The sequence below is a fragment of the Toxorhynchites rutilus genome, chromosome 2 (genome assembly GCF_029784135.1).
Source record: "Toxorhynchites rutilus septentrionalis strain SRP chromosome 2, ASM2978413v1, whole genome shotgun sequence".
Classification (NCBI taxonomy): domain Eukaryota; kingdom Metazoa; phylum Arthropoda; class Insecta; order Diptera; family Culicidae; genus Toxorhynchites; species Toxorhynchites rutilus.
This window is the reverse complement of record NC_073745.1, coordinates 224,189,627-224,766,342: the sequence shown is the minus strand read 5'-3', so window position 1 is coordinate 224,766,342 and position 576,716 is coordinate 224,189,627. Positions and strand designations below refer to the sequence as shown.

The 576,716-nt window shown below is 38.3% G+C and overlaps 7 protein-coding genes and 1 pseudogene across 7 annotated transcripts; 4 read left to right on the top strand and 4 right to left on the bottom strand.

The window, feature by feature from the left end:
• Positions 1-31,231: 31,231 nt before the first annotated feature.
• On the bottom strand, positions 31,232-36,676 carry LOC129766702 (uncharacterized). Its single transcript, XM_055767291.1, has one exon. It carries the CDS (start codon positions 36,674-36,676, stop codon positions 31,232-31,234), a length of 5,445 nt encoding a protein of 1,814 aa, XP_055623266.1.
• Positions 36,677-175,299: 138,623 nt separating this feature from the next.
• Positions 175,300-179,193, top strand: LOC129766701 (uncharacterized). The gene has a single exon (XM_055767289.1). It carries the CDS (start codon positions 175,300-175,302, stop codon positions 179,191-179,193), a length of 3,894 nt encoding a protein of 1,297 aa, XP_055623264.1.
• Positions 179,194-208,905: 29,712 nt separating this feature from the next.
• Positions 208,906-530,514, bottom strand: LOC129766700 (uncharacterized). The gene is made up of 4 exons (XM_055767288.1): positions 529,421-530,514; positions 327,999-328,733; positions 209,281-209,526; positions 208,906-208,923 (listed from the first exon to the last, which is right to left on the bottom strand). Exons 1-4 carry the CDS (start codon positions 529,505-529,507, stop codon positions 208,906-208,908), a joined length of 1,086 nt encoding a protein of 361 aa, XP_055623263.1. The 5' UTR covers positions 529,508-530,514.
• On the bottom strand, positions 258,723-259,584 carry LOC129765093 (farnesol dehydrogenase-like; annotated as a pseudogene).
• LOC129765092 (farnesol dehydrogenase-like) lies at positions 271,043-272,022 on the top strand. Its single transcript, XM_055764951.1, has 2 exons — positions 271,043-271,698; positions 271,754-272,022. The coding sequence occupies exons 1-2, from the start codon at positions 271,132-271,134 to the stop codon at positions 271,925-271,927; spliced, it is 741 nt and encodes a 246-aa protein (XP_055620926.1). The 5' UTR covers positions 271,043-271,131; the 3' UTR covers positions 271,928-272,022.
• Positions 530,515-544,094: 13,580 nt separating the features above from the next.
• Positions 544,095-544,851, bottom strand: LOC129765095 (uncharacterized). Its single transcript, XM_055764953.1, has 3 exons — positions 544,745-544,851; positions 544,313-544,687; positions 544,095-544,250 (listed from the first exon to the last, which is right to left on the bottom strand). The coding sequence occupies exons 1-3, from the start codon at positions 544,767-544,769 to the stop codon at positions 544,096-544,098; spliced, it is 555 nt and encodes a 184-aa protein (XP_055620928.1). The 5' UTR covers positions 544,770-544,851; the 3' UTR covers position 544,095.
• Positions 544,852-546,417: 1,566 nt separating this feature from the next.
• On the top strand, positions 546,418-550,308 carry LOC129765096 (uncharacterized). The gene is made up of 4 exons (XM_055764954.1): positions 546,418-546,985; positions 547,050-547,290; positions 547,349-547,410; positions 550,141-550,308. Exons 1-4 carry the CDS (start codon positions 546,790-546,792, stop codon positions 550,143-550,145), a joined length of 504 nt encoding a protein of 167 aa, XP_055620929.1. The 5' UTR covers positions 546,418-546,789; the 3' UTR covers positions 550,146-550,308.
• Positions 550,309-571,862: 21,554 nt separating this feature from the next.
• Positions 571,863-573,567, top strand: LOC129765089 (F-box only protein 28). The gene is made up of 2 exons (XM_055764945.1): positions 571,863-572,106; positions 572,163-573,567. Exons 1-2 carry the CDS (start codon positions 571,993-571,995, stop codon positions 573,237-573,239), a joined length of 1,191 nt encoding a protein of 396 aa, XP_055620920.1. The 5' UTR covers positions 571,863-571,992; the 3' UTR covers positions 573,240-573,567.
• The last annotated feature ends 3,149 nt before the right edge of the window (positions 573,568-576,716 follow it).

The window sequence follows — 576,716 nt, the reverse complement described above, 5'->3', positions numbered from 1 at the left end:
ATCAATTGTTGCAAAATTGTCTTTAATACTGGAAGCATTGATATGACAATGGTTCTGATGGAGTCGGAAACATTAAAGCATGTGAAGATTTGAGCCACAAGGTCAGTCAACTTTATAAATCCCGATTGGGAAGTTGAACTGGTCGGTAAAATAGGGACAGTTGGGGTTTTTGATGTCCCTTCGAGTGCTGGGTCGTTCGAAGGTGAATTATTCCCACGGAAGCCAGGAGGAACCTGATTTTGCTTGTCCGCTGCACTCGATTTTTTAGGCATGCTAACAGAGGGTATAACCGGAGGGGCTTGTCCTTGAACTTTGGGAGTGGTCACATTTTTGCGCCGGGGATTCCCTTCGAAGATGTACGGTGTTCCCTCGTTAGCTGTATCCGCTTCCATTTCGTCAACTGGCAGCGAAGCGAAGACATTGTTTGCGGTTAAAGGTTGTTGCTGTTGGGCCAATGGAGAAGCGCCCTTCAAAATTTCCGCAAAAGTGCGCTTCGAGCGTTCCTTTAAAGAGCGCTTCTGCTTCTCCCAGCGACTCTTGTAAGTTTCACAAGCCGAGAGCACGTGCGGATTTCCTCCGCAATATGGACACTTTTGCTCAATCGCACTGCAGGATTTGTCCACATGTTGCTCTCCGCAAGTGGCACAGCGCTCCTTGTTGGCGCAGTAAGCTGCTGTGTGACCAACTGACTTGCATTTCAGGCAAGTCATGGGCTTTGGCACGAAGAGTCGCAGCGGTAGCCTCAATTTGTCCACCATAACGTAGTCAGGGAGGGCGGAGCCAGCAAAAGTGACTCTAAACGAGTCGGACGGCGTAAATTTCGATTCTTTCCCTTCCTGGGAGACTTTGCCGAGTTGTCGGCATTCTAAGATTTTAACCTTAATCAAAGGCAGCTTTTTAAATCTGCCATCTCCTTCCATAATTGATTTGCACGTCAGACCCGTTTCGGTTATCACCCCCGAGATTTCTACGTCATGGGAAGGCACGTAGACACGATATTCCAGGGTAAACCTCTGGTCGACGACAATACCGTTTGCGTCTTTCCGATCAGCCACGACAACACGCAGTTTGGTCGGTCTAACCTTCGTAATTTCTGTCACGGAGGAGTATCTTGCCAGATCTTTCATGATCTGAATAACATTAAGTGCTTTTCCGTTTGGCTTAGGCCTGAAGAAAACAACCCACGGACCAGTTCCAGGTGCATCTTCAGGATAGACCTTGACACGTGGAGAGAAGACAACAGGAGGAGAAGGAGATGACGAGGATTGAAGGGGATCGGGGACAACAGGATGGGGAGGCGAAATCTGAGCTGGGGTAGGAGCGAGGGGGGTTGGAGAGGAGATATTTGCAGGTTTTTTAGAGGGGGGCTTGCTAGAGTTAGCAGACTCGTCCCCGGACGAAACATCCTCTGATGTAGGAACGCGTTTAAGTGTCTTCGCTGTTCCTTTATTTGTTTTTTCAACCAGAGGGGAGTCATCATCAGAGATCTCCATATCTGGAGATCCTCCCCCTCCTTCTGCCATTCCGTATTTGGTACCTCTAATCACAATGCACCCAGTGCTGATGAACTGGCAACCGCTGCTTGCTTCTCAATCGGAGCGCTTGAGCGCTCGGCACTATCACACACCACTAAGAAGTGATGCTCTCCTTCACACTGCTGTAAGTGAACAGCGAATCGCGCTGGTATTGTGTGCGTGCAACTGAGCACCGATGTCCGACTTCGATTGCGATGGCGACAAATCGGCGAAAACTGAAAGCCGGCTGGCCTTGCCAGGCTTTGATGATTCTGCTTTTCTCACTAATTCCGCAGTTCACACTGCGTTTTACGATATCTCGAACAGTTCGAAAACGCGCGAAAAAAGCACACCCGGGCGATAAAAAAAAATAACAGCCAACGGTAATCGAAAACAATGCTTTAACGGAGACGCTCACAGCACATCCTCAAATGCCCCTTTGATATCGAGAAAAACGGAAGCCATTTGTTCTTTGCGAGCAAATGCGATTTGGATTTCAGAAGATAGCAGCGCGAGACAATCATTTGTCCCTCTACCTCGGCGGAAGCCAAACTGCGTATTTGACAGCAAATTGTTCGTTTCGACCCACTTGTCCAAACGAAGTAGAATCATTTTCTCTAACAATTAACGAATACAGGATAACATTGCAATCGGCCTAATACAATTATAAAAAAATGTTGTTGTTTGAAAAACTTTCTCCCTGTAGAAGTGCACATCTTCCGATGTATGGACGACTGGTTGGAAATCGTAAGGGCTATTCATATATATATATATATATATATATATATATATATATATATATATATATATATATATATATATATATATATATATATATATATATATATATATATATATATATATATATATATATATATATATATATATATATATATATATATATATATATATATATATATATATATATATATATATATATATATATATATATATATATATATATATATATATATATATATATATATATATATATATATACATATATATATATATATATATATATATATATATATATATATATATTTGGGAATTTAAAAAAAAATACGTTTTTGAGAAAATTGAATTTTAATTTTTAAAATACCCTTTTTTTATGAATATTTTTCCTACATTTCATCCCTTGACAAGAATTTTGTAGGTATAATAGTCATTAAATTATAAATTTTTGTAAAAAATTAAGAAAAAAATTTGTCTTTTTTTCACGAAATTTCGTTATTTTTCGACCTTTAAGAGTAAGAGTTATGAGCAAGAGTTAAGAGTAATCCATGACTGCACAACCAGTAAGAAGTTATCTGTACGTTAAGCAATATTTGTGTAATAAACAATCACATAAAAAAAATTATAGTTGTGGCAACATAACTTAAATTAATTCCACGATAAAACGATTTTTTTGTCAAAAAACAACATTATTATGTCATCATGAGAACAACAAAAATAATGAAGCAGTTCAAACATTAATGATGTTGAATTCAAGTCCATAATAAAACGTCACCAAAGGGCTTCTCTCGCGCTGCGTTTCACAACTAGAGAACCACTCATGTTTTCTGAGTGTCCTGATATATGTAAGATTATTATTATTATTATTACTGTTTATTCTCCAACTTAAGACAATGCCTTTTCAAATGTTACAATGCATTTTACAAGGTAGAACTAGTGACACATACCTTGGAAATTTTTATAATTTTTCTAATCTAACAAATTTTTAAATTAATTTTCACGAAAGTGCTCGAACAACCCTCTCCTAAATGCTGAATCTGATTTTTCCAAAGTTAAATCTTTCGGTAGTGAATTCCAAATTGCAACGCCTCTGACAAAGAATGAATTGCCATATTTCATCGAGTGGTACCGCGGAATTACAAACTTCCGACAGCGAACGCTTCTCAATGGTCTCAATTTACTGAACAAATATTGTGGTTCTTTGTTTTTTATTAGTTGGAATATCAGCAAGCAACATCTAAGCTTCCCAAAGTTATGAAACGCGCATCCAAGTATCTTTGACATGCGAAAAACTAGTTAGATTGAACACGAAACGTACACATGAATTTAATGCTACTTTTAGTTTGTTGATTGCAACTGATGAAGACTGTATCAAAAGGAAATCACATGACATAAAATGAGGAATGATAAGCGATTTTAACAATTTTAATTTAATATCAAGACTCAAAAAACTACCACTAAGCTGTAATGAGCGTAGTTTTCCATACGCTTTTCCACATTGTTCGAGAAAGAATTGTTCCATTCCATATTTTCCTGGATTTTGTAGCCCAAGCTGGTAACAGAGCTAACAAATGGCAATAATGAGTCATTCAGCCTCAAACACGGTGTGTCAACATTATTTCTAGCTTCCCCTATTAACATTGCGTACGACTTTTTTACATTGATTGACAATCTATTTCTCAATGAGCACTCAGAAATACGAGCCAAATCTTCATTCACTTGAAAAGCGATTACATTTGTATTTTGTATAGTACATTTATGATATAGTTGCACGTCATCTGCATAGAGGTGAACCATGCAAAATTTTAAAGTGTTCGGAAGGTCGTTTATGTATAACGAAAACAAAGTTGGCCCCAAAACCGAACCTTGAGGCACTCCTGATCTAATCGGAAGAAAATTAGAAAAAATGAAATTATTCCACACAGTTTGAAAATGATTACATAAGTATGAACTAATTAATTCGGCAGCACTGCCAGAAAACCCAACCTTGTTTGCTAGTTATATGCATAAAATACTATGCGATATAGTATCGAACGGAAAAATCCAGTAGGATTAAAACTACTGGTTTGCCTTTGTCCATAATGAACCCTACGTCATCGAATACTTTGAGCATAGCTGTTTTGGTGTTATGTTTAGGGCAGTATCCTGATTGACATTGGTTCAAAAGTCTATTTTCACGAGTACAGGTAAACTTCGATATAACGTACCCTCGTTATAACGTAGCCTCGATATAACGTCACTCGATATAACGTACATTTTACCTCGATATAACGTACACATGATCAAAGTCTAAAAAAATATTTTATTTAAATTTTTTTTCTGAAAGAACAATAGATTATCTGTATTTTGATACTAAAGCTTGTGTTGTAACTTTAACCAATCCCGAAATACTACTGTTTTGTGATTCCGGATTCTAAATGAATCGGAGGAAATTTCTTTGACGAAAAATTCCCCCGACCAGAACGGGAATCGAACCCGAACACCCGGAATGTTAGTTATGACGCTAACCACTCGGCCAAGGGAGCACCAAGGTACATATTGATCATATAAAATAGTAAGAACAGAGTTAAAATAATCAACTAAAACGTCAGTATCAAATGACGAATAAAAATAATCCCAATCGAATTCAATCATGGTCGTTCTAAGAGCATCAGCATCTATGCGATTGTAATCATGATAACTAACATTATTACCTTCAGTTACGATACTATAATCCAGTGCTGCAAAGATGAGATCATGGTTTGATAAAACCGAAATTTGTTTGGAGAACTCGGGAAACACTATTGCATAAAATGAGGTCAAGTTGAGAAGAACCATTGTTATAGAAATTAGTAGGCTCACGACCCAAGCTTTCCATCTGATGGCTGGATGAAACATCCATGAACCGAGTCGTTGAAAATAATACAGAGTTTAACAAATTTGTGTTGAAATCGCCCAAAAAGTATATATGACTGTAAAGCGAACCATATTTCTGCAACAATATATTCAAAGTGATCGAGGCGTCAATTCCCAGAGGGTTATAAAAAGCAGCTAACAGAATTTTCGTCCCTTCGATTAACAATTCTATCATCAAAAACTCAGTGATGGTATCGGTATCATTGTTTGACTGATCAACAATACGATAATATAAACCTCCTTCTGAAAAACAGCACCAGCTCGTTCATTGATGATGCTGGTACACTCTGATCATCTTAGTTTCGTTTTATGAATACCATGCCGTTTTTGGTGCGCAATTTTCCTTCTTTCTCCATTTTTAAAGCCTTCGATCTTATCTGCCTTGCAGAAGGTCCGAGATTCTCGTTAACAAATATGCGTTTGTCAACAGAAAAACCAATCGATGATAACGCATGTATCGAGAGAAGAAATCATTCCTGTACACAGTGAAAGCGAATTGTATCTAAATAGCCACACTGTTGCCTGTCTCAAGCTTCTTCGATGATAGTCGGCGAATATCCACGGAGAGAAAAGTTGTTGTCCTTATATCCTAAAGCAAGACACCATCTATGGAAATACTTCAGGAGATTTTCACCGTCGGTATAGGGAACTCCGCTGACGATCAAGTCATCCATCCTCGTAACAAACTCCAGTGCTTGGGTAGTATCATCCTTGTTTTTATCAACCGTTGCTGCTAATTCAGAATGAGATCTATTGCACTCATCTCGCAGTGTCTGAATATCTGCAGAGAGTTCCAAATCCATGCTCTCCATTTGTGATGTTAGTCTGTCCAGCTTAACTTATCTCCGGGTTTTTTGTTATCATCCTTAGCGCTTTGTGAATATGCGGACAGCTGAGAAGTCATCAAGCTTGCGAGCTCAGCTACACTCATTTCTTTGGTAGATGACAGGACTACATTGCGAACTGAGTTACTACGCAGTCGTTTACTAGATTGAGTGCACAAACAGCTCGAAATCACTTCTTTTGTCTGTTACAATGTCTGCTTAGCAGCGGTAATAGTTTTGACGATTTTAACATAAATGTTTTTAACACTGAAAAGGGCACTTCAGAGCTAACGCCAATAACGAATTTTGATGATACTTAGAGATGAATATACATGGATACTTACGTATTTGTCACTGCACAAAAAAAATTGGGAGTCTCCGTAGCCACATTGCAAAATGGTCCGGGAGATGCATTTAAATGGAAATTAGCATTTAGAGCTCGACAGTTATTCTCTAGAGAAAAACTGTCTTTGACAAAGTTGTTACATATGATAGAGTGCTCATTTTCATGTTATCAAAAATAGGGTGACCAAAATTGTCGATGAAATAAACAATATAACTTACTTATCTTTATATACAGAGATAAACTTGGTTCAACACAGTTGTAGTCCCAGTTGTTTGAGACATCTTTGTAGAACAAAGTTTTTTTCTATCTCCTGAAATAACCGATATAACGCCGTTTTCCTAAGTTGAGTTGGGGTCACCATTCAAACCCGTTTTTGTTTTCTCTGACTTTTATATTTCGAATCCTACATACAAACTGTCTTCGAAAGACTTTTAGAACACATACTGATAAAAACATCTTGCGATGCAGAACTTGTCAATATCTCAACTTCACTCGAAGTTATTTATATTTCTTCTAAAAAAATACGCTCTCTTCAATTACTTGCCATTATTTCAAGGGCAAACATAAAAAATGTTTGTTGACGGAATTTGAAAGAATAAATTTCACTCTATATAATATGTGGTTTTCAAAGATATTTTATTATATGATGTTATGAAAACCCATCAATAGCTTTGAGCAGGATTAAGATATTGACAAATTCTGCATCGCAAAATGTTGGTGCTGATATGCTCTAAAAGTCGTACGAAGACAATTTATGATGTAGAATTTTAAAAATAAAAGTTAGAGTAAAATTATCCGTTTCCTCATGGTCACCATAATGCAACTAAGTTAAAAAACAACTTTGTGTGAAATATTTATTTTTCGCCTCTATAGCGTGGTTCCCTAGAGTTTATCATGGAAAGGATAGTTGTTAGTGGGGGAAGGTAAAAATCAGGATCCCTGAATACATTAGACTATATCAGACTCACACGCACATACACATGAGGAAGCAAAATATGTAAAGCACACCCATTTGGATCCACCAAGTAATTGCTACAAGCTGTTCGAAGTATGCGATAGAAATAAAACGGGGAAAAACAGAAACTTAGCTTAAGCCGCCGCTCATTCAATTCTGTCGTCCTGCAATTTATTTTTTGGTGGTATTATCAATGCGCTCTCGTTTTGTGAAAATAATAAGCGAAAACTTTTATTCGTGGAATAAACACGATCACTATAATGTAAACACGGGTCGAAGAGAGAAACGTCACCTCGCGATATCGAGGCGCAACGACCACAATGACAAAAAGCACATTGAAAACCCGAGAGTACGACACTTGGGAAGGACGAAAAGAGAAACACAACAGAGCGCGAGAACTAGGAGCACCACCATCGGGGAGAAGGCGAGCTAAAAAAAGATGGCTTCACCCGATTTGATGAGTTACATCGACATAATTTCATCACTTATTCACGACCAATATTAATAAATTTAACCAAATTAACTGGTTTTCAATTTAACTGAATAAATAGAACACTTTGATTAGTTTCGTGAATTATTAAAAAAAGCTCAAGCGATAGAAAATTCAAGCACAAAAAGGGCACAATACGGAGCGAAAGAGAACGCGTCCACTCCGGTACGCTGCTCAACTCGAACCAGAATGACAAACAATTGAAGAGAGCGTATTAAAAAAAATATCAATAACTTTGAGTGAAGTTGAGATATTGACAAGTTCTGTATCACAAAATGTTTGTATCAGTATGTTCTAAAAGTCTTTCGAAGACAGTTTGTATGTAGAATTCGAAATATAAAAAGTTTTGTTTTGTAATAGTGACCCCAACGCAACTTAGGAAAAAGGCGCTATATCGGTTATTTCAAAGATAGAAAAAAACATTCTACAAAGATGTCTCGAATAACTGGGACTACAACTTTGTCCAACTATGTTTACCTCTATCTATAGATATAAGAAAGTTAGACTTTTTATTTCATCGAAAATGTTGGTCACCCTATTTTTGGCAACATAAAAATGAGCGCTCTATCATATGTAACAACTTTGTCGAAGACAGTTTTGGCCTAGAGAATAACTGTCGAGCCCTAATTGCTGATTTTCACTCAAATGCATCTCCTGGACCATTGTGCATTGGTTGCGCGTTCGCTTAGTAAGCGATCGATCGTGAGTTCAAAACCATATTTGACCATCTTTGTGTTGATACAGAATAACACGCAACAGTCATCAGCGATGGAAACCGATCCACGGTCGAATGGGGATCGATTCATCCATACAACTGTCCTTTTCTGCAAGAAACAGAGGCTGTTGTGCTATTAATAACTCAACAATGGTCAATATCAACTGTCTCCACTGTCCGGTCTGTTGAGCAACGGAAGAACTGAAAGAATACACTTACGCCTAGACACAAACAGGAACAGAAAAATACTCTTACACCTATATGCTACTACTGTGTAATGTACAATTTATAGAATTCCTCTTCGTTGCATGTTCCTTCGTCACGGTCGATTTCACATTTAAAACACTTCATTCTATAGCAACGAACGGATTTTGTGTGCTCTAGCTGTTTACAATTCTTTGCAAAATCATTATTGTTAGATTATATAATGGAACTGGGGGTCTTTTTTTTTCTTTATTATAGTGACTTTCAACACATTTCGGCTGGTTCGTCACTTCTACTTCCATTTTTGGAAGAATGTCGGGAGTGAGAATTGAACTCGTGATCTCTGCGTGAGAGGTATGGAACTGGGAGTCGAAGTTCATCAATGAACACATTTTTTGAAAGCTCAGCTCAGTTCTGTTTTCTAAATTCCGAACACTTCATTTTTAAATGTAAATTTACTGAATTTTATTGTTGTAAATAATTGAATAATGTAAACTCTGAAATTCTTTGTGGCATAGCCTTCATTTTAACATCATTTATATATATATATATATATATATATATATATATATATATATATATATATATATATTTATATCTATATATATATATATATATATATATATATATATATATATATATATATATATATATATATATATATATATATATATTTATATCTATATATATATATATATATATATAACTTACGTTTTTAAATTAAAGGAGAGCGTTTTTAAAAAAGAACTACACTTGTTCACTGTAAGATTAAGACTAACTTTATTATCGCTTCCAGTTTACATGACTTATGATTTATGCCTACTCAATGAGCCGAAGGGAATTTGATACCTACATTCTCGAGTTGCGTACCGTTGCCTGTTATGCTGATTCGTGTTGTGGTATCTACGTTGAATATGTTATTTCAGTGAAGATGGGACGTTTGGCCAAAAGTGATGATGCCGCTGTTTAGGTTGTTCGAGCTGGTGCATGGCTGGTGTTGCCGTTTGGAATTGACGGTAACTGCTCCCTCATGAAGTTCGAACCGTCCCGGTTCGATTTTAGCGGATGTTGGTTTCTCTGAATTTTCCTTCTTCTCTGGTAATGTTCTGCGGGGTTCTGGGAATGGATGCTGGCCAATTTTAAATACGTTACTAGTGCGTTTGTTGATTTTCGTTATGGCTATTACTATTCCAGAAATTATAATTATCGAAAATATTCCGATATTTGTTGAGATATGGATTGCAAATGATTCTTCTATTGAATCCATTCGTTCACGGTTGCGGATGTTTAATTCTTGTAGTTTTTCTATAGTTATATTCTCCTCGAGAGCGCCTTTTTCTATTTGTAGACCATCTAGCGATATTGCCAGTGGTGTTTGTTTGTTGTGTCTTTCTCGATTGTCAAACTTTGTGCCATTGATGATTACTGCACAGTTTGAGAAGTATATTAGAAAACTACCTGATAGTGTTCTGTTTGTCAGTTTGCAATCCGTTTGTATGAATACTTTTTGAACGTCCTTCAGCACGATATGGAAATCAGTTAGCCGCTTGACGCCTGAATTGGCATCGTGATCCACGAAGCTGCACTTTCCGGAAAATCCTCGTAGGATTTTGGAATAACATGCGTCGTTGGAAACGTCTATCAGATTGTTCTGATCGCACATGGTATTTTGTCCCACAGGTTGGCATCGCCCGTTGAGAAGATAAGTTGATTGGCTTCCTACTATTGCTGTCCTTGATGGTAGTTTTAGAGATGTTCCGTTGATTGGTAATGGTTCCAGCAGCAACTCGTTAAATATTTCCGTTTTAACAAATGGCACTGAGATAACAAAATATAATTTGCTGTTCTTAAAGACTATTTTTATACTTATAAATTCATAAGCCTGTTCTGAATTAAGCAATGTAATGTTCTGTTTTTCTAACTGATGCACTATGACTTTTAATTCCTCCGGTTCTAGGAAGTTCCTCGAAATCACATTTACGCGAGCTAATTGAATGGTTTCGAATACGGTGTCTAGGTGGTTTTGTATTTGGTCTAGGTGAAATGAAACTCTGATTACTTTGCTGAGGGCCGTGAAATTTTGGTTTACATTGTTGGGATCTAATATAGCTTGTCTATTTGAAATAATTTGTTTTACCAACTTACTTTGTTGGTCATTAATGGATTGGATTATTTTATTTATTCTATTTTGTAGTTTTTCATTGATTGTTGCTTGTAAATTGTTTTCATTAATTAACTGTCGATTTCCTGCCTTGAGATGTTCAATCTCCGTGTTAATTCTGTCTAAATCTTCTTGGTCTAGGTTTCCTGTAATTAATTTTATTGTAGACCCTAAAAAATTGAAGGCTCCTCTTCTGTGTCTCTCCTTAGGGGAAAGGATTCTGTATAAGTTTGTAATTTCATGCATTTTACTACGCAACATTCTTGTGATTTCTCTGATGTTAGGAAAGGTTTCTAATCCGGTGATTATGGTGTTGAGTTGGTTAAGTATAGGTTGGTATAGGTCGAGGTCTACTTCGTGATAAACGTGAATATGTCCGTTTTTGATGAATGTTGATTCCATTCGTATGGTCAATAGTCCGGGGTTTGTTGAAATGTCTTGAATTTGAATGATTTGTCCAAAATAAAGTTGCATTTGCAGAACAAGAAGGATCAACAGACAAAGTGCCATCTGAAAGAAAAAATATTATTAGTTATTTATTCTTTTTATATTATTTTTGTGTAATCTACGATTCGAGTCGTCAATAAAGCTTTTCAATCTGTCTTCGACAACTTGAACCGTTGAATATCGTTTTCTCGTTTTATTCCGAATTCCCTGCACTTTATGTAACACTTGCTGATCTGGGACCAATTTTGGTTCGTCTTCCAGATGCCGGTTGTGTTGTTTATGTGTGTTCCTTTGTGTTTTGGTCAGTGTTAATACGACTTCGTCATATAATTTATCTCTTTTTGCCAATATTTCTTCGGCGTCCAGAGGTCTTTCATCTTGGTCCTTGATACCTAAAAAGATTTCTCGGGGTTTCATGTTAGTTGCAGAATGTATGGTTTCATTATATAAAGTGCAAGAAATTCTGTATAATTCTTTGTTGGATAGTGATTCATACTTATGCCTATTACAACGATAAATCTCGGCGAGTGTACTGTGGAATCTTTCCACTATTCCGTTGGTCTCGCTATGATTTGTCGGTGTAAAATATATTTGTATGCCTAGGTCATCGAGGAGTCCTCGAACCTCAATAGATCTCATGGATGGCTCGTTATCGCATACAATAAGTTGAGGTTTCCCATGAGTGCTAAAGAACTTCAGAAGGGCTCTTCTTATATCTTGTATTGTTCTGGACTTGATACTTACTAAAACTCCGAACCTAGAGAATTTATCTACAATGGATAAGAACATATCCGGTTGAGATATGAATATGTCCACATGGATAATCTCTAGTGGCCGTTTTGGGATGGGGGTCTGTCCTAGTTTGATTTTGTAAGGTGCTCTATCATATTTGGCTTTATTGCATTGATCGCATAATCTTATGTACGTTCTGATTTTTCTTTTCATGCTAGGGAAATAGTATGTTCGAGAGATTTGCTGAAGATTTTCCTGAATACCTCTGTGGGCGAAATCGTGTTGTCCTCGTATGATTTCGTTCTGGCGTTCTTCGGTAGTGACGTCTTCTAAGGTGATTTGGGATATTCTCATTCTAAAAGTTTTATTTCGGCTAAAATAGTTTTTGTAGACTATTTGAAGAGAAGGTAGGACGGTCTCTGGACAATTGATGCAATTTAATTTTTTTGTATTTGTGTAATCACGTAGTATTCTTAGAAGGGTCGGAACTCCGAAATGTAATTTTGTTATCGTTTTTCTGAACACGCGTGGAAAAATCTCTTCGACTTCTTCACTGTCTGTCTGTCCAATTTTTAAAACTATTTGATTTGAAAATGCATTCAGTGGTTTTAGTGTCATAGGTATGAATTCCGAGTCATCCGTGTCTGCCGAATGAACGGTTGCGTCGTCGGTATCGTTTTCGTCTTCGTTATTATCTGTGTCTTCGTTGAGATTGATCTCTAGGGGAATCCGAGATAGGGAGTCGGCAACAGTGTTTTGTTTGCCTGGTCGGTATTTAATGTCATAGTCGTATTCTTCAAGATCTAATCTCCAGCGGATCAATTTACTGTTGGGGGTTTTCAAATTTAAACCGTAAGTCAAGGGCTGGTGGTCAGTGTATAGTGTGAATTTGCGGCCAAATAAATATGGTCGAAAGTATTTACAGCCCCACCAAATGGCTAGTAATTCCTTTTCGATCGTTGAGAGATTTTCTTCGGATTTGGTTAGAGTTCTCGAGGCGAACGCTACTGGTTTGTCTCGACCTATTATGCCTTGGGATAATACGGCTCCAATCGCGTGGTTAGAGGCGTCTGTGGTTAAGATGAAGTCTCGTGTAAAGTCGGGGTATTGCAGTATGTCGCTACTTGTTAATATATTTTTACATTTGTGAAAAGCTTCAATAAATTCCTCTGAATGATGGACTTCCTCACCTTTCCTCAAACAGTTTGTTAGGGGCTTTGCGATTTTCGCAAAGTCTCTAATGAACTTCCTATAATATCACGCCGAGGAACCCACGGAGTTGTTTCTCATTCTTAGGTAAAGGCCACTCTTTTATTGTTTGTATTTTATTGGGATTAGGCTTAACGCCCTCTGGAGTCACAATATGACCCAGGAAAGCAACTTCTTTTTTCAAGAATTCGCTTTTGTCCAACTGAAGTTTCATGTTAAATCTTTTAAGTCTATCGAAAATTTTACAAAGGCTTTCAATGTGTTCTTGAAGACTGGTGGAGAAAATTATAATGTCATCCATATACACAAGGCATATGGTGCCAATATAATCTCTAAGGACATTATCCATCACGCGTTGAAACGTGGATGGAGCATTCCGAAGACCAAATGGCATCCTAAGGAATTCATAGTGCCCATGCTCCACGCTGAAGGCGGTTTTTGGTATGTCCCGATCTTGAATTTCAATTTGGTGAAACCCACTAGCTAAGTCCAATGTAGAGAAATAGTGACAACGTCCCAGTTTGTCCAATATTTCATTTATATTGGGTATAGGGTACTTGTCTTCGATAGTCTTTTGGTTCAATTTTCTATAGTCTATCACTAGACGCCATTTTCGCTTCCCTGATGCGTCCTCTTTCTTGGGGACAATCCACACCGGGGAAGACCAAGGGCTGCTCGAGTGACGAATAATACCCTGATCGAGCATTTTGCTTATTTGCTGTTGCACTTCAGCTTTATGGCAATAAGGGTATCTATAGGATTTCGAGTGTACCGGTATTTCATCTTTGGTGTTAATTTCGTGTTTAATAGCACTTGTGAAGGTCAAGTTTAGTCCTTCTTGATGAAATATATCGCTGTATTTCTTTATTATTTTGAACAGATTTTGGCGTTCTTCTGAGTTTAGGTGGTCTGAGCGGATTTGTTTCAGCAGTTCTTGAGGGTTATTATTCATTGAATCAGGAGGTGAGACTTCGTCAAAATTGTTTAATTCGGAAAAAATAGGTCTGTTTGAATTAACTTTCACCGCACAATGGCTAGTATTTCTAATCATGACAGTAGCTTTATTATCGGTTGATCGATAGAGTCCTGGAAGGATATTCACGTCGTTTGTTAAGGAGTAAAGTTCTGGAATATAGAAGTCACCGTTCTGTATGTCTATTGGAAGTTTTATAGGAACCTCTTCATTTGCATTCAAGTTGATGTCGTAGGAATTAGGATATTTCCTACTCATCTGGATGGTATAGTCTGGAAATTTAAGTGTGTTAGAAGAAGTGATTATGTCGGCTTCAAGTTCAGTCAATGTTTGATAGCCAATAAGTCCGTCAAAGTAGGGATGAAATTTGAACAAAAAGAATGTGATGGGAGGTTTTCCATCGAAGGGAGAAAATTCAACGGATTCGCTAATGGAATGGGTGCCGTTGATATTTCTGACGAAAGAATGATTTAGTTTGGAAATTTTTAGATTTGCAATTTTCGCAGGATTGATGTAATTTTTGTTAGCGCCACTGTCTATCAAAAATTTCATCTCTCCTATTTTCGTGTTTAATTTTACATATGGGATAAAATTTGTTATCTCCCGTTTGAACTGTCTGAATCCGGTTGAAAATTTAAATCATCTACATTTCCTTCTGTGTTCTCAGATGTCTCATTGGTTTCGATGTTTCCTCCGAAAATGTTTGGATCATTTTCTGAATAGATGTTGTTATGGGGGTCATAGTCTGGGTAATTTCCCTCAACCTTCGCTAAGGCATAATTGTCATTTTCAGCATGTCCATAATCGGGCAAATATGTTTCTTCACAATGTTCGAAATGATAGTTGGGACTTGGGTGAAAAGGATTTAAATTCTGGCGTGGTTTAAAATGGTTATTATTGTTTCTATTCATGTAATTTACGTTCCTACTTCGGATCGAGTGATCCACCTCCATAGGGACTGGTTTGGGAAAATTATTTTGATGGTTTTGTCCAAACTGATTGCGGGGAAAATTAGGATTTGGTTGCTGGGTGAAATTATTTCTGAAAATTGGGGGTCTCTGAATTGGGTTTGGAGAGAAATTAGGTTGCCAATTGATTGGTTTGGGGTTCGGTGGAAAACGGGGTACGTTCACAGGACCATTGTATGGTGCTGAAAATTTAAAAGGATTCACTGGCCGGGTAGGTATGTTTGGAGGAATAGGAGCTCTTGGATGATTAAATGGTTTCGGTGGTAGCATTGGTTTATATGATTTTACATAATTATAGTTTTGCTCCTCCATACAAAGTCGGAGAGCGTCTTTCATTGTAGTGGGGCATTGGGCTCTAATGATTGGTCCTAGCGGCTCTCTTAAGCCAGCGAGGAAAACTTTTAGCCCTATGTCCTGGAAAAATTCTTTCTTTGCTTGTTTCACGGCTGCATTTTGTTCTGTTATGCTCAGATTATTTAATTAAAATTTCCTTGTTTAAAAAAGTATTTTACTTGGTACCGGTTATAAAAATTCACCTTTTTATTCGTTATTAAATCACTAAATATTAAATCACTACACCTAGTCTCTAGGAAATTAAAATATCTTTTTATAAAGTTTTTCACTTGGTACCGGTTATAAAAGAAATCACCTTTTTATTCGTTATTAAATCACTAAATATTAAATCACTATACCTAGTCTCTTTTTGCTTACCTTAATTTTTGCGATATTCCTTCGCTGGTTCTGATCGCTTGGTTTTGTTAGTTGTCCTTGGGGTGCCACTACAATCGATAAGCCGTCGATTCGGTCACACACGCGAACTTCTAACTAAAACCGCAATCCGCACGACTGCGCCACTTACGTTTTTAAATTAAAGGAGAGCGTTTTTAAAAAAGAACTACACTTGTTCACTGTAAGATTAAGACTAACTTTATTATCGCTTCCAGTTTACATGACTTATGATTTATGCCTACTCAATGAGCCGAAGGGAATTTGATACCTACATTCTCGAGTTGCGTACCGTTGCCTGTTATGCTGATTCGTGTTGTGGTGTCTACGTTGAATATGTTATTTCAGTGAAGATGGGACGTTTGGCCAAAAGTGATGATGCCGCTGTTTAGGTTGTTCGAGCTGGTGCATGGCTGGTGTTGCCGTTTGGAATTGACGGTAACTTATATATATATATATATATATATATATATATATATATATATATATATATATATATATATATATATATATATATATATATATATATATATATATATATATATATATATATATATATATATATATATATAAATATATATATAAATGGATTTCTGTCTGTCTGTCTGATTCTTATGGACTCGAAAACTACTGAACCGATCGACATGAAAATTCGTATGTAGGGGTTTTTGGGACCGGGGAAGGTTTTCGTGATAGTTTAAGACCTCTCCCCCTTCTCTGAGGGGGGGGGAGCTGCCATACAAATGAAACTCAGATAATTAATCAAGCAAATGAAACCAAATTAGGCATATGGAGGTTTTAGGAATCGATGAACGATTCTATGGTGGTTAGACACTCCACCCCCCTCTTTAAGGGGGGGCTGCCATACAAATAAAACACAAATTTCTGCATTACTCGAGAAATAATACCGCAAATGAAACCAGATTAGTTATATGTAGGTTTTAGGGTGCAATAAATGGTTCTGTGGTAGTAAGACACTCCACCCCCCTTTCTAAGGGGGAACTGCCATACAAATGAAAGACTAATTTCTGTATAACTCGAGAATTAATCAAGCAAATGAAACCAAATTAGGCATATGAAGGTTTTAGGGTGCAATAAATGTTTATATGGTAGTTAGACACTCCACCCCCCTTTCTAAGGGGGAACTGCCATACAAATGAAAGACTAATTTCTGTATAACTCGAAAACTATTCAAGTAAATGGAGCCAAATTTGGCATGCGAAGGATTTAGGGGACACGAAGCGTTTCTATGGTGAATAGACACTCCCCCCTCTCTCTAAGGGGAGGTGGGGGACTGCCATACAAATGAAGCATAAATTTCTGCATAATTCAAGAACTAATTAAGCAAATGGAACCAAATTTGATATGTGGAGGTTTTAGGTGGCAAGAAACATTTCTCAGGTAGTTCAACACTCCTCCCATCTTTCTAAGAAGGGGGGGGGGTCTGCCATAGAAATAAAACACAAATATCTGCATAACTCGAGAATTTATCAAGAAAATGGAGCCAAATTTGGCATGTGAAGGTTTTAGGGGGCACGAAACGTTTCTATGATGAATACACTCCTCCCCCCTCTCTAAGGGGGGCTGCCATACTAATGAAATACAAACTTCTGCATAACTCGAGAACTAATCAAACACAATTTTGGATGTGAGGATTTTTTGGTATAATTAATGTTTCTATGATGGTAAAAATGTTACACATATTTCAACCAAAAATATTCCAATCAAACATGACCATTGAAAATTTTCGGAAAAGTCTGAAGGAAAAAGGGAAAATTCGGAAAATTAAATTCCTTATGTTCTACAATTGCATAGTGACAAGCGTTGTTAGTTCATTTGATGTTTGCGCTAACGAAATATCGTTATCTTCTTCTATCTATACCAATAAAAATGGATTGCCGAATATGTTGATGAGAGCAAAACTCGATCAAGGAATTGTCCGATTTAGGGTTGTCTTTATTCTATCATATTTTCTGTATCAAACATTTATTCCATGTAACGGAGGAACATGTTATCTGCAAGTGGTTGAAAAAACTTGAACCAGAATTGTGTCAGAGAATAATCTGATATTATAATGATGAGTTTTGGCAGAAGTACTAGGAAATTTATAGTAAAAGGTAAATTCAATGGAGTCGATTAGAAGATCAATCAATGAACAGTTCTGCGATTTGACCCATGAACTTGCGCTTAGTAAAAAACGTGAATGGTTGAAGGTATTGATAGCAAAAACAAATTTTGGGCGGGACGAAGTTTGCCGGGTCAGCTAGTAACTTATAATACTATAAGCATTTGCAAACACTAGCGATAAAATGTTTCCACTAGCGAATTCTTAATTTGAATCAAGTTTCGAAGCACAAAACCCAAACCGAAAGACTGAAAGAGAGTTTGTGTAATTCAGGGAAATGTTGCCTTCTTTCCAATAAAAAAAAGCATAACGCCGACAAAAAATTTTCAACATTGTTAAGACTTCAGAATTCTGACTCAATACACTGATTATATTTAGATAAAAGAAAAAAACATAATTCATCGTAAGGCACGTATGCTAATGCTTCCTTCCCATAACGTTGGCTGGGTGTATGAGTATTGTTATCGTGTTGATATTCAGGAGTTCATTGAAATCGATTTATGAATTTTGAATTCTAATAACTAAAGGTTAAGAATGCATCCATCCCATATGATGAGAATCATTTTGATGATCGGGAAAATGTCACCAAATTATTTATTGTGTTGTATTCGACCATACCTGCAACTAATACTTGGTCATTTGCCAGACGTCTTTACTTTTTTCCATCAAAACATATCAAACAGGAAAGTAAATTCAGTTTCATCGCATTCGAATCACACGCAAATACACTGACTGACTCCAGCAAACAATGTATCATTCATGAACTTATATTTTCTTTCCCCTGTTTGTTATGAAAACCAACCGAGTCAATAAAGCCCAAGCTAATTGAAAGTACGACCGAAACGATGCATTCAAATACCTCCCACCTAGGCGCAACATTTATCATCAGCAATGAACCCCAATGAAAAACAAACCATCCACCATCGGTAGTATAACTTTGCGCCCCAGTCCAGCTGTTCTCTCCCTATTTCCGAAGAAGATCTTCTATTTTCCAATAAACCAGTCAAATAATTCATACCGTAATGCACGCGTCTTCTTCCCCCGTTTTTCCCCTTCCTCGTGGCTGATCTGCATTATTATTAGTCAGTACCGGAGCCCCGTCGGATCGAAGCGGACTGAGCGGCTGAGCGAACGTAAAACACTTGAACCACACTGACAAGCCTTCCCCGCGTAGACGATGGCAGACGACCTATAAATGCCGGGACCGAACTGAATGAAAGATACGTCCAATTGCTCCGCACCGCATCGGGACCCCGCCGCGGTTCGCGCGTTGTTTATTTTTAACACACTCTGCATTTCATTTCGATCCGACCCTATCTCTCGAACTCTCGAACATCATTCCCGGGCCGGGATGCAGCGGTGGAACGCAGCGATCCCAACCGCCACTCCACGGAGATAAGCGTTGATACTCACCTCACTTCAATGGGACGCCGTATCAGAAGCGCTCCAGAGTACTTCCTCTGGATGGCGGGCGGGCGGTGTGTTCTTATCGATCCACTTGAGGGACCACTCTCACATTCCCCAAGACGAAGTCGGGAGAAATCGGCACTGGAAGCGCGCGCGATGGTCAATAATCCTTCTGGGGCTATTCTGAACACACACGAACGCACTTGGGATTTCAAGATCACGATGACGAACAGAAACTGCTGCCTTTTCCGCTCACGACACTTGAAAATCACTTGAAAACTTTTTCATTATAATTTATGATTAGATGGAAGATCACTTCGACAATTTACCCTTCTCTGCACTTGTTCTGACACAAAAGGGTTCTTGACACACGGGTTTCGAGCCTTCTTTTTTACCATGAATGAACTTCGCCGGCGCACAAATCAAGCTGTATGTTTAACACTTTTTTCCTGTATTTAACCAGTTTCACTTTTCATCGATCCAGAACCCATACAGCCTCTTTGCTGTGCTTCACTTTGTTATAATAAATCTTCGTTTATAACACTCTTAATATGTCGACGTAAACTCCTTCAGTAAACATCGATCTATTTTTGAACACCAAAAATCAACAGGTCAAAGCACTTTTCATTCAGACATCAGATTTCACCCCAATTGTTTGGCAAACTTTTTAACAATTCTCACCTTCCTCCCACAGAATACCACAATAAGTTATTAATTAATTATCGTCGTAAAAAATGTTGTCACAAAAAATCACCGTTTTCTCCGTTTGCGACCACAGTCATAACTAACCAATAAGACAGTTAACGAACGCAAACTTCAACTTGTTAACGGCACAACTCAGTCACAGATGGTGGTCAATCAAAATTCAACACTGAAACTTTTAAAATCTTCCTCCGAAAAAAAAATCACAAAATTAGCACTTTTTTATGCGTCTATTCCACGGTTCGCTTCCGAACAATAACAGCGTTTTTCGGAGTGTCTGACTCTCTTCCAGCTTCCATGAAAAAAGTCCGCGCGCGAGATTCCCACGCCGAAAAGGCACTAACATCCACTTTCAGTGACAGTCCGAAACTGAATAGTTCTTGCAGGCGGCCACATAAAGCCCTGCCGCGGAACAACATAAACATAGTTTGGGAGCATTTGTGGCCACTGCTGCGCTTCTCAAACTCACCAACGACTCGCGTTTTTTTGCTCACTCTCCCACCCGGCTCCGGTGGGTTCCCGGGAAAAGAAAGTACGAGAGAGTGAGCTACCGCGCGCGCGGATGTTGCATCGCGGAACGCGCGATGTGGGGTATCAAAACAAAACAAAACATAGGTGCGAACAAGCGCAAAACATGTTTCTGGCTGAATGAAAACATACCGCGCAACATAGCACACTCACTCTCTTGTGAGCCGAGCATCCTCCGAGTGACTGTTGGTCCAATCTCATAATGTGAGTTACCTCTCTCTCGATCAGTGTGTTCTAAAACCACCACAGCATCCAACCAGATCTCGCTGCGCGAGAGAGGCAACGATACGCGGTTGACCTAATGTCACAGTGATCCAATTGGATCAACCCACTTCACCTCTCATTCTCGAGAGTTTTTGGAGAGTCACTGTACTTTTTCTGCCCATTCAAGAAAGCTTCGCGGCGCAGTGAGCATCTCGGAGCATTCCTTACCTCGCCCGTGGGAGTTATCTCTTGCGTCTCCCGAATTCGACAACCTTTTTTTTGTCTTCCAAACTAGCGAAACCATCCATACTAATGAGCTTGCTCGGCACGGCAACGTTCCACCCAGAACTTGGCCGAGTTCACCTCGAGCCGGGTACGCCTCGTAGGAATGTGGTCCTCGAAAAACCAAACCGGTCGCCGTTGACCGCATGCATACACAATGACAGAACAGGTGCACCGTGAAAGAATCAATCATCCGTGAGCCAAGAACCGTCATCAACCTTACAGTCCTTGCAACACAGGCGCATGTCCGTCGCATCATGTCACGAAGGGCAGCAGCAGTCTGCCTCGGGACGAGAAGTGTTATTCATTGTTCTGGTGTCCGTTCACCCCTTCCCTCCTTCGGTTTCCCCGGGCACCGGATCCAGTTTAGTGCCGCTCGTTACATCAACAGCTTCTTGTAAAAATTTATGTAACAACACACGCCCACCTCCGATCCCAATCGCTCCCATGTCTGGGGGTTAAGGCTTCTTCGGTTGAACCGGAATTTCACCGTCACCGTCATCTTATTGATGTTCTTCGTGCGTATGGACGGAATTATTAATCACTCGGCGGTGGAACGGGGTAAACCGGGTCGCCCGCTGAAAAGCTGCCCGGTCTAATCCATGAACAATCAAACAATTATTAGCCGCTTCGTTGTGATGCTTAGCATAGATGATGGGAAGCAAAGATTCGAAAAAAGTGCAGCGCGGGTAGAAGCGAATGCAAAGGAATGAGAAAAGAAACAAGAAACATCCCTATGCAATCACATGCTGCCGAGAGACAGCAGTTCTTGGAAGAATGAAACCGATAAAAGTGAATGGATTTGCCTTATTGATGTTGGAAAATCACAGAAAGTAATAAAAAAATAATATTGCTATTAGACATCACGACTAAGCTTTCGAGTTAGTATAGAAATTTCACAAGTAATGTTTTCATATAAAAATAAGTTATATTTCGAAAATGGCTCTAGTCTTAGGACAAAATGTTAGAAACTATACAAAAAATAGAGGAACGCCTTAAATCGTGTTGTTTGAGTGATATTTGTGAGACTTAAATTTCCATTTCTTTTCGTACGTATATCTCAACATCACAAGAGAACGGATGGTCAGATTTGGGATGTCTTTATATCGTTGTGTTCCTCTCCACCCAGATTAGAATAATAAAAGAATTTTTCGTGATAGTTTGAGACCCCTCCCTCCTCTTTAAGGGGGGGGGGTCTGCCATACAGATTAAACACAAATTTTAACATTACTCGGGAATTGTCAAGCAAATGAAACCAAATTAGGCATATTGAGATTTTAGGGTGCAATAAATGTTTCTATGGTGGTTAGACTCAATAATCCCCCCCCCTTTCTAAATAGGGGCTGCCATACAAATGAAACACAAATTTCTGCATTACTCGAGAATTAATCAAGCAAATGAAAGGCAAAAATTAGGAATATTGAGGTTTTAGGGTGCAATAAATGTTTCTATGGTGGTTAGACCCTCCACCACCCTTTCTAAGGGGAGGCTGTCATACAAATGAAACACAAATTTCTGCATAACTCGAAAGCTAATCAAGCACAATTTGGGATGTGAGGGTTTTTGGGTATGATAAACGTTTCTATAATTGTATGACACCCCTCCATATGGAATGGAGAAGGTCCCATTAAAATATTACACATATTTAAACCAAAAATATTCCAACTAAACATGACAACTGAAAATTTTCGGAAAACTCTGAAGGAAAAAGAGAAAATTCGGAAAATTAAATTTCCATATGTTCTACAATTACATAGTGACAAGCGTTGTTAGTCCATTTGATGTTTGCGCTAGCGAACTGGATCTTTGTTCGAAGCTGGAAATGGATTTTAATGTGATGAAACGCACTCCTATATCTTCTTCTATCTATCCCAAAAAAAGAATCCGGATGTGTTGATAAGAGCAGAACTCGAGAAAGGAAGTGTTCGATTTAGGGCTGTCTTTATTCTATCATATTTTCTGTATCAAACATTTATTCCATGTAACGAAGAAACATGTTATTTGCAAGTGGTTGAAAAATCTTGAACGAGGATCGTGTCTGAAAATAACCTGATATTATAATGATGAATTTTGTTAGAAATACTAGGAATTATATAGTAAAAGGTAAATTCAACGGGATCGATTAAAAGATAAATCAATGAACAGCTCTGCGATTGGACCCATGAACTTGCTCATAGTAAGAAAACGTGAATGTTTGAAAGAACTGATTACAAAAACCAAATTTTGGGCGGGACGAAGTTTGCCGGGTCAGCTAGTATGTACATAAAAATCCTTATAAATATCTAACAAAACCGTCCCCACAGAAATATTAATCATTCGGTCGCTTTTTTTTTGTTTATTTATTAGACTCATAAGCATTTTAGCTGTAACAGAGCCGGTTTTAAATCGTGTACATGTACAAATGGTTATGGTTACATAAAATAAATTGTAAATTACACAGAAGTAGTAGCCATTTAGGCGATAGGTTTTCTGTTCCATTACATTATGTTAAATTACACAGTAGTAGCCATGTAGGCGTAAGGTTATTCTTTCTGTGTTCCATTGCAGACCGGACAGCGGAGACAGTTGATATTGATCATTGTTGGGTTATTAATAGAACAACAGCCCGATGTTTCTTAAGACGCGTCCACATCACGTCAATCGGCCTTGGCCGCCCGGTAAAGCCGGCTAAATGTGGACGTACCACTCGGGCTTGCCGACGTGCCGAAAACCGACTCGAATCAAACTGAACCCAACCCGAAACAAGTGGGTCCGGTTCGAGAAAGTCGAACCAAAACCAAACGAAGTGAATTAGCGTTGAAGACATTGTGCTTCGTGTGTTCGTGACGGCTTCGTGCATCCGATGGGGCTTCGGCTTCGTGCACCCGATGGAGCGTCCACATTACATAACGAACCGAATATGTCGCCTGATACAGGCCGATCGGCATCATTCGGCATAATGTGGACGCGCCTTTACAGAGCAGAGCAGTGCTATTTCTAAAGCCCGAACTGCTCTTTGGGCATGTAGTAGTATATTCGGAAAAAAATGGGGTCTAAAACCGAGAATGATTCACTGGGTATACTCGGCAATTGTGAGACCCAGGTTAAGTTATGCTTCGTTAGTGTGGTGGCCTAAAACAACACAAATATCAGCTCAGAAAAAGCTTGATAAACTACAACGTCTGGCATGCCTATCAATAACTGGAGCAATGCCCAGTATTCCTTCCAAAGCCCTAGATGCTCTTTTATACCTTCTACCCCTGCACCAATATGTGCAACTTGAAGCGGAAAAAGGTGCTCTTAGGCTTAAACGTACGAAACAATTCCAACAAGGAGATCTTAAGGGGCACTTGCAAATCCTGAAAGATTTTCAACTGAATCCTATATTAATCATGAACGAAGACTGGATGGAAACAGAGACTAACTTCAGCGTTCCTTTCAAAGTGATTGAATTCAATCGCAGCGTATGGGAAGAAGGTGGTCCAATAACTCGTCCGGGATCACTCGTGTTTTACACAGATGGGTCAAAAATTGGAAAATCTACAGGAGCTGGGATTACTGGACCAGGGATAGATGTCTCAATTCCAATGGGACAGTGGCCTACAGTTTTTCAAGCAGAAATACATGCTATTCTAACATGTACAAACATTTGTTTGGCTAGGAAACACAGGTATGCCAGTATCTGTATTTTCTCAGATAGCCAAGCAGCTCTAAATGCATTGAAAGCATATACTTGTCAGTCAAAGCTAGTTTGGGAATGTATTCTTTCTTTAAAAAAACTAGCTGTAACTAATGACGTTAATCTATACTGGGTGCCTGGTCACTGCGGTATAGAAGGTAATGAAAAAGCTGATCTTCTAGCAAGATTAGGATCTTCAACTAAATTCGTCGGACCTGAGCCATTTTGCGGATTATCTACATCCTGTCTGAAATCCGAGCTCAAATCCTGGAAAATATCGATGATTGAAGCCAACTGGAGAGCTCTATCAACATCACGACAATCAAGATCATTCATTACACCTTGTAATAGAATAACACGCAGCCTACTCAGCTTGAATAAAGCCGATCTGAGTATGTTGACTGGGCTATTGACCGGACATTGTCCGAGCAGGTATCATCTCAAAAAAATTGGGAAAATAACGGATGATAAATGTCGTTTCTGCAATTTTGATGCTGAAACTTCGGAACATTTACTGTGTCAATGCAGTGTATTGATTCAGCAAAGACTGCGGATTCTTGGAAAGGGCATTCTTATGCCTAACGAGATATGGTCTGCTGAACCAAAAAAGGTAAGAAACTTCTTAAAAGAAGTCATACCTTCTTGGGGGGAGATGCAAAGTCCTAGTGCGACTATCACTTATTCCTTGAGTGATGGAACGAACTGACAGCGCATATATAGTAAACTGGAGTGCACCACAATAGATCAAACTAATGGTCGCAGTGGTTCAATGCTCCTACAGAAGAAGAAGAAGAGCAGAGCAGTTGTATGGATGAATCGATCTTTGTTTCACCGTGGATCGATCTCCATCGCTGATGATGGATGCGCGGAAGTAGTTATTCTATAACAACACAAAGATGGTCAATTGAGGGCCCTGAGTTTGAACTCACGATTGATCGCTTAGTAAGCGAACGCTTAACCAAGTGGCTACGAATACACTCTAGCCTCTTTTCTTTAGTTTATTTAATTTAGCTGAATACGAGAAGAAGCCATTATCTTACATTGCATTCTTAAACATAAGTTTAAATAGTCAGCTTGGCTCGGCGATATTATACTTATCTGTAACATTGCCTGTGGAGACTCGTTGACAAGGGATTCAGATTAGATATCTCATGACCATGAGTTCTCCCTTGGGAAGTTTGTAAGTATTATATAGTGAACTGATCCCAACAGGTTCTGTTTATTTTTCGAAAGAGGAAATGGGAATGGACATTTATATTTTTTTATAAGAAATGCGAAACTTTCCGAAACGAAACTTTAGGAATAATTAAGTGTAGCCATCTTCCAAGTCATCCCCTCTCCTTTGATTTAAATGAGTGCAATCGGCAAATCGGCAGATGTAGAATAATTCTTGATATACATCTAGTCACCTTGTCCGCTACAAAAAAAAAACATGTGAGATCGAATAAGGAAACCAGACCATGGAGTAGAGATGGACAAAGCATTCACCAAAGTGAACCAGTTCTTTTGAACATTGAATATTAGCTGGAACCAATAGCCAACTCACAGCTATTCATGTACTGACATTGATATCGTCAATTGGACATTTTATAATTTGCTTGCAATATTTTTTTACTGGAAAACAAAAAGCGCTTCTCATTTAAAAATCGCAGATTGTATGTAAAAATATGTTTCTCACCCGACAATCCTGTATGTAATAATTCACGCAATTTTTCGTGTTTTTTAATGGGACTCAACCTATTTTCCATCATCCGTTGAATATTATATTTAATGAACTACTAAAGGGTGCGTCACATCAAATTGCATCACGGAAAAAACACTGTGGAAATTCGCCCAGTAGACCGATCCTTTTGAAAATTTTAGACAGAAAATAAAAACTATCAAACAACTTTTGGCATTTTCTTTTTATTCATACTTCGAGCCCAAGCCCGTATGCTCGCACCTTCATCTTTACCCCGTCCATAAGGTTCTGTACAACGTCAGGTTGTAGTTTTTTTTTTTAACAGAAATCCATTTTCTCTTGAAGTCCGCCTCCGATTTAACAACTTTTGGGTTCTTCCGGAGGGCCTGCTTCATAATCGCCCAATATTTCTCTATTGGGCGAAGCTCCGGCGCGTTGGCCGGGTTCATTTCCTTTGACACGAAGGTGACCCCGTTGGCTTCGTACCACTCCAACACGTCCTTTGAATAGTGGCACGAAGCGAGATCCGGCCAGAAGATGGTCGGGCCCTCGTGCTGCTTCAATAGTGGTAGTAAGCGCTTCTGTAGGCACTCCTTAAGGTAAACCTGCCCGTTTACCGTGCCGGTCATCACGAAGGGGGCGCTCCGCTTTCCGCAAGAGCAGATCGCTTGTCACACCATGTACTTTTTGGCAAACTTGGATAGTTTCTGCTTGCGAATCTCCTCCGGAACGCTGAATTTGTCATCTGCGGAGAAGAACAACAGGCCCGGCAGCTGATGAAAGTCCGCTTTGACGTAGGTTCCGTCGTCCATTACCAGGCAATGCGGCTTCGTCAGCATTTCGGTGTACAGCTTCCGGGCTCGCGTCTTCCCCACCACGTTTTGCCTTTCGTCGCCTTCTGAACCTTGTATGTACGCAGGCCCTCCCGCTGCTTGGTCCGCTGGACGAATGAACTTGACAAATTCAACTTATTGGCGACATCCCGGACCGAACTTCTCGGATCACGTCTAAACTGCTTAACTATGCGCTTGTGATCTTTTTCACTGACGGAGCATCTATTTTTGTCGTTCTTCACCTTCCGGTCGATGGTTAGGTTCTCGAAGTATCGTTTTAGTACTCTGCTGACCGTGGATTGGACGATTCCTAGCATCTTACCGATGTCCCGATGTGACAACTCCGGATTCTCGAAATGAGTGCGCAGGATTAATTCACGACGCTCTTTTTCGTTCGACGACATTTTTCCAAATTTATGAAAAATTGACAGTGAAGCATGGCCAAACGATCTATACACTCTTATCTGATTATAAGCGAAAGCTGAAGATATAATTCCTAAAAATTAAATTTCTATACACTCTATACACTCTCTATACACTCTATACATCTATACACTCTTATCTGATTATAAGCGAAAGCTGAAGATATAATTCCTAAAAATTAAATTTCTACAGCGTTTTTTCCGTGATGCAATTTGATGTGACACACCCTTTATTAAATCAGAGAAAAAATCCCGTAACAACATTTTTAAATTTTTACAAACATTCCGGTAATGGTTATCACAATAACACGTACACGAATGTAAAAGGATTTTAAACAATGGATAGAAATCACCGAAAATACATTTTTTTCAATTTGCTTTCTCACTAGAAAATGATTCGTTTATTCCATTCATGAATTATTTCAGTTCCCTCCGGATTTTTTTTTGTTTGATATTGATAAAAATACTTTAAATTGAAAATAGAAAGCTTTCCCGAGAATCGAATTTGATTGCAATGATTGCAATGTTGAGCGTTATTTAAATGCCTTAACTACCTCGTTTTGATTGGCCCACGGTTTCACGGTTTCCCCAAAACAGCCATCAAAACCAAGCAGCGCTGGAGAAATCTACATTGCAAGTACTTTAAAGTCGGGGGTGTTTTGTTCCGACTGAAATGTGTTTCCCCAACACAAACTTCAAATCCAAGGAGCGTGGAGAAATTAGCATTGCGAATACATGTAAGTCGGGGGCATTTTTGTTCCGACTGAAATGTGTTTCCCTAACACAAACTTCAAATCCATGAAGCGTGCGGAAATTGGCATTACGAATACACGTATATCGGGGCCATTTTTGTTCCTACTGAAATGTCTTTCCACAACATAGTCTTCAGAACCAAGGTGTCTAGGGAAATTGGCATTGCAAATTCATGCAGATCGGGGGTATTTTTCTTCCAACTGAAATGTGTTTCCCTAACACGGACTTTAAGTCCAAGGAGCGTGTGGAAATTGGCATTACGAATACATGTAAGTCGGGGGCATTTTTGTTCCGACTGAAATGTCTTTCCACAACATAGTCTTCAGAACCAAGGTGTCTAGGGAAATTGGCATTGCAAATTCATGCAGATCGGGGGTATTTTTCTTCCAACTGAAATGTGTTTCCCTAACACGGACTTTAAGTCCAAGGAGCGTGTGGAAATTGGCATTACGAATACATGTAAGTCGGGGCCATTTTTGTTCCTACTGAAATGTCTTTCCACAACATAGTCTTCAGAACCAAGGTGTCTAGGGAAATTGGCATTGCAAATTCATGCAGATCGGGGGTATTTTTCTTCCAACTGAAATGTGTTTCCCTAACACGGACTTTAAGTCCAAGGAGCGTGTGGAAATTGGCATTACGAATACATGTAAGTCGGGGGCATTTTTGTTCCGACTGAAATGTGTTTGCCTAACACAGACTTCTAAACCAAGATGTCATCATACCAAACGTAAAAGGACTACCATTAAATTTACTTGTAAGGAAGAACATAGTATATCACAATGCATGAATTGTCCTTATATGTTATTGTTTCGAATTTCAACCAGTTTTCACGCCGTTCCAAATGGATTTTCCGGTAAGGGGTTTCCGAGTTCGTGACTGTACCCTTTTTACCTGCACCTGCACTTTTCTTCCAGTTTGAACAGAGGTCAATTTTAAGACCTATTTGACTCGTTTACACGAAGTGACAACATTAAAACACAGTTTAATTTGATGCACAAATGGTTTATTTAACACAAACGATTATTTATTCTACTCGACTATTATTCAAACTTCGTATAATTAAACCTAAAATTTGGCTGCTTTTCGGCGGCTGACTTGCACTGCTAATGGCTGAAGTTTTTGTACTACTACTACTATTGTCGCTCACGTGCGCTATTTTTCAATGAGCGGTAAAGAGAGAGAGAATCGCAATCCACTCAACAATATTGGATTTCCTACTAATTCCGTTAATTTTCAGCTTGGTGTACACTGGCGGGGATATTCTAGATTGGCTATCATCGGTCTAACGTTTAGTTAAATTCAACCCGAATTGAATTAACTTAATGTCTTCCTATTCGAATCCTATGCTTTGATACCAGTTATTATACAATCTTTTTACTCACAAAGCAAATATATTGAATTCAATTGAATTCGGAAATTGTTCCATTTGTGGAGGCGATCTGGCGTAGTGGTATCGTCCATACCTCTCACGCTAAAGGTCACGAGTTCAATTCTCACTCCCGACATTCTTCTAAAAATGGCAGTAAAAGTGACAAACCAGCTAAAATGTGCCGAAAGTCATTATAATAGAGAAAAAACAAGAAGTGGGTTATATCTGTGATATAACCGCAAGGTAAACGTAGGACTACCGTTGGCTCGGTAATCATTTATTTGAAATTGCATCTGAATCAATTCTAAATGAATGAATAAATGAATATTTTGAAAGATGCTGAAAGTTTTCTTGTTAGTTTGTGGTTTTATGAGTAAAAGTATGGAACTGTTATTAACATAAAAGTCAACTCTTTCGACTTGTTGTTGGTCCCGAAACGAACCGATGGAATTTGAGTGGCCTTGTAAAAGCAATTGAAGATGTTTGATACATGATTCACTTTTGTTTTCGTGAGAATAATACGAGATTTTTCATGATCACTCCATGCGCAGAACAGAAACTGAGGGCGCCACTTCACGGTGAAAACGGAATAATGTCTATACAACTTTGCATAAAATTCGCCATTTTACAATGTGGTATATATATTTTGAAGGATGGCTTGGTATAAGTGTTGTAACTTAATTTTTTTTTCAACTAGATAAACGATAAGTAGCATGTTGTTGGGGCGCTGGTTCTCCGGATTGGTGATCTTTTCACGGCGGAATCTGGTCCGTTGAACGGTAGAAGTTTACCGTAATAAAAGCGCGAACGGTAACACGTGGTACACTATTGAAATTTTATTCGTAGCGAAATGGAAACAGAACTATCTTATCCGACGGTTTTTGTTAGACTGATCTGCTCGATAAAACTGATAGTGGTTATCGAGGCAGAGTGTTTCATCTCGATAACGAGATGCGAGAGAATCCTATCTCCTATTACTACTCTCCTCCGCTTTTCGTCATGCAAAACGGATTGAGTGACTAAATATAATTATGGCAAATTCTATTAGGGTCAGCTTGTTAATTGTGGTAAGTGCCCAAACATTCCGCCCACCATTGAAATCTTGATTTCAATCATAATTTATAGATAGAGATAAATAATTCGCTTTTCTAACTACATATAAGGATACATTTCAATAAATTCATCAATACTGCATCTTCTGGAACAACGTAGTAGGGTGGTAGATCGGATCTTGAGGTATCTTCAGCGGGGGTTGCCAGATAGGTTGACATCTTCCTCTTGACGAATAGGGTGGTCCAAGTCCAGGTATCCTGCCAATTCGGTTGACTTTAGGTCGGGGATTACAATTTTCAAGGAAGCGTATTAGATACTTAACTTGCGAGAGGACCATTAGGTCCCCTCCCATCCAACATTGCGTTTGTTGCTGGCACCTCGAACGTCTGGAACGCTGCCGTCTCTCGGTCTGGTAGATTGTCAGCAATAGGCAGAACGCAAATACGTGTGATTGCCCGTTTGTAGATGCCGTCTTTCGTGCGGATGCTGACAACGCGGATGAGTCCATCGCTGCCGGGAAATACTTCCACTACTCGACCAAACCGCCACTTTTGCGGTGGCAGGTTCTCTTCGCGAACTAATACCATCGTACCGATGCGAATGTTGTCTCGTACTTTGGTCCATTTGGTTCGCTGTTGTAATCCCGACAGATATTCGGTTGACCACCGTTTCCAGATGCGGCGAAGATATTCTTGGATCATTTGCCACTGCGATAAGCGATTGGTGGGTATTTCTTCGTACGATGGCTCCGGTATAGCAGTAAGGGGCCTGTGCACCAAGAAGTGGCCCGGAGTGAGGACGTCTAGATCTTCGGGATCGTTGCTGAGCTGCGTGAGAGGCCTGGAGTTGAGGAGTGCTTCGATTTGTACGAGTAGTGTTGTAAATTGCTCGGTGTTGGCCATGGCGTTTGCGAGTGTACGATGAAGATGTGTCTTCAGCGACTTGACAGCCGCCTCCCAGATGCCGCCGAAATGTGGTGACCTCGGAGGAATAAACGAAAACTGAATCCCATTTTCAGTACAATGACGGGTGGTTTCCATGCGGTTCTGCTGGGAGCTAAATAAGTAGACAAATTCGTTTAGTGTTCGCCGTGCTCCAACAAAATTAGTCGCATTGTCGCAGTAGATCGTCTTGGGTATCCCTCGTCGTGCTGCGAATCGCTTTAGGCAAGCGATGAACGAATCGGTGGACAAATTTCCCACCAATTCAAGGTGGATTGCCTTGGTAGAAAGGCAAACAAATACAGCCACAAATACTTTCAACGGTGCGGACTTGCGGGTAGGTGGCCGAAGATAAAAGGGACCACAAAAGTCCACTCCGGAGTTTAGAAACGGCAAAGCTGGAGTTACACGAACAAGGGGTAAATCTGCCATGACTTGGTCGGAAGAATTAGGACGTGTGCGGAAGCAGGTCACGCATTCGTGTGTGATTTTTCTAGTAAGATCGCGTAAACGTAACGGCCAAAATTTTGTGCGAACGATGGCGGCCAAAAGTGTCGGTCCGGCGTGTAAGCGGTTCAGATGATAATGGCGAACAACTAATAAGGTGAACGGATGTTTATGGTCCAAAATCATTGGCTGTTTCTGGGCGTAGGGTACAGCTGCGTGGTTGAGACGACCACGAGTGCGAAGTACACCATCGACGAGTACTGGAACGAGCGCTTTCAGCTTGGAGGTTGGTTTCACGTGACCGGTTGTTCGGATGGATTGTAAATCAGCAGCGAACGATTCCTGCTGGGAGAGTTTCACTAGACATATTAACGCTTCTTCTAGCTCGGCTGTTGATAGTGGTCCGGAACTTCTGGATTGTCGATTTTGCTTGGTTGCATTCCTGCAGAATCTACGTATGTAGGCTACTAAGCGAACTAAATTTGAGAGAGACGATTTAATTGAAAATACAGTGCTATGTACGACGGCAGGAAGAGCCACTACTGGTGTCTCTTGCAGTTGTTCTTGAGTGAAAATGTTGTCTGATGTCCGAATAATCTCGGGCCAGAATCTATTTGGCTGTTGCAACCATGGAGGCCCTTGCCACCATAGTGAATGGTCGATCAGCTCTTTGGCTGGCATACCCCTAGATATGACATCTGCCGGATTTTCGACACCGGAAACGTGTCCCCAGACACCTGAAGCGGTAATTTGCTGGATTTCAGCCACTCTATTGGAAACGAACTTTTTCCAGCGCGATGGCGATGCTGCTAGCCAATGCATAACAATCATTGAGTCCGTCCAGAAGAACGGACGGGCTGCAACTTGCAGACTGCTTTCCACCTTCTCGAATAAGTGACTTAATAGAAGCGCTCCACAGAGCTCAAGCCGTGGCAATCGAATAGTGAGTTCGAGTTTTTCAGTCGCCTTAGGGGCGACTTTCGATTTTGCTGTGAGCAAATGTACAGAAACTACTCCAGTTGCAGAAATAGTTCGAAGAAATATACACGCACCGTATGCGCTTTCCGAAGCATCGCTAAAGCCGTGCAGTTCTGTACTGACAGGATCTGTGATTGGTGCCGCCCACCGTGGAACAATAAATGTGTCGAGAATTTCAAGATCTTTCCGGAACTCTTTCCAGAATTGTTGATGATTTTCCTTCAAAGGGTCATCCCAGGAAACTTTCGCTTTCCACAGCTCTTGCATAAAGAGCTTGGAGCGTAGAACGATTGGCCCCAATAGACCAAGAGGGTCGAATAAACGTGCTGCTTCGGACAATACCAAGCGTTTGGTAATCGGCGCTTCGTAGGACCAATCAGGTATCTTAAAACGGAAAACGTCGTCGACTGGCTGCCACAGTAAACCAAGAGTTTTTACTTGTGTACTCGATGAATCGAGCTCCAATAAATTTCTTTCTTCGCGAAGCTCCACCGGAATATTTTGAAGAATAGTCACGCTGTTGGATGCCCATTTATGCAATTTAAATCCCGCAGATTGCAAAAGATCGTTCAGTTGGTGGCAGAGTTTGATTCCTTCTTCTTCGGAATCTACCCCACAAAGTAGATCGTCAATATAAAAATCCTTAACGAGGACTTTGGCTGCGTCGGGATGGGCCAATTCACCATAAGTGGCGAGTTGTTTCAGGGCGCGGGTTGCTAGATATGGGGCCGATGCGGTGCCGTAAGTGACCGTCAGCAATTCGAAGGTTTGAATGGGTTCCGACGGAGAAGACCGGAAGACGATGCGCTGGAGCAAACGATCGCTGGGATATACCAGCAGTTGTCGGTACATTTTCTCCAAATCACTCACAATTACGAAACGAGGTATGCGAAATCGTAATATGATGCTATACAGTTCGTCTTGAACTACCGGTCCCACCATCAAAGCGTCGTTCAGCGAGATGCCGGAATCGGAGGGACATGAAGCATCGAAAACAACGCGGAGTTTCGTTGTAGCACTATCTGCTCGAATAATGCCATGATGAGGCATGTAGTAGATTTTCTCTCCAGGTTTTGAAACATCGTTGGTTGGATCGATCAGGATCATGTGTCCCAAGTGTACGTACTCCTTAATAAAAGCTTCGTATGCTTCCATCAGCTGAGGATTAGCATGGAGACGCCGTTCAAGCGATAGAAAACGACGGATTGCAATGTCTCTGGAGTTTCCTAATTTCTCTAGAACATCTGGTTTCTTAGGTAAAGAAACCACAAACCGTCCGCTGGGATCTCGTGTCGTGGTAGCGGTGAAGTGAGATTCACATTTCCGTTCCTCCACGGAAAGAGTTTCATTCGAATGGCACGACTCAATTTCCCAGAAGCGAGTAAGTTGTTTTTCCAGCTCAGCATTACTACATACGAAAGTGCTGGCTGGTCTCGTTGACTGCAATTTGTTGCATTTACCGGAAACTATCCACCCGAAAACGGTTTCTTTTAGATGGGGTAGTTCCGGTCCGAGGTCGACAAAACCATCACACAGTAGATTAAAATAGATGTCTGCACCAATGATGACATCTATTTGGTTGGGCTCAAAGAACTGAGGATCGGCTAGCTGGATATGCGATGGGATGTTCCAATTAACTATGGACACTTGATTCGATGGCAAAATAGGTTTAAATTCCGGTAAAATGTGGAATTTGAGATCGACGACAAAATCCGTACAGCGTGAACGGATGGTTGCCATCGCCGATTGTTTCGAGTTTGCAGTGCTTTGTCCAATACCTTGGAATGCGAGAGGATCGTGTTTCCGATTTAGTGCCAATTTCTGCGCCAATTGTTCGCTCATCAAATTTCGTTCGGAGCATCCATCCAAAAGGGCTCTTGCAAATAAAGTATTTCCGTAATAATCTTCTATCTTAACGACGGCGGTCGCGAGAAAAACGACACTGCTATCGGCTGGTACACTAGCGGGCAAGGCTACTGGCATGTGGGTGGAGGTAGTGGATTTCATTGACGGTGCAGTTACGGGCGTGGTAGCATATGTTTGCGATTGCGAAGTAGATGGATTGTTTGCGTTTGGTGCGATTGAATTTGATCGATGTTGATGTATTATGGAGTTAGATGGTTGCGATTGCGATGGTTCTTGTCCTGAGTTGGAGGTGTTGCTTGCTGGTCGCAGATGTAGCATCGTATGATGTCTTTGACCGCAAACACGACAAGCTGAGCTAGGACAAGCCCGCACCAAATGGGAGGAAGAAAGGCAATTTAAACACAAACCAGCCTTTTTGACTGATTCAAGTCGTTGGGAAGGAGTCATTTTATTGAATGAAATACATTTGAAAGGAGAGTGGAAAGGATTTTGACAGTGTGGACAAACTTTCTGGAGGAGCGTGGTTGTTGTGAGTGTAGAACCAATTTTCGACTTCATTACCATCCTACTATGTTCTGAACGATAGACTGACGCAATAGATTTCGAGGAAGTGAGGGGTTGTAGGGTTGCCAGATGATCCCGGAGAAACTTTAACAATTCTTCGTAGATTGGTGCTTCACGTGAATTATGTACTCGTTCCCACAGCCTCTGTGTTTCTTTATCGAGACGTTTATACAACAAATGAGCGATGAGATGCGACCACCCTTCAGTTTTCAGACCGATTTTCTTGAGTTGTAACAGGCTGCGTTCGTACGAGTCGATGAGACCAACTAGAGCGTCGTACGATTCCCGCTTGATCGGCTCAGCGTCGAGGAAACTGTCCATCAAGGTTCGAGCGATGACCTTTTTGTTCTCAAAACGTTGTTCCAACATTTCCCATGCTACATCAAAATTGTCTGTAGTCACCTCAATTGACTCCACCAAAGTTCTGGCTTCTCTCGTCACCACCGATAACAGATAGTTGAATTTATCAATGGGCGAGAGCGTCGTATCTTTGGCAATCATGCTCTGAAAAGCATCACGGAAACCTAACCAATCTTTAACACTGCCGTCGAAGGATGGAATTTTAAAAACTGGGAGGTGAACACGGGAGGATGAGGTTTGGCTGGGCGGATGGGGAGTGGAGGCTACAGCTGTCGGTTGGATTCTATGCGACATAAGAAAATCTTTGATATCGAAATAACGGTCTTCAAAATCTAACCGTGACTTTCGATTGGCGACATCTACATCCTTCCTCACTTGATCTTCTTTTTCATCGGACCCAGTCAACTTCAAATCTTGATCTTGCCGAGCTTCAATTTTTGCCCTGTTCTCACGAAAATCTTTGAACAGGACCTCCAAATGCTCCAATCGGGAAACAATTCTCCTATGATCCCGCTCTAGGACGAAATTTTCAATAAAGGATTCCAAATTGGACAATGAATCAATATAACCACGTTCAGCCTTTGTCAATTCACGTAACGACGCCATTGTTGAATAAACCTCTTATCGCTCGCAAATCGGATTGATATTAGAATTCTAGCACGTTCTGCTTTCCACGTTTTATCAATTGTACCACAATTTGTTCAAAATATATCGAAATGCGCATGCAAACTTTATTTCTTCGTCAAAAAATGTTCGTACCTTGATGCTGTATGTACTCACGCTGCCGTCTATTGTTCACCGACCCACGCCAATCTTGCCACAAACAGGAGGATGATGTAGAATATGCCAATTTGCTCCGTGTCTGCGGGATGCTAGTAATCGTGGTTCAGATATGTTGCAAAAAGTCCATGCAGCTCGTCTACTGGATCTGGGATCGCCGATCTGGTCAACCGATGCCGCAGGAACAATGGCACAAAGGACCAGCAACTACAATGGTGGTATTGTCACCACACACAATGTGTTCCTTTTCCCGCCAATAATTTCGATCACGCCAATCCGGTTCATCGAAGGACCATTAAATGTTGGGGCGCTGGTTGTCCGGATTGGTGATCTTTTCACGGCGGAATCTGGTCCGTTGAACGGTAGAAGTTTACCGTAATAAAAGCGCGAACGGTAACACGTGGTACACTATTGAAATTTTATTCGTAGCGAAATGAAAACAGAACTATCTTATCCGACGGTTTTTGTTAGACTGATCTGCTCGATAAAACTGATAGTGGTTATCGAGGCAGAGTGTTTCATCTCGATAACGAGATGCGAGAGAATCCTATCTCCTATTACTACTCTCCTCCGCTTTTCGTCATGCAAAACGGATTGAGTGACTAAATATAATTATGGCAAATTCTATTAGGGTCAGCTTGTTAATTGTGGTAAGTGCCCAAACACATGTGTTGCGCTGAAAATACTGCAAATCCTTCTTGTATCGGCCCTTACATTATCAATGATATAATCCAACTTAATGTGATATCGATTCCATCACAATTAACCACAGTATTCATAACCTGTATGCATTATCAAACTCAAAATTTTCGAAGATTATCAACGATTTTGGTCCAATCGCATGTTGAAATCATCGTAAATATACAAAGCCCTAACTTTCTTACCATATACTGAAGACATTTAATGGTTGGAATGAATCTAAATAGAAATAAAATGAATAATCACGACCAAATCTTGCTTTTCAGTGCGTAGAATAAATAAACATCTTCACTTTTGTGGTTCTGAACTCTAATGTAGGTGTCGCATGAGCTGATTCAGCTTTGCGTAAATTCGTCAATTGGATTGCATCACGGGAACACCAAGTCGAATGCGTAAATGCGAATATTCCTTCGCTTGGACGCATTCACACGCAAACAATTTTTCATGACTGTTCCATGCGAGAGCAGAACAGAAACTGATGCGAGTAGAAGTACTCACGCCTTGCATGTGTCCGCTATGGTTTCCCAAACACTAAAGCAAGCGAGCAAAAGAAGTCGCAGCCTGCATGTATTCGCTATGATGGTTTCTCCAGGTGTCTAGATTTTGCGTCCGTGTTCGGGAACACATTGCGATCACCAATCATCATCAATTAGCAATGATGATTTCAATAGCATGCTTTCAAAGCAATTTTTAAGCTATTGAAACAGTTTTTTGGACCAATAAGTGACAATCATATAACTCGTTGACATTTTATCTTCCTGATGAAGTGATTATTATACCGCTCCATTCAGCCGGTAAAGAGGTAACGGTTGTTGGGTATTGTTTGTTAACTTCACCAGTGTTAACCGAGTGATGATGGCAGAAGGATGGTAAACAGTCGTTGGATGGTGCGTATCAGATAAAATATACCGAAGTGGAACGAGATATGATGAAAACCGTCTTCTGTAATCCCAGACGAGATGCCCCTGTGTTATGTATCGACGAAATAAAGAAAAAAAAATCACCAATGTAATATAAGATAATTACCAATACCGAACACAATTATCAATTTTTCTCATCAGTAAAAACATGTTACTTTAATATAGAGAAAACATATTTGAATTGGAAAAGGTAATTGTTTTTCTTTATAATTTTTACTTTCTGAGTGTTTATTCAACCCAATGCGAATTTCAATTGGGCTAACAACACCTAATACTGTATGTAGAGGATATGGGAAATCACTTTTTCTAATATTTCTTTACTTTTCCAATTTTTCTCGCCGTATAAACTTCCCTTGGGTGAAAATGAACACAACAAAACAGACAGCTTAAACCAAACGACCATTCTCGAGTGTGTTCCCGACCTTGGTTTTTAATTTTAAGAAATTAAAATAAATCGTTTCATACATCAAGTTATTTTTAACATAACTGCCGCCATATACAATTTTACACTTACACTTGGGCTAAATTTTTCACAATGAACGATCGGTCATTGATATGAAATTTCACGAAGCAACCCCCGAATTACATATATTTGCAATGCCGATTTCACCCAGGCATTTTCTTCAATATAAAAGTTGTGATGGAATGCCGAAATCGATTGACGTAAAAATTTCATCAATCCATCATGAAATGACTGAGCAATAAGTGTTTGAAATTGGACAATTTTCACGATGTACTCGATTTTCGATTTTCAATTTGAGCCCCCAAATGTTCCCGAAAGACGTAATCCTAGGTAAAAAATACACAAGCTTTCTTCCGATTGACCCCATTAAACCCATAGGAGTGGGCACATCTGAGTCCCGACTTCAACACATTAAAAATTATGTGGGCTATCCTATTTAAATAATTGATACATCGCCCAACAAACGATATATATAAACCCATAAAATGTGAACTGTCAAATCTTATTGATTTTTTTAAAAACTGATTCTCACAATTTGTAAAGAAGCGTTACCTGGAACGACAGACCAGCAGAAAAATGTTATTGATTGGATCAAACAACAATCAACATACAAATCGAAGCAAACAAAACGAGGGATACCAGATGAACTCGAAAAATATTATTCGGAAAGAACAAAAGTAAATAGAAAAACCCTGGACATATTTAACACGATGAAGAAGCGGAACCTGAAATATCTGAATGAAACTAAAATTTCATTTCTCATAGCCGATCGGGAGCATCCATCATCTCGCACTCAAATTAGCATATACGACTCGGACCGCACCGAGCGACTCCATGGATCCCCGGGAAAAGAAGGTCAAACCAACATAAATGTCAACCGTGCGAGCTTCACGCCGTCCATGTAGGGCACGGAAATCACTCCAAAGCTACTTGTTAACTGTTTGGATTTGTCTATTGATTTGTGGGCACCGTTCAATTGAACGCTTCTCGAAGAAGAGAGCATATCTCACTCCGGATGAAAAGGGAATTCCGCTCGACCTACTCGCACCACCTAATGGCCTAATCACTTTCACAGCATCGTTTGTTCCGTTTGTTCCTCAGCAAGGCGCTGCTGCTGCCGCCATCGGATGAACTTGAAACAAGCAGACAGAATCGTTGGCAGTGAAAGCCTGTCAATTTCTATCGCATCGTTCCCATTGTATGCAGCCAAGATCCCCAAGTTCGGAGGTCTGGAAAGTTGCCAGGCTTTTGTTTGTCCAATTGCAAGAAAAGGTCAATCCTCTTCACAGCGATAGTGAAATATGTTAGGGGCACAACTTTGCACCAGAATCATAAGCTTTCGAAGCCCGCTTTGTACAGCATCGGAGCCCCATCGGAGTGACCATTTCCGGCAGGGTTCAGACATCGGTTATGTAAGTTCAACAAGAGGCGCGCGGTCATATCCCGCTGACAGTCTATTATCGCGTGGGGTCCTTCTATCGATGCCGAATGGATGTGAGGGCGCTAAATTGCGGTCATATTCGATCACCTGGTGATACCCGTGTCACGACGAAAGTGACAGCCGAACGCACGCGAAAGGTGGGATTCGACCAGAAATGCAGCCGAAAACATGACGGGAAGGAAACGATGATGATTGATTTATGGTGAAATTTGTTTAGTCAACATATAAGCGATTTCGGTAAACAGTTTGGAAATATCTCACGCCTTGATTTGCAGACTGAGTAGCTTATGTAATAGTGCGTTAGTTCTCTCACAGTGTTGTTAAGATTTACGTTGCACGCCATAATATTATGAGCCATTTTTATCGCTTCGATTTGCATAGACGGTGTGTGAGTGTCAATAAACACGCTAAATAATCGCTCCACTGACTCGGCTATGGTAATCGGTAACTAAGACTGCGGGTTTCAAGCGCAAATGAGGGCTCTCCCACGTGAGTACATATTATGCTCAACATTGCCCCATGATAATGACGAGCTGAGAGCAGTTGGCGCTTCAAGATCTCATGCTGTGATCTTGATGAATTTATCTACCAGGATGGAATGCGGAAAACTCATCCAACAATCTATAAATTAATAATTTTGTAACTTTTTGTAACCATAACATAACTAATAAAATCTACTGTCATTTCCTTATGAAGGGTATGCGTTTATATGTTTGAGGGGCTAGTTTTTATATACTTTACTAAATCACTATAGCTGGCGGCCGACTAAATGTGAATACAGGTAAACTTCGATATAACGTACATTTTACTTTCAAAATTGAACGTTGTATCGAATTGTACGTTATATCGAAGCATAATAAAGTATTCACAAATGTAGTCTATGATACATTATTGTGTTGCTGTTTTAGTAAAGTTAATGAATAACTTCAGAAGACGAAGCCAGCCTTTCTCATGATGTTTACCTTCGTACTGTTGATTGAAGCTTGATTCATTTAGAATTCGGAAACACAAAACCAGCTGTATTTCGGGATTGATTGAAGGTACGAAACTTTTTTTTAGCATCACAATACAGATAATTCATTGTTCTATCAGGAAAAAAAAATATTGAAATTTTTTTTCTTTACGCTTTAGAAATGTGTTATATCGAGGTAAAATGTACGTTATATCGAGTGACGTTATATCGAGGGAACGTTATAACGAGGGTACGTTATATCGAAGTTTTCCTGTAAGTACATCACTATGGGGGTGAAGTGGTTACCCTAAGGAACGTGCCCATTTCCTGCGTCAACAAACCGCTACAATTCAAGTTCTCGAAAAATATTGTAGCATAAAAATTGAAAATAGTACATTTGTCATTGTTGTTAATTCGAACATATTTTTAGTGTGAGGTTGAAGTGGTCACCTGATGTGGGTTAAATCTCGCACATATCATGCTAAATGTTATAAATGTATGTGTTATTTCTTGCCCAATTTTGTTTAAATCATTATAGGTGTATTTATGAAATAAGTTGGACTTATCCACATACCTTCTTAATTGAAAATGACTAATACGCAAAAATCGTAATAGAAACACATCACATTTCGCACAAGGCTTTTTTTGGTTGGGGTAGCATGTTTTTCCAGGATCGACCAAAGCCACAAATAGGACCCCTCCAAGAGCGGTATGTGATAGAGTCCATCAACTTTGGTAAACAGAACATTGTAAGTCGTTATACACCAATGCACAATGGTCCAGGAGATGCATTTAAGTGGATATTAGCATTTAGAGCTCGACAGCTATTCTATAGACAAAAACTGTCTTCGACAAAGTTGTTACATATGATAGAGCGCTCATTTTTATGTTATCAAAAATAGGGTGATCAAAATTGTCGATGAAATGAAAAATTAGAGATAGAGGTAAACATATTTCAACAATGTTGTAGCCCCAATTATTTGAGACATCTTTGTAGAACAAAGTTTTTCTATATCTCTTGGAATAACCGAAAAAACCCCTTTTTTCTATGTTACGTTAGGGTCACCATGAAAAAAAACTGTTTTTTGCTCTAACTTTTATATTTCAAATTCTACATGCAAACTGTCTCCGAAAGACTTTTAAAGCATACTAATACACATATTTTTCGATGCAGAATTTGTCAATATCTCAACTTCACTCAAAGTTATTGATATCTCTTCCAAAAAAGTACGCTCTCTTCAATTGTTTATCATTCTTTCTGGGGCAACAATAAACAAAGTTTATTGACGGCATTTGAAAGAGCATGTTTCACTCTACATGATGTGTGATTTTCAAAACTATGTTATTTTTCATGTTTGAGTAAATTTAAATTGAAATCATGAGTTTTTGGGTAGAGAACCATCAATAACTTTGAATAGGATTAAGATATTGACAAGTTCTGCATCGCAAAATGTTGGTATCGATAAGCTCTAAAAGTCGTACGAAGACAGTTTTGATATAGAATTTGAAATATAAGAATGAAAGCAAAAAAACGTTTTTTTATGGTCACCCTAATGCAACTCAGAAAAAAGCGCCAAATCGATTCTTTCAAAAGATAGAAAAAAGCTTTGTTCTACAAAGATGTTTAAAATAACTGGAGCTGCAACATTGTCAAACTATGTTTATCTCTATCTATAAAGATAAGAAAGTAAGATTTTTCATTTCATCGACAATTTTGGTCACCCTATTTTTGATAACATAAAAATGTGCGCTTTATCATATGTAACAACTTTGTCGAAGACAGTTTTTGTCTAAAGAATAAATCTCTCCCACAAAGTTGTTTTTAGCACTATCTATCTGAGTTGCATTAGGGTAACTATAGAAAAACGGGGTTTTTACTCTAACTTTTATATTTAAAACTAGTTGACCGGGCAAACTTCGTCCCGCCCAAAATTTGTTTTTTGCTATCAATACTTTCAAACATTCACGTTTTCTTACTATGAGCAAGTTCATGGGTCCAACCGCAGAACTGTCCATTGATTGGTCTTCTAATCGACCCCGTTGAATTTACCTTTCACTATAAAATTCCTAGTATTCATAACAAAACTCATCATTAAAATATCAGATTATTTTCAGACACAATCCTCGTTCAAGATTTTTCAACCACTTGCAAATAATATGTTTCTTCGTTACATGGAATAAATGTTTTATACAGAAAATATGATAGAATAAAGACAGCCCTAAATCGGACAATTTCTTCATCGAGTTCCTTTTTCCTGCAGAGTTTCCCAAAAATTTTCAATTTTTGTTTGGTTGGAATATTTTGCAGAATAATACAGTTTGTTTTCATGGTGACCCTGACGTAATATTGAAAAAAGGCGCTATATCGGTTATTTCAAGAGATAGAAAAAAGCTTTGTTCAACAAAGGTATCTCAAATAACTGCAGCTACAACATTGTCGAACTATAATTATCTCTATCTATAAAGATAAGAAAGCTAGATTTTTCATTTCGTCGACAATTTTGGTCACCCTATTTTTGACAACATAAAAATGAGCGCTCTATCATATGTAACAACTATGTTTAAGACAGTTTTTGTCTAAAGAATAACTGTCGAGCTCTAAATGCTAATTTCCACTTAAATGCATCTCTTGGACCATTGTGTAATGATCAGTTTGTCCCCAAAAAATTACATAATATCAGTGTGCACTAATCGTTGAAATTAAACAAAATAACTGTTCACCTCTCCTAGAATATATGGTCGAGGTTCTGCCAAAACGAACCAAGCGCTAAAAACATTATTTTGAGATATTTCAATTTGAAGCTAGGGCTCCCACTAATTGACTGTGTCGGATCAAATCTTTCATTTGATCGCTCACGTGTTACAAACAGGATGTCGAACATAATACTCCCTTTCATGCTGTAATGCTGTAAGCACACATCTTCGTCAATTTCTGATTCAGAACTTTTAGAAATATGAAAAAAACAAAATTATGTTTTTGGTAGACTCGCAAAACTTCGTTTTGTTTGCAGTCAGAGTGAACCAAGTCCATGCTAGCTATTAATATATACTCATTACTTAACACATCAGAATTTTGTAACGGCTATTGACTGTTTATGTTGCTGTTGCTGTTTATGACAAAATAATATCTTAATAAATGATAATAAATTGATTTAAAAAATTACACTTGGTTTACTGTGGTTGAACGGAATTTTGAAAAATGCAGATCAGCGCTTCTACACTTCATTGCAGCCCGTAGGCTGTCTTACTTACCAGATCCCGACCACATTTGATTCCAGGAGCTGTCCGAAGCACAAATATCTGTTGAAGATTCGGATCTGCCTTCTTGAAGAAAAGGATCACTATCATCCGATGTCATAAAGGGCGAACACGAAATTATTGCCACACATTCAACAGGGCATAACTTTTTTACCATTGGGTAAAAATCAAACAAATTTTGCACACTTTCTCATTGATGTGTATTGTCTACATGCTGTCAAACTCGAAGTCGTGTTTTTCGATTCAACGAAAATGGAGATGAACCAAAGCGAGTCGAGAGAACAAATTATTTCCAAACACCTGGAATTTTCTGACCTGTCGCACCGGCAGTTGGGAAAAATGTTGATCATTCACTATTCAACCGTCTCCAGAGTGTTGAAGCGGTTCCAGGAGCGGTTGACGTTGGACCACGGCAAAGGAGCTGGAAGAAAACCGGGACCAGAGAACAAAAAGACGGAGGGAAAGGTGAAGCGGATGATTCAAGCAAATCTCAACGTCTCAAGCCGTGATTTGGCTAAAAAGATCGGTATGTCTCAGAGCTACGTCCAGAATGCAAAGAAGAGAGCTGGACTACATACATACAAGGTACAGAACTTCCCAAACCGCGATGAGCGGCAACAATCAACGGCTAAAACTCGGGCACGGAAACTCTACGAGAAGATGCTGACAAAAGATGGCTGCTGTGTGATGGACGACGAAACGTATATAAAAGCCGATTTTAAGCAAATTCCGGGGTTGGAGTTTTTCACCGGCAAGAGCAAGTTCGATGTGGACGACAAATTTAAGAAGAAGAAAATGTCGAAGTACGCCTCCAAATATCTCGTTTGGCAGGCCATCTGCTCTTGCGGACTTAAGAGTGAACCTTTCGTGACAAAGGGCACATGGGGGTAAATTGCGAGATCTACGCATCTGAGTGCCTAGAGAATCGCCTTTTGCCGTTCTTGCAGCAGCACGACGAAGATCCGCTATTTTGGCCAGATTTGGCATCATGCCACTATTCTAAAAGAGTCCTGGAGTGGTATGAGGCCAGTTCTGTCCATTTTGCTCCAAAGGACATGAACCCGCCAAACCGTCCGGAGCTGCGCCCGGTGGAGCAGTGCTGGGCAATAATGAAGCGGAAACTTCGGAAGAGCAAGAAGACAGTCAAAGACGAGAAGGTCATGTTAAGAAAATGGAAAAAAAACTGAGAAACTGGTACCGGATGATTCTGTAAAGATTTTGATGGAGGGCATCAAGCGAAAATGCGTTCAATTTTACACTCAAGGTTCCATCGATTAACTTTTCTATTGATTTTTGAAGTAAATATATGTATAAAACTACCCTAAAATTTTGGTTTGATTCTAAACATTATAAGAAAATTGGCATGACATTTTATGTGTCGCAATAATTTCGTGTTCGCCCTTTATTGTGGGTTTATGGTTCGCTTTGGTTGAATGCAATTTCGTTTTTTTACAGGCTGCTACACAGAATTTTTGTTTGAAGCTGTTGTCAATTATCCGAATGACATGGTCATTTTACAGTCGATAGATTATTAACCCAATTTTGAAAAAAATGGCGCTTGATTAGTTTTGGCCATATGAACAGTCGTCCAAAATGATAATTAGTCGGAGATATCAGATCGAATAAACCACAAAACTACGCCCAAATGGCTACCGGGAGAGCAATTTCTGTTTTTATTTGAATTTTGATATGTCGTCTCATGAAACTCTTCAAACATAAGGTTAATACTACGGCATCACAAAAATCACTTTCTTCAAATTTTTTTTCACATTTTTTCACATTTTATCTTCTTGTCTCTTTTGTCATTGTAAAGGGTAAAATCGTATTTTTCACTTCCCTCAGCTTGTTCTCCCGTCACAGCATCCCATTCTGTCTGCCATCTCCAGGTGATTCGTCTCTTAACACATTGCGGACCGCTCCCGAGATTTCTCGTGTTTCGCGTTCCGTCTGTTACGGGTGGATCACGAAATAACCTGTGTTTTCTACACATAAAGGTTAAATCTTTGATTTTCCAAGAATCTAACAAGGCCTACCGATGGCTCGCCTTCGTCTCATCCACATCGGAGGAAACGATTTCTTTCGTGGAATCCGCACAAATGAAGCGTTCAAGATTGCCCCAAAACGTGCGGTCCTTAATATGTTAATACAGCCATTCCATGGCAAACCGATATAGTGGTTCTCAGATTTTCGTGAAAATTGGTAGTTTTGTTCTTTATCGCAAAATAAGGGTGACCATTTCCATTTTAGGGTTGTCCGAAAAGTGTTTTTTTTTCCAAAAATTACTTTTTTCAAAAATTCATTACTTTCGAACTACTAGACCGATTCAGATGATCACCTGGTCTTTTTGAGAAAAAGTACTACACCTGCAGAAAATTTGAATTATTTTTTTATTGATTGTATTCGTTTTTTATTGTTTTCTTAGTCTCGGGACCAAATGCGCTATATTTTTTAATATATATTTTAATGTATATATTGGAAAGGTATTTTTGCGCGCTATAATATAGTCCTTGACAGTGTTTTGTTTAGTTAAGTTGTTCGTGAGTTATAGTGTCGCAAATATGGAGCAAAATAAAGAGAAAATCCGACATATTTTACAGTACTACTATGACAAAGGCAAAAATGCATCTCAAGCTGCCAATAAAATTGGTGCAGTTTATAGACCCGATAAAGTTTCCGTTTCCACCGCACAACGATAGTTTCAACGTTTTCGTTCTGGTGTAGAGGTCGTCGAAGATGCGCCACGCTCCGGAAGGCCTGTCGTCGAAAATTGCGACAAAATCGCTGAATTAACCGAGAAAGACCGGCATAGTAGCAGCCGTAGCATCGGCCAAGAGCTGGGGATAAGTCATCAAACCGTTATTAACCATTTGAAGAAGCTTGGATTCACAAAGAAGCTCGATGTATGGGTGTCACACACGTTGACGCAAAAAAAACATCTTTGACCGTATCGACGCATGTGAATCGCTGCTGAATCGCAACAAAATCGACCCGTTTCTGAAGCGGATGTTGACTGGCGATGAAAAGTGGGTCACTTACGACAACGTGAAGCGCAAACGGTCGTGGTCGAAGCCCGCTGAAGCGGCTCAGACGGTGGCCAAGCCCTCATTAACGGCCAGGAAGGTTCTGCTGTGTGTTTAGTGGGATTGTCAAGGAATAATCTATTATGAGCTGCTTCCCTATGGCTCAAGTCGGACCTGTACTGCCAACAACTGGACCGCTTGAAGGTAGCACTCATGAAGAAGAGGCCATCTTCGATAAACAGAGGCCGCATTGTCTTCCATCAGGACAACGTCAGGCCACACACTTCTTTGGTGACGCGCCAGAACCTCCGGGAGCTCGGATGGGAGGTTCTTTTGCATCCGCCGTATAGTCCGGACCTTGCACGAAGTGACTACCACCTGTTTTTGTCCATGGCGAACGAGCTAGGTAGTCAGAAGTTAGCCACAAAAGAGGCCTGTGAAAATTGGCTATCCGAGTTTTTTGCCAATAAGGAAGCGAGCTTCTATAACAGGGGTATTATGAAGTTGGCATCTCGTTGGGAACAAGTCATCGAACAAAACGGCGCATATTTGACTTAAAACAGATGATTGTAACTAATTTTATGAACAAATGAAAATTAAAAAAAAAAATACCGCAGGACTTTTTTGACAGCCTAATATATATTTTTTTTTGAAAGCTGAGGGTTTTTCACAATATATTTGTCGAAACCAGAGAGGCGTTGTTTTCGTTTTTGAGTTATAATATTTCAAAGTTAACCGATGGTTCGAAAAATTATTTTTTTCCTCTTTTTTCCCACACAAAAATTCATAACTTTTGATCTACTGGACCGATTCAGATGATGAACATTAGTAGACTTGGGAAAAATATGAATTTTGATTTTGAAGTGATTCATTGTAATAGTTTTTAATAGTTTACATGGTTTCGGGACCAAGGATGCCACATTTTTTTATATTTTTTTCTTGAAAGCTGAGGTTTTTTTTACATAACATATCAAAAAATCAGATATTTGTGTTATTTTTCGTTTATAAGTTATGATTTTTCAAAGTTACCATGTTTTCAGTCTTCGTACAATATTTCTATGCGAGATTGGATGTATGCGACTAGTATTCAATTAATTGGTAAATGTGTTTTCTGACTGGAAGATTTTTCGTCAAAGAAATTTCCTCCCACTTGCACTGTGGTCACGCGTATTCTAGAGCTTGCCCCTTGGAATACATACATAAAAGTCGTGTTATTTGGCTTAAGAAATATCAACTAAGTACTAATAAATGACGCTAGTTAATGCATACGTTGAGACAGCAAAGGTTCCACAGAGAACGTGAACGCCATTCAAGAAAAAGTTATTTTTAAAGAAAAGGCTAGCTAATTGGCTTTAATTTGATATATCGATCATCTGAATCGGTCCAGTTGTTCAAAAGTAATACATTTTTGTACAAAGCCGTTTTTGGAAAAAATTGGAAATGATCTTTGGACCATCGGTTAACTTTGAAAAATCATAACTCAAAAACGAAAAAAAAAACGAAGAAAAACGCCATGTTATCTGAAAAATCCTCAGCGTTCCTGCAAAAATATAAACAAACTAGCTGACCCGGCGTTGGCGTTGTTTTGCCATAAAAATTATTTCTAGTGAATATGTTGGTTGTTAAAAAAATAATAACCAATGTATTGTAAGTGTATTCACATATACGTGAAACGTTCGTTACTCTTGTGTTTGACATACCGAGAAGTAGAGTGCCAAGTCGATGACGATTAAAAAAACACAAACCATCCTTTGTATTCCATTCCCGATGTATTTCATTAACCAATCTGAACTGTATATATATATATATATATATATATATATATATATATATATATATATATATATATATATATATATATATATATATATATATATAGATATATATATTGTTGTCGAAAAGTACACAAATTAAATGAAGAAAATCAATATAAATTTCGTTGTTGTAAATGTATTTGTTGCTCTTCATCGAATTACAGGACTCAAAATTAATATAAGCATTGAATGTTTTGCTCAGCTGAAGCGAATATGGCACTGCCGAACGATTTTCCATGTCAATGTCTGCGTTGTTAATTTTCATGAATGATTGTCTGTCTATATCAGTTTTTACTCGTTGATATGTACATGTTTCGATAAAGGGAAGGATGTCACGTTTTGCTGGATACCGAGTCATATTGGTATACCAGGCAACGAGCTAGCTGACCAAGAGGCGAAAGCGTCACTAAACCATACAGTCGATAGATCAATTGCGGTTGATATTCAGGAAGTCAAAACCCATATTCAGCCACTTCATGCCAAACCGATATAGTGGTTCTTAGATTTTCGTCAAAAGTGGTAGTTTTGTTCTTTATCGCCAATTATTAGACCCGTATTTTTTAATTTTTTTTTTCGTTAGGGTAACCATTTCCATTTTAGGGTGGTCCGAAAAATCAATTTTTTCGCATTTTTGCCAAAAATTCTAATAAATTTAATTTTTCATTCAAATGAAATAAAAATAAAAAGATAAAATGCATTCTGAATGATAAACCATGTTACATATTTAACAAATTTGGAACCGATCTAATTGAATTTGTATGAATTTGTATAAGAATAATTGATTTCTTATACGGCTTTTCGCTTTGCGGCCGAATTTCGTGGAACGTATCTAGGCCGTAAAGCGAGGTATGGGTGTATTGTAAAATGTTTCCATGCAGTCTCTCCATTTCGTCCTTATTCTATAGCTTTCGAGAGAAGTTATTACACTGAGCGAATCTGTGCATATAAGGTAGGCTCCAGTCCCATCTTTATTCATTACTCGTAGTAAAGCCTCTTTAGCTGCTTCGCTTTCCGCTGCATGAATGCTCGCAATATATAGAAAAAAAATTGTTCATAGAATGAAATTCATAAATAGATACCAAAATCCTTTTTTGAAAATTACACTGAAAAAAAAAATTAATTTAAAAATTGGAATTTATTTTTCTCAAAAATATTTTTTGAAATTTTCAGCAAAAAATATATATGTTAGACTGTCAAAAAAGTCCTGCGGTATTTTTTTTTTAATTTTCATTTGTTCATAAAATTAGTTACAATCATCTGTTTTAAGTCAAATATGCGCCGTTTTGTTCGATGGCTTGTTCCCAACGAGATGCCAACTTCATAATACCCCTGTTATAGAAGCTCGCTTCCTTATTGGCAAAAAACTCGGATAGCCAATTTTCACAGGCCTCTTTTGTGGCTAACTTCTGACTACCTAGCTCGTTCGCCATGGACAAAAACAGGTGGTAGTCACTTGGTGCAATGTCCGGACTATACGGCGGATGCAAAAGAACCTCCCATCCGAGCTCCCGGAGCTTCTGGCGCGTCACTAAAGAAGTGTGTGGCCTGGCGTTGTCCTGATGGAAGACAATGCGGCCTCTGTTTATCAAAGACAGCCTCTTCTTCATGAGTGCTACCTTCAAGCGGTCCAGTTGTTGGCAGTACAGGTCCGAATTGAGCGTTTGGCCATAGGGAAGCAGCTCATAATAGATTATTCCTTGACAATCCCACCAAACACACAGCAGAACCTTCCTGGCCGTTAATGAGGGCTTGGCCACCGTCTGAGCCGCTTCAGCGGGCTTCGACCACGACCGTTTGCGCTTCACGTTGTCGTAAGTGACCCACTTTTCATCGCCAGTCACCATCCGCTTCAGAAACGGGTCGATTTTGTTGCGATTCAGCAGCGATTCACATGCGTCGATACGGTCAAAGATGTTTTTTTTGCGTCAACGTGTGTGGCACCCATACATCGAGCTTCTTTGTGAATCCAAGCTTCTTCAAATGGTTAATAACGGTTTGATGACTTATCCCCAGCTCTTGGCCGATTCAGCTAATTCAGCGATTTTGTCGCAATTTTCGACGACAGGCGTGGCGCATCTTCGAGGACCTCTACACCAGAACGAAAACGTTGAAACCATCGTTGTGCGGTGGAAATGGAAACTGTATCGGGTCCATAAACTGCAAAAATTTTATTGGCAGCTTGAGATGCATTTTTGCCTTTGTCATAGTAGTACTGTAAAATATGTCGGATTTTCTCTTTATTTTGCTCCATATTTGCGACACTATAACTCACGAACGACTTAACCAAACAAAACACTGTCAAGGACTATATTATAGCGCGCAAAAATACCTTTCCAACAAGCTATAGTATGTCTCGATACAATGAATACAACTAGAACTACGCGCTTACAACGACACCTCGCGGAAATACCGCAGGACTTTTTTGACTTTGCTCTTTTTCAAAAAGTAGTCTTGTTTTTTGTTGAAGATTTCAAGTATGCAAAGCAGCTTATGGGTAGTGGGGGCAAATTGGTCATGGGGGGCAAAGTGGTCACCTCCTTGTTTGGTAGTATAACTATTGACTTTAGATGCCGTAGTGATAGTCACCTTATGTTTGAAGAATTTAATGATTTTTGAGTTACCCTGTATTCCAGTAGGGCCATCGCATGTAAAAATATAAATAAAAACAGAAATTTCTCTCTCAATAGCCATTAGGCCGTAGTTCTGTGCGCATGGTATCTAAAGAATTTCTCGTGAAATTGTGAAACCCTGAATAAATATGCCACTCGAATTAAACCAAGCCTCATTATGCGGAATGTTGTTTGTTTCATACTACGTTTTTGTATGCATGAGAAAATTTGAATTGGGTGAATAGGTGAATAGGCCAAGCTTTTTTCTTATATGTACCTACTACACTAAATATGATTTGAACAAATTTGGACGAAAAAAACGCATAAATCTACTTTACCTCCAAGCAAAAAAAAGATCGATTTTTCACTTTTTTTCTAATGATGAAAAGTGTACTATTTTGAATTTTTACAGTAGAAGCCTGTTGCTATCTTGAACAACAATGAGTTGAACTATAATATCCTTCGATAAACGGGAATTGAGGCGGTATGTGGACGCTGGAAATATGCATTTTCCTTAGGGTGACCACTATGCCCCTACTTCCCCTAACTGAACAATGGCTTTAAAATGTCCTAAGCCGAGTTGGCAGGAAATTCGTCTACAGTGAAAGTAATTCGGAATTTTTCTCTGGAGAATTCTATTCAATTAACAATTACAATTAACAAAATGTTAGACAACAATGTTGAGTACATGTAGCGATGTTTGTTGAGGGAGCTAGATGCAATTTTTCGGTGGAGGCAAATCACTCGGTATAGTGTTCACGTGGCGGGAGTTAATCAAAGGCGTCTTATAGAACAAAAAAACCGTTCCCACGGTAGTGAGCGCCGCACGATGAGACAGGCTTGTACAAGCTATTCATGGTAAGCTCCCGAGTGAACGTGTTAAACAAGCAAAACAGGGATCTTTTTAGGTCGGTTCAGGACCACCCCGACTTTTTTAAATAACAGCGCGCTGTGTACTACAGGCAACATGTTGATTTAATTTATATAGCTTGTTTTGCTGAGCAGTCCATGAACAATCATAAATCAGGATCACCGGTCGGACCAAGACCACCTTCTCCTATAAATTAAAAAAAAAATACTCATCACCTTCTGTTCAAATTACTAGAAAGGGTTCGAAAGAATAGAACATGTAGACTACAATACACACACGGTATGTCAACTAAGAACGGGATTCAAACTATTGTCTATGAGGAAAATATGATCTCAAAATATTGAAACATTTGATGACCAGAATCCGCCAAATTCGACACTAATATCACATTCCAGTATTTTTAGCAGCACGTAAACAAGTCACTGATCGAGAGTTAATTTTTAGCTCGAAATCGCTCCTGTGTCATGAATCAATTCTCCTGATATGGCACCCTGGGACTTTAATGTTTTCTCAAAAATTAGGACCAAATTTTTGACGATGTTAGAGCCATTCGAACGCCTCCACCTTTCTCATAATGAGCAAGAATACACATTTCAATCATTATCTAATCAATGTAAAAAGTGTTTAGAAGTTGGGGCAAACTTCTTTGAAAAACAGAAACAAAAAACATAGTATAACAATCTCAATTGGCACACATAAGATCAAAGAACAAGCACATTCCTCGAACGAGAGTCACAGAGCATAGCAATACACACCATGCAGTTAGTTTGATGAACTTTCGAGATCTGCTAGAAGTCCCTCAGTTGTTAATCATGCTGTCCGTACTCACCTGAAACGAAAAAAAACGGAAAACAGAAAGTGGGTCATTAGTATTGTATAGTATAGCGAGAGGGGCATCTGCAATGTTCTTGTGTTTTCTACACTCTACACAATCCAATTGTAATCGATCACTTCATTCTTTCAGAACAAGAAACTGAATGCATCCAACAACAACTGTTTGTCTAGAGTATACACGTGGGGAAGAAATTCATCGTCATTCAGATCATTTCAAATATTTCCCCATTTGTTCTTCGATGGCTTCGAAGTTGGCTCGAGATGACGCAGTCAAGCCTTTCAGTTTGCTCGGGTTTGCAAGTACTATGCTTCGCACACGATGTGTAGCGCAACTTTTATGTTTTCAAAGGGGCGTGAGATGATTTCAACCTGATTTTTTCTTAAATTTCTGCTCTCGCGAACAAAAGACCGGAAATGTTAGGTAGCCAAACGTCGCTATTTATTTACACGCAATTCATGACATCTATCGTCGTCTAATAATTTCCTATTGCGTAATGCGAACTCGAAACTTAATTTCGCATATCTATGGTACTCATTTGCGTGAGAGAAGCAAAAAATCTCGCTACTCGGGGGCGTAATCTCGAAACCATGCTGTTTTCCTTTCCCCTCCGAAATTGCATCGCACCTAATTAGTCGCGTAATCGGCAATCTACTCTAACAGCAAGCGCCTTTGCATCCCGTACCGATCCTGCTGTGTATGTGGAGGAGCCCCAGCTAATGACAATCCAGCCTATTTCCCACCCAGTCTGTCAGTGAGTCAGTTAGTCGTCAGTCCGCAAGTCACGAGCGAAGGTAGAAAGTGCTTTTCGAGATTGCGAAAATTGCGATAACCGGCAGTTCGGAGTTTCGCGAGATGCGTCACGGATGGACGATGGACGAATTTTCTACAAGCTGATGAAACACAACCATGTTACCAAATAGGAGGAAATGGTCCCGACACTTATCAACTCAACACCTACTCACCTGGGCTATGAATCCAATTGTCAATGAATAATCATTTCATTAACTCCCACAGCCTCGCAGATGATGAGTATCTACTCGATTCATCCCAACAGCAGATTTCATCCTCACTTTGCTATGACACTGTATTTTGTTATCATTCAACAATCACTCTTCACCACTTATCCGACTGTAGTACCCTACATAACCTTTGAGATATTATTTTTTCTGCCGGTTGGGATTGCATTCATAACCCAAACATAGACATTAATTGACCAAGTGACCAAACGTTTTACCAACTGCGGTAATCAACTTTCCAGCCAAATGTGAGAAATTCGTTTGTTTGCAAATAACTATTAATGGACTTCCCCCCGTGCGGGGCAGCGGAAGGTGTCTCTGAGAGGCCGATATTTTTTTGCACGATTTACAAGCGGCCTGCGATAATCAAGATCTAAAGGTGCGAAATGTGCACCATCATCATCATCATCATCATTCGAGAAGCTCACTGTTCGTCTAGGTGCTTACTGTTTGATGGATTATTCGCAACTGCCTCCACTCTCCGAGACTTTGTATTCAGTCCCAGTCCCCCCGTCAGCCATTCGGTTCATGAGCTGGCCATTGTGTGCAGATCAATGGTTGATTTTATAAGCGAAGCCAGTGTTGATGTTTACCGAGATATCCAGTTTTAATGACTTTTCTTAGATAAGCCGAGGGCTTCGGCATAACTTGGCCACCCATTTCCGCCTGCGTGCGTTTATCGCGGGGTTAGCGAAATTATCATCCGCCAGTCATCGTGAATTATTCAGCTGTCTCATTTGGGGTTATCTAGATCGGCCGGAAACGGAAGCGTATTGGCGTAAGTGTGTCACTAGTGAGGATCGGAACGGATTTGAATGTGGGCCGCATACAAAGTATTCAACGATTGTTGCATTGTTGTAAACAATGCAACTAAGAGTAATAGTGTTGAATCATGATACGAAACGAATTATACTCGATGGTGCTTGTAAATCATTACCGCCTTTTTATGCTGAATTTGATATTATTTGATGAGATTATTGATGTGAATTCCATCTTCTCTGATATTATGATCAGCAATCAGTTTCCGTTCAAATCAGTCCATCAACTCCTTTATTTCTATTTGAAAATCTTTTTTCTATCTTTTTACACTGCTTTTACGCGCTAGAATCGTACGCACGCGTTTCCATGGTGCTGATTCTGCGCGAACCCCTGTTGTATAATCAAACCGCTATGTAGAACTTGCCCCTCGGAAATTTGGCGAATAAACAAAAACTAAAGTGGAGCTGGTTCGACATAAGCGGAACTAATAAGGGCGCTTCAAATGTTTTTCTTATACATTCATTGCCACTCATGCTCACTCATAAGTCCTAATTTAGCATCGAAATCCTCAATAAAAGTTCATATTTTAATGAGATCTCAAACTTTGTCGAATACACTATAACTTTATCTAACTTTATACAAAATTGGGAACAATTGTAATTACATAAAAAAGTTGTTGTTTGAATTTTTTTTTCCTGTAAAAGTACAATCTTCCGATATTCATATAATTTTTTGAGAATTTAATAAAAAAATGTTATTGAGAAAAATTAAAATCAACTTTTTTTAGTGTAGTTTTTCTAAAAACTATTTTGTGTTTTTTAAGAAATTTCAAATAATGTCCCACATATCATTCTTTGATCAAATCAAATCAAATCAAATGATAAAATTTGTGAGTATTATAATTTTTGAGTTATAGTTTTTGTAAAATATTAAGAAAAAAAAACAATGGCCCTTGTCAAAAAGCTGCAAAGGTGCTTAATTGACCAATGCACAATGATCCAGGAAGCGCATTTAAGGGAGGATCTCGGTCAGAAAAGTCGAAAAAATCGATCTTTTTTCTTTGCATTTTCGAGAAGCGTATGCCCTCAGAAAAGTTGTTCTGAAAGGATTTTTTAAAATTTGATTTCGTTGGAAAATTACAGCTAAAAGTATGAGGTCACCTCAAGAGATATAGCATTGCTGTACAAACTTTTAAACGCGTTTTCCTCGAAACCATATTGTTTTCAGTTGTTGGTATCGATATCTCAGGATCTACTCGACCGATTTGGCTGAAATTATCTTATCAGCATGTAAAAATGAATTATTTAAAGCTTTACATAACCGTTTTTTGATATCTATTTTTTTCGATTTTTTATGAGCATCTAAACAGCACTTTTTTATGAAAAATAACATATTTTTAACAAAAATGAACGTTATTTCGGTAATTTTTCGAATTTTTAACAACCCTTATGTAACGCTTTAGGTATTGTGGTAAAGTTTCAAAATATTGATTGGAATTCGTTCTGCGGTTCTACAAAGCTGTTTAAAAAAAGTTGATGGGTCTGGGCCCAGGGGCACGGACGGGATGTTGACATAGGACTGTGATTGTGTAGTAATTGCAATTGAATTATGTTTTTTCATAGTTCAAAATCGGTATTTTTTCTCTTTTGATACATCAAATGGAAGCCCTGGAAAATATGCGTGAGAATACCTTTTCGAACTTCTAAATATAACAACATACTCGATATAATGACATCCTGGACCATAATTACATAAACTGTTAGTAGCAAGTCCTACACAGTTGAACGTGAATTGAGCACGAATTGGTTGGTCAACAAACTTCAATTCAATAAAATCTCTATCAACGTTTAACCTTCTGGGCCAGGGGAGAATAGAATGAAACTATCCAATTTCTTTTTCAAGATCATTCCTAGAATATCCCTCCATTGATTCTGCCAACTTAAAAATGCCTATTATCGGCAAATCGAGAATAATTCATAATACGCATCTAATCACATTGTGAGCCAACGAATGTAGACAAAAAGATCACTCGTTGCGTTGTGGGGAAAATCGAGTGGCAAGTAAAATCGAAATAATATACGCATTTGAATCGTCAAATTGTTAACTTTTTCACTATATTCACTGTTCATGTCTTAAGCAAAAAAAAAAATGCAGGATAAATTTCCTGTCTGATGGTATAAAATACAATATATGTCGCAATAACGGTTTTGAGTAATATGCGTTTGAAAACTCTTAACACTTTCGACGCCACGTCACCCAGATATGGGTGACACTTTCCTTGCTCTAATTAGGTAGGATTTTTAGAAGGTATTTGATAGAATAGGCACCTAAATGTAACTATAGGATATGAAAAAAAAAAGAAATCATAACCATAATATTATACTGTTTCTACTATACTTTTTATTAATTTATAGTACGGATGGTTTGTACTGCAGTTTTTTGCAAAACCCCTATACTATGACTTTGGCATGTGTTATTGTCATCAATTTGTCTTCAATTGAAAACAAACATTGCTAGATCATGTGATAGTTATCTATAAACTAAGTTTGATCTTCATTTAATAATTTAATCGCAAGTTGGGATCTGCAAGAAACTCAAAAACGTCACGTTGGGCGTCGAACGTGTTAATGAATCGTTACATTTTTGTAGAGTTACCCCCCTATATAGAAATCAAAGACTAGTCCTTTGTCAATAACTGGGGTCACCACATTGTCGAACTATATAATGTAATACAACTTTTTTATTTTTATACATAAAGATACACTATGTATAAAAATAAGAAAGTTAGATTTTTTTATTTCATCGAAAATTTTGGTTACCTTATTTTCGACAACATAAAAATGAGCGCTCTATCATATGTAAACACTTTGTCGAAGACAGTTTTTGTCTAGAGCAGGGTTTCTCAAAGTGACATCCTGACATCCATTCAATGCTTTTTTTGAGATATTAGGATTGTCCGATTTGAGTCAAATATCCATCGTTTTGTTGTATATTTTGTTGCTATTTTAAAGGTAATTTCGTTATGTCTTTCTCATAGAAGTCTTATTGACGAAAAACTATAGTGATCGACTTTCATAATCTTCTCTTGATTCCTATTTCTTATCACTCAGAATTTTTTCCAATGCGAGAGAAAGGTGGTAATCACTTGATGCCAAGTTAGGACTAGATGGTGGATGCATTATTACTTCCCAACCAACCTCCTGGAGTTTCTGGCGAGTCATTTTAAACATGTGTGGCCTTGTGTGGTCCTGATGGAACAAAACACTTCTTCTGTTGGTCAATTTTGGCCGTTTCTGGCCAATTGCTAGCTTCAAACAGTCCAGTTGTTGATAGTAGAGATGTAAATTCCATACAACGGTAACCTAAAAAATGATTATCTTTAAGTCCCACTAAACATACAGTAGAACCTTCCTGGTCGTTAGTTCTGGTTTAACCACCGTTTGAGCTGCTTCACCATGCTTTGACCACAATCGTTTTGCACCTTTCAAAAACTTAACAAGGCTTATCGACATAATTTCATAAATTCGTACAAGATTAGAAAACCGGCCAGTAGAAATGCGTGAAAAAGTTCGTCGAGAAAATGTGTTTGAGTGTGCAAGTCTTCCAGGCACGTTTTGACTTGTGCTATATTTGACACATATACTCGCAATCATGATCTAATTCAAGTCCAAACATGCTCCTAATATATCACTATATAACAAGCTTGCACTTAAGTCCCTACACCCCAAGTTGATTTTTAGTACATGTTTTGGCATCTCGATGTATTACCTTAAATTACTCTCCAATACATGTATATTATTTGTACAATATATATGCTATTTCAATATGAGATCAATTTTGGCGAGCGAAACAGGAGACACGTTGCAAACAATCACGTATTTAAGCTTTTCGTGTAGTTAGCCAAGTTCACGGCCCAAACAGAGAAAGATATATATTCTCGTTTATGCTCTTCTTTTCCTCTTAGAAAACACTTCCCATTTTCATTTTATGATGAGGTGTAATATTATCACGCATGTGCCCCCGTGGCCGAGTGGCTAGCGTCCCACACTATCATGCCGGAGGTTAGGGTCCGATTTCCGTTCTGGTCGGAGGATTTTTCGTCAAAGAAATTTCTTCCGACTTGCACTGTGGTCACGCATATTCTAGAACTTGCCATTCCGGAATACATTCAAGGCGTTTTATCCGGCATAGAAATCTCAACTAAGTACAGCTCATTGTTTGCTCATTTGACCCTTCAGCACACGAAGAAGCATTATTCCTGCCGTAGATGAAATGTTTTCTGCAAACGCTAGTTTGGGTGTAGCTCTGAAGATCTTATCTTTGGAATGAAGTGATTAATATACCACTTCGTTTAGCCGGCAGAGTTATGAACGCCCAAAACCTTGCACCTTCGATGTAACCTATTCTTTTTTAAGTAAAAGCTTATACACCTGTACAAAAATGGAAAATCCATGCGAAAGCAAGCTTAGCACTGTACACTTTTCTTTGTGAATATTATGAAGCTTCATTGGAGCTTGAATGATAATACACTCATCTATTAATTTAATTCAAGAGATAACAAAGTGATTACATAGCTAAATGAAGTGAATAAAGTCAAGTCACTTAATCCTTTATAATGCCGTGGCAACTATATTGTCACCCACAAGTTTTTTTTTTCGCCGCACTTGGAACATTATTTCATTATTTTGCCTAACCCAAAGACTTCTAAAAGTATCTGGCAACACTCTATTTTTTTAGGACTGCCAAAAATTTACGATATCAATTTACGAGTCATTTTTATGTAGAAAAACCGCGATTTTAGAGCACCGGCAGCAAATTCTGTTCAAATTCGTTGAAAATGCAACAATTTGATAAGTTTTCAAATCGTTCTGTTTAGGATATACTGTAATATCATGCAGTTTTTTCAAAAAATTAAATGGTGTATTTGATGAAAAATATTTTTTTTAATTTTTTTCTTCGTAAGCCTGTTTAAAAAAAATGTTTTTTCGCTACACTAGAAATATTGTTTTAATTTTCGCACAAACCAAAGGCGCAATGATCTTACGCGCAAATGATCGTACAAGGCAACGACAGCGTTTTTTGAGGTTAACAGGCAGTGGCAACTTTATTGCCACCATTTTTTTTAACTGTTTCAATGGTTTATGTTTTATCAAAGGTAAATATGTGTAAGCATTATGTTCTCTGAAGTTTGAGTAGATTGTCGATTCCTTGCCTAGAAAGGGTTAATAAACATCAATAAACCCTTAAAAGGGTTAATAAACATCAAAGTTTTTTTAATTGCTAAGCCTTTCGTATGATTGAAGAAGTTTCACTTTAGGGGTCTGAAATATCACTTCATTCTAGAAAAGGGATCTCTTGCCCAAAATAGTTTGAGAACCCCTGGTCTAGAGAATAACTGTTGAGCTCTAGATGCGAACTTTAATGCGATTCCTGGACCATTGTGCATTGGTCTCAGACTCGAGTAGTCTGACAAAATTAAAATGGCTTGTTGACAATATCCCGTGTGTTACAACTTATTGTTTTTTTCCTTCTCAAAATAATGCATTATAACTGAATGGAATAACTTAACTTAGCTGTTAATACTATATTTTAATGTGTTGAAATAAAAGTTTTGCAGATTTTTCATTGTGATTCCATAGTGAGTCGAGCTCACTTACATCGATGTGACTCTTGAAAAAAACTATCAATTGAAAAAAAAATTGCATACTCTATAGTGATTCGAAAAATATTACTGTCAGTTGCTGTTGTAACGTATAAGTATATTCACCAACCACGCGTTTAGCATCCACGATCCAAATAATAAACTAACTTGAACAGCTAATCAGTCGCCGTGTTTTGATACCCCATTAAGTAAGCTAGCCTTAAGCTTACAGAGCCTTCACCGTGGGTTCGTTCAAATAGCTGCCACGAAAATAGTGGGAATACAGGTGGCGACGTAGGAAACAGGTGACATGCATAGCAGGAATCCAAAACCCGTGCGGAATGTTGCATTGCATAGACTTCGTTTTCATACTCAAAAACATATTGAAAACGACTCCAAAAACTAGGTTAGGAATAGTTTGATTAGTTCTGCGGATAACACAGCAGGAGGTAAGGTTTATGCGATCATCAACCTAAGACTTATTAATTACAGGCAGAAAAAAAGCTCATTCGATGCAGTCTGGGCGAGCGCCCTTTTCTAAGTAGATAATAACATCCAGCAAACTTTCACTTGGTCGCACGCGCCCAAGAGTGGAAGTCATCCCGAAAGAGCACGCGTTTTGAGCTTTCGTTTGACCCACCGTGCGCGCTGCTAACTCTTTTCGGGACGCACTTGTCGGGGGCGTTTTTTCTCTTGTACGTGAACATTTATTGCCGACAACCGCGTTTTCTTCTGGCTTCTTCTATTCACCTTGCATACGCCCTTTTCAACCGGACAAATTTAAATTAACCAAAACCCATAAAATTGTTCCCCCGTCCGGGAGGAAAGAAAGTGAAATGAGGGATGATGACCCGCACGTGACGAATTTTTGAAGAAGATGTGAAGACATGAAAAAAAGAGTTTTAAACTGGCTAACTGGTGCTAGCATTTAAAACAACCGTAAACAGACTAGCTAGAAAAGCGCGTGCGTATTTTGAGTTTTTGTTTTTGAGGCGTAACGCGTTTTGTAAATGTCACAGTTTCTTTATGGATCATTGGGAATATTTGTAAATGGAGAAAGGAAAGTCGCTTATTAGATAGCTTAATAGATTTTTGTCGTAAAGTTAGAAAATGAAATAAAGAAGGCAATATTCATATCTTTCAAATGCTGTCTCGTTGGAGGAAAATACGCGCTCGTTTTTTTCAATATGCATGGCTAAATTTATAACTGCTGGGTCTCGTTCATGAATTGGGAAACCAACGATATGCCAGACAACAATGGAGCTGATGTATCGTTCTTATTTCGAACTGCATTACTTCGTTGTTGTCATTCAATCGAGGAGTATTCACAGCGGTATTCTAATTTAGAATCACAGCCGTATTGCCACTTCCTTTACCCTTTACCCTTTACCTTTACCCCACAGCCTTTACTTGCAAATGTATCAATTGCTCTTTGCTCAACTGAGGCGAATATGGTACTACTCAACGATTTCAACTTCAATATCTGCGTTGTTGATATTTGTGGATATTTGATATATTAGATACTAGCTGACCCGGCAAACTTCGTTCCACCCAAAATTTATTTTTCGTTATCACATCCACGTTTTCTCACTAGGCGCACGTTCATGGGTCCAATCGCAGAACTGTTCATTGATTGTTTTTCTAATCTACCCTTTGAAATTATTTTATACTATAAAATTTCAGTACTTCTACCAAAGCTCGACATTAAAATATCAGATTATTTTCAGACACAATTCTCGTGGAAGATTTTTCATCCACTTGCAAATAACATGTTTCTCCGTTACATTGAATAAATGTTTTATACAGAAAATATGATAGAGTAAAGACAGCTCTAAATCGGACAATTCCCTTCTCGAGTTTTTCTCTTATCAGCACCTTCGGCGATCCATTTTTTATATAGATAGAAGACGATATAGGAATGCGTTTTATCACATTAAAATCCATTTACACTCTCTAACGAATATCAATTTCGTTACCGCAAGCATTAAGTGGACTAACAGCGCATGTTGATTTGTAATTGTGCAAATTGATTTTTTTGAATTCTCCTATTTTCCTTCAGAGTTTTCCGAAAATGTTCAATTGTCATGTTTGGTTGGAATATGTTTGGTTGAAATATGTACATTATTTCTATGGGAACCCCTCTCCTTTCCAGAGAAGGAAGGGGTGTCATACCATCATAGAAACATTTCTCGCAGCCAAACACTTCCACATCCCAAATTCGGCTCCATTTGCTTCTCGAGCAATGCAGAAGTTTGTGTTTCATTTGTATGGCAGTCCCCTTATCCTTAGAGAGGGGCTAGTTCTGTCGAATCCCCATAAAAACATTTCGTGCCCTCTAAAACCTCCACATGCCAAATTTGGTTCAATTTACCTAATTAGTTGTCGAGTTATGCAATCCCTCCCTCTCCTTTAGAGAGATTGGAGGAGTATCAAACCACCATAGAAACATTTATTGCTCCCTAAAACCTCCATATGCCACATTCGGTTCCAATTGCTGGATTAATTCTCGAGTTATGCAGAAATTTATGTTTTATTTGCGTTTCGTTTGCTTGATTAATTCTCGAGTTATGCAAAAAATTGTATTTTATACAATTTTTTGCATTTTGCATAGAGGGGGTTCTAACCACCGTAAAAACACATGTTGAACTCTAAAATCTCCAAATGCCAAATTTGGTTTTATTTGCTCGATTATTTCTCGAGTTGTGCAGAAATTTGTGTTTTATTTGTATGGCAGATCCCCCACCACACCCCTTAGCGAAGGGGGGAGTGGTCTCGAACTATCATAAGAACCTTCCCCTACCCCAAAAACCCCTATATACCAATTTTCATGTCGATCGGTTCAGTAGTTTCCGAGTCCATAAGAATCAGACAGACAGACAGAATTCCATTTATATATATATATATATATATATATATATATATATATATATATATATATATATATATATATATATATATATATATATATATATATATATATATATATATCGTGTCGTTGGTGAAATCTTTGCACATATTCCATCTACCATGCAAAGCGATAAAGGTTTCGAATCACCGCATGGACCATACATCATTATTGTGGTAACAGTATCGAACAGTTATTCATATTCCGAAATCCGATTGATTTGAAACTCGAACAAATTTCACGATCATTTGATGTCGTTTAAATACATAGAAGACATAGTCCTAACCCTAACTAAACTTTTTTGACGTAGGACTACGTCTAACCGGAAGATATAGGGGGTGAAATGGAAATCTAGGCACTGAACAAGTAGGAACAAGTAGATTTGGAACGCTTATAACTCGAGCATTTCTCAATAGATCGCAAAGGTTGAAAGGAAATATATCTACGCATCTATCATAACGAATAACATTTCATTTTTCTTGAGATAAATAATTGAATAGTTGTGAAATATCAAGCATTGTCAAAATGCACTATGTGCCCATTTTTGATTGGTCCATTTTGTGCTCCTCAAATCGTACCGACCAAAACGGGCAACCAGAGCAGCAGCGAAATAGAATGAAGCACGATTGGGAAGGAAAAAGAAAAAAATGAACGAAACATTGGTCGCCGTCTCACACATGCGTAATTCTCGAGCCAGCCAGTCAGCTTAAAAATCCCCGCTCCGCTGCCGTAACGATCATTCTCATTCAAACCGTACACCACATCGGTTCGCATCACAACACATCAACAAACCAACCCAAGCAGCCATGTCTGGACATGGTAAAGGAGGAAAAGTGAAGGGAAAGGCAAAATCCCGCTCGAACCTTGATCTGGAGTTCCCGCTTGTGTTGATCTGTAGTTCCCCGCAAGGGTAGCTAGGCTGAGCGCGTTAGTACCAGTGCACCAGTCCACCTAGCCGGCGTTATATAGTTTCGGCCACCGAAGTGATCGAGTTGGCTGATGAAGCTGCTCGCGACGATAAGAAAAACCGCATTCAGAACAGAACACATCAAGACAACAACAGGCAGTTGCAGCGAGTGGCGAGTGGCAAACGCAATCGCAAAACGGCATCAGGTAGCAGAAGAAAAAAGTTTGTTCTTTATACAAACTGCTTTGGTGGCAAATCCAGAACAAGGCGGCATCGAGGGCGTTCGAAATGGTTGTTTTCAAAACCACGAGTACTAAGTTTTCTAAATTGGAAGCATTCCATAAAACAAGGCGCTTTTCAGGGCCATTAAACCTTCCAAAAAAGAGTTTAGGAAATACAGTTCAATGCTTTCTAAAACATTATCCAAAATAAAAATAAAACACAAATTGATTTTTTCATAATTTGTTTGCCAGGATCTGATGAGTATGTGAATTTGGCAGTTGTTCTGAGCTTATTGATAGTTGGGGACTTTTCTGATTATTCAATGTTCACCAATTCTTAAATTGTTTCCAGATTGAAAGTACAGTAATTTACAATTAGTTCGACATTTAGCTAATTGGACGGACATGTAATGCGACTTATTTAGTTGGACATTTTTGTAAACATAGAGATCCAAATTATGACCCCACATTGAAAGTCGACACTGTACCACTGTCATCGCAAATGTTCAATTAGAGGTTAAAATTACCTCCAATCCGACACTGAGTGGTGGTAATGCGACGTGCCATTGAATGTAATTTACTGTACAATATGTCACAAGCTGGATGGGAAGAAATTTTCCAACTGTGAAAGCTGTGGCTGTGAACAAGATGGGGATATCGAGTGATAACAAAGCAATAAACTCTTTAGATTGAAGATAATTTTGTGATCCTGAAAAGGACCCTTTTTAGCCTGCATGTGAACCCAACGAGCGAACAAATCGTAATGAATGTATTTTTCTTTCTTTCTTTGGTTTTAAGAGGCTTTAAACTTTGCAGTTCATTCGCCTCTAGAATGTATTTTTTTGCCATCGCTCCCTTTTAACGCTCATTCGTTCGTCTCGTTGGACTCGCCCCTCTGGCTGAGTCTGCCGATTTGTCTCTATCCTGTGAGTGTGCAAAGTCTCACTCGAACCGTGCAGGTTTCCAGTTCCTTGTTGGTCGCAGTCACTGATTGCTCCGCAAGGGTAACTAGGCCAAATGGATTGGCGCCGGAGCACCAGTATACCTAATAGCGATTATAGAGTTTCGGCCGTCGGAGTGCTCGAGTTGGCTTGCAAAACTGCTCACGACAATCAGAAAACCCGCATCAAGAACAGAGCAGCTTCGATTCGGCGCTCATCAAGGCAACAATTAGTTTCAGTGAGTGGCAAAGTGTTTCTCAGGCACGTCGCATTAAGTGTAATTTACTGAACAACATGTCACAAGCTGGATGGGAAGAAATTTTCCAACTGTGAAAGCTGTGGCGAGTGGCAAACGCAATAGCTAAACAGGAAGGTTTAACCGAACAAGATGGGAATATCGAGTGATAACAAAAACACAACACCAAAGGTTCTTTTCAGAACCATTAACATATTCATAAAGAGAAAACAGTAAACTAATCCATTTTTCAGGTAGATAGGTAGGTATTCACGTAGGAGAAGAAAATAAAACAATATATTTAAAATACATATTTAACAAAAGCTGTCTCCTTTGTATAGTCCTACGTCACTCCGGTTATGTCCCTGACATTACCCACCCGTCTTTTTATCTATAAATTTCCTTGCATTTCCACAAAAACTTCATGCATAGCATAGAATCATCGTCAGACACAATTATCGTTCAAGATTTATCCCCCAATTGCAGAGAATGTATTGATTCTTCACATCGAACACATTTTCGATATGTACAATTAACTTTCATTTTAAAAAAATCGGTTTAAAAGCGTGTTATTCCTCCCGAATATCCATTTTGCATTATTGATTTTCGGATATGGCACACGGAGCTTAATGTTGTCTATGTCGAATTGCGTCGCAAGGTTGACACATTTGCACAACTCGATTGGACTTGAGTCGGACGGATTTCAGAATGAAAAATTGCAATCCGTTCGGATTGCCGTAACGGCGTCAGAGTTAAAATTACTCTGACGCTGTTACGGCATTGCTCATGATAGGGTTTCCCAAGTGAATGTTTTCTTCCTCAAGTCACTTATGTTGATTAGGTCGTAGGAATCGCAGTCGTTCGCTCTCTGCCTTCGCGTACATGTCGACCATTAATTGTTGGTACAGCTCACGACATCATATAATGACATCATGCGATACACATAAAATCCATCGAGCGCATTCCTTTATTTTATTCGTCTGATATATCTATTCATAAATATTATTTTAAAATGAGTAATGATGTTTATAACGAATGCCTGTGGCAGGATCACGCTGTCTAATGTTTTTTTTTTCAGAAGGGTCGGGCTTTTTAGGTCAAAGATATTTCTTCTGACTTGCATGGCCACACAAATTCTAGAGCTTGCCACTCAGAATACATTCAAGACGTGTTGTTTGGTATAGAAATCTCAATTAAGTACTACTAAAAATGATGAAAGTAATAATACGATGAAAAAGCGAACGTTGGGAACGTTAGTGCTATTGAAGAAGAACATGGAGAGAGTCGTATGAGCGATGTGCGTTAACAATGTATTCCAGATTATTGTTTTGACGTGGGATTACGTCTTTCGGGAACATATTGAGGTACAAATTGAAAATCGAGAATGGAGCACATCGTGAAAATTGTCCAATTTCAAACGCTTATTGCTCAGTCATTTCTTGATGGATTGATGAAATTTTTGCGTCAATCGATTTCGGCACTTCATAACAATTTTTTATATTGAAGAAAATAATATATGTCATGAAACTATCGAAGAATTGAAAAATCTCAACCCCTATCTTAACGGAAATACCCACTTCTGATTGGTCGAATTTGACGACACATGCGGCGGGACCCTAACAGAGACATCAAAACCAAGCTGCCTGGGAGGAATCGGCATTGAAAATACATGAAAGTAGGGGGAACTTTTGTTCCTACCGAAATGTGTTACCTATCAGAGACATCAAAACCAAACTGCCTGGAGGAAATCGGCATTGCAAATATATGCAAGTTGGGGGCATTTTTGTATTGCAAGTAAGGTGAGTGATACGATTAATACTAGCAAATAAAATTTAAACTTGGAACTTTAATGTTGGTTGCTTCGTGAAATTTCATATCAATGACTGATCGTGTATTGTGAAAAATTTAGCACATGTGTAAAATTGTATATGGTAGCAGTTGTGTTAAAAATGACTTGATATTAGAAACGATTTATTTCAGTGTTCATAAATAAAAACCAAGGTGTGCTCCCGCTCGAGAATGGGTCGTTTGGTTTAAGCTATCTTTTTTTGGTGTGTTCATATTCACCCAAGGAAAGTTTATAGGGCGAGGAAAATTGGAAAAGTGAAGAAATATTAGAAAAAGTGATTTTGCATATTCGAATTGGGTTGAATAAACACTCAAAAAGTAAAAATTTGAAAGAAAATTATCTTTTCCATTTCAAATATGTTTTCTCTATATTAAAGTAACATGTTTTGACATAGGATGAGTAATGATGTTTATAACGAATGCCTGTGGCAGGATCACGCTGTCTAATGTTTTTTTTTTCAGAAGGGTCGGGCTTTTTAGGTCAAAGATATTTCTTCTGACTTGCATGGCCACACAAATTCTAGAGCTTGCCACTCAGAATACATTCAAGACGTGTTGTTTGGTATAGAAATCTCAATTAAGTACTACTAAAAATGATGAAAGTAATAATACGATGAAAAAGCGAACGTTGGGAACGTTAGTGCTATTGAAGAAGAACATGGAGAGAGTCGTATGAGCGATGTGCGTTAACAATGTATTCCAGATTATTGTTTTGACGTGGGATTACGTCTTTCGGGAACATATTGAGGTACAAATTGAAAATCGAAAATCGAGCACACCTTGAAAATTGTCAAATTTTAAACGCTTATTGCTCAGTTATTTCATAATGGATTGATGAGATTTTTGCGTCAATTAATTTCGGCACTTCATAATAATTTTTCACATTGAATAGAATAATATATACCATGAAACTAACTATCGAACAATTGAAAAATCTCAACCCCTATCCTAACTGAAATACCCACTTCTGATTGGTCAAAATTGACGACACATGCGACGGGTCACGTACTTACAATTATTGGTCAGTCATTCCCTGATGGATTTACGAGATATTTGCATCAACCGATATGAGCACTCCATAAAAATTCATCACAATGGATAAAATAATAATATGAAACTAACTATCGAACAATCGAAGAATCTCTAAACGAAAATACCTGGTTTCAATTGGTCGAAATTAAATATACGGAGAAATCTACATTGCAAATACATCAAAGTAGAGGTTCCCACCGAAATGTGTTCCCTAACATAGATATCAAAACCAAGCTGCCTGGGGGAAATCGGCATTGAAAAAACATGAAAGTTGGGGGAACTTTTGTTTCCACCGACATGTATTCTCTAACAGAGATTTCAAATTCAAGGTACCTGGGGGTAAACAGCATGTTTAACAAACGGCGCGCACAAATGGATAATGCTCATTATAACTAGCGTGGACATTGCTGATTGCATACGTGCCGGCGAAAAAGAATGATGAAGAATGATGTTTCAATGAACTGAATAGAACTTATGTTTGATAATATAAATAAAATTTAAATTTGGAACTTTTGTGTTGGTTACTCCGTGAAATTTTATATCAATGAACGTAAGGAATATTCGAAAAAGTTATTGCCCATTTTGTGTTTTATTGTGATACGCACCATCTAATGACTAATCACCATCCTTCTGTCATCATCACTCGGTTGTGAACACTGGTGGACTGAACAAACAATACCTAACAACCAGACAAAACCGCTCTTTTCAGGGCCACCAAAAAAAAACAAACAATATTATTCTTCAAACATATCCAAAACCAGTATGCAACGGATAGCCTAACGGAATCCTACGTCAACTATGCGGTCGTGTCACGGACACAACCCTGCTGTGACTTTTTTTCTTCGAATCACAATTTCTCGTGTCATTGTGCAGACACCTTCTATGATTTTAGTAACGCTTGCGCACTGAGTCTAGACACGTGCTCTTCCACAGATGTTAGAATTGATGACAACAACGTGATTGTCATTTTGTAAACCGAGAAAGCGTGATTTGCAGTATTTCAACAATTCGTTGTGCTCATTCAAAAACACTTCCAGCTCGCCGGCGATACGCCGGCTGACTTCAGACGAAGTGAGATTACATGCGGGTGTGTGGATGAAAGTTCGATCTAGTACCATTTAACAACATAAATAAATTCGTTCTGTTTCAAAAAAAAATCCGACGGTTAAATTATTCGAATAGGGTATGGGGGCTTAAATTTGTGGCTATATGTATTGTTTGAAGCAAAATTTGAGAAAAAGTATATTCAGATTTTTTTTCTACATAGAGGTACTCTAATCGGTATTATCCCTTTGCGGTCGTTTTAAATTTGGACATGGGTATAGTACTGGTCGGAATTATTTTTCCTTGAAAAAGCAGTAATACGTGCAAGATTATGAAAAATATACATTTTTTTTATTTATTTTGTGAACTATATATATATATATATATATATATATATATATATATATATATATATATATATATATATATATATATATGTATTAACTTAACAATGTATTTCATTGTGATGTTTTTTTTATATAAAATATATATTTTTTAATTCGTCTTCGTGCGTTTGCCCGCAATGTGTATCTGAAAAGACCAGCACTTTTCAATTTGAACAAAGATTTTTTTTACAGACTATGCAGATAACATAAGACACTTGTGCAAACAATTATTCTGCTCTTTGAAAACAACTACTTCTACATAATTCAAACCAGTAGTTACTCAAATATTGATTTCAGCGTATCCGAAATCATCAGAACTTTTCCCTTTAGATGAACAAAGATTTTGTCGCTTGAGACACATATACGATTATTCAAATAACCTGAGACATTAACGCAAACAGTAGTTCTGATATTTATGAACAATCTTTTCCATCACACCAAAGTGTTAGAATGGCTAAATTCTGCTGTTATGATTTTTTGTCCCACATTCTTATGCATTCAACGCATTGTGCGGTATCTTGTGTGGGTGACCACTTTGTTTGAAACTGAGTACCGTTATCTAGTACTCATAGGAGCACCGTATTGATTCGTGAGCAGGTTCACTAGACATCAAGATTAGTTTAGCAAAAGCATAAACTGATACTTGGTTTGGTGAAATATAAGATTAGCATGGTTTCTTTCTGTGGTGGCTGAGAGCAGACAAACGACCACAAAGAGTTAAATGTTTAGTAATCGGTATCCTAGCGGTATCGTATATAGTTTACAACCTATTCTCATGCTTACCAAGTTTTTTGTGCATAATTTCATCAAAATCGGTCGAGCCGCTTCGGAGTAACAAACACCGTGACACGAGAATTATATATATATATATATATATATATATATATATATATATATATATATATATACATATATATATATATATATATATATATATATATATATATATATATATATATATATATATATATATATATATATATATATATATATATATATATATATATATATATATATATATATATATATATATATATATATATTTATATATGTATATTAAAGGTTGTCACCTCAAGCTGGAGTGGGTCCTTAACTCTTGTAGTCTTCCATATGTTTATGCGTCAATACCAATCAAAAGCATAACGATCGATATGAAAGACATTGAATTGGTACCAACTGTGTTATAACACAATAAATGTGAATTCTTAGTATTTTCAATCAGTTCAGTACCTTTTGTTTATTCCACCGTATCGATTCCCATAAACATGATGATTCAATCAATGCATTACTCAATCACTGTTTCAACAGCACACGCCCGTGTCCCGGATACAACCGCCAAACGGTGGCTCACCCACATCCGGCGACGAGTGGCAGGGTCCCTTCCAATTTCGCATCAGTACAATTTAATCAATTTCAATTAGTTAAATCTCGATCCGCCTCCCCCCCCCCCAATTAGAACAAAAGCCATTGCTTTGTCTCCCATGAAATTCGATCCCATTTTTCATTCCAGCGCCCGTGCCGCCATCACCGCAAGGGTCCCGCGCACTTACCCCGGCCACCGCAAGGTAGCAAATTAATTTCAATATGCAGCGAATTAGAAAAATTAAGTCAACCGCGATCGCAATCGAACTGCAACAGCGCAACACACTTCCCCAGAACTGCAGTTCTTAGTCGTCACTTTTGAGCGGTTGTTTTTGCACCACGACGATACCCTGGGCTTGGGCTTAAGCGTGGGATGCCTCAGCTATTACCGCCACTCCTCCAAACACCTCAAACCTCTGAAGAGAGTAATAAACATCAGTTTCCCGTGGTTCGTTATTAGTGCCGCCACCAAACGTGTCAGCACAACTCCAAATGTTATGTTATGCTATTGGCTAAGGTTCTAATTGCATTTTATTACATTACACACCACAGTTCTAGTAGTTTTTTTATGAAAGAAAACCCGGACTGAATTCTCAAAATTGCCTCAAGTCAAACGCATGACAGTGAATTCCACATCTCAGCGCTGGTGGCATTTAAATCACGTCTGACGTATGGAGCAGCAAAAAAAAAGTCACAGGAGGATTATGTCCGAGACACGACCGCATAGTTGACGTAGGATTCCGTTAGGCTATGTGTTGATTTAGGATATGTTTGAAGAATTACATCGTTAAACTCTTTGATAATGATTGGTGGCCATGAAAAGCCGTTTTGTTTGGTTTTTGGGTATTATTTGTTAACTCCACCAGTGTTTACCGAGTGATGATAACAGAAGGATAGTAAACAGTCGTTGGATGGTGCGTATCAGATAGAAGATACCGAAGTAGAACGAGATATGATGAAAACCGCCCTCTGTGATCCAAGACGAGATGCCTCCTGTGTTATGTATCGATGAAATAAAGAAAAAAAACTCACCAATGTAATATAAGAAAATAACCAATACCGAACACAATTATCAATTTTTCTCATCAGTTAAAAGTCACAGCAGGGTTGTGTCCGAGACAGGACCGCATAGTTGACGTAGGATTCCGTTAGGCTATCCGTTGCATACTGGTTTTGGATATGTGTCGTCAAATTCGACCAATCAGAAGTGGGTAAAGGGTGTGTCACATCAAATTGCATCACGGAAAAAACGCTGTAGAAATTTAATTTTTAGGAATTATATCTTCAGCTTTCGCTTATAATCAGATAAGAGTGTATAGCTCACGTTGGCCATGCTTCACTGTCAATTTTTCGTAAATTTGGAAAAATGTCGTCGAACGAAAAAGAGCGTCGTGAATTAATCCTGTACACTCATTTCGAGAATCCGGAGTTGTCACATCGGGACATCGGTAAGATGCTGGGAATCGTCCAAACCACGGTCAGCAGAGTACTAAAACGATACTTCGAGAACCTAACCATCGACCGGAAGGTGAAGAACGGCAAAAATGGATGCTCCGTCAGTGAAAAAGATCACAAGCGCGTAGTTAAGCAGTTTAGACGTGATCCGAGAAGTTCGGTCCGGGATGGAAGATGTACACCGAAATGCTGACGAAGCCGCATTGCCTGGTAATGGACTGCCGGACCTGTTGTTCTTCTCCGCAGAGGACAAATTCAGCGTTCCGGAGGAGATTCGCAAGCAGAAACTATCCAAGTTTGCCAAAAAGTGCATGGTGTGACAAGCGATCTGCTCTTGCGGAAAGCGGAGCGCCCCCTTCGTGATGACCGGCACGGTAAACGGGCAGGTTTACCTTAAGGAGTGCCTACAGAAGCGCTTACTACCACTATTGAAGCAGCACGAGGGTCTGACCATCTTCTGGCCGGATCTCGCTTCGTGCCACTATTCAAAGGACGTGTTGGAGTGGTACGAAGCCAACGGGGTCACCTTCGTGTCAAAGGAAATGAACCCGGCCAACGCGCCGGAGCTTCGCCCAATAGAGAAATATTGGGCGATTATGAAGCAGGCCCTCCGGAAGAACCCAAAAGTTGTTAAATCGGAGGCGGACTTCAAGAGAAAATGGATTTCTGTTAAAAAAAAAACTACAACCTGACGTTGTACAGAACCTTATGGACGGGGTAAAGAGGAAGGTGCGAGCATACGGGCTTGGGCTCGAAGTATGAATAAAAAGAAAATGCCAAAAGTTGTTTGATAGTTTTTATTTTACTGTCTAAAATTTTCAAAAGGATCGGTCTACTGGGCGAATTTCTACAGCGTTTTTTCCGTGATGCAATTTGATGTGACGCACCCTTTATTTCCGTTATGATAGGGGTTGAGATTTTTCAATACTTCGATAGTTTCATGACATATATTATTTTCTTCAATATAAAAAATTGTTATGGAGTGCCGAAATCGATTGACGCAAAAATTTCATCAATCCATCAAGAAATGACTGAGCAATGAGCGTTTGAAATTGGACAATTTTCACGATGTGCTCCATTCTCGATTTTCAATTTGTACCTCAATATGTTCCCGAAAGACGTAATCCCACGTCAAAATAAGACACAATTTCGCTGCAGATTTTTAATTCTGATTAATTGGTCCATAGTGCATTGTCTCGGCGAATATGTGCGCGGCAAATGTTGCGGTATTACCATACGCGCAAAAGGAGCGCTACCATCGAATGAATGAATTCTGTGAGTTACCACCCTCTACCCTCTACCACCTAGAGAATCAGGAGTCAGGCCCTATTCGGGGTGATTGTAAGCTAAGACGGTAGTTTCGGTTTCCACACGATTTACGCCTGGGATAAAGAATAAAGTGTCGATTCAGCGCACGATTTGTTTCCTTCTTTGTCCGCGGATCGGATTTCAGCCGCTGATTGAACCATTAGAAAACGTATTTACGAGTCCACTGGTGGTTGTGGGGGTGGTTGTGGTAGTTTGCTTTTAATCGCTTGGGTTGATTTATAAAGTTTAACACAGAACTAATCTGCAGAATAAACAATCCGTTCTTGGAAACGTATTCTCCGAAATAAGGGATCTATGGCAGTTATTATACTCAAGCAATAACGTGATTTTGTTCTGTTACTCAGTCTTACATAACCTCGCTCCGCATGAGTACCAGTATCAGAGAATATTAAATGTGAATGTTGCGTTCTCAAGTAAACATTATTGTTTCTTTGCGCTCAAATTATGGCCCACTTCGCCGTTGGTAAAAAATAACAGTATGTTCTAATATCTGACCATCTGGCCTTTTCAAGTTATTTCCTCTTAATTATTGTTCAATATTTTTCGATTGGTCGGTATTGTTGCAAAAATTATTATAAACAAGAGTGCACAGCAGATTTGGCTCATGTATATTCTGCCAAATATATACCAGGAATTTGTAATTCTAAATCTTCTCGCTGGACATTTTTTATTTGTTTTTTTAAGATGGTGGCACTGTCAGTTGTTTTAATGTTAATTTTAAGCGCATCTGTCATTTAGCTTGTTTACAGCGATAGTAAGAACAAGTTAACTTTTTTTGGTCGGCTATTTTTGATATGGGCGTCTTTCGCTCAAAGAAGTTGTGCGAAATTTTGTGTTGCAAATAAAATTTCTTGTGTCGAAACATTTGATGACTTAACTGTGTCGGTCAAAAACACGGGTGTATGAATGATGTAAGACATTCGGTCGAAAAAAGATGAATGATGAAAACATCAACAAAAAAGCAGAAAGGTCCGGGCCTGAAGGCACAGACGGAAACTTGACGTAGGGCTTTGAGGACAACTGTTTTTGAATTGTAACTGTTCAGAAATCCGTAAGTTTAACTGATACAAAACTCAAACTGGTGACCGTTTGTTATACACAGTTTCACAACTATAGAATCACTCATTTTTTTCTGAGTTTCCAGTCGGTTGAATTGAAGTATATAGTGTAGGATATAACAACTATCTTCATTCAAAAGACTGGTCATTTAAACTTTATTGTTGAATTCAGGCGCGAAACATTCAAAAAACAGAAATTCCAGTGTTTCATAACTATAGAACCAGTGGGCGCGAGCGAATATTTTACTCGCTGTGCATCTGGCGTTGCAATTAACACAGGAAAGGGAAAAATCGAACTGGGCCATCATCATCGGCTCACAAGGAAAAATATTCTTCTGCTGGAATGCTATTTCAGATCTAGTTTCGTGTTCCAGTCTTCCACGCAATACAACTGCAACTGCACCTCACCAAGCAATCGTCTCTTCGAGACAAATACTGCCATTCTACGCATAGTTGTACCATGTTACTTTTTGACAATTTTCACTTTTCTTCACGATGTTACCATACCTAATCTTTTGGAAAAAAACAATACAGGTTATTGTTTCTTCCCAGCATTTAAGAAAACAACATCAAGCTCATTTGTCCCATGTTGATAATCCAGGCATAATTGTCCCTCCATGTATTTTTTGTAGAACCATAATAAATGAATCGGTTCTAGTACAAGAATTTTATGTCGCACTTTCAGCAGGGCTAATGCACTCATTTCTGGAAAAAATTAGAAAAAACGAACTAATACTCAAACAAATAAAAAAAAATTCGAGGGGTTGTATCCGAGACACAACCGCTTAGGACGTAGGACTACGCAATATATATATATATATATATATATATATATATATATATATTTTTAATTTGTTGGTTTATCATCTCGGATATTATTTGCGAATACGTTGAAACTTAAAACTCTTTAGTAAAAAGTTCCGGGGACCCTGAAAAGGTTTAATGGCTTGCGGGGTTTTGTACAATCATTTCGAGCAACGATTCTTTCTTGCCTTTGCGAGAACAATACACTAATTGGTCCTATGTCGCAATTTGTTTATTTATATCAATGCACGCATTGCACTGAGTATTTAACGAGAGGCTTCGTGCATCGCTCACAGATGCACACAGTTACATACTAAATATCCAACTAGTTTTTCAGTACTTCTTAACAAAATTACATTTCCATGGTCCCTGAATATACGTTACAAAAAACAAAGCCTCCAATGTGCTGTACTTTGACGCCACCACCCGGGAACAATGCTCGAATTTACGAAAGCGATTTATCAGTCATCCTACTAGGGACCAGATGGCAGCGACAGCGAGGATTTCCGAATATCATTTCTCAAGACCGAGAGTGCAACCGTCAGTGCATGCTCTGTACTATGCTTACTTTCTGAGAATGCATTCTGAGGCAAAACATTATGCACTTCGAAGAATTTCCAAGCATATTTATGGATTTTTGTGATATAAATAGTTTGTTTTTGAAACATTTTTTTAGCTATAGAAAAAAGTTTTTAGGTAAATAAGTAACGAACATCACTTATACACCTTTCTTTTTTTATCTTCCGATCGTGATTGTCATACCAATTCGATCAGCCGACACCAGTACGGACGCAGAAATAATTAGGTGCAAAAATGCAGTATCACTCTCCATCAGACGACATGGAAAACGACGCGGTTTTTGCACCGAACAAAATTGCATCACTGTGTGCGATAGTTATCTTGCATTGTGACAGACTGCTGGAGCGAGACTGTAGTTCAAATAATGATGATCATGCTTCGAATTACAAGACTTTGAAATTCCTCACAACAGTCGACTCTAGCCTTGATAAAGGCCGGTTTAGAAAGCTAAACTAAACGCTCGGTATTTAGAAAGGGCATTTGGAAAACCTCACTGTCGCCTGGTCGCTAGCTGAATGAGTGATAAATCGTGAATGCTGTGAAATCGCGATAAGCCTGTTTATACTCAATAAATTGAAAACAGGCGGAGCCTCAATTGCAATATTTTCTCTACTCACACTATCCGTTGAACCAACGCTGTATTTGCTATTTCTATTTCATGAAAACGTGCCCTGTTTCCTGATTTGGCACACTTAATGGAAGACATGATTGTATATTATAATGATGAGTTTTAGCGGGAATGTAGCAATGTAGATAAATCAAAAAGTCGAGACGTGTTATCTGGCATCTAAATATTAACCAAGTACATGTAATACAAACGCAAAGATGTTTTGCAAATAAAGCGAAATTTCTCTGGAAATGTAAAATTAATTTGAAAAAAATCCTCCAATTAATTCCTTCTTCAAATTCATGACCAAAAACTAAATAATTTCCGACACAATTTGGCGCACCTGCTACAGGTCTTACTCTATTATATACAGACTCGATTCTATGTGATTCGATTATATACAATTTTGTACTCGATTATACACAGTTTGAATTTTTTTTTATTTAAAAAAATATATTACCTTTCAACGTTAATGTGAAATTTAAGTGGCTATTACATGTAAAGTGGGGTAAAAATCGTGATTTTTGATTATTTTGCTTGAATTTTCACCAGGTTTATATCGCTATTGCATCGGAATTAAGAAGTATCGAAGTTTGGTGTCAAAGAACAAATTGTAGAGCGGTTAGAGAGCTTCAATTTAATTGATAGAACCAATCAAGTTCAATATAATTTTTTAGGATAAAATGAATAATATCGTATTAAATATTATGAACTTTTGAGTTTCCCACTTCCAAAATGTTATTATAATCACCTAATTTAGATGTTTCACTACTATATCCTGTACTAAATTATCTCATCTTCCAAATGAAAGCAACAGAATCGTATTCCGTAGCGTACTTTTTAATGTAGAGCCAGTTTGAGGCAACATAGTCCGAAACAAAAAACAGGGAGTGGGTTATATCTATGGTATAACCGCAAGGGTGACGTAGGACTATCGTTGATTTAGAGATCATTTGTTTGAAGTTGAATTATAATCCATTCTGAATTAATGAATAAATGAATATTTGGGGGACTTCGAAAACGAGAGCGTTACGTTGGAGGCACAAGGTTTTATGCATCCAATATAGGATACGAAAAACCTTGTTCTGAAGAATAATCTTCAGAAGCTAACCTGCTAACTGTACTTGATTGACAAATCACAAACCCAAATGTATTATATGGATATTTTATGGATAGAAAACATTAAAATAAACTCTTTCGCTTGAATGTAATTTTCCATTCCAAGGGGAACTGGCAGATTATTTTTCAGCAACGATTAAATAGATATTTCCACATTTTCCTTGATACTGGAAGCCCACCAGTGGTTAATACTAACTCGATAACCACCTGTTAATAGCACTTGATTGAAAAATATTTGGTCACAGTGTTACATGGATAGCAAACATTAAAATAAACTCTTTCACATGAATGTATTTTTAAATACCCAGAGGAACTGGCAGGTTATTTTCCAGAAATAATTAGATCTTTCCGGAACTTTCTCGATGCTGAATGGCATCCAAACGGAAAGAATTCTGCGCGTGTATGTGTCGATCCTTCGCCGTCCACCTCCTCCAGCACGTTAGGCAACGATGTTGTCTTGTCGATGTCCTCTCGAAAAATGAATGTGTCTCACCACCAGAATATCGCTTAAGTATGCTTTTTGTGTGTGATTGAATCGAGAGAAGGTGTGGTTTACGATGGCAATTTTGAAGGCAAACTAGAGGGGAATGAACTCTCTGAGCTCGGAACTTTCGGCGACTGAGCAATAATCGATTGCGGGCGCATACAATATTGGATACGGAAATATCCTACTGATGGGGAAGAATAATCTTCAGAAGCTTTCCTGCTAATTACACTTGGTTGAAAAATTTGAAATATGTGTGTGTGTAGCGATGTCTTCCCGGGGAACCGTTTGTGGCATCACCCTCCTCCTGATGGATTCCCTTCTGGCCTAAGGTGCACAAACAGGCTCTTGGTGACACCGTTCATCCGCGCTTTCATGATAAACGAAGAGCTTCACCACAACAGCGACAACATGCTCCAATCGCTGTTCAATTAGAACTGAGTGGATTTCCGAGCGGCGCTCGCTTATATACCGATTGGTGATTTCAATAGCCTGTTTTGAGAACTATTTTAAGGCTATTGAAACAAGTTTTTGGATCAAAAAGACGGGTGGGTAATGTCGGGGACATAACCGGAGTGACGTAGGATTATACAAAGGGGACAGCTTTTGTTAAATATATATTTTAAATATATTGTTTTATTTTCTTCACCTACGTGAATACCTACCTATCTACCTGAAAAATGGATTAGTTTACTGTTTACTCTTTATGAATATGTTGATGGTTCTGAAAAGAACCTTTGGTGTTGTGTTTTTGTTATCACTCGATATTCCCATCTTGTTCGGCTAAACCTTCCTGTTTAGCGATTTGTTGTCACTCGCCACAGCTTTCACAGTTGGAAAATTTCTTCCCATCCAGCTTGTGACATATTTTACAGTAAATTACATTCAATGGCACGTCGCATTACCACCACTCAGTGCCGGATTGGAGGTAATTTTAACCTGTAATTGAACATTTGCGATGACAGTGGTACAGTGTCGACTTTCAATGTGGGATCATAATTTGGATCTCTATGTTTACAAAAATGTCCAACTAAATAAGTCACATTACATGTCCGTCCAATTAGCTAAATGTCGAACTAATTGTAGATTACTGTACTTTCAATCTGGAAACAATTTAAGAATTGGTGAAAATTGAATAATCAGAAAAGTCCCCAACTATCAATAAGCTCAGAACAACTGCCAAATTCACATACTCATCAGATCCTGGCAAACAAATTATGAAAAAATCAATTTGTGTTTTATTATTATTTTGGATAATGTTTTAGAAAGCATTGAACTGTATTTCCTAAACTCTTTTTTGGAAGGTTTAATGGCCCTGAAAAGCGCCTTGTTTTATGGAATGCTTCCAATTTAGAAAACTTAGTACTCGTGGTTTTTAAAACAACCATTTCGAACGCCCTCGATGCCGCCTTGTTCTGGATTTGCCACCAAAGCAGTTTGTATAAAGAACAAACTTTTTTCTTCTGCTACCTGATGCCGTTTTGCGATTGCGTTTGCCACTCGCCACTCGCTGCAACTGCCTGTTGTCTTGATATCCGCCGAACCGAATGTGTTCTGTTCCGAATGCAGGTTTTCTTATCGTCGCGAGCAGCTTTGCCAGCTAACTCGATCACTCTGGCGGCCGAAACTATATAACGCCGGCTAGGTGGACTGGTACACAGGTACTAACGCGCTCGACCTAGCTACCTTTTCCGGTGCAATTGGCGGATACACCTACGGGAAATTGCAGACCACCACGGTTCGAGCGGGATTTTGCCTTTCCCTTCTCTTTTCCTCCTTTGTTGAGTACACGATGCCGCTGCCGTACAACCACACGGGTTTACGGTTTGAAAGAAAATTAAATATTTTTTTGGGGTCCGCGTGTTTTATACTCTAGCGGTACACACTCACAGGATAGAGACAAATCGGCAGACTCAGCCAGAGGGGCGGGTCCAACGAGACGAACGAATGAGCGTTAAAAGGGAGCGATGGCAAAAAAATACATTCATTACGATTTGTTCGCTCGTTGGATTCACATACAGGCTAAAAAAGGTCCTTTTCAGGGTCACAAAAAGTCTAAAGAGTTTATTGTTTTGTTATCACTCGATATCCCCATCTTGTTCGGCTAAACCTTTCTGTTTAGCGATTGCATTTGCCACTCGCCACAGCTTTCACAGTTGGAAAATTTCTTCCCATCCAGCTTGTGACATATTTTACAGTGAATTACATTCAATGGCACGTCGCATTACCACCACTCAGTGCCGGATTGGAGGTAATTTTAACCTGTAATTGAACATTTGCGATGACAGTGGTACAGTGTCGACTTTCAATGTGGGGTCATAATTTGGATCTCTATGTTTACAAAAATGTCCAACTAAATAAGTCGCATTACATGTCCGGCCAATTAGCTAAATGTCGAACTAATTGTAGATTACTGTACTTTCAATCTGGAAACAATTTAAGAATTGGTGAAAATTTAATAATCAGGAAAGTCCCCAACTATCAATAAGCTCAGAACAACTGCCAAATTCACATACTCATCAGATCCTGGCAAACAAATTATGAAAACATCAATTTGTGTTTTTTTTATTATTTTGGATAATGTTTTAGAAAGCATTGAACTTTATTTCCTAAACTCTTTTTTGGAAGGTTTAATGGCCCTGAAAAGCGCCTTGTTTTATGGAATGGTTCCAATTTAGAAAACTTAGTACTCGTGGTTTTGAAAAAAACCATTTCGAACGCCCTCGATGCCGCCTTGTTCTGGATTTGCCGCCAAAGCAGTTTGTATAAAGAACAAACTTTTTTCTTCTGCTACCTGATGCCGTTTTGCGATTGCGTTTGCCACTCGCTACTCGCTGCAACTGCCTGTTGTTGTCTTGATGTCCACCGAACCGAATGTGTTCTGTTCCGAATGCAGGTTTTCTTATCGTCGCGAGCAGCTTTGCCAGCTAACTCGATCACTTCGGCGGCCGAAGCTATATAACGCCGGCTAGGTGGACTGGTACACTGGTACTAACGCGCTCGGCCTAGCTACCCTTGCGGGGAACTCCAGATCAACACGAGCGGGAACTCCAGATCAAGGTTCGAGCGGGATTTTGCCTTTCCCTTCACTTTTCCTCCTTTGCCATATCCAACCATGGCTGCTTGTGTTGGTTTGTTGATGTGAGGTGATGCGAAACGATGTGGTGTACGGTTCGGATGAGAATGATCGTTACGGCAGCGGAGCGGGGATTTTTAAGCTGACTGGCTGGCTCGAGAATTACGCATGTGTGAGACTGCGACCGATGTTTCGTTCATTTTTTTCTTTTTCCTTTCCAATCGTGCTTCATTCTATTTCTCTGCTGCTCTGGTTGCCCGTTTTGGTCGGTACGATTTGAGGAGCACAAAATGGACCAATCAAAAATGGGCACATAGTGCATTTTGACAATGCTTGATATTTCACAATTATTCAATTATTTATCTCAAGAAAAATGAAATGTTATTTGTTATGATAGATGCGTAGATATATTTCCTATCAATTGATGCAAAAACCTTTGCGATCTATTGAGAAATGCTCGAGTTATAAGCGTTCCAAATCTTGTATTTTTTCCTACTTGTTCAGTGCCTAGATTTCCATTTCACCCCCTATATCTTCCGGTTAGACGTAGTCTTACGTCAAAAGTAACAAGTATATAACGCGTAGACATTTTATCTTTCGAATGAAGTGTTTATCATACCATTTCGTTCAGTTGTTCAGGAGCTATTAACGCTCAAAATCTCGGTCTGCGGCGTAACGCTTTCGGTTTCGAAACTTTGATTTTACACCCCGGTATAGAAATGAAAGACGTAGTCCTACGTCAAAAAAGTTCTATAACTCTGTCTTTGTCGAAATTCGAACATATACGTAGAAGGATTTTTTCATCAAATATGATCGTCTATCACTTCCTGAGAGAATCTGGATAAATTTATTTTTTGACGTAGAACTACGTCTTCCAGGAAAGGTTCCAAATCAGAAAACAGGTCACGTTTTTATGAAATAAAATTAACGTCAATGACTATTTTCACTGTTAACGAATTCGCATGATTTGCGTACCAATCGAATCGGAAAATCTCTAAGATTTGTTTCATATGCTATACATTACAATTCGCTGATTTCTAAACGGTTTAAGTTCATGAAAACTGGAAGAATTTCCTTTTTTCCCAAACAATTGTTCTGCCGATTTGTGTGCTAACCCTACCCGTATTTCGAATGCTTATAACTCGAACATTTCTTAACAGATCGGAAAGATGTTCGCATCAATTGATAGGAAATATTTCCACGCGTCTAACCCAATTAATAAAATGTTATTTTTCATGAGATGAACAATTGAATAACTGTAAAATGACAAGCGTTATCTAAACGCCCTAACTGCCAAGATTTACGGTTTCCCCAACACAGACTTCAAAACCGATGTACCTGTGGAAATCCTCTTTAGAAATATACATGCAAGTTGGGAGTATTTTTGTTCCCACCGAGCTGTATTTCCCTAACACGGACTTCAAAATCAATGTGCCTGGGGGAATCGGCTTTGTCAAAACATGCAAGTCGGGCGTATTTTATTCCCACTGAGCTGTGTTTCCTTAACACGTACTTCAAAATTAATGTGCCAGGTGGAAGCCGCTTTGCAAATACATGCAAGAGGGTATTTTTGGTGTTGAGTACTTTTGTACTCGCCTGTCGTTGTGCAGACCGGAATATGTTTCCCTAAAACGTACTTTTAAACTGAGTAGCCTGGGAAAATCGTTATTTCAGATACTAGAGGTGAATGCACTTTCGCGGTTCGAGAACTACGTAAACATGAGATGTGCAATAATTTCAGAGGAAAATGTAAAATACAATGATCGTTTGACAATTCTTCCGTTCACATATTCTGGTAGTCCTAGACATCATATCAAACGTAAAAGGACGTTCATCAAATTTATTTGTAACGAAGAACATAATCTGTTACAAAAATTTCGATGCAACCTAAAATAATATTCGAAGTGGTAAATAAGTGGATTGCATAATGTAATTGCGTAGTTCTACGTCAAAAATATGCGGTCGTGTCCTAGATACAACCCCTTATTTTTTCATTTGAGAAAGGTGTTTACTGAATTCGAGGGGATGAATCAAAAATTAAATTCTTCTTTTTTATTCAAAAAACGAACAATACATGGCCAGCAGTTTCCGATTTCGCAATAAATATGCACAAGTGCAACATCATCACAATCGCCATTCATTCATCATTCTTCTACCCTCTCATTTCATCCTCCAATCGCATTGATTGGAACCACATTACGCAGATTGGGGTTATTTCTTTGTGAAATTGATATCGTGCGTAATTTCACCGCAACAAGCGAGATAATTGAATCAAGGAGGGACCCGATTTCCCGAAGCGGGAAGCCCTTTGAGTATGGGAAGGAAAATAACAAACTCTCATTGTTTTTGATGTATTCTATGGATATGAAAATATCTGCGGGAAGATTTAAACGAGATAAAAAAAATAGGGATAAGTTGGTGTCACACACGTGCACTTCGGTGAATGGGAACCAATCGGCCCATCACTTAACCCATATCGTGCGATATCAGAAAATCGTCGCCTTGGAGACCACCTTCGATACGATGCTCGAGAAGAATATTTTCTTGCGTCGCTCAATTGGCCACAAACTGCGCGTTAAAAAGATAGGATCTAGTAGAAGGTAGTTACCAGATGGACATCTTTCTCAAGCTGGGGTTTTCGTCAGCAGAACCAATACAGAGGCCTGGAAATATGGTCGAAGATAAATTTTACAGCGTTGTAAACAAGCAATCACTCGAACAAGTGCTCACCTCTCATATCTCTCCCACTCTCACTCTGTGCGCGCAATATCACATGTAAAGGTACATAAATTGATTATTTCCATAGTCTTCTGCTGTGAGCGGTTTCCCACTGTTCCTCTCGAGTGTGGGATGCTATTTATCTTTATCACCCGGCCTGGGAAGAAAAGTGGTTCTACCAGCGGTTGACTGTAAAAAAAATCAGTGCTGGCGGATCCCTGAACAGTTTAGTTATGGTCAACCTCGAAGTTTTATTTAATTTGGAATTCTGATACGATGTTCAACCTTGCGCTCTGCCAACACTTCCCCGTACAGGATCGCTAGAAGAGAATGCTGTTCGCGCCAATATAATAAGAAAAGTGTCATTCACACGCATAAATTGTATGCCAACCAGCGGCGGGGGCGGCAAGTGGAGGTGGCGCAACTAAATCCAAAGGAATCAATACCCTTGTTAACCTCTTGATCCGTGTCTTTGCTGTGGACTGTACCGCGGCCGTGGCTCGCCGCCGGCCAGAGAATGGGTATGGCGATGACCCCGGTGGGTGATCGTGGTCATATTCTTGCGTTTTATTATCGCGCCCCGCCGCAACGGTTCAGCAGGCGTTGAAAACGGGATACCAGGTGCGAGTAATGATTGGGAGAAAATGGTCACTCATTGTCCGATGGCTCCCTCTTAATCGGTTCCGGGAGCCGGCTTTCATCGGCCAGCAAATCACGCCACTGATTGCGGAATTTATTTGTCGATTAGCAATCAATACGCGCTTTTCGACCACGGGCATCACACGCTGACGGATATCTCTTTTTCGCTTTATTATTTCAGTTCTGTTCAGGTCTCTTGGCTTGGGGAAGCTGTGCAGCATCCTGGAACGCATGGCAAGAGCTGGTCTCTTAATCAATGTCCATCGAGACGCTGCGCGACAGCGTTTCGGGGGAGCAACGCGCTTCAAGTGTTGGTAATTGTGGGGGTCTCAATCAAGCTCACAAGCCAAGGCTCAGACCAAGCCGGTTGGGAATAAAATATAGTTTTACATTCTCATTATTGACAAATTAAATATTCAAAGCATCCATCATATGACCCCGGACGAGTCGGAGAGCAAACCACCGTGGACCGAGTGTTGGCTCGAGAGGAAAGGTGGTTATTGCGCCATGTGAGCTCACATGTATGACAACGAGACAATTGAAGCATCATGTCGTTATGATGCTGATGCTGGTTGATAAATTCATTGCGCTCTCGAGTGGAAAGCTAACGGCATTTATATGCCAGGTGAGTGCGATTTTTTCTCTTTCGTCACATATGTCGAAGAAAACATTACGTCGCATTCTGCTGATTGATATTCAGGTGATCAATATGCTTGCAGTAAAATTTTAGTGAATTTCACTTTTTTTTAATTTTAGACTAATCATTTTAAATCAAATTTCTGGCTCCAGTTGTTTATATATTATTATTAAATAAATCTACAATAGCAATTTTACCAACCATAAAACGTTGTAATATTATCCGATCAAAATTCTCCGGATTTCAGCAATAGCTTATGCATAAAAACTCAATATTGCATTGATAAGGTTTTGCATTTTTCTTGTGGGAAATATTGAATATTTTTATTTTATTTATTTTATATAAATTATTCTCTCAACCAATTTCCCTATTGATTATTTCTTTGAAACCAAATAGGGTAACACGGGGTGAGTTGGACATACGGGGTGATTTGGACCACCCCTTTATCTCAAAAAGTACGGCTCAACTTGGATTTTTTATAATGTCATTTTCTTTTATTATTGAACCGTATGTAACTAACGTAAAAAAAACTTTGGTAAAATTCGACAGGTGGAAGGAAACGTTAGCATGAACACAATAAGCTTTTTGAACGTCAAAAAATGTGAGTTTTCCGATCGTACTTTTTAAGGTTTTTCCCGCTGATCAAACAAACTTTTCGTGTATTGTGCAGTAAAGTTCTGTTCGTCTACAGAAGAGGAACAATTTGATGCAGCGAAACTGTAAGTTTGATAACAATAAATTAAGTTAATTGCATTTTAATTTTTGCATGGTGTGTGGGGTGACATGGACACATTTTTGTGGGGTGAATTGGTCCTACAGGTTTGAGGCTTTGGTCTAATTGATTCCAGATGCTGCTGAATTACGAAAAGAGGACGAGTAGACAACGTTGGAAGCAGGAGGAGCTTGAAGGAGCAATGCAGGCCATCAAGAACGGATTTTCTTTGACCAAGCATCGAAAGTGTTTGAAAATTCTCGAACAACAGTGAAAAAATCCATGCAGATTTCGAGATGGCCTCAATCCATTTTTTTCTGGTCTGGAATCTGTCATTCTAATGTCAATTATGTGATATTAATGATTATACTAACGATAGATTTATTAACCCATATCGTACCAAGCGTTCGAAAAATCGAATAGCATCTCTGATAATTTTTCATGGCTTTGGAAAGCAACCCTATGGTTATGTTTTGATATCAAACAATAGCTTAGTTTATTAGCTATCATCAATTACATTCAATTTTGTATAACTTTAGTGAGCAATAAATTCGGTATGAAGCAACTATGTGCGAAAAGTGAATAACCTAACATAATCGAACAAATAAAAACACCTAATAAAGGGTATTTCAATAGGGACGCTACAAAAGTAGGCCAATAGGGACAGCAAACGACGCCATATTTTTTCTCGCTTTCTTGACATTTCTCTTTAGTAAGGTTTGCCATTTCATAATGGAAAGATATACGGTCCAACAACGAGTCGAGATTATTAAAATTTACTACCGAAATTCGGAGTCAATGGCCTCAACTTAAAGAGCGCTACGTCCTCATAATCATCCTGCCAGATCGACAAATGAGCGTCTAGTGGAAAAATTTGAATCCACAGGCACAATACAAAATGTTCCCGTGCCAGTTAGACAACGAAGTGACCGTAGTGTCGAGAATATTGCTGCCGCTAGCGCATCAATTGAGGAAGACCCAAATCACTCTTTCACACGTCGTTCTCAAGCGTTGGGCATCTCTATGACGTCGTTGTGGCGAATTTTGTGAGAAGATTTTGGCCTAAATCCTTACAAGAACAAACTCGCGCAAGAACTAAAGCCGATTGACCACCTGAAGCATCGTATGTTCGTGAATTGGGCTGAGCAACAACTTGAAAATGATCCGGATTTTCATCGAAAAATAATCTTCAGCGATGAGACTCATTTCAGGCTGGATGACTTCGTCAATAAGCAAAATATGCATTATTGATCAGGTAACAATCCACACGTACTTCATGAGTCACCATAGCATCCCGAAAAAATTACGGTGTGGTGCGGTTTCTGGACCGGCGGCGTCATTGGGCCGTACTTCTTCCGTGATTATCAAGACCGGCACGTTACCGTGAATGGGAATCGCTACCGCTCAATGATAACCAGTGTTTGGATTTAGATCAATATCGAATGATACACAATGTGTCATGCAACATATAACTAAATATGAGTGGATCCAGTGGCGTCTCGTCCATATGTGCACCTCGTGCACTGCACAACCTAATATTTAAAAAGTGGAACGCTCCTACTATGCTATGCACAAACTAGACCTCAGAAAAGAAACGTATGGAAAATATGAAAAACAAACGGCTCTCCCAATCCACGCACTGTGCAAAATTACGTATATTGATTTCTATTCTGTACCATTTATTCTATGCTCTCCCCAGTCAGTGCACAGTTTAAAAGGGGCTTAGAATGCAAGGGGTGTAAGTGACTTGATCGATTTCTCTTCATCAACTTTTTCTTTAGTTAATAACTCAATTGCAAAAACGTTCCAATTTATGTTTGCTATAGAATCTGATAGGTGAGTTTCTGACCTATCTTCCACATTGTCAAATACAGCTGGGAATGTATTTGCAGCTAAGCTATGACCAAAAGAGTCGATGTAGAGAAAATGACCAAATCACTTACACCCCTTTCATTCTAAGCCCCTCAAATGCATTTTAGTTTTTGCATGTTATGTGGGGTGACGTGGACACGTTTCTGTGGGGTGAATTGGTCCTACAGGTTTGAGGCTTTTCTTTGATCTAATTGATTCTAGATGTCACGGAAGAACAAAAAGAGGATGGACAGATAACGTTGGAAGAAGGAGGAGCTTTAAAGAGCAACGCAGGCCATCAAGAACGGATTTTCTTTGACCAACAACGAAAGTGTTTGAAAATGCTCGAGCAACAGTGAAAAGATTCATGCAGAATTCGAGATGGTGTCAATTAAATTTTTCTGGTCTGGTCTGGTGTCAATTAAATTTTTCTGGTCTGGAATCTGGCCAAGACATCTGTTATCGATCCCAAAACACTGTTACTGATTGTAACATAATTCCAAAATACTTTACATAAACATAAGTATGTTTTTTTCGATGAAACACACTCGAGACCAAATCACCCAACAGACGGTCCAAATCACCCCGCATCAAATTTAAATGTCCAAGAATCATCTCTTTTATTTTGTGATATATTTGGTAGTTTGAAGCTTGATATAATGATTAAACATTATAGATTGAGAGAAAACAAGTGTGGCTCAGTGTACAATGTGACATTTTTGATTCAGACCGCATTGGTTTCGAAATATTAAGCGATTTGCTTAGGTGGTCTAAATTCCCCCCTTTTCCCCTGTATCTACACACTGATTGATAAAATTGTGTTGAAGCTTCGGGTAACTAAACTGCCAATGTGTTGGCAACGATTTCGTGCAGTGGACTCTGTGCACAATAGAAGAGAACGGAGAACAGATCTCCTCGTAAGTCTCCTCGTTTATTTCTCTTCCGAATTTGGCCATTCATGCACGCTCCAGGTTCGCAATTGGTGCGCTTTAGCTACATTGATATGAGGGGCTTAGAATGCAAGGGGTGTAAGTGACTTGATCGATTTCTCTTCATCAACTTTTTGTTTGATTAATAACTCAACTGCAAAAACATTCCAATTTGAGTTTGCTATAGAATCCTATTGATGAGGTTCTGACCATCCTTCCACATTGTCAAATACAGCTGGGAATGAGTTTGCAGCTAAGCTATGACCGATAGAGAGAGTCGTTGTAGAGAAATCGATCAAATCACTTACACCCCTTTCATTCTAAGCCCCTCATATAGTAGCTCTCTGAAAGCTCACTTGGTGCCGATTATTTATCACGTCATCGACAACAGACTCTGTGCACTTTTTCGGTGAGGAGATCCATGCTTTAGATTCGCAGTCGGATTGGCGCACTCCAGATGTCTAAATTTCATCCAGTTTTTTTGGTGTACCAATTGAGATTCGCGATAAATCATCACAAATCACAAGTAAATATGGATACTGTTGGGCAGTTTTTGAAAAGGCCATTTGCGAAAAGAACTGTGGAAAAGAAAAACTTTGCGAAAATGGATATTCCGCGACCAAAACTGGACAAGTTAAAAACGACTTGCGTTAGAAACGGTACAATAGTTACACGGAACTTTAATGCTACAGCTCACGACGCGAAGTGGCTTTGTGGTTCAGGGACAAGAGTAAAGCTATTTTGTTGGCTTTGTTTGCTGTTACAGAGCCCAGCTGAAAACAATATAGAGATACAGAGTAGAACATGCAGATTTGAATCATCTATCTTTCGCTATAAATACTCATTCAGCTACACCCAAAGTTAATTCTTAACACATTTTCTGGCATCCCGATTTATTACATTAAATGAGCTGAAAGATAACATAAAATGTTCTACTCCCCAATACATGTATATCATTTGTATAATATATATGTTAGAGTCAATATGAGGGAGCGAAACAGGAGACACATTGAAATGAAAGCTTTTCGTATAGTTTGCCAAATACACGGCCCAGACAGAGAAAGATATATTCTCGATCATGTTCTTCTTTATCGTCTTAGAAAACACCTTCCAACTTCATTTTATGATGAGGTGTAATATTATCTCGCTCCTTCATAATAGCGCTGGCAGCTATATGGATAGCGTGATCGTGTAAAGTAACTTTGCATTCCAGTCGGGCTGGGTTCGATCCCCATTGACGTCGTATGGACTTTTTTTTTTGCACAATCCCAAATGAAAAGAGAAAAGAAATCAGAAAGAGATGTCAGCTCGCATACATACAAACCATTGTTAAGCTTCAAAATAGCTCATTATTTGCGCATTTGACTCTCATGACCAGGAAATGGCATCTTTTCTGCTAACGCTAGTTTGGGTGTACCAAAGAGCACACTAACAACAGCATGACATGCCGCACGTTTGAGAAAACTTGCATTGAAGATGCGTTAGATCATGCTAATGAAGTCGTAAGAAACAAGCATAATTCAATTGTGAAGAAAAAACAGAGAAGGCATGAAAATCCTCATTTAATTAGTTTGTCTTCTCAGTTCACATGGGCTGAGCTTCCGAGGTCACGATGAAAGCATAACGTCTGTAAATAGAGGAAACTATAACTTTTTTGTAACTTTTTGGGTTTGAAATATATGTCGTTTTCCGTCTTCATAAATGTCACGTCAGTATTTACATACATAAATTCAAAATGAGTTTAGTTTACTGCATCAATTTGGCGTATCACCACCTAAGCTGGTTGCGCAAACATATGATGGAGCTCGAGATAAAGGAGTAATCCAGGCGATTGCAAAGAAGTCGTTTCCAAACGCTATTTATATTCATTTTAAGGCGCGTGTTCTCAATATTATTTTCTGTACTCTTGCACGAATAATTCAAAACCAAGGAAATGTTTTCCTCTCTTCGTTGGCATTATTCTTCATCCAAAGCACAAAGTGCGATTACGAGTTGAAGAAATTTATGCAGCAGAAGATCCCGAACTTGTGCAATGTCAAGTGGGCCTACAGCTCTAAGATGATCAACATAGTTGAAACATATAATACTTGTCTGGAAGAAATGTATCGAGGTGACACAAAGTGGGATGGTGATACGATTTCACTCGCACCAGGGCCGCAAGGATACATGCTGGATTTTGATACAATTTTCTTCAATCGCTTCAAATTTCTCATTTACCGACATTCGGTACCATACACTAGAAAAACGAGAACTGTAATTTTGACAAAGTGAACTTAAGAAATGAACTGCGAGTGTTCTATCCGAAGCCAGAATTTGCCGAAAAGAAAATACCGGAGATTATAAAAACACTGATCGGTAGCAATCTTGACGATATTTTTCCGGAAATTGTTTTATTCGCAAAGCTAATACTAACGCTTCCTCTAACCACAGCATCGGTCGAACAAAGTTTTTTGATTCTTCGTAGACTGAAAACCTACTTAGAATCAACGATGGGAGAGGGGCGACTGAAAAAGCACATGATTATGGCTATTGTGAACAAATCCCTTCTTGAGCTCCAACATCAGAGCAATTTTTTGGAAAACCTTGCTACGATCGATTTGCGATTTAAATTTCATTACTGTATCACCGGAAGAAGTTTGATTAAAAAAATAATTTAACTGTGCAAACAAGACTCTAATATTATGTTTAACACTCCTATACTCGCGCATTGGTCTGTCAGACCGAGAAATCAATAATTCGTTAATTTCTCAGAAAATATCAACACTACGACTTTGCGATTCTCTCTAGCTTCGTTATTCGTCGTTCGTCATCGTTTAGCGTATCGCATATGTTGGTACAAAGGGGACGTGTGCCACTTTTTGAACACTTTCGGTCTGACACACCGACGCGAGTATAGAAGTAACTTTTTTGGACAAATGCCTTTTTTCATATTCTAGAATATTGTTGAATGAAATGCATAAATTAATGTTAGTGGCGTGGAATATTTATAGAATATAATGCATATGATCATTACCGGACTATTCTTATTTGATTTCAGTCCCTTTAGTAACTGGATTGAACGGATCCATACATTAGGCTGTCAAAAAAGTCCTGCGGTATTTTTTTTGAATTTTCATTTGTTCATAAAATTAGTTACAATCATCTGTTTTAAGTCAAATATGTGCCGTTTTGTTCGATGACTTGTTCCCAACGAGATGCCAACTTCATAATACCCCTGTTATAGAAGCTCGCTTCCTTATTGGCAAAAAACTCGGATAGCCAATTTTCACAGGCCTCTTTTGTGGCTAACTTCTGACTACCTAGCTCGTTCGCCATGGACAAAAACAGGTGGTAGTCACTTGGTGCAAGGTCCGGACTATACGGCGGATGCAAAAGAACCTCCCATCCGAGCTCCCGCAGCTTCTGGCGCGTCACCAAAGAAGTGTGTGGCCTGGCGTTGTCCTGATGGAAGACAATGCGGCCTCTTTTTATCAAAGATGGCCTCTTCTTCATGAGTGCTACCTTCAAGCGGTCCAGTTGTTGGCAATACAGGTCCGAATGGAGCGTTTGGCCATGGGGAAGCAGCTCATAATAGATTATTCCTTGACAATCCCACCAAACACACAGCAGAACCTTCCTGGCCGTTAATGAGGGCTTGGCCACCGTCTGAGCCGCTTCAGCGGGCTTCGATCACGACCGTTTGCGCTTCACGTTGTCATAAGTGACCCACTTTTCATCGCCAGTCACCATTCGCTTCAGAAACGGGTTGTTGCGATTCAGCAGCGATTCACATGCGTCGATACGGTCAAATATGTTTTTTTTGCGTCAACGTGTGTGGCACCCATACATCGAACTTCTTTGTGGATCCAAGCTTCTTCAAATGGTTCATAACTGTTTGATGACTTATCTCCAGCTCTTGGCCGATGCTACGGCTGCTACTATGCCGGTCTTTCTCGGCTAATTCAGCAATTTTGTCGCATCTTCGACGACCAGAACGAAAACGTTGAAACCATCGTTGTGCGGTGGAAATGAAAACTGTATCGGGTCCATAAACTGCACAAATTTTATTGGCAGCTTGAGATGCATTTTTGCCTTTGTCATAGTAGTACTGTCGGATTTTCTCTTTATTTTGCTCCATATTTGCGACACTATAACTCACGAACGACTTAACCAAACAAAACACTGTCAAGGAATATATTATAGCGCGTAAAAATACCTTTCCAACAAGCTATAGTATGACTCGATACAATGAATACAAATAGAACTACGCGCTTAGAACGACACCTCGCGGAAATACCTCAGGACTTTTTTGACAGCCTAATATTAACTATTCGTAGATATATTCGTCATTAGATTCATACGTTCAAAAGCAAAATATAAATGTTTGACTTTCGTATAGTTATTCGCTAAATATACTGGTCATACATATACACACTTATGAAAAAATTTCACTTGTGGAAGAATTGTAAACAGTAAACTATAAACTAAATTAACAATTACAGTTTCGGGGATACTTTTTTTTTTATAATGAACAATATCGACAAGAAAACAAGAAAAAGAAAAGGAAGTTACTAGAAATCCTTTTATATCATCTCTTTATGCCCCAGCTAAAAAAGGTAGTAATTCTTAGTTTACCAAGAATGCAGAGACAAAGAATATTAGAAACATGCTAACTTTATATTCCAGCACCTTTATCATCTGGTAATTATCTAGAATTATTATATAATTATACATTCTTCTCTTCGATAAAAGACCCAAAAAACACGCAACAACTGCATGAAATGTTAAAAATATGTTTGTTTCGATCATGCAGTTATGCTATGTTCTGATTCTTACTCCAATGAAACCAAAAACGATTAATACGTTTTTATGTTATTCTATAGCTCTTTATACTTCCATGAATTATATTCAGTTGCTTACTTTTAAATAATAACAGTGAAAAATTCGAATTTCGTTATTTATGTTAGAGTATCAAAAATTATTATGTTTTGAGGAGGCTGAATTAGATGACTATTATGACATAATAAAGACCAAGGAAACATATTTTTTTTGAATTTTTTCATTCAATCATATCCTCTGCTTCAAATAAATTCCAATAAAACCTAAGAAATACACAATGGCGACATTACAGAGAAGTTCTATTTTCGGTCTGTGACACCGTGCGCGAGTATACGTGTTATGATTTTGTACGCGAGTACAGGAGGGTTAAGAAATATTCTATCGCACTCCATTACACATCTTAACATATGCAATATAATATCGAATTTATATACAATCTACTTCGCACGATAATGAAAAATAGCTCAAAATAAGAATTAGACTCAGAAATGTTTGAAATATGAGGAATCACGAGATAGTTCAGTCAATCCACAATATTCGAGCACTAATTAACCCCTTTCTTTTGCAATGTTGAACAGAAATTTATCAAATCGTTTCTCACCGTGTAGGTGCACAACTAGTCAATTTACTCACGAGACGCCACTGAGTGGATCATTCAGATACTTGTATGAATAACACTCACTCGTGTTACACTCAATGATTGAACCAAGGGACGAACGAAGACTATTGATTGCATATCCTAACCAGTGTTGAAAAAAATCATCTTCGCTAAGCTCAAATGCATAGATTTTCGGACTACGTTGTATCGAAATCTGTACACTAGAATAACCCCTTAATAAAACGTTCATCTGGTAGAGTAACGTTATTCACCCATCACAGCTAGATGCTGTCTCATGTTCAGTTACCACAATCAACCTCGTTGTGTGGAACCCTTGTTTACTGAAGGCTATTGACTGTTTATGTGGAAGTGCAAAGAACTCCGGAAACAGTATGTTAACACGTCTTATCTCGCTGCACGCCCAATCCACCCTCCGCTTCCCTCCTGCTCTGTTAATCCACCGAATTGTTTGGCTTGTCACCGTGTTTCAAGAGATTAACGAACTTCGGAACAACACACGTAATAAACTCTCAAGACCTCTGTATTCTGTTTGCACAGGTACCAAGCGCTCCGTCAACCGGTGACGCCCGGGAAGAAAGATAAGCCAAAAATAAGCACGCGCGCGACAGCGCCAGCCGGCGAAGGTTTGAAGGTTTCAAGATGTAAGCGATAGCGTGGAAAACAAAAGTGTTGTAAAGTGTATCAGATTTGACAACGACGACGAAAACATTCGCGCGCTCGAAGTTTTATGTCAAGAACAAATCATCCGAAGTGCGTTCACTCTTCCCAGAAGTGAAGCGAGGATGAAACAATATTTACCAATGATGTGTGGGAGAGTTAAACTTCGTTCCTGCGTATTTGAATCCTTTGTTTCAGTTACGATTCCTTATAAATAAAATTGAGCATTGTTTTGCCGAAGAAAGAACAATCAAGATGCCTGTCGGCAGTAAAGAAGGATTTTTCCAAGAACACATTCGGTCACAAACGATGAAGTTGTGATTTATGTTTCGTGCGAATGAGTGCTCCGATTTCATATCATTTCAGCGGAAAACCAATTGATGTGGTCAACTACCCGCGCGACATGATTCCGATCTTATCTCGAAAGGAAATTCGATCCCAATTTCTGCGGCAGCACAATTATCGTTTCATGTGTTGGACAACTTATTTGAACTACTTACCCAGCGACAACAACCTGTTCGAATTGAAAGACACGCCGCTGCGAGTTGTTTGACTTGCTGGTAAAATGGATGCCCCCTGGTTGACACCGTACACGGCCACGGCCCAACCTGTTAAACCACCGGCGGGATACGCAATACGCAGGTAGTGCCGAACGCATGCTGCAAACGCGCGACAAATGGTTCAACGGGCTCGGGTTTGCGCAAAGTTCCCTCGGCAGTACAACGAAGTGTATCTATAACCCATGGTAACATTATTTCACTGTCAGCAGGTGTTAATTTAGCTATTTATCTCACTGCTCCGAGATCTATTTTACCTTATCTTCAGGGCGTACGAAGGCTCGCATTTAGATGGCTACTCGGAAAGCTCGATGAGAACGGCCCCAGGGATGAACTTCGGTTTGACCGTTTTGTACATATTTTCCCGCTATTAATCATGGCAGGGCGGCCCGAATGCGGGACCGCCAATTTGACATTATTTTTTTCCCCTCTGCTCCTAGCCACGGTAGACCGGGAAAAATGATACCAATTCTTTCCCAACCCGAAGCGTCGTCGTCGTCCGCGGCTTATTAGCGGCGGGAACTGGCCACAAAGCGGCACGATTTGTTCGCAAGGGTTGGAGTTTTATTGCTTCTATTGATTTCACAACGGCGTCTTTTCGCAAGCTCCGAGGATCGGCTTATTAATCATGTTCTGCCTTTTGTTTGTCCACAGGAAATCGAGTTGAATTGGATGTGATGAGTTTTCGTAACGATGGGGAGGTTGCATAGGACCAGAAGCTTTTGAAAGGCTGCGGAAGCGAAGTGGCCTTGAGATCCGTATTGGCTTCATTCGTTTCCCAACTAATGAGAGGAGAGATTATATGTTTACTTTGTTGCCCTGCACGATTTGAGCGGCTCGTTTGAGAGAACAATAATGGGGAAGTCCAGGAATGGAGCAGGTACAAGAAATTAGGGACGTATACATCGAATCATATCGCGGCAACTGTTTACATTGCGCGTTTAATACTAGGATAGGTGTTTGAGTTCATTTTCAAACACTCAAAGATTACTATCCTCGTGCAAGTGCGAAATTAATGAAAATTCTTCTTAAAAAATGGGAGGAGGTTGTGTCTATGACACGATTGCTTTGGAAAAAGTCACAGGAGGGTTGTGTCCGAGACACGACCGCATAGTTGACGTAGGATTCCGTTAGGTTACCTGTTGATTTCGGATATGTTTGAAGAATAACATTGTTAAACTCTTTGATAATGATTTTGTGGCCCTGAAAAGGGCCGTTTTGTTTGGTTGTTGCGTATTGTTTGTTCACTTCACCCGTGTATACCGAGTGATGACGACATAAGGATGGTAGACAGTCGTTTGATGGTGCGTATCAGATAGAAGATGCCGAAGTGGAATAAGATATGATGAAAACCACCCTCTGTGTCTCTAGACGAGATGCGTCCTGTGTTATGTATGGATGAAATAAAGAAAAAAAAAACTCACCAATTTAATATAAGATAATTATCAATACCGAACACAATTACCAATCTTTCTCATCAGTAAAAACATGTTACTTTGAAATTGAGAAAACATATTTGAAATGGAAAAAGTAATTTTCATTTATATTTTCTACTTTTCAAGTGTTTATTCAACCCAATGCGAATTTTAATTGGACTAACAACACCTAATAATATATGTAGAGCATATGGGAAATCACTTTTTCGAGTAAGCAAGTAGCAAGCTCCCGTGTGCTCCCGTGGCCGAGTAGTTAGCGTCACACCTAACATGCCGGGGGTTCGGGTTCGATTCGCGTTCTGGTCGGGGGAATTTTTCGTCAAAGAAATTTCCTCCGACTTGCACTGTGATCACGCGTATTCTAGAGCTTGCCATTCAGAATGCATTCAAGGCGTGTTATTTGGCATAGAAATCTCAACTAAGTACTAATAAAAAATGACGCAAGTAATACTACGCTGAGACGGCGAAGTTCCTCTAGGAACGTTAGTGCCATTGAAGAAAAAGAAGAAGTAGCAAGAAATGTCCCGTATACACTAAAGAAGTTGAAATCCAGCACCTCAGAGCATCAGCTACCCGGCTGCCAGAAGAATATACGACTCGTTCAACCGTACCAAAACGGCTGCTACCATAGTCACTGGAAGCAACGGCGCCCGCTTCGCTCAAATCAACACCATTTTTGAACGATTGCTGGCCGAAACTGAGAAGAAAAACCAAGAAATCAAACTCCTTCAACGAGAAGCAACGAAACGTGACAAAAAGATCGATGCCACCATCATACACACACCAAACACTAAGATCGCAACTACCCCGAGAAACCCAAGTACCCCCCGCAACGACGCCAAGTACCCCCAAGTACAACGACGCTAAAAGAACCCAACAAGGAGACGGGAACCAGCCGAAGATCACGGACCGAAGAAAACTCCAATGAGGAAAGACCTCCAGAGCTCGCTTCTTGCAATATTAGTACCAAACAAAATAACTCACCGTTCAACGAAACGGCACCCAAAAAGTACAAGAAATGTACATCGTCTATCACTAATCAAACGATTCAAATTTGCGACGAAGAAGTAGACAACACCCAATCGGTCAAAGATCTCAGTATGGACTTTAACGTCTCCTCCGATGAACCAGAGGACGACCCAACTCTGGAAGAGATAAATGTGCTTCTGTAAGTTGATCACACTATTGCCCTCTCTAGTACATCAGAACACACTTGACCATCACTGAGGAAACCTCAATGGTATCTAAACATAATAAAGTGAACAAAAATTCTCGACAAGAAAGAGAGGACAATGTAAACAACCTGAACGACGAAATAAACAACCATTCCATCACCGATAATACCACATTGGATAGGCGGGGCCCTGCCAGTGCGGATGTCTTTGGAGAACCGGAACTGACATCCACCGGAAACAAGCGAGACGGACAAGCGGGTCTTAACCCCGTATCCCTCGCAGGACAGCGTGGGACAACAACAGACAGGGGAACACCCTCCGGCGTCCGGCAGCATCCCGCCAAACGCAACAGTTGACGCCAATGAATACAACCAATAGAGGGCAAAGATCGAAAATTACATAATACCAGTTGCCAGACCTTCACGAGTATACCCTACTTTTCCCGTGGCTCCCTCATTTCTGTCGACAGCGGGGTCCTTTTGGATTACTACCGTCGGTGAAGCTCTGTCGGGCTCCGCAACTCATTCATTAAACCAGAGCAATCGATCGCCTAACCCAGCATGGCTAACCATTAGAGGCGAGACGGACAAGCGGGTTCCATCCCCGTATTCCTCGCAGGACAGCGAGGGAAGTATCTATGAAAGCGAGACGAAAAAGCGGGCACTACACCCGTATACCTCGTAGGACAAAAAGAGATACAGGAAGGACGCAGCCCTGGACAGCTGGGGCCCCCCTAGTGCGGAAGTCATAGGCGAACCGGAACTAGGGATCATCCCTCAGCGCTCGGCGGCTCTCCTTGAATCTTCGAAAGGAAAAAAAAACCCACTCGACGATCAGCAAGAATCTCGGGGCGAAGTACTAAGCCACCTCAAATGACAATAGAAATAAACAAACATCATTCAACACCAGACTCTGAACACTTTTTTCCGCGGCTCCCTCACCTCTGTCGGCAGCGGGTCCTCTCGAACACCTTCTGTCGGTGAAGCTCTGTCGGGGTCCGCTCCTCGCTCCACAGTGCCGGTTTCCAGAAGAAACTATCCCACGGGCACAACGCTAGCCGTCCAATGGAACGTAAACGAGTACTTCAACAACCTCTGCGACGTCGAACTACTAGAACAAGAGTTCGCCCCAACTGTGCTAGCCGTACAGGAAGTCCACAAAGCTGATGTCTCGAAACTGAACAAGTCTTTGGGTGGTCGATACAGCTGGGTACTAAACGAGCAACCAAACTTCTACCATTCTGTTGCAATGGGAATCCGGCAACCTTTTCACTTCTCTGAATTGGATCTCGATACAGAGCTTCCAGCGATTGCTGTGAAAATTGACTACCCGTTTCCCGTGACAATCATCTCGATATACCTGCCGAATCAGAAAATCCCATGTCTACGAAACAAACTTATCCACATCCTGCGGAACATAACCGGCTCAACCCTCGTTTTAGGGGACTTCAACGCAATCCGCAACGCAAAATCAAACAGCTGGAAAAAGTTTATTGACGGTGTGTCTAGCGATAACACCTTGGCCGAGCTTTGGCAGCGGGTCAATGCCCTCTCAAGGAAGAGGAAATGCCAAGGAATTACTCTGTCCATGACGAACGGAAACATCACCGATGCCCCCACAGTTGCAGATGCCCTTGGGATTCCAAGGACATCGTAAGAAGAAACACAGTCACGACAACTTCGATATCTAATTTAGAAATCCCAGATCATGATTCCAATCCGCATCTTAATCAGCCATCCCACCTCCGTGAACTTGCCCTGGCACTGGAAATTGCCAAGGGAAAATCATCTGGACCTGACGAGGTTGATTACCCGCTCTTAGACAAACTCACCTTAGCGAGTAAGGCGAAATTGTTGGAAATCTACAACCGCATATGGACCAAACGCGAATTCCCTCCAGAATGGTCTTATAGTCTGGTTGTCCCGATTAAAAAACCAGGCAAAACCGGACGCTCTCCCGAAGACTACCGCCCCATATCACTTACCTGTTGTGTCTCTAAGATCATGGAGAGAATGGTCAACTGCCGACTGACCCAGCATCTATCCTACAACCGATTGCTAGACTTTCGGCAACACGCGTTTCGTCCAGGTTACGGGACCAACACATACCTAGGCAATCTGAGTCACTCCCTGGATGAGGCAAGGACGGAAAACCTTCATCCCGAACTAGCTGCACTGAACATTGCCAAAGGATGATGTTGTTCTAATGGTGATGGGCGCCTCCGTTAAACTTATTAGGCGAATACTCGTTCAAGCCTTCTCGGTGGCAAAGTGGGCTTCTTTATCAGGTTTCCAACTGTCTCCCTCCAAGAGCGAATATACGCATATATGCAATTCCAACCACAAGATCATCGACACCCCGATTCGAATCAATGGTGTTAACATCCCCAGAAAAAAAACGATAAGGATCCTTGATATGACCATCGATCGGAAACTATCTTTCGGCCAGCACTGTGACAACGTTAAAAATGATTGCCGCAGCCGCATCAACCTGCTCAGATATCTTGCTGGCCGGCACGGAAGCATCAACCAAGACACAAGGCTGAATATTTGCGGCGCCATAGTAAACTCCCGCCTCACTTACGGCCTGAAGCTTACGATATTAGGGTTTCAAACCTTGCTGGATAATTTCGCTCCCACATACCATCGCGCCATCCGAATCACCTCCGGTCTTCTTCCGTCCACCCCAGCGGACGCAGCGTCTGTCGAGAGCGGCAAACTTCCATTCCGCTTCTTCTTGAAAAAAGTAGCATACTACCGAGCAATTGGTTTCACAAACAAAACAGATGGGCCGTACGGGGATATATGATATGTTTGATATGTCGATCATCTGAATCGGTCTAGTAGTTCAAAAGTAATAAATTTTTGAAGAAAGTCATTTTTGGGAAAAAAAGGGGAAATTGATTTTTCGGAACTTTGAAAAATCATAACTCAAAAACGAAAAACAAACGCCTCCCTGGTTTCGATATATGTTATGTGAAAAATCCCCAGCTTTCCAGAAAAAATATTAAAAACTATAGCGGCTCTGGTCCCAATAAAAAACGATTACAATCAATAATAACGAGAGCAGAATTCAAATTTTCTGCAGGTATAGTATTTTTTCAAAAGGTGATTGACTTTAATTTGATATGTCGATCATCTGAATTGGTCTAGTTGTTCAAAAGTTATGATTTTTTGAAAAAAGTCATTTTTGGCAAAAATGCGAAAAAATGGTTTTTTGGACCTCCCTAAAATGGAAATGGTCACCCTAACAAAAAAAATAAAAAAATACGGGTCTCATAATTTGCGATAAAGAACAAAACTACCACTTTCGACGAAAATCTGAGAACCATTATATCGGTTTGGCATGGAATGGCAAACCTATATATATATATATATATATATATATATATATATATATATATATATATATATATATATATATATATATATATATATATATATATATATATATATATATATATATATATATATATATATATATATATATATATATATATATATATATATATATATATATATATATATCCTACTCAAAGTTATTGATGATTCAAATTTAGTTTACTCAAATTAAAAAAATAACATAGAAAATGACTTGCTATGTAGTGTCAAATATGCTCTTTCAAATGCCGCCAATAAACATTTTTCATGTTTGCCCCAGAAAGAACGACAAACAATTGAAGAGGCCATATTTTTTGGGAATAAATATCAATAACATTGAGTAGAGTTGAGATATTGACAAGTTCCGCATCGCAAAATGTTTATATTACTACTAGCTGACCCGCCAAACGTTGTTCTGCCATATAATTTATTTCTGGAGAATATTTTTGATTAGCAAAAAATAACGAATAGATTTCAAGATTGTATGTAATCGTTCAGATGTGTAAAATTGATCCAAATGATGATTTTCACTGCGAAACATACATATGCGTACCTCTTATTTCCGAATTTTCCCTTTTTTATTTTAAATATCCTTCTTTAATATATAAAGAAATGCATAGTAATTTTTTTCTAATCATCTTAAATATTTTTCAAAGTAGTCTATTGTTCTAATTTGGGTGAAGACAAACTCACAAAATACAGGGTTTTCCAACTTTAAATTCCGAAAGTAAATAGAAATAAAACACACTTAGAACTCGAATTTCGATGAAACTTTTATTTCAAATCAAAGTTTGGTTTATGCCATTATGTGTGAAATACAACATCATTCAAATGTCCACCTAGGGCTTCCTCGCACACATTGATCCGGAACAGGTAATTTTCGATGACTTTTCGGCACATAAGGGGCGGTATCTCGGTCATAACTTCACGAATGTTGTCTTTCAAATGTTCAAGAGTTTGCGGAGAGTTGGCATAGACACGGTCTTCCGCATAACCCTACAAAAAAAGTCTAGCGGGTTCAAATCGCATGATCTGGACGGCTAATTGGCATCACCAAAACGCGAAATAATGCGTCCCTCAAATTTCGTTCGCAATATGGCCATGTTCGGTCGTGTTGTGTGGCACGTGGCGCCGTCCTGCTGAAACCACATGTCATCCGTATCCATATCTTCAATTTGTGGCAAAAAAAAATCGGTTAACATGCGGCCATAGCGCTCACCATTCACAGTTACCGTCTCGCCGTCCTCATTTCCAAAGAAATACGGCCCGATGACTCCACCAGACCATAATGCGCACCAAATAGTGACTTTGGCGGATGCAATGGCCTCTCAACAATCACGGGTGGATTTTCTGAGCCCCATATACGGAAATTTTGGGTGTTCACATAGCCAAAAGAAAATTTGATGCGAAAATTCAGCATTTTGTTGCTGTTGTTCGTTCATCCAATCGACGTATGCCCGACGCATACCATGGTCACCACGCTCTAATTTTTGTACCAGTTGGACTTTATATAGATGTAGGTGCAAGTCCAAATGCAAAATTCGCCACAATGATGTGTTTGACAAGCCCAATTGCTGAGCACGCCGTGGAATCGAAACATTCGGGTCATCTTCCACACTGGCAGCAACAGCAGCAATATTTTCGGCCGAACGCACATTACGATGATGCACAGGTTTCACAATATCCGCTACGGATCCAGTTTGTTCGAATTTACGTACTACATTAGCGATTGTGTGCTCTGTAGGCCGTCCATGTCGACCAAAATCCATCCGTAATGCTCGAAAAACATTTGCCGGTTTTTCATCATTTTTATAGTATAATTTAACAAAATTAACACGTTGTGCGATGCTAAAACGATCCATATTGTAAAATGGCAGACATTCAACTAACGATATGACGCTTTGGTTGACAGCTATGTCAAACGGTTGTCAACGCAGGTCCGTATACTTTCGGAAGCCCGAAATGGAAAACCCTGTATATGGATGACGCAGATCTGATCAGCCGTTCTCCTGTGATGATATTTTACGCGTACGTGGGAAAATCCTTCTTTTATATATAAAGATATGCACAGTCAATTTTTTCGAATAACGAATCGAAATTTCGAAAAACGAATCATCTCAAATATTTTCCAAAGTAATCTATCATTGTAATTTGGGTGAAGATAAACTCGCAAAATATACAGATGGCATAAATCTGATCAGCCGTTCTCCGGTGATGATATTTTACACGTACGTGGGAAAATACTTCTTTTAAATATAAAGATTTCATATGAAAACGTTGTGTAATTACGTCATAAATGACGGTTGGTCAATATAAGCGGAGTCATAATAAATGGATTCTACTGTATATCAACATGACGAATTTCTGAATACGCATAGTATAATTCTTCTTCAATGGTTGCGCGAAATTCCAAAGTGCTACCTTGAGCATGAAATTTAACGAAAACGACACAAACGTCACCAATTACAACAGTTATAATAGAGCAATTCCAAATAAAATAGACAAATGACAAAACACAGTTTTTTTTAGATTCGAACGAAAGTTGGTATTCCGTTTGGATTGAAGGAAATATGAGTTTTCCACAGCATTTGGGGATTTTTTTTTATTTTAATTTTTTTTTTACTAAAAAAAATCTTAATGTGCAATATCTAAAATACATATTTTTTAATTTTGTTTTATTTTTTTCATTTTTCATTTTGGAACATCGAATTTTTGTATTTTAACAATCAGTTTTAGGCACAAATTATGAATTTTAATATGATTCAAAACAAAAAAGCTTATCATCAATCTCCTTCTAAATACAGTCATTCTCGAGATATTTAAAAAAAATATTTCTAATTTATTGTCTTTTTATAGTAAACTAGCCGCCCCGGCAAACTTCGCCTCGCCCAAAATTTGTTTTTTGTTATTAATGCCTTCAAACATTCACGTTTTCTTACTAAGCGCAAGTTCATGAGCGCAATCGTAGAACTGGTTGATCTTCTAATCGACCCCGTTGAATTTACCTTTAACTAAAAAATTCCTAGTACTTCTACCAAAACTCATCATTATAATATCAGATTATTTACAGACACAATTCTCGTTCAAGATTTTTCAACCTCTTGCAAATAACATGTTTCTCCGTTACATCGAATAAATGTTTGATATAGAAAATATGATAGAATAAAGACAGACCCTCCCCTTTTCATCCTTTAGAGAGGGGGGAGGAGTGTCTATTCATCATAGAAACGTTTCGTGTTCTTCACATGCCAAATTTGCTTTATTAGTTTTCGAGTTATGCAGAAATTTGTTTTTCATTTGTATGACAGCCTACCCTAAAAGAGAGGGGAGGAGTGTCGAACCACCGAAGAAACATTTATTGCTTGAGCTTGAGCTTGGGTAGACTGTACAATTCGTAGTTGCTCTCCGTGATTGACCTAAACCAACCAAATTGCACAAAGAACACACAGAATGACGCTTGGGACTAGCAAATCATTCTCGTTGTGCAATTCTCGGTGATTCGAGCTTTAAATGGTCAATAACAACGCCGGCCACGTCCATACAGTCACCAGGGGAAGGGAAGGAATGTTAGTATGATATTCGCCGCCCGAAGGCCAGAAGGGTCGCCTCTATAGCGTGGTTCCCTAGCGTTTATCATGGGAGGGATAGTTGTTAGTAAGAAGAGGTAAGAATCAGGATTCACTGAGGTAAGTGATGTGATTATAAAAACGCTAACTATCGACCACTTGACGAAATGAAATTCCGAAAATTTCACGTGTCACGATTATCTTTAGGTATCCTGAAAAGGAAAACCACAATCGCGAGGACGGAGAGTTATGGGAAACCTGAGAAGGTAACCAATAAAACTCATCTAAAATCAATTGGACCCACGATATATTCTTTTTCATACTCTATATCTAACTTGAATCGTATCAACGGAGAATCATCTTTGGGAAACCTTAGAAGGTAACCGAGAAAACTCGTTTAGAATCAATCGGGCTAACGAAATATTCCGTTAATCAACGAGCGTATTATTTATCGAACTGCAACGGTGGGCAAGAATTTAAGAATTATTATATAATTAAAGAACTAATTAAATTAAAAATTGAAGAATTAAAGAATTAAATCAAAAGTACTATTCAGACGCATTCCGTTCTATTCCAAACTGAACACAGTAAAAAAATGGGGCCATATTCGATAGCTGCCTGATCAACATTTTAAACATATAATATAGAATACAAGATAATACAAGAATCACATATTTACACAAAGGAAATAGGAGATGGAATTAAAAAATCAGGAGGTTGAAACTTATAATTTGTGACGTAGTTGCGCGACATACGTAATAACATGTCACGGCCACGCAAGTGCTAGAAAGAACTTGTCTATTATGCAAAAGAATACCACCAATACATGTGATACGTTGTCGCTTCCTCCAGGGTAGCAACACAACACTGATTAGCCCGTTTAATGTATACAAGACGCGCGACTATATTCATTGGACGGAATTAATACACGAACACTAATAAATTAGAAAGGCTAATGGCACTTTTGTCCTTCTTATCGCTGCATTTCCGAACTTTTGCTCATGTTTTTCCTTATTCTTCGCGAAACTTTTACGTTTTTCATCGTGAGAGCGATTATATTCGGAGAATGTGTGGGAAAGAACACACGCACATCTATTCAACCTCCGACGACGGTCACAGATATCAAAACACGAATATAAAACATAAACGAAACTACAAAATGGAAGGCAATAAAATATGACACTGTTTACTTTTTCCTTCTTCGTTCTCGCGCTGTTAAAATATATAAAAAGAAATCCTTCGGTCGTGAAGCGAGGAGAATTTAGTTAATGAGAACACCGATCATATTTCTGCGGTTACACTGCCACAAAAAATCACTACATACGGTTTCACTCGCGAAAAAACGAAAAAAAAAATGAACGAAACACGAAGCAAACTCTACATATTTTTTCTGAAACAAGTCCCTTTTCCAGAACAAAACCTAAAACACGATTTGACACGATTCCATTCGAGCGATTCCATACACGCACACGCAACGAAAAGAAAAACGCGCCAATACCCGAATCTTAGTAAACCGTGAATGCACTAACACATGCGAGAAGAAAAAAAAGCGCCGCCGAACGCAATATTTGTTATTCTTCATTTTCGGAAAAATAATCCCGGAAAAATAAAAAAATACACTAGAGTCAACATAGGAAATACACTTTTACACTCGATCAATAAAATTTTCAGCCGATATTCCCGATAAATACTAATACTTGGAGCGCAAACAAAGAGCGTAAACGGGCACGTCTAGTCTGCATCATCGCTCAACCCCTTTATATCCACCGAAGAAACATTTATTGCATCTTAAAACCTCCACATGCCAAATTTGGTTTTATTTGCTTGATTAATTCTCGAGTAATGCAGAAATTTGTGTTTCATTTGTATGGCAGCCCCCCCCCCCATTTTAGAGAGGGGGTGGAGTGTCTAACCACTGTAGAAACATTTATTTCACCCTAAAACTTCCAGAAGCCTAATTTGGTAGCATTTGCTTGATTAATTCTCGAGTAATGTAGAAATTTGTGTTTCATTTGTATGGCAGCCCCCCCTTAGAGAGGGGGGTGGAGTGTCTAACTACCATAGAAACATTTATTGCACCCTTAAAACCTCAATATGCCTAATTTGGTTGCATTTGCTTGATTAATTCTCGAGTGATGCAGAAATTTGTGTTTCATTTGTATGGCAGACCTCCCTTAGAGAGGGGGAGGGGTCTCAAACTATCACGAAAACCTTCCCCGGCCCCAAAAACCCCTACATACAAATTTTCATGTCAATCGGTTGAGTAGTTTTCGAGTCCATAAGAATCAAACAGACAGGCAGACAGAAATCCATTTTTATATATATAGATGCTATGAAAGTCTTCCAAAGACAGTTTGCATGTAGAATTTGAAGTATAAAAGTTAGAACAAATGTACAGTTTTTGTCATGGTGACCGTAACGCATCTTAGAATAAAAGCGCTATATCGGTTATTTCAAGAGGTAGAAATAAACTGTTAGAGACATCTTTCTCAAATAACTGGGACTACAACATTGTCGAACTTTGTTTACCTCTATCTATAAAGATGAGAATGCTATATATTTTATTTCGTCGAAAATTTTGGTCGCCCTATTTTTGATAACATAAAAATGTGCGGTCTATCATCTGTAACAACTTTGTCGACGACAGTTTTTGTCTGTAGAATAACTGACGAGCTCTAGATGCTAATTTCCACTCAAATGCACCTCCTGGACCATTGTGCATTGTTAGATCCAACAAATTGAATACGTGGTTATGGGATTTTCTTCTGTTAGAATATTTAGGTTTTTAGGGAATTTGACCAGTTCGATCCAAACTAAGGCGTTTTTTGAGTTGAATAGCGTGATAAAAAGAAAATAAATTACAATGTTTCAAGAATTTTTCCAAAATCTATTATTTGAGAACTATAATTCAGAAAAAGAACACCAACATAATTCACATCCCGTTTATTGCAAATATTGTCCATTTTCAACTAAATTTAAAAAAAATATTGATTTTTAATTTTTTTTTTTTTTTTTAGAAAACTGCCCTTTTAAAACAATTGCATGTATCGTGATGAGCTTAAAGGATAGCTGATTCCAGTTAATCGATCTTTATTCTATTGTGCAGTTATTAAGTTCTGTTGTTCCGTTTTCAAAAATAGGATTAAGAATTTAATATAAGGATTCAGTCTATTTATTTTATTTATTTATTTATTCGACAAATCAACGGGTATACAGAACCCAAATGACGCTTACGTACTAAATTATAATTAAAAACTTAATAACTAGACGGAGTATTTGTGATCGAAGAGATGTATCTCTTTCTAAGTGATGTGCGTGATATCCCGAGGTCAAAATATATACTATGTCTATTGAACTCTCGACACATACTCGACATTGGCTCGTAGTACCCGTAATTCGTGCGTGAAAACGGTATCTGGAGGAAGTTATGAGATCTCAGATTCCTTTGCTGGATATTAAAGTTCACAAGTTGTAAAAGCTCTAAACAGTCTATGTGAGACAGTATCAAGTCGGAAATGAAACATATTATGGCAAGGTTGCGGCGATTACACAAAGAATCAAGCCCGATGAGTCTGCAGCGATGTTCGTAACTGGGAAGGTTGCTGGGATCACTCCAAGGTAGAAATTCGTAGAGCAAATTTAACGAATTTGCGCTGGATAGCTTCTAGCCGCAGAATGCTGTTTTGACAGTATGGTGACCAAACAATTGATGCATACTCGAGTATCGAACGAACGAGGGAACAATATACGGCCTTTATGCAGTGTATGTCCCTGAAGTGATTTGTTGCACGAAACATAAATCCGAGCATTTTGGATGATTTCGTCGTTATATATGCAATGTGCTCACGAAATCGCAGCCTAGAGTCGAGCATAACTCCTAGGTCCTTGACACAATTGACTCGTTGTAATATACAGCCCTGCAACTTGTAATTGAAGTGGACTGTAGTGCGTTTACGCGAGAATGAAATAATTGAGCATTTGGTGGGGTTTAGAATCATTCTATTTTTGTCACACCATGGAGCAAATTATGAACAATTCGAGACAGTGATAAATAAATAAATACGTTGGCCATTCTTGAGGAAATAATTTGACCATTCATCGAGGAATATTCGATCTGGTGCATACCGGTTCCGAAACCGATTCGATTGCAGTCTGCAACGCCTTTCATCAAAAACACAGGGAAGAAACAAATGCTGCGAGAAAGAGTGAAAGAAAATTTGTTCGAATATGGATTCAGTTGACCCCTCCCACCGTCTTGAGCGGTAATTCAAATCCACCGACCCGGCGATGATTAGCATATTCAGAACTGTCTATCAATCATCCGACCCATTACTGGCTGGGTGCGCCAGCGACCAGCGCGATGCATTTCTGGTCAGAGACTTTTCTAGTGCAATTCCACATTCCCCCCAATGGTGGAGCTAATTTGCTTTTGCAAAAATCCGAGAGGGAAAATAATAAATCGTTTCCCGTGGTTGCATAATTAACGAGAAGAGGTTTGCAGTCGCAGAGACGAATTGCGCATCCACTCGATATGGAAGGGGAAATCCAATTTCGTTTTCATTCCAACTCACCGACAGAATGCACAACAAACACGCAGCTCCTGAAGAGACGGAAACTTGAAGAATTGATCCCATTCAGCCGTGCGCAGCCGCATTGAAAAGCGAAGCTGAGGAGACAGTAGGACAAAGAGGCGGCGTATCGGCAAAAGTGAGAACAGGCCAGATCCTCAATAGATGATGGTTATTATATATTTATCTGACATAAACATTTTCTCACTCGTGTGAAAGGAGCATGCCGCTTTTCGCGATCCCACAACAGAGAGGTCCTAGAAAGGGACCGCTGATTGACAAGGAATTATGCAAAAGAGCGAACTTGAGAAGTATCGCTGAGTGCAACCAACCCGCCCTATATGTAGCTCTGTTTTATGACGGACTCAGATCACGGAATTGATTGCAGCAGCGCATGTTGAAAACAGAAATGATTATCTGCTTGCCCGCCGATTGCCTCCGGTTCGCATACCCGGAGCGATGCAATCTCTCGCGGACCATCTGTCGGACAAAAACGGCGACGAGAATTTCCACGCTTTTGCGGGGGGTCAACAATTCGGGTGATACGCGCGGACGACGGTCAGTTGGATGGTTATCGCAACAATAAATGGGCAATAATGTGTCTCGTCATCGGCCATAACTTGACATAAGAGGGAGTCCGAGTCCGAGGGTCTCTTGTTCAGCGTTGGAGCAAATCAGTCTCCGGTGTAATCTAGCCTGTTGCTGTAATCATTCAGCGTCAACGATGGACTGATCAGGAAAACGATCGCGATCAATAATTAGTCAATCAGTGCCGGACTGAAGTGGCCGCGGTAATTAGTAAAACCATCCATTAAAGGATGATGGATAGCTGGGAGTACTACTTGGCTATGCTTATGATTAAATCCTTGACAAATTGTAAATAATTGCATGCGAGTATGTTTTATGGTGATTTTCACCTTCATTCGGACACAGTTATTGATTAGATATCACATGTTGCTTTATAAAATGATCTTTTTTATCTTGTTTATTTGATCCATAATCAGCACATAAAAAGCCTATTAAGCCTGTAGAGTTTTCTAGACAAACTGGTTACTACTTTATGTTCACGAAGGAGTCTGCAACGCCTAAGTTTTCATGCCGAATGAGTTTCATGCCACACTGGTCCAATAAAATAGCTTTTCAAAAGACAAATGGCATGCTGACATCATGACAAAAATTTGTATAACCATGTGGCTATTATGATGATCATGATTCTTACATGATCACACATGAATTAGGGTGGCCAAAGTGGTGCATCCAAGAGCCCCTTTTTTATAAACCCACGCATAGACTGGCATGAAGAATATTTAACTTTTTTCTTTCTTATGTAGAGAATCACCGAATGCACAAAATGCTTGGAATTACACTAATTTCGGAATAATGTCGGAAGTGAGAATTGAACTCGTGACCTTTAACGTGAGAAGTAAACTAAATTTTTTTTTTGACGAAATGATAGTTTTCAGAGATGGTCTGATAACGAAATAAGTTCAAGTTTTTTTCCCACAAATCCGGCCAATTTGACTAATTTGGTTACTCAAACGCTACCAAACGTCCAGATACTGTACTTCATTCACCCGTTCTGACCACAACGTAAAGGACCGCGAAAAAACATTTAATATAACATTGACTTTTGATGAATTGAAAACTAAACACGTTAATTTATTTCCAATATATGGTAAAACTTTTTATGCGTTTCATGAAAGGAATGGTCGGATTTCGCTCGTTCTAGCTTGGCCTCAGCGAATTCTACGAAAACCCAGGACTTTGGGAACTAACAAGTGAGACACCGAAAATTCAGCGACATTCTCTCTCAAACTTCCAAATAAATGATGATGCCTGATTGCTTGTAGACAAGTTTTACACGAGCTATGACTTAGCAAAGGGCATTTGGAGATTCGTAAGATCATTCGAAATATAACGAATAAAAAATATAGTGTAAAAATTATATTTTTATGTTTTTAATTTTATTATTATTCTATGCATCATCTTTTTATACCTCTATGTATGAGTGCTTATTCACTCAATTTTTATCCAAACCCATATCTCGGTAACGGGGCCTCCCAGGAAATACACCAGTCACCCAGATCTGGGCGATGGGGCAACGAACGTGTAGCTCGATTCAGCGATAAACACGCAATAAACAGCCACCTTTAACCATTTCACTTACAACATTTGGTCCACTCTTTTGGAAATTGAATCGAAGGCTAAGCTTATTGTAGAGTTTTTGTATGATACGAAGCGCGAGAGCAAACTGACTTTAGTGGGTCGATAGGGTTTACAGTATACAAGTACAAATAAAATTAGTTTTCATGCTATTTGCTGGAGGGGGGATGTGTATTTTTACATCATACAATTATTTTACATAATGAATTATGAATTAACCACCTTCAGCTGGTTAATTCATAACAACGCAGACCATCGGCCTTTTTAGGACCAACAGAATATTCTACCAGAAAGCTAAATTTAAAATGTGAAGATATAAACAACCGATTTGAACAAAATAATATCCTACGTCAACAATGTGGTCGTGTCCTAGACACAATCCCCTATAGTTTTAGTTGCTGAAACGCATTTTTTCCTTTGTATTCGTAAAAAATTATATAGAGTTGTGTCTTCGTAATTATTTCATTTAATTTGCATGTTTATCAATTTCGATTTTATTTTGGAATGCATCAAAATTTTAGTATTAATTTATTAGAAGTATTGAATATTAAGAACTATTTTACCGCATTTTAGTTATGCAGTATGTAATCTAATACTTCCTTGATTATTGAGTTAAAAAATTCCACATAAAGTAATTTGAAAATTGATTTGATCATCGAAATTTTTTACCAGTTCAAAGGCGATCACTTTTAACAAAGATTAGAATCTCGCGCCGAGGAAAGTTGTAAATGTTTGAGACGTATGTTTTCACCTTTTCAATGAAATAGCATAGGATTTCACATCTTTTCAATTGAAGTGCTTGTTACTTCCAATGATCTCAACAATAAAATGTGTACTACAATCTATATGAATGAAAATGGAAGGTCAAATGTATGGCTAAGCGAAAAACCCGAAGCACCCATTTGAACTGTTTTTATTTTGTTGTATTCGTCTTTGCCCGTAGATCAATGCACAATGGTCCAGGAGATGCATTTAAGTGGAAATTAGCATTTAGAGCTCGACAGTTATTCTCTAGACAAAAACTGTCTTAGACAAAGTTGTTACTCGTGATAGAGCGCTCGCTTTTATGTTGTCAAAAATAAGGGTGACCAAAATTGTCGATGAAAATAAAAATCTAACTATCTTATCTTTATAGATAGAGGTAATAGATAGAAGGTAAATTTCGACAATGTTGTAGCTCCAATTATTTGAGACATCTTTGTAGAACAAAGTTTTTCTCTATCTCTTGAAATAATCTCTATCTATTTATCTCTATCTATAAAGATAAGAAAGTTAGATTTTTCATTTCATCGACAGTTTTGGTCACCCTATTTTGATAACATAAAAATGAGCGCTCTATCATATGTAACAACTTTGTCTAAGACAGTTTTTGTCTAAACAATAAATGTCTCCCACAAAGTTGTTTTTAGCGCCTTCTATCAGAGTTGCATTAGGGTAACTATGAATAAACGGGTTGAGGTGCACCCGTGACCGAGTGGTTAGCGTCTCACATTATCATGCCGGGTGTTCGGGTTCGATTCCCGTTCTGGCCGGGGGATTTTTCGTCAGAGAAATTTCCTTCGACATGCACTGTGGTCACGCGTATTCTAGAGCTTGCTCATCGGAATACATTCAAGGCGTGTTATTTGGCTTAAGAAACCTCAACTAAGTATTAATAAATGACGCTAGTTAATGCATACTTTGAGACGGCAAAAGTACCATAGGGAACGTTAACGCCATTCAGTAGAAACAACTTCAACCCTTAAAAATACCTCCTTTTAACTATCTAACTGTGAAAAGAAAAATACATATTGTTTACATTTTCACTTCATGTTTTAAAAAACATAAAAAACACCATTTCAGGCGTGGCAAAATTGATCGTACAATACAAGTTTTCATTAAAATACCAATGAAAATCAATTCATACAAAAAAAAACGAAAAACAACCAAATTAGTATTTGGTATGAGCGCCTTTGGCATCTAGCACTGATTGCAAGCGTCGTGGCATCGATTCGACGAGGTTTTTGGTCACACTGGATGGAATGTTCTCCCAGATCTCCTTAATCGCCGCTCTGAGCTCTGCCTAGTTCCTGGGATTTTTATTTTTTAGCCGATTCTTGACCTCCCACCAGAGGTGTTCTAACGGGTTCAGATCGGGCGGCTGCGGAGGCGTTTTCAGTTGTTTGGGGTTATTGTACAGCAACCACTCCAGTACGACAAAAGCGATATGCTTGGGATCATTATCTTGTTGGAACCAGTAATCACGAGGTAGACCCAATTTATCCACGGAAGCCTGCAGGTTATGCTTGAGGATGTTCAAATAACCCATCTTGTGCATCGTTGAATCAATAAATTTCATGGTTCCAGGTCCAGAGGCCGCCATTGAACCCCACAACATCTGGTTGCCGCCACCATGTTTTACAGTTGGGACCAAATTCTGTGGCTGGAGCTCTGTTCCTGATTTTCTCCGCATCATTTGCCGTCCATCCGATCCAAAAAGGTTTATCTTTGTTTCGTCGGTAAATAGTACTTTGTTCCAGAACTCGTTAGGCTTATTAACATAAACCTTAGCGAACTTCAGTCGTTTTTTCATATTTACCTTTGAGATGAAGGGCTTTTTACGGGCTACATGACCTCTCAAACCGCTCCTGTGTGCTACCCTCCGGATAGTATCTGCACTGACAGGTCCTCCGATGGTCCCAGCGACTTCAGTGGCCAATTTCGGTATACTAGTTTTAGGATTTCTTTGTAGTTTTCGCACAATCACCCGTTCATCTGCAGGTGTCAAGATGCGTTTTCGTCCTCTTTCGGCGGTATTTTTCACGGTTCCTTCGTATTTCCACTTGTTGATTGTGTACTGCACTGTAGAGTGGGTTCTCCCGACAGCTTCTGCTATTTCCCGCAATGATTTTCCGCGACAACACATACTAACTATCAACGATCACGTCGCAATATCCGTTTCCTTACGTTTGTTTGCCATTTTGATCACAACTCTTTGAGTTCAGCAAATAAACAAAATCATACACTGTCCAAGTAGCCGCTGGGTGGTGACATGCCAAACTGAAAAAAAAATTCGCTCATACACATTGGTCTTGTTTACACAGCAAATATTTCAGGTTTAATGGAGGGTGTACGATCAATTTTGCATATCTCTTATTTGGGGTTTTTATCCACTTCTTGGATTATAAAACGGGCAAAACATATTTTGCAAAATTGTCGCGAACAGATCAATAGCTAACTCCGTAAACAATCAATGTGCATCGAAATCATAAATATTGAACCATTTTTTCACATCAAATAAAAAAAAGAATCGATAACCCATGTGCGTACGGTCAATTTTGCGATTAACTGTATAGTATAAAACATTATACTTATTGATATACAAATTTGACATACGTTGAGTATTCCTTAGTGTTCTTCTACTTCATGCAATCTTTCAACTATTTTTTGTCTCTATAAATTCTATCCTATTACTTTTCGGTTTTTATTTACGACGAATTTCATGCCAACTCGTCATAAGAACGGGACGTTCGTCGTCTTCCAAGTCAAAATTACCACTTTTAAACCGTGCAAACCACGTCTGACACGTTCGCTCAGTTCGCTCAGCATAGTCACCATAAAATTCCACCAAAATGCGATTACCTTCCGCAGCTTTTTTCTTCATATTGAAGTAAGTAGCACTCCCCGCGAAAACACTCTTGTTGGTACGAAATTCGACATATTCGATGTGGCGAAAAACTATGTTGTTTACGCTTCAATTTTTTGACATATACTGAAAAATACGCGCAATGACAGTAGCTTTCCAGCGAATGTCTGGAAATTTGATTCACTGGAATAATAATCAAGTAACGCCATCTGTTGTAGAACCGAAGAAACTTACCGGTACGCCTAACATATAAATCGAGTCATTGTTCACTAATGATGCATAAAGGGTCATTTGACACGCTGTGGTAGAAATAGGTATACATGAAACATCGGTAGGGTTAGTGTTAGGGCACGTTTTCGATTTACGGCCTAAACTGTTTCACTTTAACAGCAAGAAACTTTTTTTCGATTATACAGTCATTTCGTGCTAAAGCGATATAGTGATTCTCAAATTTTCGTGAAAAGCGGTTTATTTCTTATCGCAGAATATAGACCCGGATTTTTTTTTATTTTTTCATTGGGGTGCCCATTTCCATTTTAGGGTGGTCCGAAAAATCTTTATTTTCACCTTTTTAACGAAAAATGACTTTTTCTCAAAAATTCATAACTTTTGAACTACTGGACCGATTTAGATGATCGACATATCAAATTGAAGCCAATTAGTAAGTATCAATCAATTAGTCTAAAAAAATATTATATTTACAAAAAAAGTTTGTGTAATTATTCATTGTATTTGTTTTTAACTACTAACATCGAAAATTGTCGAAAGCTTTTTCATATTTCGAATAAGGAATAAACATTCTTCTTGGAACGATCCTGACGTCGAACGTAGCGCTAGAGTTCTCGAGAAATAAACTCACCCATTAGCTGTTATGAATTACTAAAGAAAGAACAGACAAGAAGGCAAACCTGTTAGGTACACAAGTTTGTGTTTGTGTACCCCCTGTAATTTGTGTTTCATTTGTATGACAGCCCCCCTTTAGAGAGGGAGGTGGAGAGTCTAACCATCATAGAAACATTTATTGCACCCTTAAACCTCATTATGCCTAATTTGGTTTCATTTGCTTGATTAAATATCGAGTAATGCAAAAATTTGTGTTTAATTTGTATGGCAGCCCCCCCCTTAGAGAGGAAGGTGGAGAGTCTAACCACCATAAAAACATTTATTGCACCCTAAAACTGCAATATGCCAAATTTCGGTTCATTTGCGTGATTAATTCCCGAGTAATGTAGAAATTCGTGTTTAATTTGTATGAAAATTAGCTCAATTCGTAAATTTAGGTTAGCAAACCCGATATATTTCCTCATTCGCTCATGCTAGACCAGAATAAAGCAGTTCTCAACCGGAGGACAATCCGATTCATTCACGAGCTAACAATTGCAGTTTTTCACGACATCATCTCATGAGATGTGTCATTGTTAGCGTTAGTTCATTTACCTTTAAACCAATTTCCATGAGCCCCGCAATTGGCTTCAGTTCCAATCCGAGGAAGCACTCCATCAGCGTCGCGTTCGCATGTGTCATAACTTCGCGACCGCAAAAGATGCGACAGTCGGTAGTACCCACTGATGCCAATGTGAAGTTCCCATTTCGGTCAAATTACTTTATCATCACGATCAACGCGGCTGCGTCGTTCCTCGGTCAACGAGAGGCTAAAGAGGTTCACGCTAGGGGTCACTCGGTCATCTCGGTATGAAAGGACGCCGCAGATTACAGTGCGCCCGACTCCGTCCAGGTTGCAGCTGTAAGCCACTTGTGGGTAACTATGCACCCCAGACACGCCGGAGGGGGACAAAGTCACGAATCTCCGCCAAGTTCCACCAGGCGGTGTCGGAACAGCGGTATTGAACCGAATCAGGGAAAGAGGCCGCCGCAGTCACACTTTATCATGCGAGAAATATTGGCAATATTATTTATGGTAATTGTTCACACGATGAAGTGTCTCTCTCTGGTCCATAGATCACTTCGTAAACATTGAAAGTGAAACTTCTAAACGAAACCCAGTTTTGTGAAGGAACCATACGTTTAGGACAATCATCCTTGTTCCTCATCATCAAACTGACAGATATAAGCGCATCCGAACTTCGTCGCTGTTAAACTTCATTAACAGAGGGTCACTGAACCAGCGAAGTCAGAATTTTGTGAGTGCATAAATTTGCACATAACGAATAAAGCTTGTTCATAAGCCAAAGAAATGTGTGCAACATGCGAACCGGCCCCTCGAGTAATTATCTGGTAGCTGCCGTGCTAACAGGACCCACAAGCCCATATGAGTGATAACAGTAGGGTACAAACGGGATATTTCTCCGTCCTCCGTCCGTTTGGAGCCGGACGGTTGAAATAATCCCAATTTATGACTCACATCGCAAATAATTACGTCGTGGCGATGAGGTTAAGTACTCGAATGATAAATTATTTCCCTCGTTTTAGCATGTAATACATATTTCAAGAGAACCACTCCTGAAGTGGTCCTACAATCACGTAAAGATTTTTCTCTTCGAATGAAGAATCTTTTATGAGATTCTGGATACTTAAACATACAGGTAAAACACAAGTAAATAATTACAATTACCGGTAATTAATTCATCATTTGTTGGAAGCTGAATCCAAACTTTTTCACATGTTCCAATAATCATTGGTTCTCAAAGGGGTTTTCCCTCGTTTCTTCTCGTAAAATTGTTGGCTGATGGGAGAAAAACAGTCCGTCTACCGATCCCCCTCGTTGCAACGCGAGGTATATTTTTTTGCCATATGCGAATGATTACATGAATTATAACGTGATTTTTGAACGGAAATTAAGCAATTAGATAATCGTGCACCGATTTCGGTCTCAGTGTGGGGTCTGGGTTCGCATGCGAAATTACGTTTTTAGCAGTGTCCAAGAAACTTTTTGTACGTATTTAGGCGAGCTGCTTTCCGTTTCACTTCTCGCTGCTGGTGATCGTTAGTTAGCTCGAGGTAGGTGTTTAGTGGAAATCAAAGCGCGAAATTGGATGGTATTCCAGCTGCGAAGCTAAAGATCGCATTAAGACTAAAAGAGACGAATTACGGAATTCAGCAGTTGATAAAGTTCAAGCCAGTGAATTGTTACTCGAATGATTTTATGAACAAACTAGCTGACGCGGTAAACGTTGTTCCGCTTCATACATTATTTCTAGTGAATATTTTTGTTTAATAAAAAATAATTAATGTTACGGTTACAATGTGTTTGGATATTTTAAAGCGGACTGATTCCACTCGAAAATGCATTACATTTTTCATTTCACAGAAATGGAACACGAAGCTCAATGTTGTCTGTGTCGAGTGGCGTGGTAAGGTTGCCACATTTGCACAAATCGATGAGAGTTGAGTTGATTGAGCGGATTACAGAATGCAATTTGTTCGGGTAATTATGACTCAATCGGATTTGAGAATACGGGTGAACAGTAGATCAGCAGGCACATTTGGAATTTCCTCGGGCGTATTTTGTTGACTAACCAAACTAAATAAGAATGAATTGAATCGCTTCCGCCATTCGACCGAATACGTCATGCAAGGTGTGGGACCGAAGACGTGTAATGTTGTAATGAAGCTCATTATAAACTCCATTGTATGTTTAAACACACGCGCTGTAATGTCATAATAATACATTGCGTTTTGACCTGGCAATAGCAAAGGCTGTTTCGGCTTTGCACATGATAGCGTCTCGCAAGGTATGCTTCCTCACACCGCTTTTGGTGATTGTGCCGTAGGAATCGCAATCATTTGCTCTCTACCATGTCGATCATAAATTGTTGGCACAGCTAACGACTTCTTTGAATGGCGTTGAACATGTTGATTCATCATAAAAATACCGGGTGACGGGGTCTCGTTGTTTAACCTTCCTATACTCGCGCATAGGTCTGACAGACCGAGAATAAATGAGGTGGCTGAATTAAATGACTATTCTAACAGAATAAAGTAAAAGACAAAATATTTTCTGGAGTTTTGTTCATTCAATTATATTCTTTTCTTCAAATTAATACCAATAACGCCTAAAAATACACAATAGCAATACTACAGAGACACGCACTGTCTGTGAGTATAACAGTTACGATTTTGCGCGCGAGTACAGGAGAGTCAATGTTTATGCAATATTCGTCTTGTCCCTCCTGGCTGGAAGATGTTTCGCCGAAAAATCCCTATCTGACTTTCACTATAGTCACACTTATTCTAGAGCTTGACTGTATGCAAGCATAAAAATCGCAGCTAAGTACTAATGATAATGACGCAAGAATTACTACGTTGAGAATGCGAACTTTTATGAACGTTAGTGCCATTGAAGGAGAACGCGGAGAGAGTCGTATCAACGGTGTCTGTCAACGATGAATTCCAGATTTTGTATTTTTCTTCGAATCATAATTTCTCGCGCCATTGTGCAATCGTCTAAAATGATTCCAGCAACGCTTGTGAATTGAATCCATACTAGGGTACCAATGAAAATGGTCATCTCAAATTTCAAAAGCTTACCCCATAAAAAATGTTCACCACATAGAAAAAACACCCTATGCAAAATACCAGCTCAATCGAACTTAAGGGAGAGTGGCGCAAAACGGTCAAAGTTTGAGTTTTTTTTTAAATTGAAAAATCACTCAAGGGGGGAAGGGAAATCGGGGTTTTCGAAAAAAAAAGTTGATGCCAAATGTCCTAAAATTGAATGAAACGTCGAGATCCAGTGTCAAAACGAAAAATTTTTTTTTGTCGAAAATCGGCACTCTGGGACTCGTAATACGAAACGAAAAGTATAGTTTTGGGTGCCAATAAAAATAGTTATCCCAGTTTTTCATTCGGAACTTGCTACGAAATGTTGATTTGCACAATAATATACCCTATGCAAAATATTAGCTCATTCGGACTTCATTTACTGATGTCCAAACGTTAAAATTTGAGTTTTTTTTTAAACGAAAAATCACCTTAAATCGAGGTTTTAAAAAAAATTATGCCAAATGTCTCCGCCTAAACCTAATCATTCTCTTAAGCTGAAACATGATGCATTATTATGGATGACGAATCGCCTGTTGAGCTGGACTATGGATCACCATGAAACTACGGAAACAACATGAAACAAATCTGGATGCAAAAAAAAATCCTTCTTTAATAGATAAGCGATTGTTCTTCAGTTCTCGAAATGGCGTCCAAGCGAAGAAAGTAAAAATCAAAATATATGAATCATTCTATACGCACACACCTACAAAATTAAGGGGATTCAGTAGCACTTTAAAAAGAAATTCGTCAAATTCAGGTTCACCTGATTTTGATCGCTCCATCCCTTATAAGCTAAATCGGACTCTCATTGAGTGATGTGTTAATGCTCGTCGAATCAATTTTCCTCCATTTCGTCTCACTGATATAGCCTGTCGTTGAATATTACTGACGAAAGTCGCACCAACTCATCTATGGAGCTGGCAGCATACTCTCAGAATCCATTCAAACTTTGTGGATGTGGAAATTATAACTGAATGGTTATCTCATCATATTCAATTCCTCCAGCATTAATCCAAGACGCTTCTGGGAAGAGCGAAACTTTTTTTGTGTTTTTTATGAATCGATGTAGCTCTTGCAAACTCCTACATAAATGTGTGCCATAAGTGACTCAAAAGACGAAAACTGCCTGATATTTTCATGATTTTTTGAAAGCTATATTTCAACTATAGCACTGGAAAAAAAATGCATTTTAAAAACTAAAATTTTCATTAAAAATATGTTAATTTCAGAAATGGATCTAACGGTTGAAAAATAAAAAGCACTCTAATTGACTATAACAAATTGTATACATCACAAACGGCATAGGCATATGTAAGAAAAAAAAGGTATGGACGATTTGTAGCCAAGTATATTGTTTTTCATGAAAAAAATAGTTAGCCTTTTATGAAAAACCGTTTTTAAAAAAAAACAAGTTTTAGTTTTTCAAATGTGTTTTTACACTTCAATGATTTTTTTTTCACTTCAGACAATTTTCTTAAAGTCACTGAAATAACATATTTTTATATCAGTTAATGTTATTGAGTGGTATCTCTGAGATCATGATCTGTTATGATTGAAGTTAAGATTATGAAAAAAGTAGAAAACAGGTAAAAAGTTGTTAGAATTTTTACATACATTACATTTTGTGATGTATGGATGATTTGAAGCCAAGTGTATTGTCTTTCGTAAAAAAAAATATTTAGCCATTTAGGGAATGAAAATTTTGAGAAAACCGAATTATAGTTTTCAAAGTGTTTTTTTTTTCTTTCAGTTTAACACATTAATTATATCAGGTTGTCTCATGATTTCTTCCTTTTATTTGATGCGAAATAAATACATAATGTTTGTTGTCGCATTTTGCCCTCTTTCCAAAATTATTGAAGCTTGATTGCAAAATATACATATCACATATTGAAAGGCACAGAAAAAAAAATTAAAAGAGACCTTGTCATCAACGAAACGTACTTTGGAAGAGCTCTGGAACGACTGGAGCCGATGCAATAAATGGCTCGGAGATAAGCCTACATGTATACAGCCATTCCATGCCAAACCGATATAGTGGTTTCTAAGATTTTCGTGAAAATTGGTAGTTTTGTTCGCTATCGCAAAACATTTGACCCGTATTTTTTTATTGTTTCAGTAGGGTGACCATTTCCATTTGAGGGTTGTCCGAAAAATCAACTATTCCCTCTTTTTTCCAAAAATGACTTTTTTCAAAAATTCATAACTTTTGAACTACTAGATTAATTCAGATGATCGACATATCAAATTAAAGCCAATCATTTGTTTTTTTATGAAAAAATACTACACTTGCAGAAAACCTGAACTCTGTTCTCGTTATTATTGGTTGTATTCGTTTTTTATTGTTTTCATAGTCTCGGGACCAAAGGCGCTATGTTTTTTTATATTTATCCTGGAAAGCTGAGGATTTTTCACAAAACATATGTCGAAACCAGAGAGACGTATTTTTTTCGTTTTTGAGTTATGATTTTCCAAAGTTAACCGATGGTTCGAAAAATCATTTTTTTCCTCTTTTGTTCAACACAAAAAATTCATAACTTATGATCTATTGAACCGATTTAGATGGTCTACACATAAAATTAAAGCCAATTAGAAACTCTTCATTAAAAATATTCGACTTGTGAAGAAAAATGGATTTTGATTTCGTGATTATTGATTGTATTAGTTTACATATTAATTTACATGGTTTCGGGACCAAGGGTGCTATTTTTATTATGCTATTTTTTATATTTTTTCTTGAAAGCTGAGGTTTTTTACGCAACATATCCAAAAGTCAGAGATGTGTTATTTTTCGTTTTAAAGTTATGATTTTTCAAAGTTAACATGTTTTCAGTCTTTGTTCAACATTTCTATGCGACTAGACTAGATGCGACTAGAATTCAATTAGTTGGCAAATGTGTCATTTTTTAAAAAAGGCTAGCTGATTGGCTTTAATTTGATATATCGATCATCTGAATCGGTTCAGTAGTTCGAAAGTAATAAATTTTTGAACAAAGTCATTTTTGGAAAAAATGATTTTTGGACCATCGATTAACTTTGAAAAATCATAACATAAAAACGAAGAAAAATGCCTCTCTGGTTTCGACATATGTTATGTGAAGAATACTCAGCTTTTCAGAAAAAAAATATAAAAATACTAGCTGTACCCTGCCACGCTTTGCTGTGGCACATTGTGGTTGCATGGTTGAGTTGAATTTTTCATTTTTTTATGTTGTAACAACAATCCTAGATGTGTTTGGTTGTTTTGTATATTGTATCATAGTTTGAGCTCAATCGGTTCCGTACTTTTCGAGTTTTTAACGCACACGCAAACGAACAGAAAATGTCGTCGATTGATAGTCGATTTTCATTAGAACCTCAATTTCAGAAACGCACTCTGGTCATATATGAAATCATTTTTCTTCCAATTTTCCAATTTTTTATGCCGTAACAACACTCCTTGAAGTGAATTGTATATTGCGTACAACTTTGAGCTCAACCGGTTCCGTACTTTTCGAGTTTTTGACGCGTACACAAACGAACAGAACATCTATACATATAAAAATCTCGTGTCACGATGTTCGTGGCCGAACTTCTCCGGAACGGCTTGATCGATTTTGATGAAATTATACTCAAAAAACTTGGTAGACATGAGAATATGTCGTGAACTATATATAATCCCGCTAAGATACCGATTACTTTATATTTAATACCGATTAGGGTGTTCCTATGCAAAAAAAAATGGGTGGGTTATATCTATGATATAACCGCAAGGTTGACGTGGGACTACCGTAGCTTAGCAATTATTTGTTTGTTTTGATTTAATTTTTGATTGAATAAAACAATTTCCGAATTAAATTGAATTCAATATACTTATATTGTGAGTAAAAAGATTGTATAATGCCATGTGAGGTCAATTCATGCATTTGGATAGATTATGTTCTTCGTCACAAATAAATTTAATGACAGTCCTTTTACGTTTGGTATGATGACATCTTGGTTTTGAAGTCTGTGTTAAACAAACACATTTCAGTCGGAACAAAAATGCCCCCGATTTGCATGTATTTGCAATTCCGAGGTCACCAGACACCTTCGTTTAGAAACCTATAATAGGTAAAAACATTTCAGCCGGAATAAAAATGCCCCCGAATTGCATGTATTTATAATGCCAGTTCCCTCACGCTCCTTGGATTTAAAGTCTGTGTTAGAGAAGCACATTTCAGTCGGAAGAAAAATACACCCGACCTGCATGAATTTGCAATGCCAATTTCCCCAGACACCTTGGTTTTGAAGTTTGCGTTAGGGAAACGTAATTCAGCCCGAACAAAAATGCCTCCGACTTGCATGTATTTGCAATACCAACTTCCCCATGCCAATTTCCGCACGCTCCATGGATTTAAAGTCTGTGTTAGGGTAACACATTTCAATCAGAACAAAAATACCCCCGACTTTCATATATTTGCTAAGCGGATTCCCACAAGTACATTGAATTTAAAGTCTGTGTTCGGGAAACCGTAAATCGGGCCAATCAAAACTAGGCAGTTAGGGTGTTTAGATGACGCTTGACATTTCACAGTTATTCAATTGTTTATCTAATGAAAAATAACATTTTATCAATTGCGATAGAAGCGTAGAAATATTCCGTATCAATTGATGCAAACATCTTCCCGATCCAGTAAGAAATGTTCGAGTTATAAGCATTTGGAATCTTTCATTTTTTCCTGCATGTTCTGTGTTAGGTTTTCATTTTACTCCCCATATACTCCGGTTAGACGTAGTCCCACGTCAAAAATATGAATAGTTTAGTTTTTGTATTTTTTGCATAAATTTGCCTTGAAGAACTACATACCCAAAATATATAACCAATTTTCACCCCTATGTCCTATTTTTAATCGCGATATTTGTATTTTTATATAAACAATACCAATAATTGATCCGTCGATCGTTTTTCAAACAGGTCGAAATTATTTACGTTGTTAAATGCCGGAGGGCACTTTGTCCTCTTTATCGAACCCTCACCCCACACATACGCAAGCAACCTCAGTCCGACTAAAGCTAGGCACCTGGCCGGCGAGCTGGAAGCCTTTTTGGATGAGCACAATGATTTATTGAAATTATTCTAATCACACACATGCTCGAAATGCAAAATAACAATCACGCTATCGTCGTCAATATTGATAAAAAAAACAGGCTGGAGAAATTGTGCGTAGATCCAATGCGCTACTGTTATTTCAATCATTGAGAGCATCATTACTCATTTTGAAATAATATTTTTTGACACGTTGTTGGAGGAGACGAAACAAACATAAGAGTGCGCTCGATGGATACTTATGTGTGTCGTTTGATTAATTGACGCAGTCAGGACAACGTTATTCTACGATGTCTTGAGCTGTGCCAATAATCCATGGTCAATATAAACGCAAAGGTAGAGAGCGACGACTGCGATCCCTATGACACAATCAACAGAAGCGGTTTGAGGAAGAATACATTCCCTTGCGAGACGCTATCATGAGCAACACCGACACAGCCTCCATTCAAACGATAGCCCGTGTATACGAATAAAAAATGAAGCCTTGAAGGTGAAGGTGGAAGCTAGCCATTGTAGTAGTATAGGTAAAACCACGTGTAAAAATGGGGTAATAGTGTTTGTGAGAGAAGAGCAAAGCACATGTAAATAGATCAATTCACTTATCAGACTGTGTGGCGCTTCATTGACACGAGTCTTTGAATACATTTGAAAAAAAAAATAACAATTCAATACTGAAGTTAAATGTATGAACGATATATTCCGATGAACCACGCCAATTGCAAACATAAATATATAGAAGGGGTATTTTTGCATATGAAGTAAAATTCTGATTATACGCGAGCGTAACATGTGCAAATTTATAACACATGCGAATTGGGGCTCTTTTGATATTAACAAGTTCTACCGCATAGTAACTCGATGCTGATAATTCCTCAATATTTTCCTTCGTTGGTCGTATTGTTTTCACATATTCACGTTGGAGAACCTTAACCCTTCTCTTCGTTGGCTGAGACATTTTGATTGAATGTAATACTTTTCCGTTTATTGTTTTTGAAAGCATAGGCAGCCGTGGCAGTGTTCCGAGCTCTGCTATACAATTTTCTTACCCAATATTAAAGTTGCTAAAACTTACATTATAGACCCATTAAACGTAAAAATAATGATTGTATTGATATCAACACTATTTTATTCTATTGATATTCATGACATGAAAGGCTATGACTCAGGAGTAACATTTTATTGAGTGGTTTTGATAGCTGTTTCGATGATGTTGTCTGGCATCAGTGTCGAAAAAATAACGATGCTTTCACCAATACAAACAAAACCATTGCCGAAGATTGAAAAATGAAAATTTAACTTTCAGAGCACTTGCTGGAGTTTTTCGACGTTTTTCACTATACAGTGCGACAGCAGATGAAAATTTAATATATTGTGAGTAATTGATTAGATTTTGGTTGATATTACTTCATGGGAAGTGTGCGAAAACGATCATTTTCTTCACATAGTTTCGCGCAATTATTGATTTTCGGCCGAGGGGTGAGGGACGGAGATGAAAGAAATGAGCGCCATTGTGGCAGCCATTTGTGGCTAGCTTCCACCTTCACCTGAAAGAGCTCCATTAAAAAATTACACGTATTCCGTCCAACATGTTGCTGGATGTAATCGGTTGAATGACAAAAGCGAGGATTACCGTACATTTTTAGTTTGGTTAGTCAACGAAATACGCTTTTAGCAAAAAAATAGAGTAATTTCCTGATCAGCTATTCTCCTGTATTCTGAAATCCGATCGAGTCAGAATTACCCGAACGAATCGCAACTAAAGTACAATCGAGTTGTGCAAATGAGGCAGCCTTACCATTCAATTCGACATTGAGCTGTTTCTGTGAAACGAAAATGGCAATGGATTTTCTGATAAAATGAACACGGTTTAAAAACGAAAATTATAAATGAAAAAAAACTCTACAGAAAAAACAGTCTTTAATATGTGTTCTGTGTAACAGGATAACTCATTCTCTGCAAGTGGGGAAACATATTGAACGGAAATTGCTTCTGAAAATGATTTTCATTTATGGATAAAGTTTTGGCGGAAATGCAAAGAGATTTATAGAAAAAAAAGTTAAGTTAGAGCTGTCTTCTAAGTATTTGAACAACATTGAGTACTGATTTTCATTCAAATTTTGACAATTTTTTCATTGTCAAATTTTGACAATTGACTTTCGTGTTTTCCAATCTGAAAGAGAGTAAATTGCTCCACGAGAACGGATTAATTAGTTTGATGTTTACTTTGCGCTAAGCCAAGATTACCACATTTCATAGCACGCATGAATTGAGGTCAATCGGATTTCGAAATGTTAAAGACTAATCATGTGATCCGATCGAGGTTCAAAGCAATCGAATTCCGGAATATGAGTGACTGTTCGATATTGTTATTATTCATTGCCCACGTGTTGATCTAAATCTTTTAACACTTTGCATAGCACATGGAAAATGTACAAAGCGTTTTTCAAAAAGAGTTTATCAACGACATGATATTTTTGTGTTTTGACGTAGGACTACGTCTTTCATTTCTATACCGGGGTGTAAAATCAATGTTTCGAAAACGAAAGCGTTACGCCGGAGACCGAGATTTTGAGCGTTAATAGCTCCTAAACAACTGAACGAAATCGTATGATAAACACTTCATTCGAAAGAGAAAATGTCTACGCGTTATATGCTTGTTACTTTTTGATCCAAAAACTTGTTTCAATAGCCTTAAAATTGCTTTCAAAACCGGCTATTGAAATCACCAATCGGTATATAAACGAGCGCCGCTCGTAAATCCACTCAGTTATAATTGAGCAGCGATTGAGGTACCATCGCAGGAATGAATGGATGTTTCCCTAACACAGACTTCAAAACCATGGAGCCTGGGGAAATCGGTATTGTAAAATAGATGCAAGCAGCGGGTATTTTTGTACTCGTTTGCGCTTTTACAAATCGGAATAATTCCCTAACACAGACTTCAAAACCATGGAGCCAGGATAAATCGGTATCGTTTGCGTTTCTGCAAATCGGAATGTTTCCCTAACACAGACTTCAAAACCATGGAGCCTGGGGAAATCGGTATGGCAAAATAGATGCAAGCAGCGGGTACTTTTGTACTCGTTTGCGTTTTTGCAAACCGGAATGTGTTTTCCCAACACAGTTTCCGAAACCAATGAGTTGGGAAAATAGGCATTCCAGATCTCGGCAGTACTTTTTTGCCCCATGCATTTTTACACTCCGGAGTGCGTTTTGTTAACACGGTCTACAAAAGCGGTTACAAATGCAACGCTTTGGCTCGGTTATTCAAGACTGCATGCCCCTTCATGTCGCCAGCTCACTGAATTTCTACGCATACCGTTTGATGATTAGGCAAAATGTTGATAACTATTTGCTGCGATAAGAACTACCATAATGCATGAAATTATTTCATTCATTCACTAGTTTAATGAATAATTTAATCAATAGTTCTGCGCAGCGGTGATATCGTACCCAATGAGGAACATACGATGTGCGATTATTGCTGATTGAAAAAACACAAATGATTACTAAGCCAACGGCAGTCCTACGTCAAGCTTGCGGTTATATCATAGGTATAACCCAACCATGGTTTTTATTTTTATTTTTTGTCAGCGATTATCATCTAAAGCGCTCCATTTCTCTGTATGTCATAGATCTCATCTTCATCTCCACACTTGGAACCTATCCTTCATCGATCACAATCGAATGATTTTGTAGATCGTTAAAACATTTAAACACACTTACAATACATCATTTATTTTTTATTGAACAGCCAAAATATTCACTGGAATAATTACTATGGCAGAACAACGTTTGCCGGGTCAGATAGGTTTTATATATATAGAGACAGATGAGGGAAATCGATAAATTTTAAATCACTTTGAAACACAATTTCAGTTCATGATTTTGTCAAACACGTGGAAAAGAGATGTTTCCATCACATAGAACACATATTCATTACTGAACAGTCGATTTTCATTAGAAGCTCAATTTCAGAAACGCACTGTGGTCATATATAAAATCATTTTTCTTCCAATTTTCCATTTTTTTATGCCGTAACAACACTCCTTGAAGTGGATTTTATATTGTGTACAACTTTGAGCTCAATCGGCTCCGTACTTAACAGAACATTTTTATATATAGAGAGATATAGCGCTCTCGGTCCCGAGACTATGGAAACAATAAAAAAACGAATTCAAACAATAATAACGAGAACAGAATTCGAATTTTCTGCAGGTGTAGTAATACCAGGTGATTGGCTTTCATTTTATATGTCGATCATCTGAATCGGTCTAGTGCTTCAAAAGTTATGAATTTTTGAAAAAAGTCGTTTTCCGTCCTTTCAAAAAACCATTTTCAATTTTTTTTAAATAATTAATTTCTCCCATACAACTTGGCTTATAACTTTTCTCAGACCATTTTCTGATTAATAAATTTGTGGCTGGAAGATAGGTAAAATGTTTTTCTATCGAATAACTTCGATAACTCCATTCGAACAACTTTTTTTGATTTTCAAAATTCTGTATATTTTCCTATATTGACCCATGCTCACGTTTCAGTGTATAACTATTCTCTGTCACGATCAAGAAAAAAATGAATTATGTGGAAAGATGAATGATTCAATTCTCTACCTAATGAACAACTGGAATAATTCATTATTCATTAAATCCAGCAAGACGTTGAACAGAAACTTGCACGCAACAAAACTTTTATCCGGTGAACTTTCATCCGCTAAATCCACACATAGAGGCGAATAAACTGCAAAGTTTGAAGCCTTTTCAAAACATGCAAGCAAAGCAATGGACAGTCACATCCATAATCACATCCAATGCGTGATGGAAAGTGAAGGGAAGAATAATTAACTCTTTTTTATATTGCTTTCTCTTTTTGTTTTATTTCAGTTACTGGACGCACAAACACTGAGAGAGAGCGAAATTATTCCTCTCGCGAGCGATATACCTCTATGCTTCGTATATCATGAACCTGTCCATATTAACCACCCCCCCCCCCCACTACTTGTCCATTCACCCGCACCGATAAAAATGTTGTACTTTTCGGCTTGTTTCAATTTCAGTAAAAAACATGGAAAAACACATTTTTATAAAACATTTGGCCAGTTATTTCGAAAACCAGTATATTGAACTGTAAGAAACTGCTTTACTGATACAATTGAAGTTTTCCTCAACATGTCCGTCTTACCCCCATCTCCCCTATATGATTGAGTTTATGATCGAACAACTGGAGAAAGAATATCGCGACAAGAATTTTCATTTCAGTTGGCAGATGAACTCTTCCCACTGAATACCGAAATTTACTAGATCAAGGAATGTAAAGTATAGAAAAAAGTAGTAGGGTCTGAGCCTAGGGGCACAGACGGAAGTTTGACGTAGGACTGTGATTGTTCAGAACACTTGGTTATTATAAATGTAATTCTTTTCATCGTTCATAAATCTGTTAGTTTAACTTTTTTGAAATTCTAAGTAGTAGCCCTGAAAAGGGCCGTTTGTCGTATGTACTCACAACCCTCAAACGGTTTGTAACGAAACAAGAAAGACAATGAGTTTCTGGCAGGAAACACAACTGTCTAACTGGAAATGATTAATGAATATCAGTGGGACATATAACAGGGTGGAATGGTAGATGAAGTATTTGTGAATCGTCATTGATTACATTAAATATGAAATTTATGGGGAAGAAACGAAAAAAATACTCACGATTCCGTGATATTTTTAGGTAAAACTACACATGTTGCTTTATTTTTAATGGATAGCTATGGTATTGTGATTTCTTTCCATTGTCTTATTCTTATTATTAGACATCGGGAGAAGTGACTTTTTCGGTGAAATTATGTTCGTTTGCAGACTATCATATCAAGTCTTATTGGTTCTACTGCTCAATTGATCATAGAAGAAATTGAGTCATTGAGAATTATGAATATGAGTCATGAAGAATATTAATAGTTAAGTTCGTTTGATTTTTGTGTTGCGATGTAATGCCAATCTGAATAAGTCTTCGCATGATAATCGCTTTTTCCTCCTAATTAATGAACGATCACTGTATGGGTGACACTTTCCTCGTTACTTTGATGAAATCTTGCATGAAGTTTGAGTGATTCATGCATCTTGCATCTGATTACTTTATCATCGTGCTAATTTGTTAGATAGGACGCATGAATTGCACGCAGTTTTGTGTTACATACAACATTCATGGGAACGAAGTTGGAAGAAAGAATGCATAATACATGATTTACCTTCGCATCCGCTCGCAAAACATACCTCTTTTGTTTGTTAAATTGCTCACTTGTTTTATTATTTCCACTGTTGATGTCTCAGACAAAAAAACAAGAAGTGGGTTATATCTGTGATATTACCGCAAGGTAGACGTAGGACTACCGTTGGCTCGGTCATAATTTATTTGAAATTGCATCTGAATCAATTCTTAATTAATGAATGAATGAATAATTTGAAAGAATGCTGAAACTTTGTTTTGGTGTATGGGTGGATGAGTATAAGTATGGAATTGTTATTAACATAAAATTCAACTCTTTCGAACTTGTTGGTGGTCCCGAAACGAACCGATGAAATTTGAGTGGCCTTGTAAAAACAACTGAAGATGTTTGATATGGGATTTGTGAGAATAACACGAGATTTTTCATGAAAACTCCATGCGCAGAATAGAAACTGAGGGCGCCATTTCACGGTGAAAACAAAATAAAGTCTATATAATCTTGCATAAAATTCATTTCATTTTTATCGTGATGTGGCAATTTTTCATGACTGTTCCATGCGAAAGCAAAACAGAAACTGATGTTATTGGATTGCATCACGGGAACACCAAGTCGAATGCGTAAATGGGTACGAATATTCCTTCGCTCGGACGCATTCACACGTAAACAATTTTTCACGACTGTTCCATGCGAAAGCAGAACAGAAACTGATGCGAGTAAAAGTACTCATGTCTTTCATGTGTCCGCTATGGTTTCCCAAACACTAATGCAAGCGAGCAAATGAAATCATAGCTTGCATGTATTCGCTATGACGGTTTCTCCAGGTGCTTAGATTTTGCGTCCGTGTTCGGGAACACATGGCGATCACCAATTATCATCAATGAACTAGATTATTATGACATCAACAGCTTGCTTTTAAAGCTATTTTTAAGGTATTGAAACGATTTTTAGGACCAATAAGTGACAATCATATAACTCGTTGACATTTTATCTTTCGGATGAAGTGATTAAAGGGTGTGTCACATCAAATTGCATCATGGAAAAAACGCTGTGGAAATTCGCCCAGTAGACCGATCCTTTTAAAAATTTTAGACAGTAAAATAAAAATTATTAAACAACTTTTGGCAGTTTCTTTTTATTCATACTTCGAGCCCAAGCCCGTATGCTCGCACCTTCCTCTTTACCCCGTCCATAAGGTTCTGTACAACGTCAGGTTGTAGATTTTTTTGAATAGAAATCCATTTTTTCTTGAAGTCCGCCTCCGATTTGACAACTTTTGGGTTCTTCCGGAGGGCCTGCTTCATAATCGCCCAATATTTCTCTATTGGGCGAAGCTCCGGCGCGTTGGGCGGGTTCATTTCCTTTGGCACGAAGGTGACCTCGTTGGCTTCGTACCACTCCAACACGTCCTTTGAATAATGGCACGAAGCGAGATCCGGCCAGAAGATGGTCGGGCCCTCGTGCTGCTTCAATAGTGGTAGTAAGCGCTTCTGTAGGCACTCCTTAAGGTAAACCTGCCCGTTTACCGTGCCGGTCATCACGAAGGAGGCGCTCCGCTTTCCGCAAGAGCAGATCGCTTGCCACACCATGTACTTTTTGGCAAACTTGGATAGTTTCTGCTTGCGAATCTCCTCCGGAACGCTGAATTTGTCCTCTGCGGAGAAGAACAACAGGCCCGGCAGCTGACGAAAGTCCGCTTTGACGTAGGTTTCGTCGTCCATTACCAGGCAATGCGGCTTCGTCAGCATTTCGGTGTACAGCTTCCGGGCTTGCGTCTTCCCCACCATGTTTTGCCCTTCGTCGCGGTTAGGAGCCTTCTGAACCTTGTATGTACGCAGGCCGTCCCGCTGCTTGGTCCGCTGGACGAATGAACTTGACAAATTCAGCTTATTGGTGACATCCCGGACCGAACTTCTCGGATCACGTCTAAACTGCTTAACTACGCGCTTGTGATCTTTTTCACTGACGGAGCATCCATTTTTGCCGTTCTTCACCTTCCGGTCGATGGTTAGGTTCTCGAAGTATCGTTTTAGTACTCTGCTGACCGTGGATTGGACGATTCCCAGCATCTTACCGATGTCCCGATGTGACGACTCCGGATTGTCGAAATGAGTGCACAAGATTAATTCGCGACGCTCTTTTTCGTTCGACGACATTTTTCCAAATTTACGAAAAATTGACAGTGAAGCATGGCCAACGTGATCTATACACTCTTATCTGATTATAAGCGAAAGCTGAAGATATAATTCCTAAAAATTAAATTTCTACAGCGTTTTTTCCGTGATGCAATTTAATGTGACACACCCTTTATTATACCACTCCATTCAGCCGGTAAAGAGGTATTAACGTTCAAAACCTTGCAGTCCAGCGTCACTCTCTCGCTTTCGAAACTTTGAACTTACACCCCGGTATAGAAATGAAAGACGTAGTCCTACGTCAAAAAATGCTGAATAAATTTGCCATCTAATGGCATATATTATAACATATATCGTAAGAACGATTCTGCGAAATATGCATTTGAAAACTCTTAATAAACGTTAATTTTTCGTAGAGTGAACCCCGTATATAGAAATCAAAGACGTAGTCAAAACTTCAGCAGATTCAATTACAATTTCTGTAACCCGGTCACATTCGGTATTGCGTAAAAAAATATAAAACAATAAACATTTGTTCTACATGTGCAGAATAGGTTTGTGGAAAATGTTATGGCAGAGGCCTTTAATCTGTAAAAAGTAAAAATTTTAAAATTAAAAAAAGTGAAATATTTCTGTATAATTTATGTTCAACTTGAAAAAATGCAACGTTTATTTGAAAAGAGGTCATTTGACCGCCATCGGTAGAAACAGGTATATATGAAATGTTGGTTTAGTGTTAAAAATTCTTATTTACTTATTTCTGCCGTAAAAGAATTGATAAGCTGATTGTACTATGACGAATTTCAAATCAATGTCTCGAGAATTCACAATAAAGAAAAAAGGAGCAAACGCAGACACTTCATCTTCTCCGACTTCCGATCTGGAGCAGTTTTAAAAATGTTCATTGCACTGATTTTCCGCTTTCACCATTCTGCTGAAAAATTTCGGCATTGTGTGACTCGCTACGGATCAGACTCGGAACCGCTGAAAACCGAATGACTCCGTTCACTTTTAGCAACTCTCCCGCCGATAGTGATCTGACTTCAAGCATTAACAGCAAAATACGAAACAAACCCACCTCCGTTGGATTTGATTAATTACAGCACTATCAAGCGCATCAGTGCAATTAACATAACAGTGCACTGCGCATTTTCCTCCCGCTTTCGATCACCACAATCCGTTGTACTCCCTGGCCTTTCACCGAAAAAGTTACCGAAATCCGGTATGCGACCATCCTCCGTACAAATTCGCCGGCGTTTAATGGCGATGGCAAGTGCGTGTGTACCATTTGCGCCCTCCGGGGGGAGGGAGGAAAAATTGGACTGCATGAATCAAAACAACGAGAGCGTGAATCGAAATCGAAATTGAGTTCCCATCGTTTCCCGCGGGTCGAACGCATCCTGAACCTTTATGAAGGTTGTGAAACTTCAACAGCCCTTTGGGGTCGCGCTCTGCGTTGGCGATGCCCAGCAAAAGATAATCAAACGAAATTGAAAACAGCAAAAGTAATGTTTTTTTGTTGAATGGACGAGTTCCAGCTTTCCAATTCGACCGAAATCGATTTTTCTTCTGTTCGTGTGCGCGCGATGGGTTCCCGCTGCGTCTGGAGATTCTTATCGTCGGGACGCATTTCGAAAATTACATCAAAGGCCGTTGATGAACTCCACACGCTGCCCGAGGAGATTGTGTGTTAATGTGGCAGAGGAGGGGAGAAAGTATTAACCCATCACCGCCAATAGTTATAGAAAACCAATTAATTGAAATAAGAAAAAGACATAAATAAATCCATTTTCAATATAAATCGCATATCGCCGTTTTCAATCATACGAAAACCCGTTCGGAGCATTCGCGGCTTGCCACGAAACATTGTTTGCAACAAAAGTTATTACACAAAGAGACAAATTGCCTATCTTGGCGTCATTTTACATGATGCCTAATCGCATGGAGACATCGCTCCTCGGTACCCGTTCCGATCCGGCCAACGCTAGGCTTTTAACGGGGAGAAATTCGCATGCTGTGGATAGCGTCATAATGTTTATTAAACGTTTCTTATTCAAATAATAATTATCATTTATTTATTACCACTCAAAACATCGGTCGCTGCGCAAGTTGGGAGGAAGATCTGTCTCCTACGGAGCTTATCTAACATCTTGTCGTCGCATTGCGTATCCTCCAACCGTCTCCAGGCAGCAGCGTGAGAGACGAGTACAAGAGATCGATGAATTATAGCGCAGAGGAATGGAGCCTCGCATGGAGCATTGGACATTTACCACGAGTGCATCGATCAAGGCGATGCAGAGGTGCATTTTCACCTGCGCTTATCAAAAACACCCCAACGTTCGACAATTTGTGCTCGGAACAGAGTTGCGGGGGCTCGCCAACCGCACCGCTCGTAGGCCGCTCCGAGTCCCTCGAAACGCATGCCGTGCCGTGGGTACAAATTATCTAAACGACAAGTGTGAAATGGCTCAATTAAATAACAGTTATAGCAATTATTTTATTACTTGATCGTGTTGATATTGATTTATAAACAGACATCGATGTCAGACGGCATGTTTGTGATAGGGTCGTGTCTCACTGCAAGTCTTAATTTGTCGATATTAATAACGAATAATTCCAATATTTTAACGTCGATCAATTTTATAAAAATTTTCAAATGTAGTTATACACGTCATTATTCCCTTTGTTAGTTAAGTGAAAACAGACAATCAAAACATTTGACCAACATCCAAATAACCATAAGTTGCACAAACCGCAGTTTACGAAATGATTTATGATCTTCCTTTGTACTACTCATTATGCAATTCCGGTGGAAAGAGACAGCAGTATCCAATTCCCAGTTGGGCTCGTTTCTCGCCACAGTACCTATCTTAAAAGATCCCTTCAGCAACCGGGGCAGCAGAAAACGAACAAATCCGAGGTGATTAATTGTCTCGCTTTATCACCACCATTTTTGGCAGCTTTTAGTGTGCGAGCAAGTTTGTGTCCAGCGCATTCGATACGATTCGTGTTTCTTCACTGATGAATTGGACCTGATCGCTTGTGAAAATTGTTAAACCCTTTCTCAATGGTCAAACTATCCCCGAGAAGTTGGAAGCGTTTGCTCCGCGACAGGTGAGGTATCTGTAAATTGTTTCTGTCCCTGAGGTTCGCAATTGAAGTGTAATTCATCTTCGAAAAAAAAAAGAAAAAGAGTAAGGATGCGGATAGAGACGACGTTGTAAAAAAATAATCAAATGAGTTATGGGTCGTTACAAATCATACGATAAACCTTGAGTAGATTTTTTTACGAAACGTGTCTCGGATATAACTTAACTTCACCATCATAGAAGGGGAAACACTAATTCAAATGTTTGGGTAAATATGGGTTTTGTTCCGTTTTTGAACCATTGCATCCTGAGGGCAAAAAAAAGCAAATTGATGGGTGTAATGGAACGTGAGTGGATTACAAAACCGTAACAGTGTTATCAATTATGAATTGGGATCCAAAACATCATCGTGAAAAAATTGTTGTAAAGAAAAATGCTCATATTTTAGTTCAATATTTTATTTTTAGTGGTAGATTGCTACCACTATCATTTAATTGAATTGTGTAACATTCACCCGAAAGACATTTAAATAAATTCCATTTGCCCGCATGTAACAAATACCCGAAATCGACAGTTAGCCGAACTAATACTTTTGTAAACTGGAGCGACTAATTTTCTATTTTTCTTCAATTCAATATCCGATCAATAAAACGATACATACTTTTGACGTAGGATTACGTCTTTCGGGAACATATTGGGGTACAAATTGAAAATCGAAAAACGAGCACATAGTGAAAATTGTCCAATTTCAAACGCTTATTGCTCAGCCATTTCATGATGAATTGATGAAATTTCTGCGTCAATCGATTTCGGCACTCCATAATAATTTTTCATATTGAATAAAATAATATATGTCATGAAACTAACCATCGAACAATTGAACAATTTCAACCCCTATCCTAACGGAAATACCCACTTCTGATTGGTCGAAATTGACGACACATGCGGCGGGTCCCTAACAGAGAAACTTTTGGAACTTTAATGTTGGTTGCTTCGTGAAAATTCATATCAATGACCGATCGTGTATTGTGAAAAATTTAGCACAAGTGTAAGTGTGAAATTGTATATGGTTGCAGTTGTGTTAAAAATGACTTGATATATGATATGATAATTTTCATAAATAAAAACCAAGGTGTGTTCTCGCTTAAGAAAATGTCGTTTGGTTTAAGCTGTTTGTCTTGTTGTGTCATTTTCACCCAAAAAAAGTTTATACGGCGAGAAAAATTGGAAAAGTGAAGAAATGATAGAAAAAAGGATTTCCCATATGCTCTACATATTGTATTAGGTGCTGTTAGTTCAATTAAAATTCGCATTGGGTTGAATAAACACTCAGAAAGTAAAAGTTATAAAGGAAAATCACCTTTTTCATTTCAAATATATTTTCTCTATATTGGAGTAACATGTTTTACCGATGAGAAAAATTGATAATTGTGTTCTAAATTGTTGATTATCTTATATTACATTGGTGAGTTTATTTTTCTTTATTTCATCCATACATAACATAGGAGGCATCTCGTCTAGGATCACAGAGGGCGGTTTTTATCATATCTCGTTCCACTTCGGTATCTATTATCTGATACGCACCATCCAAGACTGTTTACCATTCTTCTGTCATCATCACTCGGTAAACACTGATGACGTGAACAAACAATATTCAACAACCAAACAAAACGGCCCTTTTCAGGGCCACCAAATCATTATCAAAGAGTTTAACGACGTAATTCTTCAAACTTATCCAAAATCAACAGATAGCCTAACGGAATCCTACGTCAACTATGCGGTCGTGTCTCGAACACAACCCTCCTGTGACTTTTTTGAAATTTTATCTTTACAATTATCCATTCCAATTCGTATTTTTGTTACTCTCTAACATTGTCTTGAATTAATATTTTTTTAAACAAAATTTGACAAGACTCATAATCTGATTTTACAAAATTGTTTTCATTCTCCATTCGGGTGAATTGTGCATTTGGGTATTTTTTTAATCCGGGGAATGCGCTTCAAATAAAAGTGTTCTGAGTGAATGGTATTCAGGTAAATGTTACTCATCCCATAATTGTAACAGAAAAGACATGTTCGATAAATTAAGAATAATTCATAAATCTTTTGTGGTTGCCTCTTTTTTGGTGGATTACTCAAATCATTCGATTCGCAATACATTGTCACAATTTAAAGTTTGGTTCCTTTAAGGTCAAGTTATATTGATATATATATATTGATGCTGGAGTGCAAAATCTTAAAACTACTTCCTTACAAATTAGTCTTCATCTTTGACGATGATATGGTGGAATTTAAAGCCAGTTTCCCAATGGATCTTGAAATCCTCGATGAGAACTTTTTATTCACTTTTATTTGATCGTAGCATAGTTTTCCAGATCCTCAAATTAAATAGTTTCTTACTACTTTTTCAATCTATTACACCCAAAATCAATGTTTAGCACATGTTTTGGTATCCTGATATACTACATCAAACGAGCTTAAAAATGACAGAAAATGTGCTACTCTTCCATAATGGTAGAGCATTTGTATGATATATGTGCTATAACAATATAAGAGCAATATGGACGAGCGAAACAAGCACGCATTAAAAATTTTCGTATACTTTACACATAAAGGGTGTGTCACATCAAATTGCATCACGGAAAAAACGCTGTAGAAATTTAATTTTTAGGAATTATATCTTCAGCTTTCGCTTATAATCAGATAAGAGTGTACAGATCACGTTGGCCATGCTTCACTGTCATTTTTTCGTAAATTTGGAAAAATGTCGTCGAACGAAAAAGAGCGTCGTGAATTAATCCTGTGCACTCATTTCGAGAATCCGAAGTTGTCACATCGGGACATCGGTAAGATGCTGGGAATCGTCCAAACCACGGTCAGCAGAGTACTAAAACGATACTTCGAGAACCTAACCATCGACCGGAAGGTGAAGAACGGCAAAAATGGATGCTCCGTCAGTGAAAAAGATCACAAGCGCGTAGTTAAGCAGTTTAGACGTGATCCGAGAAGTTCGGTCCGGGATGTCGCCAATAAGCTGAATTTGTCAAGTTCGTCCAGCGGACCAAGCAGCGGGAGGGCCTGCGTACATACAAGGTTCAGAAGGCTCCTAACCGCGACGAAGGGCAAAACATGGTGGGGAAGACGCGAGCCCGGAAGCTGTACACCGAAATGCTGACGAAGCCACATTGCCTGGTAATGGACGACGGAACCTACGTCAAAGCGGACTTTCGTCAGCTGCCGGGCCTGTTGTTCTTCTCCGCAGAGGACAAATTCAGCGTTCCGGAGGAGATTCGCAAGCAGAAACTATCCAAGTTTGCCAAAAAGTACATGGTGTGGCAAGCGATCTGCTCTTGCGGAAAGCGGAGCGCCTCCTTCGTGATGACCGGCACGGTAAACGGGCAGGTTTACCTTAAGGAGTGCCTACAGAAGCGCTTACTACCACTATTGAAGCAGCACGAGGGCCCGACCATCTTCTGGCCGGATCTCGCTTCGTGCCACTATTCAAAGGACGTGTTGGAGTGGTACGAAGCCAACGGGGTCACCTTCGTGCCAAAGGAAATGAACCCGCCCAACGCGCCGGAGCTTCACCCAATAGAGAAATATTGGGCGATTATGAAGCAGGCCCTCCGAAAGAACCCAAAAGTTGTCAAATCGGAGGCGGACTTCAAGAGAAAATGGATTTCTGTTCAAAAAAAAACTACAACCTGACGTTGTACAGAACCTTATGGACGGGGTAAAGAGGAAGGTGCGAGCATACGGGCTTGGGCTCGAAGTATGAATAAAAAGAAAATACCAAAAGTTGTTTAATAGTTTTTATTTTACTGTCTAAAATTTTTAAAAGGATCGGTCTACTGAGCGAATTTCTACAGCGTTTTTTCCGTGATGCAATTTGATATGACACACCCTTTACACGACTCAGACCGGAAAGGATATCACGTTTATGCTCTCCTTTTTATTCCTAGAAAGCACTTTCCAATTTCATTTTATAAAGAGGTGTGATATTATCACGCATTTATGCAACTGCACCAGTGGTTATGTGGACAGCGTGTTCGTGTAAAACAGCCTTGCATTCTATCCGCCCTTGGATCTATACGACTGCTTACTGGACCCATTTATCACTTATATTAGAGAAGAAAGTCACAATATGCATTGTCATGCATTGAAATTCAAATAGTTTTATGATTTATTAGCTTTTTGGCTCAAGATATCATGAAATGTCAATTTTTTTGCATGATTATTTCTAAAGTCTATCTTGATTCCTACTGAACCTTGGTTTCAAGAATGAGTAACTCATTTTACAAACAACGTGTTGTGTGTTTTCTGGAGAACACAGCATTGAATCCATCATAGCCCTCTAATTTCCAACGATTATATACGACCCCGTGGTCGCAACACTACAACAAGTGATAGAAGAGATGAAGAGCCAGGATTCTCGGAGGACTGTCGAGTATAGAGAAAAGATAGAAAGGCTCATTTATACGTTGCTAGTAGCTGACTTGACAATGAGCAGCTACTGACCCGGTAAACTCGCTTGACAATTGGTTGACTCGCCTTGTCCGTTGACACAGTGTGAGCTGCTGGCGAGAAACTAGATACTACAGCACGGGTTTACCAGGGATGCCAGGCGATTTTTCGAATACCCTCCAAATACACATACACACGCTGACCGTGTTTAAACATACTTTGTGCTGAATTTCTTTGAACTGAAGGTACTATACGAAAAAAGAAACAGAAAGAAAAACGGATTCGGGCCAGGAATTGGATGCAATAAAAAGGAGCAACAAATACAATATTGGAGGAAATCTACGATGATGATCCCCGAGAGTACAGAGCTGTGTTGAGAATAACACTTGAACAAGTGGAAACACTGTTGGATTTAATTGCTCCACAAATACAACGCCAAGATACACTCATGAGGGATGCTATACCTGCAAGAGTTAAATAAGAAATGACATTGATGTGTCTTTCTTCTCTAATATCGTTCAGTTTATTGTCGATATTTTTTAGAATCTCGACAGCATCCATAGCTAAAATAATTCCGAAAGTATGTTATGCTATAAATGGCAGTCTAAAAGATTTTTTAATTTTATTTATTTCGCCTTGACAGCAGCTTCATGTACCATTTTCTGAAATAAAAATGATAGTAGATTTACAGGTGGAATGAATACGCGTCAAAAATGAAAATAATGAATGAAAATGGACTTTTTAAAATCGAAAATGTATTCTGTGTCTTGGAACAATACTTTTTTTTTGCAAGTGGTGAGTGTATTTTGAATGAAGATTGTGTTTGATAATGATTTTATATTAGGCTGTCAAAAAAGTCCCGCGGGATTTTTTTTGAATTTTCATTAGATCATAAAATTAGTTACAATCATCTGTTTTAAGTCAAATATGCGCCGTTTTGTTCGATGACTTGTTCCCAACGAGATGCCAACTTCATAATACCCCTGTTATAGAAGCTCGCTTCCTTATTGGCAAAAACTCGGATAGCCAATTTTCACAGGCCTCTTTTGTGGCTAACTTCTGACTACCTAGCTCGTTCGCCATGGACAAAAACAGGTGGTAGTCACTTGGTGCAAGGTCCGGACTATACGGCGGATGCAAAAGAACCTCCCATACGAGCTCCCGGAGCTTCTGGCGTGTCACCAAAGAAGTGTGTGGCCTGGCGTTGTCCTGATGGAAGACAATGCGGCCTCTGTTTATCAAAGATGACCTCTTCTTCATGAGTGCTACCTTCAAGCGGTCCAGTTGTTGGCAGTACAGGTCCGAATTGAGCGTTTGGCTATAGGGAAGCAGCTCATAATAGATTATTCCTTGACAATCCCACCAAACACACAGCAGAACCTTCCTGGCCGTTAATGAGGGCTTGGCCACCGTCTGAGCCGCTTCAGCGGGCTTCGACCACGACCGTTTGCGCTTCACGTTGTCGTAAGTGACCCACTTTTCATCGCCAGTCACCATCCGCTTAAGAAACGGGTCGATTTTGTTGCGATTCAGCAGCGATTCACATGCGTCGATACGGTCAAAGATGTTTTTTTGCGTCAACGTGTGTGGCACCCATACATCGAGCTTCTTTGTGAATCTAAGCTTCTTCAAATGGTTAATAACGGTTTGATGACTTATCCCCAGCTCTTGGCCGATGCTACGGCTGCTACTATGCCGGGTTTTCTCGGCTAATTCAGCGATTTTGTCGCAATTTTCGACGACAGGCCTTCCGGAGCGTAGCGCATCTTCGACGACCTCTACACCAGAACGAAAACGTTGAAACCATCGTTGTGCGGTGGAAATGAAAACTGTATCGGGTCCATAAACTGCACAAATTTTATTGGCAGCTTGAGATGCATTTTTGTACTGTAAAATATGTCGGATTTTCTCTTTGTTTTGCTCCATATTTGCGACACTATAACTCACGAACAACTTAACCAAACAAAACACTGTCAAGGACTATTTATATTATTATATTATAGCGCGCAAAAATACCTTTCCAACAAGCTATAGTATGACTCGATACAATGAATACAACAAGAACTACGCGCTTACAACGACACCTCGCGGAAATACCGCAGGACTTTTTTGACAGCCTTATATTTAGATTTTCAAGAAAACTATCTCAAAAAGAAAGCGTGCCACGCCAGCGTGTAAAAAAATAACAACGATTTCGTTTAGAAACTATGAAGGTTTTATTTGTTTTTCCAATAATTTCAAGTCTTTTCATAGCCTAGCATATTTTTAAATATCTTTAAAATGAAGACATTTCTTTACATTTGGCATCCCTGATTCGAACGCTAAATGCTGTTTTCGACGTTTTGGGGGATGCGAGTGCGAGTAAAATAAAAAAAACTTTGAAGTAGCTCGCACGCCGGATCACACATGACACTAACTGGCATGATATGTTCACACGGTGTGAGTAGCTGCGGTAACTGACTAGGCCGACTCGTATGCTTACTCGCACCGTATAAACCCGACTTTATGCCTAGAGGGATGGACGGATGTTTGTGCAGTACTTTGATTATCGGGGACAATTGCTTCGGGTTGAGGTTCTGTTTAGAGCTCCATAAATTTCACGCATTTCGTTAAAAAACATAAAAATTTGAATAATTTCATCGCCTTATGGTAGTATTCACAACTAGAGACTTGGGGCTTTTCAACAAACCCAAACTCGTATCGATTATATGTGATTTTCATGAAGAAAAATCGATTTGCATTTACTAGTTGCGTAAAAACACCCCAAATCGGACAAACCAAGATCATTCACCCTACGAGTCCGATTCGGCTGAAGTTTTGACAGTAGCCGTTTACGAGAATTTACTACACGATAAGTAATCTCTCTTGCGATACTGACACCATCGGGCTATGAGGCTAAGTACTTATCGGATCGCCCTCGTACGTACAAACAGGACAAGCTGAATGAAACCATTTTTAAAGTAATTGTTCATTTGGGAACTGCGGCCATCTTGGATTTGGATTTTTCATGATCTACTGTGTTCTACCAGTCGAGCACTTTCATTTGATACTCATATTGATGGAGATATTAAAAAAATATGGGGCCATTCTGGATTTGCATTTTTTTTTAAAAACTGTGTTCTACTAGTCAACCCCTTTCAGTTGATACCCATATTGATGGGGTTCTGAGAAAATATGTAATCCGCCATTTTGTAGTTGCCGCCATCTTGGATTTGCATTTATCATAAATAACTGTGTTCTGCTATTCAATCCCTTCCATTTGATATCCATATAGATGGGGTTCTGAGAAAATATATAATCCGCCATTTTGTAGTTGCCGCCATCTTGGATTTGCATTCTTCAAAAATAACTGTGTTCTACTAGTCCAGTCCTTTCATTTGATGCTTGGCTATTAAATATGGAATTATTATACAAATTGTTCAAAATTTCCGAAAATCAAAAATAAAATACTCCGGATAATCAAGTCCGACCTGTGTAATAAAAAAAATAATTTTCGACAGATTTTTTTTTGTGATTTGTCGCAGTACATCATAATAAGATGCACTCTGAGTATCTCTTATAAGGCGCATTACCAACCTATTGAGAATGGCGTGAAAAAATGAAAAACTAAGTTTTCATCATAGCTCTTATAGTGAACCATAAATCCCAATTACCTAATTTTCCAATTTGATACCCTATACAGTATTTAAAAGTTAGGTAAAAGATATTCGTTCGAATTGCAGATTCCGTTTAATTGCTATATAATTTCATATCAAAACCTAAATCTGATTTTATTTTCCCAAATTCTACTCTCTCCAGGTTATATCATTTTATTGAAATATCGCATGTGATTAACGGAATCACTTCAATAAAGCATTATATAACCCTCCCATTTATAGCCCTTATATAATCGTCCGTTAATTAGTGAAAATATGTTGATTTGTGTTCATTATCAAAACAATAGAGAGCTACAAGCAACTAATCTGTCAAATTTGAATATAACATGTGTATTCTGCGTTATGATATTAAACACCCCACCTGTGTGCAGCATAGAACCGATCTTCCCGCGTTCTTCCACAGCTAAGCCCACACCCTCGGCTTCAAGTCTCAGTCGTAAAACTGCTAATCGCTGTGTACGCTGCCAAGAGAGACCGTAGTAATAAACCCCGCTCAAACGACTTGGCTACGACACCTCCACCTGTGGGTATGCGCATGTCGCCTTCAATGTGATAATACGATCGTTGATAAATGCGATCATTAAGATTAATAGCTGGAACCACGCGCATAACCGCCTTACAATTCAATCGTGCGGCATACCTCTATTGAACGGCACACAGGAAACGGTCTGACAGGCAGGACAGAGAGGGAATGTCACCCAGCTTTTTACGGCAATTCCCAAACGATCCGCGTGTGGTCTTCCTCGATTTCTTCCGCGAGGAGGAAGGTTCTTTCCTATCCCCCACTAATCAACCCATCGCCCTCCGAGGAATGTTCGGCTGTGGTTCTATGTCTCGCCTAGGCCAAAAGTGCCCAATTAGGGTCCATTTATGTCCACCCGGGCAGAGGAGACGGAGAAACTGGGTCAGTGTGACTCTCGAGCGGCCGATCGAAAATATGGTACTGTTGAAATCTCCCGTGAAGCGACCCAACCAACAACGATTGCATATTGGTTAATCAAGTTTATACATATTTTTTTTCTTTCGTTTTCGGATGATCCCCACAGTAAGCGCGCTTGGTCGTCTCCGTTTCCTGCCTGCGTGAGTATCTTGATTAGTGGTTTATTGAACGATAAATCTTTCCATATTTGGGTCCGGTGACGCAGCGCTGGGCGATGAATGCACCACACGATAAGTTGCGGATCGAGATCGAATGCTGGATGCTGGAAGGGCATTCAGAATAAACGTTTTTGGCTGTTTTCTCCGGGGTCCGTGATGGATCACTGAATGCAGTAAAAGTTCAAAAATCCAATCAACCATAAAAGGTCCCTGAAATGTGTCCGATAGTATCAGTGATGACATTCATAAACATTTTAAAGCCTCTTTTAATGAAGAATAACTTTCGGTTGTCTATAGTCAATACAAACGGTTGGCTGATATACTATGGGATTTCGATTATTAGCGTATTAATTGCCAATCTGTAGACTAACGGAGCAGGTTCAGTAACATATTTTATATCAATGTTATGGTATGTGAAATGAATGATGCTGGGAATGAAAATAATCGCATTCTTGACCTCTAATTTGTTAAACATGAATTGGTATAATCGCAGCAAAAGCACCCACCGCTTTTGTAAAATGTGAATTTATAATTTATAAACTGTGAATAGAAATGTATACTCTATTTTAGTTTCAATGCATACAGAAGTATACTTTTTCTTGCAGTTTGAACTCTGTTTTTGAAGATTCTCAATGAAATTTCGACGAATAATCGACTAAATTGTATAAAAAACTTGTTCGAAAATGTCGCTTGCATGTACCAGTTATGGTACAGGTCGGACTCGATTATACGGAGTATTGTTTTTTTTACTCCGGATAATCGAATCCTCCGGATAATCGAGTCATGAAAAAACAAATTTGATTTGCACATATTTATTAAACGGTTTTATCTAGCTTCACCCGTTTATATGTTTGTGACTTTGTAACTTTGTATCTTTGTAACTTTGTGACTTTGTATGTAGCGCTGTACCACAATAATATAAAAGGGGGTTATCCTGTTGACTGACTGATCTGAAATTTGGAACACATCTTTATCTCCATTATAAAACATTATAAAACATTATAAAACTGCGTATTCCATGATCATGAAAATCCAAGATGGCGGCCGCTACAAAATGGCGGTTTACATATTTTCTCAAAACCCCATCAATATGTATATCAAATGAAAGGGATTGACTAGTAGATTACAGTTATTTATAAAAAATGCAAATCCGAAATGGCCGCCACCATTTCGAATCAATCGCAATCACGATCCTTGTATTTGGTGGTCGTTAAACTCTAAGCAATATCCTCAACTAGCAAGTTTTGCTTGTCTCTCCTTGCAGTATTGTTTACAATGTTTTCTGAAGTTATTCTGTTAAAATTCATCTTCTGTTAATGGTAATTTTTTTTCTAATATCCGGTATCCGGTTAAATAGCAAATATTGTCCGGATAGACAGGATACCGTATAGTTACCGAATATTCGTTTCATCTCTAGATTAGACTGTTGTTAAGTGCTTCCCAGTTGGAAAATAACTGCCTGCTTCTCATTGCTAGGCCTCTCTGCTAGTTGACAGAAGAATCATAAAAGTGATTTACGCTTCTCTTCAGGAACTGAACAATGGACATTAATCCATTAACCTTAGATTTAATGTTCAACATAGTGGACTAAGTCAAACTAATATGTTTCGGTCGGTCATTCATACTGTTATTTCACTGCAATGCTGAGCGTTCAAAACCGCACTATGATATGCAATTGTACAGCGTGGAAACGTGAGGTAGAACCATAATAGCATAACAATCATAACATAACAACGTTCAACCATAATAGGGACAGGGCAGCTTTCGATATTGCGATAATTGGCACATACATGTAAAATTGTACCAGTTATAATACAAAAATACAAGTTTATTTCGATATAATCGTGTGAAATGGTCGAATCACAACATCCAGAAGGTTGTAATGCATACGTCTACACTCTATTTGCATTAAAACAGCCGTTTCACAGTATGAGAATCTCATTATTGTGATCACATAATCCTTAGCAAAATGCTAAGAAGCAAGCATCGATGGGACACACTATTTTCAAACTAGATTTTTCAGCAAACGAAAAATGTTTCGCATGGAATCAAGTACAAAAATCGACAAAAAGGAGATTTCTGATGTTCAAAAATCATACTAGGGCCATCAAAAATAAGATATGTTTTCTAAACTAATAAAAAAAAACTCACTCGTATTACCGTAATAGGTACTATTGCGATGATAGGTACTTCTACCCGGCATTCCGGTTCGCAAATTACTCAAACTGAGTAAATGATGAAGCATTTCTATTTTACCATGAGGTTGTTCTGTGTTTTTATCTGTTTCCAAAACAGATATGGCAAAAATGAAATTCGTCAGTTACTGCATTTTTCCAAGTATTTTTTCGCTTTATAATTCAAAATAAATGCTCTTCGAAATTTTAACCGGAATGTTGACGACAGAATGCTTTCCGCATACTGTGAATATCTGGAATAATTTCGTCGTCTCCACCTAAAGAGAGGATCCAAAAAAAGCTCTACTTTTCATGGAGTTCTAGTAGTTCTCAGATTTTCATGGAGAGTGATACTTTTGTTCCTTATCACAAAATATTAGATCCGTTTTTGACGTAGGATTACGTCTTTCGGGAACATATTGGTGTACAAATTGAAAATCGAAAGTCGAGCAAATCGTGAAAATTCTCCAATTTCAAACGCATATTGCTCAGTCAATTTATAATGGATTGGTGAAATTTTTGCGTCAATTGATTTCGACACCCCACAACAGTTTTTAGTTTAGTTAATTTATACTGAAGAATATAATATATGTCATGAAACTAACTATCGAACAATAGAAAAATCTCAACCTCTATCCTAACGGAAATACCCACTTCTGATTGGTCGAAATTGACGACACATGCGACGAGTCCCTAACAGAGACATCAAAACCAAGCTACCTGGGGAAAATCGACATTGCAAATACATGAAAGTAGGGGGAGCTTTTGTTCCTACCGAAATGTATTTCCTAACAAAGACATCAAAACCAAGGTGCCCAGGGGAAATCGGTATTGCAAATATATGCAAATCGGTTGCACTTTTATATTGCAAGTAAGGTGAGTGATACGATAAATTCTAGCAAATAAAATTTAAATTTGGAACTTTAATGTTGGTTGCTTCGTGAAATTTCATATCAATGACCGATCATATATTGTAAAAAATTTAGCACAAGTGTAAATATAAAATTGTATATGGTTGCAGTTATGTTAAAAATAACTTGATATATGAAACGATTTATTTCGATTTTCATAAATAAAAACAAAGGTGTGTTCCTGCTCGAGTCGTTTGGTTTAAGCTGTCTGTTTTGTTGTGTTCATTTTCACCCAAGGAAAGTTTACACGGCGAGAAAAATTAGAAAAGTGAAGAAATATTAGAATTTCCCATATGCTCTACATATTGTTTTAGGTGCTGTTAGTCCAATCAAAATTCGCATTGGGTTGAATAAACACTCAGAAAGTAAAAGTTACAAAAGAAAATTACCTTTCCCATTTCAAATATGTTTTCTCTATATCAAAGTAATATGTTTTACTGATGAGAAAAATTGATAATTGTGTTCGATATTGGTGATTATCTTATATTACATTAGTGAGTTTATTTTTCTTTATTTCATCGATACATAACATAGGAGGCATCTCATCTAGGATCACAGAGGGCGGGCCTTTTCAGGGCCACCAAATCATTATCAAAGAGTTTTGAGATGTGATTCTTCAAACATATCCAAAATCAACAGATAGCCTAACGGAATCCTACGTCAACTATGCGGTCGTGTCTCGGACACAACACTCCTGTGGTTAGAGTGGTCCAAAACATAAATTTTTCCTCTTTTTCAAAAGTGATTTTTTTTTTAAATCATAACTTTTGAAGCAATAGACCGATTCAGATGATCTCGATCGATTACTCGATCGAGATTCGTGTCAAACTCAAACATAGCATGTCAATTCATTGGGGGCTAAGACGAGACGTGACAACTGGCTTCTTACTCTTACTCTTCGACCAAGCGCGAGCAACAGGGATGCCGACGTCAAGTTGTCAAATGTCAAGTTTCCAAATGAGATAAAGTTTCTGAAACTATTTTTTCACGTCCCTAACCTATGTTTACGTATCAGATATTCTATGAATAATTACATTTGGGTGATGTGAAGCAAAATTGTTGCGTATTTCACAACAAATTGTATTTTGCTGTTATGGTTTATCATGAAGAGCACATACCATGAGTACATTATGTAGAAGTGTATTTTCAAATATTATTGGCAACCCTTTAAAATTGACCAATCAGCAGCTGGTCCGAAATCGGCCCCCTTTTGTCTGATCTTGTCTTAGATTGGGAGTAACTCGACAAGCACATAATTCTCGTTCAAGATTTTCAATCACTTGCAAATAACATGTTTCTCCGTTTCATAGAATAACTGTTTCATACAGGAAATATGATAGAATAAAGACAGCCCCAAATCGGACAATTGCTTCCTCGAGTTCTGCTCTTATCAATACATCCAGCGATCCTTTTTTTGGTATAGATAGTAGAAGATATAGGAGAGCGTTTCATCACATTAAATTTCATTTCCAGTTTCGAACAAAGATCGGTTTTGCAATTTTAGTTGATATATGTGTAATATCTTTTATGGGACCCCCTCTCCATTCCAGAGGAGGGAGCGGTGTCATACCATTATAGAAACATTTCTCATACACAAAATCCTCGAGTTATGCAGAAGTTTGTGTTTCATTTGTATGACAGCCCTCCTTCAAGAGGGGTGTGGAGAGTCTAACCACCATAGAAACATTTATTGCTTCCTAAAACCGCAATATGCCCAATTTGGTTTCATTTGCTTGATTAATTATCGAGTAATGCAGAAATTTGTGTTTAATTTGTATGGAAGCCCCCTCTTAGAGAGGGGGGTGGAGAGTCTAACCACCATAGAAACATTTATTGCACCCTAAAACCTCAATATGCCTAATTTGGTTTCCTTTGCTTGAATAATTCTCGAGAAATGCAGAAATTTGTGTTTCATTTGTATGGTAGACCCCCCTTAAAGATGGGGGGTGGAAAGTCTAACCACCATAGAAACATTTATTGCACCCTAAAACCGCAATATACCCAATTTGGTTTCATTTGCTTGATTAATTCTCGAGTAATGCAGAAATTTGTGTTTAATTTGTATGGAAGCTCCCTCTTAGAGAGGGGGGTGGGAGAGTCTAACCACCATAGAAACATTTATTGCACCCTAAAACCTCAATATGCCTAATTTGGTTTCGTTTGCTTGAATAATTCTCGAGTAATGCAGAAATTTGTGTTTAATTTGTATGGAAGCCCGCTCTTAGAGAGGGGGGTGGAGAGTCTAACCACCATAGAAACATTTATTGCACCCTAAAACCTCCATATGCCTAATTTGGTTTCATTTGCACGAATAATTCTCGAGTAATGCAGAACTTTTTGTTTCATTTGTATGGCAGCCCCCCCTTAGAGAGGTGGGAGGTGGGAGGGTCTCAAACTATCACGAAAACCTTCGCCGGCCCCAAAAACCCCTACATACCAATTTTCATGTTGATCGGTTCAGTAGTTTCCGAGTCCATAAGAATCAGACAGACAGACAGAAATCCATTTTTATTTATATAATATAGATATTTTCTTTTTTTAGTTCCTCTAGGAACGTTAGTGCCATTGAGAATATATTTTAGATATTAGAATATATATTACATATACAGGGTGGGCCATTTAAAGTGGAAGCATCTGGCAACCCCATAACTTTTGACAGGGATGTCAGATTAACAAATGTCATACCGCGTTGGAAGCGTCATTTCAGTACAATTTTAACCATGGAACAATACACACCTAAACAACGCGCTGAAATTGTTCAGCTGTACATTCAAAATAACTTCTCAATTGTGTTAACTAAACGTGCGTGGAAAAATAAAATAAAGTTAAAACATAGCCTGGAGACAACACTATACGTCGATTATATGCCAAATTTATATCGTCTAGTAGTGTTGGTAATGCCAGTCATCTGTCCAGACAACGACCAAGACGTTTCGACGAGAATATTCATGCCGTTCGAGCCAGTGTTGCAGAGACTCCATCGACATCAGGTCGCCATCGTTCGCAAGAGTTAGGCATCGCTCGAACCACTCTCCGACGCATAATTTTATGGCATTTTCCAGATTTATTGATCAAAACAACTAAAACAACGGAAAAATGTTTTATAGATGTCTTATAGAAACTTGACAGTTGAAAAATACAAAACCTTTGGTTTACGCTCAGCGCTTGCACACACACATATGAAAATCATGCAGTGTATGGTAGTCACCAATACCAATACACTAGAATATAAGTTGAAGCATTGTTTGTTTACAATGGCACAAAGCAGCCAGATCATCACCTAGTCTTATAGAAGTTGGACAGAGTGTAGCATAATAGTGATATAGACAACTTTTTGAGAATCTCTTCGAGGTTGTATTGAATGAAAAATGCACCCTACGCATCAAACATTACAGAGTTATTAAACATTTTGAAGTGTCGGGATGTGCTTAACTAAACGCCCTTTTAATTCAAAAAATGCGCTTCTTAGCACAATTATAACACTTTTATTCGAATGCTAAAAAATGTTCACACTAAGCAGTGTCCCCACATTATTCAGTGAGGAAAATAAAATACGATTCCAGATATGAAAACGTTAAAGTTTTGTGATCTTCAGTGGATTTTGTCATTTCTCTCTCAAAAATGCATAAGACATGAAACTCTATTATTTCGATCAACATACGAAATACTATCAAACTGTTTCTACGTTTTTAAGATGTAATTTCATTTCATGAGCATATTAAAAAATACAAATTCTGCTCCACGTTGACGTGTTTGAAAATTCCATAACTAACATAACACAAACGATAGGATTTGATCAAATGCGTAGAATATTCGTTTTTGAAATTCCTAGTATTTCTAACAAAACTCATCAATATAATATCAGATTATTTTCAGACACATTTCTCGTTCAAGATTATTCAACATGTTTCTCCGTTACATGGAATAAATTATTTATACTGAAAATATAATAGAATGAAGACAGCCCTAAATCGGACAATTCCTTCCTCGAGTTCTGCTCTTATCAACACATCCGGTGATCCTTTGTTTTGGTATAGATAGAAGAAGATATAGGAGTGCGTTTCATCACATTAAAATCCATTTCCAGTTTCGAACAAAGATCAATTTCGCTAACGCAAACATCAAATGGACTAACAACACTTATCACTATGTAATTGTAGAACATATGGGAATTTAATTTTCCGAATTTTCTCTTTTTCCTTCAGAGTTTTCCGATAATTTTCAATTGTTATACTTGGTTGGAATATGTTTGGTTGAAATATGTGCATTATTTTTATGGGACCCCCTCTCCTTTCCAGAGAAGGAAGGGGTGTCATACCATCATAGAAACCTTTCTCGTACATAAAAACCCTCACATCCCAAATTGTGCTTGATTAGTTCTCGAGTTATGCAGAAGTTTGTGTTTCGTTTGTATGGCAGCCCCCCTTAGAGAGGGGGAGGAGTGCATTCACCATAGAAACGTTTCGTGCCCCGTAAAACATTCACATGCCAAATGAGGCTCATTTTGCTTGATTAGTTTTCGAGTTATGCAGAAATTTGTGTTTCATTTGTATGACAGGCCACTTTAGAAAACTGGAGGAGTGTCCAAGCACCATAGATAAATTTATTGCATCCTAAAACCTCCACATGCCCAATTTGGTTGCGTTTGCTTGATTAATTCTCGAGTAATTCAGAAATGTGTGTTTCATTTGTATGACAGCCCACTTTTAGAGAACGGGATGAGTGTGTGCTCCCGTGGCCGAGTGGTTAGCGTCAAACCTAACATGCCGGGGGTTCGGGTTCGATTCCCGTTCTGGTCGGGGAAATTTTTCTTCAAAGAAATTTCCTCTGACTTGCACTGTGGTCACGCATATTCTAGAGCTTGCCACTCAGAATGCATTCAAGGCGTGTTATTTGGCATAGAAATCTCAACTAAGTACTAATGAAAATGACGCAAGTAATGCTACGTTGAGACGGCGGAGTTCCTCTAGGAACGTTAGTGCCATATAAGAAGAAGAAGAAGAAGAAGAAGAAGATGAGTGTCCAAGCGTCATAGAAACATTTATTGCATCCTAAAACCTCAATATGCCTTGATTATTTTGCTTGATTATTCCTTAAGTAATGCAGAAATTTTTGGTTCATTTGTATGGCAGACACACCCCACCCCCCACCCCACCATAGAAAAGGGGGTGGCGAGTTAGACCCACCTTAGAGGGGGGGTTATTGCACCCTAAATTTTAATATGCCTAATTTGGTTCCATTTGCTTGAATAATTCTCGAGTAATGCAGAAATTTGTGTTTCATTTGTATGGCAGCCCCCTCTTAGAGAGGGGGAAGGGGTCTCAAACTATCACGAAAACCTTCCCCGGCCCCAAAAACCCCTGCATACCAATTTTCGTGTTGATCGGTTCTGTAGTTTCCTAGTCCATAAGAATCAGACAGACAGACAGACAGAAATCCATTTTTATATACATATATAGATAAACATGTGACATGTACACGATTAAAATTCGGCTCTGTTACAGCTAAAATGCTAATGAGGCCAAAATAAACAAAAGGGATACAAAAAGTCACAGCAGGGTTGTGTCCGAGACACAACCGCATAGTTGACGTAGGATTCCGTTAGGTTATCTGTTGATTTTGCATATGTTTGAAGAATTGCATCGTTAAACTCTTGGATAATGATTTGGTGGCCCTGAAAATGGCTGTTTTGTTTGGTTGTTGAGTATTGTTTGTTCACTCCACCAGTGTTTACCGAGTGATGGCAACAGAAGTATGGTAAACAGTCGTTGGATGGTGCGTATCAGATAGAAGATGCCGAAGTGGAATGAGATAAGATGAAAACCGCCCTTTGTGACCCTAGACGAGATGCCTCCTGCGTTATGTATGGATGAAATAAAGGAAAAAATATCTCACCAATATAATATAAGATAATTATCAATACCGAACACAATTATCATTTTTTTTCATCAGTAAAACATGTTACTTTAATATAGAGAAAACATATTTGAAATGAAAAAAATAATTTTCTTACATAATTTTTACTTTTGAGTGCTTATTGAACCCAATGCAAATTTTAATTAGACTAACAATACCTAATACTATATGTAGAGCCTATGGAAAATCACTTTTTCGAATATTTCTTCACTTTTCCAATTTTCCTCGCCGTATGAATTGTCTTTGTGTGAAAATGAACACAACAAAACAGAAAGCTTGAACCGAACGACCGGTTCTCGAGCGGGAACACAATTTGGTTTTTATTCATGAAAATTGAAATAAATCGTTTCATATATAAAGTCACAACTGCTACCATATACAATTTTACACTTACAATTGTGTCGCCTAGGTGCAAAACCGGCCAACTCAAAAAAAAAATTTACAGGAAAGACTTTTTTCGGTTGCATCATGCCACCTGTTTTGCAGCACATCATGATTTTCAAACGCATGTATTATAGGGAATTGGTCGATATTGGTGCTGTTTCTCATTACCAATAAGTGGAAAAATGTATCTAAGATCTAAAAAACCGAAAAAACGAATTTCTCAAGCTTGTGGAGTTGTCCTGTTTTGCATCTAGTGCTGCGGTGAAAGTGATGATGGTTTTAAATTTTGCAATGTGAGTTTTTGGGAGGTTTGTAGTTCTTTCCATAAATTACAATGTTATAAACCTAAAAGATGATTTGACTGCGATGAGTTTGGAAGAAATTTAATTCTGCGCAATTTTATATATAACATGTTATTTTTTTACCTCTTTCAGTAGTGGAAACTGTATAAATATTGACAATGGTTGAATCAAAGAAGGAAATTCTAGAGCACAAACAAAAACAAGTGGAAAATGCATGTTTCCTGCATGTGAGAACTACCTTGGAAAGACCGGAAGTAAAATATACGTGATTTGTTTTTGAGTTTTAGGTTACCTTATCATCATTTTCTTAGTTCAAAAACAAAATCCAGATGTCTCACCGATCGTTTACGTTTTGCGTTAGATCGCCAATATGAAAATGCCTCCGACTTTCATAAATTTGCAATGTCTATTCCCCCCGGGCAGCTTGGTTTTGATGTCTCTGTTAGGGAACCGCCACATGTGTCGTCAATTTCGACCAACCAGAAGTGGGTATTCCCGTAAGGATAGGGGTTGAGATTTTTCAATTGTTCGATAGTTAGTGACATGACATATATAATTTTATTCAATATAAAAATTTGTTACACAGTACCGAAATCGTTTGACGCAAGCATTTCATCAATCCATCATGAAATGAGTGTGTAATAAGCGTTTGAAATTGGACAATTTTCACGATGTGCTCGATTATCGATTTTCAATTTGTACCCCAATATGTTACCGAAAGACGTAATCCTACGTCAAAAATGATTATCCAAAAAGCGAAAATTATCTAAATCTGGAGAAAATGCCCAATTATAAGGGTACATCGAAATTTCAATTACTATTAGACCAGAAATAGGGCCACACTGCAGTTGAAATGATCACGATCTCAGCGGGTGCGATCGAGCAGTCTCACCGAGGACTGCTTGGATCGCTATGTCATGGACGCCACAAATACATCCCAACACAAGTAATAACTCTTTACATTGTAGCCCGGAGGATCCAGATGGAGCGCTGAAAACCCATTAATGACACCGGGGGAGGGAATAATGATCTGGATCATGCGTGTACTCCACACTAGCCAGCCCTACCCAATTTTGTAATGCGCTCTCGTGTGTTCATGTGTGGCGATCGGCTCAAGGTACACATGCGGGTGAAGGAAAGCAAACATCGCGCAGGGTTCTGGAATCGTGGCGCAGTAAAATTATGATGGCGCTAGCAATAAACGATCTCGCGTTTCGCAAGGGAAAATCACTTCGTGTCGAGTGACTAATCATACGGAGCTATTCATCATGAGGGTCACATTGGAAATGTTAGTCTCATATTCTTTATTTCTTTCGTTCCACTCTTCGAATACATAAAAGTCGGCTCTACCCATCGGCGTTTCAGCGAATGTTTTTCTCACTAATGGTGACAACTAAATGATTTACTCGCTAATCACAGCGCTTTTAAAGTTTCTATGCCGAATATACCCTAAAGAGACTTTGTGAAATTTATAACTGCTCATTAGACCCATTCATTGAGAAAATTTATCACTTTTGGCAGCGATTTAGGCACTTTGGTGTGCAAGGCTGTCAAAACCGGGATTACATAAAATGCATCCTTGTTTGATCCAAATGAAACCCTGTACTCTCATGGCAATGTGAGGTATCTGACCTACTCCACTCACTCTCACATTCTGCCGTAGGTTGACGCATCCATCATTATTTTTTTGAGTGCAGATATCTTCCGATCGCTACTTATAAGCTAGGAATGTTTCCACAAATCAAACACCTCCCACACTGCATTCCGATGCGACTGTTTACACGCTCTCGGAAAAGCCAGCCGCCGCGATCGGCGTAAGACGCCACCAGAATTAAATCCGCGCCGTGTACGTGTTTTACAGTAGAAAAAATGAAATCAGAACGCTTCTGCTCGTGGAATACCACATGGCTGGGTGACGACGATCTGTTCAAACTTGACTTCTACGGATAGTGAAACGACGAATGACGCGCGACGTTTGCCAGGCGCCACTTCATTTAATGCATCGCTAGCCCCACTTCGCTCGATGGGAAAATTATGCTTCATGGCAGTGATCCCAATCGAAAGCATTTGGAGCGAGTGAGTGAGTGAGTTGTAAACTGTCATGTTGTTTTGGTTAACGTTAATGTTGAGCATGGTCGTGCGAACCCATTCGTCGTGTTAAACACAATAAATTTATAATTTATAAGTATACCACCCACTCAAAGAACATTAATTTTTCACGGAAAACGAAAAAAAAACAAATTCTAACCTGATTGGGCTTCATATTGCTATTTGATTTTATTTTTATATTTTTACTAGCTGACCCGACAAAATTCGTCCCGCCCAAAATGGATTTTTGACGTAGGACTACGTCTTAAATTAAGGGTGCCAAATCAGAACACAGGTCACGTTTTTATGAAATAAAGTTAACGTTAATAACTATTCTTGCTGCGCACCGATTTTAACGATTTGCATACCAATCGAATCGGAAAGTTTCTAAGATTTGTTTGAAATGCTATACATTACAATCCCATAGTCTGTATATGGTTTAAATTGATGAAAATTCCCATTTCCCCATACATCTGTTCTGCCCATTTGTGTGCTTTCCCGAACAGAGTTGTCAAAAACTGGCAACTTATGCAGCCGCTAGAATATAAACAACGAAGGGAGATAGTGAAAAGAGAATATTTGCGAAGTAAACTCCACCCTTGCATAGTAAGTAAGCTGTCGCTAGCGTATAAGTATGGTATCTCCTCTGAGGAAATTTCTCAGAATCTTTCTGTGCCCGAAACAACAAAGGTCGCTTATTCTGCTCGTTTTGTGTTTTATGTTCCCCCTCGAGCTGTGAACGCTAGCGAATATTTCACTTGAAGTGCATCTGGCATTGAAATTAACACAACCATCCGAACCATGGCAAAGCAGGCGAAAAAAAGAGAAGAGTGCAAATGTTTATAGGTCGCTTCTAGCCTTGTTTGGCTTTGTGTGCGTCGCTTGTTGCACACTTTCGATACTTTTAGTTGCCACTTTGCTCTCGTGCGCATTGGCCCTGTTCTGATGCAACCAACTTCTAGCTTTGAGGACGGTTTTGACCGAAAGTCGAGAAACGATTTTTCCTAAACGGTCATTCTCGCGATGTTTCATTTTTATCGCTGCATTCGTGTGCATCTGTTAGACGCGTGTTTGATGCTTGTTGAATGGCAATGCACGGAAGATGTTTCTCATTAAATACTCAGTGTAATGCATGCATTGATATAAAGAAAAAAAATGGTGACATATGACCAATTCGTGTATTGTTCTCGTAAAGAAAGAAAGAATCGTTGCTTCTCGAAAAGATTCTACAAAACCACGCAAGCCATCAAACCACAGAGCTTTTTTACTTAAGAGTTATTCATGAAATTTCGAGGTATTCACAAATAACATCCGAAATGATAAACCAACAAATTTAAAAAAAATATTGCGTAGTCCTACGTCATAAGCGGTTGTGTCTCAGATACAACCCCTCGAATGTTTTGTTATCAATACTTTCAAGCATTCACATTTTCTTACTAAGCGAACGATAATGGATCCGATCGCGAAACTATTCATAGATTGATCTTCTAATTGACCCTTTACAATTTCCTTTTACTATAAATTTACTTCTACCAAAACTCATTATAACAAAAAAATATTTTCAGACACAATTCCCGTTCAAGATTATTAAATTACTTGTAAATAACATGTCAAATTTGGTTCCATTTAATTGATTAGCTCTCGAATTATGCAGCCCCCTCCTTAGAGAGGGGGAGGAGTGTCGAACTATCATGAAAATATTTTTCACCCCCTAAAATCTACGCTTATAAAATTTGGTTCCATTTGCTCGATTATTTTTTTTTTATTTATGTAGTTATTTGTGTTTCTTTTGTATGTCAGGAATGCCAAATAAACCAAGGCGCTTTGAAGAATACTACCAGGTTGGCCAATCGGACAAAATTACACTGTAGCCATCTTGAAACTCTATCGTTTTTTTGTTCATAAACAAAAGTAGGGGAGCAGTAGGGGAGGTGGGAGTAAAACGGACATGTTAAGCAGAACTTCAATTATATCTTTGGAAACTTATGTTTCCCAAAACTTTGATGCAGTTTCTCGCAATTCAATATACTGTTCTTCTACCTAATTGACCCACCAGTACACTTATTTCAATAATTTAAATTTTCCACTCAAAAATGAATTGACTTTTCCGTACATACCTAATCACTTCTCTGTGAACTCACAAACAAAATACAACCATCCGCGAATTGAAGTTTGATATTAAACTACTCAAAATTCTCAATACCGAAGCAGCTAAAATTACATCCACACGCGGAATCATGCATGATTTTCGGTTTTTGTTTCCCTTTTCCACCTTTGATCAGTAGTCTTTGCCATAGGGTGGCTTAAATATTATAGAATAACATGTGGAAGGTGTTTTCATTGACAGAAATCTGGAATTCACAATGTAACTATACAAATTAACCTGTCCATATTACCTCCACTGTACGTCTTACCCGCGGTTCCCCTACCAGTAGCAGTAGAATACTACTGAACTTATTGAGAGAATGCAGAGTTTCAAACGCTTAGGTTGGACAGGACATGACCTCATCATCATCATGGATGCCAGGTGATTGTTTCAGATGTCTTCACATGGTACGAAAAAATTTCTTCAAATGTCTTCACGATCATATTGAAGGAAACTAATATTCATAACCTGATTTTGAACAATGATAGATTATTCTATGTAACTGATATTGTTATATAGGATACAGATTTGTGAAGTGGTCGTAAAGTGAGAAATAAGCCATACTTCTTTTGACGATATTTTCGGCCAATTGTAGGAATTTTATGGAAATAATATCTCCTAAAAACTCACATACACTATCATACTGAAATACCTCACATAATTCATAATGTCTTCAAAATGTCTTCACAAAATCAAATACCTTCACAGTAAATCAAATGTCTTCGAAATTAAGACATGTCTTCGAACCTGGCATCTCTGCCTGTCATAGCCAACACCAAGGCCTCACAGTATACCCTAATGTGAGGCCATTTCGTCACTAAGTTGGTTAGGGGAGCGGTATATGAAAACAGTAAGGAAGAAAGCAGAAGGGACAGCTCGCGCAGTCCGAAGACATCGGTCGCAAATTTGTTCGCGTCTATCATATAGTGGAGATTATACCGTTATCAGTTCGTGGCTGGTGAAGTTATTTCGCCCTAACGGGGTTCTCTTTATTGCGCGAGTGAGAAGAGCAATCACAACCAGCGTGAGGAAGAAGTCCTCCACAGCGAGCGCGGTGCGTGTGCCGTATCATCGCTGTGTGTGCTTTATCATCGTCATCGATTCCATCATCGTGTCGTGGTGCGATTTACCGTTGCAGCTGTACCGAGCGATTGCCACGCGGTTCGATTGGAACACCGTTTCATTTCATTCGCATTGGTGTGCGATTTAGGTATAATATATATATATATATATATATATATATATATATATATATATATATATATATATATATATATATATATATATATATATATATATATATATATATATATATATATATATATATATATATATATATATATATATATATTAAGTTTAGGAAGATAGAAGAATTCAAAATTGTATTATTTTATATCTGCCGTAATGGCAGAAGGTCATGTTGAAATGGAGATTGAAACTACCTCCTCACTAGCTACAACGGGGGCTGGGAAGTCGCTCAAACGCGTTCCCCCCTCAGAAGATGTTTCTTCAGAGAAAGAGTTGATTAACCTCAACAAGCCCCCCTCAAGAAAATTGGCAAACTTTTCCTCTTCGCCCCCTCAATCTCCCGCTCCCGCTTCCGCTCAACTCCCGAACTTGCCTCCCAGTCCTACTGATCCCGCTCCCGCTCAACAATCGACCTCGTCCTCCCCCTCAGTTGTTTCCTCTCCTCGTATCAAGGTCTATCCAGACGGCGCATCTGGAGCTGGTCCATTGGTTGTTTTTTTCGGGCCCAAACCAAAAGGAAAGTCTATTAATGTCATTCAGGTTTCGAAAGATCTGGCAAGATATTATTCCTCCGTGGTCGAAATCTCTAAGGTTAGGCCGAACAAACTGCGTGTTGTCGTGAGTGATCGGAAACACGCAAATGCAATTGTGATCGACGAGAGGTTCACCCTAGAGTATCGTGTCTACGTGCCCTCCCATGACGTAGAAATCTCAGGGGTGGTAACTGAAACGGGTCTGACGTGCCAATTGATAAAAGAAGGAGTTGGTAAATTCAAAAGACTCCCTTTGGTGGGCGTTAAAATTTTAGACAGTCGCCAACTAGGTAAAGTATCCCAAGAAGAGGGAAAAACGAAATTCACGCCGTCAGACTCGTTTCGTGTAACTTTTGCTGGTTCGGCCCTCCCTGACTACGTCATGGTGGACAAATTGAGACTGCCTGTGCGACTCTTCGTGCCAAAGCCCATGACTTGCAACAAATGCAAGTCAGTTGGTCACACTTCAGATTATTGTGCCAACAAGGAGCGCTGTGCAACTTGCGGAGAGCAACATGTGGGGGAATCCTGTAGTGCGACTGAGCATAAGTGTCCATACTGCGGGGGATCCCCACACGTGCTCTCAGCTTGTGAAACTTACAAGAGTCGCTGGGAGAAACAGAAGCGCTCTTTGAAGGAACGCTCAAAACGCACTTTTGCGGATATTTTAAAGGGCGCTTCTCCACTGGCCCAACAACAATCAATCAACACTCAAAATGTCTTCGCCACGTTGCCCGTTGACGAAATGGAAGCGGACACAGCTAACGGGGGCACACCGTTCATTTTGCAAGGGAATCCCCGGCGCAAAAACGTGACCACTCCCAAAGTTCAAGGACAAGCCCCACCGGTTATACCCCCTGTTAGCATGTCTAAAAAATTGAGTGCAGCGGACAAGCAAAATCAGGTTCCTCCTGGTTTCCGTGGGAATGGTTCACCTTTGAACGGCCCAGCACTCGAGGGGACATCAAAAACCCCAACTGCCCCTGTTTTTCCGTCCAGTTCAACTTCCCAATCGGGATTTATAAAGTTGACTGACCTTGTGGATCAAATCTTCACGTGTTTTAACGTTTCCGACTCCATCAGAACCATTGTCATCTCAATGCTTCCAGTGTTAAAGACAATTTTGCAGCAATTGATGCAAACATGGCCCCTCCTTGCAATGATTATCTCTCTTGATGTCTAATTTAAATAGAGAGGTCAGAGATATCACTGTTTTACAGTGGAATTGTCGTAGTCTTATCCCTAAATTGGATACTTTCAAATTTCTAATTCATAAATTCAATTGTGATGTTTTTGCTCTGTCCGAAACCTGGCTCTCCTCTCAAAATGATCTCTCTTTCCACGATTTTAATATAATACGCTTGGACCGCGATGAAAGATACGGAGGGGTACTATTGGGGATTAATAAGTGCCACCCATTTTTTAGAATTGAACTTCCACCTATTGGAGGGATCGAAGCTGTTGCTTGTCATGCAACCATCAGAGGCAAAGACCTCTGTATTGTCAGCTTGTATTGGCCTCCGAGAGCTGCGGTTAGCCGCAAACAACTTGTTGACATGTGCTCACTCCTTCCTGAGCCACGATTGATCTTGGGAGACTTCAACTCTCACGGAACTGCCTGGGGGGAACAGTACGACGACAATCGTTCATCGTTGATATATGACCTTTGTAACAGCTTCAATATGACCGTTTTGAATACTGGGGAAACAACACGTGTACCTAAACCTCCTGCTAACCCAAGTGCTCTTGACCTCTCGCTTTGCTCGAATTCACTATCGTTAGATTGCAAGTGTAATGTAATCCAGGACCCCAACGGTAGTGATCACTTGCCAATCAAAATTTCCATCACCATTGGGTCGAATTCTTCTGAATCTATAAACATGGCATATGACCTCACAAGACACATTGACTGGAAAAAATATGCGGACGCGATTGCTCTAGCCATCAATTCCAGAGATGGTTTGCCTCCATTGGAGGAGTATAACTTCATTTCTCGTTTGATCTATGACAGCGCGGTTCGCGCTCAAACGAAACCCATCCCAGGTTCCACTATTCGTCGAAGGCCTCCCAATCCATGGTGGGATAGCCAATGTTCCAAGCTTTATCAGGATAAATCGAACGCATTTAAAGCTTTTCGAAAACGTGGAACCATTGAGAATTTTCAAACGTATTTGGACCTTGAAAATCAATTTAAAAACTTGATCAAAGGGGAAAAACGTGCTTATTGGCTAACTTTCGTGGGAGGTTTGTCACGAGAAACGTCAATGAAAAAATTATGGAAAGTGGCTCGAAACATGAGAAATCGCTCTTCATCGAATGAAAGCGAAGAATATTCACATCGATAGATTTTTAATTTTGCATGGAAGGTTTGTCCCGATTCCGTTCCTGTGCAAAAAATTGTTCGAGATATACCACAAGATAGGTGCGATCTTGATTCCGAGTTTTCGATGGTAGAATTCTCTCTTGCTCTCCTTTCTTGTAACAATTCGGCTCCAGGAACAGATAGAATTAAGTTCAACTTGTTGAAACACCTCCCTGATGTGGCGAAACATCGCTTGTTGAATTTATTCAATCGGTTTCTGGAGCATAATATTGTTCCAGATGATTGGAGACAAGTACGAGTTATAGCTATTCAAAAACCCGGAAAACCCGCGTCCGACTTCAATTCGTACCGCCCAATAGCAATGCTGTCTTGTATACGGAAATTGGCGGAAATGGCTTACTCTCAGATACACAATATGGGTTCCGCAGGGGCAAGGGGACGAATGATTGTCTTGCGTTGCTTTCTTCAGAAATTCAAATGGCTTACGCCGAAAAAAAACAAATGGCTTCAGTATTCTTGGACATAAAGGGGGCCTTCAACTTTTGGGTAAACCGATCACTCATGCTATGTCATTCAAGTATCTTGGGGTCTGGTTCGACTCCAAATGCACCCATATTAGGTATCTGAGTAAAAAAATGTCTACAAAGAATAAACTTTCTCCGTACAATTAATTACCGGCACCTGGTGGGGAGCCCATCCCGAAGATCTTATAATGTTGTATCGAACAACTATTCTCTCAGTGATGGAGTATGGCAGTTTCTGTTTTCAATCAGCTGCCAAAACACATCTCATTAAACTCGAGCGAATTCAGTATCTTTGTCTCCGTATTGCGTTGGGATGTATGCCCTCAAAGCATACCATGAGTCTCGAGGTTTTGGCAGGCATACTCCCACTAAAAGATCGCTTCAATTTATTATCTCATCGGTTCTTCATTCGGTGTAAGGTTATGAACCCATTGGTGATCGGAAATTTTGAGCAGCTGATCGGGCTAAATTTTCATTCTGGATTCATGACTTCATATCATGAATTCATCTACATGCAGGTTGATCCTTCTTCGTATATTCCCAACCGTGTTTGTTTTCCTGACTACATCAATTCCTCTGTACATTTTGATCTGTTCATGAAGGAGAAAATCCATGGAATTCCAGATTATCATCGATCGGGGATCGTTCCTACGATCTTCAATGCAAAGTATGGGCGTATCAATTGTGATAATATGTACTTTACTGATGGGTCCTCTATGAATGAGTCCACAGGATTTGGAGTGTTCAACGAATTTTTTAGCACCTCCCACAGTCTTCAGAATCCTTGCTCAGTGTATATTGCTGAATTGGCAGCAATACACTGGGCGCTGGACAGCGTCGCCTCACGACCTGTTGAACACTATTACATTGTAACGGATAGCCTTAGCTCTGTCGAAGCTATCCGTTCAGTGAGGCCGGAAAAGCACTCGCCGTACTTCCTTGAAAGAATACGTGAAATTTTGAGTGCTTTAACCAGACGCTGTTATGTCATTACCTTTGTCTGGGTCCCTTCACATTGCTCAATTCCGGGTAATGAGAGGGCTGACTCATTGGCAAAGGTAGGTGCAATTGAAGGCGATATTTATCAGCGTCAAATCGCCTTCAATAAATTTTTTTCCGTAAAAATACCATCGCTAACTGGCAACGTAAGTGGAACGAAAATGAATTGGGTCGGTGGCTTCACTCGATTATCCCTAAGGTTAGCCTCAAACCATGGTTCAAAAGTCTGGACTTGAGTCGGGACTTTATTCGCACCTTCTCTCGACTCATGTCCAATCACTGTTCGTTAGACGCGCTACTCTTTCGTTTTAATCTTGCCGATGGCAATATCTGTGCTTGTGGCCAAGGTTACCACGACATCGAACACGTTGTTTGGTCGTGCGAGGTGTATCTTGTTGCCAGATCGAATTTAGAAAACTCTCTTCGGGCCAGAGGAAGACAGCCCAATGTGCCGGTGAGAGATGTGTTGGCTCGGTTAGACCTTGATTACATGTCCCAAATATATGTCTTCCTAAAAGTTATCGATTTTCGTGTGTGATTGTCCTTATATCCTTATATTCTCCTTTTCCTTTTCCTTCGCTAGAAAGCAAATCCCTTCTTACTAACAATAGAATAAGGTGAAATGTAAATACGTATTAGATATAAGATAGGCTTAAGAATTGAGTATGATGAATGTGAGTGCGAATGTGAGTGTGAACATTGTCAACATATCCTTATATCCCTTCCTTTTCCTGAAAAAAATGTCACCCTTCTAAACTCGAGCAAGCCGCGAGTAATCGGTTCTCTACTTCATTAAAACTAGAATTAATGAAAAATGTTTATATATACTTGTAACAATACAGATAGGAGTTTGGCTCCTTTAAACTTATGTAACTGTGCCTGTAAAAATAAACGATTTACTAAAAAAAAAAGCAGAAGGGGAATTATTTGCTTGAAGCGTGAAAGAGACAGGCTGATCAGGAGCGAGCTTCGGCACTAGCGTATTGTATTTTGTTTACAAACAAAACACAGTAGACTTCCAAGATGGCCGAAGAGTACTTTTAGCAAGTTGGCCCACCTTAGGATATACTTCTAGGCGCCTTGGCCAAGTGATGGCTGCAAGATTATTTTCATAAATATCTTCACAATCAAACTTCTGGAACGAAAATTAAAACTGAATTTCATTCACTATACTATAATTTAGATGTTCGGATGAAATTTGTATAGAAAAATATCGCAAACTTATTATTTTCATATAAAATGAAATATCTCACAACAATTCACATGTTTACAAAATGAAGACATGTTATTAAATCTGGTATCCTTGTGCTGGGCTGTTTACATGTAGATTGCTCAGCAAACATCAAATCGCATAGCTCGGCATATTCTATGTCACATTGGAAGTGATCTCGAATCAAAATCATATATAATGCCGATCAAAGGATACATTGTGTACATCTTAATTCGTATAAAATGCGAAAACCTCGATTTTATTTATCACTACAGATTCTATCTCAATTCAGTGTAACAAGCTTCGTTTTTATGATACACATTATATACATAAAATCGAAATCCTATATGCATATCAGGCTGAAGCAGTTTGTGAGCCGCATGAGCATATAATTTGAGTCAATGTGCGAGAAATTGTATTATATGCTGTGGAAAATCGATCAACAGTAAACATATCAGATCAAAATTGAGGTCATATTACATCGTATTAGGAATTTGACATATCAAGATACGCGATGTCTTATGTACAGTGTCGAGGTCAATTGATGATCTAGGAAGGAAAATTAATCCCTCCCAGATCAGCAGGCTTGAAAGCAGCTTTACATTAGTAAAATGTGAATGAAAAATTTTTACATCAAGTTATTTGAATACTTAATTACTTACTTAACAATGAACCTTACTTGACCATTTCTATAAAAATTTCAAGACATTTCCACTAAAGTACAACAGACGACCAGGAATGACGTATCCGATTACATATTTTTCGTATTATATGTACGAGTTTAACTGCTCTAGAATTGTATTCAAGATAGCCGTGCGAGATAGCTGTTGCTTATCATCCAAACAACCGAAGTTTGAATCCCATCAGAACAAATTTTCTTTACCATCAACCACCAGGGTTGCCAACTATTATTTTCAAAATTCAGTAAAAATAATAATAAAAATTAGGGAGAAATCGGGATCGTGCCGATTTCTGTCAATCAAAAGCATCATTTTTATATGCAGGTATACATTTATTCAATTTTATATGCATTTTATATCCACAATCAATCGCTATCTTTTAGGCAACTCACGAGTACTATTCTCTAAAAACATGTTTGCTTCCTCGTTAAACAGAGGTATTTTTTATGGTGTCCTTGAGAAAATTGTGCAAGGATAAAAACCTTAATAGTTTGAAAGTCCAATATCCAAATACAGTTAGTTAAGCTTGATGGGATAGGAGCCAAACTCCAAAATAATTTGTCGTATTGTTAAAGAAATATTAGTAGCTAATATTTCTTTTAGACATTTTCACAACTGAATGTTAAAATCAAACAACAGTAAAAATCACTTCGATGACGACCGTATCGCAATTAATGAAATTTTTAACGCAGAGTCTTGAAGGTTCGAAAACAATGGAAAATTAATTTTCTGCAATTCATAATTTGAATATGTTTGTTTAAATATTACTTATATTACTATTCTTATACGATATTTGAATCATATGAACTGATATATTGTACATGTACAATCTGCAAAATGTCCGTAAATATGTCATCCTTTAAATTAGAATCAAGAGTAAGAGAAAAGAAGAACTCGCAACGCTATCCTCAATGTTCATTCATTCAATTTGCGTTGGTATTGAGCTTCGTGTTATTTCATTGTGAAGCGAAAATCATAATGGATTTTCAGGTGGACTAAACACACTCTTAAAATAAAAATTATGAATGAAGATTTGCTTTGTTGTATAGGGCTTGAATTCAACGTAATAGAGGAACCCACCTTTTTTCGAGGGAGTATCAGGAAATGTATAGACAATTGGTTAACTGAGATTCAGGACTACGCGCTTAAAGCATTCAAAAAGCATTAGGTAACTATTTTCATTCAAAATATAACGAATTAAAACTGCCTTTGGGCGCGCTAATCTGATAGAATATCGTTTACACCTCCTTCAAGCTCCAATAAATGTCGACACTGTACCTTCGATAACGCGAATCGCTTCGAAAAAGTTGGGTTATAGTTAGTTAGAAAAAATCAGGATCATTTCAGAAAAATCAGGAAAAGTTGAGTGTTTGTCAGTATATTAGGAAACGTGCCAAAAAGTCTGGGAAATCCTGAAAAATCAGGAAGGTTGGCATCTCTGATCACCACCACTCATTTCAATTATTTATACCTCCCTCCCACTAAAAGTCAAATGAATAATTTCTATTCCTGAAACAGAAATGTTGTCAGTTATAAAAATGGCGGTTCGTTATAAAAATATATAACCGCCATTCGTTTTCTGTTTTCCTGTAGGAAATCACATATACATACGAAAAATAGTCGTACTAGATGCACGTGTAAATCGTTTATTCATCTAAATTAATTCGCACGCAACTGTGTGTATATCACCAGCACTTTTCTATGTTTATGCCAGTTAGGCGCATCATATACCACCCAAAATTTGGGATATATGATGCTGTATATAAGCTAGTTATACGATTAGATGTTTTCTGGGTGGATTGTAATATGATTGAAATGTCAGTAAATGCGCGATTTAAAGCGATCAGTATGTCATAGCACACGATGAGTTCCAATTTCCAGTTGCATCGCAGCGCATCGCGTTTTCTATGTCCTCGGGCTTATATTTAACCTCTCTCTTTCATGCTTCCTTTCGCACTGTCATATACCGCTCCCTTATCCTACTTAGTGACCAAACGACCGCACCTTGTACCATTGAACCATCTTCAAATGAACATCAACAATCTTAATATGTCAAATTCATAATATAATGTAATATGTCCTCAAGTACGATCTAATATGACTTACTGTTGAATGATATTCCACAGCATGTAACATGATTTTCGCAGTAGGGGAAGTGGGAGCATACTGGTCACCATAAGGAATATGCCCATTTCCTGCACCCACATACCACTTCAATCACCGTTTTTGGAAGAATATTGTAGTTCAACTTATTGTTATTCAAGATAACACACGGTTTTTACTATAAAAATTCAAAAAAGTATATTTTTCATTTCTAGAAAAAAGATGAAAAATCGAACATTTTTTTGGCGTGAAGGTAAAGTGGTAACCTATTGGGTAAAGTGGTCACCCAAACGTATCATGCTGAATGGGATAGATTTATGCTTTTTTTCCGAATTTGATTAAATCATTATTGAAATAGTAGGTACATGCATGAAATAAACTTGAGCTATTCACCTAGAGTCCTAATTGAAATTTTGTCATACATACAAAAACGTAGTAAGAAACACATAACGTTTCACATAATGAGAACTCACTGAAACTAAACAAAATATATCTTCACCTCACCTATAATATGTGAGCAGTCGTCAAAACTGATGATTTGTCGAAGACATCAGGTCGAAGAAACTACTTTTCACGAGCATATCCTTAAATACGATGTGCACAAAACTACGGCCGAATGGCTACCGAGAAAGCAATTTCTGTTTTTATTTATATTTTGACATGCGACGGCTCTACTAAAGTACTTGGTGTCTCAAAAGTCATGAAAATCCTCAAACATATGGTGACTATCAATTCGGTATCTGTAGTCAATAGTTATACTACCAAACAAAGAGGTGACCACTTTGCCCCTGCTACCCTTACTATATTAATTCTAATTCTACGTTCATGTGACTTTCGAACTGCATCGATTAGTTCAATTTCACGATATGGACTATCATAAAAATAAATAAATTACGACCTCATCTGTCGTGATAAATTGAATCAGAATTTTATGCGATTTTTGATATACACGAAACATGTTTTGATCGTTTTTTTATATCATTAATGGATTGAGTCATGTAACGGTAATCAGGAATGACATATCCGATTACATATCTTTCGTATCATATGTAAGGGCTTCAACTGCTCCAGAATCATATTTCAGATAGCCGTGCGAGATAGGTGCTGCTTGATAATCCACACAACCAGAGTTCGAACCCCATCGGAGCAATTTTCTTAACCATCACCAACACTCAATTCAAACGTAAACATTTATGTCTATTCCCACTAGAAGCCAATTGATTCGTTCCTATTTCCACAAACATAAATGTTTAAGAATTTTCTATATACATACAAAAATGGCGATTCCCGTGGCAAAACATTTTGCTTCAATGTTTTCCGCTATTTGTTTTTTATGCCAGTGATAAATCGTATATAAGTATGACAACAGTCTTATTATGTTATTAGGTATTGCCTCCACTTTTCCATGTATAGGCTGGATGGTCGCATCATATACCACCCAAAATATCGGATATACTATGCTCTATATACGAGGGTTATACGATAGAATGTTTGCTGGATTGGCATTGGTTGGCAACTTGGTTTGTCAAGTTAATAATCCTATGTTTACAGTTTTGAGTTAAGTGCAACGAAGTTGAACTTGTTTATTTTTGTCATTATGTATATCAATTCGCAAAATAAAGGCGAACAGATAATCGTTTGATCTTAAAAAGTTAAGAAAAAGCAACTTTAAAATCTGCTTGAAACTGGAGATTTGAATAAACTTAAAAATCATGTTTTAACGTAATATCTCAAACATACATGCATTTACAATAATCTGTAAATTAACTTATTTTTTTCAATAAAAACTTCCACAGCCGTTTGAGTCCTTTATTATGTTCTATTTTATTTTTTTGTATTGTCAGTTAGTTCCGGAATAGTTCACTGTTTACATTAAAGCATCCTCAAATCGGTCCCCATTTTTCACTTGAGGTTACTATCCCCTGCTATTATTCTCAATTACGTCCGATTGGCTCATTTGTCGAACAAGCAAATAAATTTTCATTCCAGGGAGATCATTTAGAATGAATAGAATTTTTATTGTTAAATAAATTGTTATTGAATGATCTGAGTAATTTTTCGTTTTCTAACTCATAATCTCATGATTTCAACGAACGATGAATTTTAAATTAAAAAAACATTAAAACAGTTCGCAAAAAACGCAAATTGATTTAGATCTTCCGTTTGATGTTTGCTAACCTACTCGTCAACCCAAAAAAAAAAGTGAATAAAATTTTTCACACTTTCACTTTCATCTACCCTCCACTTCTAGGAATACGACGTTCGAGAGAGGCCAGGCGGGAAGAAGGAAAGCTATCAAAACATAAAAGTTTTCGCGCAAATTATTCCATCGTCCGGCCACTGACGAGTTTTGTCTTTTTTTGCGAATTATTCTCATCCAATGGATGGCAATTTTTCGGCTGAATTTGCCACGATGAAGTTATCGTCCACTCTCTTCCTAGCCCGATACGGGCTGGAATTAACCGAAAGTTATTTCCGAACCATGTATACATTCGATTTTCGCAATGGCCATAGGTTCGCTCGGAATCGGGTTCCGCAAACAACCCGAAAATGATGCTCAATTATCAGCTCTTTCGGCGCGGTAATCGATTCGCCATGCGCGCACATTTCTGTCGGAAATGGATAAATTCAAGTTGGGGTGAGATTTGTGCGGCCAGTCTGTGACAAGCGTAGAACGCAGAACATGTGGTTTATGCTTATTTCAACATTCTTTGCTCGATTCATTTAATTGGAACCAGTTGTGATCCCAGGAAACGGCTGGGGCCCGAGCTGTGTCAGGAATAATAAAAATGCTGTCATTCCCCCATCACTCAATCAAAAAAACAAAAAAAAAGTGATCCATTAATAATCGAGGAATTACTCCACCAAAAACACATAAGGTCGCCATGAATCATTTCGATTCGGCTCACAGGCCGCCCTCTTTAAGTTACAACTTGTCCCCTGGAAGGAAAATGCCCCGCCATTAATTGAAATGTAACTCGACAACGAAAGTTTGTCCCGCTCGCTCGATCTGATATGACGACAAATTGTCTGACTGATGTGTGATGGAACACAGAGGCGCTTCGGAAATGATACTGACGAAAAAAGGGTGTGACCGAACTGAGCGGCGAAGATTGGAGGGAAACTTTTTAATGGAAAGCATGAAATTTTGATGCTGATGATGATTGACATTTCGGAAGGCAATGTGCGTTTGGTGGTTGTGTTGGTAACGAATCGCGATAATGGTAATTGTTATTAGTTTAACAGATTTTAGGAAATAAAGAGTGTGTTTTTGGGCGGGTTTGTATCCATTAGGTCACTAAATGTAGTAAAATCATGGTTTAACTAAATGGTATTGATCTGTTGGAAGTCCAAGTGTGAAAAAATTTGTTCTGTTTGATTCATATAAATTATCTTTGTCACTTGTACAATCGTAGGGAAAATTCTTACCATTCGACCCGTCGACTTGCGACTCGTTTTATTGGTATATCGACATACGATTGATGCAAAAAAAAAATTATGCGGGATATGCAATGGCGAAGAACATTCCAAACATCTGTTTTTCGAACTATGGCTCGGGAAATAGGAATCGTCCAAAAATCGTATTTAAGTTGAATCGTGTGTATTGTGAGAACTATTAGAATCAACAAGAAAATTTTTTCATCAAGACCTTCTCTGCTCCGATTGAGCGCAATGCCACAATGCTCCTCAGCTTCACGATTTTCAGACATAATATTATATTTGCATCTTCAAAAATTTTGCGGAACCAAATAACAATAACTTCTTGCTACTATAGGAATTATACGTCTAATAGAGCTTTACAACCAATCTATTCCGGTTCATGCATTCAACCCTCAAAAAACTCCATGGTTGGAACAATTTTTTGACATAGGACTATGTCTTTGATTTCTATATAGGGGGGTCGCTCTACGAAAAATGTAACGATTTATTAAGAGTTTTCAAACGCATATAACTCAACATGGTTATTGCGACATATGTTGTGTTATATATATATATATATATATCATTAGACAGGAAATTTATCCAGATTTTATTTTTGCTTGAAACATGAACAGTGAATATAGTAACAAAAGTTAACAATTTGACGATTTAATTGGGTATGTTTTCTTTCGATTGCACTATCCACTCGCTTCCTCCCCGATGCAACGAGCAATCTTTTTGCCTAAATTCGGGCTTTAGCTCATACTGTGAGTTGATGCGTAAAATTAATTATTCTCCATTTACCGATAATAGGCATTAATTTTATATTATATTGTATGTTGTCCAATAAATTTGTGCTCAATTCATGTTTTTATCGTGTAGCTACTAACAATTTGTGTAATTGTGGTCCAGGATGTCATTGTTAGCCCGCCATGCACCGAATCCCCTTATCGGAGTTGTCGGAGTTAGAATGGTCCAAGATGCTGCGCGTGAAGCAATAGGAAACTGTTTATAGCACATAGATAGAGACAGATGAAAAACTGAAGAATAATCGAATGAAGGAGGAGATAAAAAGTATTTGAATTATAGAAGAAAAGGGTCTATACAGTGCATTGAGCAGGAAACTATAGTTGGTTGAGATCTGAAAGCGAAAGGAAGTTAAACTACAGTTGAATCAAAAGGACTAAAGTTATAGGGAGTAGAAACTATAATAGGAAATTGAAAAAGAAATAAAATTTAAATTAGAATTAGTGGAAAGGTGAATTTATTAGTTTTTTGGAAAATATATACTGAAATTTACTATTTTAGGAGCTAAACGATTTGAATTAGTTGAGCTAGAAATTTGTTTGATTTTCGAGTTACTATACCAAAAAATGTAAGTGACATCCTATTTGTACTGAATCGATTTATTTAAAATAAAATTATTTACAGTTTTGAGCTGTTACAAACAAAACTGCTGCGAAAATTATAGACCGGAAATCCAAACATTTCTCAAAAATTTTTTGTGGACATCAGAGGATTAGAAAAATGAGTTCAGCGAGCAAAAACGTCGACCAGAAGAAGAAAAAAGGGAAAACTCCAATGTTGTCTCAGGCGTGTGCAACATCAGCGTGCGTAGGTTGTTCTCAACCTGAATCAGCAGAAGATATGGTGCAGTGCGACAGCTGTGATGCATGGTGGCATTACACTTGTGCCAAGGTTGATGCTTCGATAAAAGATAGAACGTGGAGATGCATAAAATGTGAAGATAAATGTAACAGATCCAAGAGTGGTAAATCGGATACATCTAGCGCGCGGAAAGTGAGAGTACAGTTGGAATTGCAACGGTTAGAAGAGGAAAAAGCTCTTGCAGATAAAATGCATCGAGAGAAAGAAGAACAAGAAAAGGTGTCGAGGGAAGAAAAAAAAGCCATCGAGGAAGATTATGTGAGGCGGAAGTATCAGTTGTTAGGAGAAACCATTGTCGATGACGATAAGAGTGAAAGGAGTCGTACTAGCGCGCAAAGCAGTAGAAGCAAGGTAAAAGAGTGGATTGATCGACAGAGTCAGGTGTTGAATACCGGTTCAGGGAATAAATTAACCCCAACGGCAACTCCGGCTGCTAATCCGACAATCATCAAGGAGTTTGTTTCTACGAATATTAGCACAGGTGCGATTCGTAAATCTAAAGTCGTATCGCTCAATGAGAAGCATGGTATAACTACAAATTCTGGTAATAAGGTCATACCATCCTTGACCCAAGAGAAAACTGTTAATTGGGGGGCAGGTATAGAAGCAATAGAATCCCAACACGTACATCAAGTGCAGTATGTACATAATGAACCTACATTCAATAATAATTACATGCAAAATTCTGGTCCTGTACACGACAACAGTATGTGTGAATCGATAATGTTTCCCAGACAAGAGGGGAATCAACAAGCGTACGTAATACCAGATCAAATTGAAAATAATGCGGGTCCAACTTCCCGACAATTGTCCGCTCGTCATGTGATTCCAAAAGAACTGCCCATTTTTGCTGGCAATCCGATAGATTGGCCTATGTTCATTAGTGCTTATAAGAATTCAACATCTATGTGTGGATTTAGCGATGGAGAAAATTTGATGAGACTACAACGTTGTCTCAAAGGCAATGCTCTAGAAGCGGTCAGGTCCCATTTGCTCATGCCAGAATCGGTCCCGATCGTGCTTTCAACATTGACAACACTCTATGGACGTCCTGAATTGATTGTACAAGTACTCCTCGCAAAAGTAAAATCTATTCCAGCACCGAAGGCTGACAAGCTAGAAACTTTGGTTAGCTTCGGGCTCGTCGTACAAAATCTTTGTGCACATCTCAAAGCGGCACAACAAGAGGCACAGCTTAACAATCCGAGTTTACTGCATGAACTGGTGAATAAACTTCCAGCAAGTATAAAATTAGATTGGGCACTATACAAACGTAATTGTTCTGTAACTAATCTGGGTACATTCGGTGAATATATGTCCACTCTCGCGACGGCTGCTAGCGATGTAACATATCCTGAAGTGTGGGATACACCTAAGCAAATTTATCCTGAAAAGCACAAACCTAGGAATTTCATTAACACACACTCTGATGATTCAACTGAAAGAGAGAGAAACGCATATAAAACATTTAAAATCCAAGCAACAGACAAAATGAATTCGTGTCTAATTTGTGATAAGCCTGGTCATAAAGCTAAACAATGTTGGGAGCTAAAAAGAATGAGTGTCGATGATCGATGGAAAACTGTGGCGCGACACAAACTGTGCAAGCGTTGCATAATCCCACATGGTAAGTGGCCATGTCGCGCAACATATTTATGTGGTATAGACGGATGCGAAGCTCGTCACCACCAACTTCTACATCCTGGAAAATCCGAATCGGTTGGAGCGCACCAGCATATACAACATTCGGCATTATTTAAAGTGATTCCAATTACACTCCATAACGGAAAAGTCTCGATTGAAACATTTGCGTTTCTCGATGATGGATCATCCGTGACACTATTAGAAGCACGCATAGCAAAGAAATTAAATATAAATGGTGATGCAGATCCACTCTGCTTGAAATGGACTGCAAATGTTTCCAGAAATGAGGCTAATTCTCAAAGAGTTAACATTGAGATTTCTGGTGCCAATAATGGACCTCGTCATATATTAACGAATGTGCGAACTGTTGAAACATTACAATTACCCAGTCAATCATTGAACTATGAGAAAATGGTAGAACATTTCCCATATCTAAGCGGATTACCGGTGAAAAGTTATGAATCTGCAATCCCCAGGATTTTAATCGGCTTGGACAACTTAAAATTGACATTGGCACTGAAAAGTCGCGAACGTCGGTCGAATGAACCAGTCGCAACTAAAACTCGTTTGGGCTGGACAATATACGGTAAAATCGGAAGTAACGCCACTACGCATACATCGCTTCATATATGTGAGTGTTCTGGAGATGACACGTTGCATAAGCTGGTGGAGAATTTCATCAAAATGGAAAATTTGGCAGCTGATAGCACTTTCAAACCCGAATCAGAATCCGATCAGCGTGCTCTACAAATACTGCAAGCTACTACCACTCGTCTCAATAATGGTCGGTTTGAAACAGGACTTCTGTGGAAGCATGATACAGTGAAGTTCCCGAACAGCTACCCGATGGCCGTACGCAGATTGGAATGCCTAGAACGAAAATTAAAATTATTGCCAGAAATAAAGAAGAATCTACAAAATCAAATAATCGATTACCAGCTTAAAGGATATGCGCACAAAGCCGATAGAATTGAGCTCAACCGGTCCGATCCGGAAAGAATATGGTATCTACCAATTGGATTCGTACTTAATAGTCGTAAACCAGGAAAAGTCCGGGTCATTTGGGATGCAGCTGCTAAAGTGAATGGAATTTCCTTAAACTCCATGCTGCTGAAAGGACCCGATTTGTTAACGCCTCTCCCCGCTGTTCTCAGTCAGTACCGTCAACGTCAATACGCAATAACAGGTGACATACGGGAGATGTTTCACCGCATTTTTATACGTGCGGCTGATCGACAATCCCAACGCTTCCTATGGCGGGAAAACGAGAATGAAGAACCAGATACGTACATAATGGACGTTGCCACTTTCGGATCCACGTGTTCACCATGCGCAGCACAATATGTTAAAAACATCAACGGAAAGGAGTACGAGAAAGAGTATCCTGATGCTGCGGCTGCGATAATCAACAACCACTATGTGGACGACTTCTTATATAGTAGCGATACAGAAGCAGAATTAATAAAGCTTGCCTTAGATGTAAAAACAGTACATGCTAAAGCAGGATTTGAAATCAGGAATTGGATGTCTAACAGTAAACACGTTCTCACACGGGTCGGGGATCAGAATTCCGACAAATGCAAAATATTTAGTTTCAACGAATCAGGCGGCTCAGAGCGAGTTCTTGGAATAAAATGGTTACCGGAACACGATGCATTTTCTTTCAACATCGAATTTCAAAGTGAACTTCAACCGATTGCTTCGGGAGAAATAGTACCGACAAAGCGACAAGTATTGAAAATCGTGATGAGTCTGTTTGACCCTCTTGGCATAATTTCCGCATTCTTGATTCATGGGAAAATATTGATTCAAGAAATCTGGAGAACAGGAATAGGCTGGGATAATACCTTGCCAAACGAAATTGTCGACAAATGGTACCAATGGATCGCAGTCATCGGAAAATTACGTGCGGTGACAATTCCACGGTGCTATTTTCCAAATTACGAAAAAGAAAGCTACGATACGTTGCAGCTTCATATATTCGTAGATGCAAGCGAAAGTGCATACTGTGCCGTTGCATACTTCCGAATAATGGATCGAGGGAATCCACGATGTGCCCTTGTATCATCAAAGGCCAAAGTGGCACCACTAAAACGGTTCCCGGAATAAATCGCCACAGAAAACGACTGCAACAGAAACCACCGCTTATAAAATGTGTAGTAGGCTATAAATATTGTGGCGCGGTATTGTATTTCAAAACAAGAATTAACCGGGCAAACGTATCGCCCCAGGCAAACGTAACGCCCCGGGCAGACGTATACCGTCCGACGCTCGCTAGAGCTCGGTCGGACATTGCTAAAGGATCGTATCCTATGTTTCAAACTAACCGGGCAATCAGTGGATCCCAGGTTTGCGTGCGAGACACCGCCGCTTCCGACGGCGGGTCGGCGGTGGACTCGGATTGCGTCATCTTGGCGGCATGGGCCGCCTCGATTCCTTATCCTCGCCAAATGGGGACTTCGTCCCCATTACATTGTCCTCAGAATAAATTTCGAAAAACGAGAACAAGAGAATAAATTTATAATAGAAATGTGAGGCACATGATGTTTTTCCCGCGCCAAATATTTCTAGCCTACTACACTTTTTCTAAGCGGTTGTTTCTGTTGCAGTTGTTTACTGTGGCGATTTATTCCGGTCACCCACTAAAACAACTATCCGTGCCGCGATTAGAACTACAGGCAGCTGTTTTGGGTACTCGCATGGCTAAAGCAATTGCCGAAAACCATACGCTTCGAATTCAAAAACGATTCATGTGGACTGACTCGACCACTGTATTAGATTGGCTGAGATCAGATTCCAGAAAATACCGTCAATATGTGGCATTCAGAATTGGAGAAATTTTATCCAAATCCAGCATCGAAGAATGGAAATGGGTACCAACCAAACTCAACGTGGCAGACGAAGCCACAAAATGGGGAAAAGGCCCCTCATTCGATTCGAAAAGCAGATGGTATAAAGGGCCAGACTTCTTATATAGCAACGAAGATCACTGGCCTCAACGAGAACGATCGGCGACAGACACAAACGAGGAACTTCGTACTTCATACATTCATCATACTTCAGAAAAAGTACCATTAATTGATTTTCACCGGTTTTCAAAATGGGAGCGATTAGTGAGATCGATTGCATATGTGCACCACTTTATAAATATCACTCGTTCAGGTTGGAAATCCGCTACACCGTTATCAAGTGAACAATTTCGGCAAGCAGAATCAACACTCTGGAAACAGGCACAGCAGTTCGAATATTACGAAGAATTACAAACGTTGCAGAAAAATCAACAACAAGAAGCCCCCAACAAAAAATCAGTCGATCGTACAAGTCCCCTGGCGAAGCTCTCTCCGTTCATCGATGAACAAGGCGTCCTACGAATGGAAACGAGATTAGTTTATGCACAATGTATAACATACGACGCTAAATGTCCGATTGTTCTACCGAGACATCATCCAGTAACTAGGCTTCTTATAGACTGGTTTCACAGAAAATTTCTTCATTCAAATGGCGAAACAATAGTGAATGAGATAAGGCAGAAGTTCCACATCTCACAATTGCGAACAGCTGTGAAGAAAATCAGCAATGAATGTGCCTGGTGTCGAGTCTATAAGGCTGCACCACAGACACCTAGAATGGCTCCACTACCACTGGAGAGATTGTCACCATATGTAAGACCGTTCACATACCTTGGGATTGACTACTGCGGCCCATTCCTAGTGAAGATAGGAAGGAGCCAGGTAAAACGCTGGATTGCTTTATTTACGTGCCTAACTGTTCGTGCAGTGCACCTTGAAATTGCACATAGTCTTTCCACTGAGTCGTGCAAAATGACAATACGCCGTTTCATCGCTAGAAGAGGTTCACCGTTAGATATTTTCACCGATAATGGTACAAATTTTGTTGGAGCCAATAAGGATCTCGTCAAGCAAATCTCCGGACTTAACGTAGAACTGGCCGCGACTTTTACAAACGCCAACACCAAATGGCACTTCAACCCTCCTTCGGCTCCGCACATGGGAGGCTCATGGGAACGGCTCGTCCGATCAGTCAAAACATCGTTGAGTACGCTCTGCTTCCGCAAGACGTTGGATGATGAGTCGTTTCTGACGTTCATTGCCGAGGCGGAGTCCATTATAAATTGCCGTCCGCTCACATATGTCCCTCTGGACAACGAAGATCAGGAATCGATCACGCCAAACCACTTCCTAATGCTGAGCTCCAAAGGTGTTGTTCAACCAATGCAAGAAACGTCTGACATGAAAACAAACTTGATGGCTAACTGGAAGATAATACAACACCTGTTGGATCAATTCTGGAGCAGATGGATCAAGGAGTACTTACCAACAATAACCCGTCGTACTAAATGGTTAGCAGACACTAAACCGTTGGAATTAAATGATCTCGTAATGATCGTGGATGAAAGTAAACGAAATAGCTGGGTACGAGGAAAAGTCGTAAAAACACTTGCAGGTCGTGATGGAAGGATACGTCAAGCAGATGTCCAAACAATGAAAGGTATGATGCGAAGGCCAGTTTCAAAGCTTGCGGTATTGGACGTGCTAAACTGTGGTAAAGCCGAATAAATGGGGCATTACGGGTCGGGGAATGTTAGCCCGCCATGCACCGAATCCCCTTATCGGAGTTGTCGGAGTTAGAATGGTCCAAGATGCTGCGCGTGAAGCAATAGGAAACTGTTTATAGCACATAGATAGAGACAGATGAAAAACTGAAGAATAATCGAATGAAGGAGGAGATAAAAAGTATTTGAATTATAGAAGAAAAGGGTCTATACAGTGCATTGAGCAGGAAACTATAGTTGGTTGAGATCTGAAAGCGAAAGGAAGTTAAACTACAGTTGAATCAAAAGGACTAAAGTTATAGGGAGTAGAAACTATAATAGGAAATTGAAAAAGAAATAAAATTTAAATTAGAATTAGTGGAAAGGTGAATTTATTAGTTTTTTGGAAAATATATACTGAAATTTACTATTTTAGGAGCTAAACGATTTGAATTAGTTGAGCTAGAAATTTGTTTGATTTTCGAGTTACTATACCAAAAAATGTAAGTGACATCCTATTTGTACTGAATCGATTTATTTAAAATAAAATTATTTACAGTTTTGAGCTGTTACAAACAAAACTGCTGCGAAAATTATAGACCGGAAATCCAAACAGTCATAATATCGAACATATTGGTTATGTAAAAATGCAATAAATGAATTTAAATGGCTGCTGATTTAGAAGATCGAAAGGGTATACCCACATCAATCAGATTATGATAGCTTGAGTAGTCGCGATCTTACCGGGCTATAAAGTAATTACAAACAATGTTCCGGACAATGTGGTAGCGATGGAGATAATGCTATTTTTATCTATAATATATTTTTGTAGTCATAGATTGATTTGACTCAGGCTTATATTTATTTTTTTGTTTTTATTAATCCGTTTATTTTTACAGGCTCAGTTACATAAGTTTAATGGAGCCAAACTCTTAACTATATTTCAAATAGCATATATCAACATGTTGTTTCCTTAATTCTATGGTTAATGAAATAGGAAACCGATTACTCGCGGTCGACTCGAGTTTAGAAGGGTGACATATTTTCATTAGGAAAAGGATGGGATGTAGGGAGATGTGTGTTTACACTCGCACTCACATTCACATTCACATTCTCATTCACACTGACACTTCACACTCAATTCTTAAAACTATCCTTACATCTAATATGTATTTACAATTTAACTTATTCTAATGTTAGTAGGAAGGGAACCGATAGCTCGCGAAGGACGAAAAGGAGGGGAAAAGGATGTATGAACAATCACACTCGAAGATCGATAGCTTTAAGGAAAACATATATTTGCGACATGTAATCAAGGTCTAACCGAGCCAACACATCTCTCACCGGCACATTGGACTGCTTTCCTCCAGCCCGAAGGGAGTTTTCTAAATTCGATCTGGCGACAAGATACAACTCGCACGACCAAACAACGTGTTCGATGTCGTGGTAACCATGGCCACAACCGCAGAGATTGCTGTCGGCAAGATTAAAACGAAAAAGCAGCGCGTCTAACGAACAGTGATTGGACATGAATCGGGAGAAGGTGCGAATAAAGTCCCGACTCAAGTCCAGACTTTTGAACCACGGATTGAGGCTAACCTTAGGGATAATCGAGTGGAGCCACCGGCCCAATTCATCTTCGTTCCATTTGCGATGCCAGTTAGCGATGGTATTTCTACGAACTAAAGAAAAAAATTCATTGAAGGCGATTTGACGCTGATAAATATCGCCTTCAACTGCACCTACCTTTGCTAATGAGTCAGCCCTCTCATTACCCGGAATTGAGCAATGTGAAGGGACCCAGACAAAGGTAATGACATAACAGCGTCTGGATAAAGCACTCAAAATTTCTCGTATTCTCTCAAGGAAGTACGGCGAGTGCTTTTCCGGCCTCACTGAACGGATAGCTTCGACAGAGCTAAGACTATCCGTTACAATGTAATAGTGTTCAACAGGTCGTGAGGCGACGCTGTACAGCGCCCAGTGTATTGCTGCCAATTCAGCAATATACACTGAGCAAGGATTCTGAAGACTGTGTGAGGTGCTAAAAAATTTGTTGAACACTCCGAATCCTGTGGACTTATTCATAGAGGACCCATCAGTAAAGTACATATTATCAAAATTGACACGCCCATACTTTGCTTCGAAAATCGTAGGAACGATCCCCGATCGATGATAATCTGGAATTCCATGGATATCCTGCTTCATGGACAGATCAAAATGCACAGAGGAATTGATGTAGTCAGGGAAACAAACACGGTTGGGAATATACGAAGAAGGATCAACCTGCATGGAGATGAATTCATGGTATGAACTTATGAATCCGGAATGAAAATTTAGCTCGATCAGCTGCTCAAAATTCATTATTTCATTACATTCATTGCGATCACCAATGGGTTCATGACCTTACACCGGATGAAAAACCGAAGGGATAATAAATTGAAGCGATCTTTTAGTGGGAGTACGCCTGCCAAAACCTCGAGACTCATGGTATGCTTTGAGGGCATACATCCCAACGCAATACGGAGACAAAGATACTGAATTCGCTCGAGTTTAATGAGATGTGTTTTGGCAGCTGATTGAAAACAGAAACTGCCATACTCCATCACTAAGAGAATAGTTGTTCGATACAACATTATAAGATCTTCTGGGTGGGCTCCCCACCAGGTGCCGGTAATTGTACGGAGAAAGTTTATTCTTTGTTGGCATTTTTCACTCAGATACCTAATATGGGCCCCCCAAGTACATTTGGAGTCGAACCAGACCCCAAGATACTTGAATGACATAGCATGAGTGATCGGTTTACCCAAAAGTTGAAGCTTTGGTTTTGCTGGTTTATGCTTCCTAGAAAAAACCACATCTCTGTTTTCTCCGTGGAGAATTCGATCCCTAGCCCAATGGCCCAGGTTGAAAAATTGTTCAAAGTATCTTGTAAGGGTCCTTGCAGGTCGGATTCGTTTGACCCTACGACAGACACCACTCCATCATCTGCAAGTTGTCTTAGGCTGCAATTTTGTGTAAGGCAATTGTCGATGTCGCTTACATAGAAGTTGTACAAAAGGGGGCTTAAACATGAGCCCTGGGGGAGTCCCATGTAGGAGACCCGACTTACTGTCGAATCCCCGTGAGAAAAATTCAAATGTTTCTCACAAAGCAAGTTATATAACATATTATTCAATAGAGGCGGCAGACCCCGAGAGTGTAATTTGTCTGACAGGACCTCTATTGAAACTGAATCAAAGGCCCCCTTTATGTCCAAGAATACTGAAGCCATTTGTTTTTTTTCCGGCGTAAGCCATTTGAATTTCTGAAGAAAGCAACGCAAGACAATCATTCGTCCCCTTGCCCCTGCGGAACCCATATTGTGTATCTGAGAGTAGGCCATTCGTTTCAACCCATCGATCAAGGCGAAACAAGATCATTTTCTCCAACAATTTCCGTATACAAGACAGCATTGCTATTGGGCGGTACGAATTGAAGTCGGACGCGGGTTTTCCGGGTTTTTGAATAGCTATAATTCGCACTTGCCTCCAATCATCTGGAACAATATTAAGTTCCAGAAACCGATTGAATAAATTCAACAAGCGATGTTTCGCCACATCAGGGAGGTTTTTCAGCAAGTTGAACTTAATTCTATCCGATCCCGGAGCAGAATTGTTACATGAAAGCAGAGCAAGAGAGAATTCTACCATCGAAAACTCGGAATCAAGATCGCACCTATCTTGTGGTATATCTCGAACAATTTTTTGCACAGGAGCGGAATCAGGACAAACCTTCCGTGCAAAATTAAAAATCCATCGATGTGAATATTCTTCGCTTTCATTCGTTGAAGAGCGATTTCTCATGTTTCGAGCCACTTTCCATAATTTTTTCATAGACGTTTCTTGTGACAAACCTCCCACGAAATTTCGCCAATAAGCACGTTTTTTCCCTTTGATTAAGTTTTTAAAATGATCTTCAAGGGCTAAATACGTTTGAAAATTTTCAGGGGTTCCACGTTTCCGAAAAGCTTTAAATGCATTCGATTTTTCTACATAAAGCTTGGAACATATGCTATCCCACCATAGATTGGGAGGCCTTCGACGAATAGTGGAACCTGGGATGGGTTTCGTTTGAGCGCGAACCGCGCTGTCATAGATCAAACGAGAAAGGAAGTTATACTCCTCCAATGGAGGTAAACCATCTCTGGAATTGATGGCTAGAGCAATCGCGTCCGCATATTTTTTTCCAGTCAATGTGTCTTGTGAGGTCATATGCCATGTTTATAGATTCAGAAGAATTCGACCCAATGGTGATGGAAATTTTGATTGGCAAGTGATCACTACCGTTGGGGTCCTGGATTACATTCCACTTGCAATCTAACGATAGTGAATTCGAGCAAAGCGAGAGGTCAAGAGCACTTGGGTTAGCAGGAGGTTTAGGTACACGTATTGTTTGCCCAGTGTTCAAAACGGTCATATTGAAGCTGTTACAAAGGTCATATATCAACAATGAACGATTGTCGTCGTACTGTTCCCCCCAGGCAGTTCCGTGAGAGTTGAAGTCTCCCAAGATCAATCGTGGCTCAGGAAGGAGTGAGCACATGTCAACAAGTTGTTTGCGGCTAACCGCAGCTCTCGGAGGCCAATACAAGCTGACAATACAGAGGTCTTTGCCTCTGATGTTTGCATGACAAGCAACAGCTTCAATCCCTCCAATAGGTGGAAGGTTAATTCGAAAAAATGAGTGGCACTTATTGATCCCCTAGGCTTATATTTATGTAGGTCTTAACTATTTAGACTTATGTTTAAAAATGATAATTGATGACTCTTTGTCTTCTTCTGCACGATTGAATAAACAGAAGAAAAGGGTAGTAATTGCTTAAACGGTATTTTTGTGTACATTTTTGAACAGAATGCGGTACCGAATTCTACCACGTTATGTCATCTAACCCGTTTAGAGGATACAAGTACATACAGGAAACGGTTTTCCCAGGGCATCCATTTGATGTATCAAAAGAGAAAAAAATACGGATTTTGAACAATGAAAAACTCAATTTAATTGCAATTACTACACACAATCACAGTCTTATGTCAAGATCCCGTCCGTGCCCCTAGGCTCAGATCCATCAACTTTTTAATGCTATGATCGCAAGGGACATAATAAATCACTTGTGAAAAAAATATTAAATTACGAAAAGTTTAGCTCAGTACAGGAAATGAAAGAATGAGATTACCAGTTTTTGGTACACATTAGGGAAAAAAATATTTCGGGGAAACCCCGATTTCCGGTGATTTTTCGGTTTTCAAAAAACTCAAATTTCAACGTCTGCGACACTAGTAAATGAAGTCCGATTGAGCTAATACTTTGCATTGGGTATATTATCGTGCAAATCAACATTACGCAGCAATTTCCGAATGAAAAATCGAGATAACAATTTTTATTGACGCCCAAAATCATACGTTTTGCCTCGTATTCAGAAAAAACAAGTCCCAGAGTGTCGATTTTTGACCAAAAAAAATCGAGAAGACGACGACGTTTCATGCATTTTTAAGACATTTGGCATCAACCCTTTTTTTCTAAAACCCCAATTTTCTCCCCCCTTGGGTGATTTTTCGATTTTCAAAAAACTCAAACTTTGACCGCTTTGCGCCACTCTTCCTTAAGTCCGATTGAGTTGAGTATTTGGAAGCAGTCCCCAAAATGCAATAATGATTTTCGCATGTATAACAAAAAAAAGTGTATCGTCTTCCGCCTTTGCTCTTTTTGTGTGAACATGCAGAACAATGCTCTTTACATCTACACAGTGCCTCAATATATGAAGTTTCCATTAAGCCTTTCGTTAAGCATTGGTGATACCTTCTGTTTATACTGAGTACCGTTATCTATTATGCTTAGGAGCCCCTTTTGATTCATTAACAAGTTCATTAGACGTTAAAATTATTTTAGAAAAAATCTAAACTAATGTATTAGGTTGGGGAAAAAGTAATCGATTGTTTTTGCGTGAAATTCACAACTTTTTTAATATTCTTCGGATTGTTCGATTTGGGTCAAATATGCACCGTTTTGCTGTAAAAATCTAGCAATAGATTTTTACAATCTTCTTTTGATCCCAATTTCGTATCACTCAGAAAGTTTTGCAATGCGAGAAAAAGGTGGTAATCGCTTGGTGCCAAGCACAGACTATATAGTGGATGCACATAGTTCTTGCTTGAATTTTCGTCTTTATAAAAGAAAAAGTTTATTTGTTTATTTGTGTATTTGTTGATGCCAGAACAAAAAGTGTAAAATGTGCCGATTTTTTTTTTCTTTGTTGACTTCCATTGTCAACACCCTGTAACTCAAAACTGAACGGAACAAAAAAAAACAAAGAAAGATTGTCCGGAAAGTTCGTGCCTATTTTAGGGAGAAAATGTAAAAATGAATTATCTAATTTGCTACAAAATTGTTATCTCAGGGTCAACGAAGAACTGACCCAGAATGAAACTGGCCTCAAAACCAAGGTTTTATTCGTATTCATCTTCCAATAACTTAAAAAATAATTTGTGAAACATAATTTTACGATTAAAAAATTCGAGGGGTTGTATCCGAGACAAGACCACTTAGGACGTAGGACTACGCATTATTTTTTTTTAAATTGTTGATTTATCATTTCGGATATTATTTGCGAATACGTCAAAATTCCATAAAAAACTATTTAGTAAAATTTTCCGGAGACCCTGAAAAGTTTTAATGGCCGGCGTGGTTTTATAGAGAACTCCGCCTGCGAATGACGGATCTCTATAGTAGCATGTCCGAAAAAGAACCTGAAACTATTGAGAACCAAAGCAGTGGGTCCAAAGCCCCAAAAAAGGAGGATGGATGTAATAGCTGTTATCCATGGTTATTATAGAAAGAAGGTAATGGATAAACCCGTAAGCCAAGGTGTTACGCGACTCGCGTGCCGAGGGTTGAATGGTATGGGGGATTTCATCAAATACCTTGCCTATAACGGAGCCTGTGGAGCACCGGGCGCCCTCCACAGTATTTTCCGCCCTTACTGCATTAAGCTGGTCACTGATGTAGCTGACCTTCTTTACCGCGCCACTCGTGGGACTCACATGAACAATCCTAACAAGCTTTTCGGGTTCCGGCAGCCTCTCCCTGAATAATGGAGACGAACAAAATGGTGGACAGAATAAAGTTTATTCAGGTGAACCTTCATCACGCCAAGGGAGCAAGCAGCGTCCTATGCAGAAGGTTCATTCACGAAACTTTGGATGTGGCTCTTATTCAAGAGCCTTGGTTCTATAATTCTTGGATTCGAAATGTAAGCTTCTCTATGACAGCACACAAACTGCACCAAGAGCAGCAATTCTTATACGGGATAACATTAGGTATTTACCGATCACAGAATTTATCAACCGTGACATCGTGGCAATACAATTGGAGGTTCCAAGGAGACAACGTTGAAGTTCCTCCATTTGAAGTTGCTATGCTGATACAACATTGTAAATTAAATAACAAACAATTCATCATAGGATGTGACGCCAATGCCCACCATACGGTCTGGGGCAGTAGCGACATCAATGTTAGAGGTGAATGTTTGCTTGAATATTTAATGTCAAATTCTATTAACATTTGTAACCAAGGAAACGACCCAACATTTGTTAACTCTCTTAGACAAGAAGTTCTTGATCTAACACTCGGCAGTGCTAAACTATCAGATAAGATAAGAAATTAGCATGTGTCAAATGAAGAACCTCTATCTGATCATAAACATATAATGTCTAATTATAATTCTGGCTATCTTTTGATCGAACAATTCAGAGATCCGAGAAAAACAAATTGGGATAGTTATCATTCCAAACTTCAGGAGAAAATTTTGATATCAGTGGAAAGTGTTTCTTCCACTGAACAGCTTGAAATAGTTTCATCAGAATTTGAAACCAATATTAAATCCACCTTCGAAGAAAACTGTCCACTGAAGCAACAAACTTCAAATAAGGATGCATCTTGGTGGAACCAAAAACTTGAAAGGCTTAGAAAATTGTCTAGAAAACTTTTCAACAAAGCAAAAATTACCTCTGATTAGACAGATTACAAAAACTATCTAACAGAATATAACAAAGAAATCCGTAAATCTAAGAGAAGGGATTGGAAGTTCACCTGTGAACAGGTAGAAAGTTTACCTGTGGTAGCAAGACTTCATAAAGCCCTTTCTAAGGATCATACCAACGGACTTGGTAATCTGAAAAAAGGAAATGGTCAATATACAACCGATTCCCAGGAAACACTAGGTATCATGATGGAAACACACTTCCCAGGCTCAATCCAATTGATTTCCGGACACGCACAAGTCTTCAACACAGCTCAATATTGTCTAATCAGAGACGAGAATAGAGCTAAAGATTTGGCTAGGGCGGTCTTCACGAAGTCAAGGGTTGAATGGGCAGTGGATTCCTTGAAGCCCTTTAAATCTCCAGGACCAGACGGGATTTATCCGGTGCTGTTTCAAAAAAGCAAGGATATCACTGTCCCTCTTCTAACGGAGATGTTTAGAGCTAGTATGGTACTAAGCTACATTCCTAGTAAACGGCGAGAAGTCCGGGTTATATTTACAGGGAAACTTCGATATAACGTACCCTCGTTATAATCTTAAAAATGATGGAAAATGTCATTGATCTCCATATCAAATCATCATATTTGAACATGAGACCATTGAGCAAATTTTAATTTGCCTACCAAGCAAATATATCAACTGAAACAGCGCTTCACACGTTAATTTCAAAAATAGAGAAGTCTTTTGATGCTAAAGAAATCTCACTTACAGCTTTTCTTGATATTGAGGGAGCATTTGACAATGCATCCTACAACTCTATAAATAAAGCTATGAAAAAATGTAGTTTTGACATGTGCATCTCCAACTGGATACATGCCATGCTAACCAACCGACTAATAACAGCTAAATTAGGAGGATCTACTCTAACAACGAAACCAACTAGAGGTTGCCCTCAAGGAGGAGTTCTGTCTCCTCTGTTGTGGTCCCTAGTTGTCGACGATCTTCACAATAACCTAGCTAATTTAGGATACGGAGCCATGGTTTTGCTGATGACATAATCATCTTAGTGAGGGGTAAACGTGAGTATACTATTTCCAATAGAATGCAAACAACCCTTAACTACACACTCAAATGGTGCAACATGGAAGGACTTAGTGTTAATCCTTCAAAAACAGTCATAATTCCATTTACCAGAAAAAGAAAGTATAAGATTCCACCTCTTAGATTGGGAGGTGTACAATTGGAGCTTTCAGAACGAACCAAATATTTAGGTGTCATGCTTGACCAAAAACTAAATTGGAACGACCAACTGGAGTATACAATATCTAAAGCCCAGACTGAATGTGATTGAATTCAATCGCAGTGAATGGGAAGAAGGTGGTCCCAAAACTCGTCCAGGATCACTCGTGTTTTATACCGATGGATGTAAAATAGGTGAATCTACGGGAGCTGGAATTACTGGACTAGGAATCGACATGTCAATTCCAATGGGACTGTGGCTTACAGTTTTTCAAGCAGAAATACAAGCTATTCTAACATGTACAAATATTTGTTTGACTAGAAAATACAGGTATGCCAATATCTGTATCTTCTCAGATAGCCAAGCAGCTCTTAATGCAGTAAAAGCATACACTTGTCAGTCAAAGCTAGTTTGGGAATGTATTTTATCCTTAAAACAACTAGCTGCTACTAACGAAGTTAACCTATACTGGGTGCCTGGTCACTGCGGTATAGAAGGTAATGAAAAAGCCGATCTCTTAGCAAGATTAGGATCTTCAACTAAATTCGTCGGGCCTGAGCCATTTTGTGGATTATCTACATCATGCATGAAATCGGAGCTCAAAACCTGGGAAATATCAATAATTGAAGCCAACTGGAGTGCTCTATCAACACCAAGACAATCCAAATTATTCATTACACCTTGTAACAGAATAACACGCAACCTACTCAGCTTGAATAAGGCAGATTTGAGTACTTTAACCGGTCTATTGACCGGACACTGTCTGAGCAGGTATCAATTTAAAAAAATCGGAAAACTGGCAGATGATAACTTTCGTTTCTGCAATTTCGAATCAGAGACTTCGGAACATTTACTGTGTCAATGCAGTACACTAATTCAGCGAAGACTGCGAATTATTGGAAAGGGCATTCTTATGCCTAACGAGATTTGGTCTGCTGAGCCAAAACAGGTAAGGAACTTCATAAAGGAAGTCGTACCTTCGTGGGGGGATATGCAAAGTCCTGGTGCGACTATCACTTATTCCCTGAGTGATGGAACGAACTGACACTGCATACATAGCAAACTGGAGTGCACTACAATAGATCAAACTAATGATCGCAGTGGTACAATGCTCCTACAGAAGATTGGGTTTTATAGATTCATTTCGAGAAGCATCGATTCTTTCTTGCCTTTGCGAGAACAATACACTAGTTGGTCATAAAACAAATTATTACAATATTCTCTTTTCGTTATCCACCTCCGTTGTTTCTATTCTAGTGGCTGCATAAGTTGCCTGTTATTGACAGCTCTGTTCGGGAAAGCACACAAATGGACAGAACAAATGTATGGAGGAGTGGGAATGCTTCCAATTTTCATTAACTTAAACCATATACAGACTATGGCATTGTAATGTATAGAATATTAAACAAACCTTAGAAAATATCCGATTCGATTGGTGTGCAAATCGTTAAAATCCGTTCGCAGAAAAAATAGTTATTAACGTTAACTCTATTTCATAAAAACGTGACCTGTTTTCTGATTTGTCACCCTTAATGTAAAAGGTAGTCCTACGTCAAAAAACAAAAATAATTTCATTCTTTTGACCGTTGTTTACAGACTTCTATTGCTTTTTACCGTTACTATCATATGGAAAACAACAAAACTTTGTACTGATAGGGCACCAATGAAGATTGATTGTTACCAGAAATTAAAGAAAGGTTAAAGTGTGTGCTCTAAATGTTAAAAGTGCACATTATATGATTGTAACAGGATCACTGGACCACCTACAACCCGATACACATGCCCTTATGGCAACAAAATTCTAGCAAGTGCGTCACGCTGTGCAACCAAAATAAACATGCGAACCATGTCGTAAATTCAGGCCAAGGTTCCGATGGTTATTTATTGCATAATATGACGCGCTGACCATTAACTTCCTTTGTTTACTTTTGCACTTCTTCGCTAGCTTCGCTAGCGTGAATTTAATGACAAACACATGCTTGCGCAAATGCGCAAACGTTTCCTATTTATGCTTTCGATTCCGGTTGACATCTTTTCGGACACATGTGTTATGTGTTTTACTACAATTCGCCTGACCACGCATAATAATAGAATTTAGGTTGTAGCTAGTTGTAAGAAATAAACGAATTGAATAAAAGGGAGTCTGACCCAGTTGGGCGGACTCAGTATGAACGCGTACGTGAAAGTCTTTTCATATAACCGAAAGAAAATACTGGGTGTCCACATGGCGATCCTGCGACCTGCGACATGGCGACCGTGACAGGACTAGTGTGATCTGTGCGGTACTAAGGGTGAGCCGGAAAGTGTTGTTGTGCGACTGAACAGAAACCAATTAAGCAAATTAAGGTGCAAACAGTGATCTACAAATTTATTTCTCTCGAAAGAATAAAGTGAGTGATAGACGTTGGTCAAAGATTGTAGTGAAAGAAGAAGAAAATTCCGACAATGAATCGCTTGTTCCGGATTGATTGAACAATAAAGACATGCTGTCGAGCATATACAGCAAAGTGGAAAGCATGCTGAAGGAAAATGATTCCTGCACGGAGTCGGTTGGAGAAGCTCATTTGTTTGTGCCATCGTTGTCTGCTGAGAAGTTTGATTCACGATCGATGTTTACGTTGAACTGCAAGTGCTCTAATCCTTAAAGAGTCATTAACTGAACAAACCTATCCTTACATCAGAACCACCGAGCCGTCGGGGCCCAGCGCGAGACAAAAAGACAAAAAAATTATTTTAGCTGGTGCTGGTGAAAAAAAAAAGAGAGTGATTTGTGATTTGTGAGTGCTGATAAACAAGACGCATGACAGAATCAGCGAAACGATATTGAAAGCAGCATAACAGGTGCGCGAGGGCATGACGCTAAAACACACCACTGGGTAGCCTCAACGGTCAGCAAGGCATTCCCATTTAAAGAGGCGTTCCCGCAATACAGTGATTCCGTTGGTACTTGCAATCGTACTGGTACCACCTGCAGGAGTAGCGTTACTTCACCACAGCATCGCTAAGTGTTACCCCCTCGTCAACATAGAAGGAAATCAACTAAGTCAGACAGGAAGCAGCCATCACATGCAGAGGTGCCGGATGGAAAAGCAAGGCGGGTGAGCTCCTGAAATCATTATATATATAAGCAGTTCTTAATAAAAAAAAAAAAAAAAAAAAAAAAAAAAAAAAACAAGATATTAAGCAGCATCATAACCGCCAAAGTTTCTGCCCACTGCGAACAACACCATATCATCGCAGAAGAGCAGAAAGGATGCAGAAAAAATACGCATGGCTGCAAAGACCAGGCCATCATCGACGCAACCATAGTCGGCCAGGCGGTTTATAATCAGCGGAACCTAAGCATGGCCTATATCGATTACAGGAAGGCTTATGACTCCATACCTCACTCGTTTCTCGTCCGGGTATTGGAGCTCTACAAAATTGATCCCGTCGTCGTTAGGTTCCTGCAGCATGCGATGAGGCAGTGAAGCACGTCTCTGCACCTTAGTGATGGGGAAAATGTGTTGCAGTCTAGAACGCTGCAGATAAAGAGGGGGATATTCCAAGGCGACTCTTTCAGCCCGCTTTGGTTTTGTCTGGCACTGAACCCCCTCAGTAGGACGCTCAATAGAAACGGTCATGGCTATAAAATAAGGTATGGCGACGGCGCCCACGAAGAAGTGACCCATACCTTTTACATGGACGATCTCAAGGTCTACGCTGATTCACGTCAGCGTCTAGGTGTAGCTATCCGGGTTGTCGAAGACATAAGCAGGGACATCTGTATGGAGTTCGGCCTCGACAAGTGTCGCTGTGTCCACCTGCTGAAAGGACAACTTACCGAATCCGGAGGCTACGAGGTCTATGACGGCGAGTTTATAAGAGACATGGTTCGTGGCGAATCCTATAAATATCTTGGATTCCGACAGCTCACCGGGATTCGCCACTCCGACATCAAGACGGAGCTGCGAGACAAGTTCTTGAGTCGAGTGAACTGTGTCCTGAGGACTTTCCTCAACGCGGGGAACAAGGTACGCGCGATCAACACATTCGCGGTTCCCCTGCTGACCTTCAGTTTTGGTGTAGTCAAATGGAGCAAAACTGACCTAGAGGACCTTGAGAGGAGGATGAGGAAAGCATTCAAAGAGGCCGGAATGCACCATCCTCAATCGGCACTGGAGAGAGTTTCACTACCACGCAAAGAAGGGGGACTTGGAATCGTCGACATTTCTGCACTGTGTGTTGCCCAGGTACGACAACTGCGCGAGTACTTCGCAGAACGCGCCAACCAAAACGCGCTATACCGGGCTGTCTGCGCCGCCGACAGAGGATACAGCGCTCTGCACTTGGCGCAAGCGGAGTACCAACTCAACTGCAATCTGCAGACAGTGGAGGAGAAGATTGCAGCTTGGAAGCAGAAGGCAGTGCATGGTGCCCACCCCCATCAACTGGATCGGCCACACGTCGACAAGGCCGCATCTAATCTGTGGCTAACGCGTGGTGAACTCTCTTCAGTAGTAGAAGCCGACATGATAGCCATCCAGGACAGGATAATGCCGACGAGAAACTGCAGGCGGTACGTCTGGCATCAAGACGTTGATGACATTTGCCGGATGTGCCATCAACCAGGTGAAAACATAGAGCACATTATGGGAGGCTGTCCCGTTTTGGCCAACGCAGCCTACACCGAGCGCCACAACAACGTGGCCCGTATTGTTCATCGACAACTGGCGCTCCAATGTGCTCTACTGGAAGACAACGTACCAAACTACCGGTACCTGCCTGCACCTGTCCTGGAAAATGACCGTTTCAAGCTGTACTGGGATCGCACTGTTCTGACCGACCTCTCGATCCACCACAACCGGCCAGATATAATGGTTTACGACAAGAGCGACCGCAAAGTCACCATCATCGATGTCGCTATTCCACTGAACCAGAATCTGGAGGAGACCCACGGTCGCAAAATCTGCAAGTACCGACCATTGGCCGTGGAGCTCAAGGAACTGTGGGGGCTAAGGGAGGTCCCAAGAATTGTTCCAGTCGTTCTCTCTGGAACTGGAATTGTCCCGAAGACACTTCTGGAAGCGCTAAAGGTGTTGAATATGGAGAAGGAATTGGCCGGCATCCAAAAGTCGGTCATCCTTAGCACCTGCGCGATTGTCCGACAATTTCTCGGTCAGGACTGAAACAGCACGAGCATGCAGATACGTGCATTCCGCAGAGCCTAGTCCCCCTTTGGCATTCAGAAGCCCGGGGGCAGGTGAAAATTCTGGCTAGGTTCGCCTAGTTAAGAAGTGAGATAAGTCTGCCAAAAAAAAAATGGTTCTCAAATGGGGATCAACACTAGGGTAGGAGCCTACCTGTTGGTCTCAAATGTTCCTATCTCACGCCTCCACGAAGATCATATGACGACATTTTTAGATCGGGCGTGAACTGGAAACACACACCTGGTCTTGGCTCCGAGAACGGGTGTCGAAAGTGGCTAAGTGAGGGGGTGCGAGCGAGTCAGAGCGCTATATCTCTCCCGGGGAAGGCCTCCCGGGTCATGGAGGCCTTGCCAACCCGCTGTCTCCCGGGCAAAGGAGATACACCCAGAAAATGGAGCTACGTTCACGAAGAATACTCAGAATGCGATCGCCCGAGGAGGGTCCCCGAACTGGAGCTGGTCCTGGAACGGGCGTAAGAGCGAGCGGCCAGCGGCTGGAGGGCGATGTGCAAGAGCGGGCCACCAGCCGGGTTCAACCCGAAGAGCTACCGCCACACGGAAACAGCAGCCATCGACATCACCAACGAAACGCTGCGCCTACGAGGCGTGTTGCGACTGTCAGACGACAGTCGTCCACACTTGTGGGTACTACTAGGCGACGGATCATGTGGACACATGAAATGAATGAATTCGTGATCCGCGCCTATTACATCTGCACTGCTTTGGAGACGGACATGAGCGGTCGCCCTCGAATACTCGCAATGTTCGAGGAAGCGTATCCAGAGTTCGTCGGGAGGCTTGACCAAAACGCGATGAACGCGAGGCGTAGAGCGATTGTACGCAACAATATGCTCTCCCAAACGCAAGTCGACGAGATCAAGCAGCAGGTGCAGAGAGAACTAAGCTCCAGAACAAGCAGAGCAAGCGATGTGTCGAGACGAAGTTCAGTACGGCTGAGCAATTCATTCGCGAGTGGGGCACGCGAATCAGCACCAGTGGAGGCCACAGTACAACAACCCCCTGAGCCGGAAGATCCACAGCCAGATCAACAACTACTACGCGATCTGGTCTTCCATTACGACGAGGCGATCTCACAGTTCCGCGACACGGACCCTTTGTCGCGCCCCAGGATCCCGAAGTTGCAGCATTCCCGCAGGCTGACAAGTGCAGTAAAGCTCATGAACGAGCACGTTCTTCCGCTGCACTTGGTTGATGCTGAGAACATGGAGGAGCTGCAACTGAAAGTTTACTGTGCTGCTGTGGCGACCGCCAAAAGTTTAGGATACCGTATTAGGCCAAGAGGCGGACTGCTCCAACATCTCCGTGAAAGGCGTGAGCCTCCATGGCGAAGGAGATTGGAGCAACGGATCCTAAACAAGCGCGCCGCAATTGGAAGACTGATGGCGTACAAAAGAGGCAGCAGATCGGCGAAATTATGTCGCCAAGTTGCTGTGATCGTGCGGCCTACTGAACTTCGCCAGCTGGGAGCTCACCAGCTGACGGAAAAACTCGACACACTGGTACAGCAATTGAGCGTCCTAACTAAACGGCTGAAACGTTACTCTGACTCTGCAAAGCGCCAGGAACAAAATCGGATGTTCAGAGATAACGAAAAAGCGTTCTACGACCACATTAGCGACGAGAAGCCCGACAACCGCGAAGGTTTGCCAGATATTAGCGATGTGACGAACTTCTGGGCTGGTATTTGGGAGACCCCAGTAGAACATCGCGACGGGCAAATGTGGTTAAGACGGGAGGAGGAGAGTTGTGGTGAAATTGGAGAGATGCCAGCTATCATCGTCGGAGAGAACGATGTCCGCGAAGCCTCGCGGTACCTGAGGAACTGGGCAGCACCGGGCCCCGATGGTGTCCAGAACTTTTGGCACAAGAAGCTGACCGTCGCACATCCAAAGATAGCTGAGTGCTTCAACAAGGTGCTACGTGACCCACACAACCTTCCTGAATTCGCCACCCGTGGCGTCACCTTCCTCCTCCCGAAAGACAGCAACACATTGAACCCATCAAAGTACAGACCGATAACGTGCCTATCGAGTCTGTACAAAATACTGAGCAGCATAATTACCGCCAAAGTTTCTGCTCACTGCGAACAGCATCACATCATCGCAGAAGAGCAGAAAGGATGCAGGAAAAATACGCATGGCTGCAAAGACCAGGCCATCATCGACGCAGCCATAGTCGGCCAGGCGGTATATAACCAGCGGAACCTAAGTATGGCCTACATCGATTACAGGAAGGATTATGACTCCATACCTCACTCGTTTCTCGTCCGGGTATTGGAGCTCTACAAAATTGATCCCGTCGTCGTTAGGTTCCTGCAGCATGCGATGAGGCAGTGGAGTACGTCTCTGCACCTCAGTGATGGGGAAAATGTGTTGCAGTCTAGAACGCTGCAGATAAAGAGGGGGATATTCCAAGGCGACTCTTTCAGCCCGCTTTGGTTTTGTCTGGCACTGAACCCCCTCAGTAGGACGCTCAATAGAAACGGTCATGGCTATAAAATAAGGTATGGCGACGGCGCCCACGAAGAAGTGACCCATACCTTTTACATGGACGATCTCAAGGTCTACGCTGATTCACGTCAGCGTCTAGGTGTAGCTATCCGGGTTGTCGAAGACATAAGCAGGGACATCTGTATGGAGTTCGGCCTCGACAAGTGTCGCTGTGTCCACCTGCTGAAAGGACAACTTACCGAATCCGGAGGCTACGAGGTCTATGACGGCGAGTTTATAAGAGACATGGTTCGTGGCGAATCCTATAAATATCTTGGATTCCGACAGCTCACCGGGATTCGCCACTCCGACATCAAGACGGAGCTGCGAGACAAGTTCTTGAGTCGAGTGAACTGTGTCCTGAGGACTTTCCTCAACGCGGGGAACAAGGTACGCGCGATCAACACATTCGCGGTTCCCCTGCTGACCTTCAGTTTTGGTGTAGTCAAATGGAGCAAAACTAACCTAGAGGACCTTGAGAGGAGGATGAGGAAAGCATTCAAAGAGGCCGGAATGCACCATCCTCAATCGGCACTGGAGAGAGTTTCACTACCACGCAAAGAAGGGGGACTTGGAATCGTCGACATTTCTGCACTGTGTGTTGCCCAGGTACGACAACTGCGCGAGTACTTCGCAGAACGCGCCAACCAAAACGCGCTATACCGGGCTGTCTGCGCCGCCGACAGAGGATACAGCGCTCTGCACTTGGCGCAAGCGGAGTACCAACTCAACTGCAATCTGCAGACAGTGGAGGAGAAGATTGCAGCTTGGAAGCAGAAGGCAGTGCATGGTGCCCACCCCCATCAACTGGACCGGCCACACGTCGACAAGGCCGCATCTAATCTGTGGCTAACGCGTGGTGAACTCTCTTCAGTAGTAGAAGCCGACATGATAGCCATCCAGGACAGGATAATGCCGACGAGAAACTGCAGGCGGTACGTCTGGCATCAAGACGTTGATGACATTTGCCGGATGTGCCATCAACCAGGTGAAAACATAGAGCACATTATGGGAGGCTGTCCCGTTTTGGCCAACGCAGCCTACACCGAGCGCCACAACAACGTGGCCCGTATTGTTCATCGACAACTGGCGCTCCAATGTGCTCTACTGGAAGACAACGTACCAAACTACCGGTACCTGCCTGCACCTGTCCTGGAAAATGACCGTTTCAAGCTGTACTGGGATCGCACTGTTCTGACCGACCTCTCGATCCACCACAACCGCCCAGATATAATGGTTTACGACAAGAGCGACCGCAAAGTCACCATCATCGATGTCGCTATTCCACTGAACCAGAATCTGGAGGAGACCCACGGTCGCAAAATCTGCAAGTACCGACCATTGGCCGTGGAGCTCAAGGAACTGTGGGGGCTAAGGGAGGTCCCAAGAATTGTTCCAGTCGTTCTCTCTGGAACTGGAATTATCCCGAAGACACTTCTGGAAGCGCTAAAGGTGTTGAACATCGAGAAGGAATTGGCCGGCATCCAAAAGTCGGTCATCCTTAGCACCTGCGCGATTGTCCGACAATTCCTCGGTCAGGACTAAAACAGCACGAGCATGCAGATACGTGCATTCCGCAGAGCCTAGTCCCCCTTTGGCATTCAGAAGCCCGGGGGCAGGTGAAAATTCTGGCTAGGTTCGCCTAGTTAAGAAGTGAGATAAGTCTGCCAAAAAAAAAAACGAAATAAATACATAGATAGTTGTTGCCCAATGTGTTTTGAGACCAGCATGGGTCTTTTTAGCTCTAAAACTGTAGCAAATACAGGAGACCCTCAGGTCCAAATATTGAACCACTTAGAAAATCATGGTCAAATGCACGAATACCAAGGAACAATCCTTTGTATTCTTCTAGGCGTAATTATCATAACAACGCTCATGAAACTTTTTAAAGCCTACAAAACATGGGTAACAGCTCAAGCTGTGGAGGCGGCACGTAAAATGCAAGCGGCGTCCGACCTAGTATAAAACCAGATGGATCAAACTACAGCTAAGTTACATAAAAACGTCCAAAAACTACAAACAATCAACAAGACGATCCAACAAGAAATAGTAAAAAATCTTAGAAAAACTACATTGAGGGCTAAACTACAAGAAGCAGAGCAATTATATGCCGAAGTAAAACGAATTTTAAAACTAAATATAAATACTATTAAGGGATCGGACTGCACCCACTACATATCAACAGCTAAAGAAGCTATCCAAAATATTAGAGAAACTATAACTAGTAATAAACAGTATAAAAGACGTAGCCTAAAAGAGATTGGACTAGCGGTTTTATTTACAGTAGGATTGAACAAAATAAAATCAAAAATGGCAAACCTTCCAGAAACTATTAAACTCACTTCCTCCATAGTCCCTCAATTTGACGGAACAATCGACAAACTAAAATCATTTTTGGACGCACTGAACCTAGTAAAAACACTAGAAACAAATGACAATAAAACGACTATCATAACAGTTATTTTAACAAAACTCGAAGGAAGAGCTAGAAATGCCTTCCCCGACACACCATCTTCTTTGGAAGAAATCATTCAAACCCTTAAATCGACAATTAAATCCACACCCCCCGCTCAAATAATAGCAAAAATGACCGGTCTGAGACAAAATGGTAATATAGAAAATTTTTGCCAAGATCTCGAAATACTGGTCAACAAATTAGAAAATGCGTACATCGGAATTGAAGTTCCAACACAGGTTGCTAAATCATTGGCAACAAAGGAAGGAATAAAAAGCCTAGCTAACGGACTGAAAAACGAAAAAACCTCTCTAATCATCAGAGCGGGTACTTTCAACTCATTTTCAGATGCAACAACAAAAGCACTGGAAGAAAATTCCACAAGTTCGAACGTTAACATTCTCTCCTATTCGCAAATTAACAGAAACACAAATCGATACAATAACAATTTCAACCACCCTGCTAACAGGGGCAATTATCAGCGTTATCCATTTAATTCTACCAACAGAGGTAGAAACCAACACAGCTTTAATAATCAACAACGCAGAAACGCACAATTTTTCAACAACTCAACTTTTCCTCAAAGAAATAATAACAACCAGGGCCGACAGAACCAAGTTCGAGGTCAATTTACAAATAATAACACGCAGCGATATCACAACAACCAACACAATGCTAATTTTAACCGTCCGGTACAATACATCCGATTGACGGGAAACGAAGAAATTCCGACGGACGACCTCCAGTCCGAGCCGGTTATGTCATTGGAGGGAAACCAACAGTTAGGAAACCGATGTTAAACATTTACAAATGTGACGTAACTTGTTCAATGTTCGTCACCCTAAAAATGCAAATGACTAAAAGACCATGCACATTAATAATCGACACAGGTGCGGACATCTCTATAATCAAAGAAGACCCAATTAACGGAAAGCAAATAATAGACACCAACAATAAATGCATTATTAACGGAGTTACAGAAGGAAAAATAGAAACAATTGCAAGCACATGCACAAACATTATATTCAATGACATAGAAATTCCACATCAATTCCAAATCGTCAGCAATAAATTTCCAATAAAAGCTGATGGCATCTTAGGTAGAGACTTTCTAACCAAATTTGAATGTAACCTATGTCTGAAAACATGGCTAATGACATTCTTTTATGATAATACGCAGATAGAGATACCAATTCAAGATAACTGGGATAATAATTACGTTATCCCACCAAGATGTCAGTTAATAAAACAATTTTTCTTACCGAACATAGAAGAGGATACCGTCATAATAGCACAAGAAATTAAACCAGGCCTATTCTGCGCAAACTCAATAATCTCTAAAAATTCATCATATATTAATCTCATAAACACTAATACAAGTGAAACAACAATACCAACAGATTTCAAACCACTAGCAATACCTTTAAGCGAATACTCCATTAATCAACTTAACACAACAATAAATCAGGATTCTCCGAATAGAATTACCCAACTACTCAAAGAATTAAAACTGGAAAACACACCAGACAATGCGAAAACTAAACTTATCAAACTTTGTACAACTTATAACGACATTTTCGCTTTGGAAAAAGATACATTAACAACAAACAATTTCTACAAGCAAAAAATATGTTTAGAAGACAAAACTCCAGTATATATAAAAAATTACAGAACACCTGAAGCCCAAACAACAGAAATAAATAAACAAATTAATCACATGCTCGATAATAAAATAATTCAACATTCCATCTCACCATATAACTCACCAATATTACTGGTTCCCAAAAAATCTAACAACCAAGATAAGAAATGGCGATTGGTGGTTGATTTCCGCCAACTAAACAAAAAAATTACACCAGATAAATTTCCACTTCCAAGAATAGACGAAATCCTTGATAATTTAGGTAGAGCAAAATACTTTTCCACATTAGATTTAATGTCAGGTTTTCACCAAATAGAACTTGACGACAAATCAAAAAAAATACACAGCATTTTCAACGTCTAACGGCCACTACGAATTCACTAGGTTACCTTTCGGCCTTAATATATCCCCAAACAGTTTCCAGAGAATGATGTCCATAGCTCTCAGCGGACTACCTCCCCAATGTGCATTTCTTTATATTGACGACATAATCGTTGTTGGATGTTCTGTAACTCATCACCTCAACAATTTAGAAAATGTATTTCAACAACTACAAAAGTATAACCAAAAATTAAATCCCCAAAAGTGCTTATTTTTTAGACCCGACGTGACATACCTAGGACACAATATTTCAGCTGTCGGCATACAGCCCGACCAAACAAAATTTTCAGCAATATTAAATTACCCCACACCTTCGACTCCCGATGAAGTCAGGCGTTTTGTAGCCTTCTGTAATTATTATCGAAGGTTTATACCGAATTTCGCAGAAATAGCACACCCATTGAACAAACTGCTAAGAAAAAACGTAAAATTTGACTGGACCCCCGAATGTCAAATAGCATTTAATAAATTAAAGAATGAACTCATTTCACCAACGTTACTTCAATTTCCTGATTTTACACGAGAATTCAAACTAATAACTGACGCCTCGCAAGTGGCATGTGGCGCAGTATTAACCCAAGAACAAGACGGAATAGAACTTCCAATAGCCTATGCGAGCAAAGCCTTCACGAAAGGTGAGGCAAATAAATCAACGATTGAACAGGAATTGACTGCAATTCACTGGGCAATAACGTATTTTAGACCCTATCTTTATGGTAGAAAATTCACTGTGAAGACAGATCATAGACCTTTAGTTTACCTATTTTCTATGAAAGACCCCTCATCAAAACTCACTAGAATGAGGCTGGATCTAGAGGAATTTAATTTCGACGTAGAATACTTACAAGGAAAACTAAATGTAACGGCTGATGCCCTATCAAGAATAAAAATTGACTCTGAAACACTGAAAACAGTGATGGCCATGCAAACTAGAGCCATGACTAGGAAAACACAAAGAATTGAAAATAACCCCGAAAAAGCGAATTTCACTGCACTCGACAACACCGAGTCTGATCAACTTAAAGTGTACGAGGCAGTCGAACCTAGAGAATGGGAGAGTCTACCCAAACTTCAATGCGGACGCGCATTTGAAAGTAATGAAATCACTTGTGAAAATGAAACTGAAATAATAAAATGCGCAATAACAAACAAAACAGGATATAGAGAAAAAATGTCGACATACACTGAAATTGCAAGCAATGACGAAAAATCCCTAGGAAACTTATTACAAAAAATTGAAAATATGACCAAGAAACTGAGAATAAGCGTGATAGCTCTAGCGTTATCGAGCGCAATATTCCAATTATGCAGCGTTCAACTCTTCAAGAAGACTTGTAACGACTCACTAAAAGACTTGCAAATAGTGCTCTACACACCCAAGCGTGTGATAGAAAGCAGTGAAGAAAAACTAAGTATCCTAAAAAATTTTCACAACACACCAATAGGCGGACACGTTGGTGCCAGCCGACTATACAAAAAACTCAGTAGACTCTATTCGTGGACAAAAATGAAACAAGAAATTTATGATTACGTCAGAAATTGCATACAGTGCAAACAGAACAAATACTTAACGACATCTAACGAAAATTATATACAAACCAAAACCCCTCAAAAACCCTTCGACCATATATCCATGGACACGATTGGCCCCTTCAATAAATCAAATTCCGGAAACAGATACGCCCTAACTATCCAATGTAACCTTTCCAAATATGTAATAATAAAACCAACCTCCGACAAACAAGCATCTACAATAGCAAAAGCTTTCCTCGAAAACTGCATCCTTGTTTACGGCACTCCTTCTGTTATCCAAACAGATCAAGGAACCGAATACAAGAATGAATTATTCGAGAACATATCTAGACTATTACAGATAAAACAAAATTTTTCGACACCCTATCACCCCCAATCCATAGGAGGACTAGAAAGGAATCACCGTTGTCTGAATGAATACGTAAGACAATTTGTCAACCCTACACAAAGTGATTGGGATGACTGGCTGCCTTACTACACATTCTGTTACAACACGACTCCTCACACAGACTTTTCCTACACACCTTTCGAACTCGTTTTTGGCAGAAACGCCTTACTACCCTTCAATATCCAAAATCCTACACATATAGAACCAATATACAATCTCGAAGACTACCACAAAGAGCTACAGTTCAAACTAAAAGTTACAGCAAAGACTACTAAAGAGTTAATTGATAAAATAAAAAAGAAGCGTACAGATAAACAAAGTGAACTTGCCAAACCAATACAAATAAAAATAGGAGATTCAGTCCTGTTAACGAATGAGAACAGAAGAAAACTAGATAAAATATACCTTGGACCATTCCAAATAATATCAATTGAGCATCCCAATGTCACAATTGTAGACATTAAAACTAAAAACAAACAGACTATACATAAAAATCGCATAATAAAATGCAACTAATGAGCAACCCATCTCCATTAGGGGGAAGGGAATGCATAACTAAATTAAATTCCCAGACGATCACGAGTTTATAATATTACCTATTCAAATACCTATGTTGTATTGTATACTACAACAGTTTACCAAGTTAGTAATTAGTTAGTTAATTAACTCGAATACAAAAAAAAATGTACATATTCCAAATATTAAACAAACATGTTTATACATACAAAAACCAGAATAATTGTAAGGTCAGACGAATTCTAGGCGAAATTTACTGAACACGAATGATTCCATTAGATTACATCATTCTCAAAAAGAGGGAAGGTGTAACAGGATCACTGGACCACCTACAACCCGATACACATGCCCTTATGGCAACAAAATTCTAGCAAGTGCGTCACGCTGTGCAACCAAAATAAACATGCGAACCATGTCGTAAATTCAGGCCAAGGTTCCGATGGTTATTTATTGCATAATATGACGCGCTGACCATTAACTTCCTTTGTTTACTTTTGCACTTCTTCGCTAGCTTCGCTAGCGTGAATTTAATGACAAACACATGCTTGCGCAAATGCGCAAACGTTTCCTATTTATGCTTTCGATTCCGGTTGACATCTTTTCGGACACATGTGTTATGTGTTTTACTACAATTCGCCTGACCACGCATAATAATAGAATTTAGGTTGTAGCTAGTTGTAAGAAATAAACGAATTGAATAAAAGGGAGTCTGACCCAGTTGGGCGGACTCAGTATGAACGCGTACGTGAAAGTCTTTTCATATAACCGAAAGAAACTACTGGGTGTCCACATGGCGATCCTGCGACCTGCGACATGATTCATTGGGATGCCATGGCCAGTAACATCCTGCCAGAATCATTGTATTGATGCGGTCTTTAAACTAATCACTACATCGAATCTGGAGCTCTGAATACCCTTTTTTCACGAAACTGGGCAATGGAATGAATTCAAATCACGAGATACTTCTTTTATCCACTGCCACTTATTTTCCAAAGACAATGCACTCTCTGTTTTTTAGATTGAATTTCACATCATGAAAGGAACTATTTTATGCAAGTCTTACTGAATGAAATTTTTATAAACGTCTCTTCATATGGAAAACATTTTTATCAAATCGGACGATTCCTTTCTCGAGTTTGGAACTTACCAATACATTGCGCGATCCATTTTTATTTATATAGACAACAAACATCAAATTGGCTAACAACGCTTCTCACGATGTAATTGTAAAACATATAGAAATTTAATTGAACGCATTTTCCCATTTTCCTTCAGCGTCTCCCGAAAATTTTCATTTGTCATGTATGGTTCCAATATGTTTGGTTGAAATATACATGATATTTTTATGGGACTCTCCTTCCCCTTCCAGAGAAGGGAGGAGTCTAATACCATCATAGGAATATTTATTGTGCTGTAAAATCCTCACATTCCAATTTTGGTTCCATTTGTTTGATCAGTTCTCGTGTTATGCAAAAAATTTAGTGCCATTTGTGTGGCGTCCCCTTTCCTCTATCGAGTGGGAGAGTAGTGTCGAAACACCACAGAAACATTTGATGTCCTCAAAAACCCTCACATGCGAAATTTGGATCTATTTGCTTAATTAGTTCTCGAATGAAGCAGAAATTTGTTTTTTTTTTGTATGGCAGCTCCCCTTAGAAAAGGGGGAGGAGAAATTTGGCTCTATTTGCTTGATTAGTTCTCAAGTTATGCAGTAAATTGTGTTTCATTTGTGGGGCAACCCTCCCTTAGAGGGGGGGGAGGAATCTCGAACTACCATCTAAACGTTTCGTGTCCCATAAAACCTCCACATGCCAAATTTGATTCCGTTTTATTGATTTGTTCTCGAGTGTTGCATAAATTTGTGTTTCATGCTGCGATGCCAAAATTATTCGAGCGGCTTGTTTATTCCCACCTTTACGAACGTATTGCCGACCGTGTTTCACAACACAGCATGGTTTCTTGAAAGGAAAGTCAGTTGTCACAAGCCTATGCGAGTTTTGCTCTACCGTCACGGACAGTATATCCAAAGGGTATCAGGTGGACTGTATTTATACAGATATGAGCAAGGCTTTCGATGTGGTAGGGATAAACAGCATAATGCGCGCAGTGGCTGATTTCGGCATTCACGGTAAAATGTTTGAATGGTTTAGAACGTATCTGGAGAGCAGAACGCATTATGTGAAAGTACACAACAATACATCTAGGTAATTTGGTGTCCACTCAGGAGTTCCACAAGGAAGTCATTTGGGGCCTATCCTGTTTGTCATGGTCATGAATAATCTTCCATCATTCTTGACCAACGCAGTAGTGCTTATTTACGCGGATGATGTAAAGATTTTCCAGCCAGTGAAACACATCGCTGACTGTCATCTGCTTCAGCAGGATTTGGACAATTTTGAGAGGTTCGTCGAGAACAATGGATTGAGCGTAAACCCCAACAAATGCTCCGTTATGACCTTTACGAGGAGAGTTCAGCCAATAAGCTTCGACTATAGACTGGGAGGTTCGAATCTACAACAAGTAGAGAATGTTCGTGACTTAGACGTGACGATGGATCGATCTCTTTCGTTCAATTGCCACATAGAGCGAATTGTCAAAGAAGCGCTGAAACTATTTGCACTCACTCGTCGATTCGGGCAGGACTTTACCGATCCGCACGCAATCCTGAAAATTTACACCTGCCTTGTACGATCCAAACTCAATTTTGCGATTGTGGTGTGGCGACCGCAGTACGATCTACATATTCAAAGACATGAAAATGTTCAAAAGAAGTTCTTGAAATTTTCGCTAAGAAATCTGGGATGGAGAGAAGAACCCCGGCCACCATATAAAGATCTCTGCTGTTTGGTAGATCTGGATACCATCAGCAGCTGGCACAAAATTGCAGACGTAACTTTTTTTTGCAACGTACTGAACGGACGGATCAAAAGCCCGCGTCTCTACGACAGGATTCGTTTTAACACCAGCCCCGTTTCTCTTCGTCGACGGAGGATGTTTGACCCACCCCTGAGGAACAGAAATTTCACCCAGCATGAACCGACAGCCAGATTTATGCGTGAGTTTTTCTCACGCATTTTCTGTATTCATGTTTAATTTAAGAAGGCTAACGGGCTTACAGCCTATAGTCCAAATAAACAAATCAATTTATGGCAGCCACCCCCGCCTAACACCGCAGCACCAAATTGTTGCCTTATGTAACAAGAGATTTTGAAAACAAGCATTACAAAAAATTAGGTTCTTTCATCTCTTTCAATGCAATCACAAAAGTGAAAAAGTTGGGAACCACTGGTTTACAGTAATCAAAACTCCACGTCAAGCGTGTTTTTGAAGGATTTAACCTTTTCACTACGGCAGTGTGCTTCGTCGGAGTGCTACCGCTGAACGGAACATTGCGCATTAGTAGTTACCGTTGGTCTAAAAACGACATGTATGACTAGTGTTTAATCATCAAATTCACCATTAAAGCGATAACTGTTTTTCTAACTGTATTCTCAACGTGATCTCTTTTAATACTTGCAAATTGTAGGTGAAGCGCGCTCAATCTGTAATCTGTCACGTGACTGCCAAACCTATCATTACGCAAATTAGTTCATCCCCATCCCCGAGTGATTCATGCAAAACCACACACACACTCACCACATGTCACGCGCGCTCGCGCTGTCAGCTGACCATGACAGCAGCGCGAACGTCAACACACAAGACAACAGAGCCGGATGGACAAATTTTACTCTTCACACAGGACAGGATCCGCTTCCCATGATCGGTACCTACCTTTCCCTGAAGATATGCGCTCCGCAATTCAGCCACAATATCCGCTGCCGGTCGAACGAAACCAACCTCGAACTGCTCCAGATCACCGTGGAAGGTACACACCAGCAGATCGCGAGCCTGTCGGATCAGAACCGCCCGTGTGTGGTCCACGTAATCGGGATACAGTGGCCCAAAGTGCTGGTCTATCAGCTTCTCAATACCGTTCGGTGATAAGTTGATGCCCACCGGCAGTGACGAGGGATGAGCCTGTTTTGTTTGGAAGAATGCGAAAGAAAAAGAGAGCGGAAAGGAAGAAAGAAAGAAAAAATGAAGATCAGTAGTGAATAAAGCGATCATTTATCACGTGATATGCGTTCTCTGATGCAAATTTGTGTGCTTTACAGCAACATCAGCGGCGGTTGCGGTAACCGTTTTGTCCTGTGGCTACAAGAAAACGAAAACATCAACCAGAGCGACTTTTTGAGATAAGTAGCGCAACTTGTTTGTTCAGCTGGAACGACAACCATTTCCGTGAGGGGCGGCTAAAGGCAGTGTATAACCTAGATGTTACGTGCCAAGCCTGGACTTGCGCATATTGAATAATAGGCTTCACAACTGATGAAGGTGCTATGAAAACAATCCTTCTCTTTCAAATCAAATTGGTATTTTCAAACACTTCCGTCGTAGCTACAGAGTCCAAGACGCGCGCTGATGACTAAGAATCGGGCTCTGTTTTGACGTCCAGCAGTCGGCAAATATACTGTCTCTTTGTGAGAACATGTCCGTCAATATGGTGTGCAAAACGAACGAATGGAAACGAAAAAAAACTCTCTCATAAGTATCTCGGCCCTCGGTCTGGACCACCAGCGTTGAAACGTTCTTACGATATCTGAAACGGTGGGGCCACCACAGGCAATATGCAGTAAATTCTGGGATAGAGTACCCGCGCAGAGCAATAACAAATACTTGACACGTGACACGATATTGATTTCAATTACCGTTTGCTTTTATTCCTTATCTAATGGGTTCTACACTTATGGTGCGTTCTAAACGGACCAAGAACTTCGTTACCGGACAATTTATGGGGTTATTTTGATCTCCGGTGTTTTTATTTTTACCTATCGGTCTTGTATTATGCTGCCATATACGCTGCAGGGAACTCAAGTGTTTGATTGTTCATTTATAGAAGCGTTTTCACATTGTTTCTCCGGAAACCAGAAAATCAAGGCTAAAGAGACATTTTAAATATTACACAATAGTTGAGTTTTGTGAAGATTTTAAATAGTTCCTCTGCTAGAACTAAATAAAAGAAGCAAAAAAAAGGTAGAGGAGCTAAAGTATTTTTTTTTTAGTTTTGGAAGGCTCTAACGAAATTAATTAGTCAAATCGTTCAGCTTTCATTTGCTTCAGAGAACGTTCCAGTAAAACCTTCTACTACAAACCGTTTTGTCTCAAATTCCGGAAACATAAGCTTTGTTGGCCATTAACACTTTCGTCGCCCCGTCACCGGTGACACGTTCCTCGTTAAAATAAAATATTTTTTTCAATAGGAATTGGATAGAATAGGCACCAAAATGTAACTATAAGATATGCAGAAAAATAATAAAATCATAACCATATGATTTCAATGTTTAAACTATACTTTTTTATTAATTTATAGTTTTAAAGAAATAATGCTACATCATGTAAAAGTTGTCTACAAATTAAGTTTGATCTTCATTTAACAATTTATCCACAAGTTGGGCTATGCAAGAAACTCAAAAACGTCGCGTTGGACGACGAACGTGTTCAACAGTGTTTCATTACTCATAATAACTTTAGGATACAATAGAGCCTATTTTTTTCGAATAATTACAATAAAATTGATCTAAAAATACATATTTATGGTAATAAATTGAAAATTCAATTACATTCGTCTAAAATTTCGAACACTACTTTGATACTAATTTTAATGAAGACTTCTGCATATGAAAACATTTTATCTCTGGTTTGCTTTTGGCATAAGCTTAATTTTAAGATCAATTTTGAATATCGATACAGGGTATAGTTTATAATACTAAGCATTTGCAAAACAGTGGCGCATATGCTTTGTATTAGAAATTATAAGCTTCTTTTGAAAACTACCAAAATACGAAGTTTCGTTTCTTTAAAAATATACTGTAATTAGCTGACCCGGCAAACTTCGTCCCGCCCAAATTTATTTTTTGTTATCAACACCTTCAAACATTCACGTTTTCTTACTATGAGCAAGTTCATGGGTCCAATTGCAGAACTGTTCGTTGACTGATCTTCTAATCGACCCATTAAAATAATCTTTTACTATAAAATTCCTAGTATTTCTAACAAAACTCATCATTATAATATCAGATTATTTTCAGACACAATTCTCGTTCAAGATTATTCAACCACTTGCAAATGACATGTTTCTCCGTTACATGGAATTAATGTTTTATACAGAAAATATGATAGAAAAAAGACAGCCCTAAATCGGACAATTTCTTCCTCGAATTCTGCTCTTATCAACACATTCGGCAATACTTTTTTATTTGTATAGATAGAAGAAGATATAGGAGTGCGTTTCATCACATTGAAATCCATTCCCAGTTTCGAACAAAGATCAATTTGGCTAGCGCAAACATCAAATGGACTAACAACACTTGTCACTATGTTATTGTAGAACATATGGGAATTTAATTTTCCGGATTTTCCCTTTTTCCTTCAGAGTTATCCAAAAATTTTCAATTGTCATGTTTGGTTGGAATATTTTTGGCTGAAATATATGTAATATTTTTATGGGACCCCCTCTCCATTCCAGAGGAGGAAGGGGTGTCATACCATCATATAAACATTTCTCATACCCAAAAACTATTGCCGCTTTTCAAACGATCCTTGTAAGGATTCCCATCCTTATATACTGATAAATTATTGCATTGTAAATGCTTTTATGATCAGCAGCACCAAGCGATACTACGGCGTAAAAGTCGTCATGTACCTTACCATGTTACCATGTTAAAAGTAAAAAATTTCACACCTGGAAAATCTGTACTTTTTGACGAAAATCTGTACCAAAAATAACGAAAAAATCTGTACCTTTCCAGATAAACCTGTACGTGTGGCAACACCGCTCGTGATAGGCATCGACTCACAGTGTTAGCTAACGCCGAATTGTAGGCTGCTCGTTGTGTCGGGGAGGAAAGTGAGTGGTTAAGGTAATCGAAAAAACATACCCATTTTAATCGATTGTTTAACTTTTTTATTATACTATCTGTTCGTGTTACAAACAAAAAATTGCTGAATCAATTTCCTGTCTAATGGTATATAACACAACATATGTCGCAATAACGATTTTGAGTCATATGCGTTTGAAATCTCTTAATGAATCGTTACATTTTTCGTAAAGTGACCCGCCTATATAGAAATCAAAGACATAGTCCTATGTCAAAAGGGTACCATTTCGTAGTAATGTGATGCGTATCGGGTCACTCTTGGTTTGCGTCTATCCACGATTTGAACTCGGAAACGCGTGTGAAAACGTCCGGCGAGCCGATGCCGCAGAAGCGTGTCCCATTGGACACAACACCAGCGAGTCCGTTGTTGCATACCAGCGGTCCCCCGGAGTCACCCTAAAGTTCGTATAGAGAATGATCAAGTCCTATTGCAAGACTTCAAAATATCCCAAAGAACTTAATTCGCAAGCACCTTGTCCTATTCTCGTGAAGGTGCACATCTCTGTTGGATTGACTGGGAAACTTCGTGCCCTGCACTCCTCATTGGTGATAGTAACAAGTTCCGCTTTCTGTAAATCACTTGGTGTCCTGCCGATCTTTATGGGCATCGTATAACCCCAACCCGTCAGAAGGCATCTTTCGCCACCACCCACTGGATGATCCGAGTACGTAATAAATTGCACCCTATCATTGAACACAAACGGTTCGACCACGCGGATAATTCCAATATCGCTTCTGTTCAACTCTATGTAGTCCGGATGGATTCTGTACCACTCAATCATATGACGTGTCCCCTTGCTTCCGTTGTTCCGTAAATCGTTTGTCCCGGGAACAATCGATAAACGGCTGGGCTCAATGGCATCCAGACAGTGAGCTGCCGAAATGACGTGTGTGACTACGAATATCCCCATATGAAATATTTGAAGATTGTGTTCTCACACATGACATATTGAAACTTGCACATTTACAATCGGGAATTACAAAACCAGTCGGGATTGGTTAAATTTACGAAAAATGCTTCTATATCAAATTGCAAATTATTTTTTATTCTTTTAAAAAAAATATTTCGTTACCGTTTTGTTCAATTTTCGTATTTTTCTTCGGATACCCTCCATCAGAGTTTGGATCCTCTGTTGGTCTATATCAGCGACTATTTTACTCCACGATCTCTTCATGTCTGCAGCATCCCGAGTCATTTTGGTACCCTTGCTTCACGATTATCCCAATATTTCCCGATTGGGTGAAATTGAGGTCTTCTTCAAAGTAATCGACCTAATTGTCAGGGTACCATTGTCTTATTTGTGATGAAACTTTCGTTCTTTTTTGTCCACAACTGCAAATCCGTTGCAAATCAGAAAATTCCAGGCAAAGAGCCTGGCCGGGTAAGGAAGTAAAAAAAGAGCCCCCAAACCAAATCACCCGCTCCATGGAAAATATGGTATAGAGTACTAAATAAAAATTTTTTCACTATTTTTTTTTGAACCCCTATTGATTTAACATAAGATCTATAGTGAAAACGCAGTTTTCAATATTTTTCAATATTTTTCACGATAACTTTGAGATAAAAATTTGAAAAAAATACTGAAAGTTCATTTTATGATGGTGTATCGCGAAATATTATCAAAAAAAATATCATCAAAAATTTATGTACTAAAAAAAATCTTGTAATATTGATTTTTTTTGCGAATTAGAAATTCACTACTACGCTAATTTATATTTGTTTGAACTGCGCAAACCTAGTAGACTGTATAACATTCATTTACTCACCAATTAGCAGTCTAGGTAGGCGAACTCAAAACGTCAATTTATTCAAGTGTTTAATGCACGGGTAGTTCGAAGAACTTCCAGAACTTTTCCCATTGATGTCTTCAAGTGAAGGTGACAGGTGTATAGGCTCAAAGGAAATTTAAATCCGTGCCGGAAACGATAAAATAGGACTTAGTGATAAAACTAAAAATGTAAGCATTTGTTAATAATTAATGAAATTTTATTATACAATAAATATGTTTTAACTTTGAGCGCATTAGAGAAAATACGCTACAGAGAAGTTTTTACTCGGCCATTGCAGTCCGAACAATATTTAAACGTGTTTTTGCACCTTTTCTCGATATGTGTGATTTTTTGAAAATTTTAACAGTGTTGCGTGGCACAAAAAAATATATACAGGTCGGACTCGATTATCCGGAGTATGGAGTTTTTCACTCCGGATAATCAAATCATAAAAAAACGAAAAAAACACTCGGTAAACGTAATATAATTATGCTTTGTACTTATTTATTAAACAGCTTTATCTAGCTTGATTTGAAGGTATGTTTGTGACTTTGTAACTTTGTCTGCAGCGGTACATTAATACATTAATAGAAATTGACCTCCTTCCTGTTGACCGACTGATCTGAAATTTGGAACACATCTTCATTTCTGGTGTCATTATAAAACTGCGTATTCCATGTTCTTGAAACCCCAAGTTGACGACCGCTACAAAATGGCGGATTATGTACATATTTTCTCAAAATCCCATCAATATGGGTATCAAATGAAAGTGCTCGATTAGTAGAACATAGCAGATCATGAAAAATCCAAATCCAAGATGGCCGCAGTCCCCAAATTAGTTATTACTTTTTAAATGGTTTCATTCAGCTTGATCTGTTTGTATGAATGTTTTAATGTTTGTAGGGTTGTCCCACGTTAATAGAAAATTGACCCCGTTCCTGTTGACTGATTGATCTTCAATTTGGGGGACTCCTTCAATTCTACTGTCATTATAAAACTGCGTATCTCTTGAAAAATTCAATTTGGCCGTTGCAAAAAATGGCTGAATTACTTGACACAAAACATAATAAACAACATAAATTCAAAAAGGTATCCGCCACTAAATGGTCGACTATGTATTTTTTTGCAATCCCCTCAATATCGGTGTAAAATTAAATGATTTGACTAATAGAATACAGTACATCATAAAAATATTCCGAAGAAAATTTGGTAAAAAATAAACGTTGGATTTCCATTATACATGGTTGGTTATTTCATCATATACCCCACGATTTTATTTTAGTCTCATCATTACCCTAGATCAATGAAGGAACGGATGTAATAAATGCTACTTGCCTAATTATTTTGTTATTAAAATCCACTAATTTAGCTGTTTCACTACTATATCCTGTACTGAATTTTCTCATCCTTTAAATGAAAGCAACAGAACCGTCTTCCGTAGCGTACTTTTTAATGTAGAGCCAGTTTGAGGAAACAGAGTCCGAGATAGAAAAAAAAAAATAGATAACTCTGTCATTGTTGAAATTCGACCATATGCATAGAAGGATTTTTTCCATAAAATATGATCGTCTATCACCTCCTGAGAGAATCTGGATATTTTTTTTTCATGTGAGAAAGGTGTTTTCTGACTTCAAGGGAATGAATCAAAAATCAAATTCCTCTTTGATATTCAAAAAACCAAAAATACATCCAAAAAAACGAATTAAAAAAAATATTTCTGACTCGATTATATACAGTGAATAGAAATCAGAAACTGTATATAATCGAGTCCGCGCTGTACTGTATTTTATTAGTCAAATCATTTTATTTGATACCAATATTGAGGGGATTGCAAAAAAATACATAGTTGACCATTTTTTGGTGGCGATCTTTTCAAATTTATGTTGTTCATAATGTAGTATATTGGTATATTGGTATTGGATGGAGCTTTGAAAAAAATATATGGCACCCTTTAGTGGTGGCGGATATTTTGGATTTGCATTTTTCATAAATAACTGTGTTTAACTAGTCAACTGCTTTCATTTGATATCCAAATTGATGGGGTTCTGAGAAAATATATAAACCGTCATTTTGTAGTGGCCGCCATCTTGGATTTGCATTTTTCATAAATAACTGTGCTCTACTAGTCAAGCCCTTCCATTTGATACCCAATTTAGTGATTTAATGATTTTTAAGTGGACTTTCAAATTGAGCTTCGAAAAAATTATTTCGACTTGCCCCGGTGTACCTCAATGTTTTTTTTTTGGTTTTCGTTATTGTTACAAATGCAAAATAGTTTAAAATTATATTTATTTTATTTTATTTATTTATTTTATTTTGTTAATCATTACAGTGTAAGGTGGAACCTTTTAATATACTGCAACCAGTTACTAATACGAATCCAATAGAACATATCCTTAATCATATCATTTATCTATTCTTCTAATTTATCTATTTACTAATATGATTTTTTGATTTATGGTTTCTGATTTTCCCCATAAGGCCAAGCCATACCAAGCCATATCTCGCCGAAATCCGCTGATTGAATAATTGTTTTTTTACGAAATTAGGAAGGAGATTTCAATAAGTTATGCTCCTGACAAACAGAGTGAAACAGATGAAACAGATGGAAGGTTAAATATTTTGAAAAGCATTAAGCATGCACGCAACTTCAAAAATTCATTGAATGGACATCCCAGTAATTGCTTTTGAAGGTGGCTGACTCTGGAATATCTATTAAGGTTGAAAACGTACTTGACACAACAGTTTCAAGCAATTCGCAATCTATCTAAAGCTCTGGCTGAAGCATTCAGTATAAACTCTGCGCAATATAAGAAATGAGGTAATACTAGGGATTGCATTACCGTGCCAAAATTTCAATAATCGGTTATTCGGTAATGAACATTTCATTACCGGTAAAACCGGTAAATTACCGAAATAAACAATACTTTAAAATGAACCATTTGCTTGATGAAATGGCTCTTATTGATAATGATTAGTTTACAAGAAAACATTTTGAAAAGTTTTCGCTACATTGTTTGTTGGTTAAAGTAATACTTAAGGACACAAATACAGGGTAACTTCGATATAACGTACATTTTACTCTCAAAATTGTACGTTGTATCGAATTGTACGTTATATCGAAGCATAATAGAGAACTCAGAATCGTAGCTTATATTACTTTATTGTGTTGCTGTTTAAGTAAGGGTAATGAATAAATTAAACTAGAATACGAAGCCAACCTTTCTCATGAATTTTCCCTTCGTACCGTTGATTAAAATTTGATTCATTTAGAATCCGGAATCACAAAACAGTTGTACTTCGGGATTGGTTGAAAGTACAAATCAGACTTTAGTATAAAAATACAAACAATTTATTGTTCTTTTCTTTGAGCTTTGAAAATGTGTACGTTATATCTAGGTAAAATGTACGTTATATCGGTTGACGTTATATCGAAGGTCGTTATAACGAGGGTACGTTATATCGAGGTTTTCCTGTGATGTAAATTCTGTCGTCATCTAATCCAGATCGGATATCATTAACGAAATTTCCAGAAGAGAAAAACGCACGTTCAGAGTCCAATGATGTTGGACGTACAGTACGAAGAGCATCGAATACCATTTTTACGTATTTTCTTCTGACGCCCTCTGTACAAAAACTCTTGTCTGAGGGTTTTCACCAATCCGTTTATAGACGTTGAGCTTGAACTGGATGTTGATATCTTTGATTGCTGCAATCGTCGTTCAAGTTTTTCCTTGATGCTCAACTGTTCTGCAGGTTCTGCACCGTCCAGTAGATTTTTTCACCTCCTGTTGTCCGGCTACTCAATCAATACCATAAAGGGTGTGTCACATCAAATTGCATCACGGAAAAAACGCTGTAGAAATTCGCCCAGTAGACCGATCCTTTTGAAAATTTTAGACAGTAAAATAAAAACTACTAAACAACTTTTGGCATTTTCTTTTTATTCATACTTCGAGCCCAAGCCCGTATGCTCGCACCTTCCTCTTTACCCCGTCCATAAATTCTGTACAACGTCAGGTTGTAGTTTTTTTTTAACAGAAATCCATTTTCTCTTGAAGTCCGCCTCCGATTTGACAACTTTTGGGTTCTTCCGGAGGGCCTGCTTCATAATCGCCCAATATTTCTCTATTGGGCGAAGCTCCGGCGCGTTGGGCGGGTTCATTTCCTTTGGCACAAAGGTGACCCCGTTGGCTTTGTACCACTCCAACACGTCCTTTGAATAGTGGCACGAAGCGAGATCCGGCAAGAAGATGGTCGGGCCCTCGTGCTGCTTCAATAGTGGTAGTAAGCGCTTCTGTAGGCACTCCTTAAGGTAAACCTGCCCGTTTACCGTGCCGGTCATCACGAAGGGGGCGCTCCGCTTTCCGCAAGAGCAGATCACTTGCCACACCATGTACTTTTTGGCAAACTTGGATAGTTTCTGCTTGCGAATCTCCTCCGGAACGCTGAATTTGTCCTCTGCGGAGAAGAACAACAGGCCCGGCAGCTGATGAAAGTCCGCTTTGACGTAGGTTTCGTCGTCCATTACCAGGCAATGTGGCTTCGTCAGCATTTCGGTGTACAGCTTCCGGGCTCGCGTCTTCCCCACCATGTTTTGCCTTTCGTCGCGGTTAGGAGCCTTCTGAACCTTGTATGTACGCAGGCCCTCCCGCTGCTCCCGGTCGATGGTTAGGTTCTCGAAGTATCGTTTTAGTACTCTGCTGACCGTGGATTGGACGATTCCCAGCATCTTACCGATGTCCCGATGTGACAACTCCGGATTCTCGAAATGAGTGCACAGGATTAATTCACGACACTCTTTTTCATTCGACGACATTTTTCCAAATTTACGAAAAATTGACAGTGAAGCATGGCCAACGTGATCTATACACTCTTATTTGATTATAAGCGAAAGCTGAAGATATAATTCCTAAAAATTTAATTTCTACAGCGTTTTTTCCGTGATGCAATTTGATGTGATACACCCTTTAATCGTCAAATTTAATCAAGTCGTGAACGATTTCAAATGTCTGCTTGATCATTGCAGTCCGTGACGTTTGATAGAAGTTGCCGAAGTCATCATTAATTGTGTCACGACCACGAGCAGAATGACTATTCATATAGGCAAACAAATCTGCATATACGAAACATTTTTCTGCAGTCCTTTCAATGAGGACTTGTTAAATACGGCTTTAAGGCCGTTTTATATTATCCAGTACGTAGCGTCAACGGTACGTACCGACACGGGCAGACAAATACATGGTGTATTCATATTATCAGGCATAGTAACTTCTCTGTTCGGACCGACAGCGCAGACGGAGCGGAGAAATTTGTTTTCGGAGCGGGAGCCAAGCGTAGCTACTGGTGATTGAACCGTTGTCGTACCGTAGAGCGACGAACGCACCCATACCACGAACTTCGACGTTTGATTTGTATGTATGATGCCACTCGCCCGTGTAGTTCGTACCCGGCACTGGCAAAATATTCTTTTCGAGAATACCTTCATGCGTTTGTCTGAATCGTGCTGTGTATGCCCGGAACCGTTTCGCTATATATACGCATACACATTTGAAACACAAGCAATAATATTTGTTTTGCATGAAACGTGCAGTGCCGGTTACGCTACGTGCTTGATAATATAATATTACCTTTAGTCGTACCGCCCGACTGCACTCCACGTATTTCCACTTCGCTTTGTGCACTCAAAAAATGGAAAATACATCTTCAAAAAGACCTTAAACAATAACCAAAATACACGAACACTTCACTTTGTTCGTAACTTCCAGACAGGGGTCCCCCCTTAAGCTGTAAAAATAAAAATTACCGAAATCACCGGTTATTTATTCTGATATTAAATGGTAATTCGGTAATGAAAAATTATCCGGTATTACCGGTAAAACCGGTTAACAATCCCTAGTCAATACTAGCGTTCTGAAAAGCTTTATTTTAACTTCAGTTCTCATCATGTTAGATGTTAGACAAAGATGTCGAAGTACGTTGTATATTTTTGAACATGAAGTATACATGTCTATCAGGACGAAGATCAGAGTTAATAAAAAAAACCAAGATTGGTACAGTGGTGAACATAATCGATTACATCGATTACGACCAAGGTGAATATTCGGAAATGGCAAACGACTTCGATTTGGAGATATGATCATCGCCTTAGTTTTCTCAACGTTAACAGGAAAACGGTTTCGACAAGACCACATGTGAACTCTTCTTAAATCGTCATTCAGAATGTTACCCATCACTTCAACAGACGGATTAGTAGAGCGTGGATATATTTGGACATCGTCAGCAAACATATTAATTTGGCACGCTTTCAAAATATTTGTAATTTAGGGGGTCTTCGTAGCCACTTGGTTACGCGTTCGCTTACCAAGCGATCGATCGTGAGTTCAAACTCAGGGCCCTCAATTGACCATCTTTGTGTTGTTATAGAATAACTACGTCCACGCAACCATCATCAGCGATGGAAATCGATCCACGGTGGAACAAAGATCGATTCATCCATACAACTGCTCTGCTCTGCAAGAAACATCGGGCTGCTGTTCTATAAATAACCCAACAATGATCAACATCAACTGTCTCCGCTGTCCGGTCTGCTGAACAATGGAAGAACAGAAAGAATACCCTTACGCCTAAATGGCTACTACTGTGTAATTTACCATAATGTAATGGAACAGAAAACTTAACGCCTAAATGGCTACTACTAACTACTGTGTAATTAGACGGCGCCAGTGGTTGTATGGTTAGCGTAACAGCCTCACAATCCGATCGGCCTGGGTTCAATCCCAGCTGGCGTCGTTGGGATTTTCTGAGGCGAAAAATCTCTGGTTACGTCTTCCTTAGGAGCGGAAGTAAAAGAAGTTGGCCCGGCTCATGAGTTGTTGAGTCTGATAGGTAGGAACAGGTGGAGTCGCCTCCCTGATGTCGGTGATTGGCACTAAAGTGGCGGAAATAGGCCGACGAAAAATAAGCGAAGATAAAAAAAAAAAAAAAAAACTACTGTGTAATTTACAATTTATAGAAACATAAACATATGTACATGTACACGATTAAACCCGGCTCTGTTACAGCTAAATGCTAATGATAAAAAAAAATAAATGAGATAAAAAAAAATTATATTTGTAAGATCATTTCTATATAGTGAAAACAGTAACGGGCCTAGAATGGAGCCCTGATGCGCACCAGATACTATATTCACAAAATTAGATTTTTCTTCATTTATCGAAACAATTTGAGATCTGTTAGATAAGTACGATTATACAAGACGAACCGAATTACTTGAAAAACAGAACTGCTCGGACAATTTTATCGATAACTTGTTATGTGACACGCGGTCAAACACTTTAGAAAAATCTACGAGTAAAAGAATTGCGACACCTTTATTATCAACTTTTCTGCTAATATCATCATGTACTTTGAGAAAAGCTGTGGTTATACTATGGCCTGATCGGAAACCAGATTAAAATTCACCAAGTAAATTAGAAGAGTTTATGTACCCATGAATTTGATTTTTAAGATTTTTTTCCAATACCTTTGACAAACTACACAGAATGCTAATAGGACGCAAATTGTTTAGGTTTAGATTGTTTTGTTTCTTTTTTTTTATCCCATCAATTTATTTATTAGGCTCATTAGCATTTTAGCTGTAACAGAGCCGGGTTTTAATCTTGTACATTTACATATGTTTACGTTTCTATAAATTGTAAATTACACCGTAGCTATTAGTAGCCATTTAGACGTTAAGTTTTCTGTTCCATTACATTATGGTAAATTACACAGTAAGTAGCCATTTCGGCGTAAGGGTATTCTTTCTGTTCTTCCATTGTTCTGCAGACCGGACAGCGGAGACAGTTGATATTGATCATTGTTGGGTTATTTATAGAACAGCAGCCCGATGTTTCTTGCAGAGCAGAGCAGTTGTATGGATGGATCGATCTTTGTTCCACCGTGGATCGATTTCCATCGCTGATGATGGTTGCGTGAACGTATTTATTCTATAACAACACAAAGATGGTCAATTGAGGGCCCTGAGTTTGAACTCACGATCGACCGCTTGGTAAGCGAACGCGTAACCAAGTGGCTACGAAGACCCCCTTTCTTTTTTATCAGTATGATCTTAGCGCATTTCCATGTCTGAGGAAACTTCGAACATTTTTTTGGCCATGGTCCTATCTGTTTTTCACTCTAAATGAGCTGTTGGGTTCTTTGGATTCTTTACACGCCATCTCTGAAAAGCTCGAAGAATTTTCCGTCATACTTTTATGGCGGGTCTCCACGGGCACCACTAGTTCGAGGAATGAGGTTTTTGCACTTTCTAAAAATTGATTTGGCAAAGTTTGCTAAGCGAGGACTGTAAGCAAGTTAAATTGTCAAAAATAACATATGGATAATTCTGCCAATCGGTTTGCTCATTATTTCATCTGAAACGACAGGTTCAATGAGATGATAATGGGAAGGTGATCGCTTCTGCAGCTTCTACAGATGATCTGTGAGGAAAAAAACAGTTCTTATATGATATTCGTTGTTGAAAAGATAGAGGTCATTTTCGTAGAATAATATTATAGTTTAATTAAGTCTTAGATTAAAACAACTGAGATTCCACTCATTATTTTGATCAACATTCTACGAAGATTTGAGAAAATATTAATAAAAAAATATTTTAAAAATATTAAAAATATTAATAAAAAATAACACCAACATAGATTGGTTTCAGGATTAGCTCATGCTATTCACTTAGACACAACTAAGCGCAATTGAAATCTTTAAAACTGCAAATATCTGATATCAACCTCCCAATTAATTAAAAGACAAAAGAGTACACCCTTCCCACCAGTTCCATAGTTCACCATCCATTTCGCCAGAAACTACAAGTGCCGCAGCTTTAGACGCCACACCGCAAGATGTCGGCTTTACGATAAACGTCGGACAGAGAATCTCCCGGCCATCGGCTGCATTAGCCTTTGGCATGAATGAAACCTCCTACGGGCTGTCTCAAACAGTGACTCCCACCTTCTCTTCATGAAAGCGCCAATGGAACAAGTTTCTGATACGGCATCCACTGTTGTGCGCTGGCCGATCCAAACGAACCTCGAACCAGTGAGCCTCGCGATGGATGTGATGGATTGGAGGCAATATGTTTTAATCAAATTAATTACGCCGGTAGAAGTGCGCTCGCGAAAGCATGGTACCGATGATGACCTGTGCACAAAAGATTATGTCTTGGGCGCTCTCGCGTCTACCGCGCTTTCAATTAAACCTCCCATTTACTGGTCGACCACGCAAAACAGGCTTTCAACCCATCGATGGGAGAGAGTGGAACGAATGGGGGTTGTCCACGAGTAAATGATGATTTTCGCAAGAACTTACACGGGACTATATTTTGGCAGAATTTATTCGATTTCTCAAGTTTTCATTTCATCTCAAGTTTCATTTTATATCTGTTGTCAACAGAAAATCGTTACACATTGAAAAGATTTCCGAGTGGCCACGTGTCGACCGTGGTTTTTCGTTCTTAATTGACACCATCATTTGATGCTGGGATGAGAGAATGTGGTGGAACGAAATTTATTATCTTTTGTCTGTTGTGAGGTAATTCATTCAACCCATGCGATGTTAGCAGATAATATTATATGAAATAATCCTCTCTGTTGCAGTAATTTATATTTCCTCCCGGAAGATAAAAGAATATGTGTCGACTCTAGACCACAGCCTTTTAGCAATAAAATAATTTACTGAAAGTGATCCCGTAGCGTATTCAATTTCAGACCGAATTGTCAATGGAATAATGGTCCCCTATGAAATAAAAATTACGCTGCTCATCGAACGATTAACCCTAAAAAAGGGACCGGAAAATTAGAGAAAAATAATGTAAAAAAAATTAACACACATTAGGGTGCCACTCGAGGGTGAACAGTTGTAAATTGAACGATGCATCTACTGCAAGTATGTTTTTTACTATGGTTAGGGTGTGTATGGTTTATTATATGGATCTCGTTTGGAAAGATATTCTCATTCGATGGAGTGCATCGTACTCATTCTATGTCTGAACTGTAGTAACATCGCTGAAGTGGAGAGTCAATTGGTGGCACGTGGCTGATTTAATTCGGAACGTAATGTGCTCGGTCTTTATATTTTTTCTTTTACTAATGGATTGCTCTCACATTAATAATTGTAATTGTTATTGGAATGTTTTGAGATTTTTCAATTTTTCTAACGATGTCACTGCGTTGAACTGCTTCTTGTTGGACTGTCTCAATGCTAGTTAGATTAACTTTGAAACATTATATTCTTGATAGACTAATTTAACGCCAACTCGACTGGCCTTTGGCAGCAACATCTCAGATTATAGTGGAACGTTGGGGGTGTAAAACATTGGTCATTTAAGCAACTAATTGTATGCAACTTGAAACATTCAACACAGAATAAGACTACTTTTTGAAAATGGCCAAAACTCAAAAACTAACTGGTCAATATATGAAATGTAGTAAATTGTTTGAGTTTTCATGAAGAAAAGAAAAAAAAATTAAAAAAACAAACTACACTGAAAGAAGAATTATTTTAAAAATTAAAACTCATTTTTTTTAAAACGTATTTTTCTTTTATGAATTCTATGAATTATATAAATAGCCCTTACAATTTCCAACAAATCAACAATACATCGTAAGATAGGCCCTTTGCAGGGAAAAAGTAGAAGGGTGTGAACCTACGGGAACGAACGTATGTTTTGCGTAAGACTGTGATTGATTGGTATTGTGATTTTTTTTCCATTGTCTTATTATTGTTATTATTAGTGTAATTATTATTATTGGTCTTAATATTTGGGGTGGAGGCCATCTGGCGTAGCGGTAACCAGGGTTACCATATCTACAGAATAATCTGTTTTAATACAGATTTTTCAGTAAATGCGATTTTTTACGTGGATACCATCAGCATCGTCAATTTCATAATAACCATGCCAACCAATACTAAATACTAAAGCTAAGATTATGCTTCAAAACCTAACGTACGTACTCATCATCACAAGAGAACAGCTAATCAGATTTGAGTCGTCTATATATTGTTGTGTCTGTCTTCACTCAAATTAGAATAATAGAATGCTTTGAAAAATATTTTAAAAAAGAAAAATTTAAAAAAAATGTACTACGCATATGTACTGCAGTGAAAAGTGAAATCGAAAAAAAATGATGACGCATATGTTCTACAATGATAAGATTGTCTGATTGGAGTTAACTTATTTAATTGGAATTGATTTTGACGACATTGATATTTATGTTTCGCCATTTTGTAAATATTAATGGATTTTCAGGTGAGAAAATTTGTTTTTATTTTGGAAAAATTTGAAGAAAAAAGGAAAAATATTTGAAAAAAAACTGAGCAATTTGAAACTGCTCACGAACTTGGTAATCTCATTGCAATTGATTGAAAATTATAGATTGATATTTATTTTCTATTATAGAGTAGTAGACTTTAAAATTCATTCGTGTCTAGCAGTAACACATGCCAATTGAAAGATTGATCAATTAATTTTCAGTAATTCAAGCCACGAGCGTTCGAACGTGAACGTGAATGTTCAAAAGTACTCATATCAAAAAATCTATTTTGGGCCAGACAAAGTTAGCCGGCTCAGCTAAATGAACTTATAAATTTAACCCTTTGCGGTGGCCTTAAATTTCGACATGCATGTCGTACTGATCGCAATTATTTTTACTTGAAGAAGCAGTGATGTATAACGCGAAGAATTATATATAAGATGAACAAGATTTCTTTTGTTTTTGTAAACTTCTGATAAGTATTTACTAAACAATATTTTTATGTTTATGATTAAAAAATATTTGGTATAATCCTTCGCGTGATATCTGTCGCATGTATCACCGTAATAATTAGTTTGTCGCCTTTTGCCTTTTATCTTTCTGTTTAAACATACAAAACAATGCTCTTTACATCTATATAGTGCCGCAATACATGGAGTTTTCCATCAATCGTTGCCTCGAGCACGGATGACAACTTTTGTTTATACTGAGTACCGTTATCTATCATTCATAGTAGCACCGTTTTAGTTCGTGAACAAGTTCACAAGACATTGTTGCATAAATTTTAATACTAGTGGTGGCTGAGAGCAGACAAATAACCGCAAAGAGTAAATACAGATTTCGATTCAAATTCTCTGAGAAAAATACAGATAAAAAGATTTTGTGAGATCAAAAATTCGAGGGGTTGTATCCGAGACACGACCGCTTAGGACGTAGGACTACGTAATCTTTTTTTTGAATTTTTTTGGTTTATCATTTCGGATATTATTTGCGAATACGACGAAGGTTCATAAATAGCTCTTTAGTAAAAAGTTCCGGGGACCCTGAAAAGGTTTACTGGCTTGCGTGGTTTTGTAGAATCAAAGCAACGATCCTTACTTGCCATAGCACGCATTGCACTGGGTATTTAACGAGAGGCGTCTTCCGTTCATCGCCATTCAACAAGCATTAAACACGCGTCTAACAGATGCACACAGTTGCAGCATCAAAAATGAAACATGAAACGCGAAAAGGACCGTTTATGAAAAATCGATTCTCGATTCTCGGTCAAAACCGTCAACAGAACCGTATTGCATCAGAACATGTCGTTGCGAACGAGAACAAATACGAATGGCAACTTAAAGTATCGAAGGTTTACTATTCACATGTTCACATGCTAGCGTTCTCAGCTCGAACATAACATGAAACACGAAACGAGCAGAATAAGCGACCATTGATGCAATACTTATACGCTAGCGACAGCTCACTTGCTTCGCAAATATTCTCTTTTCACTATCCCCCTTCGTTGTTTCTATTCTTCTTCTTTTCCTTTATTTACGGATTACATCCAACGACTCATTCGTCTCCGACTGTTCCTATTCTGGTGGCCGCCTAAGTTGCTCGTTATTGACATCTCTGTTCGGGAAAGCACTCAAATGGACAGAACAAATGTATGGGGAAATGGGAATGCTTCCAATTTTTAACAATTTAAACCATATACAGACTATGGGATTGTAATATATAACATATCAAACAAATCTTAAAAAAGTTCCGATTCGATTGGTATGCAAATCGTTAAAATCCGTTCGCAGCAAAAATAGTTATTAACATTAAATTTATTTCATAATAACGTGACCTGTTTTCTGATTTGGCACCCTTAATGTAAGACGTAGTCCTACGTCAAAACATAAATTTTATTATGGCAACCCTGGTGGTAACATCCATACAAGTTCAATTCTCACTCCCGACATTCTTCCAAAAATGGAAGTAAAAGTGACGAACCAGCCGAAATGTGTTGAAAATCAATATAATAGTGAAAAAAAAGTCTTAATATTATTATTAGTCATATTCTAATTCATCGGAAGTAGTAGCCGTTTCGGTGAAATAATGTTCGTTTACAGGGTATATTTCACGTCACACACACTGACACTGTAAGCCATGACACCATCACCTTGATATCGCTGAAATAATTTTTTTTTCTATGGAATTGCTACCATCTTACTAACTCACTCCATCATCTACTCTTACTCCTACACATTGACTGGATGTCAAATTTATTTGATAGAACGAATTATTGCACATAATTTTGTGTTATATACAACATTCACGGATACGAAACTGTAAGAAAGAATGCATAATACATGAATTTGCTTCGCATTCATTTGCAAAACATACCTCTTGCATTCGTTAAATTGTTCACTTGTTCTACGATTCTCACTGTTGATGTATCAGGCAAAAAACATACTGGATAAATTTGCCCTTTAATGGTATGTATCATAACATATATCGTAAGAACGATTCTGTCTAATATGCATATGAAAGCTCTTAATGTTTCGTTACATTTTTCGTAGAGTGACCCCCTATATAGAAGTCAAAGACGTAGTCCTACGTCAAACGTCAAACAACAACTTTTTCATATTTTATTTGAAAAATTACAACTAAATGCAATTTTGTTTACACTCAAGATAGCGATACATTATATTCGACAAAATTTCAGATCTTATTAAAATATGAGCTTTTGTCGAAGATTTCAATCTTTTTTAGTTTCTGGAATATTTGGCATTTTCGCATGGAAAGAATAATATTTTACTCGTAACATTTTTGTGGGTAAATTCTAGCGTTTGACATGTTCTTTACATGTTTCTGAATACAAAAAAGGTATCAAACCATGTAAATCTCGATGATCTATACATAAAAATGTTACGAATCAAACATTAATAGTGGTTTTCCTACATTTCATTTGTTGGCCAATTTTTATGGAATTAAAAAAGAATATTTTTTTTATATTTTTGACGAAAAAACATGAATAATTTTCTACATTGAGGGGTCTTCGTAGCCTGATTGGTTGCGTGTCCGCTACTAAGCGAACAATCATGAGTTTACAACTCAGGGCCACCAACTGACCATCTTTGCGTGTTATTCTAGCTACTACGCCGACGCAACAATCATGTGACGGTTATCCCAGTCCCTCACCGCTCATATTACGGACTGTTGCATCGATAATTGGAACTATTAATAACACAACAACGGAAACCTCATAACAACAGTCCCGCCGTGTCCAATGGTGAACATTCGAATAATGAGAATATTCTTACGCCGAAAAAGGCGACATGTGTTGTGTTGTTGTTGTTTTCTGTATCAAATATGTATTGCAAGAATCTTGAGCGGAAATTATGTCCGAAAATAAATTGATATTACAGTGGTGGGTTTTGGTAGAAGTAATAGGAAATTTATAGTAAATGGAAATAATGGAGAGTTTTGCGATTGAACCCACAAACGTCCGCTCGGTAACAAAACGTGAATGTTCAAAAGAATTCATATAAAAATAAAAATGGGCGGGACGAAGTTCGCCGGGTCAGCAAGTATTTGAATAAGATCCTAAACTTTGTTGAATACACTATACCGCTATCTTGAATTTAAACAAAATTTGCTGTAAATTTTTCAAAGAAAACTTGAAAAAATTGTTGTTAGAAAAACTTTTTCCCTGTAAAGGTACCCATCTTCCGATGTATGGATGACTTGTTGGAAATTGTAAGGGCTATTGCCATATTTTTTTTTTTCAAGAATACGTTTCTGAGAAAAATTAATTTCAGTTAAAAAAATTTTTCAGTTTTTTTGTATTTTTAACAAAAAATCTTACATTCCATCCTTTGACCAGAAATGTTGTAGGTATCATAGTTTTTTTTATAGTAAATTTTTGGTAAAAAATAAGAAAAAAAATTTGGCCCTTTTCAAAAAGGATTTGAAGTATGCAATGTTGCTTAAATGATCAATGTCTTTACACCCACACCGTTTCAGCTATCACAAGCTATCTTAGCTGCCAATTACTAAGACGATTTGGCATGAAATTCGTCAATAAACAATTTATTCCCACGAAGCTCAGTATTTTGAATGAAAAAATGTATGAGCTATTTATTCAAAAAATACCCCATTTTGCATTTAAGTCGTCCAACTTATCTGTCGATTGAACGCCTTAATGTACTTTTCTTTTTCTTGATATTGCTGGATGCAGGATAAATTCTCATTTCTTCTCCTTTTTCCGCTGTTCAGTCTCTACACTTTTATCACACAGTTATGTATATTGCATGTAAATTATTCGAAATCTGACACAGTTTCATAAACTTATTTTCCAAGTCAAACCCCGTCTAGGTTTTGCTTAACTAAATTCTAGCTAATGCCCTGTGATTAAACGCATACCTGCCCTTCGAAGAAGTACCTACTAAAAGCTTCGCATTGCAAGCACTGCATCACGTAGAGCGCATCCATCAAATTACTTAATTAGACGCGCCGAGTAGTCTTCTACCGGTACCGGCCAGATCAAGAAATTTTTCACTGCCTCATCAGCATACTGCACACGAGTTTGGCACGACGACGACGTCGAGAGGGATACTTAATTGATGAGATGGGACGTGAGATCTTCTCCGAGTGCATTGAGGTCAGTTTCCGCTAGCGCTGATTAACTCCCACGAGTAACACCTTTTTTCCCGGCCGTTTGTCGTTCCGTGGGAGGACTTCCAGCAAGCGATCCATGCCGCCTCGTTTACACTGTTGGATTCGGCTATTTGGCTGATTTACAGATAATAAATCTTTTTTCCGGTTTCACGCGAATTCCCGGAGGCAACATAAAGCACGGGCTAGTTTCACTCGGGGTCCCACAATCGGCAATTTCCGAACCGCCGGTATGACTGAATGATTACCATTATGAAGCGATTAAACAACCGACGGAGCATTTGTCGTTACCATGAGCAAGCAATGAACTCAAGCCAATCGATTGGCGCAGGTCATGAGGTTCTCAATTGGGAACAAACGATGAGTCCGCAGCCACGGATAAGACTGACCTACATCTGAACTGAACTCATAAACCAATGAGACCATTCCAAGTAACCTTTTCGTTGTGTCCACGTAGATGTGTTTGGAATTCTTCCATCAAACAGCTGGCGTTATCAATTTTATTTATTTTCCTCCTCTTATATATGGATCAAATACAACGCTTCTTCAATGACTCAAAACGAGAGTCAATAGCAGCAACTTAACTGCTTTATCTCCTCCTAAATGGGCAGACGGACCACGAAAACGAGAGTTGTTTGTACGTGTCATCACCACATGGGGGAGGACTAGATTTGGGTTAGTAGTGTAATGGTCAGCTTTGTTCGACGCCGAAAAAATGAACGTGAACAGTCATAAAAAAAAGCTCGGATTGTCCAAAATAGGGCACTATTCGATGAACTCGGTTATACAGTTCAACCGATTTCTAGTTTACTATTTCAGCATCAACAAATCGAATGTTGCTGCCCTTCCGAGGAGGCGATAATGATGTGTGTGACTTATTGAGAGATTTCACAATTATCCAACGGAAATTTATCGATTTCCATTTTCTGTTTAAAAAATATATAAAAGTTTCCAAAAGCAAATTCAATTGATGAGAAAAAAAATTTTAACGGTGCATTTAAAATGTATTTTTTTCCTAAAAAGTTAAAAACAGGAAGTGGGTTATATCTGTGGTATGACCGCAATGGTGACGTAAGACTATCGTTGATTTAGTGATCATTTGTTTTTAGTTGTATCTGAATCAATTCTGAATGAATGAATAAATGAATATTTGGGGGACTTCGAAAACGAGAGCGTTACGTTGAAGGCACAATATTGAGCAAAAGAAGCAATCACACGAAAGTTGTATAATACATAATATATTGCTTGTATTATGATACGATTTGTATTCCATTTCCAATAGACAAAATATCTGTTGCATCAAATCAGTCTACATAATTTTTGCGATCGCTAATCCTTTTTCAAAACTCCAATTTCTCGTTTGAGAAATTGTTGAGTAAACATCGTTTGCAGTGCACGTAGAGCGGGAATTTCTTCTTAAGATTCATTGCACTCCTCTGATAAATTATCGAAAGACGTGGTCTTACGTTGATCGCACTTGATTGAAAAATCACAAAACCAAATGCATTTGGACGCAGTATTAAATGGATAGAAAACGTAATAAACTCTTTCGCATGAATGTATTTTTCCAAGGGGAACTGGTAGATTATTTTTCAGCCACGACCAGTATCTTTCCGGAATCTGGTCGGCGCTGGATGGCAACCAAACGAAAATAGTTCCGCGCGTGCATGTGTGTGTGTGTGGTGGCTGCTCCGATGTATCAAGCGGAACCGTTCGTGGCATCACTCTCCTGATGGATTCTCTTCTGGCCTAAGGTGCACAAACAGGCTCTTGGTGACACCGTTCATCAGCACTTTCATGATAAACGAAGTCTGCTTCACCACAACAGCGACAACATGTTCCAGTCGCTATTCAATTATAACTGAGTGGGTTTCCGAGCGGCGCTCGCTTATATACCGATTGAATTCAATAGCCTGTGTTGAAAGCAATTTTAAGGCTATTAAAACAGGTTTTTGGATGAAAAAGTAACAAGTATATAACGCGTAGACATTTTTTCATTCAAAACGCCTGTTAATAACTATGGATATTGTTTTAGAATGCTGCGAAATTTTAGACATAGCTGTTTCGCAGAATGGTTTGGACGGCCTGAAATGGATTCTGATTGTAGAATCAGTTAACGATAATTGATTGATGATTCATTACACAATCATTTCGCATGTCGCACTTTGTTTCATGTCAATGCATTAAAAGTTTACCTCGAACACTATTCCGGTGGTCTTTTTCGGAATTGACATACACTCGGTTACAGGCGATTATATACTTATTGCGCCAGCTCCATTATTCCACATCTCATAACTACATCAAGCTTTCTTTGGCACCGCATGGAACAACAATGGCAACACTTGCAAGTGTCAAATATCTTGCTACATGTTATTTAGTATTCTCTTAGTGGAATCGCACCTCTAGACATCGTTCTTGCATCGTAAACAACTTCTTCTTCTTCTTATATGGCACTAACGTTCCTAGAGGAACTCCGCCGTCTCAACGTAGTATTACTTGCGTCATTTTTATTAGTACTTAGTTGAGATTTCTATGCCAAATAACACGCCTTGAATGCATTCTGAGTGGCAAGCTCTAGAATACGCGTGACCACAGTGCAAGTCAGAGGAAATTTCTTTGAAGAAAAATTTCCCCGACCAGAACGGGAATCGAACCCGAACCCCCGGCATGTTAGGTTTGACGCTAACCACTCGGCCACGGGAGCACCGCAAACGTAAACAAACCTGCGCCAAATAGTTCAGCATAGCATTCATACATAGCCAGTGTCTTAGAATATCAACAAATACTCACGAGTAACGAATATGATTTTATTTCAGTGTGACTTTTTCAGCTTAATACACACTTCCCTTATTATATTGATGACAATAAAAACGAGTTCATTTCGTTCATATCGCTGATGCATGAACAAATTTGCTGCAATGAATGAATGCGGCATCGAGTGGGGTCCATAACTTCGCTGTAATTTATACTTCAAATATCAAAAGCAACAAATTGATATTCATCACATTCGAAATGATATTCGTTCTGGCAGTGAATTTGAGTAAAAATCAAAAAAAAAATAGTCAGTCTGGAACATTTTGAAAACAACAAATTTTATTTTTTTTTATTGTATCTAGGACATGAGCGCATATTTTCGACGTTGAACTACGCAATTATATTATGCAATCCACTTATTTACCACTTCGAATATTATTTTAGAATGCATCGAAATTTTATAATAGATTATGTTATTCGTTACAAGTAAATTTTATGAACGTTCTTTTACGTTTGATATGATGCCTAGGACTACCAAAGTATGTGAACAGAAGTGTGACAAGATCATTGTATTTTACATTTCCCTCTGAAATTATTGCACATCTCATGTTCACGTAGTTCTCGAACAGCGAAAGTTTATTCCTCTCTATTATCTGAAATAACGATTTTCCCAGGCTTCTCAGTTTAAAAGTATGTTTTAGAGAAACATTTTTCCGGTGTGCACATTTTTTTTTTATTTCTGTATTATAGTGACTTTCAACACATTCGGCTGGTTCGTCACTTTTACCTTCTATTTCGGAAGAATGTCGGGAGTGAGAATTGAACTCGTGACCTTTAGCGTGAGAGGTATGGCGGTGTGCACATTGACAAGCGAGTACAAAAGTACTCTACACTAAAAAATACCCCCGACATGCATGTATTTGCAAAGCGGATTCCCCAGGCACATTGGATGTTGAAGCCCGTGTTAGGGAAACACAGCTCAGTGGGAAAAAATACCCCCGACTTGCATGTATATTTGCAGAGCGGATTTCCACAGGTACATCGATTTGGAAGTCCGTGTTGGGGACACCGTTAATCGGGCCAATCAAAACTTACAGTTGAGGTGTTTTGATAACAATTGACATTTTACTGTGATTCAATTGTTCATCTCATGAAAAATACCATTTTATAAATTGTGATAGACGCGTCGAAATATTTCCTATCAATTGATGCAAACATCTTTCCGATCTGTTAAGAAATGTTCAAGTTATAAGCATTCGAAATACGGGTAGGGTTAGCACACAAATCGGCAGAACAAATGTATGGGAAAAAGGAAACTTTCCAGTTTTCATGAATTTAAACCGTTTAGAGATCAGCGAATTGTAATGTATAGCAATTCAAACAAATCTTAGAGAATTTTCGATTCGATTGGTATGCAAATCATGAAAATTCGTTCATGGTGAAAATAGTTATTAGCGTTAACTTTATTTCATAAAAACGTGACCTGTTTTCTGATTTGGAACCCTTCCTGAAAGTCGTAGTTCTACGTTGAAACGTCAGAGTTCGATGAAACGAACTTTGCAAGAAATCACGCAGGATTTTATTTGATGAGACGGTAACAAAGGCATATACAGAATGGATACAACAAGTGATTGTAGCTACCGTGAAGTGATTTTCGACATCTGAAATTTCATAAGGCATTTCCGAACACGATCTGGCAGCTTCAAAGAAGCACAGGCTCATAAAACATTTGGATAGTGACAAGCAAAAAACCGCGAACGATCCCTAAACGCTGTATTTATTGTATTGCAAGCAGCAGTACAATAAAAATTCGAACTAAATAAAAACCAATCGCACACAGCAGCCTCAGGTTAAAAGTAAACAAAAGCTGATATTCATTTGGCTAAATTGAAATTCAATTCTGACGTCTTCAATTATGAAGATGAAAATGACACTGGGTGGAAAATAGACTTCAAAACATATTGAAGAACAAAAGTTCATTCGCTCATATTCACTGGTTGTCTGGATCTGTCATTTTGATTTTCGTTTGGAATATATAGGTTTTCGATGCAACCTAGTCCGAAAATCTATGCATTTGAGCTTAGCGAAGACGATTTTTTTCAACACTGCACAGAGCCATACATTGGTGGATTGAAGCGACTAAGAATATAAACACTTCTCATCATTTTGCGTTATTCTTAAAAAAATTGTTAATATTAATATTACTGGCCTCGAAAAAATTGCATTACTTTCTCATGCTCGAGATAAGTGCAACTGTTATCCTTAGTGGAGAAAGTTTTGCTACTGGCAAGCTAAACCTAATCACATACAACATTTTAGAACGACATTTACTTTCTTGGTGACTAAATAAACGAAATAGATTCTGTCTGTTAATCACAATAACATCGAAAATAGTTGCATTGCTTCATTATGATCAAGACTAGCGCAAATGGCATCCTGTTGAAGGCAGTTTTGCGATTGGCACGCGAACTCAAATAACTCACAACATTCCAGCACGACATTCACTATAGTTTAGCTTGATATTCCTCAAATAATTATGTGGCGCACAATCTTAATGCCTGCTTCACCATAGCGTTAATTCGATGCATTGATGCAATGTCAAAGGCACCAACGATGCCCTTATGATGACGGAAAACAAGCGATGTCAACTGCTTCGAATAAACAAAAAGTCTGAATATTTTCATTAGCAGAGATCCATTATTCATACCCTAGCGCAAATATTCCTCTCACGTTATCTCCCTCTTTGTAATTTGCACCACCAAAAAATCGTCCATCATAGCATCAAAATGTATGATTGTAGCATTGCAACAGGGTCAATGCACACTACAGCAGATACAAATGGGATTTCAGCGTAGCGAAGTTGCTATTTGTACGGGTTATGAAGCACGACGTGCGCACACAAAGCCATATATCGATGGCTTAAGGTGAAGGTGGAAGCTAGCCACAAATGGCTGCCACAATGGCGTTCATTTCTTCCATCTTCCTCCCTCACCCCTCGCCCAAAAATCAATAATTTTGCGAAACGGTGTGAAGAAAATTACCGTTTTCGCACTCTTCCCATCAAGTAATATCAACCAAATTCTAATCGATTACTTACAAGATATTAAATTTTTATCTGCTGTCGCACTGTATAGTGAAAAACGTCGGAAGTCTCGAGCTAGTGCTTTGTAAGTTAAATTTTCATTTTTAAAATTTCGGCAATGGTTTTGTTTGTATTGGTGAATACATCGTTATTTCTTCGACACTGATGCCAGACAACATCATCGAAACAGCTATAAAAGCGTTTCATGGCCATGGAAATAAATAGAATAAAATTGTGTTGATATCAATACAATTATTCTTTTTACGGTTAATGAGTCTATAATCTAAGTTTTAGCAACTTTAACATTGGTTGAGCAAATTGTATTGCAGAGCTCGGACACTGCCACGGTTGCCTATGCTTTCAAAAACAGTAAACGGAAAAGTATTATATTCAATCAAAATGCCTCGGCCAACGAAGAGAAGGGTTGAGGCTCTCCAACGTGAATATGTGAAAACAATACGATCAACGAAGGAAAACATTAAGGAATTATCAACATCGAGTTACTATGCGGATGAACTTGTTAATACCAAAAGAGCCCCAATTCGCATGTGTTATAAATTTGCTCATGTTACGCTCGCGTATAATCGGAATTTCACTTCATATACAAATGCACCTTCTATATATATTTATATTTTCAATTGTTCATCGGAACATACCGTTCATACATTTTACTTTAGTATTGAATTGTTATTTTTTTCATATGTATTCAAAGACTCGTGTCAATGAAGCGCCACACAGTCTGATAAGTGAATTGATCTATTTACGTGTGCTTTGCTCTTCTCTCACAAACACTATTGCCCCATTTTTACACGCGGTTTTACCTATACTACTACAAACAAAACAACTAAATATACACACACTTATCTCCGCTTTGCGCTCTTCTCAACAGAAACCCTTTCTATTAATATTTCTGGTCACGATTAGCTTAGCTATTATCCTGGGTAAAGATAGTTTTGCTACTGTCATGCGAAACCAAATCACACACAAAATTCCTGAACATTTATTTTATAATGATTGCAATGCCAGAGACATCAGCGAGTAAGTAATTTGATCGCGTCCACAGCTCAAAACGAAGACATGTTGTAACAGGTGTATAGCTGTATATGATATGTATTTAGCTTTTCATGTGTAATTTCCGATTTGTACTTATTGAAGGTTATATTTATTATATTAATTATATTTATAAATTATTCAATTATTTTCGTTTTTTATTTATTTATAGAAATCTTTATTTCTCCGTTGTTAATTCTTCGTTATTTATCATGTTAGTTCTTCTTCGTCGGTCCATACGTTCACACTTGCCATAATTCAAGGTTCACTTCCGCCAATTAAATTCAAATACGCTTCGCATATTCAAATAATTTGTTCGCCAGAAAGTAGGCAATCCGATAACTAGAGCACCGTGGATTTTTCCATGCACTTCATTACTATTTTCGATCATTTTCTTCTTCTGAGAGATGATTGGTCACAGCGAAGTTTGTCTTGCTAAGGTGACTCAGCCGAAGGTCGCGTCCTATTCGTGCCCTTGAGGGAAGGAGGAAAATGAGAAGGTCAAATTTGGGAAGTACTCGCGAAAGCAGTATAGATGTTTTAAGTGTCCACGTTTTTGAATTTCGGTCTAGACAGCAACCGAAAGATCGCGAGTTGTCGCGATTGCTAGCTACTTAGCAGACTTCCAAAAATCTCCAGACGTTTCTCGTCCATTTTGTCTCGATGCGTGAAACGTTCTGGAAGTGTGGACTTGGTCGCGAACGTGTAAGACTTGTGGTAAAACGTGATAGTTTTCTGAATACTCATTGTCCCTCAATGTTTCAGTTCCCGTGTAGCTAGGTATAATAGTTTGAAAACTAGCTGACCAGTACGCTTTTAAGCAAATAAAACAGAGGTAAATTTTGAATGGTGCTCATAGTGAACTCTGATTAATTATATCTCGTCGAATAGCCGTTCGACGGCTCTTTGTCTAGGATAGACAGTCATCGAGGCAAAACACGCGGACGACAATACCGCCGAGCTAGTTGGCTCGCTACGACAATTAGCAGAAACAATTACCCAAGCTGAACCAATAGCTACAGCAGCGACCGTTTGTCATCTCCGGCGAACAGCGAGGCAAAAGCGAATTCGAAACTCGCAGAGAGACACAATCGTCTACTATAAGCTAAGTGTCGAGTGCCGTGAGTAAATTCTCTGTGTTTTATGTCCGTGTGCACATGTGACGTCCAAAAGCATTGAGTAAATGAGGGAGTACAGATTAAGGAACAAAAGAATGAAAACCTAGGTTAGAATAAATGTTATAGAATTGTAATAAATGCGTTTATGTTAATTATGGAGCTAGTATAGATCTCCCGAAGGACATTGTAGGTGGTGATGCTTCAGGAATTTTCGCGTTCGTGTTTCGTTTAGTTAATTTTCAAATTGTGTAGTGTTACGTTCCCCCTTCAGGGACGGAGGCGACATCGAGCGTATAGATTGGGAAGTGTTTGGAGAAAGCTTTTATAGTGAAGCACTAAGCCCTAGCCTCCGTAGTTTAGGGTGGAGTTCGGAATTGTGGACGTTTAGGTTTGAAATTCGTAAGTCTGACGCGGGGAAACGACATCTCCGATGTCTCTCAAAAAGCAATAGGACCTTCTGAAAGATGAGTCTCACAAGCTGGGCAAATCGAGCACTGGCGAGTGGTCCTCTCATGAGGTGGCGCATAAGCCACTCGCTCAAAGGGAACCGAATTTGAATTCTTTCAAGACCACGTGATTCGGTTTGCGTTTTTAAGCTAGCGTTGTTTTCATTACCGGTCTACACCGGACCGCTACAATGTGATAACGCAGAATAAGGAAGAACAAGCGATATTTATTGCGACGCAGACTTCAAATCATTCCCCTTCGTTGCTCGCCGATAAGTTGCTCGTTATTGACGGCACGGGTAGAGAAGCTCACAAATGAGCAGAACTAATGTATGGGAAAACGGAAATGCTTCTAGTTTTCCTTAATTTAAACCGTTTACACACTGGATTGTACTATATAGCATAACAAACAAATCTTAAAGAATTTCCGATTCGTTTGGTATGTAAATCACCAAAATCCGTTTGCGGCAAAAATAGTTATTAACGTTAACTTTATTTAAAAAAAAACGTGACTTGTTTTCTGATTTGGTACTCTTAATCAATGACGTAGTTCTACGTCAAAAAAAAGTTCAATGCTTCTGCACGCGCTCTTATAAAAAATCAGTCGTGATTTAAACTGGTCATATGATAAAGAAAAAATATGATTATGGGTGCTTGCCAGCATAGTTTCAAAAATCGGAGAGGGTCAGGTCAGCGCCCGGCTGATTTTACGTGCAATTGCTATTTGAGCAAATATAACAGCTACTCCACATTACAGTTCGCTTGTCTATTTTACACCCTTGGGCCTGATTACCCCATCTCGCACTAGTGATCTCGTTTCTGCATCTTATGGGGCTTGCTTCTCGTTGTTACCCCGCCAAGCGAAATTAGCAACAGTATTTCAAACGGTTGCTGTTGCTAGCGACTGCCGTCGAAGATTAGCATGGATGAAAGCAAAAGTGCAAGCCAAATAGCGAGCGAAAAGTTAATGTCGAATCGAATTAGCGCTGAACAAATTCGAAACGAAAAAAAAAGTTAAGAGCATGAACTTCTGTTACCCCGTACAAGGTTTCAATTCCTGGCGCAGCTATCCAACTTTGTGGGATACTTGCAAGGTTAAACTGTGAGTGCCTTTTGCAGACGGACCGAAGATTGCGCGCTGTTTCTTATCGTCTTCGCGACTTTTTGGCCCCTTATCTGATGGGCTCGAATAACATTTCAATAGACAGAGCTCTAGGAAGCGTGGGCGGGAGATGCCTCCATGCCTAAAACTCTGGCGAAACCAGAGTGCAGTTTCGTGCGAGGTGCAAGCACAAGTCTGCATTCTGCGCAAGAAATCGAGAAATGTTTTAGCAACTGTGGGAAGGTGGCATTTTTTGCGGCTGTCGGTGGTGATTTCGTGCAGCAACCGCGTTTAGTCTCGCTAATTCCCTTCAGCGCCCTTACTTAATTATGTTATTTTCACCGAATTGTTAATTCGATGCCCAATGCCTCTTGCGCTTCTAATTGTGTAGATGAGAGCAGGAGGATGTGATCTTGATACTTGCTATTTCTGCTGAAATTGGAAAGATGTGAAACGACTGAATTGTTCCGTTGAAACCAAATTAAATTTGAGTTAATACTTGATTTTTATTTAAGTTTTGAAGTTCGTTGTGAGATTGATACACTACTGAACAAAACATGCAAAAACAAAAAAACAATATCAGAACTGTATTCCTAACCCTAGATATAATGAGGTTATCTAAACCACGATCATTTGTGAACGACACATGTTGTGTGTGCAAAAAAATGCTATGATTGCATCAAATATGCACTCATGTACCTCCTGGGTCGCATTGTTCTCGATTTTTGGTGAATTTATTGAACATAATAAATTTCCATATCTTTTTGTGGTCGCGCTCGCCTGAGAAGATCGATTTTGGTTTTTTTTAATAAAAGAAAATTGAATTTAAATTTATCGCCCATATAGAGGCCTCGTTTGCCTCGAAGCCATCGTGGCCTCCAGCGTGAGCTTCTGTCATATCACGGGACCATGGTGACATGCAGGCCACCAGAATTAGACTCTGTCACTCCAACCCATGAAGAGTGCATTTTTTTTTGCGCTCGCGCTATTATTGAAAATTATGATTGATGTACGAGCTTATGAGCGGCCGTAAACATGTTAAACGAAAATTACCTTTCCTCCGTGTGGACACAGCCCTTGCGAACAACAGCCATTGCGGCCACCACAGCCACAGTGGGTCCAATATTTATTGAGCGGAAAATATTGATTTGCTCTTCGGTCCCTTCTTTTCTACACTTTGGGTGCTTTGTGTCCTCTGGGATCGTGGGAGAACTCTACCAAGCAACAGACCGTGAGCTTTAAAAAAGCCATCAAGATGAGAATTTTTGCCACCACTGAAGTCAATTAATTGCTCCGTCGGTGTTTTGTTGTTTTGAGTTTTTTCTTAATTTAATTCACAGCCATCGATATCGGTCAAAAACCGCAGAAACGATAAGAGCTGTTTGTCTGATCAAAATTCAAATTCAGTTATTGTCATTCATAGAATTGTGGAAATTACGTTTGCAAGCTTTCATGGAATCGTTCGTGAAGTGGTTGTGCCATCTCCATTACCATTCCGCTGTGCTAAAGCGTGAGCTGCATTGAGGAGCTATGTGTATTTTCGCAAGTTTTGTGGAGTGGAGTGCAATTTTTTGTGCGTGAAGGTTTACCAAGGTTTTCAAGAAGGTCGAATAACGATAAAAACGTGGATTGATGAAACTTTGGAAAATGATACAGCCATTCCATGCCAAACCGATATACAGGTAGGACTCGATTATATACAGACTCAATTATATGTGATTAGCTGACCCGGCAAACTTCGTCTCGCCCAAAATTTATTTTTCGCTATCACATCCATGTTTTCTTACTAAGCGCACGTTCATGGGTCCAATCGCAGAACTGTTCATTGATTGATCTTTTAATCTACCCTTTAATATTATGTTTTACTATAAAATTTCAGTACTTCTACCAAAACTTTACATTATAATATCATATTATTTTCAGACACAGTTTTCGTGCAAGATTTTTCATCCACTTGCAAATAACATGTTTCTCCGTTACATGGAATAAATGTTTGATACAGAAAATATGATAGAATGAAGCATTAAATTGGACAATTCCTTTCTCGAGGTTTGCTCTTATCAAAACATTCAGCAATTCATTTTTTTATATAGATAGAAGACGGTATAGGAGTGCGTTTCATCACATAAAAATCCATTTCCACTTTCGAACGAAGATCAATTTCATTAGCGCAAACATCAAATGGACTAACTTGTCAATGGCTTGTCAATATGTAATTGTAGAACACATGCTAATTGAATTTTTCGAGTTTTCCCATTTTCCTTCAGTTTTTCGAAAGTTTTCAATTGTTATGTTTGGTTGGAATATGTGAATTATTTTTATGGAACCCCCTCTCCTTTCCAGAGGAGGAAGGGGTGTCATATCCTCATAGAAACATTTCTCGTACCCAAAAACCCTCACATCCCAAATTTGGCTCCATTTGCTTGAATAGTACTCGAGTTATGCAGAAGTTTGTGTTTCGTTTGTATGGCAGTCCCCATGCCATGCGCTTGATTAGTTCTCGAGTTATGCAGAAATTTGTGTTTCATTTGTATGGCTTGATTAATTCTCGAGTAATGCAAAAAATTTTGTTTCATTTTTATGGCAGCCCCCCTGAGTGAGGGGGAGGAGTATCTAACCACCATAGAATCATTTATTACATCCTTACATGCCAAATTTCGTTACATTTGCTTAATTAAATCTCGAGTAATGCATTAATTTGTGTTTCATTTGTATGGCAGAACCCCCCCCCCCGCTGAGTGAGGGGGGAGGAGTATCTTACCACCATAGTTTCGTTTATTACCTCTTCATTTATCATGAAAGCGCGGATGAGCGGTGTCACCAAGAGCCTGTTTGTGCACCTTAGGCCAGAAGGGAATCCATCAGGAGGAGAGTGATGCCACAAATGGTTCCCCGGGAAGATCTCGAAGCAGCCGCTACACACACACACACACACATACACGCGCGGAATTCTTTTCGTTTGGATGCCATTCAGCATCGAGAAAGATCCGGAAAATAATCTGCCAGTTCCTCTAGGAATTTAAAAATACATTCATGTGAAAGAGTTTATTTGAATGTTTTCTATCCATGTAACAATGTGACCAAATATGTTTCAATCAAGTGCTATTAACAGATGGTTATCGAAGTAGCATTAACCACTGGTGGGCTTCCAGTATCGAAGAAAATGTGGAATTATCTAATCGTTACTGAAAATAATCTGCCAGTTCCTCTGGGAATTTAAAATTACATTCATGTGAAAGAGTTTATTTTAATGTATTCTATCACTATGACCAAATACATTTGGTTTTGTGATTTTTCAATCAATCGCAATTAACAGGATAGCTTCTGAAGATTATTCTTCCCCATCAGTAGGATATTTCCATATCCAATATTGTATGCGCCCGCAATCGATTATTGCTCAGTCGCCGAAAGTTCCGAGCTCAGAGAGTTCATTCCCCTCTAGTTTGCCTTCCAAATTGCCATCGTAAACCACGCCTTCAATCGATTCAATCACGCACAAAAAGCATACTGAGGCGATATTCTGGTGGTGAGACGCATTCATTTTTCGTGAGGACATCGACAAGACAACATCGTTGCTGAGGGTGCTGGACGGCGAAGGATCGAGATCTGCCCTGAAACGCAAGCAGTTTGTTTGAAACTGTGAGGGAGCACAGAGAAGCTTATCTGCCAGTTCCTCTGGGAATTAAAAATTACATTCATGTGAAAGAGTTAATTTTAATGCTTTCTATCGCAATTAACAGGATAGCTTCTGAAGATTATTCTTCCCCATCAGTAGGATATTTCCGTATCCAATATTGGATGCATAAAACCTTGTGCCTCCAACGTAACGCTCTCGTTTTCGAAGTTCTCCAAATATTCATTCATTCAGAATGAATTCAGATTCAACTTCAAACAAATGATCTCTAAATCAACGATAGTCCTACGTCACTCCTGCGGTTATACCATAGATATAACCCACTTCCTGTTTGACTTATTTCAAGAAGAAATGTAACCTTCCAACGTTAGATGAATTTTTAGTGGCTATTACATGTACAGTGGGGTAAAATCGTGATTTTTGAAGATTTTGCTTGAATTTTCACCAGAAATTGTTTATACCGATTTTACAGCCAAATTAAGAAAGATAGAAGTTGGGCGTCAAAGAACAAATTGTAGAGCGATTAAAAAACTTCAATTCAATTGATAGAAACAATCTAGTTTAATATAATTTTTTAGGATAAAATTAATAATAACACATTAAAAATTACTAACTTTGAAGTTTTTCACTTCCAAAATGTTAATTAAATCCACTAATTAAGTTGTTCTACTACTAAATCATGTATTAAATTTTCTCATCTTTCAAATAAAAGCATCATAATCGTCTTCCATAGCGTACTTTTAAATGTAGAGCCAGTTTGAGACAACAGAATCAGAAACCAAAAAAAAAGTTCTATAGCTCTGTCATTGTTGAAATTCGAACATATGCGTAGGAGTATTTTTTTCATCAGTCTATCTCCTCTCGAGAGAATCTGGATAAATTAATTTTTTTCATGTGCGAAAAGTGTTTTCAGCCTTTAAGGGGATGAATCAAAAATAAAATTTATTTTTTACTTTCAAAAAACGAAAAATACATGCACAAAAAATTACTTAGACTTTTGTGAAAAAAAAATTATGCCTGGCAAAAAAATATATTATGTTTTTGAAATTATTGATTGCATTCGTTTTTTGTTGTTTTCATGGCTTTGGACTAGAGGGCTTTATATTTTTTTTGTACTTCTTTCTTGAAAGCTGAGGATTTTTTACATAACATATCAAAAAATCAGAGATGTGATTTTTTTCCTTTTCATGTTATGAATTTTAACCGATGAATAATAAAGTCAAATTCTTCCCCCTGGACCGATTCAGACAATAGACATATCAAATTGAAGCGAATGATCTAGTCTTCATTGAAAAAATATTATATTTACGAAAAATTTTGATTTTCGTTCGAGCAATTATTGATTGTATTACCGTTCTGAATCATATTTCGGACACTTAAGACATTTGATGCAGAAAACAGATCTAAACTTTATGCACAAGTACTATTTGGTTGAAATTTGTTAATTTCAATAAGTTTTCAAGCTTTCTACTTTGGTGCCTATTTGATTAAAAACATCAACAATTATTGAATAAAAACGTTTTTCAATTGAAACGGATAAGAATCAAATTTCGGACAGAGTGAATTCAAATTTCGGACACTCGGTTTGCATAACGGTTTCTTGTGATTTTATGCTCAACTTGTATTTCTGTACAATTACTAATGCAATAAAATGATCAAACATGAGAAAAATGAAGTGTTCGGGTATTTTGGTTATTGTTTAAGGTAGATTTGAAGATGTTTTTTTCATTTTTTGAGTGAATGAACAATCGGTCCCTTGATGGTGGTAACGGTTCTGAAGCAATGGCGTGTCGCAGAACGAATTCCTAATAAGATTTTGAAACTTTAGGACAACACCTAAAGCGTTACATAGGGGATTTAGAAAATTCGAAAAAAAATCCAAAATGGCTAAATCAGCCGATTAATTCCTGAGATATCGATATCATCAGCTGAAAGAACATGGTTTCCAGAAAAACGCGTTCAAAAATTCGTACAAGAATACTATATCCCTTAAGGTGATCTCATACTTTTGACTGTAACATTCCAACGAAATCGAATATCGAAAAATCGTTTTAGGACAAAATTTGTGAGGGCATAAGCTTCCCAAAAATGCAAAAAAAGAAAATTCGATTTTTCGACCTTCTTGACCGGGGTCCCCTCTTTACCGCAATAGAGCCTGTTTTGATTTTCATCTGTTTCGTTCGTCTCTCAACAAATATATTCTATTACTATTAATTAACATGATGTTTATTGATATTAGTTACAATAGTATGTATTTATGTATCTTAAATGCGCTTTCATCCATCCGCTTCCATCTGCTCACATCCGCTTTGCATGTTGGCCAACACTGATGCTGAGGAGTTCCTGAGGATTTTGGATTTTGGGTTGCAGCAGTACGGATATATGATCCTGCTCGAATGGCATCCAAAGCGTCTTCAACTTTGTCATTGTTGTATTTACGCTTCGCATCCATAATAAACCTGAAAACACACATTGTAGTATCTCCAATTTTAATTGTCCGAAATATGAATCGTAGGAAAAAAATTCGAATCAAATTTCGGACATTTTATTTTATAATTTTGAGAAAAAAAATACAACATACTTCATTATGTTTTATAATCAACTGTGAAACACTTACCAAGCAATAACAGTTAACTGATAACGATGATGATCAGGGATGAAACACGAGAGAAATTGAACTATTAATAAACGGTTATATTCTACCTGCTCACGCTACGCGAACGTCAAAAACAAACAATAATGAGTAGTGCAGTTAGATTTTCGCCTACTATGTTATAATTTAAAAGGAAATCTAATATAAAATGATGGTGAAACCAAGGGGATAATCTAAAGAATCAATTGCGATATTAATTTCACAGTTATATCATCAGGGCATTAAGCATTTCAAGATATTATTACAAAGTGTCCGAAATATGATGCTGTCCGAAATATGATTCAGAACGGTAGTTTTTCATAGTGTTCTTGGTTAAAGATAGAGGGCGCTATATTTTTATGTTTTATATCGTTGCTAGGAAACCGAAAAAGTACTGATGGAACCACGAAACTTGGCGAGAGTCAAGGTGGACATTCAACTACACGACGCAGTGTTATCACTTTCCTTCGCTTCAAATTTATCTGCTGAGAGCAGTAGCGATTTTACTGACAGAATTATGGCTATACTTGATAATGTGAATACGGTATCATAATTAAATTAGACGTTCTTTTAATCATCAAAAAGTTTCTGTTTGTTTCAATATAAAAATTCCTTAAATGCTTCGATTTCACTCAAACTTCTTTCCTTGAGCTTCCATTTTGCTTCAATTTACACAACACACGCCACAGCGATAAAAAAGCGATTGCCAATAGACACTGAAATGATCAACGAACTCGGCTGTCTTGTAAATTTCAGCCGTATTCTCCAGAGTTGGCCTAAAGTCACTCACCGGGCAGAAATTTGAGTCGAATGAGGAGGTCATCGCCGCCACGGAGGTCTACTTTCCAGACCACGAGAAAACGTATTTTTCAGATGAATTAAAGAAGTTGGGCCATCGCTGGGTCAAGTGTATCGAGCTAAAAGGAGACAATGTTGAGAAATAAATCGCCCCTTTTCCAAAAATTTTTGTTTTTTCTTGTAGGCTAAATACTTATCGGACTGCCCTCGTACATCCCGTTCTGTCTCATAAGACTCTTGAAAAAGTTTCCAGCAGTTAATTCGGGTTTATTCGTTGTCAGTTACTCGGTTTGGAGTAAATACCAAACGATCCGAAGAATTACGAACGTATTCATACCACGAAATTTTCATTTGATTTGTACCCGGTTTTACTGCCGTTACTTGCACCAATTTATGCGAGTGTGAGTAGAACAAAACCAAACACGTGAAAAAGTCCTTTGCGTACTAACGAAAACAATTATCAGAAGGTTAAATTAACACGGAAAAAACGAAAAAAAAGCGAAAGTGATCAGCTTGGATACATACGATTAACAAGAATTCATCATGAAGTAATTTTTACTTAATTGTATGGAAGAGTTTTCAACTATATTCTTAATTTTGCTCATATGATTTCTTTCAAATCAGACTGCGGGTCGGATGAACAACGTTGGAGGGCCGCATGCGACACGCGGACCGCAGGACCGCTTTAAGGTAATATTATATTATCTGGCACGTAGCGTAACCGGCACGGCACGTTTCATGCAAGACAAATATTATTGCGTGTGTTTCAAATGTGCATGCGTATATATAGCGGAACGGCTCCGGACATACACAGCACGTTTCAGGCAAATGCATGAAGGAATTCTCGAAAAGAATATTTTGCCGGTGCCGGGCACGAGCTACACGGGCGAGTAGCACCATACATACAAATCAAACGTCGAAGTTCGTGGTATGGGTGCGATCGTCGCTCTTCGGTACGACATCGGTTCAATCATCAGTAGCATTTCTCCGCTCCGTCTGCGCTGTCGGTCCCTACAGAGAAGTTGCTATGCCTGATGATATGAATACATCATGTATTTGTCTGCCGGTGTCGGTACGTGCCGTTAACGCTACGTGCTGGATAATATAAAACGACCTGGTGGTTTGCAAAGGGAGCTGGAATAGATCTCACTTTCGCTCTCTGATGTTGGAGAAAGCTTCACCGAGCTAATAAACATCGCGTTTGAGAAAGAGCGAGATAAGCTTATCACATCTTTCGACGAGCTTTTCAAAGAGAAGTTGGCATGCTTCGAAATCAGTGTTGCCAAAAAGTTGGAAAATATGAAAAGTTTATTCTCTTGAAAAATAAATGTTGACAAAACCTTAGCGGTTATGAACAGGACAGGCGACAGGTAAGTCCGAGCTCAATTAGTGCTAATTTGGGGACTCCGAGCAAAAGAATAATATGGAACAATAAAAATAATAATACTAATATTGAAAGTTTCGCGAATGTCGTTGCTCGTAAGGCTCGTCCAGTCATTGTGATAAAGCCAGTAGAGTCTGACAAAAAAAAAATGAAACAAGAAAAATGTTGAAGACAAAATTAGTTCCTAAAATACACAAAATAGAGAATTTCAGGAACGGGAAAGATGGGCTGATTATTGTTGAGTGTGCTGCAGGGGATAATATTGTGCAAGTGTAAAATGGAATTGAAATCAATCTTGGAGAAGGGTTTAGTACTTTTATTTCAAAGCCAATAAAAGAATTTGATAATTATTGGGATGAGGGTCGATATTCCTCTGATGTTTTCATTGACTACAGAAAGAGTCAAAATAAAAACGTTTCGATCAAGGATGTCAAGGTCGTTCCTGAATACGAGAATCCACGCTTGAATTATAATAAATACAACACGATAATTGAAGTTGACCATGATCCTTACAAAAACCTGATGACTGCTAGTAAAGTAATTGTCGGGTGGGATAAATGTAGCGTGGTTGAGGTCTTTAATGTTTTACGCTGTGTTTTAAATGTGGAGAATTCTGGCATAAGAGTACAGATTGCAAGAAAGAACGAACATGTTCAACGTGTAATGAGAAACATAAAACATTCGAGTGCTCATCAACTGAATGGAAATGCATAAATTGTTTCAATGTTAATAATGGACAGAACTTGAATTTAGATGAAAATCATCCAGCTTAAAGTACCCAGTGTCCTATCTATCGGAGACTGCTCGAGAAGAAAAAAGCAACATTTTTCAAACCAAATAGCAATTCAGAAAAAAAATATATGTGTGAATAAGTGCACCCGTGGCCGAATGGTTAGCATCTCACATTATCATGCCGGGTTCCCGTTCTGACCGGGGAATTTTTCTTCAGAAAAATTTCCTTCGACTTGTACTGTGGTCACGCGTATTTTAGAGCTTGCCCCTCGGAATACATTCAAGGCGTGTTATTTGGCGTAAGAAATCTCAAATAAGTATTAATAAATGACGCTAGTTAATGCATACGTTGAGACGGCAAAAGTTCCACAGGGAACGTTAACGCCATTCATGAAGATATGTGTGAATAAGTTAGCAATGATTTATCTGAATATAGCTGGGCTTTCTGCAAATTACGCAGAAATGCGATATCTTGTAGAAGACATGAGTTCTCAGATGGTTTTGACGTAGGATTACGTCTTTCGCAAACATATTGGGATACAAATTGGAAATCGAAAATCGAGTATATTGTGAAAATTGTTCAATTTCAAACGCTTATTGCTCAGTCATTCCATCATGGATTGATGAAATTTTTGCATCAATCGATTTCGGCACTCCATAACAATTTTTACACTGAAGAAAATAATATATGTCATAAAACTAACTACCGAACAATTGACGGCGGCGGTTCCCTAAGAAAGACATCAAACCCAAGCTACCTAGGGGAAATCGGCATTGCAAATACAAAAAAGTGAGGGGAGCTTTTGCTCCCACCGAAATGTGTTCCCTAACAGAGACATCTAAACCAATCGACATTGCAAATATATGCAAGTCGGGGGCACTTTTGTATTGCAAGTAGGGTGAGTGATACGATTAATTCTAGCAAATAAAATTTAAATTTGGAACTTTAATGTTGGTTGCTTCGTTTAATTTCATATCAATGACCGATCGTGTATTGTGAAAAATATAGCACAAGTGTAAGTGTAAAATTGTATATATGGTAGAGGAACTGGTACAAATTCGGTAACCCATTTTGTTTTTTAGACTTAGCTCTTATGCTTAGCCAATGTTCGGAATTTCTTCATATTACGTCAGCTTATGAAGGGATCTATTGCGGACATTTCCCCGCAAACCGATTTCAAAAATCTTTATTTGGCTCGGAGCTTTGAAGTGAAACAACTCAAATTCGAGTACCCGAGATGCCTGGGTATAAATTTGGCACCCCATTTTTTTTATTTTTCCAAATTAAAAGAATCGTCCTGAAATCACTGAAAAATGTATTTTTTGGCATTTTCATACAAAATAGAAGTGAAGTACACTATCTTACGTAAATTAATTCAACTTTGACGAAAAAGCATGCAATTTTACAAAACAAAGAGGAACAAAAAACGATTTTTTCAAGAAAAAGTGAATAAATTTCATCTCGATTTATTTCTAACTAAAAAAGAAAAGTAAAGTAGAATTTTGTTGCATGGGCATGTAATACTTAGCATAGTGTATCATCAACATTATGTTTACATTGGGGTGCCAAATTACCCGCATACCGAATTTTCACTTTTGAATGAAATCTATGAAATTTGTGATAAAAATCTCGATACACTTTTCAAATTCAAATTCGTTGAAGAACATCAATTTCTTGATTCAAATCAGCTTTAATATTTTAATCGGACGCACATGAAAAATTTTCGAAATTTCAAAAACAACAAAATTTGAATTTAAAAAAAACAGACATTTTGGGTTTTTGGCATCTGACGTTTGTCACTACATTACTAGAACACTTTTTTTATTCACCACCAGAGTGCGCTCATTACCGCTGGAGATCCGGTGGGTACTAAATTACCCATGGGGTACTGAATTTGTACCATCTGGCAGTTGTGTTAAAAATAACTTGATATATGAAACGATTTTTTTCAATTTTCATAAATAAAAACCAAGGTGTGTTCCCGCTAGAGAACGGGTCGTTTGGTTTAAGCTGTCTGTTTTGTTGTGTTCATTTTCACCCAAGGAAAATTTATGCGACGAGAAAAATTGGAAAAGTGCAGAAATATTAGAAAAAGTGATTTTCCTTATGCTCTACATATAGGATTAGGTGTTGTTAGTCCAATTAAAATTCGCATTGGGTTGAATAAACACTCAGTAAAAATTATAAAAGAAAATTACCTTTTCCATTTCAAATATGTTTTCTCTATATTGAAGTAACATGTAACATGAGAAAAAATGATAATTGTGTTCGTTATTGGTAATTATATTATATTACATTGATGAGTTTTTTTTCTTTATTTCATCCATACATAACACAGGAGGCATCTCGTCTAGAGTCACAGAGGGTGTTTTCATCATATCTCACTCCACTTCGGCATCGTCTATCTGATACGCACCATCTAAAGACTAATTATCATCCTTCTGTCATCATCACTCGGTTGTAAACACTGGTGGAGTGAACAAACAATACCCAACAACCAAACAAAACGGCTCTTTTCACGGGCATCAAATCATTATCAAAGAGTTAAAAAATGTAATTCTTCAAACATATCCAAAATCAACAGATAGCCTAACGGAATCCTACGTCAACCATGCGGTCGTGTCTCGGACACAACCCTCCTGTGACTTTTTCTTTCTGAAACTCACATAATCGATGGAGAATCATATGATCAGTACAAAATTCCGGGTTATAAAGTTGCTTTTCGCTTGTCGCACTCCAAACATACTGGAGGTGTTGCAGTTTATGCAAAAGAATCGGTCAACATTCAACATTTTGTTAAACGAAGCTGTTGAAAATAACCAGTTCCTGGCTATTTCAGCTAAAAGAGGCATGCAGATGGAACATTATGGAATTATCTATCATTCCCCCAGTCCTAATGACCAGCGTTTCCTAGAAATTTTGGAAAACTGGTGGGAAAGCAATGTTGATTACAGAAAGTTAAATATAATTGCTAGTGATTTTTTTTTCACCCTTCATTTTAACATTGATTGGCTTAATGTCCGAAACTCGAATCAATTGAAACAACTATCACATTACTTTAACCTCAAGCAATCTGTTAACCAAGCTACTAGAATATCTAAATATAGTAGAACTCTAATAGATCACGTATATTCAAGTTTCGCTACCGTCCAGTCTGCTACAGAGCTCAAATTCAAAATAACTGATCATGAGACAATTTTTGTTCACATTGAGAATGGACAGGATGACCGTGATGGAAATAGAATAAAAATGAAAAACTGGAATAGATATTCCAAAGAAGCCATGTATCAGCTTGTTTCGAGTAGCCTGGATTGTGCAGCAATGACGGAGAATCTGAATGATAAAGCAACTGTTCTGACCGATATTCTGAGAGAGTGTACCAATAAATTAGTGGTTGCAAAATATATTGGATTAAAAAATTCGAATGGTACTCTTTTGATCTGCTAAAAAGAGATAAAAAGTACAGAAAAGAAGTTTTTAAAGACCAATTTAGAAAATGATTTGAATATGTACACTATGGTGCCAATGAATGTATGGGAAAAAATCGACCCTAAAATTTCAAAAAGTTACTCTATAAAAAATGTTCACCACCTCGAAAAAACACCCTATGCCAAATATCAGCTCAACCGGATATCTTTTAACTCAGCAAAAGTGATGGGTGGAAAACAATCTAGTCTACAATTGATATTAATCGGTTGTATCATTTCGCCAGGTTCACTGACCAAGTCAATACTTTGGTTGATCAGCAGAACACTATTGAGGAAATAACTATTGAGTTTACCGGCAATAGTTTAGTCTGATTGCTCTTCTGACCCTTCGAAAACTATGGATCGCGGTACACTATTTTTAGAATTTAATATTTTTTCAATAATTTCACTAGTTCTTTTCTATTTTTTTGATGTCCATCGATTTTCCTCTATATACATATATTCACCTCTAGTCTTTTTCAAGGCCTGTGAATATATTTTCCGTGCATTAGGGTGCCAATGAAAATGGTCATCTCGAATTTCAAAAAGTTACCTCATAAAAAATATTCACCACCTCGAAAAAACACCCTATGCCAAATATTGGCTGTCAAAAAAGATCTGCGGTATTTTTTTAAATTTTCATTTGTTCATAAAATTAGTTACAATCATCTGTTTTAAGTCAAATATGCGCCGTTTTGTTCGATGACTTGTTTCCAACGAGATGCCAACTTCATAATACCCCTGTTATAGAAGCTCGCTTCCTTATTGGCAAAAAACTCGGATAGCCAATTTTCACAGGCCTCTTTTGTGGCTAACTTCTGACTACCTAGCTCGTTCGCCATGGACAAAAACAGGTGGTAATCACTTGGTGCAAGGTCCGGACTATACGGCGGATGCAAAAGAACCTCCCATCCGAGCTCCCGGAGCTTCTGACGCGTCACAAAAGAAGTGTGTGGCCTGGCGTTGTCCTGATGGAAGACAATGCGGCCTCTGTTTATCAAAGATGGCCTCTTCTTCATGAGTGCTACCTTCAAGCGGTCCAGTTGTTGGTAGTACAGGTCCGAATTGAGCGTTTGGCCATAGGGAAGCAGCTCATAATAGATTATTCCTTGACAATCCCACCAAACACACAGCAGAACCTTCCTGGCCGTTAATGAGGGCTTGGCCACCGTCTGAGCCGCTTCAGCGGGCTTCGACCACGACCGTTTGCGCTTCACGTTGTCGTAAGTGACCCACTTTCCATCGCCAGTCACCATCCGCTTCAGAAACGGGTCGATTTTGTTGCGATTCAGCAGCGATTCACATGCGTCGATACGGTCAAAGATGTTTTTTGCGTCAACGTGTGTGGCACTCATACATCATAGCTTCATTTTGAATCCAAGCTTCTTCAAATGGTTAATAACGGTTTGATGACTTATCCCCAGCTCTTGGCCGATGCTACGGCTGCTACTATGCCGGTCTTTCTCGGCTAATTCAGCGATTTTGTCGCAATTTTCGACGACAGGCCTTCCGGAGCGTGGCGCATCTTCGACGACCTCTACACCAGAACGAAAACGTTGAAACCATCGTTGTGCGGTGGAAATGGAAACTGTATCGGGTCCATAAACTGCACAAATTTTATTGGCAGCTTGAGATGCAATTTTGTCTTTGTCATAGTAGTACTGTAAAATATGTCGGATTTTCTCTTTATTTTGCTCCATATTTGCGACACTATAACTCACGAACGACTTAACCAAACAAAACACTGTCAAGGACTATATTATAGCGCGCAAAAATACCTTTCCAACAAGCTATAGTATGACTCGATACAATGAATACAACTAGAACTACGCGCTTACAACGACACCTCGCGGAAATACCGCAGGACTTTTTTGACAGCCTAATATCAGCTCAATCGGACTTAAGGGAGAGTAGTGCAAAGCGGTCAAAGTTTGAGTTTTTTGAAAACAAAAAATCACCAAAGGGGGAAATCGGGGTTTTCGAGAATAACAAATTTTGAAACCAAATGTCTTGAAATTGCATGAAACGTCAAGATCTAGTGTCATCTGCCAATAAAAATAGTTATCTCGATTATGCTACGAAATGTTGATTTAAAATATACCCTATGCAAAATATTAGCTCATTCGGTCTTCATTTATTGGTGTCGCAATTTTAAGAAACTTGGCATCAAAAGTTTTTTTTAGAAGCTCGATTTTCGGTGATTTTTCGTTTTTCCAAAAAAACTCAAATTGTAACGTTTGTGACACGAGTGAATGAAGTCCGAATGAGCTAATATTTTGCATAGGGTATATTATCGTGCAAATCAACATTTCGTAGCAAGTTCCGAATGAAAAATCGAGATAACTATTTTTATTGGCACCCCAAACCATACTTTTCGTTTCGAACTCCGAAAAAAAACCTAGAATGCCGATTTTTGACATAACAAAAACATTTCGAGATGACACTAGTTTCATGCAATTTTAAGACATTTGGCATACAATTTTTTTTCGAAAACCCTGATTTACCCTTTATGTTTGCCCCAGAAAGAATGACAAAAAATTTAAAGAGCGTGTTTTTTCGGAAGAAATATCAATAACTTTGAGTAAAGTTGAGATATTGACAAGTTCTGCATCGAAAAATAATTGTATTAGTAAGCTTTAAAGTCTTTCGAAGACAGTTTGCATGTAAAATTTGAAATATTAAAGTTAGAGCAAAAAAACCGTTTTTTCTCATGGTGATCCCAACGTAACTTATAAAAAGGCGCTATATCGGTTAATTCAAGAGATAGAGAAAAACTTTGTTCTACAAAGATGTCTCAAATAATTGGAGCTACAACATTGTCGAACTATGTTTACATGCTAATATATATATATATATATATATATATATATATATCTATAATGATAGGAGAGTAAAATTTTTTTTTCATCGACAATTTTGGTCACCCTATTTTTGATAACATGAAAACGAGCGCTCTATCATGAGTAACAACTTTGTCTAAGACAGTTTTTGTCTAGAGAATAACAGTCAAGCTCTATATGCTAATTTCCACTTAAATGCATCTCCTGGACCATTGTGCAATGGTTTGGAAGGAATCCCTTGTGATTTCGATCCCCAAAGTTAATGGTATTGTGACATTGATTTGTTCACGGATGATACTGTCCTATTCATCGCAGCTAACGATGTAAAAGAAACCGAGGAACACGAAGATTTGCATTCTCTGGCTCAGAGGCTTAATTTCAAACAATTGAAATTGAGTGTTGGCAAAACAAAATACATGCTAATTTCTTCAGCAAAGTACAGTATTGACGTTAATTTTAAAACATTGCGGACCGCTCACGAGATTTCTTGTGTTTCGCGTTCCGTTTATTACGGATGGATCACGATATTTCGTGTTTTCTACACTTGATGGTCAAATTCTTGGTCTGCCAAGAATCTAACATGGCCTACCGATGACTCGCCTTCGTCTCATCCACACCGAAGGAAACGATCTCATTAGTGGAATCCGAACAAATGAAGCGTACAAGTTTGCCCCAAAACGTGCGGTCCTTAATGTGTTGAAATTGATTCTGAGACATTAGAACGCGTGAAAGAAATCAAATACTTAGGAGTTATCATTGATGACAATTTAACTTTTAAGTCTCATATTAATAATGTTATCAAGAAGATTGCCAAAAAGTACGGTAAAAGTTTTGTCGTTTGAAGAAAGAGTTGACAATAAATAGTAAAATTAAGTTATATAAATCATTGGTCACACCACATATAGACTTTTGCTCGTCGAATTGAAAGAGGAAATGATGTTCATAGATACAATACTAGAAACGCGGATGAACACCTAACTTAAATTCAGTAGGTCACAGAACTCGTTGTTATACAAAGGAATATATTTTTTCAATTCGATGCTCAGAGAAATAAAACGAGTGGCAACAATGGCAGAGTTTAAAAGAATGTGTATTTCCCACGTGAAATCTGTTTTGTAAAAAGATTTTCGAAAAATTTTTGAAAAATAATTTATTTATATTTACCAATTATTGAAATTTAAATTTTTTTTACAGCTATCTCAAACTGTCATGTTCGTACTGATGATGATGATGTTTTTTTTTAATTGTTTTGTGTAGAGTATTAAAAAAGAAAAAAGAAAAAAACCAACGTTGTCTACGAAAGTTCGAGCCGCGCGCGTTCGGTGGGCCTGGACTTATGTTAATAATGAACAATGGCAAAAAACTGACAATTTGGAAACTGGAATTGGGATAGCTCATTCAGAATTATCGTAAACTATCTTCCATCAGATGGTTATATCGAATATTTCTGATTATAGATCTCTTTTATGTTCTAAGTACAAACTTTTGGATATTTGGTTCAATTCCCAACCAGTCAATGATTTTCCCGGGCAGGAAATTCTCTTGACATGCCTTGGAAAAAACTTTGGGCCTGAAGTTGAGACTATGACTATGTCAATGTCGATATGGATAGGAACATTGATTGTTTTTTCGCAGTTTATGCCTATTCTTAATGTTCTATTAATAGATATCTATGATTGCAACAGATCCAGTTCGCTATGTTTTTTTTCATAGTACTGGTTTCTTGATATGTTTTAAAATAAATATTATCTATAAGATAAATCGTTCTGCTGTATCCTTTGTAGGGGTATGAGATATCATCATCATCATCTTCAACGACATCGGACGTAAAGAACATATTTTTCAGTGGTGAGAGCTGTGTTCTTAGGTAAAAACCCAAAGATGAAAGTTTGATGCTGCCGTCGTCTTGGACATCACCCTTCTAATTATTCAGCTATTCCATGGTAAACCGATATAATGGTTCTCAGATTTCCGTGGAAAGCGGTAGTTTTGTTCTTTATCGAAAAATATTGAACCCGTATTGCTTTTTATTAAGGTGACCATTTCTATTTTAGGGTAATCCAAATCATTTTTTTCTTCTTTTTTTACGAAAATTACTTTTTCCAAAAATTCAAAAACATGTGGACTACTGGACCGATTTTGATGATCAACATATCAAATCGAAGCCAATTAGATAGTCTTTTTTGAAAAAGTATCATACTTGCAAAAAGCTTGGTTTTTGTTTTCGTAATTATTTATTGCATTTGGTTTTTTTTAATGGTTTTCATGGTCTCGGGACCAAGGGCAATATATATTTTATATATCTCCTTAATTGCTCTTAATTTGGTATAACGATCATCAAAATCTGTGTAGTAGTTCAAAAGTTATGAATTTTTGAAAAAAGATATTTTTGGAAAAAGAGAAAAAAAAAGTTTATTTTTCGGACAACCCTAAATTGGAAATGGTCACCCTAATAAAAAAATAAATAAAGTTCCATGTTAAAGAACTGCTGAGAGAAAAGATGTTGTCTTCCACCATGACAACGCGAGACCACGACATTTTTGATGATTTTTCTCAGATATGAGTGACAATTTCATTATGCGGTAAATCATTGTTTCACCAAAGGCAAAAACTCAGCATGCACTTCATAATATATTACAATTCAACACATTGACCTCCTGGGAGTTCCATTCGCCTTAAAAGAAGCCCTGCTCGTTCCATTTCAGATCAATCGTAATTATTCGGAGTGAAAGAGAAAAGAAATAGTGTGATTGATTCAACAACATCTCCCAGGGATGCTGCCGATAAAAATCGAAAGTTCGGAACACACTCCAAAATTTAACCAACCAAGCCGCAGTCAATTAAATTACAATAAAAGCAGACCACGGTTCGGTATCATTGCATTGCTACTTTCTGAGAGAACCACAATTCACGCGGCAAGAGCAGGGAAGACGCCCGTCCAAAATCATTATCTGCCAAAAACTTGTTTGTTGCTCCGGTTGGGTGCAAAAAAACAAGCTCATTAATAAATCTTCAGGGAGCCGTCAAGCGAACAATTTCCTTTTACGTATGGAACTACATTGGAAATGGTCGGCAAAAGTGCTGACAGAAAGAAACTTTTTTTTTTTGCGCTTGCGCCAAATTTTGTCAGTCAGGGTCAAAGCATACATTTACATGCGGAACTAATTGGGCAGAACCGGTAGGTCGGAGAACTACAATCATTGCTGGAGGGGGTGTGCTTTCGTGTTTGGTGCCAGGATCGAAATTGGATCGGACATTGAGCACCAAAAAGGAACCTTTACCGCGAGACAATGGAAATGAGACCACGCGGAAAGATTCCACAGGTGAAACCCGACTCGGAATTGAAAGTATAAATTAATAATTGTTGGCACCTGATGCTTTCACATTCGAATGGTTTTATTTTATAGTGGAAAGATCCCTACAGTTCCGCCGTTATATGATATGAAAATTAGACAAAAAACTTTAAACTTGTTCGCTGTCTAATTCAGTCCATTTATTTGTGTAAACACAACTAGTTATCCATTTAGAATTGTTCCCCGATCGGTTTACTGATTATCTCATGAACTTGCACTCGCGGAGGTGTTCCTAGCACATACAAAATAGCATTTGTAATATCCACAGCATCCAGGAGTGGCATATCCGAGGACACAAGTTCTTGTGGTAGTATCTCAGTTTGAACAGCACCCGGACTTATGCTCTGGAATGATTTTGAACATATAAAAGTACACTGATAACATGAAATATCATCAACCTACCGTAACCTTTATGTTGGTACCTTCTGCTCTCAGCTCATTGCGCATTGTCTCAGTAATCGCTGTCACAGCAAACTTCGAGGCTGGGTAACTATTCAAATGTGGTATTGGTGGAACCATATGACCGGCAACACTGTTTATATGTACAATATGACCATCAACAGAACGCTTCACGACTACACATCACCAGTCCCATCACATTGGTATCGATGACCTCGCGCAGCATATTCGTATTTCCGGCCGCAATCAGATTCGTCTGTCGGGTGATGCCAGCGTTGTTGATCAGTACATCCACTCCCCCAAACTTTTGCTCGATCGATTGGAAGGTTCGCAAAATTTCCTCCTCGTTCGATACATCACATTTCATGGCATTCAAACGATTCCTGACGGATTTATCCACTTCCGATTTCAGCGCTTCAACGCGTTCTACTCGGCGAGCCAAACCAATAACAATCATTCCAGCTTTGACAAGTTCCTTTATTGTCGCGGCGCCGATCCCGGAACTCGCACCGGTCACAACGGCCACTTTTCCTGCCCAGCGTTCCATTTCGGTGCAGTAGCTAAGATGCGTCCGATTGTTGTCAGTTTACACTATGAAATGATGCGAATTGCGGCACGTTGTTACGTTCATTATCATTAGGGGTCACTACTTAACAGAATGACGAGGTTTTTTTGTTATATGATATATATAAAATGTAATATTTGTTCTGCGGAACGACTTGTACACATTGTAGCCTGCCGGCTATTGCTGACATAACTGCTTGAAATTTATCTCAAACAAATCGCGAATGACTTCTGGTTGCGACGATAATTCATCACCATCCGTTCTATACATGAATGAAAACTTTGTTTACGTTGCATTCGACACATTTCGCATCGATTCAAGAGGTGTGATTGATGAGTTTGTGGCTCCCGTGGCCGAGTGGTTAGTGTCATGCATATCATGCCTGGAGTTTCGGGTTCCATTCCTGATTTTTTATGACAACGAATTTTCGTCTGACTTGTTGTTGTACACGCGTTTTCTCGAACTCGCCACACAGAATACAATTAAACCGTGTCAATTAAAATAGAAGCAAACCCAAACTAGCGTTGCCAGAAAACATTTCATCTTCGGCAGAAAAAAATGCTTTTTCGTGTCCTGAAGCGTCAAATGAGAAAATAAAATCATCTGTTTCAAAAGCTTTGAAATGTTTGTATCTATGGGAGTAGATATCTCTTTCTTTTTTCTTTTTTCATCTTTTTTGAAAAAAATCCAAACGATGTCAACGGAAATCAAACCGAGGCCGGCTAGAATGCAAGGCTGTTTTACATGACCACGATATCCACATAGCTACTGGTGCTGTTGGGTAAATGCGTTACATAGAGATTTTTGTAAATCGGAAAAATTTCATGAACGGCGGCCATTTTTGTTAAAAATTGGTTATTTTTCATGGAAAACCGCTGTTTGGAAGCTCATAAAAAATCGAAAAATGAAGACATCAAAAAATGTAACGCTTTAAATAATTCATTTTTACATGCTGATGAAAAAAAAATCAGCCAAATCGGTCGAGTAGCCTGAGATATCGGACCACCACACAGTGGGGCCGTTCTGAAAAAAGACGGTCAAAAATCTTTCCTCGTCTTTCCTTACATTTAAGAGCTTGGGTGTCTTCAGAAAAATTGTTCAGATTGTTGATTCGAATAATTTGGCGGTTTCATTTAAACTCTTACTAAGTTACAGTGAAAATTAAAAACTTTTTATTCTTACGAGATAGTTGAATTATGTCTTCAGCAACATTGTAGAACTATAAATTTTCAGAGATATAACTATTTTTCTGGGGAGACTATCTCAAAACTAGTTTTTCAACTTAAGTTATGCCTAAACCACATTATATCAACTCAATATGTTAAACAAAGTTTTAGATAAGATGAAAATAAAGGGTGTGTCACATCAAATTGCAAATTGCGGAAAAAACGCTGTAGAAATTCGCCCAGTAGACCGATCCTTTTGAAAATTTTAGACAGTAAAATAAAAACTATTAAACAACTTTTGGCATTTTCTTTTTATTCATACTTCGAGCCCAAGCCCGTATGCTCGCACCTTCCTCTTTACCCCGTCCATAAGGTTCTGTACAACGTCAGGTTGTAGTTTTTTTTGAACTGAAATCCATTTTCTCTTGAAGTCCGCCTCCGATTTGACAACTTTTGGGTTCTTCCGGAGGGCCTGCTTCATAATCGCTCAATATTTCTCTATTGGGCGAAGCTCCGGCGCGTTGGGCGGGTTCATTTCCTTTGGCACGAAGGTGACCCCGTTGGCTTCGTACCACTCCAACACGTCCTTTGGATAGTGGCGCGAAGCGATAGATATATTGGATAGTTTCTGCTTGCGAATCTCCTCCGGAACGCTGAATTTGTCCTCTGCGGAGAAGAACAACAGGCCCGGCAGCTGACGAAAGTCCGCTTTGACGTAGGTTCCGTCGTCCATTACCAGACAATGCGGTTTCGTCAGCATTTCGGTGTACAGCTTCCGGGCTCGCGTCTTCCCCACCATGTTTTGCCTTTCGTCGCGGTTAGGAGCCTTCTGAACCTTGTATGTACGCAGGCCCTCCCGCTGCTTGGTCCGCTGGACGAATGAACTTGACAAATTCAGCTTATTGGCGACATCCCGGACCGAACTTCTCGGATCACGTCTAAACTGCTTAACTACGCGCTTGTGATCTTTTTCACTGACGGAGCATCCATTTTTGCCGTTCTCCACCTTCCGGTCGATGGTTAGGTTCTCGAAGTATCGTTTTAGTACTCTGCTGACCGTGGATTGGACGATTCCCAGCATCTTACCGATGTCCCGATGTGACAACTCCGGATTCTCGAAATGAGTGCGTAGGATTAATTCACGACGCTCTTTTTCGTTCGACGACATTTTTCCAAATTTACAAAAAATTGACAGTGAAGCATGGCCAACGTGATCTATACACTTATATCTGATTATAAGCGAAAGCTGAAGATATAATTCCTAAAAATTAAATTTCTACAGCGTTTTTTCCGTGTTGCAATTTGATGTGACACACCCTTTACATAACTTTGCTCAAGACATTATTGGTGTTAAATGACACCATTGCGATGTACAGTGGTTACAAAGCAGAAATATATCAATGATTAATGATTAATGATTAAATTAAATTTTCAATACTCAACGTCATTTTGTTCGTCAGGGTTTGAAGTATTCGGCAAACTGCTTTTCGAGCTCGGGAACTCTCGGGAACATTACTTTTTATACCCATTTTAACAGCACAAATTACTCAATTTTACTCTGTTTTCTTCTTACTTTATCTGCTATTGATGTTTATTTGCATTATATTAATATATAAATCAATATCTGATTCTATCTCATTATCAGACCTCAAATTTGAGTTATTTTGCGGTAGTTTTATTGCAGTTGGTGATAGCAATTATTGCTTTTTTCGATTTTCGTTTTCGCAAGCTCTTTGATAAGCAGTCGGATGTCATAAGCAATCTTACAAAAACATCCTGATTACTGATCTCTCTGCAAGTTGAATTTTGAAGGTTTAGAAACGCCGTTTATACGCCTTTTCTTGATATGTGTGATTTTTTTTCAGAATTTTAGCAGTGTTCGAGGTACAAAAATCTTTATATTTCTAAAATTTTGATATTTTTTATTAGAATTTTGAGACTTAGTACGGTTTTAATTTAAATTTAAATATGTTCTTATGTGCTTTTCAATATTTGTGAATTAAACCAGTATTAAGTCTCAAAATTCTAAAAAAATATCAAAATTTTATAAATATTAGGCTGTCAAAAAAGTCCTGCGGTATTTTTTTTTGAATTTTCATTTGTTCATAAAATTAGTTACAATCATCTGTTCTAAGTCAAATATGCGTCGTTTTGTTCGATGACTTGTTCCCAACGAGATGCCAACTTCATAATACCCCTCTTATAGAAGCTCGCTTCCTTATTGGCAAAAAACTCGGATAGCCAATTTTCACAGGCCTCTTTTGTGGCTAACTTCTGACTACCTAGCTCGTTCGCCATGGACAAAAACACGTGGTAGGCAGTTGGTGCAAGGTCCGGACTATACGGCGGATGCAAAAGAACCTCCCATCCGAGCTCCCGGAGCTTCTGGCGCGTCACCAAAGAAGTGTGTGGCCTGGCGTTGTCCTGATGGAAGACAATGCGGCCTCTGTTTATCAAAGATGGCCTCTTCTTCATGAGTGCTACCTTCAAGCGGTCCAGTTGTTGGCAGTACAGGTCCGAATTGAGCGTTTGGCCATAGGGAAGCAGCTCATAATAGATTATTCCTTGACAATCCCACTAAACACACAGCAGAACCTTCCTGGCCGTTAATGAGGGCTTGGCCACCGTCTGAGCCGCTTCAGCGGGCTTCGACCACGACCGTTTGCGCTTCACGTTGTCGTAAGTGACCCACTTTTCATCGCCAGTCACCATCCGCTTCAGAAACGGGTCGATTTTGTTGCGATTCAGCAGCGATTCACATGCGTCGATACGGTCAAGGATGTTTTTTTGCGTCAACGTGTGTGGCACCCATACATCGAGCTTCTTTGTGAATCCAAGCTTCTTCAAATGGTTAATAACGGTTTGATGACTTATCCCCAGCTCTTGGCCGATTCAGCTAATTCAGCGATTTTGTCGCAATTTTCGACGACAGGCCTTCCGGAGCGTGGCGCATCTTCGACGACCTCTACACCAGAACGAAAACGGTGAAACCATCGTTGTGCGGTGGAAATGGAAACTGTATCGGGTCCATAAACTGCACAAATTTTATTGGCAGCTTGAGATGCATTTTTGCCTTTGTCATAGTAGTGCTGTAAAATATGTCGGATTTTCTCTTTATTTTGCTCCATATTTCCGACACTATAATTCACGAACGACTTAACCAAACAAAACACTGTCAAGGACTATATTATAGCGCGCAAAAATACCTTTCCAACAAGCTATAGTATGACTCGATACAACGAATACAACTAGAACTACGCGCTTACAACGACACCTCGCGGAAATACCGCAGGACTTTTTTGACAGCCTAATATTAATATAATGCAAATCAACATCAATAGTAGATATAGTATGAAGAAAACAGAGTAAGATTGAGTAAATTGTGCTGTAAAAATTGGTATAAAAAGTAATGTTCCTGGGAGTTCCCGAGTTCGAAAAGCAGTTTGCCGAATACATCAAACGATTTTTGACCGTCTTTTTTCAGAACGGCCCCACTGTGCACCAGTTGGAAACACAAAGTTTCGAGAAAAACGCATTAAAAATTCGTACATCAATGCCATATCCCTTGAAGTGCCTCCATCCTTTTGGATGTAACTTTTCAACGAAATCAAATTTGGAAAAATCCTTTTAGAACAATTTTTTTTGACGTATGACTACGTCGTACATTAAGTGTGCGAAATCAGAAAACAGGTCACGTTTTTATGAAATAAAGTTAACGTTAATAACTATTTTTGCTGCGAACGGATTTTGACGATTTGCATACCAATCGAATCGAAATTTTCTATGATTTGTTTGATATGCTATACATTACAATCCCATAGTCTGTATATGGTTTAAATTGATGAAAATTGGAAGCATTCCCATTTCTCTATACATTTGTTCTGTCCGTTTGTGTGCTTTCCCGAACAGAGCTGTCAATAATGGGCAACTTATGCAGCCGCTAGAATAGAAACAACGAAGGGGGATAGCGAAAAAAGAATATTTGGGAATTAAACTCCACCCTTGCATAGTGAGTAAACTGTCGCTGGTGTATAAGTATTGCATCTTCTCTGAGGAAAATTCTCAGAATATTCCTGTGCCCGAAACAACAAAGGTCGCTTATTCTGCTCATTTTGTGTTTTATGTTTTCTTTCGCGCGCATTGATATAAAGAAACAAATTGTCACGTATGACCAATTAGTGTATTGTTCTCGCAAAGGCAAGCAAGAATCGTTGCTTCTCGGAATGATTCTACAAAACCACGCATGCCAATCAACCTTTTCAGGGTCCTCGAAACTTGTAAGTTATAAAGAGTTATTAGATGAAATTTCGACATATTCGCAAATAATATACGAAATGATAAACCCAAGGCGTTGTACTATAGGTGGACCGCAATGTCAAAATTGCTGTTCGGCCATTGCTCGTGAAAAAACAAATTTGTTTACAAAACAAGTCGTACCTTTTGGTGACAAATGAATTCGTTGGCAAAATAGCTGCTCGCGCTTTATTGTCGAATCATAACAGTGCAGAAGGATGTTTTAGTATATCTTTTCGCCTTTCTTTCCAAGCAAAATGTACTTCTGTTTGGCTCCCATCGGCGGGGAAAAGAGTACTATCAGCTTACGGCGACGGTGACAAAAAACAACGCTGATTGTGGCTCCACTGATTTCGCTCAGGGAGGAGGAGAATGCTGTGCATATACCGGAAGGAGATCCGGAAAGGGCCGTTACAAGTAATTGGCTAGAGCAAAAGGAGGTTGTGCACTATATTCCACGAATATATATATTTGCTTATTTTTTCCTTCAATTATTTTCTTTAGCGAGTTGACATTGAAATCATAACCACACACCCAAACAAAAAGTAAATAATTCTGAAAGTTACGTCTCGCTACTCGTCTCACGTCATGTCCTGAAAGTGTCAAGAACGAAACACCTATAATTCAGCATCTTGGATAAACCAACAAATTAAAGAAATAAAATTGCGTAGTCCTGCGCCCTAAGCGGTCGCGTCTCGGATACAACCCCTCGAATGTTTTTTTGACGTAGGGTTACGTCTTTCATTTCTATACTGGGGTGTAAGTTCAAAGTTTCGAAAACGAAAGCGTTACGCTGGAGAACGAGATTTTGAGCGTTAATGGCGAAATTATATGATAAACACTTCATTCGAAAGCTAAAATGTCTAGGCGTTATATGCTTGTCACTTTTCGATCTAAAAACTTGTTTCAATAGCCCTAAATTGCTTTCAAAACAGGTTATTGAAATCACACCAATCGGTATATAAGCGAGTGCCGCTCGGAAATCCACTCAGTTATGATTGCGCATTATCAATAAGTTTCCCAATATTTCCACAAAAACTCACCAACCCAACACAAAATATGATGTAGAGCAAATCTGTTGATTTACCAACAGACTATTTAGGATGAATAACATTTAGTGGTCCCCATGGCCTAGTGGTAAGCGTTGCGCTTGCCAAGATGGAGGCTTCGGGTTCGATTCCCGTTCGGGTCAGAAATTCTATCGTCATAGATCGTTTTTCTGGCTTGCACCAGTGAAGAGGAATTGTCTGGGGTGTGGTGGGATGAGCATTGGGCATTGCCAATCCCAAAGAAAAGCCACAAAAACCCGGAAACAGCTCCTCTAAGCGAATTGACGCCGCTATAAGCGTCTTTGCCCCAGACCTAGTGGTACACGAGACGTAAATCAGCAGTATCACGTTTGTCGCAGGCCTTGCAAGCCGCACCATTGAAAACATCAAGCAACGAACTAGACACAAGAAGATTGTGAATCATGTTGTAAAGACGTTAAGCCAAAATAAATAAATAAAAAAACATTTTAAATATACCGATAAAAATTAAACATTCAAAAATTAACTTTAATATTAAAAATATATAAGCCCAAGACATATCCTCTTCTATATTTCTGTATTATTTTCATTAGAAAACCCTTTGAATCTAACGAAGTTCGATGTGTAGTGGTACCGTGTCGGTCTCACATAAATGAAGATCACATGAATTTTGAAAAATTTATTAAGTTCAATTCCTCGGTAAATCGTAAGAGTAAGAGAGAAGTAATTTAAAAAAATGGAATTTTCATTCAATGTTGCATAAAATACTGTATATAACATTTTATCCCAGGATTAACCGTTCTCGAGATATTGCCAATGTTGTACAATGAAAATCATTTTTGTGAAATAATAGAAAATCCATACATCCCGAGTACTGCTTTGGCCACGTGGTTTATGTAACACATTATCCCATTTTAGTCGGAACATTTTTCGTCAATGAAATTTATTTCGACTTGCACCGTGGACACGCGTATTCTAGAGCTTGCCACTGTGAATACATTCTAGGCGTACTATTTGGCGTGGAAATCTCAACTAATTACTAATAAAAATGTCTCCAGTGCCATTGAAGAAGAAGATGCATCACGATGGAAGCGTCGTATAGAAATTTCACAACCGTTTGGAGAACGGTTAGCCCTAATTAAAACGTTATATATAATATTCATGTAAAATCGCAAGTAGATTCCATTTTTAAATAGCTCTTTTTAAATGGTAACGATTCTGCAAAGTATTCAAATTTAATCAATTTTTCTAAAAATCTTACAGTTATTTTGATGAGTTCAGTATACGTCAAATTTTGATCAATTAAAAGAGGGCGCAATTTTTCAAATGGACTTTTGTTGGACTCAGCCTAGGTTCCATAAAAAATCATGTTTAGTAATAATTCAATCACAGAAAAAAATCCATAGCTATATTATTATCTTTTTAGAAACTATCAGTTTACCTAATTCATGGATTGTCTCAGCTTCATCCGGATTTTTCTATGAATTAAAAAGTATATAAATGTTACACATGAATTGAAAAAGTGCATTTAATTTGAGAATTTATAGCTCTGCCGAAAATTTAATTTGATTGCAATGATGAAATCAATCCTAATTTTGAATTCAAAAAAGAACTTACTTGGTACATGCATTTTGCTCGTGAATGACAATATCGTTGTCTAATTTTGTTTTCTTCTAGCGTTCTCGTTATATTCATTCCGTCCGGCGATATCTGTTTTCCAAATGTATTCAGTTCAGTTGCACTTCATTTGTCCCAGAACAGCTCGTTCGGAATCAGTTCGTATGGCGAATGACCGTTGTTCGTTCACTCTTTTTGACGAACTAGTTCTTCCGTTTCGATTGACCATCATTACCATGGCGGCTAACACCCAATTTGTATGCAAACATGTAGTTTGCTGCTCTTTCTTTTTTCCGCGCAATAAGCGAGTAAAATCTTAAAACAATCCCACTTTTTCGATAAATTGTTCACTTATTTCACTATACTCACTGGTAGTGTTACAACAAAAAAAAAGCTGAAAAAATTTCCTTTCAAATGGTATATAGAGCGAGACCCTATGAAGAAAGCAAGGACATAGTTCTGCGTCAAAAGAATAAAACTATTTTTTGAAAAGGGCCAAAGTTTTTTTTTCTTGATTTTTTAAAGAAATTTATAACTCAAAAACTATACTACCTAAAAAATTTCGATCAAGAAATAGAATGTAGGAAATTATTTATATTTGTATAAAAAAATACCGAAAATAATAAAAAAAAATTACACTGGAAAAAAAATACTTTAAAAATTGAAATTCATTTTTTCAAAAACATATTTTTGTTAAATTCTCAAAAAACTATGGAAGAGTTATACCTATGATATAACCACAAGGTTGACGTAGGACTGCCGTTGGCTTAATAATCATTTGTGTTTTTTTCAATTAGCAATAATCGCACCTCGGATGTTCCTCATAGTGCTCCCGTGGCCGACTGGTTAGCGTCATAACTAACATGCCGGGTGTTCGGGTTCGATTCCCGTTCTGGTCGGGGGAAATTTTTCGTCAAAGAAATTTCCTCCGACTTGCACTGTGTTCACGCGTATTCTAGAGCTTGCCACTCAGAATGCATTCAAGGCGTGTTATTTGGCATAGAAATCTCTACTAAGTACTAATAAAAATGACGCAAGTAATACTACGTTGAGACGGCGAAGTTCCTCTAGGAACGTTAGTGCCATTGAAGAAGAAGAAGATGTTCCTCATTGAGTACGATATCGCTGCTGCGATCTTTTGTATATGTTGATTAAATGATTGATTAAACTAGTGAATGAATGAAACAATTTACTAATTCAATTGCAAACAAATCCCAATTTAGATCAATTCATGCATTATAGTAGTGGTTATCGTGGTTATGCGTAGAAGTTCAGTGATCTGGCGACATGGAGAGGCATGCAGTCCTGAATAACTGAGCCAAAGCATTGCATTTCTACCCGCTTTTATAGACCGTGTTAGCAAAACGAATTCCGGAGTGTAAAAATGCGTGGGAGTATAAAAGTACTGCCAAAATCTGCAATGCCGATTTTCCCAACTTATTGGTTTCGGAATCTGTGTTGGGGAAACATATTCCGGTTGGCAAAAATATAAGCGAGTACAAAAGTACTCGCATCTCATTTGCAATGCTAATTTCCCACGCTCCATGGTTTTAAAATCAGTGTTTGGGATATATTCCGATTTGCAAAAACGCAAACGAGTACAAAAGTTCCCGCTGCTTGCATCTAATTTGCAATGCCAATTTCCCCAGACTCCATGGTTTTGACGTCTGTGATAAGGAAACATCCATCCATTCTAGCGATCGTACCTCAATCTTTGCGCAATCGTAAGTGAGTGAATTTCCGAGCGACACTCGCTTTTATACCGATTGGTGTGATTTCAATAGCCTGTTTTGAAAGGAATTTTAAGGCTATAGAAACAAGTTTTTGGATCAAAAAGTAACAAGCATAGAACGCGTAGACATTTTATCTTTTGAACTAAGTGTATATCATATCGTTTTGTTCAGTAGTTTTGGAGCTATTAACGCTCAAAATCTCGTTCTCCGGCGTAACGCTTTCGATTTCGAAACTTTGAACTTACACCCCAGTATAGAAATGAAGGACGTAGTCCTACGTCAAAAAATATGAATAGCCCTTACAATTTCCAACAAGTCATCCATACATCGGAGAATCGGCATTTTTGCAGGGAAAAAGTTTTTTCTAACAACTACTTTTTCATGTTTTCTTTGGAAGAATTACAACTAATCCTTATTTTGTTCAAAGTCAAGATAAAGATGTAGGGTCTTCAACCAAGTATTAGATCTTATTAAAATATGAACTTTTGTTTATTTCTCCTCGTAACATTTGTTTGTATAAATTCCCGCGTTTGACATGTTCTTGACGTGTTGCTAAATAGAAACGAGTTTGCAGAATATGTTAATCGCAATAATTTACACACTTAAATGTTACGAGTTAAGCATTAAAAATACTTTTTCAAAGAAAACAAGAAAAAGACTTAAATAAAATCCTACATTTCATTCTTTAACCAATATTTTGTAGGTCTTATAGTTTTTGAGCTATAATTTTTCGGAAAAATATTCTAAAACAAACTCTGAATTTTAAAAAAATTCAATCAAAAGCTATAGGAACTACGAACTGTGATGTAACTGACTACATGTAAAATATAATGCAAACTTTCGAACGCTTTTAGCTCTACCATTTCTTAATAGATCGCAAAGATGTTTGAATCAATTGATTTTAAACAAACTATTAAATAATTGTAAAATGTCAATCATTATTCAAACGCGCTGAATTGCACGTTTTGATTGGTTCAAGTTTTGTTCTCCAGGTTCTAGACGCCTAGAGCAAGTAAAGTAGCACCAAAGCACAATTGTGTTGAAATTCACTATATCACAGAGAAAAAAAAATACAATTTGATTATATCCATATCATTGCGAAAACAACCATGGACGTCAAAAAAAACATATGGTTACCCTGCAACAATTATGTCTCAACCATTACTCATTACTCATTACTTAAGAAGTAGAAAAAGTATCGGTTTTTAAACAAATAGGCAAAAATTATTTACACTTGCAGTGTATTTATTAATCCCGCCTTCACTGTAGATAAATAGCTTGAAATAGGGAAGATAAGCAAACGAATATTCCTACAAAGTATTACAATTTGGTAAACATTGCCTATTCGCACACACTTCAAAGGAAATAATAATTGAACGGAACGATTACATCAGATTATTATCACCTTTTCGATTACATCATTATTGAAAACGTGTTCATCTCACGTGTTATCGTAAGAACCAATCATATTTGTTTGACATAAATTTCCGCCGGTTATGTCAGAAATAGTTGACATGTATCGTATTCACAAACGTTGCGCTCGCTTCCCTGAAAAGGGTGCACACAGAATAAATATTGCATCCTCTACATTATCATCTTTGAAAATTTGTCTCGTCATTCTGTTAAGTATCATACTAATGATGCATTCTCTATAATAACGGAACAGTATGCCGCATATCGCATCATTTCATAGTGCAACCTGTCGACAATCGGACGCATCTTTGTATCGCAATGGAACGCTGGGCAGGAAAAGTGGCCGTTGTGACCGGTGCGAGTTCCGGAATTGGTGCCGCGACAGTAAAGGAACTTGTGAAGGCTGGAATGGTCGTTATCGGTTTGGCTCGCCGGGCGGAACGTGTTGAAGCGCTGAAATCGGAACTGGGTGGATCTGCCAGGAATCGTTTGCACGCCATGAAATGTGACGTGTCGAAGGAAGAGGAAATTTTGCGGACCTTCCAGTCGATAGAGCAAAAGTTCGGTGGAGTGGATGTGTTGATCAACAACGCTGGCATCACCCGACAGACGAATCTGATTGCGGCCGGAAATACGAATATGCTGCGCGAGGTCATCGATACCAATGTGATGGGGCTGGTGATGTGTAGTCGTGAAGCATTCCAATCCATGAAGAAGCGTTCTGTCGATGGTCACATTGTACACATCAATAGTATTGCTGGGCATCATGTTCCACCTATAATACCACATATGAATATTTATCCAGCTTCCAAGTTTGCTGTCACAGCAATAGCCGAAACAATGCGGCATGAGTTGAGAACGGAAGGTACCAAGATAAAGGTTACGGTAAGTTAATGTTGAAAGTTATCAGTGCGTTATTATATGTTTCAAATTATTGCAGAGCATCAGTCCAGGCGTTGTTCAAACTGAAATTCTACCACAAGAAGTGTTATCCCAAAACATGCCAATGCTGGAGGCTGTGGATATTGCGAACGCTATTCTGTATGTGTTGGGAACACCTCCAAGAGTGCAAGTTCATGAGCTGACCATCAAGCCAGTTGGAGAAACTTTCTGAATGCACAACGATTGCAACAAATTCATGTACGGAAGCATTTTCGCATGTTCAATAGTTCACATATCTCACAAATTAAATAAACACGTGAAAACATATTCGTTTGCAATGCTTTATTTCTTCATAATGAGTTGAGCTTGAGCTTGAGCTTGGGTAGACTGTACAATTCGTAGTTGCTCTCCGTGATTGACCTGAACCAACCAAATTGCACAAAGAACACACAGAATGACGCTTGGGACTAGCAAATCATTCTCGTTGTGCAATTCTCGGTGATTCGAGCTTTGAATGGTCAATAACGACGCCGGCCACGTCTTTACAGTCACCAGGGGAAGGGAAGGAATGTTAGTATGATATTCGCCGCCCGAAGGCCAGAAGGGTCGCCTCTATAGCGTGGTTCCCTAGCGTTTATCATGGAAAGGATAGTTGTTAGTAGGGAGAGGTAAAAATCAGGATTCACTACTTTTTTTTTCTTCATAATGAGTTGTCTGGAAACAAAGTCCGTTACAAAGATAGGAATTTTTTCAGACAGTTTAATAGCTCAGTTTTATAGATACTCGTAAATGTGCACGAACAAAGAGAAAATACACAATATTCGCAGTTTTAGTTTATGAAATCCGGAACACTAGCCTGACGGCTGCAAATGTGAATACAATTTATGTTCCTGATCAGTGATGGTAAAATGTCGCTTTTAACGATCAATGAATACATATATCTCACTAGTAAGATCTATTGACATCTCCCTCAGCGAGCGATAATTCAAGGCGCATGGAGCTGACATTTTAACGCTATGACTATGTCCACGCTTGACCACGATGAGGGGAGAAGGGATAAAAATAATGTCCACGTTGACACGATTAATAGATAGTCGAAAAGAATGCAATCACATGTATATTAAAACATAAATTAAATCTGTTCTACATTGGCAAATCAAACGTGATTTGCTTTTTGGAATTGATGCATCAGTTACATAAGTTGTAAGGAGGCCAATTCTTAACTATATTTTTATAACTCTATATAAACAATTTTCTTGACTCTAAGGTCAATAAGATAGAAAACCGATTACATGCGGTTGACACGAGTTTAGACATATTTTTTTCAGGGAAAGGATAGGATATAAGGAGATTGTAACAATGTTGATGACCAAACTCAATTCTTAAATCTATTCGTATATCTATAGTGTATTTACATTTCAACTCACTCTACTGTTTAGAACTACACCCAAAAGAGCGTTGGCAGAAAACATTTCTCGCGTAACTTTTGAAAAGGTCCAATGTAACATTTTCGCCAACTCGAGAAAAACGAAGTTGAAGACCCGAACATTATTTCGCGAATTGTCTTAAAAGCTATCGATCTTTATCACTGTTGTCACCACTAGCTGTCAAGAATAACTCCGTAAAATCAATCGTAACTGTTGATCCGTGATTTGAGATTAAGGTTGAAGCCTCGGAGCGAAAAATGTTACATTGGACGTTTTGACTGCCCGTGTTTGCACATTGGACATATTACGTTGCACTATAAGAATTTGAAACTAACTAATAAACAACAATCCAAATATCAGCATTTCGTTCTAAAGACTGATTATTATTGTTATCGCTCGTTGAATTGCACTGAAACCGATAACAACACCTGTAAGAAACAAATTCCAAAACGACCGAAGTACGACTGCGAGTTGTTTTGACTGCTTTGTTACTTCGGACGTTTCGGCCGTCGGAGGAAAGTGGCGTCCGAAGTAACAGCCGGGTGCTTAAAATCCGAATCTGTACATTGGATATTTTTTGTATCGGCGACAAAAAGATGAAGAAGATAGATACGTGAACGATTGTTTTTGTAATACATTCAATGATTAAAAACTAATAGCGTGCGTCCATTAACTCGATTTGTTTACATTTGTTACATAGGACCTTTTCAAAAGTTACGCGAGATTTCATCTTTGGCAAAAAAGATGCCATTTCCTGTGCATGAGAGTCAAATGCGCAAATAATGAGATATTTGAAAGCTTCAAAATGGTTTGTATGTATGTGTGCAGACATCTCTTTCTGTTTTCTTTTCTCATTTCATTTGGGATTGTGCCAAAAAAAAAAGTCCATACGACGTCAATGGGGATTAAACCTAGGCCGGCTGGAATGCAAAGCTAATTTACACGACCACGCTCTCCACATGGCTAATGGTGCTCAAGAAGTTGTTCAGCAAATACGTGATAATATTGCACCTGATTATAAAATGTAGTTGGGATATATCTATCTCGGTCTGGGCCGTGTATGTGGCAAAGCATGCGGAAAGCTTATTTGTCTTTTGTTTCGCTCGCTCGTATTAATCTTATATTGCTGTAACATGTATATTATACAAATGCTTACCAGTATTTGTGAGTCATAACATTTTCTGTTATGTTATGTCTCATTTAACGTCATAAATTGGGATGACAAAACATGAGTTGAAAATTCAATTTTGGGTGTAGGGGATCAATTACTCGCAAAGGAAGGAAATGATGGTAAAGAATATAGGAACAATCACAAACGAAGATCAAAAGCTTTAAGGAAAACATATATTTGGAACATGTAAAGGGTGTGTCACATCAAATTGCATCTCGGAAAAAACGCTGTAGAAATTCGCCCAGAAGACCGATCCTTTTGAAAATTTTAGACAGTAAAATAAAAACTATTAAACAACTTTTGGCATTTTCTTTTTATTCATACTTCGATCCCAAGTCCGTATGCTCGCACCTTCCCCTTTACCCCGTCCATAAGGTTCTGTACAACGTCAGGTTGTAGTTTTTTTTGAACAGAAATCCATTTTCTCTTGAAGTCCGCCTCCGATTTGACAACTTTTGGGTTCTTCCGGAGGGCCTGCTTCATAATCGCCCAATATTTCTCTATTGGGTGAAGCTCCGGCGCGTTGGGCGGGTTCATTTCCTTTGGCACGAAGGTAACCCCTTTGGCTTCGTACCACTCCAACACGTCCTTTGAATAGTGACACGAAGCGAGATCCGGCCAGAAGATGGTCGGGCCCTCGTACTGCTTCAATAGTGGTAGTAAACGCTTCTGTAGGCACTCCTTAAGGTAAACCTGCCCGTTTACCGTGCCGGCCATCACGAAGGGGGCGCTCCGCTTTCCGCAAGAGCAGATCGCTAGCCACACCATGTACTTTTTGGCAAACTTGGATAGTTTCTGCTTGCGAATCTCCTCCGGAACGCTGAATTTGTCCTCTGCGGAGAAGAACAACAGGCCCGGCAGCTGACGAAAGTCCGCTTTGACGTAGGTTTCGTCGTCCATTACCAGGCAATGCGGCTTCGTCAGCATTTCGGTGTACAGCTTCCGGGCTCGCGTCTTCCCCACCATGTTTTGCCTTTCGTCGCGGTTAGGAGCCTTCTGAACCTTGTATGTACGCAGGCCCTCCCGCTGCTTGGTCCGCTGGACGAATGAACTTGACAAATTCAGCTTATTGGCGACATCCCGGACCGAACTTCTCGGATCACGTCTAAACTGCTTAACTACGCGCTTGTGATCTTTTTCACTGACGGAGCATCCATTTTTGCCATTCTTCACCTTCCGGTCGATGGTTAGGTTCTCGAAGTATCGTTTTAGTACTCTGCTGACCGTGGATTGGACGATTCCCAGCATCTTACCGATGTCCCGATGTGACAACTCCGGATTCTTCTGCAGTTCTGCAGGCCTTGAAATTGATGCTCTGTTTCGGAAAAGTGTTATTGCCAGTTCTCTCAATATTAACTGCGAATGAACCAGCATCGAAAAAGTGAGTACCGGCGAAGGCTAGACTAATATACCGGTTTGCCATCGTCAACTTGATGACGGATAATTGCGCCGCTCAGCGTGCGATCGGTTGAAATTATAGGCAAGTAATTTTCTCACCATCGATGAGATCTCTTATTGCACCAGAATATGCATGTCGATGTTGATTTTAAGTTCATTACTTGTATGTTTTGAAGTTATGCTCGATTCCCACACAATCATCGAAACCCCATTGACCCAGTTCTGGAGGAACCTTCCTGACCAGGTGACACCAATCTGCCCTGGGGCAACAGCTACATCCCGGACCCGTCATCGGAGTGTATCGATGGCATGAATAAATAACTTTGAATTAAGTGCATTATTCACCGACACGATGATTGAGTAAACGCGATAAACGCGCTCAAAACCGATGCCACGCTCGGTGGGCGTATGCACGATTTTCTCACCCATCACTTCAATGGTGATGGCCGGGGCACTCTGGAAGCATAGCGCGCGCATCGCAGACTTCCGCCGTGGCCACAGCGGGAATTCTGCCGGGCGACAATACTCTGAGTGCCACTCACCCGGTATCTTGGGTTGATAGGTGTTGTTGGATACTTTGGCGTAGATTGAACACATTCTTGCGTTTGTAGCACTTTATCTACCCATTGGATCGTCACGTACAAATTTCTTCGCCGCGGAAAGTTGATCAACCGAACCGAAGGGTGGTTGTAAAAATGGGTCCGTTGAAAAAAGTAATCGATCAATGCTTTCTGCTTGATTTACAGTTCGCGTTGGTGAATTTCGATGAAATTTGTCGTTACATCTGCCTCATCTCTAAATAACACCGAAAGAGATGAATGGGCTGTCTTCACTACTGTCGGTGCGTTCAACCTTTGAAGATTTGTCGCTTTTCGCTGCATAACAACAGGTGTAGCCTTACTCAAATTTGAAAGTATAATTATGGATAGCTATGTCTTTCTAAGACCCGCTACCGTAGACGAAGTCATGATCATGATAAGTCACTCGACTATAAGAAAAGCGACGGTTATGATAATTTCCCAACAAAAAAAAAAAAAAAATATTTCGTAATTCTTCGATAAAATAAAATGTCACCCCAGTGTTCAAATCTGGGGACGTGTGATCTCATGAATTATAAACCCATTTCAACATTATCTGTTCTTAACCAAATTTTGGAAGCAAACAAATTTTCTACAAGCCGGTTATGTTACCATTTTGTCTGTCAACAGTGCACAATTGTCCAGGAGATGTATTTAAGTGGAAAATAGCATTTAGAGCTCGACAGTTATTCTCTAGACAAAAAGTGTCTTCGACAAAATTGTTACATACGATAGAGCACTCATTTTTATGTTATCAAAAATAGGGTGACCAAAATTGTCGATGAAATAAAAAATCTAACTTTCTTATCTTTATAGATAGAGGTAAACATAGTTCGACATTGTTGTAGTCCCAGTTATTTGAGACATCTTCGTAGAACAAAGTTTTCTCTATCTCATGAAATAACCGATAGAGCGCATGTTTTCCAAGTTACGTTAGGGTCACCATGAAAAAAAATCTTTTTTTTTTGCTCTTACTTTTATATTTCAAATTGTTTATCATTCTTTCTGGGGCAAACATAAACAAAGTTTATTGACGACATTTGAAAGAGCATATTTCACTCTATATGATGTGTGATTTTCAACACTATGTTATTTTTTGTGTTTGAGTGAATTTAAATTGAAATCATGAGTTTTTAGGTAAAAAAACATCAATAACATCAAAAGGATTAAGATATTGACAAGTCCTGCATCGCAAAATGTTGGAATTGATAAGCCCTAAAAGTCATACAAAGATAGTTTTGATGTAGAATTTGAAATATAAAAGTGAAAGAAAAAAAAACGGTTTTTCATGGTTACCCTAATACAACTTAGAAAAAAGCGTTAAATCGATTATATTAAAAGATAGAAAAAAGCTTTGTTCTACAGAGTTAATTAAAATAACTGTGGCTGCAACATTGTCGAACTATGTTTATCTACAAAGATAAGAAAGTTATATTTTTCATTTCATCATAAATTTTGGTCACCCTATTTTTGATAACATAAAAATGAGCGCTCTATCATATGTAACAACTTTGTCGAAGACAGTTTTTGTCTAGAGAATAACTGCCGAGCTCTAAACGCTAATTTCCTCTTAAAAGCATCGCCTGGACCATTGTGCAGTGTTATGTACAACATTCAGTATGATTTTTTAGTGAATAATTGGGTACAAAGACTGCTATTACTGAGCTAATTAAAAACCTTTTCAGCGGAATTTATCTGTGAAATAGATCAAAACCATATTTGATAGATCGCAAAAAAATTGACACCCTAAACCATTGATCGATACGGAATATGGGAGTTGTCGATTATTATTAAAACATTAACAATCGGGTTCCTGACAGCAATGCAAATTAATTTCATATTTTTTGATATTGTTGTTATGTGGCTTCCGCCTGAAAATCAAATTCATATATTAAACATATCGAATAGTTATCTAATAACATAAAGAATGTCCTATTAAACAAACTTGACCTCTAAACTCTTCAGATGTTCTTCTAGTTTCTTTCTAGGTCCTGCCACTACCACAGAATTATCTATTTTATTTCTTTCAATTAGAATTCAATATCTTGCAGTTATGAACTAACTCTGGTTATTCTAACCTCTATGAGTATGAAGGACCCATTTGAACACAAATTTAAATTCTAATAATTTTCTCTAATCTTCAATCGCAGATATGACGTTCAAAGTTCAATTTTCGTGGAACCCCACTGTGGAACCCCGATTATCCGCGAAATGGTGTGGCAAGATCACCACGGTTAACGAAAATCGCGGATAATGCGATAAAGGAGCAAAATGAGGTGGGAACAAATATTACAACGTAAAAACAATGTTTTATACGCATGGAAATCAATCAACTATCCACATGTAAGATCGTATACCTTTTTGTCTCAAATTCCGAACACTTCATTTTAAAATTCACTGCACTTTAATGTTATAAATAATTGAATAATGAAAACTCTGACATTCTTTGAGGTATAGGCTTTATTCAACATCAATTACAGGTATCGATACTGCCTATAACATATAATTGTAGGTATGTATTTGCAAAAAAGTGACTGTCAAAACCCAGCGATAAAATGTGCGTGTTGGCGAATTCGGAATGTGGATCAAGTTTCTAAGCACAAAATCCAAATTTTTGAGAGTAAAAAAGAATAGCTAATTGGCTTTAATTTGATATATCGATCATCTGAATCCGTCTAGTAGCTCAATAGTTATGATTTTTTTAGAAAAATATCATTTTTGCTGTTCGGAATTTAAAACAAATGTAATCAAACATATTTTTAGTTTTTCATTATGTATATCTATTTTTAAATCAATTTTATGCTGGGAAAATAAAAAAAAAGGCTCTATTATATACAAGAATCACATTAATTTTGCGAAAAAGTACCATTTTGAGTAATGAGACACTGTTCAATGGCCAACAAAGCTTAAGTGTTCGGAATTTGATGCAACTTGGTACTTCACTGGTCAGATATGAAAGCCATGACCAAAACAAAAGAGCATAATCCTTCCACTCACTAAAAAGTTCCGAGAAGGCCTTTAAAATTACTTATGAAACTCGCTTTCACGGATAACCCCCTAGCGTATAATCGAGGTTCTACTGTATGTTAATATACGCAGTAACAGTCGTTATCATTACATTGCACAATGGTTCTGGGAACGAATTTAGGTGGAAACTTGCCTCTAGAGCTCGACAGTTATTCTTTGTACCGTTTTGTCTCATATTCCGAACACTTAAGCTTCGTTGGTTATTAAACAGGGTCTCATTACTCAAAATGGTTCTCTTTCGGGAAATCAATTTGATTTTTGAATACAATAGAGCCTTCTTTTTCATTTGACTACAAAAAAATTGATTTACAAATACATGTTCAAGGTGAAAAAGTAAAAATATGATTAATCACTTTTGTCTCAAATTCCGAACACAATTTTTGGCACCGACTCATATTCCGAACACTTTTGTCTCAAATTCCGAACAACAAAAATGCAGTTTAAAAAAAAAATCATAACTTTGAAACTACTGGACCGATTCATATGATCAATATATCAAATTGAAGTCAATTAGCTAGTCATTTTTGGAAAAAATCTTATACTCGCAAAACAAATGGATTTTGTTTTTGTAATTATTGATTGTATTTGTTCCTCATAGTTTACATGGTTTCGGGACCAAAGGCGCTATATCGCTATCGATACCTGTAAATGATGTTAGAATGAAGTATATAACCCAAAGAATGTCTTGGTTTTGAATATCAAATTATTTATAACATTAATGTTCAGTAAATTCACAGTTAAAAATAAAGTGTTCGCAATTTGATTCATGCGTAGAAACTAGATTCATATTCCGAACACTAATTTTAATGAAGATTTCTGCATAAAATATCATTTTATTTCATCCATTTGTTGTAGATTCTTACCATTTTTAGCACTTGAAAACAACAAACAAAATAGTTGAAACAACTATAAAAACTGAAAAATGAACGATGCTTGTTTTTTACGGAATTTGCTCACGCAAACATTTTATCATTGGTTGTGACTATTACTTTTTTGCAAATTTCTAATATTCTAAATTATAGGCTGTATCGATACCTGTAAATGATGTCAAAATGAAGCCTATACCTCAAATAATGTCTGAGTTTTCATTATTCAATTATTTATAGCACAAAAGTTTGGTAAATTTACATTCAAAAATGAAGTGTTCGGAATTTTAGACTGTTCGGAATATGAGACAAAACGGTACAAAAACTGTCTCCGACAAAGTTGACACATTTGATTGAGTGTTCATTTTAATGTTGTCGAAAATAGGGTGAACAAAATTTTAGGTAAAATTAAAATCAAACTTTCTTATCGTTGTAGATAGAGGCAAACATAGTTCGACAATGATGTAGCCCCACTTATCAAAAGCATGTTTGTAGAACAAATTATTGTTCTATCTTTTAATAAAATCGATTTCATGCTTTCGTTCTAAGTTACAAGAAAAAACGGTTTCTTGCTCTAACTACTTGTATAATTCAAATACTACATGCAAATTATCTTCGGACGACTTTCAGAAATTGCTAAAACTAACATTTTGCGATGAATAACTTATAAATATCTTGACCATACTCAAAGTTATGGATTTTGTAACTTAGAAAAAAATGATATATTCAAGCATAGAAAGCTCAATCCACTAATAAAAAATGACACAAGTTCCAAGTTCCACTAGAAACGTTAGTATAGTTTTCGAATCATTCGTGTGTTTCGTGATGCTTATACATAGTTTTTCTGAATCAATGTTGCATGCTATAATTTATTAAAACTTTCGAGCTACCGTCACGATGTTTAGTCAAATCTTTTTATCTCAAAATGGCGCTCATCGTATCGTTGCTTAGTCGATTGCGAAGCTTATTTTTGTTCTGATTACATTCAGAAAAAAAAGGCCCGACAGTTTCCGAGGAATGAGGCATAGTGAGAACGTTAGAAACAAGACATCGAAGCGCCAAAAATGCGAACGAACTCTCAATTATTTTTAGCCATCCGAATTTTGTTCACCAATCCTGCACATGCTCGTTTTCTGAAACTGTGATTTCCTCACGGAGTAATTTTATCTTTAGGATCCGGAATTAATTCTTAAGATCTTGTATATTCCCATCGTAGAACCCCAACACGACGTTTTTTTTAATAAATCGTTTATTTTTACAGGCTCAGTTACATAAGTTAAAAGGAGCCAAACTCTTAACTATATTTTACTAGAATATATTCACATGTTTCCTTAATTCTATCTACATATATAAAAATGGATTTCTGTCTGTCTGTCTGTCTGATTCTTATGGACTTGGAAACTACTGAACCGATCAACATGAAAATTGGTTTTTGGGGCCGGGGAAGGTTTCCGTGACAGTTTAAGACCCCTCTCCCCTCTCTAAGGTTTACTGCCATACAAATTTCTGCATAATTCACAAGAACTAACCCAGCAAACTGAACCAAATTTGGCATGTGGAGGTTTTAGGGGACAAGAAACATTTCTAAGGTTCAACACTCCTCCCACCTTTCTGAGGGGGGGATGTCTTCTATTGAAATGAAACACAAATTTCTGAATAACTCGAGAGTCTATCAAGCACAATTTGGGATGTGAGAGTTTTTGGGTAGGAGAAATGTTTCTATGATGGTATGACAATTGAAAATTTTCGAAAAACTCTGAAGGAAAAAGGGAAAATTCGAAAAATGAAATTCCCATATGTTCTACAATTACATAGTGACAAGTGCTGTTAATCCATTTGATGTTTGCGCTAGCGAAATTGATCTTTATTCGAAACTGGAATTGGATTTTAATGTGATGAAACGCACTCCTATATCTTCTTCTATCTATACCAAAAAAAGGATCGCCGGTTGTGTTGATAAGAGCAGAACTCGAGGAAGTAATTGTCCGATTTAGGGCTGTCTTTATTCTATCATATTTTCTGTATAAAACATTTATTCCAATTAACGGAGGAACATGTTGTTTGCAAGTGGTTGAAAAATCTTGAACGAGAATTGTGTCTGAAAATAACCTGATATTATAATGATGAGTACTTTTAGAAATACTAGGAATTTTATAGTAAAAGGTAAATTCAACGGGGTCGATTAAAAGATCAATCAATGAACAGTTCTGCGATTGGACCCATGAACTTGCTCATCGTAAGAAAATGTGAATGTTTGAAGGTATTGATAACAAAAAATAAATTTTTGGCGGGACGAAGTTTGCCGGGTCAGCTAGTGGTTAATAAAATAGGAAACCGATTACTCGCGGTCGACTCGAGTTTAGAAGGGTGACACATTTTCATTAGGAAAAGGATGTGAAGTAAGGAGATTGTAACAATGTTCACACTCATACTCACAATCACATTCACATTCTTATTCACACTCAATTCTTAAAAACTATCCTTACATAACACAACGTTAATGCTTATCAAATTGCAAAAGTTTCTGGGATTTGCCGCAGCATTGAGCGTCGGATCATCAAAACCGAATCTTTTTATCATTTGGTTTATCAGCTCCATGAAAAAACTGCAATTTTTTTCTCCAAATGATCTGCGTTTCGCTGTCCATCGTTCTGATAGTTTCTTCTGCTGCCGTTCCAACTTAAAAGTTCCTGCCGCTTTTCTAATGATTTTCAAATTGAATAGCATTGGACATTGAACAACGTATGATTCCGCGAATCATTCCAGATGATCCTTGTAAGGAATTCCGTCCTTAGTAAACTGATCAATTATTGAATTGTAAATGCTTATATGATCAGCAGCACCAAGCGATACTGCGGCGTAAAAGTCGGCATATATCTTAATATTGCTTTGTTCAAATGTAAGAAATTTAACACGCGGAAAAAATCTGTACCAATCTGTACTTTTTGACGAAAATCTGTACCAAAAATACGAAACAAAACTGTACCTTTCCAGATAAATCTGTACTTGTGGCAGCACTGTTTAGTACTGTTATGCTTCCTATGTTGCATATAATAGTAATATTTTCTGTAACATAGTAAGCAGTTTAAAAAAATTGTGAAAATTGCCAAAACTTCATACTTTTGTTGACAGTCGGGATAGAATACCAGACAACTGATTTTTTCGTACCTCTCTTTCTGCTACGAAAACATATCTGTCAAATAAAGGGTGTGTCACATCAAATTGCATCACGGAAAAAACGCTGTAGAAATTTTATTTTTAGGAACTATATCTTCAGCTTTCGCTTATAATCAGATAAGAGTGTATAGATCACGTTGGCCATGCTTCACTGTCAATTTTTCGTAAATTTGGAAAAATGTCATCGAACGAAAAAGAGCGTCGTGAATTAATCCTGTGCACTCATTTCGAGAATCCGGAGTTGTCACATCGGGACATCGGTAAGATGCTGGGAATCGCCCAATCCACGGTCAGCAGAGTACTAAAACGATACTTCGAGAACCTAACCATCGACCGGAAGGTGAAGAACGGCAAAAATGGATGCTCCGTCAGTGAAAAAGATCACAAGCGCGTAGTTAAGCAGTTTAGACGTGATCCGAGAAGTTCGGTCCGGGATGTCGCCAATAAGCTGAATTTGTCAAGTTCATTCGTCCAGCGGACCAAGCATCGGGAGGGCCTGCGTACATACAAGGTTCAGAAGGCTCCTGACCGCGACGAAAGGCAAAACATGGTGGGGAAGACGCGAGCCCGGAACCTGTACACCGAAATGCTGACGAAGCCGCATTGCCTGGTAATGGACGACGAAACCTACGTCAAAGCGGACTTTCGTCAGCTGCCGGGCCTGTCGTTCTTCTCCGCAGAGGACAAATTCAGCGTTCCAGCTATCCAAGTTTGCCAAAAAGTACATGGTGTGGCAAGCGATCTGCTCTTGCGGAAAGCGGAGCGCCCCCTTCGTGATGACCGGCACGGTAAACGGGCAGGTTTACCTTAAGGAGTGCCTACAGAAGCGCTTACTACCACTATTGAAGCAGCACGAAGGCCCGACCATCTTCTGGCCGGATCTCGCTTCGTGCCACTATTCAAAGGACGTGTTGGAGTGGTACGAAGCCAACGGGGTCACCTTCGTGCCAAAGGAAATGAACCCGCCCAACGCGCCGGAGCTTCGCCCAATAGAGAAATATTGGGCGATTATGAAGCAGGCCCTCCGGAAGAACCCAAAAGTTGTCAAATCGGAGGCGGACTTCAAGAGAAAATGGATTTCTGTTCAAAAAAAACTACAACCTGACGTTGTACAGAACCTTATGGACGGGGTAATGAGGAAGGTACGAGCATACGGGCTTGGGCTCGAAGTATGAATAAAAAGAAAATGCCAAAAGTTGTTTAATAGTTTTTATTTTACTGTCTAAAATTTTCAAAAGGATCGGTCTACTGGGCGAATTTCTACAGCGTTTTTTCTGTGATGCAATTTGATGTGACACACCCTTTATCAACAGAAACAGGAAGTGGGTTATATCTGTGGTATAACCGCAAGGTTGACGTAGGACTATCGTTGATTCAGTGATCATTTGTTTGAAGTTGAATCTGAATCCATTCCGCACAAGGTTTTATACATCCAATATTGGACACGAAAATACACAAAAAACCGAGCGAAAAGAGTTCCGCGCGTGTTTGTGTGTGTGGCGGTTGCTCCGATGCCTCAAGCGGAACTGTTTTTCGATACTGACATTCTCTTGGTCGCCTTTTCAGTGACATCACTCTTCAAGCTCTTGGTATATTCAAATACAATTTTTTGGTATCATTAACATTCTAACAACTGCAATAATCAAAATTCTAAACGGCAACACTGTATTTTTTTTCCAGATTGGTGACGAAATTCCCTGATATTTCCTGATTTTTTCTTACATTGTTTGAATTTTCTGATATTTCCTGATTTTCAAGGTTATTCCAGGTAGTCGACACTCTAGTGGAAAGAAACTCTACTCCATACTCCTTCTTCACTTGTCTTGAGAATAGCAATCCACTCCCGCTTGACACTCTCCGGCAACGATGTTGCTTCGATGACCACCAAACGATAAGTGGTGAGGCTCCAAATCGCGGATAGTTTATTGGCTTACGGGTAGATAAGCACACAAATCGACAGAAAAAATGTATGGGAAAATGAGAAAGCCTCCAGTTTTCATTAATTCAAACTGTATAACGAATAGTGAATTGTAATGTATAGCATTTCAAACAAATCTTAGAAAATTTCCGATTCCATTTGCACACTAAAGGAATCATCAGAATTTGTTCGCTGTGAGAATAGTTATTAACGTTAACGTATTTGCTGATTTGGCACACTTCCTGAAGAACGACGGAACAAGGTATAATAATATATTCGATCATCCAATAACTATGAATTGTTTGAAAAACATATACATTGTGTTTCAATACGAGTTACTTTTGCGTGTTCATTAAAGGACGACGGGAAGAATCTTCTGATGCGGCGGAATTCGATATTTCAATTGAAATTCCTTCCATTTTCTGGTTGTCAGAAAAACGTGACTTCTCTCTAGCCGTCATATGCGCTTGATCTACTCTGATTGCATATTATTAGCAGTTTTTGCTGATCATTCAAAACGAACTGTAAACCTGGCTATCTGCAACATTTCTGTGATCTGATAAAAGTAGAATGTAGTGTTGTCTTAATTGTCTTAATAAGTTCTAAAAGTCGTCCGGAGACAAATTTGAAGTAGAAATTGAAATGTAAAAGTTAGAGCGAAAAAGCCGTTTTTTCATGGTCACCCTAATGCAACTTAGTAGTAGACTTAGTAGACTTAAAATAAGAGATTTAAGCACAGAAATCTCAATCTACTAACAAAAATGACGCAAGTGATAATACATTGAGACGGCGAAGTCCCACTAGAAACGTTAGTGCCACTACAAAAAAAGAAGAACGGCCGATTTGACTGACTTTTTTCAACATAGAGAAACTGGTACAAATTCGGTACCCCATTTTGTTTTTACGGGCTTAGCCCTTGACCAATGCTCGGAATTTCTTCATATTACGTCAGCTTATGAAGGAATCTATTGCCGATTTCAAAAATCTTGATTTAGCTCGGAGCTTTGAGCATAGAAGTGAAACAACATAAATTCGAGTACCAGAGATGCCTGACTATAAATTTGGCACCCCATTTTTTATTTTTCCAAATTAAAAGAATCGTCCTGAAATCACTGAAAAATGTATTTTTTGACATTTTCATACAAAATAGAAGTGAAGTATACTATCTTACGTAAATACACTCAACTTTGACGAAAAAGCATGCAATTTTACAAAACAAAGAGGAACAAAAAAAAAGTTTTTTTCAAGAGAAAGTGAACAAATTTCATCTCGATTTATTTCTAACTAAAAAAGTAAAACGAATCAAAAGCCTTTACAAAAGTCGCAAGCGTAGTAATCAGTCTCGCAATCGGTGCAGGCGGAATAGCATAGTGTATCATCAACACTATGTTTACATTGGGGAGCCAAATTACCCGCATACCGAATTTTCACTTTGGAATGAAATCTATGAAATTTGTGATTAAAATCTCGATATACTTACTCAAATCCGTTGAAGAACATCAATTTCTTGATCCAAATCAGCTTTAATATTTAAAATCGGCTCACTATTCGATTTTGAATGATTTTTCAAAAGACGCACATGAAAATTTTTCGAGATTTCATAAACAACAAAACTTGTTTATTTTTTTACACTGATATTTTGGGTTTTTGGCATCTGACGTTTGTTACTACATTACTAGAACTCTTTTTTTTTAATTCACCACCAGAGTGCGCTCATTACCTCCGGAGACCCGGGTGGGTATCAAATTACCCACGGGGTACCGAATTTGGACCAGTTCCTATATAAAAATGTAATTTCTATAGCGAATAGCAGCGTTTTTTTTTTAAATTTGGTTTTAAGGTTTTATATGAGCAAGATTTCATACAGCCGCCATTTTGGATTTTGCAAAACCACTACGCTACGCGTTAGAGAATACATGTTTACGTATCCTAGCCAAATTTCACAAGATGAATGTTCCACTAGCGTGGTACCGACTTTAATAGGGTACTAACCCGCACAGCTATCAGCACCTTAATAAACAATATTTTTAGTTCAGGTACCATGGTTAAAAGCTAAAACGCTTTCCTCAAATTAACTACTTTTCACTGGATGAATGGCTCTAGTTTGAACAAAACGCTGCACGCACGCATTCGATTTAGGACACTGAGAATATTCCACTAATGGAGAGATTCTTTGAAAGGGCGTATGCGTATGTATCTAAAATAGATTTTTGGGAGCTAATGCGTTTCTGTAAAAACACAAAGGGAAGCAAAAACATTTAGATGAGAAAAAAAGTAAAATGTATTGCTTTTTTCTCATCTAAACAACTGAACAACTGAAAAATCTGAAGAATCTGGAGAACGAATTTCGTATGCAATTCCCTAATACTGACTTCAAGCGTGGAGGCGATTTGGCTTAGTGGTAATATCCGTGATCCGTCACGAGTTCAATTGCCACTCCCGACATTCTTCCAAAAATGGAAGTAAAGTGATGAACCAGCCAAAAATGTTGAAAGCCACTAGAATACAGAAAAAAAGAAAATCGTATATCATAACACTTCTCGTTTGATATTTGTTGCATGAACACCGTTTGCCGGGAATGAATTGTTTTTCTCAAGACATGTAGAGGAATTGGGGTTATGTTTTCCACAAGGACCTTTTCCGGGCTAAAGGCGAATGAACAGAAAAAGCTTAAAGCCCCTTTAATGCAAAAACGAAAACGGAAACGGATCATGTATCAGTTTCTATTTTGCTTGCGAATGTACACTCTGTCCAACTTCTATGAGACCACCCGGATTCTATTTCGTTGCAACACAAACAGTTAGAATTTCAACAGATACATTCATACAATGTTGAATCCTTATAATAAAGTATATTTAACGTTAATTTCGTTCAAAAGAGTTGTTTGTTTATTTATTGTGCTTAAATATGATAGTTTCAGCTATCCAGATTCTATAAGACCATTTCAAAATTATTAAGTATTATCAATGAAAAGTTCAAAACGATCGGCTGATTTACATGTCAATAATTGGCAACCTTGCCATTCCGGCTAATAACCTGGAAAATTCGCGTTGGAATACTATTTACCAAATGCTGCTGAACGATTTTCTCCATATTTTTTCCACGTTTCCGAAATTGCGACCTTGAGCTTTTCAATCGTGGTGTACCGTTTTCCCTCGGTGTAGATTCTGCGTACAAGGATCCCCCTAAGATTTTCAACAGGATTCAAATCTGGAGAAATCCAGACCGCCGACCAGTCCAAAAAATTAAATTTCTGATCCTTAATCCATTGCTTAGTTACCTTGCTGATATGAATATGATATGATATGTGATTTTTTTTGTGACGATATCCACGTAAAAACGGTTAGAGAGAGTATTCCAGAACATGTGTGTAATCCTTGAATGACGTGAAAGTTATCTTGAGCTTTCCGGTTGCACAGAATCTCGCCCAAACCATGCACAAGCCTCCACCAAAATTCCTGATTGAAAAAAACTGTCCCTTCTTCCGTAAATCACGCCAGTACATGTTGAAACCATGAGGACCATCCAAATTGAACTTTTTTTTCCACAGTAGAGATAACCTATACATTGAAGAACTTTTCGTTATGGTATATAGCAAAATGTATTCTTTTAGAAACATTCTTTGTCACAACATACCATGTCCCACTGTCGGTTCATGTGAGCTTTGGCAGACGTCTTCCGATGTCTTGCTCCGATGGATATGTAAGATGAGAAACTTTAACCTTTTAAACTCTCTTTATGTGAAGATTTTTTACCAAAACTTGACGAATTATCACCCGAGTAACATCTAAATTGAAATATTGCTTTATTTGCATAAGCGGTCAGAGAACTTCGATTTACGTGGAGCTCTCTTCTTCTTTCCGTATCCTTGAGGATTCGCCAAATAATTGAGCACTACTTGATGGGATCATCCAATCAGACGAGCAATTTCTCTGATATCAACATTTTCTTGGTGAAATGCATCGATTTGTCTTTCTTCTCTCTCCGTGAGCACTTTTCCCTTCGGTATTTCCCAGATTTATTGATCAAAACAACTGAAACAACGGAAAATGTAACTGGTCTTATAGAACCTTGACACTTGAAAAATACAAAAACATTCGTTTACGCTCAGCGCTTGCACACACACATGAAAATCATGCGATGTATGGTAGTCACCAATACCAATACACTAGAATATAAGTTGAAGCATTGTTTGTTTACAATGAACCTGAAGTGTTCCTGTGATGAAATTATACCAGAGCGAAAGAAGAAGTACTGTTTGAACATATCCATAACATTGCGAAAACAGTAATATCGAACCAACGTGTATGTTTGTAAGTAAAAAAGAAAATATTCGTGCATCCATTTATTCAAATTTGTTCAATTTAATTTAGATGCAACCTCAAATCAATGATTACTAAGCCAACGGTAGTCCCATGTCCACCATGGGGTTATATCACAGATATAACCTACCCCAAGTTTTTTTGGCAGACAGTATCCAAGAATATTTGCACCGGAAGAAGAGATAAAAAAAGGACTCGTCAATAGTTTGCCGATAATCAAATTGTTGATATCGCAACAATCATACAGGGATGGTGACCATGAAGCACAATCTCAGTGTTGAACAGAACAGTCTTTATATTAATTGAGATTGTGGTATGATCAGTTATTTATTTATCGGCACCTCCTAACAAAATTGCCTGACAGATACCGTCCTGAATCATATTTCGGACGCTTAAGGCATATGATGCAGAAAACAGTTCTCAACTTCATGCATAGGTATTATTTGGTTGATATTTTCTATAAATTAGTTCAATATGCTTTTAAGCTTTATACTTTGGTACCTATTTGATTGAAAACATATAAACAAATCATCCAGTGAAATGCTTTTCAAATCAAGCGAATACAAATCAAACTTCGGACACTATTTATAAAAATTTCGGACACTTAATTTTTTATTTTTTTTTTAACGAAAATTACATTACACTTGATTATATTTTCTAGTCAACTGCGAAACACTTACCAAGCAATCACAGTAACCTGATAACGATGATGAGAACTGATGAAACACAAGAGAAATTTAAATATTGATGAAGGGGTAAATTCTGCGTGCTCACGCTAAGCAAACGTCAAACACAAACGATAATAAGTAGTGCTGTTGGATTTTTTCCTACTATGTAAAAATTCAAATGTAATTCTCAAATGGAGTGATAGTGAAACCAACTCTAAAGAATCAATTGTTATATTAGTTATATCATAAGTGCATTGAGCATTTCAAGATATTAGAACTAAGTGTCCGAAATATGATGTACGAAATATAATTCAGAACAGTACACCCTAGTCGAAAAAGTAAATCCCAATAACCTCAACCCTCCGTCGTCTAAAATCTCATAAACGCTCTCACTTGAACTTGTCGCCGACTACGTGTATGTGTGACCAATATTGCCAACCTCAAGCCGTACTTGTACCAAGTGCAATGGAAGCAAAACTGACAATGGCAAATCGATGAACCCTTCTGGGAAACCCCCAATCGAGGGCATGTTTACATAGAAAACTGAAGCGTGGCACGATTTTCTCATCATCTTCAATGGCATCTCGCGTCAAGACCGAGGATGGGAGGAAACTGTAAGAAAGGGAAACAAAGTGCGAAAGCTTCGCAATCATCTTTTTTTTTCCCCCAGCTGGGTTCATAATTAAAAAGTGAACCTTCGATTTCCTGGATGTGCTTGCAAGCTATCGTTCCTGTCACTTCAGACTGGTGGAGACAGTGTTCTCCTTATGTACGCTTCCGTCGTTTTTTCAGCTGGCGCCCTTTTTTTAAGAAAGAATAAATGCAATCGTGCTTTGATATATGCATAGAGAATTTACTTGTTTCGTTAGAGAATTGAATTGATATCACGGCATCAGATGATCCAATCCATTAGTGAAATCCTATCCCAACGAGGAAAGGCTAACAAAAGTTGGAGATTGGAACTCTTTGCCTATATTCAATTCGAAAAAAAAGCCGTTAGAGCATTCGTAGTAAGAAGTTTCCCAGAAAATAACCAATGTCTTGAGTGCCGCATTCTCTATCGACTGATCGGACCTTTAGCTTCTGAATTATAATCAATTATCGAGCCATTCTCACACTCGGTGGCGGTTTCCCATCCATTAGAATTCAAATCTTAATGCATCAGGTCGGGTTCCGCGTCAGATCATAGAATTCAGGAAGACGCTTCTCAAATATCATTTTCTTGGTAACATACAAAAACAATCTTCGTCACAGTTACTTCACCTACATATCGGTGCAAATGCCCCGAAGCGAACGAAAAAACAAAAACAAAACCGAAACCATCGTAGAAAACGCCCAAAGAAGCGCTGATACAAATCAATAATGCACGAAATGTTATCGAATGTTTCTATTGATCACCCGTCCTGACTGGGAAGGAGCCATAAATAACCCCGGCCCTTTAAAGCCCCCCCAATCAGTTGCATCACGATAATCACGGAGCAAGCTTCGGCACTCAAGCGCGTCAATGGGTTCTGTAGAGGATCGCGGCGGTGACGCGCCGGAATCACAGTTAGATTTTACGACCGCACGCAAGCCTGCCAGCATCGATTCTCCGATTTCGGTTCCATTTGACGAAAATTTATGTGTGCATGCCCTCGGACAATCTTCTCTTTAATATGGTCGACCGCCCAAGATATCTACAAATTCCCATCTGCCTAGAGAGAAAAGTTACGCGATTATATCGCGCATAAACACTTTGCCAACCTATCAGAACCATCGGCGAAGAATATGTTGTAGTCGGAATCGGCAGCCAAATTAAGCCGTGGCGAGGAATGCCAGAATCGGATCTGAACTACAGCTGGGCACACGGAGGAAAGCTGTTGGAGCTGCGGTCGTATAAAAATGGTCATAAAATATTGCTTTATCAATCAAATCGACCAAATTGGGTGCGTTTTACAAGCGGCCCCCTTCGGCTAATTGACCATGCAAGTAGAATTGGTCCTCGTACGAACCCTAATCGACGCTAATTGTCGTAGTTTCTGGCAACTATTGTTTAGAACTGAGTAGTGGCAACCTAGGAGTTGAGGAGAAAGGGGATCTGTTTTATAATGCTTAAATGATTGACTTGCATTGCGTTCTCAGACTACAACTTATGGTAATTAATTTAGTGAAATTAATTTAGCTTTTAGCAGGAACCAATAACTGCGTTGTACAGGGTGGGCCATTTAAAGTGGAAGCATCTGGCAACCCCATAACTTTTGACAGAGATGTCAGATTAACAAATGTCATACCGCGTTGGAAGCGTCATTTCAGTACAATTTTAACCATGGAACAATACACACCTAAACAACGCGCTGAAATTGTTCAGCTGTACATTCAAAATAACTTCTCAATTGTGTCAACTAAACGTGCGTGGAAAAATAAAAATAAAGTTAGAACATCGCCTGGAGACAACACTATACGTCGATTATATGCCAAATTTATATCGTCTGGTAGTGTTGGTAATGCCAGTCATCTGTCCAGACAACGACCAATACGTTTCGACGAGAATATTGATGCCGTTCGAGCCAGTGTTGCAGAGACTCCATCGACATCAGGTCGCCATCGTTCGCAAGAGTTAGGCATCGCTCGAACCACTCTCCGGCGCATAATGGACAATGGAATTGGACAATTACTGGTTCCAACAGGACGGCGCTACATGCCATACAGCGGCTGCCACGACCAAATTATTGCGCGAAATGTTCCCCGGAAGATTAATATCGAAAAACGGCGATTATGACTGGCCACCGAGATCACCTGATTTGACGCCTCCTGACTTTTTTTTATGGGGATATTTAAAATCCAAGGTATACACTGGTAAACCAAGGACGCTGGCTGCGCTGAAAGACAATATCCGACAAGAAATTGCTGCCATATCGGCCGAAACATTGGGCAAAGTGATGGAAAATGCCGAAAAAAGGGCACATTTTGCGGTCAAGGCCAGAGGCGGTCATTTACGAGATATCATAATCAAAAAGTAGTTAGAACAAATCTCCTTGGACCAAAATAAATGAATTTCAAAAAAAAATTTAAAATTCCACTTCTTTACTTTGCTATTGCAAAAACAAATGTATAAAGCTGTACGAGAAACTTTCCATGAAAAATTCAATGAGTTTGAAAGTTTGAATTCCGATCTTGTTCAAGGTATATATATTAAAATTCTTCATAAATCAAAGTTTCTGGCTTAGGTTCAGCAGTGGATTGGCATTGCTCATAAGGAATAAGGACATGTCAATTTGCGCGTAGTTCTATATGACGAAAAATATAAGGTACACCGGGGCAAGTTAAAACGGAAGCAATAAATGTTACTAGGAATAATAAATTGATGTGATATTTTTTTTCAGTAAACAGTACCTCTTAACCCACCTCATGACACCCATAACCAGAATATTGGAACGCCTTAACGCAATCCGTGCCATTGTTTACTTTTCGTCTTGCAATAAATCAAAACGAACATTTTTGCGCGCTAACTAAATCGCTCAGAAAACACTGATTTTTAAGAAAAATTCTTCTGAATTGCATGTCAGGTAATCAAATAATGATAGTTAAGTGTAGCAATGTTGAAAGCCAATCCAAAAATAAGTTTTTCCGTATAGAATTTTCAGCATCACAACTTAACCTATGTTTTTCAACCTTGAACTTGAACCAAGACAAATAATTGACTAATTTTTCTCACTTTATTCTAGAAGTCATCATGGTCCGGAAGTATATTAGAAAAACAACTTCCTTTTAAACAAAAGAAGAGCTGGATCGCAACAGCTGTCGTGCGGAATGGAAAAATTACACTGGCGGACGCGGCTCGATTCTACAGAATACCCAAAACAACCTTATTCCGACACGCTAAAGGATTGAGTGGCATCAAGAGCAGCTCAAAAGGAAGACCCATAGCCATTACATTGGACATAGAATCAAACATGGCAACGAACATCAAGACAATGGCAAAATTGCGGTTTATGCAAGAAGGAAATAATCATCGCTATGGAGCAGTATTTGGAGAAAAACTCTATCAAGACACCGTTGAGGAATGGTATTCCAGGAGATGATTATTTTTTTAATTTTAAACGACGGCACAATTTGTCTCAAAAATACCACAATCCGTCGAAGTAGCCAGAAAACGAGCCGTTGATCCTTTTGTGATTTCGCAATATTGTGAGTTGGTTCAAGAAGTTACCCACAACATGCCTCCCGACGAAGTAACTGCCGGAGCGGGAAAGGAAAATTTCACGGTACTCATGGGTGGAAATGCAGTCGGACAGAAACTTCCTCCTCTCATCATCTTTAAAGGCAAAAGTATCTGGAACAGCTGGATGGCTAAGAGCGACGAAGAGTTTTTTTGGTATTTTTTTTTATCTGTATTATAGTGATTTTCAACTCATTTGGCTGGTTCGTAACTTTTACTCCCATTTTTGGAAGGATGTCGGGAGTGAGAATTGAACTCGTGACCTTTAGCGTGAGAGGCATGGATGCTACCACTACGCCAACTGCCACTGCAAACGGTTGGATGGAGAATGGAACTTTTTCGAACTATTTCCAACGAAACTTTCTGCCTGCTATCGGCAATGGTCGTACCGCGGCTTTGATATACGATGGACATGGATTATCTAAAGCGTTACAATTTTTTGATATCTCAGTTTTTTGTTATTTTTTATGAGCTTCTAAACAGTGTAGTTTTATGAAAAATAACTCATTTTTAACAAAAACGGTAGCCATTTTGGCAATTTTTCGAATTTTAAAAAACCTCTATGTAACGCTTTAGGTATTGTCCTAAAGTTTCAAAATATTCATTGCAATTTGTTATACAACATCCCGTTGCTTATTCATGTACTCAAAAAATGGAAAATTCATCTTCAAGTATACCTTAAACCAGGGGTTTTCAAATGGTGCTCCGCGGGAAATAAGTGCTCCGCCAAGTTATAGCAAATGCTCTCACCTGAAAACCCTCCTTAAAAAACATTCTCTATTTTAATTTCACTGGGCGTATAGTGATTCATCATGTTCACTCTGGGTCAGATGTTGTGTAACTGCGATGTATAACTGAAATAGAGTTGTTTCCAGTTGGGTAATGTCGATGCAAATATAATTTATTTATTGATTAAAAAATGCAGGTGCTCCGTCAAATGTTTTTGCTCTACCATAAAAAAAATCTAAAAACCCCTGCCTTAAACAGTAACCAAAATACCCGAATCTTCCAGACAGGGGTCCCCCTTAATGAACTATTTGGGGAAAATGTTCCATGATTTTAAAGTCTATGTAAGGAAAACATTCCAATTCGCAGAAACGCAAACGAATACAAAAGTACCCGCTGCTTAAATCTGTTTTGCAATGTTGATTTCCCCCAGGCTCCATGACTTCGAAGTCTGTGTTAGAGAAACATTCCAATTCCCAGAAACGCAAGCGAGTACAAAAGTACCCACTGCTTACATCTTACATGCTATTACCGCTCAAAATATCGTTCTCCGGCGTAACGCTTTCGTTTTCGAAAGTTCGAACTTACACCCTAGTATAGAAATGAAGGACGCAGTCCTACGTCAAAATTTTATAAAAATGATCAAACATATTTAGCCTTCTCCATATGTTAGTCTAGATAATTCTAATATATTCTAATTCAAATTTATTCACAAAACGTCAACAGACTTTCAATAAGTGCCAAATGAATGAAACTTAACTACTAATCTACAAATAGTTTTTGAAACAAGAAAAACTTCTAAAACTACTTGTAAACTAAATCTATCTGACGACTACAGAAAACAGAGCTTTAAAGGACGAACGAGAAAGATGGCAATCAAAACATGAATTACTTCGGTTGAACACACGACACATACTACAGTTAAAAAAAATTATATGTTTCAAAAAGGCTTATTTCAAGAAAAAAGTTTAATTTCAACGTTAAGGTGAAGTCGATTGGTTATTATAGGTGCAGTGGAGTATAAATCGTTATTTTTGGAAATTCTAATTGAAGGCTCACCAGAAATTGTTTTAAATGATATTGCACCGAAATCAAAACAGATAATAGTAGCGGTTAGAGATCTTTAATTTTGTTGATAGAATCAATTAAATTTATGATACATTTTTGGGATAAAATTAATAATAACTCTTTTGAACATAGCGGTTTCAAAAGAGTTATTATTAATTTTATCCCAAAAATGTATCTAAAGTATTTTAGTTTAGTTTTTTTATACTTCAGTAACATAAGACTCACTGTCTTTATCGGTTACAGACGAAAAAAAAGGATACATGAAGTGCGTAACACATTATTATGAAGACAAATAAAAAATCAGAACTAGTACAAAAATAACAAACCAACATTTTAAAACTAGAAAATTTGTTTCACTTCCAAGATGTTACTTAACTCCACCAATTTAAATGCTTTGCAACTGTTGAAGAAATTCAGCGTTTCCAGTGGAATTCACAGGAAGGAATGACTTGAAATTGAAGGCTCCTGTACTTTTCGAAATAGAGTCAGTCAGTTTCTTATTCCCCGTATTCAGGAATGTATTTCCCTCGACTCAAGAACTTGTCTCTCAGCTCCGTCTTTGTGTCGGGTGTGGCGAATCCCGGTGAGAACCATGTCTCGTATCAACTCGCCGTCATAGACGTCCCTTTCAGCAGATGGACACAACGGCATTTTTCGAGGTTTCGTTTGACTAATTCGTCATTTGGATCATTGGCTTTACTGCCATTCCAAAGGAAGAATGGCTGTACAGGGAAACTTCGATATAACGTACCCTCGTTATAACGTACCCTCGATATAACGTCACTCGATATAACGTACATTTTACCTCGATATAACGTACACATTTCCAAAGTGTAAAGGAAAAATGTTTTCAATATTTTTTTTCTGATAGAACAATGAATTATCTGTATTGTGATGCTATAACAAGTTTTGTACCTTCAATCAGTCCCGAAATACAGCTAGTTTTGTGATTCCGGATTCCAAATGAATCAAGCTTTAATCAACAGTACGAAGGGAAACATCGTGAGAAAGGCTGGCTTCGTCTTATGATTGAAGTTATTCATTAACTTTACTAAAACAGCAACACAATAATGTATTATAGACTACGTTTGTGAGTACTTGATAATGCTTCGATATAACGTACAATTCGATACAACGTACAATTTTGAAAGTGAAATGTCCGTTATATCGAAGTTTACCTGTATTGAGAATTGAACTATTGACCTTCAACGTTAGAGATAAGAGATGTAAGTGCCATTGATAGTTGGAAACTTCTATTTTTTAAAGCTCGCGCCATGTTCTAAATTTGACGGAAACATTGAAAACCTTATTCTATCATTCTGATTAATACACAAATTTCTCATTTGCATCAACCGAATATGAAAACAGAGTGAAGTGTTGAATATAACTAAGACTTGATCGCAGTCTAACAAGAGAAGACGCTTAATGAAAGCGAATCATGGTTGACATAAAAAAATCATTCACTTGGAATATTTAATGCCAACGAACTGTCATAATTTACTGCATGAATTCAAAATTCTCCTCCATGTGAGAGCAAATTTTAAGAGAAGGGCTGCCAATAAGGATAAATCGTTGAGCGGAAGCATTAAAAAAATAAACTAAAAATTTCAAGGAAATATTAGATTTATTTTTATTGGAGTCTCTTTCTATCTTGAAGCCTGATCTGAAAGAAGGATATTCACTGGAAGAACCATCTAATAGGACTACTCAGAAACCGCTCGAGTACTGAAGCGTTGATAACATTTCCACACTGATAGTTATGCATGATCAATCTCATTGATAAGTTTCCGGAAAACAATACCTGGAATTTCTTATGACACAGCTTTCCTAGAGCCGTTATGAAAGCATTTCAACCTCAACACAACAGATCTGCGGGCGACGAAAAAGCCGAAACGTACAACAATCCCAAGTCCCACTCTTATCCAACTGCAGCTTCAGCATGAAATATGTAAATTAAATTATTGAACGTGACACTAATTTCAAGCTCGAATCCTCATGGCGGCTTGTACAACACTTTTGTTTCTGTTCGAGCAATGAGCGTGAAATCGCTGCGCAGTTGGCGCGCGGGTCTCTGGATCTGTGCTTTCCCATCGTTTGGCCGGGGGCAGGAAATAATCAATATTCTGCATCATGTCTTTCCAATGATCCAATGTAAATGCTCTCAATGTGGGAGCTTCGTTTGTTGTTATGACATCGGGTTTTCAAATGAAAACAAAAACACAAATCCAGTCACCTAATGCTTCCGTTTCCATTGCCATTAATAAATGTGTCATCATTGGTGATTAAATGTGACTTATGGTACCTTGCAAGAAAATTTCATTAATTCACTCCCGCAACCAGGATCCAAACGATCTAACTTCTCGAGATGCAGAGGATATGACACACCCCTCAAGAATCTCAACTATTCTGTCTATGATCTACCAGCGTATATTTGAAACGGTTCTTGTGGTCACGACTTTTTCCACCGTCTAAAAGCAATTCGATGCACATTGGCTTAATGACTCATCATCAACGCAGTGATCGCTTGTAAAACAAACACAACCGAATGAATTGGGGCGCAAAATTAGAACACGAACGACGCCTAAGGGTGATTTGGAGTCGGAAGGGTTTGGCATGAGCTAAACGGCATGAATATTAAGCGACGTAGACTCTCGGAGATTTAACCCTCGATTTTGATTTCCCTGAAAGATACCCTCTTATCTTTGCACGCTAATAATATTTTGTTTATACCGAGTACCGTTACCTATTATTCATAGAAACTTCGTATACATTCATGAAAAAGTTCTCTAGACATTGAAATTCGTTTAGAAAAATTGTAAACTATTACGTCGTTGAATAAAGTATTTAGTATGATTCCTTGCTGTGGTGGCTGAAAGTAGACAAACGACCGCAAAGGGTTAATTTGCAGATATGAAATCACCTCTTTGTGATATCGGTATTTCGCTTAGCTTCGTCTATTCAAAAGTTTCTTCGGACATGTTTGTAAGAAGTCACAGCAAATCTTTCAGTTCAGTCAAATCTCAAGAAGAAACGTTTGCTGTCCCGTCAAGCTATCCCATAGCATCTTCTGAGTTCACTGTAACCTGACAGCCAAAATTGTCAGACTATTAACTCATCAGATTAATCGAACATTTGACCCGTTGGATGAATTTCAGGTTGTAGCCTATCCCTTCATTCTGACGGTTGTCTGCTTGATCCTTCAGAAATAGCTATTGAGCCTTCTTTACTTGACAACAGTCGTTCCCACGATCTAAAACTAACCCCATTCATAGCTGTGCTTCTTTTTAACGAAACTAACATATCCATTTCCACAATAAGAACAAACTCTACCATGTTCCAATCGCTATCACAATTCAGATTTCTCATGGCTGCATTATCGCGCGCGTGCTCAAACTTATGTAGACTTTCTATTTTTTTCTCTTTTCATTTCTATAAACATACAAAAAACCCTTCATTATCATTGAGACGAAGATGGCAGTTCATTCTTTCATACACATACACAAACGCAATTCGTTAAAAAACAACTTCGTTAATTACAATTTAATCATTTAAATTGCATTTTTGATATGTGAAATACCCTATCGTTTAAAATCCACAAATGTGGTTGCTCTTTTAATGTGCCTAGGCATCGAATTGAAATAAGTTACACCTTTAAAAAATAGGGAGTTCTGTGACACTCTACTTAAGAAGTTAGGTGTTCGTGCTTCGTCTGAATTTCTGGTACAGGGTGGGCCATTTAAAGTGGAAGCATCTGGCAACCCCATAACTTTTGACAGAGATGTCAGATTAACAAATGTCATACCGCGTTGGAAGCGTCATTTCAGTACAATTTTAACCATGGAACAATACACACCTAAACAACGCGCTGAAATTGTTCAGCTGTACATTCAAAATAACTTCTCAATTGTGTCAACTAAACGTGCGTGGAAAAATAAAAATAAAGTTAGAACATCGCCTGGAGACAACACTATACGTCGATTATATGCCAAATTTATATCGTCTGGTAGTGTTGGTAATGCCAGTCATCTGTCCAGACAACGACCAATACGTTTCGACGAGAATATTGATGCCGTTCGAGCCAGTGTTGCAGAGACTCCATCGACATCAGGTCGCCATCGTTCGCAAGAGTTAGGCATCGCTCGAACCACTCTCCGGCGCATAATGGACAATGGAATTGGACAATTACTGGTTCCAACAGGACGGCGCTACATGCCATACAGCGGCTGCCACGACCAAATTATTGCGCGAAATGTTCCCCGGAAGATTAATATCGAAAAACGGCGATTATGACTGGCCACCGAGATCACCTGATTTGACGCCTCCTGACTTTTTTTTATGGGGATATTTAAAATCCAAGGTATACACTGGTAAACCAAGGACCCTGGCTGCGCTGAAAGACAATATCCGACAAGAAATTGCTGCCATATCGGCCGAAACATTGGGTAAAGTGATGGAAAATGCCGAAAAAAGGGCACATTTTGCGGTCAAGGCCAGAGGCGGTCATTTACGAGATATCATAATCAAAAAGTAGTTAGAACAAATCTCCTTGGACCAAAATAAATGAATTTCTGAAAAAAAAATTTAAAATTCCACTATTTACTTTGCTATTGCAAAAACAAATCCTTCCACTTTAAATGGCCCACCCTGTATTATATCTATGAATATCACTTCCTCTTTCAATTCGATCACACAAATAACGAGGCAGCAATCCATTTATAATATTGAAAACGAACACCATGGTTAAATATGCGATCCTTTGCTTCACAGATAGCCATTGAAGCGTGTTTAGCATGAAAGCTGAGGAAGTGAATCTATTACAACGCAAGATTAAGCGCATTACATTATTTTGTAAACGTTGTAACCTCAACATTTGTGTTTCGTTAGCAAGAAAAAGAATGGATGAACAGAAGTCTATGTGTGGCGATATTATTGATTTATATAATGAAATTTTACTCGTAATTGTCAGCTCATTTCTTGAACGGCACATGATACCGTATTTTTTTGGGTTGTGTCCCATTCACTCGAATTCCATTCACCCGAAACACTTTTGTCCGAAGCACATTTACCCGAATGTAACGCATACCCGAATGTAACAAATACCCGAATGCAACATATACCCGAATGGACACTTACCCGAATGAACATTTACCCGAATGCGACATTTACCCGAATGGGATGTTTACCCGAATGAAGAAGGAAAAATTCCGACAAATCAGTTTATGAGTTTTGTCGAATCTGCTGTTAGGAAATTACGAAGTAAACTGAGAAATTGTAATGAGGAAATTCGAAAAAGATGTTGAAGACTTCGCTGTGATATTTTTAGAAATTAGTGTAGGCACAATTGACATGCTGTCTTCTTTCCATTCCGTATTCCTCTTTAAGACCAAGAGATCATTCATAAATGAGCATGGGTTATGAAATATTCCGAAAATTAAACAGGTAAATTTAACATAATTTTTTTTAATGAAAATGTGAAAAGAATAGATGAGAAAAAATGGTACTTACGTATTTGCCGCCGCAGCGCAATTATTATCATGAGTTTATTATTTCGTGATGACATTTATTTTGAGATCAGTGTAATGGGGGCGAAGTCCCCATTTAACGAGGATAAAAAATCGAGGCGGCACCAAGCCGCCGAGGTGACGCAATCCGAGTAGGCCGCCGACCCGCCGTCGGAAGCGGCAACCTCTCGCAAGCAAACCTGTGTTCCACCGATTTCCCGGTTTGTTTGAAACATAGGAGACGATCCTTTAGTCAGGTCGGACTGCATACGTTTACCTGGTGCATTACGTTTGCCTGGTTAATTATGCATGTCATGCATTTTGATTGCCTGGTTGCAAACGTGATGCACCAGATAAACGTATGGCGTCCGACGCTCGTAAACGGGCTGCGTCATCCATAAGAATGGATGGACTTAATAATACGTTATAAAACTGCATTCTTTCACTTTTCATTATTTCGAAAAGGATTTGATTCAATGCCAGTATTTCTCGAATTGTACTTCCCACGAAAAATACTTTTTGAATGGAAATGAAAGTACGAGACAAATATGATCTTTATATAACACTGATCGGAATTAAATACACAAATACAAATACAAATATAGTAAAATTTGTGTATTATTTGAATATAGCCTTCTTTTGGGTAAGGGTCGCTTTCGGGTAGATGTTACATTCGGGTAATTGTTACATTGGGGGAACTGTCGCATTCGGGTAGATGTTACATTCGGGTGAGTGGAATTGGGGTGAATGTCTTTCGGGTAACTGTCGTTCGGGTGAATGGGTTTCGGGTAAATGTAACACAATCATTTTTTTGATGACATTATCTATGTGAGACTTGAAAAGCAGTTTGTCATCTATAGTAACACCAAGATACTTTATCTCTCTAACACGATCAAGTGTCTCACCATTTATCTTTACCAAACACTCGGTGTTATAATTTCTCGAAAAAATACCATGTACTTGGTTTTTTCAAGATTTAATTTTAACTGCTTATAATTCAACCAAATACTAAGACAATGCAAATCACCATTCAAGTGCAATGCCACGGATTCCAATTTTCTAGCTGCTATGAACAGAACTGTATCGTCAGCAAATAAATTTATATCGCAAAAAACGTAAGACTCGTTTCATGTCATTTATGTACATTATGAATAAAATAGGCCCCAACACGTTTCCTTGTGGAACACCGAACGTACTAGCTATTGATTCAGAAATAGAATTAGCAAAAACAGTTCGCTGTATTCGATTACTCAAATAACTTTCAAACCATTTGAATGCCGAACCCTCTAAACCAAAGCGCCGCAGAGTCTGTAACAACAAGGGCCTGGAAATAATTTCAAATGCGCGTTTCAAATTCAAAAACACTGCAATGACCGCATCTTTGTTCTCGATATATTCCTTCCACTTAGCTAACACCAAATTCAAAGCGGTTTCACAGGAATGTGATTCCCGATATCCCGATTGCTCTGGTGCTAGTATTTATTCAAATAGTTCACCAGCTGGCCTTTAACGACTAATTCTAGCAGTTTTTGTATGGTGTGCAACATATTGATAGGACGAAACTCTTCGGATTTAATCGTCCCAGCAATTTTTTGTATAGGAACCACTAACGATTCCTTCCAAACTTTGGGCACGTGCCCAGTTCTTAATGAATCATTTATCAGGTCCAGCAGGGAATGTCCAATAACATGAAAGCAATCTTGAACAACTTTTGCGTTGACGTCATCAATACCAGCCGACTTTTCTAGTGCAAAACAAATTCTTTTAAGGTCCGCAAAAATTATTGGGTGAAAAAAATCCATTCTACATCCACTGGCCGTCGACTGTACTATTTCGTCAGGTTCACTTATCAAATCGATACATTCATTAATAAGTGAAACACTGTCAACGAAATATGAATTAAACTTATTGGCTATTAGGTTTTCTGATTTTTTTTATTTTTTTTTATCCAAAATATATATTTTTATTAAGGCTCATATGGCGCCAGCCTAACGGGGCCGGGAGTTCAATATTTTGACAATGTTTGCTTACAACTATGTTAGTAATATGTAACCGATTACTCGCGGTTGGCTCGTGGTTAGTATTACAAGTGTTCTCATAATTGAGATGTTGCAGTCTTCAGTGCTCTGTACGTGTGCCCGACATGGGATACTTCCTATTGGGATGCAGCTGACCGTTAATCAGCAACGCCCCCTTAGTCTGCACCCCATGTCTAGCGTGGTGCGTCTTTTTCGACTCGAGGAATCCAGGATAGAATGATCACTAGCGGGTGCAATCATCAGCTCGTGTAGAGTTGTCATGAGCGGTACAACCTTTGGCTCTTGTTGAATCATCAGTGGACTGCACAACCTTTGGCCCGTGTATCTGTAAAGAGTGTGTGTATGTATTGCCGCGACTAAGTGAAAGTTTATAGATCGGATAGGAGGGATATGAAACAGGGACACAACGAAGGAAACATCATTAAACGTTGACATCGGCGTTTCTGAGGAACAGGTATAGATGGAGCAGAAGATCAGGATCACGGCTTCCTAAGATATCCCGGACGGGGATATCCGATTGTCTGCCTTGTGCCCTCAATGATCTGGAGAGCTGAGAGCGGGCAGCATGGATCCGGATACACGACCAGACAACATGCTCGATGTCGTGGTAGCCATCGCCACAATCACATAGATTGCTTGCTGCGAGCCCAATGCGATAGAGATGCGCGTTTAGGTTGTAGTGATTGGACATAAGCCGAGATATCACGCGAATGAAATCACGACCTACATTCAATCCCTTGAACCATGCACTCGTCGAGACCTGGGATAATCGTGTGTAACCAACGACCGAGCTCATCTTCACTCCACATGCGCTGCCAACTAACGAGCGTGTTCCGACGAGGAGTGTGGAAAAATTCATTATAAGTAATTTGCCTTTCAAAAAGTGTGCCTTCTGAAGCGCCCACCTTACCTAGCGAGTCCGCTTTCTCATTCCCCGGTATCGAGCAATGAGAGGGAACCCATGCTAAGGTAATCTTGAATAATTTTTCGACCAAAACATTCAATAGATGTATTATTTTTGTTAGGAATAAGATGAGCGTTTATCAACTTTCATTGAGCGGATTGCCTCTATTGAGCTGAGACTGTCTGAAAAAATAAAATAATGGTCGATGGCAGTGTTTCAATGATCCCTAGAGCATAGTATGTCGCACCCATTTCAGCGACATACACGGAACAAGGATCTTTGAGTTTGAAAGAGGCACTGGAATTTTCATTGAAGATTCCGAAGCCAGTGGACCCGTTTATGTATGAACCGTCAGTAAAGAACATTTCATCAGATCTAACTTTCCCATATTCTGCCGAAAATATCGGCGGAATAGAATCGGAGCGTAGGTGATCTGGGATTCCATGGATTTTTTGTCGCATGGACAGATCAAAAATGACAGAAGAATTGCAAAAGTATGGGAAGAAGACTTGGGTGGAGATGCCTGGTGAAGGGTGCACGTCGTGGGTAAGGTACTCATGGTATAAAGACATAAAGCTTGACTGAGGAGTCAGTTGGAGTAGATTTTCGAAGTTATCGATCACCAATGGATTCATGATCTTGCAACGGATGAGAAATCTGTAGGATAATTCTGTGAACCGAAGAGTAAGTGGGGTTTCTCCTGCCAAGACTTCGAGACTCATCGTATGTGTCGAATGCAAACACCCTGATGTTATAACTGAATTCTCGAAAGTTATGGATCGCGGGCAACTGTTTTTAGATTTCATCAAGCTTTTTAAAATTTTCCACAACTGTTTGCTATTATTTTTGTTCTGATCGATCTTTCTCTGGATATGATCTGTTCTGGCTTTTTTCAACGATCTCGAATAATTATTGCGAGCAACTGTATAATAAGGCCAATCGATAGCACTATTAGTTATACCGAAACTTTTTGTAACATCTATCCCTCGTACGTTTCATTCGCACTAAGTCAAGACAATACCAAAAGCTCGTGTTTTCAGTCTCACCCAACTTATGTTTGACTAATGTTTTTGTACATGTTCGCAGAGAATCTGTAAGAAAAGATGTCCTGGTTTCTAAATCACCCGATACCGGATAAGAATCCAAGCTTCTAGTTACAAGCGCACACAGAGCCTCCATCGAATAATTCTTCCAGCACTTTGTCAAAACTCTATCGTTTGTTTCACAGTTAGTATCATGGAATATAGTTTCGTGATCAATTTTTTTTCAGTTCATCAACGGTAAATGATTGAACTGTGTCGAAATTTGTATAAACATGATCAATCAGTGTGTTGCTGTACAGGTCGGACCCGATTATATATAGTCGACCATTTTTTTCAACAATTATTTTAAAATACTATACATAATCGAATCTCAAGAAAACAATTTTTTTCATTAATGTATGAATGTCAAACATTAAAAGAAAAATAGCTTTTTTGTGATTCGTTTATGTATTGGATTCGAAAATTAACGTAGAAAGTGAAATTGCGATTATATATAATCGAGTCTGACCTGTACTGGGTAATTCATGTAGCTTCGAAAACGGTTTCTTTTAATCCGAAATAATTCATTAGGCACTTCAATTGGGAAGAGTTTAGGTCATCAAACAAATTAATATTGAAATCACCAGCGATAATATTATTTCCACTAAAAGGGCCTGGCCGGGTAAGGGAGTAAAAAGTGCCCCCAAACCAAATCACTAGCTGTATGGCAAATATTGTAAAGGATATTTAATAAGAAATTTTGGTGGTTTATTTGAACCCCTATGTGGTTTGACGTAGGATCTATAGTGAAAAACGTACTTTTTCGTTTATTTCACGCCATCCTCAATAGATCCGAGATAAAAATTTGAAAAAAATACTGAATTTACATCTTACCACGGTGTAGCAAGAAAAATTATCAAAATAAATTTCATCAAAAATTTTAGTACTAAAAAAATATTTAAATTCTGAAAAAAACATTTTTTGGGATTTAGAGATTCAGTACTACTCTAATTCATATTTAAATGTGCTCTTACGGCTTTTCTAGATAGATAAATATCTTCAAACTGTGTTTTTTTTCAAATATCTAATAATAAAAATAAAATTAAAAAAAATACACTGTACAAAAACATTTTATAGACTTCCAGAAAATCTATAACATTTTTTTGTACTGTGTATTATTTTTTTTATTATTTACTTTTATTATTTTATTTTTATTATTGGATATTTGAAAAAAAAACAGCTTGAAGATATTTATCAATCTAGAAAATCCGTAAGAGCACATTTAAATATGAATTAGAGTAGTATTGAATCTCTAAATCCCAAAAAAAAATTTTCAAAATGTAAATATTTTTTTGATAATTTTTCTTGATACACCGTGGTAAGATGCACATTCAGTATTTTTTTCAAATTTTTATCTCGGATCTATTGAGGGTGGCGTTAAATAAACGAAAATGTGCGTTTTTCACTATAGATCCTACGTCAAACCACATAGGGGTTCAAATAAACCGCTAAAATTTCTTATTTAATATCCTTTACAATATTTGCCATACAGCTATTGATTTGGTTTGGGGGCACTTTTTACTCCCTTACCCGGCCAGTTCCTTTAAAAAAATCTCTAACCAGTTATCTAAAAGTTCAATAAAACGCTGGTCACTAGAACTGGGAGAGTGGTATAATAGTCCGTAATTTCCAATCTGAATGCCTCTCTCGATAACGCCACCCAAAATCAATTGTTATCAATCGCTAAGTTGAACCGAATGTTGAAATATATTGATTTCTGGATATACAGTAGAGGTGCGTAATACGCACCCCCTAAGCGAGAATGGATTTATCTTGACCGTGCTCTTAAAATTTAAGGTAACAACTACGTCAGTACGTAGATTAGTTAACCCTCAGTCATCTGTAATCGTTCTGTATTTTAGATACTGAATAACAAAAGTGCTACGAATTTTATTTTGTAAGGCGCCCAAATTCTAAATTTCCAATCATACGGTGTTAAACGGCCAAGCAGAAGTATAATATGCTCATGAGTTGTTTCTCTCAGAGACTATAAAGCTCAGAGAAACAGCTTGTATGAATGAGAGATTCCATCAATCTATTCCCTTCATGCCCACCACCATTCTCTGAGCACATAATATAGATGCCAGATGTGAAGACATGTTTTCATTTTCAAGACATTTAATTTTGTGAAAACATACTGAGGCCATTTCAAAGTTTGTGGAAAAAATTGTTTGTGTGATTTTTCGAACATGATTTAGAAATATCGTGATGGTTTGCTCATTTTTGTTCATTATGATTACATTTGAAGACATTTATTCGTGCCATGCAGAAATATTTGAAAAAATAATCTGGCATCCCTCACATACAAGCTATTTCTCTCGTGAGAATGTTTACGGCCGAAAGCGAGCAAATTGCCCCGATCGAGGGTATGCCATACTGCCCGATGGTAAGCTGATACAGAAAATATCAAATTGAGAAGGAAATGAATCTTTTGTTACCATTTTCTTCATCTGAGATATTCACTGGGAACTCGACTCAATAAATATGACCCACAGTTATCGCCTCTGAATCGGTTTCGAGCAACAAAAACCTAATAGAAATGATGTAGAAAATTACATCGAAAATCGCTTCCAAAGGAAATTTTTTTTCTTATTTTTTTAAAGCATGTTACAAATGCAAAACTTGCATGGTAGGATTCTATCATTGACCAGCACGATTGCCTATATCCATTGCATTTCTATTCTTGTTGGTTTACGAGAAAATCAGGCGGGTCAAATTGCCCGGCAGGCGCGTTTTAGACACATCTCCTCTACATAGCAAGTTTCTGTGAGAAATACCAACGATGGACGTTCGTTACCTACAATTACTTTCAATTCACTGAAGTGTGTAGGCAACCCAACAATATTGACGTACAGAATATTTGAATTTTTACTTCGAGCACTTGTCGTTGTTTGCTATTGTTTGCTATTGATTTCCTCTTTTCTATAATGTTTCTACAAAATGGGCAGTCTATACTGTATGCTGGATGACCGACGTCCAAATTTAGCTTACGTTCGTTATTCATTTTTCGGCAGTTAATGCATTCGGTTGATATCGATGAACATTCAGATGTAGAATGTTGTTTACTACATTCATAACATGTTTCTTCATTTGTACAGTTTTTACTTATGCCGAGCTCCCCACATTTGAAGCGCGTAATTACATTGAATGTTTCTACTTCGGTACACCGATCCCATCCTATGTTGACTTTTTCAGTGCTTATTAAATTTTTGAAAGACTTACTGTCAACTTCAAGCACTACGTTGTATTTATTGTACTTGAAGCGTGGATTCTCATAGATAGTAACCACATTAACGTCACCTATCCCGATGTTTTCATTTTGACTTTTCAACAAGTCTATAAAAACATCAGAGGAATACCGATCAGACATTCCCAAAATTTTCACTTTTGATTTAGATGGTTTCGGGACAATAGCTTTATGTGTTTTCACCTAATTTGCTTTCAATACCCGATTTTATCGAATTACATTTTTCTACTGTTGCACACTCTATAATGATCGAGCCTTCTTTTCCGTTTCGAAAGCTGCGGACATCATGTATTTTTGGATCGAGATTTTCTTTATTTCATTTCGGGTACTATCGTTAATTTGAATCGACGCTACCGGTTTAACGACAATAACAGGACCTGCCTTACGTTTTTCTGATATTTTGGGATTTCGCGAAACAACGTTCAAGCATGTCGCTTGGGAAGAAGCAAAACCACAACAAGTCACAAGAAGTTTTATATGGGTTTTTTCTACCGCAATTTGTTTTGTGCAGAACTCGACATTTTCACTGTTACACTGTTTAAATTACACTTCTAAGAAATAACATGCACCAAATTTCAAGCTTGTTTATAGTAATTCCGAACAGATGCGCCTCATTTCTACATCATAAACTACACGCACGAAGTTCTCGTAACAACATCTGTTGAAATATAGCGAATACTTATTCAAGGTCCCAATATTTCTTCGTTTTGTTGCATAAGCTTCATTTGACAGCGTAGCGTGTCACTGTTTGAAATTAGAAACACAAAAACAAATCGTTGCCGAAAGTAAAAGTTTCATCAACCATATATTCGCTTGTGTTCCCCGAGAGTTTCTTTTATTTCGAACCCAAAAACCACAACCCGGTGTCAGCTGTGTCGTGAGATATTTCGCGCCCGATAGTGCGCACGCGATGCGGAGTGGGTTAATTTTTATTTCCACATTTCCACATCCTCCCTCGAGAAAGACAAGCTATTAATGGTTGCGCATGCAGTGTTAACATGGAACTGGGTGACATTTCGTTCATCAGTGGCTCTGGCAGAGCCAAAACCCAACAGCAAAACAGCAAACAACATGATTGTTAACCCTTCCGCGCGCTGAAGGTCGAGGTGAGAGTGCACCGGGGAAGTGTTGCCATTTTGGTTTGGTATTGTCGCTGCTGTTACCGGGGACACCTTTCTGAACTTCAACTCCACCGTTTTGGGGGGATGCGAAGCGGGGACAGAATGTCCCGCAAAGTACAGCCGTATGTTTACTACCGGGGCGCAGGGAGTGTCTGTGTCGCTATTATGGTATACAAAGTTGTTGGCGGCGTTGTCGATGAAGGGGTATACCATTTTCCAATTTGTTCCGGTATTTCACTTTTATTCTGGGCGCAAACCGGGAAGGTTTCCGCGAGGCGAGACGATTTAGCGACGAGCGGACGACGGATAGTTTTGAACTTACTTTCAGGTTCGCTTCAGGTGGGGCAAACGCTCGATCGATGTGGTTCGAATCAAATGTATTTTCCGTTAATTTATAAACACCATACGATGTGGAAGTCTACATCGATGGAAGTGTACTCTTCTAACACCGAAGCATATCACCTTACCGAGCGTTTAGGTTGATTACCTCCCTTGTGAACTAAGATAAATTAAATGGCATCTGTCTCCGCTCAGATAGGTATCCGAGTAGAGCTCCAGAGTGATGAAAATAGAGTAGACTGGCTACCCGATGAATTATTAGAGATATGATCGAATATAGTCAGTGCTGATCTATACTGATCTAAGGTTTACTCGCGACTGAACACTATGCCTTTTGACGTAGGACTACGTCTTTCATTTCTATACCGGGGTGTAAAATCAAAGTTTCGAAAACGAAAGCGTTACGCCGGAGACCGAGATTTTGAGTGTTAATAGCTCCTAAACAACTGAACGAAATGGTATGATAAACACTTCATTCGAAAGATAATATGTCTACGCGTTCTATACTTGTTACTTTCTGATCCAAAAACTTGTTTCAATAGTCTTAAATTTGCTTTCAAAATAGGCTATTGAAATCACCAATCGGTATATAAGCGAGCGCCGCTCGGAAATCCACTCAGTTCTAATTGAACAGCGATTGGAGCATGTTGTCGCTGTTGTGGTGAAGCTCTTCATTTATCATGAAAGCGCGGATGAACGGTGTCACCAAGAGCCTGTTTGTGCACCTTAGGCCAGAAGGGAATCCATCAGGAGGAGAGTGATGCTACAAACGGTTCCCCGGGAAGATCTCGAAGCAGCCGCTACACACACACACACACACATACACGCACGGAATTCTTTCCGTTTGGATCGAGAAAGATCCGGAAAATAATCTGCCAGTTCCTCTAGGAATTTAAAAATACATTCATGTGAAAGAGTTTATTTGAATGTTTTCTATCCATGTAACACTGTGACCAAATATGTTTCAATCAAGTGCTATTAACAGATGGTTATCGAGTTAGCATTAACCACTGGTGGGCTTCCAGTATCGAGGAAAATGTGGAAATATCTAATCGTTACTGAAAATAATCTGCCAGTTCCTCTGGGAATTTAAAATTACATTCATATGAAAGAGTTTATTTTAATGTTTTCTATCTATGTAACACTGTGACCAAATACATTAGGTTTTGTGATTTTTCAATCAATCGCAATCAACAGGATAGCTTCTGAAGATTATTCTTCCCCATCAGTAGGATATTTCCGTATCCAATATTGGATGCATAAAACCTTGTGCCTCCAACGTAACGCTCTCGTTTTCGAAGTTCTCCAAATATTCATTCATTCAGAATGAATTCAAATTCAACTTCATACAAATGATCTCTAAATCAACGATAGTCCTACGTCACCCTTGCGGTTATACCATAGATATAACCAACTTCCTGTTTTTTATACGATTATTTCCATAGTCATTTCAAAATGACCCTGGAGGTACATCTAAGTGGAAATTAGCATTTACAGCTCGACAGTTATTCTCTAGACAAAAATTGTCTTCGACAAAGTTGTTACATATGATAGGGCGCTCATTTTTATGTTATCACAAATAGAGTGACAAAAATGTTTGATGAAATAAAATTTAACTTTTTTATATTTATAGATAGAGGTAAACATAGTTGACAATGTTATAGTCCCAGTTATTTCCGACATCTTTGTAGAACAAAGTTTCGTTCTATCTTTTGAAATAATCGATATAGAACTTTTTGTCAAGTTGCGTTAGGTTCATCATAAAATAAACTGTTTTTTGCTCTAAACTTTAAATTTCAAATTCTACATGCAAACTGTCTTCGAAAGACTGTTAGACAAACATTTTTCGATGCAGAACATGTCAATATCTCAACTCTACTCAAATTCATTGATATTTCTTCCCAAAAAATACCCTCTCTTCTCAAACTTTATTCTCAAATAACTGAAGCTACAACATAGTCGAACTATATTTACCTTTATCGATAAAGATAAGAAAGTTCTATATTTTATTTCATCGACATTTTTGCCCCCCCTTTTTTTGACAACATAAAAATGAGCGCCCTATGATTTGTAACAACTTTGTCGAAAACAGTTTTTGTCTAGAGAATAACTGCTGAGCTCTAAATGCTAATAATCCACTTAAGGTGAAGGTGGAAGGAAGCCACAATGGTGCTCATTTCTTTCATCTCCCTCCCTCACCATTTGCCCGATATGCAAAAAAATTCAATAATTTAGCGAAACAGTGTGTAGAAAATGATCGTTTTCGCCCACTCCCCATCAAGTAATATCAACCAAACTCTAATCGATTACTCACAAAACATTAAATTTTCATCTGCCGTCTCAATGTCCAGTGAAAAACATCGGAAAACTCGAGCTAGTGCTCTGAAAATTAAATTTTCTTTTTTTTTTAATTTTCCGCAGTGGTTTTGTTTGTATTGGTAAAAGCATCGTTATTTTTCGACACTGATACCAGACAACATCATCGAAACAGCTATCAAAACCTCTCAAAAATGCTATTCCTGAGTTATAGCGTTTCATGTAATGAAAATCAATAAAATAAAATTGTGTTCAAATCAATATAATTATTATTTTGCCGTTTGATTTGTCTATAATGTAAGTTTTAGCAACTTTAACATTGCTTAAAAAAATTGTATTGCAGAACTCGGAACACTGCCACGGCTGTCTCTGCTGTCAAAAATAGTAAACGAAAAAGTATTACATTCAATCAAAATGACTCGGCCAACGAAGAGAAGAGTTAAAGCTCTCCAACGAGGATATGAGAAAAAAATACCATCAACGAAGTGAAATATTAAGGAATTATCAACTATAATCAACTGTTAGATGCTCTGGTCTCCTCAAACACCTTGATTTTTTGAATTTACTGATTGCGTGGCGTTGTTACAAGGTAAGATCGCAATTCTTTCCTTACTATTACATTCTTTCAATCTCAATGGCTAAAGTATAAGTTGAAATACACTTCCAAAAGAACCCCAATTCACATGTGTTACAAATTTGCTTGTGTTACGTCCGCGAATTTTACTTCATATGCAAATACACCTTCTATATATATTTATATTTGCAATTGTTCATCGAAACACATCGTTCATACATTTTACTTCAGTATTGAATTGTTGTTTTTTCAAAATCAAATAAACAGAGTTCATCGCGAATAAGTTTTTTTTACTTCATTGACTCGAAGAATAACAAAATATAAGTGAATTAGTTGTCGCGTCGTGTAGCGACTTTCGGAATAACCCATCAATTCTAGCTAAGAATTCGGAATTGAAAACTTTTTTCTTAGTCTGAATTTCGAAACGATATTTCAGAAGAAGCAATCTGAATCAATATGTTATTGATATTTGAAATCACTATTTCATTTCCCTTAACAAAAGCACAACAAAGGTGAAAAACTCGATTCTCTTACTCCCGAAATTATACTTAATCTCACATACAATATAATGTGAGGGCTTTAATAAGGAAAATAAATGTATCGACATAAATAAAATACACCACTACAATAGATCAAACTGATGGTCGCAGTTAATGCTCCTACAGTTTGAAAATTTGAAAACCTAAAAATATGTACACAAATATATGCAAAAGCTCTACTTTGATTATTTAATCAAGAAATCACTTGGAGCTACTCCACAAAAAACTTTGCAGGCTTTATGATGATATCTTTCGGAGTTCTCGACACATGGTCGAAATGTGAAAAATTTTTGCTTGCTGGAGAACCAATTTCACTTTTATTATTCGTTTGTTATCCATACATGCTATAGTAATATAAGAGCAATTTGAGCGAGCGGAACAATAGACACATTTCAATAAGCACGCATCAAAACATTTCGCATACTTTGCCACATACACGGCCCAGACCGAGAAAGATCTAGATTCACGTTTATGCTCTCTTTTTTACTGTTAAAAAACACTTTCCCACCTCATGTTATAATGAGGTGTAATATTACCACGCACTTATGCAACAGCCAGTGGCTATGTGGGCAGCGTGGTCGTGTAAAACAGCCTTGCATTCCAGCCGGCCTTGATTCGATCCCCGTTAACATCGTTTGGACTTTTTTTTTTTGGGTACAATCCCAAGCAGACGTTGAGTCTGCAAGAATGAGTTGTCTGCTCCCATACATGCTATCCATTTTAAAGCTATTGAGAAAGGTGCTTTTATTTGTTTATTTCACCCTTCAACACACGAAAAAGCTTTTTTTTTCTGCCGAAAATTAAATGTTTCCTACCAACGCTAGTTTGGGTGTAGATGCTCGCAATGCAGTATTCCTTTACAACCACACCAGACATTATATGGGGGAAGCTTTGAGGGATAGCTAATGATGGTTCGTTTACTGGTGATCCGGATTTTTCTCTTTCAAAATTGTTTTCAAATAATTTATTTTTCAACACCCGTCAGAATTTACATTAAACAAAATTCGTTTGTTGATTGCGTTCATGAATCGAGGTGTAGATGCAGTCCATTGAATGTAAAATTCTCCATTTTCGAACAATAAAATAGTTCAGCACAGAGATGCCAGATGTGAAGACCTTTTCGTGCCGTCATTTGCGTTCACATGCCACAAAACAACACTCGAACTGGCAATCTCATAACAACACGTATAGTCACGTATAACGTCAGTGCTTGTGGGCTTGTGAATCGATTTGGTTTGCCAGAAACAGTGAGGCAGATAAGGCAGATGAGCAGATAAATAGGATAATAAATTCAGTTAAGATGTATACATTGGACCTGTTTGTACCTTTTGTACCACAAGTCCCTTCTGTATATACTGGAAATCTAACATCGAATTCAGTTCTACTTCATACATTAACCAGCTTTTCAATAATTATGAGGCCATCCATGCTGAACATAAGAATCTGTATTTCCGAAATTGACAAACACCAGGGCTTGCATGTTGCCCTACATCATGCCCGACGTCGTTTATCTCAGCGGACACTCCATCAACCATCTGCAGCAGCTTTTCAAACCCTCCAAATCTAATTCTTAGAAATGATATCCAAGGTAATAAACAAGCGAAATGCAAAAAATTATTTCTAATCCCTGCAAAAAAACCTTTGTAACATTGAGACATTGAGGTGATGAAATGTGATGCTCTTTGCATTAGACAGTAAACAAGCGTATTCCAACCTGTATTCCAACATCTATCAAACTTGGAATTCTTTCGATAACACGTTCACTATTTTATAATACAGATCGCTTGTTGACCGATCAGTGTGAAAAACTTATCCAAGTTTATTTCATTTTTAAAAAGTTGTGATTGTGATGTGTGTATGACTGTCTTATATTGCAGAAGAATTTAGTGAGACTCCCAACATTTTTCTGTTGTAACCCTGTGACTTAATTTTTGTTGATATCGAAACTAACGGCAGGTTTGCTAACGAAAAAATCTTTCCCCTTCCTTTCAAAGCACTGATTTGACCCATTTACACGTTGAGCCGTTATTAAAGCGCTTTCCGTTCATCCCGTATCAAGAGAGCTTGAGAGCACCTAACTGGGAGAAAGAATTGAGCTAAGTTGTTTTTTTTCTATAAAATTAATTCATTCATTTAATTGTGTGAAGTATATAAATGAATTAAATGGGTTTGTTGTTTTTGGAAGAAACAATCACCAAATTCGAGTAATCTTCATGCCGCGTTTTGCTTTCAAGAATATTTTTAAAAGAAAAAGAAGATGTTCAATACTGTATTTAGACTTGTTTTGCTGATTCCTAAAAAGTTCTATTCGAAGACCGGCATATTTCTTCAGTGTCAGTTTGCACTACGCAGTAATTGGCATAATTCAACTTGTCCTGTCCAAAACCAGCATTTCACGGCAAACCACACCTCTCGGCTTTACCCTTTCTCCGAAACAGATTGTCATCTACACGCGTTAAGTACATGCAAACGTGAAGATCTGTCATTATGTCAGCTACTGTTGTCATCCTCAAAAGTGATGGCCGATCAGTGGAGTGCCATGTGGATGTGTTTTCTCGTTCCGATTTCCCGCGAGACGGATGCTGAGACATAAGCAGCGTGTGCTTTTCACTTTCATGGCTTTTCGTCGGGCCAAACGTGTGCCAAATCAACGGTGCGTCGCGCAGCCGTCAATCGTCAATCCGTGGCGGCGGAACAGGGAGAGTTTCGTTTCCCAAGTTGCTGTTCCTCCCTAGTGGACGCACTGAAAATGTTACAGAAAATATGGTAATGTGTGAATCGATGAAGAGCTCGTACGTAAACGTTTCTCTCAAATCTAATCGAATGGTAATCTGCTTTTGGGCTTTCCTCGGCCTCGGCATCCCTGGGGATGGGTTCCCATGTGTGGTAAAGAGGACGGTAAACACCAAAACGTACGCTGCTTCTACATCGATGTTAGTCCAACAGGTTTGAGACTAGTTGAAACACTTGACCATCAACAGACTTTGTAAGAGTCTTATAAAAAAATCAACAATAGGAATGACTGATGTAACGTAGAAACTTTTCCTTCAATGCGTGGTGTTTACCAACCTTCGGAAATAATGATCAAACAGTATAATAGCGTAAGTGCTTAGCATGAGCCTGTTTCGATTGCCAACATTAAAGCTATCAGCAGTTCGGTATCTCTGTGGGACAAAAAAGCCTATCATCGCTGTCCTCCCCGCTGTCGATTACCGTAGTTGCCCATAACCGACTGGTTGACTGTTGGGAGTTCAACGAAAGTGAATTTAACCCTGCGAAGTCCACACGATTTTCAGCATCATGACCACCGCCACCGCCATCGACACCATCGCCGGCGTTCCGGTTTTCAGCCCATTGCTGCACCGCTGCAGAGTTCGCTAACCGTACAAATCATATATGGCAATAATGATTTGAATTGCGTTTTGTGTTCGTCATTTCCGCACACCCCCTCGACGCCAGCGAGCGCGCAATTGATAATCCGTGCCATCTCTCGCGGATAGGGAACGAGATTTAGAGATTTATTTCGAAATCTCTTCACCAGCCTCACCACCTCCACGAGCTGCCGATTTTCGTTTCCGCGGGATTTCGCCGATCGATCGAAATTTTCTTCCTCAGCGGTCCTTCCTCCTCGGTGACGACGTTTACTTTCGATTTTAAATCGCACAACTTGACTTTAGGTTTAGAAGCTGACAGCCCGAGATGGGCCACGGGCTCTCCACGATGATGCGGATTAGGATTTGCGGTTATCACTAAGCAGCAGCTCCGGCGACGGCGGCTGGAAATTTCGATTCAATAAATTAATTTATGTTCGCGATGCATTTATGTCCGTTTATGGCGTATGAATGCGCATTTAGAAGTTAGCTGATAGATGTAATGGCAGCTGAAGGTTCCGAACAGAGATAAGACACTTCACCGCCCACCCTTCCACATCCCTCCCAAGCGTACCGATGTGCACAGTCTCGGTGGAACTGTTACTACCATCTAGGGTCGTGATGAATTGTTGGCCAGTCACTAGCGTTGGAAGTGAACCGGAAACTGGTTCCAAATGGTCCGTGGGAGACGGCTGCACAATGTCATTGTCCAGGTGCAAATGTAATTTTGTTGATGATAATAGTAACTAGCAACTATCTGAAGAAAAACGGAATCATGCGCAATGAAAGGCATACTTTGCAAAACATTGCCCTTTCTTTCAATAATTGCATGTGAATTGATAAAATATGGTACTAGAAGACGTCTTTTAATTTCTACTTTACTTTACATCAATATTGTTTGTTTCGCTCATTAATTCGATACAGCTCAAATGTGTATGTGATATACAGCTTAGAGCTGCTTCCTCAAGTTCCTCGGTGTGTACACCGTTTTGTTCGTTAACTAGTTACCATTTCGAAAATTAAGATGTACCTCTTTGGTCACTATAAAAAAATAGAAAATTTTGTACAGGATATGGTAGTGGAAGATCCAAATTAGTGGATTTGAATAACTGTTTTGGAAGTGAAAATTTCAAAGTTAGTCATTTTTAGTGTGTGATTATTAATTTTATCCCAAAAATTTATATTGAACATGATTGTTTCTATCAATCAAATTAATGTTCACAAACCACTCTACAATTTGTCTTTCTTAGGGCCTGATTCTCGAATACACTACGAATACACTTCACGCTGGAAACGGTATGAAACGCATTCGCGATGACAACGGTACGGTGTCGACATCTGTATGCGAGATTAGTGTCCCCCTAAATTTATCATTATAATATCAAATTATCTTCAGATTAAATTTTTGTATGAGATTATTATATCACATGAAGAAAACAAAGTTTTCCACTCACATTGAATACCAGTTTGATACGAAGAAGTAAATTTTCATTAATGATTTTTTATTTGAAAAGTGCTCATTCTGCCTGAAAACTCATCATTATCTTCGACACTTCACTAACCCGTAAAACGTAGTTCAATGGCGTGCCGTTTATTTCGTTTCCACCGTGAAGTGTATTCGAGAATCAGGCCCTTAATGTCGCTGCAATATCGATATAAACAATTCCTGGTGAAAATTCAAGCAAAATTTTCAAAAATCACGATTTTTACCCTAATGTACATATGATAGCCACTTATATTCCACCTTAACGTTCAAAGATTACATTTCCCCTGAAACAAATCATATTTGAAATGTAAAAAAAATATTGTCTCAAACTGTATAGAATTGAGTCCAAAATTGTATATAATCGAATCACAAATAATCGAGTCTGTATATACAGCCATTCCATATCAAACCGATACAGTAGTTCTCAGGGTTTCGTCAAAAGTGGTAGTTTCGTTTTTTATTGCAAACTATTAAACCCGTATTTTTTAATTTTTTTTTGTTAGGGTGCACATTTTCATTTTATGGTGATCCGAAGTATCGACTTTTTCCCCTTTTTTCCAAAATGACATTTTTCAAAAATTCATACCTTGTGAACTACTGAACCGATTTAGACGGTCGACATATCAAATTAAAGCTTATAAGCAATTCTTGAAAAATTCATTCTCATTCTTGGAAAAATGCTACGCTTGCAAAAATTTCAGGTTTTGGTTTTGTCATTATTGATTGTATTCGTTTTTTATAGTTTTCATGGTCTCGGGACCAAGGATGCCATATTTTTTTATATTTTTAATGGAAAGCTGAGGATTTTTCACATAACATATGTCGAAACCAGGGAGGCGTTTTTTCGTTTTTGAGTTATGATTTTTCAAAGTTACCCGATCGTTCCAAAAATCATTTTTCCCTTTTTTTCCCAAAAATGCCTTTTTTCGAAAAATTATTACTTTTGAACAACTCGACTAATTCAGATGATCGACATATCAAATTAAAGCCTACTAGCTAGCCTTTCTTGAAAAAATAAAGACTTGTCAATTAATTGGATTATAGTCAAACACATCCAGTCTAGTCGCATAGAAATATTGAACGAAAACTGAAAACATGTTAACTTTGAAAAATCATAATTTAAAAACGAAAAATAACACCTCTCTGGTATTCGGATGTATAATGTGAAAAAACCTCAGCTTTCAGGAAAAAATGTAAAAAATATGGCGCTCTTGGTCCCGAAACGATGTAAGCTATAAAAAACAAATATAATCAATAATTACGAAAACAAAATCCATTTCTATTCAGAGTGTAATATTTTTTCAAACAAGACTATTTGCTATTAATTTGATATGTCGATCGTCTGAATCGGTCCAGTGAATCAAAAGTTATGATTTTGGGAAATGGGAAAAAAAAAATGATTTTTCGGACTATCTTTGAAAAATAATAACTCAAAAACGAAAAAAACGAAAAAAACGCCTCCCTGGTTTCGAGATATGCTATGTGAAAAATTCTCAGCTTTCTAGAAAAAATATAAAAAAATATATAGCACCTTTGGTCCCGAGACCATGAAAACTATAAAAAAACAAATACAATCAATAATAACGAAAACATAGACGGCGCCAGTGGTTGTATGGTTAGCGTAACAGCCTCACAATCCGATCGGCCTGGGTTCAATCCCAGCTGGCGTCGTTGGGATTTTCTGAGGCGAAAAATCTCTGGTTACGTCTTCCTTCGGAGCGGAAGTAAAAGAAGTTGGCCCGGCTCATGAGTTGTTGAGTCTGATAGGTAGGAACAGGTGGAGTCGCCTCCCTGATGTCGGTGATTGGCACTAAAAAGTGGCGGAAATAGGCCGACGAAAAATAAGCGAAGATAAAAAAAAAAAAAAAAAAAAAAAACGAAAACATAACGAAGAACATAGGTTCTCAAATGGGGATCAACACTAGGGTAGGAGCCTACCTGTTGGTCTCAAATGTTCCTATCTCACGCCTCCACGAAGATCATATGACGACATTTTTAGATCGGGCGTGAACTGGAAACACACACCTGGTCTTGGCTCCGAGAACGGGTGTCGAAAGTGGCTAAGTGAGGGGGTGCGAGCGAGTCAGAGCGCTATATCTCTCCCGGGGAAGGCCTCCCGGGTCATGGAGGCCTTGCCAACCCGCTGTCTCCCGGGCAAAGGAGATACACCCAGAAAATGGAGCTACGTTCACGAAGAATACTCAGAATGCGATCGCCCGAGGAGGGTCCCCGAACTGGAGCTGGTCCTGGAACGGGCGTAAGAGCGAGCGGCCAGCGGCTGGAGGGCGATGTGCAAGAGCGGGCCACCAGCCGGGTTCAACCCGAAGAGCTACCGCCACACGGAAACAGCAGCCATCGACATCACCAACGAAACGCTGCGCCTACGAGGCGTGTTGCGACTGTCAGACGACAGTCGTCCACACTTGTGGGTACTACTAGGCGACGGATCATGTGGACACATGAAATGAATGAATTCGTGATCCGCGCCTATTACATCTGCACTGCTTTGGAGACGGACATGAGCGGTCGCCCTCGAATACTCGCAATGTTCGAGGAAGCGTATCCAGAGTTCGTCGGGAGGCTTGACCAAAACGCGATGAACGCGAGGCGTAGAGCGATTGTACGCAACAATATGCTCTCCCAAACGCAAGTCGACGAGATCAAGCAGCAGGTGCAGAGAGAACTAAGCTCCAGAACAAGCAGAGCAAGCGATGTGTCGAGACGAAATTCAAATTTTCTGCAACTGTAGTATTTTTCGAAAAAAGACTAGCTAATTGGCTTTCATTTAACATGTACATCTGAATTGGTACAGTGGTTCCAAAGTTATGTATTTTTTAAAAAAGTCATTTTTAGCAAAAATGCAAGAAAATTGATTTTTCGGGCCACCCTAAAATGGAAATGGTCACCCTAACGAAAAAAAATAAAAAAATACGACTCTAATAAATTGCTATAAAGAACAAACCTACCACTTTTGACGACAATCTGAGAAACACTACATCGGTTTGGCATGGAATTGCTGTATAATCGAATACGACCTGTACTTAGTTGCGAAACTCTTTCGAAGCGCTAAGATACAATCTTCCGTTTTCGATAATCAAAGCGCAACATGCTCCTCACTGCTCTAGCACTTGCGTGACTTGCTATCTACACATGTGTTTATGACTGGCTAGAATCACTTGAGGCTTACGATCCAGTTTCCGCTTCTCTTCAGAGATTCAACACCTAGCAATGAACGCATCAATGTATGCGAAATTTTCTCGATGGGGTACAAGAGCCACCGCAGCTTGCTTTTTTCAATAAGGCGTCGTGCACAAATTACGTAACGCGATAAGGGAGGGGAGAGGGGTCGAGGTTGTGTTACTTTCTGTGTATTAGAGATAGGAAATTGTGTTACGTAGGGGGGAGGGGGTCCAAAATCCGGATTTTTAGCGTTACGTCATTTGTGCACGACGCCTAAGTCATATTTGAAATATAAAAAAAATATTGTTTTGAAACTGTATACATTCGATCCTCCAAAATTGTAAATAACCGTGTCATATGCGAGGGTCGTTCAAAAAATAAGTTTCAGTGCCTCAGAAATCGCGGAAAAATAAAGTTACGACAAGGCGATTTTCGTAATCCACGATTTTTTTTTATATTTTTCTACATAATCGCCTTAACGTTCGAGGCATTTTCATAGCGTGGCACGAGTTTTTCAATTTCGAGCGCGAAGTGCGTACCGTCCAACTTTTTGAAGTACGATGTAACTGCGTCACGAATTTCTTCAGTGTTATCGAATCGTTGACCGCCGAACGCCTGTTTCATCACCGTACTATTGTGAAGTTTTGGACCGATTTGGACCGAAAGGCCAGGTTTATTGACGAAAGGAGTGTTCCTCATCCACGATAATGTGCGGCCACTTAAGAGCAATTGAAAAAAATTCAAATGAACTGTGTTCGAGCATCCTCCTTACTCCTCAGACCTCGCCCCTATCGACTATCACGACTATCACTATCACTTATTCCCGGTGATGAAACAGGCGTTCGGCGGTCAACGATTCGATAACACTGAAGAAATTCGTGACGCAGTTACATCCTAATTTTTTTTCGCGATTTCTGAGGCACTGAAACTTATTTTTTGAACGACCCTCGTATAATCGAGTCTCGTCCTATACAACGTTATTGTTATTATAGTAGTTATTGTAGTTATTGTAGTTATTGTAGTTATTGCAGTTATTGTAGTTATTGTAGTTATTGTAGTTATTGTAGTCATTGTAGTCATTGTAGTCATTGTAGTCATTGTAGTTATTGTGGTTACTGTAGTTATTGTAGTTATTGTATTTTTAATCACATGTGTTTATTTTATCAGGCTCATTTAGCAATTCAGCTGTAATAGAGCTGAATTTATTCGTTTACATTTTTATCTTGCGATCATTGTGTTGTAATAATATACAGTAGCCATTCAGGCCTGAGAATATCCCTATCTTATCGATACACATTTCGCCTTTTTTTTCGGCGTAAGAATTTTCCTATTGTTCGAATGTTCACAGTTGGACCATACACAGCGGGACTATTGATATGAGAATTCCATTGTTGTGTCATTTATAGTACCAATTACCGATGCAGCACACCGTAATGTGACCGGCAACGGATTAAGATTACCGTCACATTATGATTGTTGCGTGGGCGTAGTAGCTAGAATAACACACATAGATGGTCCTTTGAGGACCCTGAGTTATGTGTTCATGATCGTTCGCTAAGTAACACGTAACACGTAACACGTAACCAATTAGACTACGAAGACCTAAAGGCTACGAAGATTGAAATTATTGTAGTTGTTGTAGTGATTCTAGTTATTGTAATAGGAGTACCGGTTAGTTTCTTCTTTTTTTTTAAATATTAATGCTTAATTCTGTAAAAATGGTTACAGATTTATTATTCAAAGTATTGCCCATCGCTAGTCACAACTTATCCCCATCTTTCTGGCAATTCACAGATCGCTTTGCAGAAATAATCGACCGGTTTGTCGGCTAATCACGAATCGATCCAGCTTTTAACATTATCAAAATTGAAGAATTGCTGGTCAACCCGGCCATGTTGCATCGATCGAAAAAGGTAGTAATCGGACGGAGCAATGTCTGGAGAATACGGCGGGTGGGATAGGACCTCCCATTTCAGCCTTTCCAAGTATGTTTTGGACGGTTCCCCGACATGCTGCCGAGCATTGTCGTGCTGCAAAATAACTTTATCGTATCTTTGCTCGTATTGTGGCCGTTTTTCCTTCAGTACACGGCTCAAAACGCATCAATTATCGTCGGTAGAGGTCCCCCGTAATGGTTTCATTCGGTTTTAGCAGCTCATAGCTAGTCCCACAAAATAGAGAGCATAACCTTCTGGCCATGAATATGCCGCGCGGCCGTCGATGTTGATGCATGGCTGGGGTATCCATACCTTGCCCGACGTTTAGGATTATCGTAATGGACCCACTTTCCATCGCCAGTGACGAATCGATGCAAAAAACCCTTTCTTTTATGCCGTTGGAGCAGTTGTTCGCACGTGAAAAATGATAAATATGTGACATGTACACGATTCAAATTCGGCTCTGTTACAGCTAAAATGCTAATGAGCCTAAATTAAACAAAAGGGATAAAAAAAAGTAACACTCCCCGCAAAAACACTCTCGTTGGTACGGAATTCGACATATTCGAAGTGGCAAAAAACTATGTTGTTTACGCTTCAACTTTTTGACATATACCGAAAAAGACGCGCAATGACAGTAGCTTTACAACGAATGTCTGGAAATTTGATTCACTGAAATAATAATCAAGTTACGCCATCTGCTGTAAAACCGAAGAAACTTACACCTTATAGCTATTCTAGTTATTCTAGTCATTCTAGTTATTCTAGTAATTCTAGTTATTCTTCTTCTTCTTCTTCAATGGCACTAACGTTCCTAGAGGAACTTCGCCGTCTCAACGTAGTATTACTTGCGTCATTTTTATTAGTACTTAGGTGAGATTTCTATGCCAAATGACACGCGTTGCAATGCATTCTGAGTGGCAAGCTCTAGAATACGCGTGATCACAGTGCAAGTCGGAGGAAATTTCTTTGACGAAAAATTCCCCCGACCAGAACGGGAATCGAACCCGAACACCCGGCATGTTAGTTATGACGCTAACCACTCGGCCACGGGAGCACTCTAGTTATTCTAGTCATTCTAGTTATTCTAGTTATTCTAGTTATTCTAGTTATTTCAGTTATTTTAGTTGTTCTAGTTATTGTAGTTTTTTTTTCCAAAATATATTTTTTATTAAGGCACATGTGGCGTTAGCCTGACGGGGCCGGGAATCCAATATTTTGACAATTTTTGTCTTACAACTATGTTAGTAATATGTAACCGATTACTCGCGGTTGGCTCGAGGTTAGTATTACAAGTGTTCTCATAATTGGTATGTTGCAGTCTTCGATGCTCTATTCGTGTGCCCGACACGGGCTACTTCCTATTGGGATGCAGCTGACCATTAATCAGCAACGCTCCCTAGTCTGTACCCCATATCTAGCGTGGTGCGTCTTTCTCGACTCGAGGAATCCAGGATAGAATGGTCACTAGCCGGCGCAATCATCAGTTCGTGTAGAGTTGTCATGAGCGGTACAACCTTTGGCTCTTGTTGAATGATCAGTGGACTGCACAACCTTCGGCCCGTGCATCTGTAAAGAGTGTGTGTATGTATTGCCGCGACTATGTAAAAGTTTATCGATCGGATAGGAGGGATATGAAACGGGGACACAACGAAGGAAACATCATTAAACGTTGACATCGGCGTTTCTGAGGAACAGGTATAGATGAAGCAGAAGATCAGAATCACGGCTACCTAAGATATCCCGGACGGGGATATCCGATTGTCTGCTTTGTGCTCTCAGTACTCTAGAGAGCTGAGAGCGAGCAGCATGGAACCGGATACACGACCAGACAACATGCTCGATGTCGTGGTAGCCATCGCCACAATCACAAAGATTGTTTGCTGCGAGCCCAATGCGATAGAGATGCGCGTTTAGGTTGTAGTGATTGGACATGAACCGAGATATCACGCGAATGAAATCACGACCTACATTCAATCCCTTAAACCAAGCACTCGTCGAAACCTTAGGGATAATCGTATGTAACCAACGACCGAACTCATCTTCACTCCACATGCGCTGCCAACTAACGAGTGTGTCCTGACGAGGAATGTGAAAAAATTCATTATAGGCAATTTGCCTTTCAAAAAGTGTGCCTTCTGAAGCGCCCACCTTAGCTAGCGAGTCCGCTTTCTCATTCCCCGGAATCGAGCAATGAGAGGGAACCCATGCTAAGGTAATCTTGAATAATTTTTCGACCAAAACACTCTATAGATGTCTTATTCTTGTTAGGAAATAAGATGAGCGTTTATCAACCTTCATTGAGCGGATTGCCTCTATTGAGCTGAGACTGTCTGAAAAAATAAAATAATTGTCGATGGGCAGTGTTTCAATGATCCCTAGAGCCTAGTATATCACACCCATTTCTGCGACAAACTATGCTCTAGGGACTCTATTGTAGTTGTTTGAGATTTTTCAGATTTTCAGTGAATCCTGATTTTCGCCACTCTCGACTGACAACTATCCCTTCGCCGTAACGTTCGAGGCATTTTTCATATCGTGGCACGAGTTTTTCTATTCCGAGCGCGAAGTGCGTAGCGTCCAACTTTTTGAAATACGATGTAACTGCGTCACGAATTTCTTCAGTGTTATCGAATCGTTAACCGCCGAACGCCTGTTTCATCGCCGGGAATAAGTGATAATCGTTAGAAGCGAGGTCTGTGGAGTAAGGAGGGTGCTCGAACACAGTCCATTTGAATTTTTTCAATTGCTCTTGAGTTACGCGAGCAGAATGGGGCCGCGCATTATCGTGGATTAGGAACACTCCTTTCGTCAATAAACCTGGCCTTTTGTCCTAACTTTATTTTTCCGCGTTTTCAGAGGCACTGAAACTTATGTTTTGAATGACCTTCGTATGATTCCAACATTTCCAGATTGGTTAATAAATTAAGTTTTAATAATTGATATAAAAAAATAATTTGCTGTATTGGTCCGTGCTTGAAAAAATGTCTAAAAATCATGCATCTATACTAGAACATTCCCTTAAATTTGATGGCTCAAACGCAACACTTTCCATGGTCTTTCTCAACACTTGGAGAAGATCTAATAGCCACTCAAAAACATAATACTACTGTCCGTCAAATCATTTGAATAAAACGTGACAAACATAACGCGTGTCACCTGAACCAGTACACATTGTTGCACCCGTTTGGCATTTCGATGCGCATTAGCGACCATCATACACAGCAAACACTGCAGCGGACTAATGAAATGCCAATAAATAATCCCAACACTTTCTTCCCGACCGCAGGCGCATTCATTTCATGCGTTGGCTAACAAGATTTATTTTAATGTCTTGCATCACATGCCCACATGCTACACTTTCCACTTAGCTTGGCACCCCCAATATTGAATGGCATGGAATGGAAGGCTTCCAGTGGTCCTCCCGTCAGTAGCTAAAATCGATACCCCGTGGGTTGTCTCGTGCGTAATCGGATCCGTCGAAAATAGTTAGTAAATAAACAAATGCCTGCGCGCGTGAGATTGAATTATATTTACCCCAACATTTTCCCTTTCCCGCTAGCTACCATCCAGCATCATCCCCCGCGGGTAACAGGCATATCGGTTCGTGGCGCAAATCCGTCCACTTTTTTCGGTCTCTCATTGTGATCACAATTCAAGGAAGGAAAAACAGGGGAATAAGGAAACGTAGCGTAAAAAACATTTCCAGCCGAAGAGATGTACCTTATGGTGAAACGCAATCAGTATAATTTGCATCGTCGGACAAGGACCCAAACATGCAATTCGCATTTAATTGGATTTGTTGGATGATTTCGCAAGATCAATTTTTATGCCTTATTTTTGCTGCTGCCCCCACTCTTTAAACGCGAATGATCGACCCACCACGGAACAACGCAGTTGTTGTATGATTTTCAGCCATATTTCAAAAAAATCATTTTATTGCTTTTTTACGGCAGTGGAACGAATAAAACCAAAATTAATTTCGAGAACATGGACGCGTTTTCAAGAGGAAAATGTTCCGAGGAATGAAATGGTATTGATTTCACAATTTCGTTGGACGAAGCAGCTAAATAAATACTCCCCCGAATCTAGTTTCCGCAAACCTAAGGCGGAAGACACTTACCTCTGATCCCGGTACAACAGCAAGACTGCCAGCGGCGCCAGTATCGTTAGCGGAATCCGTAGTGCCACCATCCCAGGACTGAGTTTGCTGCTTCAGCTCATGGATCGGTCCAGCAGCAGTATTCTCACGGCCCAGTTCATGCCCAGCTTGTTTCTCTCTCTCCAACTGTTGTTCCCTTAGTCTAGACGTTGCGAACGAGGAGTACGGTTCTCGGTTATCTTCCGGGCGGATCTCACATAGCTGATCATCCAGATACCAGTTAGCGGTTGGAATCTGCACCGCCGACTGCTGGGGAAGCGGCAGCGACTGAAGCTGAACCACCGCTTCGTGATGTGTGATCGGACATGTGTCCTCCGTCGGCTGGGTTCCGATTAGTGCATCTTTGCACCTTTTCAGGTAGCTTTTCATCTTCGAACGACTTTTGCGCAGCTCCCCGCGACTTAGCGTACCACCGTGGGAGTACGAGTGATGGTGAAGGTTGTGGTGATGGCCCTGGTGTTCGGTTTCACTTTCTATCACCAGAATATCATCCAAGCCACCGCCACAGCTGACAGCGTTCCCGTGAATTCCGCACGGTGCAAGTGGCGTCGGTGATTCAGGATCGATTACGGCACAACGGGACGAAAGAGCCACCGAGGATATGGCGGGGATGTTGGCCGAAAGATTCAACGAGGAATCATGCGTTTTCCAGGCGTTGTCGTCGAAGGATTTGGTACGACGAGCTGTAGGTGTGACCTGGAGAAAGAGAGATAGAAGAATTAAATTATTATTTTCCCTTCTCTTAAAAGTAAGAAAATTGTCTGCCAGGCCAGTGCTGACTGTAAATAAATTGTCATTCAAAGGGTTAATCACAGAACTGACAATGAAGTTGAAAGTGGAAAGATCCATGTGGTTGGATATACTCCAATGAAAAACACGATTATCCTATTCTCAGATGAAATACATTTCAGCACGCGTCAGCCGAACAGATTTTTATATTAATATCGTCTCAAACATTTGAAGAGATACAGTAAAGTTTAAATTTGAAACGAAACATCACGCTAGAGTAATGAGTAATGACTTGGTTGTACCCAACGGTTTGAAAATGTCTCCTGTTTTTATTGATGTTAAAATCGATACTTAAGTTTATATTAATACTAGTTGACCCGGCAAACTTCGACCCGCCCAAAATTTATTTTTCGTTATCACATCCACGTTCATGGGTCCAATCGCAGAAATGTTCATTGATTGAACTTCTAATCTACCCTTTAAAACTAGTTTTTACAATAAAATTTCAGTACTTCTATCAAAACTCGACATCATAATATCATATTATTTTCAGACACAATTCTCGTTCAAGATTGTTCAACCACTTGCAAATAACAAATTACATGGAATAAATGTTTGATACAGAAAATATGATAGAATAAAGACAGCCCTAAATGGGACAATACCTTTCTCGAGTTTTGCTCTTATCAACACATTTGGCGATCCATTTTTATTGAAATAGATAGAAGACGATATGGGAGTGCGTTTTATCACATTAAAATCCATTTCCACTTTCGAACGAAGATCAATTTCATTACCGCAAACATCAAATGGACTCACAACGCTTGCTAATTGATTTTTTCGAATTTTCCTATTTTCCTTCAGAGTTTTCCGAAAATTTTCAGTTGTCATGTTTGGTTAAAATATGTGCATTATTTTTATGAAACCCCCTCTCCTTTCCAGAGGAGGAGAGGTGTCATCATAGAAACATTTCTCGTACCCAAAAACCCTCACATCCCAAATTTGGCTCCATTTGCTTGATTAGTTCTCGAGTTATGCAGAAGTTTGTGCATCATTTGTATGGGAGCCCCCCTTCACAGAGGGGGGAGGAGTGTCGAACTATCATAGAAACATTTATCGATCCTTAAAACCTCTATATGCTAAGTTTGACTCCATTTTTCTTGATTAGTCCTCGAGTTGTTCAGCAACCTCCTCCCCCCATCTTTAGAGATGGGAAAGAAGTGTCAAACCACCATAAAAACATTTATTGCTCCCTAAAACCTCCATATGCCAAATTTGGTTCCGTTTGCTTAATTAGTTCTTGAGTTATGCAGAAATGTATGCTACATTTGTATGGCAGTCCCCGCTCCCCTTCAGAGAGAGGGGAGGAGTGTCTATTCACCATAGAAACATTTCATATCTCCTAAAGTCTTCGAATGTCTTGGGGTCTGGTTCGACTCCAAATGTACTTGGGGGGCCCATATTAGGTATCTGAGTAAAAAATGCCAACAAAGAATAAATTTTCTCCGTACAATTACCGGCACCTGGTGGGGAGCCCATCCCGAAGATCTTATAATGTTGTATAGAACAACTATTCTCTCAGTGATGGAGTATGGCAGTTTCTGTTTTCAATCAGCTTCCAAAACACACTTAATTAAACTCGAGCGAATTCAGTATCTTTGTCTCCGTATTGCGTTGGGATGTATGCCCTCAACGCATACCATGAGTCTCGAGGTTTTGGCAGGCCTACTCCCACTAAAAGATCGCTTCAATTTATTATCTCTTCGGTTCTTCATCCGGTGTAAGGTCATGAACCTATTGGTGATCGGAAATTTTGAGCGGCTAATCGAGCTAAATTTTCACTCCGGATTCATGAGTTCATATCATGAATTCTTCTCCATGCAGGTTGATTCTTCTTCGTATATTCCCAACCGTGTTTGTTTCCCTGACTACATCAATTCCTCTGTGCATTTTGATCTGTCCATGAAGCAAGATATCCATGGATATTCAGATTACCAACGATCGAGGATCGCTCCAACGATCTTCGATGCAAAATATAGGGGTATCAATTGTGATAATATGTACTTTACTGATGGGTCCACTATAAATGAGTCCACAGGATTTGGAGTGTTCCACGTATTTTTTAGCACCTCACACAGTCTTCAGAATCCTTGCTCAGTGTATATTGCTGAATTGGCAGCAATTCATTGGACAGCGTCGCCTCACGACCTGTTGAACACTATTACATTGTAACGGATAGTCTTAGCTCTGTCGAAGCTATCCGTTCAGTGAGGCCGGAAAAGCACTCGCCGTACTTCCTTGAGAGAATACGAAAAATTTTGAGTGCTTTATCCAGACGCTGTTATGTCATTACCTTTGTGTGGGTCCCTTCTCATTGCTCAATTCCGGGTAATGAGAGGGCTGACTCATTAGCAAAGGTAGGTGCGATTGAAGGCGATATTTATCAGCGTCAAATCGCCTTCAATGTTTTTTACTCTTTAGTCCGTAAAAATACCATCGCTAACTGGCAACGCAAATGGAACGAAGATGAATTGGACCGGTGGCTTCACTCGATTATCCCTAAGGTTAGCCTCAAACCATGGTTCAAAAGTCTGGACTTGAGTCGGGACTTTATTCGCACCTTCTCCCGACTCATGTCCAATCACTGTTCGTTAGACGCGCTACTCTTTCGTTTCAATCTGGCCGGCAGCAATCTCTGCGTTTGTGGTCGAGGTTACCACGACATCGAACACGTTGTTTGGTCGTGTGAGGTGTATCTTGTTGCCAGATCGAATTTAGAGAACTCCCTTCGGGCTAGAGGAAGGCAGCCCAATGTGCCGATGAGAGATGTGTTGGCTCGGTTAGACCTTGATTACATGTCCCAAATATATGTTTTCCTTAAATCTATCGATGTTCGTGTGTGATTATCCTTATATCCTTATACCCTCCATTTCTTCCTTTGTGAGTAATTGGTCCGCTTGCTATAAACAGAAGAATGAAATGTAAATTCACAACTGATGTACGAATAGATTTAAGAATTGAGTGTGTGTGATTATCAACATTGTAATAATTTCCTTATACCCCATCCTTTTCCTGAGAAAATGTCACCCTTTTAATCTCGAGTCCACCACGAGTAATCGGTTTCCCACATTACTAACCATAGATTTAAGAAAATTGTTCATATATATAGTTTTAAAAATATATTTAAGATTTCGGCTCCTTTAAACTTATGTAACTGAGCCTGTAAAAATAAACGAATTTATAAAAAAAAAAAAATTTAGTTGAAAACATTTTATATATATATATATATTTTTTTTTTTTGAGAGCAAAGTGCTGGTGCGAATTTTTGCCCCACAAGCAATTTTTGAACCAATCAAATTTTTAAAAAAAAAGCTCTTGAAATTTTTTACAAAAACGAATACGCACTATCATCTACTATTGAGCAATTCCAAATGAAATCGACAAATTACAAAACATGAGTATTTTTTATTCGAATGAAAGTATGTATTCCATTTGGGTTGGAGGAAATATGAGTTTTCTACAGCAATTGGGATTTTTTTTGATTCAAGCGTAACTTTTGAAAAGGGCGTATCGATTTTAGTAGGAGAAATCTTTGATAATTTATATCTCAAAAACTGTGGGTCGTACCGAAATAGTGTCTTAGAAAGAGTTATAGAGTATTGATGTCTAAACATGAAAAAAATATACACTAAAAAAAATACTCCTTTTTTATTTACAAAAAAAACTTTAATTTGCAATACCCAAAATACATATTTTTAATTTTTTTTTAATTTTTTCATATAAAATAGAAGTCATGTAGAAAATTTTAAAAATTGGTCCAAGATGGTAAAGCTATTTTTGACGAACTTTGTGAAACATCGAATTTTTATGAATTTTCGAAACTTCGAATTTTTGTATTTAAACAATCATTTTTAGCCACAAATTATGATTCCTGATGTGATTTAAAACAAAAAAGCTCATTATAAATCTCCTTCTAAATGTAGCCATTCTCGGAATATTTTGAAACATATTTCTGATTTATTGTCTTTTTTATAGTAAATATTCCCTTTTAATATGTTTGTCGTGTTATACCGTTATGTTCATGAAATTTTGTGAATTTGCTTATAATTTCCAACAACTTTTCCAAATACATCATTATGGTAAAAATATATGTTTAGGAGTTACGTTGAAAACCATTTGAACACATGTGGGTTAATATAAAACGTAGCGATAATTAAAAATGTTTTTTTTATCTTAATACAAACTTTTTACATGTTATTCTGTTGCGCCAACAGAACACAACATTTATAAAAGGAAAAAAATATAAAAATATCTACAATTTGATCAAATAATTCCTATATTTATCGGAGTTTAAGAGATACTAATAATAATAATAGAATTTTTAGCATTTATTTTTTATCAACATTTACTTTTATCAACTAACAATTTTGTTGTATATAATTTAATTTTTTCATTATTTTCTTATATTTCTATACACATTATGATAACTTGCTGCATTGTCGTTAGGGTACAACTTTGCTGCTACTTTATTCTCGGATACAGGTACAAAAGAATGATACTTTTTGGTGGTTTGGTGTTATCATACATGCTACTCAACTCTTCCACACCCTGATCATATCCTTCTTGTGACATATATGAAAATGACAATTTTGTAAGATAGTCTTCTTTTCGTTTGCTAGCCCAGTCAAATAACGTTTTGCACTCGTAATCGGATATTCATGCTGCCTAGCCAAACTAGCTCTTGTTGCCATCCGTTTCAATGTACCACCCCAATTGCATCACAAGGTCCTTTGCCGTGTGATGTTGCAAAAAAAATGCCATTCAGCGTCAATGTCGTATTTCGATTAAAACTGACATAAAGTCGCAAAATTTTTCCTATTTTCATACTGGGATGTAGCACCATCCGACATGAATTTTATTCTTTTTACCTGCATTTGTTGTTTCAAAAATGTTTAGAAATAAATACTTGCACAGCTATTGTGTCATGACTTAAAACTTCAGGTATAACTACAAAGCTGGAATTTGCCAGAGAACCTTTTTCATCTCTATAATAAACAACAAATGGATGGATTGTTGCTTGATCATTGTTCCAGTGATGACTTTGAACTTCATCTTGAAGCACAAATGAATAATTTTCGGAAAAATCCCAAATCGCAACAACCTTATTTTCTTGCAAATTAGCTTTTATATTGTTAAGAAATGTGGACAGTTGTGTTTTAATGTAATCATGAGTAAGTAATTTTTCTATTTCTTCGCAAAAATACGATACAAATTCTTCCACCGGTTTTACAAGAGTTTCTATGTCGCATCGATCAGTAAAAATCCATTGTGCATAAGTGATTTCAATTAAATTGCGTTCCTGAAGCTCATCTAGAAACCAGTTTCCAAACTCGTCCATTGTTGGGCATTTTTTGCATTCACGAAGGTAACAGTGTTTGGAATTGTGGTATACTGTTATTCACTCTATAAGGAAGATTGTTCGACTGATGAACGATGTTTGAATATGAGTAGCTTTCTATACATGATAGAGGTACCTTAAAGGTACCTGACTTTATATACCTGTACAGAGGTAGCTTAAAGATACCTGACTTTATATGCCTATACAGAGGTAGCTTAGAGATACCTGACTTCAGGTATAATCTAGGCATAACGTAAACAAGTTAATTATATTTGTACCCATATCGTCCGGTTGAATCAACAAGGTGTATTTGTTGTTGGGATTTCAATTCTACTGTTCGTGTTTTGATTATGTAACACGAATATGTTAAAAGTTTGTATTAAGATAAAAAAGATTTTTTAATATCGCTACGTTTTGTGTTAACCCACATGTCTTCAAATGTTTTTCAACGGAACTCCTAAACATATATTTTTACCATAATGATGTATTTGGAAAAGTTGTTGGAAATTATAAGCAAATTCATAAAATTTCATGAACATGACGGTATAACACGACAAACATATTAAAAGGAAATATTTACTATAAAAAAGACAATAAATTAAAAATATTTTTTAAAATATCTCGAGAATGGCTACATTTAGAAGGAGATTTATGATGAGCTTTTTTGTTTTAAATCACATCAGAAATCAAATAAAATAAAAAAATATGTATTTTGGATATTGCAAATTAAAGTATTTTTTTTTGTAAATGAAAAAAAGAGTATTAATTTTTTTTCTCGGTGTATATTTTTTCATGTTTAGACATCAATACGCTATAACTCTTTCTAAGATACTATTTCGGTACGACTCATAGTTTTTTAGATATAAATTATCAAAGATTTCTCCTACTAAAATCGATACGCCCTTTTCAAGAGTTACGCTTGAGTCAAAAAATTCCCAATTGCTGTGGAAAACTCATATTTCCTCCAACCCAAACGGAATACAAACTTTCATTCGAATCAAAAATACATGTTTTTAAAATCTTTTTGGACCATTTAATTTGGAATTGCACTATTGAATGAAGGATTCCTTGACCTTGTAGTTTCGAACTTTTCAGTTATTTTAGATTAGTAAATCGTCGTCCCCAAAATTGAAAAAAGATCAGATCAAAGATCAAAACATCGCAAAACTCTTTTTACCTTATAATTTTTTGCCACTTCATGAAATGTATCATGTTCATATGTGCGAGCTGCAGGTGTAATAATGTCTGAAACGTATGCACTGTTGTCGAATTTTTATGCTCGTTTGCTTCAAAAGGGCCAATGCGCACTTTTGCCCCGCACTACTCTGCAAAACAAATCGTTTCAGCCTATATTTCTCAACATTAGAGCGCTTCTGATTTGATTTCACGTTGAACCATCGAACTTTGAGAACGAATTACTACATTCGAAATCGAAATTCAGCCACAGAACCATAAATCGAAAGTTTTACCATAAAAGGACCCCCAGAGGCACCCAGCAAGCGCTAATTGCTTCCTTGCCCGGGCGGATTGTGAATGGCGCGAAACTCTCGCGTATTCATCTCTCGCGCGCGCTCGGCTTTTCAACTTCAGCGCCAGCGCGCGCAGTTCGTGATCAATTTGAAGGCAAACCGGAGGGCGAAATCGAAACGTGCCAATTCGTGGCACGTTGACAAAATCGGGATCAATTATCAAGTTCCGCGGCGCTCGACTCCAGGTCATTACTTGGTTGTCATATCTCAGGTAGAGTGAGCCAGCATTCCAGACGCTTGGGGTACCAACAAAATGCAAGTCGAGCGCCAGCAGTCGAGCAAATCGCTTGTATTGAATTAATTTAATTTAATTATTATTCAAAAGTAATGATAAAATAAACAAATCGTTCATTACATTTCTATCACGATTTCCGATCCACGTCACGGCGGCACGCTGGCCAGTCGGAACACGGCTCTGACGAGTGACGGCAGCAACGGCAGCGGTGGCGTCGAATGGGAAGAAAAATTGGCGGCACCCAATTTAGATAATCTTGTTGGTGGGCGCTGGTTGGGGGGCAAGAGCAGTCTTTTCACTCGTGTCTTGTAGAACTCAGTGTAAACTACTCCTGTACGACATCGGATGTGTGGCACTATACATGGCGCGCTGCTGTCACTAGTCGAATTGTGGTGCTAAATGTTACACGGTGGTGAGTGACTGACATAAGCTACCCGACCATTTAGAACTCCGTATAGAACACAGTGAACAGCGGAATAAACAAAATATATAGCCTCGACGAAAGGCGGAGGTGTGATGCATAATTTGAAGTAGGAAACAACTGTTGATTTGAAGTAGAAAACAACTGTTTAATTATCGACCCAATAAAGTATCGCACGCTCCGATTCCACATCCGCGTATTTCTTGCCAATTTCCTCATACCAAATTTGGAATTTCTACCGAGAGCAGAGAAAGATCTCCCATCGTTGGTCGTATGTTACACTAATCCCCAGCCCGAAAGGAGCTGCAATTGAACTGGACGAAATTGACGACCTGAAGGAAGCCATTTATTCAAATAGCACAGAGAGTGGCTGGCAGCAATCTCACGCGCGATAATATGACAGCAACAATAACACAGTTTCGCTGGACGAGATCTTCGAAATGTGACTCATATCGATATGCTGTTGGCCACCATAAAATGGTCCTCTCAGTACTCAGTGCTACCGCAGCAGCACTGCCGCCGATAAGTAGCATTGCGTCGTGTGACTCAGGAAGCGCGGAAATACCGCATGCATTGAAAGAAGTAATTTAATTTCCCCGCATATTATGTTTGTTTCCCATTATGCGCGTCTCGGTCCTCGTCATCATAACTACCGCACGGATCAGCGCCGTCGGTACGTTTGCCCAGCGATACCGACGGTGGTCTGGACGCTAAGCCCAATGCCTGTATTTTATCGCTCATGTGAAGCCAATAACGATCACGATAAAAGTCGCGTTTGAGTTTCTTCGCTGAAACTGATCCTTAGCGGTTGTTGTTGCTGCTGCCACCTTCGGCCACTTCGGAGATGAGATGCCAGATTTATGGAAATATCCACGGATCCACGAATTTTTACAGAACATGCGCATTTGTGCATTATGTCCCTCGTCTCTATGGACTTGTTTGGACATACAGAGCCAGACAAAAAAGTGAGACAACAAAGACCAATTTTCGTTTTTCATTTGGGGGAAACTAACAAACCTATCTATATATATAAAAATCTCGTGTCACGGTGTTTGTTACCAAACTCCTCCGAAACGGCTCGACCGATTTTGATGAAATTATACTCAAAATACTTGGTAGGTATGAGAATAGGTTGTAAACTATATATGATACCGGTAGGATACCGATAACCATACATTTAATACCGAATAGGGTGGCTCTATGCAGAAAAAAAGATCTGGATATTTTTTTTTCAAAAATTTTACTTCATACCATACATATAACCTTAAATTTTGACCCCATTTCCCTATTTTTAATTGCGGTTTTATTATTTTTGTGTCAAAAATATTCTAATAATTTAACCGTTGTTCGTTTTTTCAACAGAACGAATTTATTTAAGTTGGTCAATGACTGATGGCGTAACGCCCGCTTTATTGAACATCCATTTACAAATACACAAGTAACATCAATTCATCTAAAGCAGGGAGCATCTCCGACGAGCTGGAAGCCTTTTTGAAAGAGCACAATGAGTTATCGAAATTCTTCAAATCACATTTGCTCGGCTTACAAAATGACAATCACGCTATTGCCATCAACCCTGATAAAACATCAGCTGGAGAGCACGTGTGTAGATCCAAAGCAAAAGCGCTGCTGGAATCATGATAGCACGGTGACACGAGAAATTTAATGCGAAGAAAAAACAATAATCTGGAATTCATCGTTGACACACACCGTTCATACGACCCTCGCTATGTTCTTCTTCAATGGCACTAACGTTCCCAAGGTTTGCCTTCTCAACGTAGTACTACTTGCGTCATTTTTATTAGTAAATAGTTGAGATTTCGATGACGAACAATACGCCTTGAATGTATTCTGGAGTGGCAAGCTCAAGAATACGCGTGACTACAGTGCAAGTCAGAAGGGTTTCTTTAACGAAAAGTCTCTTGCATAAACATTAGACCAACGAGACCCCGTCACAGACACTTAATTCATTATGAACATCATTTCTCATTTTGATTTAATATTTATGAACATGCGACGAAACAAACAGAGGGCGCGCTCGAAGGATTTTTATGTTTATCATATGGTGATTTGACATGGTCAAGAAACGCCAATTCATCGGGATGTATCCAGAGGATACATCGTCACCGTCACCGCTGACTGTTTCCAGCCATCTATGGTTACTCCCAACGGAATGCGCGCAAAATAGCATGATGGAAGCTCCCAAACCGCCCGGCACAGTCGAGCACCGCTGTCGTCTCTCCGCTGACTGCTCCTGCCACTCAAGACATTCCGTTCCTGTGGCCGGAGCTGGTGAGGGAGTCTTCCAACTAGCTACTTCAGGCAAGTACGATTGCAGTACCGTTTCTCCGCTTCCTGATATTGGTCCCATTGATAGTGCTGCATACATCAATGGTGTGGTTGATGCCGAACCGAACCTCGATGCCACTGTTGTTCCAGCTACCACAACCTCGCATTTCAACGCTCTTTCCTCCAACCGTCATCAGGAAATTAGTGTATATTACCAAAACGTAGGCGGTATCAACAACAAGGTCGACGATTTCCGGGTAGCTGTATCAGACCAATGCTACGACATAGTAGTTCTCACGGAGACTTGGTTGGACTCACGTATACTCTCTCACCAAGTGTTCGGCTGCGACTACGAAGTTTTTCGTTGCGATAGGAACGCTGATAATAGTCGTAAGGCTAGAGGCGGAGGCGTTTTAGTAGCCGTGAACTCCAGACTTGAGACGAGGGCTGTAGAAAACCAAAAATGGTCTTGTCTAGAGCAGGTATGGACGGCGATCACACTTGGTGACCGCACTTTATATCTATGCGCATTGTATATCCCTCCTGACCGAACTCGAGAACGTGAACTTATCGAGATCCATTGCCAGTCAATTTTCTCCGTTCTGGAAGTCGCTAAAGCAACAGATGAAATCATCTTGATGGGTGATTATAATATCCCAGGAATCTCGTGGAAGAAATCACGCAACGGTTTCCTTTATCCGGATCTGGGTCACTCAGCCCTCCATTCCAACGCGTCTTTTATGCAAGATACTTATAGCTTAGCCACTCTCTCGCAAATTAATCACGTCACTAACGAGAACGGCCGTAGCCTGGATCTTTGCTTTGTGAGTGCGCAGGATACAGCCCCATTCTTATGCGAGGCTCCCGCTCCTCTCGTGAAACTTACCCCTCACCACCCACCCTTGCTGGTTGCCGTTGGCACAAAACTGTTCCAGGATATCAATATTTCACCTGTAGTCGTTTCTAACGACTTCCGTAATGCTGACCATCGTAGTAACAGCCAGTTGTTCTCTAGCTTCAATTGGGGCGACATATTAGATACCGCTAACGTCGAGTCTGCAGCTGTAACATTCTCCAACGTCCTGGCATATGTCATCGATAGACATGTGCCAAAGAAGAAGTGCCTCCATACGTCCCGAAAACCATGGCAAACACGAGAACTTCGACGTATGAAATCCATAAAGAGGGTCGCATTAAGAAAGTTCACCAGATACCGCACACAAACTCTTCAATGCCAGTATGCGAGAATCAATTACGAATACAAACGTGTCGCGAAACAATCTTTCCTGAATTGTCAGCGTAGAATACAGAGGAAATTCAAATCCCGCCCAAAACAATTTTGGAATTTTGTCAACGAGCAGCGCCATGAAGCTGGCCTGCCTTCGTCTATGACGTTCAACGGAAATGCGGCCTCTACTCAGCAGGATATCTGCAACCTATTCTCAGAAAAATTCGCCAGTGTTTTCACCGATGAAACATTAACCGACGACTATATCAGGCATGCTGCTAGCTACCTCCCCCGTTCTAACCAAACTCTGAGTAGGTTCGACATCAATACGGAAATGATTTCAAGGTCATTCTCAAAGCTCAAAACGTCGTTCAACCCGGGACCCGACGGTATTCCTTCAGCTTTTCTCAAAACGCACATGAATGACCTATTGATCCCGCTGCTCGACATATTTCAACTCTCTGTAGCCACCGGTGTTTTTCTGACCTGTTGGAAACTATCGCATATGTTCCCAGTCCATAAAAAGGGAAATAGACGAGATATTAACAATTATCGCGGCATCACTTCGCTTTGCGCTTTGGCAAAACTATTTGAGCTCGTTATTTTGGAACCGCTAGACGCTCTCAGCAAACCGTACATAAGTACTGACCAACACGGATTCACGACGGGCCGCTCCACCACCACAAATTTACTGTGCCTCACTTCTTACATCACCGACAGCATGTTGAAGCATGCCCAAAACGGACGCTATTTATACTGATCTGACTGCAGCATTCGATAGATTAAACCACTGTATAGCTGTCGCCAAACTGGACAGGCTTGGGATTAACGGCAACCTTCTACAATGGTTTCAATCATATCTCACTGGCCGTCGACTAGCCGTCGTTATAGGTGATTGCCAATCCCCTTTTTTCGCTGCTACGTCTGGTATACCACAAGGTAGCCATCTGGGCCCCTTGATATTTCTAATATACTTTAATGACGTAAATCTGGTAATTGAAGGTCCACGGCTATCATATGCTGACGATTTAAAAATTTACCTTCAGGTCAGCTCGATTGAAGATTGTCGCTTCCTTCAACGACAGATGGATGCTTTCGCCGATTGGTGTATTCTTAATCGAATGGAGGTTAACCCCGCTAAATGTTCTGTCATCTCGTTTTCGCGCACGAGACAGACCATATTGCACAACTATGTCCTGTTCGGCACGGAAATTGAGCGTGTCAGTGAAGTCAAGGACCTGGGTGTCACTTTAGACGTGCAACTCTCTTTCAAACCGCACATCACATACATGGTGAATAAAGCATCCAGAACTCTGGGATTCATCTTCAGGATTGCTAAAAATTTTACCGACATCTACTGTCTGAAATCCCTCTACTGCACCCTCACTCGCTCCATCTTAGAGTATGGTGCAGCTGTTTGGACTCCACACTACAACAACGGTGTCGAAAGAATCGAATCAGTTCAACGAAGATTTATAAGATATGCTCTGCGTAGATTGCCGTGGACTGACCCCCTCCGATTACCGAGTTACCAGAGCCGATGTCAGCTGATCAGCTTGGAAACTTTGTCGGTTCGTCGAGACACAGCCAGGGCTTTGATGATAGCTGATACCTTACAAGAACGCATCGATTGTCCCGGTCTTCTGGAAAAAAATAATTTCAACGTTCGACCTCGGGCTCTTCGAAATAACTTGATGTTACGATTGCCCGCCCTACGTACAAACTACGGCATGTTCGGTGGATTAAATGGTCTACAAAAACTCTTCAACAAGGTAGCCATGCTGTTCGATTACCATTCATCCCGAACGCTTCTTCGTCGGAGATTTAGCTCTTTTTTTACAGAACAAACAGTCCCGTGATTATTGTTTTTAAGTGTATCTTTAATATATGATGACTGTAATTTGATGTAATTAATTGTAATACGATGTCATTTGATTCATGTTTAGATTTAAATGTAGATTTAGAATTTTATATATCCTTAAGCACATCATTGGGGCCCTTACAGCCCGTTGATGAATTGACAAATAAAATAAAAAACGCCAATTCAAGATATCGTAAGCTGTGCCAACAATTTATGGTCGACATATACGCGAAGGTAGAGATTGAACGACTGCAATACTTACTACACAATCAACAAAAGCGGTGCGAGGAATAATACATTCACTTGCGAGACACTATCATGAGCAACGCCGACACAGCTTTAGTTATAGCCAGGCCAAAGCGCAATGCATTGTCATGACATTGCGCGTGTGTTCAAACACAAAATGAAGTTCGATCGTATTCGTCCCCACATATTGTTGGTTGTATTCTGTTGAATGGAAAAAGCGCAATTTTGCATTCTGTTCAAGCTCAAGTCCAATCGAGTTGAGCAAATTTGACAACCTTGCCACGCAATTCGACGTAAACAACATTGGTCTCCATGTTCCATTTCTATGAAGCAAAAATAGTAATGGTTTTTCGGGTGGAATAAACACGCAAAATTTAGCATTCAAACACATTCAAAACAAATTTAGCATCCAAACGAAATCGAATAATAATTTCCATTCAAATTTCAACAATTTAGAATTATTTCCGGAATTATGCCTGTTACGGCCCAGACAGGCAGACAAATTAAAAACAACACACATTTTCTTTCATTCATAAAAACTTTATTCAACACATAAAAAAAGCTATAAAATACTTAATACTAAACACACTAAACACACTAAACACACTAGAAACACTCATCCTGAGTCCACATCTGGAAAACGAGAATAATTAGCGCAGTTATATAGTAGTATATTTATTGTCACTTACCTTTATGTCCAGAACAATCACCTGAAAGGATAATTATTGATTGCATATAATTGTACAACACAGAGTACTTACCGCTAGCGGTGAACGACAACACAAAACAAACAATCACAACATACAAAACAATAACAAACAAATTGTCAAAAGATTGGAACGGATGGAAACGAACCCGCTATACAAAGTGTAATTGTTTATGGCGAATATTCTAGACGCAACCCATAAAACAATTGCGCTATTCAAATGACTATGGGACCAATGGTATAAATAGGGCAAGAAATGTTCAGAACAGAGTCAGTCACAATAAATCCGTCGATCAGTATACATCAAGCGTCTTGATTATATTCGATCATATCTCATCACTTCTACATCGGGTAGCCAGTCTACTCTACTTCGGAACTTTGCTCAGAAACTATCTGGGCGGAGACAATGCCGATCAGATCGAGAGTAAATTGAACCACAAATACGGATGACTTATTTTGACCATTGTTTCGCCACAAGGCGAACGCATTTAAGCGTGTAAAAGTCGATTTCGATTGAATTGTAAAATCCGATCACTCATATGCATATATGAATATTGAGTTCTACAAATCGGTGAAGAGTAATAAAAACATTCATGAATAAAGGAAGCAAATATGGCTGTGTTTCAAACTTAGATTACCGATGTGAATACTCCTCGATTGAATGACAACGATAAAATAACGCGATTCCAAACAGGCCGATTAATCAGCTCCATTGAAGTTAGCTGGCGTATCGCTGTTTTTCAATTTATGAACGAGACCAAGCTGTTATAAACTAAGCCATGTTGAAAATCACATGCACGTATTTTCTAACAAGGAGACAGCAATAAATATTGATTTTCTATATTTCATTTTTTCTACTTTACGACAAACTTATATTACTTTTTTCAGTTGACGTTTAGCTTTTAAGAGATCAAACATGTCAGTTACGTTAATGAAATACACCAAGAAACATCATATAACCTTTCGTTCAAATCATTTAATTCGTTTTTTTATCGGTCACATTCGATTTATTTTAAAGATCGTTAAAATATTCAAACACACTTACAATACATTAGTGTGTTTTTTTCAACACCCAAAATATTCACAAGAAATAATTTATTTGGCAGAACAACGTTTGCCTGGTCAGTTAGTATATATATATATATATATATATATATATATATATATATATATATATATATATATATATATATATATATATATATATATATATATATAAATCCCATGTCACGGTGTTTGTTACTAAACTCCTCCAAAACGGCTCGACCGATTTTGATGAAATTATGCATATAAAACTTGGTAGGCATGAGAATAGGATGTAAACTATATACGATACTGGTAGGATACCGATTATCATATATTGAATACCGATTAGGGTAAAAAACGCGATTTCAGTATTTTAGTATGAACAATATTCAACCGTCCCTCTCATTGCTCGATTCCGGGGAATGAGAAAGCGGACTCGCTAGCTAAGGTGGGCGCTTCAGAAGGCACACTTTTTGAAAGGCAAATTACTTATAACGAATTTTTTCACATTCCTCGTCAGGACACACTCGTTAGTTGGCAGCGCATGTGGAGTGAAGATGAGTTCGGTCGTTGGTTACACACGATTATCCCTAAGGTTTCGACGAAAGCTTGGTTTAAGGGATTTAATGTCGGTCGTGATTTCATTCGCGTGATATCTCGGCTTATGTCCAATCACTACAACCTAAACGCGCATCTCTATCGCATTGGGCTCGCAGCAAACAATCTTTGTGATTGTGGCGATGGCTACCACGACATCGAGCATATTGTCTGGTCGTGTATCCGGTTCCATGCTGCTCGCTCTCAGCTCTCTAGAGCACTGAGAGCAAAAGGCAGACAATCGGATATCCCCGTCCGGGATATCTTAGGTAGCCGTGATCCTGATCTTCTGCTTCATCTATACCTGTTCCTCAGGAACGCCGATGTCAACGTTTAATGATTTTTCCTTCGTTGTGTCCCTGTTTCGTATCCCTCCTATTCGATCTATAAACTTTTACTTAGTCGCGGCAATACATACACACACTCTTTACAGATACACGGGCCAAAGGTTGTGCAGTCCACTGATGATTCAACAAAAGCCAAAGGTTGTACCGCTCATGACAACTCTACACGAGCTGATGATTGCGCCGGCTAGTGACCATTCTATCCTGGATTCCTCGAGAAGACGCACCACGCTAGATATGGGGTACAGACTAGGGGGGCGTTGCTGATTAATGGTCAGCTGCATCCCAATAGGAAGTATCCCGTGTCGGGCACAGGTACAGATCATTGAAGACAGCAACATCACAATTACGAAAACACTTGTAATACTAACCTCGAGCCAACCGCGAGTAATCGGTTACATATTACTAACATAGTTATAAGGCAAACATTGTCGAAATATTGAACTCCCGGCCCCGTCAGGTTGACGCCATATGAGCCTTAATAAAAAATATATATTTGGATAAAAAAAAAAAAAATATACAACCGTCGTTCGTTTTTCAAACAGAATAATTTTATTAACGTGTTAAATGACAGACGACGCTACGTTCGCTTCATGCGCAAGTACCCTCAATCAATCTAAACCCAGGCGCATCGCCGGCGAGTTGAAAGCCATGAGTGAGCACAATGAATTATTGGAATACTGCAAATCACACTTGGTCGAATTACAAAATCCCAATCACGCTGTTGTCATCACATAACAGCGCGTGTGTTCAGTCTGTTCGGATTCGGTCCCACCTAATGCTGAATATATTCAGTTTAATGGAAGAAGTGAGGATTACCCCATACACACATTTTTAGTTTAGGTACCCATAAAATACGCCCCGAAGAAATCGATAGTTTAACTTCCTTTTTTTTTATCTGTATTATAGTGATTTTCAACTCATTTGGCTGGTTCGTCACTTTTTACTTCCATTTTTGGAAGAATGGCGGGAGTGAGAATTGAACTCGTGACCTTTAGCGCGAGAGGCATGGATATTACCACTACGCCAGATCGCCTCCTCAGTTCAACTTCCTGAATAATTCCACATCTATCAACTGATCAACTACTAACCCGGTATTCTGGAAACCGATCGAGTCAAAATTACCCTAACGAATTGCATATCTTGCATATATTTTGTATATTTTGTATCTTGCCGTAGACTCAAGTCTAATCGTGGCAAATGCAAGTGCAAATGTGGCATTGCCACGTAATTCGACATTGACAACATTCAGCTCCATGTTCCATTTCCGTGAAGCAAAAATGGTAATGGATATTCGGGTGGAAAAAACGCTCTTAAAACAAAAATTTCAAACTAAAATAAGCTCTACATATCAAATATGTGTTTTATGTTAAAAAGTAACACATTCTCAGGAAGTGAAATCTTGAACGAAAATTGTGTCGGATGATTATTTTACATTATGGATAAAGTTACACCTAAATTTCCTTGCACCAGCAAATTCAAAGAAAAAACGTTAAGTTCGGATCAGGGCTATCTTTTATGTATTTAAACAACATCGAGTGATAATATTCATTCTTTTTTTTTTATCTGTATTATAGTGATTTTCAACTCATTTGGCTGGTTCGTCCCTTTTTACTTCCATTTTTGGAAGAATGTCGGGAGTGAGAATTGAACTCGTGACCTTTAGCGTGAGAGGCATGAATGTTTCCACTACGCCAGATGGCCTCCTAATTTTCATTCTAATTTCAACAATTCAAAATTGCTTTCAGGTCTGCCCATCTGATAGAGAGTAAATTGCTCCACGAATACGGATGAATCACTTTGACGTTTTCTTGCAACAAGGCAAAGTTGCCACATTTGCATAGAACTATTGAATTTGAGTCGAACGAATTTAGGGATGGAAAATTTCGATTTCGATCGATTCGTGAAATTTGAAACCATTCGGACTCCGAAATGTGAATGACTGTTCGATACGGTTACCGCAAGCATGGCTCATGGCCCATTGAATGACAATGACGAAATAATGCAGTTCCAAATAGAAAGGTATATCAGCTAAACTGAAGTTGCCCGGTATATCGTTGGTTTTCCAATTCATGAACATGACCCAGCAGCTATAAATTTAGCCGTCCATCTTGGAAATGACAAGGGAATATTTTCCACCAACGAGACAGAATTTGAACCCCCATGTTCAAGAATATTTTTTTCCCATCTTCCATTTTCCGGAAATGATTGTTCGAAAAATCGAACATTGTCCGAAACGCGTACTTTTTTTCTGCAAGTGCAAACATACTGCGAACTAAAAGTCACTTCAATTAGCTATTATGCGGCATTCATAAATGCATGATTTTTACATTCCGGGACTAAAAAACACAGAGGAATGAAAGTCTCTGAGTATAAGCCAGAATTAGTCCACCTATGATGAGATGTGACCTTTCTTATTTCATGTAGTTTTAACTTATTACAGACTTTTTCTTTCAAACGAAAGCTATTGCTTTTATTCTCATTGGAGAAATGTCAATGCTTAATAAGTATTTATTTCCGATTATCCGTTTCTCGAAAAATCGAACATTTTCCAAAATCTGCAAAGTACAAATAAGCTGCGCAAAATCAATGGCTAGATGGTAGGAAGATTATTATTCTGTAGAATAGAATCATCATTTAGGTTTTCCTCAACGATGAGATTACCCACCCAATCCTTCGGAATAATATTCACCTAGCAATATTTTTTTTTTTTTTTATTAAATCGTTTATTTTTACAGGCTCAGTTACATAAGTTTAAAGCAGCCAAACTCCTATTTGTATAGTTACAAGTATATATAAACATTTTTTATTAATTCTAATGTTAATGAAGTAGAGAACCGATTACTCGCGGCTTGCTCGAGTTTAGAAGGGTGACATTTTGTTTCAGGAAAAGGATGGGATATAAGGATATGTTGACAATGTTCACACTCACATTCGCACTCACATTCATCATACTCAATTCTTAAGCCTATCTTATATCTAACATGTATTTACATTTCACCTTATTCTATTGTTAGTAAGAAGGGATTTGATTTCTCGCGAAGGGAAAGGAAAAGGAGAATATAAGGATATAAGGACAATCACACACGAAGATTGATAGCTTTTAGGAAGACATATATTTGGGACATGTAATCAAGGTCTAAACCAGCTAACACATCTCTCACCGGCACATTGGGCTGCCTTCCTCTAGCCCGAAGAGAGTTTTCTAAATTCGATCTGGCAACAAGATACTCCTCGCACGACCAAACAACGTGTTCGATGTCGTGGTAACCTTGGCCACAAGCACAGATATTGCCATCGGCAAGATTAAAACGAAAGAGTAGCGCGTCTAACGAACAGTGATTGGACATGAGTCGAGAGAAGGTGCGAATAAAGTCCCGACTTAAGTCCAGACTTTTGAACCATGGTTTGAGGCTAACCTTAGGGATAATCGAGTGAAACCACCGGCCCAATTCATCTTCGTTCCATTTACGTTGCCAGTTAGCGATGGTATTTTTACGGACTAAAGAATAAAATTCATTGAAAGCGATTTGACGCTGATAAATATCGCCTTCAATTGCACCTACCTTTGCCAATGAGTCAGCCCTCTCGTTACCCGGAATTGAGCAATGTGAAGGGACCCAGACAAAGGTAATGACATAACAGCGTCTGGATAAAGCACTCAAAATTTCTCGTATTCTCTCAAGGAAGTACGGCGAGTGCTTTTCCGGCCTCACTGAACGGATAGCTTCGACAGAGCTAAGACTATCCGTTACAATGTAATAGTGTTCAACAGGTCGTGAGGCGACGCTGTCCAGCGCCCAATGTATTGCTGCCAATTCAGCAATATACACAGAGCAAGGATTCTGAAGACTGTGGGAGGTGCTAAAAATTTCGTTGAACACTCCAAATCCTGTGGACTCATTCATAGAGGAACCATCAGTAAAGTACATATTATCACAATTGACACGCCCATACTTTGCATTGAAGATCGTAGGAATGATCCCCGATCGATGATAATCTGGAATTCCATGGATTTTCTCCTTCATGAACAGATCAAAATGTACAGAGGAATTGATGTAGTCAGGAAAACAAACACGGTTGGGAGTATACGAAGAAGGATCAACCTGCATGGAGATGAATTCATGATATGAGCTCATGAATCCTGAATGAAAATTTAGCTCGATAAGCTGCTCAAAATTTCCGATCACCAATGGGTTCATAACCTTACACCGGATGAGGAACCGAAGAGATAATAAATTGAAGCGATCTTTTAGTGGGAGTACGCCTGCCAAAACCTCGAGACTCATGGTATGCGTTGAGGGCATACATCCCAACGCAATACGGAGACAAAGATACTGAATTCGCTCGAGTTTAATTAAGTGTGTTTTGGCAGCTGATTGAAAACAGAAACTGCCATACTCCATCACTGAGAGAATAGTTGTTCGATACAACATTATAAGATCTTCGGGATGGGCTCCCCACCAGGTGCCGGTAATTGTACGGAGAAAGTTTATTCTTTGTTGGCATTTTTTACTCAGATACCTAATATGGGCCCCCCAAGTACATTTGGAGTCGAACCAGACCCCAAGATACTTGAATGACATAGCATGAGTGATCGGTTTACCCAAAAGTTGAAGCTTTGGTTTTGCAGGTCTATGCTTCCTAGAAAAAACCACCATCTCTGTTTTCTCCGTGGAGAATTCGATCCCTAGCCCAATGGCCCAGGTTGAAAAATTGTTCAAAGTATCTTGTAAGGGTCCTTGCAGGTCGGATTCGTTTGATCCTACGACAGACACCACTCCATCATCTGCAAGTTGTCTTAGGCTGCAATTTTGTGTAAGACAATTGTCGATGTCGCTTACATAGAAGTTGTACAAAAGGGGGCTTAAACATGAGCCCTGGGGGAGGCCCATGTAGGAGACCCGATTTACTGTCGAATCCCCGTGAGAAAAATTCAACTGTTTCTCACAAAGCAAGTTATATAACATATTATTCAACAGAGGCGGCAGACCCCGAGAGTGTAATTTGTCTGACAAAACCTCTATTGAAACAGAATCAAAGGCCCCCTTTATGTCCAAGAATACTGAAGCCATTTGTTTTTTTTCGGCGTAAGCCATTTGAATTTCTGAAGAAAGCAACGCAAGACAATCATTCGTCCCCTTGCCCCTGCGGAACCCATATTGTGTATCTGAGAGTAAGCCATTCGTTTCAACCCAATGATCAAGGCGAAACAAGATCATTTTCTCCAACAATTTCCGTATACAAGACAGCATTGCTATTGGGCGGTATGAATTGAAGTCGGACGCGGGTTTTTACGGGTTTTTGAATAGCTATAATTCGCACTTGTCTCCAATCATCTGGAACAATATTATGCTCCAGAAACCGATTGAATAAATTCAACAAGCGATGTTTCGCCACATCAGGGAGGTTTTTTAACAAGTTGAACTTAATTCTATCCGTTCCTGGAGCAGAATTGTTACATGAAAGGAGAGCAAGAGAGAATTCTACCATCGAAAACTCAGAATCAAGATCGCACCTATCTTGTGGTATATCTCGAACAATTTTCTGCACAGGAGCGGAATCGGGACAAACCTTCCGTGCAAAATTAAAAATCCATCGATGTGAATATTCTTCGCTTTCATTCGATGAAGAGCGATTTCTCATGTTTCGAGCCACTTTCCATAATTTTTTCATTGACGTTTCTCGTGACAAACTTCCCACGAAATTTCGCCAATAAGCACGTTTTTTCCCTTTGATCAAGTTTTTGAATTGATTTTCAAGGTCCAAATACGTTTGAAAATTCTCAATGGTTCCACGTTTCCGAAAAGCTTTAAATGCGTTCGATTTATCCTGATAAAGCTTGGAACATTGGCTATCCCACCATGAATTGGGAGGCCTTTGACGAAAAGTGGAGCCTGGGATGGGTTTCGTTTGAGCGCGAACCGCGCTGTCATAGATCAAACGAGAAATGAAGTTATACTCCTCCAATGGAGGCAAACCATCTCTGGAATTGATGGCTAGAGCAATTGCGTCCGAATATTTTTTCCAGTCAATGTGTCTTGTGAGGTCATATGCCATGTTTATAGATTCAGAAGAATTCGAACCAATGGTGATGGAAATTTTGATTGGCAAGTGGTCACTGCCGTTGGGGTCCTGGATTACATTCCACTTGCAATCTAACGATAGTGAATTCGAGCAAAGCGAGAGGTCAAGAGCACTTGGGTTAGCAGGAGGTTTAGGTACACGTGTTGTTTCCCCAGTGTTCAAAACGGTCATATTGAAGCTGTTACAAAGGTCATATATCAACAATGAACGATTGTCGTCGTACTGTTCCCCCCAGGCAGTTCCGTGAGAGTTGAAGTCTCCCAAGATCAATCGTGGCTCAGGAAGGAGTGAGCACATGTCAACAAGTTGATTGCGGCTAACCGCAGCTCTCGGAGGCCAATACAAGCTGACAATACAGAGGTCTTTGCCTCTGATGTTTGCATGACAAGCAACAGCTTCGATCCCTCCAATAGGTGGAAGGTCAATTCGAAAAAATGAGTGGCACTTATTGATACCCAATAGCACCCCTCCGTATCTGTCATCACGGTCCAAGCGTATGATATAAAAATTGTGGAAAGAGAGATCATCTCGCGAAGAAAGCCAAGTTTCGGACAGAGCAAAAACATCACAATTGAACTTATGAATTAAAAATTTGAATGTATCCAATTTAGGGATAAGACTACGACAATTCCACTGTAAAACAGTGATATCTCCGACCTCTCTATTTAAATTAGACATCAAGAGAGATAATCATTGCAAGGAGGGGCCATGTTTGCATCAATTGTTGCAAAATTGTCTTTAATACTGGAAGCATTGAAATGACAATGGTTCTGATGGAGTCGGAAACATTAAAACACTTGAAGATTTGGTCCAAAAGGTCAGACAACTTTATAAATCCCGATTGGGAAGTTGAACTGGACGGAAAAACAGGGACAGTTGAGGTTTTTGATGTCCCCTCGAGTGCTGGGCCATTCGAAGGTGAATTATTCCCACGGAAACCAGGAGGAACCTGATTTTGCTTGTCCGCTGCACTCGATTTTTTAGGCATGCTAACAGGGGGTATCACCGGAGGGGCTTGTTCTTGAACTTTGGGAGTGGTCACATTTTTGCGCCGGGGGTTCCCTTGGAAAATGAACGGTGTGCCCCCGTTAGCTGTGTCCGCTTCTATTTCGTCAACGGGCAACGTGGCGAAGACATTTTGTGTGTTGATTGGTTGTTGTTGTTGGGCCAGTGGAGAAGCGCCCTTTAAAATATCCGCAAAAGTGCGTTTCGAGCGTTCCTTCAAAGAGCGCTTCTGTTTCTCCCAGCGACTCTTGAAAGTTTCACAAACTGAGAGCTCGTGTGGGGATCCCCCGCAATATGGACATTTATGCTCAGTCGCACTGCAGGATTTCCCCTCATGTTGCTCTCCGCAAAGTGGCACAGCGCTCCTTGTTGGCACAATAATCCGAAGTGTGACCAACTGACTTGCATTTTTGGCAAGTCATGGGCTTTGGCACGAAGAGTCGCACAGGCAATCTCAATTTGCCCACCATGACGTAGTCAGGTAGAGCGGAACCAGCAAAAGTTACTCGAAACGAATCTGACGGCGTGAATTTAGTTTTTCCCTCTTCTTGGGATACTTTTCCTAGTTGGCGGCTGTCCAAAATTTTAACACCCACCAACGGGAGTCTTTTAAATTTACCAACTCCTTCTTTTATCATTTCGCACGTCAGACCAGTTTCAGTTACCACCCCCGAGATTTCTACGTCATGGGAGGGCACGTAGACGCGATACTCTAGGGAGAATCTCTCGTCGATCACAATTGCATTCGCGTGTTTCCGATCACTCACGACAACACGCAGTTTGTTCGGTCTAACCTTAGAGATTTCGACCACGGAGGAATATAATCTTGCCAGATCTTTCGAAACCTGAATGACATTAATTGCCTTTCCTTTTGGTTTAGGCCGGAAAAAAACAACCCATGGACCAGCTCCAAGTGCATCGTCTGGATAGACCTTGACACGAGGAGAGGAAACAACTGAGGGGGAGGACGAGGTCGATTGTTGAACGGGAGCGGTATCAGTAGGGCTGGGAGGCAAGTTCGGTAGTAGAGCGGAAGCGGGAGTGGGAGATTGAGGGGGCGAAGAGGAAAAGTTTGCCAATTTTCTTGAGGGGGGCTTGTTAAGGTAGATTACCTCTTTCTCTGAAGAGACATCTTCTGAGGGGGGAACGCGTTTAAGCGACTTCCCAGCCCCCGTTGTAGCTAGTGAGGAGGAAACAGTAGTTTCAATCTCCATGTCAACTTGACCTTCTGCCATTACGGCAGATATAAAATAATATAATTCTTATTTTTTTTGTATTTCTAAACCTAATATATATTATACCTAAATCGCACACCAATGCGAATGAAATGAAGCGGTGTCTCAATCGAACCGCGTGGCAATCGCTCGGCACAGATGCAACGGTATATCGCACCACAACACGATGATGGAATCGATGACGATGCTAAAGCACACACAGCGATGATACGGTACACGCACCGCGTCCGCCGTGGAGGACTTCTTCCTCACGCTGGTAGTGATTGCTGCTCTCCTCACTCGCGCAATAAAGAGAACCCCGTTAGGGCGAAATAACTTCACCAGCCACGAACTGATAACGGTATAATCTCCACTTTATAATAGACGCGAACAAATTTGCGACCGATGTCTTCGGACTGCGCGAGCTGAATGCACCTAGCAATATGATAAGTATCATTTTTCCACGTAGGGGAAAAGGGGGGAATTCGGACCACCTAAGCAAATCACCTAATATTTCCAAACCAATACGATCTAAATAAAAAATGTCACTTTGTATTCTGAGCTACACTTGTAACAGTGTTCTAGGATCGATACCAGGTGTCTTGGCCAGATTCCAGACCAGAAAAATTGGATTGAGACCATCTCGAATTCTGCATGGATCTTTTCACTGTTTTTCGAGCATTTTCAAACACTTTCGATGTTTGGTCAAAGAAAATCCGTTCTTGATGGCCTGCGTTGCTCTTTCAAGCTCTCCCTTCTTCCAACGTTGTGTGCCCATCCTTTATTTTGTAATTCTGCGGCATCTGGAATCAATTAGACCAAAGAATAGCCTCAAACCTGTAGGACCAATTTCCTTCCACCTGTTGAATTTTACCAAAGTTTTTTAACGTTAGGTACATATGGCTTAACAATAGAAGGAGATGACATTATAAAAAATCGAAGTTGAGCCGTACTTTTTGAGATAAAGGGGTGATCCAAATGACCCCATATGTCCAACTCACCCCGTGTTACCCTACTGATTTCCTTCTAGTCGTCTACAAACGAAATTCTACAGACCGCCATCACCTAAGGTTGTCACGGACAGAAATGCAATTTTTCGATAATATTTGCTCAGTTAATTACTACTAACAAACATTCACTATTGAAAATTTTGAGATAAATAAAAAAAAACCTTCCGTCTTCCAAAGTAAACAAATTAGAAAGCACTGCGGAGGTCAGATGTATTGTATTGATTCAGCAGAAAAAAAAAAGTTCGTTCTGGCTAACGTTCGATTTTTCGAACACTCAATTTCTCCGACTGTTATTTTTCTTTAAGGGGCTCAAACATATGGTTTTTGTCTTACATCACAATGTATGTTCTTTTATCAAAGTCATGCTGTAGAAAAGTTCACATATTTTTGCACTTTATTTGTTGTTTTTTTATTGAAATTGAAAACACCTTCCAGACATACTTGCTTAAAATCGAATTTACTGCCCAATTAAATTATACACAATTGAATGGAATTGATGGCAAGTAGTAGCTAATAAATTAAAAATCTTTTGGTGCTTGGCACAAAATGGGTTAAATAAATACATTGAACATATAAACATCCGATCAAATCGTTTCATTCGTTCTTCTTTATCGATCACATTCGATTAATTTTATAGATCGTTTAAACATTCAAACACATTCACTTAATACATCAGTTATGTTTTATTTATCACCCAACATATTCATTAGGAATAATTTATATGGCAGAACAACGCAGAACAGCACAATGATGAAATTTACAAATTGTGAACAAATATAACATAATTTTGAGGAATTCTGTGACTCATAACTCACATCTAATTATAATTCTATAGTAACGGTAATTTTTCTAAGATATGTCAATATTTTTTGTAGTTGAAGTTATCATCGCAGGCGCTTAAGTGTCTGGATTTAGATGCATTAAGGTATACATCTTTTCCTGTATACCTGAAGATGCATTAAGGTATACATCTTTTCCTGTATACCTTGATCTTCTCCTGTATCCGTTCTAGGATAACTTTGCACAAAACTTTCAGAACAGTGCACAGTAACATGATCTCTCGCCAATTTTCGCACACAGTCGGGTTCCTCTTCTTGGGGATCTTCACTAAGACGCCCTGCATCCAGTCGACCGGAAATGTCGCGGTGTCCCAGATATTCGACAATAGTTGATGCAGCTTTCGTGCGGATAGCATGGGGTCAGCTTTGAGCATCTCTGCTGATATACGACCGACCCCAAGAGCTTTGTTGGATTTCATACACCGGATGGCTGTTTCGATCTCGTGCAGCGATGGGGCCTCGGAGTTGACACGAGTGGTGCGCTGAACCCTTGGCGGATCCTGCCGAGATGTTGATGGTTAATTGGACGTTGAAATTTGAAGAAGTTCTTCGAAGTGCTCAAACCAGCGTTTAGCGTCGGTGGGGTCGGTGAGTAGCTGCTCTCGCTTTTTTTCCGAGACTATGACGTCCCATGACGCATTCATTGTCATAGTTGTCGGAGCCGATCGTCGCGTTGAAGTCGCTAGGGTTAGTTCTTGATGTCACCCTATGGAACCTTATCCAAGATGGCATCCAGTTGGTTCAGTTGATCAGTTCATGATCTTTCATTATTGGTTTCTGTAACTTAGGTATTTCGGGAACAGTTGTTAGTAGCCTAAGGTCCCTATCATGCGATGGGGCTGCCATCTTAGATTAAGCTGACGGGAATCGCATTTCCTCTTCAACCGCTGGATGCCAGCAGACGCTGTTTGGGCCGCTCCTCCTGTAGTACTGACGCACCGGTATGGGCTAGACGCTTAAGGCGGCGTCGACTCGCCTTTGTAAAAGTTGGGGCTATTGCGGCATTTCATGGAGATTTTGTAGAGCTCAATACGCTTCCCACCGAGCCCTACCTATACTCCTGCTGCTTGTCCGGGAGTGCTTATTACACACGAGGGTGCTATTCACACTCGACCCCCGTATCTAGGAGTACTTCCCGCCATCCCCAACCCACGGACTCGTTTGGTTCCATGCAGCTTGGATCGAGCGAGCATATCACTTTTCAATATTTCATTGTACAGGTATGAGTCCATTATTTGAAAAAATCATCAGTGTATTCTCCAACATTTACTCCTTAACAAATTGTGCGAAATAATATATTTTGAGCTTTACATAGTAATATTTCAAAGAAGGGTCATTTGACCTGCTGTGGTAGGCTTAGGTATACATGAATATCGGTAGGTTTAGTGTTAAAATCCCACCTTATACAATTCGAATGAGATTGTAATGTAGATTCAAAATTCAATCCTACTAATATAGTACATATTTTAGAGGCATAGAACTTCAATTTGGAGCAAAACACAGATAATTGGTGTAAATTACCATGCATTTACCTTTATTCTAAAGACGATCATTTCTCATTTCTATTTGATTACTAGCTGACCCGGCGAACTCCGTCCCGCCCAAAATTGATTTTTTGATATAAATTCTTTTGAATATTTATGTTTACTCACCTAGCGATCGTTCGTGGTTTCAATCGCAGAACTTTTCATTGATTGTTGTTCTAATTGACACTTTACATGTTCCTTTTACTATAAATTTCCTAGTGCTTCTTTCAATACTCATAATTCATTATTTAAATATTTATTCTAAAATTATGTTCAAACACAATTTAAACACATTCAATCGCTTGCAAATAACATAAAGGGTGTGTCACATCAAATTGCATCACGGAAAAAACGCTGTAGAAATTTAATTTTTAGGAATTATATCTTCAGCTTTCGCTTATAATCAGATAAGAGTGTATAGATCACGTAGGCCATACTTCACTGTCAATTTTTCGTAAATTTGGAAAAATGTCGTCGAACGAAAAAGAGCGTCATTTAATCCTGCGCACTCATTTCGAGAATCCGGAGTTGTCACATCGGGACATCGGTAAGATGCTGGGAATCGTCCAATCCACGGTCAGCAGAGTACTAAAACGATACTTCGATAACCTAACCATCGACCGGAAGGTGAAGAACGGCAAAAATGGATGCTCCGTCAGTGAAAACGATCACAAGCGCGTAGTTAAGCAGTTTAGACGTGATCCGAGAAGTTCGGTCCGGGATGTCGCCAATAAGCTGAATTTGTCAAGTTCATTCGTCCAGCGGACCAAGCAGCGGGAGGGCCTGCGTACATACAAGGTTCAGAAGGCTCCTAACCGCGACGAAAGGCAAAACATGGTGGGGAAGACGCGAGCCCGGAAGCTGTACACCGAAATGCTGACGAAGCCGCATTGCCTGGTAATGGACGACGAAACCTACGTCAAAGCGGACTTTCGTCAGCTGCCGGGCCTGTTGTTCTTCTCCGCAGAGGACAAATTCAGCGTTCCGGAGGAGATTCGCAAGCAGAAACTATCCAAGTTTGCCAAAAAGTACATGGTGTGGCTAGCGATCTGCTCTTGCGGAAAGCGGAGCGCCCCCTTCGTGATGGCCGGCACGGTAAACGGGCAGGTTTACCTTAAGGAGTGCTACAGAAGCGTTTACTACCACTATTGAAGCAGTACGAGGGCCCGACCATCTTCTGGCCGGATCTCGCTTCGTGTCACTATTCAAAGGACGTGTTGGAGTGGTACGAAGCCAAAGGGGTTACCTTCGTGCCAAAGGAAATGAACCCGCCCAACGCGCCGGAGCTTCACCCAATAGAGAAATATTGGGCGATTATGAAGCAGGCCCTCCGGAAGAACCCAAAAGTTGTCAAATCGGAGGCGGACTTCAAGAGAAAATGGATTTCTGTTCAAAAAAACTACAACCTGACGTTGTACAGAACTTTATGGGCGGGGTAAACAGGAAGGTGCGAGCATACGGGCTTGGGCTCGAAGTATGAATAAAAAGAAAATGCCAAAAGTTGTTTAATAGTTTTTATTTTACTGTCTAAAATTTTCAAAAGGATCGGTCTACTGGGCGAATTTCTACAGCGTTTTTTCCGTGATGCAATTTGATGTGACACACCCTTTATCTCATACGCACGATATCAATCCATGACACAACAAAAGAGACTTCTAATGACAGTTTTATCAGTTTTTGGATATTGGACACTTGTTCACAGGCCCTCATGTAAAATTATCCATAATCAGCACCCGCGCAGAGCACATCTCGAGGAATGTCTGGGTTGCACATCGCATTCACCGAACAACACCCCCATTTTCTATTGCAAAACGCTCAAAACAAAAACGAAATCGGCGAAATGTGATAACTATTCATATATCGCCATATTTCGCAGTGTTTCACAACTCTTTTGCTTCCTAAATGGTGGCAATATTCGATTTCAATCACCCCCACCGCCACCACTCTAGCGGACGCGATCGGGAAATCGACGCTATGGTGACAGCTACTGTGGGACTGGGGGACACATGAGAGCGCGCTCGGAACAAAGCAGACCCAAACAACAAAACGTGGAACCGTGGAACGTCTGTGGGGTGGATGGGGATGGCGTTTCCTCCATCAGGAAAAGTCTCCCGAGAGGTTAACAGGCCATAAAGTGTGCAGAAACTGATCGCGCTTGTGTTCATAATAACTGGCGCATTGGAAAACGACAACGACGACGACGACGACGTCGAGCAAATACCGCACACGGGCAGAACCAGGTCAGACGCCCAGCAGTTAGGATCTTGGTTGCACCATACAGCAACCTCTCTCTCTCTATATATAGCCATTTCCAGATCATGTCTTCATGGGTTTATAATTTCACATTTTATTATCATTTCTCTATTTTGCCTATCAATCTTCGTGATGTGAACCGCGAGAAAGAGTATAATACCAGACCGTTTAAAGCTAAGAATGATGTCTCGTAGTATCGAGAGGGAAAACAGTTTCACTGGATTGAAAACTGATGCAGATTCGAGTGGTGTGCATTTTAGTGTTTGATATTATTACTAAGAGATTGACAGTTATAGTTTAGTCTCCGAGCCCGTATTTCTTCTTATATAATGGTGAATTCGTTCCACAATTAATCTTCTTGTCTCGTACCATTCCCATCTCGAGACCAAATAATACACATTAATTGTATTTGAGTGGAAAATCAAACGGTAGCAGTATTTTGTACCAGTGCAAGTCAGAATAAAGCTCCAACAACAATATACACAGTGTATCCAAAAAGTTCCGGGACTATTTGTTTAAAACAAAGAAAAAACGAGAGATTCAAAAGATTAGATATTATTTTTCTACATATAGGCCTTCTTTTTCCACACAAATTTTTGAACGGCCGTAGAGCTGTCGGAAGGCACGTTCAAACTGCTCAGCCGGTAGGGAGTTCATAATACGCATCACATTTCGTTGAATGTCTGGGACATCGTCAAAACGGTCCTCTTTCATAGCGTTGTTTAGCTTGGGAAACAAGAAAAACGTCTATATATATATATATATATATATATATATATATATATATATATATATATATATATATATATATATATATAAATATATCTATCATCTATATATATATATATATAAAAATGGAGTGATGTCTGTCTGTCTGTCTGATTCTTATAGACTCGGAAACTACTGAACCGATCGACATGAAAATTGGTATGTAGGGGTTTTTGGGGCCGGGGAAGGTTTTCGTGATATTTTTAGACCCCTCCCCCCTCTCTAAGGGGGGGCTGCCATACAAATGAAACACAAATTTCTGCATTACTCGAGAATTAATCAAGCAAATGAAACCAAATTTGGCATGTGGAGGTTTTAGGGTGCAATAAATGTTTCTATGATGGTTAGACAGTCCTTCCCCCACTCAAAGGGGGGGCTGCCATACAAATGAAACACAAATTTCTGCATTACTCGAGAAATCAAGCAAATGAAACCAAATTTGGCATGTGGAGGTTTTAGGATGCAATAAATGTTTCTATGATGTTAAGATACTCCTTCCTCCTCTCTTAGAGGGGGCTGCCATACAAATAAAATACAAATTTCTGCATTACTCGAGAATTAATCAAGTAAATGGGCGGGACGAAGTTTGCCGGGTTAGCTAGTATATATATATATATATATATATATATATATATATATAGTCCTGCGGTATTTTTTTTGAATTTTCATTTGTTCATAAAATTAGTTACAATCATCTGTTTTAAGTCAAATATGCGCCGTTTTGTTCGATGACTTGTTCCCAACGAGATGCCAACTTCCTAATACCCCTGTTATAGAAGCTCGCTTCCTTATTGGCAAAAAACTCGGATAGCCAATTTTCACAGGCCTCTTTTGTGGCTATCTTCTGACTACCTAGCTCGTTCGCCATGGACAAAAGCAGGTGGTAGTCACTTGGTGCAAGGTCCGGACTATACGGCGGATGCAAAAGAACCTCCCATCCGAGCTCCCGGAGCTTCTGGCGCGTCACCAAAGAAGTGTGTGGCCTGGCGTTGTCCTGATGGAAGACAATGCGGCCTCTGTTTATCAAAGATGGCCTCTTCTTCATGAGTGCTACCTTCAAGCGGTCCAGTTGTTGGCAGTACAGGTCCGAATTGAGCGTTTGGCCATAGGGAAGCAGCTCATAATAGATTATTCCTTGACAATCCCACCAAACACACAGCAGAACCTTCCTGGCCGTTAATGAGGGCTTGGCCACCGTCTGAGCCGCTTCAGCGGGCTTCGACCACGACCGTTTGCGCTTCACGTTGTCGTAAGTGACCCACTTTTCATCGCCAGTCACCATCCGCTTCAGAAACGGGTCGATTTTGTTGCGATTCAGCAGCGATTCACATGCGTCGATACGGTCAAAGATGTTTTTTTGCGTCAACGTGTGTGGCACCCATACATCGAGCTTCTTTGTGAATCCAAGCTTCTTCAAATGGTTAATAACGGTTTGATGACTTATCCCCAGCTCTTGGTCGATGCTACGGCTGCTACTATGCCGGTCTTTCTCGGCTAATTCAGCGATTTTGTCGCAATTTTCGACGACAGGCCTTCCGGAGCGGAAAACGTTGAAACCATCGTTGTGCGATGGAAATGGAAACTGTATCGGGTCCATAAACTGCACAAATTTTATTGGCAGCTTGAGATACATTTTTGACTTTGTCATAGTAGTATTGTAAAATATGTCGGATTTTCTCTATATTTTGCTCCATATTTGCGACACTATAACTCACGAACGACTTAACCAAACGAAACACTGTCAAGGACTATATTATAGCGCGCCTTTCCAACAAGCTATAGTAGGACTCGATACAATGAATACAACTAGAACTACGCGCTCACAACGAGACCTCGCGGAAATACCGCAGGACTTTTTTGACAGCCTTTTTTTGAATCTTTCTCGGACTCGGAAACTACTAAACCGATCAACATGAAAATTGGTATTTAGGGGGTTTTTTGGGGCCGGGGAAGGTTGCCATGGTAGAGGGGGCTGCCATACAAATGAGACACAAATTTCTGCATTACTCGAGAATTTGCATTGAAAGAGCAACGCAGGCCATCAAGAACAAGATTTTATTTGACCAAGCATCGAAAGTGTTTGAAAATGCTCGAACAATAATGAAAAGATCGATACAAAATTCGAGATGGTCTCAATGCAATTTTTCTGGTCTGGAATCTGACCAAGACACCTGTTATCGACTGTTACTGATTGTAACATTATCCCGAAATACTTTACATAAACATAAGTTTGTTCGTTTTTTCAATGAAACACACACTGGGCCAAATCACCTCACAGACGGTCCAACTTACCCCGCATCAAATTTTAATGTCCAAAAATCATCTCTTTTATTTTATGATATATTTGGTAATTTGAAGCATGATATAATGGTTAAACATTTTTGATTGAGAAAAAAACAAGTGTAGTTCAGTATACAATGTGACATTTTTTATTTACACCGTATTGGTTTGGAAATATTAGGTGATTTGCTTAGGCGGTCCAAATTCCCCCTATTTTCCCTACTAGGAATTTTATAGTAAAAGGTAAGTTCAACGGGGTCGATTAGACGATCAACCAATGAACAGTTCTGCGATTGGACTCATGAACTTGCGCTTAGTAAGAAAACGTGAATGTTTGAAGGTATTGATAACAAAAAACAAATTTTGGGCGGGACGAAGTTTACCGGGTCAGCTAGTGTTTTTATGAAAACCATATTTGAAAAAATAAAAAATCGGAAAAAAAACACAAAATATCATAAACCTATTCGGAGTACAACATCGTTTACATGACTATCGAATGATGTTGAACCTTTCATGTTCGTTGTCTTCATTTAACCCTTTGCGGTCATTTGTCTACTCTCAGCCACCATACCTTTTTTACCGTTCTGGTCGTTTGTCTCTCGGCCACCACAGCAAGAAACCATGCTAATCTTATATTTCACTCAGTCAAGTATCAGTTTATGATTTTCCTAAACGAAGCTTGATGTCTAGTGAACCTGTTCACGAATCAATACGATCCTTCTGAGTAATAGATAACGGTACTCAGTATCAAACAAGACAACTCACAGTGCGTTGAATACATAGGAATGTGGGGCAAAATCATAACAGCAGAATTTAGCCATTGTAACACTTTGTTGTGGTGGAAAAGATTGTTTATAAGTATCAGAACAGTAGTTTGCATAAATCCCTCAAGTTATTTGAGTTATAGCATAAGTGTCTCAAGCGAAAAAAATCTTTTTTCATCTAAAGTGAAAATTTATGATCATTTCGGATACGCAGAAATAATTATTTGGGAAACTAGTGGTTTAAATTATGTTGATGTAGTTGTTTTTAAAGATGCTGCTCTTGTTTGCATAAGTGTCTTATGTAATCTGTATAATATCATATAAAAAAAAATATTTGTAAAATATTTGAAAAGTGCTGATCTTTTCGGATACACATTGTTGGTATTAATTACACATTTATTGCATCAATGATAAAAGTATTTCATAGTCAACGGATAATAAAAATGAAATTATGTATTGATTATACCTCATATGATTTACTCTTGAAGACAGTTTCGAAAGATTTCAGACGAATTATAAAATATCACAAATATAACATCGCATTAAAATATATTGTTGAGTTAATACAGACCGAAGAATACAACTTTTTGTTTCGGTGTGGGTAACATGGACATATAGTGAGGGAAATGTGGACAGGTTTGTAATATATGAAGCGTAGAAGTTTATCGCTCTTGAGAGCGATGTAGCCATACAAATCAACCACCTGTCCATATTACCCCCACTGTCCGTATTACCCGCACTTCCCCTACATTGAAGAAGAGGATCTTCGATAAGATCATTTGAAGAATTTTAGCTATACAGATGATATAAGTCTGAAACACACTGATGAAAACCTACGTCAATAAATAATGGAAAATACAAATATCGTATTTTTTCACTGAAAGATACAAGATTTATTCTATGAATAGATTTTTTGCTGCTTTCTTTTCAAATGGAAATTTTCTTTTCTAAACTTCGAAATATCACTGTATTGTATTTTCTAAATAATTTTTTTTTAGGAAGATTTTATCCTCAGGTTACCTATTCTAGAGGTATGACAAATTATAGTAGAGGCTACCTAAAATCACATTTTTTATCATCAGATGACCAATTTTAATTAGTACAGTTTTTTATCAGGGCGTATCCAGAATCATTGCAAATACCATAACTAGAAATTTAGATGTCATATTTAAATATATTGTACAGAAAAGATGTTGGATCAGGAATCAATTGACTATTTAGAAAAAACAACATTTCAAATACACCGTTGAAAAATCTTACTCAAAAATTCAATTTAATACTAAAAATGTTTATAACTCAAAACATGTTCCCTTCGTTAATCATTTTTATTAGAAAATACATGTTCATATCTTCATTTCGATGAGTCCGACACGTCACCAATATACATCAAAAGATGTTAAATTGAAAAAAGTTTTCTAATAAAAATATTAAAAAATAAATAGAAGGAGACATGTTTCGAGTTATAAACATTTCTGAAATTTTATTCAATTACTGAGTAAGATTTTTCAACTGTGTATTTAAAATGTTATTTTTCCTGAATAGTTCATTGGTTTTCCGCCATTTTTTCGTACATCATATTTTAATCTGGCATTTCAATCACGAGTTATGTTTTTTTTATGCAAAAAAAGTCAATGAAAAATGCAATTTGGTTTTTTTATTCAACTTATTTAAATTCGAAAACAAAACAGAAGCAAAGATCAGATTTTAACATATGAGTTTTTCGATATTTTCTGCTTATACCTCTCAATTTATATCATACTATCTGACCCGGCAAACTTCGTCCCGCCCAAAATTTATTTTTTGTTACCACATTCACGTTTTTCTACTAAGCGCACGTTCATGGGTCCAATCGCAGAACTGTTCATTGATTAATATTCTAATCTACCCTTCAAAATAATTTTTTTGCTATAAAATTTCAGTACTTTTACCAAAACTCGACATTATAATATCAGATTATTTTCAGACACAATTCTCGTGAAAGTTATGCAGAAATTTGTGTTTCATTTCTATGGCAGCCCCCCCTTAGAAAGTTGAGGGAAGTGTTGAACCACCTTAAACATGTTTCTTGTCCCCTAAAACCTCCTCATGCTAAATTTGGTTCCGTTTGCTTGATAAGTTCTTGAATTATGCAGAAATGTATGCTTCATTTGTATGGCAGCCCCCCCTAAGAGAGGGGGGGTGGAGATTCTTACCATCATAGAAACATTTATTGCACCCTAAAACCTCAATATGCCCAATTTGGTTTCATTTGCTTGATTAATTCTCGAGTAATGCAGAAATTTGTGTTTCATTTGTAAGGAAACCCCCCCTTAGAGAAGAGGGAGGAGTATCTAACCACCGTAAAACATTTAATGCACCCTAAAACCTCAATATGCCTAATTTGGTTTCATTTGCTTGAATAATTCTCGAGTAATACAGAAATTTGTGTTAAATTTGTATGGCACTGAAAAGTTAGTGTCCATGAGGAACTATGATGGAGGATTCTTTGCGGAAATAAATACATGAACGAAATACAAATTATGAAGCAAACTCACCTATTTTTCACAGAATGAATGAATCAGGTGGTCTTCGCAGTCAAATTGGTTGCGCGTTCGCTTACTAAGCGAGCGATCGTGAGTTCAATACTCAAGGCCTTCAAATGACCACCTTTGAGTTGTTATAGAACAACTACGTCCACGCAACAATCAACAGTGAGGCAGATCGGTTCCCAGTCGAATTCCTGGCCTTTCTCCATCCATACAAGTTCTGCTTGCAACAAGAAAACATCGGACTGATGTGCTATTAATAGCACAACAAGGATAACATCTCAGCTGTTCAGTTAGACCGAACAAGGAAGGAATAAGAAGGAATACTTTTACACCTAAACGGCTACTGTGTAATTTACCGTTTATACAGATACATTGAACACGTAACATGTACACGATTAAATTCGGCTCTGTTACAGCTAAAACGCTAATGCGCCTCAATGAATAAACAAATGCGTAAAAAAATAAATAAACGAATCATCAGAATAAGATTAACATAACAGCATTAGTCCATTTGGTACAACTCCGAGAAAACTACAAAAAACTGAATAATGTTTTGCTTTATTCATTTTTTTGTTTGTTTTCTAATTTAATTCTTTTATTGACGAACTTTTTCTGAAGATAAGGCTTGATAATACTAGTGAGAATACATAATTCAGTTGCTTAGTTGAATGGAAATGCTTGTTGTTTCTCAAACAAACTTAGTTTACATTTTTCTCAACCTTTTTCGTTGCATAAACATTTCTGCTATGTAATAATTCAGAAATTGGTTCTTCTATTCGTCCACCTATGATTAAACTAACTTAATTTTTCTCACTGAATTAAATAATTAAACAATTTTTAATTAACACATTGAACCCCGAATTGTTCTTGCTACGCTTTTCATTCAGCCCGCATCCTTTGCACAATATCAATGTCGGCTCCCACTCCCAAAAACTTGTGTTGTATGAGATGAAAGTAGTCAGAAATTCGATAAGAAAGTAGTTACATATCGTAAAACATCCGAAAACAAACAATTTTATTTTATATTTATTTATTTCGTAACTCATCACAGGGACTGACGATCAGCGATTTTCTAACGAAAAGCTCAACAACATCTCCTAGGGGTTCAACGTGTTGAATCCCTTAGTTCGAGCCTGTTTTGACGATATCATTCTACTAAACAACCAAATGATGTGTTCTAATTAAAATTATCAAACCTCATGTTCACAAAAAGGGAGTTAATATAACATTTTTCTAATATTCAGTTTTTTTTTGTTATTTTCTCAAAGTTGTACCAAATTGTGTTGATTCTCAAACGAATGATTATCTTAAACCCCTAACTGATTAAAAACCCAAATCCAAGATGGCCACAGTCACAAAATGGCCAATTAATTATTCATGCAACTCCAGTCCATGGGTATCAAATGAAAGATCCCTTTCCTTTCGGTTATTTGCTCTTGAATTCATTACACAACGTTATTTCTGTTAGCATTTAAGAAAAATAGGAAGGATGATTATACGTATTCCATAATATCAAAAATCCATTTTGGTCGTCGCTACAAAATGGTTGATTTCATATGTTCTGAAAAAAAAATGGTTGGGATATGTGTATCAAATGAATTGACTTGACTTGGAGAACACACTACATAATGAACAACCTGAATCCAAAAAAATTGCCGACACAAAATGGTCGATCATGTATTTTTTGCAATCCCTTCAATATCTGTATCAAAAGAAATTATTTGACTAACAGAATATAGTACATCATAAAAACATTGAAAAAAATGAGTAAGATATAAAAAATAAAAAAAAATGCAATGGTTTCATTATAGAGAAACATACTAATGATACAGATAATGTACTTAAAATTAGAAAATAAAACAATTTGCATTTATCCGGAATGCAACAATGACAAAGTTATTGAACTTCTTTTTTTTCCGGGCTCTGTTGGCCATAAACTAGCTCTACCTCAAAAAGCGCGCTACATAGGACGATTCTGTTGTTTTCATTTGAAAGATGTGGAAATTTAGTACAGAATACAGTTGCAAAACATCTAATTAGCGGATTTAAATAACATTTTGGAAGTGAAAAATTTAAAGTTAAGAGTTTTCGAGGTGTTATTTTCAGTTTTATCCCAGTAATCTATACTAAACTTGATTGTTTCTATCAATGAAATCTCTCTAACCATTCTACAATTTGTCCTTTGGCACCCATCTTCTATCTATCATATATAATCGTCCGACCTGTACAGTATTTACCATAGCACTGGTAATAAGGTTTGGGGATACAATTTACGAATACACAAATACAATACACCTAGAAAATATTTGAAAATTTAAAAAATAATTTTGACGTAGGACTACGTCTTTCATTTTTATACTGGGGTGTAAGTTCAAAGTTTCGAAAACGAAAGCGTTACGCCGGAGAACGAGATTTTGAGCGTTAATAGCTCCTAAGCAACTGAACGAAATGGTATGATAAACACTTCATTCGAAAGATAAAATGTCTACGCGTTATATGCTTGTTACTTTTTGATCCAAAAACTTGTTTCAATAGCCCTAAAATTGCTTTAAAAACAGGCTATTGAAATCACACCAATCGGTATATAAGCAAGTGCCGCTCGGAAATCCACTCACTTACGATTGCGCAACGATTGAGGTACGATCGCTATTGAGGTACGATGCAAAATTGATGCAAGCGGCGGGTACTTTTGTACTCGCTTTCGTTTCTGAAAATCGGAATGTTTCTCTAACACAGACTTCAAAACCATGTAGAAATCAGCATAGAAATTGAGATGCAAGCAGTGGGAACTTTCGTACTCGTTTGCGTTTTTGCAAATTGGAATGTTTCCCTAACACAGACTTCAAAACCATGAAGCCTGGGGAAAGATGCAAAGTACGATTACTTTTGTACTCGCTTGCATTTTTGCAAATCGGAATGTGTTTTCCCAATACAGAATCCGAAACCAAGAAGTTGGGAAAATCGGCATTGCAGATACATTCAAGTCGGCAATACTTTTATACCCCCAAACATTTTTACAATCCAGAATTCATTTTGCTATCACGGTCTACAAAAGCCGGTACGAATGCGCTTTGGTTCGATTATTCAAGACTGCATTGGAATATATCCCTTCATATCGCCAGCTCACTGAACTTCTACGCATACCGTTTGATGATTAGGCAACATGTTGATAACTATTTGCTGCGATAACTACTACCATAATGCACGAATTGACTTAAATTGAGATTTGTTTGCAATTGAATTCGTGAATAGTTTCATTCATTCACTATTTTAATCAATAATTTAATCAATACACAAAAGATAGCACTGCGCAGCGGCGATATCGTACCCAAAGAGGATCATCCGAGGTGGGATTATTGCTAATTGAAGAAATACAATTGATTATTAAGCCAACGGCAGTCCTAAGTCAACTTTGCGGTTATATCATAGGTATAACCCATCCATAGTTTTTTTTTTTTTCAAATAAATCACAAACATCAAAAAAACTCATGCGAACACATTTTAATATAAATTAGACCAGTACACCCATACCTCGCTCTACGACCTAGATTCGTTCCGCGAAACTTGGCCGCAAAGCGAAAAGCCGTATGACGAATCAATTATTCTAATACATATTCATACAAATTCATTTAGATCATACATAACTAGTACATACATTGATTTACACGATAAAATATTTAAAAAAAAGTTTATCGTGTAAATCACCATTTCGCACGAAGTTCTACATGAAAAAATCGGGATGATCATTTTCATTGGCACCCTAAACCATACGTTTTGCCACGCATTTCAGAAAAACTCAAAGTCTCAGATTGTAATAAGGATTTTTGTCAAAAAAAAATTTTTCGAGATGACAGTAGATCTTATTTTTTACTATAAAATTTCAGTACTTCCACCAAAACTCGACATTATAATATCAAATCATTTCCAGACACAATTATCGTGCAAGATTTTTCATCCACTTGCAAATAACATGTTTCTCCGTTGCATGGAATAAATGTTTGATACAGAAATTATCTTATCAACACATTTGACGATCCATTTTTATTTATATAGATAGAAGACGGTATAGGAGTGCGTTTCATCACATTAAAATCCATTTCCACTTTCGAACGAAGATCAATTTCGTTAGCACAAACATCAAATGGACTGAAAACGCTTGTCAATATGTAATTGTAGAACATATGCGAATTTAATTTTTCGAAGTTTCCCATTTTTCTTCAGACTTTTCCGAAAATTTTCAATTGTCATGTTTGGTTGGAATATGTGTATTAATTTTATGGAACCCCCTCTCCATTCCAGAGAAGGGAAGGGTGTCATACCATCATAGAAACATTTCTCGTTCCCAAAAATCCTCACATCCTAAATTTGGTTCCATTTGCTTGATTAGTTCTCGAGTTATTCAGCGCGAGATAATCCCTGTAGAGAGGGGAAGGAGTGTCAAACCACCATAGAAACGTTTCTTGTCCCCAAAAACCTTTACATGCCAAATTTGGTTCCATTTGCTTGACTAGTTTTCGAGTTATGCAGAAATTTGTGTTGTTTAACCACCGTAAAACATTTATTGCATCCTAAAACCTCCATATGGCAAATTTGGTTTTATTTGCTTGATTAATTCTCGAGTTATGCAGAAATTTGTGTTTCATTTGTACTGCGCAAAACTTTTAATATTCTGTAGAAGTCTCACATGTCTCAAAAAGGCTTGGGAACTCTTTTAAATCGGTCCACTAGATTCTGAGAAAAACGTACCACCAGTATTAGAGAGAGCATCCACACGCCTAGCTGCCAACAGAATAAAAATCACTATATTGGCATCCGAAAAATAAAAAAATAATCTTCAAATATACCTAAATATACCTAGAAAAAAATTTACGAAAATCCATTATTTTTCGACTTTCCAGAGTACCCCCTTAACATATTTCTTTGGATTTTTGATAGAAATCTTAACCGTGAAATAGGGAATCTCCACAAGTTACATGAGCCAAATTCTCATACAAAAAGCGTTGTACAAATCCGAATAATATGTTGGCCCCAACTTTTTCTCTTATGGACAGATTGCAATTTTCGTATTTCATTGATTTATTCTTCAGTTTTCTATGTCGATGATGAGCATGGTTATCAAAACCCGCTCAACCACTCTTGAAAACACTCGACTTCATGTACTACAGATCACTTGTGTCCTATAACACTTCCACATTCCAGAAATGTCTAAATTTTTGGTTCCACCTGATCAGCACAATTTTGTACGAATATTTGTTAGATATTAAATGTGAAAGAGAGAAATTTTTAAGCTAATAAGGGGCTGTTCATATACCACGTGGACTACTTTAGGGGGGGTTAGAAAATGTCCACGCTTGTCCACGGAGAGGGGGTACAGACTTAATCCACGTGGACAGGAAGAACAAATATATCTTTTAAATACAATCACCTATACATTCAAAATTATATAAAATCTGTTACATTTTTAAGAATTTCAAAACTCTCTGTATTTATCAATGAACGAATTGAGCCGTCTGAGAGTGCAGCCCAATCAAACGATCATATTTTTTTCTCATATCATTGAACTTTTTTTCTAAAAATATCTCATGTACACTTCCTTTAATGGAACTTTCATAGTTACGGAGTATGCATAGACGCCCATAAACCAAAACTATAAAAATTAAACGATTTCAAGGGATTGAGATTGAGATTTCATGGTATGCGTAAATGGTTTTTCATGAGATATAACTTTCTATACATGTTGTTTTATATCGAGAATAGTTAGTCTTAAGATAATAATGTCTGTATAGTTTGTCATACAGAGATGCGTGTAAAATGAATGCAGTTGTAAAACATTCAAATTAATGGAACCAAGAAACTGTTAGGAGTAACAAAGAAACTTTAAATTTTGCGTTTTTACGGGTTTTATTGTTTTTATCAACCAAATTGAAGCTACCATTTTGTCTCAAATTCCGAAATTCTGATTTTTAACTCAAATTCCGATCACTTCATTGTAAAAACTGAATTTATTGAACATCAATGTTATTTTGATACCTATAAATATTGTTATACATAAAGGTTTACCCTAAAGAATTTCGGGGTTTTCATCATTCAATAATTCATAACATTGATGTTTAGTAAATTTTATTTCAAAATGAAGTGTTCGGAATTTGAGTCTGTTCGGAATATAAGTCAAAACGGTACAGCGTTCCGAAATCACTTAAAATTTCGACCTTTTACTCCTCAATCCTTTGTTAAATCTATAGATCTTAGTGCATGCTTCCTACTTTATCTCTTCTTTCCTTGAAATTAATTTTATTAACAAAACAAATTGTTCTGTTTGTTTGTGTGCGCTCAAAAATTTCGGTACTGATGGGGCTCATATTATGACAAAATATACAACACACTTCAAAGATTGTTTTTGCTACTGCCAACACCTCAGGAAGCTTTATAATTTCCAGATGGAATTAGCACACTTCTGAAATAAAGCTGTGAACGTAAATGTACTTTCTAGTATTGAATATGTATTCTATGTGATAGCAACATATTTTTTGAAAGTGTTTAAGAAATCGTGATCCAAAATTGTATCTGATAATGATTTTAAATCCAGTTTTTTTTTTTTCGATTGGCGTTACTCAAAATCAATCTTTGCAATTGTGTGGTTTAAACTCGGATGCGGATTGTTCAACTGTATTTTGCACGTTTCCGTGTTGGGATAATAGATAGACTTTATATTTCCGCAGATAATACAAAAACAAAGTATTTCTAGTATCTAAAATGCAACTCATGCGAAACATATGCTTTGTTTTGCTAATCGTTTATCTACCATAAAACCTCAATGTGCCACAGCAAAGCGTGACAGGGTATAGCTAGTAAAATTTGAAACAAATAAACTTGAATAGAATTAAAACCTAATTTATGCGCACTTCAGTTATTTCATCAATTATTCTCGTAAAATAAGGAAAAATGTCCACGTGAATAACAGGGGGAGGGGGTATGAAAATGTCCACGGTGAGGGAGAGGGGAGTTTAAAATCGTACTTTTTCTGTCCACGTGGTATATGGATAGCCCCTAATAAGTGCTATTCAACATTAATAAAGCTATTATAGATATATTTTTCTCATCAAACGACAAAAACCCCTTGTTAGTTTATTCATCAAATGTTCGTATCTCATAAAATATTCATAAAAACTTGACGAACCATCAATAACTTAAATCTAAACAGGTTGCCCATAGTAATCAAATATTTATCCACCCCTGGTATACAGTAAAGGCCTTCCAGGAAAAGTAGCTCACCTCGTTCAAGTGAGTGTGCTAACTGGTTGCGAAATAAACGCAAACAAACGATACGATCTAAACACGGAATGCATACCCGTGGGTTATCGCGGTTACGCTCAACGACGGCCAACAACGTCTATATTAAACTATTAATCCTAACTGCGGTACTATATCCCAATCATAAATACGTGGCAAACTGTTCCCAAACAAGGATAGTATTACATTGCACCCATTGAGCAGCACTCCGAGAATGCGGAAGGCCAGCAAAAGTCCAGTATCTCACGCTACCGTTTGTCAGTGAAGTGTCGCTCGGCTAGGGTAGCAAACCTGAGGCCGCGAAAAACAAAAATCAATTATCCAAGTCATAAATTCTCGCGCGGCTGTCCCGAGCCGTCGTGTCGCACCATCGACCGAAGAATGCCTCATAAATTATGACAAATTCAGGAAGGAGTTAGCCACGGCTACAAAAAGCAGCTAAATGCTAAATTAAAACAAAATATGTTTCACCTCCTTGCATCGTGCAGCCTAAACAACGTTCCAGGAACGCGAGTTAACAATTTCGCAAAGACTACCAGAAGCCCCAGCACAGCGTCGGCATCCCAGATGGGTTCGAGAGTAATTTGCGCCGATTTTGTTGCACCTTCGCAGAAAAATTTGTCTCAGCGGCCACAACATGGCAGAGGAGCGTGGGGAATGCGATGGCGGCGGCAGGGAGGGAACTATGGATCTAACAACTAGTCGAAAACTGAAGCAAATTTGTTTGCCGCCTAATGGGAACGTTGTTCCGTGCGGTCCTCCTCCCTGTGCTTCACAATGCGGCGAGCCACCAATCGCCGGGAGGGCAGGAAGCGTCAGTACAAAGCTTCCGCCAGCCGATTCTTGGCCTGGCGTAAATGGCGTTTCGCACAGACTGTCTCCGCTCCGCTCGCCATTGCGCAAAGCTCTAGCGTTTCATTCATTATGAAAACAGAGGAAAATCGTGACAAAAATCAATTTTCCGTATCTAATCAAGTTAGAGAAGTTAATGTGTAGTTTTTTTTTTCGTGGTTGTTGTTGCTGTACTTTACTTTGTATCGCTGCGCGACATTGGAGTTGTACCGAACACTAGTGGATCACGATGATCGAGATTGCAAAACAATCGACTCGAGCGTTAGGTTTAGAGCGAACAAAATGGTTTACGGGACGATTTATGTACCTTCCACCCAATATGACCCATGGCGGTGCGAAGTCGTTCGCGTGCATTGAGTTAGTGTACGTACATTCATTTATAATCGGGTAATTAAACAGGCGTCAACGTTGTACAACATTAAATGTGACTAATCGAAAAATTTTGGTCGCGTGGCCTTTTCTACTTGTAATCGTCATTATTTTATGTCATAACCGCCAACAGAAAAACCAGATATTTCCACTTCAACCTTCCTTAATCTTTGGCAGACTCGGCGTGTGAATTTCTTACCAAATTTCGATTATGAAACCCAGAAAAGCGCCTCCGGGACAGCAAATCTGTCCACTTCAAGTGCCCAATGTGATAATACCATAAGCTGTAGCAACCATACGGATAGCCAAAACGAAAAACTAGCGATTTTTCGCTTTCAACCGGCGCTGAAAGGGTGAAACCACAGCATGGAATCACCAGCAGAGCATCAATATTCAATCACGAAAATTTAATAAATTTTTATGTTTATTCCACTACCAGAGGGGTCAGAAAGCGTTTTGGTGCCCTTTGTATCAACTGGAGCAGAGTTGCCAGAACGTGTCAGTAAAATTATACAATTTGTAGTCTACAGAATTTAAATATTTTCCATTTATTTTCGCGGAGTCATTAAACACCCAACCCGTCGCTTCTCACTTTCTAGAAACACTGTCATTAAACTACTACTAAAAGCCAATGAGCAGTGGACTGATCAAAAAAGTTAATGGGTGGTGTCCCGATACTATCGCATACATGAATACTAACCTAACTCAAAACTAAAAAAAAACTATTGTGTCCAAGACACGACCGCATTGTTGACGTAGAACTACGCTGTTATTATATCCAAGTCGCTTGTTTAAAACTTCGGATATTATTTTATAATGCTGTGAAATTTTAGAAATAACTGTTTAGTAGAATGGTTTGAGAGCCCTGAAATGGTTTTTTGACGTAGGACTACGTCTTTCATTTTTATACTGGGGTGTAAAATCAAAGTTTCGAAAACGAAAGCGTTACGCCGGAGACCGAGATTTTGAGTGTTAATAGCTCCTAAACAACTGAACGAAATGGTATGATAAACACTTCATTCGAAAGATAAAATGTCTACGCGTTCTATACTTGTTACTTTCTGATCCAAAAACTTGTTTCAATAGTCTTAAATTTGCTTTCAAAACAGGCTATTGAAATCACCAATCGGTATATAAGCGAGCGCCGCTCGGAAATCTACTCAGTTCTAATTGAACTGCGATTGGAGCATGTTGTCGCTGTTGTGGTGAAGCTCTTCATTTATCATGAAAGCGCGGATGAACGGTGTCACCAAGAGCCTGTTTGTGCACCTTAGACCAGAAGGGAATCCATCAGGAGGAGAGTGATGCCACAAACGGTTCCCCGGGAAGATCTCGAAGCAGCCGCTACACACACACACATACACGCGCGGAATTCTTTCCGTTTGGATGCCATTCAGCATCGAGAAAGATCCGGAAAATAATCTGCCAGTTCCTCTGGGAATTTAAAAATACATTCATGTGAAAGAGTTTATTTGAATGTTTTCTATCCATGTAACACTGACCAAATATGTTTCAATCAAGTGCTATTAACAGATGGTTATCGAGTTAGCATAAACTACTGATGGGCTTCCAGTATCGAGGAAAATGTGGAAATATCCAATCGTTACTGAAAATAATCTGCCAGTTCCTCTGGGAAATTAAAATTACATTCATGTGAAAGAGTTTATTTTAATGTTTTCTATCCATGTAACACTGTGACCAAATACATTTGGTTTTGTGATTTTTCAATCAATCGCAATTAACAGGATAGCTTCTGAAGATTATTCTTCCCCATCAGTAGGATATTTCCGTATCCAATATTGGATGCATAAAACCTTGTGCCTCCAACGTAACACTCTCGTTTTCGAAGTTCTCCAAATATTCATTCATTCAGAATGAATTTAGATTCAACTTCAAACAAATGATCTCTAAATCAACGATAGTCCTACGTCACCCTTGCGGTTATACCATAGTTATAACCCACTTCCTGTTTTTTATTGTAGAATCAATTGTCGATAATTGATTGATGATTCGTGCTCGCCCTCGCTGAACAATACATTAGCCCCATCGTATGTCGCAATTTGTTTCATGTCAATGCATTGAAAATTTACCTCGAACGCTATTCCGGTGGCCTTTTTCGCAATTGACATAAACTTGGCTACAGTAGATTATATACTTGTTGCACCATTACCATTATTCCACATCTTATAACTACATCCATATATCTTTGGCACCGTATGGTAAAACAACAATTACAATATTTTCAAGTATCAAATATTAGCTACCTGTTATTTAGTATTGCATCAGTGGAATCACACCTCTAGGAATCGTTCGTACAACGTAAATCAAGCGCCAAACAAGCGTTTTCCATAGCATGCATACAGAACCATACATTGGTGGCTCAAAGCTACTAGAAATATAAACACTTCCCATCATTTTGCGCTATTCTCGAAAGAAATGCTTCTGTTAATATTACTGGCCTCGAAAAAAGTTGCATTACTTTCTCATGCTCAAGATAAGCGCTGCTGTCATCCTTAGTGGAGAAAGTTTTGCTACTGGCGAGCGAAACCAAATCACATACAAAATTCCAGAACGACATTTACTTTCATGGTGACTAAATGAACGAAATAATCTCTATCTGTTAATCTCAACAGCCTCGAAAGCATTGCTTTATTATGATCAAGATTAGCGCAAATGCAATCCTAGTTGAAGGCAGCTAATTGCCAACAAGACACTGGGACGCACTAGAGTTGGAATTATGGGAGTCCTTGATCCCCCCACCGTTGTCGAGCGTTTCTTGCCAGTGACCCGCAGCCGTCCTAGTCCTACGTGTGAGTGTGGCGAGGGGGTCTCCCAAATCGACACCTCCGGCAATTATGATTCCGTTTTGCCCTCGACGACTCTTGATTCGCCCTTCGGTTTCAGCCAACCTCCGCCAACGTTATTTGATCGACATTCGCTAGGCCGCCGGACTCTGAGTATCAACCAGACACTGGGACACACTGAAGTTGGTATTATGGGAGGCCCCGACCCCTCTACCGTAGTCGAGCCATTTCCGCCAACCCGCAGCCGTCCTAGTCCTACGTGTGGGTGTGGTGACGGGGTCTCCCAACTCGACACCGCCGGCAAGTATGACTCCGTTTTGCCCTCAACGACTCCTGATCCGCCTACGATTTCAGACACTCTCCACCTGATCGATCATCGCTTACTCGCCATACTGAGCGTCACACTGATGTTCCGATACAGAAAACCAATTCGCAACCTTACGATCTTCTCGTCTACTATCAGAACGTGGATGGACTAAATACGTGTGCCAACGATTGCCTATTGGCAACATCGGATGGCACGTATGACATTATTGCGTTCACCGAAACCAAGCTGGACGATAGAACCCTCTCAACTCAGATACTCGCCCAGCACTACGAAGTTTTTCGATGTGATCGTTCCCTGAACAAAAGCCGTAAAGCATCTGGGGGCGGCGTTTTTTTGGCAGTTCGAAAAGATCTGAAGGCGCGGATTATCGAGGTATCACTTGGCGCACTGTAGAACAAGTCTGGGTGGAAAGTGAACTCGTTGGTCAAAACCTCTTCTTCTGTGTGGTGTACTTTCCTCCTGATCGTATCAATGACTCTTCTTTGATTGGAGATCACACCAAATCCGTTGAAACTATATGTGGTTTTGCTGTTGCAGTCGATAAAATAATAATTATTGGCGACTTCAATCTCCCAGGTCTCAGCTGGCGTTCTTCAACACACGGTTTTCTATTCGCTGATCCAGTGCAGTCACAGATTACCCCAATCGCCTCGGATCTTCTGGACAGCTACAGTACTGCCACTCTTCGTCAGATAAACAGTGTACCAAATGAAAGCATTCGCATTCTGGACTTGTGCTTTGTCAGTTCTACAGAACAAGCTCCAAATTTGGTACAAGCACCGACCCCTTTAGTCAAAGTTGTACGGCATCATCCTCCACTGCTGATATCGTACGAAAGGAGTAAAATATCTTCAACAGACGACCCTGCATCTGTGAGCTAAAATTATACAAAGCCGACTTTTCTAGCATCTCTGATGTCTTGAATGAAATCAACTGGGACGAAATTTTTAGATAATGACGACGCTAACAGTGCAGTGCAGACGTTCTCTAATGTTTTGGCCTATGTCATTGATCGACACGTTCCCAAAAAGGTTCATACCACTGCTAAAGGCCAACCCTGGCAAACTTTGGAGCTTCGCCACCTTAAATCACGAAAAAGGGCTGCCCTGAGGAGATTTTCAATACAACGAACTTCAATGTCAAGGATCTTTTATCGGCGTTTAAACAGCGTTTACCACAAGCTATGACTGAGCTTGTGGTTGTTTTAGACAATATCAACGTAATCTACAAAACAATAATAGAAGAAATCCGAAATCGTTCTGGAAATTCGTCAACGAACAGCGCAAGGAAGATGGATTGCCTTCTTCAATGTCATACGAGGGTACGGCAAGTTCAGATACAGAAGAGATATGCCGTTTATTCTCGAAAAGTTCTCCACTTTGTTCTCTGATCGCTCACTATCTACAACAGAAGTTGCTTCCGCTACCAGGAATGTTCCGTCAATGAGCTACCCTTTCAGCAGCTTCGATATTGCGGAATCCCAGATTCTCACCGCCGCCGCTAAACTAAAATCTTCTGTTAGTCCAGGCCCAGATGGTATTCCATCCATGCTATTGAAAAGATGCATAAATAGTTTAGCGACGCCATTGTTGTATCTCTCCCGGCTTTCCTTGACTTCGGGAACTTTTCCTGAGCTTTGGAAAACAATCGAGATGTTTCCGGTACACAAGAAAGGTGATAAGCGAAATGTCGATAACTATCGCGTTATTTCATCGCTTTGTGCTGCTTCTAAACTCTTTGAATTAGTAGTGATGGAACCCGTCTTCTCGTTTTGCAAACAGTACATAACTGATGACCAGCATGGATTTATGCCGAAACGCTCAACATCGTCGAACCTGTTAGTATTTTCAAATTATGTAGTGGATAGCTTGTCACGGAATAGCCAAACTGATGCCATCCATACGGACTTGACTGCTGCATTCGACAAGATTCATCACGAATCCTATCTCAAAGACCGAAAACTTCGCGTTACCATCGGCGATAGCAGCTCCAAAATTTTTTCTGCAGCTTCCGGTATTCCTCAAGGAAGCCACCTCGAGCCCCTGATCTTCCTAATCTACTTCAACGACATTTGCTTGGCATTAGTGAAGCGCCCAATATTTAATTTTATTAGTTTCGCGTATGGTGAACTTGGCCCACTTTACGTTTCCAATACTCTCGAATTGCTTATTGTTTATTCGTCAAATTTCCGGGGGACAAGTTCAACAACGCGGTGTTTAATTTTGTTCTGTTTGATGCCATTAAGGGGCTCGCGCAAAGTCAGCACCACGGAAACGTGAGAGTGTGTGTGTGTGCGTGTGTGTGTGTGTGCGTGTGTGTGTGTGTGTGTGTACGATGCGAGCGCGCCCTAAATTTAAGTTAGGAAATAGAAAGAAAACAAAAAATGTAAACATTAACGAATAATAAAAACATTCGAGCCGGTCAGGCTCGGGAGAGTACTGCATAGAAATTCTACCGCGCCGGTCGCGTTAATTTATTTCGTTCATGCTCCGAAACCCCCCGTTGGGCGATAGCGTCAGTCGTTTAAGTTAGTTAAAACCAGTGGCCGAAGGCCGGCAACGCATTAGAAGCACCTCGCGTTTAGTTTGCGGTTGATTTAAAAATCTATTGCCGTATTAGTTCTGTAGCCGACTGCTGGTTTCTTCAACAACAACTGGATATTGTAGCCGAATGGTGCGCCACGAACTGTATGGTTATAAATCCATTAAAATGTACCACGATATCCTTCTCTAGGAAAAAATAACCGATCACTTTCGAACACGTTCTCTCTGGTGTTCCCATTCCACGAGTTATGAAGGTCAATGATCTTGGAGTGATACTGGATTCGAGACTGTCGTACAAAAAACATGTATCGTATGTTGTAGATAAAGCATCTAGAAACTTGATATTCATTATGCGGGTTTCAAAAACTTTCACGGACGTATATTTTCTCAAGTCCCTGTACTGCGCTCTAGTTTGGCCTGTTCTGGAATACTGCAGTATCGTTTGGAATCCGCACTATCAAACATTACGAGAATCGAGTCCGTTCAGAGAAGATTCATTCGGTACGCACTTCGCCTGCTTCCGTGGCGCAATCCTCATCAGCTTCCTAGTTACGAAACCCGATGCTTGTTGATTCATCTGGATTCACTGCACTGCAGAAGAGCGCTAGCTAAGTCTTTGTTTGTAGCAGATACACTCACTGGTCGCGTCGATTCTCCAGAAATTTTAAGCCACCTAAATCTCAACGTACCACCTCGACGGTTGCGGAGAGTTCCTTTTCTGCGGATCATACTTCGGCGAACGAATTATGGCATGTGCACAGTAACGTAACGGTTTTTAGAATTAATTAGAGTTAGATAATTGTATCATTTGGACCACTGTAGTCTGTTGATGCCAGAACAAATAAACAAATAAATACTAGTTTTACGACTGGCACGCGAAACCAATCAACTTATAACATTCCAGCACGACATTCGAGATCCTTGGTATTCCCCAAATAATGTTTTGGCGCACAACCTTAACGCCTGCTTCGCCATAGCGTCAGTTCAATGCATTGATGCAATGTCAAAGGCACCAACGAAGCCTTTATGATGACGGAGAAAACAAACAATGTTAACTGCTTGGAAAAAGACTGAATATTTGCCTCAGAAGAGATTCATTACTAATACCCTAGCGCAAATATTTTCCTCCCGCTATCTCCCCTTCTTGTTTATCATTACGGCTGCATAATTCGCACTACCAATGCACTCGAGAGCAGATACAAATGGGGTTTCAGCTTAGCGAAGATGCACTATTTTTACGTACTAGTTATGAAGCAAGCACGTACGCACACAAATATCTTGGTTTTGCGCTCTTCTCAACAGAAGCCCTTTCTATTGATATTGCCTGTCTATATTAGCTTATCCTTGTTATCCTTGGTATTCGATCTCTCGCCGTCCAGCTCGCCCAGCAACGGTGTTGTCCAGTCGGTGTCCTCACGAAGAATGAACGTTTGCCTTTTTGACGTGGGACTACGTCCAACCGGAGTATATGGGGGGTAAAATGAAAACCTAAACACAGAACATGCAGGAAAATATGAAAGATTCCGGATGCCTATAACTCGAACATTTCTTACTGGATCGGAGAGTTGTTCGCATCAATTGATAGGGAATATTTCTACGCTTCTATCGCAATTAATTGATTGTTATTTTTCATTAGATAAACAATTGAACAACTGTAAAATGTTAAGCGTTATCTAAACGCCCTAACTGCCTCATTTTGATTGGCCCGATCTACAGTTTCCCTAACACAGTCATCTAAACCAAGCAGCCTTGGGGAAATCGGCATTGTAAATACATGAGAGTATGGGGATTTTTGTTCTCACCGAAATGTGTTCCCTAACACAGACTTCAAAACCAAGCAGCGTTGGAGAGATCGGCATTGCAAATACATGAAAGTCGGGGGTATTTTTGTTTCGACTGAAATGTGTTTGCCTCTAACACAGACTTCAAAACCAAGATGTCTGGGGAAATCGGCTCAGCAAAGAAATGCAAACTGCGAGTACTTTTGTACTCGCTGGCCTTTGTGCAAGTGCGTGAAGTTCATCAAATCAAGCAAATTCACGATTTGAAGAAAACGTACACTTGAGAGATGCAAACTTCAGAAGGAAACGTAAAATAAAATAATCGTTTGATGGTTCTTCCGTTCACATATTTTGTCCTAGGCATCATACCAAACGTAAAAAGACTGTCATTAAATTTACTTGTAACGAAGAACATAATCTATCAAAATGCATGCATTGACCTTATATGGAATTATATAATATTTTTACTCACAAAGCAAATATATTGAATTCAATTGAATTCGGGAATTGTTTCATTCTATCAAAAATTTAATCAATACAAACGAATTATTGCTACGCTAAGGTAGTCTCACGCCAACCTTGCGGTTATATCATAGATATAACCCACCCATTTTTTCACTTAACTTCTTTTCATTTCTTAATTTGGTTTACATTATAATATAATACTACATTTCAAGTGATCAACCTACGGTTCTACATCTTTAAGTTGAACGTTTGCCTCAGCGAGATCTACTGTTTATACTCTAGGCAAATATTCCCCTTCGTTCTTCTTCTTTTCCTTTACTCACGGAGGCTTTAAATCTTACGATTTGCCCTTCTTCTTCTTCTTCTTTTTGGCTTTAAGAGGGTTTAAACTTTTCAGATTTGCCCTTCGTTGCTCGTCGATAAGCTGCTCGTTATTGACAGCTATGTTCGGGAAAGCACGTAAATGGACAGAACAAATGTATAGGGAAATGAAATTGCTTCCAATTTTCATCAATTTAAACCAGATAAAAACTATGGGATAGTAATGTATAGCATATCAAACAAATCTTAGAAAATTTACGATTCGATTGGTATGCAAATCGTTCAGATCCGTTCGCAGCAAAAATAGTTATTAACGTTAACTTTATTTCATAAAAACGTGACCTGTTTTCTGATTTGACACCCCCTCATGTAAGACGTAGTTTTACGTCAAAATGATTTTTGGTGGCTTCCACCATGGATTGTTAGTCATATGAGATTCAGTGAGCGTGGGGTTATTTTTTCCAGGTTTTTAGTGTATAAGATTTCAAAATGTTGGTCCACTATTTGTCAGAAAGAGTTATCGAAAATATAGATCGTTTTTTGTTGACGCCACGTTTAAAATGTGAATAGTCTTAGTTTTCCAATTTAGCATTAAAATTAGAGTGGACGTCGAAGAATAAAATAATATTCACATGAATTAATCGTCAAAAATAAGAACATTCAAAACATGAGATTTCCATACATCTGGTAACACTGCCAGCGGAGCGCAGCTCCTATTTGCTATTACCACCAGATGCATCTGGTTGATTCTGCTCCTGCCCACACCTTTTCTCCTGCTCTTTACAATCGTCGGGACTATGAAGATGTACACAATCATGACGCGCGCGAGGGCAGACTATGAAATTAACATATGTTAATGGGTGTTTTTCGTTGTTCTTTACGGCACCAACCCGTAGCCCTGCTGTCTATTGTTGTCTCAAATGCACGGTGGAATCCTTCCCGGCGCAGTCGTCGACCGGTGAGATCCGAGATCCCATACACGCTCCACACACTGCCAGGCAGGTATTACATGGAGGACCCCCACAGCAGGAGACCACCCATCAACAAGCGCTGTTTTCATCTGTCTATCTCACTGGTGGCTGATCCGTTGTTGTTGATGTTGTTGCTCCAGCATCCACGTGAAGGAAAACACTGGGAGAATCACGTTATGACAATATCTATCCTCGCGTTCTGTTGCCCTGCTGGATCTTCGTTTGAAACAGAGGCAGTGCAAAGCACAGTGACAGATTTGCCTCGTCCATTGAACTGCACCATTCTGGCGCACAATTGCAACTATGTCCTCAATCTCACTTTGGCACCCGACACGACGGCGAGTAATGTAAGCGTAGCGATTGACGTTAGCACCCCTGCAGTGACAGTCTCTTCCAGCGCGATTCTACACTCTTCTGCTACACACGGCGCTATACTCCAGCATGGTAATTGATCATCAGACCGAACCATGAAAAAAATATGAAAATACCTACACCGACCACTTGGTGGCGTCGGCATCGCGAGGATGGTTATTTAAGTTTCACGATTATTATGCAATGTCGCGTCGGGACCAGTATGCGGTGGCAGTTAAATCATATCAGTAGTGCATCTGTAATTGGCAATAAAGTTCTGCGCGGAATGGCCACCACCGGGGGCATGGGAACATCCGATAGGGTACCCACACAAAGGTCGAATGGGGGTCGATGCGCGGGAATGAGCGAACAATCAACTCGCGTGTCGTCATGAGCAATATGTTAATCTTAATTCGAATGGATAGCCTCAAATTGACTATCGAGGAGAGAATTATCGGGTATTGTAAAACAATTCGATTAAATGACTGATTCTGATGCAATGGTCTTAGGATACTAAAACATGAATAAATCTATCAAATGTACGATGAATGTGGAGATTGTATACAATCTGTATCTCTACACATCGCGTTTAAAGATCAACAAGTGACCGGACCAAACCAGTCGCGAATTTAGACGGATGCAAAAAAAAAGTATTTTTATAAGTACAATTATAAACTAGCAAATATTCTTAAACATGTATATTCACTGATAATCACAATTCCAACTTACATACATTACATTACAGAGAGACCCGAACATAGCTAACGATGTCTAGCTAGAACAAAAGTTTACAATTTCTGTATCAAAACACGCCCTAATTCAACTTTGACCCATATAGCACAAAATATGTCGACGGAAAATGCAAATTAGAAACTTTCAACTCCTCCCTTCAGGACAGAATGTTCGTTTCCCAAAACCGGTTGCAGCTTTAGCTCCCAAAAAAACAACCACCGCTGTGTACGTATTCAACCGGACACGGAAGTTTAACGTCCGGGATGGAACTGGAAGGAATTATCGCACAGAATGGCGGCAAAGCTTGGCCGCTTACTAAAACACGCTGCCACTCGGGTTAGGTCCCCATTTCACGTTACCACCCTCTGATGCCGTCGGCAAGTCACCACGCTGACAGGGTGGAACGCAGAAAACAGTAGAAAGCCCTGCCACACAACCGTCGGAATAGGAATTAAATCTGTGTGAACAAAAGCAATATCGCTCGGAAACATAAATGGGACGACCCGCCGCAGACAGACGAATAAATCTTAGTTTATGCAAAGCTCTTCCGAAATAGGAATATAGGAATATAGTGCCCTGTCATGTCCTACCGCACCGAATGGCTTGTTGAGTCGTCGTTTTTGCATTCTATTATCGTGTTGTGAATAGTGTACTACTATGGTGGCTGCAAACATGGTGGCCGATTGTTTTGGGGAAATATCTCTACACGGGATATTTATCAAAAAACCCCCAAACATTTATTCTTGCTGAGGGATTAAGAATAGTCTACACTTGTTTCGCGGAATGAATAAATAATTAAGAGTTACGAACGAGAGCAAATGTGTTTATATAAAACTAAGGCGCTGGAGGAAATAGCAGGAAATAGATGAAACAAACATAGGCAGAGAAAATTCAATTACTTGAACGCCTGTGTTTCGTAACATTTACGGGAGCTTTGCTGAATAATTTCATCCCCTCCATCCATATTGAACGGCTTTCATTCTTTCTTTCTAGTGCGGATTAAGAAAATGCTACCCCTAGGAACAACACAAGGCTGGCTTATTCGTTCAATTATGGATGAAATTTCTGCCCTGCGCTTTATTCCATTCGCACCCCTAGTAAACGGGATGAGGATTCACTAGATAAGGTTTTTCGAATGTGATAACAAGGTTGCTTGTGTTCGCTTGTTAAATAATATTCAGATGTAAACCTGACAGACACACACCCATTCAAACTGTGTCAAATGAATGTGTGAGAGAAAATATAAAATGTGGAATATTACTTTCCAAATTGTTTGTTCTTAACCCATTCGCTGTCAAGCCTAAATTATATGAATTGCCATTTAAATTTTGAGTGTTATTGTTTACCAAAACGCTGTTACTTCTTGATCATTCTCTGTAAGAAATTAAGTATGATTTTTGTAAAAAAAAATATAGAAGGTTGTGTTCAAGACACGACCGCATTGTTGACGTAGAACTACGCTGTAGTTTATTTCAAGTCGCCTGTTTATAAATGCGGATATTAATTTATAATCGTTTTTGAGATACAATTTTTCAAAGCTAACCGGTGGCTCGAAAAACCAAAGTTCCCCCTTTTTACATTACAAAAATTCATAACTTTTGAATTACTGGACCGACTCAGATGATCGACAAATCAAATTGAAGCTGATGAGTTAGTTTTCTTAAGAAAATATAACTTTTGCGAAAACCGTGGATTTTCGTCTTTATAATTATTAATTGAGGTAATTTTTCATATTTTTTTCGATGAAAGATAGAAGGCGCTATACTTTTTTATATTCTTTGTGGATAATATATCCGAAAATCAGAGAGGTGTTATTTTTCGTTTTTCAGTTGTTATTTTACATGTGTTTAACATGTTTTAAATCTTCGTTCAATATTCATATGGGACTAGAATCCAATCTAACTGCAAGTGTGATATTTTTTGGTTAGCTTATTGGCTTCAATTTAATATGTCGTTCATCTAAATCGGTTCAGTAGTTCAAATGTTATGATTTTTTCAAAAAGTCATTTTTAAAAAATGATTTTTCGGACCACCGGTTGACTTTGAAAAATCATATCTTAAAACCGAAAAAAGAAATAGCATCTCTGATATTGAGATATGTTATGTAAAAAATCCTCAGCTTTCAAGAAAAAATATTTAAAAAATATAGCGCCCTCTAGTCCAAAACCATGAAAACAATCAAAAACAACTACAATCAATAATTACGAAAATAAAATCCTTTTTTTGGCAAGTTCGATATTTTTTAAATAAAAAGGCTACCTCATCGGCTTCAATTTGATATGTCAAACATTTAAATCAGTTCAGTGGTTCAAAAGTTATGAATTATTTTTTTTTATTTTTTCATTAGGGTGATCATTTCCATTTTAGGGTTGTCCGAAAAATCAACTTTTTCCTCTTTTTTCCAAAAATGTCTTTTTTCAAAAATTCATAGTTTTTGAACTAGATTTTTTTTAAAAATACTATACTTGCGGAAAATTCGAATTCTGCTCTCATTATTATAGATTGTCTTCTTATTTTTTATTGTTTTCATAGTCTAGGACCAAAGGCGCTGTATTTTTTTATATTTTTTCTGGAAAGCTGACGATTCTTCACATAACATATGTTTAAACCAGAGAGGCGTTTTTTTTGTTTTTGAGTTATCATTTCTCAAAGTTAATGGTTCGAAAAATCAATTTTTTCCTCTTTTTTCCAACACAAAAATTTATAACTATTGATCTACTGAACCGATTTAGATGATCGACACATAAAATTAAAGCCAATTAGATAGTCTTTTTTTGAAAAATTTTAGACTTGCGTAATTTTGTAATTATTGCTTGTATCAGTTTTTTATAGTTTACATGGTTTCGGGACCAAAGATGCTGTATTTTTTATATTTTTTCTTGAAATCTGAGGTTTTTTTACATAACATATCCAAAAATCGGAGATGTGTTAAGTTATGATTTTTCAAAGTTAACATGTTTTCAGTCTTCGTTCAATATTTCTATGCGACTAGACTGGATGTATGCGACTAGAATTCAATTAATTGGAAAATTTGTCATTTTTTCATAAAAGACTAGCTCATTGACTTCAATTTTATATATCAATCATCTTAATCAGTTCAGCGGTTCAAAAGTTATGAATTTTTGAAAAAAGACATTTTTGGAAAAAAGTAGAAAAAAATGATTTTTCGAACCATCGGTTAACTTTGAAAAAGCATGACTCATGAACAAAAAATGCCTCTCTGGTTTCGACATATTTCATGTGAAAAATCCTCAGCTCACCAGAAAAAAATATAAAAAATATAGCGCCTTTGGTCCCGAGACTATGAAAACAATAAAAAACGAATACAATCAATAATAACAAGAACACAATTCGGCCCATATTAGGTATCTAAAAAATGCCAACGAAGAATAAACTTTCTCCGTACAATTACCGGCACCTGGTAGGGAGCGTTGGGATGTATGCCCTCAACGCAAACCATGAGTCTCGAGGATTAGCGTAGCGAGGCAGGCGTACTCCCACTAAAAGATCGCTTCAATTTATTATCTCTTCGGTTCCTCATCCGGTGTAAGGTTTAAATCCATTCGTCATCGGAAATTTTGAACAGCTTATCGAGCTAAATTTTCACTCCGGATTCATGAGTACATATCATGAATCTCCATACAGGTTGTTCCTTCATCGTATATTCCCAACCGTGTTTGTTTTCCTGACTACATCAATTCCTCTGTACATTTCGATCTGTTCATGAAGGAGGAAATCCATGAAAATCCAGATTATCTTAGATTGGGGTTCGTTCCTACAATCTTCAAATGCAATCCACAGGATTTGGAGTGTTCAACGTATTTTTTAGCACCTCACACAGTCTTCAGAATCCTTGCTCGGTATATATTGCTGAATTGGCAGCGATATACTGGGCGCTGGACAGCGTCGCCTCACGACCTGTTGAACACTATTACATTGTAACGGATAGTCTTAGCTCTGTCGAAGCTATCCGTTCAGTGAGGCCGGAGAAGCACTCGCCGTACTTCCTTGAGAGAATACGACAAATTTTGAGTGCTTTATCCAGACACTGTTATGTCATCACCTTTGTCTGGGTCCCTTCACATTACTCAATTCCGGGTAATGAAAAGGCTGACTCATTAGCAAAGGTAGGTACGATTGAAGGCGATATTTATCAGCGTCAAATCGCCTTCAATAAATTTTATTCTTTGGTCCGTCAAAATACCATCGTTAATTGGCAACGCAAATGGAACGAAGATGAATTGGGCCGGTGGCTCCACCCAATTATCCCTAAGGTTAGCCTCAAACCGTGGTTCAAAAGTCTGGACTTGAGTCGGGATTTTATTCGCACCTTCTCTCGACCCATGTCCAATCACTTTTTCGTTTTAATCTTGCCGACAGCAATATCTGCGTTTGTGGCCATGGTTACCACGACACCGAACACGTTGTTTGGTCGTGCGAGTTGTATCTTGTCGCCAGATCGAATTTAGAATACTCCCTTCGGGCTCGAGGAAAGCAGTGAGAGATGTGTTGGCTCGGTTAGATCTTGATTAAATGTCCCAAAAATATGTTTTCCTTAAAGCTATCGATCTTCGAGTGTGATTGTACATACATCCTTTTCCCCTCCTTTTCGACCTTCACGAACTATCGGTTCCCTTCCTACTAACATTAGAATAAGTTATATTGTAAAAACATATTAGATGTAAGGATAGTTTTAAGAATTGAGTGTGAAGTGTCAGTGTGAATGAGAATGTGAATGTGAATGTGAGTGTAAGTGTGAGTGTGAACACACATCTCCTTACATCCCATCCTTTTCCTAATGAAAATGTGTCACCCTTCTAAACTCGAGTCGACCGCGAGTAATCGGTTTCCTATTTTATTAACCATACAATTAAGGAAACATGTAAATATATGCTAGTAGAAATATAGTTTAGAGTTTGGCTCTTTTAAACTTATGTAACTGAGCCTGTAAAAATAAAAGAATTAATAAAAAAAGAACATAATTAAAATTTTCTGCAGGTGTAGTATTTTTTCAAAAAAGACCAGGTGATTGGCTTTAATTTGATATGTCGGTCATCGGTTCAGTAGTTCAAAAGTTATTAATTTTTGAAAAAAGTCATTTTTGGAAAAAAGAGGAAAAAGTTAATTTTTCGGACAACCCTAAAATGGAAATGATCACCCTACTGAAAAAAAAAATACGGGTGCAATGTTTTGCGATAAAGAACAAAACTACCACTTTTCACGAAAATCTGAGAACCACTATATCGGTTTGGCATGGAATGGCTGTATATTAGGGTGGCAGCGAAAATGGTCATGTCAAATTTCAAAAACCGACCATGTACATTTTGTTTATTGGCCTAAAAAAATTATCTATGCAAAGTATCAGCTCAAACGGACATGATTTAGGGGTGCCTCAAAGCGCTCAAAGTTTTGATTTTTTCCTCCTCGAAAATCTTCCAAGAAAATCAAAATTTTCTTTTGATGCCAAATGACTTAAAATGCATGAAACGTCGAGATCTGGTTTATATCGAAAAAAAAATTTTGGTCGTAAATTAGGACTTAGCCCAAAAAATCAAAATTTTGAGTGCTTTAAGGCACCCCTAAATCATGTCCGATTGAGCTGAAATTTTGCACAGGTGTGGCATATTTTTTCTGGGTCAAAACCACAAAAGGGACCCCTTTTGTAGCAGAAGTTGATAAGGTATAACATCTTTTGAAAACAGAACATTGTCATTGGTAATCCTCCACTGACCACTTTGCCAAACAAAAATGTTATTTCTATGCGAAATAATCGTTGAAATTGAACAAAATATCTGTTCACCTCTCCTATAATATGTGAACAGTTGTACAAACTGTTGATTTGTCGAAAATATCAGATCAAACAAACTAAATTTCACTAGAAATTCCTTAAATTCGAAACGCACAAAACTACGGCCGAATGGCTAGAGAGAGCGATTTTTGTTTTTATTTATATTTTGACATGCGACAGCTCCCCTGAAGTACAGGGTGACTCAAGAGTCATGAAATTCTTCAAAAATAAGGTGACTATAAATACAGTGTCAATGGTCAATAATTATACTACCAAACAAGCAGGTGATCACTTTGCTCCCCACTACCCCTATACATAGCCGGAACAGTCCTTGAAATACAATGAAATACAGTGCAGTTTTTCCTCGCCACGAACAAACCAACTCGAACAAAAAGAGTTTAAATTCCATTTCCATATGTCACTCCAATAGTATCACGGAATCAAATGAAATGGAAATTACTATGGCTAGTGCGAGACCAGTTAGTTATCAAGATCCTTGCACGTTCATTGTACTGGACTGTGATTGCTTTCAACTGAAGCCAATGTGGGTCAGTCGCTGGTTTGCCTAGAATGTTGTACAACGCGTGTTGGCGTCGAATACCGTAATATAATCATTCGACTGAAAGTTCGGCGAAGAAATTCGCGTACCTAGAAAGTGTAGACTAGGTTTCAACAATTGATGAATGGTTCTCTTTTCGTTTATTTAAGAGGGTATTGAAGTAGAGTCATGATTTTTTATGTTTTGTCGAGCTATCAATAACTGAAACAAATAACAATTTCAAATATTAATGATTTTAGTTCCGGTTATTAATCTTTTAAAAATAACTATACGGAAAAAAATATTTAAAATTATAAAAATTTTAAGCGTGTGAAGTGTGAAGAGTCCAAAGAAACTAGTACCCTGGCAAACACGATATCAACCCTTCTAGTTATCCAAAACGAAAATAAAATCGATGGATTTTTTATCAATCAAGATACTGCTTTGGTATGAACCTCAAATAGGCTCAAACATGATTTCAGTCATTATGGCGGCAGGTAGCGGTAGTTTCAAGAGAAACGCGTTTAAATATTTGAATTTTTGAAAGGACGCACTAGATTAGATACCGCGTCACTAAAATGGCTATAGTTCGATGAATAATGAGACTTTCTCAAAAACTTTCCAATGATCTATTCTTGAGTGTACAAACTTCACAAACTTAAAGAAAAAAAACGATTTTTTCGAATTTCTAGACTAAAATACCCTTTTAAAAAGCGTCAACGCGAGGGCTAGATTGTGATTCAAAATCTACAGACTATAGTGGTCGACCGTTCCAACAAACATTGACAGCAGACGTGACGCGACATAAAACGTGGCATTCTGAGCCCAGTCGTAATGTTACAACAATAGTGGTTGGACACTGATTGATATAAGCTAATGGTACAGCGAAATTAAAAAAAAAACATTTCTTATAAAAATGAATGAAGGCATCCTTCACGTTTCCGGATATTTTTTCCTTGTTCAACCATTACGGGGCTGTCCACATACCACGTGGACAATTTAAGGGGAGGTAGGGGGTATGAAAATGTCCACGCTTGTCCACGGAGAGGGGGCAGGGGGTATAGACTATGTCCACATGGACACGAAAAAATGAATATTTTTTCAAATATAATCACCGATACCTTCTAAATTCAACAAAAACTGTTGCATATTCAAGAATTTTAAAACTTTCCGGTATTCTGTATTTACCAGTAAACGAATTGAGCTGCATGAGAGTGCTTTATATATTTTTTTCTAATATCATTGAACTTCTTCACTGAAATCCATTTCCTAAAAATAACCCCGTAAACTGTGAGCGACCGAGCTATTTTGTATGAGTTTATAACTTTTATAGTTGCGGGCTATGCATAGACGTTAATAGCACAAACCTATAAAAATAAGCGATTCCATAATGGTTAAGTTTCCATGATATTACACATATGGTTTTTTTTATCAAATACAATTTTCTATAGAGCTTGTTCTATCTTCTAAGGATAATAATGTCTGTATAGTTTTTCATGCAGAATTTCGTGTAGAATCATGTTTTCGCATTACTTTTCTCGAAAAGTTAGAATTTTTCAAAGTATTGGAATCCTGTCAATTTCTAGGAATTAATATTTACATTTGCATGAAATGATCCATGCACCACTAGTCATCAAACTAGAATCAATTGACCCAGTATTTCTTTTTTCTCAGAAATTTTCGCATAGACTGCAGTTGTAAAACATTTGAATTGATGGATTGAAGTGCCTTTTAGAAGTGAAAAAATACTTCAAATTTTTCGTTTTTTAAGGGTTTTACATTTTTTCCCCAAAATACATGATAAACTTGATTGTGTCTATCAACAAAATTAAAGCTCTCTAACCCTTCTACAATTCTTTCCTCGACACCACAATGTTATTCCTATTGTAATCTTTCACTATTCCAAATGTTCTACAACAGAATAGAATGGAAAATTTTCTCACCTTTCAAATGAATTCAATTAAATTGTTCAATGTAGCGTACTTTTGAATTGGGATCAAATTATGGCAAAAACTGGGTCTCAAGAAATGTTCAACTTTCATAGTTGAGATTTGAGCTCGATTTCATAGTTGGGGATCAATGAATCGTGAATTGTCTGATGTCATTATTCCCCGCGAGCACTTTGAGAGTCATCTAGACACTCAATGCGGAATGGTCTATAAGCATTTGAAACATAATAAAATATCTTAATACGCTTTTAATACCCTCTGAAAATTCTCCGAGCTATGGCGAAATAGGTTTTGAATTGCGCTGCCGACTAAAGGTGAATCGGAAATCCAGAGTGAAGATGAATCGGCATTAGCAGTGATCGATCATATTCCGGAATGGGCAAAGAATTTCTTCATCTAAAATTTTGAGTAACACTGTAACTCGACAATAAAACAATGCATCTCTGTAGTAAAATGTTCTACTGGAATTCCATATGAATCAAATGGAAGCGAATTAATCAAGTTGATTGGATTATTACTGGCGTCTATGTGATGTCAACACATTTTTTCGCAAGTGTTTAGAAAATCGTGAACTAAAAATGTATTTGAAAATGTTTTTAAATCCATTTATTTTTATTCGATTGGCGATTGGCAATCACAATTAGTAAAGCTCAAGATCAATCTTTGAAGTTGTGTAGTTTATATTCAGATGCGAATTATTCTTCACCTTGGTCAACTGTACATTGCGTGTTTCCGTGTTAGCAAACCAGATAGCCTTTATATATTCGCTTATAATGGAAAAAGAAAAACTATCATATACTAATAAGTATTTCAAAATTAAACTCATATGAAGCATGTGCTTTGTTATGCTACCCATTTCTCTACCATACAAGAACAATAGGCCACAACTAGTACAGGGTACAGCTAGTGAAATTGGAAATAAAAACAATTTAAGGGGTGACCCCGGTCTGGAAAATGGAAAAAAACGATTTTTTTTGCGTTTTTGGGAAGCTTATGCCCATTTTCGATATTTGATTTCGTTGGAAAGTTCTTCTGTAGGAGCATTGTACCACTGCGACCATTAGTTTGATCTATTGTAGTGACGTTGGAAAGTTACAACCACGAGTATGACCTCACCCCAAGGGATGTAGTAATACTGTACGAATTTTGAAACGCGTTTTCCTCGATACCGTGTTATTTCGACTGGGGGTATCAATATCTTAGGATCTACTCGACCAATTTGGCTGAAATTTGTTTATCAGTCTGTAAAAATTGATTATCTAAAGCGTTACAAAGCCGTTTTTTGATATCTCATTTTTTCGATTCTTCATGAGCTTCTAAACATCGATTTTTTATAAAAAATAACTCATTTTTAACAAAAATTGCCGCAATTTCTGCAGTTTTTCGAATTTGGGAAAACCCCTATGTGACGCTAGATATTGTCTAGATGTTTCTAAATATTCATTGGAATTTGTTCTACGACACCCCGTTGCTTCAGAACCGATACCACCAGCAAGGTACCGATTTTTAGACAGTAATAATCATTATTCGTGCACTTAAAAATGAAAAATACATCTTCAAATATACCTTAAACAATAACTAAAATACCTGAGCTCTTCACTTTATTCGTAACATTCGAAAAAAAATCCAAGAAAATTCATTATTTTCCGACCCTCCAGACAAGGTTCCCCCTTAAATGGGATTGAAAATCAAATAGAATTTAGGCGCAAATCAGTTATTTCCTTATTTATCCTAATTTAAAAAGAAAAAATGTCCACGTGGACAAAGGGAGGTAGGGGTATGAAAATGTCCACGCTTGTCCACGGAGGGGGAGGGGGAGTCTAAAACCGTTCTTTTTCTGTCCACGTGGTATGTGGACAGCCCCTACACACGATTATTCGTATCTTAAAAAAAAATCACAATAAACATGAAATATCAGAAAAGTGTATAAATTATTCAAAAGTTTTCAACTTACTTGTAATTTTAACTAATAACTTTAACATCTAATTCTGATTGTGAGGCCGTATCCTTGGTTGTTCACAAATCCTTCTTTAAATATTCAGGAACGGAACAAGATTGTTATTATGTTGTATACTGATGAACTATACAGGTTCCGGCATAAAAATCATCTTTGATAAGAAGTACTGTTAAAAATTCGTTGGTCCTTTCTTCAGAAAACTACTAGATGATATATCCTGTAGATTCCGCAATCATTTGAACCAAATTTATGTTTTATAGCTATTTGGTAAGCACTGTATTCGCCAGAGTTGACACACTATCAATTTGCATTTTTTTTATCTTCCACACATTCCTTGTTACTATCTGTAGCAACACGCGAAAGCATTAATTCCTTTTGTCACAGCTCCACAATTCCACCGAAAAGCGCGTGACACGCAACAAACTATTTGGGTCACATCCAATTCCGCTTGGCAACCACCATCATACACAAAAACCCACGATTATCCTTGAGGCCTCCACAGGTTCTGTTGTAACTATTTCTGTCGCCTGATATTTGTTATTCTCACTAACACTATTCACCATCGAAATCCGTAGGCAAGATGACACACCAGAAGGATAGTAGATATCCAACCCACATGAATAAATTTGTTTGATTCTCCTCGAAAACGAAAGATTATGGGGGCAGATTTGACAATGAACCCGCAGCAGAAAACCTCACACTCGTTTCTAGCAAACAAGGAATGACTGCACTTTAATATTAACACTCATACAAGCGCATTTCTGTATCGGCACTAGTAATTTCTTCATGAAAGCAACCATCACTTGTCACTCGAAACATCGCACTTTAATGGCACATCCTTTCCTGGACATCCAATAATGACGTAGAAAGCTCCAATCGTCGTCAGCACTTTAAAGGGCCGCTTTTCGTTTTCATTAAAATATACACAACGCATGAATTCCTCGCTCGAACTGTCCCGTCGGAGATGACAGCGCAAACCCAGTGACATTGTGACCGCGTGTTTTCGTTAATGACATTGTAGTTATCCTCTCTCACTCCACACATATCCTTCCAGATCGCTTCTCATAGCATGAGCTATATCGCCAACGCCTTTCGGCCAAAATATTTACACACAAGAAGAGGACGGATTCTGGACGGACATGGAGGAATGAGCACCGATATTAAAAGCAAACACGCACTGACACTTTCTTGGGAATACGCAACGACAAAAACAAACGTTATTTAACCCGCGAGAAAAACACACCCATCGAATTTCGTGTTCCGAAATATTCGGCGACTCCTTTCCCGGATCCACCCCCGCTCGGCATTGAACCGCCGCGATACGGAGCTTTGACAATCGAGGCAATTTTTAGAGGTCGTACGCGAACGCGACAGAGAGCTACACAATCGCCAATGGAATGCCAACGACAACGAACACGACAGGTACACCGCCACGAGTTAACGAGTTATGCACAAACGAAGCCTTTCAACCTCGCTTCCGTTGGCCGACTGACAGGAAGAAGGAGCTGAATGAGCGCGGGCGGAGGCAGGACGAAGATCTGACGGAAAGAGGTACAGCACACTTTTGTTTGCTGGCTGCGTAAAAGCTTTCGCTGGCTGTAATGTCGCACAGCGTCGGAAATGTGGGACGATCGAAGTGTGGCAAGTAATCCATTCATCCACGTTACTTTAATTTGTATGTATTCGTAGTGAGCGAAATTACACAATTGAAGTTGATTTTAAGCACATGTTTTGGCATCTCGATTTGATACATTAAATTAGCCTAAGAATAACAGAAAATGTCATGACTTCCAAATACTTGTATAGCATTTGTATAATACTCTCTGTCCAACTTCTATAAGACCAGGTGTAGATATTGCTGCTTTGTGTAATTGTAAACAAACAATGCTTCAATTTATATTCTAGTGTGTAGGTATTGGTGACTACCATACACTACATGATTTCCATATATGTGTGTGTGTGTGCATGCGCTGAGCTCAAACGAATGTTTTCGTATTTTCAACTGTCAAGTTTCTATAAGACCACTTACATTTTCCGTTGTTTTAGTTGTTTTGATCAATTGAATCTGGAAAATTCCGAAGGGAAAAGTCCTCACGAAGAGAGAAGAAAGACAAATCGATGCATTTCACCAAGAAAATGTTGGTATCAGAGAAACTTCTCGTCGGATTGGACGATCCCATCAAGTAGTGCTCATTTATTTGACAAGTCCTCAAGGATACGGTAAGAAGGAGAGAGCTCCACGTAAATCGAAGCTCTCTGACCGGGATAAACGGGAAATAGCTAAAACAGATTCGAATAACCTAAAATCGCTTATGCAAATAAAGCAATATTTTAATTTAAATGCTACTCGGGTGACAATTCGTCAAGTTTTGGTAAAAAATCATCACATAAAGAGAGTTTAAAAGGTTAAAGTTTCTCATCTTACACCATCTTACATCGGAAGACGTCTGAGTTTTGCCAAAGCTCACATAAACCGACAGTGGGACATGGTATGTTGTGACAAAGAATGTTTCCAAAAGAATACATTTTGCTATATATCATAACGAAAAGTTCTTCAATGTGGAGGTTATCTCTATTGTCGAAAAAAAAGTTCAATTTGGATGGTCCTCATGGTTTCAACAGGTACTGGCGTGATTTACGGAAGAAGGGACAGTTTTTTTTTCAACCAGGAATTATGGTGGAGGCTTGTGTATGGTTTGGGCGAGATTCTGTGTAACCGGAAAGCTCAAGCTTTCACGTCATTCAAGGATTACACACATGTTCTGGAATCCTCTCTCCTACCGTTTTTGTATGGATATCGTAACAAAAAAATCACATTCCAGCAAAACAATGCTACTATTCATATCAGCAAGGAAACTAAGCAATGGATTAAGGAACAAAAACTTAATTTTTTGGACTGGCCGGGTCGCTCTCCCGACTTGAATCCAGTTTGAAATCTTACGGGGCTCCTTGTACGTAGAATCTACACTGAGGGAAAACAATACACCACGACTGTAGAGCTAAAGGTCGTAATTTCGGGAAAATAGAAAAAAAAAATATCGAGAAATCCGTTCAGCAGAATTTGGTAAATAGTATTCTAATACGAATTTTCAAGGTTATTAGTCCAAATGCAAGGTTACCAATTATTGACATGTACATCAGCCGATCATTTGAATTTTTCACTGGACAGCTGAAATAATCATATTTAAACACAATAAATAAACAAACAATCTTTTGAACGAAATTGACGATAAATATACTTTATTCCAAGCATTCAACAATGTATGAATGTATCTTGTTTAAATTCTAACTGTTTGTGTTGCAACGAAATAGAATCAGGGTGTTCCTTTAGAAGTTGGACAGAGTGTATATATGGTGTGGCAATATAAGACAATACGAGCGAGCGAAACAAGATACACATTGCAAATAAGCTCGCAATAAAACTTAAGAATCTGAATACCTACAACACATGGTGAACGTTTCCACTGTTGCAGAGAACAACACTAAAGTAGACCATCCTTCTATTAAAGAGTTATTAATCCATCAATTCAATAAATAACCATATATTCAAGAGAACTTTTGGAAAGCTTTTTTCTGGCATCCATCAACAATAGAAATCAGATCTGTCGGAAGCTATCGTCAGCCACATGCTTCCTTGTTCAATTGGAGTTGCAACGCAGCTCATTTCATTAGAGCAATCGAAGACCATTTTGACTACGTATTCCGTCAAGGGTACCAAATCAGAAAACATGTCACGTTTTAATAAAAATAGTGTAACTATACCTGATAGGAGCAGATTTTGATGGTTAACATACCAATCAAATCGGAAATGGTTTGAATTGACGAAAATTATAAACATTATCTTTTGTCTTGTACATATATGTGCTTTCCTGCCCGTGGCATCAACAACGAGATACTAATGTAGCGGTAAGACACAATTTCATTCCATTCGTTGTCTATTTGTTGAGGCGTGTTGTTCGTTTTATTGGCAACTCGGTTATTGGATCATTCCGTCATTTTTTGGTTGAATCTGGTTTAAGTTTTCATTTCGCCTCACCTTTCATCGGAGGTATCTGATATTTGTGTGAATGAGCTCGAAGGCCATGGAGGCGGCTAGTTATGCAACTGACGACTACCTTCGAATTCACGAAAATTGAATGATAGATCGGAAGAAAGCCTGCAATAAGTCATTCACAAATCATCAGTCATCCAGCTATTGACCAGACCATCTGTGTTGATGTTGGCTGCTCGTTGACTGAAGCAGGACTAAGATTCAATTGTAGATGAAATTACTTTTCTTCATGAAAATCACATATAATCAATATGAGTTTGGGTTTGTTGAAAAGCCCCAAGTCTCTAGATGCTAATACTATCATAAGGCGTTGAAATTATTCAAATTTTTATGTTTTTTAACGATTTACCTCAAAGAGAATTATGATCATGGTTGTGCCGACGATAGCTTCCGACGGATCTGATTTCTATTGTTGATGGATGCCAGAAAAAAGCTTTCCAAAAGTTCTCTTGAATATATGGCCACCTCTGATCATAGTTTGACCAAATAATGATCATGGTTTGTCTGGTTTTAGAAATCACTATTTTTGAATGAAAAAATTCGAATTTTCGAGTAGATGTTGCATTTATCATTGTTTGAGTTTACTGTCATCATATTGATCCATTCAGAATTTAGGCTTTCTTCAGAATATTGCCTTTTATTGGGAATTTGAAAAGTGTTCACCTCAACACATTCAACATAGAGAAACTTTATTTCTGCTATGTGCGAAGAACTCAATAATCAAACTGCAGCGCGCCAAGCGGTTGCCATAGAAATCATGTGGACAAAACAACGTTAATTAATTGGACAACTCATGATCAGAATAGAGGTCATCGAAATGCGTAAATTTAATGGATTAGCTATGTAAATCTGATTCAAATGGTGTGCAAGCATGATGTTTACAATATTTGTGAGTGATATAATCCAGAAAGGGTCTGAATACGTACCAAATAATCATCTGGTGATTGATTAAAAGTTAGCTCAAATGAGGGGCGCATTGACATCAACAGAGGTACACTGTAACTGTTTCCGTGTGAATATGGGAACTTAAATATTTAAATGTGACTTTATGGATGACTAACCAATAAATAAATAAATTCAAAAAAAATAAAAAAACACAACTCAATAAATATGCACTCAAATAATAAATAAGTAAATAAGTAATCTGAAAATATCAAATGACGATAGCAGTTGTGCCATCTGTTACAAACCATCACGCAGATGTAGTATTGCTTGACGTTTGATATTGAGCTCTAAGCCACTCGTATATCTTTTTTATATCACATGAGAACCTGAACTAAAAATGTGAGGTGATGGTGTTACCGACTTTCGTCAAACCGAAGAATATGTCATACAATATAGACAACGTCTAGGCAGGGAGTGAAAAATATATCTTTTCCGCGTTTTAGGTTTGTTGACATTTTTGCCGATGACTCCACGAAATCTCGTCATCCGTTACGTCCACGACGATGTTATTTGCTGGAAAGATGTTTTCCACCAGCACTTTCAGACGCTCCTTCTGGATAAAGCTCGATTCACATACAACATCCACGTCACGTTCACGATCGGTCACGTCACGTTGCGTCAATTATTCTTCCATGCAATTCACATGAAGCATTCACATACACCAGCAACGGCAAGTCGAAGTTGCCGTTGCCGGTGTATATGAATGTTTGCATAAGAACTGCTTGGAAGAATAATTGACGCAACGTGACGGGACGGAACGTGAACGTGACGTGGATGTTGTATGTGAATCGCACTTAATGCTGCTGCATGTTGTTGCTCAGACAAACCGGCCTCGACAGAAGCATCCGAATAAAAATATCCATTTTGGTCAGGTACTTCTTCACCGTTCGACCGGTTGTTCGGATCTCCAGGTCCATGGTCCATATCCGAAGAACACGAACTGACTGTTCTTGTCATGGTTCAAATCAGTGTTGTAAACGGTCGACATTTCTCTCAACCATCACATACTGCTCTTGCGCGAGAGTCAGCTCAATATGTATTGCGAATGTGACCAAGAAAGCATTGCTCGGTTCCAACAGTCACCTCTGAAATAAACGCACAGCCGCAAACGCGACAATCAATTGAACGTTTATATATTCTCTCTTTCTGGCGAACGTACCCAGAAGAGCGGTGAAAATATGCTATTTCCATTCTACCATTCGTGCCCATAACCATCCTTTAATTCCGGCTACTTTGACTGTAGTTTTAATGTCATTTGACATTAAAACTGCAGTTGGTATGCATTCTTCTTCTCTCTTTATTCTGCATTCAAGCGTAGCTGCACACATACATCTACCTTCTCACTTATACATCCATACACGATGGATGAAATATAGACGGATTGTTTAGATCAAAGCAACCGACAAACTATTCCCTTTCAAGTGCGAATGTGTTGAATGAACGTTTCAAGCGGTGAACGTTCCCCGTGAACACTGTTGTTTAAATACGGGACGATGAACAGCTAATCAATAAGACGGAAAAAAAAACCGAAATGTCATATGACATTTTTAGGTCGACGGTACTTTGACTGTTCATGTTATGATGTTCATTAATGACACAGCACATACGTCTCCATATTTAGTGATACGATGGTAACCATTACCAAGACTGGTTCAAATCAACTAATAAGAGTGTCGAAACATTTTTGTAGAAAGCCTAATAAACGTAGTATTTAAGGAAAATTAATTCCATTGAATAATTACAATCACAAATTGTGCAACGATTACACCATAAAATGACACGGATAGGATTATACAAACACTTAAGGCAAATGGAAAATATCACATCACAAAATTATTCATTTCTTTTTGAATAAAATGATTGTAAGTAGTTTGGATAATTTGCCTACATTGTTTTAAGTTCAAAAGCAAATAAATTTAGGACATAGAAGAAAGAAGAATTAGTTGGATAGAATGGATAGAGAGGTTATGTTATAAAAGAAATGAATGAATAAAACTAATGTATAGCTGTTGATTATTTCCAAGAACGGATTGTGATCAGCTTTGGAGACCCTGATAATCTCGCCAACAACTCCTTTTCTTAATATACACCCTCAATAAAAATATAGCCATAAACATAATTGCTCTGACTCACAATGAAACTACTTTTCTCATTGTACAGATATTATTGTAGTCCAAAGCATTTTCCACACAGTGTTTCTCACTGTTATCATGGAAAGACGTCATTCATGAGTTGGATAATCCTCCAGCATATGAAAGCTCCCTGGCAGAGAGAAGCCTTTCTCTGAGAAGCGCCTGCGCCTTAGTTATACCATATGTTTATTTATATATTCCTTTGTGTGTAGAACAGTGTCCTTTTTCAATGTTGTTGGGAGAACCGTTGGTCTTACAACTATTGACTGTGAACTGTGTTTAGTCGTAGGTACTGAAGCTTCTACTAAATTCAGTCAGATAACGAGCTTTCAAAGATAGCAAAACGGTTTCGTTCAAATAATATGTTTCTCATGTGTGTAATACAAATTCAAGCTTCGATGTTGCTTCACACGTAAGCATGTAATAGAGTAATTTGAATTATACGCTATCGTCGGTTCAGACGATGAAACAGCAACCACACGTCATCTAGCAGTACATAAATCATCTGAATCGGCTCATCCCAAAAAATTAAAAAAGTTATCCTAACATCATAATCGTTTGTAATATTTTATAATAGAGTGATTACTCAACAAAGTGAAATGCCGCACGGCAGCAGCAGAGGTTCATCAACTCTTCACCTGTGGGTGATGAAGTCGGATAATAAAGTTGATTCAATCCAGCGGCAACAAAGTACATCATTCTCGCCAACATACATATATCCAGCTATCATCGGCATCGGGCCGAGATACCGCGTTGAACCGCGCGGTAGATCAATGATCGATCAATCGCTTCCCAGTTGGAAGTCATTATAAACTTTCAGCGGCAGCTCCCAGCGAATCCGCAAGCGCGCTCGATCGCCGCACTTCTCTCCCCCAGAAGAAAGATGAACGCGCGCGGGGATCGTGCGGCGGCTTTATTTGGCAAAAGTGAACACACATATTTTACCATCGCCATATTTATGTCCCTCCCTTTGATGGCTCCTCGATCGCGGAAACCACGACGAAGTCCCCGAACCAAAGGGGTCACACAGGTGAACCCCATTATGCATACTTGATCTGGCTGATTGGCGGTGGATTGCGTGGCCAGACTCGGTATCCTCCCATTCGCCTACGTTACCGATGCGAGACGGCTTGGAGCATGGATCCACTTCCGCCCGATATGGCCAGGACAATTATGAGGTCGGTTGGGGTAAGTCACGTCGGTGGTCACTTTCAGATCGTCTTTCTCTGCTGGGTACAGTGGGTATTTTAATGGACGTTTAATGTATTTATGAGCCCGATGACTTTAAACCACGTGCTGCGTAGTGCAATATTCATACAGTTTTTACACCTTGTAAATATCGAGGAGCTATGGATTACATCAAACCTTACGTGAACACGAAGTGTACTAATACAGCTCAGATTCTTGCTTAGGGCCGGCTTCGGACGTCTCGGTCATGACTCGACTAACGTTGGTTTTCGATTGCTCAAGAGCTTGACGATCGCGTAAAGCATAATTTCCCAAGAAAAAGCCAATCGTCATCGAATCGCACGATATCGGCGGTCAATTGACATGAAACGGCCGAAATTACGCTATTTGCTCATTAAACGTTACCACGGCAGAATCGAGCGCTATATCAAGCAAATGACCACGAAATGCACTTCTGTCAGAAAATCATTGTCATACGGTTCAAAAACTTTTTTTACCTCAAATCTTGTTGTTCATATTTTTTCAAAAATAAAATTATTATCCTCAAATTTTTTTTTTCTTGTATTTGAGATATACTTTTGACGTAGGACTACGTCTTCCACAATACATCACGATTTTTATAAAATAGTTTTAACATTAATAACGTTTTGTTGTAAACCGATTTTGATGGTGTGAACATCTATAGAATCGAAAAACCCCTAAATTGGCTTGATATGCTATACATTACGATTCCTGATTGAATTGACGGAAATTGGAAACACTACCTTCTTCCCACACATTCGAACTGTGAATTTTTGAGCTTTCCCACCTACACGGTCCAGAACCAGCAACTAATGTAGTATCGAAGCACAATGTTCATTCTCAAGGCACCCGACTACCAGTCAATAATTTCACATTCATTGCTTGCGGTACCGGGAGCATATTAAGCATAGGTATTATTAAAAATAAATAACTGTATGTGACATCATCCTTTAACAGCTGAGTTGATTTTAATCTTCTAATTGGTCCAAGGTTTGGTACAGCAGATAATGGTACATGGCCAACCTTTGAATTGTTCTCGTTAGGTCCAAAATGAATCAGGAATCAAATCTTCAGCTGCATCTACAAAACCACTCAAACCATCAGCCTTTTTCAGGTGATTTCTTGTTATTATAGGTTATAGCAAAATTTTGATTCGTTTTAAAATAGTATCTGAACTGTTAAACAAGCGAACTGAATAAAATAATTTCATAGTCCTACGTCATCAATGTAAAATATTGTGTTGTGCCTTTAAACTATCATGTAGCTCCATTGGTTTATTGTAACTTAATGGGTTATTCTAGTGTAGAGGCCAGAATTTCGAACGTCTTTTCGAGCTCCGAGAAAATAAAACAAAGAATATTTTCCCTATACATTATATCATTATTTGTTTATCTATCTTTTCACAATAAAACAAAAATTTAACGGAAAAAAATATTCATAGTTAGAATAGTTACAAGCTAATGAAGTGAGGGGATTCAAAAACAGTTGTTCCATGGCGTACACGATTCCAGCCCTTCTGGTTATCAGAAACAAAAATATCGAACAGATTCTGAATCAGCAAGGATGCCGCTATCGGAAGAACCTCGGACAAGTAAAAAAAAGCGTTTAGAAAATGGCGGCTGTCTGATGAAAAAATGACATTTTTAACGTTTCCAATTTTTTAAAACTAGTAACATTGAACAATCATGTTTTTTTGCGATAGAGAAATGCATACAGATTCTATTCATATTGATTTGACATAAATCGGTTTAGTAGAACCTGAGATATCGTGTACGCCAGTTTGAAAAAACTAGTTTCGAGAAAAACGCGTTTGATGTTAATTGTTCTTGCTGTTTCAGATAAGACACCGCATCACTAAAATGGCTATAAGTCGATAAATAATGGGATTTTCGAAAAGTTCTATCTATAGTATATTCTTGAATGCCTAAACTTCAGAATTATGGGGCTGTCCACATACCACGTGGACAACTTTAAGGGGGGTAGGGGATACGAAAATGTCCACGTTTGTCCACGGTGAGGGGGCGGAAGTTCAAATAATGTCCACGTGGACACGTTAAACAAAAGTCTTTTAAAAGCACATTCAGATCTGTTTTCAAAAATAAATGAAATCTGTTCTGCAGTTTTAAGAATGTTTAAACTTTTCGCCCATTTTGAGTACTCCATATGTATCCATAAAATGGTTATTTCGAATATTTTTTCATATCAGCGAACTTCTCCGCTCAAATATATACATATATCTAAATGAAACTCACATAAACGGTGAGCAATCAAGTTTACACTGGAAGTAGAAGATCATACTGAACTGAACTCTCTGTTCTAGGTCCAAGTCTACGGAGAACTGCTGATACATTTTTATCTGCAGAGTACATGTGGGGTGTTGATAACATGATGAAATGACCGGAATATTTGGAGGATTATCTAAATAATTTGGGGAGGACTTAGGGAAACGAGTGCTATCCAAATCTCTATACCTGCACTTGTGTAATAGAAAAACCAGATTCAGCCCACCTTTTCTGAGTACCCTCGTTCCCGAATATTCCCCGAATTTTGCGACGTTATCTTGAATACAGCTGAGTTAGGCATGCTCAGCACCGGAGAGCGGTTTTTTTTGCGGATCACTTTGTCCTACCGAACGAAAGATTGGGATGTTACAAGTGAGTTTCCCGTTAATTAGTACATGTTATTACAACATTCGTGTTTTTTTTTTCAAGAGGCTTTGAATCCGGGATTAGATTACATATTTTTCACCACAGCCAAGAGGAAACTGCTATCAATTAGATCAATGGCATAGTGGAAAACTCAAGCGCAAAGTCTTCCTATATCTAAAATTGAACTTGTCAATTCCACGTTTTATAGAATTAACCGAATCGAAAATATTTTTGTTTCAAATTGGAGCATTTTAGGCATTCAAAATATTGTTTCATTTGTTCTAATTTTCGCTTCAATATCTGAACTTGTATCTCGCTGTCAATGTTCAGTAAAGAAGTATGTAGAAATCTATTGGTTGTTTCTCCATTGCACAATGGCCCAGAAGATGCATTTAAGTGGAAATTAACATTTATAGCGCGACCGTTATTCTCTAGACAAAAACTGTCTTAGACAATGTTGTTACTCATGATAGAGCGTTCGTTTTTATGTTGTCAAAAATAGGGTGACCAAAATTTTCGATGAAATAAAAAATTTAACTTTCTTATCTTTACAGATAGAGATAAGCATAGTTCGACAATGTTGTAGCTCCAATTATTTGAGACATCTTTGTAGAACAAAGTTTTTCTCTATCTCTTGAAATAACCGATATAGCGCCTTTTTTCTACGTTACGTTAGGGTTGCCATGAAAAAAAACTGTTAGGGTGACCATGAATAAACGTGTTTTTCTGCTTTAACTTTTATATTTAAAATTCTACATCGAAACTGTCTTCCTACGACTTTTAGCGCTTATCGATACCAACATTTTGCGATGCAGAACTTGTCTATATCTTAATCCTACTCAAAGTTATTGATGGTTTTTTACCCAAAAACTCATGATTTCAATTTTAATTTACTCAAACACAAAAAATAACATAGTTTTGAAAATCACACATCATGTAGAGTGAAATATGCTCCTGCAAATGCCGCCAATAAACTTTGTTTACGTTTGCCCCAGAAAGAATGACAAACAATTGGAAAGAGCATGTTTTTTTGGAAGAAATATCTATAACTTTGAGTAAAATTGATATGTTGACAAGTTCTGCAACGAAAAATGATTGTATTAGTAAGCTCTAAAAGTCTTTCGAAGACAGTTTGCATATAATATTTGAAATATAAAAGTTAGAGCAAAAAAACAGTTTTTTTTTCATGGTGACCCTAACGTAACGTAGAAAAAAGGCGCTATATCGGTTTTTTCAAGAGATAGAGAAAAACTTTGTTCTACAAAGATGTCTCAAATAATTGGAGCTACAACATTGTCGAACTATGTTTACCTCTATCTATAATGATAAGAAAGTTAGATTTTTTATTTCATCGACAACTTTGGTCACCCTATTTTTGACAACATAACGAGCGTTCTATCATGAGTAACAACTTTGTCAACTTTGACAGTTTTTGTCTAGAGAATAACTGTCAAGCTCTAAATGCTAATTTCCACTTAAATGCATCTCCTGGACCATTGTGCATTGTAATGCTTTCGACACATTTTTCTTAATAGTATCTTGATTAGCTTCATTTAAAACAACATTCAATTGTGCTAAATCATAGCAGAAGTCTTCATAAAAACTTTGTTCGATAGACACTTGTCTCTCGGAGATTTTCGGCAGGCGAATGATTCTATTGCCAAATAAGTTTCTTTAGACGTTATTTCATGCGTCATTTGATTATGGTTCATTGATTCAGCTGTGATTTTACGATTACAAAAACAGTTTTTGCTAGATTGTGCAGTTCTAGTGCCGTACCATTTTAACCATTAGAAAAGCAGATATGCATTTGTCGTTGGTTTTCTCGAATGTTCTCGAAAAGCGATTTTGAAGAAGTAATATTTTGGGTATAATACCAGTTTTCATAGTGGAATTATTACATAAATGATTACATAGATTTCCATACGCATTAGAACAAATGAGATTTTTGTTTTAGCTTTGAGCTTGAGCTTTGAGCTTGGGTAGACTGTACAATTCGTAGTTGCTCTCCGTGATTGACCTGAACCAACCAAATTGCACAAAGAACACACAGAATGACGCTTGGGACTAGCAAATCATTCTCGTTGTGCAATTTTCGGTGATTCAAACTTTAAATGGCCAATAACGACGCCGGCCACGTCCTTACAGTCACCAGGGGAAGGGAAGGAATGTTAGTATGATATTCACCGCCCGAAGGCCAGAAGGGTCGCCTCTATAGCGTGGTTCCCTAACGAATATCATGGGAGGGATTTATGTTAGTGTGAAGAGGTATGAATCAGGATTCACTGAGGTAAGTGATGTGATAATGTAAAACTATCAATCACTCGACGACACGAAATTGCAAAAATATTATATTTCACAACATTCATCAATTTTTCAACGCGCGCATCTTGTTTTTATAAAATTATTCTTGGGAAACCTGCCTCTCATCGGCGGAAATTATTCTTTGGAAACCTCACAAGGTAACCGAAAAAATTTTTTTTTTCTAAAATTAATCGATCCGGAGATATAGTTCGTTATCTGTTGTGCCTACTCTTAATGGAACTTCGATCGCGGTGGGAGAAAATTATTCTTGGGAAACCTGACAAGGTAACCGAGAAAATTAATATTATTCGGACCGGGGATATATTTCGATATTTATCGTGCGTACTTTTCATCGAACTCCAATCGCAACGAAAACTATTCTTGGGAACCTGACAAGGTAACCGAGGAATTCCTTCTAAAACTAATCGAACTGACGTTATATATCGAAACCTGACTAGGTATCCGAGTAAATTCTTCTAAAATTATTCTGACCGGCAATATATTCCCTATGTTATGTAATTTATCGTACCTACTCTATATTTAACTCTAATCGCGATGGCGGTAAAAATTTGAGGAATTAAAATATTTAACAATTAAATAATTTCAATAATGCGTATGGAAAAAAACGTATCTGACGCCACTGCACGCTTAGCTCTTCCTTGGCGATGATTCCTTTGTTTGTGACACTACGACAAGTGTGTAGAAATGTGTAGAACACACAAACAAACACATTTACACTCTCCGTTCCACGTGCCCGAAACGCAGAAGATCAAACAGTGATATTTTCACTTCTGCGAAGAAAAAAAAATCATTGAACACAAATTCTGTCAGTGAACACAGCGAACACATCGATTGATGAGCAATTATTTCTGATGTAAATAATGAGTGTATAAAAAAAAAATCTGACGTCACTACACGTTCAGCCCACCCTTGTAGCTAATTCTTTTGATTGTGATACATTCACTATCACGAAACAACTTTGCACTCGATGTAGAACATACAAGAACGATCACTCATATATTGTATTCTCATGACGAAAACCACATTCATCTCTCTATTTCAGAAGCAGGGAAATAATGGATTTTTACGTGACGGCATTCCGGCATGTTGGCTAAGCTTTACTAATTTCTAACATTCACTTCTCCTTGCTGTTGTTGGATGTTGTTTTCGATTGGCTCTGTCGGAGCTTCCGTTGAGCGAGAGCGGTACAAGAGAGCAGCTTCTGAGAAAAACACCATCAAACACAAGAGCAAAAATGCTATCGAAATTTGAAATATTTTTCATTTTTTTTCCGGTCTCAACTTGAAAAACCGACATATAACTCTACCGCGAGCGAAACTTCATAACTTTTGGAACACTTTGGACCTAAGTTTTCCCCAATCGGCGCTATTTTGCACAAATTAATTTGAAAAAACTCGACGTTCGACGGTTAAATAACAGCTAAGACAATCGCGTTCTCAACTCTCTCAGTCGAACAAACTTAAGCTCTAGAACAAATGAGATTTTTGTTTTAGCAACTTTAACTCACCATTTCACACAGTTGCCATTACCGAGCTTTTCCTGCAGCCAACGATTTCACATATTTTCAAACTCTAAGATATATTAGTAGGAAGAGGTACAGAATAGGTACAGAATAGAAAACAACCGCAACTACTAATAAAGCCTATTCGCATTTTTTTTTCGTTTCAAAAAAGGATTTAGGATAATGATCCGAATAAAACGATTTCAATGTTGCAGGCTCCGGAAGTGAAGCAGTTTGCGTTGCATCGAAAAAAATATGCGCTGCCTGAGTCAAGAATTGTCTAGTGTAATTGTGCCTCACGAGCACTCCGAGAGAAATCTGGATATTCAATGCAGAATGGTCGTTAGGAATTTGTTATTAAAACAAGTTTTAAATGCGAAAAAAACTGAAACAAAGGACATCTTTATTTTTCTTTAATTGTTTTTTCTTGTTTGAAAATCATTATAATTATTATTATAATTTAAAAATCATTATAATCATTAATTGTTTTCTTGTTTAAAAATCATTATAAAAACACAAAAAATAAGACTAATTTAAAATTGAACACAATGCAATTATTTCTTTTTTTGTTCCAATTAACCCTTTCGTCGCCCCGTCACCCAGATATGGGTGACACTTTCCTCGTTCAAATTTAATAGGATTTTCAAATAGAATTTTACAGCATAGGCACCTAAATATAACTATACTGCCGTTCTACGCATAGTTGTCCCATGTTACTTTTTGACGATTTTCACTTTTTGTCATAAAACGTTGTTTTTATGCATAATCTTACGGAAAAATACATAAAAACATGTAGTTTATTCCCAACTTTTAAAAAACAACATCAAGCTCAATTGTCCCATGTTGATATTCTATTCATAAGTGTCCCACCATGTATTTTTCGTAGATCTATATCGAATAAGTCGGTTCAAGTACAAGAACTTCATGTCACACTTCCTAATGCACTCTTTTCTGGTTTGGAAGAACGAACTAATTCTCAAACAAATAAAAAAAAGTTTAACAGAACACGTGTACACCTTGTTAGCGAATGCCTAATAACAATGAGATTTATATTCTGCGAAGGCGTTGCAGATCACTAATTTCTTCATAAAACGATGTTTCTATGCATAATCTTTCGGAAAAACACAAAAAAATTATTGTTTGTTCCCAGTATATCAAAAAACAACATCAAGTTCAGTTGTCCCTTGTTGATATTCCAGGCATAACAGTCCCACCATGTATTTTTGAACCCGTAATCAAGCTTGATTGGTTCAGTGAGGGGATCTCATCACATTTCATTCAACAACAGTATAGTGCTTATAAAAAACCCGGTGTATTGCTAAATTGAAATGCTTAAAGCTTTTGGTAGACAAATATGCGGGAAAACTTTGATTGCGTTTTTCTCAGTTGCTGATTTTGGAACTTGGGACAACTATGCGTAGAACGGCAGTATAGGATATGTAGAAAAATAATAAAATCATAATCATATTAATATAATGTTTATACTATACTTTTTATCAATTTATAGTACAGAAGGTTTGTACTGGAGTTTTTTGCAAAACACGTATAATATGACATTGGCATGTGCTATTGTTGTCAATTCGTAGGAATAAATTTCACTAGATCATGTAAAATTTGTCTACAAACTATGTTTGGTCTTCATTTAATAAATCATCCGTAATTTGGACCTCGCGAGAAACTCAAAATCAGCACATTGGTTCGTCGCCCAATGTGCTGTTTTTGAGTTTCTGTTAAAATATATGGAAGAATGTCCACGTGGACAACAGGGGAGAGGTATAGTCAATGTCCACGCTTGTCCACGGAGGGGGAGGAGCTATGAAGATTTTTTTTTATTTTTTTCAAATTTCTAGACTAGAATACTGCCTTAATAGAATCAGTGGAGACGCACGGTTATTTTGGGGAAAACCATGGAACTCTATTTTTTAATAAAACCAATATACTTAATATTCAAATCGAACTGTACAGGTACTATGCAGATGAATGACAGATTTGAAGCAAATTATCCAATACTCAATATTCAAAAGATTTTTCATGAGAGCAAAAAACATAATCCCCAAAGATTTTGAAATGTTTCATATAAAAGCTTGAGTATTAGAAAATATAAGTAGCTACGGTCTCACCTTCCCAAAAATGATGAAAATGACAAACAAAATAAAGGGGGTGATACCCAATGCAAAATTTAGTGTGTCCGTTCCGCGCGGTCAGATAACAGATACCGACGGTTTGTCGCAGCAAAAGCAAAATTTATTACGCTGTTTTTTTTGCTGGTGCGCTGCAATGTTTATTGCTCCTTTTTTGGGGGCTGAGTTTGAGGAGCATAGATTGGACGATACATGTTTCAATTATTCAATAGTTTGTTTCTTAAAATATATAATTTTCAATAAATGGTCTAGTTCAGATTAGATTTTCAATTTACGAGGGCAGTCCGATAAGTACTTAGCCTACAAAAAAAACATTTTGGAAAAGTGGCGATCTATTTCTCAACATAGTCTCCTTTTAGCTCGATACACTTGATCCAGCGATACTCCAACTTCTTCAATCCATCTGAAAAATACGTTTTCTCGAGGTCTGCAAAGTAGGCCTCCGTGGCGGCGATGACCTCCTCATTCGACTCAAATTTCTGCCCGGCGAGTGACTTTTTCAAGTTTGGAAACAACAAAAAAAAAGTCACACGGGGCCAAATCTGGAGAATACGGTAGATGGGGCAGCAGTTCGTACACCCAAACTAGCGTTGGCAGAAAACATGTCAATGTTGCGCAAATAATGAGCTGTTTTAAAAGCTTAAAAATGGTTTGTATGTATGCGTGCAGACATCTCTTTCTGTTTTCTTTTCTCATTGCATTTGGGATTGTGCCAAAAAAAGTCCATACGACGTCAATGGGGATCGAACCAAGGCCGGCTGGAATGCAAAGCTATTTTACACGACCACGCTATCCACATGGCTAATGATGCTTCAGCAGTTGTTCAGCAGATACGTGATAATATTGCACCTGATTATAAAATGAAGTTGGGAAGTGTTTTCTAAGAATAAAAAAGGAGCGCATGAAGGAGAACAATATCTATCTCGGTCTGGGTCGTGTATGTGGCAAGGTATGCGGAAAGCTTATTTGTCTTTTGTTTCGCTTGCTCTTATTAATCTTATATTGCTGTACCATGTATATTATACAAATGCTTACCAGTATTTGTGAGTCATGACATTTTCTGTTATGTTATGTCTCATTTAATGTCATAAATCGGGATGTCAAAACATGAGCTAAAAACCAATTTTGGGTATGAATAGTGTGGTCGTATGAAACAGCTTTGCATCCCAGCCGGCCTTGGTTCGATCCCCGTTGACATCGTATAGACTTTTATTTTTTGTACAATCCCAAAAGAGATGAAAAAAGAAAGAGATGTCTGCTCCCATTCATACAAACATTTCAAAGCTTTTGAGACTGATGATTTTATTTGCTCATTTCACGCTTCAGGACACGAAAAGGCATCTTTTATGCCGAAGATGAAATGTTTTCTGGCAACGCTGGTTTGGGTGTACACACTGGTTACCTTTCCAACGATTATCATCCTTTCCATGGTAATCATTCAGTATTTTGCGAATTAGCAAACCCGGCCGAAATGCATCAGATTTATTGTAATAAATTGTCCAACATGTGTTTCCATAGAACTTATGTACTATGTTCAAATATTTGATTAATAAAAAAGAGTGATGGGGAGAACCAAACATCAATCAAAAATAGGTATCCGTATCAACATACTGAGAACCGAGCTTCCTATAGAAAGATACACCCCAAAACGGACGTGCATTATAAATCACACAAATTGGGTTTCCAGGCCACCACCACCAACCGCGGAACTCATTGAAGTGGTTGTGTGCTCCTCCCGACTCTCCGATGAAATGTGGGACAAAATATTAATTTTCACAGCTCGCGAATAGGCTGAGGGCTTTCTCGCGTATCATCCATTAATCCTGGTGAGGTCTGGCAGCAAAACGATAGGATCGGAAGATACGGATAGAGTTAACGAGTGCACACATTCTACGGGGCGCAGGGCAGCCATCCAGCTAGCGTTCACAGCGCGTCCCACCGAACGATGAATCATTTATTTTATATGGCTACGATTATCACGGTTTGTGAGATACCACTGCACCGCAGTGCAATCGGAGAAGTGCTCCCTGATAATGGAGAGCATCATCATCGCGACTATCCAATGTTTGGCCTGAACCCCAATGGACGAATTCGCTTCCCTTTGGTTCTTATCTTAGTTACCTGTCAGCGAAGTGGGCCTGTGTTTGCTCACAAGCTGCGGCGGAAGCTAACATGTGTTTGCTCACTCGATTACTAGCCGTGTGTGTTCGAGAAGCTAATGAACTGCCGAACAAATCCGGCGAATGGTACGGTCTCTACGCCGTTCCGCGGATAAACACGCGCACGGCGGTGAATCCAATTGACTCGCTATGCTCAAGTTTACGGTTGCAGTTTGACTCTTTTCCCATTATACGAGTTGCGGATATCGTGAAGTGCATCTTGAACTGATAGGTTGGAAATTTATAACACACAACAGTTAATTTATCATCCGCCAGCGATGGCCTACATTTTTTGATTATCTAACAAAATTAGCAATCGATGTTTTGAGACAGCAAACCGGGATTGAAACTTGTGAGCGTTGGATGACAAAACTTGTCTTGAATAATCAAACAATTATCAAGATCAATCTGTCTTCACTACTTCTGCCAATAATCTAGATGTTTAGCCTAGTTTCGATTTTCTCTTTCTACACCTCGACGATGCATCGATACACATCGATAATCGTTCACGGATTCGCCGAATACAATTTCCCTCCCGGCAGGAAAGTAAAAGCAATCACGACGGACGCTTCCCCACCATAGCGTTTGATAAATGTTCAATATTCATGATAAAATCACAAAACAATATAGCGTTGCAATGGTGGCGCAGCCTCCCACCACTTCCAGGATCGCCGGGGATGGGATAGATCTCGAGATCATGCGCTCCTAACCGCAATGCTTTGTCTCTAACACGCCCGGCGGCTTGCGCTCGCCGGTAAATCTCGCCGTGGCCTGCATTTTATTACTATTATGGATGCAAGATGGATCATAAACGATTCGGTGGCTCCCTGAAACTGCTCGGCCCGGTTCGCCCGGTTTGGGGATCACACATAACGTGACACGACATTTACGATACGGAGGTGGCTTTTTTCCTCCCAGCGCATTGCTCGACTGCATTAGAAATTCTAGGAATAAAGTTCATCTGTATTATAGGCCAAGTTTTACTTTTTCGGTTTCGCTTTCGCCTTCGCCCGATGCAGAACGAATGGGTAAAGGGTACCTCACGTTATCACATCGTTCCATCGTAGGAATATGATGAAAACGAATCTCCCCAACCCCGGTTGAGTCACGGCGAACGAAGGGAAAAGCCTTATTGAAAACGAATATCAAATGGTGCAATGTAACGCTCAGTTTATCTAGTATTTGGCTTGCATTTTTCTCGTACTTGTCTCATATCTATTTTGTGTTTGTCCGTGTGAATCCGTTGATATTCGATTAATATAGTGTTTGTATCGTGTTTATCTGGTGTTTTAATGTTTGTTTGTTTTGTTTCTCCTATATCTACACATGTCTAACTTTTATGTTTTCTTCATGATTCTGAATGAGAACAACAAAAACTTATATTAGGACCCTCACTTAGTTTCTACTCAGAAAAGTATATATTAGAAAAAAAAAGTTCAAATGATTTCAATGAAAGTATTTTTTATTGCGTTCAACAAGTTTTTCTATCTTTCTGGCAACTGATCGGAACCATCTCGATAAAACAATATCGGTTTCGAGGCATTCATCCACCAATTCTCGCCCTTCTTAAGGGGGGACCCTTGTCTAGATGGTCAAAAAATAATGAAATTTTCGTGATTTTTTTTTGGATGTTAAAAATTGAAGTGAAGTGTTCGGGTATTTTGGCTTTTGTTTGAGGAATATTAGAAGATGTATTTTCCATTTTTCGAGTGCATGAATAATGATTATTACGCTAATGAGAACTGGATGCGTAGATGCTGTCTAAAAATGGGTATGTTGCTGGTGGTATCGGTTCTGAAGCAACAGGGTGTCGCAGAACGAATTCCAATGAATATTTTGAAACTTTAGAACAATAGCTAAAGCGTTACATATGGGTTTTTGAAAACTCGAAAAATTGCCAAAATTGCGGAAATTTTTGTTAAAAATAATTTATTTTTCATGAAAAATCACTGTATAGAAGCTCATGAAAAATCGAAAAAACAGGAAGTGGGTTATATCTATGGTATAACCGCAAGGGTGACGTAGGACTATCGTTGATTTAGAGATCATTTGTTTGAAGTTGAATCTAAATCCATCCTGAATGAATGAATAAATAAATATTTGGGTGACTTCAAAAACGAGAGTGTTACTTTGAAGACTCAAGGTTTTAAGCATCCAATATTGGATACAAAAAACCTTGTTCTGAAGAATAATCTTCAGAAGCTTTCCTGTTAACTACACTTGATTGACAAATTACAAAACCAAATGTATGTGGTCGCAGTATTATATGGATAGAAAAAAATTAAAATAAACTCGCTCGAATCTCGAATGTAATTTTCAATTCCAAGGGGAACTGGCAGATTATTTTTCAGCAACGATCATTTCTTTCCAGGTTTCCTCTCGATAACCAGCAAATGAAAAGAGTTGCGCGCGTGTATGTGTGTGTGTGGCGGCTGCTTCTATGTCTTCCCGAGGAACCATATTTCGATGCTGATACTCTCTTGGTCACCTTCTCTTCTCCTTCTGATCGATCGGCTTTTCTGCGCTCCCTCACAGTTAAAACAAACTGATTGCATTTCAGGTCAGGTCAAGCCAGGTAATGAATACCTCGATCCCTCGCCGTTCAGCTCGTTCAGTAACGATGTTGTCTTGTCGATGTCCTCAGGCGTCGTGCACAAATTACGTAACGCAAAAATCCGGATTTTGAACCTCCCCCCCTTTCGTAACGCAATTTCCTATCTCTAATAAACAGAAAGTAACGCAACATCTAACCCCTCCCCCCTTATCACGTTACGTAATTTGTGCACGACGCCTCACGAAAAATGAATGGGTTTCACCACCAGAATATCATTTCAGTATGCTTTTCGTGCGTGATTGAATCGAGAGAAGGTGTGGTTTACGATGGCAATTTGGAAGGCAAACTAGAGGAGAATGAACTCTCTGAGTATGAAAATTTCGGCGACTGAGCAATAATCGATTGAAAATTATATAATTTTGGCGATACGAAACATTTTCCGTTTTTCATGTTATGCATCCATTATTGGATACGAAAATATCCTACTGATGGGAAAGAATAATCTTCAGAAGCTTTCCAGCTAATTACACTTGATTGAAAAATTACGAAATCAAATGTATTTGGTCGCTGTGTTCGCCATATAATTAGAAAACATTAAAATAAACTCTTTCGCATGGATGTATTATTCAATTCCCAGGGAACTGGCAGATTATTTTTCAGCAACGATTAGATCTTTCCGGAATTTTCTCGATGCTGTATGGCATCCAAACGAAAATTCTCGTTTCAGTTTGGCCTGCAAAAAACTTTTCTGAACTCTTATCCATCAAATTTGGAGCCCTGAAAAGGGCCGTTGATTATATGCTAAGCTAATATAGCACCCTCTCCTTGGATTCGACGGGCCAGCTGAATGTCCTTGGGCATGATGTGACGCGTTTTACGTGGATAGCACACAAATTTGTATCTTCGAATAAGCCTCCTGCAGCGTCATAACCGCGGAACTTTGGAAGCGCAAGTCGGTTTTGAGTTCCTGAGCAATTCCACGATCCAAAAGCTGCAAAGGTAGCTTGCGGATCAGCAATTCGGTCGACTTCCGATAGCGATGAATTTCACGCAAAGTTCCCGGTCGATAGCGATGTGGCTTCTTCACCTATCCTGCGGCTAGTGCGCTTATTCGAGCTGCTTTCGTGTGCTTTACCACTGAAAGACTAACCTGCTATCTGCTTGGTCCCAAACAAACGAGTCGTCACGGTGCGAGAGTAGAGTAAGAAATGAACGAAAGCAAAGGAAGCGTCATTTTATAACCTGTTTTCGAAGCTATCATTAAGCTATTGAAACAATTTTCCGACTCAATAAATAGCAATCATATAACTCTTGGACATTTTATCTTTTGTATGAAATGATTATCACTGTTCCGTTGATCCGAAGCAGAATGAATCACGCTTAAAGAAGGAATGGATTTTTTCTTTGAATTTACTCAGCAAAAATAATGCCCTTTCCCAACACTTAAAAACGACAAACGGTAAACAGTTTCATCAAAGTGATTTCTTCGATATGGGGATATATTCACTACATGTATTTGTATTCTTGTATTTCATATTCTTCATTATGCAATCCATATCCATGGCACCTATCGGTATCGAATTATCATCGACACCACGATTTTCGCTAAATGCTCTTTAGTTCGGCCTGTAAAAAACTTTTCTGAACTCTAATCCATCAAATTGGGATCCCTGAAAAGGGCCGTTGATTATATGCTAAGCTAATATAACACGCTCTCCTCGGATACGATGGGCCAGCTGGATGTCCTTGGGCATGATGTGACGCGTTTTGCATGGATGTCTTTCGGTGGTAAGGCACCACGAAAGCAGCTCGGATAAGCGCACCAGCCGCAGGAAGTGTGGAGAAGCCACATCGCTATCGACCGGGAACTTTGCGTAAAATTCGTCGCTATCAGAAGTCGACCGAATTGCTGATCCGCAAGCTACCTTTGCAGCATTTGGTTCGTTGAATTGCTCAGGATTTCAAAACCGACTTGCGCTTCCAAAGTTCCTCGGTTATGACGCTGCAGGAGTCCTATTCGAAGATACCAATTTGTGTGCTATCCATGCAAAACGCGTCACATCATGCCCAAGGACATCCAGCTGGCCCATCGTATCCGAGGAGAGCGTGCTATATTAGCTTAGCATATAATCAACGGCCCTTTTCAGGGCTCCAAATTTGATGGATAAGAGTTCAGAAAAGTTTTTTGCAGGCCAAACTGAAACGAGAATTTTCGTTTGGATGCCATACAGCATCGAGAAAATTCCGGAAAGATCTAATCGTTGCTGAAAAATAATCTGCCAGTTCCCTGGGAATTGAATAATACATCCATGTGAAAGAGTTTATTTTAATGTTTTCTAATTATATGGCGAACACAGCGACCAAATACATTTGATTTCGTAATTTTTCAATCAAGTGTAATTAGCTGGAAAGCTTCGGAAGATTATTCTTTCCCATCAGTAGGATATTTTCGTATCTAATATTGTATGCGCGCGCAACGGAAATTGTTTCGTATCGCGAAAATTATATAATTTTCAATCGATATTGCTCAGTCGCCGAAATTTTCATACTCAGAGAGTTTATTCTCCTCTAGTTTGCCTTCCAAATTGCCATCGTAAACCACACCTTCTCTCGATTCAATCACGCACGAAAAGCATACTTAAATGATATTCTGGTGGTGAAACCCATTCATTTTTCGTGAGGCGTCGTACACAAATTACGTAACGCGATAAGGGGGGAGGGGGTAGATGTTGCGTTACTTTCTGTTTATTAGAGATAGGAAATTGCGTTACGTAAGGGGGGAGGGAGGGGGTTCAAGATCCGGATTTTTAGCGTTACGTAATTTGTGCACGAAGCCTGAGGACATCGACAAGACAACATCGTTACTGAACGAGCTGAACGGCGAGGTATCGAGGGATTCATTACCTGGCCTGACCTGACCTGAAATGCAATCAGTTTGTTTTAACTGTGAGGGAGCGCAGAAAAGCCGATCGATCAGAAGGAGAAGAGAAGGTGACCAAGAGAGCATCGAAATACGGTTCCTCGGAAAGACATTGAAGCAGCCGCCACACACACACACATACACGCGCGCAACTCTTTTCGTTTGCTGGTTATCGAGAAGAAACCTGGAAAGAAATGATCGTTGCTGAAAAATAATCTGCCAGTTCCCCTTGGAATTGAAAATTACATTCAAGCGAGTTTATTTTAATTTTTTTCTATCCATATAATACTGCGACCACATACATTTGGTTTTGTGGTTTGTCAATCAAGTGCAGTTAACAGGAAAGCTTCTGAAGATTATTCTTCAGAACAAGGTTTTTTGTATCCAATATTGAATGCATATAACCTTGAGCCTCCAACGTAATGCTCTCGTTTTTGAAGCCACCCAAATATTTATTTATTCATTCATTCAGGATGGATTTAGATTCAACTTCAAACAAATGATCCCTAAATCAACGATAGTCCTACGTCACCCTTGCGGTTATACCATAGATATAACCCACTTCCTGTTTTTTCTTTTGTCCACTCATTTCCAGTCAATGAAATATGTGCTGGAAGTAAATCCTGCATTGTAAATTTTACCATGATGGATATAAATGATTCTGGATTGAACACTTACCTTGAATAAAATGTTCTGGCAGCACCGGGAAACAAATACTGATCAAAACAAACGAACGAATCAAAACATACAACAAAAGCAACAATCAAACCAAAACAAACTGCTCGAAAAATTCTGACAGTTGTACCGATAGTTATCACTCGCTTGATGCTATCGAATTGCTCGGTTTCTATTATAGTAAAATAGAGCTAACGAGCAAAATTCTTATCGCCTTGATTTCTATAATAGGGCCCAATAATTGATTTTCAGGCGGAACGAACACTTTTTTGATTCCAGATGGCTTTCTAACAAATGAGAAATGTTAGTCTAACTAATTATTTCTCTCAGTGTGACGGATAATCGATTAATCCATTATTTGGGGCGATTTATCGTATCGAATGTCAAACTGCTGAAAAGTATTCGATTAGCTGATGAACGATTAATTTCAAAAATCGGGGATCACTAGTAGCGAGTAAATGAGATGAGAGAGATAGTTTTCCATGCGAGCTGCGGTAATATCTCCTTAATCTTGTTTTTCCAGTAAGTTGCCGAACGTAATCGTGAAGTAGGATATCTTTACATTTGAGCTGTTTCACCGCAAATAACGATTTTTTTCATTAATGTAGTTATTATTATGGTACATTTTTATGGTACCTTTGGATTCAAATTTTATCAGTAACACTCCATCAGAAAGAAACCAAATCGGACAATCCGAAGTTTACAAAAGATAGTTTTGAATTTCACCCAAAAATAGTGGATAACTTTTTCCACAACCTAAGCTACAATCAGTATTCCAAAACGCACAAAAATCCATAAATTATCTGGCTACTATTCAAGGGTCAATCATTAGCAAAGGATTGAATCCCCAAAACAAAAAGGGGTAATAAATCAAACAGACATATGTCCGAATAGTCAAAAGGTAAATTTCAAATAGCCGCGCGTGAAAAGTCTCCTTTATCGCAGCATCCAATAGTGCATAAAAAGTCAATATTCAGCCTGATTGTCCAGTCAAAAAAAACCTTTTATTGTATAGCATTCTTGGCCAGTTATGTCGATAGCCACCGGTCAGAATATATAAACCACGCTGTAAACCAAACGGAAAGAACACTCGAAAATATACTGTCAAACTAAACGCATCTCTCGTTATCATTCTATCTCGCAAAGTGCTCATCCTTTTGTCGCCTTTTGTCCCAATACATACAAAAACAACAATCACATTCAATCACCCCGTAGCCAAACATCGATACATTCCCCGCCCCGCACACAGCTTTGTTGTGACATCTAAGCGCCGTGACGCTGACGCACATGTTTCGAGACCTGCCAAACACAGCGTTTATGATTTAATGCAAAGCCTTTCGGATTTGACTCACCCGCCGAAAGGTTTAACTCAACCGCGTTTAAACGGTACCCTCCCCCTTCTCCACGGCGCTGTCTGCGAAATCAACTGCGCTCGAACTCCGAGCTAAGTTTGTATACTTCAAAGCACGACGCTGTACACTGCGGGGCGGTTTTAATAAATGTAATTGGCCTACATTAGGGTTGACTTCTGTCAGACACTCGTCAAAAGCTGACTGATGGATGTATGGCTTGCGAGCTTTGGGGTGTGGATATACGCATGTCTCGATTAGTGCGGACGGAGACAAACGCATGAACTGGTAAGCCATGGGACATGGAAAAAGTTTTTTTTAGTTTTATTTATCACAAAGCCATCACCAATTGGCATTAATTCACGTTTCGATTTCTGAGTGAATTGGCTTGAAACGATGAATTCAGCTTGTTCTTTAAATTTTTTTTTCTAATTTTTTTTTTGCTGGACCAGTTAGAAGACGGATGACTATCAAAAGATGGCCCTGATGACGAGGTTTCTGATGAAATCATAAGAGTTTTGCAAATGTGGGATGATGATGTTGTAGATGAAACATGTTTCTCCATTACATGAAATAAATGTTTGATACAGAAAATATGATAGAAATCGAACAATTCCTTTCTCGAGTTTTGCTCATATCAACATATTCGACGATCCATTTTTATTTATATAGATAGAAGACGATATAAGAGTGCATCTAAATGCGAAGATCAATTTCGTTAGCGCAAACATCAAATGGAGTAACAACGCTTGTGAATATGTAATTGTGGAACACATGCGAATTAAATTTTTCCAATTTTCCCATTTTCCTTCAGAGTTTTCCGAAAATTTTCAATTGTCATGTTTGGTTTGAATATGTTTGGTTGAAATATGTTCATTATTTTTATGGGACCCCCTCTCCTTTCGAGAGGAGGAAGGGGTGTCATACCATCATAGAAACATTTCTCGTACCCAAAAACTCTCACATCTCAAATTTGGCTCCATTTGCTTTATTAGTTTTCGAGTTATGCAGAAGTTTGTGTTCCATTTGCGTTACAGCCCCCCTTTAGAGAGGGGGAGAAGAGTCAAACCACCATAAAAACATTTATTGCTCCCTAAAAACTCCATAGGCCAAATTTGGTTCCATTTGACTGATTATTTCTCGAATTATGCAGAAATTTGTGTTTCATTTCTATTGCAGAAATGAAAGAGTGATATAAAGCAAGGGTGCCTGAAAGTTTGGCCTCCCCTGCTCTATATCACACAGCCTCACAGTATCCTAGAAAGTTGCCTTCGTATTCAATTGGAAATGAGTTTTGGTTTCTTCCAGCAGTTTCTCCCTCAACATGAGTCAAAAGTCATTCGGCTGTTTAGTTTCTATCTCACTCTACGGCTCGACTATCGCATTTCATTGTTCCCCGTCTCATGTAGGGTAAGTTGGGGTGTTTAGGTCATACGGGGTTATTTGGACCACCCCTTTATCTGAAAAAGTACGGCTCAACTTTGATTTTTTTATAATGTCATCTCCTTCTATTGTTGAACTGTATGTACCTAACGTGAAACAACTTTGGTAAAATTCAACAGGTGGAGGGAAACGGTAGCATGAACACAGTAAGCACATTGAGTGTCAAAAAATGTGAGTTTTCCGATCGTGGTTTTAAGGATTTTTCCTCTGAATAAACAAACTTTTCGTGTATTGTGCAGTAAAGTTCTGTTCACCTAGAGAAAAGGAACCATTTGATGCAGCGAAACTGTAAGTTTGATTACAATAAATGAAATAAATTGCATTTTCATTTTTGCATGTTGTGTGGGGTGACATGCACACGTTTCTGTGGGGTGGAATGGTCATGCAGGTTTGAAGCTTTTCTTTGGTCTAATTGATTCCAGATGCGGCTGAATTACAAAAAAGGATGGACAGACCACGTTGGAAGAAGGAAGAGCTTGAAAGAACAAAGAGGACGGATTTTCTCTGACCAAGCATCGAAAGCATTTGAAAATGCTCGAACATTAGTGAAAAAATCCATGCAGAATTCGAAATGGTATCAATGCAGTTTGTTTAGTCTGGACACCTGGTATTGATCTCAGAACACTGTTACTGATTATACGAGGGTCGTTCGGAAAATAAGTTTCAGTGCCTCAGAAATCGCGGAAAAATAAAGTTAGGACAAAAAACAAGGTGATTTTCGTGATCTACGTTTTATTTTCTACTGGCTGACTCGGCAAACTTCGTCCCGCCCAAAATTTGTTTTTCGTTATCACATCCACGTTTTCTCATTAAGCGCACGTTCATGGGTCCAATCACAGAACTGTTCATTGATTGATCTTCTAATCTACCCTTCAGGATTATTTTTTACTATAAAATTTAAGTACTTCTACCAAAACTCGACATTATAATATCTGATTTTTTTCAGACACAATTCTCGTGCAACATTTTTCATCCACTTGCAAATAACATGTTTCTCCGTTACATGGAATAAATGTTTGATACAGAAAATATGATAAAATGAAGACAGTCCTAAATCGGACAATTCCTATCTCGAGTTTTGCTCTTATCAACACATTCGACGATCCTTTTTCATTTATATACGATATAGGAGTGCGTTTTATTACATTAAAATTCATTTCCACTTTCGAACGAAGATCAATTTCGTTACCGCAACTGTAACTAACGTTAACTGACTGTAATATGTAATAGCGGCTAAAGGTTTATGCCAATAAACCTACACGAACATATGAAACAACTTATTGTTATAGGTCTAAATGTAATAATAAAGTAAAACAAGTTGTGTGAACTTTATAGGTATGTGTCCAGAAGTTGGTCATCGCACACCAATTACCAACTTGATAGGACAAATGTGTGTTCGGTCTCACGACAATTCATTTGTTCTCGGTTTAAACTGTGCTAGTTCTTTCATTTTTTTTTTATCTCTATTATAGTGATTTTCAACTCATTTGGCTGGTTCGTCACTTTTACATCCATTTTTGGAAGAATTTCAGGAGTGAGAATTGAACTCGTGACCTTCAGCGTGAGAGGCATGGATGTTACCACTACGCCAGATCGCCTCCCCCAGTTCTTTCTGTTTTCGACTGTCCCCGAGATTAATAGTGCACGTCGTGAAAGTAAATTTGTCTAAATACTTGTTGCATGTGTAAATCATTAATTAAGTGTTGATTTGTTGTCACCCATAAAACCACCCTCACATCTACCCACAAACAAAAACCTATCTAAATAAATAACATTTCTAACTACAGTTCTGAATCATATTTCGGACACTTTGTTCTAATATCTTGAAATGCTTAATGCACTGATGATATAACTATCAAATTAATATCACAATTGCTTCTTTAGAGTAATCCCTTGGTTTCACTATCATTTCACATAAGAACTACATTTAAATTATAACATAATCGGCAGAAATCTTACAACACTACTCATTATCGTTTGTGTTTGACGTTTGCTTAGCGTGAGCACGTAGAATTTACCCGTTCATAAAAAATTTAAATTTCTCCCGTTTTTCATCAGTTCTCATCATTGTTGACAGTTTACTGTGATTGCTTGGTAAGTGTTTCGCAGTTGACTATAAAATATAATAAAGTGTAATGTAATTTTCATCCAAAAAATTACAAAATAAAGTGTCCGAAATTTGAATTCAATCTGTCCGAAATTTGATTTAGTGTCCGATGTTTGATTCTTATTCGCTTCATTTGAAAAACATTTTATTCGATGATTTTTTTATGTTTTCAATCAAATAAATACCGAAGTAGAAAGCTTAAAAGCATATTGAACTAATTTATTAAAAATATCAACCAAATAATACCTGTGCATAAAGTTTAGATCTGTTTTCTGCATCATATGCCTTAAGCGTCCGAAATATGATTCAGAACGGTACATTCTGTTTTATACACTACCGCGGCAAACAGTCCTTAATATGTCTCTTTCGCTTCGTATTGTTCGTCATTCGGGTTCGAAAGGAACCACAAGGCCTCGCTCGGAGACAGTGATCAGAACAACTAGCTTAGAAACCTTTGAACCTAAGCTAATGAGACTCGAGTTGGAAAGAACCATGGGCGGTGCACGACATGTGGACTCATGTTCTTTCACGGTGTATTCCAACTTACTAACTGTTCTATCGGTCAGAACAAGGTTTGAGACGAACCGCTGCTTGCCCTAAAGAGTCTCTTTCCGTAACATACTCCGAATTGTGGCTCTAGGGAAATCGTTGGTTATATGAACTGAACTGACATTCAAACTGGTTGTAAGAGTTATAGCGGTAGAAATCATCAGACCATCAATTATTAATACATTCTATTTGTTGGTAGAATGTTGAAAAAACATTAGATAGACATTTCACACAAAACGGTTACCTTTACTCCTCCGTTTATTTAATTTGGCTGAATACGATAAGAAGCCATCATCTTACGGAGTATTCTTAAACTTAAGATTGAATAGTCAGCTTGCCTCGGTGATATTATCCTAGCCTTGGTGGGTCGTAATGATTATATCACCAGATGATGCAGATTAGATATCTTATGACCGTAAGCACTTCTTTGACCATTAGCACTTCTGGATAAAATATTGCGAACTTGTATGAGTGAATATACCCTTTCGAACCTCTCAATCGGCAGCCGGTTTAGTTCCTGCATTGCAAAATTTATGACATTACCAACGCACTAAAGATCATATCCCACATGATAGAAACGTACATTGAGCTCGATATTATTAGACAATAATCTTCCTAATAAATCTCTATCAACGTTCGATCATCACTTACAGTGTAATGACAATCTTCACCGTAATGGTTATCACGACAACACGTACGCACAACAGGCCAAACAATAGATTGGAAAAAATGAAAAACATTTTTTCAATTTGCTTTCCTACTGGAAAGTTGATATTTTACCCAATTCATGAATTGTCTCAACTTCCTCCGGTGTTTTTTTTTTCAGATAGACAGGAGGTATGTCAATATTAGACATGAATTGGAAAAAAACATCAAATTGAAAATTTACAACTTTGACGAAAATCAAATTTACGAAACAAATCCTAATTTTAAGTTCAAAATTGTGCAAACATACTCGTTATACAACCGTTGCATACAGCAATGATGCGAATCAATTCTACCGCCCCGGGTGCGAGGGCTTCACTCGACGCCACTGGTTCTACGTCAAAAACTGGCATAAAACTTTCCATCCAATAAAACCATTCCGCACTAATGCTGGTTAAGTTTTATATTAATTTATTATCCTATCACGTTTGTCGGGAAGCTTTTCACTCGTGCTAGTAGCAATGATAGTTTGGTAAAATCTCCGGGTATTTTAACGAGTTGTTCACTGTTTCGAATGATACTTCCTCCCCAAAAATTAAAAATCCTGTTTTCTTACATAAAAAATATTCTAGGCAAATGAACTCTCATATCTATAACTATCAATTGTAAAATTGAATTATTTCAAAAATATTGAATAACCGAAATAAAATTACGGCATCAGTTGATACGTCCTCGAAATGAAACTACAGAAAATAAAAAACTCTGTTCGATGAAGTTTCCCAATGATTTTAGAATATTCTTATTGACGTAGAACTACGTCTTTCATTAAGGGTGCCAAATCAGAAAACAGGTAACGTTTTTATGTAAACGTTAATAGCTAATTTTGCCGCGAACGGATTTTGGCGATTTACATACCAAACGAATCGTAAATTTCCTAAGATTTGTTTGATATGCTATACGATATAATCCCCAGGTGTGTAAATTGTTTTAATTGATGAAAACTAGAAGCATTTCCATTTCCCATTTCCCATGGATGTTCTGCTCATTTGTGAGCTTCCCTACCCATGCCGTCAATAACAAGCAGCTTATCGGCGATCAACGAAGGCGAATGATTTGAAGTCTCCATGAACAAAGAAAAGTAGAAGAAAAAGATCGTAGGGGAATATATGCCTAGAGTATAGAAATTGGATCGTCGAGGCAAGCTTTCAGTATCGTTCAGTATTCGAAGCAATAAACATCGCTTGTTCTTCTTCGTTTTGTGTCATCACAGTCTTCGGATTGAACTGTGGACGCGACTAAATTTCTCACTCGCTGATGTAGCTGGTACTGGGATCATTACATCGAACTGACACCATTGCAAAAGGTTCTGAAGTACACAATTGTGTGGGGAAGCAGGGCTATTATCGCCTCACCAAGTTCTGGAACTTGTAATGGAAGTTGTGATTTGGTGTCACATGACAGTAGCAAAACTCTCCAGCAAGGATGACAGTTAAGCTAATCGAGACCGGCAATATTAACAGAAAGGGCGCAAAACGGATATAGGTGTGTGTATATTTAGTTGCTTCAAGTCTGCTCCTTCAAGTAACTGCTGTGCATCGCAACAATCGCTTAATTTTTTTGATGCTATAATGGGCGATTGTTTGGTGGTGCCAATTACGAAGCCATGATAATAAATATATACAAGGAGGGAAGATGGCGGAAGGGGAACACTTGTGCTAGGGTATGAATAATGGATCTCTGCTGAGGCAAGTATTCAGTCTTTTTCTTTATTAGAAGCAGTTAGCGTTGCTTGTTTTCCGTCATCACTTCCGTTTCACTTTCCAGCAGCAAAACTTTGTCTACTAAGGATGACCGCTGCGCTTATCTCGAGAATGAGAAAGTAATGCAACTTTATTTAAGGCCAGTTATATTAACAAAAGCGTTTCTTTTGAGAATAGCGCAAAATGAAAATTTCGCTGCATTCTAAAATAACATCCGATGTTATGTACAGGTAATGCGTCGTGCACAAATTACGTAACGCGAGTAGGGGGGAGAGGGGGGTCGAGGTTTCGTTACTTAATGTGACATAGGGGGGAGGGGGGGGAGTTTGGTAGCCGCGATCGTTACATAACAAAGTTCCATTTTCATTCCTGGATAATTCACGCGCCCCTAACTTCGATTCTGAGACCGAAGAAGATGTGTTTCCTGGGCCAAGATGATAAAGCACGTGTTGTAATGAGCAGTAAACACCGCACCGTAGGCACCGAATTTCTGACGTTTTTTCGAGCTCCGAAAAAATGCAACAAAGAATATTTGTACTATCTATATATATAAAAATGGATTTCTGTCTGTCTGTCTGTCTGTCTGTCTGTCTGATTCTTATGGACTCGGAAACTACTGAACCGATCAACATGAAAAATGGTATGTAGGGGTTTTGACGTAGGACTACGTCTTTCATTTCTATACCGGGGTGTAAAATCAAAGTTTCGAAACCGAAAGCGTTACGCCGGAGGCCGAGATTTTGAGCGTTAATAGCTCCTAAACAACTGAACGAAATGGTATGATAAACACTTCATTCGAAAGATAAAATGTCTACGCGTTCTATACTTGTTACTTTTTGATCCAAAAACTTGTTTCAATAGTCTTAAAATTGCTTTCAAAACAGGCTATTGAAATCACCAATCGGAATATAAGCGAGCGCCACTCGGAAATCCACTCAGTTCTAATTGAACAGCGATTGGAGCATGTTGTCGCTGTTGTGGTGAAGCTCTTCGTTTATCATGAAAGCGTGGATGAACGGTGTCACCAAGAGCCTGTTTGTGCACCCTAGGCCAGAAGGGAATCCATCAGGAGGAGAGTGATGCCACAAACGGTTCCCCGGGAAGACATCGCTACACACACATACACGCGCAGAATTCTTTCCGTTTGGATGCCATTCAGCATCGAGAAAGTTCCGGAAAGATCTAATCATTGCTGGAAAATAATCTGCCAGTTCCTCTGGGAATTTAAAAATACATTCATGTGAAAGAGTTTATTTGAATGTTTTCTATCCATGTAACACTGTGACCAAATATGTTTCAATCAAGTGATATTAACAGATGGTTATCGAGTTAGCATTAACCACTGGTGGTCTTCCAGTATCGAGGAAAATGTGGAAATACCTAATCGTTACTGAAAATAATCTGCCAGTTTCTCTGGGAATTTAAAAATACATTCATGTGAAAGAGTTTATTTTAATGTTGTCTATCCATGTAACACTGTGACCAAATACATTTGGTTTTGTGATTTTTCAATCAATCGCAATTAACAGGTTAGCTTCTGAAGATTATTTTTCCCCATCAGTAGGATATTTCCGTATCCAATATTGTATGCGCCCGCAATCGATTATTGCTCAGTCGCCGAAAGTTCCGAGCTCAGATATTCTTTGTGTGGACACCGACTGGACAACATCGTTGCTGGACGGGCTGGACGGCGAGGGATCGAGTGCCTTTCTCAAGGCAAGAGGGCGGAGGTGGTAGCGCTGGAGTAGAATAGAGTAGAGTTTTCAAAGGGCCTTTTTCAAGGCTAGAGACGAATGAACTGCAAAAGTTTAAAGTCTCTATAATACAATACCTTCCTTCCTTCCTTCCGAGCTCAGAGAGTTCATTCCCCTCTAGTTTGCCTTCCAAACTAGACGCAAACGCATTCATTTTTCGTGAGGACATCGACAAGACAACATTGTTGCTGAGGGTGCTGGACAGCGAAGGATCGAGATCTGCCCTGAAACGCAGTTTGTTTGAAACTGTGAGGGAGCACAGAGAAGCCGATCCTTCAGGAGAAGAGAAGATGACCATCGAAGCAGCCGCTACACACACACATATACGCACGGAATTCTTTCCGTTTGGATGCCATTCAGCATCGAGAAAGATCCGGAAAATAATCGATCAGTTCCTCTGGGAATTTAAAAATACATTCATGTGAAAGGGTTTATTTGAATGTTTTCTATCCATGTAACACTGTGACCAAATATGTTTCAATCAAGTGCTATTAACAGGTGGTTATCGAATTAGCATTAACCACTGGTGGGCTTCCAGTATCGAGGAAAATTTGGAAATATCTAATCGTTGCTGGAAAATAATCTACCAGTTCTCCTTGGAATTGAAAATACATTCAAGCGAAAGAGTTTATTTTAATGTTTTCTATCCATAAAATATCCATATAATTCATTTGGGTTTGTGATTTGTTAATCAAGTACAGTTAGCAGGAAAATAATCTACCAGTTCCCCTTGGAATTGAAAATTACATTCAAGCGAAAGAGTTTATTTTAATGTTTTCTATCCATAAAATATCCATATAATACATTTGGGTTTGTGATTTGTTAATCAAGTACAGTTAGCAGGAAAGCTTCTGAAGATTATTCTTCAGAACAAGGTTTTTCGTATCCTATATTGGATGCATAAAACCTTGTGCCTCCAACGTAACGCTCTCGTTTTCTCGTCCCCCAATTATTCATTTATTGATTCATTCAGAATGGATTTAGATTCAACTTCAAACAAATGATCTCTAAATCAACGATAGTCCTACGTCACCCTTGCGGTTATGCGATAGATATAACCCACTTCCTGTTTTTGGGTCCGGGGAAGGTTTTCGTGATAGTTTGAGACCTCTCCCCCCTCTCTAAGGGGAAGGGGGGGGGGGGACGTCATACAAATTAAACACAAATTTCTACATTACTCGGGAATTTATCAAACAAATGAAACGAAATTTGGCATATGGAGGTTTTTGGATGCAATAAATGATTCTATGGTGGTTAGACTCTCCACCCCCCTCTCTTAGGGGGGCGCTGCCATAGAAATGAAATACAAATTTCTGCATTACTCGAGAATTGATACAGCAAATAAAACCAAATTTGGCATGTGAAAGTTTTAGGGTGCAATAAATGTTTTTACGGTGGTTAGACTACCCACCCCCTCTCTAAGGGGGGCTGCCATACAAATGAAACACAAATTTCTACATCACTCGAGAATTAATCAAGCAAATGAAACAAAATTTGGCATATGGAGGTTTGAGGGTGCAATAAATGATTCTATGGTGGTTAGATTCTCCACCCCCCCCCTCTATAAGGGGGGGGGGGGGGGGCGCTGCCAGAAAATGAAACACGAATTTCTGCATAATGAGAAATGATTCTGTGATGGTATGACACCCCTCCTCTGGAATGGAGATAAAAATTTTACACATATTTCAACCAAAAACATTCAAACCAAACATTTCGGAAAACTCTGAAGGAAAAAGGGAAAATTCGGAAAATTAAATTTCCATATGTTCTACGCACGATAATACGCACTTCTACATTTTCTTCTATCTATACCAATAAAAAAGTATCGCCGAATGTGTTGATGAGAGCAGAACTCGACGAAGGAACTGTCCGAATTAGGGTTGTGTTTATTCTATCATATTTTCTGTATAAAACATTTATTCCAGGTAACGGAGTAACATTTTATTTGCAAGTGGTGGAAAAATCTTGAACGAGAATTGTATCTGAAAATAATCTGATATTATAATGATGAGTTTTGTTAGAAATACTAGGATTTTAATAGTAAAAGGTAAATTCAATGGGGTCGATCAGAAGATCAATCAATGAACAGCTCTGTGATTGGACCCATGAACTTGCTCATAGTAAGAAAACGTGAATGTTTGAAGGTATTGATAACAAAAAACAAACTTTGGGCGGGACGAAGTTTGCCGGGTCATATTATTATATTATTATTTGTTTATCTATCTTTTAACAATAAAACAAAAATTGAACGGAAAAAATATTCATGATTAGAATAGTTAAAAGCTGATAAAGTGAGGGGTTTTAAAAAAAAAGTTGCGCTATGGCGTACACGATTCCAGCCCTTCTGGTTATCTCGAAAAAATCGAACAGATTCTGAATCAGTAAAGATGCCGCTATCACATGAACCTCGGATAAGTCAAAAACATGTTTTTTGACAAAATGTCGGTCGTATGAAGAAAAAAACGCCATTTTCAACGTTTTCCTTTTTTTTTAAATAGTAAAATTTAAAAAATATTAGGTATTTCTTATTGATTTATGCGATAGAGAGACGCGTACAGATTGTATTCATATACATACGACATAAATCGGTTCAGTATAACTTGAGATCCCGTCACACATTATCATGCCGGGAGTTCGGGTTCGATTCCCGTTCTGGGCGGGAGATTTTACGACAAAGAAATTTCTTCCGACTTGCGCTGTGATCACGTGTATTCTAGAGCTAGCCACTCAGAATACATTCAAGGCGTGTTACTTGGCATAGAAATCTCAAAATAATACTACGTTGAGACGGCAAATGTTCCACTGTGAACGTTAAAGCCATTCAAGAAGAAAAAGAAGATAACTTGAGATATCGTGTACACTAGTTTAAAAAAAACTAGTTTCGAGAAAAACGCGTTTGAAGTTTATTCTTATGGCCGTGCCAAGTTAGAAACCACATCACTGAAATGGCTATAACTCGGTAAATAATGGGATTTTCGAAAACGTTATTCATAGGGTACATTTTTGAATGCCTAAACATCAGAAATATGAAGAAAAAAAATTTTGATTTTTTTTCAAATTTCTAGACTAGAATACTGCCTTAATGCATCTCGAATATCGCGTTGATCTACCGAATCATGATATGGCTGGAATCCATAAGCTTATTCCGCTTGTTATCGCAGGATGCAAAATAAAGCTAGGGCACCTCGATCATGCTGAAGTAGTTCTATGCAGTGTTCCAATATACGTTGCAGTTTGTTCAGGAAGGCACTGTTCTTCGAGAACATTTTCTCATGGGCTCGATTGACGAGAATTCTTCCGAGGTCACTACTTGCATATAAAGAACTTGAACATTTGATTCCGACTTGTGCAGATATCTGATTTTGTTACGATGATGTTCTCATTACTTAAAAAAAGGTCATATATATATATATATATATATATATATATATATATATATATATAAACGATTTTCTTAAAACTATGGTTAGTAATGTGAGAAACCGATTACTCGCGGTGGGCTCGAGATTAGAAGGGTGGCATTTTCTCAGGAAAAGGATGGGACATAAGGATATTATTACAATATTGATAATCACACACATTCAATTCTTAAATCTATTCGTACATCTATTGTTAATTTACATTTCAACTTATTCTTCTGTTTATAGCAAGGGGACCAATTACTCACAAAGGAAGAAAAGGAGGGGATAAAGATATAAGGATAATCACACACGAACATCGATAGCTTTAAGGAAAACATATATTTGGGACATGTAATCAAGATCTAACCGAGCCAGCACATCTCTCACCGGCACATAGGGCTGCCTCCCTTTAGCCCGAAGGGAGTTTTCCAAATTCGATCTGGCGACAAGATACAACTCACACGACCAAAAAACGTGTTCGATGTCGTGGTAACCTTGGCCACAAACGCAGAGATTGCTGCCGGCCTGATTGAAACGAAAGAGTAACGAACAGTGATTGGACATGAGTCGGGAGAAGGTTCAAGTATTACGATACTTGTTGCGTGTTAATTTTGAATATATTCGAGCGCCACAGCCGCAGTTGTCTACGTGTTAGGAAATTGTCTAGCGGTCTACATGAAGGTGTGGGAAATCATGAGCTTTCATTTCGATCCTACGTTAGCATATTAATTATCGAAAATTATAATTTGCAATAGGTTGTTAAGGAGTGTTCAAATCGAATGGCGGAAAAATCTGGGGTGGGGGGAAGGTGGTATGAAAATGTCCACGCTTGTCCTCGGTGAGGGAGGAGGGGGTTTAGATAATGTTCACTTAAACACATAAAATGAATATCTCTGAAAATACAATATAACCAAAAACGAATGAAATCTGATCTGCATTTTCATCGAATTTCAATCTTGCCGCTCCTTACGTGTACTCCGTATTTATCAAAAAAAATACCATATTTCTTCATATCGTTGAACTGTTTCGTTGAAATGCGTATTCTGAGAGTAACGCACATGAACTGAGAGTGATGAACTTATTTACATTCCGCCAGAACGAAGACACCATCAAAGAATTTTAGAATCTTGTAATTTGAAAAATTCACTACATAGTTTTCTTAGGTACGGGTTTCTTGTTGTATCCGTCTTTCGAGAACTCCAAAGGTGATGAACCAAAGGAAAATGAACAACGTATTACCTGGTGAAGCATGGTTACGTAGAACGCTACAATATATCGATTCCATACTATTGCATCTTGTGTCTGGTGAGATTGGAAAGGAATTCTGCTTTATGTGTTTCTACAAAGCTTTGATAAATTCTAACAAGTACTGCTTATAACTAAACAAAATTATAGTTAGCGATCCAGAACAAACTAACCGAATTGGCCATTCGTATTCCACCGGACAATGTCAAATTTCATTCTCCGAAATGTTATGTTTCCCTAAGGTGTGCTATTTCACCCGTCGTCCTCACCAGATATTGCACCTTCCGGTCAGCAATTGTTCGGACCACTTTTCTCAAGAAAATAATACAGTGATAGACATTCGTTTGGCCGCACAAAAACATGAAACACTTACAAAACAACTAGGAATGTTCTTTTTATCGGGATACTTATTTGCTGTAGTGATAGTATATTTAAGTCACTTTTATTGAAAGGACGTGCGTCACAATCACACACACAAGGCGGCATCGGTGGATATAAACATTCAAACGTCGTTTTTTCCCGAGACACACGTTTAGCCGCAGGGCATAAAAATCGAGTTTTCGCATAATCACCAAGCCTTTATCTGTGTTTTTTGAAAAAATACTTGGGAATGTTAAATTTTCAAGATAAATATTAGATGAGCAACGTTAGAAGTTGGTCAGATTATTCGATTCGATTCTTTGTTTGTGAGAGGCTTTAAACTTTGCAGTTATTCGCCTCTAGGTCAGATTAGTGATTTACGTAGAATTTAAAGGAATGGTGAAAGGTATTCTATTGACGAAAGAGGGGCGGAAAATAATAATTCAATATTCAGTGAACAAAAGTTTTCTAATCGCTCGATCGTAACAAAAATTGGTCGATCTGAGAAAGTGGTACGGAATTTCCAGATAGTGCCAGAAAAATGGGATATAACGGCCAACAAATGGGAACACCAAAATTACTTTGCGTCTTAAAGGTCGAATAAGACACGAAGCAACCAGGAAACGATGTCCTGCTCATACATTAAAGCAGAATCGGTTGTTCCAGTAAAGCCTGGTTTAGAGTTCCCGTGAACGTGAACTTGAACAAGGGGTGGAATAGTACGATCATTTCACGGTGAACTACATTGTGAACAAACAACTCGTGGTGAATAGAATGTTTTTGTTCACGTTCACGTTCATATTAAAAGTTCGACAGTGAACGTGAAGTAAATAAACATCGAGCTTCAATAAAGTAATTCGGATAAAATATACAGTTGTTCACGATTCAACCCGAAGCAACGAAGTTTTTCAACTCGTGCAGAGATCCGATTGAATGAAATTGCATCCATATCAAAATTTTCATTGAAAACTTGAGAATTGTTAAACATATCCTTTTACAGTTCACGGCGAAATAATTTTCAGAATGCATTGGGACATTCGAACGTGAACATGAACGGGGAAACCTATTGACGTCTATATTCACCACTGTTTTCACGTTCACGTTCACTGAAGTCGGTGAACTATGGTGAGTTCACCAACATCTCGATTCCACGGTGGAAATTAGGAATCGTTGTGAAAAATTGAATTAATTCGCTTTCATCAATATGAATTGCGTTTAAACATGAAAAACATCTAGAAAATATTTGTTCCTATCGTTTCAAGATGTTTTCCTCGCGTTTTATACATGGACTGATGAATTATTAACAAAAAAAGTGTTTGTCCGCGTTCACGTTCACACGGAAACTCTAAACCTACCTTAACGAAGAGGCATATTGCGCGCATCTTGAATGAGTCACCAAACATCATGTGGAAGAAACCTCAAAGGAAGCCGAAACTGACCGCTACCCATAAGCAGAACCATCTCATTTTCGCCCGGCAATACATGGAATGGAAACTAGAATGGAGAAACTTTCCGGCGAAAAAAGTTCAATTTGGATGGCCCAGACTGTTACAGTTGCTATTGATACAATTTAAGTCGACGGAATTTCGTGATATCGAAGCGAAACTTTGGGGGCGGAAGTTTGACAGTGTGGGAAGCCGTTTCCTATCACAGCAAGCTTCTCATTTGTTTCATTTTCACCCGAATGAACTCCGAATAGTATCTTCAATTACTGGAGGACGTTTTGATTGGCCATATTGAGAATAATGCAATCGAAGGCATGGTTTGCCGAGAAGGACATTCCGCTTCTTGAATGACCTGCTGGCAGTCGATTGCAATCCCATAGAGAACCTATGGAGAATCTTGGCCGAGATGGTCTATGCAAACGGATGACAATTTGACAACATTTCCAGTCTCAAGGCAGTAATTCAGGAGTGTTGGGCTATAATCAATATGGCAATACTTTAAAAGCTGTCTGACTCGATGCCAAATGGAGTTCTCAAATTGATCCGAAATGGAGGTGGACATACTGAATATTAGCTACCGATTGGACTCGAAATTTGCCGCACAAATTTTCTTTTATTGAAATTTTAGGATGCGGCTAAACGAATGTCCACCCTGATTCCACATATTTGAATTACTTAGAAAACAAAAAGTGAATTTATACTTTTTTTTAGAATGAATTCGATGAAAATAAACAATAATAGTCTTTTAGGAACAAAACCGTACAAAGAATTGACTTATTATTCAAAATATTTAGGAAAAATAGGGTGCGGCTAAACGAATGTCTACCACTGTATATAGCAATAATTTCGACTCATAGAATTGCATGAAAAAGAACCTTGCCCAGTTATTTAACGAGAAACCAAACATGTTTTGGGAGGTTGGGCTTAGATGTACTGTGTAATCTAGGAATAAGAATTATGCAATCAATAGTTTGAAAAAGAGGCCACACAGAGAAACTCGATGTTTGGAAGCCGCATGAATTATTCTAAAGGAAGTTGATTGACTAATTTTCATAAGCGAAGCACAACTAAATCAACCCTTTTCTGGAGTAAATAATCACGGGTGATAGAAATGGGAAAAATACTATATCGTTCCAGACAGTAAGCCAGACAAACCACTACAAATATCATCAAAGCCTTGACTCCAAAAAAAGGGACGCTGTGTGTATGGTGGAACTGGAAGCGAATCTTCGATCATGAGGAGTTACATAGCCAAAAGGTCAATTCAGTGTTGTGCGGTTCACAGCTGGATAGTTTTCACGAGGCAATTATGGAAGAAACCACCAAAATCGATCAACAGAAAAGTGTCACATAAATCTCTGATGATGACGCGCCAAAAAAAATAGGGCGATTAGTTGGGAAGCTTTGATGCAGCCCAGACCCTGCAAACATCTTTGCGATCTATTAAGAAATGACCGAGTTATAAGCGCTCAAAATCTTGGATTTTTTCCTACTTGTTCAGTGCCTAGATTTTCATTTTCGGATACTTTTTAATTGACCCAATATATTCCAATAATTGTGTGTCTATAAGAATGATGTTTTGGATTTTTCCCTTTTACGGGTAGTGGTAACTATATTGCCACCAACGATTTTATTTTTTTGTCTTCTGTAACAATAAATTATTACTTCTAGCCTAACTGTGGTAACTAGTTCTGATATCTAGCAAGGTGCCTGATTTTTTTTTTGGGCGCGAAAAAAAATAAAAACTATTCATTTTGGAGTCATTCTTGTGTTAACAACTTCCAATTTAGAGCAGCAAGAGCAAATTTCCCGGAAAGTAATTGAAAAACAGTCTATTTGTTAAAGTTTTCAATGCATATGAACTGTTTAGGACCTGCTGAGTCTGATCATGAATTTTATTAATTGTTCTTGTTGAAACTAACATCAAAAATTCCAATATAAGAAAAACATTTTTATCATCTAGTGTTCACCGCTAGACGGGCAGGTTTTTATTTTCCACCATTTTTTTCAATGTGTTTAATTGTTTTGTTTATTCAAAAATATATTTTGTATATTTCAGCATGTAAACATGTCGCTGTATTGTAGTTTGCGTTGATTACATGCCTAGTTCTCACAGTCCGTTAAAGGGTTAAAGCTGGCACGATTTCGGGAGCAACCTAAAATTTTCCAAGACTTACGAGGTTGAACAGAAAGATCATTGGTACATGAAGCCCGCGATCACGATGCAGGTTCATTGTTCATTTGAGCCGCCATTTGTGTGTACATAATTTAACACGACATTCTCATAACTTGAATAGCATGACCGATATCAATTTTTTTTATCACTGCTGCTTTGTTTCGTGATTCCAATAACCTTTTTCTAGATTTCGCTGTCTGAGTTTTTTGAAAACATATAGGGGAAAAGGGGGGGGGGATTTGGACCACCTAAGCAAATCGCCTAATATTTCCAAACCAATACAGTCTAAATAAAAAATGTCACATTGTATACTGAGCTACACTTGTTTTCTCTCAACAAATGATGTTTAATCATTATATAAAGCTTCAATCTACCAAATATATCATAAAATAAAAGAGATGATTTTTGGACATTAAAATTTGATGCGGGGTGATTTGGACCGTCTGTGGGGTGATTTAGTCCAGTGTGTGTTTCATCGAAAAAAAACATATTTATGTTTATGTAAAGTATTTTGGGATAATGTTACAATCAGTAACAATGTTTTGGGATCGATACCAGGTGTCTTGGCCAGATTCCAGACCAGAAAAGTTGTATTGACACCATCTTGAATTCTGCATGAATCTTTTCAATGTTGGTCGAGCATTTTCAAACACTTTTGATGCTTGGTCAAAGAAAATCCGTTCTCGATGGCCTGCGTTGCTCTTTCAAACTCCTCCTTCTTCCAACGTTGTCTGTCCATCCTCTTCTCGTAATTCAGCGGCATCTGGAATCAATTAGACCAAAGAAAAGTCTCAAACCTGTAGGACCAATTCACCCCACAGAAACGTGTCCATGTCACCCCACACAACACGCAAAAATTAAAATGCAATTAATTTCATTTATTGTTATCAAACTTACAGTTTCGCTACATCAAATCGTTCCTCTTCTGTAGGCGAACAGAACTTTACTGCACAATACACGAAAATTTTGTTTAATCCGCGGGAAAAACCTTAAAACCACGATCGGAAAACTCACATTTTTTGACGCTCATGTATTCATGCTACCGTTTCCCTCTACTTGTGAAGTTTTACCAAAGTTTTTTTACTTCAGGTACATACGGTTCAACAATAGAAGGAAATGACATTATAGAAAATCCAAGTTGAGCCGTAGTTTTAAAGATAAAGGGGTGGTCCAAATCACCCCATATGACCAAATCACCCCGTGTTACCCTACAGCTCAAGCAACTTACGTCCAGGGCCTGACAATTTCACTTCAATTAGCACATCGTCACTCAATAATGTGTCTATCGCTTCTCAGAACAGAACCAGAACCATGCAGGCTAAAAATATGTCTATTCTCTTTTCACGCACAATAAGAAAAATATCTCGTCTCTTTCTTACATATTCCTTTCATTTCACGTTGATTCCTTTCATTCTGCAAACCAAAGCGACGTTAGAAATCGTCACTTGGAAATTAATTTGATGCATCCATGTATTCTGGCAGTTTGTATAGAAAGGAATGTTTCCTTGTTGCATTCGAAACTTATTCACTGAAACTAATTAAAACGGTGCAGTGAGGGTTGTGTAGTATGCCTGCAGGAGTAATTATTTACCGGCGCTAGTTGTCAGTGTGAAATTAGTGATGAAACGGATAGTGGTTTGGTCGGATACTGGATACCGGTCAGCTTCGAGTCCGGATAGCCGAGTATTCGACAGCCCGATGTTTGTGTTTGTGCTTGTTTGTGTGCGTGCACGTGTATTTGTGTGGGTGTTTGTGTATGTTCGCGCGTTTTTTGGGTGTTTGTGTGCGTGTGTGCGCGTGCGTGTGGGCGTGTTTTTTTTGCTTGCATGCAGGTGTGCGCTTTTTTTATGCGCGGGCATGTGTAGGCGTGTTTGCCCGCATTTGTGCGTGTTTGTGTGCGCGTGTGTACGTGCGTTTGCGCATGTTTTTTTCTTGCTTGTGTGCAGGTGTGCGCGTTTTTTTGTGCATGGGAATGTGTGGGTGTGTGTGCGTACGTGTGCACGTATTTGTGCGTATTTGTGTGCGTGTGTGCACGTGCGTGCTCGATTCTTTCCGTGCGTGCGTCTGTGCGTGTGCACGTTTGTGCGTGTGTATGTGCTTGTGTGTGCGCGTTTGTGCGCACCTGTGCGTCCATTTGTATGTTTGTGTGCGCTCGCGTTTTTGTGCACATGTTTGTGCATGTTTGCGCGTGTGTGTGCGTGTTTGTGCACCCAATGGTATGTGCGCGCGCGTGCTTCCGGCGTTGTGTATGCGTTTGTGCGTGCGCTCGCAATTCTGCGTGGGCACGCTGAAAGCGCAGACCTAGTCGAAAATCGCGTAATTTCGAGCAAATCGTGTAAAAAAATCGCGTAATTTCAAGCAAATCGCATAAAAAATCGCGTAATTTTGAGCGAATAGCGTAAAAAATATCACGCAAAAAACGTATAAAAAATAATCCAGCATACTTGCAAATAACATGCTTCTCCGTAACATGGAATACATGTTTGATACAGGAAATATAATAAAATGAAGACAGCTCAAATCGGACTATTCTTTTCACTCTTAGAGAGGGTGAAAAACTCGAGAAAGGAATAGTCCAATCTGTGCCGTCTTTCATTTTATTACATTTTCTGTAACAAACATGTATTCCAAATAACAGAGAAACATGTTATTTACAAGTGATTGAAGAATTTTGAACACGGTCCGCGACGATCCATTTTGGTAAAATAAAACTTACGTTTGAAAGCGGCAAGCATCCTCTAACATGCGAAATGAAAATAAATATAACCCGTTTAAGCAGTTTTAATCGTCAGTGAAAGCTTCTGATTTTATACTTGTAAGAGAACGAAAGAGGAAAGGAACGAAACAAAAGAATCAATGTTACTGTATGCGTAGAGAATATTTCGTTTCCACTTCACCCCGATACACTGAAATTAATCCACCGAAAATGACTGTAGTGGAAGTGAGAGTTGTATGAATAAAATTCAATCACATTTATTAGCTTCGAAAATAACTAGCCCTGCTTACGTCGGTTAATAATTGAGTATGATAATAAAGAATAATAATAAAGAATTTCCGAGAATAGATTCACAAGTAATTTTTTTATGTGGATTTTAGCGGTGAAAACAATTTGACAACATAAGTGGAATTTGGAAGAAACTAAATAGTTATACAAATAACTTTCCGAGGAATGTTCGAAAGCGAATAAATGAATTTAAAACAAACCCATATTATTAATTGAGCTAACATTTGTATCCATAAAACTATAAAATAAAAAATAGAAGCAATCCCAAAATGAAATTTAAGCGAGGTTCAACTTTATTTCGATCTTTTTAGAAATACAGTAGAACCCCGATTATCCGCGAAATAGTTTGGCTAGGCCACCGCGCATAACGAAAATCGCGGATAACGCGATAAAGGACTAAAAATGAGGTGCAAACACAAAATAAAGATATTTCAGCATGAAAACTATGTTTTATCAATACAGAAATCACTCAACTCTCCATCTGTAAGGTCATGACATCCATCTGTAAGGTTTGGTCATGAAAGCCATGACCAAAACAAAATAGCAAGTGCCAACCTCTCACTGACAAATTTCGGGAAGCTCTATAAAATTACTATGGAACTCGCTTTCGCGGATAATCCGCACCGCGGATCATCCGCTCGCGGATAATAATCGATAATCCACGTGGTATAGTAATGCATCGAAATCCGGACTCTTAAGCGCTTACGAATATTGCTTCAACTACTAAAAAATATTGAAATATCATAGCACTAAAAATTAGCGTTCCTATGGAATTAGATGGCCTTCATCTATGTTATGAATCACAGAACTCCACAAAATCATGTTATATTTGTTCAAAATTTGAAATTTCTTTCATCGTGTCGTAATTTTAAATCCGGACACTTTTTTAATCATGCTTTGAAATCCGGACACTTTTGCTTTTAAATCCGGACACCTGTTTTTTTTTTGCAATTCCTTGAGAGAAATTATTTATTAATTATTGTAGAACTTATTAACGGGTGCGTCAGAAGTAGCGGGACTAAATGGAAACGGGTTAGGTACAAACATTTTCTATAAATTCAATTATTTATTGTATTTTCACAAGATGACTACTACAAAATCGCGTCATTTATATATATTTCCAAAATCCTATCAATATGGGTATCAAATGAAAGGGCTTGATTAGTAGAATACAGAAATTTATGAAAAATGTAAATCCAAAATGGCGGCCGCTACAAAATGGCGGATTACATATCCTCTCAGAACCCCATCAATATGGGAATCAAACGAAAGAGCTTGACTAGCAGAACACAGTTATCGATGAAAAATGTAAATCCAAGATCGCGGCCGCTACAAAATGACGAATTACCTGTTTTCTCTAAACCCCATCAATATGGGTATTGAATGAAAGGTATTGACTAGTAGACAGTTATACATGAAAAATGGAAATCCAAAATGGCCACCACTACAAGATGGCACCATATTTTTTTCAAAACCTCACCAATATGGGTATCAAATGAAAGAGCTTCACTAGTAGGAATACAGTTATTGATGAAAAATATAAATCCAAGATGGCGGCCACTACAAAATGGCGGATCACATATATTCCTAGTAGAACACTCATATTTTTCTAGTAGAACACGGTTATTCAAGAAAAATGCAAATTCAAAATTTTGAAGAAATTGATGAATGGTTTTATTGTAGAGAAATATACTAATGATACAGATAATGTACTAAAAACTTAAAAATTTTATAAATTTTAATAAATTTTATAAATAATTAAAAAACACTTTTTTAAGTTCAAAGGTTTCATTATGATTAAACATAATAACAATACAGATGATGTACTGAAAGCTAGAAATAATTAGGTAAGTAGCAGTTAGTAATTATCACACCCCTTCCTTCGTTAATCTAGGGCATTGATGAGACTAAAATAAAATCGTGGGGCATGTAACGAAACAACTAACGGTACGTAATGGAAATTTGACGTGGTCCATTTTGGATTTGCATTTTTCGTAAGTAACTGTGTTCTAATAGCCAAGCCCTCTCATTTGATACACATTTTGATGCAATTTATAAAAAAAATATATATGGCACCATTTTGTGGTGGCGGTCATTTCGGATTTGTATTTTTCATTTATAACTATGTTTTACTAGTCAATCTCTTTCGTTTGATACCCATATTGATGGAGTTCTAAGAAAATACGTATTCCACCATTTTGTAGCGACTGCCATCTTAGATTTACATTTTTCATCAATAATTGTATTCTACTAATCAATCCCTTTCATTTGATACCCATATTGATGGGGTTCTGAGAAAATATGTGATCCACCATTTTGTAGCGACTGCCATCTTGGATTTACATTTTTCATCAATAATTGTATTCCACTAATCAAGCCCTTTCACTTGATACTCATAGTGATAAGATTTGGAAAAAAATATATATATATGGCGCCATTTTGTGCTGGCGGTCATTTTAGATTTGAATTTTCCATAAATAACTGTGTTCTACTAGTCAAGCCCTTTCGTTTGATACTCATATTGATGGGGTTTAGAGAAAATATGAAATCCGCCATTTCATAGCGGCCGCCATTTTGGATTTTCAGGATCATGAAATACGCAGTTTTACAATGACTGCAGAGATAAAGGTGTGTTCCAAATTTCAGATCAATCGGTCAACATGAGGTTAAATTTCTATTAATGTGGGACAGCGCTACAGACAAAGTTACAAAGTTACCCACGTACATACAAATGGGTCATATAATCGACCCCGTCCTGTATACCGAAGAGTTTTGCGGTTTCCCGGATCGAAAATCTTTGCTCCACACTCCATACTCCATACCAAGGTGTGTATATGTATATGTACCAGGTGAAACAATCATATGATATGCACTTTCAGCCATCTTGGAATTGCTGTCGGTATTGTTTGCAAACAGCTTGGCTTTCCAACTATGTCACTCATATAATATACCGATTCGAGATTCTCCACCAGCTTGCTCTTAGTTTGTGAATTAACTGTGTTTGGCGAGATTTCATATATAGGTTATACGATTCTTTTAGTGCCAGTGGTAGACTGTTTTCAGGTATATTTAAGAACAAATACGAAACAAACGGTGTAACTTATAATTTCGTTTCACAGAAAATTGGTTAGCAAGTAAAATGTTTACAAATAGCTTCAGTTGTACGGAATTGTTAGAAGCGTTGTAAGTCACGAACCAACAAAATTGGATTTGTTTGGGTATTTAAAGGATCCAAAAATAAGGATTGAACAAAGAGAGCGATACAAAAGTAATGAACAAACATCAGAGGATGCGCAAAAGATAGCAATAATTGGAACAAGCAGGCAATACTACAGGTGGTCGAATAACTATTTCGACTCAGCCCGGTGAATCGGTAGTCAGCGACAACTGCGAACGATGAGTGTTTTTTTTTTTTTAATTCGTTTATTTTTACAGGCTCAGTTACTTAAGTTTAAAGGAGCCGAATTCTTAAAAATAATTTTAAAACTATATATATATAAACAATTTTCTTACATCTATGGTTAGTAAGGTGGAAAACCGATTACTCGCGGTGTACTCGGGTTTAGGAGGGTGACATATTTTTAGGAGGATGGGATATAAGGAAATTGTAACAATGTTGATGAACACTCAATTTATAAATCTATTCGTATATTTATAGTGTATTTACATTTCAACTTATTCTACTATTTATAGCAAGGGGACGAATTACCCGCAAAGGAAGGAAAGGAGGGTATAAGGATGTAGGGGCAATCACACACGAAGATCTATAGCTTTAAGGAAAACATATATATGGGACATGTAATCAAGGTCTAACCGAGCCAACACATCTCTCACCGGCACATTGGACTGCTTTCCTCCAGCCCGAAGGGAGTTTTCTAAATTCGATCTGGCGACAAGATACAACTCGCACGACCAAACAATGTGCTCGATGTCGTGATAACCTTGGCCACAAACGCAGAGATTGCTGCTGGCAAGATTGAAACGGAGAAGTAGTGCATCTAACGAACAGTGATTGGACATGAGTCGGGAGAAGGTGCGAATAACCACCGGCCCAATTCATCTTCATTCCACTTGCGTTGCCAGTTAGCGATGGTATTTTTGCGGACTAAAGAATAAAATTCATTGAAGGCGATTTGACGCTGATAAATATCGCCTTCAATTGCACCTACCTTTGCTAATGAGTCAGCCCTCTCATTACCCGGAATGGAGCAATGTGAAGGGACCCAGATAAAGGTAATGACATAACAGCGTCTGGATAAAGCACTCAAAATTTCTCGTATTCTCTCAAGGAAGTACGGTGAGTGCTTTTCCGGCCTCACTGAACGGATAGCTTCGACAGAGCTAAGACTATCCGTTACAATGTAATAGTGTTCAACAGGTCGTGAGGCGACGCTGTCCAGCGCCCAATGAATTGCTGCCAATTCAGCAATATACACTGAGCAAGGATTCTGAAGACTGTGTGAGGTGCTAAAAAATTCGTTGAACACTCCAAATCCTGTGGACTCGTTTATAGTGGACCCATCAGTAAAGTACATATTATCACAATTGATACCCCCATACTTTTCATCGAAGATCGTTGGAGCGATCCTCGATCGTTGGTAATCTGAATATCCATGGATATCTTGCTTCATGGACAGATCAAAATGCACAGAGGAATTGATGTAGTCAGGGAAACAAACACGGTTGGGAATATACGAAGAAGGATCAACCTGCATGGAGATGAATTCATGATATGAACTCATGAATCCGGAGTGAAAATTTAGCTCGATCAGCTGCTCAAAATTTCCGATCACCAATGGGTTCATGACCTTACACCGGATGAAGAACCAAAGAGATAATAAATTGAAGCGATCTTTTAGTGGGAGTAGACCTGCCAAAACCTCGAGACTCATGGTATGCGTTGAGGGCATACATCCCAACGCGATACGGAGACAAAGATACTGAATTCGCTCGAGTTTAATGAGGTGTGTTTTGGCAGCTGATTGAAAACAGAAACTGCCATACTCCATCACTGAGAGAATAGTTGTTCTATACAACATTATAAGATCTTCGGGATGAGCTCCCCACCAGGTGCCGGTAATTGTACGGAGAAAGTTTATTCTTTGTTGGCATTTTTTACTCAGATACCTAATATGGGCCCCCCAAGTACATTTGGAGTCGAACCAGACCCCAAGATACTTGAATGACATAGCATGAGTGATCGGTTTACCCAAAAGTTGACGCTTTGGTTTTGCTGGTCTATGCTTCCTAGAAAAAACCACCATCTCTGTTTTCTCCGTGGAGAATTCGATCCCTAGCCCAATGGCCCAGGTTGAAAAATTGTTCAAAGTATCTTGTAAGGGTCCTTGCAGGTCGGATTCGTTTGGTCCTACGACAGACACCACTCCATCATCTGCAAGTTGTCTTAGGCTGCAATTTTGTGTAAGGCAATTGTCGATGTCGCTTACATAGAAGTTGTACAAAAGGGGGCTTAAACATGAGCCCTGTGGGAGGCCCATGTAAGAGACCCGACTTACTGCCGAATCTCCGTGAGAAAAGTTCAAATGTTTCTCACAAAGCAAGTTATATAACATATTATTCAATAGAGGCGGCAGACCCCGAGAGTGTAATTTGTCCGACAAAACCTCTATTGAAACAGAATCGAAGGCCCCCTTTATGTCCAAGAATACTGAAGCCATTTGTTTTTTTTCGGCGTAAGCCATTTGAATTTCTGAAGAAAGCAACGCAAGACAATCATTCGTCCCCTTGCCCCTGCGGAACCCATATTGTGTATCTGAGAGTAGGCCATTCGTTTCAACCCATCGATCAAGGCGAAACAAGATCATTTTCTCCAACAATTTCCGTATACAAGACAGCATTGCTATTGGGCGGTATGAATTGAAGTCGGACGCGGGTTTTCCGGGTTTTTGAATAGCTATAACTCGTACTTGTCTCCAATCATCTGGAACAATATTATTCTCTAGAAACCGATTGAATAAATTCAACAAGCGATGTTTCGCCACATCAGGGAGGTTTTTCAGCAAGTTGAACTTAATTCTATCCGATCCCGGAGCAGAATTGTTACATGAGAGCAGAGCAAGAGAGAATTCTACCATCGAAAACTCGGAATCAAGATCGCACCTACCTTGTGGTATATCTCGAACAATTTTTTGCACAGGAGCGGAATCAGGACAAACCTTCCGTGCAAAATTAAAAATCCATCGATGTGAATATTCTTCGCTTTCATTCGTTGAAGAGCGATTTCTCATGTTTCGAGCCACTTTCCATAATTTTTTCATTGACGTTTCTCGTGACAAACCTCCCACGAAATTTCGCCAATAAGCACGTTTTTTCCCTTTGATTAAGTTTTTAAATTGATCTTCAAGGGCTAAATACGTTTGAAAATTTTCAGGGGTTCCACGTTTCCGAAAAGCTTTAAATGCATTCGATTTTTCTACATAAAGCTTGGAACATTGGCTATCCCACCATAGATTGGGAGGCCCTCGGGAAATGGTGGAACCTGGGATGGGTTTCGTTTGAGCGCGAACCGCGCTGTCATAGATCAAACGAGAAAGGAAGTTATACTCCTCCAATGGAGGTAAACCATCTCTGGAATTGATGGCTAGAGCAATCGCGTCCGCATATTTTTTCCAGTCAATGTGTCTTGTGAGGTCATATGCCATGTTTATAGATTCAGAAGAATTCGACCCAATGGTGATGGAAATTTTGATTGGCAAGTGATCACTACCGTTGGGGTTCTGGATTACATTCCACTTGCAATCTAACGATAGTGAATTCGAGCAAAGCGAGAGGTCAAGAGCACTTGGTTTAGCAGGAGGTTTAGGAACACGTGTTGTTTCCCCAGTGTTCAAAACGGTCATATTGAAGCTGTTACAAAGGTCATATATCAACGATGAACGATTGTCATCGTACTGTTCCCCCCAGGCAGTTCCGTGAGAGTTGAAGTCTCCCAAGATCAATCGTGGCTCAGGAAGGAGTGAGCACATGTCATCAATTGTTTGCGGCTAACCGCAGCTCTCGGAGGCCAATACAAGCTGACAATACAGAGGTCTTTTCCTCTGATGTTTGCATGACAAGCAACAGCTTCTATCCCTCCAATAGGTGGAAGGTCAATTCGAAAAAATGAATGGCACTTATTGATCCCCAATAGCACCCCTCCGTATCTGACATCACGGTCCAAGCGTATAATATTGAAATCATGGAAAGAGAGATCATCTCGCGAAGAAAGCCAAGTTTCGGACAGAGCAAAAACATCACAATTGAACTTATGAATTAAAAATTTGAATGTATCCAATTTAGGGATAAGACTACGACAATTCCACTGTAAAACAGTGATATCTCCGACCTCTCTATTTGAATTAGACATCAAGAGAGATAATCATTGCAAGGAGGGGCCATGTTTGCATCAATTGCTGCAAAATTGTCTTTAATACTGGAAGCATTGAGATGACAAGGGTTCTGATGGAGTCGGAAACATTAAAGCATGTGAAGATTTCAGCCACAAGGTCAGTCAACTTTATAAATCCCGATTGGGAAGTTGAACTGGACGGAATAACAGGGACAGTTGGGGTTTTTGATGTCCCCTCGAGTGCTGGGCCATTCGAAGGTGAATTATTCCCACGGAAACCAGGAGGAACCTGATTTTGCTTGTCCGCTGCACTCGATTTTTTAGGCATGCTAACAGGGGGTATCACTGGAGGGGCTTGTCCTTGAACTTTGGGAGTGGTCACATTTTTGCGCCGGGGATTCCCTTGGAAAATGAACGGTGTGCCCCCGTTAGCTGTGTCCGCTTCTATTTCGTCAACGGGCAACGTGGCGAAGACATTTTGTGTGTTGATTGGTTGTTGTTGTTGGGCCAGTGGAGAAGCGCCCTTTAAAATATCCGCAAAAGTGCGTTTCGAGCGTTCCTTCAAAGAGCGCTTCTGTTTCTCCCAGCGACTCTTGTAATTTTCACAAACTGAGAGCTCGTGTGGGGATCCCCCGCAATATGGACATTTATGCTCAGTCGCACTGCAGGATTTCCCCTCATGTTGCTCTCCGCAAGTGGCACAGCGCTCCTTGTTGGCACAATAATCCGAAGTGTGACCAACTGACTTGCATTTGTTGCAAGTCATGGGCTTTGGCACGAAGAGTCGCACAGGTAGTCTCAATTTGTCCACCATAACGTAGTCAGGGAGGGCGGCACGAGCAAAGGTGACTCGAAACGAGTCGGACGGCGTAAATTTACTTTGGTCCCCATCATGGGAAAGTTTCCCGAGTTGGCGACAGTCCAAGATTTTCACTTCCATTGAGGGGAGCTTCTTGAACTTGCCTTTTCCTTCTGCTTTTATTTGTTCGCTCGTCAGACCCGTTTCAGTTATCACCCCCTCAATTTCTACGTTATGGGAGGGTATAAATGTTCGATATTCGAGAGTGAAATGTTGATCAGCAACAATCTCGTTTGCGTGTTTCCGTTCATTCACAACTCGCAATTTGTTCGGTCTAACCCTGCGAATTTCAGATACAGAAGTGTATCTGGCCAGATCTTTCATGATCTGAATCACGTTAAGGTTTTTTCCTTGCGGTTTTGGCCGGAGGAAAACAACCCAAGGGCCAGTTCCAGGTGCATCTTCTGGATAAACTCTGACACGTGGAGCGGAGACAACAGAGGGGGAAGACGAGGACGAGGACGAGGACGAGGATGAGGATGAGGACGAGGACGAGGATTGGGTTGGATCGGAAGCATCAGAAGGGGGAAGCGAAATCGATGATGGGAGAGGGGGAGTGGAAGTAACAGTGGGTTGAGAAGGGAGGCTTGCTATTTTCTTAGAGGGGGGCTTGGTAGGATGAGCGAATTCGTCCCCAGAAGAATTATCTTCCTTATGAGGGACTCGTTTATGTTTTTTCCCAGATCTTGTATGAGATTCATTATCGGAGATCTCCATCTCTGGAGATCCTCCACTATTCTCCATTTTACAAAAATTTCTGTCTTATTTCTAAATTATTATTGATTTTAACAATAATCTTAAAAAAAAATAGCAAAAAAAAATTATGATAATAATATCAAACAATGAACAAATGAATTGAATAATAATATTAATAATAAATATGTGTACCTTAATATATAAGTTGTTCCAATAATGCGCTCTACTGCCCTAATCAGGGAGAGACAGAGGCTACGCGCTACGGAGACAACACAATAGCGCAAGAATAGCTTACGCAGCCACGTGATGATGAATCCCGTTTGCGACAGTCACGCGATGGCGATCCCGTTATGCCGAATCAGTTCAACAGCCGCAATCCGGCTCGCTGCAAGAGCGCTGCTTCCTTTGTTTCTTCGTTCCACTTCACAAAAGGTCAGGTCGAAAGCGGACAGCAATGACCTTCACTCGTACACGATTCACTCGTACCAATAGCACAATAGCAAAAGTGGCAACGCACAATACCGACACTGAACTTTACTCGTCAAGAGTTGGATAGCGAATGACGATGAGTGTTGTTGCTAGTTAATCTTGACAGGAAAATAATTGCATTGCTGCCGGCGGCTCCTGGCAAATTGAAACGACGCCTTTTATATGGATATGTTCAAAAATAAAGGATCTACAGAGGAATGTGTATCGAACATTCTTTTCAACGATAACAACGTTTTGATTCAACGAGAAATGGTATGAAGAAGTTCTGAGATAACTTCGCCAGTGTCTAGCTTGATACTATGTAATTGCGTTTGAAAATCGTTTTGCAGTAAACGAAGCGACGAAAATACAGCACACGCATAATTTCGTTAAAAAATAGTTTGGAATTGGTGGGTTGCAGCTTACAAATCATTATGCCACACATAGACTTCTTAGACTTTTTACTTCACAGAAAACATATCTTTCATCGTATGATCGAATTTCTTATCGGCTGCATCGGAGTCGCTAGCTAGATGCGTGCAAGCAACTGTACAAGACCCTGTATTTCTAGAGAAGATTTCTATTTTTTACAACCAGCTACAACGAAATTTCATGGATTGAATAACAAATTGATGATAGATATTAGAGAACAAACCAAAAAACAACAGGACAAAGCTGCCGGAGTATGATTCACCATAAACAAGTCTATCCATCGCTGAGTTCTTTCTGCCAGATCGTTTTGGATAGAAGAGGAACTTTTATTAACAAAACATTTTCGTCACCACAATCGCATAGCGAGATTCTTTCCAAAACGTGACATAGTGTAGAACAAAAATAGCGCTGCTCGCCGTCTGTACATTCGTGGGAAGAATGGGAAAATTTATTAACGAGGATACGCTCGTCGTGAAGATCGAGTACTACAATTATTACGAATGTGAAACAAATATTTCACTAAACAAAAAGAAAGTTCGAGACATTTTCTGCACATTACCATACGCTTTGGTTTCGGTTTTGCAACGAATGCGCACAGTTGAAGATGACTCATCGAGAGTTGACAGTGCCTAAGCTTCACAATGCTATGTTCAATTTATATTTACCATCTATGCATGAATACTTTTATTTTTCCTGTATAATTTACAGTGATTCTTTCAAGTCTTGTGATTGAAAATGTTATTCAACTAACGGTATTAGCATGAAGTTAAATGGAACGCAAAAATCTTTGCACATGTAATGCAAAGAATTAACTGCTTATAATACCGTGGAACTTTCGATATAGTAAACTAAATAACATCTAACGAGAAAATAAGCTTGGGGCGTTCAGAGACATTGTAATCCATTCAGATGAGTCGTTCATCCCGCAACTCCAGAAAATCTAGTAGGTTTAAAATCTGATGGACAAAAGAAAATATCTATAAAAACGGTTTTACTGAATATAACATGGAACATGATGTACCCATTGCACAATAGAGTAACTTCGTATTATTCGCTAAAGCGTGTTCCATAGTAATCCTATAGGTCCATCTCAAATTTGTGAGTGGTAGATTTTTGCTCTTCGGCTTTGGTCATGGTTAATAATTGTATGCACTCTCTTTAAACGTATTGTTGTATAGTTTAAAATAAAAATTCATTCCTCTTCAACTTTTGCGTTAATGTCTAGTAGAATATGCTTGATATCATATTCAGATGTGATGTACCTTTATCAATATTCTGGGTTAATGAAGTTGGCAATGCAAAAATGGCGTATCGGGCGTATCCTAGCAATAACAAAAACAAAAAACCCCCGCTGTTCAAACCGTACTCCCCTTCCTAAGGGTGCTCATACACTGTTTGACCGAAGCCAAATATTTGACTCTTTTTGACAGATAAAATTTGGTCAACGTGTACTGATCAAATATATTCTACACGAAACACGACAAGCAAATATTCAATTATTGGATGCCTAAAATATTTTTTCAGTCTGTTCTTCGAACCTGTCGGTACATGGTTAGGTTACCTTGGATATTTCAGTTGATTTTTTTTCATGTTCGGTGTGAGTTAGAGACGAATGAACTCTCAGAGTTTAAAGTCTCTCTAATTCAATACCTTCCTTCCTTCCATGTTCGGTGTTTGATATTGTTTACTACTGTTTAAAATTGAAGAGTGGCAAACAAAATAGTGTTTGTACAAATATCAAATCAAACCTTATCTGTCAAAAAATATCAAATATTTGACCTCCGGGCAAACAGTGTACGGCCACCTTAATGAATTGATGATGATGCTTCACCTGATATACATACATATACACACCTTGCTCCATACTAGGCATCTAACATCGAGATGAAGAATAGAAGTTGGGAAGATTCACGGGTTTTGGTTGTGTTGAACTTTGATTGTGTTAGTAGCCAGGAAGATATGAAGTTCACATACCAGGCATACCAGTCAGTTACTCAAATGGTACAAAATTGAATGTGTCAACGAATAACGTTGAAAGAGGATATACAGAAACTAATTACAGATTTCCAAATCATATTATTCGCACTATGAAATAAAAACAGAACATATTACGAACTAAAATGTTAAATTTTTACTTTGATATCCGAAATAGTATTCTAATGTCTGCTATGTTTGGATTCTAGAGCAATTTCATGGAAGTTTGACTTTTATCAGCAATTGTAATTACTTTTTTCACAATTAGGGTGCTGAAAACTTCGGTCGTCTAAAACTAAGACGCAAGCGGAAAACTTTGTAGACAAGTCACTCTATAGTCTTTCGGTTTCGGATAATTAACTACAACGTTTGGTGTAGCTTTCTCGACTGTGCGGCCCCAGTGCCGCTCGTTTGGTTTTATTCAAATGTCTTATTTCCTATGTACCTAGCTATTTTACATATCATAATTTCTAGGCGTGGTCAGACGCACTCTAAAGAAAACCATGTGCGGAACATCTCTTCCGTATGCCAGAATTAATAACAAGGAAGACCAGCACCCAGCGGGGTTCTTGCACATGTGTTTACTATTGGTGGCCTTGCCGAAGCTAGCGGCAAAGCGGAAAGAAAGCAAATGTACAATCACGCTTGGTTCGCATCGAGTTACGCAACCATAAATAATAAACAGACCCTTGGCCCAGTAAAGAGGCTTGTAGTCGAATAATACTTATGCTTGCGTTGCTCGGCGCCTTCGTGGAGGATTTATTGCCTTAGGGGCATTGAACAATTTTGAATTTTGTTTACTATCGCGCGAGTGGTCTAGTAGTCATATTACAACTTTTCGTCTCAATCTAAGTCATACGGAGTCAATTAAATTTATTTTTCAAGTTCATTTTACATGAAAAAAAACTTGCAACCTTTTTTCCCATGCACTGTCAAATGTTTATGCGGCAAAGGAACAAAAGATTGCGTGACTCTGACTTTGTTCGTTTACGTTTTTGGTCGACGTTACGAGGAGTAAAATTCAATTGAAATTAAATTTAGAACACTTCAAAAGTACTGAAATTTCAGTTTCTGTTAAAATGTCGGGCCCTTATGATTTTGAACGCTAGCATTGATTTAGGAAAAAAAATGTAGTTCGTTCATTTCATTTGCTTATTTTTACTTTTAATTACAACACTTTTCCTATGTAGTGGACTATTATAAGAAAAGTAACATACATAAACAAAATCTGTGACGTCACAGATTTAAAAAATCTTCCCACCTTTCATTTTCCATCTCGATCTAACATACCCTTATGCATCTCCTCCAATGAGAAATAACTAGTAACTATCAGTCACATCAATTCAACATGCAAAAAATGTCATGGTTTTGGCATAATATTGAATGTACTGAAAAAGTGTCCGGATAAAAAAACGTCCGGATTCATAAGCATTACTGTATGTGGACCAGGGCTAGTTATTTTCGAAGCTAATAAATGTGATTGAATTTTATTCATACAACTCTCACTTCCACTACAGTCATTTTCGGTGGATTAATTTCAGTGTATCGGGGTGAAGTGGAAACGAAATATTCTCTACGCATACAGTAACATTGATTCTTTTGTTTCGTTCCTTTCCTCTTTCGTTCTCTTACAAGTATAAAATCAGAAGCTTTCACTGACGATTAAAACTGCTTGAACGGGTTATATTTATTTTCATTTCGCATGTTAGAGGATGCTTGCCGCTTTCAAACGTAAGTTTTATTTTACCAAAATGGATCGTCGCGGACCGTGTTCAAAATTCTTCAATCACTTGTAAATAACATGCTTCTCTGTTATTTGGAATACATGTTTGTTACAGAAAATGTAATAAAATGAAAGACGGCACAGATCGGACTATTCCTTTCTCGAGTTTTTCACCCTCTCTAAGGGTGAAAAGAATAGTCCGATTTGAGCTGTCTTCATTTTATTATATTTCCTGTATCAAACATGTATTCCATGTTACGAAGAAGCATGTTATTTGCAAGTACGCTGGATTCTTTTTTATGCGTTTTTTGCGTGATATTTTTTACGCTATTCGCTCAAAATTACGCGATTTTTTTATGCGATTTGCTTGAAATTACGCGATTTTCGACTCGGTCTGCGCTTTCAGCGTGCCCACGCAGAATTGCGAGCGCATACACAACGCCGGAAGCACGCGCACGCACATACCATTGGGTGCACAAACACGCACACACACGCGCAAACATGCACAAACATGTGCACAAAAACGCGAGCGCACACAAACATACAAATGGACGCACAGGTGCGCCCAAACGCGGACACACAAGCACATACACGCGCACAAACGTGCACACGCACAGACGCACGCACGGAAAGAATCGAGCACGCACGTGCACACACGCACACAAATACGTGCACACGTACGCACACACACCCACACATGCCCATGCACAAAAAAACGCACACACCTGCACACAAGCAAGAAAAAACACGCGCAAACGCACGTACACACGCGCACAGAAACACGCACAAATGCGCGCAAACACGCCTACACATGCCCGCGCATAAAAAAAGCGCACACCTGCATGCAAGCAAAAAAAAAACACGCGCACACACGCACACAAACACCCAAAAAACGCGCGAACATACACAAATACACGTGCACGCACACAAACAAGCACAAACACAAACATCGGGCTGTCGAATACTCGGCTATCCGGACTCGAAGCTGACCGGTATCCAGTATCCGACCAAACCACTATCCGTTTCATCACTAATTTCACACTGACAACTAGCGCCGGTAAATAATTACTCCTGCAGGCATACTACACAACCCTCACTGCACCGTTTTCATTAGTTTCAGTGAATAAGTTTCGAATGCAACAAGGAAACATTCCTTTCTATACAAACTGCCAGAATACATGGATGCATCAAATTAATTTTCAAGTGACGATTTCTAACGTCGCTTTGGTTTGCAGAATGAAAGGAATCAACGTGAAATGAAAGGAATATGTACGAAAGAGACGAGATATTTTTCTTATTGTGCGTGAAAAGAGAATAGATATATTTTTAGCCTGCATGGTTCTGGTTCTGTTCTGAGAAGCGATAGACACATTATTGAGTGACGATGTGCTAATTGAAGTGAAATTGTCAGGCCCTGATGTGGACAGCACCAAAGACTGAGCAAAAATGCGCAATCACAATCAAATAAACACGATTTTCAACCAGCTTTGAACGTTCCCACTGAATTATCCACATCCGCTACTTCAACCTAGCAGCAAATAATGGAATTTTGAACTCGCCCATCACGACATCTGACGGTTTCTGTCGAAAACATCCTCTGTTGGAGCTTTTCTTCTTGTCTGAGCAGCCTCGTAATGTGAGCTTTTACCTTCCGTTTCATTCTATTCATTTAATGAATCCCATCATTCATGAATTCACCGAATGAACGCCACGAAAGTCCGTATCAAAACAAACAGCGGAAGAGCGACCCATCCACCCATCGATGGGAATAGCGACTTGGTGATGAATGGGCGAGTGAAACGAACTGGAAAGTTGTTTTTATTTGCGGGCTCTGCTTCTTCTTCCATCGGACATCGGTCTGTCTGTGAAGAATACAAATTATGCCGCAGCGCGGCCGGTGCTAATTCTTGTGAAAATTTGTGTGCAGTTCTGCCTCCGCTGGGTGCGATTCAAGGAGGCTAACGAATTGATATTTATTTCATTTTTGTTTTGAACCAACGCCGAAGAGTGGCGAGCCTCAGAAAGACAGTTATACCCCGGCCGGGGTAGTTGTTCCCCATGGACTCGTCTTTTATCGAGCTGAACCGAATTAATTAATCTGGGCAAGCTAGAAAGAACTGTGTCGAATTTCAGCCCGGCGGAGATTTTTTGTCGTTGCTTTCCTGGCCAATGACATATCTCGCTGGGCGCGAGCATTGTTTCTTGTATGGCAAACTGTGCAAACTGTGCCATTATTCACCGCCGGTTCTGTAATAAATCTGGAGCAATGAACTCTAACCATACAACCATGACACGATTAGTAGTCAGTCTGAGGTAGAGCATTCGGGTGTTTACCCTATCCGAGCATAAATACGGCGTAAGTGAGCTTTGCCTCCATGTTAACATAAGAGGTTTGCTGCCCCGGCGGTTCTCCGCGTGGCGTTCCATGTATCGTACACATAAAAAGTGTTTGGTGCCGCTAACGCAGAAAATTATTATTCGCATTTCCCCATAAATATCGAAGAGAGACCTTCAACTATCATTACTAATGAACCGAACGGGGTAGCACCGGGGATTGTTACAGAGCGTAAGAACGAACTCCGTCCCTTGAGTCATGAGTCATGTTTACGCCTAGAACCCATATTGGATTGGAAACAAGTAGTCGCGCTTTCGAATTGTCTTTAGGAGCTGCATAAATGGAGATAGGGATGCAATGCTTCCACTCCGACGCGTGGTTTGCTTTTTGCCGGTAGTCGTGTGAGTTTTCTTGTACTATGGGGCTGTCCACATACCACGTGGACAGAAAAAGCACGTTTTTGGACACCCCCTCCCCCCTCCGTGGACAAGCGTGGACATTCCTGATACCCCTCCCTCTGTTGTCCACGTGGACATTCTCCCAGAGACAATAGTTGAGTTTTTTTATGTTCTATTCTATATTTTCTATTGGTAAAAATGTTAGCTATTACTATTAAATGGTTTGTTCTATTTTTTTTATTTTTTACCGAGCTCGGGAAGCTCTTTAGTTTTTTTTGTCCGATGAAGTCCAAATAAAAATATTACTCAAGACGAATTTCGAAACGAGACAGCAGTGGAATAAATACAAATCGATATAACGCTCTAACTCATAGACGTTAGTCAGTGCCCGATTTCTGACGCCGTTCACTTAACACATCCGCAGATTCATCATAACCATCAAGATTAGTCTCTTTATGTAGAATATTTTCCCTTCTAACCATCATTTACATTACACAATATTACACATGTTGGGTAGTGCATGGCGGCTACACTGAACTTATGCAAAACAAAACACCTGCATCATCATCGTGATTGATACTTTCATCCATTTCATCCATCAAATTCTATGACAGCTCTACACGAGCTGATGATTGCGCCGGCTAGTGACCATTCTATCCTGGATTCCTCGAGTGGAGAAAGACGCACCACGCTAGATATGGGGTACAGACTAGGGGGGCGTTGCTGATTAATGGTCAGCTGCATCCCAATAGGAGGAATCCCGTGTCGGGCACACGTACAGAGCATCGAAGACTGCAACATACCAATTATGAGAACACTTGTAATACTAACCTCGAGCCAACCGCGAGTAATCGGTTACATATTACTAACATAGTTGTAAGCAAACATTGTCGAAATATTGAACTCCCGGCCCCGTTAGGCTGACGCCATATGAGCCTTAATAAAAATATATATTTTGGATTAAAAAAAAAAATCCATCAAATTCAGCCAAATCGGTCGAGTAGGTTGATCGAGAAAATTCTTTTAGGATAACATTTCTGAGGGCATTAGATTCCCAAAAATGCAAAAAACAAAAATTAGATTTTTTCGATTTTCTAGACCGGAGTCCCCCTTTAAACGCGCCTCAGATGTGTTCAGCTGCCATGTAGGTACTTGGACAGTTTTCGAACCCCACTGAAAGCTGAGTTTGACGCAGTATAACAGTTTCTGAAGCCAACTAACAGTTGAGATATTGGCATTTTCCGAGCAGAGTCCATAAGATAAGACCTAGAAGGGTAGGCGCTCGTAAAAAGGTTTTTTTTCAATCCAACCAGACACAGTGTATGATTTCTTCGTGGCAAAACACGATATGTGTTTTAGTTGCGTTTATGAAGCGAATCTCAAATGGAGATGCGTTCAATCAAATGTTTTTGGTCAAATAATAAGTAACCCATCCATTGCAGCGTTTTACGTAACAATACTTCACCAGGTGTTCATGAACGGTGGTTTTAGCTATCTGTAGTGAATCTGCTATATCATGTGTCGTGTACCGAGGATTATTTTTGATCAGTATCTTGATTCGATTGTCATCAGTGTTCCCAGACAACCCAATAGTAGCGTATTGCAAAAAATCCTTCATTAAAAAAGAGCATCGCTACTAGGTATAGATCTGCAGAGATATGGCCCATGCATCAAACAATGTGTTGATCGCCTTCCATTTTCGCAATCAGTTAATAGAAGCTGAGCAGCGAGAACTGAATCTAAACCCACACCTATAAAAATAATGTCGTGTTTTTAATACATTTAAAAATTAGAGACACAGAGTGCGAAGTCGAAATTTTTAAATAATTTTTGAAATGCTGTAACTACGTGAAAAATCAACGCATAAATATGAAATTTAAATAATTTAATACTTGAATTTTCAACACATACGCAAGGAAACGAATGTTACTAATCGCTCATGTCAAGGGTACGCAGAGCATTTTGTACTTTTGGCACAATTTTCAATGAAGTGCTTCTCTAATTTATTCAAAACTTTCATCGATTGGCTAAAAAGAATGGCTAAACGTATTATTATGAAATATTTACAGGGGTTTTGAGGATATAATAGGCTCAAAATGTTCTGCTAACATCGAAACATGCTGCAATATTTGCAAAATAACAGACACAGCAACAACATATTTTCTAAAACACTACAGCAAAACGGTTTTTGACGCTTTTTCAAAATCGATGTAAATAAATTTTATTGAATCAAATTTTGTGCGTTTTTCGTAGAATCAACAAATTAACTTTGCACACACACACAATTTATAAACTGCCTCCCGATAAACAGAGCGTTAATCATTTATCGAATTATTAACCATCGAAGACGATGAAACGCTTTTTCATACATGCAAAAATAGCCTTGTATTGAAAGCTCCTAATGAAACATTTCTAAAATCTAATAAAAGCTGATTGATAAGGTTAATTTTTTTTTTGTTGGCTTAGCTAGCTGAAAGTCTCAAAAAACCTAGAAATTACAGAAAGAAATCGATTTTTTCTTGTTTTGTTCCTATATTTTCATTCACTACATTTACACAAACCAAAATAAAAATTCGACCGTAGATATTCCGAACTTAAAGCTTTGAAATGTTGAAGTTGAAGCTTTGAAATGATGTATATCCATCTTCATAGGTTGATTTTTCATGAAGTTACAGCATTTAAAAAATCACCTAAAATTTACACTTTGTTCCTCTAATTTCTTTGTCGAGTTACAGAATTGTAAGATTTTTCGATTGTGCATTCATCCTAGTGGAATGCATGATTCTCTCCTACCAATGGAAATAAATCGATTGCTCTCAATTCATGTGAAAGACTTTCAAAACACACGTTTCAGGGAAGAAGGTTATATGGTTGAAACCATATAGAAAAATATGGATGTTTGCCGCACGCACATTCACATACACCGGCAACGGAAACTTCGACTTGCCGTTGCTGGTGTATGGGAATGCTTCCATAAGAATTGCATGGAAGAATAATTGACGTAACGTGACGCGACGTGACGTGGATGTTGTATGTGAATCGCACTTAATTCTTGAAAATAAAGCGCTTCATTTAAAAAATATGAATCGTGTCCACGTGGATAGTATCTAAGCCCCCTCCTCCCCCACCGTGGACGACCGTGGACATCTTCGTAGCCCCTACACCCCCCCCCCCCTGAAGTTGTCCACGTGGTATGTGGACAGCCCCTATTTAATTATTCGTGCCACAGTGAGATAATCCAACAGAGCGGTTCCACTGCAAATGACGATTTTTTTCTTATTTTTTTTTTTCGAATTATCTTATTTGACACAAATTTTGCAGGCGCATTTTTTTAAAACCAAAAAAAACAATTTTCGGTTTGCCATTTCAACACTAAATTAGAGGAACAAAGTGCGGAGTCTAAATTTCTAGGTGATTTGCGAAATGCTGTAACTTTGTGAAAAAACAACGCATGAAGATGAGATATACCTCATTCCGAAGCTGCAACTTTCAAGTTCTGGAATATTCACGAATATACTTGTATATGGGTGTGTGCAGATGCAGTGGAAAAAAATATTGGGAAGAAATAAAAAATCGTTTTCTTTCTGTTTTCTCAAACTTTCTGTAGACCAACACAATTTTTTGTTGCTAACCAACTCAATAGCAAATCGAATTAACCTTATCAAACAGCTTCCATTTGTTTTCTGACGTTCCTGTAGGACCTTTCCTTACAGCGATTTTTCCGTTTGAATGAAAAAGTACTTCTTCATCTTTAATTATGAATAATTCAATAAAAAATTATAGCAAATCAAAAAGGAATTTAGAAAGCTTATTCAGGCTTTCTGTACAAGACTAATTTTTTTGATTTAACAAAAAAGGTATTTGAATTTCTTGCATCGATTTTAAAAAAGTACCAAGTACCAAGTAAGAAGTTTTAATGTTTTGCAGGCTAATTTTTTAGCCCAGTGTATCCCCTACATTCCGTTGAACGTTTTGTATTAATACGTTCGGCTGTCTTTTTAGCCGTTCGCTCGAAGTTTGGAGTAAATTAGAGGAACACAGATCGCAAACTGTACCAGAACAACAAGTCCTCTACTCATCAAGTTTTTATTTTCGAACATATAAGAACATATAGTAGAGTTATCCATTCATCAAGTTATTATTTTCGATCTGACCATATTCCATTATATTAAATCGATTTAAAAATATTTCACAAATGGATTGCTTTTTGCTCGTGATTTTATTGTTTTATCAACTTGTAACATTTTTGTCCACCCTTTTTTTCATATTGATCCACTTTGCAATAAGTAATATTTGTTATGCGCTGCAACAGCCAATTCAACCATCAAAATATTATTTTCTGAGAAAATTCTTCTCGAAAAATTAAAAAAAAAATGGGTGGGTTATATCTATGATATAACCGCAAGGTTGACTTGGGACTACCGTAGTTTAGCAATCATTTGTTTATATTGATCAAATTATTGATTGAATGAAACAATTTTGGAATTTAATTGAATTAAATATATTTGTAAGGTCAATACATGCATTGTGATGGATTATGTTCTTCGTTACAACAAAATTCAATGACAGTATGTGAATGGAAGAATTATCAAACGATTATTTTATTTTATCTCTGAAGTTTGCATCTCTCAAGTGTATGTAATGTAAGTTCGTGTAAGTTTATTCACCACCAGTGTCTGCACGATTTTTCCAGGTTCCTAAGTTTAGAAGATCGTGTTAGAGAAACATATTCTAGTCTGCATAAAGGCAAGCGAGTACAAAAGTAATCGCCGTTTGCATTTATTTGCAAAGACGATTTCCCCAGGAAACTTGGTTTTGAAGTCTGTGGTGGAGAAACACAATTTCAGTCGGAACAAAAATACCCCTGACTTGAATGTATCTGCAATGCCAATTTCCCCACGCTCCATGGATTTGAAGTCTGTGTTAGGGAAATACATTTCAGTCGGAACAAAAATACTCCCGACTTGCATGAATTTGCAATGCCAATTTTCCCACGCTCCATGGATTTGAAGTCTGTGTTAGGGAAACAAATTTCAGCCGGAACAAAAATACCCCCGACCTGCAAGAATTTGCAATGCCAATTTCCTCCGACACCTTGGTTCTGAAGTCTGCGTTGGGGAAGCACATTTCAGTCGGAACAAAAATACCCCAGACTAGCATGATTTTGAAATGCAGATTTCTTCCAGGCACCTTGGTTTTGAAATCTCTGTTAGGGAACACATTTCGGAGGGAACAAAAGCTCCCCATCTTTTCATGTGTTTGCAATGCCGATTTCTCCAACGCTGCTTGGTTTTGAAGTCTGTGTTAGGGAACATTTTTCGTGAGAACAAAAGTCCTCCTACTTTCATGTATTTGGAATGCAGATTTCCCCAAGGCTGCTTGGCTTTGATGACTGTGTTAGGGAAACCATAAATCGGGCCAATCAAAACGAGGCAGTGAGAGCATTTAGATAACGCCTAACATTTTACAGTTATTCAATTGTTCAATTGTTTATCTAATGAAAAATAACATTTCATTAATTGTGATAGATGCGTAGAAATATCCCCTATCAATTGATGCAAACATCTTTCTGATCCAGTAAGAAATGTTCGAGTTATAATAATTCGAAATCTTTCTATTTTTCCTGCGTGTTCTGTGTTTAGGTTTTCATTTTACCCCCATATACTCCGGTTAGACGTAGTCCCACGTCAAAATATAATAGGAATAAAAAGATTTGTTATAATATCTATATTCATGCAAAACCTTATACATGAGAGAACAACAAAAATACGCAATAAAATAAAAAATTGTGATGAGGAGATTTTTGAAAATGATGTGCTACTTAATTTTTAGAAATTAGTGATGGCACAATTAACAATTGACAAAATGTCGTCTTCTTTGATTTTCTTATTGCTCATTGAGGCTAAGAGATCATTTAGAAATGAACAAGAGCCTTGGAATGTTTTCTTTCGAAAATGGAACAGGTAAAAGCTTAAATGTTATGAAAATGTGAAAATAATTGGTGAGAAATAAAAAATCTATTTATTTTTTTTTATTTTTTTTTGTAATAAAATTTGTTCTGCTAGAGGCGAATGAACTGCAAAGTTTAAAGCCTCTTAAAAACAAAGAACAGAACAGAACAAGTCGATGCGTAACGTGATTCAATAGACTGGATAATGTTTATAATCAAATTTAAAAGTACATCATTTACACAAAATTCATAATTTAAATAGTATAAAAGTGGAACTATATATCTTTTTCATAACTTTGAAAAATACACAACGTTTCCGTCGTTTTTGCTCTACCCAAGCAATATTCGAATTTCTGGATACTAGTTACTGTATGAATGTGTTCATCGCTTATCAGAATCTATATATATATATATATATATATATATATATAAGTTACGGCCCATTCTGGCCCTACACAAATCGAGACAACCCAATCGATAAACACCGTCAGCAAAATCGCCCGCGAAACATCGCAGTCCGACGCACCATCAAATTCCAGCGGCGACCTGGATATTATCGCGGCGTCAACAACTCAGCCACGCGTGCACACAACCGCCGAAGTAAGCAGAACACATCCGGTCAACAACAAACAAATTTGCGGAAGCAGCAGAACATCAGGAGCACCATTCCATTTTTAATTGAATAAAGAAATCAGTTTCAATTAGACGACCGAATCGAATCGACGCATTTTTTTAAAAACTCTAAAAAGAAAGTCCCGGTCGTTTTTGGCGCAGTCGGTAGGATGCGCTAAGTGTTTTTTTTTTTTTTTTTTTTCTCTCCGTAGTGATCAAGTTTAGATACTCGTAGTAACCTGTGCGCGAACTATCATATTTAGGACTAAACTAAGTGATAGAACAAACATAGTGAATTATAATCAAAATCTGTGCATGAACTATCATATTTAGGACCAAACTAAGTGATAGAACAAACATAGTGAATTATAATCAAAATCTGTGCATGAACTGTCATATTTAGGACCGAACTAAGTGATAGAACAAACACAGTGCTAACAACGAATTCACCGAAAAAAAAAAAAAAAAAAAAGAAACCAGGCGCATCCCCCCCCCACATCATCCGAGAAGATCCTCCCTTGCGGTTTACGAGCGGAGCTGAGGTGAGTGGCAATTCTACTATTAAAACTAAAAGAAACATTATCCCCTTTTAAAATAAATAAAATAACAAATACTAAAAAAAAAAAAAAAAAAAAAAAAAAAAAAATGAACCCCACAGAAACTAACAATACCAACATTCCTGAAGAGGAATTAATTCAGTCCACCGTTGACATGTTCAACAGGGCTGAAAAAGTGCTAAAGGCGATGCAAACGCCTCAAGCCATAAAGGAACTGCCTTGTTTTGACGGTAACCCCGTCAAACTACACGCGTTCATTAGAGCGGTTGAAAATCTAATGCCGTTCCTTAATACCATGATAAATACCCCATTCGAGAAAGTGTGGCTGCAATCAATACGTGCGAAAATCACGGGTGATGCAGACCAAATTTTAGAGATAAACGGTACTCCTTTGACATGGAGTGACATGAAAAATAATCTGATCGCACACTACAACGATAAACGTGATGCGGTCACATTAACGAGAGAACTGTTCCAGTTGCAGCAAACTGGAACGATTGAAGAGTTCTTCGGGTCGGTTCAGCAAATATTATCTTTGCTCGTGAACCACACGAATATTTCAACCACAGATGCTGATTTGAAAGAAGATCGCATCCGCACTCACACTGAAAACGCTTTACAAGTATTTTTAGCAGGGCTCAGGGAACCGATCGGTGGTAACGTGAGAGCCCGTCAGCCTAGAAAGTTGAAAGAGGCGTTTGATGCCTGCGTGCAGGAAAGAAATTTCCAAATGAGACACGGATTGACGAAACCAGATTTTCACAGACCACCCAAACCACAACCACCATTCATACCAAAACAAATAAACTCATACCCTAAACCTCAACATAGAAACTATCCACACCAAAATTTGCAGCAACCTCTTCGTCCCCCACCGAATGCTAATAATTTTAACAGACCGCAGATTCCCCCGCGGAATTATCAACAGACCTACCAAAACGTTTTCGCGCCGAGAGCAATGCACATGCCCAAACCCACACCGATGGAAGTGGATCCTTCCATCCAATCGAGGCGGGTTAATTATATGAACAGGCCACAGCAGAGGCCGATTAATTATCACGAGGGCACATACGAGCAAGAACAGTATAACGAGAATTACGACGAAGATGCTCAGTATTACGACCGTTTCGCGCATACGCAAACGGATGAAACAACTGCAATACAAGACAACCATGAACAAACAGAGGAAAACGAAATTACAGATGATCTAAATTTTCATCTAGCTCAAAGCTTTCAGATAGGCAGATGAGTAATTTTATCCCATATATTAAAATAAATACATCCAAGGGACCCCTTAAATTTTTGATTGACACTGGAGCAAATCAAAATTATATTAGCCCCAGACACATCAACATAGAATATTGCGGATATAGTAAACCACACAAGGTTCGGAATGTTAGCGGGACCCACACTATAAATCGATACACAAAATTTAATCCTTTCCCATTTATCCCACAAACAAAACCTCTCACCTTCCACGTTTTTGAGTTCCATCCTTTTTTTGACGGCCTGATTGGCTACCAATCACTCCAAGAACTTAAAATCGATATATTAACCACAACGAACGAGTTAAAATTCCCCTCTACCACTGTCCAAATGTTTAGGAAATATCCCGAACCTTCTTCTGTCTGTTTGAATTCCAATGAAACAAAAATAGTAAAAATAGGAACAAGTTTTGAGGAAGGCGATTTTCTACTGGAAAACGACGTAGAAATTCATCCATTTGTCAAAATTCATTCTGGACTTTACTGTTCACATGACTTTTCAACAAATGTCATTATAACTAATTACAGTAGGGAGGCGGTGGAAGTGAAAATTCCCCGAAATATTGACGCGGAACTGAATAATTTTGAATTTATTTCTTCCGAAAATAATTCAACCGAGAACTCCAGAAGCAGTGAATTATTTTCCCAGCTTCGGACGGATCACCTGAACGAAGAAGAGAAGAAAAAGCTGTTCCAATTGATTCAGCGCTATCATTCAATATTTCACCTTAAACCTGAAAAACTTAGTTTTACCAATGTGGTAAAACATAACATCGAGACAAAAGACGATATCCCTATCCACTCTAAAAGCTATAGGTACCCCTACCATCTTAAGGAGGAGGTCCAAAGGCAAATTAGAGAGCTATTGGAGCAAGGGATTATACGACCTTCAAACTCCCCTTGGTCGTCTCCTATTTGGGTTGTGCCCAAGAAGATGGATGCCTCTGGGAAGAAGAAATGGAGATTAGTCGTCGATTACAGGAAGCTTAACAGCAAAACAATAGACGACAAATATCCCATTCCGAACATCACCGAAGTTCTTGATAGACTTGGACGATGTAATTATTTCACTACACTTGACCTTGCATCCGGTTTCCACCAAATTGAGGTAGAGCCAAAGGATGTTCCTAAAACTGCGTTCAGCGTAGAATATGGCAAATATGAATACGTAAAAATGCCCTTTGGACTGAAGAATGCCCCTTCTACTTTCCAAAGAGTCATGGACAACGTGCTACGTGACCTAGTAGGCAAAATTTGCTTGGTGTATATGGATGACATAATAGTGTTTTCCACGTCACTACAAGAACATACAACTAATTTGACAAAGGTGTTTGATGCCTTGCAAAAGTTCAATCTGAAGATTCAGCTGGACAAGTCAGAATTCTTACGTAAAGAAGTAGGTTTTCTTGGTCATATCGTTACGCCGGAAGGTGTTAAACCCAATCCGGATAAAATTCTGGCAATAAAAAACTGGCCCATACCAAAAACCGAAACAGAATTACGAGGATTCCTGGGAATACTTGGTTATTATCGGCGCTTCATAAGGGACTTTGCAAGAATAGTAAAACCCTTAAATGAAAAAACCGGCAAAGGAGATACAAAAAAAATCACCGTTTCTCACACCGATGATTTTATTCAGGCCTTCAACAAATGTAAAACATTGCTCACTAGTAGCCACGTTTTACAATATCCCGATTTTAGTAAGCCGTTCGTACTCACAACGGATGCGAGTAAGTTTGCAATTGGGGCCGTGCTTTCGCAAGGACCAATCGGACAAGACAGACCCGTTGCATTTGCTTCGAGGACTTTGACTAAAACCGAGGAAAACTACTCGGTTATAGAAAAAGAGCTCCTAGCAATATCATGGGCATGCAAATATTTCCGCCCATACCTGTATGGAAAGAAATTTACCTTATTCACGGATCACAAACCGTTAACATATATGTTTAGCTTGAAGGATCCGAACGACAAAATGGTCAGATGGCGGCTCCGTCTCGAGGAATTCGACTACGAAGTGAAGTATCGTCCGGGCAAACAAAATGTTGTTGCCGACGGATTATCAAGAATCAAGACCAACGAAATAAACGTAAACGACACATCATCAGAGTCCGGAACATGTCATTCCGCAGACACCGATGATAGCGAATTTATTACGTCAACCGAATCGCCGATCAATTTCTTTAGTAATCAGATTATACTGAAGAAAGGCACGAATGACTCTACAGAATACGAAGAAGTATTCCCTAGAGTACATCGACGAACAATTACTCGCACGGATTTCACAGTAGTCAGGGTTTTAGATATATTCAAGGAATATATGAATCCAAAGAAGATTAACTGTATTATGTGCGACGAGTCTCTGATAAATATTCTGCAAATAGTCTACAGAAATTATTTCAGTCGCTCGAAAACATTCAAGATAAAAATTAGTCAAAAACTCCTTACAGATCTTCGTACCGCTGAAGAGCAGAACGAGATCATCAGGAAAACTCACGATAGAGCCCACCGCGGCGCTAAAGAAAACCAAGTCCAGATCTTACGCCAGTATTATTTTCCAGGCATGAAGCGACAAATTCAACGCTATGTGAATATGTGCGAAACATGTCTTGAAAACAAGTACGAGAGAAGGCCATACAAAATCAAACTATCCAAAACTGACATCCCAACCAAACCGTTTGAAATAGTCCACATAGATATTTTCATTTCACAACCCGACCTATTCCTATCCGCCGTAGATAAATTTTCCCGTTTTGCTACCTTAATTCCAATTAAATCCAGATCAATACCAGATGTGCGAGCAGGATTCGTCAAATTAATGACTCTATACAGCACACCAAAACACATAGTGTGTGATAATGAACCTGCTTTCAAATCTATTGAAATCCGAACCCTCCTTGAACGATTAGAAACCACCATCTACTTCACACCCACAGATCATAGCGAAACCAATGGAATCGTCGAAAGATTCCATTCAACATTGAGTGAAATCTTCCGATGCATTCGGGAAAAGTATAAAGACTTATCTACAAAAGAAATTTACAAGATAGCCACGAATCTATACAATCGAACAGTCCATACAAGCCACAATATGAAACCATTCGAAATACTCTTTGGGCACAGAGAGTTTGAAAGGCTACCAGTAGAAATTGAAAGAATATTTGAAAACAGACAGGAAATCGCAGACGAAGTTACCTTAGCACTCAATAAAACAGCAAAGAAAAATTTGGAATCAAATAATAAAAATAAGGAAGACGAACCCCATTTCGAGGAAGACGAACCTATCTTCAAAACTACTCAAGGTATTAAATCAAAGACAAGACCGAAATTTCAGAAAACAGTAGTGCGACAAAACAGAATCAAAACCATAATAGATCACAAAGGACGAAAACTGCACAAAAACAAACTAAAAAGGAAAAGAAAATAATCTCTCCAATTTCTCTTTTCACAGAATGAGGACTCAACTGATAGTGCTGGTAACCCTCCTTTATAGTACCCCATCCATCCATAGCTCATCTCTCCAAATTCAAGACCTCACAAATAACCCAGGACTCATCCCCATCCAATCAGGTATAGCCCGAATTAGAACCGGATCGCATAGAATCTTCCATTCAATAGAGCTGCTTGAATTCGAACCAACATTTTCAAAAGTTAATAAAATAATTCAGGATTTACAAATTTTCAAATACAAAGATCTATCAGAATTGCTTAATCAGAAATTTTCTAGAATACAAATAACATACGATAATTTATTACCAAAAGCTAGACAAAAAAGAGGACTATTCGATGCGTTAGGAAGCACTATTAAAATAGTTACAGGTAATTTGGACAACAACGATTTAATTAAAATAAATGAACAACTTGATGCACTATACAAAGGAAGTAATAAGCTCATAACAGAGAATAACGAACAAGTCCGCATTAACAAACAAGTGCAAGAACGAATAAATGTTATAATTAAGCAAATAAATGAGCAGCATAAAGCAATTGTAAAAAACCTGATTAAGCCTAGAGAAGAAATAATTAACACAAAAAATAACACATACCAAATCAATGTACTGAAGGAAATTTTCAACCTAAATCTCAGTTTAGACTTACTCAAAGACCAAATAGAGAACATTGCGGAAGCCATTCAATTAGCTAGAGTTAAAATTATACCAAGAAACATTCTGACGACAGAAGAAATTGTGGAAGCAACACATATCTTGAGAAAAGATAACATTACAATCAACAATTTTGAAAAAACATACGAATATTTGGAATTAGCAGCTATAATTCAAAATACAAAAATTATATTCATTGTTATGATTCCTAGTTTTAAAAGTTCAAGTTACACCCGCCTGCTTCTGGAACCTGTTGCGAAGAATGGTAAAATGCTGAAACTGCCGTCAAAGAGAGCCATCATCTCCGATCAAGATACCTATTTCATAACTGGAAATTGCTACGAAGTCGAAGAAGAAACCATCTGCAGATCAAACGAACTGATAAACGTCTCTGCAGACAACTGCTTCTCAAAGCTACTGAAAGGGTTCTCAGGACAATGTAGTTTCGTCGAGTCCCTTAACGAACCACAAGTCGAAAGAATTGATGATAATCATATCATCGTCAAAAGAGCTATCAATATTCCATTGAGCACAAATTGTGGAATGACAAGCAGGAACATTACTGGAACTGCGTTAATATTCTTCCAGAACTGTACTATTACTATCAACAACACAAGATACAATAACATTGAATTATCCGGCAAGGAACCACTTCTAATGATTCCACTAAACGGATTAGACATTGTCGAATCCCATTTAGAAACCAATGAAACCATTACCCTCGAAAAACTGGAGGAAGCACATTTTTTAACAAGAAAGAAGCTCGAAGTCTTGCATAAACAACAATTGCATCTCACTTTTGGAACATGGACTTTCGTAGTATTCCTAGCAATAGCAGTTGGACTTATGAAAACCCGTTACACATCATGCAAACCAAAACCAAACACTTCAACCAGATCCATCGAACCGGGACGGCTCGATCTTAAAGGGGGAGCAGTTACGGCCCATTCTGGCCCTACACAAATCGAGACAACCCAATCGATAAACACCGTCAGCAAAATCGCCCGCGAAACATCGCAGTCCGACGCACCATCAAATTCCAGCGGCGACCTGGATATTATCGCGGCGTCAACAACTCAGCCACGCGTGCACACAACCGCCGAAGTAAGCAGAACACATCCGGTCAACAACAAACAAATTTGCGGAAGCAGCAGAACATCAGGAGCACCATTCCATTTTTAATTGAATAAAGAAATCAGTTTCAATTAGACGACCGAATCGAATCGACGCATTTTTTTAAAAACTCTAAAAAGAAAGTCCCGGTCGTTTTTTATATATATATATATATATATATATATATATATATATATATATATATATATATATATATATATATAAATAAATTTATGTCTGTCTGCCTGTCTGTCTCTTATCTTATTCTTATGGACTCGGAAACTACTGAAACAATCGACATGAAAATTGGCGTGTAAGGGTTTTTGGGGTCGGGAAAAGTTCTTATGATAGTTCGAGACCCCTCCCCCTCTCTAAGGGAGAGCTGCCATACAAATGAAACACAAACTTCTGCATAACTTGAGAACTAATCAAGCAAATGGAGCCAAATTTGGGATGTGAAAGTTTTTGGGTACGAGAAATGTTTCTATGATGAAATGACACCCCTCCCTCCTCAGGAATGGAGAGGGGATCTCATAAAAATATTACACATATTTCAACCAAACATATTCCAACCAAACAAGACAATTGAAAACTTCCGGAAAACTCTGAGGGAAAATGGGAAAATTCGAAAAATTCAATTCGCATATGTTCTACAATTACATATTTACAAGCGTTGTTAGTCCATTTAATGTTTGCGCTAACGGAAATTATAATGTTGAGTTTTGGTAGAAGTACTGAACTTTTATGATAAAAAATAATTTTAAAGGATAGATTAGAAGATCAATCAATGAACAGTTCTGCGATTGGACCCATGAACGTGCGCTTAGTAAGAAATCGTGAATGTGATAACGAAAAATAAATTTTGCGCGAGACGAAGTTTGCCGGGTCAGCTAGTTAAATATATAAATACCTTTTAATTCAATATAACTGTAAATAACTCATTCGGGTGATTGTCTTTCGGGTAAATGTGTCACAACCATCCAAGCATTGCAGTCGAAAATTGTCTACTCTTTCTGGAAAATTCTCTCCATATTCAAAAGACTCGAAAGTCATTCTAAAACGACCCAAAGTTGAGAGTTCAGTAAATTTTATTTTGAAATTACTGTATCTTAGAAACGGTAGCATTTAACAAAATTTTTTGACTGCAAATAATGCGTACTTTCTTAAAATCGAGTCTAAAAACAATTATAAGAAACTTTCAACAAAAGAGTTATAAGAAATATTTCAACTATTTTCAAAAATCTAACTTTTTTTTAAAAATATAACTAGTTTGTTCATCGTTTCTTCATTTTGACGTACTGTGCAATGGAGTATTAGTTATGCGCTGCAATATTTGATGTTAATAAGAATCTAAAACACCTTTTTTGAGAGAACTGATTGTTATTTTCGGAATAAAATAAACAGAAAACATTTTTTTGACAGTGCATATATTACACTAAAACATTACGGAAGACACCAAATCAATCGGAAAAAACCATTTCTGATTTATATTTTTTGAAATTTCTTAAGCAACTTTTGTGTAGGCCCTTCTGAAAAGTAAAACAAGTTGTCCTTTTTGGCCAATAAGAATGCGTCTGCAAAATTTGAGCCAAATTAAAAAATACAAAAAGAAATCAACCTTCGAATTCAAATAGAATCGCTTAGCAGTTTTGCCAGCGCCTGAGTTGAGGCTGTTGGAAGTGACTGGGTGCAGTTATTTAGCAGGTTTAAACTGCTGGAGAGACCGAGTAGAATTATTTACAAATAACAAAACGCTGTCAAAAGTTTGCATATCCGAGACCGGGAGCACCACCAGCAAACATTAAATCGTATAGCTAGCGTATATACAACATCATATATCCCATGTTTTGGGTGGTAACTGCCAGATACATGCAAAAGTGGAGGTGATATACATACATGACAATTGCTTGCAAATTAGTTCGGATGAATATACGACTTACACTTGCATCTAGTACGACTATTGTCATGCGTATACACGATTTACTACAGGCAAACAAAAAAAATGGCGATAATTGTTCGTGAGGTTATATTTATTTTTATAACCTCCCGAGTCACCATTTGTATACTACCTTGATCAAAAAGTTCCCGGAATTTATTCAGGAAGTGAAAAATACAAGATTATACATCAATGTCGATATTGTCCCCTTCAAAGTACTCCCCATCGACTGCAACGCACTTATGGCAGCACTTGATCCAATCCTCGAATCATTTATTATATTCAATTTGCGGTATGACTCATCTCGGGTGCTGAAACGCGATTTCTTGAGTCATTCGAATAGGAAAAAGTCACAGGGAGCCAAATCAGGTGAATCTCGAATTCGATGGGATTCAAACTCCGGTTGTTTGAACGATAAGCAACAGCTATCTCGCACGGCTATCTGGAATAGGATTGGACGATCTTTAAGAAAAGATCGATAGATCGATTTTATGAACGGCGCAGGGATCGATTCACCTGCTGATCTGATAGGGATTAATTTTCCTCCCTAAATCACCATATCACCACCAGACATCGACACTGAACATATTGCATCACGGATCTTTGTATGACAAATTCCTAGTAGAATGTAAAATGACCTCAATTACGATCTAATATGATCTACTGTTAAACGTTTTTCCTTAACATGTAATACAATTTTCCTCAGTGTTCCATTGATTCTATTTATATGTTCATGTGACTCTCAAATTGCATCAGCCTGATATGCATATATGATTTCGTATAGATCGATTTTACGATAGTGTATATCATAAAACCGATGCTTGTTACACCGGTTCGAGGTTCTTTCATTTTATACGATCTTAGATGTACACAATGTATCCTTTAATCGACATTATATATGTTTTTCATTCGATTTCACTTTATATGCGACTTCGAATATACCAAGTCAAAATATTTAATGTTTAATAGGCCGCTATCGCCAAAATGAAGTGCACCATTTCTAAATGTTATAACCTTTATGGTCTCTTAGATGTCTTACATTTTGAACCAAAATCTCGGTTTAGATGGCTATCTGTTATGATTTTACTGAATTTCAAAATTTACACAGCTTATATTTCCAAAAAACAGGAAGTGGGTTATATCTATGGTATAACCGCAAGGGTGACGTAGGACTATCGTTGATATAGAGATCATTTGTTTGAAGTTGCATCTGTATTCATTCTGAATGAATGAATATTTGGGGGACTTCGAAAACGAGAGCGTTACGTTGGAGGCTCAAGGTTTTATGCATCCAATATTGGATACGGAAATATCCTACTGATGGGGAATAATAATCTTCAGAAGCTATCCTGTTAATTGCGATTGATTGAAAAATCACAAAACCAAATGTATTTGGTCACAGTGTTACATGGATAGAAAACATTAAAATAAACTCTTTCACATGAATGTATTTTTAAATTCCCAGAGGAACTGGCAGATTATTTTCAGTAACGATTGGATATTTCCACATTTTCCTCGATACTCGATAAGCCCACCAGTGGTTTATGCTAACTCGATAACCATCTGTTAATAGCACTTGATTGAAACATATTTGGTCACAGTGTTACATGGATAGAAAACATTCAAATAAACTCTTTCACATGAATGTATTTTGAAATTCCCAGAGGAACTGGCAGATAATTTTCCGGATCTTTCTCGATGCTGAATGGCATCCAAACGGAAAGAATTCCGCGCGTGTATGTGTGTGTGTAGCGGCTGCTTCGAGATCTTCCTGGGGAATCGTTTGTGTTTGTGGCCTAAGGTGCACAAACAGGCTCTGAGTGGATTTCCGAGCGGCGCTCGCTTATATACCGATTGGTGATTTCAATAGCCTGTTTTGAAAGCAATTTTAAGACTATTGAAACAAGTTTTTGGATCAGAAAGTAACAAGTATAGAACGCGTAGACATTTTATCTTTCGAATGAACTGTTTATCATACCATTTCGTTCAGTTGTTTAGGAGCTATTAACGCTCAAAATCTCGGTCTCCGGCGTAACGCTTTCGTTTTCGAAACTTCGATTTTACACCCCGGTATAGAAATGAAAGACGTAGTCCTACGTCAAAACCTTCTTCACTTGAATTTGTAAACAACTTCGATGCAAATTCATTCAATAACTATGGAGTACTTATGAGCAAAAACGCTAAGGAAATTGCAAGACAACAAAATTGTCAATAATACACCATTACCATTGGTCAACTCTCCCTTCATGGGCCCTTCAACTTCACAAAATACAAATCCCATAATTCAGAACGACTATTCTATACAAGGGAAAAATAAAAAAACTCAAAAAATAGCTCATTGCATACCTTGCATTCGAAATGATGTTACAGCGGCATAATAGTTTACATTTTTTCCACTTCCAGAAGTAGTAATGAAACAAGATCATTGCACCGAAACCCATTATCCATAATACACCACCGGACCCGCAATGCGTGTAATAGGTTCACCCGAAAAAAAATATATATCATTGATGCGTCGAAATCGAAAGCGAAAGCAACGTGTTGTATAGCTGGTTGCTGTAGGCTTCTCGTTGAATGGGCAAAGCGAAGCCCAATTCCAACATTTTCACGCTTTAGTTGTGAGAAAAATCCAGACGGATGAAGATAAGCCTACTCAATGAATTTCTCAATTTTTAAGCCGACAGAAACTGTCTGGCAAACAACAAAAGCGTGAATAATGGAAAACATAACGTTGGCGCGTAATTTAAGCATCGACTTAACAGCAGATTGTAGCTCAATTACTCAGTTTGATGTTCGTAGAAATGGTCCGTGATGAGACACAGCACAAAACAATAGCATCACACTGGTCCAGTGCGGGGAATTTTCCTGAAAATCTCAAGCGATACACCTGTTGTTGATTATCTAATTTATGCTATGGCGCATAGCTGCCCAAGAATTTACCAATGGACATATGAATCACTAGCTGTTGGTATTTTTTTCTGTTGATTTTTTCCTTTCTTCTCGCGGTCATAAAAACTGCTTTAATTTCATTGGATGTGTCTGCTATTTATTCATTGTTTTTTGATGGTGTCATTTCCCAAACAGTTTATTTGATTGGTTCCCATTAACTAAAACTGTATTATTCTGTAATAGCTTAATTCGCATCACTTTGTGCAGAAAAAAAACTATAAAGTTGAAAACAAAAGTTGGAATGACAGGAAAACAAATAGCTTGTATAGTGCTTCTACACACAACAAAATATCCAATCTCGGGCAAAGAAATTCCTGTCAAACGGAAGTGAATCACTCATTCACGTTTGTACTCCATCGAGTAGAGCTTCAGGACGCTCTCACTAGCACTTGGACAGATAGAACCGACGCAGCATTGATACCCCAAAATCTCACAAAAATCATCAATTTTATCCATTAAATCCGTTATAACAAATAGTCTTTGAAGATAAAATGTGTTTAGATGATGATGTTTTAGTTCATCTACAACATTTTCACCATATGTGTCTAGAAACTCGTATTTTTTTATTACCAGCAATGGTAGTTTATGATTCGCTCAATGAACTTTCCTCTTCATTTTGTGGTATGGATCAATATAATTTGTTATAACCTTTCACTGTATATATCTATCGTTATGTAAATGCTACCCGCAGACCTGTTCTGTGATTTATCCAGTGACCAACCAACTTTTACAAGTCCAATGAACGAATGTTCATTAACATCATTCATACGGTATTCAATTTCTGCAAATGCATCACTACAGTATAATAATGATCAAATTAGCGAATCGAACGGATATACTCCCGTTTTAATTCTTCCGATCACGGCGATTGCATTATTTTCCGGCCGGTGATCGGGTGAACAACTGCCAATTTATGCGAAGTATAAGTCCATCGCTTGAAACGTCCGGGACTATCGCGCAGAGAAGAACATTGTTGATGTTAAATTCAACCAGGGTCAGAAAAATAAAATCAATACGAAAAATTTGTTCTGGGAAACGATAAAAACAATAAAGCATTTCTTCTTATCACGGATAAAGTTTGCAAATTGAGTTGGTCAGCTTCCCGAAAATGACCCAGGCTGTAGTGTCATATTCATATGTAGTATTCATGATCATTCTATTTTAGCTTTATCAATGCCCTAGTTTAATGAAGGGATGAGTGTGGCAACCAGTGTTGCCACACGTACAGATTTATCTGGAATGGTACATATTTTTTCGTTATTTTTGGTAGAGATTCTGTACGGTACAGAGTACAGATTTTCGTCAAAAAGTACAGATGGGTACAGTTTTTTTTCATTTGTGAAATTTCTTACATTTGAACAAAGCAACATTGAGGTACATGACGACTTTTACGCCGCATTATCGCTTGGTGCTGCTGATCATAAAAGCATTTACAATGCGACGATTGATCAGTTGCATAAGGACGAAGTTCCTTACAAGGATAGTCTGAAAGGATCCACGTCGGGCGGATCAACCCCAGATCATCAGATTAAATCGTTTGTTGCTGGCTGGAAAACCTGAATTCACGATGCTGCATGAAGAGCTGAATGATTTTTATTTGATCATTTTCACTAATATCTGCGAATCTTACGTTGTTCTAATGTCCAATGCTATTAAATATGAAGATCACTTGAAAAGCGACAAGAATTCTAGGTTGGAACAGAAGCAAAATAAATTATCAAAAAAAAAAATTGACAGCGAATTGATATTTGTCGCAATTTTTTCGTGGAGCTAATCAAACAATATGAGAAAAAGATTCGATTTTGATGATTCGACGCTTAAGTCTACGGCAATGTTAAATCCCAGAAAACGAGCATGTGCAGGATTGGTGGACAAAAATTGGATGGCTAAAAAGAATCGACGGTTCGTTCGCCTTTCGGCGCTTCGATGTCTTGTTTGTAACGTTCTCACTACGCCTTACTCTTCGGCAACTGTTGAGTGATTTATTTCAGAATATAATCAGAACAAAAATATGCTTCGAAATCGGCTCAGCAACGATACGATGAACGCTATTTTGAGATCAAAAGATTTGATCAAACATCGTGGCGGCAGCTGAAAATTTTAATAAATGATAGTATGCAATCTAGTATGCACACGAATGACTTGCAAATGTAAATATAGTATTTGTAATAAATAAATGAGTATTTTTTCATGCTAATAGATTATTTTTTTCTCTACAACGAATATTTTCGATGGTACAGACTTTTGGTACAGATTTTTGGAAAAAAAGTACAGATGAAAAATATTTTTAACCCCTCTGGTACAGATTTAAATGTGGCAACACTGGTGGCACCTGCTTAGTGCTACTTGCCTAGTTATTTTTTGGCTCTTAGCACACTAACTGCATTACTATTAATCACAATAAAACCGTTTAACTGGAAAAGTTTTGTTTTTTGACGTAGGACTACGTCTTACATAAGGGGGCCAAATCAGAAAACAGGTCACGTTTTTATGAAATAAAGTTAACGTTAATAACTATTTTTGCCGCGAACGGATTTTAATGATTTGCATATCAATTGAATCGGAAATTTTCTAAGATTTGTTTGATATGATATACATTACAATCCCATAGTTTGTATATTGTTTAAATTGATGAAAATTGGAAGCATTCCCATTTCCTCATACATTTGTTCTGTCCATTTGTGTGCTTTCTCGAACAGAGCTGTCAATAACGAGCAACTTATGCAGCCGCTAGAATAGAAACAGTCGGAGACGAATGAATCGTTTAAATTAAAGTCTCCGTAAACAAACGAAAAGAAGAAGAAGAAGAATAGAAAGAACGAAGAGGGATAGCGAAAAGAAAATAATTGCGAAACAAGTAAGCTGTCGCTAGCGTATAAGTATTGCATCTCTTCTGAGGAAAATTCTACGAATCTTTCTGCGACAAAGGTCGCTTATTCTGTTCGTTTTGTGTTTTGTTTCCCCTCGAGCTGTGAACGCTAGCGAATATTTTACTTGAAGTTTATCGCTGAGACTGTGTACATCTGTTAGACGCGTGTTTGATGCTTGTTGAATGGCGATGCACGGAAGATGCCTCTCGTTAAATACTCAGTGCCATGCGTGCATTGATATAAAGAAACAAATTGCGACATATGACCAATTAGTGTATACTCGCAGAGGCAAGAAAGAATCATTGCTTCTCGAAATGATTCTACAAAACCACGCAAGCTATTAAACCTTTCCGGGTTCCCGGAACTTTTTACTTCAGAGTTATTTATGAACTTTCAACGTATTCGTCTTAGGCGGCTCGCACACCGCAGCAATAAGCAACTAGCAAACTGCAGTACACAATATGCAACAGGAAACATATTTTGTTGTTCTTCGCATACCAGAGCAATAAAAACCCCTGACATTATGCAAACAATCGCCTTAATGTACGAAACTTGTCAAAATATGAGCGATAAGTTGCTATTCAACCGACACGCCGTGTTGCTAGCGACATGTGTTGCTCTGTAAAGGCGACAGCGATATCGTATTGCGTCGGTGTGCGAGATCAACAAAGATTAAATGGAAAAATCCATTGGTGATAATATTGCTTATTGCATGTTGACAGTTGCTAGTTGCTCATTGCTCCGGTGTGCGAGCCGCCTTAGTCCTACGTCCTAAGCGGTCGTGTCTCGGATACAACCCCTCGATTTTTTATTAAACGGTATTATTTAGCTTGCCCTGTAATCTGTTTGTATGTTTTTATGTTTGTAACAAGTTTGTCTGTAGCGCTGACCCACATTAATAGAAATTTGACCCCCTTTCTGTGGACCGATGGATCTGAAATTTGGCGCACACCTTTATCTCTGTAGTCATTATAAAACTGCGTGTTTTATTATCTTAAAAATCCAAGATGGCGGCCGCTGCAAAATGGCGGGTCACATATTTTCTCAAAACCTCATCGATATGGGTTTTCCAATACCCCATCAATATGGGTATCAAATGGAAGGGCTTGACCAGTAAAACACAGTTATTAATGAAAAATGTAAATCCAAAATGGTCGCCACCAAAAAATGGGGCCGTATATATATTTTTTTTTATTTTTTTCTATCAATATAGATATCAAATGAATGGGTTTCACTAGTAGAACACAGTTATTTATGTAAAATACAAATCCAAGATGGCTGCCATTACAAAATGGCGAACTACATATTTTCTCAAAACCTCATTAATATGGATATCAAATGAAAGGACTTGACTAGTAGAATACGGTTATTTATGAAAAATGCAAATCCAAGATGGCTGCCACTACCACATGGCGGACTACATGTTATGTCAAAACCCCGTTCATATGGGTATCAAATGAAAGGGCTTGACTAGTAGAACACAGTTATTCATGAAAAATGCAAATCCAAGATGGCCACTACCAAATAGCGGACTACATATTATGTCAAAACCACGTTAACATGGGTATCAATTGAAAGGGCCTGACTAGTGAAATACAGTTATTTATGAAAAATGCAAATCCAAGATGGCTGCCGCTACTAAATGACGAACTACATATTATGTCAAAATTCCGTTAATATGGGTATCAAATGAAAGGGCTTGACTAGTAGAACACAGTTATTTATGAAAAATACAAATCCAAGATGGCTGCCACTACAAAATGGCGGACTATATATTTTCTCAAAACTTCATTAATATGGGTATCAAATGAAAAGGCTTGATCAGTAGAATCGGGTTATTTATGAAAAATGCAAATCCAAGATGGCTGCCACCACCAAATGGCGGACTGCATATTTTCTCAAAACCCGATTCATATGGGTACCAAACGAAATGGCTTGAATAGTAGATCACAGTAGATCATGAAAAATCCAAGATGGCCGCAATCACAAAATAGCAAATAGCTTGAACTGTTTGTATGTATATTTGTATGTCTGTAGGGTTGTCCCACATTAATAGAAATTTGACCAATAGGAACTGACCGAATTTATAAAACACCTTTACCTCTGCTGTCATTTTAAAACTGCTTATCTTGAAAAAAACAATTTGGTCACCGCTACAAGATAGCTGATTCCATATCATCTCAAAAAAAGGTTGATTGAGATATGTGTATCAAACGAACGAACGAAAAGCGTGGGACACGTTGGATTTCCATTATCCACAATTAGCGACTTCATCATATGTCTCACGATTTTATTTTAGTCTTATCAATGCCCTAGACTAATGAAGGAAATGTGTGATAACTGCTAACTGCTACTTGCCTAATTATTTTCTAGCTTTTAGTACATTATTATATTTAATCACAATTAAACCGTTTAACTTAAAAAGTTTTTTTATTTATTTCATTTAGACATAGGACTATGTGTTTGATTTCTATAACAATTCGGCTGAAAAGTTCATAAGACTGACGTCTAGATGGCGCCGCTTGCAAAAATCTACTTGACTATCACAAAGCACCATCTTTCAATGGATACGTGTCAAAATTTTTTTTTAATTGGGCTTCGAAATGCTTCCGCATCCACCGTATCCTTCAGATCTGGCCCCCAGAGACTATTTTCTGTTCGCAGACCTGAAAAGAAATCTTTTTTTCCTATCCATTCATTTGTAAGGCTCAAACGCACAAGCTTTACGGAGCCGCTAATTCATGATTTGTTTTTACAAAATTTCTACCCAAATCTATGTTTAATAGGATTCGATCGATTACTCGCGGTTTACTCGAGGTTAGAGGGGCAACAATGTTTGTGGGACGGGACAGGTAATAACTCAACAATGATCATATGAACTGTCTCCGCTGTCCGGTGGTTTAACTGGATAATGGGAGAACAGAAAGAATACTCTTACGCCTAAATGGCTACTATGTAAATGTACCATATGCAATGATATACAAGGAATTCTCTTATGCCGAAAAATGGCAACTGTGTAATGTGCTAATTAGAGATATGATAACCATGTGACATGTACACGATTAAAATTCGGCTCTGTTACAGCTAATATGCTAATGAGCCTGAAATAAACAAATGGGATAAAAAAAATTATTTGTGGGCTAGGAAAATATTAGGTTGGGGAAATGAAAACCATTATTTTGAATGTCGATGAAATCACAGAAATAATGGATTGTTCTAAACTGCTTCAAGCCATTTGCGCAAAACTGGAGGGGCTGTCCACATACCACGTGGACAACTTGAGAGGGGTAGGGGGTAAGAAAATCTCCACGCTTGTCCACGGAGGGGGGGGGGGTACAGACTTAATCCACGTGGACAGGAAGAACAAATATCTTTTAAATACAATGACCTATACATTAAAAATTTAAAAAAATCTGTTACATTTTTGAGAATTTCAAAACTCCGTATTTATCAATAAACGAATTAAGCCGTCTGAGAGTGCAGCCTAGTCAAACGTTTATATTTTTTCTCATATCATTGAACTTTTCTATATCCATATTCTAAAAATATTTCATGTAAACTTCCTTTGATCAAACTTTCATAGTTACGGAGTATGCATAGACGCCCATAACCCAAAACTATAAAAATTAAACGAATCCAAGGGATTGAGATTGAGATTTCATGGTATGCGTGATTGGTTTTTCATGAGACAACTTTCTATACATGTTGTTTTATATCGAGAATAGTTAGTCTTAGGATAATAATATCTGTATAGTTTTTCATACAGAATTGCATGTAAAATGATTATAGTTGTAAAATATTCTAATTAATGGAACCAAGTATATTTTAGGAGTAACTTAAAATTTTGTGTTTTTATGGGTTTTTGCTAATTTTCCAAAAATGCATGATATTGTTTTTATCAACCAAATTGAAGCTACCATTTTGACCCCTATCCTAACGGCAATACCGACTTCTGATTGGTCGGAATTGACGACAAATGCGGCGGGTCCCTAACAGAGACATCAAAACTGAGGTGCCCAGGGGAAATCGGCATTGCAAATATATGCATGTCGGGGGCATTTTTATATTGCAAGTAAGATGAGTAATACGATTAATTCTAGCAAATAAAGTTTAAATTTGGAACGTTAATGTTGGTTGCTTCGTGAAATTTCATATCAATGACCGTGTATTGTAAAAAAATTAGCACAAGCGTCAGTGTAAAATTGTATATGGTAGCGGTTATGCTAAAAAAGGCTTGATATATGAAACGATTTATTTCAATTTTTATAAATAAAAACCAAGGTGTGTTCCCGCTCGAAAACGGGTCGTTTGGTTCAAGCTCTCTGTTTTGTTGTGTTCATTTTCACCCAAGGAAAGTTTATACTGCGAGAAAAATTGTAAAAGTGAAGAAATATTAGTAAAAATGATTTCCCATATGCTCTACATATAGTATTAGGTGCTGTTAGTCCAATTAAAATTTGCATTTGGGTTGAATAAACACTCAGAAAGTAACAGTTATAAAATAAAACTACCTTTTCCATTTCAATTATGTTTTCTCTATATTAAAGTAGAGTCTATATATTTTACTGATGAGAAAAAATTGAAAATACATAACATAGGAGACATCTCGTCTAGGATCACAGAGGGCGGGTTTCACCATATCTCGTTCCACTTCGGTATTTTTTATCTGATACGCACCATCCAACGACTGTTTACCATCCTTCTGTCATCATCACTCGCTAAACACTGGTGGAGTGAACAAACAATATTTAACAACCAAACAATACGGCCCTTTACAGGGTCAAAGAGTTTAACGATGTGAGTCTTCAAACATATCTAAAATCAACAGATAGCCTAACGGAATCCTACGTCAACTATGCAGTCGTGTCTCGGAAACAACCCTCCTGTGACTTTTTTCTTAATAAAAAATAATTTATGTATGAAAAATTGTTCTGTTCGTTCGTGTTCGCTCGAAAAGTTCAGTACTGATGGGGCTCATATTATGCGCACTTCACACTTCACACACTTCACGGATTGTTTTTGCTACTGCCAACACCTCAGGAAGCTTTATGATTGCCAGATGGAATAAGCACACTTCGGAAATAAAGTTGTGAACGCAAATGTACTTTCTAGTATTGAATATGTATTCTATATGATAGCAACATCCATTCATTTCCATTCGATTGGCGTTACTCAAAATCAATCTTTGCAATTGTGCAGATGCGGATTCTTCAACTGTATTCTGCACGTTTCCGTGTTGGAAAACCGGATATCTTCGCAGATAATACAAAAACAAAGTATTTCAAGTATCTAAAATTCAACTCATACGAAACATATGCTTTATTTTGCTAATCGTTTCACTGCCATAAAACCTCAATGTGCCTCAGCAAAGCGTGACAGGGTATAACTAGTAAAGTTTGAAACAAATAAACTTGAAATTCGCAATAAAATCTTCGATCAGTATAGATCATCTTGGCTTGGCTATATTCGATCTCATCAATTCTTCATCAACATCGGGTAGCCAGTCTACTCTCATCTCAACACTAGAACTCTGCTCAGATACCTCTCTGGGCGAAGACAAGGAGATTGTGTAAATCGATTACTAGAGTTTTTTTCCAATAGTAACCATGACTTCTATAGGAAAGGCATTATCAATATACCTAAAATGGCAACAAATTATGCAACAAAACGGAGCATATTTAATCCACATCGGAGAATCCGCAACATCTTAAATAAAGTTTTGAATTTCACTAAAAATAATGGATTTCTTTTTCCCCAACCTAATATTTTGACCTATTTTTTACGATTTTCCCGAAACGATTCTCCATTTCCCGGAAGCAATTGCTGAAAAAAAGGATCGCTGCAGTTCTCAGAAGAGTATGTTTAAATCAATAATTTTGTAATATAATTTTGTTGTAATCACTTAATGTAATATAAAATATTAATAATATATAAAATATAGCCAAATGTAACCTCCGGTCAAGTGATCTCCAAAAATATAAGAAGTGTTGTTTTGCTTAGACTTGGAGAAATTAAAAGGAATGAAATGGTCGAAGGTTTGTATTATAAGCCTTTTTGACATAGGACGTCTAACGTTTAACCGGAATACATGGGAGGTAAATGATAATTGGAAAATTTTGAATGCTTATAACTTGAGCATTTCTCAATCTATCACAAAAATGTTTGCATCAATTGATAGGAACTATTTTTAAGCATCTATCGCAATGAATAACGTTTCATTTACCTTGAGTTGAACAATTTTATAATTTTGGAATGTCAAGCATTATCCAAACGCGTTCAGTGCCGCGTTTTGAGTGGTCCAACTCGTGCTCCCCAAATTGTATCGGCCAAAAGAAGCAACCAGAGTATCAACGGAATGCGATTTCACAACACAGACTTCAAATCCAAGGGGAAATCGACATTGCAAATACATGTAGTGATGTCTAAATTTTTCATTTATTCGATTATCGATTAATCGTTGAGGCATTTTTCAATATTCGATTCATTCGAATAATTATCTTTCAATATTCGATAAAATCGAACGAATATTTTGACGTGGGACTACGTCTAACCGGAGTATATGGGGGGTAAAATGAAAACCTAAGCACAGAACATGCAGGAAAAAAAGAAAGATTCCGAATGCTTATAACTCGAACATTCCTTACTGGATCGGAAAGATGTTTGCATCAATTGATAAGAAATATTTCTACGCTTCTATCGCAATTAATAAAATGTTATTTTTCATTAGATAAACAATTGAAAAACTGTAAAATGTTAAGCGTTATCTAAACGCTCTAACTACCTCGTTTTGATTGGCTCAATTTACGGTTTCCCTAACACAACAATCAAAACCAAGCAGCCTTGGAGAAATCGGCATTGCAAATACATGAAATTCGGGGGTATTTTCGTTCCGACTGAAATGTGAATTGCAGTTGATTTCTGTACCCATGGTGTTGTTAGTCGTAGTCAAGAATGTAATTTTTTCCGTTATTAATAAACCAGACTTTGTATCGAACACACGTCTTTCTTCAACAATTTTTGTTCCGACTGAAATGTGTTTGCCTAACACAGACTTCAAAACCAAGATGTCTGGGCAAATCGGCTTTGCAATAAATACCTACTGCGAGTATTTTTGTACTCGCTTGCCTTTGTGTAAACTAGAATAAGTTTCCTTAACACGGTGTCCTAAACTTAGGGACCTGGGAAAATCGTACAGACACTAGAGACGAATGAACTTTCAGGTTTAAATCCTCTATAGTATAAAAGTTGAAGTTGTTGATAGCAAGCCGGAGGTACCTCTGCACCCGCATGTTTTTTTTGCATTCCGAAATGTGTTTTCCCAACACGGATTGCAAGAACGGGTACGAACATAACTCTTTGGCTCGGTTATTCAAGATTGCATTGAAGAATATGCCTTCATATCTTCTGCTCACTGAAATGATTGCTAAGTTTAGGTAGTCCCACGTAAACCTTGCGGTTATATTATAGATATAATCCACCCATTTTTTTTTTCTTGTAATAGTCACCTATCACGTTGTCATTCTGGTCGCGTGGTCTATCGGGTTGTCGATGTTAGATGGTTGGATATAAAAATGTTGGATAAAACCTATAGCCTAATTCTTAACCTAAAAATACGTTAACCTTAAGAGAGATTTCTTCTTTCATTAAGCGCGATTACAGTGACAATTATTCGATGTTTTCATCTTTTGATTTTAAATTATTCGATACATAATTACTCGATCAAAATTTCAGATATTCGATTATTTGAATTAATCGAACGATAAACCGACGTCTCTAAATACATGTAACCGGAGGTTCTTCTGTTCCTTATGCATATTTACACAACGGAATGGATGAGTTTCCCTAACACGGATTTCAAAGCCAAGGTGTGTGGGGAAATCGGTATTGCAAATACATCCAAGCTGGAGGCACATTTGCTCCCAATGCAAATATGCATATAGGATGGGATGTGTTTCTCTAACACGGACTTCAAAACCAAGGAGTCTGGAGAAATCAGCACTGGAAACACATGCAAGCTGCAAAAATTATCTGTTATTTCTCCAAACGAAATAAGACAAAATAGTTGATATGTTGTAGTCTGAACATTATTATTTAAATTTGAGTATTCGAATATGAAAAAAATGGCCTTTATGTAATTTTTTTTTCAATTATTATTTCTTTAACAGTTCTTTTATACTATTATTCAGCCTCTCCAATCTTTCCATTTTCTCGCTGTGTCGCTTTCTTCTTTTCTCCTCTCTAGCTTCGTTTCATTCCTTGGTTTCTTACATGGCGTCGACGTACTGCGACCTGTTGTATCTGAAGGAACGGCTTTGCTTACAGATGTGTTTGTCTCCGATTGACATTTGCGCCGAATGATCCTCGGCGTCATGATAATTTCGGACTCAAGGGAATCATATACTGCCGCTATTTGTCCCATTTCTTCATCATACGGCGTAACAATAATCTTTTCTACGCAACATTCTCATATCGGTTTTCTATCTGTACCGACGAAAAACAACCACGCTCTTTACAGATACACGGGCCAAAGGTTGTGCAGTCCACTGCTCATTCAACAAGAGCCAAAGGTTGTACCGCTCATGACAACTCTACACGAGCTGATGTTTGCGCCGGCTAGTGACCATTCTATCCTGGATTCCTCGAGTCGAGAAGACGCACCACGCTAGGTATGGGGTACAGACTAGGGGGCGTTGCAGATTAATGGTCAGCTGCATCCCAAAAGGAAGTATCCCGTGTCGGGCACAGGTACAGAGCATTGGAGACAGCAATATCACAATTACGAAAACACTTGTAATACTAACCTCGAGCCAACCGCGAGTAATCGGTTACATATTACTAACATAGTTATAAGGCAAACATTGTCGAAATATTGAACTCCCGGCCCCGTCAGGTTGACGCCATATGAGCCTTAATAAAAATATATATTTTGGATTAAAAAAAACCACGCAGCTCCTTTTTGATATTTTGAGAAATTTGTTCCCACATCTGCCGTTAGTTTTTAAACCTTTTCAAATGACCAACGCTCTCAATCTAAGACAAGATGAGACAACTGGCTTCTTACTTTTCTTCGTCGTACAAAAACGAAGCCATGACATAAAGATGCCAGAGTTGCCAAATATTATAAAATTTCGGATTTTTAAAATTTCTGTTTTTATGAATCGTAACATTTGGTTGGTGTGAAATTAATGATTTAGCATATTTTCAGTAAGACAATCTCAAAAAGGATAAAGATGAAATAAGTCTTTTAAATACCCGTATCCATAATATAATAATGACATCCATAACAACTCATCCAAGATTGTCTGGAGAATCTTTTCGTGCAAAATAACGGTGCTCTACTCCGTTGTTCAGAAACAACTTGAAAATCTTAACTCTTTCGCAATACATGACCGTAGTACCGAATGCTTCGCATACAGCCGATACACAAGAACATCTTATTGGATTGATGGACTTGCTATCAAAGCGGCGAGAAGAATGTTCAGCCCAGAAATTGATGAACAGTGAAGCAGCATCGACATCATATCGAATTTCAGCTTCATCTAATTTTAGTGATAATGTGGATGACATGAATGTTGAATTCGACTATGAATACACCGTCGATGAAGAGAAAACTTTCCTCGACAGAACAGAACAAAATTCGTAGCTCTTTACATCATCAAAATAAGTCAGCGGAAAAGAACATGTCAGCAGTGTAACAGTTGGTAGTCAGCAAAACACAACCTGGATGGTATCAACCATCCCTTTTTTCATATTTACGAGCTAGAGCCAACAACTATGCCATCTGCATAGTGAATGATGAGACTTTTCATTTCTTCTTAGCAATGGAAATTATATTCCGAAATATGAAATCGCCTTAGGGACCTAACGAAACTAAATTGGCAAATGAGTGTTTTGCCGTTCACTTTACTCCATTGTGAAAAAACACATAACATAACATAAACATAACATAACATAAACTTGCATATAATTCCTTCACATTTCCTTTAAACTAAATATCGTAATATTCATTAAATTCACCATTTCTAAATTCAATACACATTCAACGCTATCTATTTTTATTGGCAACACTGAAAAAATCGGTTTTGTTTACAAAATTTATCGAAATCAGCCAATCAAAAATCAGAACGACTGACAGAAATTTGGTCCGTATCTGACAGAAATTTGGTCCGTAAAAGACCACCTATTGTCTGATCTTATCTTAGCTCTCAATGTTCTGAATGCATAAATTCAAAAGAAGACGCGTTTGTTCCTCTGCTCAGATTATAACCGTTTTCGTTGTGCCCGATGGTCCGGGGATGTCGAGCTGCTATTCAGTTTGTGCAGCTGTTGTTTAAAAGCCGTAGTGATCTGCAATATCATTTTTACTACCCTGCCACAGCAAAGCGTGGCAGGATATAAAAAAAGTTAATTATTTCCGTTTCCCCTAAATCAGAAACATACACATGAAAATAAACAATAGTCATGATTGCACTAAGTGCAGTGGGTTATATCTGTGATTTAACCGCAAGGTGAACGTAGGACAAACGTTGGCTTAGCACTCAAAAAGTAATAAGCATACAACTCTTAGACATTTCATCTTTCGAGTAAAGCGATTATCATACCACTCCGTTCAACCGGAAAAGAATTATTAACGCTCATAGGAGGAATCGATTCCTCCTCGGAAATACCCAGCGCAAATAATACTCCCTCTCCAACCCCCGACAATTGGATACATCGGTCGATTCTATAGCGCGCCTTTAGCAAAAAATGCGGCTCCGTTCAGTCCGGCGGCAGAAAAGGAATGAGATTGGTAGAGAAGAGCATAGTTCTTGGCGAACTAGCGAGACCACTCTCATTTGTACTTCCACTCCTTGGTGAATTAAAGAGACTTTAAACTTTTCCAGTTCATTCGTGTATAGTCTGGACCCTACAAAGAATGATTCTCAAGTCACTTTGCAATCACAACTGAATGGATTTCTTCCTCTTCTTTTTCTTCTTCTTGAATTTTAGAGACATTGAATGTTTGCAGTTCATTCGTGTCCAGCCCCGAGAAGGGCTCTTTCGACTCTTCTCACCAAACCGTGTCTGTTTCAGCGAACATGAAACGACGTTCTTGAAGTGGCAGTTTATATACAGATTTGTGATTTTATTAACCTGTTTTCAAAGCAATTTTTAAAATAATTAGCTGGAAAAGAATTATTAACACTCAAAGAGGAATCGATCGATTGTGGAACTATTCAACAAATGATATTAAAATGTCTGCCGAACAATATGATTTCTTTGATATGGTGGAATATTCCCTGCACCATTTCATTTTCTCCGCTATCAAATCCATAGCCAATGTCACCATTTGTAAACAATCTGTATCGAATTGTCATCCACACTTCGTTATTCGCAAAAGGCTCCGTTCGGTCCGGCTGCAGAAATGAAATGGAAATGGGAGGGAAGAGCATTATGTTAAAGCGAACGAGCGAAACAATCTTCCCGTCATTTTTCAATCACAACTAAATAGATTTCCGAGCGGACGCCAGCTTATATACAGATTTGCGTGATTTCAATAGCCTGTTTTCATAGCATTTTCCAAACTATTGAAACAAGTTTTCAAATCAATAAGTGACAGTCGTATGAATCTTAGACATTTTATCTTTCGAATGAAGATATTTTAATTCCATTTCGTTCAGCCGCCAAAGTGTTATTTACGTTCAAAACCTTGCACTCCAAGTGTCACACTTTCGTTTTCGAAACTTTCAACTGACACCCTGGTACAGAAATGAAAGACGTAGTCCAAATATCACCAATAATATTAGGAAGAATGCACCTGTTTTGTTCTGAAGCAACACGAAACCGGATGTACACCTCCTCCGTTTTCGACTGAAAAGACATCGTTCAAATCGATCGTTTGTTAAATCATGTTTGTTATTTTTTGCACTAATGACACACAAAATAAAACAAAAACAGGCGAAGTGGACGTACATTTTTTTATTAACCAGATTGTAGAAAAAGTGCATCATTATAAACAACAGTTTGGCAGCTCAAAGCATAACAGACTATATCACGCATACCAACAAATTACTTCATTCGTTAAACTGAAAACGTTTTTTTTTTTAATACAGGATCAGGTTAAAGCTAACCCAGGATCAAAAATGAATTCGCTATTAATGAATATGAGATATCACATTGTATCAACTTCTAGAAAGCAAAATGCGAAAAAACGGAACAGTTCTGCGTAATGTGCATCAAGGGCTGCATTTGAACTCCTTCAAATCTGGTTAAGGCAACAGTAATACGATCACAAACCTGTAGAACTTGGGATGGGTGGCCCAAACCCAACTTCAATTAGTAAATGTTCCTTCAACAGCACGTGTAGTAAACGCCAAACATGCATAAATCACCATCGCCCCCTCGTACATACAAGCAGACACACTCCCAAACAGACTCAACCCGCCAACCGTTCCGGGTCGTTGGAACCCGGCAGCAGTCGACTCATGTTCCCCGCCCATTTGGGTAGCAATTATTGTGTAGATATGTGTAGCACATTTGTTGATGATGATGATGATGACGGTGTTGTTGTTGTTTGTGACTGAAGGCAAGCAGTTAAAATGCAATTTCACTAATGACCTTCGAACATGGGAAGAAATCACGCGTAAATATGTGGCGCTTCGTCACTTTTCACCTCTTTTACGGTGAAATAGATGTTGATGATGGCGATGATAATGTGGACTTCGGCGCCTTCTGTTCGTTTCGTTTCAATTTGTACAGGTTTCGAAGTAATCACTAGTATGTATGGAAACAAGATTGTTGTTATTATTATCTCGAGGTCGACACAAATAATGAAAGGTTGAACTAGTTCGTTGTGTATAGAATTTATCAAAAATACAACAACGAGATATAAGGTTCCCTACGAATATGAATTTTTATATTCTGACCATTCAAATTGGAGCTTTTGGAGGGACGCAAGATAAGCTTGAAGAATCATTTGATGTAATCGATTACTGCCAAATTCACATAACATCATCGGGATATCCCTGTAAATTTGTTATTGTTTAAAAAATGCACTAAATCTTTACCTTTTTCATTTTAAATTCTTCCATGCATATTATTACCTAGGTAGTGCGAACTGAATCAAAACGGCTGTCAAAAAAGATCCAATTGAAATGACAAAAGAGATCCAACGATCAGGACTGTTATTTTTCTTATGATAATCAACACTATAAAAAGGGTATTGTTATCAAGGGCAACAATAATTAAATTTATAAAATGAACGAACAACATTTTTACGTCAGTTGTTTAATTGACTATTGCATTACTGAAAAAGCATCTCAGCCTTTCACTAAGCAACGCATTTTTAATGTCCCCTTTTTTGACATAACGTTTTTCCGAACGAAATAAAAACAAACGAAGTCAATGTCACGTAAATGTTTACTCCTGCGATTTGATAATATTTGATAAAAAGTGGAACGAAGAGATGCCAGATGATTTAAAAAAAAAGTCTGTAAAAACATTTGAATGTCTGTTAAAAATGTGTAAAAGTCTGTAAAAGTGTGCAAATCTATCAAAATGCCTTTCAACGTTAATTTTCACATATTCATTATTACTTTGTACATCGCGATGCACGTAAGATTGTATTTTGTATATATATACAGCCATTCCATGTCAAACCGATATATCAGATCTCAGATTTTCATCAAAAGTGGTAATTTAGTTCTTTAGTTTTAGAAGCTAATAAAGTATAAAATAATAAATAAATTCCTGCTTGTAAACACTCAGACCCGTACTTTTTTATGTTTTCATTAGAGTGCCCATTTCCATTTTAGGGTGGTTCAAAAACTCATATTTTCCACTTTTTCCCAAAAATGACTTTTTTCAAAAATTCATAACTTTCGAACCACTTAACCGATTTAGATGAGATTGAAGCCAATGAGCTTTAGTTGAACAATATTGAACTTGCAGAGAATATGGATCGTATTTTCGTAATCATTGATTGTAGTCGTTTTTTAATGTTTTGATGGCTTTGGACTAGGGAGCGCTATATATTTTTTATATTTTTTCTTGAAAGCTGAGAATTTTTTACATAAAATATCTCGATATCAGAGATGCTATTTTTTTCGTTTTTGAGATATGATTTATCAAAACTAATCGATGGTTCGCAGAACGATTTTTCCTCATTTGTCCCACCACAAAAAGTCATAACTTTTGAACTATCGGACCGATTCATATCATCGACATATCAAATTGAAGCTTACGAGTTATTTTTCTTTGAAAAACTATTACTTTTGCGAAAAAAATTGAATTTTAGTTTTTGTAATTATTGATTGAGTTAGTTTTTATAGTTTTCTCGGTTAAATATAGAGGGCGCTATATTTTTTATGGAAAGCAAAACAATCTTATCCAGAACAGAAAATAATTATCAGTGACAATTTTCGTTCCAGGTTTTTTCCTACCTAAAGAAATTGCAATTTTTCATTAATTGTGAATAATCGTATCCTCTTTTTCGTCTGCAATGATATCAGAGCAAAAGTACTTATGTGTATGAGTTCCAAACTTGGATCAACCAAAAAGTCTGCCGGGCCGCAGGTTGAGTATCGCTGGTCTAACGTCATGTGTATTGATATAAACTAAATATAATAACTTTTCTGTATTAAAACTATGGAAAAATGTCATACGGTAACCTGTGAAATATTGTTATATCCAAAAAGTCTGCAACAAAAATAAAATTTTTGCAGATATGTCTGTAAATTTACAAACATATTTGTTAATCTGGCATCTCTAGTGGTCTGAGAATTTATTGCAAGGAATTACTTTCCAGTTCAGTCGATCCGTCTTTTGTCGTGGAACTGTTCAATAAAAAAGTGTGAATAAAAACAAATTTATACCATCTAATTACTAACCAAATCTAATACTAACATCTAATTATCACACCGCATACATGCTTCAGGGACGAATGACCTTCTGGCAGAAGCCCCATATAAATAAGAACCGAACCAGTTTGTACCTAACAGCCGACCGAGTTAGACCCTTTTCTAATACCTCAGGCTTTTGGTATAGTATTTTCCTCTATTGTGTTATAGTTGAAAATTCCTCTGTTTGGCGTGAATAGAAAGAGAAACCGTTACATTACAAATACGTGCAAATTAGCAGACTGAAAGATGGATCGCTACTTCTTAAAACGGTAGACCGCCAACAAGCCGAAAAGCTTAAACGACAGGCAAAGCTGTTATCACACATCTCCATCAAGGTGATTGAACACCCAACTCTAAACACCAGTCGATGAACAATCACGTGTCATGATCTAGTTCAGCTTTTAGATGAAGAAATACTTGAGGGGTTGAAGGAATACCACGTTATCGCAATACGAAGGATAACACGAAAATATAAGAAAGGTGAGAAAGAAGACACTGTGCATGGAAGACATAGTGCATGGTCGAAGGAATGCCCTGTTTATCTTGACGAGATGGAGATTCAACGAATTAAAGTGAGTGACCGAGCATCAGAGTGACAAAAACGAAGACTTCAAGTTCCGTCACCAGTGTTTGCTAAAACCAAGCAAAATATCAGCTATGCCAGAGCAGTTGCATCCGACCAGCGACAACCCCGATTACGAACAGTCAACCACAGCCTCAGCCGAACCCAGGGAGTGAATTTCCTGGACAACTAACTAATCAAATCGATAAACGAAATCAGTACCAGCGCAGTGCAGTCGAAGAAAACACCAACAAACAGCAAAGCGAACCCAGTATAGATCGTAGTATGAACATCGAAACAAATAGACACGTCGACGTGAATGTATATAATCCACCCTCTAACCAGGTGAGTACTCAGGTACTTTTAACGATATCGATAATAATAGACTTATCACAGAAAAGAACGATAGTAACGATAGTGATAACAATAATTTGCAAACGATTTCTCAATCTGTAAAATTGTCAATATTTTCTAACCAAACTGATGAAATTCTAGAAATAGTTGATGAACTTTGAACCGTTAACTTTAAATTAGGTAATGAAGATTCTTGAATTTACCCAAAATCCTTCCAAATTAGTATGGATCCATGTATTCTACAATGGAACTGTAATGGATTCTATCAACATTTCAATGAGCTTAAAATACTAATAAATGAATTAAATCCATACTCAATTTGTATTCAGGAATCTCATTTCATAGGACTCCTACTTTGAAGAACTTCTACAAAAGCTCGAGCCTCTGGTGGAGTAGCTATCAGCGTTAAAGAGGGTTTATATGCAAAGGAAATAGAATTAGATTAGAATTAGTCTTTTACCCGGTAGAGTTTACTTTATATAATCTTTATTTGCGATCAAACCATCAATTCCCTAAAGAAGAAATTGAACAACTTTTAAATCAACTTCCCTCACCATTCATTAGATGCTCGGATAGCAATGCTCACAGCGGATCGTGGAGTTGCAATGGAAAAAAACTCAAGAGGCCGACTGCTGGAGGATCTAGTGATCAATCTCAACTTGAATGTTTTCAACGATGACACAGCTACCCACTACAGTCAAGCTAGTAATTATTTTTCTGCTATTTTGTTAACCTGTGGCTGTGCTTCACTTTTTACTGTATTCGACTGGAAAGTACACGATGACCTATGCTCGAGTGACCATTTTCCAATCATTCTTACAGTGCTCAGTCGCAATTTGAGTCATTCGAGAAGAAGTAGATGGATCACAGATGCAGCCCAATGGCAAAACTTTCAAGCTTCAATTACCCGTTATATAAAAATAGATAGACCCCAAATCATTGAGGACCTGATTGAACACTTTTCTAGATCTGTCATAACTGCTGCTAGTGAAACAATTCCAAAAACTTCTACAACTGTCAAAAAGCTAAAACCTCCTTTGTGGAACTCTGAGATATCAGAATCCATTAAACAACGGAAGGAAACTCTACGCAGATACAACAGAATGATGACAACGGAAAACGAATGTGCAAAAAAAAGAAGCAAAAGCGAAAGCAAGGCAGCTAATACGACAATCTCAAAGAAAATTCTGGGAAATTTTTGTACCAACAAGTTCATTCAACACTTCACCCAAAGAGGTTCGGACCAAAATCCATAGAATAAACGGAAAAGCCAAAAGTTATTTCGTGACCGCCCTGAAAGCCGAAAATCAACTAATCACCTCACCAGATCTGTTAACCGAACACATAGGCAAATCGTTTGAACCTCTATCTAGCTTGAGCTTGGGTAGACTGTACAATTCGTAGTTGCTCTCCGTGATTGACCTGAACCAACCAAATTGCACGAAGAACACACAGAATGACGCTTGGGACTAGCAAATCATTCTCGTTGTGCAATTTTCGGTGATTCGAGCTTTAAATGGTCAATAACGACGACGGCCACGTCCTTACAGTCACCAGGGGAAGGGAAGGAATGTTAGTATGATATTCGCCGCCCGAAGGCCAGAAGGGTCGCCTCTATAGCGTGGTTCCCTAGCGTTTATCATGGAAGGGATAGTTATTAGTGGGAAGGGGTAAGAATCAGGATTCACTGCGGTACAATCGGCGAAACGAGATATCGAAAATCATTTACATTTCAATACGCAGTGTGGAATATATCTATAAGCAGCCTGAAAAGGCAACCAAGAAAACATCTCTACGATAAAACGGATCGACATTTTATTTTGTGACATATCATTTGTTCATATACATTTTAGCCCGACGACGGAGTGTATCCATGGGCAACCTGAGAAGGTGACCAGATAACAATAAAGCGAACAACTAATTTTAATTATTTCACATATTTTTAAAATCAGCAGTGTTGGATATCCATTAGCAACCTGATGATCCAACCAGGAAAACACATGCACAATTGAAGGGATCGAAAACGAGATTTATCGGTCACAAACACTTGAAGAAGTTACGAACGTTACAATTTACGATTAGCGTATTAAGTTTTGCAACAACTCACGAATCACGATTGTTGATTGTACATTTTACGACTGGAGATTTGCAAGAAAACATTCTTGATTTAAAAATATTGGATTGATATTACAATGGTTTCAGATTTATGCTTCGAACGTGGGTTAGCAGCCAGCACATTTTTCATGATAAGAATCTATTTTCACAGCCACTACTGAATCGACCGAATAAGTTAGAAGTGAGTGCGAATCTGTCCGTAAAATTACATCCGAACTATTTCATTTTTTTTTTTATTTTTACACGAACTCGCATAGCACAACATACAAATCGGGTGTTAAATGCCCTGGACCGGCATCGGCCTAACCGCCAGCCCAGTCAATCCACAACAAAAAGAAGGAAAGGAGAAATTCCCATCTGCATTTGCATAGCATCAAACCGACATGCAACTACATGCCAAACTGCACTGTGTATACCCGGTATAAGTGTTCATTTTCTCAGTATTTTCAACACATCAATAATTCCTACACTAAACGACCGATATGTTACACACACAATGACCCCTCGTGGGGACTAACTTGTACCACACTCGAACGCGTCCCGAACCCGAATCAACTTGAAAGCTACTACACACGAATACAAGTGCACTCGTCAAAATATAAGGTAAGAAAACGCGAAAAAACAAGACCGAACAGCGCGAACAAGTATGAACCCGTTAAATGATACGCGGCATACATAGCAGAAAATATCTTTATCGGCTGTAAAACTTCATTTCCAACGAGTATAATCCTGGAAAATTCGACGGAATTCTCGTTTCATAGTTACATTTTCCCTAATCTGCACATTTTTCGCAACGAATTCCGAACCACAATTTGAAACAAAATCAATTTTAACCGACGCCGAATACTAGCCTAGAGAAAATTAAGCGAGGAGCGACTCGAAACGCGTGCACACCTGAAGACTGCTCGACCGAGACCCGCAAATCGTTTGAACCTCTATCTAGTACTGAAAACTATTCTGAAGATTTTATCCTTTTGAAAGAAATAGATGAAGACCAAGAAATATCTTTCGATGAATCCGAACAAAGAGATTTAATAAACCTTTCAATATCACCGAATTGCGTTTCGTCTTGGGCAGCTGTAAAAATCATCTACAGGGCCAGATAATATTCACTATCACATGCTGAAAATTTTACCAAGTGATGGATTGTATTGCCTCTTGCAAGTTTATAATAAAATTTGGAACGAGAAGATTTTCCCTGATCAATGGAGAAACTCCATTAATGTTCCCATTCAAAAACCAAACAAAGACCCATTGAATCTTTCGAGTTATCGCCCAATATCATCAACATGTTGTCCCTGCAAGGTGATAGAAAAGATGATAAACCGAGCATTATTATGGTTTCTAGAAACAAACAATATAATCGATCCAAACCAATCTGGATTTCGAAAGTACCGTAGCACACTAGACAATCTAACAATACTTGAATCGGAAATACAGGAGGCCTTTTCGAATAAAGAACATCTTATATGTGTGTTTTTGGATTTGGAGAACGCATATGTGGAGGCGATCTGGCGTAGTGGTAACATCCATGCCTCTCACGCTAAAGGTCACGAGTTCAATTCTCACTCCCGACATTCTTCCAAAAATGGAAGTAAAAAGACGGGTGGGTAATGTCGGTGACATAGCCGGAGTGACGTAGGACTATACAAAGGGGACAGCTTTTGCTAAATATATATTTTAAATATATTGTTTTATTTTCTTCTCCTACGTGAATAGCTACCTATCTACCTGAAAAATGGATTAGTCTACTGTTTACTCTTTATGAACATGTTGGGGGTACTAAAAAGAACCTTTGGTGTTGTGTTTTTGCTTTTTTTTTACAAACTTGATTCTTGATTTTTTTTCTGAAGGCTTTGTACTTATTAAATGTTCAACGCCGGGCATCTTTCGGCGTATGCACATATCGTATAATCAAAATGATGGCTGTGATAGGGAATGCATAGGTGGTCATCAGCTTATTCACTATCATATATTTCACTATTGAGCACATTACCGTACCTTAAACTGTGGTTTCGGAGACGAATGAATTGTAAGATTTGTAGTCTCCGCAAACAAAGTAAATAAAAATGAAAAAGAACTGAGGTCTTGGAGACGAACTCTACGATCTGTCGAGAAATAAACGAGCTATAAGCGTTCTGAAAAACCAACAGTAAATACAGGGACGGATGACCTTCGGATTAAAGTCCTTTAAAATAAGAACAGAGCAGCAGGAAATCCATAGCTCATCGTGTTTCTCCTTAGTTATTTCTCTATGCAATGCAGATGTAACGTCAGTCAATTTTCAACATCAGTTATCAACCAAAGAAAGCAGTTCTTGCTACCGAGAAAATTCGTTAATGCCATCCTGCATACAATGTGTTGTAATTTGAAGCCACTTTTAATTCGGAAACCATACATGGGTTTGTGAAAACTGAATGATCAATTTAAAAGACCCCAACCACCAATAAGTTCAAGAACAAGCATAAACAAAAAAAAATCAGTTTATATTATATGTCATATTATGTCACTTTAGAATGCATTGGTATTGTGAAAAACTTTTAATAACTCTTCTTTGAAAGGTTTAATGGCCCTGAAAAGCGCCGTGTTTTACGGTGGCTGGTTTTGCCACCAAAGCAGTCTGTATAAACAAACTTTTTCTTTCTTCTACCTGCTGCCGTTTTCGATTGCGTTTGCCACTCGCTGAAACTAGTTGTTGCCTTGATGAGCGCCGAACCGAAGCTGCTCTGTTCTTGATGCGTGTTTTCTGACTGTCGTGAGCAGCTGTGCAAGCCAACTCGAGCACTCCGACGGCCGAAACTCTATAATCCCTGTTAGGTACTGGTGCTCCGGTACCAATCCATTCGGCCTAGTTACCCTTGTGGACCAATCAGTGAATGCGACCAACAGGGAACTGGAGACCTGCACGGTTCGAGTGAGACTTTGCCTTTCCCTTTACTTGTCCTCCTTTGTTACGTCCACACGTCCACGTTGCTGCTTGTTTTCTTTTTATGATGTGATGCGATGCGATGTTAAACGATGCCGTACAACCACACTGGTTTACGGTTTGAAAGAAAATGAGATATTTGTTTGGGGTCCGCGCGTTTTGTACTCTAGCGGTACACACTCACAGGATAGAGACAAATCGGCAGACTCAGCCAAAGGGGCGAGTCCAACGAGACGAACGAATGAGCGTTAAAAGGCAGCGATGGCAAAAAAATATATTCATTACGATCATTCCGACACCGGTTTCGCATCGAAGGCGATGAGCGTCATGAGCTTCGTCAATACATCTTTGAGCGTATCGTAGCGGAAGCTCCGCGTCCGATCCACTACAATAAGCGGTCAACCATTACGGCGTGGGAAATTCAGATCGCAATCAGTCTGTTGCTGCCCGGTGAACTTGCATGCGGTTTCCGAAGGTACCAAAGCGGTGACAAAGTATACCAGCTCCAAGTAAAGAGCGTTTTCCGACTGCTGATCCGGAAGCAAACCCTAAAAAGGGTCCTTTTCAGGACCACAAAATCATCTTTAATCTAAAGAGTTTATTGTTTTGTTATCACTCGATATCCCCATCTTGTTCGGTAAATGTAAAGTGCACTTTAAATCTGGAAGCAATTTAAGAATTGGTCCACAACCATCAATAAGCTCAGAACAACTGACAAATTCAATTTGTGTTTTATTATTATTATTTTGGATATTGTTTTAGAATGCATTGAACTGTATTTCGTAAACTCTTTTTTGAAAGGTTTAATGGCCCTGATAAGCGCCGTGTTTTTTGGAATGGTTCCAATTTAGAAACTTAGTACTCGTGGTTTTGAAAAAAAACCATTTCGAACGCCTTTCATGCCGCCTTGTTCTGAATTTGCCACCAAAGCAGTTTGTATAAAGAACTAACTTTTTTCTTCTGCTACCTGCAACTACCTGCAACTGCTTGTTGTGTTGTGTCCACGGAACCGATTGTGGTCTGTTCTGAATGCGGGTTTTCTTATCGTCGCGATCCTTCTTTGCTCCTTTGCCATGTCCAGACATGGCTGCTTGTGTTGGTTTGTTGATGTGATGTGATGCCAAACGATGTGGTGTACGGTTTGGATGAGAATGAGCGTTACGGCAGCGGAGCGGGGATTTTTAAGCTGACTGGCTGACTCGAGGATTACGCATGTGTGAGACTGCGACCAATGTTTCGTTCATTTTTTTCTTTTTCCTTTCCAATCGTGCTTCATTGTATTTCGCTGCTGCTCTGGTTGCCCGTTTTGGTCGGTACGATTTGAGGAGCACAAAATGGACCAATCAAAAATAGGCACATAGTGTATTTGGACAATGCTTGATATGTCACAATTATTCAATTATTTATCTCACGAAAAATGAAATGTTATTCGTTATGATAGATGCGTAGATATATTTCCTATCAATTGATGCAAACACCTTTGCGATCTATTGAGAAATGCCCGAGTTATAAGCGTTCCAAATCTTGCATTTTTTCCTACTTGTTCAGTGCCTAGATTTTCATCTCACCCCCTATATCTTCCGGTTAGACGTAGTCCTACGTCAAAAGTAACGAACCAGCCAAATGAGTTGAAAGTCACTATAATACAGACATAAAAAAAAAGAACGCATATAATATGGCATGGAAACGAAATATTATCAAAACGTTATCAGAATGCGCAATAGAAATCGAGGAAAACTGCTCGATTCGTTAGCAGGCTCGAATGTCAGCCGTTGTGATGAAATATTTTGAAACAAGCTTGAAATGTTTCACGAAGCACTATAGAAAGGATGCCAAATCTTTTTTTGAAGCATCTGCTATGAAAATGTATTTCCAAAAGTGTTAATATGGTTATGTTTTGGAGGAAACTGATATTTCCTCAACGAATGAAGCTTAATAGGCGTAATGCATGCATAGATGTGTAATAAAAACGATATCATGGAACAATTTGCTTTACAAAAAATATAATTATTAGAAAATGAATCTTTTCATTTATTCTCACAACTGCAATCTATGGAATTCCGTGAGGAGTCACACATAAATTCCACTTTTTTAAGGAAAACTTTTTTTTATGTAATTCTCTTTTAGTGTCGATTTCTTGTTGTTGTTGTCAATAGCTTTATTGTATTGGGCCACCACCTTTGGCCCTAAATTCTCGCTTGTTGTGTGCTAGTGTTTTCTTTAGTGTTTCTTGAGGTGAACCTCATGTCAATCCAAATCTGTAATTTAAAAAAATCATTATTGTTTTGCAAGACATTTCAGCTTTAGCATTTGGTAGAGAAAGTTTGGTATAGTATAGCAATAAAAAAGAAAAATGCTGACGAAAGTAACCCGTACTAATATACGCTAGCAGGAATAAGACATTTTTAGCTAGGAAATTCGGTTGATAGTAATTCAAATAATATGATAAAATTTACTTATGAAGTTATATGTATCGTAGAAAAAACACTTACTTTCTGGCATTCTGAACCAAAACGCATTGATGGTCTCAGTGCATTAAGCTCCTCACTGAATTCCTCCCACGTTTCCTTAACCGGGATTCTATTTGAACTGCCTCCACAAATACCTCGAGCAATGTTTACATTCGCTTTCATTGGTTCAACGAGTCGTTCAAACAGGTGGTGATTTGTCTGTCTGCTCGTTTTCAGCCACTGAAATATGCGCTGGAAGTAAGTTCTGCATTGTAAACTGTAACACGATTAATATAAATAATGCTGAATTGAACACTTACTATGTATAGACTATTCTGGCAGCACCGTAAAACAAATACTGATCAAAACAAACGAACATGTGTTGAAAATTGCATATATTTAAGCGTTTCTGAAATGTTTCCTAAAGGAAAATATCAGGGACGCAAACCAAAACAAAATAATTCTCTGAAGATATGCAACAAGTGAACCAAACAACTTGAAAAGTTCTAACACTTGCTCGATAGCTATCATTCGCTCGTTGCTATCGAATTGCTCGATTTCTATAATAGTAAAATAGGTCTAACGAGCAAAATTCTTATCGCCTCGATTTCTATAATAGGGCCCACTGTATAAATCTCTAATGCTCTCACGGATAGATTATGGATCGATTGTTTATACAACTGGAAACAAGAAATATTTAAAACAAATAGACTCAATACATCATTTGGGATTGCATTTGGTGAGTGGTGCATTCCGTACCAGCCCTACAGTGAGTGTTCTAGCTGAAACTGGAGTGATGCCGTTAAACTATCGAAGGGATCTTCAGTTATTAAAATTCTCAACAAAGGTACTTTCCTTGGAAACCCATCCACTGAAAAAGCAGATAGATACGGCTCTATCAACTGAAGACCAACTAAACCAAAATTATGAACCATTACCTAATCGTGTCAAAGAGTGCTATGTTGAAGTGTTGTGTTGAATGCCCAATAAATGTCCTTAACCGATGTTATCATAAACATCCACCATGGATAACAAATGCCATCGAGGTCGATACTTCATTGACGATCTGGGAAAAGGAAAAAGTTTCGCCTATCATGATTCAAAGAGAGTTTAACAGAATATCTGAAAAATACAGTGACCATTTTTTCATCTACACAGACGGTTCTAGAAGTGAAAGCTGTGTCGGATGTGCTGTATTTTCAGATGAATATCAAAAACCAAAATGACTGTTGTCATCCACCTCGATTTTTACAGCGGAGCTTCTAGCAATTCTTGACGCTGTGGAATATGTTAAGCACGATGATCATTACTTGAAGTATCTCATTCTGTACGACTCACTAAGTTCTTCGAAGGGTTTGGAAAACATCTATAACAACCATCCATTGGTATAACATATACAAGATGAAATCAAAGAAATGACAAACAAGGGTATTCGATTCTTGTAGATACCCAGTCATGTTGGACTGTGTGGAAATGAGGCAGTTGATTTCTTAGCGAAAACAGTCACTAAATGCCAATTGCAACCAATTCCATCAACGGTTGAAGACATGAATTCCGTTTATCATAAAGTCATCAAGGAGAAATGGCAAAATGAGTGGACTTTGGTGGACAGTAACAAGCTGCGAGCAATCAAGGATTCGGTGAGGGAATGGAAGTCATCATATAGAAGATCCAGAAAAGAGTGTATGGTTTTGACTAGGTTGCTTATTGGACATACTCGACTTACTCATGAACATTACTTCAAGCATGAAAACCCTCCCATGTGTGATGTTTGCAATGAACAAACTACAGTGAAGCATATCCTTAGCCAGTGTAAAAATACGAAAACCTAAGAGAAAAACATTCTGTAAATGATGAGAGTATTTTAGGCGATTCTGAGTTAAATGTGAAGAAACTATTCAGTTTTTTGAAAGAGGCAAATTTAATTAGAGTATTTTAGGGCACTTTAGGATTATAATTTTTTTTTTCTTCTTTTCTGTATGTATCGCTGTAAATTTTTGTAACACATAGAAAAGGTTCAAATAGCCTATTTTGTGTTGAGCACCCACTCTTCACTATAAATAAATAATAATAAGAACCGAACCAAACTATTGTTGCTTAACAGAGATATGTTTTGTACTCAGTGCTTTAACGACAAGGCTCAATATATCAGCACCCAAGGAAAAACATCGCACAGATCCTGTTGAATATCGTCTTGCAGCGCATGTGCATTCACAATCAAAACTACACGTAACAATTTTTTACACTTTAGGGTAAATAATTAGAACATATACCGCTAATGAAACACGGTTTCGCATAATAAATCCTCGAAATCGCATTTACTTTTTGCAAGCCCCCACGAACGCAATACCTTTCCACGGCCTAGCGATCTGCTGGTCTGTGTTGATGTTTCACCGTATCAATGGCTCCAAGCCGAGAAAATACGGGGCCCGCTAAGTAATTGGATAATTAATCTGGTAATTACACACTATCCGCACACAAACACACACACACACACACAAGGCCTGTTCGCTGAAATGCTTTTGTTTTGGTTTTCACAACCGTCGAAGAGTGAAGACTGCACTGAAAGCTGGTAGCTCTCCGACATGAGAATAATAGGAGACCTTCTTCTGTAATAATTTCCGTTTTCCACGCAATCGAAAGTGAACATTTAGTCGGAACGAAAACGGATGTAGACGGCTTAAGCAGAGTAAATAAAAGGTCGAACGGGAAAATGCGTTCGCGCGACCGCCAAAGGGGGTGAACCGGTAACTTTGCACTGTTTTGTCCGTTACATCAGGAAATTCCCATTTCAGATACATATGAACTGCTCCATATTTGAAGCAGAGTAAGTTTTGCTACTGAGAGCAACAAATATTAGCGACCGATATGTTTCAATCCGTCGATTATCGATTTTCCTCGGATCAAGGTGCACATTCATTACGCCAGCGAAGAACCACACGAAAGGTGTTTATGTATTCATATAACATCACCAGCATGCAACCAATCTCATTGTGAAAGGGAAACGAGGAAAAATCGAAATTTGTGGGGCTTCATTTTCTTTCCAAAGCCAACCCATTCGCTGACCAGTCCAGTCTTTCGGCCCGAACGGCCTTATTACATTAGCGTGTTCTTTTTTATACCACGCAATCGACCACGAGAAAGAAAACTGCAAGTCATTAGGAACGGGTTTTTCTTGCCTCGCAAACATCGGAAAAAACATTTTGCGGCCAAAAATCACCCCTCTTGAAACGGTATAACGATGCACGAAATAAAAAAAAGCGCTAAGCATATTTTAGTCGTCTCGCAACGGTTTCAATCATTTTAAAAATTTATTGCACATTTGAAAGTCAAAAATCGCACCTATTGATTGGAAAACTTTCCGCTTATAAAAGCTCTATTCGAAACAGCATGAGTATGGCGGAAAAAAGAATGTTTTTCTACTACCTTGGATTTCATTTCATGTTTACATATGCTAATAGGCGCCGAGAAATGGTCGGTTCCGAGCCGACAGCCACATTTGCCCTAGGCTGTAGAAGTACCAGCATCCAAAAGACTCTCTTCGGAACCTCTCCATCTTGGGTGGTACACGGATATGCAGCGAACCTGCCATCAGCATGCATGCTGAGTCAGTGACAGACAATTGTATTGTGACAAGTTGAATTAAAGGGTGTGTCACATCAAATTGCATCACGGAAAAAACGCTGTAGAAATTCGCCCAGTAGACCGATCCTTTTGAAAATTTTAGACAGTAAAATAAGAACTATTAAACAACTTTTGGCATTTTCTTTTTATTCATACTTCGAGCCCAAGCCCGTATGCTCGCACCTTCCTCTTTACCCCGTCCATAAGGTTCTGTACAACGTCAGGTTGTAGTTTTTTTTTTGAACAGAAATCCATTTTCTCTTGAAGTCCCTTGAAGGCCTCGGATTTGACAACTTTTGGGTTCTTCCGGAGGGCCTGCTTCATAATCGCCCAATATTTCTCTATTGGGCGAAGCTCCGGCGCGTTGAGCGGGTTCATTTCCTTTGGCACGAAGGTGACCCCGTTGGCTTCGTACCACTCCAACACGTCCTTTGAATAGTGGCACGAAGCGAGATCCGGCCAGAAGATGGTCGGGCCCTCGTGCTGCTTCAATAGTGGTAGTAAGCGCTTCTGTAGGCACTCCTTAAGGTAAACCTGCCCGTTTACCGTGCCGGTCATCACGAAGGGGGCGCTCCGCTTTCCGCAAGAGCAGATCGCTTGTCACACCATGTACTTTTTGGCAAACTTGGATAGTTTCTGCTTGCGAATCTCCTCCGGAACGCTGAATTTGTCCTCTGCGGAGAAGAACAACAGGCCCGGTAGCTGACGAAAGTCCGCTTTGACGTAGGTTTCGTCGTCCATTACCAGGCAATGCGGCTTCGTCAGCATTTCGGTGTACAGCTTCCGGGCTCGCGTCTTCCCCACCATGTTTTGCCTTTCGTCGCGGTTATGAGCATTCTGAACCTTGTATATACGCTGGCACTCCCGCTGCTTGGTCCGCTGAACGAATGAACTTGACAAATTCAGCTTATTGGCGACATCCCGGACCGAACTTCTCGGATCACGTCTAAACTGCTTAACTACGCGCTTGTGATCTTTTTCACTGACGGAGCATCCATTTTTGCCGTTCTTCACCTTCCAGTCTATGGTTAGGTTCTCGAAGTATCGTTTTAGTACTCTGCTGACCGTGGATTGGATGATTCCCAGCATCTTACCGATGTCCCGATGTGACAACTCCGGATTCTCGAAATGAGTGCGCAGGATTAATTCACGACGCTCTTTTTCGTTCGACGACATTTTTCCAAATTTACGAAAAATTGACAGTGAAGCATGGCCAACGTGATCTATACGCTCTTATCTGATTATAAGCGAAAGCTGAAGATATAATTCCTAAAAATTAAATTTCTACAGCGTTTTTTCCGTGATGCTATTTGATGTGACACACCCTTTATTATTCGAATAAATTATAGGATTTTAGAAAAGTCCTTCCTATAGTATATTCTTAAATGTCCAAACTTCAGGAATATGTAGAGAAAAAAAAGTTTTTTTCTTCAAATGTTTAAAATACACGAGTTCGTTCAAAATAAAAACTGTATTAACTCAAAACACTCATTTATGAACTGTATTACTTTTATTATTAAATTTTTAACAGTACTCAACATCATCTATAGTAAGTTATGATGAAGTTATGAAATCATGAAAATCAATCATACACTCTAAACATTTTTCAACAATTGATGGTGACAACCCATTATGCTACGTTTATGTACCAACTTCAGGGAACAGTCCTTCGCTGGAAACACTATTGCAAGGAGCTGAAATATAAACTCTAGCAAAGCTTGTTGTCAGTTGGGGGTACTTTTATTTTATTTTATTTTTTTACAAATATCAATAGGCCCTAATGCCCTAATGAACATAAATCTTACAACTACTTCTTATTACATTTAACTACTTCTACATTTACAGCAACGGGGCTATGGAAGTGTGACAGAATAAAGCTATTTAAGCGATACACTAGACAGATGGAAGTCGAAACATGAACTAGGGGAAGTGACGGCAAAGTGTTCACCCTAAGGAACCTGCCCATTTCCTGTGTTCACATACCATTAGGATTCCCATTTTTCGAAGAATATTGTAGTTCAAGATAGCAAGCGGTTTTTATTATAAAAATGGAAAATAGTACATTTTTTTAGTGGGGAGGTAAAGTGGTTAAATTATTTAAATTGGAGGCAAAGTGGTCACTCATACCTATCATGCTAAAAGGGATATATTTAAGTGCGGTTTCTTGTCCAAATTAGTTAATAGTAGTATCTAAATGGTTGGTACATGTATGAAATGAGCTAGGCCTATTCACCTAGAGTCGTAATTGAAATTTTCTCATACGTACAAAAACGTAGTAGGAAACACATAACGTTTTTCATAATGAGGGTAGGTTTAAGTAAGGTGATAAGGTATATCAGCTTTTGAAAACAGAACATTGTCAGTCGTAAGCCTTCACTGCCCACTTTACCGCCAAAAAACAAAGTAATTTTTATGCGAAATAACCGCTGAAATATAACAAAATATCTGTTCATCTCTCCTAGAGTATGTGAACAGACGTCCAAACTGTTGGTTTATCGAAAATATCAGGTCAAATAAACTAAATTTCACGAGAAATTTCTTAAATTCAATACGGACAAAACTACGGCCAAATGGATACCGAGAGAGTGATTTTTGTTTTAATTTATACTTCGACATACGACAGGTCCACTAAAGTACAGGGTGACTCAAAAGTCATGAGATTCTTCAAGCATAAGGTGACTATCAATACGGCGTCAATATTCAATGGTTATACTACCAAAGATGATCACTTTACTCCATGTGACCTTTTCGCCCCCACTACTCCTACAACGATTGAACACACAGCACAAACCTGTACCAACAGGTTCGTTATAACTGTAAAGGGTCCGTGCAGGTGGGAGTATCAAGAAGGCTACTTGAACTCAAAATTTCACGTGAAGAATGCCCAATCCTATACCGTTCCTGTTCCTGAGCTATACGCCAACCACCCTTGGAAAGGAGCGATGCGAAGTAGCTTGTTATTTTGAAGGCTAGCTCTCTCAGAGCAGGTTAAGTGGACGCAAAACCACTCCTAGCGCTTGTTTTATTGGTTTGAAATTCATTAAATTTTTAAGAAAAATCTGAATTTTTCTTCAAATCTCCCGATTTCAAGAATTCTTGCTACGCTGGTTTAGAAACCCATCATTTTACACTGTTTCATTCATAACATATATATTGGTATAAGTGTTGTAATTTACTTTTTGTTACTAGGCAAACGATGGGTAGCACATGTTGTGCTTCAAATACTGTAAATTCTTCTCGTATCGGCCGAACGGAATCCCCTGCATCATCAATTATATCACCTTGTAATACTAACCTCGAGCCAACCGCGAGTAATCGGTTACATATTACTAACATAGTTGTAAGACAAAAATTGTCAAAATATTGGACTCCCGGCCCCGTCAGGCTAACGCCACATGTGCCTTAATAAAAAATATATTTTGGGAAAATCAATTATATCAACCAACTTAATGTGATATCGATTCCATCGCCATTTTCCATTATCCATTCTGAAATATGTCCGGAAGTTAGTACTTCTAGCCTATATGCAGTACCTACTTTAAAAATTTCGAAGATTATCTATGACTTTGGTCCAATCGTATGTTGAATCCATTGTGAATATACAAAAATCTAACTTTCTTACCATTTACTGATGACATTTAATGGTTGAAATGAATTTAAATATAAATTTATAACAATAATCCCGACCAAATCTCGCTTTTAAGCGCGTAGAAATACAAACATTATCACTTTTGTGGTTCTGAGCTCTAATGTAGGTGTCGCATGAACTGATAAGCAGACCTTACACGGTCAACTTTATTGACAATATGATGACATTTGAGAGCATAATGACAGCTGAAAATGGCCGACAACGCAGAAATCCGGATTTTCTGATTTTCGGGCATCAATATCGTGACATTTCATATGGATGCATGATGTTTACGTTTTACCTCACGTACCTCCAGACTGAGTTGCCAGATTTGCAAGCGGACATTTAATTTTTGTTAGCGATTGCAATTAAAATTTATAAACTTCTGAAATTGTAGGAATCATACATGAGAGCATTACAAGTCTGTCCAATTAGAAAAATGTCGCATTAAATGTAAGCTACTGTACTTTAAATTGCAAAATACGGTACTTTTCACGATACAAATCAAAACCTCAAAGTAAACTGACAATGTGATGGTGAGAGAGTGAATGAAAAATAAGGATTTCTTTAACGTTGAACTAGATCATTCTTTGCGCTAGCGAATGCACTTTAGTCTAAGGTCTGTGTTTCTTCACAACTAACCGCGAATAACGAAAATCGCGGATTACCCATTAAATGACTAAAAAAGAGATGCAAACACGAAAAAAAAAGATGTTTGAACATAAAAACTATGTTTTATTAATACAGAAATCATTAAACTATCCATCTATAACGTCGTGTACACCCGTGGCTAAATGATGTAAAAGTCATGACCACAACAAAAGAGCATGAGCCTACCACTCACTAACAAATTCCGGAAAGGCCTATTGATTTACTATGGAACTCGCAGTCGCGAACAATCCGCATGGTGTATCACTCGCTCGCGGATAATCGGGGTTCTACTGTCATAGTCTTATTTATGGAATAAAAAAATTTGCTTCCAGATAATATAACTTGCATATATTTTCGCAAACTAAATTAATCTGGCATCTCTGAAACTGAAAGGAACAGTCTGTATTTGTGATAATACTCGCTTATGGTGTATTTTTCAGAAGGAAAAACGAATTCTTAAGTGTAAATTATGAATGAAAACTGATTTTTCCGAATCAAATTAGTATTCTATGTGAATGCAAATCACTTTTTTTCTGCAAGTGGTGAGAAAATCCAATACAAAAATTGTGTCTGAAATTGACGTTATATTATAAACAGCAAAAGCAATACTTGAAGCATTGTAAGCATTGACATCTATTATTGATACATAACTGCTTTGCAGTCCAGTTAACGTACGCCCTGTTATAGACAAGTCCACTTGAAGATAGTCAAGTAAGCAAATGGCTTCTGTATATGACGGGATGACGAACATCTTAAGCGAGTGTTTTTCGAACTGCGGTAACATAAGCAATTGTACAGCGATAAATGATATCAATACTAGGGGGTGGCAGCGATTATCATGCGAGGACTTATCGAGACCGGCATTACGTCGCATCACAATAATGAAACGAAATGAAATATTAATAATCTTCATGATTCACATTCATAATTCTCAATGACTCAATTCCTCCTATGACAGATTGAGCAGTAGAACCAATACGACTTGAGCTTGAATTATGCGAAAAGTGTGAGTACTGATTTAACAAACGAACGCGATTCGCAAGAAAAAAGTGACGTTTGGTAGGAAGATTAAAAAACTCATTCGTACGAAAACTAGAATAGGCGTTTCGTTCGAATGATTTAATTTTCGAAAGTTCGAATGGATGGCTTTTATTCGTACAAAAACAAGGATGAGGGTGATAGTCGGCAAACGAACATTATTTCACCGAAAAATCGTAAGAATTTTCAACTTGTTTTTTGTTTCTTCCCCATAAACTTCATATTCAATGTAATCAATGACGATATACATATATATTTTTTTTGTTTACCGATCCCGATCCCGTTTACCGATGTTATGTGTTACACTGATATTCATTAATCATTTTCAGTTAGACAGTTGAACTTCCTGCCAGAAATTAATTTTGCTTATTTTTGTTCGTTCCAAATCGTTTGACGGTTATTAGTACATAACAAACGGCCCTATTTGGAGTTTAAAAAAAAAGTTAAACTAAGAGATTTATGAACAATGAAAATAATTTCATTTAAAAAAAATACTGTTCTGAACCATTACAGTCCTACGTCAAATTTCCGTTCGTGCCCCTAGGCTCAGACACTTCTACTTTTTTTCAACTAGGTAAACGATGAGTAGCATTTTTGGCACGTTCCCTGATATCCTGACAAACACTTTATTTTGCCTGATTTTTACTTAAATAATACTGATCTATCCTGATTTTTGTATTTGCATCATCAGAATGAAGATTATCCGCAATAATTATAATGGGATCCCTGCCCAGGTTTCCTTGGTTGGAAATGATAGCTGTTATAATCCTCGTTGACGTCATTTAGCATATTTTTACGAGTTCGGGGAGCGTAAAATATAATAATTGATTTTCAGGCGCAATGAACACGCTTTCAAAATCTAATGAACGAAAATCAACTTCTCCTTATCAAATTAGTAAATAGAAAACACTTTTTTGTTTGAGATTTTTTCACTACATGCAAGGTAAAATTTTCACTCAAATTTTAACATTTTAAAACTGGATTCGCGCCTTCTAATCTGATAAATCAGATTTGGAATTTGGGTCCCAAACTTTCGAGTTGATTATGAATAGCCTCCGATTCGTATTTGTATGATGTTAATTTTTTATTTCGTTCATTTTTTACGTTAATTTTACAATTCGCGTAATCGGAGGTGCGTTGTTGACATTTATAAAAACTTGAAGTTGGAGTGAAAGAATAATCAGATTTGCACACTCGAAAGCAGTTTCACATAGTTTTAAATAAAAATCATTACTCGATGTTTTTTAAAGTTCTCTTGCATTTTTCTATACATTTTATGATATTTCCACAAAAAACTCATCATTATATTATAAAATCATTAGGTACATTTTTCTGTTTAATACTTTTTACAACTTTCGTAATAACAGGTTCCTCTTTTACGTAGAATGAGTATTCGACAGTGAAAAGTAAAATTGAATACTCATTTTTTTATTTATAAAAATGCGTTTATAAAAACCTTAAGTATCCATTCTGATTTTCGCATCACAATTACAGAACATGAAGCTCAATACGGTCAACACGAGTTGGATGAATGAGCGTTTAGGATAGTATTTAGAGATTTTTCTTTCTCTCACTCCAGTATCATACTTCTAGGATTACAACTTTACATACATTTAACAGATTATTCAAAACTACAATACCTTCAACAGTTTTCGATGAGAAAGCAAAGATGTTCTGGGAGGATGGTGAAAGATTGCGGAACACAACTGTGCATATAAAACTGAATAAATGTATGTCTGCCTTCAAAAATTATGCTTTTGTTTTCCCAAAAATCGGTACGAACTTTCTGGACAACCCAATATAAACCATCCAGATTTCTTCCTGATTTTTGAAAATTATAGTTGGCAACACTACTTGCCACACTATCAACAGGCCGCGCTATCATCAAGTCATCTTCTATAAGGATTACAAAAAGAATAAATGACAAGTTTACCTTTATGTAATGTATGTCCATAATTATATTGCTTCGATATGATGTCGCGATTCTAGAGAACGATGTGTAAATGGCGAGATTCGTTGAAGTTGACCGTTTTGCCATGAATCCATATTGTTCTTCAGCGATGTAATTGTTGTAAGAAAAGCTTCGAGATGACGCATAAGCGGGTGATTCCTCTATAATTTCCAACATCTTTTTTACAGCCTTTTTTGAAGACTGGAAACACATGCAATCGGAAAAGTTCAACGTAAGATAGAGCAACGGAATAGTATATTCAAAGGTAACGTCATGTCCGTGTCCAGTAGTCTGGATTCCTTTAATTTGCAGCAGGCCCCTTGTACAACCGTAACGTTTATTTCAGGAGAGGCTTCGACAGATGAGTGGCAGAGAACATTACTGACGAATGCAAAAACTTGATCGTCATTAAGACATTCGTCAACGAAGACACTGTTGAACTGATCCTTGAATAACTCACAAATACTTTCCTTGATGCCTCAACGTTGTCACGCTTCATCACGGCGGGCAGTCCAGACTCTTTCCCCTGACTATCAATGTATTTCCAAAATTCCTTTGGGTTGACTCGCAAATTTGTTCTGATAAGATGTTAGTGTGTAAAATAGAAGGATTTGTTGAAGTTTTTGTAATTCCTGTTTGGAAAGATGCTCTCATGCGAGGTAAGTTCGGTGTTTTATGTGTGTTTAATCTTGAGTGCAAATATTTGATTGATGTTCTTTGCATATTTAAATTCGGGCTGGACAAAGTCATATTCAACTGTAAATTGCTAACGGACTATGAAATCATTCATCTTGCCATTCAATTGTAAATGTGTTTTTGCTTCTTTCAGCAGTTTTTATGTCAACAAAAATCAAAAATCATTCTTGCGCTTTTGTTATTATCTGTTTTTACGTCGTTAGTGTTCATTTCATTTTTCACCATCAAATGAACTTTACGGCTTCTTCTCAGACTCAATTCGTTTCTCTCTCTCATTCGCAAATTATAGATGAGAGAATACAAGTCTTAATTTCACTTTATATGGGCGTTAAAACAAGATCGTGTACGCGGGCAACGAAATACATGTCGGAGTGGAGTAGTAGGAGTGAGTGAAGTCAACTTGTATGATGTGTGGAGGCGATCTTGCGTAGTGTTAACATCCATACCTCTCACGCAGAGATCACGAGTTCAATTCTCACTCCTGACATTCTTCCAAAAATGGAAGTAAAAGTGACGAACCAGCCGAAATGTGTTGAAAGTCACTATAATAGAGAGAAAAAAATTGTAATGGGTTGTATCTAGGACACGACCGCAGTTTTCGAACTGCGGAATTATATTATTCAATCCACTTGTTTATCACTTGAGTGAGTAGAGTCGAAAGCTATCAGCACTTCTCGTTTATTTGGTTCAACTCGCATCAGTCTTCCCACTCAGATATCGATCACAAACTATGATCCTTTTTTCTCCTATATTCCGCTTGAGATGTGATCGAACTCCACAACATGCAACAGTAAGGTTACTCTGCTGAAATTTGAAAGCATACTTTCATGAAATATGATGAAATCTGAAATCTATATTCCAAAATTCTGGATACTCTTCCAGAACGAATGTATTAGTTGCTCCTTATCGACAGCTCTGTTCGGGAATACACACAAATCGGCAGAACAAATGTATGGGAAAATGAGTATACTTCCAGTTTTCATTAATTTAAACTGTTTAGGTATTAGTGGATTGTACTGTATAGTATATCAAACAAATCTTAGAGAATTTCCGGTTCCATTGGTGTGCAAAGTATCAGAATTTGTTCGCTGTGAAAATAGTTATTAACGTTAACTTTATTTCACCAAAACGTGACCTGTTTTCTGATTTGGTACCCTTCCTGAAAGACGTAGTTCTACGTCAAAAACTTGTATGATGTGGCAGATTTATATTCATACACCACGCCGAGCCGATTGAAACAACCGTTTGCTTCAACTAAAAATGAATAGATGGAGGTTAAGAGCGAAAATATCTGATAAACGAGTCATGATAGGCAGCGAATACGTACATTGTGCCTCAATAACAAAAGATAGGAAGAAGTCTATGGAAATGAACCTACTCGAAACGAAGCGACTGAGAGGAAACTTAATTTTCATGTTCCGTTTTCGAAAACGTTGGACCCTGTACGTATGACTTACTCTTTCTCCTCCAGTATCAAAAGTATTTCAGTATATCCATAAAAATCTTATCATTGATGTAGAAAATCCTCATCTATATATATATATATATATATATATATATATATATATATATATATATATATATATATATATATATATATATATATATATATATATATATATAAATGGATTTCTGTCTGTCTGTCTGATTCTTATGGACTCGGAAACTACTGAACCGATCAACATGAAAATTGGTATGTAGGGGTTTTTGGGGCGGGATAAGGTTTTCATGATAGTTTAAGACCCCTCCCCCCTCTCTTAGGGGGGGGCTGACATACAAATGAAACACAAATTTCTACATTACTCGAGAATTTATTAACCAAACGGAACGAAATTTGGCATGTGGAGGTTTAAGGGTGCAATAAATGATTCTATGGTGGTTAGATACTCCTCCTCCCTCTCTAAGGGAGGGGGGGCCGCCATACAAATGAAACACAAATTTCTACATAACTCTAGAAATCATCAAGCAAATGCAACCAAATTAAGCATCTGGAGGTTTTAGGGTGCAATAAATGTTTCTATGGTGGTTAGACACTCCACCCTCCTCTCTTAAGGGGGGCTGCCATACAACTCAAACACAAATTTCTGCATAACTCTAGAATTAATCAAGCAAATGAAACCAAATTAAGCATCTGGAGGTTTTAGGGTGCAATAAATATTTCTATGGTGGTTAAACACTCCACCCTCCTCTCTTAAGGAGGGCTGCCATACAAATGAAACACAAAGGGCCTGGCTGGGTAAGGGAGTAAAAAGTGCCCCCTAACCAAATCACTAGCTGTATGGCAAATATTGTAAAGGATATTAAATAAGAAATTTTGGCGGTTTATTTGAACCCCTATGTGGTTTGACGTAGGATCTATATCGAAGAACGTACTTTTTCGTTTATTTCACGCCATCCTCAAAAGATCCGAGATAAAATTTTGAAAAAAAAATACTGAATGTGTATGAAGAAAAATTATCAAAAAAAAAAAATCATCAAAAATTGTAGTACTAAAAAAAATGTTCAAATTTTGAAAAAAAAAATTTTGGGATTTAGAGATTCAGTACTACTCTAATAACAAAAAACAAATTTAGGTGAGACGAAGTTTGCCGAGTCAGCTAGTCAGGAATAAAATTCAAGATTTTTTTGCAGAAAACCTTCATTCTCTGAAGAAAAAAAAATTGATTCTATACGGAAAATTTAATCATCGTTCATTATTTTTGTGGTAAAAATGTGTTTATTTCTCCCAAAAATGTAATCCCTTATTTGTTTTAAGCAATATCCGGTTGTCGGATATTCGGTTATCCGGCCTCGAAGCCTGCCCGATATCCAGTTTCCGTAATCCGATCAAACTACTACCCGTTTTTTCACTAATCGATGCATTATGCAGAATGATGCAGTCTTGTCGATGACATTGTTATTCAGAATTTAGCATTCACTTGGGGACCAACATATCCAGCATATTTCTTTGTACGCCAGGATGAATGAGAAGGTTTGCACGTTGAAGAGATGAAAAAAATAAAATAAAAAATTAATAGGAATCGGATTCCAAATCATTTCACATTTCTCTTATTATCTTAGCTCCCTCGGACGATTATTTGAATTTCGAAGAAATGGCTGACCGGATTTTCAAACGAAACTAAAAAAAAACAAAAATTCAAACGAAAATGTAATTGTAGAAACAGCAAGCTATTTTTTTCAACTTGGACAAATCATATTATTCGGTACGGATCAACAAACTAAAGCAGCGTTGGACGAAGTGAGTAGTCCTAACAAGAGACTATGTTGTAAAATAAAAACGATTTATCCCAAACAATTAAGTAGATTTTACTTTTGCACGAACTTTCCAATCGACCCTCGTACTACTGAGTCATTAGTACGATCAGCTGAAATGTAGGCAACACTAAAGTAGACTGTGCGATTGCTCAACGAAATAACTACCTACTCCAATAAGAGGAAAACGCCATTTGGTTTTTGAACTAACTGTCAACAAAACTGAAGATACAATTACTCAATCGAATAGTTACCCATTGAAAGACCTACACGTGCATTCGAACAACAGTTATCTCCATTTCATGATGTACTTCCGCGTTATCTACAATATAAGTAAACCGTGAATACCGTTCTACATTGCAAATTATTGCAACAAAACAGAGGTAGCAAATAGCAGCATATTGTTCACCGGCAGCATTGGAACATCACTGAAGGTCATTGCATGAAAAGCCGATGCCAGACAGTCACGGACTATATTATCACATCTAGTAGCCATAAACTAGTCCATTGTGATCTATTTATGTAACATTTTCATTTCACCGATCTCATTCGAGATCGGAGTCGCGTGATGGGCTATGATTGGGTTCAATTTTTTGCATGCGATATGTTTGGTGCATATTTTTGATCGATCGACATCTTTGTCAAGCAGAGTTATGTAATGAAGATCGATGCGTACAATATGTAACTGTCATAAATTAAAACAAATGCAATTATTTGTTTATCAGTTTAAGGTCAAATCCTTCTTGTTGACCCAAAATTAAACCACTACCCAAAGTAACTCAAACAAACCACTCCAGCTCAACTTCACGCAAACACCCTGTGATAACGACCTGTCTGAGAGCAAGGGTGTTGAATGAACAGATAAACACTGAACTCAACAATAGTTTATACCATTGTCAGATTTCCCCGTTGAGATGAGTGAAAAATGCACTTTTATCTGATCCAAATATGATGATTTGCACCGAACATATTACCTCTTCACGGCCATTGTGTAAACAAACAATTCGGGGTGGGAAACGCCAGCGGAGAAAAACAAAAACCTGGCCGCGACGGCGGATGGATGTTCCTCTTGTTTTCATTACATGAATAAGCCAGTCTGGAGGCGATCTGATTAACAATTTAAAAATGAATCAACAAACGACAATGACTATCAGACTAGATAGTATGAATATCGTGATTTATACACTGTATATATTGAAGCACCGAAAACAGGCACAAAATGTACGAATTTCAGCTATGCAAAAGAGTTCCAAAAATGAAGGGAAATACGTTACCGATGGATGATTTCCATGGTCTCGTGAGCTGCTTTGCTTACCTCTCCCGCGTTTTGGATGGGTGCATTGATCTGTGCAGTGATTAAACTGTGATATATGTGCCAGTCGCCCAATGTCATTACTCAGTACATCGATGCGATATTGAAAGTTGCTAATATTATTACAATTTGTTAGACTATTGTTTGAAATATTGAATTATGTGAACTGTTATGTCGATTGTATCTAAAGTGAGAGAGTATAATTTATTGGTCACTTTTACGATTCTACGATGTAACATGAGCTCACGGCAACAGGCCTCTAATTCGGCATTTCGGAGCAAATTAGCGGAACAATCTATCTCAGACTGTTCCGTAACTAAATACGGGCAGCGCTTTATGCTTTTCCCCCGAAATACCGCAACGATTTGCTTGCTCTTGCTTTAATCAATCCGGTCGAATCTCAGATCAATGAAATTCGTTGCATCTAATCATGTTTTTTATGCTCCGCCATTGTTGGTACACAGCATCCACAGTGTAGCAATTTCAACAATTTCTCCCTCAATGCTAACTGTTCTACACTTCGGTGCAATGAGATTTGAGCGGTTTGAGAGTTTTATTCTTTGAACTCTACCGACTTCCGTTTGTCTGCGACTATCGGAATGTCTCCGGAAAAGCAACAAGTAGGAATCTTAGCACTATTTCTAAAGCGGACCTTACGCGGTCAATATTACTGACAATAAGATGACATTTGAGAGCATAATGATAGCTGAACATAGCCGACGACGCAGAAATCCGGATTTTCTGATTTTCGAGCATCAATGTCGTGACATTTCATACAAATGCATGATGTTTACCTCACGGACATCGAGACTGAACTGCCAGATTTTCAAGCGTGTCTGTAAATTTGCAGACATTTCATTATTGTTAGTCTTTTTTGTGATTGTAATTGAATTTTATAAACTTCCGAAATTATAGCACTTGGTTTGGAAAACTGATACTTTTAATAACAAAATACGGTACTTTTAGCAATACGAATCAAATCCTAAAAGTAAACTGATAATGTGATGGTGAGAGAGTGGATGAAACGTAACAACGTTTTAGGAGTTTTTTAATGTTGAGCTCGGTCATTTTCTGCGCTAGTAAGCGGAGCAGCCACTTTAGTCTAAGTTGTGTGTTTCTTCACACTCCGCTATGAAATTTGGAGAATGGAAGATCTGGGAAAATCACAGGCGAAAAAACATCATGTGTTATTTCAAGGTACAGTACAATCCCGATTATCCGTAGAATAGTCGGGCAAACTCACCGCGAATAACGAAAATCGCGGATGACGCATAAAGGACTATAAAAAAGGTGCCAGCACGAAAAAAGATGTTTCAACATAAAAACTATGTTTTATCAATACAGAAATCATTGAACTATCCATCTATAAGGTCATGTACACTAGTGGCTAAATAATATAACAGCCATGACCAAAACAAAAGAGCATGAGCCTACCACTCACTAACAAATTCCGGAAAGGCATATTGTTTTACTATGGAACTCACAGTCGCGAATAATCCACACGGCGGATCACTCGGTCGCGGATAATCGGGGTTCTACTGTCATAGTCTTGTTTACAGAATAAAAACATTTACCTACAGATAACATAACTTGCATGTATTTTCGCAAACTAAAAATATCTGGCATCTCTGAAACTGAAAGGAACAGTCTGTATTTATGAAGCGAATATTATGATGTGTTTTTGAGATGGAAAACGGATTTTAAAGGGTAAATTATGAATAAAAATTAACTTTTCTGAATCAAATTAGTATTCTATGTGAATGCAAATCACTTTTTTATGTATGTGGTGAGGAAAATGTATACAAAAACTGTGTCTGAAATTGACGTTATATTATAATAAGTTTTAGTAGGAATATCTAAAAATTCAGAGGAAATAGGTTAAGTTATGGTTAGAACTACGTGCTTCAAGTAATTGAATAATACCAAGTAGATATTTTCATTCAAATTTTACCAATATAAAATTGCCTTTGAGCCTTCTAATCTGATTAAGAATAGCTTGGATCCCAAACTCGAATATCGCCACGATATTGACGATGTTAGGTGGCAAAATATTGATTGAGGTTAGATCGGTTGTCGAAAGCCTAACTGTCACGATATTGAAAACATTTATTGTCAATAATTTTGATCGTGTAAGGTGCCCATAATGAATTTGTCAAACGAGACATTTCAACATTATTTCTACCACGATTTTGTGTAAGGTACACCGGGGCAAGTTGAAACGATTTTTTCGAAGTTCAACTTGAAAGTTATCTTGAAAAATCACTAAATTGAAATCTGTTTGCAGCATATACGAAGTATACATATACGAAAGTCGTTTGATATACTTTCGATAAAAAAATAGGGATTCACACTGGATGTTTCGAAAAATATCAATTTTGAAAATGTAAAGTTTTCATATGCATTATTTCAACTTGTCCGCAGAGCGGGGTAAGTTGAAACGCGGAACTATCATGAGTTTAATGTGAGGTTTCGCTTCTCGAACTATCTACAACTGATTCATGAAACACTGAATTGAAGGAATTACTTATAAACATTTGGAAAAAAGGGGATTGGTACATATGAGATGTTGGGGAGTTAGACTACACATCAAATGGACAATGGACATACTAGGAATTTATATACGAAACAATAACATCAAGAATAGTATTTTGGACGCTTTCATGTCAGAGTATAGCCACTCGAAACGGCCATTCATGAGGTTTATGGGATCATTCAAATATTCAAATAATGCGTAACGCACTCAAAAAGGGAGGAGGAGATGGCTTGTGGAAACTTGTTTAGAAATAAATCCAACAAATTTCCGAATGACCATTTTTTACATGTTATATAATGAAGAGGGAGTCTAAAATAATTTAAAAAAAAATGCGTTACGTAATATTTGAACGATCCCTAATTGTAAAATTAACAAATTTTACTTGTATTATATCTGTGTATTCATAAATTATGTAGAACATACTGAGGAACGAAATATGAATGATTCATATTTTTTATTTTATCATCATTCATTCATACAGCAATCACCGATAAATAACGTCCGACAGCTGCAGCAATGTTTAAAAATTAGTCAATTTTCACTGGTTTCATCTTACCCCATGGTTGACAAAAAACATGGTGTGAGTTTAGATGCTCAGACCTATACGGAAAAAGATTTTTCTGTTTAATTTTGAGAACCACTACACTTGATTATCCCTATTTGACTACATGACGTGCAAGTCTGACGATATTTTAAAAAAAATCAGAGTTTTTGGACCGCAAAAATGTTTGTTGTGATTTCACGGATCAAGGAAAAGTAAACAAGGTGAAGGTGGAAGCTAGCCATTGTAGTAGTATAGGTAAACCCACGTGTAAAAATGAGGTAATACTGTTTGTGAGAGAAGAGCAAGGCACATGTGAATAGATCAATTCACTTATCAGACCGTGTGGCGCTTCATTGACACGAGTCTTTGGATACATTTGAAACCAAAAATAACAATTCAATACTAAAGTAAAATGTATGAACGATATGTTCCGATGAACAATGGCAAATATAAATATATATAGAAGGTGCATTTGCATATGAAGTAAAGTTCCGATTATACGCGAGCGTAACATGAGCAAATTTATAACACATGCGAATTGGGGTTCTTTTGGTATTAACAAGTTCTTCCGCATAGTAACTCGATGTTGATAATTCCTTAATATTTTCCTTCGTTGATCGTATTGTTTTCACATATTCACGATGGAGAGCCTTAACCCTTCTCTTCATTGGCCGAGGCATTTTGATTGAATGTAATACTTTTCCGTTTACTGTTTTTGAAAGCATAGGCAGCTGTGACAGTGTTCCGAGCTCTGCAATACAATTTTCTTACCCAATGTTAAAGTTTCCAAAACTTACATTATAGACCCATTAAACGTAAAAATAATAGTTGTATTGATATCAACACAATTTTATTCTATTGATTTTCATGACATGAAACGCTATGACTCAGGAATAACATTTTATTGAGTGGTTTTTATAGCTGTTTGGATGATGTTGTCTGGCATCAGTGGCGAAAAAATAACGATCCTAACAAAACCATTGCCGAAGATTGAAAAATTAAAATTTAACTTTCAGAGCACTAGCTCGAGTTTTCCGACATTTTTAACTATACAGTACGACAGCAGATGAAAATTTAATATCTTGTGAGTAATCAATTAGAGTTTGGTTGATATTACTTGAAGTGAAGTGTGCGAAAACGATTATTTTATTCACACTGTTTCGCAAAATATTTGATTTTCGGACGAGGGGTGAGGGAGGGAGATGAAAGAAATTAGCGCCATTTGTGGCCAGCCAGCCAACCTTCACCTTAAGGCATATTCTGGTAATGGCTGTCATAAGGTGGGTTGAAAGATAATAATTACTATATATATTTTTATCACGTCAATCCATCATTCCTAGTAAAAGTTATGATTTTCATTTTAACTTACCCCGATTTTCAACTTGCCCTAGTGTACCTTATGACGAATTTCATGCCAACTCGACTGACCGTTGGCAGGACTATCTCAGATAGCAGTGAAACGTGGTGGGTGTAAAGACATGTGTCATTCAAGCAGCTTTGCATATTTGAAATATTCGAAAAAGAATTAGACTACTTTTTTTAAAAAGCCAATTTTTTTCAATTTTTGACAAAACTTAATAACTATGATACCTTCAAAATTCTTGTGAAAGGATGAAATATAGGAAATTGTTCAGATTTTCATAAAAAAATACCGAAAATTTTTTGGAAAAATGTTTTGCTGAAAAAAAGTTATTTTAAAAATTCAAATTCATTTTTCTCAAAAATGTATTTTTTGAAAATTCCCAAAAATATATATATATGAAAATGCTACTAATTAGACAATTATAGTATTTTTTCAAAGAAAAAAATTGAAAAGTTGTTCGAAAAACTTTTTCCATGTAAATGTGCCCATCGTCCGATGCATGGCTGACTTGTTGGAAATTGTAAGGGCTATTTATATCTATTTTTTCAGAATTTTAAAAAGAAAACACTCGAGAAAACTGAATTTTAATTTTCAAAATATGTTTTTTCAATGAAAGGGCCTGGCCGGGTAAGGGAGTAAAAAGTGTCCCCAAACCAAATCACTAGCTGTATGGCAAATATTGTAAAGGATATTAAATAAGAAAGTTTGGTGGTTTATTTGAACCCCTATGTGGTTTAACGTAGGATCTATAGCGAAAAACGTACTTTTTCGTTTATTTCACGCCATCCTCAAAAGATCCGAGATAAAAATTTGAAAAAAAATACTGAATGTGCATCTTACTACGGTGTATCAAAAAAAACTATCAAAAAAAATTTCATCAAAAATTTTAGTACTAAAAAAAATATTGAAATTTTGAAAAAAAAAATTTTGGGATTTAGAGATTCAGTAATACTCTAATTCATATTTTAATGTGTTTCTACGGCTTTTCTAGATATGTGTGATTTTTATCAGTATTGCGCGGTATCAAAAAATATTTTTTTTTATATTTCCAAAGAGTGGTTAGGTAAGGGAGTAAAAAGTGCCCCCAAACCAAATCACTAGCTGTATGGCAAATATTGTAAAGGATATTAAATAAGAAATTTTGGCTGTTTATTTGAACCCCTATGTGGTTTGACGTAGAATCTATAGTGAAAAACGTACTTTTTCGTTTATTTCACGCCATCCTCAATAGATCCGAGATAAAAATTTGAAAAAAATACTGAATTTACATCTTATCAAAAAAAATTTCATCAAAAATTTTAGTGCTAAAAAAAATATTTAAATTCTGAAAAAAACATTTTTTGGGATTTAGAGATTCAGTACTACTCTAATTCATATTTAAATGCGCTCTTACGGCTTTTCTAGATTGATAAATATCTTCAAGCTGTTTTTTTTTAAATATCTAATAATAAAAATAAAATAATAAAAAAAAATAATACACAGTACAAAAAAATGTTATAGATTTTCAAAATTTCGAAATGCCAGAAAATCTATAACATTTTTTTGTACTGTGTATTTTTTTTATTTTATTTTTATTATTAGATATTGGAAAAAAAACAGTTTGAAGATATTTATCAATCTAGAAAAGCCGTAAAAGTACATTTAAATATGAATTAGAGTAGTACTGAATCTCTAAATCCCAAAAAAAAATTTTTCAGAATTCAAATATTTTTATTAGTACTAAAATTTTTGATGAAATTTTTTTCGATAATTTTTCTTGATATACCGTGATAAGATGTACATTCAGCATTTTTTTCAAATTTTTATCTTGGATCTTTTGAGGATGGCGTGAAATAAACGAAAAAGTGCGTTTTTCACTATAGATCCTACGTCAAACCACATAGGGGTCCAAATAAACCGCCAAAATTTCTTATTTAATATCCTTTACAATATTTGCCATACAGCTAGTGATTTGGTTTGGGGGCACTTTTTACTCCCTTACCCGGCCAGGCCCTTTTTTTCCAAAAAATTGTTTGATATATATGTTATGAATCATATTTCGGACACTTTGTTCTAATATCTTGAAATGCTTAATGCACTGATGATATAAACATAAAATTAATATCACAATTGCTCCTTTAGAGTAATCTCTTGGTTTCACTATCATTTTATGTGAGAACTACATCTGAATTATAACATAATCTGTAAAAATCTGACAACACTACTCATTATCGTTTGTGTTGACGTTTGCTTAGCGTGAGCACGTAGAATTTACCCCTTCATAAATATTTAAATTTCTTCCGTGTTTCATCAGTTCATATCATCGTTAACAGTTTACTGTGATTGCTTGGTAAGTGTTTCGCAGTTGGCTATAAAATATAAATCAATGTAATGTAATTTTCATCCAAAAAATTACAAAATCAAGTGTCCGAAATTTGAATTCAATCTGTCCGAAATTTGATTCTTATTTGCTTCATTTGAAAAGCATTTTAATCGATGATTTTTTATGTTTTCAATCAAATAGGTACCAAAGTAGAAAGCATATTGAACTAATTTATTAATAATATCAACCAAATAATACCTGTGCATAAAGTTTAGATCTTTTTTCTGCACCATATGCCTTAAGCGTCCGAAATATGATTCAGAACGGTATTTTAATGAAAACCTCAATAATTTTCTACATTTCATTCTCTGACCAACTTTTTTTAGATCTTATAGTTTTAAAATTAAGATTTTCCGAAAAAAAAGTTGAAAAAAAAATTTACAAAAAAATCTATCAGACCTGCAAAATTTTAGTCAAAGAATGGAATATAGGAAATTATTTAGGTTTTCATTAAAATTTATCAATGAATTTTTTGGAAAAAAATTTCATTAAAAAATATATATTTAGAAAATTAAAATTCAGTTTTCTCGAAAACATATGTTTTTAAAATTCTGAAAAAATAGATATAAATATCCCCTAAAATTTCGAACATATTTTCCATACATCGAACGATCGGCACATGGAAAAAGTTTTTCAAACAACAACTTTTTCATTTTTTTCTTTGAAAAAATACTATTAGAGCCCCCGCAGACTGCAGACTGATTTGTCGGCCGATAGTTTGGTCGGCTTCTCAATCAGTACGGAGGTTGCCATATGCAATGCATGTGTGCATATTACGCCGATTCAGTTGGGTCGGTTTTTGCACCAGAAGGCCGACCCGACCAAACTGTTGGTTGACAGAAAGTCTGTAGTATGCGGGGGCTCTTAATGTTCAATTCGTTACATTTTTATGTACACATTATCGCATTTTAAATGCTCTGCTAACTTTTCTCTATTTAGAAACATGTCAAGAACATGTCAAACGTGAGAATTTACATACAAAAATGTTACGAACAAACGAGCAAACACAATTGTTTTTACAATTGTTATACAAAAATGACTTATATTCCAAAAACTATAAAAGATAGAAAGTTAATGTCTTCGACGAAAGTTCATATTTTAATAAGATCTAAAATCTAAAGATGTCGAATACACTATATCGCTATCTTGTCTCTAAACAAGATTAGGCTTAGTTGTAGTTTGACATAGGACTATGTCTTTGATTTCTATATACGGGGGTCACTCTACGAAAAATGTAACGATTTATTAAGAGTTTTCAAACGCATATTATTAAAAATCGTTATTGCAACATATTTTGTGTTATATATAGGAAATTTATCCAGCATTTATTTATGCTTAGATGGTTTCTGAAAAGCATAAAACCATTTTCACATTTCTTTTCTTCGTAAGTGTGGAGGTAAAACGTCTTTTTAGTGACGCGCGGGACAAACCAAAATCGGACACAGAGCTGCAACGGCTAAATTCACGACACATGTTCGACATCGATCCATCGTAATCGTAGTTTGTACGAGAAAATGGTATCTGGAGATAGTTATGAGACCGCAGGCTCCGCCGCTGAATGTTGAAGTTCACTAATTGCAGAAGTTCTGGGCAATCGACGTAGGATAAAATCAGATCCGACATGAAGCCAGCTTTGGAAATATTCCGGCGGTCATGTAACGTATCGAGTCCGATAAGTTTACAGCGGTGCTCATAGCTTGGAAGATTGTTGGGATAACTCCAAGGTAATCTACGTAAGGCAAACCTGACGAACTTGCGCTGAACAGTCTCAATGCGTTCAATGCTGTCTTGATAGTATGGTGACCAGATAATCGAAGCATACTCTATAATCGAGCGGACCAGAGCGCAATAAATAGCTTTTATGCAATGAGTGACTTGATTAAACGTTACTACGAAACTATGAGCATCGCACGGAAAGAGAAGTGTCCACAAAGTCGAATCTATCCAAGTCTTTCGCTCAGAGAGTCAAGGATTGGGAGGGACTACAAAGTGTACAAAGTGCAGAAGGCTCTAAATCGTAACGAACGGCAAAATATGGTGGGAAAGTCACAGGCCCGCAAAATGTACACCTAGATGTTGACGAAGCCTCGTTGTCTCATCATAGATGATGAGACTTACGTCAAATCGGACTTCCGGCAACTTCCGGAGCTACTGTTCTTCACCGTCCAGCACAAGTTTGATGTTCTGGGATAGTAAGGAAGCAGAAACTTTCAATGTTTGCCAAGAACTACATGATTTGGCAAGCGATCTGCTCATGTGGCAAACGAAATGTGCCGTTCGTGACTACCGGAATTGTAAACAGGTAGATCTACCTCATGGAGTATCTACACAGAAGCGTCTGCTTCCTCTGTTGAAGTAACACGAGAGCCCTACGATCTTCTGGTCGGATCTAGCTTCGTGCCACTATTCAAAGGATGTCCTGGAGTGGCCAACGGGGTCACTTTCGTACACAAGGACATGAACCCCAGAAACGCAACGAAACTGAGGCCCAAAGAAAAATACTGGACTATTATAAAGCAGGCACTACGGAATCATTCCAAAAAGGTCAAATTTGAGGAAGACATGAAAAAAGTGAGTTTCCGTACAGAAAAAGCTGCAGCCAGATGTTGTACAGAGCCTAATAAGTGAAGTTGACCGTAAAGTGCGAGCATACGGTTATGGTATTGAAGTTGAATTAAATAAATGTTCCAAAAGCTTACTAATGGGTTATATTTTCTTGTCTGACAATTTGAAAAGAATGGGTCAACTAAAGGGTGTGTCACATCAAATTGCTTCACGGAAAAAGCGCTGTAGAAATTTAATTTTTAGGAATTATATCTTCAGCTTTCGCTTATAATCAGATAAGAGTGTATAGATCACGTTGGCCATGCTTCACTGTCAATTTTTCGTAAATTTGGAAAAATGTCGTCGAACGAAAAAGAGCGTCGTGAATTAATCCTGCGCACTCATTTCGAGAATCCGGAGTTGTCACATCGGGACATCGGTAAGATGCTGGGAATCGTCCAATCCACGGTCAGCAGAGTACTAAAACGATACTTCGAGAATCTAACCATCGACCGGAAGGTGAAGAACGGCAAAAATGGATGCTCCGTCAGTGAAAAAGATCACAAGCGCGTAGTTAAGCAGTTTAGACGTGATCCGAGAAGTTCGGTCCGGGATGTCGCCAATAAGCTGAATTTGTCAAGTTCATTCGTCCAGCGGACCAAGCAGCGGGAGGGCCTGCGTACATACAAGGTTCAGAAGGCTCCTAACCGCGACGAAAGGCAAAACATGGTGGGGAAGACGCGAGTCCGTAAGCTGTACACCGAAATGCTGACGAAGTCGCATTGCCTGGTAATGGACGACGAAACCTACGTCAAAGCGGACTTTTGTCAGCTGCCGGGCCTGTTGTTCTTCTCCGCAGAGGACAAATTCAGCGTTCCGGAGGAGATTCGCAAGCAGAAACTATCCAAGTTTGCCAAAAAGTACATGGTGTGGCAAGCGATCTGCTCTTGCGGAAAACGGAGCGCCCCCTTCGTGATGACCGGCACGGTAAACGTGCAGGTTTACCTTAAGGAGTGCCTACAGAAGCGCTTACTACCACTATTGAAGCAGCACGAGGGCCCGACCATCTTCTGACCGGATCTCGCTTCGTGCCACTATTCAAAGGACGTGTTGGAGTGGTACGAAGCCAACGGGGTCACCTTCGTGCCAAAGGAAATGAACCCGTCCAACGCGCCGGAGCTTCGCCCAATAGAGAAATATTGGGCGATTATGAAGCAGGCCCTCCGGAAGAACCAAAAAGTTGTCAAATCGGAGGCGGACTTCAAGAGAAAATGGATTTCTGTTCAAAAAAACTACAACCTGACGTTGTACAGAACCATATGGACGGGGTAAAGAGGAAGGTGCGAGCATACGGGCTTGGGCTCGAAGAATGAATAAAAAGAAAATGCCAAAAGTTGTTTAATAGTTTTTATTTTACTGTCTAAAATTTTCAAAAGGATCGGTCTACTGGGCGAATTTCTACAGCGTTTTTTCCGTGATGCAATTTGATGTGACACACCCTTTAGGTAATTTTCTACAGCGTTTTTTTCCGTGATCCAATTTGATGTGAGAAACCCTTCAATGCAACACTGAGTGTTGATTCGGTATGTCGAAATAGAGGTAACTTGCTGTAGTAAAAATCAAATGACGGCATTTTAAATTACCTTTGTATACATATCAACAAACTGTTTTAAATTTTTTAGATTATCTTCCGGATTTAACACATTCACTGCAAACTGAAGATCATTCATCTATCTCCCATCCATCATCATTATGAGGCGGAGGAAACTGCTTTGAATTAACCCCAGAAGCTACCAGCTTCGAAAAGCTTCCACCTTTATTTTGACCGCATTTCACCACCGAGAAGGTGTGATTAATGTACCCACCGTAATCGGAATTGATAAGCCATGGGGGTCGGATTCGCCCTGCGCCTCGGATAATTACCCACAGTAATCGGCGTTTTAATTGGGTTTCAGAATTCATTCACGGCTACTCCACTCCAAATTCGTATTTTAACGCTTGCGTTCACAGTTTGTGTCAAACTGTTTCCACAAACAATCGGGCCGCGGACAGTTCCATGGTCAGATCGAAATCGAACGAGTGCTTCTGCTGTCCAGAGTAGTGGACGCGTATCTGTCTCCGAATTAAGGGTTTATCTAATAATGAGGCGGAGAAAAATGTTTGTTTTAAATTCGAGTAGTACTATTGTCTGTCTGGTTGCTATTTTCATTTCTCGCAGAGGCCAAGATGCGGGAAAAATAACGATGAAACAATAACGAACTTCATCACCGCCAAGCGCAAGCCATATCTTGCGGTTTGGGAGATATTGAATCACGAGACGACCCTGTTTAATGACTCTGCTGTCTCAGCCAATCAATTCATTTCAATACAAAGTTTAGAGCAAACAACTGGAAGCACTGGTTTCGTTTGGTTGTTGGATGATGCGGTCGGAATACATCCGTTGCGACGAAGATACGATTCGGATGATTGCACAACCCGCGCCCATACACACGCGGTGAGCGGTTGATGGCAATAATACATCGAGACCATAATTTTCCAATAAATTTAATAGTATATACTTCAGCACCAAATAAATAAGCATTTGCATCACTTACATCTTCATCTAACGGTGAGTTACGTTGCACTCCAAGGCGAACCTTGGAGTACTGTTTCACCAGCACTCGCCAAACGACGTATGCCATCTTGTGGTCGTTCAGCTCTTCTGCAACAGTTTTCCAGAACTCCTAGGGTTACTAAATGGTTTGGTATCCGTATGACAATTGTTGTCTTCTTGAGTAGAGAAACGAAATTTCACTGCCCATATGTGGGTGCATATTTTCTTTCAATTAACACAGGTTTATTTTAAGTACACCACTTTTCACCTTTATCGATTAGTCGTAAACCAGCCATCATCACATAATTTAGTGCCATCTGAAGTACACGAGGGAAAGTAACAGCGATAGCAATTCATAACCCATATTTCCACAATCATCAACAAACCACAATTATCGATTGGATGTGCGTGTTGTAAAACACAATACGCACACATACACTCGCACGCGAACACTGCAAATCACATTTTGTTAAATAAGAAAAAAAAATTATATTGAAATCCACGGTATCGATCAATTTTACGCCACACTTGTTAGATTAACTCTTTCTTCCTAAACATTGCACTCAATCGATGGATTTTGGTGAGATCGAGAGGCGGCTCATCATGGCACACGCGAAAATCCAGCAAACAAGCGGAAAAAACACGGCGAAAATTGCATCCGATTCGTCTCGACTCGCTATTACTGTTGGCGGTAATTTGATTGGGCCAAATTGGCTCTATTCATCGGCGTTTAAAATGGGCTCTCGTTTGAGCTTAATCACTACGCCAAATCAGCGGCACTTCCCGCGTATTGACAGCGATCGACCGTAAAGGCCGTGTCTGCTGGCCGCGAAGAAAACCGCGCCTGAAAGCGATTACGGTCATCTATTGTGGATCTTTTCCGCTCGCAAACCACAACTTCCGCACACGCGAGACAACCTCCGACCCGCGAGAACCGTTCTGGCCCATCCACCAGTTGAAGCCACGCGCCAGACTGGGAGAGAAAAGAACACGCTGCTACGCGAAGAGCATTCCCAACGCAAAGAGACGGTACTCCGAAACTACGAAACGGTCAAACGGTTGATGATGTTGATGTTCGTACGGCAGGTTGAACACTGGAAATGATTCGCGCAAATCCACACCGGTGAGCCGCCTTTTCTCACTCTCTCCCGAGAGTAGCGAACGCGGGTGTTTGCAGACAGCAGACGCGCCAGGTATGCTATTCAACGATTATGCTCTGTTTTGATCGAACACCGCGAACAACGAGAACATCAGCTGTGAGCAGCTGAAAACAACACTGTTTGGATAAGTTGATAGGAGATCGCAAAATATAAAATTACAACTGTTGCAACGGTGTACAAAAAGTGTTGGAGGGAAAATGAGCACTGCTAGTATTCGATTGCAACTATTATTTTCGGTGCATTCTCGTGATCCCATTTCAAAAACATAGTTTGGTACAAAAGCTTAACTATACATACGAGGGTAGGTTGATACGTAATGAACACGTGGTTGTAGAAGACGAACTAAGTAAACTCCAAAAGCGCGCCTGCTGGAATGTGGAAGTACTACACCCAGGTTTTTTTTGCGTGGTTTTTTACGAGGTTTTTTTTACGCGGATTTTCCAATTAACGCGGTTTTTTTTACGCGGATTTTCCAATTAACATGGTTTTTTTGACGTAGGATTACGTCTTTCGGGAACATATTGGGGTACAAATTTAAAATCGAAAATCGAAAAAATCGTGAAAATTGTCCAATTTCAAACGCTCAGTCATTTCATGATGGCGTCAATCGATTTCGGCACTCCATAACAATTTTTTATATTGAAGAAAATAATATATGTCATGAAACTAACTATCGAACAATTAAAAAATTTCAACCCCTATCCTAACGGAAATACCCACTTACGATTGGTCGAAATTTACGACACATGCGGCGGGTCCCTAACAGAGACATTAAAAACCGGCTGCCTGGAGAAAATCGGCATTACAAATACATGAAAGTAGAGGGAGCTTATGTTCCTACCGAAATGTAATCCCTAACAGAGCCATCAAAATCAAGCTGCCTGGGGGAAATCGGCATTACAAATACATGAAAGTAGAGGGAGCTTTTGTTCCTACCGAAATGTATTCCCTAACAGAGCCATCAAAATCAAGCTGCCTGGGGGAAATCGGCATTGCAAATACATAAAAGTAGAGGGAGCTTTTTCTCCCACCGAAATGTGTTCCCTAAGAGTGACATCAAAACCAAGCTGACTGAGGGAAATCGGCATTGCAAATATATGCAAGTCCGGGGTATTTTTGTATTGCAAGTAAGGTAAGTGATACGATTCATTCTAGCAAATAAAATTTAAATTTGGAACTTTAATGTTCAATGACCGATGTAAGTGACAAGTGTAAGTGTAAAATTATATATGCAGTTATGTTAAAAATGAAACGATTTATTTCAATTTTCATAAATAAAAACCAAGGTGTGTTCCCGCTCGAGAACGGGTCGTTTGGTTTAAGCTGTATGTTTTGTTGTGATCATTTTCACCCAAGGGAAGGATACGGAGAAAAAAAATTGGAAAAGTGAAGGAATATTAGAAAAAATGATTTCCTTTATGCTGTTAGGTGTTGTTAGTCCAAATAAAATTCGCATTGGGTTGAATAAACAGTCAGAAAGTAAAAATTATATAAGAAAATTACCTTTTCCATTTCAAATATGTTTTCTCTATTTCAAAGTAACATGTTTTTAGTGATGAGAAAAATTAACAATTGTGTTCGGTATTGGTAATTATCTTACATATCACAGGATGCATCTCGTCTAGGATCACAGAAGGCGGTTTTCATCATATCTCGCTACATTTCGGTATCTTTTATTCGATACGCACCATCCAACGATTGTTTACCATTCTTCTGTCATCATCACTCGGTAAATACTGAGACGAGACATGACAATAGGGGGCCGATTCCGAACCACTTTTTCTGTCAAACTCGGACCACTTGCAACTCGACTCCTGTTTGGTTGATGAGGAAAACAGTTGACAAAGATAAATATACTAAAATGGGATTTCCAACATTTTCACAGTGTTGCCAAATATATTCAAAATTGACTAATAGTTGCATTCATATTTCAATTTAACGAAAATTTCTATTATGGATTCTTTGTATAATTTCGTTTCTGTTACGACCTGTGTTCAGTTCCCGAAGAGAGGGAAACATTGTACAGTATTGTTAGTTTTTGAAGGATGTCAGAGTTGAATTATAAGGCGTTATTTCCGTATACATTCACGGTGAAAACGAAATGAAGTGTATCCACGATGACAACTATACAATGTTGACACCTGGAAACAAAATTAGTTTTTAACAAGGCTTACTACTCTCACCACATCAGATTAGCCGGCCCGAAGGCAGTTTTAAATTTGTCAAAATCTGAATGAAAATTTTTACTTGGCGTTGTTTATTTACTTGAAGCACGTCTTTCTTACCATAACTTAACCCATTTTCTATACACTTTCCTATATTCTCATTAAAATTTATTATAATATAAATTTATCTTCAGATACCATTTTTGTAAGAGATTATTTTACCATATGGAGAAAACAAAGTTTTCCATTCACATTGAACATTAATTCGATACGGAGAAGTTAATTTTCATTCATTTCATGTATTTCAACATATCATACTCCTGTTATCAAATCTACGTTTTCTATTTCTTTTTGCTTTCTCTGCATTTAAATTTGTTTTGGATACCAAAATAACAGGAAAATACTAACTGTTTAAAATATGACACCCGGTTTCATAATTAATATGAAAAATTGTACAACTCAAATAGTACGTGATACGAAGAACACATGTTTCTCTTATGGGAAAATAATCTTCCGAAATTTTATAACATTTGGCAACCTTCACATCTCGCGTGGCTCGGCTCCCTGTTATCTAGCACTTGGTTGACGAAAATGCAGAAAGAAGAGTAAGAAGCCAGTTGTCACGTCTTGTCTTAGGGTAAATACTAGTGGAGTGAACAAACAATACCCAACAACAACAAAAAGCGGCCCTTTTCAGGGCCACCAATTCATTATCAAGGAGTTTAACGATGTAATTCTTCAAACATATCCAAAATCAACAGATAGCCTAGCGGAATCCTACGTCAACTATGCGATCCTACCTTCGACACAAGCCTCTTGTGATGACACCCGGTTTTTTTTACGCGAATTTTCCAATTAACGCGGTACCCGCGAGCATATTACGGTAATTAGTGCTTGTAACGGAGCTTAGCGCTTATGAAATAAAATTAGTGCTGCACATTATCACGATTCTTACGTGGATTTTAGGTGTTAGGTAACGGGTAGCTCAGCGGGCTGTACAACGGGGCGGGGTTTTTACGGGCAGTGATTCTTGAATGGATTTCCCTGTCTACTTAGCTCTGGACGGTCCATCAGTGGTACTCGGCAGTAGAGTGTACAAATCACAAAGGAATCTTCTAGCAACAGCAGATGTCCTCATTCGTGAGGAAAACCGAACTATAGCTACCAGTAACCAACGAAATTGCAGGAAAAAACTACGCGTTTTCGGAAGCGAGTAACAATCAACTTTTTACGTCGTTCTACGTAAGGATAGTCCCATTTGATATCTATCATCAGGTGACATGGTTTTTTTACGCGGATTTTCCAATTAACGCGGTTTTTTTACGCGGATTTTCGAATTAACGCGGTTTTTTTACGCGGATTTTCCAATTAACACGGTTTTTTCTACGAGTTACGTATCCCCCGCGTAAAAAAAACTGGGTGTACTTCTCTACACTGAGAGGAATAGTTAGTAAATACGACGAACTTTTGGTACATGTTACCAATTCTCTAGTCATTTTCTACCCTACTAATCATTGGTACATATTACGAAAGAAAAATGGTAGGCACAAACGTCAAACAAACTACGATTTGTTGGTCCAACATTGGTGCAATATCAGTGAAAACTTTGCTTCTCATTTGTGAGAGATAATCATCAGGGATAATAAAAATGTTTTTTAATAATTATTTTTAATTCAAAAAATTATATTTGATTACATTTAACTCCACATACTAAGAATACATAATAATAATAATATATAACTTATTCTATGAGCAGCGTACACGAGGAAAGTTCCCGTTCCTCTTCCTGCTGCATCGCTCTAGTTTGCATTATTTAGGGAGTTTCGGTAGCACCAGCACGTTTCATCCGCATTTTGTTCTCTCGTGTCTCTATGAAGAAAAGAAATACATATGCTAATAATATTAAATATGTATATATGTAATGAAACGTAACATCAACAAAATGCTTACCTCCGAATCGCTTCATCTTCAAAATAGATTGGGTATGACAAAAAAACAAAGTTACTAATGGTATGAAGTAAAATCTACGAATCTCTGGTAGGAACGTTCATTGCGTCTGACATCGCTTTTACGCAATTTTGGTAATATTTACAAAACATTTGTATATTTTACCAATGTTTTGGCTACTAAAGATTTGGTAGCTGCTTTTACTAAACTATTTCTCCAGTGTACACACCTGCCAGTTTGAAGGTGTTGTTTTCATTCAGTTTGTTTTGAGTAATGCTATTTTTTCCCTTTATTAAAATAAATTAGGCTCAGCTGTTCCATAGGGCAAATTTTCAACCATTATAGAATATACGTAACATAAACTTAATAATAAAAAAAATAGCTTTGAGAAAACGATTACCCGCGGCTTACTCGGGGTTAGTTCCAAACACACTCCATCAAGCAAACCATTTGTCATGACAATTGTCATGCGAAAATGCGAAAACAGAATAGAAACTGAGAGAGGTTGGCGTCGACATCATGCCTCATACCGTATGTTTCTATTCTGTTTTCGCATTTACGCATGACAATTGTCATGACAAATGGTTTGCTTGCACTCCATACATACTTTCCAATCATTCGATAGCTTTCATTCTCGCATTGAAACGGATGGACAAGGGAAGGGGAACTAACTACCTTATACTAACTTATACTATGTGATAGTCTAAAAAAGCAAAGCAAACAATGTACCAAATTATAATTGAACTTTAGATTTCATGATGAATTCGTGTAAGAGCTTCATGGTTTGAATGTCCTTGTTTCCAAGAATATTTCGAATCAGTTGAACAGGAATTCCGGTCAGGATATTAGTTCGATATGCCCCGTAACGTTCGCACTCCCAGACGAGATGGTCAATGATGGCGTATTCCTTGTCGCAGTCGCAGAGATTCGAATCGGTGATGTTGATTATGAAAAGATGACCGTTTTGAGTACAATGATTTGCCATTGAACGACTCATATTTTTTATGAACATCCGTGAAGAAACAACCTGATCGAACCAAGATTTTGGTTTAACGGAAGGAAGAATACTGTAGCAATATCTACCAAGATCACTTGCAGACCACCCTTGCTGCAATAACTCGAGTGCCCTACTACGGAGAATCGGAAGAAAAATGATGGACTTCTCTGAAGAAGACCTCGTTAGTATCACAACCGCACTTCGCCAATGTATCAGCCATCTCATTTCCGGCGATCCCAGAATGAGATGGAACCCATAGAAATAGCACAAAGTAGTTGCACGATAAGAGATATACAACGGTATCTCTTATGTACAACACCAATCGATTTGTGTTTTTGACGTAGGACTCACTCATCAGAAAACAGGTCAAGTTTTTATGAAATAAAGTTAACGTTAATAACTATTTTTGCTGCGAACGGATTTTAACGATTTACATACCAATCGAATCGGAAATTTTCTAAGATTGGTTTGATATGCTATACATTACAATCCCATAGTCTGTATATGGTTTAAATTGATGGAAATTTGAAGCATTCCCACTTCCCCATACATGTGTTCTGTCCATTTGTGTGCATTCCCGAACAGAGCTGTCAATAACGGGCAACTTATGTAGCCGCTAGAATAGAAACAACGAAGGGGATAGCTAAGTAAACTCCACCCTTGTATAGTAAGTAAGCTGTCGTTAGCGTATATGTATTACATCTCCCTTGAGAAAAACTCTCAGAATCTTTATGTGCCCGAAACAAAAAAGTCGCTTATTCTGCTCGTTTTGTGTTTCATGTTTCCCCTCGAGCTATGAACACTAGCGAATATTTCACTTGAAGTGCATCTGGCATTGCAATTAACAAAACCATTCGAGCCATGGCAAAGCAGATTATGATTATAGGTCGTTTCTAGCCATCAGTGTTTGGCTTTGTGTGTGTTCCTCGTTTTCGTTGCGTAAAACTTAGAACATGTTCATTTCCAGTACGTGTGAATAGCACACCTTTGATATTTTTATTGACCAGAGTCGAGAAACGATTTTTCATAAACGGTCATTCTCGCGTTGTTTCTTTTTTATCGCTGCAACTATGTGCATCTGTTAGAGGCGTGTTTGATGCTTGTTGAATGGCGATGTACGGAAGATGCCTCTCGTTAAACACTCAGTGCAATGCGTGCATTAATATGAAGAAACAATTGCGACAGAAACAAATTTCGACGTATTCGCAAATAATATCCGAAATGATAAACCAACAAATTTTAAAAAAATAAAGATTGCGTAGTCCTACGTACTAAGCGGTCGTGTCTCGGATACAACCCCTCGAATTTTTTTTGATGTTTTTGTGTTCTTCATAGCGTTCAAAACACTGAAGCTGTCAGAACGAATAAGCTATTTACCAGGAGGGAGACCTTTGATGTAATCCACCACGAATAAAATCGCTGATAATTCCGCCGAGAATATTGAACAGGGGTCAATCAACCGCCTACCAACCTCCAGGTCAGGGCCAAACACTCCAAAACCCGCACCCTCATCCTTCAGGGAACCATCCGTGTAAAATACAGCGTCCGCAAAATATGTCGACAACTTTTCTTGGAACAAGCTCTTTACGGAAATTGAAGATCTTCCGCTAATAATATTTCTTTGCAATGAAGCATCAACCGAGACACAAGGTATCGTAGAGGAAAAATCGCAATCGAAATAATATTTCATCGACGCTTCAGTTGTAGGCAGGGTAAGACATTCTCGATATTAAATAAGAAACCTTGATTGTGGATTCCTGTCGAAAAGAAGATCCAAGCCAATCCTAACGTCACTGGAAGCAATATGACAACTGACAAGGTATCTACAGTTCAACTCGTTAAAACGATTTCTGAGGGGCAAAACGCCAGCTAAAACCTCAACTCTACTATTGTGAATATCAATGAGGACGGGAAGCTTTTGTAGAACAATGTAGAACCTCCTCATCCTAGTCCGTAAGTTCTCTGAGGGAATCGTACGGATTGTCATCGTTGACAGCAGGGGAGAACTACCGAATCATCTCGACGTAACTCAATGTTGACTTATGAATCACTCTGTTGCATTCGAGAAAAGTCGGAAGAATTTTTCAATCACGACATGAAAAAACTTGTGGAACGTATCTCCCAACGTGTAATGCTTAACGGTGACTATGTTGAAAAATAAATATATGATTTTGAAGGTTGAGAGTTGTACTTCTGTTTGTTTTTTACCCAATCTTACTATTTGTTTATTGGACAACCTTATATGGCGGAGTAATACCCGGTCTGGAAGGTCGAAAAAATCGATTTTTTTTGCATTGTTGGGAAGCTTATGCCCTCCAAAATGTTGTCCTATGAATTATCTAACCTAATCTAAGCCGTTTTTTGATTCTTCATGAGCTTCTAAACAGTGATTTTTATGAAAAATAACTAATTTTTAACAAAAATGGCCGCTATTTTGGCAATTTTTCGAATTTTCATAAGTACCTATGTATTCAGGTATTGCCCTAAAGTTTTGAAATGTTCATTGGAAAACACTTTGCAACACCCCGTTGCTTCAGAACCGATACCACTAGCAAGGTACCGGTTTTCAGACAGCATCTACGCATCCAGCTGTCAACAGTGTAGTAATCATTATTCGTGCACTCAAAAAATGGAAAATACATCTTCAAATATGCCTTAAGAAATAACCACTTCATTTTATTCTTAACATCCGAAAAAAATCACGAAAATTCATTATTTTTCGACCAGACAGAGATAAAATGGTTAACTTAGCTTGCCACTCTCACTGTCTCTTGTACGGATATGAAACTCGTTAGATAGTCGTCCAAGTAGTAGTCGCAATCAATCACCTCCGTTGATTCTGCATACGTATATGCGTTGATATGTGTTCACAGTTCATAAATGTATGACCATGGTTTGACTAAGGAAAGCTTAATAACAGAAGCCTCAAAGATTACAATGTTTGGTAAACGACTGGACAAAGCCAACCGTCGGTACCATGCATCTTCTCCAACATCTGCAGATTTTTCTCGAACTGACCAATCATGTTATTCAGTCCATCGTATGTTTCTTTCTTCAGTGGTTCAAGTGAGAAGAGAGAATCTAGGTGGGCTTTCACGATGAGTTTCCGGTTCTCATATCTGGTTTCTAGCATATTCCAAGCAACATCGTAATTGGCAACAGATAACTCGATGTTGTTTATCTGCAACAGAGCGTCACCAGTCAGCGATGATCTCAAATATGTGAATTTATCCATCTCCGTTAATTGAGAATTGTTATGGATCAAACTACGGAATGTGTCGCGGAACGTTATCCATTGGTTCACACTACCGCTGAAAGTGGGCAGGGTAATCTCCGGAAGCTTCACTCGAGAAAATGCTGTTGTCGATTGTTCACAATGATATTGAGCCTTTCCGCATCTCAGAATTTCTGTACTGATTGGTTTCAGCTTCAAAAGTTTTGCTTTCAGCACACAGAAACGATTTTGAAACCGTCGCATTACATCAAAATTGGCCCTTTCTCGAAGTTGATCTGCTTTTTCTTTTTTGTCTTCATCTCCTCCAGAAAATTTTTCAGTATCCATGTCCTCTAGTATAGTTTCAATTCTGTTGCGAACTTCAAGAAATTCCTTGTACTCTTCCTGCAATATCTGTAACCGAACATCAACCTGGCACTCATCGCTGTCTGATTGAAAATCTTCCAAAAACGCGCGCAACCGTTCAGACGTTTCGGATACTTAACAGGAAAACAGATTTGAATTTGAAGTGCATTCACAACATATAAACACAACGCGAACTACATTTAATTTCCTTAACGTACAAAACTGACGGTATATTCTTGACTTCTATCTCCTGTTCATTTCATCTGCTGACCATCAGCTGTTCTTAGTCTGTAAAAGCGAATACTCGATCAAAGCAATAATAGAATAATCCTGTTCTCTCGAGAGATTTGAAATTGTGAGTTATTGCTCAACATGAAACAGACCAAGTGATATTGTGTGAGTGAAAAAGTACACAATATCACTTGGCTATTGTGGATCGCGTTCGCTCGGGATGCTCAAAATGATTTCGGCACGAACAAGCCCGAAAACGGAAATTTCCACAATCGCAATAGAGGAGATAAATGTGATTTTCATACAATTTTATTTTTTATTTTTTTCCTTTTAATTCTACTCTTTGATTTACTTCTGTCCCTATTCCATTTTCCCTATCACTTTCTCATCTATCCCTGTGACGTCACAGACTTTCAGATTTTATACTTGCAGTATTTTTCTTGTATTTCCCTCCTTCTCTCGCCTTTCTCCGTGGTTTTAATAGGATGAAACTCTCGCTGTAAAGTGTTGCGTTGATAGGGTACTTCCGGTTCCGGTACCCTGAACCGACACCGAATGGCGGATAGTTCAGTGGAACGTCCTTTTTCTTAATGGCGGGTACTACGCTTGTCGAAGGGAAAAACGCTAAATGTAAGAAAAGGCCCGCTGAAAGGACCTATCCAGGGCATTATTTCTTATTCTTGGTTCTCGTCATTATACTACTTTACCTTTTTTTCTCTCTTCCGGTTCTTCTCTTCTTTTTAGGTCTCCTATCTTTTTTCTTATAATTTCTATAAATTAAATATTAAATTACTACTTATTCTTTCCTTTTCCATTTCCCACTAACCTTTTATTTCTTATAACAATCTTTCTCTATCTTCTCTATTTGCTTTCGATGCACTCTCGATGCACTTTCGATGCGTACTTCCTATTTCCTTGGTGGTGGAAAGTCGTTAGCCGGCACTATACTTTACCGAGCTTTTCTTTCTTTTCTTTTGTGTGAGTTCATTTATGTTTGCCTAGTTCTAGGTAGAGCGAACTGAATCAAAACGGCTGTCAAAAAAGATCCAATTGAAATGTCAAATGAGATCCATCGATCAGGAGTGTTGTTTTTCTTATGATAATCAACACTATAAAAAGGGTATTGTTACCAAGGGCAAAAATAATTAAAGTTATAAAATGAACGAACTACATTTTTCCGACAATTGTTTAATTGCATGGAATGGCTGTATATTCCATGCAAAACCGATATAGTGGTTCTCAGATTTTCGTCAAAAGTGGTAATTCTATTCTTTATCATAAAACATTAGACCCGTATTTTTTTTATTTTTTCATTAGGGTGCCCATTTCCATTTTAGGGTGATCAAAAAAAAAAAAATTTCCCACTTTTTCCCAAAAATGACTTTTTTCAAAAATTCATAACTTTCGAACCACTTAACCGATTTAGATGATCGACATATCAAATTGAAGCTAATGAGATTTAATTGAAAAACATTGAACTTGCAAATAATATGGATCCAATTTTCGTAATTATTCATTGTAGTCGTTTTTAAATATTTTCATGGATTTTTTTTTGAAAACTGAGAATTTTTTACATAAAATATCTCAATATCAGAGATGCTTTTTTTCCGTTTTTGAGATATTATTTTTCAAAATTAATCGATGGTTCAAAAAACATTTTTTCCCGTGTTCCCACTACAAAAAATCATAACTTTTGAACTATTGGACCGATTCATATCATCGACATATCAAATTGAAGCTTGCGAGTTTCTTTTTCTTTGGAACAATTTTTGCGAATAATTTGAATTTTTGTTTTTGTAATTATTGATTGAGTTAGTTTTTCATGGTTTTCTCGGTTAAAGATAGAGGGCGCTATATTTTTAAATATTTTTTATGGAGGATTATTTACATAACATATCTAGATATCAGTGATGCTAGAATTATCGTTTTTAAGTTATAATGTTGTAAATATAACATGTTTAAAGTCTTCGATCAATATTCCTATGTGACTAAACTAGACCTATGCGACTAGAATCCAATCTTCCCGTAAGTGTGATATTTTTCCATTCAAAGTTTGCTTATTGGCTTCAATATATCGATCATCTAAATCGGTTCAGTAATTCAAATGTTATGATTTTTTGCAGAAAGTCATTTTTGGACAAAGGGGGAAAAATGATTTTTCGAACCACCGGTTAACTTTGAAAAATCATATCTAAAAAACGAAAAAATAGCAGCTCTGATATCGAGATATGTTATGTGAAAAATCCCCAGATTCAAGAAAAAATACACTCGAAAAAAAATTAGAGGAACAGAATGCGAAGTCACAAATTTTAAGTGATTTTTGGCATGCTGTAACTTCGTGAAAAATGAACGCATATCGATGGGATGCACATCATTTTGAAGCTACAACTTTCAGGTATTAGAATATTTTTCGTACATATTTTTATCTTGGTGTGTGTAGGTATAGTAGGCAATAATATCGGGAAGAAATGAAAAATCAAATTTCTTTGTTTTTTCAATAATATTCTGGACTAACACAATTTTTTGCCAATCAACTCAACAGCAAATCCATATAACCTAATCAATCAGTTTTTTTGGTTCCAAGAACGTTCCTGTAGGACCTTCCCACACCGAGATATTTCAGTTTGAATGAAAAATTACCGCTTCGTCTTTGATGATGAATAATTCAATAAACAACCATCGCACCGCAAATCGAAAGGCAGTTTATCGATACGTTGATTTTTCATGAAGATACAGCATGTCAAAAATCACTTAAAATTTCCGACTTCGCACTCTGTTCCTCTAATTTTTTTGTCGAGTGTATAAAAAATATATAGCGCCCTCTGGTCCAAAGTCATAAAAAAAATAAAAAACGACTACAATCAATAATTACTGAAATAAAACTGTTTTTTAGCAAGTTAAATATTTTTCAATAAAAGGCTAGGTCATTAGTTTCAATTTGATATGTCGACCATCTAAATCGGTTCAGTGATTCAAAAGTTACCAATTTTATTTGTCATTTTTGGGGAAAAGTGGAAAATATTGATTTTTCGGACCACCCTAAAATGGAAATGGGCACCATAATGAAAAAATTAAAAATACGGGTCTAATGTTTTGCGATAAAGAACAAAATTACCACGAAAATCTGACAACCACTATATCGGTTTTGCATGGAATGGCTGTATATATACCCGGCAAACGTTGTTCTGCCATAAAAATTATTTCTAGTGTATATGTTAGTTGTAAAATAAGAAATTATGTGTATTGTAAGTGTAAATTGTAAATTGTTGAAAATAGAATGACAATTTTTATACGATGTTGTTTAAATACTTAGAAGACATAGTCCTGACCCAAACTTAACTATTTTTCTATAAATCCCCTTGCATTTCTGAAAAAAAAATCTTATCCAGAACAGAAAATAATTATCAGAGACAATTTTCATTCAAGATTTTTCCCTACCAGCAGAGAATGCAATTTTTCATTAATTGTGAATAATCGTATCCTCCCTTTCGTCTGCAATGATGTCAGGACAAAAGTACTTATGTGTATGAGTTCCAAACTTCATTCACACCAGATGTGCCAACCAGAAAGTCTGCGGGGCCGCAGGTTGGTTATCGCTGGTCTAACGTCATGTGTATTGATATAAACTAAATATAATAACTTTTCTGTATTAAAACTATGGAAAAATGTCATACGGTGAGGCAAATATCTTTGATGTGATGAATAGGGCCTCTCATTTTTCAAAAACCTGTGAAATACTGTTATATCCAAAAAGTCTGCAACAAAAATAAAAAGTGGTTTTACAGATATGTCTGTAAATTTACAAACATATTTGTAAATCTGGCATCTCTGGTGGTCTGAAAATTACAAACAAAACACAGTAGACTTCCATGTGGCCTTAGCAAGTTGGCCCACCTTAGATTATACTTCTAGGCGCCTTGGACAGACATTTTTACCCAGGGCTCATACCGTTCACTATTGGGCCAACTGTTCACAAGCAACAGGCGGTGGGTATTTATGACAATTTTTATTAAAACATATCCGTTATGAATAAATATATGTTGGAATTTGGGTAGAGCCCAAATTAATACTTGGAACCAACGGTTACAAGTTCCCTTTGAAAATTCGAAATGGCTATTTATATATGGCACTCTAATATATATGACGCCGTTGTTGTGGCGGCCATTTTAGATTCGCATTTTTCATAAACAGCTGTATTTTACTAGTCAAGCCCTTTCATTTGATACTCCTATTGATGGGGTTTTGGAAAAAACCCACATCGAGGATGTTTTGAGAAAATATGTAATCCGCCATTTTATAGCTGCCATATATCATGAAATACGCCGTTTTATAGTAACTGCAGAGATAAAGTTGTGTTCCAAATTTCAGATCAATCAATCAACGGAAAGGCGGTCAAATTTCCATTAATGTGGGACAGCGTTACAGACATGTTACAAGTATACAAACATACAAACAGGGCAACCCAAATAAAACCGTTTAAAAAAGTAGCTCTGTCTCACGTTGCAGTTTGCAGAAGAATATTTTAATTATTATGTTTGATGAAACAAGCAGTATGTTGCAACATTTATTCAATTTCATCGTTTTGCATGTAGTAGACTAATAAGTTGCGCGACACATAGGACAAGTGTTAACGTGCTGTAACCAAATCCTTATACAATCATTATGAAATACATGGCCACAACGTAACGTAAATAGATCTGACGTCAATCTATCCAAACAAATTGGGCATTCGTCGTCGAAGGGCGTCTCAACTGTAAAAATAAAAATTACATTTAAATTTACAGGTTTATCAGAGCTTTAAAAGAGAACCTACCGAAAATTTCTTCGTGATCGCTCATAAGATGCTCGAGCAATGGAACTTCGAATAGGTCTTGATGGTTTAATGTACGCCTCACAACGCAAATAGGGCATCGCACTTTATGACCACCCTCGACATGAAACTGTTGACAATGTTTAGCTAGTTCAACAACGTTGAATGTACTATCGCAACAGTATGGACAACTGAGATAGTTCATGTCCTTGAGATCAATCGAGGAGGGAATCAATTGAATGGGATGGTAAAACCTGTGATGCTCGCTGTATCTTTTATTCAGGAAACAATTTCTACAAATATCATAATCCTCGCATACCAAACAAATCTGCCACATTTCAGGAAGCACTTCATTTTTGCAAACACTGCAAATAGTATCTAGAAAAAAAAACAAAACGCTTCAATTTATATCCCAATCAATGCTGTACATCTTACAGTTTTTATCTGTTGGTGTCGCCATTCTTTTTAAAATCTATTACCGTAATAAGATATGTTTTTCAAACATAAAAACTCCACATGCCTGATGAAAATCTGAATATGAATTTCCATCAGCAGCATTGCCAGGTGTAGTGATCCCCGATAATCGTTCGATTAATCGATTAATCGAATACTTCCTATAGAAATCGATTATTAATCGAACGAATACTGCACGACCAATAATCGAAGCGAACGAATAATTTACGTTGATTAATCGATCCAAACGCAGAGAGAAAAAAACCTACGGCCGCTGCAGTTTTATCCTGAAAATCAATCATTATCTTTGGCGCTCCCTTAAGTTCGTAAACGAAGCTCAATGCCGTTAACGCGAATTAAGCTTCGTTTACGACTTTAGGGGAGCGTAAAAGATAATAATTGATTTTCAGGCGGAATGAACACTTTTTTGATTACATATTGCTTTCTAGCAAATAAGAAATATTAGTCAAACTAATTATTTCTCTCAGTGTTGCGATTAATCGATTAATCGATTATTTGGGGCGATTAATCGTATCGAATAACAAACTGCTGAAAACTATTCGATTAGCTGATGAACGATTAATTTAAAAAAACGGGGATCACTAGCCAGGTGCTTGCTCCATGGTGGGTGGGATACTGGTGGGCCAACCAATATTTTGTTTTCAACATATTGCTGACCGCTCACGAGTTTTCTCGTGTTTCGCGTCCCGTCTATTATGCCAGATTTACAATCCTTCACAATGAGCGCGATTTTCTCTCACGAAAAAAAAATTATTCGCCAACCATTCAAAACGAAGCGCGAGAACACCCATGGCAGTGCGAAAAAAGATAGAACTTTTCAAACTTTGGCGGCGAAAATCGCGTAGCTTTGACAGGAGCCACTACACACGGCTTACAGAGACAAGGCTAGCTACTCCGGATCAATCATTTTTTAGTGACGTCATCTGAGTCGTTGAAGTAAACAATGTGTTCTTATTTTTTATTTTTCGTGCTTTGTGAGGTAGTGCGTTGATAATATAGTTGATTATATTTAACACCATGAATAATTTGATAAAACATTTATCCACAAAGAACATAATTCTCAGTTTTTCGGAAAGCGAAAGAATCTCTTTTTTGGCCCGATAATGTCATTTTCATAATTTATACACCCGCTCACAGCGCATTGAACCATTTTCGATTTTTACAACTGGCCACTGTTTACACTGACAATTCGGATGACGTCATAAAAAAAAAGTTTACTCGCTAAAGAACTAGCCTTGTCTCTGTAAGCCGTGCCACTACATGCATCAGACAGTACGAACAAGACATGCTAGAAAGGTGGAACGATATATCGAAATAATTGTTCTGTTCTATACAGATGAGACACTTCTATAAGTGAGAATTGGCGATCTAACGTACAAATCTACACCTAGGCGGCGCTGTGGTGAAAGTGATGATGGTTTTAAATTTTGCCATGTGAGCTTATGGAAGGTTTGTAGTTCTTTCCATAAATTACAATATTATAATCATAAAAGATTATTTGATTGCGATGAGTTTTTAAGAAATTTAATTCTGCGCATTTTTATATATAACATGTTATTTTCTTATCTCGTTCAGTAGTGAAAATTGTATAAATATTGACAATGGTTGAATCAAAGACGGAAATTCGAGAGCACCATCAACAAGTAGAAAAATGCATGGTTCTTGCATGTGAGAACTACCTTGGAAATTCCGAAAGTAAAACATACGTGATTTGTTTTTCAATTTTAGGTTACCTTATCATCATTTTCTTAGTTCAAAAACAGAATCCAGATGTCTCACCGATCGTTTACGTTTTGCATTAGATCGCCAATTAAGGCGAACACCTATTGTAAACGTTTTGCTGCATTATCAAAATTATGTTTACATTTTTTTGATTATATCCGATTGAATTTGTTAGCTTTATAATTACGAACCATCTGAAATCACATTTTTTACGATATGAACGATGTGTTCCACCAATCTAGTACCACCTTGTTCATGTTGTTTTGATCTGTTTCGTTAGGTCAATGTTGATTGATAATAGAAAACATTTATTTGAAATGTCGAGCTCAATGTATCCCTTTTCAAAAGAAAAATTAATAGACTTGGTAGAAGAAATGCCAGAGCTATGGAGGATTAACTTGAAAAGCAATCGAGATAATTGTGCAAAACAGAGGATGTGGGAAGAGATAGCGAGCAACTTTTCCGACCTGGGTATAACTGGTAAATATTTGTTGATATTTTTTTACAAATTCAATTATCTAATTTTAGCTTCCCCTTTCCACAGGTGGTGCGTATTGCGCTAAAATTTGGAAAAATATATTCGACTGCTGGATTAAGGAACATGTATACTGGAGAACACATAAAAGCGGGGCCGGGCAGAAAACGAAGAGAAAATGGTGCTGGTACGAAAGGGTGTCTTTCCTTCAAAAATGTGGTAAAAATTTTGGGCCCACAGAGTCAAATCTAAACTATTCCGATGAATCCAACTCAATTATCGGTACAAGTCGATCATCCGATTCAAATTTGTAAGTCTGAAAACACTTTTCTTAACACTAAAATGATTTATAAATTTAAAACTTACAGTCAGAACGTTTATATGGGAGATACCGGCATGGAGCATCTAGAAGAACATCTTGAGTATGAAGGTGAATATCAGGATATGTTCGATGTTTTCCCTATAATTTCCTACAGTCTAGAGACCGTTCATTATAATATAGGGGAAAATGACATGGCTCATAGATCAAATCGTATACCCCAGGCAGTGGAGAATGATCTACAGAAACAACGGCATGATCTTGTAAATAGAGCTCAAAAAGAAGCAAAAAAAATCAGAGAGGAAGACAGATCAAGGTGTAAGAAAATTAAAAATGCGAACGAGAAAACAGATATTCTCCCATGCAATTCTTATGGAAACATTCACATTCACCAGCAACGGTCGAAGTCGAAGGCAAGTCGAAGTTGCCGTTGCCGGTGTTTGTGAATGTTTCCATAAGAATTGCATGGGAGAATAATTGACGTTACGAGATGTGATGGAACGTGAACTTGACGTGGATGTTGTATGTGAATCACACTTAAGAGTAATATTGTAATAATAACATTGGTATTCAAAAGATGCCATGGATTATTGGAAAGTTTTCAGCATAATGCTGAGATATACTGAAGCTATAGAAATGATCTTTAGTAATTATGATAAAATTACGAATCATTTTAGATTTTTGGTACTTCTCATCATTATGCTGCTCATCAGAGACTTGTTTAACAATATTTTTATTAGTGATAATCGTTAGATTATTAAAAAGAGAGAAATATAATAAAAAAAATTATAGGAGGTTGTGTCCAAGATACGACCGCATTGTTGATGTAGAACTATGCTGTTATTTTATATAAGTCACTTGTTTATACCTTCGGATAATATTCTATAATGCTGTGACCAACGAAACCCTTATGATGACGGAAAACAAACAATGTTAACTGCTTGGAAAAGACTGAATTATGCCACACAGCTTGTACTCTGCTGTAACACCCATCGATGCAAATTCGCTGATGAGTTTGTCAAGAGCGACCGCTTTCACCACCAGCGGGGAGAGCTTGATTTTGGTTGCTGCCTGGGTAACCGCGTTTACATTTTCGACCGACGCGCCGAAATCGCCTACTTCGCTGTTGTTCGATGCGGTGTCACACTCGCGAAGGCTCGGTTCAGTGCGAGCGCTTTTCACTGCACCAACATCGCGTGCATCATTCGATGACGCTTGCCTCGAAATTTTATTGCCCCTGGCAATGCATTCATTTTTTTGCAGGGCTCGAGCCTGCCTTCCACTTCTTCTTGTTCATCACACACTACGCGAAGCGTCCAATTTATGACGCGGAAAGAAAAACACACGATACGAATAACGCGAAAAATGAACTGAAAACACCACACGACGATATCCAAGTTGGATTACCACTGGTAGGGTCCAATCTTAGATCGAAGCGCAGCGAAAGCAAAGTGAACCGGTTGCTCAACAGTCCGATGCCGAATGAAAGTTTGCCTCAGCGAGATCCACTGTTTATACTCTAGGCAAATATTCCCCTTCATTCTTCTACTTTTCCTTTGTTCACGGAGACTTTAAATCCTACGATTTCCCCTTCGTTGGTCGTCGATAAGTTGCTCGTTCTTGACAGCTCTGTTCGGGAAAGCACACAAATGGACAGAACAAATGTATGGGAAAATGGAATCGCTTAAAGTTTTCATGAATTTTAACCATTTACAAACCAAGGAAATCTAATGTATAGCATATACAAATCTTAGGGAATTTCCGATTCGTTTAGTATGTAAATCGCCAAAATCCGTTCGCGGCAACAAAAGTTATTAACGTTAACTTTATTTCATAAAAACGTAACCTGTTTTCTGATCTGGCACCCTTCATGAAAGACGTTCTACGTCAAAAAACATGTTTATTTTTCATTCATTCCTCGTTATGCACTACTATTAGTCACTGGTAGCTTCCTCCATTGCCACTTTACTGAACCTGGTCCAAGGAAATAGTCAGTAAATTTCTCACGAACAGCATTAGCCTCAGTAGAAAAGTTACGAGCACATATCCTCATAGATGAAGGAAGTCTTCGAATGGCATCAGTTTCTGTTGTATCCTCCCTCCACTGTCCTGGAATATACTCTCCAGTGCAATCATAAACATCCGCTGTATTGGGCGCAATGTAATTGCGTTGTGAAGGTCGTTTGCGCATTTCATTTATTATAAGGTAATTGTGCAAGCACACACTCGTCTTAATATTTTTCGCTAAATCTTTTCGAGCTGCTGCTTTCTATAAATTCTCCATCGAGAAGCGAGAATTCCAAAAGCGTTCTCCACCACATTCCTGGCTCTGGATAAACGATAGTTGAAAATTATTTTGTCTGGAGGTAAGAATTCTCCTCCGTATGGTCACATACCATTTGTTTTCAATTGAAATGCTGCATCACCAACCATAGTGTATGGAAACATTTCTTTTGTACCAGGTGATACAGAAGGAGGTGGGATTTTAAGTGTATCTTCCCTCAAAGCCTGTCCAAGCAGAGATGAATTGAACACTCCTGCGTCATTATGTCTACCAGCTGCTCCAATGTCCACTATTACAAATTTATAATCTGCAGAAACTAAGGCCAAAAGTATTAGACTGTGATGTCCTTTGTGATTGAAATATTCTGATCCAGAGTTCGCAAAAGCCTGTAATTGAAAAAAAGGTTATTGGATCAAAGGTAAAAGTGCTATTCCAATTCAATCATACCTGTACCACAGGGGGTCTTCTTAGCCACTTGGTTACGTGTTCGCTTACTAAGCGATCGATCGTGAGTTCAAACTCAGGACCCTCAATTGACCATCTTTGTGTTGTTATAGAATAACTACGTCCATGCAACCATCATCAGCTATGGAGATCGATCCACGGTGGAACAAAGATCGATTTATCCATACAACTGCTCTGCTCTGCAAGAAACATCGGGCTGCTGTTCTATAAATAACCCAACAATGATCAATATCAACTGTCTCCGCTGTCCGGTCTGCTGAACAATCGATAACAGATAGAATACCCTTACGCCTAAATGGCTACTACAGTGTAATTTACCATAATGTAATGGAAGAGAAAAACCTAACGCCTAAATGGCTACTACTTCTACTGTGTAATTTACAATTTATAGAAGCATAAACATATTTACATGTACACGATAAAAACCCGGCTCTGTTACAGATAAAATACTAATGAGCCTGATAAATAAATAAATGGGATTAAAAAATACCTGTACCATGCAATGTTTTCCATCTAGAGCACCAATACAGTGTGGTAAATTCCAGCGAGTCTTAAATTCTTCCGAGATTTTCCTCCAAGTTTCTTCTCTGGGTTTGTCGAACACTATTGCTGATAAAATGTTCCATAGAACGGAACATGTTTCGAATACTATGCAACTGAGTGTTGATATTGCCACACGGAATAAATAGGACAACGAGGTCATGCTATCACCGGACGCCAAATATCTGCACAGGAAAGGTAATGAATATTGCTATGCAAGATATGCATCAGATCATAGACAGAACATACCTCAATGTGATACATAATCTTTCACCGGGAGATATTGCCTCACGTATGGAAAATTTCTGTAGTCCACATTGTACTAAAGACAGAAGTGCGTCAAACTGAGCAGGGTACATTCGAAGAAAATTATAGAACATTTTGGGGTCTGTTTCACGTAAAGACGGAACCAAGGCGCTTGTATAAATGTATAACAGGTGAAGCAACATCATCACTTCAATGAGAAGGGGATTACGGTTTATGGAGCGGGGCTTGTTTGTTTTGTTATTGCTAGGATACGCCATTTTTGTATTTTCACATGCGAGAGTAGTGGATGAACTGGATGAGAATGAAATTCTACAAAATCATCCCGTCTTTTTCACATAAATTCGCGAAAACCGAACAAAGTAGGCATCGTTCGAATAAGTGTCGCAGCAGTTTGTAGAGAGCCACCGGCAGCGTTCTGATGCTGTTTGTAAACAATACCGATAGCAATTCCAATATGGCTGAAAGTGCATTTCATATGATTGTTTCACCTGGTATATATAGAGGCGCCTTGGACGGAACGAGCTTCAACCAAGGCGCTTATATCAATGTATAAGAGGTGAAGCAACATCATCACTTCAATAAAAAGGGGATTACGGTTTGTGGAGCGGGGGTTGTTTGTTTTGTTATTGCTAGGATACGCTATTTTTGCCTTTTTACATGCAAGAGTGTGGAAATGAGAATGAAATACTACAAAATCATCCCTTCTATTTCACATAAATTCGCAAAAACCGAACATAGTAGGCATCGTTCGAATAAACGTCGTAGCAGTTTGTAGAGAGCCGCCGGCAGCGTTCTGATGCTGTTCATAAACAATACCGACAGCAATTCCAATATGGCTGAAAGTGCATTTCATATGATTGTTTCACCTGGTACATATAGAGGCGCCTTGGCTTCAACCAAGCTCCTTGTTCTCGTCTTTCCAGAAAAAATGGCCTGACCCACCATACTCTGGGTATTCTAGAAGCATTCATTCTCCGCCTTTTTCTCACTTCTATCAACAATCGGATTAAAGCTTGACGTCGATTCCTTTTTTCTCATAAAAATAACTGGTCTGCACACAACAATAACAAATTATGAAAATAATGAACTGTCATTGGCAGTATGATTGCAGGGATGAAGGTTTGACAGACAGATTATGACAGATTATCGCGCGATATCGCGCACCATTGTAAATGCTTCCTTTACAATGCAGGCTTTTAATCGCATGCGAAATACTCACTCGCGATATTTTTCAATACAGCTCTTTACAATGCTTAGCGATATCGCGCGATAATTTGTCATAATCTGTCTGTCAAACCTGCATCCCTCTAATCATACTGTCATTATTTGTTATGGACAAGATCGTACTAGATTGGTGGAACAAAATCATATCGCTAGAAATGTGAATGGAAGTATAAAACTCCAAATAATTAATAATTGAAAAACTAACGAATTCAATCAAATATTAACAAAAATGTGTAAAAATAATTATGATTATGTCGCAATACGCTTGAAATAAGTGATCGATTCAGCTCTCACTTTATGAAGCGTTTCATATGTACAGAGCTGAACATTTCTTTCGATATATCGTTCCACCCATCAAGCATATTTTGTTCCACCTGTCTGATGTATATAGTGTCTCCTATCAAAGCAACGCGATTTTCGCAGCCAAAGCTTGGAGAGCTCTATCTTTTTTCGCACTGTCATGGGTGATTTCGCGCTTTGCTCTGATTGGTTGACGAGTAAAAATCGCGATTGAAGGAAAAAAATCGCGCTCATTGTGGATGATTGTAAATCCGGCATAAAGGCGTGCATTGAAAAATATCGCCAGCGAGAAAATCGTATGCGAATAAAAGCCTGCATTGTAAAGGAAGCATTACGGATGGATTACGAAATAACCCGTGTTTTCCACACTTCATGGTTAAATCCTTGGTCTGCCAAGAATCTAACAAGGCCTACTGATGGCTCGCCTTTGTCTCATCCACACCGAAGGAAACGATCTCATTTGTGAATTGGAGCAAATGAAGCGTACAAGTTTTCCTCAAAACGTGCGGTCCTCAATATGTTAAAAATACAACATACAGTGTAGGCGATCTGGCATAGTGATAACATCTGTACACTGACGGGGTTAATTAGTAAATTCAGTGAGTTAAATCTAGTTCGACATCTAGCTAATTGGACAGACCTGTATTGCGACAAGTTTAATTGGACATTTTTACCTCTAATTGAACATTTCTGTAAACATCGAGTTCGGGATCCAAATTATGGTCCCCGCCACCAGACGTCGACACTGTATCACTGTCATCGCAAATGTCCAATTACAGGTCAACATCGCCTCCAATACTGTAGTGCCTCGGCATGTCAAATTAGATGTAACTTACTCTATAACTAGTTTTTTGGAAAATGCTGCCAATCTATAGTTATGTTCTACCGTACTAATAAACTTTCATGTCAAGCAGAACCATGATTCGTAAGCCCAATTTCGGCTACATTTTTCGGCGAAAATGCACGTATTGGAACTGTATCAAAACTGTCACCTCCGTATTACCTTATGGCAACAATTAAAATGGTTAATACGCGCTTTTCTCACCAGTCTCCTGATATGACAGCATTCAAGTTTACTTATATTATCTAGTGAAATATACTAACCTCTGGTCGGGATGTGGGACAGTTGTTAGTATGTACAAAAAAATGTACATTCTACTAATGTTTGCATTACCAATAGTGCTCGGTATTCCACCGAGGATTTTTTTAAGTCTACCTCTCACGCCTAAGGCCACGAGTTCAACTCTTACTCCCGACTTTCTTCCGAAATAAAAGTGACGAATCATCCAAAATTGTTGAAAGAATAAAATACAATAAATGCGCATGATTTGTTTTTTTTTTTTTCAATACGATCCTCTACGTTGCAAAACATTTCGTCACATATTGTTCCTCGTCATCCAATGACGAAAACACTGGACGCGGAGTCAATCAAATTTATTTTTCAAGTGCATTTTGCTTGAAAACAAACCTGCAACTTTTTCTCCATGCTGTCAAATGTTTCTCCTATAAAAGGAGCAAACGTTTTCGTGACTCAGGCTTTGTTTACATTTCTGTCCAAACCAGAATTGAAATAAATGTTGTAGTTTGTGTTAATTGTACTTTATAGTTGTTTTAAAAAAAGGAATAAAATCAAATTAAATAAATCTAGCGTTGAGACTATATAAAGCTAACATTCTGCAAGACGTAAAATTGAACCATAATTAGGTTTAAAGAAGTTTAGAAGCCAATAATACTGAAATTTCAGTACCTGTAAAAATGTCAGAAGGCCCCGCATGATTTCAAACATTAATTCGTTAAAAATGTAGTTCGTTCCTTTTTATTAATTCGATTATTTTTGCCTATAATAACAATACTTCCGCTTTGTAGAAGATTATTATTAAAAAGGACAATTTTTTCGCTTTCCTGATTATTAGATCTTTTTAGACATTCCTATTGGATACTTTTTGACAACCAATGACCGCATGACCCAGACTTCTTAAGCGGACCTTACACGGTCAACTTTATTGACAATATGATGACATTTGAGAGCATAATGACAGCTGAACATGGCCGACGACGCAGAAATCCAGATTTTCTGATTTTCGAGCATCAATATCGTGACATTTCATATAGATGCATGATGTTGACGTTTTACCTCACGGACTTCCAGACTGAGTTGCCAGATATGCAAGCGCACATTTAATTTTTGTTAGTCTTTTTTGCGATTGCAATTAAAATTTATAAACTACTGAAATTGTAGGAATCATAAATGGAAGCTTTTGGTTTGGAAAACCGATACTTTGAATAGCATACGGTACTTTTCACGATACAAATCAAAACTTCAAAGTAAACTGACAATGTGATGGTGAGAGAGTGGATGAAACTTAACAACGTTTTAGGAATTTTTTAACGTTGAACTCGGTCATTCTTTGCGCTAGTGAGCGGGTTGTGTGTTTCTTCACACTCCGCTATAAAATTTGGAGAATGAGAAGATCTGGGGAAATCACAGATGAAAAAACATCATGTGTTAATTCAAGCTACAGTAGAATCCCGATTATCCGCGGAAAAGTCGGGCAAACTCACCGCGATTAACGAATATCGCGATGACCCATTAAAGGACAAAAAAATGCAAACACGAAAAGAGATGTTTCAACATAAAAACTATGTTCTATCAATACAAAAATCAATCAACTATCCATCTATAAGGTCGTGTACACCAGTGGCTAAATAATGTAAAAGCCATGACCACAACAAAAGAGCATGGGCCTACCACTCACTAACAAATTCCGGAAAGGCCTATTGATTTACTATGGAACTCGCAGTCACGAATAATCCGCAGGGCGGATCACCCGCTCGCGGATAATCGGGGTTCTACTGTCATAGTCTCATTTATGGAATAAAAACATTTGCTTGCAGATAAAATAACTTGCATATATTTTGGCAAACTAAAATAATCTGGCATCTCTGAAACTGAAAGGAACAGTCTGTATTTGTGAAACGAGTATTATGATGTATTTTTGAGAAGAAAAACCGAATTCTAAAGTGTAAATTATGAATGAAAATTAACTTTTACGAATCAAATTAGTATTCTATGTGAATGCAAATCACTTTTTTTTCTGCAAGTGGTGAGAAAATCCCATACAAAAATTATGTCTGAAATTGACGTTATATTATAATAATACTGTTTAGTAGGAATATCTGAAAATTCAGAGGAAGTAGGTTAAGTTAAGGTTAGGACTACGCGCTTCAACTTATTAAATAATACCAAGTAGATATTTTCATTCAAATTTTACCAATTGAAAATTGCCTTTTAGCCTTCTAATCTGATAGAGAATAGTTTGGATCCCAAACTCGAATGTCGCCACTAGCCATCGCGGATATTTTCGTTGTCTCGGGTTGAGGGCGATATTGACCGTGTAAGGTGGAAAAATATTGATTGAGGTTAGATCAGATGTTGAAAGCCTAGCTGTCACGATATTGAAGACACTTATTGTCAATCCGGTTGATCGTGTAAGGTGCCCATTAGTCGCGTTGACGGCATTGAGCTTCGTTTACTAGTTTGGGAGACCGTCAAAGATAGTAATTGATTTTCAGGTGGAATGAACACATTTTTAAAATTGAAATTATTAATGAAAATTGACTTCTCCGTGTGAAATTAGTGTTCTAATTTAATGAAAAACCCCTTTTTTTCATTGTTTCATTTCATTGTTTTTGAAGACAATTTTATGTTCTAATCAAAAGTTTCAGTAAAATATTCGAAATGTATAGACGAATGCTTAAATAAGAGTCCAGAATACGTGTTTCAAGTAATTAAATAACATTATGTAGAAAAATTCATTCAGATTTTAACATTTGAAAATTGGCTTCGTGCCTCCTAATCTGATAGAGATTACAATATTGGGTTTGGGACGCAAATTATGGCCCCTATTTGGAAGTCGTCATCAGACACCGTACCACTGTAAACGCGAATTGGATCTCTTTTGACATTTCTATGGGATTATTATTGACAACAAATTTGATTATATCCGCATCACCCAGGTTCCAACGCGAAAACTGTTTGGTTCAGGGGTATGACTAAAACGTCAAATCCCTCATATTGCCAATGTACCCAATATTGCTGCGGTTTACTGACATTTTGGTTCTGACAATTACTGTTGTTTACAACACGGTCCGGTTATATAGTTAAATAGTGGCTAACTTTAAACTCCATGTTGAATCTGAACACCTCCATGTGAAACCGAAATATGAAAATCGCTTATGCAGTTAGAAATAAAGCAGCGCAATTTCCGCGATTTCAACGATTTCAATCCTCGCAAATGGTATGTTGATAAACAAACGACGCCATATTGATTTTGACTTTGGGTAGCCTATATTCAATTGATGTCTAACCCCTGGTTTGGTTCGCACTCTGGTTTACCAATACAGCTATACTGAACTGTCAAGTTCCGAGTATTGTTTTGGAAAATATTAAAATAAAAACCAAAAATTTCTTCTTTTGCTTTAGTATTATTAGAATCGGAATCCAATTCGGATTATGATTTGAGTATATTCACGTTGACGACATTAAGCTTCGTGTGCTTTCATTGGGAGGCGAAAATGATTATGGATTTTCAAATGGAATAATCATGGTTTCAAAACAAAAGTTATGAATGAAAATTTATTTCTACGTATCAAATATGTATTCTATATGAATAAATATGAGTTTTTTTTTTTCGAAAGTGCGAAAACATATTAACACTTTCGTGGCCCAGAGCGATTCGGTCGAGTTTCTTGCGGGACTCAAATTCAACTGTCGGTGCGCTAGAGAAATAAGAGAGCAACAATAATAATGAATTCGGGTTCGATTCAGGACTACTTTTCTGTTGAATCCGAATGAAATCAACCAACTGCTGATTAGAAAACTTATAAAAATATTTTTTCAGCCAATTGTACAGTGTTGCCAATGATAATAAAACATAAAATTCAACCGAACGTATTTGCTCTATATACTATATTCGATGACGATGAATAACTACAATTTTATTGGAGAATATGGAATATTCTGTTCAATCGATTGCAAAGTTTCTTTGAATATATCATACCAAGAACATATGTCACTTTTGTGGGAAAATATCGTCATAAACTATATTAGATTTGGCAACTCCGACTTTCCACGTGATTCGTTTTCATTGTTCTTCGCGCTTGGTAGATAAAAAGCTTAAAGAAGAGGCAAGTTGCATGTTTTTTTTCTCTGAGAATGAGACTAATAATTGCGCAACTCGGATAGGTCCCTGTTTATTCCAAAAAGTTTTTTCTTAGACGCCATGAGTTTTTTTTTCATCCTCAAAATGTTCACCGGCGGCGTAATGATATTATGAAAGCGAGGAAAGTAGTGATGATGAAAAAGTGCGAAGCGTTAGAAGAAAAGTTTCGAGTATTATCTCATCGAGCTCCGATTCGGATATTGAGGACCTATGCGCAAATGAAGACCTGGACGATATGTTAGAAGAACTTACTATAGACGACATAAAGATATAACAGTTTCTAATATTAAATTTAATTTTTGAGAATGATTTTTTCACAGTACATTCAAAATGTGATTTTTCTCAAACGGTTTGTTTATTTTCCAATAACTTTGTCAAACAATATATTTTAATCAGACATCTGAATAGGGGGTCTCCGTAGCCACATTGGTTGCGCGTTCGCTTAGTAAGCGATCGATCGTAAGTTCAAAACTCAGGGGTCTCATTGACCATCTTTGTGTTGTTACAGAATAACTACGTCCACGCAACAATCATCAGCGATGGAGATCGATCCACGGTCGAAATAAGATCGATTCATCCATACAACTGCTCTGCTCTGCATGACACATCGGGCTGCTGTTCTATAAATAACTCAACAATGATCAATCAACTGGTCTAACTGGATAATGGAAGAACAGAAGGAAAACTCTTACGCCTAAATGGCTACTGTGTGAATGTACCATATGTAATGGTATAGAAGGAATACTGGCGAATGGCAACTGTGTAATGTGCTAATTATAGATATGATAACCATGTAACACGTACACGATTAAAATTGGGCTCTGTTACAGCTAAAACGCTAATGAGCAATAAATAAATAAATGGAAGAAAAAAAATCAAACATCTGGTTTATGAGTATTTTTTGAAAGAAAGATCAAACATTTTAATTACGCCCTTTTAAAAAATCAGTCTTAATTTATATTGGAAAATTGTAATTTTAAGTAGTTTCCATCATTTGTACCAAGTTTTTAATCGAAGAGAGTCGTGTCAGCAGCCGACTGATTTGGGGTGGAATCACTCTATACGGGAGTTGTACAAATAAAAGTAATTGGAACTTGGATTTTTCATGATCTAATGTCACTAGTCAGGTCTTTTCATTTGATATCCATATTGATGGGGTTTTGAAATAAAAACATGTATCGCCATTTTGGATTTGCATTTTCACAAATAATATATTCTACTTGTTCTACTTTTCGTTCGATGCCCATATAAATGGATTGAAAAAAAAGTTGCTATTTTGTCATGGCGGCCATTTTGAATTTGCATTTTCATAAATATCTGTGTTCTACTAGTCAAGCCCTTTCATTTGATACCCATATTGATGGGGTTTTGATAAAATATGTAGTCTGCCATTTTGTAGCAGCCACCATATTGGATTTTCAAGATCATATAATACGCAGTTTTATAACGACAGCAGAGATAAAGGCGTGTTCCAAATTTCAGATCAATCGGTCAACAGGAAGGGGGTTAAATTTCTATTGATGTGGGACAACCCTACAGATAAACACCCAAACATACTTAAGAAGTAATCTATATATATATATATAAATAAAAATGGATGTCTGTCTGTCTGTCTGTCTGATTCTTATGGACTCGGAAACTACTGAACCGATCAACATGAAAATTGGTATGTAGGGGTTTTTGGGGCAATAAATGTTTCTATGGTGGTTCGACACTCCTCCCCCCTTTCTTAGGGGGGGGGGTGGTGCTTCCATACAAATGAAACACAAATTTCGACATTACTCGAGAATTATTCAAGAAAATTAAACCAAATTAGGCATATTGATGTTTTAGGGTGCAGTAAATGTTTTTACGGTGGTTAGACTATCCACCCCTCTCTCTAAGGGAGGCTGTCTTTATTCTATCATATTTTCTGTATAAAACATTTATTCCATGTAACGGAAAAACATGTTATTTGCAAGTGGTTGAAAAATCTTGAACGAGAATTGTGTCTCAAAATAATCTGATATTATAATGATGAGTTTTGTTAGAAATACTAGGAATTTTATAGTAAAAGTTAAATTCAACGGGGTCGATTAGAGGATCAATCAATGAACAGTTCTGCGATTGGACCCATGAACTTGCTCATAGTAAGAAAACGTGAATGTTTGAAGGTATTGATAACAAACAACAAATTTTGGGCGGGACGAAGTTTGCCGGGTCAGCTAGTGTTAAATAAAACCGTTCAAAAGTATAGTATAAAAACTATATTTTTATGTTTTTGATTTTTTGTTTATTCTACATATTCCATATTACATTTAAGAGCTTATTCTATCGAATTCCGTTTGAAAATCCTATTCAAGTTCAACGAGGAAAGTGTCACCCACATCTGGGTGACGAAGCATCCCAGAAAATACACCCGTCACCCAGATCTGAATAACCCATCGTTCGAATAAGCACCGTAGCAGTTTGTAGAGAGCCGCCGGCAGCGTTCGGATGCTGTTTGTAAAAAATACCGACAGCAATTCCAATATGGCTGAAAGTGCATTTCATATGATTGTTTCACCTGGTATATATAGAGGCGCCTTGGTTGTAACAACAGGAAATGTATAGACAAATGGTCAAGTAAGTGTCAGAACTACATGTGATAGATAATAAAATAACATGAAGTAGACATTTTCATTCAGATTTTTAATAATTTTACAATGCAGTCGGACCTGCTGATCTGATAAAGAGTAAATTCCCTCCTGAGCACGAGAAACAATCGAATTGCATGACATTTTTCAAGCCTGATCAATACATGATATTTTGTTCTTAATGATATCTTGGCACAATAAAATAAAGAGTGCTTGATTCTAATCAATTGTACCGAATAAAGTCACAGAAATAGTAATGTATCTTATCGTATAATCTTCAAATGGATAATTCAGAAACAAACTATCAACCAGCTGCAAACATTATTCACGGAGCGTCTGTTACAAATTGTTCCAACTCCATTTACAAATGTAAGTTTGTAATTCTTCAAATTTTAATCATATCAGTTGTCCGTGCATCGACGACTGATTACTCGGCTCTTCACAAGAATGAAGGAAGACTAACTTTACATTAAATCAATTAAATTTTCTGTGAAGGTTGCGTGATCGTTTCCATAATATGTTACCCATCGAATGCGATTAGGTGTTCGGTTGGAGCACCTCCCTCGAGTGTTGAAGAAAGTCCGCTAAGGTGTTTTCCCGAGCCATTCACTTTTTTCTAAATATTGATTAGCAGAGGCGTGTGCTTTTCCAGCCACAAATCATCCGTTCGAATATGAAAATGAAACAAAGACGGAACGCTGGTAGCAGGAGGGAAAAGTTACGCCAGCTAATGTAGCTCGATGTTGGTTGAGAAATGGTTCAACGCAATTTTCACTTGTTTAACACGATATATCCTCAGAGCAGACAATCTAAACATGCCGATTTTGAACCTTTTTGTAGCCTATTGCAGAAACAAATAGATGAGTTCATTCAATAGTTCCACATATTCAACCACTCGAACACCTTACAAGCTCGAAACAATACGACGGAGTGTAAACGTTACATGAGTTAAGAACGAAAAAAATATTGGAGCGCCTCGTTGTTTTTTTTTTGTGCGGTTTGTCTATCAGAGTTTCACATTTATAAAAAAAAATTGATGAAACTTTTCTTTCTTAGTTTCGGAATCATCACAAATTTCATGTGAAATGCAAGGGAAGCTTAGAAGCTTAACCAGATCAACAGTAAAAAGTGTTGTGACTATCGTACGTAAATGAGAATCATCAATAGAAATGCAGTATAATAACTATGAAACAACTTTAGGATATTGGTATCCATTTTATTAGTAATAATTTGTAAAATAAATGACATTATAAATACTATGAATGAGGAACGATTTTTTACAAACACGTTGTTATGTTTGATGATACAAAATTTTCGAGCAATTTGACGAACAATTCATGGAACTCGATGCGAGGTCACGCATTGGTTCGAGGAACAGGTATATATTTGACCAGTACGTCCACGTTGATCAAATTTTATATGTCAACAAGTGTCAATTATGTGGATTTGGTCAAACAACGGACGAGCCGTTTTAGCATTTGTATCAGGATTCAGAGTAAAATGACAATTCTTTTGAGCAAAGAGCCGTTGAAAACAAACGGAAACTAGTCGCTGTTACAGGAATATTACGTACTTTGGTGCTCTGCTATTTTTTCCCCGTACGTTATCCTGGAATCTGTTACTAGAATGCACAGAGATTCACCCTTACCTTATTGATGAAACATTGCATCCATCCATATACCGTCGAACTGATGCTGTAGTACGACTGGTTCAGGTTCTCCATTATGTTACAGTAAAACACATTAAAACCATGAAGAAAAATCAAACATTTATCCACGAAAGTATGCATATTCTCTCTTTTCAATCCGCGAGAGGTGGCACATATGAAGCTAATCGGCTTCCACAGCAATACACCATCACCATGAATTCTGGAAACGAATAAATCACGAAACTCCGCAGTTAACCGAATAAACTAGATTTTGCATACACCACAGAAACACCCACGTGCCCGCGTCAGACGGAAATCAAAATTTTACTAAACAGAAGTTCGTTCCCGCTGGACACTTGGTTGGTTGTATCGAACTAAATCAAAAAACATAAATATTGGCGAACCTGAAGCACCGCAGCGCGGTTACTGGACTTCCACAGTCACATATTCCTCCGCATTCTTCGGCGTTCTCTGGTTACACCACCGAAAATAGAACAACATGCAGTACTCCAATGGTCCCTCCATAACCCGGTTTCTCGACGAATGGTCAACTGCCTGCCATTAGTTCGCAATATGTGCATTGTTTCGATGACCGCTCACGACGAAACAGCAGTTGAATTCGAATATTCTCTTTGTGCCGTTCAGTACCTATCCTAACATCCACCCCCTTCGCCCCATGTTGTAGGTATGACAAAAGAACGCGGAGAAGCCGTATCAAAGCTTTTGCGTACACCATCCCCTTTTCTCCACAAATCGTTGAAAATCATCTTCTCAGTTCATTTTGTTTTCCATTGTTTTCTACTTTCAACGGTAGTGATATGAAATTGCGTTTGCGAAAAAGGTCACTAATTGGCTTCACCGTGCATTGGCCCAACTGCTTGAGCATGTTGTTGAGTGTTCTTATATTCATGAAATGCATGACCAATAACGCAATAAAACATTGAACAACATTTTGTGTATTAATATAGCCCTCATGAATGTATGGGATGCGTTCAAAAAGTATCATGAATTAACGGGTTACGTATATTCGATTTTTTTTTGTGTGGCGTTATGTTGGTACTCATGTCTCTCATGTCTGTCTTTTATACTCGGTCAATTTGAATGTTCAGTTGATTTTTAACAGCTGCTTTGCTTGCACGTGTTTTGGCTCATCTTCGATTTGGTTCGTCGTAGACAGAGTCCAATAGCCCCTCTTTAATGTTAACACGATGGTGTTTTGGTCGAAATCAAGTAAATGCCTAAATCAATGATAAAATTAAAACAGAATTCACCATTCGATGGCGCTTTACGTTTATTGCTTTTTTGTACGAAAAGTTTCCAAAGTGCGTAATTTCGAAGTTTGGTCATGTCAACCGCCAAGTTCATTCGATTTTATGTGTGGCTACGCAAAAACGTGCTTATGCGAAACATCCTAGAATTATTACCTCACAAAATCGAGCGGTGCAATCTGTCACGTGGCGGTATTGAGACTTTGCTCAGTTTCTGCCCCTCTTTTCTTTTCAGTTTTTCCATCTTTCTGTTGACTGAATGAACCCATCTCGATAAAATGTAGCTGCGGTTCACTGACATTTTGGTTCTATCAATTACTGTTGTTTACAACTCGGTCCGGTTATATGGTCGAATAGTGGCTAACTTTAAACTCCATGTTAAATGTGAACACCTCCATATGAAACCGAAATATGAAAATCGCTCATGCAGTTAGAAATAAAGCATACTATCTCCGTGATCTCAACGATTTCAATCCTCGCAAATAATATGTTGGTAAACAAATGACGCCATATTGATTTTGATTTTGGGTAGCCTATATTCAATTGATGTCTAACCCCTGGGTTTGGAAGCAATCTATTCGACCATCCATTCTCGCACTCCTTTAACATTGGGTATTGTGATTTGAATTTATTTTATGTGTTCAGATTAGCTCACTCAGCAGGGGCGTTACGCTCACCGTCAACTACTAAACGTCAGTGGAGAGCTGAGGGGCAGGGATGCCAGGAGATTTTTTTCAAATGTCTTCACATGGTACGAAAAAATGTCTTCATAATCATATTGGAGGAAACTAAAATTCATAGCTTACTTTTGAACAAAGCTTGATAGTTTATTCAATGTTCATTCAAATTGGTATTGTTATATAACGCATTTCATTAAACTTACCTTGAGGCTTTGAAGTTCATTTAAAAAATGCGAACAATAATATAATGCGCAACTGCGAACTAAATTTTATGAGTGAATATATCCCCAGTTCTTCCACAAAAACGGAGCTGTGATAACTCATTTTTTTAATTTCTGCTTTGAAGTTTTGTTTGTAACTCAAACCATATCCATAAATCTGATTATTGAAACGGTATACAGAAAAACCTTCGATTTGTGAAGTGGTTGTTTGAAAGATCGAGGTTAATCTATCGGCCCAATATAACGAAACATAACATCCTGGGTATTAGTTCCGTTATTTTAATTTGAATGGTTCACTAACTCCTCTATCTCACGTATTATTGACGTATTTTCAAATAAAAAGTAGCAAAACACGTAATATTCGCAACAAAAAAAAAACACTTGTTATGAATTGCTTTGCGATCGCTGCTTTCCGTCAAGGCTAAGATGTCATAGTTGAGAGTGTATAAGTGAATCGTGTCGGACACACTTCGAGTCCAGGATACCGTGTCATAAACGTACCCTTAATCTAATCCACACTTATCAATTCTTCTTCTGTTCTCAAAGGCTACGATGACACCTATTTCTACCAAACTTTATGGGGCGAGGCTTGATAACTCCTTTTTGAGTCCGGGAAAGATTATAGGGATCAATTCGTAGGAAACTATATGAGGACCCTATTCGGGCTTTCGGAAAAATGATGTAAACTCTAAGACATCTGACTTAAGACTAGTTTATTGATATTCTTTAACCAAGCGAGAAACGTTTCTATGTCACGCTGCAGTTATCCTTATCGCCGCCGCTCATATCGCTATGGGTGCTTTCCTCTATGGTCTATGTGTATTTACAATTCTGCTTCGTCGCTGATGTCCTCATCGCTTTTGGGTTTATTGCTCTTGGTGATTCGTCTTATTTTCGGTTTGTGTTTGATCGGAGTTGCACGCTTTTTACATTCATGTTGGATAGAATGCATTCAGTCTTCCTTCTAATGTTATTGATGTTCCTCGGTATGAGTCGATTGTGATGACGTATTCGTAACTTATGTATTTTTATCCTACTTGAGACGTCACAATTTTCATTTATACTTGCGCAATTTTTGAGCAATGTGGTTAGGGTAGTAATTTTGGCGGTATTCTCCGGTAGCTGTGGTTCGCCTTTTACTATTCACGTGTTGCTGTTAGTGGCGATGGTATCCTTTTCCTTTCTCTCCAGATGTCCTGTTCACGAATTTGCGTGTAACTAGAATAGGTCCACTGTACAGATCTGCACAGTTCAAGCTAGAATAAATTGAAGTACGTCAACCACGGTATGCCGACCACATAAATATTAAAAAAAAGAAAAATCATTGAAAATCTAACAAATAACAATTAGAAAAGTGCAAAATACATAATCTAGGCTGAAAACACTCCCAAAAATTTATCGTGTTGTAGAAACTTTCACAGAGTATGTTACAAAAATGACCAATTAAGGCGAAAATTTCTAATTATTCGTGTCGCATTACAGGTCTGTCCAATCAATTAGGTGTTGAATTAGAGGCGAATCCCTGTACTTAATTTCGTTTATTTGAAATGATAACCCAATAAATTCATAACAACGATCTGAATTCTAAAGAATTTTTCAAATTAAATGCGTGAAACTAAGTATCACTACCAATTTTGTGATTACATGACAAAAGCAAGAAAACATGAAATAATAATAATTCTAGTATAAACTCTAGTATAAACGATTATGTTCAGCATTTCGCATCACCTCAGACATCATTCCGTCAGTGATTGAAGCAGCATCCATTCAAGCATCTCACGGACTGTGCTCAGCAGTCATTCCAATCTCTTCCTCTATTTGATTCAAAGATCGTGTTACTTGATGACACATCAACCTTATTCATTTTGAATTATTGTTTTAATTCGAAATTACGTGTCAATTTGTTGAGAGTTCTTTCGTAAGGCGCTTTGGAGTATACTGCCAGGTTGGTCAATACGAATACATTCTGCAGCCGCCTTGACACTCTATTGTGTTTTGTTTTTAAACGAATGTGCTAGTACTAGTAGCAGCTGAATACCGTTGAACTTATTGAGAGAATGTAGAATTTCGAATACTTGTGTTTAACCTCTTTCTTTCATGTTCAGGTAAACGTTTCATTTCTGCTGTTTTCATATACCGCTTCCCTATCCAACTTCTAGCGAATTCGTTTTTAAAACTGACTCTGTAATAAAAAAAACGTTTTAAGTTTCACGAATGCGGCGGTTTGTTGGTGTGTGTTATAAAGTCTGATTTGTTTATATTGGCGATGACAAATGTACAGTGTCGACGTTAGGTGGCGATATTAGTCCTTGGGAAGTAAATTATTCACTATCAGATCAGAAGGGCCAAGTGCAGTGTAACAATATAAAAGTTTGAATGAAAATTTTTACTTCATATTGTTTGATTACCTAACACATGTAGCCCTGACACTCAATTAACCTTTCGTCGATGCATTTCCTGTTTGTTCCACAAATAATTAATATAAAATCATTATCAGACACAGTTTCCGTTCAATATGTTTTTACGATTTCGGAAAAAAAACCTATTATTTCATCACATAAAACAAAAAAAACGATACGTTAAAGTAAATTTTCATTCATAATTTTGATTTTGAAAGCAAGTTTATTCCGCCTGAATATCCATAATTATTTTCGCCTCCCAATGAAAGCACACGAAGCTTAATGCCGTCTATGCGAATATACTCTTCAAAATCAGAATCCGAATTGGATTACGATTACAAAAGCAAAAGCAGCAGGTTTTCTATTTTCATAGTCTTTATTTTTATATTTTCCAAAACAATACTCGGAACTTGACAGTTCAGTATAGTATTGGTCAACCCGAGTGCGAACCCGTGAAACATCTCAGTGCGAAACTAACAGCTTTCGGGTTGAACCTAGTGCGAAGCTAGGTTGAAACTGAGAGAATAAAAAAAGCTTTTGACACCAGTTAGTTTAGCACTGGGGTTGAAACTGAACAAAAACGAATTCGCTATTAGTGAATTAGTGAACGAACGACCGCACTTTGTACCATAGACTCGTCTTGAAATAAACATCAACAAACTTGATGTGTCAAATTCATAATAAAATCTAATATGTCATCAATTACGATCAAATATGATTTACTGTTCAATGATTTTCCATAGCATGTAACACGATTTTCGCAGTTGATTCAAATTATAAGTTTATTGGACTATCGAACTGCACCTGCCTGATATGCATATATGATGTCGATTAGTTCAATTTGACGTTAGGATGGGTTTCTTGAAGTCCGATTTTGCCAACATCATGTGCTAGAAGCCTAGATTTTCATGTTGCACAAGCATTTTTTTTTGTTGCTCCTCTTGCTTAGACACCCTCTTGAGAACTGAAGAGCAAACGTCAAAGTCGAAATAAAAGAATCATTCTACTCACACACACCTACAAAGTCCTACCCATCTACAAAGTTCAGTCAAATTTAAGTTGATAAAATTTTGATCGCTCCACCCTTTGATTCCGATTGAATTAGCAATTATCCAATTGCATTCTGGAATTTTGGCGTGCTGATCTCAACAGAAAAAATACAACAGCAAGGTACTGATTGATTTATAAGAAAGTGCGAACAAAAATCGTCTACTAGAAGACAGTCTAAAATATTGTTTGTAAAAATCACGCATACTAAATTCATTATTCATATACGCAATAGAATATACTCTTTGCTCCTTTCAGTAAGCTACTGACATCTTAAAACAAACAAAACAAAAAATGAACATGGGAATTAGCTGACACAGTCCCTATGTAGAGCGATGAAATACATCTTCTTAAATGGCACTAACGTTCCTAGAGGAACTTCGCCGTCTCTACGTAGTATTACTTACGTCATTTTTATTAGTACTAAGTTAAGATTTCTATGCCAAATAACACGCCTTGAATGTATTCTGAGTGGCAACTCTAGAATACGCGTGACCACAGTGCAAGTCGGAGGAAATTTCTTTGACGAAAAATTTCCCGACCAGAATGGGAATCGAACCCGAACCACCGGCATGTTAAGTGTGACGTTAACCACTCGGCCTCGGGAGCATACTTGAATACATATGACTCATTTTTTTTTGACGTAGGACTACGTCTTTCATTTCTATACCGGGGTGTAAAATCAAAGTTTCGAAAATGAAAGCGTTACGCCGGAGACCGAGATTTTGAGCGTTAATAGCTCCTAAACACCTGAACGAAATGGTATGATAAACACTTCATTCGAAAGATAAAATGTCTACGCGTTCTATACTTGTTACTTTTTGATCCAAAAACTTGTTTCAATAGTCTTAAAATTGCTTTCAAAACAGGCTATTGAAGTCACCAATCGGTATATAAGCGAGCGCCACTCGGAAATCCACTCAGTTCTAATTCAACAGCGATTGGAGCATGTTATCGCTGTTGTGGTGAAGCTCTACGTTTATCATGAAAGCGCGGATGAACGGTGTCACCAAGAGCCTGTTTGTGCGCCCTAGGCCAGAAAGGAATCCACCAGGAGGAGAGTGATGCCACAAACGGTTCCCCGGGAAGACATCGCTACACACACATACACGCGCGGAATTCTTTCCGTTTGGATGCCATTCAGCATCGAGAAAGTTCCGGAAAGATCTAATCATTTCTGGAAAATAATCTGCCAGTTCCTCTGGGAATTTAAAAATACATTCATGTGAAAGAGTTTATTTTAATGTTTTCTAACCATATAACACAGCGATCAAATACATTTGATTTTGTAATTTTTCAACCAAGTGTAATTAGCAGGAAAGCTTCTGAAGATTATTCTTCCCCATCAGTAGGATATTTCCGTATCCAATATTGTATGCGTACGCAATCGATTATTGCTCAGTCGCCGAAAGTTTCGAGCTCAGAGAGTTCATTCCCCTCTAGTTTGCCTTCCAAATTGCCATCGTAAACCACACCTTCTCTCGATTCAATCACACACAAAAAGCATACTTAAGCGATATTCTGGTGGTAGGACACATTTTTCGTGAGGACATCGACAAGACAACATCGTTGCCTAACGTGCTGTAGGAGGTGGACGGCGAAGGATCGACACATACACGCGCAGAATTCTTTCCGTTTGGATGCCATTCAGCATCAAGAAAGTTCCGGAAAGATCTAATCATTGCTGAAAAATAATCTGCCAGTTCCTCTGGGAATTTAAAAATACATTCATGTGAAAGAGTTTATTTGAATGTTTCCTATCCATGTAACACTGTGACCAAATATGTTTCAATCAAGTGCTATTAACAGATGGTTATCGAATTAGCATTAACCACTGGTGGGCTTCCAGTATCGAGGAAAATGTGGAAATATCTAATCGTTACTGAAAATAATCTGCCAGTTCCTCTGGGAATTTAAAAATACATTCATGTGAAAGAGTATATTTGAATTTTTTCTATCCATGTAACACTGTGACCAAATATGTTTCAATCAAGTGCTATTAACAGGTGGTTATCGAATTAGTATTAACCACTGGTGGGCTTCCAGTATCGAGAAAATGTGGAAATATCTAATCTTTACTGAAAATAATCTGCCAGTTCCTGTGGGAATTTAAAAATAAATTCATGTGAAAGAGTTTATTTGAATGTTTTCTATCCATGTAACACTGTGACCAAATATGTTTCAATCAAGTGCTATTAACAGATGGTTATCGAGTTAGCATTAACCACTGGTGGGCTTCCAGTATCGAGAAAATGTGGAAATATCTAATCGTTACTGAAAATAATCTGCCAGTTCCTCTGGGAATTTAAAATTACATTCATGTGAAAGAGATTATTTGAATGTTTTCTATCCATGTAACACTGTGACCAAATACATTAGGTTTTGTGATTTTTCAATCAATCGCAATCAACAGGATAGCTTCTGAAGATTATTCTTCCCCATCAGTAGGATATTTCCGTATCCAATATTGGATGCATAAAACCTTGTGCCTCCAACGTAACGCTCTCGTTTTCGAAGTTCTCCAAATATTCATTCATTCAGAATGAATTCAGATTCAACTTCATACAAATGATCTCTAAATCAACGATAGTCCTACGTCACCCTTGCGGTTATACCATAGATATAACCCACTCCCTGTTTTTTCAAATATCGCACAAAAAAATTTTTGGTGCATATTTTTTGTGCGATCGCCCATAAAAAAATCCTATAAAAAAACGGCACAAAAACAAGTTTTACTGTATATTTTTTTTGAAAGAGTTTATCGTTTCCACGGTGAATCAACATTTTGCTATACAGTAATTTACATTGAATGCAACATTTTGCTAACAGGACTGACCTGTATTGCGACACGTTTAATTGGACATTTTTTCCTCTAATTGGACGTTTTTGGAAACAAACTGTACAAACTGTTATGTAGAAATTTGTGTTTCATTTGTACGGCAGGGTGTTCTTATCCAGGATGAGTGTCTGCTGCTGCCGGAAGTAAGAGAAGAAGGAGAAATCTTTTAACAAACTGCTGTACACCGGCTCCATCCTTCTGCCACTTCCTTTTGCGTCAACACTTACCGCAGGAGTCACTTTTTGGATAATCGCTTCCATCTCCAACAAACCAGTCTCCCCTGCATCTATAATACAAAATTTTAAAATAATATTATAAAGATAATAATAAACTTACCTTTCGGCCATATTGCGAAATGTTTACTAATGTTCACTTTCGGGCATGAATGCCAGGTGCACAGATTGATCCATGTTGCCCTATTTTTGTTCAAGGTATTTCAGGCAAAAAAAATATTGATTAATTTTGTTGGGGTTTTTTTTTTTGTCCCATTTATTTATTTCAGGCTCATTGGCATTTTAGCTGTAACAGAGCCGAATTTTAATCGTGTACATGTCACATATTCATCATATCTATAATTAGCACATTATCCAGTTGCCATTTTTCGGCGTTAGAGTATTCCCTTCTATACCATTCCATATGGTACACACATTTACACAGTAGCAGCCATTTAGGCGTAAGAGTTTTCTATCTGTTCTTCCATTATCCAGTTAGACCGGACAGCGGAGACAGTTGATTGATCATTGTTGAGTTATTTTTAGAACAGCAGCCCGATGTGTCTTGCAGAGCAGAGCAGTTGTATGGATGAATCGATCATATTTCGACCGTGGATCGATCTCCATCGCTGATGATTGTTGCGTGGACGTAGTTATTCTGTAACAACACAAAGATGGTCAATGAGGGCCCTGAGTTTCGAACTCACGATCGATCGCTTACTAAGTGAACGCGCAACCAATGTGGCTACGGAGGCCTCCTTTTTTGTTGGGGTTGATGAAATGAAAAGAAGGACCAACTCGGCTGAACAATTTAAATAGAAATTAAATTAAACATATTTTCACTGATCTGAAAATGAATGAATAAAAAATACAATAAAAAGATCTGGCATCTCTTTCGGCAGTTTTTTTTTTGCCACTTGCCCCATTTGCCACTTTGTTTGCCACTCTCCAATTATCAACAATGCGAAACATCAAAAATACAAAAAATTTGATTGATATATTTAACGTACGTCAGTACATTGTTCGACGAATTGGTCTAAAAAAATTTAAGTAAACAAATACTAAATACTTGCTTGTCGTGTTTTGCGTCGAAAATATTTGATCAGAACACGTTGATCAAATTTTATCTGTCAAGAACAGTCAAATATTTGGCATCGGTCAAACAGTGTATGAGCACCCTTAGAACTTCGGAAGAATAGGAATAATCCAAAAACATCAAACATTAATTTCAACAAAACCCCAAATGTAGCTCAATTTTCCTACCTTTGTGACAGTGTAATAATCTTAGTGTATCCGATGTCCAGTCTACCTATTATTATTGTGTTGAGTTGTTGATGTCAATTTTCTGTCTCACTGCGACTTTGAGTTTTGTTTTTTTTCTCGTGTTTTACTCATCGGCTCGCCTATCTGGTAAAAATAATAATTACTTTTCGTCGCAAAGAGTTCCACACAATTCCAAATAATGGCCAACGATGAAGAAGCTCAACCATGTACAAATATATTAGATTTGCCGGATTGTATGATCGAACAAGTTTTCGAATATCTGACCTACGATGAAATTGCGAAGAAGCGGATTGTGAGTCACAATTTTTTTTTCTTCATTATTTGAATAATTTATTTTTATTTTGCTAGGTCTGCAAAACAATTGATCGAGTTTGTCAATCATTGTTGAATAGAGGTTTTATGAAAATGATTAAGAGGCATAATGCAAACCTTAAAGCAATCAAATCACAACTCCCAAGACGGGAGTCTGAGCGCAGGAATCATCCTCTAGCAAAACATTCAGACATATTAACCTGCATCGAAACAAGGATCTCAATGCTCTCGATGACATACTCAAAGTATATCGATAAAGATTTGTGCTGTTTTATTCCCGGGAAAGTAATCGATGAGGTGTTCAACATTTTGAAGCTGATTGAAAGTACCAATAAGCCGCTCAGGGCGCACGAAGTGTTGCAGGAACTGAGAGACATATCCTCGATGGCAATTGAACATTTCGATGAAAACATTGCTCACAGACTGAAACGGATCATGGGAGTTCATCATTCGAGCGGAGGCCATTTGCCGTTTCCATCACCTGGTTTTATCCAGAACGAAGTTGTTCTGCCATGCGATGTTAATGGGGAGAAGCTGATCTTGCCAACGCTAACACCGATTTCTCCCCACAAATCTCCATCTCAGCAGCTGTATTGCCACCAAAGCACTTCGGCATGTAACGCGAGCCGAATCAATAATGCATCAATCGCTCAGATCACTTACAAATCGCGCCAAATGAGACTCAACATCACCAAAATTGTAAGCGCTATGCAGAGCTACAAGAAACACATCAAGAAAATGCGCTCCCAGATAATGCGCAACAGCAGTGAAATAAAGGATCTCCGCCGGCGACTCGAAGAGTCGGAAACCAAAAATCGCGAACTGATAGCGAACATCAACCAGCTCAGCTTCGGTGGTCCATCAACCTCGGACCTGGCTTCCGCATCCACTGCGGAACCGCCGATTTCAACGCGATCAATAATCGTAAAGCCTACGCCTACGCGGAACATTAAGCCACGCTCCGCCGCTATAATACTCAAACGAGTTCTCGTCGAAACCGAGAGCCTTGGCGTTTCTGCATCCGCTGCTATGTTGCCATCTGCATCGTCTCAAATGGACTCGGACGAACATCTGCCGAGTAAAGCTAAAAAATCAAAGTCTCTCCTGGATTAACTGTATACGGTTTAAGGTAGCGAAAATAATTTTTTTTTGCTGGGAAGTAACGAAAAGTATACCGCGATTAAAGTCGACATTAATTGAGTTAAGACAGAGATAGAACCTAATTAGTTATTAGCGAACCCCTTAAATAAGTATATCCATTTCACGGAATTATTACTAAATGTGAAACATTTTTACATAAACGCAATGAATGTCTCGTGCTAACTGCATACTATTAATTGCACTAATATGTATAAGGCGTTGTAGTTTTTAACTAATTCATTGCGTTGAGTGTAGAAACTACGCAAATCTCATATGTGAAATATATTTGGAGAAATCTCGATATTGTTGTTTCTACGTTGAAGTCCGATGATCATTAACCTTCCTATACGCGTGTATACTTCTGACAGACCGAGCATCAATGAGGTGGCTGAATTTAATGAGTATAAGAACTGAATGAAGTTAAAGAAAAAATATTTTCTAAAGCTTTTTCACCCAATTATATCTTTTTCTTTGAATAAATACCAATAACGCCTAAAGATACACAATAGCAATCAGCCCTATTCTGTATTCCGACGGATTTACATTTCGTTCGAGTTTTAATTTCGCATTCCCTATGTCGAACGTTTTGCCCATTCAATGTTCGAAGAGAAACAGATCGAACCAAATGCAAAAACAACTCGAACGGGTTACAGAATGGAATTTTATCAAGTCGTTCTAAATATTTCGACTCGATCGAAATACATAATCGGGGTTAATATCACAGAGACGCACACAGTTCAAAGTACAAAGATTACGATTTTTCGCGCGAGAATAGGAGTGTTAAACAACATTTTCTACAATCAATTACTCTTGTATTGTTGGTAGGAGATTATGGTATTTCCCCTCGAGCAGATTCATGATTGCCTGGAAATATATGTTGTGATGTGAGATGAGTTGTATCAGTCATGTTCTAAAGCCTGCAGTTCATTACACCACCCTCTCGGGTAGCCTAAATTACATTGAGGTCATTTGGTCGATGAAGTCAAAACGCCTTCATCTTAGAGGGATTAGTTGCGTGTACTTGAGCTTGGGTAGAGTGTACAATTCGTAGTTGCTCTCCGTGATTGACCTGAACCAGCGAAATTCCACAAAGAACACACCGAATAACGCTCGGGAATGGCAAATCATTCTCATTGTGCAAGTTTCGGTTAATCGAACTTTAAATGGTCAATAACGACACCGGCCACGTCCTTACAGTCACCAGGGGAAGGGAAGGAATGTTAGTATGATATTCGCCGCTCGAAGGCCAGAAGGATCGCCTCTATAGGGTGGTTCCCTAGCGTTTATCATGGGAAGGATAATTGTTAGTTGGGAGGGGTAAGAATCAGGATTCACTGAGGTAAGTGATGTGATTATGTAAACGAGAACTATCGACAGCTCGACAAAACGAAAGAGGGATTACTTGCGTGTACTAGTCAAATACTCATATGAGATAATCTTTGTGAGGGTCCCCTCACATTAACCTGACAATGAGACTTCGAATTCTTTGACAGGCAACAATCTTCTTCCAACGCAAAACTTCTCACTGGGAAGCGTTATGGTTAAGTACGTTCTTCTGGAAAATCTCACTGATGTCGCAAAAGTACACTTGTTAGACCAGCGGTGCTCAACATTTTTTTCATAGGAGCCACAAACACATGTTAGTCATGGTGTCGCGGGCTGCAAAAAAAAGGAGGGTAATGTCCATAACACGACAGCATTGTTAGAACAACGAAATTATTGCCGGCGAACGTTTCGCGAAGCAGTTTGAGTAGATTGTCAAATTAATTCTAAACACTAACATCTACTGTCGATTGCTCGCTGTCTACAGCACTGAAACTGAAATACTAATCTTATATATATATATATATATATATATATATATATATATATATATATATATATATATATATATATATATATATATATATATATATATATATATATAAGTAGTTTTCTAGTATCTCTTAGCAAAATTACATCTCCAACATAGAAAGAAACATCTCTGAAGACGCAGAACGGCAATAGAAAATTACGAATCTATTGTGTGGTTGCGGCGAAAGCGAATGAAATAGCATCGAAAAAAATTTTTCGTTTTCCCATTCATGAACGGTGCTCCCTTTGAACCATCCAACATTGTGGTGCCAGGCGAATCGTCTTGATTTACTGCCAGCGAAATCGGTGAACCATCAACATTCTTCTTCTTAAATGGCACTAACGTTCCTAGGGGAACTTCGCCGTCTCAACGTAGTATTACTTGCGTCATTTTAGTAATTAGTTTAGATTTCTATGCCGAAACACGCCTTGAATGCATTCTGAGTGGCATTCTTCGTTTGAATTTTAAACGAAGAGCTTGAGCATTCTGAGCTCATTCTTTCTTCTATTCGTTATGATACCTACTTGTGGACCTCATCCACTCACAACTGTACGTGCGGCGGTCAACTTCGATACACTGAAGAAATTCGTGACTCCAAAAAGTTGGACGCTACGCACTTCGCGCTCGGAATAGAAAAACTCGTGTCACGCTTTGAAAAATGCCTCAAACGTTACGGCGGTTATGTAGAAAATAGAAAATAACACGTAGATTACGAAAATCACCTTGTTTTATGTTCTAACTTTATTTTTCTGCGATTTCTGAGGCACTGAAACTAATTTTTGCTGCGAACGGATTTCAACGATTTACATACCAATCGAATCGGAAATTTTCTAAGATTTGTTTGATATGCTACGCATTACAATCCCATAGTCTGTATACGGCTTAAATTAATGAAAGGTGGAAGCGCTCCCATTTCCCCATACATTTGCGTGCTTTCCCGAACAGAACTGTCAATAACGGGCAACTTATGCAGCCGCTAGAATAGAAACAACGAAGGGGGATAGCGAAAAGAGAATATTTGCGAAGTAAACTCCACTCCTGCATAGTAAGTTAGCTATCGCTAGCGTTTAAGTATTGCATCTCCTCTGAGGAAAATTCTCAGAATCTTTCTGTGCCCGAAACAACAAAGGTCGCTTGTTCTGCTAATTTTGTGTTTAATGTTTCCCCTCGAGCTGTGAATATTTCACTTGAAGTTCATCTGGCATTGCAATTAACACAACCATCCGAGCCATGGCAAAGCAGGCGAAAAAAGAGAAGAGTACAAATGATTATAGGTCGCTTCTAGCCATCACTGTTTGGCTTCGTGTGTGTTGCTTGTTTTCGTAGCGCTCCTAGCTTTGTTGACGGTTTTGACCGAGAGTCGAGAAACGATTTTTCATAAACGGTCATTCTCGCGATGTTTCATTTTTATCGCTGCAACTGTGTGCATCTGTTAGACGCGTGTTTGATGCTTGCTGAATGACAAATTGCGACATATGACCAATTAGTGTATTGTTTTCGCAAAGGCAAGAAAGAATCGTTGCTACCTACTCGAAATGATTCTACAAAACCACGCAAGCCATTAAACCTTTTCAGGGTCCCCGGAATTTCTTACT

What these genes read in the sequence shown, in the direction of transcription:
- LOC129766702 (XM_055767291.1), bottom strand. Translation starts at nt 36,676, where the DNA reads ATGGCGTCGTTACGTGAATTGACAAAGGCTGAACGTGGTTATATTGAT.
- LOC129766701 (XM_055767289.1), top strand. Translation starts at nt 175,300, where the DNA reads ATGAGTTCAGCGAGCAAAAACGTCGACCAGAAGAAGAAAAAAGGGAAA.
- LOC129766700 (XM_055767288.1), bottom strand. Translation starts at nt 529,507, where the DNA reads ATGGCATACGTCGTTTGGCGAGTGCTGGTGAAACAGTACTCCAAGGTT. An exon ending in ACTCACCGTTAGATGAAGAT is followed by an intron (nt 328,734 to 529,420) that starts GTAAGTGATGCA and finishes CTCTTTCTCCAG; the next exon opens with GTCACACCTACAGCTCGTCG. An exon ending in CTGTTGTACCGGGATCAGAG is followed by an intron (nt 209,527 to 327,998) that starts GTAAGTGTCTTC and finishes CAAACAAAACAG; the next exon opens with GCTCATCCCTCGTCACTGCC.
- LOC129765096 (XM_055764954.1), top strand. Translation starts at nt 546,790, where the DNA reads ATGTTGATTGATAATAGAAAACATTTATTTGAAATGTCGAGCTCAATG. An exon ending in TTCCGACCTGGGTATAACTG is followed by an intron (nt 546,986 to 547,049) that starts GTAAATATTTGT and finishes CCCTTTCCACAG; the next exon opens with GTGGTGCGTATTGCGCTAAA. An exon ending in CGATCATCCGATTCAAATTT is followed by an intron (nt 547,291 to 547,348) that starts GTAAGTCTGAAA and finishes TAAAACTTACAG; the next exon opens with TCAGAACGTTTATATGGGAG.
- LOC129765095 (XM_055764953.1), bottom strand. Translation starts at nt 544,769, where the DNA reads ATGGCGACACCAACAGATAAAAACT. An exon ending in GACACCAACAGATAAAAACT is followed by an intron (nt 544,688 to 544,744) that starts GTAAGATGTACA and finishes TTTTTTTTCTAG; the next exon opens with ATACTATTTGCAGTGTTTGC. An exon ending in CGATCACGAAGAAATTTTCG is followed by an intron (nt 544,251 to 544,312) that starts GTAGGTTCTCTT and finishes TTATTTTTACAG; the next exon opens with TTGAGACGCCCTTCGACGAC.
- LOC129765092 (XM_055764951.1), top strand. Translation starts at nt 271,132, where the DNA reads ATGGAACGCTGGGCAGGAAAAGTGGCCGTTGTGACCGGTGCGAGTTCC. An exon ending in GTACCAAGATAAAGGTTACG is followed by an intron (nt 271,699 to 271,753) that starts GTAAGTTAATGT and finishes AAATTATTGCAG; the next exon opens with AGCATCAGTCCAGGCGTTGT.
- LOC129765089 (XM_055764945.1), top strand. Translation starts at nt 571,993, where the DNA reads ATGGCCAACGATGAAGAAGCTCAACCATGTACAAATATATTAGATTTG. An exon ending in AAATTGCGAAGAAGCGGATT is followed by an intron (nt 572,107 to 572,162) that starts GTGAGTCACAAT and finishes TTATTTTGCTAG; the next exon opens with GTCTGCAAAACAATTGATCG.